The sequence below is a fragment of the Dipodomys merriami genome, unplaced genomic scaffold (genome assembly GCF_024711535.1).
Source record: "Dipodomys merriami isolate MVZ:Mamm:240054 unplaced genomic scaffold, mDipMer1.0.p SCAF_20, whole genome shotgun sequence".
Taxonomy (NCBI): Eukaryota; Metazoa; Chordata; class Mammalia; order Rodentia; family Heteromyidae; genus Dipodomys; species Dipodomys merriami.
The window spans coordinates 20,625,789-21,117,500 of NW_027203382.1; the positions used below are offsets into that span (position 1 = coordinate 20,625,789).

Sequence of the window (491,712 nt, forward strand, 5' to 3'; positions counted from 1 at the left end):
AGCCCTCCTACGAGACTCAGGTCCCCGAGAGGAAGGGGTTCTGCAGGTCTTGCCCAGACTTTTAATATCTTTGTCCACGTCTGTGCACATTTCAGTGACCAGAGCAATCACTGAGCAGGAAAAGCAATGTTACCACAGGGCCAAAAGTGCACAGGAACATCATCAAACAACCCTCAAGGCTATGTCCAGCCCTCATCTGCCCTCGGGGCCCACTGTCCCTTCCTCCCAGCCCTTCACTCAGATGGCTCATACTTACTGAGACATTTTCTACTATTCTGTGTAAGACTACAACCCTGTATCCCCATATGTCCTTCAGTTGTGCTATCTCTTTCTCCACAGTATTACAACACACACACACATACACACACACACACACACACACACACACACACACACACACACACACACACATACACACCCTTTGCATACTTCTCTTATTCAACTGCTACTAGCTCTGTGGAATCCAGGCTTAATGAGAACAGAAAGTTTTGTGTTTGGAGTACTGCCATTTGCTTGGACTCCAGAGCAAAGTGTGTGAAAAGGTGAGCCTTCCATGTACCCAGAGGAATATTGAGGACCCATTCGTGTTAGGATTTTGAAAGATTGATTTCTGACTGTCATCTGCTCCCAAGTTTCTGATTTAGTGTCACTGATGAGAATAGGAAAAAACTACAAATGAAAGGGCAATCCATTCTTTACATCCCTTTGATATCTGAGGCTTTATGGGGTAATTCTGTCTTGGAGGGCATGTCCAAGGAGTCCCAATTCCAAAAGGTAGGAGATACTATTTTACTAACAATTACTCAAATGTTCGTCATTATTAGTTGCAATATGTAAACCAATATCTTTCTAGTCTGTAAAGTATTATGTAATTACAGTTATTTTAAATGAAATATAAATAATTAAAGTGCATTAAAGGAAATCTAGAGTAGAAGGTGATAATTAAGACATTAAAATTCCATCTTTCATAGTCATAGTTCGATATACTACTTAACCATACCCAATGATGGGCTGGGAGTCTAACAAATCATTCTGGGTTGGCACTAGTTACTTTTTCAGATTCTCTCCTCTTCCATTTTCTCTGCTCATGATAAACAGAAAAAGTTCTGTATGAAAAGGTCAAAGTGTTACTATCCTTGAAAATACTTATCATGGAAAAGTATTTATTTTCAGATGTTTTATGATGCTGATTAGGGTTTTAGCAAAATAAATCAATCTTATTTTATCTAATATTGTTTCAAATCACAAGGGGTGTGAGTTCTTTGGGCATGGAAATCATTATGGAGAAGTTAAAATTTCAGATTTGAACAAAAAAAGAGGATTCATCATATATACAACAAAATAAAGGGAAAAATTCAGATCTGATTATCAATTAGTTGGGTAATGAATTTCTGACTCAGTTTTCTTGTCTAAAAGTTATGATAGAATAGTCCATCTTATGGAGAATCTCTTGTGAATTAATAAATGATTTCAAAGCCTCTTAGAAGAACATGGCACTATAAAATATTTGGCTACATTTTTAAATCACCTGACTCCTGGCCCCTGATTGGTGCTGTTTGTGTTCCCATAGTGCTCAAGGGCTTTTGAAGGACTTATTGACAGCTGACCAACCTGGTTGATATAGGAACACACTTGAGTTTCTAGATTCTGCATTTTGAGAACAATCAACTACATGGCCAAAAGAAAACAAAACTGATTTTCAAGTTTCTGTAAGAAGAAAATAATTCCTCTATAATAAGTTTATGTCATTAGGATAGTATAAAATGCATTCAAATATCTTTATAAATGGATGTATGCTATCTGTGAGAAATGACTTGAAAGTGTGATATTATGGGCTTTGGTAAATCATCTGACATGAGCTGTAAGTGAGCAACTTGAATGTTACTCAGATTTAAAAATAAATAGAGAGTAATAATTCTATAAGAAATAAAAGTGAAAATGAGGGACTGCCTGAACTTTTATAAGAGCCTTCTGGGGACTTATGAGTTAGAAATATTTTGATTATATGAGACCTGTGGGAGATACAGGGAAGACTTGTTTGTTCATGGAATTACGAAGTTCCATGGTTTTCTGATTTCAGCTAATGCTTGACACAGCAGTTAACCATAGCACTAAGAATGGTCTTAACAGTCATTAAAATGTTTAAAACTTTTCCTGCTTGGATTGGCCCTTCCCAATCCAAACTGAGTTTCCTTTTGGAGAATAATGGATGCCTGTCAAAAAGACCAGAAGCCATCTTGAAGGGGCTTCCTCTAGGTCAATCCAGGACAATAGAGCATCAAAATAAACAATGACTCAAGCACAGTGTATCTATGAAATCAAAAGGAAACTATGAGTCCATATCTACATAAATAAGCTAACAAATAACTTTAAAACTCTAATAAGGAATGAAATTGTTACATAGTTTCACACAAAATGCTTTTTATTTTTAACAAAGGGAACATTAACAGGAGAAAAGCCTGACAGATATCATCTTAATCAAGCAACCCAAATGAAGACCATTAATAATGGAACAGGTTGGAATTTGGAAGCACCATTAATAAGATGCCTTAAGAAAGAAAAATCATAATTTCTAAATATACCTGACAAAGAATGTATAAGCTAATAGGTTTATGAGGAAATATTAGACAGACCCAAACAGCGGGTGATTTTACAAACTTACCAGCTGTAACTTTCAAAAGGGTCATGGTCACGAAACTCAAAAAGTAAACTTGAGAATTGTTCTAGACCAAGGGTAAGTAAAGACATACAACAACTGAATGCAGCACAGGGCAATGCTGGGAACAATTATGCGGCGCGCGCCTTCTCCACCAGCGAGGAAGAACGAACACCACACCAGGAGTCTTCTCAGATCACGCTTTATTGGAGAGCCTTTTAGTTGATGGGAGAGCTTGAGCGCGAGAGCATGCACCCGAAACATGGCCACTTATATAGGGAATAGGAACACGGGTCTTTCTATCATTGGTCGTCTGCCTTTCACCGTCACCAGGTGCCACGGGATTGGCTGGGGACTCTACGTGGCTCGCGCATGCGCAAAGCCCAGGACCCACCATCCTGCCAAGCACCGCCTGAAATGGAGTGGTTACCTCAAAGCTGCAAGGGAGTGGGCGCCATCTTGTAATGGCGTTTACCCTGGCTCCCTACACAATTATTGAAACATAAATAGGTATGGAGAATGAGATGGTAATAATGTAGTAACATTAACTTTGTAGTAACATTGACATGGATTGCAGTTTAATTAGAATGATGTATTTATAGGAAAGTCACAATTTGGGAGTAATGGATCATCTGGTTGGTAACTTACTTTCAAGTACTTCAGAGAAAATGACCTTGTATACTACTTTCAAATTTTCTGTTAAGTTTGTGATTGTTTAAATACACACATATGTGGGCACACATGCATCGAATGATCTTGCATCTAGTGGACAATCAAAACCAGGATGTAATTTTGATGGCTGCATACAGCTGTCAGCCAGTTTCCATACGTATATCATTCTGCTTCAAGTACAAAAGAATTTATACTTTTTAACACTTTCTGTCTACTTTGTCTATAGACTTTCAATCCAACTGGACAAAGTAGGTGGTCCATAAACAGGCATGGGTTGAGTGAATGAATGCATTCAAGTGCACAGCTTAGAGTAGAAGCAGCAGCATGGTGGGTGGAGTCAGGCAGGTCTGGATACCATCCCATCTCACCCATTTGCCATTGGTTTCTTGCAGACCTCATTCTGCAACTTGACTATCCAGCGGAGCAAAGTCAGACTCTGATTCTCTATTCCCTAAGTGTGTAGTCTAAGCTTAGTCGTCTGAATTTCCTCAGCTACAGGCTGGGGTTCAAATAATGTGTTACTTCATAGGGATATGTGACATGTTCTCAGTGTTAATTCTCTAGACTTGAGTTATTACCTCTGTGAAGAGAACATGATTGACAAGGTAATATGAGAAATAACTCTCAAAAATAAATATGGTTAATCATGTATATTTACATTTGACAATAACTTTGGTGACCTAAGTACAGTCTTATGAAGTAGGGAAAGCATGCCCATTAGTAAAAAGAAAAGCTAATGTAGCACAAATCAATTAAGTAATACACTTAAAGTTAACACTAATCAAGTTAAGTCCCTACTCCCACATTGCTAATTCGTTCACTGAACAATAATGGCATTCTTGTGAGAGACTGCCAGGTAGCCTTTATCCTTTTGACAAAAGATGTCCTACAACAGTGTTACTTAAGCATTCATGTGCAACACTCATGTGAGAGTGGGAAGTTCATAAATCAGGTGGTGGTTCTCTTCTCCAGAGCTTCTGACCCAATAAGGGAGGAATGAGCTGGAGAATCTTGAAAAACAGCTGAGAAAAGAAACACAATGGGTGATCCAGGAAAAGCAGAAGGGCATCAGGGGACAACTGTTTAGTCCCAGTGTACCTGAATGGTAGATGAGATTTAAGCTCCACTCTGCCTGAGGCAAAGCACCTTGAGATGAAGTAGAACAAAACTAGAACCAACTATGTCTACCCCACAGGAACTAGATTTTGGATCTTCTGCTGTCAATTTATAATGTAAAAAGGAAAAAGAATCTCAAACAGGAAATCTCCAAGGAGAATTCTACCAAACGTTTAAAGAACAAATGTACATAATCACTTCCAGAATGTAGAGGAGACACTTTTTGATTCATTGCATGAACCTGACACCAAAACCATATAAGAGAAATTCTAAATAAAAAATAAAATATAAGAAATGGGAGGAGTGAGAGAGAAAAACTACAGAACCAATATCTCTCAAAAGCATAAACACATTTTTTTTATATTAGGAAATAAAGCCAATTACTGTGCACACCTGTAATCCTAGCTACTCAGGAAGTTGAGATATGAGGATCGTGGTTCAAAGCCAGCTTGGATAGGAAAGTCTGTGAGACTCTTATTTCCAATAGACTACCAAAAGGCTGGAAATGGTGCTGTGGTTTAAGTGGTAGAGTGCTAGTCTTGAGCAAGAAAAGCTCAGGGGCAGTGCCCAAAACCTGAGTTCAAGTCTCAAGACCAACTCAATTTCCATTAGGAAATGGAAATCAGTAATTTACAAAAAGAATAATGCTCAGTACTTGAAGGTGGCCAATGTGCTCTAGCACCTTGGCACTGACAGGCAGCGGGGTGGCCATGGTCTCCCTGAGCAGCAGTCAAGGGCCTGGTATGAACCTGGGCCAGACGAGTTGGGGGAGGTGAAAAGCCTGACCTCCGCACATGGCTTTTGTTCAAACAAAATAAAGGTGTCTCTGGATGTGCTGAGACTGACACGAGGAAGGTCAGTTTGAAATCCAGGCGCTAAATGGAGTATTAGTGCAAACAGAGAGAGGATCCACAGGCTCCAAAGTCATTGTGGCCCCTTGAATAGAGCCAGAGGTAAAGAAGAGCAGGAGACATTATCAGGCCAAATGTAAGAAAGCCCATTGCAGAATTGTCACTTCAGAAATCTGTACTTATGGGCTGGGAAGGTGGCTCATGGTAGAGTGCTTGCCTTCCATGCATGGGCCCTGGGTTCAATTTCTCAGCACAGAAAAAGCCGGAAGTGGTACTGTGGCTCAAGTGGTAGAGTGCTATCCTTGAGCTGAGCTGAAGAGCTCAGGGACAGTGCCCAGGCCCAGAGTTCAAGCCCAACTGCCAACAAAAAACACAAAAAGATAGATAGATGAAAGAAAGAAAGAAAGAAAGAAAGAAAGAAAGAAAGAAAGAAAGAAAGAAAGAAAGAAAGAAAGAAAGAAAGAAAGAAAGAAAAGAAAGAAAGAAAGAAAGAAAAGAAAGAAAGGAAAGAAAGGAAAGAAAGGAAAGAAGGAAGGGAGGAAGGAAGGAAGGAAGGAAGGAAGGAAGGAAGGAAGGAAGGAAGGAAGGGAAAGGAAGGAAGGAAAGGAAGAAAAGAAAGAGAGAAAAAAGAAGAGAAAGAGAAAAAAGAGAGAAAGAAAGAAATCTATAAACTTTGAACCCCATCAGAAGAAACTTGCATTTAAATTTAAGCACATTGAGCTGGCAACTTTCATAACCTCTACCAAAGGTGAAGATGCCAATCTCAGCAGGAAATACTTAGAACCACCCAATCCTGTACCTGGAATTTGTCTCACACCATAAGGTGTCTCCCAACTGCCTTGTGTTTGGGGCAAGGCGTGTACAAGGCACCCTGGGCCTGTCTACCAGGACTTGGCACTCACTCCTGCAGGTCCCAGCCCAAACACAGTGTAATCCTGTCCTGCAAGATAAAGCTTCTCCTGAGAGAGCTGTCAAATTCTTGACAGCAATAAGGGCCTGCTTCTAGGGGAAGCATTCTTTTGGCAGTCTCTCTTTTGAACTTGCTGCTTCTTAGTCTTATTCCACAAAGCTCGACCACTACCATAGAACAGGAGCCAGGGCAGACTCTGCACTTCTCATTATCAGAGTAAGGGGAGAAAATAGCTCCACTTGCTTCCCGCTTGCTTGTTCTAAAGAGTTTTTATTATTCCCATGATTATGAAACTTTGGGCAATCTTGATAAGTTTTCCTGTGTGTATGATCTTTGAAATCGGGTTGGTTTCATAAGCTGTTTATCTTCAAAAGATGTCTTGGACACAAATGGAAAAGGCAGGCTTTTTCTTTGAATATAATGGCAAAATAAACCTTGACATCAGAGAGAAAATGGACATAGAGTGAATGTGTTTTCTCATTATTCTCATGGTTATGGAATTTTTGGCATTCTTCTAAAGAAGTTTTCCTGTGCACATGATCTTTAAAAAATCAGGCTGACTTTGCATTCTGCTTACTTTCAAAAGATGTTTTGGACACAAATGGAAAATGCCGGCCTTTTCTTGAAGCATAATAGCAAAAATCCTTGACATCACAGAGAAATGGAGACTGTGAATGTTCACACATGCAGATGACATTTTCATTGTGAAAGGGACCATTCAGAAAGATACAAGAAGAGTAGTTTCAGGAACAGGCTATTAAAATCAAAATCAGTGTGAAGCCAACAAAAGAGACACAACCATAATCAAAAGGCATCCAAACAGGAGATAATAAAAGTAAGAAAACATAATCATGCGTTTCTATGCTATGTCTGCTTTTTGATCAAGTGTCTGCAGACTGACATATACAGACACATGCTGCCCCCTTTCAGACACCCACTTTGGAAAGCCATCATGTTACACTAATGGCTAAAGTGTTTTGAAATTTCTAGTATTCAAAGAAAATAAGCCTAAGTGTATACATGCAGTTAAACATTACTGTTTTATTATTATTAATGTATATTAATTGTACAAAGAAGTTTCACTGTAAGGTTTCTATACAGGAACATAGTATAGTTTGATCAAATTCACCTCATTACTCTTTCTTATCCCCCCTTCCAAAATAACTTTAATGGGTCTCATTGTTCTGCTTCACACATTCATGTAAAGTTCTTTGCACACCCCCACTTCATCCTTTTCCATCCCCCTCTTCCTCAAACAGTCCCCTCACTTTATACTCATGCCATATTTTTTTCACAGTACTGAAGTTAGAGCTCAGGGTCTTGTGCTTGGCCAACTTGCATGGCTTGGTGGCACTCTACCTCTTGGAGCATGCCCTCCTGATTTTTTAATAGTTATTTTGGAGAGAGAGTCTTGTTTACTTCTTTGCCTGAACTGTCTTCAAACATGGTCTTCTATATCTTAGCCTCCTGATTGGCCAGGATCACAGGTGTGAGCCACTGATGCCTGGTCTTTTTTTTTTTTTTTTTCCAAGTCTAGATTTCACATATGAGAGGAAACATGTGATATTTGTCTTTCTGAGTCTGGATTATTTGCCTAACATGATGATATCCAGTTCTATTAATTTTTCCTGCAAACAATATAATTTAATTTGTATGATTGAAAAACCCCTAATGTGTCATTATATATCTACTTTTCATATGTGCATATGTATATTATATATGTATATATAATAGATAGATGCAGATCTATCTATGTTAAGTTGGCTTTCATTCTCTCAGATGCACACAGAGTGGAATAGCAGGATCATATGATTGTTGTAGTTTTAGTGTTTGAGGAACCTCTATACTGATTTCCAGAGTGGCTGCACTAATTTACATTTCCATTAACAGGACTTTAGAGGTCCTCTGCTCCCCACCACCGCTATCCCTGCATTTCCCCAGCACTGGTTATTTATTCTCTTGATGACTGTCATACTGACTGGGGTGACATTAAGTCTTTAGCAATTCCTTCATGACTAAGAATGTTGAACATTTCTTCACATATTTATTGGCCATTAGTAAGTAGTTTTTTTGAGAACTGTCTTTTCAAGTCACTTGTTCGTTTATTAATGAAGTAATTCATGGTTTTGGTGTTTAAATTTTTTGGGGGGATCCAGTAGTGGGGCCTGAACTCTGGGCCTGGGCGCTGTCCTTCAGCTCTTCAGCTCAAGGCTAGCGCTCTACTACTTGAGCCACAGCGCCACTTCCGGCTTTTTTCTTTTTGCTTATGTGGTGCTGAGGAATCGAACCCAGGGTCTCAGGCATGCAAGGCAAGTGCTCTACCACTGAGCCACCTTCCCAGGCCCTGGTGTTTAATTTTTAGAGGTCTTTACATATTCTGAATATTAACACTTTATCCAAGAATAGCAGGCAAGGATTTTCTCCCATTCTGTAGGTTTTCTCTTGACGTTGGCAATTGTTCCCTTCATTGTGTAGAGTGTTTTAATCTGATACAATTTCATAGGTCATTTTCACTCTTACTTTCTGAGGTAATGAAGTTCTATTCAGAAAAGTTTTACTCATGACTGTTTCTCAGGGAGATTACAACCTTTTCTTCTAATACTTTCAGAGTATCCATTTGTACATTTAAATCTTTGGCCCATAAATATGATCATTTTAGCCACCAGTTTTTATCCAAAGCAAAATACACTTTCAATAAATAAATAAAATTCATTCATGTAACCTTCAGCTTATTGCTGCATAAGAAACAAGTCCCAACACCAAAATGGAATACAACAGTACTTACATCCCTCTCATGTCTTCATATATGCCAGGTTGCTCTGCTGCAGGCAGTAGAGCTGCAGGTTTGGGCTGTGCTTCTGGTTGGGTGCAGAATCTCTGATGGCAGTGTAGATGTTCCCTTCCCAATGTCTTCCACACTTTCCTCTTCCAAAGCACGTCAGATGGTCAAACCCCACAGTGATAAATGCATCCCACACAGTTGGAGTAACACAAGCTGGACAATCATCCCATCTACTAATTCCTAAATTGTGATCATTCATCAATATAGGAAACATTTTTTATTTATGTGTATATAGACTGGAAACCTATCCACAGAGAATCCTGAAAAATATCAAGTCGATGTTTCCTTCTTTCCTCTCATAAAAACAAATATTTTAAGGGAGAAGCAAAATTACCAGAATTCTGCAGTCTCCATGCTGGGCCTGACAAGCCAAAGATACATAAGTATCAAATATCTTGTGTGTGTGTGTGTGTGTGTGTGTGTGTGTGTGTGTGTGTGTGTGTGTGTGTGTGTGTGTGTGCGCGCGCGTGTCACAGTTCACTCAGATAGGTAGGAACTCAGGTGCCAGCCAAATGGTCTTGCTCCCTTAACCACATGGGGTACAGGTATCCTTTTTTTTTTTTTTTTTGGTCAGTCATGGGGCTTGAACTCGGCCTGGGCACTGTTCCTCAGCTCTTCAGCTCAAGGCTAGCGCTCTACCACTTGAACCACAGCACCACTTCCAGTTTTCTGGTGGTTTATTAGAGATAAGAGTTTCACGGACTTCCCTGCCTGAGCTGGCTTTGAACCGCGATCCTCAGATCTGTTTCCTGAGTAGCTAAGATTGCAGGTGTGAGCCACCAGCACAGGGCTACAGGTATCCATTTCTGATGTAGCTGCTTCCCTAGTAAAACTGCTTTGTAACAGACCAATTTTGACAGTTGTTGCAGCTGAGTTCTGGGTTTTGAAAAGCATTTCTTGAGACCTGTAGAGACTTGGTAACAAAGTGACAGCCTTTAATCTTTAATTCTCTAGCTAAAGCCTTGTAACTGGGATATACACCTACTCATATCTGCCTCCGTCCCCTTCATAACTGCTTGTGGTGGAGCAGTTTCGTAACACAATGATCTTTGGAGCCATTAGAGTAACCTAAGAACCAGATGGTGGAATTTGAACTAGGTGTTTGTTGTTTGTTTTCCCCTTTACATATTCGTTATGATTATTCTCGTTAAGTAGTTGTACGAAGGAATTGCCACTTGATGACGCTGGATATGAATGCAGTATATCTTGATCAGTGTCAGCCCTTTCAACATCCCCCCCATCCCTCCCCTGCCCCCCTGCCCCTCACTCTCCTTAATTGAGTAGGATATACTTTGCATTCTTGTCTCTTTTCTCTCTCTTAGGGATAGATGAATGAACCGGGGTTTCTGCTGTTCGTGCCAGCTTTGTCTGGAGGCAACAGCCAGAAAAAGAAAACAAAATCAACTTCCAACCAATCAACCCACAGCCGAGTCAAGCACTGTCAAGCCAGGTTCTTGCACACTGTTGCACACTGTCTGAAGGGCGCTCTTCCTCCGTAATGCCCTTCTGCGCGTCAAGTTCTTCGGATGCGCGGCACCTGCCAGCGTCCTCGCACCCGGGGGATGGCGCGGCGGGGGTTGGCGGCCGGGCCGCGCGGTGCCCTTTGGAGCTGGGGGAGGGAGGGGGCGGAGGGACGGGGGGGGGGGGGGGAAGCGGGGCGGGCCTGCGGTGACCTGCACCTGGCCAGGCGCCCTGTCCCGGAGCTCTGCTGTCTGAGTCTGGACATGGAGCGGCCCGGGACGCCCGGCGAGGTGCACATGAGCCAGGCCATCCAGCCGGCGCACGCCAACGCCCGCGGCGAGCTGAGCGCGGGCCAGCTGCTCAAGTGGATCGACACCACCGCCTGCCTGGCGGGTAGGCGCGCGGCGGGCCGCGGCGCGGTGGGAAGCGGGGGGGGGGGGGGGGGGGGGGAGGGGGTTGGAAAGGAGGGGGAGGAGGAGAGGGGCGTGATGGTGGGGGTGGCTGGGAAGATGAGGTGGGGGAGATCGGAATGACAGATGTGTCCCCCCCCCCCCGCCCCGAGTTGGAGATGCCCTGTGGCTAGCCAGTGGGGTTGTGGATTGTGGGGCGCAGGAGCGCGGGAGAAGGAAGGGAGGGCTTGTATTCCCAGAGCTTTAAGGCAGGTAGACTGTGATGGCTAAGATCACGCACCCCACAATGACCCACACCATTAATTCGCTCACCTTTGGGTCTTAGGAACCCCACCTCACTTCCCAAGAAGTTAATGAGGACCCCAGAGAGATTTTGCTCATGTGGGCCACTTCGTCTACCATAGAGTTGTAAGGATGTTATTCTTTGAAGATGAACCTGTATGTTATATTTTCACATAGTTTTACTGAAAAAAATAAAAGGATTTCAACAGTAACCGAAGTGTAGGTAAAGGGCGGTATGTATATTTACACTTCTGTAAACTGTTTTATTGTTTGTTTTAGTAGCTTGCCCATTTCTCAGATTTCCTGTTCTATTCAGCTGCTAACACACCACTATATTCTTGGGAGAGAAAGAGAATCCAACTAGCTGAATAAAGTTTCCATATCTTCCTGCAAATCTGTATGAGAAAGCTCTCACCCTGTAGCATGGCTCAAATTAGAGGAAAGAATTAAGGTCAAGAGGCCACAAGGGTGCAGATCTAATGCCATAGGATTCGTGTGCTTGGGGCTTAGAAGCAATAGCTGGGTCTTGGGCGTGGGAAAACACAGCAAAAGGGCAGCTGTCTGCGACAGCCAGGAAGAAAGCTCCCCTCAGAGTCTAGATTGGCAGACTTGGACTTTACATCCTTCAAAGCCGTGAGAAGTAACGTTCTATTGCTGAAGCCACTCAGTCCATGGTATTTTGTTATTTCCACTCAAACAGGCAAAGAAAGGCAACTCCTTAGAATTACTACAAAAATAGTTTTGACCCCAAGATCTCTTTCATATAACACTGAGAAATTGACTCTGTCTAGAGATGGAGGGTCTGCTTTTGAAAACAACAGGCTGTAATGCCAATGTTTTTCTAACTGAAAGTCTGGGTGGGTCAGTGCTTTTGTGAAATGGCTCCCTTGTACCTGTGCTAATTTTCCCGCCTCTAGATCAGTAAAATCTCTCAAATAGACCTCCACTCCACTTCTGCAGACCTTTTTTTTTTTCTTCTCTTGACTCCCTGGAGTCTGTTTCCACACACAGGTCAGAGCGAACTTTTAATTCACAAACCATATCACACACATCTCACTATCTTCTCATCGTCCATGGAGTTAAAGCCTAAATCCTTCATCATTCTTCCCAGATGTCACTTGGCATGGGAAATTCACAATCTCTGAAGGGAAATATGAGATGAGCCTGAGTCAGTTTAGGACTTTAGAAAGTGACAGTTAGTGGTAAATTCTAGGGTACTTTAACAGGGGACAGCATTGAAGTTCCTAAGTAAACATGATAGAGGCTAAGCCACAGGCATGGCTTGTAGCACCTCCTATGACCCAACCATCCTTGCCTTCTAATAGTTCCTACTGTGTCCAGCCCATCTCCAGACAGAGGTCTCAGGACCTTCACATATGCTCTTCTCTTTGTCTTTAGAACATATTGCGTCTCAGCTTCCATGGCATTTCCCCAGAGAATTTTCTTTACTGGCCTACCAGTGCAATGACCTTTCCAACTTCCTGCATACCACTTAGAACAACCTGTAACTATTCCATATTCTTATCTGTTCACCTCTGTGTTTTCTGCATGCTAAGCTAAGCTGCATGCCAAGCTTCACTGCCTACTGAGTGCAAAATAAAGCCTCCTGATCATCTGAATAGGTAGATGAATAGATGAATGGGTGGATGGAGGACATGAATGGGTGCATGGTTGGATGGATGGATGGAGCTACAACTTGGAATTACAATTCCAAGAGGAAGCCAGACTTTCAAATGACATTTAGTAGACTTAGTAACTGTACATCTTGTATAAAACGTGTGTTAAAATGAAATATTAGGCTCACACTTGCTATACCACCTACTCAAGAGGCTGAGGAAAGTGGGCAAGAAAGTGTGTGAGAGACTCATCTCCAATTAAGCACCAGAAAGCTTGAAGTGGAGCTCTGGCACAAAGTGGCAGAAGGCTAGCCTTGAAAATAAAAGCTCAGAGACTTGAGTTGTAGGCCTTGAATTCAAGCCCCAAGACCAACAATACATACATACAAAAATACATACAAATATTCATACACAAATATTAGAGTTAGAAGAGGCATTAGACAGCATGAATTTAACTTTCCCTTATTTGAAAGACCACAAATTAAAGTTTAAATGATTATGGATCCCTGAATTCTCTGCAAGTGTTAATAGAGCTTCTAATTTTCTGTGTCTTAACTATGAGAGAAGTCCAATTGGATATTTGAGGCCAGTTTGTTAGTTTCTGCTTGCTAATCTATTTGGTTTCTGTCTTAACATTTTAGCAAGACTCAAATTTAGTTATAATCACATAATAAGGGAAGCATGAATATGAAATTATGTAAGAAATTATGTAAGAAAAAGAAACAGTGGAGAAATCATGGAAGCTGCTAATAATTAGTGTCTTTCCAAGGGAACTGAATCTATGATGTGGCAATAGTAGTTCTTCAAGTTCATTTTCTGTCCTGTGATGACGAAGTAATTGCTCTCTCATGGTTATTGCAAAAATTTCAGTGATCATGTTTTTAGAAAAGGTATCATAAATATATTCAGTGGACAATCAATTTCTCTGTACTTCAATTAATAGTAATGTAAAAAATAACTCTATAGGATTGGTTTGAGATAGAGTTGCTAGAATTGGTTTGGACATTTGGCTAATGCCCAGGGTGAATACTCTATGGAGGAAGAGGCATCAAAGACATTGTGTAGCCACAAAGCAACTGAATCTGAAGAATAATACAGATGCAGGTTTCCCCAGTATTGTCTCAAGCATAATTCTTATTTTCTAACACTTTTGATCACAGTGATGACCCCCAAGGCATCGGTGTCTCCAGAAACTCACAAATTCCAAAATATCTTTATAATATTTAAAGAAAAATTAAACATTACCACCATCACATTGACATTAAACATCCTTTCAGCAGACCTTTATTCTTACCGTCCTTCAAGGCACAAACCTGCAGCTATCACTGAATCATTCTTCACCCCCGTGTCCATTTCTTCCTTTGAATTGTCTCAAACCGACATTCTCTTCTCTGTGTTATGTGTGAGCTCACTCTCAGAAATAGAACTGATTCATATAATGGTACAAAACTCTAGCAGCCTGCCTGGCTCACTTTTGTGTAACACGAGCTACTTGAAGACTGACGTGGGGAGGATCAGAGTTCAAGGCCAGTCTGAACAAAACATTTTCAAGACCCCTCACCCCAATCTCAACCAACAGCTGGGCCCAATGATGCACATCTGTCCTCCACATACATGGAAGGCCTGGAATGATCACAGTTGCAGGCCAGCCTTAGCAGAAAAGTTCATGAGACTCGATCTGAATGGAAGAAGCTGGGCACATTGTGGCATGCTCCTCATTCGAGCAGGATAGGAAGCAAAAATAGGGAGATTTCAGTCAAGGTGATGCCCAGGCAGGAAGGGAGAATATACCTAAAATTAATCAGTGTAAAAAAGAATATGAGGTATGACCCAGTAGTAGAATATCTTCCTAGAAAGCATGAGGTCTTGAATTCAAGCCCAATACTGCAAAAAAAAAAAAAAAAAAAAGGAAAAAGAAACAAAAAAGAAAAGAAAAAGAGAAAAAACAATCTAGGAGTCATTCTGTTTACCTGTTTACCTTGCTTCCTCTTCCATATATTGGATTCATAAACTCAGTCCTACCTATCAGTATTATTTCCTGAAGTAAGATGACTCAGAAGTCATTTAACTGTAAACCCAGCTCCTTTGCTCCACCTCACTGTTACCATCTCCTTACAGCTCCTACAATTGTACCTTGTGAATTTCATTACTGGCTTTAAAAAAAATTATTTATTTATTTATTATTGTGAAAATACTGTACAGAGGGGTTACAATTACATGGGCAAGATAATGAGTACATTTCTTATCAAGCATTGTAGCCTCCTCCTTTGTTTCCCCTTCCCATCACTTCCCATACTCTCCCCCACTGTCCCCCCACCCAATCCTCCCCGTTACTCCCCCCTCCTCCCACACCAAAGTTGTAAAGTTCATTTTTCGACATAACGACTTGTACATCTCATTGTTGCAATGGGTCCACCTGTATCCCTATTTAAAAGATTTGTTTTTCCCCTTGCCCTCCACAAATTATACCGCCATCAAATACAGTGAAAGCAGGGGTTATACCGTGGGGGAGGGACATACAAAGCAACAAAGAAATCATCTTATAAATGTGTTAGAAACAATCGCATGAAAGAAAAAAACCATTTGAATACATATCTTAGGGTTCATTTCCCTAACATCACCTTATCTGACCTTTTCTGCTTGACTCAGACATATACTAGATATTGCAAATAAGGGAAACCATGGGTCCTATGTTTCTTTGGGCCTGGCTTACTTCACTTAATATAATTTTTTCCAAGTCTTTCCATTTCCTAACAAATGGGGCAATGTCATTCTTTCTGATGGAGGCATAGAATTCCATTGTGTATTTATACCACATTTTCTTGATTGAATCATCTATTGAGGGGCATCTGGGTTGGTTCCATATCTTAGCTATAGTAAATAGTGCTGCAATAAACATAGTCGTGCTGGTAGCTTTAGTGTGGTCTTGTTTGTGATCATTTGGGTAAATGCCCAAAAGTGGGATTGCTGGGTCATAGGGGAGCTCTATGTGGAGTCTTTTGAGGATCCTCCATACTACTTTCCAAAGTGGTTGAACAAGTTTACACTCCCACCAACAATGCAGTAAGGTTCCCTTCTGTCCACATCCCCTCTAGCATCTGCTGTTTTAGAGTTCTTGATTTTAGCCATTCTAACTGGGGTGAGGTGGTATCTCAATGTTGTTTCATTACTGGCTTTTAAACTGGTCTTCTCAATTCATTCTTGTCTCCCACACTGCATCTACAGTGCCATTTGAAGATGCTCACTGACTGTGTCACATGTTTTGTTCATCTTTCTCCATTGTTTTCTGTACCAAAATGTTAAAGTGTGCTTCCTCCAGTCTGGTGAAGTACTTCATCAGAATAAAATATCCCATGGATACAAATTATTAACTCTAGACAAAATATTAAATAAAGATGATTTAATGCAACTTGAAAGTGAACAAAATTTGGCTTGGGAGATGTAAAAGTTAATGCTTTGAGGAAGTACTGGCTGATTTTTTTCTTGGGTTTTATTTCTATTTATCTTTTTGAGATTCATGTGTGTTTTGTTGTCTTTGTTTAGTGACTTGTAAGCATGAAGGAAAACTCAAATTTCTAGTGAGAAACCCATAGCTTTGCTATTTTGCAGAACTAATGAGCAGAATTTGAGAAAAATGTTTGAATATGAAAAAGAAAAGTCTAGAAAAGGGAGCTAGACAGGCAGAACCATAAAATCTATGATCTACGATCTTTGACCAGATCTATGGCAAAATTTAAATAATACATGCATAAGACAGCCTCCAAACCTCTCAACTAAGGTGAAAACAACTGAAAAGAATTAGGCCCATCTCTAGCGTGATTATTACTTTGGATGTCGTCAAGATAATTACCTGCTTAGAATAAAGCAACATGTCAAATCCTATATTTTCTGCAAAGTGTAAATCAAATCACAGCGACGAGAATACAATCCAAAATTACTTGACATGCCAAGAAACAAGGAAACATGGCTTATTCTTCAAAGACAGCCATTTCTGACTAATCATAGGAGACTTTGAGACTGACTTTCAAGGATTTTAAGTAGTGATTATGTGCAAAGATATAATAGAAAATATGATCATAGGGAAAGAAAAGGTAGTAAACCCCAGAAGATAATCAGAAAGTCCTTTTAAGAGAACCAATTGAGAACTCAATAACTGAAAAACTGAAAATCTGGAAATTTAAAATGCATTGGATAGGCACAATTGTAGAATGATGATGATGGAGAAAAGAACAGGTGTGAGGAGAAATCAGTAGCAATTATCTAGTTTTAAAGACAGAAAAAAAATTAACAAACAGAGTAGGCTAATGATTTGGCTCAAAGGTAAAGTGCTTGCCTAGTATGTGTAAGGCTTGGGTTCAGTCTACAAGAAGGAAAGGAAAAGTAGACTCTAAATATCATTCAGACATTTGTGGGAAAATAACTAAAATAAAACAACACTTTTGCAGCCACTGAGAAAACAAAAAGGGAAAGAGCTAACCTACTTTGAAAAAATATGGTGAAAGATATGTAACTATAGATTTAAGACCATAAAGTACTAAGCAAAACCTGTACAAAAATCTCCTCATTTAGGCATTATTGTAATCAAACTGTGGTGAAGAGAAAATTGAAAGCAGCCAGAGAAAAACAGAATACTCTGTGTGGGAGAACAGTAACCAAAATGAATACTGACCACATTAGAAACAGGGTGTAGCAGAAGACAGTAGATGATATCTTTAATAATAATGCTTCTAAGACTGTCAGCCAAGAGCTTCACAAGCTCATGCATGTTTTGTTTTGGTTTTGTTCATTTTGAGGCAAGGATTCCTTACAAAGGCCACGACAGCTTCTGCCTTCCCAGTGTTTGGGTTATAGGTGTACACTACCACACTCAATTTTCTCCCTCCTCCTCCTCTTCCTGCTCTTCCTGCTCTTCCTGCTCATCCCACATCCCTCCATGCATTTTATTTTATTTTTTATTTTTTGGGTCTGGTCGTGGGTCTGAACTCTGGGCCTGGGCGCTGTCCCTCAGCTCTTCAGCTCAAGGCTAGCGCTCTACCACTTCAACCACAGCGCTACTTCCAGCTTTTTTTCTTTTTGCTTATGTGGTGATGGGGAATTGAACCCAGGGCCTCATGCATGTAAGGCAAGCACTCTACCACTGAGCCACCTTCCCAGCCCCACCTCCATGCATTTTAATACCAGAGGCCTTCATGGGACCTGGTCACTGATCTCTGCTCAGCATGATCTCTTCACTGTCCCTCTGTGTCTACTCACTCCATCTCACCCCTTGGATCTCAGCCCAAGTTATTTCTCCACAGAAAGCTTTTCCTAACTTCCCAGTTTGGCAAGTTCCTTAGTTATAGGCCCTCATAAAACCCATGTTTTCTTCAGAGCACTGAAGTTACTTTGTAATTATGCATCCATTAAAGTAATCTTTAGTTCTTCAACTAGTCTCCATGAACAGAAGGATTATGGTTGATTTCTATTTTCTAGCATCTTATAGAGTTGCTAGCACAACATATATGTTCCATCAATATTAGTTAAAGAAATAAATGACAGTTTTCACTATTTTTATCAGTCATCCCACTCCTGAGTTATAATTACTCACTCAATATACTTCTAAGTTCCTCCAGGAAATAAGTAACAGCTCTAGGTTACATTTTGAGCCACGGTGCCACTTCTGGTTTTCTGGTGGTTAATTGGAGATAAGAATCTTGCAAATAAGGGAAACCATGGGTCCTATGTTTCTTTGGACCTGGCTTACTTCCCTTAATATAATTTTTTTCCAAGTCTTTCCATTTCCTAACAAATGGGGCAATGTCATTCTTTCTGATGGAGGCATAGAATTCCATTTTGTATATATACCACATTTTCTTGGTCCATTCATCTACTGAGGGGCATCTGGGTTGGTTCCATATCTTAGCTATAGTAAATAGTGCTGCAATAAACATAGTCTTGCTGGTAGCTTTAGTGTGGTCTTGTTTGTAAACATTTGGGTAAATGCCCAAAAGTGGGATTGCTGGGTCATAAGGGAGCTCTATGTGGAGTCTTTTGAGGAACCTCCATACTACTTTCCAAAGTGGTTGAACAAGTTTACACTCCCACCAACAATGCAGTAAGGTTCCCTTCTGTCCACATCCCCTCCAGCATCTGTTGTTATTAGAGTTCTTGATTTTAGCCATTCTAACTGGGGTGAGGTAGAATCTCAGTGTTGTTTTGATTTGCATTTCTTTTATGGCTAAGGAGTTGTGCCTGGGCTGCCTTTGAACCAAGAACTTCAATTATCAGCCTCTTGAGTAGCTAGAATTACAGGAATGAGCCACCAGCACCTGACTTAAATAATTTAAAATTGGGTAACCACACTGGCATACACAGTAATACTGTATAAGAATAGTTTAACAATGTGGACGTCCTGTTCACTTGTGTCAAGCAACAGGAATGGATATTTTATTAAGTACTCTTTAGTTAATGATTTAAAGAATCTATCTGAAAAGGTTCAGTTGTTGTCTTTTAGTGCCTCAGTTCAAGCTCTAAAAAGACGTAAACTAAGGCTAGATCTTTAACTGAGTAGATTGGTGAAAAGATGGGCTTAATTCAGTTCAGTGTCTAGAAATCAGCCAGGATTTGACAAATGGCTTGACAACGTGAATTAAATTGAGCTCACCTTGAGCATTTATAGTCTTCTACCTCCATTTCTTTCCTTTTCACTGAACTTTATAGTTGGAAAACCCATCCTTCTTGCCCCATTGCTCTCACACACAGTTTGCTATATTTAGTTCCCTGGCAACTCTGTTCTCGTCATGTGTGTGTTTGGAAAAACAACTTATTTACAACTAGCAAAATTAGAACTTCAACTTTTCTGCATAATTTCATCAGGGGAAAGGATGTATTTAAAAAATTGCCCCTTTCTAATGTTTTCTCCCCTTTTCTTACTTGGGACTATTGACTAAATCCTTGCTGTGTGCCAATTTGTCTTTCTCTGATACCCAGAGAACTGTTTTCTGATTTGGCAGGCAATCTTAAGGTCTCCCATACTGCTCAGTGCTTACAATGGCTAAGTGATTTACACATATTCAGGTACTAGTGATATGAGACAGTGGATGAGGCTTTGGCACTTTATTTATAAAACATAAGGAGGATAATACTTGACAGAATATTTATGGTGTCAGCCTGGGAAGGTGGCTCAGTGGTATAGCGCTTGCCTTGCATGCATGAGGCCCTGGGTTCGATTCCTCAGCACCACATAAGCAAAAAGAAAAAAGCCGGAAGTGGCGCCGTAGCTCAAGCGCTAGCCTTGAGCTGAAGAGCTGAGGGACAGCGCCCAGACCCAGAGTTCAGGCACCACGACTGGACCAAAAAAAAAAAAAAAAAGAAAGAAAACAAACATAAAAAGAATATTTAAAGTCTGTACCAACTTGTTAAAATGGTTATTCAGATTTTCTGAATATTGATATTAAAATTCCAATAAAATATTGTGTAAATTAAAATTTACTTAAAGCAACTAATTACCATGCTATAAGAAACAGAAATAGAGCAAAGGAACTCATATAGATGTAGATCATCCAGAGAAAGCAAGTACAGCAGTGCTATAATGAATGAGAGGATGGGTAACTAAAACAAATCTACTTGAACATTATTCTGTTTTCTTTATGCTAAAATAAAAATTTCAAGGTTAACTATGAGCACAGTATATATAATATATAATTTATCATATATACAATATATAATATGTATTTTTAAACCAATTTTGAAGCTGAAAAGCATGCTGGAGTTTCCTGTGTCACTGCCTCTGTGGATGACATTCAGTTTGAGGAAACAGCTAGGTAAGTGGTTTTATTCTTTCATTCCTTTCTCATGGTTTTTGTCCACTCATTTGCAATGTCGATTTTTGTGACACCTTAATCATTGGGAGTCAGTGATCTTGTTTGATATAAAGTGTGTGACATTTGACCCAATCCAAATTTGTCAGAAAAATAATTAAAGAGCCTACTTTTAGTCAATATTATAAGTGTAAAGTCATAGTTTTAACGGTTTTGTTGAGAAGAAACTCTTTGCTTAAGTACATTGTGACTTGAGACCTAGAAAGCTTTTTAATGAAAAGTATCTCTGCAATGGTGAATTCCATCATTAGGTTGATGGGTAAACACAAATGCATCTGAGCAGAGATAGTAACTTGTGAAAAACATTTTCAGCGTGAGAACGCTTATGTGCTTTACTACTCATAGTGAAGAAAAATTCAATATAAATAAAATTTCAAGTATATATAAAAGAAGAGAGAATGGTATGGTGTGTCCCAGGGACTCATCTCCCAGCTACAACAATCAAGTCAGGCAACTCTCGTTTTCACATTGGTATCCCAAAGGCTTGGAGTCAGCTACCTTGTCTTGTTCCTCACTGAAACTTATACTTAGCTCATTGGCAGGGCTAGGTGGAGCTCAGTGCATGGTTGTCAAATGTATAAGTTAGAAAAATACTAATTCATTTAGAAAGTCTGCATATAAAAAAAGAGAAAAAAATCTTAAAACAGAATGGGTTTGAGGGAAAGTATTGTTTGCTTGTTTGTTTGTTTGTTTTAAAGGAGAAGCCCTAACCATTTTCATAGACTGAAAGAGCCAGGCAAGGGTAGAGATTTATAGTCAAATGAGAAAAGAATTGACAGAGCAGGGCTGGTAGTGGAAAGAGACATGGCAGTGGGTGGTGGGAATGGATGGAGCCTTTGTAAAGAAGGAGATGGGGACTATAAGAGATGGAAACAGAAGAACAAAGAACACAGTGAGAAAGAAGCTCAGCTTTGACGTTAAAGGAGAAAATTCAAGAGTGCTAGCTCTTGGTTCTTTATAAGGTGAAGAGATCAGAAGTGACTAGGGCCCTGAACTCAGAACTTTGGGGAAAACTTTAAGTAGAATTATCTGTTGCAGACTTTGGTGTCTCTGTATGCTATCTTTGCAAAGGCCCTTTTCTTTCTAAATGGAGTCAATGGACATCCCAAGGGTGGTGTATAATGATTAGCGCCTATCTTTAAGTTCTATGTGTTGGTATCATTATATTGAGTTTTCCATATAGAAACTTCATACCCCATGCTAAAGTGGAACTGTTTACGGTGCATGTCTTTAAGCAAATCTTTAAATCTAGATTAAAAGTGTTAGGGTTATTGAGGTCTTTTTTTTGCTTTTGTTTTACAAGGGTTGGACAAGTTATAACCATCAAAGCAAAAGTGACTAGAGCATTCAGCACAAGCATGGAGGTAAGAGGCAGCCTTTCTTCCTTCTTCCTGCCAGTCCGTACTTACAACAGTGGGCAAAGAAGTCCTAAAATAGTATTTGCAAGTAACAGGCTTCTAAATTTCTTTTTTTTTTTGCTTATGTGGTGCTGGGGAATCAAACCCAGGGCCTCATGCATGCAAGGCTAGTGCTCTACCACTGAGCCACCTTCCCAGCCCGCTTCTAAATTTCATAAGACCTGTAAGTCTGTAATCAGACTCATGGGTATTCTCATTTAAGTCTGATACTCAAATTCAATGAATACAGTACACTACTTTTATACAGAGGGATGCACGGGAAGCAAATATGGGAGAGGGTACTGTACTCTCTTGGTTCTAGGCAAAATAGGAATTTTCTTTCTCTGACTGTTCTAGTTATTGTTCAAACTCTGCTTCTATATCTCCCTCCCTCTGCCACCTATTGAAATTTACCCCACGATTAATTGCTTTATGAAAGGCAGTCAGTCCCTCTTCTAAGTTGGGGATGTTTTAGTCTTCCTTCTCAGTTGGAGTCTTCTGTGGATTCTATGATGTGTTGTGTGTTCCATGGGGTCTGGTGGGAGAGAGCTCAGAAGATTGCCAGTTTTGAAATTGTTCACATCACAGCTTTCCGGTAGCTGTTCATTAAAAGATGTTGTAAGCATGTCAAAATGACCTCCCCTTTTTTTTTTTTTTACAACTAGTTGATATTAATAAAATAATGGCAAGGGGTGGATCTCTTGTGGTCTGGCTTTGTGACCTTTCACCCTGTGCATGTTAAAACTGGTGTCTACATGAAGACTCAAAGAGATCCAAAAGCATATTTCTGGAATTCTATCTCTATCTCTTCTCTCCAGTAGCCTGTATCTTGGGTTCATCTGCTTAGATCCTGATTTCTGGCTCTGCCCCTCAGTAAATAAGTTTTTCCTTCCCTGACCAGCATCCTATAGGAGTTTCCTTCATGCTGGGAATCTGGGACCTGTGATATTCTTCTCGTGTGGTTTCCTGGTCCCCAGTATCACAGGCCTGGGCCACTGTTTCCCATATGTGAAAATAGTGGCTTCTTACCTTGTGGTTTTCCAGTTGTTTTCATGGAATGTAATTCTAATCTTTCCTACTCTCTCATAACACAGTGAATTTACTCCCCCCCCCACCCCCCGCCCATGTATATGTCTCAGAGACATTTGCATACCACAAATAACTGTCAACTGTTCCAACAGGAGACAATATTCAAAACTTAAAAAAAAAACTCTTTGGAACTGTTGCTACATAACTAACTGTTGTTAGATATTTTATATTTCATTTGTCAATTTTTCTGAAGGTGGAAACTATATGGGTAAGATTTGGTGGAGGGCTTGAAATAATTAGCTGAAGTTTGGTCAATCAACATCTAGTTAGAATCTACCATGCAAAAGCGAATTTGCATTTTCAAGATAAATGACTTAAAGTGACTCATAGATTTTCATACATGCTGTACTTGGTGAAGAAGTAGTAATTGATATTCTTTCCCATTGATTACACGGTGCTGAACTAAGATTCCTGAGGTTGCCTGTTGTTCCAGAAAGGTACAATGCCTTATCTGCCTGAGACATGCAGAAACTACTAATTAGACATACTCTAAAGATAAGCTCCTGAGTTTACCCATATTTCAAACCTGAGGACCAGCTTAGGGCTTTTCCCATTTCTCATTGCAGTATTTCAGCTGCCTTCTTACTTTCCCAAAGACAAAAAAAAGGAAACTAAGCTGACATGACACGAGATAATTCTGCCTATGCAATGTTAGTTCTAAAATGCAGAGACAAAAGGTTAAACATGGTTATGGTTCAGAAAAGTTATTTGTCCAGTTCTATAGAACATCATTGGAAGAGCAGTATTGTTTTAAAATCATTTAAAATGCTGATCTCATTTTAAAACTTGAAAGACAAGATCCGGGAAATGCATAACTGAATTCTAGATGCTGCAATCGAATGTGCTATCTGGATGATGGACAGTTTGTTTGTTTTTCTTTTCTTTCAGATCAGTATCAGGGTCATAGTACAGGACATACTCACTGGCATTGAGAAAGTTATTAGTGTGGCTTTCTCGACATTTGTAGCCAAACCAGTTGGAGAAGAAAAGGTAAGTTTTCTATGTGAAGAAATACCTCTTGTAAGAAAAGTACATAATCACAGTGACATTAGAAATAGTGCTTATCATGAGATTCACTTTCTCAAGATTTGCTATTCACAAACACTTTCTATACAGCTATCATTCCAACATCATAGGATTGAGTAGTAAGGTCCTTTGAGAAGAGGACTTTCAAGAACAGAATATGTACACAATGTATGGAAAAGGAAACTCTTTTGTGTTTTACATGATCTGAAGGTCATAGCAGTGTCTCAAAAATAGAGCTTACTGCTTTAGTGCTTTTGTGATTATATAATTCAAACTTGAATTGAGGTACATTGAGCTGAGAAATTTAGCAAGCAGTTATGTATTATGATGCAGTCATTTTTTTTATCCCTGAAGGAAAAACAGCAAAGTTGCTGAGTTATTGAAGTTTAGAAATAAGCTTGATGCCAAGAACTACTGGTTTACTCCTTTAATCCTTGCCATTCAGGAAGCTGAGAGGTGAAGATCAAGGCTGAAAGCCAGCTCAGACAACAAACTCTGTGAGGCTCTTATCCAATTAACCAACGAAAAGCTAGAAGGCAAGTGGTACCTTAAGTGGTAGAGCATCAGCGTTGAATAACAAGCTAAGGGACAGTGCCCAGGTACAAAGTTCAAGTCCTAGTACCAAATACACACACACACACACACACACACACACGCACGCACACGCACACACAAAGCTCCAAGGCATCTGGGGTAAAGTACTATTAAATAAAACCCTTGACCTGATGTAGTGCCTGACCACTTGCTTGGTAATAGGCTGCATCTGCTCATCTTAGGCTGCCTAAGATTGCATCTCTACCAGTTCTCTGTAGTGTTAGAGGTTTTGTGATTGGGATCCCATACATGGAAGACCATAGGCTAAGCATCTTAAACTATAACAATTCAATTTGATGAATTCTAAGATTCACTCCAGGAGTGAGCCCATCAATTTCTTTTAGCCCCACTTGGAAGTGATAGATGCTCAGTCTACCCTTGAGACTATTCCTCCTTAGACCAAAATCTAACTTATTCCTAGGACATAGCAACGCTTGCCCTGTTCCCAACAGAACCACACTTACCAACAGCTTTACACTTAGGTCAGGCAGGATTTTATACCCTGGAATCCTTCTCCCACTCTGTGTCCCAAATTAAAGATGCCATAAAGCAAACTTGTATTGCCCAAGACTGATGCTTTTCAAAATGGAAGCTCATATCAGTTAATTATATTATCTAAAATGCAGATTTCTGGGACAGAACTTGGGCCTGTAGAATTATAACTGCTAGTGTGCCAAAGAACTTGAAGTCTATATTTTGTCAAAGCATCCCAGAGATCCTATGCTCATGAAAATCTAAAGCATTCAGTCATGGAGGGCAAATAACATCTAAATACCCTGCATTTGTGAATGAAGGTGGCATAAGGAAATCACTGAGAACTGTTGAATAATAGGACAGAAGGACAGGGAAAGAAAACAGTAGAGGGCATTAAGGTGACAAGTATAATATGTACATGTGTGAAATATCACCTTTGTACAATTAATATATGCTTAAAAGGATGACAGGAATATAAAATATGTTCTGTTGGGTACATATTGGATAATAGTGGGAAAGAGGAGGAAGAATGGAGAGGGAGAAGGAAGGTAGATTTGATTTAAGTACTTCATAGTCATGTAGGAACACATGTCGGAACAGAACAATAAAACCTGTCAAAGTTGTTTTACGAAGGAGGAGGAATGAGGGAAAGTGAATCCAATCAGGATATATTGTATGCATGTATGGAAATATCACAATGAAACCTCTTTGTACAACTAACATATGCTACTCAAAATAGATATGCCTCTCCAACCTATCTGTTCTGCTATAATCACTTAAAATCCTTAAACTCCAGAATGAGAGAATATGAGAGAGAATACAGAGTTCCCATATCTGAGAGCAGTATACATAAACATCCAGGACACATAGACACATTCTAGACATGCATACGCGAGTATACAAGGACAACCCCTTCCTTTCATGGAGGACAAATAGCCATTGTTTTCCCCTCCAGCTGAGACTTCTCATTCTGAATTTGAGAACATGTGGAATAAGCATACAGTAGTGACATCTCAGTTACGCTCCTCCCGAGACTGAAGAAATGGCCCTGAGAGCTTTGCTGGGAAATCAGCTACCTTTTGGTAGCTGTAAGTGGCCATTTCAGATAACCTGAATCTTAAAGCTCTTTTTCCTAGACGAACTCATTTTCCAGTTAGGAACTGTCTGGCTCAGAAGTACCACATCATTTAGAGTGACATGAAAAGGCTGTGATTTGGGTTGAACCAAGAGGACTGCCTGCATTGTGTCCAAATCCCAGGGCAAAATGGGCAATGCCTAAAGAGACTTAGTGCAACAGCTACACTGGGAGATCATTGCAAGGCCACACAGCGTAAGGGCTTCTGAAAGGAGACCACCACGCAGTTCAGGCAAAAGAGAGTTTATTGGGGATACCAAACTGCCAGCTTGCACTCGGAAGTAGGGTGTAGGATGTAGGGTGTAGTGAACTGTAGCTCCACTGATGGTGGAGAGGATTATATAGGGAAAGGCCATGAGGAGGTGTGGCCGCAGGGGATGCAGAAGTGACCTCAGATCCTGGGGTCTTTTTGCTGACTCACAGTCAGGTGATTGACAGTCAGGTGATTAACAGGTATGGATGGTTACTGTAAAAGTTTTGGGCAAGTGATTTCCAGTAAGACTACATGCTGTCTTTCAGGAAGAGGAGGGGGGAGATGGGGACTCCCCTCCCCCGGGGCAGACCTGACAGAGCACACTGGACTCTGCATGTCAAGCTTACTGAAGTTGGAGGAGATAGGATAGGATAAAAAGGCATAGCCCTTCAGAGAGGCTCAACTTCCAGGTGTCATCTGCTCTCAGGATCCTTTTCAGTCACACGTAGTGTTTTTAGTCTGTGAATTAAGTATCAACAAAATATATGCAACGTATCTTGATTTCAGGGGTATAAAAAGTATGTTCCCTAAGCAGCTTTTATATTCTGCTGGTCACAGAACTAAGATGAGATTACATAAACAGCTGACCCAGAGTAGATCGTCATCTGCATTGTCACCAAAGAAGGCAAAGCAGTTCAGGAGAACTCTGGACTTCAAGCTTCATATTATGAATCACTGGTTTATTTCATCTTTACCTGGGCCAAGGGTCAGATTAGACTTGAGGTGTTCTGGACATAAGCCAGCAGGCAACCTGCCCTTTCATACACTTGATGAGCACATGGGTGTCTGGGGAAGAACTTCAGCCCTTGGTACTGTGTCATCATATTCCTAGGTTTCTAGAGGTCAATCAAAGCTTCACTCTGATGTATTGATTTCTCAGTTTGCTTGTTAGATGTTTTTCTGTGATGAAATGTCCAAATTTGGAAAACTCTTGGTACAAAGCAGTTTTCTCTAGAACATCTGTATTCCATCTCTTTGAAGTCTTAGTTTTTCAGAAGCTAGAAACAAAATTCCTTAATAAGAATCCCTCTCCTCATTCATCAGTTTCATAGTTTATAAAAACTCAAGTTTTGTAGTTCTGTTGACAAATTATAAAATCAACAAAAATTATTTCCAAAGCACATACCTTATTATAAGAAGAAATAATTAAGCCTATGCTGGCTTTTAAAATTTTAAACTAAGAAAAAAATAGCCAGAATTCACTTAATGAAAATACCCATAAATACTATTTACTTGAGTTACAGACTCATATAGCACATCATTTGTTTTTGCAGAATTTATGATGTGCATTTGTAACATAACAAGGTGATGAAAGATAAATGTTTTCCTTTCTCTAGATCCATTTGAAACCAGTCATACTTCTAAGTGAGCAAGATTGGGAAGAACACAATCTGGCTTCAGAGAGACGGAAAGTTCGATTGCAGCATGAAGACACCTTTAACAACTTAATGAAGGAAAGTAGCAAGTTTGAAGGTCAGTAAATCTACTTATGTAGATTATGTCCTCGCCATGTAAAGTTCCTTTCTTACAGGATATCTATTTTCCCTTTGCAATTCAGTGCTGATGATGGTATGTATCTTTTCCAACAAACCTGGGAGCCGAAGGCAGGGGGCCCTAACTGCTCATAATTTAATTGGCGATACCTGAGACCTCTTGAGTTGAAGGCCCACTCACCTCCACACACCTCACCAGAAGAGAGATTGGAAATAAAGGACTAGGCAGTTAGATGTTATCAGTCAACGTTCAGTAAGGATGGAAGGGTGAAAGGATGATGGTCATGCCGTACATAGACACAGCTTGTCTCCATTCACTAAGCACACCTTCATCCATGAGATCTCATGAATTATGCATATTAGCACCAGAAGAAACTGCAACTGCAGGCAGGGAAGACACCTACAGAAGGTCCACATCGCTTTGGCACCAATGGAGGGCATCGAAGAAGAGAAAACAAATATGCAAATATGCAAAGGGAGAGGAAGGCAGAACCTGGAATGGCAGAAGTATGGAGGCTTATTCTGTCAGCTTGAGTCAGCCTTACAGAAGGTCTCTAGATGAAAGAGAACTGCTGAAAGGCCACTGATTTGAGAAACTAGGGGTACTGAAGCTAAAGGAGCTCTCAAAGCCTGGGGGTATTATTTTCCAAAATAGGACAGCATGTGTGATAAGATCATTATTGAAGGACATGGTTGGTTTTGAGAGAAAGACATAATTCATGTCAAACCTGTCCCCAACACCTGAACGCTGTTATTATTTACTTGCCTCTCACAGGGCAATATCCATTACCAAGGTATGTTCAAGGAAGTTAAAACTTCATCATGAAATTATGATGCTAAGAAAAGAGAGTCTCCTTTTGTAAAGATGGTTTCTGTGGCAAGATATAATGAAACAACTGAACCATAGAAACATCCCTACGGCAGACCAGACAAACCATTAATAAGAAACAAACCAAAAAGAAAGTGACCAACTCCAAATATACTCTGTTATCTTCTCCATGCTAAAAACCCAGGAAAGAAATAAAATGACAAACTCCTTATTCCTGGCTTAATTCTTTCTTTGTTTAGTAAGTAGATAGCTAAGGCTATCTCAGGAAAACTCAAGCATTTAACATGGTTATTAGTATGTGTCGGTATCCTGGCTACATTGGCCTAACTTTCTTCACCTTTGTGTCTTAAAAAATACCCTTCTGTCCTCAGTTAAATCACACTATTTGATGACCTGTCTCCAGGGTTGGGAACAGGGAAGCCATTGGTGACTCTGGCTGGAGTGGGGATAGGGGAAGCGTAAATGCATTGCCTGAGGCATGGGGAGGGGACATCTGGGTGACCCTGCATGAACTATAGAGGGATGGAATAAAGGGACCAAGAACAGCTCATTGTAAACACTATGCCATAGTCATAGCCAGACTCAACCCTCTTAGCCCTACCTTGAGAGTGTGACACAGTCGTACATAGAGCAAATGCAGCCACCAGTTTCCCAGCCTGAGTCCTGTGCCATAAATGTAAACGGGGAGCGGTATGGTGATTATCACTGCTCATAGAGCACTTGGACCATTTCTGTCTCTGTTCTTGAGGGAAACTGGGGTATTGAATTGGATTTAAAGCCTCATTCAAACCAGCAAGAGGTACCCAACAGGAGTGGTCGCTCACTGAGTTCTGTCAGCGTGTTTCTTCTCAAGCTATCGGAGGTGGCACCTGCTTCCTGCCTGGACTCTAGATTCAGCCCCATGGGGAAACAGAGATCTTCAGTGAGTCTCTTCACCCCTAAGCTTCACACTCCAGGAACCGTGGCTTTTGGCACTAGATTATTGACTGCAAATATCAGATCACTAAAACTGTGCCTAATGAGTGGCTCATCTACTTTCCTCCTTCAGTCAGAGATGGCCGACCAGCATGGAGTTGCTCATTTTCTTTGTTTACCCCAGTACTTGCTGTCTATAAACATGACTTTTGTTTCTCTGAGCTCATGGAGGCAAAGGTTAAAAATTAAGTCATGAAATGGAAATGATAAAAACCTATATAAATCTAACAGGTTCATATCAAGATGAAATAAGTTAATGTAGAAAGATTGGTGAGAACAGTGCTGAGCATACACAAAACTGTTATTTCAAGAAGGAATTGAAGGTGATCATTAAAGGCTACTTTGAAGGAACCTGAAGAATAGCTAAAGCCCTCAAGTTCATGGAGCATAGAAAAATTTGGTCATGGTCCCCAGCGATGGAGATGATTGGTAAAAATCATTACTAAGGGAAATGTTGGGTATAAGAGAAAGGTAATCTACATCAAATCTGTACTTCCAATATCAAAGAGATGATTGGTAAAAATCATTACTAAGGGAAATGTTGGGTATAAGAGAAAGGTAATCTACATCAAATCTGTACTTCCAATATCAAAACATTGTGATTTGCCCTAGCAAGCATTTTTGGTGACTTCTGCTGCTCTGACCTCTCCACCCAGTTAATTTACCTGGGAAGAAACACTAGGTCTGGTGGCTCAAGCTCACTTACATTAGCAAGGACCATATGGATCTTGCTACTTGGATGGCTGCATTAGCTACTTCTAACATGGTACAATGGGTGCCAATAAGTCAGCAGCAATTTATCTTCACCATACCACAAGTAGTTTTTAAGCACTAGAGCTGTGCTAAATTAATTGATAACAGGCATATACTACAATCACTCAAATGAAGAGATAAAATTGACATTAGTTTTGGTTTTTTTGAGGTTGCCCAGAATAGGTCTATATGTCTGGTTCGATTTAGAATTATAGATTGTTTTAAATGCCACTTTTAATTTCACGTAATCTAGCCTCAAATGGGTTACTCTGTATTCCTTTGAGCAAAACAACTATTGGCCTAAGTCAAAATTTCTTTTTTGAAAATGTTAGTAAAGTCCATGTTACCAATGTGACTACAAAACTTCAAAGGCAATTGATTTTAAAGACTGTGGGTCCTGACCATAACACTTAAACAGGCAACAGAGTGTGTCTTGTCTCCTCCCTGTTTACTGGGTCTGATGGATTCTGATTTTGATTGGACAAAATTATTATTATTATTATTATTATAAAAGAACATTTTTTCAGAGAACCAAAGATTGTAACACCAGATATGAAAGATTAGAATCTTCTTCAGGGTGTCCTATGAAGGAAATGTATATTGCTGCAATAGTGGGAAAGGTGAATCAGGCCATATGCTTCCAAAGGAAGAGAGGAAAAGATGAGATTAAGGAGGAATTTTGGAGGATGTGTTTGGAAACTTAACACACTGGGGAAAAACTTAAAATATGAGGCACTTTTACTTACAAGTTTTCAGAAAGAAATCAGGGCATTATCCTGATTTGCCCTTTCTGGATAAGAAGGAAAATAAGAGCTACAAATACCTCAATTCAACTCAAAAGTTCCTGATGGAAAAATGCTGGACAAATGTAAAATTGCCCAAGCAGGATGATTACACAGTACTTTCAAAACATCCAAAGTACAAGAATTGAACTTAACTACTCTAGGCTGTAGAAAGGATGAGGTATGTTTACCAGGCTTAACCCAAAGCCAGAGCTATGAACCTGAATTGATATCTGAAGTGGGGAAAGATCTGCCTTGGTCATCCGTGATCTGCAAATGGGAATGCTTTTGCACAAAGAACACTTACCCTCTGTATTTCTGTGTGTGTATCATCATTGATGTTTATATGCACAGTACCTGACCTAGGAGACAGTAGCATTAGTTCCTATGGATGTTGTACATTTCTTCATAGTGAGTGACTTTTCCTTTAATTAATTGGAAAAGAAGAAACTGCTTTGAGTTTGAGTCTTTAAGTATTTCTCCTATTTTAAGGCTTTCCATTAAGTTTTAGTTTATAATTATTTTACAATTGTTTTTAAATAGAATGCATATGAAAAGTTCAAAATTATACAAAGCATACAATTAAAAACTAAGTCTTTCTATCATATGTATCTCCCAATTACTCCATACCCACAACAGTTTCTTCACATACACACACACACACACACACACACACACACACACACACACACACACACACACACCAGCACAGACTAGTCAGACAGTCATGCACTCAGGCAGTTATCATTCAGCAATATATTTTATAGGTAGTTTATATTACTTTATTTTGGTCAAATAAAGTACCATTTTGTTCATCAATATTAGGCTGGAAAAATATCTCAGTGAGTACTAGCTTAGACCATCATCTAAATCATATTTTAAAAACCGAGAAATGGGCATAGTAGTGAGCACCTATAGTCCCAGCAACTCAGGAGACTGAGCTAAGGAGATCATTTAAGCTCAGGAGTTAAGATCCAACAGTACAATATAGAATTTAAAAGAAATTAAGGGGGCTGGGAAGGTGGCTCAGTGGTAGAGTGCTTGCCTTGCATGAAGCCCTGGGTTTGATTCCTTAGCGCCACATAAGCAGAAAAAACCGGAAATGGCACTGTGGTCCAAGTGGTAGAGCACTAGCCTTGAGCTGAAGAGCTGAGGGACAGTGCCCAGACTCAGAGTTCAGGGCCCACGACTGACAAAAATAAAAAAGAAGAAGTTAAGATTTCACATGTATATTAATAAATGCTTTAGAAGCTGGGTGCCATTGGCTCATGCCTGTAATCCTAGCTACTCCAGAGGCTGAGGTCTGAGGATCATGGTTTAAAGCCAACTGGGGCAAGGAAAGTCCATGAGACTCTCATCTCCAATTAACCAGAAGTGGCGCTGTGGCTCAAGTAGTAGAGCGCTAGTCTTGAGCTGAAGAGCTGAGGGACAGCACCCAGACCCAGAGTTCAAGCCCCACAACCAAAAAATATAAAAATAACAACTAACTAAAAAAATAAATATTCTACAATCCAATTTTGATTACTGCAATGCTGTGGACCTGATGTCTGAAAAAAAATCATGTAAATTCTGAGTGACTATTTACAAACATCTTTGCAAGGTCATATCAGTACCCATAGAAGTAGGGAAAAACTCAGAATTAGAAAAATGGCTACAGACCCCAAATGCACCAGCGTAAGGATACACTAAGCTGATATTCCCTTTGAAGCACCTGTAGATGCCCAAAGCCAGAGCTCCTGAAGTAAGCCATGGGCCCAACGAGGAGGAAGATTGGATCAAGAAATCATGAGCTTTTGAGGAGCCTCCATACTGAATTCCAAAGTGGCTGAGCAAGTTTACGTCCCCACCAACAATGCAATAGGGTTCCCTTTTAGCCACATCCCCTCCAGCATCTGTTGTTATTAGAGTTCTTGATTATAGCCATTCTAACTGGGTTGAGGAGGAATCTCAATGTTGTTTTGATTTGCATTTCTTTTATGTCTATTGGCCATTCTTATTTCCTCTTCAGAGAAGTCTCTCTTTAAGTCTTTAGCCTACTTATTAATCGGGCGGTTGTTTCTTTGAGGATTTGTTGTTGTGTGATTTAATTTTTTGAGTTCCAAGTATATTTTAGATATGAGACCCTTGTCCGTTGTATGGCTAGTGAAGATATCCCAATCCATGGGCTTTTTTTTGGGGGGGGGGTCCGGTCGTGGGGCCTGAACTCTGGGCCTGGGCGCTGTCCCTCAACTCTTCAGCTCAAGGCTAGCACTCTACCACTTGAGCCACAGCACCACTTCCGGCTTTTTTCTTTTTGCTTATGTGGTGCTGAGGAATCGAACCCAGGGCTTCATGCATGCAAGGCAAGCGCTCTACCACTAAGCCACCTTCCCAGCCCAATCCATTGGCTTTTTATTGATCTTGCTAGCTATGTCCTTTGCCACGCAGGAGCTCTGTAGTTTTTTGAAATCCCATTTGTCCAACCTTTCTTTTATTTGTTGTGTTTCTGGGTCTTTATTAAGAAAATTTTGGCCTGTGCCAAGGAGCCCTAGTTTCCTTCCTGTAATGTTTTCAGGGTGTCTGCTTTGACTTCGAGGTCTTTGATCCGTTTGCAGTTAAGCTCCCCTATGACCCAGCAATCCCACTTTTGGGCATTTACCCAAACAATCACAAACAAAGCCATACTAAAGCTACCAACACAGCTATGTTTATTGCAGCATTATTCACCATAGTTAAGATACGGAACCAACCCAGATGCCCCTCAGTAGATGAATGGATCAAGAAAATGTGATATATATGAATTCTATGCCTCCATCAGAAAGAATGACACCACCCCATTTGTTAGGAAATGGAAAGACTTGGAACAAATTATATTAAGTGAAGTAAGCCAGACCCAAAGAGACATAAGTCCATGGTTTCCCTTATCTGCAATAAGTAGCATATGTCTAGGACAAGCAGAAGAGGTCAAAGCTATGTACATCATTATCTTGCCCATGTAATTGTAACCCCTCTGTACAGTATGTTCACAATAAAAAAAAGAAAAAAAAGCTATGTACATATGACCATATAAGATGATGCTAAGTGAAATGAACGCCAAGATAGGGACACAGAGATTTTTATCTTTCTTGTTGTTCTTTTTGATGTACTTACAATGTACTATGTGATTTTTTTTTGTTTCTTTGTGTTCTTCCCCCATGGTACAACCCCTGTTGTCACTGTATTTGATTCCAGTGCCCTGCATCTTGTATATACATTTTTTAATTTGGGGAGGGGAAGGGAAATAACAAAATGCTGAAATAAGGATACAGGATGACCCATTGTAAGGAGATGTACAAGACACTAATGTTGAAAACGAACTTTACAACTCTCCTGGGGAGGGAGGAGTTGAGGAGGTGGGGAGGAAAGGGATGGTAGGAGAAAAACAAAAGAGGAGATAACAATGCTTGATAAGAAATGGACTCATTACCTTACTCATGTAACTGTAACTCCTCTGTACAGTATCTTTACAATATAAAAATTAAAGTTAAAAAAAAAGAAATCATGAGCTACAACCTCTCCCAAAGGTGGTACCTTCAGTGTGTCTGCAAGAAAATCCCCACCCTTCTAAAAGCTCTGGTTGGTAGCTTTCCTGTTTCAGCCTCACTAGGTCGAATGGGGAAACAGTGCCTCCCCTCTGAGCATGTAATCCCAAGTGTATTCTTATGCTGATTTGCCATCAAAATTCTGTGACCTGTTTGGATGGAAATACAAACTTCCATGTAAAGTATACTGTGTTATAGGATCACGGGCAATCTGCACTAGTGAAGAAATGTGAAGAAATGATATCAAAGCCAGCTTTAAAGGATATCCACAGATAAAACCCAAGCAACAGGAGCACCTGGACAACAATCACAACAGAACAAAGTCAGTAAGACGTTGAGGTCTAAACGTGACCCAGATTCATGAAGTCTGAAGGAAGCTTGCAAAGACTGCAGACACTGACTTGCTCATGTGGAGAATATGTAGTATAAATGTACTATAATTTAACAAAAGGGGTTCGGGGTATAGCTTAGTGGTAAAGTGCTTACCTATCATGTCAGAAACCCCAGGTTCAATCATCAGTGCTACAGATAAACAGATAAGAAATAAAAATGTATTAGAAGTGAGATTCAGGCACTAAACACTGGTCTAGAAGGTTTGACAAAGAATTAGAGAATTTCTACAAAACTTCATAACAATTAAAATTTAAACTCAGTGAATGGATTTAACATCAGAAAAGACAGTAAAATTAGATCTGAAAGAATTACTAGAATTCAGCCAAATACACAAAGAAATGGGAACTATGTGTGAGAGGTTACGGGACACAGTGAATTGAGTGGACATCTATCACTCATCCAACTGAAGTGTCAGCAGTATGAAACAGAATTTGAAGCAAATGACAGACATTTCATTAAGAAATATCAAGAATGTTTAATATACATATGAAAAGATGCCAGACCTCATTAGTAATCAGAGACATGCGAATTATAACCAACATGAGATGCTCTTCACACCCACTGAGTTGGAAAACACTGACTGTGTCTGACTGTATTGGTTAATCAGTAGGCTGGAGCCTTGGAAGCTGTCACAAACTGCAGACAGTGTGTGAGACACTATAACGACACTACAACCATTGCATTTCCTAAAAATATGTTATTGAGAGTGAGGATTATGATAGGAAGTGTATCAGCCAAGTTTTCATTCAAAACAGATATTTGTTGAGCTCTTCTGTTAGAAATTAGTATAAAAAAGTTTCTGCCCATCAGGGTTTATGATCTGGTGGGTATGATAAGGAAAGATCACACAAACTGATGTAGAGAAGCAGATGAAAGCAGTGAGACTTAGCTATGGCAGTAAGAGAAGGCTTCCCAAAGGAAGTGATCATGACATGAGCCAAGATAGAACAGGAGTGAAGTGGGGGAAGATGATAGTGATGGCCAAGGATGTTGTTTCAGACAGAGTGGACATATTCATCTTCCTTGCCACTAAAGACAATTTTCTGTGGAGCTAATGGTCAAAGAGTCGTGAGGCCGGAACAAAGTGATAGGATAGGAGATGGGGGAGAAAACAGTGGGGAAGGTTGGTGGCCATCTTTCCAGCTGTGACTCAAGAGGGAGATATAATTCACACCAAGACAAAGGTCTTTTAAGTTGTGGGAAAGATCTGAAGTTTCATACTAAAGCAATGAAAGTCACTGATATATCTTAAGCAAAGGACGAAGTTATCTATGGAAGGAGGAGATTAAAAATAAAAGAAATAGATTATCACTTGATGATGAATCTAAACTCTCCATTACAAAGTGGAGTTTAAGATTTCTGCTACCACCCTTGTTGGCCACCTCCGTGAATCTGCTCAATCTCTGTTAACAGCTGGGCATGTTGTTAACACTGCCCACACCAGCTCTGTCTTGAACAGTCCAGTCAGGATGGTCCCTGTGACCTGTCTCAACAATCGCATGTGAGGTTGATGCCCAGCAAGTGACTTGCTGAGTGCTTCTGGAAGCATAATTGAATACATTTTTTCTGCTATGCAGCTAGAGCATATGATTTCTCCATTGTTGAGAGTGAAAACCAATTTGTCAGTAAATGAGGCAGATATGATTCAAAAGCAGAAGGACATTGAGACATACTAGTGGCTTGTGTGTTTTCTGCTGTGGCTACATTCATCATCAAACAATTTGCTCAAAAAGTCATGTCCCCACTTTAAAGTTTATAGTGCTTCAGATTCTCAGGATCTGTATGTAGTCCTTCATAGCTTCAACTTTTTTGTCTTTAATGAGGTTATTGAGGTATATAGTTGACACATGATAAATCTTTAAAGCTTGCAACTTGACCTAAGTATATACCTGTAAAATCATATCACGATGGATATGTGAAGTATCCATCACCTCCAAATTTCTGTCCTTCTCTTCCCCCTCCTAACAACTCCAGCTTAAATGGACCTATTACTTTAACCAACTTCTGGTAGATTCACTTTGGGATACATCTTCTAAAACTCCCATTCTCATTTGTTTTCTTGACCCAACTCACCATAAATATCCTCCTTTCTGATGAAAGTCACTCTGTAGAACCTTTATATATCTTCACTTAAAAGAATTTGGGGACATTTCCATTTGTCTAAAAGTCCTAAAGTTGAGTTGGCTGTTGGGAAGGACAAGCAGTCACACGGGCCTGGTTGTTTCCACTAGCACTGCTGTTTTACACTTTGCAGGTGCCGTGTGTGGTGAAGAAGAGGGAGCTGTTGCTACCAGGGGCACTTCTGTTCAGAGCATTGAACTTGTCCTCCCACCCCATGCTAACCATCATGGAAACACCTTTGGTGGCCAGATTATGGCTTGGATGGAGACAGTGGCTACTATTTCTGCAAGGTTCTTGACTTTGGCTTTGGGCATTTATTTTGGGGACCAATGGAGAGAACATTAGTAAAGATCTAGTTATCGAGCTAGTTAAAGAGGCAATGAAAGAACTGAGCAAAATATGGCCTTTAATCCAAGGGCGAAAAATATAAATCATTTACCTGCTGACCTTCCAATTAATCTTTCCTTGTGTATGAATGTGAATAATATTTAAAGTCTCAGCTCAAAAATGTAACCGAATGACAATTCTTTATTCTGAATTATGAATGCTGCTCTTGCAACTCATTGAGGTAAGCTTACAAGAAAGCAGCTGCAGAACAGAAATGGATGATGGCCTTTTCACTTAAAAATTAGACTCTCAGTTTATTTACAAACCTTATTTGATTTTATTTCATTCATATGTTTGTACCAGTACTGAGGCTTGAATTCAGGACCTTGGACTCATCCCACTGATGGTCTTCTACCACTTGAGCAATGCCTCCACTTCTGGCTTTTTGCTGGTTAATTGGAGATAGAGCTGCCCAAACTGGCCCCAAACCTCCTTTCTCAGGTCTTAGCTTCCTGACTTACTTGGATTATAGGCATGAGCCACCAACAGCTGGCTGATTATAAATCTTTTAAGAGGAAATTGTTTATCTAAATCTTTGAAATGTTGGTTAAAATCATTACGGCCAAATTATCAGCTGAAAAGTAGGAAACGAAAGAGTACTTAGGAGACTATTTTCAAACTCTCCTCCATTTTAAAAAGGCTATTTCATAAGGTAACTGAGTAGCAGTTAGGAACACTATTCTATGAAAATGCATATGAAGAGTTTTGTGACAATTTTGTAATCATTGAAAATTAAGGTTTTTCTTTTCCTCACACTAAAAGAGCTTTACTACTAATGTGTCTATAGTTAGGACTATAATTAGAAACCTGTACTTATCCTCTCTATAAATTACATACAAATAAAAGAGCTTGTTTTTAAAATGAGATTGTCATTGTTAGTGACAATGTAGCATTTGAACTTGAACATATTCCACTGTAAATGCTTAACACTATAATTAACAGTGATGGAATCTCTTCACTTAGTGTTAGCACACCTCGTTAATGAATGGCCACAGTAGGATTCTAACATGGAGAGAATTACAGAAGTGTCTTTTGAAATTAAGTATTCTCTATAACTATTTCAAAATTCTATACACACAGAAAGTGTTAAAATATGACTTTCAACCATTGTGCAACAACACAGGTAGCCTATTTTCTGTGGGGGAAAAAACTTTGCCTTTTGTGACTGAGTCAATTAACTGTGAAGCTAAGGAAGCGGTATGAACAGCACCAGCTCCCCACTGCCTTCCCCTGTGTTCCACTCCCGAACACAAGTTACAACTTCCTGGGACTGTCATTGTGTGATGTGGGGATGGATATGATCTGCAAATGACATCAAAAGGCCCAGGTTTATTTTGGAAAGACTTCCATAGGGAAGAGCCTTGGGCAAAAGTGCCAGCATCTTAGTAGAGTCTCCACTGCTTGGGGACATGGTACTTTCAAGATTGCGTACAAACCACTCTGAAAGCCCACAACCCACTGAGTCAAGAGTTGATTATTTGGAAAAACAGGTTGAGGACTTGTCTGTTGCTTTGTTCAATGGGTCAACAGCTGTTGCCAACATTTTGGAGAATGGTCATTTTCTTCTCTCTCCTTCCCTTTGTCTCCTCAGCCGTCTATGTCCAGCACATCTCTTTTTGAAGTCAGTGGATATGTTCAAGTTCCGGGGTCCATCTACAATTGGGGACAGGCTTGTCTTCAGTGCTATTGTCAACAATACATTTCAGACAAGGTGAAGTATACTCTATGGATCAACTCAAACTCGCACATATTTGTTTTTATTTTTATTTCAATCTGAAGATGAATGAAGGTAAGGAATACTTCAAAAAATCAAGTTCCTTTATTTTTTTTCCAACTTCACGCAATGCATGGCAGCATATTTGAAGCCACTATCCAGCGTGGGGTTCACCTCACACTGAGTCAAAAGTAATGGTTGTAGTGTTGTCCTGTAAGTGAGTGCCATGGGGGTGAGGCTGGTTCTGCTTAGTACCTAACATCCTGCCATAATTGTTTATTCTTTCTTTCAGTCCCCAAAGTGACCATACATTCGACCAATTCATCAAGAACCCATTTTTATCATTATGAATTCAAACCATTCCTAGTTATTCTATTATTCTGGATACATTCTGGAAAGATTTCAGTTAGCATTTTTTCTTTTTTTCTTTTTTGGTCGGTTGTGGGGCTTGAACTCTGGGCCTGGGTGCTGTCCCTCAGCTCTTCAGCTCATGGTGAGCGCTCTACCGCTTGAGCCACAGCTCCACTTCTGGTTTTCTTGTGGTTTTTATTGGGGATAAGAGTCTCATGGACTTTCCTACCTGGGCTGGCTTTGAACCGTGATCCTAAGATCTCAGACTCCTGAGTAGCTAGGATAACAGGTGTGAGCCACCGGCACCCGGCCCAGTTAGCATTTTTTCTAAGTGTAAAAAAATAGAAATCTAAATTTCCTATCTAATTTTAGAGTTCGAGTCTTTTAAGTGATGGAAGTGTTGTTTTTTAGGGGAAAAAAGTGACTTTGGCACAGTTTAGCCTCCTTTCTTAGGAACATACTTTGGTTATATATATAATACATGTACTATATACTTATATATACATACTATATATGTACATGTACACTATATATGCATTATATTAGTGTATATACCTACTATATATACACTGTACACACACACACACACACACACACACACACACAAGATCTCAAGAGACCCTGTTACTAGTTGGACACTTTTCCTATTTGCAAGTGGAAAAATAAAGTGGAAATTTTCTCAAGGGCTATCACAAACCAATTCCACAGCCGAAAAATGGGTTTTAATTGTGAAAAATTGCTAAACACAAAGCAAAAGACCCCAGAACGTCATCCTGTGGCTTAGAGGTGGTGGTGGTGGTGGTCAGTGGAGGCCGGTCATGCCGCTGTCCTCTGTGCCCATGCCCTGCATCGTCCCTTGCAGTGTCGAAGTTGGTGTGCGTGTGGAGGCCTTTGACTGTCGGGAATGGTCTGAGGGCCGAGGCCGTCACATCAACAGCGCTTTTCTTATTTATAATGCTGTTGATGATCAGGAAGAGCTCATCACCTTTCCCAGAATCAAACCCATTTCAAAGGTCAGTTATTACCTCATAAACTTCAATCATCAGACCCCATCTAACCTGGATAGGTAAAACTTGAATTCATTAAACAAGGTGATTCCTGCTGTTCTGTTTGTTTTTGTTTCATATAACTTACTTTTAGTAAACATGAAAAATACTGGCACATTTTTTCAAAGAGGCAAATATTCCAATAGCTTTGGGGATGATTTCCGCTTTTGTAATCAATGTTATGATTTTATCATAAAACTAAAATCATAAAACTTTTACCCTCCATCACTACCTCTATGGCTTTTCCCTTTGATTTTTTTTTTGTCTAACAAAGTAAAATGGACTTTTTCTTTTTCTATTATTTTTTTCTTCCCTAATCACTCTCTGAGTTTTCTTTATCACTTTCTTACAACCATTCTGGATGCTGTGCCATTCCATTGGAACTGTGTTTTCTTATGCAGGAGGTAGTTCTTGTCAACATTCACTTTATCATAAGATTTATGAATAATTCTGGTCATAGAAACTAAAATAATTGCTGCAAAGGTAGCACATTTATTCATATAACCACCCTTTGTGGATTAAACATGGAAGTACTTGAGTGTGAGTCCTAGTGACTCAACACACCACTTAATCCTTTCAAATGTCTTAGAAAAAGAGGGGCTAAGGACTGTAGCACTAAAATAGTAGATATTGATCATTTTATTTTTTACTTTTTAAAGGATGATTTTCGACGTTATCAGGGAGCTATTGCACGGAAGAGAATTCGCCTGGGAAGGTAAGAGACACAAGCCACAAGGAACCGGGGAATCCTTTTTTATCTGATTTTTTTTTTTCAAAAAGAGAAAGACTCTCCTTGGGTCTCCGTTACCACATAAAGCAAAAGAAGGTTTGGTGTTTCTCAAAGCTAATGACTGACTTGTGGGAATGATTCTTCCTGGTTATCAACAAGTAAGAGGAGTTTTCTTTTTCTTGTTTCTATTCTATTCTATCATCTATCTATCTATCTATCCATCCATCCATCTATCTTTTTTAAATTTTTATTTATTTTTTATTGTGAAAATACTGTACAGAGGGGTTACAATTACATGGGCAAGATAATAAGTACATTTCTTATCAAGCATTGCAGCCTCCTCCTTTGTTTCCCCTTCCCATCCCTTCCCATCCCCCCCCTCCACCCAATCCTCCCCGTCCCCCCCCCCAAAGTTGTAAAGTTCGTTTTCCACATAACCCTCTATCTTTTATTTATTTATTTTTGAGCCAGTACTGAGGCTTGAACTGAGGACCCCATGCTCTTGCTTGGCTTTTTTACAAGCAGCCATTTAAAACAGCTAATTTCAGCTTAAGGTAGTACCACAGTTGCTGTTGTGTGCTAAGTGTCACATAACTTGTTACAGGAAATATGTTATTTCCCACAAAGAAGAGGTTTCGTTCTCCATACACTGGGATAAAAGTAAGCAGGTAAGAGTTTCATGATTTAATGTTCTTCATATAAAGTCACAAAAGTGGAAGTCTCCTTGTTTCACAGATTCAGATCCCACCTACACAATTTAGATGTAAAGGCCAATTAGATCAATGCATCATTTCAGATCTGAAACAAAACCAATATAACTGATGACCAACCGCTTGCTTCTAGTCTTGGTTGGCATCTATGGATGCTCCCAAGTGACAAACTCACATACCACCAGCTGGGATCTGTAATCTGGTGTCTTACCATGATTTGTGTTGAATGACATGCCTGTGATCTTGGATCTAGTCATCAATTGAATGTTCTGGAAGGTAAAATGCAGAGAATAGCAGAAAGTTACTATTACACATTGGTTATAAATCATAAACATTAAGTAATATTAATGTTTATGATCAATATAGCAAGTCAAATAACACTAATTTTCTAAGCATTTTCTAAGTATTCTAATGTTCAGAATTCTAAAGAGTTTAAGACAGAAATTTTGTCGGTTAAAGTTTAGTTCTAAGCTAAACAGTATTACTTTGGTTCAACATATACCTTCTTGAATGGTGCCCATTTCTAGGCAAAAGATGTTTTCTCTTACATCTAGGTATTGAACCCACAGCTATTAAAATATTTGTATCTTAGGCATCCCTGAGCAATGCCAATGTAGAAGCCCTTAAGACGCTGGCGGCCAAAAGCGGTTGGGAGATTTCCTCGGCTTTGGAAAAGGTAGGATGAGCTGCCCCACTGTAAGTGAAGGTGTGGTGGCTGTGGTTCTGCTGATCCAATTGCTGCTTTCATGAAGGTGAAAACCTTTGAGGGAAATGATTTCTCAGCAGCACCCATCTTTACAACTCTGTTTCTACATGCTGATTGGGTCATCCAAATACCGTCACATATTTGGATGTGAGATTCTCACATTCCATTACTTCCTCCCTCTTCTGCATGTGTATCTATCCAAAGCAGAGGATCTTCAAGAGCCAAGACAAACACTTCTCCATAAGGACGTTCTGGACTTCATGAATTTCTCCCTCCATCAGCTCCTTTCATCGTGACTACTTTAAAATTAATTTGTCAATCCTGCCTTACATTTTTAACATTTTTCTAGTTACTGTAAACTGATACGTAAGCCTTAGCAACTTAACATTTTCTATAGTCTTCTAGACTAGATCACAAATGCCTTAAGAAAGTTTTGTCCGATTTTTTTGTATCTCTTCTAGCAGCTTTTACAATGTTTTGCTTGTTATCCAATTTTTTTAAATGGATGCAATTTCCATTTCAATTTTAATTGATTTCAGAGCATCAGAAACTGATGCTCACGCAGTAACCATACTCTGCTCTGTGAAGGACTTTTTTGCTCTCACTCTATTGTCTCATAGGAGTGCCTGCCTCTCAGAAATTGCTCAGTAATGCTGGCTCTTGGGCATGGTTCACATTTCAGTATGGATTGTTTTTCATCAATGGAGCAGTATACCATAACATAGGATAACTATCCCTCTTCATCTTCTGGGACAGTCTTGGTTAACACTTCTATAACCCATCATAATTAAAACTGCACCTCAGTGGTTCAGGTTTGATGAGAGTTCATCTAGTCACCTTACCCTGAAATCTACAATTTACTTAGAGTCTACTTCCTTGATTCTTTTCAATTCTGTCTTTGATCTCCTTCGATTATTTCCAGTCTCGATGGCTTGCTTTTGTTATTTCTTTACCATTTATTACCAAAACCTTTCAGTCTTCCTTACCTCTTTTAGATCCACAGTTTCCATCTTTGCCGGGCTCAATGATACAGCAATATAGATTTACTAAAATGAAACGATTAGTTCATTTTTATCTTTCATAAAATGTTAACAATCTCATTACATAAAATCTGTTTCTTACATCACTGTTGGTATCTAGCGTTCATAAGCAGCATGAATGGGAAAGCATATGCTCATGTGCAAAAGAATATATTTAGTGAGCTTGTACAATAGATTAAAATGTTACTTCTTTGGGAAGTCATATCCAGAAACAAAGCCCAAATAATAAATTGCCTAATATTATAAGAAAACCAACAATGATTACTTGGGCAAGTCAACTCTTTACAACTGCTCTGTCTAATATATCTCCCTCCCCTCTATTTCCACCAAGGTAGAACATGGCTGCCCCAAGGCCAGAATATGAGCAGGGTCCCATGTCCTCAGTTCCTGCCATATACCAGGGCCACTAAGCTTTGAGAAGGGCACTTAGTTTTGGATTTGCCTATGTGAACCTCTTCTTCCCCTTGGTGTGGGGGGGGCATAAGGAGATGTGTCAGGCTGAGTCAAATGAGGGAGCTCATCAATGAACTAGAGACCATCCATGGCGTTCTTTATGTTTGATAATTACTTACAGCTTAGGTCATGTCTTCCCTCACAAGCTAGATTTAAGAATCTCGAGAAGGGGTATTTCATATGAGCAAATAATCATTTATTTGCTTCTTATTTTGCTGTAAGTTCATCTCATTTCTTTATTCTCTTATTAAGAATAAAGAATATATATATATATATATATATATATGCTTAAATAAAGGTTTCTCCTTCACATCTTGAATTTTCCATCTGTTTGATTCCCACAGTGAAGTCCTAGCCTCATGTTTGTTTATCATCTTGCAGCTTGTTTCCATGGGAACGATTATAAGATGGCAAATTTTGACACTAACTTTAAAGCACCTCAAAAGAGATGGAAAAATTGGGAAGAATAGAAATGTGCCTCGAACAGACATTCTTATTGTTGTCAAAAACACAGCCACAGGAAAGCTCACAATAACAAGGAAGGCATAAATGTTTAAGTATATGTCAATGGCTTTCCAGGACCTGTCTCTGCTTGTCTAGGGAATATTGTATGCATTAGCAACTCAGGGACTGGCCCCACAGAATGAAGAATGATGAGGTCTTGTACTTCAGAAATCAAATAGGATGCTTCTAAGGCCCTGCTGGGTGGCTGAGTTGGTTGTGGTGGTGGTTGGTTTGTTTCCTGGGCCTCTTTAGCCCATTTGCATTCATATGGCAAAAGCCATAGCTTTTGATCCAAAGTCTCCTGAGGAAAAGGAAATGTGGGTCTGCCTATCAGCCTTGGTGACACTCTCGGTTCTTTCTGGGGAAAAGGTAGGAAAGCATCAGAATGAAATCAAGAGAGAAAGGTGGATACTCCTATTTTCATGGGTAAATCTGTTGCACAATATTCAGATAACCCACATATTCTTTCAAAGACTGAGAGTACCAATCAATACCAGTTAGACTTCTAGACACCCAAGTATTGGAACTTAAATTGCCATTGTTTGGTTTCATTTTTATCCTGGTAATATGATGCCTTAGCTAGAGCAGTCCATGACTCTGTGGGGTGTGTGTGTGTGTGTGTGTGTGTGTGTGTGTGTGTGTGTGTGTGTGTGTGTGTGTGTGTGTGTGTGTGTGTGTGTGTGTGTGTGTGTGTGTGTGTGTGTGTGTGTGTGTGTTTATGAATTTTTTATCTTATGATTCTATTTTTCTTGTTACTATCTTTTAGATAAAAATATACACTCTGGAAGAGAAAGACGTTTTATCTGTTTGGGTTGAAAAGCAAGTGAAAAGTCCAGCACATTTGGCTTATCATCTCTTGTCAGACTATACAAAGCGACCTTTGTGGGACCCACATTACATGTAAGAACAAATTCAAATACTTTTTTTCTTAATCAATCTTGGTAAAAGACAATCTCTATGTGCAGTGAGTCTCCATTGCCCACCGTATGCTTCATTGTTTTATGAATTCAGATCCATTTTAAAAGTTTGCTCTGTACCGCATATTTTATCAGGTGGTATTGAGACATGCAAAACAACAAACCAGGACTCATTTATTTGTCATGTTTTGTCCTCCTCTATTGTGATTTTACAAGCAACTCAAGGTCAATAGTATTCCTGTTTCTGATGCTGCTAAGGTCTCACCGGCAACAGTGACAGGACCTGTATTGGAGTCCTGCTTTGCAAGGTGGAAAAGAAAGAGATTCATCATTAATTACTGTGATTAATACTATGTAATAGGCAATTTAATAACATGAAAGTGAAACTTCTCTTGGGTCACATGTCATAATTGCATAGATGCCAGGATAAAAGCTCATGGCTAATACTCTGAGAAAAAATCTTTAGTATAAAGCATCAATGTTTGTAGATGCAGTGTAAGTATGGAGTTGTTCATATTTAATCCTCACAATAATCTCATAGTTATTTCTATTTCTATTTCACGGGTGAAATAAGAAATAACTTGCATAATGTAATTTGTCCATAAGTGGCAATCTGAGATTCAAAAGCAAGTTGCGTAACTCCAGACTTAGAGCTTTATCCAACCTACCACATTCCCCTACCTAAGTGTCTTTCTGGACCTATCCATATGACTTACTAGACTCCAAAATATTACTTTATCCTAGAGAAAAATAATTGGAAAAAGAGATTAATGCCTTTATTTGCAGCATGGAAGGCAGTGAAGTTGGAGTCAGAGAGACAACATTCTCTCCCTTGCAGAGATAGTCTTCCTGATCAATTTGTTCTAAAAGTAGCCTTTGAGCCGTGATGCTGACTCTGGTGAAATGGTCAGGGGAGCCAAGAAGGGGAATATAGACCAATAATGAGATTATACAAGTAAATAAGGTGGGTAAATGCCCTGGTCTAGCAGGAAGAAAAGTGTATCCTTTATTCATTGGTCTATTCACACAGAGCCTGTGAAGCCAAAGACCATGTGAGTAAGGATGATCAGATATATCATGTCATCTGTCCTAACATCAATGGGGGTAAACCAAAGGACTTCGTAGTACTTGTATCACGAAGAAAGCCTCCCAGAGATGGGTGAGTAGATATAGTTCAAGTACTATAAAATAAAATAGAAATAGAATAGAAATAAAATGAAAAGTTGATATGAAACATAAGAGAGCCACTGTGGGTATTTTTGCTCTTGTGTGATATATATCTTTGAATTTTTGTAGTTAGATCTTAAGTTTTTATATTAAAAATAATGATCATATATTAGGTACTAGCAGGGTGCAAAGCACTGCACAGGATGATAAAGAACTTTTCTTTTGCATTGCTCTTCATAGATGTAAAAGTGGTATTTGGTAAACTGGTGAAACAATCCACTATTAGTAAAAAGGCAATGAAAGGCACAGAAGTTGGTTCTGATTTCTCAAAGGCAGGAGTGGGCTAGGTTCCAACACAGCTGGTTGTCAGCTGGGCCTATGTCCCTTTTATGTATGCCAGACTGCTCAAAATGTGGCATCTAAGTGGTAGTGCCCACAAAATGGCACACATAATTGCATATACATGTCCAATATAGTATACTTATTAAGCCAAAAGACATGAGAAATAAGCAAATGGTCCATTTTATGAATTATGATGAAATGGTACCACAAAGCAGTGTCCTACCACTAAAAAGAATTTGTCACCAAAGACTCTAATATAAAAACACTTCTAAAGACATGTGGTTAGGAGGAAAACCAAATTTTAGAATATATTTGTAACATGATTGTATTTATTTTAAAAATTGACATGCATACCTTTGCCTATATAAAAATGTTATTTATAACCTAGAAAGCTACATGATAAGATGCTAAGAACAGTCACTTCCCAAGTAGGGAAAAGATTGCAGTTCCACTGGACAGAAAGATTTTATTTCCTTGCCTAAAGGGTTCTCTATTATTGAAGGTTTCCTTAAAACAATGAGTACTGTTTTTTAATTAAAAAGGAAAGGAGATTGAAATCACAATCCTTTAGATTGCAAGGAAACTCGAAGGTGACTCCAGTCTTGTGAGGTTATACAAATTTCATGTACCTATTGTGGCCCTTTATTCCCATCCTGTACATTTGAATGTAGCCAGGGAAAAGGTTTTCTGATGGAGCCAGGTCTTCAGAACTTTACTTCTACCTGGATGAGGAAGTTGCATTGTGAGCTAGGGGTATGGCTGGGTGAAAGATGCTTGCTTACTATGTGCAAGGGCCCGTGTTGGATCCCAGCATGGTGAAGAAAACAAACAAATGAACAAATAAGCAAAAGTGGTCCTTACTATAGAAACTTACTTTCTAACAACTATTCTTTGTTTCTCACAAGCAGTTAGAATGTGTTTCCTCATCTTTCAGTAACACCTACGTGGTGGCTACAAAATCAGTCATCTTGCCATCAGTGCCACCGTCTCCAGCGTACATCCGAAGTGAAGCCGTATGTTCTGGGTTTCTCATCAAGGCTGTGGACAGCAGTTCATGCACTGTACGTGTGCCCCTTAAGTTGTACATTCAGATATGGAAAAATTTTCTTCATTCCACTTTTAATGACAACCTTGTAATTAGTCCACAACCAGAGATTCCTAAGACCATACTTTCAGATTCATTCTTACAAGGCCCAGAAATTTAGGGTCATAGCCCCCGCACAACAACAAAATTCAGATCTGTGCTTTAAAAATCTCCAAACCAATAAAAAAAATAAACTAACACAGTGAATTTCCTTTTTTAAAACAGGTCTCTTATGTTAGCCAGATGTCAGCTAGCATCCTTCCTTATTTTGCTGGAAATCTTGGTGGCTGGTCAAATTCCATTGAAGAAACAGCAGCTTCTTGTATCAGATTCTTAGAGAAGGCTATGGAAGATGGACCTCAGAGTGGGATGGAAATGGCCCGCTCACAATTACCTGCAATTTAATTTTTCACTTTTAGTTCCAAGCATCCTTACTCATGACCCTTGGAGCCACAAAGCAGATTTAATATCAGCCTAAGTAAAATGCAGCTAAGAAGAGGTTAAAACCCAAAACATATCTCCAGTCAAGTCTCAGTGATTTGGATTAGCATTAAAAGGGCTTTGAACTGTGTTTTAGAAGCTCTGTGGCACTACCTCTCCCAGGGACACAGATACTGGGAAATTGCCTGGATTAGTATTACATGTTCTGAAAAAGGATACAAATCCAGTTAAAATTATTATGAACATGTCTAGGCTATAGAAGTACAATGTGTGTTCTGTTGGAAAGTTTATGAAATATTAAAAAAATAATGCTCTTTTCTCTAAGTTGATGACTATGCAGCATTGTATCATGCATAACAGGTATCTCTGACCAAGGCATCTGACATGATGTATTACATGTTTTAGAGCTTTAAATTAGGAAGACATTAAAACATAATGGAATCGAATCAATTTTAATAATGAGAACTACTTTACTAGTGACATTGTGTGTGTGTGTGTGTGTGTGTGTATATATATATATATATATATATATACATATATATATATATATATATTCCAGGTGGCTGGTCAATTTAGTATGTATTGATATATATATATATATATATATATACACACACACACACACACACACACACACACACACACACACACACTACTCATATGCACACTCACACAGAGTACCTGAAAATGTGATATGACAGAGAAAGGCAATATTTAATGTGTTGTCCTTTCATAACTACTACATTAGCACTTTCTCCTCAAGACTTCAACATTCATTATTCTACTCTATGATATGCCCTAAGTCATAAATAAGACAGATTCAAATATGTCAAGGTAGTCTCTTTTATGGGACAACTTGCAGAAGTTGAAGGAGTTTTTCATTAGTTTAGAGCATTTTACAAGTTAGATCCATCCTGTGATTGGTTTATTGAACCTCTACCTCTGCTTCTTCTCACCACCCCAACTCATCAAGTAGGCAGTAGGGCTGGTTACAAATATTTTTTGCCTGTGTCTAGAGGTTTTCATGTATGTAAATTTAGATTGTGCTGTGATTTTATGAACTAATATTTATATATAATAACGATAAACATGCAAATTTAAATGATTGTGAGGCACTTTCCACATCTGAAAATATTTTGAGAATATGTGTACATTTAAAAAGTGAGAAAATTAGTAATAAAGGAATTGTATCATATCAAAATTTGGCATGCTACAATCTCACATTTCTCTTGTAATTAAGACTATCCTGAAGGTCATCTGTGTAGCCTCAGTCTTTGATTGATTTTTTTTGAAACTTTTCTCCTGAACAGGAGTGGTAATATTTTGAGGCCCATGGAGTACCATAATTTCATCTGCATCGCAGTAACACATAACAGTGCTGCTCACTGTAATCAACAATCTACCCATGGGAGATCTGTTCTAAGACTCCCCGATGGACACCTGGCACCACTGACAGTACCAAATTCTGTACTATATTTGCTTACTTAAGACTTAATTAACAAATTAAGCACCATAGCTGATGAACAACCACAACTAATAATAAAATAGACCCATTGTAACAACAAAGTGTAATAAAAGTTATATAAACAGATTCTCACAGTACCCCATTGCTGTGTTCACTTTTCCTCTGAAATGAGGTAAGATAGTATAATGCCTACATGGTGAGGTAAACTGAGGGGGAGTGTTGAGACATAGCATCTGCTACTATCATCCTTCTTACTGGATCACAAACAGCACCTTACTGTGACAGGCCTTTAGTGAGTGACTACCTGGCTAATAGTGAAAAGCATCATGGATACACAGGGCAAGAGGGATAATTCATGCTCCTCACAGGTCAGGGCAGTGATACATGTCCTAAAATGTATAAATTGTTTCTGGGATTTGTATTTAATATTTTTAGTAGATCAGGAGTAACTGAAACCATCAAAAGCAGTCTCACAGCTAAAGGGGGAGGGGGTAGAAGGGGGAGTCTGTGAACCACAAAGTCCTACCAGTATGGTAGCCATTAGCCACATGTGTTTGCTAAATTAAAATTATTTTAGTTACACAAGCTCCCTTCCTAGTATTATTGGTCACACATGTTTGTGACTGCTATATTGAGTAGTACCGGTAGCGAACATTTTCATCGTTACCGAGGAGTCTTTAGATGATGTTAGTGCATTTGGTTTGACCCAGTCTTACAATGCAGACAGGCCCTGCTGTTGTCCATTTTCACCTGTCCTCATCTCAGATAGCCCCCTACTCCCTTTCCCTCAACTTTCGGAGGACATTCCACTTTTATGCCTCTGAACAAAGTCATGGGGCTCATACACCTAACTCTTTCTTGGAGCATTCAGCTTAATCTAAAGTGCTCATCTTCAGGATTCTTTGTCTTTATGGTCATTCAGAGCACGTAGTAGAAAAGACAGCAGTTAATCAAGCTCTGCTTAGGGCATTACAAAATATGAAATATATTGCCCTATTAATACCACTGTTATATAGCTATAAAGTTGAACTGTCCTTAATTTTGCATTTCTTTTCATAATAGAAATCTGATTACTGTTTTATTTATTCAAAATATATTTCCTCCCCAGTTAGAATGGCCATCATCAAGAAAACTAACAATAACAAATGACAGTGTGGATGTGGCCAAAAGGGAACACTGTTACCCTGTTGGAGGGAATGTAAATTTGTTCTACCACTCTGGAAAGCAGTATGGAGGTTTCTCAAAAAACTAAACAGAGAACTACCTATGACCCAGCAATTCCATTCCTGGGCATTTTTCCAATAGAACACAAACAAGGATTCACTAAAGCTACCGATACAACTATTTTTACTGCAGCATTATTTACCATAGCCAAGATAGGGAATCAGACCAGATGCCACTCAATGGATAAGTAGATCAAGAAAATGGGGTATACACACACAATGGAATTCTTCTCATCCATCAAAAAGAATGACATTTTACTATTCATAAGGAAATGGAAAGACTTGGAAAAATTATATTAAGTGATGTAAGCCAGACCCAGAGAAACACAGGCTGCACAGTTTCTCTCATTTGTGGGAACTAGAATGTGCCTATAAACCTAGAAGTACACACACTGGGTGGCACCCAAGTGGTTATAAATGAATGAACTGAACTATGTGAGAATCTATGGAGAGTGCAAATAGTATAATTCTTTAGAAAAATGAAGTCAAAGCCTAACAAAATAAGTACCAGGAAATGGGTACTTACAAGGGGGGAGCAGGAGGAGAGGGGTAGAAGAATGAGTAGGGGAAATAAGTGGAATCTAGACAAGAATGCACTGTATATGCCACAGAAAAATAAAGGAAGGGGTAGGATGAAGGGGGTGAAGATGTTCAAGTGATGGCACATATCAAGATGCACTATATACATAAGTTGCTTTGTTAAATGGCAAAAATTCACTACATAACCTAAATTTTTTTTAAAAATGGAGGAAGGGGTGGGGTGGGTGAGAATGGCAAAAAGAGTGACATTAAGAGGCACTACGTTCATAAACTGCTCTATTGAATGGCAACTCCTTTGTACAACTGCTTAAAGAAATTATCTTGCCCATGTAATTGTAACCCCTCTATACAGTATGTTCACAAAAAATAAAAATAAATTAAAAAATTAAAAAAATATTTTTAAAAAGGTATTTACTAAGAGTTTCCTTGCAGGACATCGCCACAAATTCAGCACAACATAAATAAAATGAAAAAAGAACATACAGTATTAGAAGTTGTGTAATAGGGAAGAACATAAAGTAGTGTTTTTTAAAAAGTGCTGGGATAGGTAGAGAGGAGAATTGTTGAAAGTTTAAAAGGTAGGACTTGAGGAACATTTTAGCATGACCTGAAAGGAAACAGGTAATGAGCCATCAGGATCTGAAGATGGGGCCTGTATCCTGCCTAAGGTATAGCTACGGCAAAGCCTGAGAAGAACAGTATTTCTGGCACTTTCTGGGAAAACCAGAGACGCTCTTGAGATTGTAACAGAATGAAATGTAATTAAAGACAGTTGAATTAAAGACCTGTCATTAGTGCACGTAAGCAAATGTGGTTGCTCTAAGAACAAACAGCTAAGCTAGTTTATCAACACTCAGGACCTGGAAGCTAAGGACAAGAGAACAGCAAAGTAAAATCAAGTGTATATTTTCCTCTGGAGTGTCAAAGTACCTTTAAAAATACTTACGATTCCATGCCTTTTTGATGGAAAGAGTTTTCAAGTGCTTCTAAAAGGACTGAAAGCTTTTTGATTAAGAACAGAGGTTCATCCTTATTAATTCTTCCTGGCTCTAATACAAACAAGTTGCTGTCTATATCCATTTTTTTCTATCATCTTTATTGTAGCAAAACTCAAGAAAATCAATGTGAAAATCAGCATAGAGTATTCTTATACTCAAACACCTGTAGGAAATAAAGACTCTTAATAAAACTTAAATAACCTGGAATATGCTTCTCCCATCATGTGGTTTTGCTCATGTTTCTTACAGCATATTTTAGAAATAGCTTTGAAAATTTTTACTTTCATAGTTTTGGGGTTAGTTTGAAAGTATACATTGAGAAGATATAGATGAAGGAGTGTTATGGATTGTGATAAATTATTAATGTGAGGCATATTAAATCTACTTATAAGTGACTTCTCACATTTGAAAGTGATGTAGTATTTGAAATGAGGGTGCTCAGTAATCTTACACAGCACATTCTTGCTGAGTGTGCCAGATGGCAAAACTTACCATGTCCTAACTCTGAGCACTAGGTCAAGGTGAGCACAGTATGGCCTCACAGTGAAGCTCTACCTGTTGAGTGTGAGGCCGGGGTGGGGGATGTGGGTGGGAGGGTGCGGGGAGGCGGGGGAGAGGAGGTCAGGGGGCAATGAGGCTCTCTTATTTGCTATTGACTATGGTGCTTAGTACTTGTTCAAAACATTTTAGCTCCTGGGACATAACCCTATGATATGTAGTATCCACCTGGGCCTATTTCGTCATCTTCATAGGTCTTGGGAAAGAAAGGAAAGTAAAATAAATAGGCTGACACTTGAGCTAACAAAGTCCTTTGTTTCTGAACCAAAATTCTCATGGCTTTTGCCCGTATTTGCAAAACAGTAGTAGGCTAACCTTCTAGCCCACGTGTATAACAGAGGAAAAGCCTAGTCTCATAATGACCTACAGGAGTCGATGTGGCACATATGACTATTGCTCAGAAATACTCTTCCACTTGCCATCCCTGCCTCCATGAAAAGTATCATTTCCTGCCTTTCTCTTGACAAGTTCAATTCAATCCCTATCAAAATTGATATCAAAATCCCTGTCAAATTGTTCAGAAATTGATGAGCTGATCTTCATCATAAGACTTACATGGGGGCCCAATGCCAGAGGCTCACACCTGTAATCATAGCTATTCAGGAGGATGAGCTATGAGGATCATGGTTTGAAGTCAGCCCAAGGAAGAAAGTCTATGAGCTCTTATCCCCAATTAACCACCAAAAAGCCGGAAGTTGAGCTGTGGCTCAAGTGGTAGCTAGAGCTAGATGCTGGAGCATAAAAGCTTGGAGACAAAAAGAAAAAAAAACACATTTAAATACGTATCTAAGGGTTCATTTTCCTAGCATCACATTATCTGACCTTTTCTGCTTGACTCATTCTTGATTCATGGCGCGCGCGCACACACACACACACACACACACACACAGAGCATGGGACTCAGAAAATCCAGAACAAGTTGGACAATAATAAAATTGTAAACCTCACATTTCCTGATTTCAAAACCAACTACAAAGCTACAGTTATTAAACGGTGTGGTGCAGCCATAAGGGTTCACATGTAAAAATAGAATAGAAATCAATGTCCAAAAATCACATTATGTTTATGATCAGTCAATAAAAAGAACACCATGCAAAGGAAAAATCTAAAATGTTCAATCACAGTGCAGAAATAAGTGTACATCCACTTGCAAAGAATGATGTCAGATCCTTACCTCAAGTCATATACAAAAAATGAACTAAAATTCAATTATAGACATAAGCACAAGATGTAAAAAATAAAACAAGAAAAATACATGAATCTAAATCTCATTACTTTGTTGATGGTTTCTTAGATATAACACTAAAATCATAAGAATTGAAAGAAAAAATATAAATTGAACTCCATTAAAATGTAAAACTTTTGTGTCTTTCATTTTGTGTTCTCAAAATGAAAGAAAACAGCCGGGCACAGGTGGCTCTTGCCTATAATCCTAGCTACTCAGGAGGCTGAGAACTGAGGATCATGGTTCAAAGCCAGTCCAGGCAGCAAAGTCCATGAGACTCTTATCTCCAACTAACCATTAGAAACCGGAAGTGGTGCTGTGGCTCAAGTGGTAGAGCACTTACTTTAAGATGAAGAGCTCAGAGACAGCGCCCAGAGTTCAAGATCCATGACTGGCAGAAAGAAAGAAAAGAAAGAAAGAAAGAAAGAAAGAAAGAAAGAAAGAAAGAAAGAAAGAAAGAAAGAAAGAAAGAAAGAAAGAAAGAAAGAAAGAAAGAAAGAAAGAAAGAAAGAAAGAAGGAAAGAAAGAAAGAAGGAAAGAAAGAAAGAAAGAAAGAAAGAAAGAAGGAAAGAAGGAAAGAAAGAAAGAAAGAAAGAAAGAAAGAAAGAAAGAAGGAAGGAAAGAAGGAAAGAAGGAAAGAAAGAAAGAAAGAAGGAAAGAAGGAAAGAAAGAAAGAAAGAGAAAGAAAGGGAGAGAGAGAAAGAAAGAAAGAAAGGGAGAGAGAGAGAAAGAGAGAAGCAAGCAAGCAAGCATTTGCAAATCTCAATTCTAATAAAGGAATCAGATACAGGTTAAAGAACTTACAATTCCATAATAAACAACAGAACTCGCTTGTTAGATGTAAGAAAATATAATAAACATGTCTTCAAAGGTGATATATAAAAAGGAGGGGCAATCACTAGCATTGCCACGGATGTGGACAAAGTGAAACTCTCATGCATGGAGATGTATGCTAAGTGAAGGAGTCAACCCCAAAGACAGCACGTCTACATTTATGTAGTCTACAAGGCACGGCCACAGAAATAGAAAGTGACTTAGGGGCTGGGGAAGGTGGGAGCGAGGAATGGACTGTTTGTGGGTGAGGGTGACAAACTGACTTGGAATTAAAGACACAATGAGAGTAAATGAAAAGCTCACTGTAAAGGAGGGATTTTCAGTAGCTGTTCAAACAACCCAACTTTCCAGTGGGTTTCCAAATTTGGAATGTGACTTTGCACTTTCCTTCTGTCTAGGAGTGTTAGTGGAAGGTTAAGGGTAAAGGCCCTACTTTTGAGTGGTTACAATAGCTTCAATTAGGCCCCTCCCTCTCCATGCCTCAGCCATGTTCATTTATTTGTTCACTGAATGTAACAAATTCATTTCCTTCTTAGAGGCTGTGGCAAATTCTTCTTTCTTCAGAGATGGTTTTTCTCCACTGGTTTTGGGTTTCTTTGTCATTTTACCTTATAAACTTTTTCCTCAGAACCCAGGTTAGCCACTTTAAAGTATGGTGACTTGCACCATTCATTAGTTCCTTTTTATTATCACTTATTTAATTCATTCCTTTGATAAATGTGTATATTTTGTATATGCTGAGCACTTCTGGGAATATAATAATGACCAAAGGCCTAAATTCTGGCCTTCAGTTTACCTAAAACTGATGGGGGTGGGACAAATAAATACATGGTGCTAGTTATACAGCTAACAGTTAAAGAGAAATATTATAATCATTATAGAGAATTATTAAACTATGGGAATGTACACCTACTGGAGTAATGAAGAGCTTCTACTTTCTATGAGACTGGTTGTGGAACGACTACGAAGCTGACTGTAAATCAGATGTCTAAGGTAAATAAGGTGGGGGTAGCTGCAAGGGGTGAAGGATGCTAAGAGAACAACTTAAGGCTTGTGGTTTACAATATTAATGGTGGTAAGAAAAAAAATGGTGGGGAAAAATGACAGGGATCTAGTCATGTTCCTCTCCCAACCTCCTCCAGGGAAGAGATTGTTTAAAGACATTCTGAATTTGCAGTGTTCAGTAGGAACATCTGGCAGCAGGCAAGAAGATGGGACTGGAAGATGGGATATTAGGACTAGAAACCAGAAAAGGGAGAGAAGCTGGCAAGAAGTAGGTACAAGCTCTGAAAATAGAGTGCGTGCAAGGTAGATTATCTTTAAGAATACAATATCCTTTCTGATATTCCAGAAGCTCCCCTTCCACTCTTCAACCCTCTGTAGGTGGCTTTCTTTTGTATGGTCAACCATAACCCCAATGCATAAGAGTTCCAGAAACACATTATACAGTTGGAAAATAAAAAATTAGCTTTCCTCTTTGGCATTCTGTGCCTATGTGTGTGGCAGTACAGAGGTTTGAACTCAGGGCCTTGAAACTGCTAGACAGGCACTCTACCATTCAACCTATGCTCCCAGTCCTCTTTGGCATTAAGAAAAATATCCAACATCTTTTGTTCAAGAAACACACTATCACTCTGGGTCTCTGCCTCTAGTACTTTTGTAGGCATTTTTTTAAATACTACATTCATACTTGCAACTTATTTCTAACACTCTTGCTCCCTAATTTATAGATCAAAATGCAAATAAAGTGATTCAAGGTAGACAAAAGCACTAGCGTGTCTTCACTAACAACTGTTCAAAAGCATACATTTCTCTTGCACCCTCCAAGAACATTCAGCTTTTATAGGCAGTGAAGTCTGGGTGTGTTCAGACTAAAATGAGTAAGGCAGCTTTTCTGTCCTTCTCAAGCCCCATGGCTTATACAATTCCCTTTAAGTGGTACTCATTTGGTTAAGCTGTGTGATGATGAGTATTTTGTCATGTTTTCCTCTTACACTGAAAAGAAAAGAACAGCTCCTATTAAGATTAGAACTGTTGAGTTGTACAGACATGAAAACAGAGAAGTGTTTCTTTTCTTATTTGGTAAATATTTTGCTTTTGAGGCATCAGTAACTAATCACAGCTGTTTCCTTCAGTTACAAATGGATTCAATCAGGTAGAATTTCAAATGAAATGCACAAACCACCAGAGTCATTCCATTATTCAGTACAATGGTAGCGTCAAGCCTGGTGAAATATATGTATTAAGTATGCATGTATTCATCAAATCAGACAAAGAAGCTAATGGGTCTCTGATTAGTGTTCTAACTCTATTATGGTGATACTTTCATCTCACTCTGACTCATCTAAAACATGTGAACAAAATGCTAGTAAGTTTGATGTACAATCTGTTATGTGACATTATTCTGCCTAAAAACTGCACACTGAATTTTGGCTAGAGCTTCTCCTGAAAATCAAAGGCAAAAAAGAGCTGTTGTGAAATTGACAGATTCTTCAGTATTAACACTAGTAATTTTAATGCTTTATATAAAAACTAAGTAACTAATCAGATCCTAATTTATGCCCATCTAGGATTCACAAAATACCTCATGTCTAAAGAGTCTGTGGTAAGGATACTAGAGAACAATAGCTACTTCAGTCCAGAATCAAGGTATCAGAAAAACAAATAAAAAATATTCTTTTATTTGACAGTAAAAAAATAAATGTGACAACTTATAAATAAGTTTCTTTAATAATAGACTGAGTGCTGGATCCAGAAAACAACATAACCAAAAATATCCATTAAGAAATAAAAGCAGTGTTCTTTAAGGGTTAATTCACTGTAATGTAAAATTTCATTTAAAAAATATGATGATTACAATCAGGCAGATACTGACTTAGCTATGCCTAAGTTCTGTTCCATAAAGTATGCTTTTTGTTGGGCATTGTGACACATCTCAGCACTTGGGAGGCTGAGGCAGCCCAATTCCAGGCCAACCTGGACTACCTTTGTGAGACTCTTGTCTCCAAAAAACAAAGAAAAAAAACTTTTAGAGAATACAATGTCATCATTTATACATTTCTTCAGATATTTGTTTTTTTTTTTCTAAACAGTATAGAAGTACTCCTTGATGAACTCTGATATCTACAATACAAACTTGTTTTTAAGGGAGCTGTAAAGCAGGTCCAGTTTGGAAAGTAACAATGAGGTGGCAATTAACAATAGTATCAATCTTTATTAAAAATTAACGACCTTTGGTATTTTTGTTTTAGGTTTCTGTGGTTTAGGCATATCCAAAATTTCTTCATAGTCTGCACTCATCCCCTTTGCCCAGCGACCAACTGTGACCATTCGATCTGTAGGGAATAGGAAAGTTAGGAAATAAGACAAAACAGTAATCAAATGCATGGTCCTTAGATCAGTATTGCTTTAGCAAAGGAACTAGTTTTGACATGAATAATCACAAGGAGGAAAAACTCCATCACTAAAGGAAAGTGAGCAATTCTGTAATTGATTATAACCCTTGATTTTAGAGTACCACAGGCAATTTCTCCTCCCAATTAGGGAAATGCAGCAACTACTTTGCAATGCACAAACTGATGAGAAAGCTCTTTCATTCTTTCCCAGAGTTCATCATTACAGAGCCAATGAATTCTGAAAGTCTGTAAACATCAAGACTTATGAAACATCAGTTTTAAATGCACAAGATTCCACCTGTGAAATTATACAACATCTGCTTGTCAGTCTTGTTATTTGGGAAGTGGCAATCCTCCCAGGAGGGAGAATTCAAATCCCACTTCATCATTTCAATCTTACTGCCTACAGGGTGGCAGAGACTATCTTCTAGACAAGATTATAAATAAGAACTCTTCGTTTTAAAATTTAAATGTTAGGGATAGGAAATAAGAACAGGCAGACTGCTGAAGTAAAAGAAGAGTACATTTCCCTAAGAAGTACGACAGGACCACCTTGCTGTCCGCTGTCCTGCTTCCTTTAATGCATGATTATCATCAGGAGAACTATGAAATAATCATCTTTCCTTTTCTCAAAAGGAAATAAATTTGCTGTTTCAAATATGAGGTTTTTGATAATCAGGCTTGTATTTTACTAAGAAGAAACTAACTAGCCAGATGCTGTGTTGATAACACATTTTTAATAATTATGGCAGTTTTTACAATTAACTTTGAATTATTTAAGCACACACAAAGCAAGGCATATATGAGGAAACCCAATCCTCCAAACGTGGAAAGTTCATATTTTGATTTTTCTCTTGGTACATCAATTTTTTTCTGTAAATAATTACTTACAGAATTATGTTCTAATATAAATTCATTAGTAAATTTTAAAAGCTTAGAAGATGCAGTATAAAACAAGACATCTATGGTTTACTGATCATATATATGTAAATATGTGTGTGTGTGTATATATATATATATATGTATATGTATATGTATGTTTACACATACTTCTTCCTGAAAATTATAGCTAATGCTCAATTACTCAGTTCTATGTCTACTGCTGACACAAAAGTAATTAAGACATTGGCAGGGGAAGAAAACAGTTATCTTTAATAAACAGTGTCTCTGACTTATTAATAAAATGCAACAAAAATACAGAGGAATACCTCCCTTATCCTTTCTAGATTGAGGGCTATAGACTCACCTGGATTCTGACCCTCAGGGCAATCTTTCTTAAAATGTTCCACAGAGCCACAGAGTTTGCAGCCACCACCTAGTAAAAGAACAAAGTCATTGAACTGGACCTTACACTTACACAGACAGGGCTTGTAGTATCTCAAAGCACTTTTGTATCTCACTTGATCCTTACATCCCTGAAGCTGTAAAGGTGGCTGAAGACAGGAAGCTAAGTGGGTAGGTAGGTGTCACTATTTCCCTTTTTTGAGTCAGTCTCACTATGTAACCCATGCTGGCAAGCTGGCCTGCCTCAGCCTCCCCAGTGCTGGGTTAGAGGTATGTGCCACTATTCCTCTTAATTCATTCTTTGTTTCTCTCATTTCACTAAGTGCTCTTTTCCAATCCACTGCTTCTGATACCTAGTCTTTAGGGGAGAAGTGGAAAAGAGATATAGTAGGAGGCATGTGTTCAATCACTAAGTGCTAATGTTACCAAGCCACAGTTCTTTGTACCTGGCCCTTAGGGGACAAGTGAAAATGAGAGATGTACATATCCAAAAGCTATGAAACAGTCATTTGAATTTTAACCATGTTTGACCAGATAAGGGTACCCTTACCTTGCAAACAAAATCTGAGTGCAGGTGCTTTTTGTTTGTTTTGTTTTTGTGGTAACTAGTATTTACTCAGACCTTTCTGATTATTAGCCTGATGCTTACCATGTGAACCTTGCCCCCAGCCCTGTTTTATGTGATAGTTTCCCCACTCAGACACATACTTCAGCTATGATCTGCCTATTGCAGGCAAGGATTAGTGATAGTCACTGGTAGATGACTCCATATACTTTGAAGGAAGCATGGAGGTAGAATCTTTCAGACTTTTTGGCTGGGTCAGGCCTAGAACCTCAACCCCCTAAATTTCAGCCTCACACAGAGCTTAGGATAACACAGATGTGCCTGTTGAGAACTTTTCTGCTTAGGCTGGCCTTAATTCTCAGCCTTCCAAGTAGCTTAGGATTACAAGTGTAATCTTAGTATTTGGCTCAGATGAATGTTTTTGAAGTTGGCTAAAAATTTCATCAGACTCTAAGATAGTCAATGACCACCTATCTACGCCTCCCCCCCCCCCAAAAAAAAGTTAGGAACTACCACCGTTATATTATAAATGTCAAATGGAAGTGAGCATTATAAAAGGAGTTAAAGTAATTTTTGCTTCAGAACCTTTCATATTAGCATTAGGGTGCTGTAAATCTAATGAAAATAACCATGTTTCTGCTTTAAGCAATGTTCCAGGATTTTGAATAACACACATAGTTCCTATTACAAGTCTTTCATCTAATGGTCAAACACAATTATGTAATGGTCAGATATTGTCATAATCATGCTTATAATGCTAAGTGACTCTGTCAAAAAAATGACCCTACAGATACAAATCTGGCTGAATTCTCACACCTCTTGCCTATTTCATTTTTTAATATACTTTAATCATGCAGTATCATTTTGGCTCATTAGAAAATTTCTAAGCCTAAGGGCTCTTTATTGTCTTCCATGCCATAGGAAAATAGACTAGACACTGGAATAATATAGTTTAACCCTTCTAATAGGTAAATACCATGGTTCATTAAATACTAAATACTATTATTACATGTAGCATCATTCCATGTACCTCTCAAAAAGGGAAAACCTATCTACTATATGGAACTCACAATGCTAAGATAAAAATTTGAAAATAAATAGGCATCCTATTTGTTTTTGCATCTCCAGTTTATAGATAATGAAACACAAGCTTAATAATGGTCAAGTCCCACAAACTAAAGTCCTACAACTAAATACCTTTTAAATCTTGTATTAGTTTGAGATATAATCCTTCTGCTTCTGTTACATTTAAATGTAGAAATGTATACCTTACACTCACAAATGATGCTGAAGCAAGTAGTTTGGAATATGCATCTTAGTTTTGTTCCAATTTATTAATATACCAAGTCGCATTACAGTACTTACCATCAGCATAGACTCCTTTGGGATTATCAGGACATGATCTGGACAGGTGGCCCATCTCCCCACAAACAAAACATTTTGCAAATGGAAACTCACCTGTAAAAATCAACAGTGCCTTATGAATATGACAAGTTATATAATTCATACTATGTTTAAATACACTAAATAGAATACATGTATTTTTCCTAATTTGAAACTTAACCTTATATAATTTCAGAATCTTACTGGCATGCTTATAAAAAGAAAAAATGTCCAGTTGGTTATGTGTCATTTTCCCCACCAACCAAACAAGAAACAAAGAGAACATACCCAGAGCCGGGTCTACTTTAGCTCTGCACTTGGTTATTTCATGTTCTGTGGACCCACACCGATAACATATTCCAGTACCCATATCTTGATTTTCAAGGGCAGCGGGGCAATCTGCAACTCCATGGCCAGGTTTTCTACAATGGAAGCACACCTGAGAAAATAAAATGTGAGTTTACACATTGAAAACTATACAGTGATGTTACCAGTTCTTGTTATTAATAGTACCTTTAATAAAACTTTCACTTTAAAGTTCTTTGTAAAAAGAAATGTATGTAGAAATATGTGGAAAAACATGCTTTACACATTTCTAAACATTTTTATCAGTGCTTTTAAAATTTCCAACCTGTAAATCCATTTATCTCAGAAACAATGTCATACATGGCTTTGTAGAGGCGACTGTTTAAATGAATTGAGTGGCTATGGATTATTTATCTTATTAATAAGGACATACAACACCAGAAAAAAGCTTTCTGTAGAGGATAGAACATAGCTTAGAATTATTAAATTAAAAATATCTGCATCTATAAAATTCATTTAATTCAATGAATTTGGAACAAATGTTTTAATTTAAACTGATTCAAATCACAAGATACATTTCAAAACAAAAAAAGCATATCCTTTTTGTTTTTGTACTCTTAATGCATAGCAACACTGAGTAAGAGGTTTTATTTTAGAATATATGCTCAACACATGTTAAAGAAATAACTAATACTTAAAGGAATTATTTTGCTCTAATATAAACTTGAACAATGACTAGAGGGTAGGAGGAGGGGGAAATGAGGTGGATATGTTGTGAATATAAGTACATTTTATTTATATATGAAAATAGCACAATGAAACCCACCAAAACCTGTTAAAAAGGACAGTAGAGTGGTTAAGAGTAATAAGATGGAGTGAATTTCTTCAAAGTACTTTTTATACATATTGTAAATATCACAATAAAGCCCCTTTGTGATATTAATTTATGCAAACAAATTTTTTGTTTTAATTTTATTGTCAAAAGATGTACAGAGGGGTTACAGTTACATAAGTAATGAGTACATTTCTTGTCAAACTTGTTACCCCTTCCCTCATTTTTCTCCCATTTTTCCTCCCAACCCTCCCCACGGTTGTACAGATTATTTCTAACATATTGTCTTCTGAGTATTCCTGTTGCATTGGCTCCCCTTTTGTCCTATGTCTCATCATTTTGTTGTTCCCCTACTGAACAATATAGTCATACATAATACTTAGCAGTTTGTAAAATGTTTTTCTGCAGTTTTTTAGCAGAATGAAATTTGAACTTGAGGCCTTGTACTTGCTAGACAAGCACTGCACATGAATAACACCTTTTCTGTCAGATAAGCCTTGGACTTCACCTCTCCTAGATTTCGGCCTCCAATATAGCTTGGATACAGACATGTACAAAGTACCAATATGTCAAGCAAGTTCCAGGTTTTGAAGTCAGACAGACTGAGTTTAAATTTTACCTCTGTTACCAACCAAGTGGCTTTCACTAAGTTACTGAACATTTCTGCACTTTAGTGTTTCCTTTCTGTAATATAGGAACAATACTATCTTCTCTGTACTGTTAAGATAACTAAAGTACATCAAATATATGTGTGCTAAAAAAGTACAAACCCTTTTAAAGATGTTTTATTAATCTAGGATAGCATCTACTAAAATATGCATGTGTGTTTATGTGTAAATGGATGAGAATCCATCTTACTATATAAATAACAAGGTAGAAGCAATGACTTACCATTGCATTTTTCTTTGCTGCTTGTCTTTTTAATCGTCTTCCTTCACGCCGATTGTCTTTCTTTAAAGCAATTGCAATTTCTTCTCTTACATCCTGGCTGTCTGTTGCTATTATCTCTCCACTGTGAACCATCTGGGAATTCTGTCTTAGGTATTCCATGAATCCATTCACATCTTCATTTAAATACTCCTTTTTCTTTTTATGCTTGGCCTGGTGTGTATCATTTTTAAGGGACAGTCTACTGGCTTCAAGTTGTTGATGTTTTGGAAGGTTTTGGCTCCTTCCTTGCAAGGATCCCTTCTTCATGTCTTCCCATGATGTTGCAGACAAGGGCCTCTTATTATGGGTGGTACTAACTCTTGCCCACCTGGTCATGATGTCATCTGAGGTTCCTCAACAATCTTTAAGATAACAGGGGTGGTTATCAATGAAAAAACAACTGGGTGTATTAGTTATCAAATATGCCCATGTTAAACTTTTTTAAAAAATTTATGGGGCTGGGAAGGTGGCTCAGTGGTAAAGTGCTTGTCTTGCATGTATGAGGCCTGGGGTTCGATTCCTCAGCACCACATAAGCAGAAAAAGCCAGAAGTGGTGCTGTGGCTCAAGAGGTAGCGTGCTAGCCTTGAACTGAAGAGCTGAGGGACAGTGCCCAGTCCCAGAGTTCAGGCCCATGACCGACAAAAAAACAAAACAAAAAACCCAACTTGTATTTATTAAAACACATTTGATTTCATTCAGACATTTACATATATATTTAATTCTATGATATACTACATAGATATGTCTCTAACATAAATCTTGCATTTGCCAGACAAGTTGCAATGCTAGTGAAGGTGAGGGTTATTGGGAGAATGTATACTTTCTTAAAATTGTTAATTTGCTAAGAAATCGAGTTATTTCCAAAGTCACAAAGTACACAGCAATGCAGTGAATGGAGTTGTTTCCCACCTCAAATCCAGTCTTCCAAGCTGTTTATTTTCCTACCTCAAAGTCCCAAGGCTATTTTCTCCCAATCATCCTGCCATTTTAACATAACGACCTAGAAAACTGTACAGAGATCTTATCCTCTGAGACCCCTTAAAATCAACTGATACGTGAACTGACATTCAGTATATCTTGTCCACTACCAGGGCTGTCCGCCCAAATTAATGATTCTGTACACATACACACATACACACACACGACCATACATCCACATGACCCAGGGGGTGCGGGGTGGGAGGGGTTCTCCACTCTTGTGACCTGAAGTTCATCTTTATAAGTCTTCCTGGCAGACTTTTCAGTAAACTGGTATATAAAAGTTGTCAGCAGGCAGGTGATGCTGTCTTACTAATAGCGAAGGTGGCTGCTGTTTGCAGCCAGCTGGTTTTAACCGATTTGCAACTGCTTCCTTTTAATTATGTTTCAAAGCACAAGAGAACGCTTGAGATCACAACGGACGGCAAGAGGGCGTACCGTCATGTTCACAGCCAGCCGTGGCGTGCACAGCGCGCACGTCCACGCGGTTTACAGGAGGGCCGCCGAGGCCCTCCTTTAACAGTGTTTGCGGTTACTTCCACGCTACCTCCGCAGAGAACGAGGGCATCATTACCCGCAGTGTTCGGTCTTTTCCAGGCGGCCCGGCCGGCGACGCTCCGTCCCGGCAGCTCTCGCCGCGGTCCGGGGCTGACAAGCCTGCCCGCCCCGAGGGGAAGTGGGCGCCCAGGCTGACGAGCGGAAGCCCGCCCGCCCGGCGGCCGACCCGGCAGGCTGCGGCCGTCTCCGCCAGCTCTAGGAAACCCACCCATCGAGGGTGCCGAGGGCCCCGGTAGACGACCTCCCTTACCGCGCGCGAATCCTCCAGAGCAGCCGAGTCGACGGAGCAGAGCAGCCCAGCCCTCCCTTCGGAGGGAGGCGGGCTGGCCGTGAGACCGGAAGCACGTCGTCCCTGCGATACGTCACTTCCGGCGGCCCCGCCCCAGGCGGGCGCCGCGTAGGCGCCACCCGTCGGCTTTGGGTTTCCCTACGGGTTGGTGGACTAGGGTTGGATTTCACGCGTTTGTGGAGTCACCCCGTACTTGAAGCCGTGGAGTCAAGGATGGATAGGAGCTCCGTCTGTGGTTTTGCCGCTTGGAGGCAGAGGCAGCTGGGAGGGTTGGTAGGAGACGGCCTAGAAGTGGGTTCTGAGAAGGCTGGATTAACCAAGTCGAGTGAAATGAGCTGCGTGCGGGTGTTTAGGACGCTCCGAGCAGAGGCCAGGGAACAGGGCAGCGGGGATGGACCACTGATGACAATCTGGGGGTCTCTGGGGCCTCAGTCTGGTGTATGTGGTAAAAGTGCCTCGTCTGGTTGACCATTCATTTGAAATACTACCACCAGGCTTGCAATCCCAGCTGTTAGATCCACATGGCCAGATGGCCTTATCTGAAGGCCCCAACTCTTTGTCCACTCTGTCGCGCCCCGTTTTCCCCTTTTTGAAGCGCCCACCAGCTACTCCTTGAGGCTGGCCTGGGCAAAAGGTTATCAAGTCCCCATTTCAACCAACCAGATGTGTAGTCCCAGCCTGTGTGTAGGAGGATCACTGTTCCAGGCAAACATGTAACACCTGGTCCAAAAACTGAAGCAAAAATGAGAGGGGGGAGGCTGGGCGTGGCTTAAGTGTGTTCAAACTTAAGTACTGCCCAAAACAAAGTTTCACCTTGTGGCTAAAATGAACATTTTTAAAGGAAATCCCTACTCCTCAGCTCTCCATTGTTCTTTCCCAATACCATAACTGACTAGTAAGAAAATGGCACACTGTGATAGCTCCTAGTTCCCCAATATCGTGCTTGTACATAATTTGTTGCTTTTTTTTTTTTTTTTAAATCTGGTATCAGGGCTTTAAACAAGGCCTCTTGCTTGGGTTTCTCCCTCTATGGATTGACACTCTACCACTTGAGCCACACCTCCAGAATTTTTGCTAGTAAATTGGAGATAGAGTCTCTCAGACTATTCTTCCCTTAGTTGGCTTCAAGCTGAATCTTCCCCATCTCAGCCTTCTGAGTATCTAGTATTACAGGCATGAGCCATCAGTGTCTCTCCTTTCTCCTCACCATGCTCCCTCTTCTTTCTTTTAAAATCTCTCCTGCCATTATCTTAAGCTTCCACGGAACTGAAATCTGGGCAGATGTTCTTTTCTTACCTAAATTTCTCTTCCAACTGAACATTTGAAAATGTAAATTAGAGTGCCAAATCAGATTGTTGCCATCCATCTTTAAACTCTTCCATTGTTTGTCATTGTTCTTGGCATGATCTCAAATTCTCTAGCTTGGTTTTAAGTCCCTGCCTACTTTACTAGTCTCATCTGCACAAGTTCCCTCTCTTTTTAAAGACCTTTTGATTTCTACCACCTGAACTTTGCTAGCCTCAGGACCTTTCTATGTGCTACTCTCTTTTAATTGACTTTTTAAGGCTACTATTATTTTATTCTCATGAAAACTCTCAAATTTTCTTCCTCTCATAGTTGACCAATCGCCTGATGTACACTTACAGAAGTTTATTCTTCCTGATAGCTCTTTTCAAATTTGTAATTACATAATGAATTGAGAAATAAGTTACTTATTGTATCATAATTGCCTGGTACAGAGTCTTTGCTTAGTGCCATAGTGTGGTTTTAGCTAAGGGAGAATACTCTGGGTTTACTTATAGCAAACTAGAAAGTATCCGATTTTCTTTTATAAGAAAGATTAGTCAGTGCCATCAAATGTTGTGATTTAGTATGGCGAATGTCACAAATATCCTAGAAAAATTTAAAGACGGAAACAGTAATGCAGATTTTGAAAACAATAAGCTTCTTCAAAGTAATGTGAGAATGCTTCTCATACAGTAATGATCTCATTCAGTGGGTTTAAGTTCTAAGCACCAACATTTCAACTTAGTGTGGGGTTTATGGGTTCCTCTGTGCTTGAACACCACATATGCCACTAGAGGGCGCATTCAAGCAAAACTTGTCCTTTTATTATTTGCAGAATTTTAGATTGTGGGAACACTTCAATTTGTTTTAGTGGAGGTACACCAAATAAAGATGGGCAGATGAGTAAGTCGGTCATAAGATGAATCCCTCTGGATTCGGGAGAAAGGCTACTATTATTAAATATTTTGTGGGTCCCTGATGCTATGTTTAGTGCTTTACATTAGTTCCCTGATTAGTTCATAGGATATTATGAGGTAGATGGTAGTATGCTCTTAATTTAAAATGCAGAAACAAGCTCAGGGAGCTGAGGAATTTATCCAGGTTCATTCAGCTCATCAGAAATAGGGCCATCATTCCAAAGATTTTATGTTATAAAACTTTGAAATGCTGCAGGAGTTGCTTGTCCACTTGAACTCATTTTCAAATATACTTTAATAACCTATCCTTGCCAGTGAAAGAGATGCTGTACCTTTACAGTTCAAGAGACTGTCTTTTTTTTATTAATTTTCCGTTTAAATATTGAAATACTATGTGTTATTTTCATAACAAAATATAAATGAGGCAAATGTTAAGTGAAAATCCAAAGGACTGATTATGAAGGGTTATGATTCCATTTTAAATAAATAAAGCATACTATGTACACCAAAAAGGATAGAAAGCATTTGAAGTAATTACAAAACACATGCTCATGTATTACAGAAAATCTCACCATTGCCAGATATTTTTAATTATGTCACTATAGGCTTTTGCATGGGCAATACATGATTATGTTTCAAAGAAATAAAATGTTTAGATGATGTAAACTTTCTACAATCATCTTTGTAATGACAGTAAAAGTTCTAGACAGAATATAAAAAGCAACTGCCTGCAGATTCAGAAAAATAAATAAAGATAGCCAGTTGTGGAGGGAAGTCAGAATTTGTAGAAACAAGTAATTTGCGACTAACCTTAAGCATGTCTGGTTGTTGGCCTGATAGTAGGCCACAGTCATAAGGGGTAAATAGCTGAAATTGGAATTAAAAGTCCTATCCCCTACACATACACACATAATCTTTCCAGTCAGGGAAACTAGAAAAATAAGAATCCAGCAGCCATACTTGGAGAGAAGGTTATGTTGAGGAAAGAGATCCACAAAGAGAAATCCTATCCTTTTGTGTATGAATGTCATTCAGGCCTCAGGCAGGGCCAGAAGTGCACATACACAGGAAATATTCAGAGGCGTAAGGCAAAGAACTAAGACTGGAATTAAAAAAAAAAAAACAACAAGCTCAAAGCCTTTATTTAGCACAAAGCTAAGCAAGTGAATTACCTGCATTTACTTATTTTTTCTAGAGGAATATGCAGAATTCAACACAAAATACACACCCACAATGTCCAGGATAAACACCCAGCTGCCTTAATATGCAAGGAAAATATAAAACATTTTCAGAAAATAATAACAGATGATAGCGCTAAGATGACTTGTAGGGGGAATTACCTGACAAAGACTAAAGAATCTATTTTGTAACACTAGCTACTCAGGAGTGGAGATCTGAGGATTGCAGTTCAAAACTGGCCTAGGAAGGAAAGGAAAGTCCTTGAGATTCTTATTTCCAATTAACCAGCAAAAAGTTGGAAGTGGAGGTGTGGCTCAGGTAGTAGTATGCCAGCCTTGAGTGAATAAGTTCAGAGATAGGACCCAAGCTGAGTTCAAGCCCCAGCACACTCACACACATGTGCATACACACGCACACACATACACACACAGAATCTATTAAAACTATGCTCAAGGAAGTAATGAGTAATATAACTTAAAGTATTCAAAAATGCTTAAAATGGAGGAAAAAATGAGAACTTTTAATATAAAGTTAGAAAATGCAAGAAAGAATGAGCTCTAAATTTTAAATGTGGTACTTGAAAAAAAGAATTTACTGTATATGCTTAATAAAATGAAAAAAAAGAATCAGTGAATATGAAGAAAGTTTGAGAAAAATTATCCTGTATGAAGAACTGAAAAAAATATACTGAAAAAGCTGCAGAAGTTTAAAGATCATGCCAAAGGCCTAGTATACCTGCAATAGGAGACACAAGAGAAGAAGAGAGAATATGGAGCAGAAACATGTACATATTTGGGTTGTTACCAATTATTTACAGACAAATCTGCAATGACAAATTTACTTATATCATTTTGCCTATGTAAGAATGTATTTATAATATATAAATTCCCAGAACGTATCTAAAGATATGTTCAGAAGGGGTGATGTTATCAAAAAAGAAATGTACGCTCTGTCCAACCAAACAGCCAGTTGGAGACAGGAACCAACGACAGTTGCATTGGAGGTTGACCCATCTTTTTAGAGAGGCATTCTTAAGTGCCACTGACAACACTGTTCTGACAGTATTTCACGGATAGCAACGGTTCATCAACAGATGTTTCTCAACATGGGATTTCTGCTGACTATATCAGAGGAAGTCAAGTTATTCAGTCTCATGATGATACTGAGGACAGTACGCATGATCATGAAGATATGAATGGTTCAAAAGAAAGTTTCAAAAGCTATATATGACCATATAACCCAATGCTAAGCAAAATGAATCCCAAGATAGAGACACAAGAGGTTTTATCTTTGTTGCTGTTCTTTTTAATGCACTTATGATGTACTATGTGATTTTTTTGTTTCTTTGTATGTTCTTCCCCCATGGTACAACTCCTGCTGTTACTATATTTGATTCCAGTGTCCTGCATCTTGTATATACATTTTCTAATTTGTGGAGGGGAAGGGAAATAACAAAATGCTGAAATAAGGATACAGGATGACCCATTGTAACAATGAGTTCTACAAGACACTATGTTGAAAATGAATTTTACCACTTTGGGGGTGCGGTGGGAGAGGGGAGGGAGGAGTTGGGGAGGAAAGGGATGGTAGGGGAAAACTAAAGGAGGGTATAACAATGCTCCATAGGAAATGGACTCATTACCTTGCTCATGTAACTGTAACCCCTCTGTACAGTATCTTTACTATATATATATATATATATTTTTAAAAAGATTCAGAGAACAAGATATCTGTCTTTCCATTGCAAATGTGGCTAGGATAATGAAAAATGTCATACGTCAAACAGGAAAGATTGCAAAAGATGCCAAAGAATGTGTTCAAGAATGTGTAAGCAAGTTCATCAGCTTTATAACATTTGTAGCAAGTGAAAGAGGCCAAGAGACGCAGAAGACAATCAGCAGGGAGGATATTCTCTTTGCCATATCCACTGTAGCCTTCGCCAGTTATGTGGAGCCTTGGAAATTGTACCTTCAGAAATTCAGGGAGGCTATGAAAGGAGAGAAGGGCGTTGGTGGAGCAGTCATAGCCACAGATGGACTGAGGAGCTCACAGAGGAAGAGGCATTTACTAACCAGTTACCAGCTCTTACTAACTGCAGATAGTCAGCAACAGAATGTCATGGTTTGCACAGCATCCTATCAACAGATCTCTGGAACTCAACACATTCAGTTTTCCTGATCTGAAGACATGGTGGAATGGTACAGAGTGGAGTGAGTGTACAGTTCTGAACAGAGACAGGAGGGGGTGATGACTGTGAAAAGATGTCTCTGTGTATTCAGTAGTTATAATATAGCTTCCTGAAGCTTGACTAATTGAGGTGTTAATTCTGACTTGAGGATCTTTTTCATCAACATAATTTTAAAATAAAAGTGGATTTTAAAGGGATTAAATATTTTTGTTTTGCATCAAAGTTTGTTGTTCTGTATGATGCCTGTATGTTACAATTTATTTCTGTCATGTTTGTAGACAGTTTCTTATTTTCATATTGAATCATGTTACTTTTGTAATTCAAGTAAGCAGTTGGGTTAATTCATGATGTTTTCCCTTTTAATAAAAATACAAGGGAAGAGCTAAAAAAATAGAAAGGTACTCCTCCTGACTTATGTAACTGTAACCCCTTTGTATAATAACAATAAATTTTTAAAGTATATTTTCTAGTGTGTGCATGTACACACATGCACACATGCATGCACACAGACACAGACACAGACAGAAACACAGTCACAGACACACACACACACACACACACACACACACACACCAGTCCTGGAACTTCACACACACACACACACACACACACACACACACACACACACACACACACACACACACACACACACACACACACACACACACACACACACACACACACACACCAGTCCTGGAATTTAAAATCAGAGCCTGGGCAGTGTTCCTGAGTTTCTTTTCCTCTAGGCTAGTGCTAACTCCAGTCCTGGAACTTCACACACACACACACACACACACACACACACACACACACACACACACACACACACACACCAGTCCTGGAACTTAAAATCAGAGCCTGGGCAGTGTTCCTGAGTTTCTTTTCCTCTAGGCTAGTGCTAACTCTACCGCTTGGGCCACAGTACCACTTTTGTCTTTTTATGAATAGCTTGTTGAAGTCTCACAGCCTTTCCTGTCCTGGCTGGTTTTGAACTGTGGTCCTCCTATCTTAGCTAGGGCTATAGGTATGAGCCACCAGTGCCCAGCAGTATGGTCATTTTTAAGCTTGACTTTGTAGTGTGACTAGAATTGCAGCATTCAGCATGTGGAGATAGAATGATCATGAATTCGAGGCCAGCCAAGGCAACTTAGGAAGTTTCTGATCATCCTGGGCTACTTAAAGAAACTTTGTCTCAGAAAACTAAGGATTGGAGATCTACCTCTGATACGGAGCTTGCCCAGCACGTACAAGTTCCTGGATTTGATCCCTGGCACCCCCCTATACTCATGTTTGAAGTTTTAATTCATTTATTATGAGGGAGGTTGAATATATTTAGGTTCTGAAATAATTCATATTTTCTTTTTTCTTCTTTAATAAATTAACTATATGATTTCCCTATTTCTTATTGATTGTGGAAGTCTTTTTTCTTTTTAATTCTAGGATCCTTTTCTTTTCTCTAATTCAACAAGTCATATCTTAGGAGGGTAACTCCTTCCACCATTCTCTCTCATGTCCTCACCCCATCCACGGGGTGTGAACTGCCTTCAGTTCTTCACATATGATTCCATTTTCACATGTGTACCTTGACTTTTCCCCACAGCTCATCTCTCCGTTCATCTGCCCTGCCCACACTACATGTTCCTGCTTTCCAGTATTCATCTTAGGTCAATTGTTGCATTCAGGCTGAAGGATTCGAAGGGAAACATTTGTTAACACTGATTCAGTGGTGGAATTCTGCTCTTCTAGATTAGATTTCCTGTTATTCTTTATTTTTCATCCCTTAAGTGGCTGATTTTACACACACACACACACACACACACACACACACACACACACATAATGTTTGATAATTATACTCAGTGTAATGGAGTCTTGATCAGAGTGTACTTAGGCTATGGGGAACTAGATCTGCTGCTATTGGACTTTTAAATCCTGTTCCTGCCTAGACCCTCTCTGGGGGACAAGTCCTTAGGTGCAGTATTGTGAGGAATGTCCATGGCCTAACCTAGGCGGGCTCTCCTTCTGCCTAAGTCTTACGCTGCAGTGATCATTTCCAAGGCAGGTAATTATAAGTAGTTTGGAATGGACAGCAGTGTATCTAGAAAGGAAAGCAAGAACCAGATTTTATCAAGTTGAGGTATTTGGATTTTACCACTTAAAGTTTACATAATGAGTTATGAATTGTTTTTTAGATCTTACAGTGGAGCCTCTAAAATAAACTTAGAGAATGTTATATATGGGAAAGAGTATCTAATTCTCTGCTTGATATCATCATATGGCCCTTACCTTCATTTGCATTGGTAGATTTTTCTGTAGCAAAAAGTTACAAACATTACTGCTTGGTATCAGAAGTGAAAGAAAATGGTATCTGAAGTGCCATAACAGGAGAAACTCATTGATGGAAGTTGTTTGAAGTTGCTAAGCAATAAGGAACAGAAATAGCAAAGTTGTGTTCTCCCCTCAAAAGGTTTGAGTCTTTATTGTACTCTTTGTTTACATGTTATAAAGAATAAGCCACCAAATTGATAAAGCCTTGTAACTCTCATCTCACTCTCTTCTGGTGCATCTCTTAAATTCAAGTTTCTAATCATGATTTTTAGAAGTTGGGGTATCAAGTGGTTCAAATGAGTACTTACACCTAAATTATAAGTAAGAAAGATTTGCAAGTTTTCTTGCATTCTTTGAAATGAGTACTTCCTCCTTCCCATGTCTAAGAAAATGATACCTGACAAAGGTCATTAAATGACTAACCATTCACAGGGAACCATGGGAGGTCCTGGAGTTATAACTGGAATTCTATAAAATAGAATAGGTGAAGGAAAAAGCCCTTCTGAGAACTACACTTTCCAATGCATGTTTGCTACTAAATATGTAAAAATAACAAAGTCCTTGCCTTTAAGCAGCTAACAGCCTGTGAGAGTAGACATACAGACTTACAACCCACTAGTAAGGTCATGAATGTTGCATAACAACCAAGGAAGAAATAGCAGTAGTGGTGTGTAGATCACAAATACATTCATTCTCCTTAGGAGATCTTGGGGCAAAAACTTCACAGAACAATGTGTTGCAGACAATTGGAGAAAGGGATTAGGTAAAGATGATGGAGTCAGTAAGAAAAGATGTGCCCAGGAAACCATCCTCCCAACAACAAACTACCGTGCTTTGTAAAGGAGCCTAACACACACTCATTATCCCCCCCTCCACATGACACACACAAAGAGCAAAGAGTTTACACAGGTACTTCCATAAATGATCAAAGTGGACATAAAGTAGCCAAACTATTTATTACTGATTTACTAACTACAATAAGAACTTACCTATGAATCTGTGGAAAATAATAATAATTTATTATTTAGGATGAAAGGTTGAAGAGGACATGTAGTAGGGGAAAGTAACTACCACACCCCCCAAAAATATGTGGCACAAGAAATAAACAATCATGAGAAAAGGAGTCCCCACAAGTAGCTTTAAGGAATATTTGTGGATCAGGACAATACACAAAGTCATATTTGTATTTATTCTTGAAGACATGAGAGCATGATGGTAGCTATGTGAAGAACTAAAGGCAGTTCACATCCATGAGAAATCTGTCATCTAGTGAAGCAGACAGAATGCTATCCATTCCTCGAAGAATCAAAGAGCGAAGGCAGATAGGAAATTGTGCCCAAGTGTGCTCAGGGCAGCTCAGTGTGGAGGTCACCAGAAAGATGTCAAATGGGAACATTAGCTTATTGAGCAAGTGTTGCTTCACATCTCGAAACAGTGTGATTCAAAGAAGGAGCGCAAACCAAAGGCCAGGTCCAAAGTCACACTATTGAAATCTACAACATATGTTGCTACTTTTTAAAATAATAGGCATTTGAGATGTTTTACTAGCATATCTTAGTGACATTTCCACACAACAATATATTTCCCTCTATTACTCTCTGTTCTTTGCCTTCCACACAGTTCAACAGGTTTCACTGTTCTATTTTCATGAAATCTACTTCAATTAGATTCATCCCTTTCACTCTCCTTGTTAGCCCAACTCTCTCCAATATCCCCTAGACAGTCTGTTTCTCTTTTCCCACTCCCCAATCCCCTATTGACCAACAGTTCTCGCTGAGATTTCTTTCTGTTTTATAATATCGTAGCAATGTATTTCAAAATTATCCATCCCCATCTTTGTTTAGGATGGTGGTGATTATTATGAATGTAGATGTGCTTAGGACTACCGAAATGTACATGCAAAATGGTTAAAGTGATCATTTTTGTGTTATGTATATTTTACCATTTTTAAAGTTAAAAACCTAATAGTTAACCTTTTCAAGTAGTTTGTCATCTTAATTCTCATGAATCTCATTTTTAAGATTTTTATTTGCTATTTAAGAAGCTATGATTAAGTTTATGAATCAAATTTTAATCCATGTATAATTTCTGTTTGTTATCCACTAGCACTATAAATTTAGGAAGTACTATTGTGAAACAATTTAATACTAACTACACTGTTTATTAAGTTATTGTAATCATGAACTCCATAGGTTGGTTATAAATACACCTATGAACAGTAATATGTATTTGTACTTGATGAAAACCAAACTTGCAAAACTGAATTTAGAGTTGAAATAGTCTAATCCCTTTCTTGAGTTCACCAGTATGGTTGTGGCTGTTACCTATAGTCATTGTCTACTACCTCATTTCATTATATGCCAGGCATGCTGATCAATGGCAAACATTTTCTTTCCCTCCCTAGTCCATGTATTGCTGGACCTCTGAGAGGTGGTTGGACACTTACCTCCCAGTTGTGCTAAGTATATTCCTACAAAAGATGAAAAAAAAAGGCTCTTGTTGACCTAGCAAAGTGCTGGCAGCTTAGCGAGAGAACAACACCAGCATTTCAACAGTATAATGAGAAAATTGAATTGGAGAGAGAATGCTTGTTTAGTTTCTTGTTTTTTTTAACATGTTGGCAAAAGACAAACATATTGATCTCTGCTTTAATTAAGTTAACCCAATAGGCTTCTAATGTGAACATTGAAAACATGTGCCAGAGACTGTGTTGAATATAATGTGTTGCTTAAATACACTCTTAAATTACTCAAACTTCTTACCTGTCTACCAAGAGTCATATGATTGCATTGATAACCAAATTGTTGCCAAATGAATAAAATGTATAAAAGATTTTAATATCAACCCTCTTTTATTCATTAAAGCCTTCTTGTGCCTCATTAATTTTAATGGTATAATCTAGCTCTGATTGAAGTGCACCTGAATGCAGTTAGTGCCTCATCAGTACTGATGAGTTCCAAGTAATTCAGGCCATCTTTTCAGAGTACTCACAAATTACATATCTGCTCTATGCATGTCTGTCCATGTCTGCAGCAATCCAGCTTTTATATCCCAGGAGCCCAGTGTGTTCTTTTTGGCCTCATTGGATTACATCCTATTTCATAACTACTTTTATGGTAATAACTGAGTTTTGTACAAAGATTTTCTGGAAATGTAAGATTTAATATGTCTTACCCAAATTATCAGATTAAATATAGATATAGCATATAGGAATCATACATTTTCAAAAATAGGGAGTCTGATGTATCTATTACAAAGTAAATGATAATATTAGTTCACTGCATTTTCACTACAATTCTGTTTTCATTAACTGAATTCAAAGAATCTTCTCTTAAATCTCACTTTTACAATTCCATAATTATATCTCTCAAAGTAGATCAAGTCATTGTCACATATAAGTTATGTTTTCAAAATGGGTATCTGGTTAATTATGGTGTTTCTTTCATGTTTACCTCTAATATATTTCCACAACATTCAGATGAATGATTCATAGAACATCTGGGCCTAATGCCAATCATACAGTTTAATCCCAGCACCACCACTGGATGTAGCTTTTGCAATCAAACTGATGGCATATGTATTAGTGTTGTCCCTAGGTGTTATCCCTTCCATACATTTTTTCCTAGCTTTCGTATAACCATTTGACTTCTCTTTATATCACTTTTTATCAGATCTCAGCCTCCTGAGTAGCTAGGATTACAGGCATGAGCCACTGGCACCTGGTTGCCATTCTTATTTATCTTTTCATTTTAGGGTTTTGAAGTTGCCGATGCAAATTCAAACCTCTGGGTAGTTCTCTGCATCTATAGGAAATGAAATAAATATTTCTAATGCTGAGACATGGTGATTATTTTCTTGCTATCTTGTCTATCAAATTAAATTTAGTAGCAATTCTATAATTTATAACCGTCTTTCCCATTGAAACAATTCTAGCTGTATATCCTTGGTTTACATTTAAATGCTTGATTCAATTGTGAATTTAAAGAAGTTTTCATTAAGTATATTTGTTATCCACAAAGGCTGCTTTGGAGTGCCACAGTTAAGAAGAGACTTCACAGTTGTGGAAAAGGGAAGCAATGGATCCTGAGAGCAGAATAAGTGGAACTGCAGAAGGGACTAAGTAAAACCCTTACTTGCTTCTTGTACTCATTCCTTTCTCCTGCTGCAACTACACAGCCCTATAATTGCTATCACACGACAGAGCAAGGAAAGCCACTAAAGTCAACCTAGGTGATAGATGAAGGCAAAGGAAATTGAGAATGGATAATGGTGATCAAGATTGGGTCCCTGTTGCAGCAATAAGGTTCATTCCATAAAACTGCCTTTTAAGATTTTCCTTAGGGAATGAGACCCAGAGGAGTCATGGAAGTGCTTCTCCCTAAAGTCAATCTGTATGATACACAGTGGGTTGCTGTGGTCTCAAAAATAGAACACTGAAATCTCCTATTGCAGGGAGCATAATGGATGGACAGTCCGAGTTACCATCCCTCTGATTCACTGTGCCTGTACCATGCTCCTGTACTCTGCTTTCCTTAAGAGATGCCAGGCTCTTCCAGAAATCATGAAAACTCGCCACTTGTCTGCCTGAGCTTTGTTAGTCTACCCATTCTTGGCTTTTTATCTCAGTCTGTTATAGTGGTTTGAACCATCTACTGTCTCCTCCTCCCTTCACACAAAATCATTTTTATGTTGAATCCTGTTCTGGTATCTGCTTTTTGGCAGTCCAATTATAGTTCATATTTCTGATTAATTCTTCAGATTCTTCTTTTTTTTCAGTCAGATAGTAAGAGAGGAATGTCATCTATGTGTCAGTTTAGGGTTCATGTATTTTAACAGTTGTTATTAGATATATTTAGTCCTTGCAAGTTTTCCCAACCTATTGACATATATACAAGTATAAATCCTCTTGATCAGTTTTTCCTGAAATCTACATTAGTTAGTGTTTTCATGATACATCTGTTTCCATCATTTTAAAGAAAACATCATCTAACCTTATTTGAGTCTTTATATTTCAACTGGTTTTCCTATAATTGGTAAATTATTGGACGTTCATAAGCTTCCCTCCCCTATCCAATTATCTCTGCCTTTTAAGTAGAGTGTTTAGAACACAATTCAACAGTATTTTTTTAAATAAATAGCCACAGAGTATAACACTTAGGGCTCAGGGTCTATTTGTATGGTCAAGTATGCTATTGTAGTACAAAGGGCAATACATAAATGAAGATGTGGTTGTGAGTCAATAAAACTTATAATGAGCTTGATATGGCCTACAGCAGTAGTTTGTCATTTATATTCTGTATGGCTGGGTTTCAGCCTTTTATTTTGTCATTTATGCCATTTATTTTTAGTTTCTTATATTTGTTTTCTTTGTTTTCTTTTTTGTACTATTTTATTTTATTTTGGCCAGTCCTGGGGCTTGAACTCAGGGCCTAGGCACTGTCTTTGAGCTTCTTTTGCTCAAGGCTAGCATTCTAACACTTGAGCCACAGTTCCACTTGCAGATTTTTCTGTTTTATACTATTTTAAATGGAGTGCCACATATTCCTCACCTGAGCTATCCCCCAACCTTTTTTTGCTTTAGTTATTTTTCATATAGTGTCTCATGCTTTTGCTGGGGCTAGCATTGGAGTACAGTCTTCCCACCTCTGCCTTCCAAAAAGATGTGATAACAGATATGGCTCACTACAAACCTGTTTTTGTTTTTTGTTTTTTTTTTAAATATGTGTCTTGCTAGCTTTTTTTGCCTGGGCTGGCCTCAGACCACAATCTTACTAGTTCTACCTTCAAGTAGCTAGGATTACTGAAGCATGTCATGGTACTCAACTCTGCTATCATTTGTTATTGCTGGTATTATTCAGTCAGGTCTTTTTGTTAGAAGAGTTTATTACTTTGTTGTTATGTTTGAAGGCTATGTTTTCTCAATATAAATTCTAGATTGACAAATGTGCAGTACTTAAATGCCATTATATTGTCTTCTGCTTTGCCTGGATTTTAATAACAAGTCTATGGTAACTCTTTTTTTGTTTTGTCAGTACTTGGGGTTTATTTGTTGTGTGGATGCTCTACCACTTGAGCCAGACCTCTGATCCGTTTTGCTTTAGGCTATTCTTTAGATAGGATCTTATTTTTTGTATTGGCTGATCTTGGACCATAATCCTCCTACCTATGCCTCTGGCATAGCTAAAATACAACTTCATGCTCCCCTGACAGGTTTCTTGAAATGAGGTGGCATCTCACAACCTTTTTATCTAAGCTGCATTTGAGCTGTCATCCTCCAATCTTCTTCTCTTGAGTAGCTTGAGTTGCAGGTATGACCCATCATGCCTGATTACAGGAATTCCTTTTTTTTTTGTTTTTATGCATATACTATGTATTTTCCTCCTTTTAAGATATTTTCTTTATCCTGTGTCTTCTCACCAATTTTATTATGACGTGCTTTTCCTGGCTTTCTCATCTTTTCTTTTCTTTGTGTTCTCTGAACTTCTTAGATCTGTGTCTTACAATTTTCATAAAATTTGATTATTTTCAGCCATTATTTCTTCATAATCAAAGGAAAGACTAAATGTAAATGTTTATTTCTGTGCTTTTACTTATTAGTTTATCCCTTAATTGTTCACACTTGTGTTCTTTTATATCGCTATTAACTTAATTTTATGCTAGACACAATTATAAAAACCTCTGGATTAAAGTTATCTTTCTATAAAAAATGTTAACTTTTGTGAGACATTGAAAATTTGCTTAGCTTTGTTAGGGCTGGGCTATTTAGTTTTGGTTCTTCTAGATTAGGGCTCTCCTGCAGTGTAGGTAAATGCTCAGGGTATTCACTAAAACCTTTTTACTCTGAAAGGCTCTGAATTCTAATATGTTCCCTGTTCTCAGTGGCTTCGGAAATGTTCCAGTACAATCCTGTCTTTCACTGCTTGATCTCTACTTCAAGTCCACCATGGACATAAACAACTGATGAATGGACAGGTCCTGATCAGAATTGTAAAGTTAAGTTTTAGGGCTTTCACTTCTGCTCTATCTTCCCTGATACATAAACTCAGATCTATTTTCTTTACCCAGAGAGGCATACCATAAATACTTTACTGGGAATTTGCATAAGAAAATAACATATCACACATGAAAGAACAACTGTGTATTAAATCATGAACTTTCATTTAAAAAATCATGGAGATCAGAAGGCAATGGAACAAGACACAAAAAGACTTGAAAGAAGACAAAAAAGGAAAGAGATAATTTAATGTTTGTTAAGCAAGGAAATTTAGAGTTGTATTTTCCAAATTGTAAGCTTCATCCCATTACTATATTGTAAAGGCAACAGTGGACTACAGTTGGAATTTTTAATTTTTATGTTTGGGGGATTAGAGCAATGGAAACCAAAGCCTCATGCATGCTCAGAACAGGTTCTACCACTGAGCTACTTTGCCAGACCCCAAGAAGATTTTAAAACTAGAAGACTGTAGGATAACAGAATAGAAAGCCCTCAGAGTCCTTCTCAAATTGTAAGATGGCTATTGTCATATGAAAGGTATATTTGGATAGGACATATGTTCACTTGCATACAACATACATGTGCATACTAGATTCTAATGTAAACTGTATTTCTATAGGTTTTAATAAAAGAAAGCAAAATGTAAAGCACTGCCTTAGATTATTTTAATAATAAAATCTTTGTAAGGCAGCGATTGCTTTTATTTTACAAATGAAATCATGACTAAGTTAATTTGCTTCTGGTTAATGGCTGAACTTGAATTTAATACAGGTCTTTTGACCTTTGAAAAAGATTTCAAATATTATACTCAGATACACACACACACACACACACACACACACACACACACACACACGGTCACTAAATTTTTTAGCTGAGGGGAGCACCACACTAAAGTCACTTTGGCCTTTCAGACCCAATGTAAGAGGCTTTTGCATACTCTCCAACTCCATAAAGATAATCAGTTATCTCCGTGAAAGCCTTTCCTTTCTATTTCAGTTCTTCCAGCTCATGTTATAAGGGACCCACCACTAATCAATATACTGTCAACCAATGCAACTGCTGTGCTGAAACCTCTTTCTTGGTTCATTTTTATCTGTAAAGACAGAAAATTTTCTGGAGTCCACTTGAGGAAGCACCAATTCTAGGAAGCTAGAATTGGCTCTCACCAAGTGATTATCCTCATATTGACTCAGATCATCTGTCTCCTTTCTCCTCATTTCTCTCTATCTCTATCTCTTTGGTAGTTCTGTCCTGCTTGCTACACTAGTGCTATTCCTGTACACTGTGCCTCCAGGCTCTAAACTCTTCTCATATTCAGTGTCCTTCAACATCCCTTATACTTTTGCCCCTCAGAACTTCTTTTGGCTGCCTTCAAAACACACAGACATTTTATGATGTGTGGCCTGAAGGAAGAATATTCCATTTCCCATAAGCAGACCTACTACGAAGCTCGGAAGTCAAGAAAAGCCCCATGTAGAAGAGGGTCAGGATGAGTTCCTAATCACAAAGCCTGCTCTACTGCTTTCTGCCCCAGATACCAGAAGTAAAGCAAGATTTAAAAGGTCTGTGGCTTGGGCCTATGCCCAAGAATGATAAATATTGATTTAACAAGATCTTAGTTAACAAGACCTATTTGCATGACATATGTAATTATTCTGGCTGGAAGATACAGCATTTAATTTGCATTTATTATTAGTTAAAAGCACCATTTTCTCTTCCAATAGATTCTTCCAATGGTCTTTCATGTAAAAGACATTTTGTTAGCTTGCTATGGTGGCACATGTCTGTAATCCCACCACTCAGGAGAGTCATAGTTGGAGGCCAGCTAAGATTACATAGTAAGTTCAAGGCATAGCAAGACCCTGTCCCAAAAAAATGTTTTAAGTCTTTGGTTTTCTTAGTTATAACATCCCAAGTTTTACACACTGGGTTCTATTGCTCAGATGCTTGACAATGTCTGAAGGGAAAAGATATGCTTATATCCAATATAAGCGTGGTTGCATAACTTAAAAATTGAAGAGTTGTCAGGAAAGGATATGTGATTTATGTCACCTTTTCCAAAGAGAAGTAAGATGTCAAATCAAGTGCTTAAGACTCCACTGTAAACTTGATCTACAATGAACAGTCTTCAGTGATGAAAATTTTGTTCTCGACAGTAAAGTCATGAACACAGTCTTGGCAACACACTAATGGTCATATAATCAAAAGTCTCACAGTATTAGTGTTTTAATGATTAAGTACTAATAGTAAGCAAGTCAATTTTGGATGCAAATGTCAGCACTATTAATGATGGCTAAAAGTGAATAATGAATTAGGTACAAATGCAGCAACAGAAAAGGAGAGCAATGTTATCTGGAATTCCTTATACTTTAGTATTTAACTAATTCTTGCTAATGATGATGAATTTACTTGAGATGACAAGGTTTGCTTTCTTTTATGATTATAGCCATATATTTCATGACAATACTGATGTTTCAGTTTGTCTTTTGAAAAAAGTAGCATGCTAATGTATTGCCTAATCTCTTTGTCTCATCCATGTCTATTTTTCTTTTGCTGAATGAATTTTCCTTCATTTACCACTTAGATCATAAGACATTTCACAAATCATCAATCCTGTTGACTTGGCTTAAAGGTGATGTTAAGGGGCTATTCAGAGAGAGATTGATATACTAGTGTTTTCTTTAGTTTTACTGTATCAGCAAATACATCTATTAAGCATTTATAAGTGAACTTTTGAAAATATTAATTAGATTTATACTCAAAACAACTGGTTTAATTATTTTCATTATATATAGAGGAGCTTTAGGGTCCCAGAGATTGAGTCCCTCCATGTCCTTTAGTGAGAGAACTGGGACTTGTACTTCAGCAGCACTAAGCTGTGAAGTTAATACGCTTAAAAGGGTACCACAGTTTCCCTACCCTCTAGCTCTCTACACCCAGAAAAAAATCACCCACTGTCAGAGGTTGTGATTCCTCTTTTGCCTTCAGAAACTAATTTAAAATAGTCCTCCAAAAGTTATATGTGTGTATACATACATACATACATACATACATGCAGATAGACAGACAGACAGACAGACAATATATATTCCTCTACCACATCCCATTCACAGTACCTATCATGCTGTCCTCAATTATGTTGGTTCATTTTTTTCTGAATTTCTGCCACATACCAATTTGTCACTCCAAACTTACAATGGTGTCTATTAGTACCAGAACACTTGTGTTATTTTTATATTTCACTTGTCTCAAGGTGGCAGGAGGGAAGTCAAGGGCTGCTTTATTTTATTTTATTTTAACTTTAGTTTATTTTAACTGTAACTCTGACAGTGTTCTCTTACCGTAGAATTCAGAACTTGATCTCACTTCTGAAGTTCAAGCTAATATTTGTTTTTTGTATGTAATGCAGTTTTATAATTTGTCACATGATTGGTCACTCCCACATCTTCTTTCACATCCCTTACGATTACAGACATCACAGGATGTATGGAAAAGAATCACAAGAGGCAAGGTAAGGATCAAGAAGCTGAAGGAAGAATTTGTCTCTCCAGTTATACTAAAAACAATTCAGTATTTTAACATATAATTTTCAATTGTTTTTGAGAGACTAGTACACAAATGGACAATGGCTAAGACCATAGGTGACAACAGAGCTCTTTCCCACAATTTCTAAAGCAAACAATGCTGAAAGCCAAACCACAGGCTGTAAGAGTCAGCCCACAAAGGTCATTGCCCCAGAATGATCAGGGACTGCTGTATCCCCTAAATGTTCTTCTTGTTTCTAGTTCTCACTCCTCCAGCCTCCTGTGCCTGTAACCCAATCAGAGCTTAACTTGGGTGTCACTTTCTTTTTAACCCTTAAAGTTTCCCCACGCCTTTGCCTGCCTGTGAATCTCTGCCTAATGCAACTAGTGATGGCTGATTCTCTTGCCACAGCATGCCTCTGTCATGTGTGTCATCTTTGTTCATTTCTACATCTGCAAGAGACATTGTCTCCTCTTGCTCTGTTTTCCAGAAAACTGATGATTATTTAGTTCCTAATTTTCCAGTGGTGTCCCATAGGGATTTATTAAAAGGCTGGCAATATTTAACATCTAGATAGCTAAAAGTTTGTCTTGATGTATATCTAAGTGGTCTTCAAAATATTAGTTTTATCATTACCTTAAAGTATTTTTGCCTCATGCTCCTTATGATTGTTCCTCTTGGTAGAATCTAAAAGCCAGTGAAATAAACCAAAGATATTAAGGAGAGTTTTATTGTAAAGTTAGGCAGGACCTACAATTTTACATTTTTTTCAAGTCTACAAAAACTCTCAGAGTAGAGACTTCTTTATATCTGTCATACCAGCAGACAGATTATTTGTAAATTAGGAAAGGGAAATTTCACTTCTTGCTAAACTGAGGCAGAGGTGGTGGTACTTTAATGTCTTGACCTCTCTCTAGCTTCTTTTCACAATCCACCAAGTAGTTGACTCCATCGATGACTATCTGAACAAGTTCAACCTTGACAATGAGAAAGAGGAAGGATTAATTTGGACAGAAAACAACTGGAAAGCACTGATACATAGAAGCATTTCTGTGATAAATGAGAACCTGCCACTCATCTGGACTTTGTGACAATTTTTTTTCCTTCTATTTACCTAAAGAATTATGGGAGAAGAGTGGTCTGAAGATTGCAGTCAGAGATAGAAAAGAGGTTTCATAAGAGAGTCTCTCAGGTTTTCTTCAATGAAGATGGGGTTACTACTTTGTATATGAGAATATATGTACATACACATATACATATATGTGCATATATACATGTACACGTAAGCTAATGGATTTTCATATGTTTGTTTCTCATCAGTCTCTAAAGTATCAGACAACACAATGACAACCTTCTTGTTGCTCTTTGGATCTTAATTCTGACTTGTTGCTAAGCCATCTGAGCACTGGCTATACTAGTTGAAGTGCCATTTACAAACTGTGTGTCCTCTTGAAAAATTGCTTAAAATCAAATGTTTTGCAACTAAGCCATGTTTGTACTGTGCTAGGCAAATTTATTACTTAAAGGATACTTAACAAATTACATTAAGGTATGCTAGAAAAGTACTGCCCTTAAAAATTATAACTTTGATTTCCAAATATTTGCTTTTCTTTTTCTTTTTTTTTTTTTTTTTTTGTCCCGTCGTGGGGCCTGAACTCTGGGTCTGGGCGCTGCCCTCAGCTCTTCAGCTCAAGGCTAGCGCTCTACCTCTTGAGCCACAGCGCCACTTCCAGCTTTTTTCTTTTTACTTATGTGGTGCTGAGGAATCGAACCCAGGGCCTCATGCATGCAAGGCAAGCACTCTACCACTGAGCCACCTTCCCAGCCCATATTTGCTTTTCTTAAAGTAAAGCATATATACCCATGAATTCTCCCTTCCTCCCCGCCTGCCCCCCAGGGTATTCACCTCCTAAACAACTTAGTTTTACTGCTGCTGAGGAAATCTAAACTGAAATAGTAAAGCAACAAGTTGATGCCAGGTAACATAAACATATATGCTATAACTTAAGAATGAGCAGCAAGGAGGGAAGGGATCATTGAGTGGTTTGAATTAGAAAAACTTTGGGCATTACAGAGTCTAGTTTCATCTCTATCTCTTTCGATGTGTAAGAAACTGAGGCCCTGAGAAGATTGGATTGAACAGTAGGCTGTTACTAATAAGACTTTGGCTTATCCAATTTATCCCTCCTGTGGTGATCAGGGTGTGGTGAGATGGGTTTCCCATTCATGGCAAAGGGAACTGTATCTTGGTATAAATCTTTTTATAGGCAACTTGGCCGTAATTAGAGACCTCTGATTTATAACCCAATAACTCTTTTCTAAAAATGCATCCCAACTAAATATTCAAAGTTCTGATTAGAAATGTATAGAGATGACCAAACAAAATATCAATCAGGAAAAGGTTAACCAGGACTGTCATCAAAAATCATTCTTTTGGATAAAGGTCTCTGTTTGTTTTGGTGTAGTTAAGCGTTCTACCACTGAGCTACTTCCTTAGTCCAAAAATCATGCTTTTGAAGGACAATAAATATTCTGGGGAATATTTTTAGAGAAAATATTATCATTCCAAACATGTGCTATAATGAGTTTATAAAAGTTTTCTGAATAATTATTTCAGCTGGGCACTGGTGGCTCATGCCTGTAATCCTAGTTACAAAGGAGGCTGAGATCTGAGGATCAAGGTTCAAAGCCGTCCTGGGCAAGGAAAGTCTGTGAGACTCTTACCTTCAATAAGCCACCAGAAAACTGGAAGTGGTGTTGTGACTTAAGTGGCAGAGCACCAGCCTTGAGTTGAAATGCTGAGGGACAGCATCCAGGCCCAGAGTTCAAGCCCCACAATCAAAAAAAATATTTCAAAGATAGATGGCAGTTTAAAGCCAGGCAGTGGCTCATGTCTGTAATTCTAGCTCCTCAGGAGGCTGAGATCTGAAGAATCACATTTTGATGCCAACAAGTACAGAAAAGTTTACTGGATTCCACAGAGTTAAATGCATGGTTAACGTGGTATGGTACAAGCCTAGCACTGAGTTCAAAACCTAGCACTGCCAAAAATGAAAGGAAAAAGGAGGTAGTTTAAAGTAATGTTCATAATGATCATTGAAGTTGTTAGATTAACTAGTGTTTCTTTTAAAACACTTGGTATGCTTCTAGTTTTTATAATGATCATTTAGCAACTTAAAATTAAGCTACAAGTTGCAGTTTGATGACCATGTAAATAGAGATAATATCATTTTACAGTGGTTCTCTCCATGTGTAGTCTTCTGACCAGAACCCCCATATTATTTACTGGGATAATTTAATGAATTTGCTTAGCTTTCACTTGGTTATTCCTTAAATGAGTTCTTTATGTCTCATCTCATTCTTCACTCAAATTCTACACATATCATTGAATTATATTCATCCTATGTATTCACAGATCCCCTCAGCACTGTTCTATAAGTAAAATCTTATATATAACTAGTATAAACTTTATTTTTCATCTTAACACTCAAAACTTTAGAAACCATCAAGGATCTAAGAGAAAGTCAGTGAAAATTTCACATTTCCTACCTTTAGAAGGTTAGCACACATGTTCTGTGACTCCATACAGATAAAAATGCTGCTGTCCTTTAGCATAATAGCACTCCTACTGATAAAGATTGCTGGAATAGCTCATGGGGTCAGTCAATGGCAACAGTCTAACTGTGAATCCCTTTTCTTGCCTGCGAATTCTCCAAAGGCATTGTGTTTACCTTTATACATCATTTACCATGGAAGAGTAATACTGAGAAATGAATAGCTAGCATGACTCAGAACTCAATGGGAAACAGGAAAACTAGATGGTTGTGAATAGAGCAAGGCTGTTGAGGTTACTTCTCTGTTCTTCTTTCTCTTAGGCTGCTTTTATTACCCCGTGTTAGGAAAGTGAGAGAGATGTTACCTCTGATCTCCCGATCCGATCTATGTTAGAAATGTCATATACATCCGCCACTGCTGCCGTGTCCACACCACCCGTGCCACGCTTCTGGAGCCTCAGGTTCTCCAGGATCTTAGAAAAGCGTGGATCCTAGCAGAAAAGCAAAGTTGATTTACTACTATTGGCAAATCACTGAGAAACAACATGTTATGAGTAATAATGTAACTTAACATGTATAAAGCATTTATTTACTTTGTAGCAGGTGACTGTGCTTGAAGTTTTAAGCTTTATGGCAACTTAATAAATTGCTTTCACCCTTGACTTAATTTTCTGTTTCTATAATAAAATACCAAGGACAAGGTAAACTTATAGAAAAAGAAAAGTATATTTGGCTCACGGTTCTGGAGGCTGGGAAGTCCAAGAGCATGATGCCGGCAACTGCTCGGCATCTGGACAGGGCCTTCTTGCTGCATCGTAATATGGCAGAGGGCATCACATGGTGAGACAGAATGTGCATGCTAGTGTAGGCCTTTCTCCTTCTTCCTGTACAGCCACTATGGAGCCTGGTACCTCACCTAATCCTAATTAACTTCCAGAGGCCCAACTACAAATACCATAAACATACAAAACCAGAGATGGACTTTCCAATACATTAAAATTTTTAGAGGACACACTAAAACCACCGATCCCATTTCACAACAGAGTGACCAGAGGCTCAGAATTTTCTTATCCAAAGCCACTCAGCTAGAAGGTAACAGCATTGTAATTTAACTTGAGTAGTCTGACTTCAATTTTATATTCTTAGCTTCTGTAATCTTTTTTGTTTTTGCATCTCAATGCAAACTTTGGTATACTTTTACTCATCTGTATAACAGTTGTCACTGTTAAATTATAAAGATTAATTTAGTTGAAATAATCTTTTTAAGATTAGAATTTCAATAAAAACTCGTATTTTTTTCAGCAGGCAGCACATTGTCTGAAATGGTTTTTAACGTATTTGATTTGCTTTATATGATGTGGCAGAAGCTACTAGTTTCTAACTTGAATCTATTACTTTGTCCAGCATTAGTGCTAGATCTTGCCAGCTAAGATCTTGCTTGAACGAAGTGATGTGTATCTTGTTTAGGCCTTAACCTTAGATCTTTACAGGATTATACCTGTACACTTTCTCTCTCCCTTTTTCATAAACTGGAACATGTGGCCTTACTGTGATTATGCAAATAAACGCAATGCCCTAAGTAGCCCTCCCAGCATGGTCCCCTGACTAGCAGCTACAGCATCATCGGGAAACTTGCAAGATATGCAAATTCTACAGGTAGGATGTAGCAATCGGTATTTGACCAAACCCCTCAAAGCAATTCTCAGCATACTCAACTTTAATTGCTTGCATGAAAAGAGAGAACAGAAATGGAAGGAGCTTCGGGGAACAGAGCGGAGTAGAGCAAAAACTTGTCTACCTTGATTTGTCACATGATGGAGAACTCAAAGGCCTGGTTCTTGAAAACAAAAGCATTTTCGTACAAGTCTTAAGCTTTTTATCATAACTAATATAACTAAATGTCTTTTGAGGCAAACAATCTTTTCTTGCTAATTTCCTATTGTAGGTGTTGGAAGTAAGGGTTGGGCAGTGATATCTTTTTCCCTCAACAAAGCAGTTACATTTGAGCCAGTCCTGTTGGAATCAAACAAGCCCTCTTGTTTCATAACGTTACCTTGCTGAGTTTTGGGATCCTAACGTGGACACCAGCTCGTAATCCAGTTCCAAGGTTTGAAGGGCAGGTCAGAATGTATCCTAGACGCTCATTCCACATGAACTCCCAACCTCGCTCTTGGATTAACCGTTCTACCTACAAGTAGACCAAAACCAAACGAGTGAGAGTTTGCTCAGCTCATCCCAAACACCAGAGAGAGAGGAAGACGTATGTAGCATGCTTGGCACCAATAAAAATGAAATAGAGTCCCAGTACTTACTTAATATAAAATGATACATCTATTACAATGTTAAAATGGTCTAATTAAATCAGATAAACCACATAAAGCATTGAAGATTACCTACTAGACATTAACAAATGTCAGTTGATGTTATTTTTCAAGGTAAGACAATAGAAAAAGCTGGAAATTCCCAGAAGCCAAGTCTGTGGCCAAATTATATCCTGCTCAGAATAGCCAATATTAAGAAAATGGAAAAGTAACTAATAAGCCACAGACTCCACAAACTATGGTGAGCTTTTGAGAGAAGCATATCAGTAATAAGGAGAAAGTCAGTGATTTTTTGAAGCATCGACCTGGAAGTCCCACTCTAAAAAATACACTTTGATCTACAGAAAAACTTCATTATATCTTGGAAGTTACTGTAATATTTTTTGTTTTTGTTGGTGGTGGTGGTCATGGGGCTTGCACTCAGGGCCTGGCCACTGTTCCTGAGCTCTTTGGCTCCAGGCTAGCACTCTATCACTTTGAGCCACAGCACCACTTCTGGTTTTCTGGTGGTTAATTGCAGAGAAGAGTATCATGGACTTTCCTGCTCAGGCTAGCTTTGAACCATGATCCTTAGGTATCAGCTAGGGTACAACTTGTATTGTCTTTTTAACAATGAAAAATAGATGCAATGAGAATTCAGAAATCTTTGTTTGAATCTTACTTCTTTTAGTCCACGACAGAATCGCTCAAACACTCGTTTCATATTGCCTCCTTTTTCCATTGAGATTACTCTGGTGTGGTCTTCCTCATTTATCCAGATGAGAAATGTCTTGTCAAAATTATGCCTAATGAAGAGAATAGTATGGTGTTGAGTGTTAATTGCATTTGTCTCAGCACATAAAAATTCCTATTACCTCTGTAGCATGAGTGCTTCATTTCACCTTTCTCATTTCCTAGATGACCCTTCTCTCTTAATTGTGCCTGAACAAGTACTACAAAATAATGCTACCTTGATAGAATGAAGAATAAGGGAAACTCTAGTTCTCAAAGATATCATGTTGTTTTGTCCAAAATGAATATAATCTCCTTAGTTCCTTAGGATGAAAATAAATAGCTGAACTATGATAATATTTAGCTATGACACTAACAAAGAATATTTTGTCTCCTAACAGATTCCATCAAAACCTTATTGTGTTGTAATAAAATCAGGTGGGCTTATCTGCAGCCTGAAAGAGTTCATGCCTAAAAGAGTACTCCTTGGTTTGCTGTGTACACCTCGGGCCTCCATCCTCTGAGAACCTGCTCATGAATACTTTTACTATATCCTTTGCATAGAGTTAGAATAATCCACAAAGGTACAGGTGTCAACGTGGGCTGAGGACTGTTGCCATAACAAAATATAAGCACACTTGTCAATTCCTCCTTTTAGGGTTTTTCTTAAGTTATCAGTATTCATTATTCATCTTTTCTCTTTTAATGTCATGTGAGGTCAAGTAATAAGGAAGCAAATCTTTTTCTTTTAGTGGTAGTCTTTTTGTTACCGTGCAAGATTCATGCAAGCCAGCTCACAATTCTAAATATCACAGTACTTCAATGTGTGTATATCACTCACACACACATACATACACACACTCACACACAAACACACAGATTCATACACACACTCATACACATACATACACACACACATACACAGACTCATAAACAACATTCACAAGTAGTCTTGTCTCCCCCATTTAGCTCAAGACGGGCATGCTGTCAACTGCAGTTCACAGCAACTTCAGGTTAGGACAAGCAAGTGATCTGAGGAGATCCTCTGCATACACGGTAAGTACGAAAATGCTGTGTCCATACCAGATTCCCCGGGCATCTGGCCAGTCACGGGCCATCCCCGCACATGTTAGTAAAGGGGAGACTGGCTTATCAAACAGAAAGTGGTCCTGTAGGCCAAAAGGGACAAAGCAAGAGAAGAAACTGATGAGATCAGGCTTAACTTCAAGTGCTAGGTGACCGAAGTTTCTATTCACTAATAATGGCTGAGGCCTCTTAGTAGTTCACAGCTTGGCTGCTCATAAGAACTCACTGGCAGCTTTAAAAAATGCTAGTGCCTAGTTACTGTCCTCTAGTGATTCTGTTTTATTTGCCCTTGTTCTACAGATATCTGAATTGATTATTATTGGGCATGGCCTAGGCAAGGGAGAGCTCTTGAAGTGATTCTGGTGTGTAGCTAAGGTTAAAAACTACTGGCTTCCTTCAAATGGATTTTTTAATGTATCAGAGATAGCCTGAAATTTGGTATCCTCTTGCCTCAGCCCCTCAAGAGTTGAGATTACAAGCATGTTACCATGCCCAGCTTGGATGGAATCTCTTAATTCTTAGATCACTACTGAGTATTTATTTACCACTAGAATGAATGTTATATAATGTCAGAGTAAACAAGCATGAGGGGTGCTATCCTGAAAAGTCAGTACTAGATGACATAGCCGACAATCTGTTTCTATCATTCTTTCTTATTAATTGACTTTATTATTATAAAAATTATGTACAGAGAGATTGCAATGAGTAAGGCAATGAGTACATTTCCTTTCATGGAGTGTCTTCTGCTCCCTCACTCTCTTCCAGTCCCTCTCTCCCATCTCCACCCACAAGTTGTATAGTTCACTTTCATCAGTGTCCAGTGAGCCCAAGGGGAGCTCCTTTATCCTTCTTTTCCTGGGTATATAAGAGCATATCTCTTTAATACCATATATTCAAACATGACTAATTAGAGGTAGTGGACATGGGGAGGAAAATCCTTCTAGGATCTGTAGAAAGTGAGAGAAATTAGAAACTTGAGTCAAGAGGATTTTAGACTGTCATTTCCCAAGACAAAACTCAACCCTGTGAACAAGCAATCAGATTCACTATTAGTTGTTCTGAAACAGACAGCCAGACAGTTGGCCGATGGCCATGGAGACCAGGAGGGTAAAGCTGCAACCAGATGGCTGGCTTGTCTTGTTCAGAAGCAAGGCATACTTTCTGGAATTTGAATGGATAGCATTTCTGTTTTCTTTGGAGATTGAGTTGCTTTTTTTAAGTACTCATTTTAACTGTGCACAGGGGAAAACTAAGGGACACGACTTTTGTCTACCCAGTGCAGCAGAGAAGCTTGGAGGTTACTAGAAGCAGTATGAACAACACGGGGCTCTGGAGGCTGGCACCACATGTAGGGGAGACCCTGCGTGCTGTGATTTCCTCCCTAGATTTTCCCAGCCTCCTAGACTTTTCTTTGGGAATGTAATGGTGAGCATCCTTTGGGTACAGTCAGGATTGTCATACCTAATAATTCGCATTTACCAACAAGCAAGAGGCTCCTCCATTCACCTCGACCCTCCAACACCTCCCCATCCCTACCCCCAAGCAACTTCACATTGCAAGAACCTCGCCATCTTCCATATACTGAGGTGGTAGAAATCCCAGGCTAGTCTTAGTCTGGGCCAATCCAGTTGAGAGTCTCGGACCAGGGCCAGGTCTCCCTGAGAGGACAGGACAGCCCTACACAGGCAGGGCTTTCTGTCTATCCACTCCCCAGGCAGGCCACTCACATCGATGAGCCGCTGCTGGTCATGCTCCGTCATATCCGACAGCCTGTAGTAGCGGCCAGCTAGATCCCCCTTGAGACCCTCCAGGGCCGTGATCGCCACATTCTCCACCTCCCTTCGTTCAGCCCGGGAGCAGGCGGGTGGCAGGCTCAGCCCGCGGATGCTGCGGCCGGTACGCACCCGAGAGGACAGCACATAGCGCTCATCAAATTGCCCATGGGTGATCTATAGAGCAGAGCAGAGCAGAGTGGAGGGTTACTGCCCAGCTCCGGGTCCCAACTTAAAGTTCCCGTCCACTGTCCTGGAGCTTCCCCGACGCTGTGTATAACTACAAAACCAACTGCTGGACACATCTGGAACTCTAGAACCTAATCTTCAGATAAAAAAAAAGAGCAGCTGTTTCACAGAGTGGAGTCTGGAATCCGTGACCCCAATAGGTGCTTGGGTTGAAAAGAATTGCTTTAGGAAAGGATTGAAGTTCCCAGGGACCAACCCTCACCTAGAGGCATTTTTAAGGAAGGTGGAAACTTCTTACACTTTTCTTTTGGCTCTCCAAGGAATATGTTCTATTCTTACCCTCCCTCCAGAGCCCATATTCTGGATTCCAGCTTCAAGGAAGGAGAGACAGAGTCTGGAACCTACCTTGGATGCATCCAGGTCTGTTGGGTGCCTCATCACCCTAGGGTCATAGCCATTGTGCCTCAGTTTTATGACAGGGTCAAAAAGGTCAGCAAACACCTGCAAGAAGGAAGATGCTTCTGTTTCCACTTTAAATGGCTCATCTACTAGTGCAAGGCCCTTCCTTTCCCTTGCTCCTTTTTATCTTCACGGCCAGACTTGATCCCTCTGCTGAAATTCTTTATATTACTATGGGGGAAATGAGCGCAAGAGGAGGCTGGTGGCTAGTAATAAAAAGAATACCCCATACCACAGAAAACCTTGTGGGGTGGAGCATCTGGCTGCCTGAGAGAAAGCAGGGCTGCTGAACTCTTTTAAACCTCCTCCCTAGGGAATCTGCCAAAGCCACTGCCACTGAGTAATCTTGTGGTTTCTGCTCTGTGGAATAAAAAATGCTTGCAGGTTAGAGGCTAAGCTGCTAGGTTTTGTGCTGTGAGAAATCCAGGTTCTAAGGTTGAATTGTAGCAACATACTAAATACACGAGAAAATGAGGCTATACAAGAAGCACATGAAAGCAGGCAGGACCAAGCAGGAGGCTCTCCTGTGAGGAATTTCTCCAGCCCATCAGTTCTGTGCAAAATCTAGTTGACAAAACAAAACAGACAAAATACAACTTCAGGGATAGTATTTACGTTAAACAATGCAGAGAGAATCAGAATAACCTGCAGTTTGGGGGAACTGAGGGCTGTGGAATGTGGGATGTGGGAAAGGGCTTTCATTCTAAGGAAACAGTTCTAGTTTGGGGTTAGAGATGTCCAGAGCTGTGTATTACAATAGTCAGGGAGCCACTGGTTTTATTTATTCAAGATCACCCCTCTTTTCACTTGACGGAAAAGCTGGATGCTTGCCTGAGGACCTGCCTCCAGCTCCCTGTGGTAGAAGAAAGCAAAGAGGGAGACACAGGGTGTGGGCCTGCACCATAATGAGGGAACTGCCATGTGGAGAGTCGGGCATGAGGCTGATTGCTGTTAATAACAGACCATCTCAGGCTTCTGCATCAAGGATGAAGATACTATAATCATGGATTTGTCCAAGAGATTTAGTGAGCTCAGGAGTCTGGACTACAGTAGTAGGAAAGATCATTTCCAGACTACAGAAACACAGAACCTGATCCTGCCCAATACATCTCAGTCACAACATGACAAATCCTATTGTCATACTAGTGAATAAACTTTATTTGACTCTTACTTTTTCTGTACCAACTCATCCTCTTGACGAGCTCTGTCCTGCAACTCACTTCTCCAAGAGGACCATTTGCAGCAGCAAAGGAAGCGTTGTCTCTGGGAAGCTGCAGAACTCATTGTGCCAGGAAGTAATGCAGAGAATTCTCTGGGAGCTAGTCTCCCTTTATGGAAGCTATGCCTGATGGGGCAGAAAGCTGGCCCCATAGAGAAGAGGAGACCTCTGGGATGGCATACTTCAGTCCTAGCTGGGAGATCCTCCAGTCTGAAATCAGCAGCCAAGGCTCTTACCTCGTAGGACTCTTCATCTCCAGCCACCATGCCTACAGTCTTTATGAAGGGGTGGCCAGGGTTGTCCACTCCAGTCTGGATACACTGGTCTAGGGTGTAGCCGTTGGGTGTCACCTTGTTGCGGAGCTTGGCATAGATGGTGGGGGTGAGGCACTCAGCCATACAGTTGTTGTGCTTACGCAGGTCAGGATAGTCTGCACTGTGGGAGGAAAGAGGTTTCCAGCAAGCAGCCTCCAAGGAGAACTCTCCCCTTCTCACCTCGCCCACCACCTCCGCAACTCCCTCAAGGAGAAGACTACTCAGAGGACTATTCTTCTACTAGGCTCTCTTGGGGCTCACTGAACACAAAGACTGTTGTTGTCTAGAGCTGGTTTTTACTCAACAAACCCAAATTTTAAAAATAACAGTCAGCAGAGAAAAAGGCCCTATCTAATAGAGACCTCAAGATGCCCACTACCGACTCAGGTGAAGAGGGAGTAAAAGGAGAATATCAGGAATCATAAATCATATGCAGGCTTCTCTTTTGTCCATTAATATATTTTAGTAAAATTCAGCCATAGCCCCAGTATGGTCCCTTAGGTCTGAGGCAGAAAGACTAGAGACTCTGCAGATGGAACCAGCCTCAGTTATGTCCCTGTCCTGTCTATAAGGCTAGCATCATGAGAACTAAGACTTTGTTTAGTGGAAAGAGACATTCAGTAAATATATATTGAAAGACATCAAATAGGTGCTGTTGTATCCTGTGATATGTATTGGTTGGAGGGTGGGAGATTGAAGACCACTGTTACCTGCTCAAATACAGGTAATCTTAGTTCCTGAGTACATGCTGGTTGCCAGTGATTCCCTCAGAGGTGCTGATTCACACAAGACAGAAAATGTCTCCAAGAGACACTACAGTGGGTTTCCCAGTCTATCTAGTCACTCCTACCTTCATGGAATCCTAAGAAGTCACTCAGACTATTCAGTGTGTCACCTACAGCCAGATTTCAAGTGCTGAAAAAAATGTAGCTATTCATTCTATTTCTCCTTTCCCATCTGCAATGTTTTATAATGCTTAAGCTTAAAATCACCCCTATGGCATTTCATATCCCAGAATGTAATGTGGCAGTGAGTGAGGCATGCGATGGGTATGGGACCAAGGATCTTAGATTTGCCCTTGGCTGTAGCAGCTGTATGAACTTGGCTGCTGCTTAATGTGTGTGTGTGTTTGCTCAGATACATGTGCATGTGTGTATACATGCATGTATGTGTGTGCTTTGGTCCTGGGCTTGAACTCAGGGCCTGGGCACTGTCCCTACATTTTTTGTTCAGGGCTAATGTTTTACCACTTCAGCTACAGTTCCACTTCCAGTTTTTTGGTTGTTAATTGGAAATAAAAATTTCACAGACTTTCCTGCCTGAGCTGGTTTTAAACAGCAATCCTCAGATCTCAGCCTCCTGAATACCTAGGAATAAAAGTATAAGGCACTGGCACCCAGCCATAATTATTATTAACTGCTTGATACTTTTTACTCGATTATATGTTATTTTTACAAAAAGCAGCAAAACCAGCTAACCAGTTAATTTTTAAGACCTCATTTCATCACGAAAGGAAACTAAGGTGAAAAATATTTCACTTAGGTAAAAGAAGTGCTTAATGTACATATTAGCAGATATTCTCAAAAAGTAAGTGTTGAATATATGTTAGCTATGATGGTTATTATTCTTCAAGTGGACTGCAAGCTCTGGGCAGAAATAATGATGCTACAGTTCCTTGTTTTTGTCATGGCTCACTGGGCTTAATGAGTCTCAAAAGTTTGCCTTAGTCCTCCTGAAAGACAAGGAGCAGTGTCTTTGCTGACAGTTTCCAGTAGGGAAAGGCATAGTTCTGGTAGGCACTTGGAATTATTTAAAGCTTTGAAAACTTACCTTGCAGGAAATAGCCTATGCTGTTCCCTCGCCTCAGCACACACCTTCTGCCTGTTCATCAGGTAACCAGTGGTCAGGGCACTGGTGCCCAGTGTAGTAAGTAGGAGAGATGCATTGCGGCCAGTTAGCAACTTGGAGAAGATGCTGGCCATGCTTCTTGGGTCAGTGTCTGGAAAGCAAAGGAACGGTCAGAAAGTGTCAGGTGGCCCTGGATCGTTGTACAGAGATCATCAGGCGAGTAAAGAGCCACAGCCCTTTTTGGGGTTGTCTTGTTTTTCTATTTCTTCTTTTCTTTTTTGTGTTCTTCACATTCCTTTCCAAACTGTGAACAGGGTTAGAATTCAGAAATGTCTACATTTCTCCGGATGTTCTTTAAGTACTCAGGTCAAGATGCTAACAATGAAGTAAGAGAATTGTGTTGTGATTCACCCACTGAGTTAGAACTCTTGGAAGGGCTCAAAGTCTTTCTAACAAAATTCTATTCAGTTTAAGCCCTGGGTTCTTGCAGATTAACAATGGATTGCAAGCATTCTCTTAGAGATTACCAAGCAAGTAAAAAGGTATAATAAAGGAGAGCCAATCAAAGGAATAACCACAGACTTAGACCTCCAATGATTTGAAGATTCTGGAATGCCAAACAAGAATATAGATTAGCTTTGGATAAGATATTTTTAAAAACTAAGTATTGGAATCACAATCATAAGCAAAACAGTATGAGACTAATAAGAAAGAGAATGATTTTAAATCACTGGATATAATACAGCTGAATGAATTGGAAGGTATATCTTGAGAAATTACCTAGAATATGAAACAAAGAAACAGAAAATATCAGTTCAGAAATATAATGGAAAAAATGCCATGGTCAGATACACTTCTAATTCAAGTCTAATAGAGAATAGAAAAAAAACCCTGAAGTCATTACTTGTAAAGAAGTAGCCAAGAGAATTATCCAGAACTGATGGAAGAATAGAGGCATAACAAAGTATAAGCAAACTGAGAAGAAGCTAACACCTAGAAAAGTAACAGTAAAACTATGCAACAGTAACAAAGATATGAAAGGCAGAGAAAAAAGATAGCTCATCTTCAAAGGAATGACAAATATCAGCTAAGTTTTCAAAAATGAGCCCAAGGAAACAATGGTTTAGAGACAAAGGGACAATGATTATAAACATATTTGGAGACACGGTCTAATTCTCTTTCTAAAGTGAGAGTGAAGAAAATAAAAACATACAATGAACACATCAATAACAAAGGAACTACTAAAACACATATTTGAAAAGGAAATAAATTGAAAACAGAACACAGAAATGCCAAGAGTGGAGTAAACATGTATCCATCTTAATAAATGTTCATTTAATTATCAACAACTTATTAAGCTCAGAATAAGCATACACAGAGATCAGAATGGCCAATTCTCCCCACAGTGTCACCTGGCAGGGATACAATGTAGGTCTTAGGTTAGAAGACAAAAGAACAGCTAGCTCACTCTCAGCACTTTATTTGGTTTCCATTATTTGGATTTCCCTCCCAATTCAAAGGCTCCTAGAACTGCAACATGCTCCAGGCTGTATTAAGAGCTTGAGGTAGGCAGGTGGGCAGTTGGAGTTCAAACTCTGAACCATCCATGGAATGATAAACTGTGCTTAAGATGAGCATGAGCCATCACAAGGAGTGCTATACACACAAGTCTAAGAGTATGTTTTTAAGCTGGGCATCTGCTTAAGTGGCTCCTGCCTATAATCCTAGCTACTCAGGAGGCTGAGATCTGAGGTTCAAAGCCAGCCTGGACAGGAAAGTCTGTGAGACTCTTATCTCCAATAAATATTCAGAAAACTGGAAGTGACACTGTGGCTCAAATGGTAGAGCGCTAGCCTTGATCTGAATCACTGAGGGATAGCGCCCAGGCCCAGAGTTCAAGCCCCGTGACCAAAAATAAATAAATAAATAAAAATTATCTTTTTAAGGTCTACTTTGTCCCTTGATTTTATTTTGGAAAAAAAATCAACCTTTAGGTTTATTGTTCCCAGCATCCCTACTAGACATCTCTATTAAACTAAAATGTCTCAACTAAAAGCATCAAAGACCATGCACATATCTAAGAAGTTGTTTTTCAACGTTACTAGGAAATTAGATACTCAGACAGCTTTTCTCCTATGTTAATGTTTATGAAAAAATTTCAATACTAAAGACAGCATGGATTGCTAAACCGTAAAGATAAATTGGTCATTCTTTTTTTTTTTTACATTTTTTAATTGTGAAAATACCGTACAGAGGGGTTACAATTACATGAGCAAGATAATAAGTACATTTCTTATCAAGCATTGTTGCCTCCTCCTTTGTTTCCCCTTACCATCTTCCCCCACCACCACCCCCCACTCGCCAAAGTTGTAAAGTTCGTTTTTCGACATAACGTCTTGTACATCTCATTGTTGCAATGGGTCCACCTGTATCCCTATTTAAACAATTTGTTTTTCCCTTCCCCTCCACAAATTATACCAACATCAAATACAGTGAAAACAGGGGTTATACCGTGGGGGAGGGACATACAAAGCAACAAAGAAATCATCTTATAAATATGTTAGAAACAATTGCAAGAAAGAAAAAAACATTTGAATCCTTATCTTGGGGTTCATTTCGCCTATCATCAACTTATCTGACCGTATCTGCTTGTCTCAGACATATACTAGTTATTGCAAATAAGGGAAACCATGGGACCTATGTTTCTTTGAGATTGGCTTACTTGGCTTAATATAATTTTTTCCAAGTCTTTCCATTTCCTAACAAATGGAGCAATGTCATTCTTTCTGATGGAAGCATAGAATTCCATTGTGTATATATACCAAATTTTCTTGAAGTTGTCCTAGGGACGTATAATGGCCTAATGCTAATCTCCTCATATATGCTCCTACTAGATTTCAGGATGTTGTCAGTCAATGTCCTTCAAGAAAAGGCAAGAGCAGGTCAAAGAGCTGCACTAATGCTCCCTGACCCTGTGTGCAGCAGGCAGCTCTAACACACACAATCTCTTGAGTTGTCTTTTCTGGCTCAGAAAAAGTAAGTGTTGTCCAAATGTTTCATAGACAGGAGAAGCCTAAAGTTAAGCTAGAACATTGCCATTTCCTAAGTGAATAAGTGTATTCATTTTTGAAGTTGACCCAAATATCTTGATCTTATGTTTCTTTCTTTTCAGTTGTCTAATTATGTGTGATCACGTCAAAATCTGTTTGAAAGATAAATCATAAGAAGCAGTGTCAGAAGTGTAGGGAGGGAATGGTCTCCATGTACAGCCCAGTAACAGCTGGTCTTCAAGGACTTCCTACCTGTGAGGTTTCTATGTGAATGGTGCCTGGCTCAAAACACTAAGCCTTGAAATGTCTCCTAAGCATAATTTAATTTCTGGAAATAATATTAACTTACTTTTATTTTGTAGTGCTAGAGATCAAATTCAGGAGCTTTTGTATGCTACACAAGTCCTCTATCACTTACCTCAGCCTCAGCCTCAATTTTATCTTAGTAACAATTCTAACACTGCACTCATGTCTAAACAATGGTATATTGTTTTGGGCTCTAATCATAGAGAGATCTTGATTGTAGGAAGCAGAGCAAATCTGCAACTGAAATTCTTAAGTACCCCTTCTAGAGAGTTGACCCGGGATCCAAGCTTCAGTGCATTAACAAATTCTTCTTCCTTCTATGGTTCTCTTTTGCCAAGATACACAGACATCAAGTTTCACTATTAAGCTGATATACTTGGGTGTGAAACTGTAACAAAAGTCTCACTGAATCTTTGATCTGGGAAGGGCAGCTCTGTGCTCTCCTGAAATTTAGAGCCAAGTTGGAATGAAATCACTTTTTTTCTCATGATTTAATGAAATCTTTATTGCATGTTAAAGTAAGTTTTTTTAATTTTTTAAAAATTATCTTAAGTTGTACAAAGGAACTTCAACATGTCAGTTTATGAACACAAGGAATTTTGATTAATGTCAACCTCTAAAAGCTATGCCGGCAGAATATTGTTTTGACTTCTACATGCCCCTGTAACATGGCAGGCTTCAGATGTTACAGAAGTAGTGTTAGTGTTCGTGGTTGAACTTTCTGCTCAGAAGACACTCCATTTTGTTATTTGATAACATTAAAAAAAAAGTGGGAAGATGCTAGTGTATGAGGTGGTCTGCACTCACCAAAGTGCAAAGTATGTGACTTCATCTAGTTTCCAAATATAGTTATTTTATAAATACTGTATCTCATGGAAGAAAGTTTTGCATAAAAAGCAATCTTAGGTTCATATGTAAAACCTTTCACATTTTCCAATTTCTTCCTTGGCCTATACATTATCATAACTTATTGAACTTTCCATTCAGAGATTATAGGAGGAGCCATATAAGCCCTAGTACATCTCCCAGAATGAAATCTTCAGCATCCAGAGCCTTCACTCCTGCAGCCAGAGGGGTTTGTGGGAAACAAAGGAGCATCTCACTTGCATCTTGCAGCACACACATCTGTGTCTCTGTAGTGGCATCCTTTGAGAACCCACTACAGTATACTGATCTTATTCTCTTATGCTCTTTGGAGCATAGTCTATAATAGAAATGCTTTATGTGACAGGGGCATGCAGTACTCATAGTTGGGGGCTCCAGTGTGATTTTAAGGTAGACTGAGAGTTCTTTCTAGAAATCCTGGGCAGGTTATATCTGTGCTTGGTTCTATTCTTTCTTACCCAAGGCTGACTTTCAGCATTTTCAGACTGGACCTGCTTAAACCAAAGTAGGCTCATGTGGATGACGTTCATTCACCCCAAGATCATGGAAGCACACACATTGGGCTATCTCGGTATTTGATAGGAGCAACAAGTGATGTCAATGATGTGAGGCTGACAATCCAATATGACATTTTCATGTGGTTTCCATGAGCCACGATACATTCCCAAAAGTAACTTCATCTTCCCTTGGTTGTGACTTTTGTTTGTGAGCGTGGCCTGCAGCCCTGTGCTATGGGAGAATTTGCGGGAAAGTGTATCACCACTAAAAGAAGTTTCACACATCACCCCTAGCTCCTCCTCACTCTATACAGAGTGTGAAACAAGACAAACAGTTGATGCGAGACAGTCCCTACATTCTATCTTGGGAGAAAGAGACAAATACCAACTGAACAAGACTGCACTGGGAATTTCATAAAATCACATATAGTTCATGCATGTATCACTCACTCATAGACTGTCACTATTTTTTTGCAGATTTTTAAAATTTTATTTTTATTGTAAAGATGCTGTAGAGAGGGTTTACAACTACATTTCCTGTCCAGCAGTGTTACCCCTCCCTTGTTGTTCTCCTACTATCTCTTCCCCTACTTCCCTCACTCCTCTCCACCCCATGCCTGAAGTTGTAAAGTGCATTTCCAATATACTGCCTTGTGGGTATCGTTGCTGCAATGGGTCATCCTGTGTCCTGTTTCAGTGTTTTGACTGTCACCATTTTAAAAATAATGATTGGCTCTTTGTACTTTGGTGCTAGTGTAGTAAATCACACTACTTTGTTTTGGAAGAAGTATTGCCATTTCTCATTCCTTACTCCCCTTGGAGTTTGGACTTTGCTGTCTCATCTTCCCTGTCTGATGGGGTTATAATCTGATGTCTCACCCCAAGGGGACCACTTTCTTTCTGAGTTCCCACAGTGCTCCCAGGCTGCTTATTCATTGGCATTTAGGCTGCAATGTTTTTAAATATCTGTTGTTGAACTTAATTGTCATGTACTTATGCCATTTTAAGGAACTTTCACTGTCTGTATTGTCTTTGCCTAAGATGAATAGAATTCTTGAAGGCCAGGAACCATTCTACCTGCCATAGTTCCTTGTGCCTAGTAGCTTCTCAGTGAACAGTGTTTCTCTAACTATATATAATTGCACTTAGGTGCCATATAATGATGTTTTAATCAACACTGGGCCACATGGATGATTGTAGTCCTCTGAAATTACAATGGAGATGAAAAATTCTCATCGCCTATGTCATGCTGTAGTAAAAGGCACTGCACATGGTTTTGCGCTGAGGGGGCTATAAGCAAATCTACTGCAGCCATACAAAACCATAGTACGTACAATTATGTACAAGATGAACTATTTAATAAAAAACATACAACTGGCCTTTGCATTTACTTCTTTTAACTTATTTTTAAAAGGCAATTGAGTCTGAAACAGTACCTTTGTTATACACAGAGAGCAGACTCACATCTGGTCATGTGTCCTGTGTCTCTTAGTTGTATCACTAGGCCATGTCGTGCTAGGGACCTGGACATGTAGGTTTATTCTGCATGTCAGCATATCAATTCCTCTCCATGTGATGTTCCCACAATGACCAAATCATCTAATGCTGTAGTTCCCAGAACTTATCCTATAAAGGAGTGACTCACTGCTGTATGGGTGAGCAGTGTTCTACCTGACTGTCATCAGCTCTAGGTGGGCATTTTTAGATATTTTAGACATTGTTAGGTATTCTGTAAGAGGAGAGAAGTCCTTTTCCCTGGCACCTCTGCACCTGGACTGGCCTCTTTTCTGGCCCCTTTGTTTGAATATTTTTCATGTTTTAAATCTGCTACTCCCTTGGCATTATACTCAAGTCAATTCAAATTTTATATACTAGGTTTCTGGATCCAAACTTTATAAAGATCCAATTAGCTAAGCATGATGGCTCATGCCTATAATCCTAACTACTAGGGAGGCTAATTATAGTTCATGGCCAGCTCAGGCAAAATGTTCCTGAAACCCTTTATCAATCAATAGCTGGATATGGTGAAGCATACCTGTCATCCTAACTATTCAGGAGGCCAATCAGGAGAATCAGAGATCCAAGCCAAAAAATGTTTGTGAGATTCCATCTCAATGGAAGAAGCAAATAAAAAAAATCTATTTTTATTTATTCATTTTTTTGGTCCGTTGTGGGGCTTGAGCTCAGGGCCTGAGTGCTGTCCCTGAGCACTTCTGATCAAGGCTAGCACTCTACCACTTTGAGCTACAGCACCAGTTCCAGTTTTCAGGTAATTAATTGGAGATAAGAGTCTGATAAACTTTCCTGCTTGTCCTGGCTTTGAACTGAGATCCTCAGATCTCAGCCTCCTGAATAGCTAGGATTACATGGGTGAGCCACTGTCCCCTGGTCCTATTTTTATTTTTATCATGCTAATACATCCCTTTTGCCTACTAATAAAAGCAAGCAATCAGGTCTGAGAGATTTGGTTTGCAGTGTCTCATTGCTCAGGTTGCTGGTCTCTGAGATACTCATGAACTGAGGTGACCGTTCGGACTCGACAGGCTGCTTCTTGGGAGCCACTACACTCATCCTCAGGAGTTCCCACAGGTGGCCCTGAAAGGCTACTTAGGAAGATCACAGTGTGTAAATATGCATGCTCTTCATTTATTTAATGGGCTCCTCAGATTGAGAAGGCAGGTGGAGAAGGAAGCATTAGTGAGAAGTAAATGCTGGGTGTTGGCAAAATATAATTTACATCTTATGTCACCCTAGAGATTCCTCTATGAAATAGAGGAAAGGAAATTAAACAGTTTTATTATTGTATAAGTATTAAACCACTGGAGCATATCACAGACCATCCACTAAAAAGATTTTGCAGACAGAAAGAGAGTTCGTCCTTTTATATAGATAATCAGATAGGATTCGTTATATACTTGTTCTTTAAAGAAACTAACATAAGAAGACTGGATAGCATTGTAAGTCATTCTAAGCTAACATGGTGATTGTGCTGGTCCTAGGGGTCAGCTAATTGTCTTTCTCAAAGGACAAAGAAATGTCCTCACACCTCTGTGACAGGAGGTACTTCTACAAAATAGAGCCAGGCACCTAAGACTACTTTTGCACTGAGTGTGGAAACTACTGACTGGAATTACAGAATTGCCTTGCTGCTTGTTTCTAAGAGATGACTTCTGACTTGTTAAAGTGGCCCAGGTTCACTGGGGTTCTTGTTGTTGCTATTGTGTTTGAGACAAGGTCTTGCTATGTAGTCCAGGCTGGCTGCCAATTCATGATTCTCCTATCAGCCGCCTGAGTGCTGTGATTATGTGTACATATAACCCATCTAACGTTTTTTTAACAAATATTTCAAAGGACTAGAGAAAGAGTGTGATAAATTTTCTAAAGGAGAAACTCCCCTCACCCCCCCCCAAAAAAAAGAGGGGGTCCTTCCCTCTTTGCTCCAGGAAACATTTTGTTTCCTCCAGGCCCCCATGTGCTGAAAAGCACCATCAAAGTGAACAAGCACTGGGAACTAATCCTGTATTTCAAAGGGACAAGGCCCAGTAGGACCAGGTCACAGCTTTTCTTAGCTCTAAAGCCCAACTGACCCCACAGATGATAGGCTTTCACTAACTGCTTGGGTGAATAAGTGAAATGTCCTAAGAACTTGAGAATTAGAACAGACATTAGAGGTCATTTAGTCCTTCTTAGGTGTTTGCAGTAGAGATGGGACACTCATGATTATGAATAACACGAGTGTGGGGTTATGAACACCAGCCCTGGAGCCAGAGGCCTGGATTCAAGTTCCAATCTGCCATCATCAGGTTACTTTGAAGGCTAGGCTATCTTATAGTATTCTACTGGGTCTCCTCAGCCAATGTGGAGGCTTTCTCTAGATCCCCTCTCTCCTCAGGACAGTGACTCCTTCTGATCCGCAGTAACTCTTGCTCAGCAGATGTGCATTCTGCAGGCCAGCTCTGCTCTGGCTTCCAGACTCTGTAACCCTTGTGTGACTACAGCTAGCTCCTATGCTTGCCTCCCTTATGTGCAGGGACTTCTCAGGCCTGCTGCCTGCCCCAGAGCACCAAGTGCTGGGGTGCAGGAGCCTTCTTCAAGACAAAGATGTCCTTGGTGGCTCCCAGTCAGAGATCCTACTTGGGAAGATGAGCTAGCTTGGAAAAGGTAGAGCCTTCTTTGGGTCCTAGAAGTCTCCTGCTGACTACTGCTGAGGAGAGTGTGGGAAGCAAGAGGCCAGAATAAGAGCTGCCCTGACAGACCACAGCAGCGGCCACTGGCATGGGCAGTAAGCACCAGTCTCCCACCCTGGCTGGGAATGGAGCACCCAGACTGCTCTGAGAACCATTGTAACCATTCCAAAGAGGGAGTGGGAAAGCCACAATTAAATTGTGACAGTACCACACTTGAAAAAAATCTACAGTAATAAAGCTGCCTATATATATATATATATATATATATATATATATATATATGTGTGTGTGTGTGTGTGTGTGTGTGTGTGTGTGTGTGTGTGTGTGTGTGTGTGTGTGTGTGTGTATACACACACACATATATTTATATATTTATATTTGAGAGATATTTATTAATAAAATCATAGTGGCAAAATCTTTGGAAAGAATTCACCTGTCAGAAGGGAAAGGGTGGTGTATTAAGTATGGCACATTCCAACTATGGAATAATGTATGGATTTAGAGAAAAATTACTAAAAGTAATTCAAGTCACAGAAAGGTAACTTCATAGCAATAGACTTGGAGAAAGCTGCTTATTAACTTTCTCTTGATGGCATTCCATATGAATCACTTGAGTACACTTAAGTAAAATGCTGAAATGAAACCAGCTGTGAGAGTGTAAAAAAGAATCCCAATTCTTAGGAGTTTTCTTTCACCTGAGGGTCTAACGAATATCCTGAAAACTCTGCCTAGACTCAGGCAATTGCCAGCCTTGCTGGCTGGGAGAGCCTTGTTTTGCCCACCTGAGCCTCAGCAGCTCCTTGCCTGTGTTGGAATCCGTGTGATGAACACTCTCCCAGAAGGAAGGCACAGGTCACAGCAGGCACTCAGTAACTGTGAGCGCCCCCCCCCCCCAACAGCTGGCACACTGTGGGATTATTCCACTGTCCCCAAGCCTTCTCTGATGAACCCAGTCAGTACTGCCCCATCTCAATTTAGTTTGTATTTTAACATTTAAAGTGTTTTACTTAATCTATCTGTTTATATATCTATCTAACATCTATCTACCACTATCTATCTATCATCTATCTATATACCTTGTCTTTCCTAAGGACATGACTTTTTTTTAGGGGGGGTCCGGTCGTGGGGCCTGAACTCTGGGCCTGGGCGCTGTCCCTCAGCTCTTCAGCTCAAGGCTAGCGCTCTACCACTTGAGCCACAGCGCAACTTCTGGCTTTTTTCGTTTTTGCTTATGTGGTGCTGAGGAATCGAACCCAGGGCCTCAGGCATGCAAGGCAAGTGCTCTACCACTGAGCCACCTTCCTAACCTGGACATGATTTTATTTGAAGTGCCTATTGCATACTTTCAGATCTACTATCTTTTTAATTTTAATATATATTTTTATTGTAAAGATACTGTACACAGGAGTTGCAGTTATATGAGTAATGAGTACATTTCATATTGAGCATTGTTACCCCCTCTTTTGTTTTTCCCCCACTATCCCTTCCTTCTCCACCTCCCCAACTCCTCCCTCTCCCACCAAAGTTGTAAAGTTCTTTTTCAACATAGTGTCTTTCAACATAGTGTACATTGTTACAGTGGGTCAACCTGTATCCTTGTTTAAGCATTTTGTTATTACCCTTCCCCTCCCCAAATGAGAAAAATGTATATACAAGATGCAGGGCAATGGAGTCAAATACAGTGAAAATAGGGGTTATACCATGGGGGAAGAACATACAAAAGAAACAAAGAAAATCACATAGTACATTATAAATACATCAGAAACAATAGCAAGAAAGATAAAACCTCTTGTGTCCCTATCTTGGGGTTCATTTCGCTTAGCATCATCTTATCTGGTCATATGTACATGTACATAGCTTTTGACCTTCTCTGCTTGTCCTAGACATATACTAGATATTGCAAATAAGGGAAACCATGGGACTTATGTTTCTTTGGGCTGGCTTATTTCACTTAATATACTTTTTTCCAAGTCTTTCCATTATCTTTTGAAAAACAACATGAGGGTTCACAAAGTAGGTTCATTTAGGTTCCCTTGGCCTAAACCTCCTCTCAACATTGCCTTTGGCTTCTAGGTCTCCCTTTTGCCATCTCTGACCTTTGACTGGGGTATTTCTTTCTACCTGGAACTCATCTTTCCAAGCCTGCCACTTTTTTTTTTTTTTTTGGTCAGTCGTGGGGCTTGAACACTGGGCCTGGGTTCTGTCCCTGGGCTCTTCAGCTCAGGGCAAGCTCTCTACTGCTTGAGCCACAGCGCCACTTCCGGTTTTCCAGTGGTTTATTGGAGATAAGAGTCTTAGGGATACAGGTGGACCCATTGCAACAATGAGATGTACAAATCCTTATGTCGAAAAATGAACCTTACTTTGGCGGGGGAGGGGGGGTGGTTGGGAGGGAGGAGATGGGAAGAGATGGGAAGGGGAAACAAAGGAGGAGGCAACAATGATTGATAAGAAATGTACTCATTATCTTGCCCATGTAATTGTAACTCCTCTGTATGGTATTTCCACAATAAAGAGAGAGAGAGAGAGAGAGAGAGAGAGAGAGAGAGAGAGAGAGAGAGAGAGAGAGAGAGAGAGAGAGAGAGAGAGAGAGAGAAAGAGAGAGAGAGAGAGAGAGAGAGAGAGACTCATGGACTTTCCTGCCCTGGCTGGCTTTGAGCAGTGATCCTCAGGTCTCAGCCTCCTGAGTAGCTAGGATTACAGGTTTGGGCCCCTGGTGCCCGGCCGCCACTTTAAAAAAAAAAAAAAAAAAAAAGATAATCGACTGAGCTCTTAGCAAGGGCTTGACAAATATCCTCAGACTTTGTAACAACCACACCAAGCAGGCATTATTTTAACTTGAGAGAAGTCAAGTGATGTGTTCTCAGTCTTGGCGCCAACACACAGGTGGAGCTAGGGGCTGAACCTAAGTTTGTGGTTATCCCTAGATCCAGATTTCCTTGTGGACCCCAGCACCTCACATGCAGCCCTTACTGACCAGCAGGTAGAGGGAGCTTTCCTGATGGGCAATGACCTAGCAACGCCACAGGTCACTCCAAGAGCAGGGAAATGCGTTGCACAGGATTGTCACCGCAGAGCATGTGACTCCACTCAGAGTCCCAGGACATTATAAGCCTGTTCTCTTCCCCCTCTCAGACATCTGCTGCAGTGGCCAGGATACCCAAGCTATCTCTGCTTGCTTCTCTCTGGCACTAGGCACCTAGTGTACCTTCCAAACTATGCTGGGATGCTGTGTCAGCCAGCCTTCCTCTGAGTGCGGTGCATGGACCTGCTTTCTCTCTCCTCTCCTCCTCTCTCCCCTTCAAGTGGAAGCAGGGATTTGAAGGGTTGGGAGGAAGTTTTTTGTTTTTTGTCAGCTTTAACACTAGAGAAGCTGTTTGCCTCGGTTTCCCTACCTTGTGATAGCTCTCATAACCCCATTTGAAAAGCATTTTTAACGGTCTCTGGGATAAAACTGGGCAGAATTCCTGGGCTCTAAGCCAGGAAGAGTGAAAGTCAAGCCTTACTGAGCCAAAATAGGCAAAATAGGACAAAATAGGCCAAAATAGGACAAGTCACATCGAGCTGCTCAGGCAGCATACCAAAAGAGTTTTACATTTCCCTAGCCCAAGCAGGTATGCTGAGAGCCTGAGTCCTAGTTTAAGCATTTTCTCTGGTTCTGTGACATCCTGGAATGTGGGAGAGCTGGGTTCTGTCCCTGCCCCAACGCTGGGCCTCCTAGTCATTCTGAATACCGGGATGGGGACACTGTGTGTGCCTTTCTGCTGACTCAGAGTTATTTCTGATCCTGCGGTTCATGGCATCCATGTGGCTGAGCTCCGTGGAGCCAGAGGACAGATGGAGGAGAGGGATTTGAGGGGAACTATGTGTCAGCTTTCAGTCAGAGAGTCACCCCAAAGCAGAGGATGTCCTTGGGACTGGCTCAGCTCCACAGGACATTCTAAGCAAATTCTCATGTTCCCAGTCTGGTAGGCCTGCAGAAAATAATTGCCTTCTCCTAGCTGTAAGACAGCAAAAGGTCCAAGTTACCTCCCAACCAATGCAATCTGTCAACCTCAAGAGACACCTTTGCCCTCCTCGACAGGATTCAGCAACTAGAAAGTCATGGGCAGCAGATGTTTAGAGTCTTTCGCTATAAGGCAGAGACCTTTCCTATACCCTGTTGAGATGATGACATGAAACTATTACCAAACTTATTTTTTAATATGTATTTTTATTGTAAAGATATTGTACAAAGGGGTTACAGTTACATGAGTAAGGTAACGAGTGCACTTCCTATTGAACATTGTTACCCCCTCCTTTGCTTTCCCCTACTATCTCTTCCCTCCCCACCTTTCCAACTTCTCGCTCCCCCCCCCATTTCCCCCCAAGCTGTAAGGTTCATTTTCAACATAGTGTACTGTATGTCTCATTGTTACAATGGCTTAACCTATATCCTTAGTTCAGCATTTTGTTATTTCCCTTCTCCTTCCCAAATTAGAAAAATGTATATACATGATGCAGGGCACCAGAATCAAATACAGTGAAAACAGGAGTTATACCATGGGGGAAGAACATACAAAAGAAACAAAACAAATCACACAGTACATTATATGTACATTAAAAACAACAGCAAGAAAGATAAAACCTCTTGTGTCCCTCTCTTGTTCATTTCACTTAACATCATCTTATATGGTCATGTGTACATAGCTTTTGACCTTTTCTGCTTGTCCTAGACATATACTAGTTATAGCAGATAAGAGAAACCATCGGACCTATGTTTCTTTGGGCCTGGCTTACTTCACTTAACATGATTTTTTCCAAGTCTTTACATTTCATATATATATATATATATATATATATATATATATATAGAGAGAGAGAGAGAGAGAGAGAGAGAGAGAGAGAGAGAGAGAGAGAGAGAGAGAGAGAGAGAGAGAGAGAGAGAGTGTTGTACTGGTAGCTTTAGTATGGCCTTGCTTGTGATCATTTGGGTAAATGCCCAAAAGTGGGACTGCTGGTAGGTCATAGGGGAGCTCTATGTGTAATCTTTTGAGGAACCTCCATACTGCTTTCCAAAGTGGTTGAACAAATTTATACTCCCACCAACAATGCAGTAGGGTTCCCTTTTGGCCACATCCCCTCCAGCATCTGTTGTTATTAAATTTCTTGATTATAGCCATTCTAAACTGGGGTAAGGTGGAATCTCAATGCTGTTTTGATTTGCATTTCTTTTATGGCTAGAGAAGTTGAGCATTTCTTTATGTGTCTATTGGCCATTCTTATTTCCCCTTCAGAGAAGTCTCTCTTTAAGTCTTTAGCCCACTAATTAATTGGGCGGTTGTTTCTTTGAGGATTTATTGTTGGGGGATTCCAAACCTATCTTTCAAAAACAAATGTTTTCAAGTGAACAGGTGGTTAAGTGGCACCTACCCTTTGAGCCACTCTGACGGAGTGGCACTCCCATTTTCTCTGCTCAAGAGAAGCTAACTCAAAGGTTCTTATACAGGGGAATATGACCTTCAACATTCACCTTCAGGACTGCTTCCCTATGGGGTTCCTGGCAAAATAGGCAGGAAATTCCAGCGTCCTGGACACAGGCTGTCCATATTCCCTCAGGAAACTCAGATGGTTCTCTCTTTAGACTATGGTAGAGGTAGGGACCCAAGCCCTCCAGTCTAGGGGTAATGTGATCTCCAGTTTAGCCCCACTCCTGCTCCCAAAAGCCAAAGACAATTTCATTCTATACACTCTCAAACTGTGGTTTTCCTGGAAATTCTTTAGCTACCCTTTCAGGAAAACTTCCCTGGCATATAGCTCATGTTTGAGTGTGTGATTTGTCCACAAAGCCTGCATCGTCCAGAGGGTGCACGAACTCTTATGCCTTAGTCCACAACTAAATCACCCTCACGTGGTCTGGGGTCTTTGCAAAGGCATCTGCCCAAACAGGGGAGAAATGAAGGATCCCAGCAGCCTAACGATGTCCACATGCTCTCTGAGAGCCCTCCTCCCACCTCTGGTGGCTGTACTCCCCATGAAAGAGCAAAGCTGACCAAGGATACAGGGGCAGAAGATAAAATGTGAGAGCAGCAGACAGAGCGAGCATGCTCTTCTGCCTTCTCATGAGGGAACATACTGCCTCGTCACAGACTCCAGCTGACACTGTGGGGGCCAAAGGGCCAAAGGGCCCCACAAGGCTTTGTGGGAGGTCTAAAGAGCAGCCTGGAGGAGACAGGAGGGTTTTGGCAAATAGGCTTTCCATACATGCACAGCAGAGCCCCTGAAGGCACAGATGCCATCCACTCACAGGGCCAGAGCAGGGCCGAAATAACCCTGAGGGCAGACAAGCAAGGAAGCAAAGAACACATCTCTGCCCAAGTCTGAAGCTTCAAAACAAAACCCAGCCCCGCTTGTTCATTGCATTAATGATTTAAAAGTGAATCTCTAGGAATAATATTGGCCAGTTTAATTTGGATTTGATTTATAAGTAGTTAGTTCTTTTTAAGACCCTCAAGAAAAGAATAAACTTTCTAGTTGATTCATCTCAGGTCATTGATTTGTGCCTCTCCTAAAGAGAAAGCATTCTCAGAAATAAGTGATCGATCTCTGAAAACGACAAGGGAAAGAAATGTGAGGTTTCAAGTTGTGCCAAGTTTAGTGTCAAAATTCCACACACAAATTTTTTTTTCAACACATATTCCAGACTCCCTGTGGGAAGGTACTGGGACTGGGTGCTGCCATGATTCTGGCACCTCGTACTGCCAGGGAAGAGGAGTTTTCAGCCAAGGGAAGAACTGTGCTAACTTTAGCACTTTCCTCTCTCTGTACACACAGGTGAGTGCCCACAGTAATTGTTCTATAGAGGATGGGCCCACAGTCCTGGGTCTACCCCACCAAGCCCCTGCCCACCAGGGCAATAAAGCAGTTTCACAGTCTCACTGACCTTGAAGCTGGAGGAGTCTGCCACGTCCTGCTGCGCACACAGCCAAGAAGTGTAATGGGAGCTGGCAGGACAAGGCCTGAAGTGGCTCTGGCATGGGAGGGGCCCGAGGGGCATCCTAGCCAATCCCATCCCAGACTTCAGGACGCTAGCTCCTCCTAGCCAATCCCATCCCAGACTTCAGGACACTAGCTCCTCCAGCTGTGCCCTTGAAGGCCAGCCACTGACTCCTCAGCCACTAGGCCCTGGCCCCTTTCTAGCACCTGTTCTTTCCATGAAACTTTTCAGTACTCCTTGAAGAAAAAGGAAAAAGAAAAGAAAAGAAAAGCCCCGCCCTTCCAGCCCAGTGCTGCAGGCTTGCTCTCCAAGGGCTCATGAACCTGAAGCCTTCCTGGAATGCTGTGCAGGTCTGTGGGACTGAGCTTCAGAGTGCAAAGGCCAGCAGGAAACATTTCAACCAGTTAGGAGATTTCTCTCTCTCTTAGGTTTACCAACCTTGGGGCCCCTGAAGCATGAACCCCTCAAAATCTACATGCTGCCTCCGTCCAGCAGGTCCTGATCTCAGGGCTGGAGAGGCCTTCGTCTAACTTATTGTTTGGGTCCTGGATTTAGGAAAAATGTTAATAATATTCCTGTTCAAGATCAAGCCATCAGAAGTTGGTGTATGTATACCAGCTTAAATTTACTACCCAGAAATCTCAGCAGGCCATATCCCTGCTTAAAAATAGCCCTCTGGGGACCGGAAAGGTTGCCTGTAAATAGCAATGACCCTTCAGGATTTTGGACAGCAGCCCTGATGTTTCAAGAGAGCATGCCTAGGCTCTGGTGACAGTCATATACCCGCTCCTATGACACGTTGAGCATCATCACCTGACTCCTTTCTCCTTTCTTAGGGCCTTGCCAGGCTCAGAGGGGCTGATGGAGCAGGAGGTAAAGGCCCAGGAATGACATTTTTACCTAGTGTGGTTTTCCGTCAGAGTTCCTAGTTCTTTTAAACATAACCCATCCCCAAAATACCTTCATGAAACAGAGAACACAAGGAGATGCTCTGGACACTGAAAGGTTCTTGTTTAAGTGGGGTTAGAAGCCATGTACTTAAGATCCAGACACTTCTCTGTGTGTGTGTGCTTATACCTCAGTTAGTGTTTGTCTCACTCTCTGTAGTGACATAGCTCACACTGAAGGTGACATGTGATATGCTCAGATATCTTCGAGGCTCTTTTTTAAGCCTGGAAATCATAATTTTCATTAAAAGAATCACAGATTGGGGACAAACTGACTTCATGATACTCAAGGGCTCTTGTTTGTGTGTTCTGTCATCAGAAACCACAGTCCTCAGCTTCTGGGACCCTGCTCTGTCTGCACAGCCTAGAGGAAGCAGAAGAGTTGGTTGTTCAAGACATTGGACTCTACTGTTGGGGTGGTGGTGGTGGTGGTGGTGTGTGTGTGTGTGCCTCTTAGAAAATTTTGAGTCTTTAGGAGAGTATTTTTTTAAAGAATGGCAGGTAAAATAAAAATCCCTCTTAATTTCTTCCCCTTAATTCCTAATATGAGCACTTAGGAATATGTCCACACCCCTTACCTCCACAGCTTGTGTTTTGCAGTGTAAATTTCTCCCTTGAGTCAAAAGCTGCAGTGTTTTTGAGAAAAGAGTGTGCTGTCATTCTCAAGCTTGGTATAAAGTAGCTGTGATGGGGATTGAAAACCTCTACAACATACTTACAGCAGACTTTTCAGATTTCTCCTTTAAAAAAAAATCATTATCAACCATGGGGCTTGAACTCAGGGCCTGGGCGCTGTTCCTGAGCTTTTTTGCTCTACCACTTTGAGCCACAGCTCCACTTCAGGTTTAACCCTGGTGATTAATTGAAGAGTCTCATGGACTTTCCTGCCTGGGATGGCTTTAAACCATGATCTTCAGATCTCAACCTCTTGAGTAGCTAGGATTACAGGTGTGAGCCATAAGCTCTTGGCTCTACTTTTTAGATTTCTAAAACTTCTTCAGTTACCATTCCTGTGTGTGCCTTTCATTTCTCATTGTTGTCCACATCCTTCAACCTCACATCTGTGTGGCCAGGTGGTTGACTTTTGCCAATAGGGATATATCACTTGATTTAAAGAAAATCTGCTGTCCTTCTATTCCTGCATCCCACTGAAGCATGGCTAGATCAGGGCCCAGATTGAACCAGATTGAAGGTCAATGCTCTGCAAGGTGGCCAAGCAGCCTTGGTTGCTCATGGTAACTGGTAACAGAAGTGAAGAGGGTAAGGGGGCTCCTCAGTTTATTCTTGTGTGTCCCGTGTCCTTCAGCTCTCAGTGTTAGGATATCACCTTCTAGTTGGCAAGAGATAAAGGGTTTGTGTATATATTATTCCATGTGACCTCTGTAGTAATTCTGGGTATAGAAGTGAGTCTTATTTCTCAGATGAGGACACAACCCGAGAGATCTACGGGAGCCCATCAAGGTCAACACTAGTGATGGCATGCCAGGCCTCACCATGTTGGCAACTTCTCTTGTCTTCTCATCTGGCTCAGAGTGTGGCACTGCCATGGGATCAGCTGAGTTGTTCCAGGCAGTAGTGGGCTCTCGATGCCTGGTGGTAGCCAGGGGATGTTCTATCTTCGATGGCCCCTCCTCTAGTTATTTTCCTGATATTTTAGTGCCTGGAACTTGGGCTGCTTCTAAGCTGTTTTTCACTTCAACTTCAGAAATATACGCATAATGGAGGGAGCTCAGTGTTAAGAAGGAAGATGATGTAGAAAGATGGGGAAATTGCTAAATAAAAGGAAGTGAGATTTCCAAGTATTCAAGAAAGGCGAAGTTTAATTTGCATATAGGCATAACCTACACCTCACTCGGTAAGTGTTAGGCCACAGCGAAAACCTCTTTATCAGTATTACAGCTGTCAGCAAATTTGCAAAGTCACCAGATACAAACAATATACTTCTCAAAGTAACACACATTTCTCTCTCTCTCTCTCTCTCTCTCTCTCTCTCTCTCTCTCTCTCTCTCACACACACACACACACACACACACACACACACACACACACACACAGAGTAAACAAATACATTTAATTTCTCTACAAAAGGAGAGCTGAGGATGGTAACGGGGTTACCTCCCATTTGGATAGCACGTTACACTTTACAGTCTAACCCATTTGATCCTCACAACAGCCCTGTGAGGTAGACAGCACAGGAATTACTATTAATCCCATTTTGCAGATGAGGAAACTGATGGATGCATATTGATCAAAGCTAGGACTTGGGGCAGAGATTCCTGTTCCAGCCTTGATATAATCAGCTTACTGATGAAAACTGAAATGGATGGTATAAAAGACAGTGATCCAATAATATTACAGATGACTATAATTTTCCTTCACAGATTATATCTCTACAACCAGCTCTAATATTAATATCATGCTATGTGACAGATGAGATGAGAATGCTTCTGAATCATTCATGTGTTCATAACTGCAACAAGATGGTTTCCCACTTTTAGACTGTCCTGCCTTAATTTTAAAATTGAGGAGATGGGTAGGATTAGGAGATGTGGAGGAAAATGATGAAATGGGTGACATTAATCAAAATGTATTATACTAATAAACTTACATGCTGAACTGATATCCTTTTGTACAACTACTTAAAGATAATAAACAAAAACCCCCACAAAAAAACAAAATGAAATAAATAAAAAGAAGTCACCACTGAGAAATAACACTGATTAGATTTCATTGATCAAGTCTTATTAGCAGTCATATAGTGGTGTTTGTAATCAAGTCATTATTTAAACTTGCAGTCGTATTTCTTACAGAAATGAAAATGAATCTCGTTCCTTAATTCCTTCTAGCTGTGAAGATTAACATGAGCATAAATAGGATATTATCATTTATGTCACTTCAATAGTAATCAAAATGATAGATTTTGCATGTTGGATTTAAAAAACACATTACACTTTAAGATGAAGGGAGAAATTGTTTTTCAGGGAAAATAAAATCAAACTTTGAAAAGAGCAGCTAAGTAAAATCCTCTATATTTAAATGAAAGTTAACTTTACTGGGAGGCTCAATGTCACTCATTGGTAGAGTACTTGCCCAGCATTCACCAGGCCCTGGGTTTGATCCCCAGCACTGTAAAGAAAAATAAAGTTAATTTTATTAGGAATATTTTCTTTATTACATTATTCTCTTCTAGTTAAAGATTCCTAGTCACTCAAATAAAAATATGAAGAGAAGAAAAGGAGAGCAGGCCCATCCTTACACATTCCAAATGGGAACATGGTGAATTTTTCTCCTTTAAGTTGTCCAGTGTTCATGAGCTTCATTTGTTTGTAGTACTTTAGGGTACATTGAAATTTAACATAATGCCATGGGGGTGTTGTGTCAGAACTTCAAAATATTGCACTAGCAGTTTAAAATTCCCTGTTTAAATTCCCTCAGAGAAACATTAAAGAAGAATGACAACATTCCACTGCATGCCTAAATCTGTCAAGTAGTAGGTTGGGTTAGGTAAGAGATTTGTCCCTGTAGCAAAATTCGATGTCTTAGTTAATAACCATTGGCATACCCTAAAAGCTTCAATTCCAGTGAAAGTACAAAATATGAGTATTCATTTCAAAGCATAAAATTGGGTTTTACTTTTGATTTTTCAGGGTTAATTTCAAAGTATATATATTCACTACTTGGCTGCTAAAAGTTGGCTTCCTGTCTACTCTTAGAAATGGGTCTCCTATAATAATAGAATTCAAACAGATAGAGCTGGGAGGGCACACATCATTTGCCAAAATTCAAAGTTTGAAAGAAGTAGATAGGACTTTATAAATCAGAAGATACACCACAAAAATTTCTCTGGGGGATTTTAAATGTGTCCAGATATGACTTTTCCTCCCTCCCTCTCCCCTTCCTTCCTTCCTTCCTTCCTTCCTTCTTTCCTTCCTTCCTTCCTTCCTTCCTTCCTTCCTTCCTTCCTTCCTTCCTTCCTTCCTTCCTTCCTTCCTTCCTTCCTTCTTTCCTTCCTTCCTTCCTTTCTCCCCTCTGCCTTTTTAGATGCGCATTCCTACCTCTGCTAGCCCACAAATGGTGTAGCAATCAGAGGGTAACTCCAAAGGTGGAGTCCTTTGTCTTCAACTCTAGGAAGTTGGAGGGACATTTAGGAATAAAATATTAAAATCAGGATAGCAATTTGCAGTGCTCATAGCCTACCACATGGTGGCGCTTCCAACATTCCATAGGAAATAGGTTGAGACTGACTCCACGAAGAAAAACTACATTCCTGAGGTGGAGGGGCATTTGAAATTCCTCTGTTTCTTAGTTTCAGCCATGCCTTTGGAGCATGTGGGTCAGAGAAATAAAGAGTCCATTCTTCCAAACAAAGTGCACACAGAGCCATCCCTTTTGGAGGATGTTGGGACTCCAAAGCAGCAGAGAAATCATCCACATTTTATACACTGGTTTTGCTGGAACTAGTGTGTGTGTGGTCCGCTCATGAATTGGTCCCGATTTTAGGTCACCTTCCTAGACTGCAGTTGTGAGCCCCCAAAGCGAACCTTTATTTTACATATCTTCTGCAAGGTCTTGAGGTGTTCCGTGCAATGGACACTATTTCAAACTCTCAGTTTCTCAACACTGAAAAAAATATGTTACAAAGCAGACACTGTTAAACTCCAACAGCCCATGCTTCTTAGCATGCGTCAAGATACATCAACCTCTTATTAGAAACTAAAGAAGGCAAACAAGCAACTTTTTTAAGCAAAGGAAGAAAAATAAAGCATCCATAAGTAACCTCCCTCCCTTGGGCTTAGTGCTACACTGTTGGCTAATATGAACTATGGAAAATATTTTGGTCCTTAGATATTATAAATATCTTTTACTTAGTTAATATTTCACTATGTAGTTATATACAGAGATGAACCTCACTGTGCAGACAAGTGTGCCCTCTCTAGTTCTATGGTACATTATCCATGCTAGCTCTCCACTGAAGAGCAAGCAAGCCAAATGTATTAATCAGCTGAGAGCTCTACCACAAACTAAAAGTGCAAAGAAGGGAGAAAGCAGCCAGACAGGTCCATTTTTCATTGTCATCAACAGCAAGCTTCATGCCTCTTAAGAGACAATGTCAGGTGCAATAGGCTCAGGTAATAATGATTCCAAATTGTCATCTCTTCCTTCCCTTAAAGCAGCTGTCTCCCTGAGAAGAGAGGAGGGAGGTAAACAATGGGAAAGCCCTATTTCTTCTATGCCTGACAATCTTGGAGAAAATGATCATTTCCCCAACCTTGGGAAGTAGGACACATTCCTGCATTTGGTTTTCTGCTACAAGAACTATTGGGTGGTTGGTCCCATTTCCCACTAACTTCCATTGTTCTCACTCAAATAGTTCTTAAAGAGATGGCTGCGGAAGATTGTCTACCCGTAGCACATGGAAGTATGGGTTTTCCAAGGAAAATGCCACATAACAGTTTCAAAAAAACCCCACAATCCATGTTCATAGTAAGCCTTTAAAAATGGTTTGTGTATGTCACAAAAGATTCCTATAGGAGAAAAGAAAACAAAGTGCAAAGATGATTTCAGGTATATAGCTTTACTTAGCAAGGACACCCGTCACGCCCCATAGTGCGTTTGGCCTTCTATCTTGCACAGTTTTGTCGGTGAGGTGTCATGCACCCTTCTGAAAACTCTGTCATTGCCTCTTCCAGGGGCTGGCTTCCTGGGACCACCAGTCTCGGGAAGAAGCCTCCATTGCCACCCTACAATGGCTTCTGGGATACAGCTTATTGTTGTTAATTAAGTAAATGTTACCAACAAATCCATTTGTCTTCTATGATTTCCTTTCCTGTTTCCTAAAGTCTGAATATTTATGATGCATTTGGAACCATGCACATGCCGCAGACTGAAATTGCTTATGTATTGGCCTTCTCGAGGAAGCTTCTGCTTTTTGTGAAGCTTGGGATGAAAGGAAGTATAGAGGAAACAGTTACATCCCAGCGGAAGATAGGGCAGGTGTGGCCCAGCCAGTAGATGCCAGTGAAACATCACAAATCGATTTGTGGGTCTTTGTCCCTGAGTTCTAATAGAACAGGGGACAGAGAGAGATTTACCTTCACACCCGCTTCACTGAAATGGTTACCAGCATTTCCCATCTTACCTTCCCTTAGGAAAAATATACTAAGCATTGGTCTCTGCACCTTCCCACCCAAGGCTGAAACATCTGCCTTCGACCCACACAGCTGGGTTTGACTCTGGCTGGAGACAGAATTGAAGTCCAGTTCCATCTACAGTGGAGGAGGAAGATGGGCTTCACCTCCCCCAATCCTCGCTGTGCCTGTTAGACAGGGCATGCACAATTCTGTCTGTCCTGCTTCCCAAGCAAATGCTATGGTCTCAGGGGCAAGGCCAGATGTTCAAGCAGGGAGCCGAGGTTCAATTTTTAGTGACAGTTCATAGAGTGTATCTTCATCTATGATGAGAGCTTTGTCCAGCAAGTACTGTGTGACCTAAAAGGTAAAAAAAGACAAAGAGAAATCCCTACTTGTACTTCTTTGAGAACATTGGCATATGCTGTTCCTGAGTGAGTTTGACATAATTCCACATCATATATATATAATTAAGAAACATGACTATATTCTCATTGTTATAAACAATACTCAAAGATCTCTACTCCTCAGCCAACCGCCAGTGCCAGCTAGCCCTTACCATTTGGTGTGCATTCTCCCATGTGTGTTTTTGAAGACATTACCTAGTAATCTTTTTTTTTTTTGTAGAGCTATCTGGAATAAGACTGTCCCATCTTTTCTTGCGTTTCTTAATTGAAAGTTAAAGAAAGCTCCTATGTTAGTCCATAGAGTTGCAAAGAGCTGTATACAACCATGTTTAATGATTCATCAGGCCATGATTCATTAAATAAGTAAATACACTGTACTTGACTGGGAGATGAGAATCTCTAACTTCTAATCTTGATTTTTTAAGACTGTGAAATCGTTCTTAAAAAGTAGTAATTTAGCCAAGCACTAGTGGCTCATGCCTGTAATCCTAGCTACATAGGAGGGTGAGATTTGAGGATCACACTTCAAGGCCAACCTGGGCACGCAAGTCTGTAAGGCTTATCTCCAAACAACCAGCAACAAGTCAGGATTGGAGCTGTGACTGCAATGGTATAAGGAGAGCCAGGTACAGTGGCTCATACCCCAGCTACCCAGAAAGCAGAGATTGGGAGGATTACAGCTAAATTGGAAACACAAGTAGAAGGATTACACTGCTGCCCAATATGGGCAAGAGATTTAAAAAATCAATATCATGCCTGATATAGCTAAAGGAAGAAAAGAAAGGGCTGAGGACACAGTTCAAATGGTAGAGTGCCTGTGAAAAATGGGAGGCCTTCAGTTCAAACACCAGTAACACATTTAATTAATTAATTAATGACTAGTTGTGGTTGGAACTACAAGAGTAAGGGGTTATATGATGTAAATAAATTTTAAAACACCAATAGTAACCATATACTGTACTCTTCTTTGTCATGTCAAGATGTTTCTTTTTTCTTTCTTTCTTTTTAAATCCTAAGAGCCACAGAAAACTTTTACACAAAGGGTAGGGACATAATATACTGACTATATCAGAATTCTATCCAGATGTGATTTGTAGACGGGCTATTGCATCCCAGTGCCTGACCTGGGCTGGTGATAGTGGGACCCAAGGATGTGAGAGAGATTCACAAGAAATAGAGGACACAATATCAACAGAACTAGATGATGAGCTGGTATTCCTTATGTCTTCCTGCTTTTTTTTCTTGAGCAGACCTGTTACAGGTTTTCTGAGTCCATTTTTTGTACTTTTAACTAAGTCTATTTTTACTTTGTAATTCATTAATTTCATTTTTTAATTTTAATTTTCACCACAACCACACAATATCACAATATTACCTTTGGCTGATGGTCTATGCGGTAGGAAGTCTGCTGGAACTGGCGTATCTCCCGGATAATGTGTGATATCTAATAATGAGAAAAACAGCAACAAAGCAAAGCAAAGGTATTTTTCCAAATCATAGTACATTCTTCTGGGGCAGTTTCTCAGTCTTTTCCTTCACCAAAAGCATGGGAAGTCACTTCCTCCCTGAGCCTGACAGATCATTTTCTATTTTCTTTTTTGTTTGTTGTGAGGCCTGAACTCTGGGCCTGGGCACTGTCTCTCAGCTCTTCAGCTCAAGGGTAGCACTCTACCACTTGAGCCACAGCACCACTTCTGGCTTTTTTGGCTTATGTGGTGCTGCAGAATCGAACCTAGGGCCTCATGCATGGAAGGCAAGCACTCTACCACTAAGCCACCTTCCCAGTCCCTGACAATCATTTTCTATGCTTGGTGCCTTTATAACCTTCAAGAGCCAGGTTAAGTGCTAATATTAAGATACTAGCCAGGTGCTGGTGGCTCAGGCCTATAATCCTAGCTACTCAAGAAGCTGAGATGTGAGAGTTTTAGTTCAAAGCCAGCCTGTGCAGGAACGTGCATTAGAATCTTATATCCAATTAACCACTAGAAAAACAAAAGCGGTGATGTGGCTCAAGTGGTAGAGTGCTAGCCTTGTGCAAAAAGTGCTCAGGGAGAGCACCCAGGCCCCAAGTTCAAACTCCAAGACAGACAGACAGAGGAAGAAGAAGGAGAAGAAGGAGGAGGAGGAGGAGGAGGAGGAGGAGGAGGAGGAGGAGGAGAAGGAGGAGGAGGAGGAGGAGGAGGAGGAGGAGGAGGAGGAGGAGGAGGAGGAGGAGGAGGAGGAGGAGGAGGAGGAGGAGGAGGAGGAGGAGAAGAAGAAGAAGAAGAAGAAGAAGAAGAAGAAGAAGAAGAAGAAGAAGAAGAAGAAGAAGAAGAAGAAGAAGAAGAAGAAGAAGAAGAAGAAGAGGAGGAGGAGGAGGAGGAGAAGGAGGAGGAGGAGGAGGAGGAGGAGGAGGAAGAAGAAGAGGAGGACGAGGACGAGGAGGACGAGGAGGATGAGGAGGATGAGGAGGAAGAAGAAGGGGAAGAAGAAGATTCTAAATTGCTAACCAGGGGGAGCAAGTGGCACGTCAGGTTTGGAAGAAGCACGTTCTGGCTGTTGTTCATTGTCTCCTTTCCTTCTAGGTTGGTGCTAAAAACCTGGTTACCCATCAAGAACCTTTGATGCCAGCTTGAGCAAGAAAGTCTGTGAGACTCTTATCTCCAATAAATTTCCAAAAAAGCCAGAAGTGGAACTGTGACCCAGTTGTTAGAATGCTAATCTTGAGCAAGAGAATCTCAGGGATAGTTCCCAGGCCCTTTGCAAGCCCCAAAACAGGCACCAATAGAAGAAGGGGGAGGAGAAGGAGGGGAAGAAAGAACTACCAGCTTGGCATCTGTCTCCTATGGGTCAGTCTTAGAAAGACATCTTTGGAACTTTAATCTCTACTCCCTTGTTCAACCAACAGCAGAAATCTCCTTGTTCAACCATCAGCAGGAATTAGACCCAGTTCCTGTCATTCCCCACACCTCCCACCTCCAATTTAAGAAGCAAACACTGATTTCACTATTAAGCCTCTTTTCTATAAGCCATAAAGTCATTGACTTTATGAAATTATAAAATTGTTACCTACCATTCTCATTTTGGAAAAATTGACTAAGCCTTCTTCAGTAAAGTTTGGTGTTCCTTCTTCAATAAATGCCAAGTCTGTCAAGTACATTCCAAGATAAGGAACAGCTGGAGGGTTGCAGCTGCAAGACCAAGAAACATTTTTCTTAGACTCATTCACACAAAGTCTATTTCATTCCCCGTTCTGAGCGGGAAGCAATGGTGCTTCAGCCCAGAAGAACAAAGATGTCTTATTTTATCTTCAGGAGCTTGCTCATGATAAGAGTTTAAATATATTTTGCAATAGAATACAATACAAAATTAAAGCCCATGCTTCACTATGATTTTGATGCAATGGCATTCTCCAAAAAAACAGGATGTCTGAGAGACAAATACAAATAATTGCTAGCATGGAATTACTTGTGATTCTTACAAAATGGCACGCTTCTTAGGGGAAGCACCTCACTAAAATGCACCCAACCCTCAAGATCTAGATATTAAAAAATCAGTGTGACTAGCTTTCCACATCCTAGACTTGTTTTCTATTTTAGTTAGAGCTAAAATGTGTGGGAAATGTAGACTCAACTAGTATCACAAGCACACACTAAAGGGAGAGATATTTTTGTTTTGTTTGTAGAGGGGAAGGGGTATACTTAGATATAGGCTTCGATCCCAACTTTACCAGCTGCTCAATGATACTATGCAAAAGATTTGAACTTCAGATTTCTCATGTGTAAGATGGACAGGAAATTTTATATCTTTAGTTTGCGGTGAGGCTTGAATAAGACACAGAAAACACCTAGTATGGAGCCTTCATTTGGCAAAAATTCAGCAAATAGTTGCATGCTATGCCACAGATAATAATAACAATAATAATAATATATTATTCTATGTTGTTTCTGCTATGATGATTATTATTGTTGATTTTTCACTTATGCCATCACAACACTATTGTTTCTCAAGTGTACGTTCATTTCATATTGTAGAGCTATGGTTTGAATATGAAACACTCCACCCCAAGGTTCTTGTGTTGAATTCTTGTTGGGAGGTTCTGGAAACTTTAGGAAGTGGAACTTAGCTGGAGAAGTAGATCACAGGATGGAGCCCCTGAAGCTTTTCCCTAGCAGTAGCTCCTCGTTTACCTCTGCTTCCTGTCTGCCATGAGGTGAACAACATCCCCTTCTGCATACTCTCACCACCATGAGATCCTTACTGCCTGACTGCATGGAGCCAACCCGCCTGAAATGAACAGACTGAAACCATACGACAAAATAAATCCTTCTCCCCTTAGGCTGTTTCTGTCAGGCCTTTTACCATGGAGATAAGCAAAGTAACAAGCACATAAATCATGAGAAAAACTAGTTGTAAGACAATAGACTCTATGCAGTGGGTGTGTGTGGCAGAATATGGGCACACATATGCAATCAGGAGGAGAGAATGACTCAGAAGTGAAAAAGCAAAAAGCAAATATTCATTATCAACTGGTGCTTGGGTCTTTCAATTTTTAAAATCCCACAGTAAATCTCTGTGCTTAAATTAGCTTTTACACTAAGCAGTGATTTGACTTCTTATGGACATATTTTCATTTTATTTGGAGTATCCTGCATGCACAATATTCCAAGTGACAAAGAAAATTTAAAAACACTGAGATGAAATTTTTTCTTACTTTTTCCCTGGCAATGAAGGCAGAAAGTTTGATATACTATATAAATTATATATCATTATTCCTAAAATTATGCATAACTTAATGCTTAAGTGATACATACTTTTTAAGGGTTTCTCTGAGGTTTTTAAATCTTCCTTCAGATGAAACAGTCTTCTGAAGTTTGTCCATTAGTGCTTTGGTCTAAAAAAGAAAGCAAAAATTTAGTAGGCCATGAAATTGTGATTGGATTGGATAGTGAGGTGTGAAAAGATGCTCCATTCTCTTTACTGTAGCAGGTGCCCACTGTGTGATACGATCCTCACAATAGGATTTTTTTTTTTGGGGGGGGGTCTGGTCGTGGGGCCTGAACTCTGGGCCTGGGCATTGTCCCTTAGCTCTTCAGCTCAAGGCTAGCGCTCTACCACTGGAGCCACAGCACCACTTCTGGCTTTATTTCTTTTTGCTTTACGTGGTGCTGAGGGATGGAACGTAGGGCCTCATGCATGCAAGGCAAGCGCTCTACCACTGAGCCACCTTCCCAGCCCCTCACAATAGGATATAAAGTTTACACTTAATAATTTTAGAATAAAAGAACATGTGGAGAAGAGGAAGTGTCTACATCCTTGCATTCAAATACATAGTGGGAAAACAAATAGAAAAAAATGGCAAGAAAGTTAAAGAACTGAAAAGTGCCAGTTGAATATAACATCTTAAAGGAAAGAGCTTATGTTAAAGTTTTCAGAATGAATCCTGGTCTCCCTTCCCCTCTCTCTGAGTCTCTCTGTCTCTATCTAGCTACCTCTCTGTTGTTCTCTCTCTCTCTCTCTCTCTCTCTCTCTCTCTCTCTCTCTCTCTCTCTCTCTCTCTCTCTCTCTCTCTCTCTCTCTCTTCTCTGTCTCTGTCTCTCTCTGACTCTGCCTTTGCCTTTCTCTCTTGGGGACCCTAGGGCCTTGTACATGCTAGACAACCACTATAGCACCAAGCCACACCCCCAAGCCACAGTGAGTCTTTGTGAATACTAATCTGCAAACTATCAAACCATATATTTGGTCAGTTTACTGTTGACTGAGAAATATCCTCTACTCTAAATACTTTCTTTTGTGAGCATTCTCACCAATTTGATAGACAAGTATAAGTGATATTTTTAGGAAATACCATTGTTCTCTGGGTGTGGCGGCTCAAGCTTCCAATCCTAGCTACTTGGGAAGTCCTTCTATGCTGACTTTGTCAGGCACACACAATACAGCCTTCTCCTACACTCTACTCCACTCTGCCTATTGGTATACCCGCCAAAGTCTATCAGAGGCATCTATCTGCAGGGTATCCACCACTAGGGATCTAAGCCACAAGAAAGAGATATGTGTATATGTATGTGCATATACAAAGTCATATATGTCATACATAATATATGTTATCTGTATATTACCTGATCTATCTATCTATCTATCTATCTATCTATCTATCTATCTATCTATCTATCTATCTATCTATCTATCTACCTATCTATCTAATATAAGCACAGTCAGAGCCTTCATCCCACTCCTCATTTCTTAGAGAATATGCAGAGCTTAGAGAGGCCACATTTGGCCCAATGGAACTCATAAGTTCTTTCATTACCAACAAAGTTTAGACTTTGCAAGTAAAAGCTACAGTTCTTAAAATTATCTGAATGAAAGTAACAGGCAGGGGGTCAAATGAATCCAACGAGAGAAAATTGAGAAAGCTACATGTCTGCAATCTGAGTCATTACACCAGAACTTGACATCTGCTACATGAACGAAAAGGATCGGGCTGAACTCTGAGAACCCTGTGGCATTTGTAACCATATTTTGGTATTGGAAAAATGGATCTGTGAGTCACTTGGAATCAATGTGCCCTCCTGAGATAATTCAGGAAAAACTCTTGATCAACAGCCACATCATTTGAGCTGGTCCCCCCAAATGTTTCAATGCATGTTTTGGAAAAGCACATGAGTGGAATTAATTAAGTGGTAAGAGCACAGCAATTACCCATGTTGGCACCTTCTCTGGCAACTACTTTGCTTGTTTCAGCTAATGATTGTTTAATTAGAATATTTATCTTGTTTCTCCTCACCCAGCCTCTCTTCCTCTCAGAAGCAGGATGTGTCATACACTGAGGCTCACCTGCTTGGACACCTTGGCCCAGGTTTTCTTCAGCCTGTAGATGGCACTTCTGTTTAAGGCCGAGGTGATCTCGAGCACCCCATTGTAGTTGTGCAGGCATCTGCATATGTCTGCTACCGCCACCCACTTCTCAATGGCGTTGGCACGGGAGCTGACATCTGCATAATTCATTATCTGGGAGGCAACCAGGTTACTCATCTAAGAAAACCCAAAAGATGAAGAATGGGAAAGAATGATGAAAGGGGAGAACTTGACCAAGATACATTGTACTTATAAACTGATTCACTGGATGGGAAATTCTTTGTACAATACCTAAAGATAATAAAGATATAATTAAAGGGAAAGAGACCAGGAAGACTGTCAAAGAGCCAAAGCAATGTATTTGGGCAACATCTCTGAATATGCCTGCAGACATCAGAAGAGCAGAATGTCAAAGGAGCATGGAATTAACATTCCATCCTTAGATAACAACTTTCTAAAGAGACTGAAGTCTGAAATAATAATAACAACAAACTCCTGAGCAGTTGTTCATCTTTAGAGTGAAGACAGATTTTCTCTGAATGCAGCTTATTGTGAAGCAATGTGATTTTTGTTATAAGGAAGTAAGAGATAGAACAATTCAAGGAAGAAAGGCAATGTTTGGGGGTCATGGTGTAACTCTTTGAAAACCCACCCTCATTGGCCCCCAACACTGTGTAAGTACTCATTGAGGAATGTCTCCGTTATTATAGGGCAAGAAAAATGCTTGCTCCACATCAAAGCAAATTCTGAACTGGTCGGTTATTAAACCAGAAAACACTTAGCTGCAGAAGAAGAGAGAACACGTGTGTGGATACTCACATCATTAAAGTGTTGGCTGGTTTTCATAATGTAAGGTGTTCTTTCATTTTTATCCAGCTTCATCCACCCCTGCCCAAGAAACTCTCTGAAAGTTCAATATAAAACAGGACATCAAATAAGTATGTAAGGAATGATGGCTATGAGTCTGCATAGTTATCATGAATATCAGGTACACTAAATTAATATTGCCTGGAACATCACCTGACACCTTTGGCTGACTGTCTCAAAGGGATTTTTAGCTCTGCTCTAGTTTCAATGCAAAAAAGTCAGTGCAAAAAAAAATATTTCAGCCTCCAGATTTTTCTTGTAAGTGTTTGGAACTTTGTCCCTATGAAGGCTTCTCTGAAGTTGGAAAACACCAAAATAAGAGAAATAAAAAAGTAAATATTAACTCAGAAACCAAGGCTATTTTCCCTGGACTAACTTTTGAAATAACAAGTTTTAGTGGAGGGTCCAAAACACAATCTGTTATTGCCAAAAATGTTAATCAGGACCAGAAAATTCCCTTCTACTTCTTTCTGACTTTCTCAGGAATATGCAGGTTCTAAGAGCAGAGAGATCTCAGCTCGGGGGAGGCTGCTCAGGTCCTCCCATCACACCACGGCAGGCAAAGGCCCAGCAAGATGGAATGTGCAGGAACTGTAGAGTCCTTTTAAAATAGCCCCTAAACTTGCAATGGAATTACTCTGTCACTTTCTTTAGTAAAACATGTTGCCTGGGTCTTGCTCTCTGTCTATGGGGTGGTTGGTTCTGCTTCTCTCCTCCAGGGTCAGACACAAGTAAAGCAGGTCCAAGGTGCAATAACTGGAAGAGACCCAGAAGAGACCACACCAATGGCCACCAAGAGTCTCACTTGGCTCTTGTTCTTCCTGTATGAACTCACGACCCCCTCCATGCACAGGAGGGTACCACAGGGAGAAGGTAGTGGCATACATGACATAGAGGCTCCAATGGTTACTGAGTTCAGATGAATTGCCAATGAGTTTAATGGATAGGTGGGTGGATGCTGGCAAGATGGGAAGCAAAGAAGATAAAAGGTACAAAAGGAAAATCTGGGGGAACATACTTCCTTTCCCTTTTGAGCCTAAGCAATACAGCTATTGGTCAGACCCACTAACCCATCCTCCCTGTCTCACCAACACTCCATCAGTGCCATGTCCTCTTCTCCATTACACCCTGATCCAGATCACATTCTCACTTTTTGTCTAGCCCTTTCACTACCGTCACTGTGGTTATGAGTTTACAGGGGATGAGTGCTATCGGTCATCATTTATCCTAACAAACATCTGCCTGTGAAGTTGTCAGTGTGACAGTGGGAGGCTTCCCAGGCCTCTCCTACACCTAAGGATCAGGGAAGGCGGGGGGGGGGGGACATCTACTGCCATAAATCTTACTGATGCTTATTGATTTATGGAAATAAATATTAACAGAATTTATAGTATTTACCCAAAATCACTTTCTCTAAGTGTATCCTTGGGATACTCAAAATTATCTGTAGTTTTTTAATTCAAAATAATTTCCTGAGCTTCAATCAAAATTTCTAGATGCAGAATTTTAAATGTGCATTATTCACAAGTTTCTCAAATGGCTTTTTTTTTTCTTTTTTGGTCATGGGACTTGAATTCAGGGCCTGGGCACTATCCTGAGCTTTTTCTGCTCAAGGCTAGCACTCTATCACTTTGAGCCATAGCACCACTTCTGGTTTACTGGCTTTTTGTTGGTTAACTGGAGATAAGAGTCTCATGGACTTTACTCCTGGGCTGGCTTCAAACTGTGATCCTCAGCTAGGATACTGAGTAGCTAGGATTACAGGCCTGAATCATCAGTGCCCAGCAGCTTCGTTTTTCTTTCTTTCTTTTTTTTTTGGGAGGGGGGTCCAGTCATGGGGCCTGAACTCTGGGCCTGGGCGCTGTCCCTCAGCTCTTCAGCTCAAGGCTAGCGCTCTACCACTTGAGCCACAGCGCCACTTCCGGCTTTTTCTTTTTGCTTATGTGGTGCTGAGGAATGGAACCCAAGGCCTCAGGCATGCAAGGCAAGCACTCTACCACTGAACCACCTTCCCAGCCCAGCTTTGTTTCTTTATATTATTATTATCTTCATACATTTGCGCAAATGGGGTTTTTATTTAACATGTCCGTTTATGTGTACAATTCATCCTGATAAGTGCCATCCTTGCTATCATTCTCCCTCCTGTTCCCGTTAGACACATTGAAGTTTGAGAACCACTCTAACAGGTGCACTGAGCACTCTATAATTCAAGGATAAGATGGAACATAGAAATTTATATTCTATGGTAATCCTAGTACATATAGAAAACAAGACTGACCATCTTGAGATTGAATATCCATTACTCAACCTGGAACCAAAAACATTCAAATGGGGTCAAATCATCCTGAGATTAGGACTCATATTTCTGTGCATAAGTGAGCACACTACACACACACAGACACACACACACACACCCCAGACTTAGGAATATGGTCAGCTTGTAAGCAGGGCAGCTACTCTAACAGAGTCCTGTTCCTGGATGGGGGTGGGGGTGGGGTGAGACAAGGCAGCACTTACTCGTAGGGAATGCTTCTGAAAACAATGTGATCCAGGAGAGTGATCTGCTCAGCCATCTCCATGGCTGATAAAGTCTCAAAACATTCGGCCTTTGGACAGTCAGTCTGCAAGAGATGAGGAAGGAAGTAAAACGCCATCTGGGAGCAAGACACCTCCCCTCTCACGGCAGGCCTGTGGAGCTGCCATCTGTACAACTATGAAGGCTGCCACTAGATTCTAGCTATGAATGAACATGCAGAAAGTTAAACACAAACTCAAAACCAACATTAATATCACTGACTAACTGCTGGACTTCCATGCCAACTGTGGTTCGCTCATATCACTGCATAGGCAGAGGTAAGGTCAACCAGTGTCAAGCTTCCTACTTCCCTTTGAAAGATATGATGCAGATAATTGTGTTAGGTAAAATGGAAGGTGAACTTACCATTTGAATTATGTCCTCTAATTTTAAGTGGATGTCATCTTGATCATCTTGTGAAAGGGCCCTAGAAAAATAAAACAACAATCTTCCATGAAGAAAGCAGACGTGCTAATATTGAATCTAGAACCTGCAGTTCAACTTCTGCTGGATGAGAAGATTGAGGGTTTAAGTCTGCGAGACTGTGGATACGGCTGTGCTACAGGTAAGTGATCACCTAAACAGAAAAAAAATAACATGTAAAACATACAAGAGACTCAGCAGGAGAGACGGCTTAGAACAAGGAGCTGCTTGTTATTACACTTGTTATTATGCTTGTTATACTACCAGGCCATAGATAAAACTATAGTGAACCTGAGGTGAGCTGGGATGCAGTTCCCCAGGTGATGGAGAATGTGAATCCAGGCATTCTACAGTAACATTCGTGAGCTCCAGTCATAGGCCTACTGCTCTACCCTTGCTTCTCCAGTCACTGCCCAGCATTCCTGTGGATGCTGCTGAGTTGGGAGTTGTAGCTGCCCCTTCCATATTTATATAGATTAGGAACACAGGGGATTCCTACATGGCAAAAATTGGACCAATTCAGGGCAGGCACATACAGATAATTCTTCCCTCTTATTTTTCACATGTGCATCTTATACTTGGTGCTGCTCAGCTCTCAATAAATATCTTTTTTCTCAATAAATGGTGATTTATATAGTTATATAATAATTTATATTATATAATTTATATAACTACATAAATAATATGTAAGTTAATTCATATCCAAGGTAATGGTTTCAAAGTAAGAGGATATTTTATACACAACAGAAATTCTAATATTCTGAGATACACTCCAGCTTCATTGTCTTCTTCTGACTTCTTGATGATTCCATTTGGAGCCTCGAGGATTGGGGGTAGCCTTTCCATGACCAGAACCCAGCACAGAGGAACTTCTAGAGAGTTAAGCCTTGTTTCTTTTCATATCCTGACATGTTAAGTATCAACAAAATCTTCTACACTGGATAGATTTTGAAGACTACTAGTTGGATAAGTTTGGAAAGTAGTATTTTAGAAATGCAAAAGTCTTGATCAAAGGTTTTTATTTTCAATCAGGGCCACAAACTTCATATAGTAATTATGTGTGGTCATCAATTACCCTTGAGAGACTGAGAGATGGGCTCATCAGAGAGAACTTTTGCTTTAATGTAAATAATGCAACGTATTTTCTATGTTAGCATCTCACTCTTCCATGGCTGTAATATATATATATATATATATATATATATATATATATATAATATTTAAATCCATTATGTTTTGATCTCTCACAGGCATAATCTGAATTTACTGGGAGGTAGATACAGACGCGAACTTCCATAGAAGAAAGATTTGCTTTTCATATACTAACTACCTCTGGGTTTTGATAAACACAACAGGGTCCTGGTTTCCTCTCACATTGACCAAGAATATCAGCTTAATCATTGTGCACTTAAAATGAAACACCAAAAACAGTGAAAACAAACTGGAATTATTCAAGTTCTAGGAATGAAAAAGATTCCTTCTTCAATTATATAAATAAGAATAATCTAGCCCCTACTCTGATATTGGCCCAACTCTCTTTCTGTAAACAAGACGATGATGCCGACGGAGAACTGTGTCAGATGAAGCTCCTGCCAGGTGTTAGCGGTGCCATATCACTCTGATGGCGGGGAAACAGACCCAGCAGTACCATGAGTACTATGTTTCAGGCCATGTGTTAAACTCCATCATATTATATCATGACATCACAACAACCCAATGAGGTACATATTGCTAGCCTCATCTTATAAATGAGGAAACTGAGATTCTGATGGATTAGAAAACGTGACAGCTCTAAGTAGGTAACCCAAGATTTAAAATTCTGCAAAACATTCTGCAAAAGTCTGAATCAGGCTCGGCTCTATTCTATGTTGTATGCCCACACTGTGTATCTACTAACATGTCTATGGCCTACCAGCCTAACATTTTTATCCTGTTTCTTGCCAAAGAGAATTGACACCTGATCAATAATGAAGACCTGGAATGGGAAATAGGGTTCATCTGAACTTGCTTAAATATATATTTTATATTAATATACCATTGTAAACATGCCTGGAATGATATAAATCTCCAGCCACTTAACAGGTTTCTGAAGTCACCTCTTAGAGCAGACTGAAACCTTTGAGGATTAATTAGTCATGTCTGGCAGAGGTGTTCTGGCCAACATACTTGCCAGTCTTGAAAGGTCTTCCTAGTCCTGATTTCCCTGACACCTATTCAGTCAAATGTCCTTAAGGGCACAAATTTCTACAAGGTAGTTTTAAAATCTCAGTGTTTTAACTACAAAGAACACAACACGATATGTACATGAAGAGAAAGGGTTCAGAAATTGCTTTCAGATATAATTACTCATTCCCGGAAACCAGGTTTTACTTAAATGTGTACCTGTAATTTTTAAATATGAAAATAGACCCTGCAAAGGACTACCTAAGCTTATTTAGGTGTTTTCCTGGAAGGTCCCCAGAGTTTCCCTGGCTTCCCTAACAGAATACCGCACGTTGAGTGATGAGAAGCAACAGAAATGTACCAGATTCTCTCTAAGCCTGGACAGAAATCTGAGATTCAAGTTTTCCACTGGGGCTGCTGCCTCTGGACCTACAGGAGATCTCTTTTTTGCTTCTAGCTTCAGCAGCCTTTGGTTTCAGCTGTTGGCTTTTCATTCCAGTCTGTGGCTCCTCCTCCATCTCTTTCCACCCACTACCCCCTCTGTCCGTGTTTCTGTACTTTCTAAGGACCCCAGTCACATTAGATTAGGGTCTTACCCTACTCCAGGATGATCTCAACTTACCTAATTATATCTGCAATAGTTTTATCTCCAACCCATTATGTCCCATTTTGATGAAACAGAGGTCACTCTGGGAAGAGGAGCATACAATTCAATCCATAATAACCCCTCTTCCAAAGAGTGGTTTAGCTATGGGATCTTCAGCTGATAAGAACTAAAAAGACTTATGAACCAGCTATGAAAACACCACAACTCAAAATCTGGCCCACTGTCATTGCTGCTTTAAGGAGAGATTTTACAGACCTGGTAGACTCAACTGAAACAGATTCTCTTCCATGCCCAGCTTTCTGGATAACACACTACAGAGAGACAATGTACCTGAGCTTGGAAGAAAATAAGGGATCATTTCCAGGATTAGAAGAAAAGGGAAAACTAGAAACTTGAACTGCAAAGGAGTTCCACATCCTAGAAGATACCCCTCAGGCAATCAGACATCTTTGTGGGGGAGCTGTGAAGCTATCCACCAACAACTGCATGAAGTCACGATGGCTGCTGCCCTCTTCATGGAAATTAGACTACAGGAATATGAACCCACCAATTCATTTAAGGTAAAGCCTTTTACCTGCTGAGACATTGGGTCTAACAACTATGCACACACACAAATCTCTAACAGGATACCCCAGGTTCAACACTGTGTAGGGTCATGCTTTATACAACTCCACCCAATAATATAACCTACCTGATATAGCAAGTCTAAGCCAAGGAATTGACAGGGGGAAATGATGCTCAATCAGTGAAAGAAACTGAGGAAAGAGTATAGCATGGAAATACGTCTTACCCTAAAACAGAAGCGAATGATAAACAATTCAAAGCCACAGGAGGAAAACAAATTCACAGAAGGGGTTCTCAGGGCTCCTTTCCTTTAACACACAGATTGCCAGAACCATCTGTACACATAAAGAGGAGAGGATGCACTCCACAGGAGTGAAGCCACTTGGTCCAAGTACCTCCAATAACAGCAGGCCCCAAGTTGCCCCCAAGAAAGAGAAGAAGATAAATCGTACTTCACTGGTGAGAACAGAAATCTTGCTGCCTGCAGGAACCTAAGATTTATCCTTCTGCTTTGATATAGGATCTTATTTTCTACAAACAGAGCACAAATGAGCCGACACAATTCAATCAGCGGAATTGTCTTTACCTCAGGATATTTGCTGTGGCTTTCCTTTCTTGGGGAAGAAGGTCTGGGTCTCGCAAAACTTCTTCTAGTAAATTTAGGACATTCATCTTCAGTTCATTGTTGAGTTCAAAATCCTACAAAATACAGTGATGATTTTTTAAAGTTTGGTTTTAAGGGTTTAGCTCTGTGACATGTGACACCATTCTTCATAAAAAAAAATCTTCCAGAAACTAGGAATAGAAATGGAAATATATGGACCCTACACCCCCACCCCCGACTTAAGTGGTTTGAGACTGGACCCTGTTGTTTTCTCCACAGGCGATCTCCAGGCGATGTGAACATGCAGGTGAAGTTGAAAGTTGATGAATCCAGAACCATAATTGGGCAAGGTCTTTTACAAGGCCCCAGCCTGCCTGTCCGGCTTCTTCTTCCCCCAAATCCCCACCAGCACACTCACACACACACAGAGTACTGGACTTCAATGTTCTCGGTTCTTCAGAGAGTTACATGCTTCCAAGCTACAATCATCTTTCATGTCCAGAGGGTGCTGTGCATTCTCTCTGAGCTCTTTCTTTACCCAGTGGGGTTTGGAGCTTTACCTTGGTGCTTCCAAGGAACTATTATAATAATTTCCCATACTATATGTAAAGGTCAATTTAACTGTCTAGGTTGCCCCCGGGACCATGAGTAAGATTACTAAGTGGAACATAACAGTTGCTCAAAATACTTTGTTATAAGAATAAAACTCTCATTTGATAATAATATTAATATCCATATCTATTTTTCTATATATCTATGTGTCTCTCATCTATGTGTGTATGTATCTACGTATCTGTCTATTGATCTGTGTAGCTGTCTATCTGCTAAGAGATAAAGAATAAATGAAACAAATTGATAGGCCATGTTAAACAAACACAGGGATTAAACTGAAGGGGCTCCCAATGGACAGAGAAAAATATGAACATCAAAATGAATGAAAATAATGAGCAATAATGAAGTGAATAAAAAGAACTTGTAAGCCCTTGCTGGTACTCACAAAGATGGATGTATAGATAATGGATGGATGGATGGATGGATGGATGGATGGATAGATGGATGGATGGATGGGTACATACATAAATGCATACCAACCTACCTATCTACCTATATACATACATACATACAAGGAGGAGAAGATAACACTATTTTAGGATAGAATTCCAACTAGTAAGTGCAAAGGAATAAATGAGTCAGAAAGGAACCACCCAAGGCCTCTTGTTCTCACTTGGCTATTATACTCAACACTGAAGCTTTATCACTTTCAAAGTCACCATTTTCAACCAAATCAGTTAATAGCTGATTCAGGCAGAATGGATACTAAATGGGCTAGAAATGACATTTTAAAATACACCCTAGAGATTGCTCATTAATTACAGAGGGAGAATCTAGCATAGCACACTATCCAAAGGACAGAAGATACTATCCCAATGATGGGACAGACCAACACCACACTGCCTACAAGTACAATGCTCTGCAGTGCAACACAACACTTCTTAGTATTTATGACCCCAATGCCTGATCTCCATACTATTGTGAAGAAGCATTAGCCTATAGGCTTCAAGATCATTACTGTCTTGAAAGGCAAAGAAAAACCACAGAACTGCTCCAGTTTAATGGGCCTCCAAAGGGGCAACAGCCAAAAGCAACATAAGGAATGATACCAAACCTGGGGCCAAGGTGGGGCTGCAGTGCAGAGGCCTTACTATGACAACTGGCAGGATTCGATGAGGACTGTGTCCTACATGAGAGCCCTGGACCAGGATGCCATTTCCCTGGATTTGGTTGTTTTACTGATGGTTATATAAATGTAGGTCCTTGTCCTTGGACTGGGAAAAAGATAATATAAACCTATTAGCAAGCAGTGCTTCTAGCTGTCTATTAGGATACTATGTTTTATTCTGGCAATTTTTCTCTTCATTCAAAAATTCTTAAGGTAAAATGTTAGTGGAATAAGACAATGAAAATGGAGAGCTGTGGCTCTTGAATACTGTTATTATTATAGGTCATGAAATGTCTTGGGCAGCACTCTAGGACTGTTAGGCTATCAGAGAGGAATTGAATGTTACCCAGTCCTTATATGGGCAGGCATGAGTGATCATTATACTACCAGCCCAGTATAACTATTATAATATACTTTATTATAATAATACAGTACTATATTATTGATTTACAGTATAAGTTATTAAAATTACATTTTTGTGCTCATACTGGGGCTTGAGCTTAAGGCTGACACTCTACCTCTTAGCTTTTTTGCTCAAAGCTGGTGCTCTACACTTGAGCTACAGCTCCATTTTTAATTTTTTGGTGGTTAATTGGAGATAAGAGTCTCACAGACTTTCCTACATGAGCTGGCTTTGAACCACAGTCCTCAGATCTCAACCTTCTGAGTAGCTATGATTACAGGTGTGAGCCACCAATGCCTAGCTTATAATTACATTTTAACTTTAAGGAAAATAATTTTGAAGAATTGGCATTTTAAATTCTTTGAAATAGCTGGATATATTCTTAGCTATAATAGAATATTCTTAATGGAATGAATTAGATAAAAATAAAACAGTATAAATTTTACTGTATATAGTCAATTACAATGCCCATAAAAATTTCATAAATCAAAGGCAATGTAAAATTTTAACCTAATTTGAATAGATTATTTCTGTACCTCAGTTTCATGGCAAACTGAGTAAGTTATTTTCAATGCTCTACTTCACTGTTTGTCAAAAATATCATTTCTTAGGGGAAAAGAGACATTGGAAGCCAGGCACTGGTGACTCCCATCTATCTTCTCATCTACTTCAGAGGCTGAAATGTGATGATTGAGTTTCAGAGCCAGCTTGAGTAGAAAAATCTTCTAGACTTGCCGCCAATTAATCAGCAGGAAGCTGGAAGTGCAAAAGTGGCTCAAAGCTGAGTAAGAAGTCCTGAGTACAAGCCTCAGTACTGGCAAAAGACAGACAGACAGATAGATAGATAGACAGATAGCCACTGAGGAAGCACAAATGTTTATATCTCTTGTTGATTTTCTTTTTAGTACTGGAGCTTAAACTCAGGACCTAGGGTGCTCTACCACTTGAACATGGCCCCAGTCTTTTTGTTTTTAGTGGGGAGTTTTTGTAGACAAGGGTTGTGCTTTTTGGCCCAGGCTAGCTTCTGACTTTGATCCTGCTGCCTTTCCCTCTTGAGCATCTGGAACTACAGATATGTATCATCCATGCCAGAGAGATGGAGTCTCGCTGATTTATTTTTGCCTTGGCTGGTTTTGAACTGCAATTCTCCTCTCTCTGCCCTCCCCCAAGTATCTGGAACTATCTCTTATCAATTCTAGACAATATGTTTCTTAAAATTTCACCGAATTATTGTGCAGCAGCTTCTTGCTAATAATCTTTCTTTTCAACTCTACACAAGGAGAAGAGAATAATCTCTTGCCATTCTTTCCTTCATTCCCTCCCCTCCTGATTTCAAGGTAAAGGCTGTAGTGTTTGTAAAAAGCGGATGGTCTCACTCACTTCTATCTATACACTACCAAAGGATTTCTCCATCATCAGGAGTCTGTGCTCTAATGAATATTTGATATATTAGTAAGACAATTGAGTCCTCATGTAGCTATGTGAAGCTACTAATGATGCAAATAATGTAATTATCATAAACTGCACGATTAGTGAGAAGGACATCAGGCGCCTGTTCAGGCCATGCAGAGAGCTAATTAGTAGTTTAATCAACAAGCACCTGCTGTGTCCCTTACCAGGCTCAACAGGGGCAATGTTTCTGGGGCCACAGGATGGTAAATGTGAAAGGTCTTATTAAGAAAGATAGAAGATGATTTCCTTATTCTGAGCTCTGGGAAGACTTGTCTGAACAAGATCTTTGGAAGACATGATGAAATCTATCCAGCCTATATTTAAAGAAATATTCCTTCTGCTGATGATATGTAGTTATATAAAACCAAGACTCTGATAGCTGAGTATAAAACATATGAATTTTCCATAATTCCCCATAGGTTTTTACAATGTACAAAGTAGCCTTATGTATGCACTAACTTGTTCTTCAGCGGCCTCCAGGGGAGAAAAGTCAGGAGAACCAGCTTGTAATCTCTCACCATATGGGTCTCTGGGACTATATGTAAGGAGACAGAGATGCTGCGGTGAAACACAGGTCTTCCATCAGATTCTTGCCGCCTGTGCAGAGCAACCTCTCATGCACAACTAGGACTGAACTGTGGGTGAAATACAGGCTCTGGTTCAGCTAATTTGGAGCAGGGACTGAGAGCCTACGTTTCTGACAAGCTCCCAGATGATGCTGTACTGTTTTCCAAGAACTCCATTCTGAGTGGTAATACTTCATACTGTCTTTATTTCTTTTTTTAAAAAAGAAAATATATAAAAAATCAACCTCGACAAAAATTAAATCTTCTGATGTACTACTTGGCCTACATAATTCTATTTTTCACAAATGCATGTGAAATAAGAATTGGTTATTCAAAAGTTCCTCTTAAAAGTATAGATGCTGCTCCTCAATAAGAAATCTAAAGTAGGGAAAACAACATTTGACATATTTTAATAAATTATTTCTATATTTTAATAAATTATTTCTAAGACCGACGGCTTACAGGGGTAGCTAAAATGTTTGGACTGCATTTCACCGCCTGGCTGGTCTCAGGCAGCCTTTGCAGAGGGCAGTCAAGGCCCACCAGATGGCGCTGCTGGGCCACTGTGAGATCGAAGGTGCCACTTCTACCCCACTCTGGCCGGCTGATTGTGGACCCAGGGAGGTTGCCTGCTTAGGCTGTCACACAAAACAGGTTCCAGGAGAGGAACCTGCTGCATCCGAGACCCCAAAGGAACCACTCACAGAACCAAATTATTGAGGCTTTGTTTCACCGTTCAAGAAACAAGGATGAGGGGACCAAGAACTGGATATTAAAAAAAATAAAAATCAACCCATTTTCTAAGGTGTAACCCAGGGGGCTGAGGGAAGAGGAGAGAAAGTCTACATTCCTTTTTTTTTTTTAAAGACCATAATTCCTATTTTTTTTCAATGACAATTATTGAGCAAGCCAATATATGAAAGATCTGGAGAAGAGGCAGAGTACAAGCACCTTCTAGGTTGATAAGCAGATGAGAGAAAGAGCAAGGATTGGAGGATTTCATGTAAATACTGGGAGAACTTGGGCATGCTTTATTGAATCTCAGCCGTGGTTAGGGCCTGGGATCCACCTGCATAGCTGAAACAGCTGTATGGACCAGAGCCCAAGGTGGGCGTGGGGTAGACAGTGAGCAACTTCAAGCAAACACTATCAACTGATAATGTTAGAGTCCTCCAGGGAGATAAGCTGATTATAAACATAACTAAGACAGTGAGAGGTTTCATGCTAGGTTAACTACTTTAACATTCAATAGGAAACTTGCCAAGGTTATAGATGGGAAATTGAGATACGGAAAGTCTAAATGTCTTGTCCAAAGTCATACAGGTAGCAATTGGTAAACTCTGGATTGTATTTAGCAGTCTTGGTCAAAGCCTGAGTTTTCAACTACTACACTACTTCTTTCATTTAAAAAAATAAAAGGCAGCTGGTGCGGGTGGCTCACACCTGTAATCCTAGCTACTCAGGAGGCTGAGATCTGAGGATTGCGGTTCAAAGCCAGCCTGGGCAGGAAAGTCCATGAGACTCATCTACAATAAACCACTAGGAAACTGGAAGTGGCACTGTGGTTCAAGTGGTAGAGCGCTCGCCATGAGCTGAAGAGTGCAGGGACAGCGCCCAAGCCCAGAGTTCAAGCCCCAAGACAGACCAAAAATAAATAAATAAATAAAAGGCAATTTTACCATGTTCTCTAGCCCTGTAAGACTAACCAGTGTTGGTAGCTTAGGTATTCTATCTGTTTTATTCCTTGTTTCAGGAGAGCATTGTTTTATTCGTTAATGATTAGTAATATGCTACCTATGGCTAAGGGAGCTCAAGGACATTTAAAACATATGATTCAGTAAACACAGGTGTAAGAATCATGGTAATTGTGACAGTGGTTCTCTCGTAGTAATCAGTACAATGAATTCTACACAGTGGCCAGAGATTTTAAGGGGACAAGAACAACAGTGCTGAAGTAAGTAAAACCACACAAATAATTTTAAAACTTGGAATAAAAGAGTGTTAGAATGCTCTAGACTAGGGTATAACTTGACTTTCAATAAAATGAAAAGTATACTTCGGTTGTCTTTGACATATAAGATAAGGAATTTATTTATTTATTTATTTTGTTGGTTGTAGGGCTTGAACTTTGGACTTGGGTGTTGTTGCTGAGCTCATCAGCTCAAGGCTAGTGCTCTACTACTTGAGCCACAGTGTTATTTCTGGTTTTCTGAGTAGTTTATTGGAGATAAGAGTCTCATGACCTTTCCTGCCCGAGCTGGCTTTGAACCGCGATCCTCAGAACTCAGCCTCCTGAGTAGCTAGGATTATAGGTATGAGCCACCACTGCCTGGCATAAGATAAAGAATTTAAGTCATATAAAGATTTAAGTCAGGGGCTGGGAAGGTGACTCAGTGGTAGAGCACTTGCCTTGCATGCCTGAGGCCCTGGGTTCGATTCCTCAGCACCACATAAGCAAAAAGAAAAAAGCCAGAAGTGGCGCTGTGGCTCAAGTGGTAGAACACTAGCCTTGAGCTGAAGAGCTGAGGGACAGCGCCCAAGCCCAGAGTTCAGGCCCCATGACCAGACCTCCCCCACAAAAAAAAAAAGATTGAAGTCAGATTCAGGTCACTTCGTACATGGGGAAACTGAGGCAGAGCTGTTGAGTGACCATTTCAAGATATAGGCAAATCAACTTTGATTAGTCTGGGACACTCATCTTCTAATTACTCATGCTAATGAAGTAGAGAGAACAAGTTTTTAACACTCAAATTTTCTTTTGGAGAGAGGAACCTGAGTTTCTCCACTGAATCTCAGTTTCGGGGAGATTGTGATGACTACCTGACAGAGGTGGGTGGGGTGAAGGAGAGGAAAGGAGACAGAGGGAGAAGGAGGGAGGGAGGGAGAGGCAGGGAGAGACTCTGAAGGGCACCTACTCACTTTGCTCAACCCCTGTCACTCTGTGCTGCCTCACTCTCATTGCTTCTGGAGAATTACTGTAAATGAATTGGGGCTCTCACTAGAACAGTAAGAGTGTGGGGATTTTCTAGCACTTTTTATTGCCCAAATACAAAGATATTGCAAAACCTTATTGTGCCACATTATGAAAACAAACAAACAAACCCTAACTGAAAACTATAAAGGAGAGCAACAAATCTGGGATCAAATCCTATAAAACAACACTTGACAAGTTCCAATTTCCAATTCTTACTAGCTGGTGCCCAGCTGACCTAAATAATTCTTAAACTACTGCCTTGAGAAACTAGTTAGCAGATGTGCAGTGGTAGGCTACTAGAAGAAGGCACAATGAAAAATATAGGAGGTATGTTAGAACAAAAGTAACTGGGAAGAGGTAAATGTAATGTAAGATAATTCATCGAGAAGGAAAACACCATGCAGAAAAGCATTGAATTGTTCATATTCCAAACAACAACTGCATTTGAATGCCTCACTAAAATTCAGCTTCTAGTTTGGACAGCTGTGCCTATAAGAATTTTGAATTACTGTCCCATAACCCAGATATCAGATAGTGCCCAAGCTTTCTTCTTCAAACCTCAAAAGAGAATCAGCCAGGTTAAAAAGCGCATACCAGAGAACAAGAGAATTTTTCCAGGGGCTGTGTTTTCCATTAGGTTTTTAGAAAGATGGCTAATGTGTATATATGGTAGCTTTCAAGACAATGATGAAGGCTGGAGGGAAAAAGAAAAGTCTGGAAGGTCCTGCTTTTAATCCTAATGCTTCCATTTTTCTTACTTAAATAATGCCAAGTGTCAATAAAATTATCTTTGCCTTTACCACTAATGCAAACCTTTAAAAAAAAAGGACCAGAAATGTGTTTGTGAAGGGGAAAGTCTGATGCAGAAAGCTACTAGATAAATATACGTTACTCCTTGCCTGCCAAGGAGACATGTGAAGCTTAAAGGAATATGACTGAAATAATTTGTTTGCCAGGAAATCCAAGGAAAACCAAGGAGATGAGCACAAGGCAGGGCAGCAGATGTGGCAGGGCAGTGGGATGGATACAAACCAGTCGATGCATGTATGTAGAATGGGCACTGGCAACCTGATGTGCCTTCAATATGTAAGAACACTCATCCAGGTCTGTCCCATTGAACAAATCCCGTGATGTCACAACACAGGTCTGGCCATCATTCCCCATGCTAGGGATGTGGCTGCAAATCCAGATACTTTTGGTCTCCAGATACTTTTTTAGGGACCAAGAGTGATTATGGGCTGGAATGATGCAAAGGAGGAGAAGCAAGGCCTTCTTATACTCCCCCCCCCCATCAGAAAGCACTTCAGACTTAAGAACCTCTTAAGTACATCAAATTCCATGTTTTACTTCATTGATTTCTGTCAACAAAACACACCCACCAAAGGTTTGAGACCCCTATTCATTCTACAAGAAAAAGTAAACTTCTTTCTTGGCAACTTAATGTAACGTGAGGACAAGTCCTATCAAGGATATTGGCTTCTAAAATACATGAATCTGGTTCACACTGACTTTGGTAGATGTCTCGCCAAAAACTAAGAAAAGCCTGGGAAGCTTCAGGAAAGGTTTAGGGGGTGACAGCAGGAATCTATCTATCTATCTATCTATCTATCTATCTATCTATCTATCTATCTATCTATCTATCTATCTATCTATATGTAAGTAGTTAAAGGAAGTAGGATTTTCTAACTGAGTTTAGGTTGTTTGTCTAGGTGATGAAGGTCTCTTCTCAGGATTAACAAAAGAAAATCTAGATTATATATCAGGTAATAGATTTGGCTACCTGGGTTTGAACCTGGGTCTTGTGTTTTCTTGGCTTGCTCATTTTGTTGGTGTTCTACCATGTAAGTCAACTAGGCTCTAGTGGTATTGTAACTCCTCCAATCTGGATTTTTGTTTATTATTTTGCAAGGAGTTTCACTGACTTTTCTGCCTGGGCTGGCTTTAAAATGAAGTTGCCCAGATCTCAGCCTTTTGAGTAGCTAAGATCACAGGGGTGAGCACCTGCATCTGGCAGATGAGAACCCCATACAGATCATTTTGCCAGTCTTGCAAATGAGGACTCAAGCGAGCTAACATTTCAAGCAAGCTAAACAATGGGAATGCAGACTTCTATTCAGGGTTCCACATTTCTTCCCTACTAGAGACTTTTGTTTTTACTTAGGGATCTTTGAAGAACTAAAAGGAGCTGTGATGCTCTGGGTACATGCCTAGCCAGAAAGAGACAGGAGAGAATACTTGTGAGGAAAACAGCTCAACAGGCGTCAGCGCAGCAGTGATAGAGATGGATCTCAGCCTGTGCATCCAGGAAGCCCAGGGGACCTGGAGAATGGCAGTGGCTGGCCTATTTAATTGAAACAGACCATTCTTGATTTCATTTTGGCTGCTGCAGTGGAAAACATGGGTCTGTGAACAAACACTTGCTCGTACCCAGTTTGTGTCTAAGAGTTCTTAGCTGAGACACACAAAGATGGACCGTAAGGGGTATAGACAATCAGAAGGGAATGAACACCAGTAAATATGATAACCAGAGAAACAGGTATGAAGCCCATTTATCATTTGGTGAGTTTCAGAGAAGACCATTTTCAAGACAGAAGTCATAGACCACCAATTTGTTATTTAAAAGAAATATTTCATTGCTGCTAACATCTCCCATGGAGACTAGAGTTTCACTGTTTATTTCTTGGACAGTCTCAAGACCCTCATGGGACTTTAGGGGCACCCCAGCAGTGGAGTGAGCTTCATTCCACCTGTTGGAGTGGAAGATTTAGGGTATTGAGGTCCTCAAGAAAAGTGGAGGGGATCCTAGCCCTGGCTAGACTCCAGGGTCTGTTGGATAATCCCTGAACTCAAGAGGTGCAAGTGCGGCCATCAGAGGAGAAAACAGAGCTTTGCCCCACTTTAAACCTCAGCAGAATGAATCCGTATAAATGCAAAGTAGACTCAGGCATGAGAGGGAAAGATTTAGAAATGGAGCAGAAAAGCTTTGCTGGACAAGCATATGAGATTCTCACTACTCTGTGTCAGAAGTCAATTTGTACCCCAAGAGTTGGCTGGCATGATGGAGAGGTTGTAAGACAGCCTGAGCAGGAAACAGCACCGCCCTTTGCTCTCAGAGAGCCACTGAGGCTTTAAGCTTCAATTTTCCATTTGCAAAACAGGGACAATGCCAATAACCCCCTCCCCTCATAAAAGGCGTGGCCAGGAGGAAATAAGCCACCCCTTGAAACCTGGTTACAGTAGCGCCCGCCCGTGGCATAGTCGGTGCTACAATATTGGCTGAAGTTTTAAAAATGGGTCTCTGTCATTCAGGGCCCATCCTTGCAGAGGAAGCTACCTTCTCAGTGCATACGTACGTCCTCAAGTCACCTACACAGCCCCACAGGGCACGACCATAACTAAAATATAAATCTGGCATAGTCGTTTATGGTGTAAACCCAGTTACTGGAGAGGTGGTGGCAGGAAGATGGCAAATTCAAGGCCAATCTGGACACAGAGTTGGTGAAACCCTAGCTCAAGAATAAAATTAAAAGTTGTAGAGTGCTTGCAGGGCAAGTGTTAAAAGGCCCTGAATTCAACCCCTAGTGCACCACACACACACACACACACACACACACACACACACACACACACAAACCACCTACCATATCAAGCCTTCAGTTGGCTCCTACATTATTCTACGAGGAGTTCCTCCTCCTAATTTAAAGACCTAGGGATTTCCCTGGAAATGGATGAGGACTTGGAGAGAGGAAGTATAAAGTCCTGAGCATCTTCAGGAAGCAGGGCACAGTGCAGCAGTCTGAGCCCCTTGCCCTGCAAAGAGCTCCAGGGTCAGAGCCCCATACTCTGAGTCGACCCGGGCAACGGAAGCGCAGAGGTTCAGCTTGGGAGTAAAGGGGGGCAGGATATATGGATGGAAAAGTACCATTCGCAGATGGGCAGACACAGGCATGGACAGGAGGGGGGTGAGGACAGGACCGAGCTGGCAGACAGCCACGAGCTGTCAGTGGAGGTGACAGGAGCTGCCTGTTCAGGAGCGGATTGTTTCTTACATATGTCATTTTCCCACCCACATCAAAAACTGTGCTGTGCTTGTCCTGGCTCAACCTCCGCTGCAGATCTGGCACAAAGAAAAACATCTGAACACGACACTCCATTGTGACACTCAATTATGTGTTTTGCTAAATAATGCCAAGAATTTTTTTTAAAGAATAAAATAAAGAGAGACTCCTCAACTGTCAAATAACAAACAGACGAGAGGCGCTGTCTCAACTCACATTTGGGGGGGGTGCTTTGATCCCCCAGATCTTTGATCATGCTAAGCAGAGGCACACATACCAGGCCTACTTTCTCTTCACCCCACAAGCCACCAGGGCATGGATGTCACTTCTCTATGACCTGGGACTGCAGGCTCCAAGCCCAAACTGAGGGGTATAAGAAAGCTTCCTTATAAGGGAAGAGCTGCCATTTCCTCTTTGAGATGCATGTCCCCCGCAGGGACATTGTGTCAAGGTTTTGCTTTTCCTTCCACAAAGCTATGTCCTCTTCCCAGGAGTCCCAGTGGAGCCCACCTGTCAGGCAGTGCTGGAAGAGGAAGGAGACCTCACTTCTGAGCACTGGTTCTAGTTTCCTGGTGGACTTCTGGGTAGTTTTCAAATTAGAACTATTTGTTCATACAGTGACCACTAGTCACCATTAATCAAATTGCAGACAGAAATTCACCTGTTCAGCCATGATAACTGCCTTTCACAGGACTGATTAGCTATAGGTATCTAGGGGCTACTGCATATCTACTATCTTTCCAAATTCAACTGGGCAACGCTCACTGAAGCCCACTGAGGCTTCACTGGCTCACTGGTCAGACAGAAACAAAATATCTGAGTTTGAACTAGACAGTACCTTTATAAGGCTGTGTCCATGAGGAGCAGCCATCTGTAACCCTTTGGGCTTCCAGCTGTCACAGCTGTTCAACATGCAATTTTCTCCACTGCAGCTTGTTTCCTTTAGTTTTGGGGTGATATTGGGGTTTGAATTCAAGGGTTGGCATTTACTAGGCAAGTTTTCTTTTGCCTGGGCGGGCCTGAGCCCCAAACCCTCCTGATAATGCTTCCCTCTGACACCAGATTGACAAGCATACAGCATTGTGCACAACTTTTTTTCTTGCAATGGAATCTTGTGAACTTTGATGTCAAAGTTGGCCTAGAACTGTGATATTCTCAGGCTTAGTCTCCCAAGTAGCTGGGATGACAGGCATGAGCCACTGGTCCTGGCTGTGATTCCCAGTTTTATAGAGGGAGTTAAGGCTTGGAGGAACTGAATCATTTGCTCAGCCACTCCATCATTAAATGCCAGAGTAGAGATTTCAGCTAGATTATTCTTGCCTCCATACAATCTTCTGCTCTCCCTCCAGCATTCCCAGACTTCCCCAGACAGAGATCCTTGCTACACACACACCTTGCAATGGGACGTTTGCAGATGTAAAAGCTTTTTTTTTTTGTCAGTTGTGGGGCTTGATGTTTGGGCCTGGGCTCTGTCCCTGAGCTACTCAGTTCAAGGCTCTACTACTTGAGCCACAGTGCCACTTCTGGTTTTCTGGTGTTTAATTGTACTCTTTTTTAAATAGATCATACCCACAGGCTACCCATTACTTTACATACAAGTTTGTAGAGTTTACAACATTTTGCAAAATAGTCAACTCCCTCTTTTATCTTATTAGCTCTGTACAGGCCTAGTGCATTCGTTATCTAAAGACAGGTCCTCCTGAATGCAAGGCTGGCTAGAACCTTGCATCAAAAGTTGGGGAGAGAATAAAAGAAATGCAAATCAAACAACATTGAGATTCTACCTCACCCCAGTTAGAAAGGCTAAAATCAAGAATCTAATAACAACAGATGCTGGAGGGGATGTGGCCAGAAGGCAATCCTATGCATTGTTGGTGGGAGTGTAAATTTGTTCAACCACTTTGGAAAGTAGTATGGAGGTTCCTCAAAAGACTCCACATAGAGCTCCCCTGTGACCCAGCAATCCCACTTTTGGGCAATTACCCAAACGATCACAAACAAAACCATACTAAGGCTACCACCACAACTATGTTTATTGCAGCATTATTTACCATAGCTAAGATATGGAACCAACCCTGATGCCCCTCAGTAGATGAATGGATCAAGAAAATGAATTTCTATGCCTCCATCAGAAAGAATGACATTGTCCCATTTGTTAGGAAATGGAAAGGCTTGGAAAAAATTATATTAAGTGAAGTAAGCCAGGCCCAAAGGAACATAGGTCCTATGGTTTCCCTTATTTGTAATAACTACTAAACATCTAGGACAAGCAGAAAAGGTCAAAAGCTATGTACGTATGACCATATAAGATGATGTTAAGCAAAATGACCCCCCAAGATAGGTACACAGTGGTTTTTTCTTGCTTGCTATTGTTTTTAAAATATTTATAATGTGCTATGTGATTTTTTTTGTTTCTTTGGTATGTTCCTCCCCCACCATATAACCCCTATTTTCACTGCATTTGATTCTAGTGCCCTGCATCTTATGTTTACATTTCTCTAATTTGGGGAGGAGAAGGAAAAAACAAAATGCTTAAATAGAGACACAGGTTGAGCCATTGTAACAATGATGTACAAGACACTATGTTGAAAATGAACTTTACAATTTTGGCGGTGGGGGGGAGGGGTGGTGTGGAGGTGGGGAGGGAAGGGATGGTAGGGGAAAAACAAAGGCGGAGGCAACAATGCTCGATAGGAAATGTACTCATACCTTGCTCATGTAACTGTAACCCCTCTGTACAGTATTTTTACAATAAAAATCATACATTATAAGAGATCAAAGAACAGAGTTCCCTAGTCTGCATTCATTATATTCTCAGAGGCCTTCACAGGTCTGCTACATCATCCTTGGTAATGGCAGCCCAGTCCATAACATCACCACACCGGTCACACCCTTGAAATTCTTATTGGAGACAGAATTCACAATGAGAAAAGTGAGATTCAAGCCTTACCAACAGTAATATGGAATTTAAAAAAGTTTTAAAAGTAAAAGTAATAGGGGGATCAGGAGATAAAAACTGGGAGAAAACAAGGGAAGAGGTGACACTGTTCAAAAAGAAATGTACTCACTGCCTGACTTACATAACTAATCTCTCTGTACATCATCTCTATAATAACAAATAATAAAAGAATTTAAAAAGTAACATGAAACAAAATAAAAATAAAAATGAAAATAATACAGTCTATTAAAAGATGTAAAAATTCCATTACACTTCACAAATAAATAAAAATGGATCCTATATGACTAATATCTCAGACTAATAAACCCTTAGTTTATTAAAAAGAGTAGGTCTCAGCCAGGCACAGGTGGTTCATGCCTGTATTCAAGCTACTCAGGAGGCTGAGATCTGAGAATCATGGTTCAAAGCCAGCCCAGGCAGGAAAGTGTGTCTAGAAAGGTCTAGAAAACACTTCTGGACCAGATGCTTGATTATCTTTGGGCCCCAAGTAGTGTTCACCTCCCAGAAAATTCTGTGATGTTCACCTGGGAGAATAAGGGTGCCAGTGGAGCTGGAGATCCCCCGTAGCACAACTTCACTTACAGAGATGACCTTGGAAAAGTGGTCCCTAGTGTGAGAAATAGTGACTCTGCTATCACTGTAGTATGGCAGGTGGTGCTTCCTGGGAGATGAGGGGGGAGAGTATTACTGGTTCACCATGACATGTAATATCATGTCATGGGAAACAGCAGGTGTCAGTGACATGCTTAGTTGCTTTGATTTACATGTCTGTCCTGTTCTTCCCTTTCCAGCTTCCAATTCCAAGGTTGAACCTCTAACTGCAAAGAATCAAGAGACTAGATTAAGAAGTTAAATGCACACTCTCTGAAAATAATTACTGAAGCCTCTGAATTACCTGTGCATGCTTTGAGACCCAGTGACGGAGAACGTTCAGGACTCGATTGGTGGCTGTTCTCCGGATGATAAACTCTTTGTCACATGTTCTCTCTGTGTTGTTAAATCCTGAGAAGGAAAAGGAAAAACATACTGTAGTTGAAGCCAATCCCCAGGGACTTGGAAAAGGTCACTTATTTTAGGACATTGGGTAATGAAACTCATAAATGATATATCTTGGCAGGGAGATGCAAGAGGCTTCAGCCTGGTGAATTCTGCTTACTTATTATACTTTCACTGCAAGTCCATGTCATCCTTACAGGTATAATTACATTCATAATGTGCACATATTTATTAAAGGCCACTAAAGAAAGCTAATGCTGCTCTAATGACACTTCCATTTATGCCTGTCCTTTTCTATGATACAAGCCAAAAAGGAATTTTAGCCAAGTATTCAGCCAGCATTAATTTATGCATTTGCCTCAAACAGATTATATAACTAATGGCATTTTGCATATTTTAGGTGGATAAACTCATATCTTGATTTATAGATGATATAAGTACCTTATTGTGCATCCATATATTGACAAGCAGCATAGCCTAATGTTTTATGAATGTGTATTTCACTATTGCTAAAGGTGTAGATTTCAAATGTTTGCAACACAAAAAAGTAGTAAGTTTGTGAGGTGATAGATTCTGTTGAAGACTTTCATTAAGTCACTACACAATGGAAACCCCATAAATATAGAATGCACACAATTATTTGTCAATTAAGTGATAAACATGCAAAACTGCTTGGGCACAAATCACTGTTTTCCCACTCTAGGAAATTAAATCAATATTTTATCAATATTTCTGTCTCTCCCTGTTGAGCCAGAGCACCTGTCTTACAGTAGATGTCATACATGTTTTTTTGTCATACACCATACATGTTTTTAAATGAATGAATGTCTAGAGAGTGGAATCTTGCTAAATATTTATTGAATGAAATGTGAATGCAAGGATTGAGTGAATGGCTGAAAGAGCAGTCCTCAGAACTTCAGAGTGAGTTAGAAAAAAAATCTATCAGTTAAGAAAGGGCAGAGCCCCCTCCTTCCCTTTAAATGTAGACAGGCATCTTCCACCCACTAGTAGACATTTAAATTCTGTCAAGATGGTGATGATATACTCTTGGCAGACTAAATATATTGATTTTTTTTTTACTGAAAGCTTGGAAATTGTGAGTAAAATGTACCAAACGTTGCCCTAAATGTTTAGCTGAGTTCATGAGAGTAAGGAACTCTCCAGGGTCAACACACAGGATGATTTGGAAACCAGAATCATCTGGATGGAAGCTACTGCCCCAAATGGGGAGGAAAACTTGCCAGACATAGTCATATGAGATTCAGAAGATCACATTTATGTGGTTAGGGAAGAAGCTACAAGACTTCATAAAGAGTAAGCAGCATGATGGGAACAGAGATTCCTATCTAAAGCTAGAACACTTTAAAACTCACCTACTGAGAAAGAATGGAGTATAGGAGAAAGGAGATAATTTAAAAAATTGTCTGGGGGTGGGGATATAGATCAGTGGGAGAGCCTATTTTGCCTATCAGATACAAGGCTCTAGGGTCAGTCTTCAGCACACTTATTCCTGAAAGAAAAAAATAAATAAAACCTTGCCTCATCCTGGATCACATTAAGGGTTGTGGGGGAAAAAATATCCTGAAAATAACTGCAGGCCCGCCTTGTAGACTGAAGATCAGACTGAATCATTATGGTATGCGTTGCCCATCTAGATGAATGGCTAAAACAAAGATGACCCAGGCTAGCAATGACTCCAGAAAGACATGTCCTGGAAGAATACACACTCAGTCATAGCCTGTGCTAGATGAACATGAGCAAAGCCCTTAAAGAAAAATTCATAATCCCAATTATAAGGCATCCAAACCATTTGCTATGAACTAGGATGAGTAAATACAGCAATTAGGAAGCCACTATTGCTTGAGCCATGCCTCAACTCCATTCATCTAAGTATTTTTTAAATACTTGCAGTATTTTAAAAAAACTCCTGTTTGAAAAGCCTAAAATTAGGATACTTACAAAGACCAAAAATACACAAGTGGGAATTGGAAACATGACAAAAGAATTAAAAACACTTCAGAACTTTGTTCAAGAAGTACAAGCAACTTCTTAATTGCTATTATTACCAGTTTTAAAAGTTTTAAAGCTGAAGTTCAAGATCCAACAGATAAGTAAACACAGACTAAACCTAGCTAAATAAAGAGTCAACAGGAAACATGCTGGAAAATGGATCCGAGAAAATTAACCCTAAAGAAAGTACAGAGAGCTAAAAGAGATGGGAGACAAAAACAAAGAGGAAAAGATACTTTGCCCTCTATATTAAAAAGATAAAGAGGAAAGTCTTAGAAATTTCAATGTGTAAGATGTCCAAAAGATTTTTAAGGGAAAAATAAAACAGAGAAGCCATATAGAGAAAGCATTTTCAGGACCTCATGGAAGACATGGATCTTCAGGTTCAAGAATCATAGTGAATCCCCAGCAGGAAAATAAAATAAAAATCACACCTAGACTAGTTATCAATCTTCAAAGACCATGAGAACATTTATGTTATGTCCCATGGATATATAAATGAAGGAAATGGGAAACGGAGAAAGCATCCCGCAAGGGAGCATGATCTAAGCACAGTTCCCTCAACTGAAATGAGAGTGGATGAGAAAGAAGACAGAAGTTTTGCTGAAGGATGAGGTTGAGAGTTCTTGAAACACTGAAGTGGATAAGGCAGAACAATCTCTCCATATATCCAAGTATAAGATAGCTGATTAGTGACAACCGAAGGGTGAGGTAGGAGCAAGGTAGGAAAAGAAAGATGGAGACCAACAGGAAATGTGAAAGGGGAGACGCAGAGCAGGAAAGCTGTGAGCTTTTCAAATGCATCTCAGAAAAAGCATCTCCCTCCACTGGTCCTGCTGTGCATGTGTTTATTTTGAAAGACAGGTAAGAATATAGAAGGGACTTTCTATTGCTCTGCACTCATGTATGACTTTTAACTATCAGATTAAAGCTGCTTCCAGAGTGATCTGCTCCTTGCAAGCAGCCTGCATCCAGATGTGTGTGTGTGTGTGTGTGTGTGTGTGTGTGTGTGTGTGTGTGTGTGTGTGTGTGTGTGTGTGTGTGTGTGTAAAAACTAAGGACAAACACAACCCAAGGAATCCTGTAATGCCCAGCCTCAGGGCTTATAGGAAGAAAGTCACAAGAAAGTAGTTGGAAAGTAGGAGGGGCTTCAATACAAGCAAGCTGATAAATTAAGGCAGCATTTAGGATCATAAACAATGAAGGGACTAATGGTTTGTGCCCCTATTCTCCTTAGAGAAACTCCCAGTGGCTGAGAACCACTGCAAAACCAACACCAAATCTGTGGATTCCAGGGTGCTTTCAATGCAGGAGCTATCTGCTTTCTGATAGGTTTGCTGCTGGGCAAAGCTGACAGCGCCAAACACAGGACTCAGAGAACACACAATATTCTACCACTTTATCCTCTCCACACGGTGACAAACTTCTAGTTAATGTCTGAAGGAATTGATACCTACAAAAGTACCCGAGTCCCTCAGTTCTCCATCACGGTTGCAGAACTCAATGTCATTTGTTCACTCCACTATCAGACACATTTGGTGGAGACCCTGAGGTCACTCATGTCCCTTAGCCATTCTGGTTTTTCTCAGCCTTTCTATTCCTTTCCTTCTGCTGGAAACACTCTTTCTCAGATAACTGTTTCCTTTGTTGTGCATGTCCCAACTCAAGGGTTTCTTCCTTAGAACAATTTCCCCAAACCCTTAGGACAGCAGTGACCAAGAGATACTAATCAGCTGCTTACACAAACTTAATTCTACAATTTGGTATAGCAGCCCTAAGTCTAAAGGAAAGAAAGGAGTCCAGAGTGATTTCATCAATGGGGCTGAGTTACTGGTGAGAAAACGATGCCATTTTTTGAAGTGGAGCAAGGGTAGATTTGACAGGGGAAAGATACAATTTGGTTTGAGACTCTTTATCTAAGTGGCAATGCCCATGTACCTCTTTGATATAATACCCTGAGGCTTAAACAGACAAGTTCAAGACTGGAAATGTAAACTTGAGAGTATTAAGCATTTAAATTGTTCTTTGACATCTTAAGGTTGGGTGAGTTTGCTTAGGTAAGAGAGTATAGACCAGGGGATGGCCCAACAAGGGCCTGTGGAGATCAGGCCAAGGGGGAGCCAACAAGAAGACATAGGGGAAGAGGGAAAGATAAAAGGAAAAGTCCATACATGTGATCTTGTGGATGTCAAGAGGAATTTTCCCCAAAGAAGTTATAAGTCCTGTGGAACACCACTGAGAGGCTGAGGAAAACAAGGTCTTTGGCTATGGTGAGATGTCAGGCATTCCTGACTTGAATCAGTCATTGCAAGGGTGGACATGCACAAGTCACGAAAATGGGATTAGAAAAGAAAGGAAGTGATGAACCAGAGACTTCAGTATGGACAACTCTTTCAAGACATCCTTGCTTTGAACAAGTAGAGAACTTGAGCAGATTGTGGTGAAATGATCATATTAAGATAGATTGGTGTGCTGATAGGGATAGCTAAATAAAGGGAAAGATGAACATGGAGTGAGAAAAGGTAATATAGGAGAACAGCCAGGAGGTAGTGGGAAGGACTGGGGTCAGGGTGAAGTGAAAAGGTAGGTCAACCTGGAAGCAGTTCATGGATGGTTCTTCCAAAGTCCTGGGAGAAGCAAGTGGATTAAGTATGGGGTCTGATGGCTGATGACTAGAATGAAAGAGAAAGGCCATCCTTTCCAAGTAATCTATTTTCACTGTGAAACAGGAGACAGAATCATTGCTCAAGGCTGGGAAGGGATGTGGAGTTCTCAGAAGAGAAGAATATTGGAAATGGTCATTCTAGGACATAGGATAGTCTAACAGTACAAACTAACTATTTGAGAGCTGAATTCATAAAACACGCCTAGGCAGAATAACTCTGGAAGGCTGTTGAGAAGATAGATCTACTCTGTCTGAATACCAAGTCCATCTGACAGGTCGATGTTCAGTTATAGCCTGGGCTTCCCGATATGTGTCGTTGGGGTCACCCATCAGAACTTGGCTGCAGGTCAGAATTAAGGCATTTATTCTGCAGTTGCTCTCATGGTCTCTGAATAAACACTCTCTTCCCTCCTTTGAAAGTCTATGTGGGGAAAAATCAGTACATGTGACTGTGTACTGAAATGTACACTGAAACAATCCCAGATCTCACACAGCTTGCAGAGTGATTCTACTTACTTAAGTCAATTAATTTAACAACAATTGACTACTATTCTAAATTTTCACCATCTCTAGTTTTGATACTTTCTTCTGTTTGTGTCTCTACTAAAAATGCCACTTTACCCCTGACCTTAGAGACAGGATCAACAACTTCATCTTTTAGGCCACAAAGCAGGTCCTAGATTAAAGGGTATTAGGTATTGTATGTGGAAACCAGTTTGCTCACTTAAAAATAAGAATGTCTGCTAAGATGATAAGATATGGATTCCTTATACCAACAGCTTTGAATCCTTTGAATACTTGCCTACTGAAGACAAGGAAAAATAACTCACGTGGTACCAGCAGCTGAATTTGGTGTTGCTTTAACTCCACACTGCCAGGATCAGCCCATTCTTTCATCCTCAGTAGACCTCACCCTCTCTGACTAGATGACCCAAGTCACCTCCAGAGGGAGGCATGAGGCCACTTTAACTTCCCTTTCTTCACAAACTGGTTCTAGTTATTGAAAGATCTTGGTATTTCTTGAGCCAGGAGGTTCTTCTTGGGTCATATAAGAAATTATCCAGATGCCTTTGGGGGTCCCTTCCTTAAGTGTCTCCTCAAACAGAGCTGAAGTTTCTTAGCAAACATCTATTGCCTTTCTTCTATCATCAAGTATTTTCATCATCACCACTTCATCACAAGGGCTTTTGACTGACCAAGCAAGGTATACCTCTGCCCCAATGATGCACTGGTGCTTTAGTCCTGATGCTTCTTAGTAAAGTCCGGCCATGCCAATTCCATGTAAATGATTGTGTGCACAAGTTTACACAAGGCCTGTGAGCGAATTTAGACTCAAACTCCATCCTTTGTCTTTGAGGTTCAATCCACTAACATGGAGTCTGAACTGGTTTCCTGGATAAGGCCCAAGGTTCAAAGGAGCCATGGGCCACCTGTCCTGGGAAAGTTAGCAGAGACCTATTTCAATCCCAGGGGTGGCCAGGAACAGAATCAACTCTGCAGGAGCATGTAGGGATACTGGTCTAGACAGCAGCAGCAGCAGTAGTGGAGGTGGTGACAGCACCTAAGACCAGTGGATTGGGGCTATGGATATAGTTACAATATAATACCAATCCTGGAGGAGTACAGCAGCCAGGCAAGAAAGGGCAAAAAGAGCACTGGGAATTCCTGGAAATATTCTTAAGGAATCTTCTGAAAGAGTATTTTCCCATGATGACTGATGCTGATTGCAAGATGGGAGAGGGAGCTATTAAATTTTTATAATTCAAGTGTTAGAAAACACCAGGCCTGGCTTTAAGGTCAAATTTTCGGGACCTAGAACATGGGCTTCCATTTATATTTCTCTTCTTACAAAGTGCCTTATACACACAGTAGGCACTCAGTCAATGTGCCCAATTATTTTTTAGTTGTAACACCTAAAAAAATTCTATTCACCTAAAGTGGACACATATATTAACACAGACTGGTTCCATTTATTGGAAGATCCTGGTATTTCCTGAGTTGGGAGGTTCCTGAACCTCCCTACTTTGGAATTTACCACACTTCTCCAACTCTCCCAGCCTCCCCAGGGTCTGCAACCACAGGACTTGAGGTATTGTAAAGTGCAACTGAGGACTCAGAAGTGACCCTGTGTACAGTTACAAAACCTTTAGCTCCAGGGATACACCCTCCTCCATACAAGGGAAAGGCCACATTACCCCCTCCTGAGGACACCCTCCCTCTAGCTGTCTGGGATTGGCCCAACCTGTCTTCCATGTTCCACTGAGTTACAAAATACATTTGTATCCTTTCAATGGAAAATGACTATTCCATGTTTAGCAGTAAAAACTTTCAACATAGATTACTAAACATTTCTACTTCCTTCCAGAATCTGTACTCTGTTGGAGACCACTACTTGTTATTGTACGTAGCTGCCAATAGACTCCAGAAATTCCTGAGAATTTCAGTACCCAAATCTGTATTACCATCATTCATTAGACTACATAGCCCTTTTTGAAAAACCACAAATTCTGAAAGTATTTTCTATTTAACTTCCTAAATAATGATTCAGCCATCTAGAAATGATTCAACAGTCTACTAGTACTTGTGTATTTTTTCTAGCAAACCAAGTCAAGCTATTTGGTTAATATAAATACTAATTAATGAGCCACATTGTTTCCTAAATGTTTCCTAAATGTTTCATCATTTCTAAACCATAGTGATTCTGATTTTTTTTTCAACAAGTTTGGCCAATTCTAAGTGCATAAACCTTAATTAATAACCACAGTGGATGTGTTACTTTGGCTAGATAAATAACTTTTCAAAAGTAAACTGGTCTCTTGGACAAGAAGTCATATGTCAAATCTGTGGCACCATAAGCCAGTTTAGCACTGTTTTCCTACATTATTCATGCTAGGACATACCTTGCATTTGTACTTCCCCCAGATCAGAAGCAAAAATGGGTATTTATTCTAAGGTCAGGACTTGATGTACAGTCATCTGCATGTAAGCTCAGACCCTACCGGAACCCTCTAATTGCATGCTTCTTTTGTAGCTAGACCACATACTGAACACACACATACACAAAGAATGCTTTGTCTGAAGATATTCTAAATTAGCGAGTTTAGGGTTGAACACAGTTGCATTGAATTCTGTGAGAAAACCTTTTGTGCTTATTGGACTATTTCATGTTTTACATTTATCCAATGTATTTATATCTGTATTTGAACTAAGATGTCTAGAAAAAGGACACTTTCTTTCATTACCATAAGTGGTGACATAAAATGATATGGGAATTGGCCTATGACATTCAATATTTGGACTTCAAAACCAGGAGCTGCCCTTTCCTGTCAGAAGTCTGAGATGTCTCTGGGACTGAAACACTGAAAATTACATTTCTCATCAGGACTTTCTGAGAAATGTAACTCGGGCTATGAATGCAACTTACAGGCCATTAATGAGATAGGGTCTCTTTTCCTGTCACAACATCCATTGTGGCTGGCAGGGAGGCTGGGACCCTTCTGCAGACATGCTATAAGTATACTGGTGCTGGATCTCAGAGGAGTCTTTGCAGGGCCACAGCCATTTCTGATCACCAGCTGCCCCAGGTCACATCGTCTTGTGTCATTCAATTAAAACAGCATTTTCCATATCCAGATGTACTAGCCTTCTAAAAAAGGTTCTCTGAGCCTTCTTAAAAAAACTGCATTGTTTTCTACTTTAAAACTCAGACTTCTCACAGCTTCCTATCACTGCACATAACTAAAAAAGAAAGCAAAAAAGAAAACTCCAGCAGAGGTAAGGAGTCTGCACAGAATCTTGCCTCTCAACTCTGAGGGAAGGCTTGGATAAGTTAGACATAACCCTGAGTCAATCTTTAGAAGTCAGCTTGTGAGAGCTTTAAGAAAGCTGACTCAGACTGGAGGCATGGCTCCAGTAGGAGGGCCTAAGCCATAAGCACACAAACCTGGTGAGGTCAAGCTCTGGTACTAGTATCTATGTATGTGTGCACACACACATTCATGCACAAACACAGAGTAATAGGAGAAAGAAACATGCATTTGGGGGCTGGAAGTATGACTTCCAGTGGTAGAGCACTAACTTAGAAAGCTTGAGGTCTTGGGTTCAAATACCAGTACTTCAAAAAAAAAAAAAACATTGTCTGGAAGAATCTAGGTTTCCATTTGAATGAGAACCAAATAATTACAATAGGTTCAGAGAGAGCGACAACTGACCAAATGAAGACATTTAAATGGAAGATTATTCTCATAGGACTAAACCACTGATAATGAACACCAACATTTATAAAGATCTTCATTATGGAGACCTCAAAAAGGCCCACAACCAATACATGGGTATCTTTTACACAGATGAAGACGTGTCACAGTCCTTACATGCTTAATCATTTCTCTCCAGCCGGGTGTGGTAGCCTATCATCCTAAAGTATTGAGAGGCAGAGGTTGGAGGATTATGGTTCAAGCCCAGCTGGAGCATAAAAGTTCAAGACTCTATCTGGAACGGTGGCTGAATGAGGGGGTACATGCTTGTTATCTCAGTTATATGTATTTGCATTCATCTGCCATCCCCAGCAATATGTGGAGACACAAGTAGGACTATCACAGCACATCCTGAACATAAAGTGAGACTCTCTCTCAAAAATAATCAAAGCTAGGTGTCAGGGCTCATGCCTATAATCTTAGCTACTGAAGATTCTGAGATCCAAGGATCACATTTCACAGCCAGTCCAGGCAGGAAAATCTGTGACACTATTTGTTGTTTGTTTGTTTGTTTGTTGTGGGGGAGGGGCTTGAATTCAGAACCTCACTCCCTAGATTGGCTTTTTTGCTCAAATGGCAGTTGGGCCACAGCTCCACTTCCAGCTTTTTGGTGATTAACTGGAGATAAGTGGCTCTTGGATTTGTCGGCTCAGGTTGGCTTCAGACCTCAATCCCCACATCTCAGACTCCTGAGTAGCTAGGATAACAAGAATGGGTCACAAGTACCTGGCTCTGTGGCACCTTTATCTAAACCACCAAAAAAAACAAAATCCAGAAGTGGAGCACCAGCCTTGAGCACAAAAGCTAAAGAGATAACACCCAGGTCCTGAGTTCAAGCCCCAGTATTTGTCAAACACACACAAAAATACAACCAATCACAAAGGATCTAGAGGTTTGGCTCAAGTGGTTAGAGTACCTGCCTAGCAAGAATGAGACGCTGAGTTCAATCTCTGATACCAGGAGGAAAAAAATAATAAGAGGTTCAGGAAGTTTAACAAATGATAAGTCTCTATGACTAGAAAATAGCAGGACAGATGCAATCCTCCTGAGAGGATATATCATTGCTTCTGGATGTTAAAGATTCTAAGAACTGGCTCTGATCCTCAGATTAGATCTAAGGGCAAGAAATGACTAGCACTCAGTTATAAAGTGAGGCCATTTGCTAGAAACTATTCTATATCATCAATCCAGGTGCTGAAAGAGATCCTTTTCTTTTGGATGCATCAGAAATTCTCTCTGATGAGGAAAACAAAACAAAATTAACAAATCCTGTGCCAATCATCATGGAGTCCTCCTTCAGTTAGTACCAACAATTCTACCACCATCAAGACAATTTTCAGCTCTGGCCTCAGTGTCAGAAATACCAGTCATAATTCTATGCTTTCTTCATCTCTTCTTTCAGTAAGAGGCAGTGAACAATTATTCAATGATCCAAGATAGAATCTGATTGAACTCTTCACCCATCTAAGGCTCAGATCACATGATATAAGTATAGGGATCACAGCTAATGACTGGCACATAATGTTCTCAGCACAAAATAATGCACACAAGGTATGGATAATTCCTTAAGCATCAGATAAATTAACCTACTCTAGTCTAAAATTGGATGCAATAAGAACTTTCATATGTGTAAAATTAAAAGCTCCTTTCTTATCCACTTCCAAAACCACAGCCCTTACCATTTGTTTCCAGATACTTCAGTACTAAGGATACTACAAGCTTTCTTCAGGATTCTAATTAATGCTCAGAAAGAACTCACCTAATCCTTATAATCTTTGGAAAAGAACTAAATGTTCGAAGGCATCATAAAACTCTCTAAGTATCACTCTCAGCTTAGAGTTTTTCCTGAAGATAAAAGAGGAAATAATATTAATAATATTAGCATAAAATGGCTAAACCAGTAAAACAATGGGAAGAAGAATAAATGAAAGTACAAGTTTATTGTAGTATTCTTTACTTGCCAAGATATTTACCCACTGTAAGTATAATTCATTGCTATTTAGTAAATTAATAGGGCTCTTCTGTCCACAACCATGATGCAAGTATAAAACATTTTTATCAACCCCAAAGTATTCCTATTGCCAATCTACAGTCCATTTCTGTACCTACCCACAAGCCAGGCAACCACGTCTGTTTTCTGTCTTTATAGATTTAGTATTTAATGTAACGGAATTGCATTATATGTGGACTTTTACCTCTGGCTTCGTTCACTTGCTTAGCGCAAGAGTCCACAAACTACCATTTCCCTGCTTTTAAAAACAAAGTTTTATTGACAAGCAGCCACAGACATTTTTATATTATATGTTGCTGCTTTGATGCTGCACAGAAGAGATTGGAAAATGTGACAGATTATTTGGTCACAGGCCTGCAACATTTCTTATACATCCATCTTAAAAACATTGCCAACTTCTGATAAGCATGGTTTTAAGTTCCAGCCATGTTGGAGCATGCATAAGTCATCCATCTCTTTTTAGTGCATATTTCATAACATGTTAAATTTCACATAAAATATTGGTCGGTCGGTATATTAAAATATAACATTTTTATTAATATATTTAATGCAGCACATTTGTCTATTCATTTGTTGACAGACATTTAGATTGTTAAAATTTGGAGCTATCACAGTTAATCATATTATGTATTATATTGTAATATTATACATATTATAATATCTTATGAACATTCATGCAAAATAGTTTGTATGAACACATGGCTTCATTTTTCAGGTAGATACCCAGTGCCCAGGATGTCCAGGTTCTATGACAAGCTTATGTTGAAACTTTTTTAAAGACTAGGAAACTTTTCCAAGGGGTGGTATTATTTTATATTCCTGTCAGCAATGCACAAGGGTTCTTTTTTTCTTTATTTTATTGTATTGTATTGTAAAGATGCTATGTAGAGAGGTTACAGTTACATAAGTAAGGTAATGAGTACATTTCTTGTCAAGCATTGTTGCACAAGGGCTCTTCTTTCTCCATATTCTCACTATTGGTTATTGTCTGCCAATTTTATCATAGCTTTTCTAATGGGTATGAAGTGGTATTTCCTGCTGAATTGAATCTATATTTTCCCTAATCACTAATGTATCATTAGTGATTACAAGTGATTGTAGGCCATGTATCTCCTTTAGTGAGTGATTTGTTCAAACCATCCATTCAAATTTACTTGGATTTTGTGTTGTTATGAGTTCTTTATATATTTTGTATGGCAGTCTTTTTTTTAAAATCACATACATAATTGTAAATTATTTTCTCTCATTTATTTGTGGGTCAACTTTTTGCTTTCTTAATGATTTCAACTTGAGTTCAAAAGTATACAATTCTTTTTTTTTTTTTGGTCATGGACCTGAACTCTGGGCCTGGGCACTGTCCCTCAGTTTTTCAGCTCAAGGCTAGTGCTCCACCACTTGAGCCACAGTGCCACTTCCAGCTTTTTCTGCTTATGTGGTGCTGAGGAATCAAACCCAGAGCCTCATGCATGCAAGGCAAGCACTCTACCACTGAGTCACCTTCCCAGCCCCAAAGTATAACAATTCTTGATGGTATCCAATTTTTTATTTTTATGTATTTATTTATTTGTGATCTTGCTTTTGCTGGTGTACATAAGGATCTTTTCCTAAACCCAATGAACTAAGATTGTTGGCAGTGTTTCTTATTGAAGTTTTATAACTTTCACCCTTATGTTCAGGATTAAATTAATCTTTCTGCTTGTAGCCATCCAATTGCTCCAATATTATTTGTTGAAAAACACTATTATTTCTCCGATTGAATAATTTTGGTACCTTTAGAGGAAAAAACCAGTGACCATAATATAATAGTTTATTCTTAGGATTCTATTTCTGTTCATTAAGAGATGTAGCTAACTATACTTGTGCTCTATTAGCTTGTTAACTACAATCTTAAAAAATTGGAAATAAGGAAGTTTAACTCCTCCAGTTTAGTTCTTATTTTTCACAATGTTAGTTGCTATTCTAGATCCTTTGCATTTCTATCAAAATGTGAGTATACTGCCCCACAAATAGAGAGAGGTGGGGCGGGGGGGGGGAGAGGGAGAGAGAGAGATTGAGGCTGGGGAGGAGAGGGAGAGGGATAAAGAGAACTTTAAAGCCTGGCACCAGTGACTTACAGCTAAAATCATATCTACTTGGGATGATTAGAATAGAAAGATCATAGTTTAAAGCCAGTTCAGGCAGAAAAGTTGGCAGAGTGGTGCAAGGTAGGCAGAATGGAAGTCTGAAATTGGGAGAACCAAAGTACCAGTCCAGCTTGCACAGAACAGTATTCAAGACTGTCTCCCCAGAGGAAAGCTGGGCATGGGAGCTTGTGCTTGTGAGGAGTTAAACTTCCTGATTTCCAATTTGTATCATTTCTGGGATAAATTCACTTGGTCTTGGTATTAAAATGCTTTCATGAGTTTCTGGGTTTTGTTTGCTAGTATTTGCTAATTTCTACAGCTTATTTTGGGGAACTAATTGATCTGTTGCTTTTTGGCTTTAGTAATTAAGTAATGCTGATATCATAAAATGAATTTGGAAATGCTTCCTCTTCCATTTTCCTTTTTGAAGGATTGGTCATTATTTATTCTTTAAGTGTTTGGTAGAAATGACCTGTGAGCTCACCTACATCTAGGATTTTCTTTGAGGGAAATTTTTTAAGGACTAAATAATTTTCATATAGTTTATTTTGGGTTATCTATTTCTTTTTGCTTCAGTTTAGACCATTTGCATCTTACTGGAAATATATATATATATATATATATATATATATATATGTATATATGCACACATCTCATTTGTTATAGGGTACCCAATGCCTCTCACTTTTTTGCTTTGTCTTGGCTGTGAAGTACGATTGCCTTGACCCCTCTGGACCTGGACTGATGTATGTTTCCCTGCAGATTTAAACCCAAGCTGAGATATTGAACATTCCCAGCATTGATCAAGTTGTCTAGAGCTGATGCCCACAATATTAAAGATCAAATGTATTGCTAACTTTGTAGAAACTTGTCCTCACCCAGAGCCAATTTTTAAACTTCCATATAAATCTCATAACTTGACCCCTGCGTTATGTGCATATGTGAGTAGAACATCTCTTGTCTATTAAGAGGACTGTGCAGCCTCCTATATGTAATCTCCTTAAGAATCTTTGAACTGATTACCCTACCACTGAGTGCTTCTTCCTTTGGAATCTCAGCCAGTATCAGTCTCCATCACAGGATGGTTTGGAGCAATTTCTAACGACAACCCTATTACTGCTACTTTTAATGACACCAGCAACAGTTTCATTCAGATAGAGCAACTGTTTGTACCAAGGCATTCATAGTATTTCCTTGTAATTGTTTTAATTTCTGTAGAATTGGTTGTGATAGTCTTATTTTCACACTTGATTCTTTATTAATCAATCTAGCTTAGCTGTCAGTTCTGTTACTCTCTTTAGACAGCTACTCTCTGGCTTTATTGATTTTCTCTATTCTTTCTATTTAATTTATTTATGCTTGAATCTTTCCTTCCTTGTACTTATTTGGGGCTTAATCCACTTTCCAAATGCTAAATTACTAAGGTAGAAGCTTGGATTATTAATTGGGGATTTTTCCCCTTTTTTGTGGTGTTGTTCTTGGGGCTTGAGTTCAGAACCTGAGCACTGTCCCTAAGCTTTTGTGTGCAAGACTAATACTCTACCACTTTGAGCCACAGTTCTACATCCAGTTTTCTGGTGGTTAACTGGAGATAAGAGTCTCACAGACCTTCCTGCCTGGGCAGGTTTTGAATCACGATCCTCAGGTCTTAGCCTCCTGAGTAGCTAGGATTAGAGGTGTAATCCTTGGTGCCCGGCAATCATTTTTTCTTTTGAATGTAAATGCTGAATGCTGTATTTTTATGATACAGAACTTGAAAGTCTACCAAGACTGCTAACTTGCATTCTATAACGTTTTGCAATGTTGTGTTTTCATTTTAATTCATTTCAAGGAACTGATTTCTTCTTTGACCTATGAGTTATCTATTAATATCTTGTTTAATTTCCAAGCTTGTTTTGCCAGCCTGAAACTTATGCTACAAATGTGTCTTTACAAAGCACCTTCCTACTCTGCTGAAAAAAGAAGCGTTAATTCTTAAATCTTTGATATATTGTCACTGTGATGACAAACCAAAAGAAAAAAGAACTAGTAACATACGTAATCTGAAATTGGATACTGTACACGATAGGCAATCAGAGCTGGTTCCTTGATCTGCTGAGAAATACAGCCAGTGCTTGACAACCAAAGCCACAAGACAGTCTTGTCTTTGACATTGGCAGTGATTTGCGAAAGATACATGCACTGAGATCTGTGACACCTTCAAAAAACGTTGGAAACGTAATTGCTATTAACATGCTAGCTCAATTCTCCCTTATTGACCAAAAATTCAGTCTCTTTTGGACTTCACCTGAAATCAAGCCTAGTGTCTTCTGACTTAAATGTAGCCAGGAATCTACCTCAAACCCTTTTCAAAGATGACATGAAGCATAAACAAGCTCAGGTGTAAATGGATGGACGAGTTTGCTTTCTAATTCCCTCACTTGCTTCTTCCCACTTAGACTCTGCTGACATTTAACACTTAGCTAATTGTGAGCTGAGATCATGGTCATATTATTAACTTACTGTTTTGGGCCTTGGACTCAAAATTTAATAGTCTGCAATTGCTTCTTCTTCACCATGTTCTATATATAATCCATCAAAACAGTCTACAGGAATGTTTCTCAGGCTGCTATCCCTTCGTAAACAGTCCCACTACAGGGACTCACCTTTATCTACAGGGATAGTTCTTGGCTTTACTAATCTCAATAATCTGTCATTACATGCACAGTCAGGAGTGGTAACGTTATATGGTATAGATTAACAAAATGATAGATCAACATACTTATCTTTTGGTCTCTTGATTATGCCCCCAAATTATACTGCCTCTATTGGATTGCTATGGAAAAACACACAGTTAATATTCTTTTTAAAAAATTATTTTGCAGTTAGTTTACTAAATGTCACCCATTTAATGGTAGTTGAGATATTATATGCTTGGTGTGGATATATATTTTTATAAGTGTGCATACACATAAATCCATATAAGTGACTCAAAAGAAGATAGAACTAATGGGTGATGGAGGATTGCATTTATTTCCGTTCAAAACTGTGGTCTGTCAAGATGATGGGGTCTAGAAATTCAGTGATGAACACAGCAATCCCTGTATCTGAAAACCTTATACACTGAGTTTAGGAAACAACCAATAAGAACTGTTAGATGTTATAAAATGTTGAACTAAAGCTATACATGTATCATCTCATTAAATCCTCAAGGCAACCTTGTTTATTAGGTGCACTTAGGATATTCACATTAATATGATCAAATAAGACTTAATAAGCTTGCTGGGGTCAGATAGCTAGTTAATTACAGAATCACAGAAAAGGTTTATTTCACATCACAATTCACCCTATGACTATGTTTTAATCCTGACTCCTTAAGAGTCTTTCATAGTACCCCCACAAGATACCTACTACCAGATCATAAGAGCAACAAGAAGCCCCTCCCCTAGCAAGCAGGGTCCCAAGGACAAGGCAGATAACCTTTTTCCTATATCAATGTAACAGAACGGGAACACAAAACCACAGGACTTAGAGACAGAAATACTGAGAGGAAAGGCCTTTCTTAACACTCTCTCTCTCTTTCTCTCTCTTCTCTCTCTCTCTCTCTCTCTCTCTCTCTCTCTCTCTCTCTCTCTCTCTCTCTCTCTCTCTCTCTCTCTCTTCCTCTCTCTCTCTCTCTCTGTCTGTCTCTCTCTCTTACACACACACACACACACCTGACAGTTAGAGCAGTGAGGATATTGTTGACTGAATTGCTTTCCACAGTAGGTTTTCAAAAAATTTCAAGATTGAAAATCACTGATGATGGTAAGGTAATACCACTGAGTGTATATTTTAAATGGTGAATTGTATAATGTGTGAGCTAGATCTCCATAAAGCTATTTGAGAATAAAAATTGGCCAGGGAAGCTACCAAACTGAGAATGAGAGGCTTCTGTCTCTAACTCACAATCAAAGGATTCTGAATGTGTAGGATATATCCCAAAGTAACTGATGATTTGTGGGTTCTAAAATGATGAAGGAAAGAAACACAATCTGATTGGAGATTTTAAAGGTTTCTTCTACGTGCCAAGATAGTTCTCTTATATGTTTATCTGAAGAAGTATCTATGAGGAAAAAAACAAGAACAAAGAAAAATGTCTTCTATGTGTATCAAAGTGAGTACTCTCCTTAGGAATGCTTTGGTACTGAGCCCTGAGCCCTGCTTGGAAATTAAACCCAAATTATGGAACACAGAAAGGAAACCAGCAATAAAAGACAGTCCTCAAAACTTCTTTATATGCAGGAAGTAGCTGAATCTGACTGAAAAGCTGATATTCGTATTTGAAGCTGGTCAGTAATTGAATTCATTGGATATGAAGTATTAAACAATTAATTGCTTGACTGTCCCTAAAAATATCAGATGTGTAGAGCTCAAAACACCGCTTACCGGGGCTGGGAAGGTGGCTCAGTGGTAGAGCACTTGCCTTGCATGCTCGAGGCCCTGGGTTCGATTCCTCAGCCCCACATAAGCAAAAAGAAAAAAGCCGGAAGTGGCACTGTGGCTCAAGTGGTAGAGCGCTAGCCTTGAGCTGAAGAGCTGCGGGACAGCACCCAGGCCCAGAGTTCAGGCCCCACGACCGGACACCCCCCCCCCAAAAAAAAAAAAAAACACCGCTTACCAAAAGATACCAAGAGGTAGGGGGAGTGGTGGAATGTCTCAGTTATACTGGAAGTGGAAAATGGGAGTTTTTCCATCAAGGTTAACCCAGGCAAAAATGTAAGACCCTACCTGAAAAATAACTACTGTAAGACAAAAAATGGCTGGGGGTGTGGATCAAGTGTTACAGCATTGGCCTAGCAAAGGCCCAGTACTGCCAAAGAAAAGTAGGTCATCAAAATCTCTAGATTAGAAGTCTAGAGTAGAGTAGAAGTGTTACTTATACACACCCTGCTTTTGTCTCACAAGCCTGTATCTTTCTGTAGCAACAGTTATTATGGTTCCTTTTACTTCCCAGGCCCCTTGTGAAGGATACCTTTGCCACCACAATGTCAAGTATCGGGTTAGGTCTTCATACATCCATAAAACTAGCACAGAACAAAGAAAATCTGAACATCACTTGAAATCCTTTGCCTTGCAGTAAAGGCAGATAAATGGAGGCAGGAGGTAGTCACTTTTGATGAGACTGCTTGCATTTGGAGTCTACCCCAAAGGGAATTGTACCTTGTTTTACACACAATCTACTAGAATTAAGACAACAGACTTTGACAGGGCAATCTTTGGTGGGATGACATTATTTAGCAGAGGATGGTTTATCTAGACTAAGCTGTTCCACTGTTTTTAATTAACTTTGAATTGTGTACAGGATCTTGGAAATTAGAAGCAAGCACAAAGAAAAATCTGTGGATTATAGGCAGGTAACATCTGTGCTATTACACTGCAACATTACATGTAATTAAGTTAAACATCTAGTCCCAGTCTTTACAACTGATTGTCTAATAATATCTGAACAAGGAGATCTTTGGTTCATGTGGCAATCTGTTACATTTTGAAATACACGCACTCTCATTCACACACACACACACACACACACACACACACACACACACACCAATCCATCCATCCATCCATCTATGCCTCATAGTACTATACTTTTACTCTTTCAGCTAGTCTATTTTGGGCTTTCTGTGGTTTTATAACTCCTGATTCTTGAAACCGGTAGAATATAATTTGCCCTAGTACAAGCCTTTCATCATTTCTTATTATGTCACACATGAAGAAATCATGGCAATATTAATTTAGTGCAGTATGACACTGCTTCCCCTTAATGTAATACCAGCTAAAGTTATCCGATGGTTATATAAACCACAAGTGTGCACCCACAAAATATAAACTTGTAGATCCAGAGGATTAAAGTGCTTCAAGGTTAAAAAAAATCTGCTAAAAAATAATAAATTTAAAAAAATCTGCTGCCAGAGGAGGCTGACTAATTGGAACAGTATTTGAAATAGTTTGAAACTATATTAACCTTTTTTTTTTCAGGGTTATGCACTGAAGCCTTATTATTTTGCTAATATGACATTTTCTGTTGGCTTTCAAATCCAAAGTTTAACAACACGGCCAATAATGATACTGATTATAAGCAGCATGCTGAAATTTAACATCTTGCATATTTGGTATTTACTTTATGCCTGTTCATCTAATCTCCTCAACTAGACTGTCAGATCTTAGAGAACAGGCACTGGTAAGGGTTTCCTTTTTCTTTCTTTTCTATTTCTCTTTCATCCTCTCCATCTTTCTGTCTCCTTCCTTTTACTCCCTCCCTCCCTTCCTTTCCTTCCTTCTTTCGACCCTCTCTCCTCCCTCCCTTCTTTCCTTCTCTCCCTTTCTCCTTCTTTCATTACTTTTTTCTTCCTTTCTTTTGTGCTAGGAATGGAGCCCAGAGTTTGTGGGTATAGGCAAACACTGCCAACGAGCTCTACTATTCATTTGTGTTTTGTTTTCTCTTCCCACAGTTCCTAGAATGATATTGGGAGAACATAGACTTGTATAACTAATTGAAGATTAAGCAAAAATAAACACATGCATAATTCAGTTCACAAAGCAGGGAAGAATTTTGGGCAGAGATGCCTGATTGAAACTTTCTGCTTTAAAGGTCTCAGCAACTGATATATTTATGGGAGCCTACCCAGCAGAACAGGGTCTGGGGATTAGTTGTGGGTTCATACCCCACAATCTCCCACTCTTTCTACCCAAGTTTTTTCAATTCTCACATTGTGTTAAGCCTTCTAAATATCTCACCATTCCAAGAGTCTAGCTTGTCTGCAAGGGGGCTTCAAATTGGGCCAGACCAACCCCCCTGGACAACTTAGTTGCCAGGGTAAGTGTAATGTGTCACAGAGGCCAGCTTCAATTCTGTCTTAAAATGATAATTACAGTTTTAAATTCAGCATTACAGACAGACAATAGCTACACAGGGAGGCTCCTCTCAGTCTGCAGAGGAGAGTGGGGCATTAAGTTCCTTCTTATTGCTAAGCAACAGTTGTGTTAAAATCAAACTGCTCTCAGCTCTCAAGCAGAAGCACAAAAAAACGAGTCTTTTCAATTCTGAGCACTACAAGTAAGGAAGAGCAAGACTGCTCAGTGACTTTGAAATATGAGGTAGACTTAAGCGATGTGGTAAGATCACATATATTCCCTCCATTGCAATTTGGTACAGTGGAAGCCCAGGGTGCTCTGTTCCACAGGAAGAATCTAGATCTGCTTCTCTTTGCAAAACAAAAACATGCTCATTCAATTCTATTTGATTATGAGTCACTTTGGATCAAAGTTTTACCAGCTACCATGATACAATTGGCATGAGTTAAACTATTGTTGTAGAATAAGTTAGTCTAAAACATAGACACCCAAAATGACCAACATTTATTATCTTACAGGTTCTTCTGAAAGAACATTTGGGAGGTTTATGGTTTTCCACAAGTTCATCGTCCAGATGTGCAATAAGCTATAGTGACCTGACAATTATCCTAGGATAACCTGGAGGATGTACTCCAAGATCCTGGAGTGGCTGCTGGCAGGACACTTTGTTTCCTGCCTCACTTCATGACAAGCCCACAGCCAGAGAGACATGGATCATGACAGAGGACGTTCTACCTTTGATGACCTAGGCTGCAGGCTTTACACAGGATCATATCTTGTTTATTTTATATCATCTTAGAATCAAGTCACTAAGTGCACCCTATACTACAAGGAAGAGAAATTAAGCTTCAAAGAAAAAGTATGAAAAGCTGTGGTACATTTCTAAACACCCGACCTTCTAACAGAAAATGTTCATGCCCATCTCCAAACAAAATGCAGCATCACAGACTCACAAAGGACCAGGTTCAAGTCATACTCTACATATGTAAGACAGATTGAGATTGGTGATAGATCCTACAGGTTCTTTCCTAATTTTTTTTAAAACATCAAGGGCCTCTTGGGTCAAGGCAATGAAGTACTGGCAAAATCTAAGCAGGGCTAGGGTAGTAGTTAGAGAAGCCAGAGGACAGGACTGAAATCTGCCCCTTATGACCATTTTCTTCCCTAGAAGGCAAGTATAATAAATAACAACTACTTCACATGTAAGCCAAGAGTACACCATATATAATATATCACGTTGAAGCACATAACCAAATTAAATGATTGCTATTTGTTGTTAATCATGCAACCAATTTATATGTAGAAGCATCCAACTGGGAGTTGTAAGACAGGGTTTTCAAGATTGAATGAAGCACTGGTGGTTCACACCTTTAATCCTGGCTACTTAGGAGGCTAAAATCTTGAGGACTGTCATTCAAAGCAAGCCCAGGCAGAAAAAAAAGCCTTGAGATTCTTATCTCCAATTAACCACTATAAAAGCCCAAAGTGGAGCTGTATCTCAAATGATAGAGCACAAGCCTTGAGCAAAAAAGCTCAGGAACAGTGCCTAATCCCTGAGTTCAAGCCCTTTATAAAAAGATTGAGCAAAACCTTGGGAGATCCTCTGCAAACAATACTCACATGTCACAACCAACAAAACAGGCTGCTTCTTCAGGTATCCCAGAACTTGGGGACCATAGGCTTACAAGTTACTCAGGAAGTACAAAACTGGTACATGAATCTGTTACATAAATAATCAATCCACACAGTAACTCTGTATGTATTAGGGGATGCTTTCCTGACAGATGAAAACTCTTGTCCTACCTAACTCTAAACCTTAAAAAATTCAAGGCTCAGTTCACCTGTTCTGACTCACCATTATGCAAGTAAAAGCAGTACATTTCTATAGATTTAAATCAATGACCATATTTAACCTTTGACCTGTCATTTTGCACAATTTGTAACTAAGAGTTTATCATGATATTTTAGTGTATGGGGCTGATGAATGGTACTATCATGGATTATTTCTCCCAGTGAAAAATTCACTGAGGAATTTTTTTTCATGCATTGGTAAAGTCATCTAAAATCTCTAACTTTCCAGAGCAGTTGTTTTTATTTTTGCTCTAGGGATTTATTTGTCTTAGTGAATTTTCAAATAATGGATAGTTTAGGAAACCAGTACTTTGAGAACCTTGCATGCTGCTAATTTTTGCTTTATAATTGCTCTGACTCATCTTTGGATGGTGAGAGTTGTTCTGACTCTTCAGCTGCCATGCTCAGCATTCTCACCTTGCTGAAGGTATTTTTCCAGTTTGTTTTATTTTTTAAATTTAATTTTTATCTCCAATGGTTGTACAAAGAGGTTTTCACTCAATGAGGTAGTATATGAATACAATGGATCTTGATCAATATCACCCTGTACATCATTCCATGGTGTGTTGATTTTTAAAAATGTTTGTATTCTCTTTCAAGACTTATATTTAGAAGTCTTTTTATTAAATATATATTTTTATTATAAAGATACTGTACAGAGGGGTTACAGTTACATGAGTAAGGTAATGAGTACATTTCCTATTGAGCATTGTTACCCCCTCCTTTGTTTTTCCCCTGCCATCCCTTCCTCCCCACTTCCCCACTCCTCCCTGCCCCCCAAAGTTGTAAAGTTCATTTTCAACATAGTGTCTTGTATATCTCATTGCTACAATGGGTGAACCTGTGTCCTTATTTCAGCATTTTGTTATTTCCCTTCCCCTCCCCAAATCAGAAAATTGTAAAGACAAGATGCAGGGCACCAGAATCAAATACAGTGAAAACAGGGATTATACCATGGGGGAAGAACATACAAAAGAAACAAAACTATTGCATCTAACATATTTATAAGATGATTTATTTGTTGCTTTGTATGTTCCTCCCCCACGGTATAATTTGGGGAGGGGAAGGGAAAAAACAAATTGTTTAAATAGGGATATAGGTGGATCCATTGCAACAATAAGATGTATAAGATGTTATGTAAAAAATGAACTTTACAAATTTGGCCTGGGGGGTGGGGAGGAAGGGGTAGGGGGAATATGGGAGGGCAGGGACAGTAAGGAGAAATAAAGAAGGAAGCAACAATGCTTGATAAGAAATGGACTCATTTCCTTGCTCATGTAATTGTAACCCCTCTATATGGTATTTTCACAATAAAAAAAAAACCTCACAGTACATTATATGTACATTAAAAACTACAGCAAGAGGGGCTGGGAAGGTGGCTCAGTGGTAGAGCACTTGCCTTGCATGCCAGAGGCCCTGGGTTTGATTCCTCAGCACCACATAAGCAAAAAGAAAAAAGCCAGAAGTGGTGCTGTGGCTCAAGTGGTAGAGCGATAGCCTTGAGCTGAAGAGCTGAGGGACAGCCCCCAGGCCCAGAGTTTAGGCCCCACGACTGACAAAAAAAAAACTACAGCAAGAAAGATAAAAAAGCATTCATTTCGCTTAGCATCATCTTATATGGTCATATGTTCATAGCTTTTGACCTTTTCTGCCTGTCCTAGACGTATGCTAGTTATTGCAAATAAGGGAAACCATGGGACCTATGTTTCTTTGGGCTTTGCTTACTCCAGTTAATAAAATTTTTTCAAGTCTTTCAATTTCCTAACAAATGGGCCAGTGTCATTCTTTCTGATGGAGGCATAGCATTCCATATATTTTTTTTTCTTGATTCATTCATCTACTGAAGGATATTTAGATTTTTCCTTCTCTTTCTAATAGATATCAGACTAAGCTTTTTCATCCATAATCTAGGAGACTGAAAAAGAAATGCAAATCAAAACTATACTTTTAATACATTTTACTTCAGACAGTATGGTCATTATCAAAAATTAAATAACAACGAATGCTAATAGGGATGAAGGAAAAAGGAATCATCCTATATTGGCATGTGAATGTAAACTAGTATCTTCCTATAGATATCAGTATGGTTTCATCAAAACACTATAAACATATCTACTTTACAATATGACTGGCATTATACATACATACATACACAAACACACATACATACATACATACATACATACATACAAGCATACACACAAACACACCCAAAGAAATGTAACTCAATGTATAAGAGATACCTGAACACACATATTGATCATAACTACGTTCACAATAGCCAAGATATAAATTAGCCTAAGTATCCCAAAACAGATGAATAATACATATACACCCATGTATAATTATCCATCCAAAAGATGAATGAAATTATGTCATGGCAAGAAAATGAATGGAACTAAAGAGCAACATGTTAAGAGAGATTAATCAGGCTCAAAAAGCTGAAAATGAGCTGAGATCTGAGTTTAATGGTTCAATCCTCTGATCATGGCTCAGCCCAGGCAGAAAAGTCCATGAGATTCTTACCTTCAGTTAACTACTTAAAAGCTCTTCACTAGCCATACAGTGGACAAGGGTCTCATATCTAAAATATACCTGGAACTCAAAAAATTAAATCCCCCAACAGCAAATCCTCAAAGAAACAACTGCCTGATAAATAAGTGGGCTAAAGACTTAAAGAGAAACTTCTCTGAAGAGGAAAGAAAGATGGCCAATAGACACATGAAGAAATGCTCAACCTCTCTAGCCATAAAAGAAATGCAAATCAAAACAACATTGAGATACCACCTCACCCCAGTTAAAATGGTTATAAACAAGAACTCTAATAACAACCGATGCTAGAGGGGATGTGGACAGAAGGGAATCTTACTGCATTGTTGGTGGAGTATAAACTTGTTCAACCACTTTGGAAAGTAGTATGGAGGTTCCTCAGAAGACTCCACATAGAGCTCCCCTATGACCCAGCAATCCCACTTTTGGGCATTTACCTGAATGATCACAAACAAGACCATACTAAAGCTACCAGCACAACTATGTTTATTGCAGCATTATTTACCATAGCTAAGATATGGAACCAACCCAGATGCCCCTCAGTAGATGAATGGATCAAGAAAATGTGGTATATATACACAATGGAATTCTGTGCCTCCATCAGAAAGAACGACATTGCCCCATTTGTTAGGAAATGAAAGACTTGGAAAAAATTATATTAAGTAAAGTAAGCCAGGCCCAAAGAAACATAGGTCCCATAGTTTCCCTTATTTGCAATAACTAGTATATCTCTGAGACAAGCAGAAAAGGTCAGATAAGTTGATGTTAGGTGAAATGAACCCCAAGATAAGTATTCAAATGTTTTTGTTTTCACACAATTGTTTCTAACATATTTATAAGATGATTTCTTTGTTGCTTTGTATGTCCCTCCCCCATGGTATAACCCCTGCTTTCACTGTATTTGATGTTGGTATAATTTGCGGAGGGGAAGGGAAAAAACAAATCGATTAAATAGGGATACAGGTGGACCCATTGCAACAATGAGATGTACAAATTGTTATGTCAAAAAACGAACTTTACAACTTTGGGGGGGTAGGAGGAGTGGGGGGAAAGATGGGAAGGGATGGGAAAGGGAAACAAAGGAGGAGGCAACAATGCTTGATAAGAAATGTACTCATTATCTTGCCCCAGTAATTGTAACCCTTCTGTATGGTATTTTCACAATAACTTTTTTTAAAAGCTGGAAGAGGAGTTATGGCTCAAGTGGTAGAGTGCTAGCCTGGGATGGTGCCCAGACTTTGCATTCAATCCCCAGGACTGACACACACAAAAGAAGTAAATATGGAATTTAATGGAATCTATATCTGAGATGATAATAATGATAATAAAGAACTCTTTGAGGGGATCAATGGGAGAGGCAGAAAAAGGGAAGGTACGGAGGGGTAGAGAAGATTGAATTACATTACATACACACATACACACACACACACACACACACACATACTATGATGAAACTCACCACATAACATTTGAAAGAGATAAAAAAAAAAGGGTTGAAGGAATATAATAGGTGTTGAATGTGTCTATAGTGCATTATATGCATCAATGGAATTTTCTCAACAAAATTCCCCTTTATCATTAATGTATACTAATAAGAAAGACAAAAACTAAGGAGACTTGTCTTCTCTTAGTGTATTTTTCACTATGGAAAAATATCTATGATGCCAGAACCTAATCCTAGAAATATACTGAAGGGCACATCCTAAGAGCAGTTCCCTCAGAACTTATTGGTACACATTAAGAAGCTATAGGGCTCCTAACTGACCTGTAAGAAGCAGAGCTTACTTTCTGAGGAGCCAATATGTACCACTCTCAGAAGGCTTCAGGCTTGGCTTGATTCTCTGCCATTACTATCTTGAAAGGTTTTGTTGTTGTTGTTATAGCTGCTGATGTGTTGTTTTGTTTTCAACATGGAGATCTGCGTTTTTATTGTTCCCTGGGACCTACAACCTGTGTGGCTAGTGTTAGAAAATACATCTCCAGATAATAGGTGCTGAATTTTAAAAGGTGAGAAAATACCAAAGAAAAAGGACAAGAGGATACAAGGAAAAGAGAGATGAGAAATAAGTGCTCTACTTAGAAAATGAAAAAAGAAATAGAGACACGCATACACACACACACACACACACACACACACACACACACACACACACACGAAACAAGATTTGCCCTTAGATTTCAGAATGGACAATATTAAAGCAGTTAGACACATGGACAGTGCATGTATACCACTATGATCTGACTAGCCAGGAAATAGAAGGTGGGCAAATAAAGTGAATATCGTCTTTTAAAGTTGGCAGTCATCAGAGCAGTGGTTCTTAAGCCTTGTATCTGTTTTTTGTTTGTTTGTTCATTTGTTTTTGTTTTTTCCACTATTTTTAGTGCCACATAGCTCTATCAGTAACATCTCTTATTTTGGGAGAGTTTGCTTCTGGGATGTTGCTCACAATCTCCAGGAGGTGTAGGTGTATTTAGAAGTCTCCCAAGTGTTTTTATCCAACGCTACACACACATGCCCCTGATATCTACATGATGCTAAGCCTCTGAAATTGAAACAGAAAATCAACTCAATCCATGATTCCTGCAATTCCTGGAGTTTTGATTTGAGCTTGTTATACAGACATTGGCGAAAGCCCAGATTCTTTGTCTTTCTTACAGGTTTACAGACACAGACAAGTTCATTAATCAGGACTCACTATCCTCACAAATCCTGAAAGTAGCTATCCACGTCAGTTACTCCACAGTAATCAATATCTTACTGCAAATGTAATCCAATTCTCAATGCAGAGATAAATGCTTCCTCTAACTAGATTGTATCATTGCCTAAAGGCGATGTGAAAGGAAGAAATCACAGACCCTTCAATACCAACCTCTAGCCATTCAAGAAGCCATTCAGATTACTAAATTCTCCAGAGTTTTTCTCTCTGGACTTCAAACTGATGTAACTAGATGTTTTGGCAGATATACAAGTGGGAAGAAGGTGAAAAGAAATGGGTTTACTTCACATGAACACAGAAATAAGAGTGACAAAATTAGGTAATCCAAACTTCCTAAACTCTTGCTATTTTGAAGGTAACATAGGATTAGAGTCAATATCAAGGCAAGGAGACCAACAGTTTGGTAGTAATCTGAGTCTAACTCTGGCAACTTTACAAATCTGGTCCTGGTCTTTCTCCACTTCTATTCACATACATGCTTTAGCAGCTATAAAATGAGTTGGAGGAAGACGGTCTCCTCTGTCTTCTTCTATAGTCAGAAAGTGACTATGAGGCATCTGTCAGCTCTTTAGATAATATTACCTCTGAAAGTCAGGCACAGTAGGCACAGGGGAGGTGAATTTTCTATTAAATGGCCCAGCCAAGAGAATAAAAAGATTGGTAGGACACTGGGGAGCAACTGCCATTGCTAATATTTGGGGGTATCTCAGAAACTCTTAGCTATATCAATCCACAACTCCAGCTGCAAGCAATTACAGCAAATCTTAGGTCAACCACTGGTGGCTCATGGCCAAATATGGCCCACAGAAGTATTTGTTTGGCCTAGACAGTGTTTATAAAGAGTACATATTCTCTTTTAGTGCTTAAAAGCAGATTTCTGGGTTTTCTTTAAAAACCAAGCAAGAAAAAAGAAAAGAATCCAGAGAAAACACATGTGATAGTCCTCGTCCTGCATTCCTTAAAGGCAATGGCTAGCAGAGCTGAGTGTGCCTGTGTCCTATAAAAGCAGTGTCAGCTTCTAATACCCTATATAGGCTAGCTGGCCATAAATGTATTGAATGGATACAATCAAGCCTGATTAAAAAATGAGAAACATAATCAATTTGCATTGTATCTTTGCAGAAGAGAAACCCAAGCAAATGGTTTGCACAGATTGCAAGAAAAAGAGCAGAAAGAAAATTTGGCCATGTAGCTTAGCCAGAGAACAGGGTGTCCAGGACACATCAGTAAAATAATTGTGTCTGCAAAGTCATTTGATTAGCAGAATATGTGCTCTTTGTGGTCAAGTGTGTCCTGTAGCATCTTTCTAGGAAGGGATTGTGAGGGCTACCTGACATGCACATGCTCAGATGCTTTATAGATTCAAGATTGCCTTCACACCAGTGAAACATGCAGCTTTTCACTTACAGAATACTAACTCCAGACGGTATGTGATATGTGACTGTGCATGTTTAAAATTAAGCCTTGTGGTCATCATTCATTTAAACATGGATTATCAAAGCTCTTATTTTCCATTTACAATAGTGATGCTATTTTTATCTAAAATTACATGTTGAGTATATCAATGTCTTATCACTAAAACCTTAGCTGTCTTAGATGAAATCATGAAAACAGTGTACTTACATATTTTGAAAGAAAATAAGCAAGGTATATTATATGTGTGCATTACATAGAATAATAAAATATATTAGACATTATAAAAGCAAAAGTGAGGAAAGGAAACAAATTAGACTAATGAAGAAAGATGAAGATAATTAGAGCACAAAAGTACAAAATCATTTATGCATGTATAAAGTATCACAATGAAACTCTTTTTTACAATTAATATATACTAATTAGTTAAAAAGAGAAAACATAAAACATGTCCCAAACTAGAATACTCTCAGCAGGAAATAAATGAAGAAAAAGATATTCTGAATCTCTCAAGGAATGAATTAGTAAACAGGTAATTTTTTTTTTTAAAAAAGGAGTACTGTTGGGTGCTGGTGACTCACACCTGTAATCCTAGCAACTCAGGAGACTAAGATGATACAAGTTCAAAGCCAGCCCATGTAAGAAAGTATGTGAGACTGTTATCTCCAATTAAGTACCAAAAAATGCCCTAAGTGGAGCTGTGGCTCAAGTGGTAGAATACTAGCCTTGAGTCACTCAGGTCCTGAGGTCAAGTCCCAGGACTAGCACCCTACCCCCCAAAAGGAAACCCATAAAACAAACAAATATAGTACTTGTAGATGACTCTGGGACTAAACAACAAACCCCTGAAAGAGTTTCCAATTCTGAACGCTGTAGAATACGTATAGAAATAATGATGAAGGATTATTTTGCTGGATGGTTTGGGGAGCTGGTTATATATTTACATGAAAACATTTAATACTATAAAAAATAATAAGCCCCATCTATGATATCATCACTATGTTATTCCAGTGCCCAACAGAACTTGAAAAAGAATGTAATTCTGTCATAGACTCAAGCCAGGAGGGATGGCCTGTATTTAGAGTCTACAATACTAAGGCAAAAAGATAGATTGAGCCCAGGAATTTAAGGCCGACTTGGATCACAATGCAAAACTCTATTTTAAAAAATACATAAAAATCTAAAAGTTAATACTGTTTCTAAGTTATACAGATTGAAAAAAAGCTGTCTCTGTTCACAGATATAATTAAAGAATCTATACAAATTAAACTTGGCTAAATTAGCTATACAAATTAACTGACCTATAAAGTTTTCAGGAAACAAGATAAAACATAATAGATGATTACATTTCTATATATCAGTGACAAAGTACCTAAAATAATTTCAGAAAACAGATCTCAGAATAATGGAATTGAAAAAAGGTAAATACTTAAGAATAAATGTACCAAAACATGTAAACATTTTTGTTGGAAAACATAAGAAATTGCTGGGGGAAACATCTAAATAAATGAAGAAATATTTTAAATTAATGGAATGAAAGACTGAATATTGGTAAAGTATGTGATTCTTCTGGCCACTAGGCCTGAATAATCAATAAATAACTGAAAAATAAACCTCACTAAATGTTTTATTCAGTTTTAGCTTTAACCCATAAAGAATTTAGAATTTATCACACCCATGTTTGCCACAAGAAAAAGTTGGGCAGACTAAAAAATCAGAAACTGTCCTTGGACATGTCAAAAAGCTGCAACTGAGGGCAAAGTGCTAACTCGAAATCTAAAAAGACAAGTGCATCCTTTAGAGACTCTGCTAAGAACTACTGCTTTGGAGCTGAAGTCATCTGAGCCATAAACTGGTAGTAAGGTATGAAAGGGTATTTTAATGACTGGCTAGAGACTGACTGTGGGGCAGAATGGGCTGGAGCAACTCTAAAGATCCTTAGGTCCTTATGTCGAAAAATGAACTTTACAACTTTGGGGGCGGGGTAGTATGGGAAGAGAGGGGAAGGGGAAACAAAGAGTAGGCAACAATGCTTAATAAGAACTGTACTCGTTATCTTGCCCATGTAATTGTAGCTCCTCTATATTGTATTTTCACAATAAAAAAATGTGTTCCATTAAAAAAAAAAAAAAAGATCCTTAGGAAGGCCTCATACATTTGTGGGCATTACTTCCAGAAATCATCCTGGGGTTTTTTCGGTAAAGATTGGAGAAGGGTCATGTTGTGGATCTTGAAGGGAGAGAGAAAAATGATCATTGTCAAATGTGCCAGGTAACTTTTCTACAACAAAAAATTACTGGACAAGGGAACAGATTAGTTCTGAACCTCAATTATCATGAAGAAAGACATTCCGCCCACTCTTGTCCATTCTAGACTTTGTGTCTAACCTATGGATAAAAATAAAATAGTCCAGAGTAGATAGAAATTCAAGGACATCAGTTTAGAATCTGTGGTCAAGGAAGTAGGAAGAAGCAAGAAAGGAAGTTATCTCTCTGAAGAAACATTTGTATAGATCACAGATAGGAGGAGTGAGTCAATTAAAACACTGGGATTTCCATTGGAGGATACAGAATGAGCATCCTTTCTAGTATTACAATGCACGCCAGCAGAGACCCAGTACAAAACCCAAAAGTTACAATGTTCTCTTTGGAGATGGGAACAGGAATGAGGAATTCCAAGCACCTCTGGGCTGAAGTACACATAGAATATAACCCAAGCTCTAGCAGATTTAACATAAATCCTCACAACTCATAATATACTTTATTCAGTGTACTGCAGATACCTTATAACTGTGTCATTCCAATTCTTTGTGTCATTCCAATTCTTTCTTTATAACATTGTATCATTTATTTCATTTACCTAATCATTACCATCATCCAATATATTGTTTACTACCTTTACCTTAAATAGTTGTCATTTACACCAAATAAGAAAATAAGAATAAAATAAAATAAAATAAAAATAAAATAAAAATAAGAAAAATAAAACTATTTTGTTTCTTCTCTGGTGTCCTTCTTTCCCTTATAGTATAGATCCAAGTTTCTGATCTATACCATTTTTTTCTCTTCCTAAAGAAGTTCTCTCCACATTTCTTGTAAGGCAATTCTACCAGAAATGAATTCCTTCTGTTTTTATTTTCTTGAAGAAAATCTTTCTCTTTCACCCTCAACGGATGATTTCACTGAACACAGATTTTTGCTTTGGTGAATGTTTTCTTTAAAGGGAATTGCTCATTCCTGTTTGGTTCTCTACTGAAAACACTTGGGTGCATAAAATAACACCACACCAGACACGTAGTTCAAAATTATAATCCTTGTTACTTGGGAAACAGAGATTGGAAGACCTTGGTTCAAGGTTTCCAAGTCATAAAAGTTGACAAGATGTAATAGTTCATGTACTGTACATATTTCATTCAATGACTGGATGCATTGGGTATACTTGTCATCCCAGGCAATACAGGCAGACACAAGTAGGTGATGCTACTTGAAGACCAAGCATAAAGGGAGACACTACTTTGAAAATAACCAAGGCAAAAAGGTGCTAACATGTGGTTCAAGTGGTAGAGCACCTGCCCTGAGTTCAATTCTGTCCCCCACCAAGAAAAAAGGAAAAGAAAAAAGAACACTGCACTGTGGAATATATGTATGCCTATAGGGGTTGGTGAGGATTACACACAATCATTTTGGATAGGTAATTCACCTGTTAGACAAGTAATCACAAAATCTATCTGTATAAAAATCTATTATGGAGTTTCAAATAGAAAATTTACCCTTAACTGGCAGTAAAATGTTCAAGTATATGTATGTGCACTTGTACACATGCCCTTGTGCCAGCTCCTCCAGGAGTTCCGCACCTTTTTTGTTAGCATCACCTGGGTATATTTCTCTGACTAATCAAGTAAAAATCTCTGGGTATTAGCTTTTATTTAAAAAACTGGTCTAAGCCCCCTTGCTGAAACTCAGATCTACTATTGATTTCACAAGCCATGACTATGTGTGTGTGTGAGAGTTTATGAATCATCTACCTTTTATGTACCAGTTAATCACTAATAAAAGATTCACTACCTCCCTAAGCAATTGTAACTGTGTCATTAATTTTCTTATAAGTGCATTCAACCATTCCTCTACTTTACTAATTTACTTTGACTCTCATAGAACTGTGAAGCATATAATCTTCTCAAAGATAATCAAGCGTTCCTTATAGTACTTCTGCTGCCATTATTTGTACTCTTATAATAATAACCCACCTTACACTTTTATATTTCAGTTTAGATCATTTCATAAACCCGATGGTTAATGCTGCAGTTCCAGGTTTATAGTGAGTGCCATAATGTACCCTGATATATTTATTCATTTGATTTGCATTTCTATTCATATCATAACTGTATCCAAACTGCACCTGCAGGTTCCCTGTGTCAGCAACCATCTGAAATGCACACATCTTTGAGCAGATGCCTATAAATACATATCTACCAGTGCAGTGACACACACAAGAAATCACAAAGTTGTACCAAAGAAAGAGGGGGCATATTTAACATTATGGGGAAGAAATCAGAATAGCCTATGAACATTATTCTGCTCTCCTCAACATTATCATCTAAGATAATAAATATAGTTTGCCGTCTCCACAGGAATCTGTATATTAACATCTTGTTGGCTGGTCATTTTTAACTTATGAATTTGCTACTTTTTTATTATATTAGGTAACTTTGAACTAACTTAAACAAAAGATGGCCAACAGCTTATTGATAATGATCCATATTCTCATCTCCATTTCACACCGTACACTATTTCCTTAACTTGTGATGCCCACCGTTGCCTGAATTGGAGTCTGTATTTGTTTTGTTTTACTATGAGGAACTAGCTGAGGCAATTAACTTATAATCAGAAAAGGTTTATTTAACACATGGTACTAGAGGTTTTAGCTTAAGATTTGAGCTGCTTCAGTGGTTTGGGCCTCTAATGCAGGCATCAGATTGTAATGATAGAGCATGTGTGGCAAAGAAAATTGCATCCTTTGTGAGCCAGGAAGCAGAGAAAGAGACTGACTGGTGGGCTTTCACAATTCTTTGAAGGCAACCTCCCATGATCCAAGAACCCTACACCCCGTAGGACTCCACATCCCAGTAGCACTGCTCTGAGGACCCAGCCTTCAGCACTATCCACAAGCTATCAAAAAGAAAGACAGATGAATCAAAACAAAGACAGATGAATCAAAAGCAGATTTACCAGGACACCCATGAAATTTAAGCTCCAGGACCTCTCAGTTCATCAGAGCCTGTTCCAAAGCCTGGGAGGTGCCCATATTCATATTCATATATGTAACTGCATATTCATATATGTAATTCAATATTCATACATGCAGTTTTATATTATTTTATTCAAGGTGAGGTTCCTTGCATTGTTTGCACACCAGGGCCACAAAGTCTATATCTTTCTATAGATTCTACATCTTTCTATATAGGCCTACTACAATTTCCAGATCAGCAATGGTACCTCTATTGGAAGAAAAAAAATGCCTAGTTTGTGACAGGAAAGCAATTCTTGGTAACTGCACTGTGTGAAACTTTAGCAGTTTGGTTAGTGATTGCCTCCTGATTGGCAGCACATATTTAGGACCAGGAAATCTCAAAGACATTCTAATCATGAGTGCAAGGAAAAGTCTTTTGTTAGACCAAGACTAAATCAACGAAGTGTAATCAGGAGCCCATCCATCAAATGCTTCGCTAAGGAGTATAGGTAGCCAGAAAAGCAGGACTAAGCCTGGGAAATATTCAGAAGAAGCTACATGCTGACTTGTACAGACTGATATCACATCCCCAAGGTCAGTTGGGAAAATAAAACTCTTTACTCTAAAAAATAAAATGAAATAACAACAATATCCAATAACTTAGAACACCATTGTCCTATAAACATATAAGCAGATAAAAGTTTTTCTGATTTCTGCTCTGAATCTACTCTATTGTGGAAATGATTATCTGTTTACTGGAATTCGTTGATTCATTCAGAAAATGTTTACCAATCATTTATTATTTGTACAAACATATTCTGGTTATGGAATGCAGCATTACATAAATAGGAAAAAGTTCCTGCTCCTATAGAGTTTATATTGGAGAAATAGAAAATGAGAAAGATAAATTAGCAATGAATATCATATCAAACAATGGTAAGTATTGAGGGGAAAGATAGAGAGCTTAATAAATGATAGATGACAAATGCTGCTGTTGCTGACAGATAGATAGATAGATAGATAGATAGATAGATAGATAGATAGATAGATAGATAGCACTTAAATTAATGAAGAGGAACAAGATTTTTGTTCTCAAAATGGGAGAGGTAGTCTAGGGAAGCAAAGGAGGTATGATGTAGAAGAGAATGGCTCAGTTTTGGAGAGTGCAGACTCTATGTACTAAAATATAACAGTGAATAAAAAACAGGGAAAAAATACCCTCAGCCTTTCCCATTCTGTGCAGAATTAGACAGACTGAATTCCTGGCAGCAGAGCAGGTAATTCTGAGCAGATAAACAAATAAACAGAGCTGCTGTCCACAAATACAACCAGTTTTCCTGACTTCAGGATCAGTCAGGAGCCTCCAGGCCAACTTCCTTGTAAACAAAATGTGCTGTCTATTTACTCTGCTGTGAAATTTGAAATTTCTTTTACTGCTATAAGAAAGGCTTCCAAGGTACAGTTAAAGATAAATAGTTTATCATTCAAATGTCTAAGTGTATGTTGGAGCATGCACTCCATATAGTGCCAGTTACAACCCAGGTGGCCAGACTCCTGTGTATGTGATATAAGAGGGCTGGAGGGCCAACGAGGGAGAATATGAAAACAGGAGAAACCTTCAGAAGAGCCTAAACCATGGAAACCCATTCTGCAGTTCCCTTAGTTTGACCAGGAAGTTCCGTACTTCTTACAATGGATCAAGATGTAACAGAGGTGAGCCACAATGTGTGTCAAGCCAACAAAGAGCAAGCCTACAGAAGTGCCAAAGGCATCGGAGTTTACTTTACACAAGCTTTCCTCTTGCTTGCCTTTGCAACCCACCAGGTTCTAGGGTGAATTCAAGTCAGCAATTGATCCAGAGAACAAATGAAAAGCGTGTTTGGGGAGTTCACTGCTATGTAGCACTCTCTTCCTTGGAATACCTGTCAGGCATCTAGTTCTAGCTCTTCCCTAGGCAATGCTATGCTCACCCTGAGCAGTCACAAAGGGCAAGTCATATTCCTAGCACTTCCCTTTTTTTTCCATTTCTTGGAGTTTATTTCGATAAACATCATTTTTAATAAGTTTTTTTATTGTGAGAATACTGTACAGAAGAGGGGTTACAGTTACATGAGCAAGGTAATGAGTACATTTCTTATCAAGCATTGTTGTCTCCTCCTTTGTTTTTCCCCTACCATCCCTTCCCTCCTATCTCTACAGCTACACTCCACTCCCTCCCCGCCCCCACTTAAATCGATATAGAGTCTTGTACATCCTATTGTTGTAATGGGTCAACCTGTATCCCTGTTTAAACAATTTGCAAAATGAACCCCAAGATAAGGATACAAGTGTTTTTTTTCTTGCTGTTGCTTCTAACGTATTTATAAGGTACCATATGATTTTTTGTTGTCTTGTATGTCCCTCCCCCATGGTATAACCCCTGTTTTCACTATTTGATGTTGGCATAATCTGGGGAGGGGAAGTGAAAAAACAAATTGTTTAAATAGGGATACAGGTGGACCCATTGCAACAATGAGACGTAGCACTTCCCTTTTTATGCTCTGATTCTGCTTTCCTCAGTGACCATTCAAATAGAGCTGTTCTGCCTCTTTCTCCCAGGAAGATGGAATCCCTCTTGGTGCCAGTTCTACTGAGTAGATAAATACACTGGTCCTTACTCTTTTCATAGAATCTCATCCATGGGCAACTCACTACCTTCCCAGCAGGGCCATGGTCATTGTCAAGTTCAATTCCTTACTAGCTTTACTTCTAAATCGAGTCACATGGTTCCAGACAGTGTGATAAACATCACCACCACTGTAGTGATAGCTGTCTGTTCACCAGGAATTCCTGATGCCCTGCACTGAGCCATGCCAGCTGAGTTCCTTTAGCAAGTTCAGGCAGCTCCCTCCTTCAGACAGCCTGGCCAGCTGGCTCATTGGAAAGCATCTACCTAAGATCATTCCATCAGAGAAGAAAGACCAAATACAGCAGAAGTAACAGGTGTTCCCAAAGTGAAGACTTAGTTGTTTTTGCTGCTTTTTCTTTTAAGTACTAACATGCTTGGACAAGCCAAAAATCAAAGTACATCTTCACCACCATCTCATGTAAAAGAGATGCTTTCTTATTTAGGCTCCAACAACTGGGGAAATAGGCTTATCATGTGTTGATTTTTTAACTACTTTTCCTCACAAACACTACCTAAATTAGAAAACCTTGTAAACATGAATTTACATTTCCAAATACACTTTTTTCCCCCAAAGACAGGACCAGGAAGACAGGAAAAGTTATTTTAAAACCACAATTGATGATTAAATTTGCCAAAAACATAGTAAAGGATCCCTTCCTTTTCAATGCAGATGTTTATTCCTAGAGAATTCAATGATACATGAAGCCAACTGGATTTACAAGATAAGGACACTTCAGATGGCCCTATATTGTGCTGATGGAAATTTAGGGGAGGATTTGGAGGATTTGAAGAATATTTGGGACAAAGAACAGCACTAACAAAGTATTGTGGCAAAACAGTTAAGTAGAATATGATAAATTTACAAGTTTTCCACCTAGATAACTAAAATAATAAAATGAATATGCAAGTATATGCTCATTGTGAAAAACCTCCCTTCCCCAATTTAGAAGCCACATAAGAGTATCTACTAATATTTTGTAAGTAAAAGTTCATAGATCTTAGAAAAGGACTCCTTTGTGGTAAGTGACAATAGCTACTGAACAAAAGACACTGCTTCTCATGGTTTTACACAGCATGACTGGAAGCCATCATTTAGAAGCAGACACGGCAACAAGTCTACTGAAACCAATTACAGATTTGTTTTAACATAATGTGTTCCCTTGCCTCTGAGAGAAGAGGACAGAGACAATGAACATAATTTCCACCTATTAAAGCACTCTGCTTTTATGTTAAGCACGTCTTTCTACTGAATGTGGACTATCAGTAACTCAGAAGGAATTATGGAGCTAGTGGAAATGAAGAGAGAAGCAGCCGGAACAAAGGCTGCCCACCCCACATACTCCCTTGCACGTGCTTTCAGCTCCCGACTCAATTAAAATGGAAACATGTTCTTAGCCAGTTGACTGACAAGGCTGAAGAACACCATAAACCACACAGGAGAAGTAACCTGATACCGATACAGAATTTCACAGAAGAAGAACCCATAGACTATTTGTGTGACTCACCATCAAAGATGCTTGCTTATTTATTTTTTTGTATGTGTATGTGTATAAGATACAATTTGATATTTTCAGAGATGCATCCATTGTAGAATGATTGGCCAAAGTGACAACCCATCCATCACACGTCTTTTGTGTGGTGAGAACATTTGCAATCTACATCTCTCAGCAGTTTTCAACCACAGAATACACTATTAACCCTCATCATCATACTGTAGAACAGGTCTTCAGAACATAGTCTTCTTGTCTGAGACTTTTCATCATCCCAGCTCCCAGTAACTACTGCTCTACTCTCTACTTGTATGCATTCAACCTTTTGAGTTTACAAATATAGTTGAGATCCAGCAGTATTTATCTTTCTATGTTGTCTGATTTCATTTAACATAATGTCATCAAGGTTTGTTCATAATGTTGCAAAAGACAGAACTTCTGAAGGTGCTTATTTGAAAGAGAGGTAGACACATTGATTCAGAAAGGAGCAAGGAAGCTCCAAACATCATCCAGACCCTGGCAGTCAGGAGTCAGTGGTGTAGGACAGTTGGCCCATATGTCTCCTGGTGGACTTACCTGGTGGACTCCCATGTCCTGCTGCAGCTGTGGCAATAGCAAAAGCAGAAGCTGGTGAGACAGAGCAGTGGGCATTGTCAGCTACCTGTCCTGGTTAGCGAAAGAGAAGGGAAGTAGAATGGTGAGGCACACAGATGCACTCCATGATAAAAATTCTCATTTCAGTCTCTATATTGGCTTTGGATGAAAAGTTTGGCTATATACCCTGTTAATAGGCAAACAAGTTTGTACATCATGTCCACACAAAAACTTGTATGTAAATACTCATGGCAGCATTATTGACTAAAGCCTAAAAGAGAAAACATGCCCCCACAAAAACTTGTGTATGGATATTTATAGCACCATTATTCACTTTAGCCAAAAGATAGAAACATCACTTCCTATCAACTGATAAACAAAAAAAAAGACAAACAAAATAGACAAACACAAAAAGAGAGAGAATAAGGTTCACCCAAACAAGGATTAAAGTTCTGGGTTCTATAAGACAGAAGCCAATCATATTAGGTGTCATATTTCATGGCTTCCTTTACATTCAATGTCCAAAATAGGTGAGTTCATTTAGAAACTAGGCTCATGGTTGCCAGGACTCAGGGAAAATAAGAATGAGGCATCTATGCGTTTAGGTAAAGAATTTTAGGGGGAAGAGATGATTAAAACATTATAGAATTAAACAGAGTTAAGGCTGCCTGGCCTTGTGACTGTAAAATCTACTAAGCTGCATACTTTAAAAGGCAGATTTTTAAAAGCCAGTACCAAGGGCTTATGTCTGTAATTCTAGTTACTCAGGTAATTGGGGCTTAAAAGAAACCTAGGGAGAAAAGTCCATGAGAATCCATGTCCAGAATAACCAAGAAAAATCTGGTCTAGCGGTATGGTTAAAGTGGTATAGTATCAGCAAGTGAGCAAGTCAATGGAGATGATGAGGGCCTGAGTTCACACCCCAGAACCAGAAAAAAAAGAAAGGAAAGGAGAAGGAGAATCTTATGGCATTTGAACTGTTTCTCAATATCAATATTTTGTAAAAGATTCTACATCATGTTATAATAAAATTTCCTTTTTCTCAAGCATCTTTAGGGTGTCTCTCAGTAGTATAACACTTGCCTAAAGACCTTGGATTGGATTTCCAGTACAAAAAAAAAGAGACAATAAAAAGGCTTACCATCGACATGGCCCTTCTAAAATCAAAAGGATACAACAAGCACTCTTGGCAGTCCCTTTCATTCAGAGAATGCTTTGCATACAATATTTGGAAATGCTGGTGCCAGTGTCAGTGCCCCTGCCCCTCAGGCTCTCAGTAAAACAGTGTGCTATAGTTCTGACCTAAGGGGGTTTTATTAGTTTGCTCCCAAAATTATCGTCTTTAAGTAATAAATAAGTAAACAAACAAGAAAAAAGCAAATAATAATAATAAACAAGCAAAAAAAGCTATTCCAGTATGCAAGCAGGTGATAAGCAGAGAGATAAATGGGCAAAATATTGGCTAATCAGTGAGAAAAAATAATATTGTGTCCTTTTTCAGATCTTCCATTTCATCACTGACTCCAACCTTCTTCCTGTGTTCCTACGTCTATATGAATTCGTCACTTGAGAAAAGATACAAAAGACTTTGCTAACCTGCAAATGAGCACTTCCAAATAATCCTTATAAAACTAAAATCTTTATGTGCAAGTCTAAACATGAAAAGAGAATCTAAGATAGGGCTCTAGTAATAGTAAAAAAAAAAAACAAGTAAATACATAAAAGGCAGAATGGTTTCTAAGAGTAGACTCTTGCCTCCATTGCCTTTCTTCCCTAAGCTCTTCTAGGAAGCAATGAACCCAAGAGGGTCCACTGTGACAATAGTCAAATGTCTAAGCCCTGTGCTGACATAGGCTCTATTTGGCTAATTCCCTAGTAGTCCTATGGTTAGCCAGGAAAGCCAAGCTTGTCACCTTCCTTTACCAAAACCAGCCAAACGGTAGGGTGCTCCACAACTGAGCAGGTACTTGAAATCCCTGAAGGTTAGTATCTACCAAGATGAATACTGATAATGGCCTAACCCAGACTCTTCTAGCTGCTTTCAGAGCAAAGGGCAAATGCTAACAGCCTCTATGGAGTGGCTGGGACACAAATGATAAGACAATTTGGAGTTGTGCACTTTATATCTGTTGACAAAATGCTCTACTTGAAGCATGAATATGAGAGTCAAAATGCCTTCACTTGGGTTACTTGGGGTAAAACTCATTTCATAACTGCAGAACTTTCTTTTCTGACTTGAAATAATTGTCTTGAGGAGAAAAAAATAGAAAATGTCTCAAAACCACCATGATTTGGATAAATTTATTAAAACATAAGGACAGAAAACGGGAAGATAAAACTGATTGTGTTTTCATGTGTTGTATCTCAAGACAATTTGTGAAATCATTCTCCCCAATTTTTATAACCACATATTAAGAAAATATATCAGTGTCTTCCACTAGCAGTAATGATAGGCTCTCAGGCTATTTGGATTTTATTTTACATTTTTTTTAGAAAGCATTACAAATAAGTACCCTCCACCCATCTGTGGTGTCTGGGTGAGCCTAATCATGAAGAGCTCACTGGGACTCTTAAGGCTCTAGAATCTGGCAACATTTAGGTTAAGTCAGCACTGAGATTCTTTCACTAATGAACTAGGACAGGCTCTTACTCAATGTTCTTCTGCACCAAATGCAATGCAAAGATCAAACATCAGTCCAGCTGATGAGATATTCATTTATTCTCTCATCATTTGTTTTTCCATTCCTTCGTCTTATGTAATGTTATTTGCTTCCAATTAATTTTTACAACTGGGGAGTAAACAGTAAAACAAAGATGTTGAAGCTAGTAATCACTCTTCTCTTTCTGAATTCTTTTCTGATTTCTCACCTCCAGGCTGGCGGTAGCGGAGGTGCCGGGGAGTTGAGGGAGATCGGCAAGGTGAGTGTTCAGTGGCTTCTGTTGCTGGGGAGCCTTCCACTCCTGCTCGATCTGATGGTGCGGACTCCAGCACTGTGGCTAGAAAACAGCAGGGATGTTAGCCATCAGCCTCAAATCCAAGAGTTCTTCGTCAATCTCATGCCCAGCAATGGAAGTTTGTTAAGGATAAACATGTCAGTAGTCTACATGTTTAAGGATCTTTAATATGATAACAAGTCCTATCTCAGCAGAATACTAATGAGACTAACCCTACATATGATCTTCTCCATCTATGACTGGAATCTGTTGACGTCATTGAACCTGGCTGATCTTGGATGACCTTGGCTTGCTCCTTCTGTCCACTACAACAGCACGTGTTAAATGAACAGGGGCTATGCAGTGATCTCCTGCCTCAAGAATTCTTTGACTTTCTCAGAGTCTCAAAAGAGGACTTTTCTCAGGTTACCAGTGACATTGAGATTAAGATGAAGACTTTGCTACTGCTCTGCTTGGGCTTTCCCCTTAAGGCAAGCAACATTTTAATCTGTTAATGTACCCCTATGTCAGGAAACTTGGGGAGCTCTTCAGGATCTGATCTCTTCAGGTCACCTGCACTGACCAAAATGGAAGCACTAATCATATTTATATTAGCGCTAGCTAACGATGCCCTAGGACATTAGGACAGCATTATCTGATTTATATTGACTATAGTTAAAGTTATTTCAGTTCACTACTTGTACTAGCCACATTTCAATGCTCAGTGTCCCCTGTTAGGGACTATAGCATGGGACAGCTCAGGCATAGAGCATTTCCACCCCCTCATCAAGTTCTCACAAGTAACTCTGAGCTCCAACTACAGATAACAAGAAGCACAAAGAAATTTGTTTTCAGGAATTGTCGAGTGGGTTCAACGAGAGCCCTGCTGCTGTTGCTAATCTCTGAAGAACAAAAGAACATCTTTCTGGGATCATCCATCTAGGCTGCTGTTTATCTAGGCCACTAGTTTATTCATCAAGTAAAAGTGTAAGTTGGTGTATGGCTCTTGAAAGAAAAATATTATTAAAAATTAATAAATACTCAATTAAAAAGCTAATTTTACATGAGTTTTACATTACCTTGGTCAGCCGAACAACTTCCCTTTTCATCCATTCAAAATTTTTGTCAATAAAGTTTACGAAGTCCATAATGACTTCATATAAAACCATTTTTACACTTGCATGTTATTGGCTGCCTTAGAAATATGGCTACAATTTCAATCTTCTGAGACTCAAAAGGGCTAGGGAAGGAAAATGGTTAGAATCTTTCCTTGAATGACATAATTACAGTAAAACTGGCAGTGATGCAAAATGCAGACAAAAAAATCAGTGCTTAGCTGTTTGTTTTATTATTTTCTAAATAGCTCCTTCATAAATCTGTAATTGAAGGCATCTGCTGTATAAGAGCAAGCTGAATATCAAATGCATGTCCTCCATCTGATTCAACCATTCATTCATTCATACATCTGAGTCAAAAGAGAAAATCTTTAGTCAGCAATATGGTAAGCCCCCAAACCTTTCCCAATGAGAAAACTGGACAGAACTTTAATGTCCTCAGTGAGCAGGGGAGCAAAGAATTATAGGCAAGCTACCAGGCACCTACAGGGAGAAGAAAGCATGCCAACATGGTGAAGTGGAGGTGGTATTTCCTTCTGGTGTGTTCTCTTTCAATCAAGCCCTATGCAAACAGCTTTGCTGGCAGGACGAGTGGGCAGATGTGGGCACAAAACAAATGCTAAAATCGGGAGCATTTTCAGCCCACAGGCAGGCAATTTTCAAACTAAGAACACAGAAACAGATACTGGTGCTGTGGGCTGTGCAGACACAGTTAGGCAGCTAAGTTGTGCAGCCATGAACACTGATGGGCTCCAGTAAAGCGAGTGGTCCTTAAGTTCTTTCTTGTTTGCCACTGGCCTGGTTTTCAATGAAAACCTGTCACTGTGGGGAAACTGAGTCAGGCTATCATGTTTTGTAAAAACACTTGGAATAGAAAAAGGTAGGAACTGCCTGGTCTTGGGAAGGGATGCTACTGTTGGGAGAGCCAGAGCAAATCTGGAGACTAGGTTGAGAGGACATTCAGTTGTATAATATTTCCCCCTTTAAAAAATCCATTGTGAAGCTCACACAATGAGAGATGTTTCCTATTTTTCACCTTCCCTTCACTCCACTTGAATTTCTCCTGCCAGAAAAACTTGCTAAACTGGCATTTATCATTACAGTGACAGTAAAACTGAACAAAGGTCATTAGCACTTTTCAAAGAGCATGCTCTGATACTGGTTACGTGGAGAGCAGAGACAGAGAGAGAAAGAGAGAGAGAGAGAGAGACAGAGACAGAGACAGAGACAGAGACAGAGAGACAGAGACAGAGAGACAGAGAGGTGGGGAGGAAGGGAGGGCGGGAGAGAGGGAGAGAAAGAGGGAAAGTGGGAGAGAGGGAAAGAGAGAGAGAGCCTTGGTATGTATGTCATGTATGTCATGAACAAAACTGATATCATACAAGCAGATTGGGTGTGGTGGTGTCCCGAAGTGAAAAGCAGAAAATGCATAAACTCTTGGCATAAGAGTCTTATTCAAGTTTGCCAACTGTTTTAACTGCTAATATTATGCAAAGCATGTGCAAACATCATTTAAATTAAAGACAGATCAGCATCTCCTTGTTCTCTGCCAACTTGAATTTTGAAGACTGTTGGCCTCCACAGACACTACATGCACACACACATGCACACACACACGGAAGTATATACATACATGCATGCATACACTAGCACACTGACCTTTTAGACACCAGAAGTATTCATCTATCACTTCCCTAAAGCTAATCACAACCAGTATTATATCCACATACAACTGCAGAATAAAAGAAACTACTAAGCCTATGATTCCTCTGTTTTATCTGTTCACATAAATGCCAGCAAACTGCTGTAACCCAAGTCTTAATTCTAAGCTTTTATTCACAGGGTTTTCTTTATCGAGTCTCAAACAAGTAAAAAACAATGGACCTCAACAGCTAACATATTCCTAGTTTTCAGTATAAATCACAAAACTGATTGTATCGCTGTCTTGGTTATCTGGGAAATTCAGTTACAAGGTAGATGAATGAAGGGAGGAATTGGATGCAGAATATACTCACATTTTTCAGAGGAGTTGGGTTGAAAGGAAAGGAAGAGAGAGATGAAAGGGGTGGCATCAATCAAGATGCACTGTATTCACAAATTGATTTGTTGAATGGTAACTCCTTTGTGCAACTACTTAAAGATAATAAGAATATAATTTTAAAAAGCAAAATTATGAGGAGTCTAGGGTAGTTGTTCACTAACCTCACCCCTCTCTGAACATATCTTTCCTCCCTTGTTTTGCATTGCCTGATTTCCTCATGTATTTTATTTTTAGTTACAGATATACCATGTGTCTCTTTGCGCTATACCTGAAACATTTTTAAGATTAAGATAGGAAATAAATACATTATTTTTTCTAAAGAAGGGCCTGGTTAGTGGCACACACCTATACATCTAGCTACTCAGGAGGCAGCAATATGGATGATCATGGCTTCAAGCTAGCTCAAGAAAAAAGTTAGCAAGACCTCATCTCAACAAGCCCAAACCAGACAAGCTGGTGTCCAGAGTAGAACCTCCCTTCCTACCCAATGAGTTAATGTAGAGCATGTAACCACAATGAGCAATGGGCAGATGACTGAGAATCTCTCAAGAGTTTTGTAAAGTGTTTAGATTGTAATAAAGGAATATATTTTGCTTTTCTTTTCTTCTTACACTAAAAAATTTCAACTATTTAGGAGGCAGAGATCAAGATCATTCCAAACAACAAAGTCTTTAGCAAGATTCTATCTCAACAAACAAACTGGATGGTGTACATGTCCTGAAATCACTGGGATGCAGAGGGGAAGGGTAGTATGAATCCCAGCATAGGAAAAGAAAATAAACTATCTGAAAAAGATATCTATGTTTTAAAGGGGCTGAGGATGTGTCTTAAATGGTAGAGCACTTGTCTAGCAAGTTCAAACCCAATAATGCCCCTCCCAATTCATATCTATATCCTTTGGATAGCCAAAGTAAAAAGAAACCTCTAGAAATGGAGGGAAAAAGTAAAGATTACCACTTCACACCCACTAGAGTGACTGCTATAAAACATTAACACACACACTAAGTTCTAGTGAGCATGTGGACTATTGGGGAGATGGAATGCCAATGAGGTTCTTCCCACTTATAGACATCTATCTATCTATCTATCTATCTATCTATCTATCTATCTATCTATCTATCTATCTATCTATCTATGGTTGAAATGGAGAACTCAGAGAGCTAGTTGCACTCTTCTATTCACTGCAGCATTATTTACCATCACCAAGAGATGAAAGTGATGGAAGAGTCCATGGAAAGATAAACACATGTAGAAAATATACCCACAATGGAATATTCAGTCTTTAAGGCAAAGGATTCCTTATTGCATGTTATATCACGATGAGATGTCAACATACTTCACTGAATAAGCAAGCCAGTGAGAAAAGGATAAATACCATGGATTCCACTTACATGAAGAACTTAATATGGTCAGACTCACATAAACAGAAAGTAAAACAGTAGTTGTTGGTTGGGGTTGGAGAGCAAGAAAAAAAGTATTGTTTAATAGGCATAGCTTTTTTTGCAAGGTGAATGTATTGGAGATATTGTTTTGAATGCACTTAACTAATGAACTAGTTATCTTTTACTTTTCTTATTTTGCCACTACAGAGGCAGGAATTCAGTTCCTTGTGGTCTCACTCATCTTGCTTGTTCAGCCACTCCTCCAGCTTAGATTTTTTGCTGGCTAATTAGAGATGGGTCTTTTGGGTCTTTCCTGCCCTGGTTGCCTTTGAAGGAGATCCTCTGGGTCTCAGCTCTCTGAGTAGCGAGGATGATAGCTCAGTAGCTATCTTAACTTAAAAATCATTAAGTAGTAAATAGAACAAAGAGAAGAGAAAGTGGAACAAAGTTGGGTGTATATTTGTTGTTTCACCCTAGAAATCCCTAGGAAGCATGGTAACAGGGCCTGTTCAACAGAGCTGCCACTGACTTCAACCCAGTTCAAAAGCTCCCCTTCAGGAGTGGCTCTCTTAAATGTCAGTTACCTGTGGGAACTACCCCAGCCCTTTGTTCATGCATCACTCTCCTTGACCAGAACTGGGCCTACCTCCTCTCTCGTGCTCACAGGCCTATTCTTGGCTTGTGCTTCTGCTCATAGGTGTGGTTTCCCCTGTTTTCCAGATTCCAGCTACCCCTCTGGTAACCACTGGGCTTATTTTATTCACAGAACTGGAGAAGGAAAGGAGGTCACCCTATTCGCTGTGTGCCAGGGTTACAGCTCTGGAGTACACAGAAATGCCCCCATGGATGCCTGAACAGAGCTGACCATGGTTATGGCCACAGACCCTCTCAACCCCAAGAGCAAGCAAGCAGAGCTCCATGCATACTCAGCTCTGACATTGAAGTGCTTGTTTCTGAAGCTCTCCTGCCTCGAAAGCACACAAAAATCCAGACTCATCTCCAGATTCTTCCTATTTAGCACAATCCAGTAGAGAAATGGAAAGACCTTCCCATGCCCTAGAACACTTCCCAAATATCCCAGGATGCTGGGCCTCAGGAAGGGCAGAGGGAGCTAGTTGTCTGTTACTCTGTACAGGCACCCAAGTGCTGGCTGGAACCTCACATCACTTGTCAGTTCTGTGCTGCTCCTTCTGAGAAGAATCCATCAGTACTTCACTGGAGCTTGTTGTTCTAATGACTTTTTAATTATCTTCCCTCTTTCCTCCTCCTTAGTTGCTAACTTGTCAATTTAAAGAATTTTTCATCTTTTTTTTTAAAAAAAGATGCTATTTTTGATGATGACAACCCTTCCAGTTAAAATTCCATTAAGTATTTTATGCGGTAAACTCATTAAAGTGAACTGAAAGAGACAGCACATAAAAGCTTCAAGAAGACAGAAAACAAAGCTTGAATTTTCATCTGAGTGATGAGCCTTAAAATTCAAACACGTGGATCTGTTGCACCATTTTTACAGTACCAATAAACAAGTCCACTATGAAATACTGGGGTAAAAAGCTCTTTGTCAATTTGGTTGAGATTTTACAAGCATAATGAATTGCCCACATTGAAACAAATAGAACAATGAGATGTACCAGAGGAATCTCTATTAGCTCACTGAGTGTTTCATTTCTTTCATTCATTTAACAATTTTTTTTCTTGTTTTGTTCTTTGTTTTGTTGGTACTGTGGTTTACATTCAGGACCTTGTGCTTGGTATACAAGCAGTCTACCACCTGATCCAGGTCTCCAGTCCTTTTTGCTTTAGTTATTTTTCAAATAAGATCTCAGGTATTTGGGTGAGTCTGGCATAAACTATAATCCTTCTGGCTAAGCCTGGGACCACAAACATGAACCATCATTCTTGGCTTGTTTGTTGATAAAAGATCTGGCTAACTTTTTTTTTAACCTGGGCTGGCCTCAAGCATGATCCTCTAAATTTTCCCCTCCCAAGTAGATGGGATTGATTACAGGTATGAGCCACTGCCCCAGATCATTTAACAAAAATTTACTTCCTACAAGGTACTGTTCAAGATACTACGTATACAGATGTGAATAAGATAGACAAGGCCACTGACCTCTGGGAGCTGGCATCAGAAAAGCTGTCCAGGTTTTAAGCCAGGGAGAGCCAAGGTGTTTCTGGATCACAAACTAAAATTAATAGGACTGTAGTACAGTAGATAGGGAATATGGCAAATGCAAGCCTAGAAGAATGAGAGGGAGGGAGGGAAGAAAAAGGGAGGGAAGGGGGAGAAGAGAGAGAGAGAGAGAAAGAGAGAGAGAGAGAGGAGAGAAGAGAGAGAGAAAAGAGAGAGAGAGAGAGAGAGAGAGAGAGAGAGAGAGAGAGAGAGAGAGAGAGCACTCAAGTCTCAGGACCCAAAGTCCCTGGAAGGGAGAATGGGAGAATGTACTTATTTTATTCTATATGAAGTGATAAATCATAGATAATTTAAACAAGAAACCATATGACTTAATCTACATGTTAAAAACCATTTTGTCTGTCAGGTACTCGTGGCTCATGCCTGTAATTCTAGCTATTTGATTCAAAGCCAGCCCTGGCAGGAAAGTCTATGAGATTCTTCTCTTTAATTAACCTCTAGAAAACCAGAAATGACACTGTGGCTCAAAGTGGTAGAGTGCTAGCCTTGAGCAAGGAGCTCAGGGACAGTGCTCAGGCCCTGAGTTCAAGCTCCACAACTGATGAAAGAAAAAAAAATATTCTGAATCATTCCATATTTGTCTGTGAAAATGGCCTTGGAGCATTATCTTTAGTTACCTAAGGAGTTTCTACCTTTTTTTTTTTTTTTTTGTCGGCCATAGGTCTTGAACTCTGGGTCTGGAGGCTGTCGAGCTTTTCAGCTCGAGGCTAGTACTCTACCACTTGAGCTACAGCGCCACTTCCGGTTTTCTTGTGGGTTATTGGAGATAAAAGTCTCAAGGACTTTCCTTCCCAGGCTGGTTTTGAACTGTGATCCTCATATCTCAGCCTCCTGATCACAGGATTACAGTATTACAGGCATGAGCCACCGGTGCCCAGTGAGTTTCTACATTTTTAAATAGATTTTATGCTAAATATTTTTTATTAATTTAAAGAAGATAATGTCTGTGAGAAAGCAGACTTTTTGAGGATTTTCTTGTATGGTCACTTGAGCAATGGCTTTCTTCTTTACTTAGTTTCACATTCTTCTTTTGTTCTAAAACTCAAACAGCTAGCCTTGACAATCATAGTATCTTTGTCTTCCTGAGGGTGGAATATCTTATAATTCTGTTTCATTTCATACTATGAATGTGTTGGTGAGTTTTTAAACTGTGTGCTAACTGAAGTAAATTATAAGAACTGAGAAACAAACAAACAAAATCCCATCTTGTTTGTGTCACAGATAATTAACATTGCCTCTGCTTTGGTTTTTCTTTTTATGTCTCTGGAGTATCAGCCTCATAACTAATCTGTTCAGACATCTTAGTGCTACTGGACAAGGTCATCCATAGTGGAAAAAGGTAGGAGCAAAGCAGGTGTTTAGGATCGAGACTGGTGGTAGAAGAATAGCCTGCTTCTATGAAAAGCCTTGTGGTAGGCTCTTTGCCAGCCAGCTTTAACCAAATCCCAAGAACTTCCAGAAACAGCATCCAGACCATTGGCTTTTCCATATACAACTGATTACAGCTAGCCTTGGACAGTAGAGGATGACTCCTAAGTCTGCTCTCTGTTCTGCAGGGGCTTGGGAAAGCTATGGGAAAGTTCTCTTCAAATTAGCCACTGTGAAATATGTATTCTACTTTTTAGGAAATGTAGTAAAGTAAGGAGTGAGGGTTCTAGAAGGCATGGTGGGAAGGCAGGCATCAGCAAAATGGGATGTGATCACGTTGATGAGCTAGATAATACCTCTTTGGATACTTCGCTTTAGCTTGTTACACAGATCCACGCGGGGATTATCTACATTCTCTTCTACAGATCCCGGACTTTGCTCTGGAGAAGAGAGGCCTCTGCTAAGATCCAACGGTACTTTACCAGTGTGTGGCGGTGGGGACGCTGCAGGGCTATGGGTGGTGGTAGGGCTGCTGGAAGACGAGGATGTGGTCAGGTCCAGGGCTCCTATCCTTGAGTTCAAGGGAGAAGTCAAGGACAGCTTTCTGGCCCTCACGGGGGAGGATGTTCTGGACACTGCCAGTGGTGGTGGGGAAGAGAATTTGCGACACAGTCGTGGAGATTTTCCATCCACCAAATGTTCGCCTCTGTTGTTCTGGCTGGTGGCAAAAAACAATTCTAATGACCTAAAAAGAAGAGCAAATGCTGTTAACTAAGCTGATGACCCAGTGACAACAATACCCCAGAGGTCACTGGAGAACATAGTCTCTCCATTTAAAGTCAACGATACAATTACACTTCTACTGTGGGGCTTTCCAATAGTCTAAATGGTCCTTTCTGAAGTTCCTAGATACCCATTAGGAATTGCTTAGACCCTGCTCCTCCACTGCAGTCCCTTCAGGACAAGAAGCACAAGATTAGCATTTTGGAGGACCTTGTCAGACCTACAGAACTTAGGTCCAACCCAGACTCACGGAATCTCCTGCAATTTAACAAGATAGTCCCCTAATGATTCTTTTATATATAACAATCAAAGGCTACTTGAAGACTTCAGGGTGCTCAATTTCTTCGCTGGACAATTCCTGTGACCTTTCTTACCACTTCTACTGATGGGGTATTGAAGGTTCAGAGGTGAGTCAATACCCTGGGGTAGACATCTACACAGTGACAGAAAACAGAAAGGCACACCTGACAGGGATGGAGGTAAAAGGCCTCTTGTAGATGTCAGAGAGCTTTGCCAATACCACAGCAGCCGTGGTGAAAATACGGTAAGTGTGCAGGAAGGTGTTGAGGAAATCAATGCTCAAAAACCGCAGGTCAGTCAGTCGCTCCAAGAGGCGCTCCACGCTGGCATAGCGGATTTGGGGCACTTTGCAGGAGTTGAGGGTTTTACTGAAGCAGATGTCAGTGTCGTCTTTATGAAGACGGGCATCAGACCTATGTACATGGTAGAAATACATTAACCAACCAGGGAAGAGCACACAGCACATTCATAACTGTGCTCAGATCTGTCAGTATTGTGGGTCTCCCACAATAAATGATCATTATGGTCATTTATTCTCATAATGATCATTCAGGCTCTTCTTGGTCTAGCTACTTTGGATAAAGCTTCTGTGAACATTTTTAAACAATAGCAGGAGATAGCCTTTCTACTATATCATAAATAGCATATAAAATTTTATGTAATTGTGTTTTGTCCTCTAGAAACAGCTATTTCCCAGTTCTACTCAGTGTATTTATTAGTATTTGTTCTTTCAATCATTTATCTCTAACACCTTTCTACAGTTCAGGGTATCTTTCCCTATCTTCTTGAACCAAATGCCTAATTTGTTTATTTCATTCTTCCTGTCTTGCGAAGGTGCTTAAATTTTCTGAATAAAACTTAATAGATAAATTGACATCAATACTCAGTTCATTAAACAATAGCAGTAGGTGAAATATGTTCCCCTAAGCAATACCTACCACTGCTGGCCTGCAAAACTTGACTTATTCATCGGCAAAGGTTCCATCTGGCTGCATTCCACACACACACACCCCAGCCCCCCGAGCCCCCGGCCTTCCCACCATGTGGCTGTTGTATCCTGGATGGATGACTAGGAGCACTGGTAACCTTAGCTACTTTCTGAGATTCCTGTTCACCTGGCCTGAAGCATCACTACAGGTAATCAATGAAACCCTGGATTTCACCACTTAATTAAAAGCTATCTTACAGGATCTATGACTGTCAGTGAGCCAGCTAGCTGTTTTCTAAACATCAGTCAGCTTGTTGTGAGAACCATTAGTTCAATCTTTTAGCATTTTGAGAAATTTCAAATTATATGCTTATTTTCTTTGGCTAACAAAGGAATCAATAGCTTTCTTAGTTTGCTTTTAGAAGATTCCCAGCTCAGAGTTTGCTCAGCACAGACAGAAGTATTGAATTTGCAGCCTGAAAGAGCATTTTCAATGACCAGCCTGACTAAGGGTAGCCTGTGAGCTTTAGTCATTTTATTGATTTTGGAATACACAAACACATCTTTGGAGATTCTTGATAACAGTATGGTTCTTCTATTCTTCATATAACTCTCAACCAACTTTGTTTTTCTGATTCTTAATTTCTTCTCTTGAAAAAATGACCTGAGTAACTTTTTTGAATCCATCAATCCACTCTGAAACATCTGAATGAAATGATCACTTTTTCTCTCACTGTTAACCACCAACAATCTCCATTTTCTAAGAAAGTTAGGGTCAAATGGTTTTAAAAGAAAGAAAGCTTTAACTAGACACCATTTAAATGGATATCATGATTTTGCATTTTGGTTGTATTTTGAGATTCACATAGTTCGGTTATAATTCATTTGTTCAAACTACAGATAAAAATGTTGCAGTCAGTATGAAATTAACTTAAAATGAAATTACACCATTGTCCTTCAAAATTATGATCTCATTTTCATTTTAATAAATGAGATTAAATATTACAAAATTACTTAATAGGATCTTACTTTATTTCCTAAGGGATTCTCAAGAAAGGTAGAATGTGTTACTTAAGCCTCCCAGGATAATAGCAACTCCTTTGTGGTAAACATAAAAAGCAATTGTGAGAGATCAAAAACAAATCATCTTTTGGGATTGACAAATCTGAAAAGGAAGTGAGTGCTTACCAAGTGATGTTATGTCAATAGTAAGACATAATTACCCTGTGATATTTTTTCTTTTAACTCTAAAAACTTTTTATTCCCCCATCATGGCATGTAGCCATGGAAAGATACAGAAAAAAGCATAGAGAGTTTAGGTTGGAACAGAGATGGTAAAATAATATTCTTTCCTCTGATTAAGGAGAATCAGGCTCAATGAGGCTGGGAAAACTAGAAGGAATAAATTCATGGAACTTCACCCTGTCTTAGAAATGTAACTAGTGTAGTCTAGGTGTCTTAGTTTTAATCCTTATAGCCCAAGACTGTTAGAAGAATAGCAGATCCTAGTTAGTCAAGTATCAGTGCTGTATACCCAAAGGCAGGCAAGTTTTGTTCTACATAAAAGTGATCAAGCAATTGAGATTGGACATGACATGGAAAAACTGGTATGGTAAGGGAGTAGATGCATCTTGGTGCCAGCCACAAGATTAAAATTGTCTTCAGTATTAACAAGATGTATATATACAAGATGGATGGCTTCCTGGAGGCATGGAGATTCTAACTTGTCCGTAACTTTCTGACTGATACATTCTAGTTCTTTCATGGACACATAATCTTCAGAGGTTGCTTTCCAAAAAAGAATGAAAATAATATATAGCACTCTGTGAAATGTTTAAAATAAGACTCCTATGGTAAAAAAAAATTAAGAAAACTCTAATTGAATGGTTAGAATTAAAAAATTAGGCCATAATTTATGCTTTCAGACTGTTTCCTATTTATTCTTAATCTTAGCATCGTACATTTTAAAGTAAGCAAAGAAGCATGCTAAATTAAAAATTTAGAAAACTGAATGTAAAAAAATCTTGGCTCTGAACCTTTAAAAGAACTAGTCTCAAAATACTTTAAATTTTATTTACATGTTATGCACTAACATACTCAGTTCTACAAGTTGTACTCTTGTTAATGTGTCAGAATTGCAAAGTCATCCTTCAAAATGCAATGTTATTTATTTTGTCTCTGCATAAACAGTCCAGACCTCAAAATATTCACACATAAAGGAAGCATGTTCTTAGTTTCAAGTAACTTTTGTTTGAAAAGTTCGAGCCAAATTACTCTTAAAATACACTTTGCTCTTAAAACTGGGAATGCAAATAACCAAGAAAATGTGGTTAAGGAACAATGCAGTCCATTTCAAAACACTCCCCAAATAATTCTGAATTTGAAAACAAAATAGTGTGGATACAAAAGTATTAACACAGAAAGCTCTAGTACATACTTATTGATGTAACTTCTTATTCAAAAGTATAGCTTCCCCAATAATCCCTGTAAGCTACAAGATTCACTTTGTTGGGGTATTTATAGTTCAAGATGGCTGTCTGGAGCAGCCACTTGTCAAAATCAGTTCTAGGCTGTGGTCAGAAAGTATCAGAGCCCAACCATTTTTTTCATTTTTTTTTGAAGTGTGTTCAAGATCTAAACATCTTTCCACCCAAATCTGAGTAATAGGATTCATACCTACCTGGACTATGCCAAACTACATGAACCACAGCTTGATTCATCCCCTAACTTTAAACACATCTGTCACTAATTCAATTGTTTTAAATATTGAATTTGAACCTTGTGAATGAGGGTATATGTGAACATTATGAAAGGCAATTTTTCTATCTTAGAAGGTAATAAACAGTGAATCTGAAAAACCATTTTGGTAGTCTTATTATTTATAATGGCACGACATAAACCAATTATCCTATTGCTGCCAAGAAAGACTTTTAATAATAACTCCTACTACAGCAGTATTTTATTAAAGGTTTTACATTCTCTGTCAATTTGATCTTGATTGAAATGCAAGGGAAAGGACTTTTACACTTACTTAATCATATGTGGCACAGTAACTTTGGAATTTTCTTCAAACACTATAGTCATTAAGCCATTACAACGTATATTGTCCACACACTGTGAAATTTAAAAAACAAAACAGGCAATTAAAACCCACAGGAAAACTTAAACAGATTCATATATTCCCAGAAAGGTTTACAGCCAAAAATACTCATTTAAAAAAAATTACCACTAAGTAGTTGTAAAAAGGAATTACCATTCAACATAAGTACAAATTTATCTGTGTGTGAGTTGTGCACACACTGCCACCCCACCACCACCGCCAGATAAAAATTACATGGAGCTGAGTAGTTTCAGTAACAGTATTCCCAAACTGTGCACCAACCAGAAGCCTGACAAATGCCTATGGATAGAAACAGGATTGAACTGTCTCAGCATCCCAGTTTATACTTTCTGACTGTGCTCCTCTTTGCCATATTACTTTCTGCCACCAGAGATGGGATGTTGAAATTTGGTCTTGGATGGAATTCAGCTCTTCTCACCAGCCAGCTCTATGCCCACTTCTCAGGTATCTCTTTGCCAATAAATTCCCACATTTTACTAGTGTGTCTAGCAGTTTCTATTGGCACTATGTGGGGCTGGTAAGGGATAGAGTGTCATTTCTACTGTTTCTGGTGCATTTAAAGCCCTGACACTATGTTTTTTCTCTTTTCTAAGAGGAGAACTCAGGTTCTTTTTGCTCATTATCTCTTTTCTTTCTTCATATCTATGCTTTAGAAATTTTACATTTTCCTCCACAATTATTTTGGATTAGAGAAGAATTCATTTTGAATTATAATTCATAAAATAAATAAAATAAAACATAAAATTTAAAAAGTAAACAAATTTGGAAATCAGAAGTTGCCTCCAGTTCCCAGGACACTACATAATACTTTGTGGCTACAACTACTGGTACAGTGAACCTGGAGCCTGAGCTCAGGGCAATCCTAAACCCTGTGTCCATTACTGTTCAGTCCATTTATTCTATCAGTCATTTTCCTAATTTTTTTCCCTTAAAACCGGTTTTACAATATGGCTAAACACATTTAAATTGTAAAAATAAAAGGAACAGAAAGAATAACAGAGGGGGCTTAATATGACTAAAATGCATTTTATGTGTACACAAAGAGCATGATACAGTCCATTGTACCTTTAGTTTTGTTTTGTTCTGATCCTGGGGCTTGAACTCAGAGCCTGGGCACTGCTCCCTAAACTTCTTTGGTTCAAGGCTAGCATTCTTTTTTTTTTTATTTTATTTTATTATCAAGGTGATGTACAGAGGGGTTACAATTACATAAGTAAGATAGTGATTACATTTCTTGTCTAACTTGTTATTTGTTTCTCCCTCTTTCCTTCCCTCAAGGCTAGCATTCTATCACTTGAATTTCCAGCTTTTGGTTAGTTCATTGGAGATAAGAGTCTCACAGACTTCCCTACCCAGAGTAGCTTCAATTCTGATCCTCAGATCTCAGCCTCCTGAGTGGCTAGGATTACAGGCATGAACCACCAGCGTCAGGCTCCCAATATACATTGTTTAAAGATAAAATAAAAATAAAGTTGTTTTTTCACAATTTTTGTGAGGGATAAAGGACCCCCATCTTATAAAATTAAAGCCAAATATTTTTAAAGTTCTTCTATCCATTTCCTTAAACCATAGCATAATTTTGAGTTCTGTTTTATATACAAATGTATGGTTATTTCATTATAAATTTGATTGTGTGCACTGACATGTGAATTCCATCTGAATCCTACAAGGTAGATTATAAAAATATACGTGATAAGACAAAAGTTGGAATCAGAAGAGATTTGGATAAAGGGTGGCAAATGATAATCCTAGAATGAGACAGCCACACCCAGTTTATGTTGAAAATATTTCCTGAAAATGAGCCTCAAAATTAGTGACCTATTGAAAAGCCTCACAAAGGACACCGACTTCACGACAAAATCCACAGTGGAGCTAAAATTCAGTTAATTCTAGTCTGAGACCAGAGACAAATGTTCTTGTAAAGAAAATATTGAAGGGCTGGGAAGGTGGCTCAGTGGTAGAGTGCTTGCCTTGCATGCATGAGGCCCTGGGTTCGATTCCTCAGCACCACATAAGCAGAAAAAAAAAGCTGGAAGTGGCACTGTGGCTCAAGGGGTAGAGTGCTAGCCTTGAGCTGAAGAGCTGAGGGACAGTGCCCAGGCCCAGAGTTCAGGCCCACGACTGAACCCAAAAAAAAGAAGAAGAAGAAAAAAAGAAAATATTGAATCATGTAGTGAACAATGTCCTCAACAATAATTTTAAGGTAGCTATAAGTTGTACCAAACTTAAAAAAAATAAACTAATCATTGGCTGAAAAGAACTATTTCAAATGAATGTTCCCCATGGTGGCCCCCAGAGAATGTGATCCAGAGGCCAACCCTCCTGCTGAGCTGGCTACAAGCACTAGCTCCACATTCTGCACAAAATGGCCCTGGTTGCTCCTCTTCAGGCTTATCCTATGTTCATGTCATTCTTGTGCCTCAGGAAGTTGAAAATGATATTCTCAAAGTCCTGAAGCTGCAGTGTTCTCCGTATGTGCTTAAACATAATTCAGTGTTTCTGCCAGGAAGCTACACTTCCACGAGAGGAGCTATCCTTCTGGGTGAGAAAAAAAAAAAAAGCCACCCACCTTTACAGGAGAGCTCAGACAGGGTCAGTTGAAATTGTATGTCAGTGGCTCCATAGTGGAAACACACATGAAGGATGCAAAAGATGAGGTTGCCCAGTGCCCATTTACAATGGAAAGAGAGTAAGAGAGAGAACTGAAGAAATAAGCTGAAATCAGGCTATGAAAAAGAGGATCTTGAATTTGGACTTTATCCAGAAGGCAGATGGAAAGTCACTGAAGATTTCGAAGCAGTCCATTTATGTTGGAAGAGCTACACTGGCTTCATGGGAGTATTCATTGAAAAGAAAGAAAGAATGAATGGAGGACCAAAGGATCCAATAAATGAAATAAGCCATGCCTCCTTGTAAGGCAGAGTTTTGAATGAAGAGGAAGAGGCAGAGATAGATATTTTAAAGAAAGAAATCTGATAAGTTGCTGCACAAAACCAAGAGGAAAAAACAGCAAAAAAAATCAAAGATGAACATTGTTATAAGGTAACTTAAAATGTTTCTGATGAAAAAAGTCTATCAATATAGATCACTTCATATGACAGACAGACAGACAGGCAAGCAAGTAGGTAGGCAGGCAGGCAGGCAGGCAGGCAGGCAGGCAGGCAGGCAGACAGACAGACAGACAGACAGACAGACAGACAGATAGATGACAGAATGTTTTTTGAATAACACAGCAGTTAGCTAAAACCAGGTTATCTTTGGATTCCTCAAAAGCACTAAGAAAACACACTCATTATATGACACTAAGGATTTTACTAAATGCTTGTCTTTTGTTTGTATTTATTAAGAACTAATTATGTGACAATTATTTGTATAAGTGCTGGCAGTTGGGGGACAGGGTAAAAATATATATGAAAGTGCTTTGAAGAATAATAAGCATGCTGTTATTTCTATTGCTCTCCTCATCACAATGGGAAGAAGATCATTTAAGATACAGAATGGAAGAGATCTTTGTTGGTTTTTTCAGTTCTCTTGCTTCATGAATATAGGAATTCAGAATTTGGAAATCCCAATTCTGGAATGTAAGACATAATGTAGAAAGGCAATACATGTAGACTGCTATTTTTCATTTTAATGTTTCTACCTTTCATTATGAAATACTTTACACACATAGAAAAAACATGAGACTTTCACACCAGCCTCCTAGACTTAACACTTTTGCATGTTTGCTATAGGTGATTCTTTTATTTTGAAGGATATAAAACACCCCTAACACAGTCTTTCAATTCCAGTAGCCTCTTCCGAACTCAGAATAGTTACCATTCTATAGTTGATTATGTCATTACATTCTTCCATTTCTCTCTGTGTGTGTTGGAAGGAGAAAGGAGAGAGTCCCATGCTTCGAACTTGGGGTCTGGATGCTATCCATATGGGATTTTGCTCAAGGCTAGCATTCTACTACTTGAGCTGCACTTCTGGATTTTTGGTGACTAATTGGAGGTAAGAATATAATTGACTTGCCTGCCTAGGCTAGCTTCAAACCCCAATTCTCAGATCTCAGCCTCCTGAGTTGCTAGGATTACAGGCATGAACCCCTGGTACCAGGCCCTTTGCTTTATTTTTTATTTTACTTTGTATGCACGTATTTTCCCACTGTAGCACATAATGTTATTTTCATTTTTTAAAATTTATGTAGATGGTAATTTGCATGAAACATTGCTTTGAGATTTATTTATGCTTATCTGTATAGTTCATTCATTTTAACTGCTATATATCTTATGGCTTAGGACTGTATCTAGGATTGTATCTCTATACATCTCTCTGTGAAAAGATCATTACCTTGTAATCCTATTACTTAGCACTTAATCTTCTCATTAGGCTTGATTGATGTACTCTCTATCTACTTCCAATAACTTTGTAATTTTGATGTCTACAGCATTGATTTTTGGATTACCAGTTTGATTCTTTGACATATTAGCTTTGTCCTTTTAAAAATTCATTCTTTATATTTATATTTATGTGAGCTCATACTGTGAGCTGATTTTCAGAATGTATTTGCATTTGTTTCTTCAAGCTTCTTAAGAATTCATCAATCTAAAAGTCCCTTTTAGGAAGGGGTAACAGTGCTCGACAAAAAATGTACTCATTGCCTTACTCATGTAACTATAACCCCTCTGTACAGCTTCTTTACAATAAAAAAAATAAAAATAAAAGTCCCTTTTATAATAACTTCTCCATTTGGAATGTTCATACTATATAAATATTACAAATCTAATTTTAAATGTATAGGCCAGAGATACATTCAAGTTTTTACATGAGATTCTTTTTAAAATTCATGATCCAAGACAAAATGTCCTTTTTATTTCCTGGTCCAAGGGGTGAAATTTTTAAAGTTCTTATTGTACAGAGGTGACAGCCATCCATGATCCAAGCTTTAACCAGGGCTTCTGATTACTTAAACAGTCACAGGCTATTTTTTGTCCTCTTAAATGTTAAGTATTCTAGGGTTTGGGGCCAATTTCCAATCTAAAATCATTTGTACATCCTCAAGTCTTAGGTTTATTCTTCTCTAGCTTTAAGTTAACTTTTTGTTTCTGGTTAGAGAAACAAACTACCTGTAATATCACTATGTAATCCAACTTTATTTTACTAATCCTATGTGTCAAACATTTTCATCTGTAGCTAGATGAGACCTAAAACAGCAATAAACTTGCTGTGACTTGAGATAAATGTTTTATATCCAAAAGAAGAAATTTATATGACTACTTTTGTGCATCTCATATCCAGGGTCAAGTTTCATTCCTAAATCTTTCTGATTCACATGTGAAACATTCAAGTTATTCTCAACAAGAATAAAAAGAAGTTTTCACTTATGTTCAAGTTTCAATCTGAACCCACGCTCAGAAAGAAAAGACATATAATAAAAAGTCACACCTTATTTATACACAATATCTGTGGGATAATAAATGGGGGGATAGATAGGTAAATGATACATAGATCATATTATAATATATCAATGTGCTCACTTCAGGGACAGAGTAATAGGAAATCCACCAACTCTACTTCAAGCAGTGATTTCTGCTTTAATATCACTTCCATTTGGGACTTCAAGCGGACCATGGTGGCACATGCCATGGATGAGGCAGGAAGATCACGAGTTTAAGACCATTTGGAACTTCAAGTAATGTTGCCCTGAAAAGGCAGGAAGTAGTCTTGAAAAAGAAAAAAATACCTGCAGCATCTTTCATATGTAAGTACATATGTGAACATACTATAGTGCAAAGTGTGATATAAGAACACTGGTCATGCGTCTCTTCTGGTTTCAGCAACTGTAGATCCAGCCATCTGTACATGGAAATTATGTGGAAAACAAGGCATCTGTATGAAAATATATACAGATTTACTTTCTCATCACTGTTCCCTAAATGATATAGTTTATTTATAGCTTCTTAACAATATAGTTTAGCAATTGTTTTCACAGACTCTCTGTTGTTTTCATTAGTATATGTAATGTAGATGTGACAAAGTATACAGGAATCTGCGTGTAGGTGACATGGAAATACTGTACCACTTTCTATAAGGGTCTTGAAAATCGTTAGATATTGTATTCCAGGGATTCAACAGCCAATTCCCTGTGGATACCAGGGGACAATCATATTCATGATTATATTAGTATGTATGTGTTTTTTTAAGTTTGAGAAAGAATTAATTTAGTATAATTGGATAAAGGAGGAAATTGGAATTAAAGACTCCTCAACAGGTATCTTGATTGTTGGGGAAAATTGATGAGGCTTCAGGGGATGAACAGAATTAACTCAGTGGGATATGGGGACATAAAAATAAGAAGGATATCAAATATTTTAATGTCTTATTGAACTTGTGTGAATTATAATAAACCTGGAAATTAATATGATAATGAAACTGAATTCATAGGTCATGGATAGTTTAGCTCAGTTTTTAATGACTAAGATAGTTCCAACTAACTATATGAATGTTCACAAGACTCCAGGTAATTTTGATGTAGCTGACCCTTTGCCAATGTTGAATCTTTCTTTTCATTTTAAGGGCCTTGCTAAGACAGCACCTGTTCAAAGGTCAGTGGTCTACTGTGTCACCAGATTATTTTACATTCTCAATACTCCTAAGTAGTAGGAAGAAAGGTTAGAGTCAATTTTTTTTTAAATTCACCATTTTTATGTTAAAGAAGAAAATTCTTTTTTGGTTGCAGAGAAGCTATTTTAAGGGAACAAGCATGTCCAGTGAGGCACAAATTAGCGATGCAGGTCTAAACTTTGGCACAAAATAGAGATTTTTCTGCCCAACGCAAGAAGTGCAGAGGTGAATTTTAATTCTACATTTTAGTTAATTTTCATAATTACAGAAAAATCTGTGTAATACACTATTATGCACTAACGTGAGACAAGCACAGATGAAGGTACTGTATTGTAATGAATGGTCAAATCTTCTCCCTCAAATCCTGCCCTATAAATAGATAAAAAGAGGAAGAATTATTGGTTGAGACTATTAGCCACTTGCATGTTTTGCTGGAGGCACCAACAGTTAATTATGGCCCTTCTGGTATAACTAAAGGAGTAATTAACCAGTCAAGCAATTGTTCCTCCTCAAAATTACTGCTTCAGAGAGAGACCTGGCAAAGCTAAAAGTCTTAAATTTTATAGTTCCTTATGCCCAACTTGGGCTGTATTGATACTCAGGAGTCACTGCTGTCTTAAATAAGAACCACATATGATTAGTATAACATGATACATTGGCTAGCAAGATGGTATCAAATCATTCCACAAATAAAATTTTGAAAAATAATGAGTGACAAAATCTTTGAAAGATAAAACAATGGAGATCATATTCATTATATTCGTTATTTGAATGGAAAGAATATACTCATTTTCCAAGTCTATAAGGAATTAATGTGAATTAATGTCCATCTAGTATAATTAGACAAGAAATAGAAATAGGGAAATTGCTAATCTTTCTAATAACTGCATAAATGTAAATTAAAATCACTAGAAGGAAAAACTAGTTGTCCATTAAATTATTGGTAAAAGGGATGAATGAAACATAACTCAACATTTGCAAGACTTAAAAGAAAGTTATATCCACATTTATAAGATTATTTCTTTGTTGCTTTGTATGTCCCTCCCCCACGGTATAACCCCTGCTTTCATGTATTTGATGTCGGTATAATTTGTGAAGGGGAAGGGAAAAAACAAATTGTTTAAATAGGGATACAGGTGGACCCATTGCAACATTGAGATGTACAAGTTGTTATGTCAAAAATGAACTTTACAACTTTGGTGGGGGGGGAGGAGGATTGAGTGGGGAGGCGGGGGGGAGGATAGGAAGGGATGGGAAGGGGAAACAAAGGAGGAGGCTACAATGCTTGATAAGAAATGTACTCATTATCTTGCCCATGTAATTGTAACCCCTCTGTACAGTATTTTCACAATAAAAAAAGGAAGTTATATAGAAACCTTATTAAGCATGAAGGAAAATTATGAGCTTTGTATTTCTTAAAGAAATGATGTAGTCTGCCAAATTATTTCATGCCCTCTATGCCAGCCTTGTACTCTTTAGGGAACAGGTATCATCAGGGAACTTTAAAAAGAGCAAAAACTCCTGCATAAAGATGCTAGCACCACATTATATATTAATCCTAAAATTTGGAAACAGGTTCAGTGACTAATTATTTCGAAGCAGATATAAAAGTGGTAAATTCATGTGGTAAAATACACATTTATGATACATATATATGACCAGTACATGTATGCACATGGATGTCATATGCACACATATGGAGTCATTAGAAGAATCAATATGAATAACTTGTATAGCTATAGAAAGACATAAATGAAATGAGAAGAAAAATAGTGTTCTATATACAGAAAGCTGAACTGTGTTTCTGAGTGGATCATGGAATTTTAGAGATGGAAATAGATCTGGCTTCAGGGAAGCTGGAAGTGATCTAGGGAGCTCCTTAAGCCTATGAAGTTGAGAAGGGCATCTGGAATGTGGGATCAGAAGCCTGCGTTTAAAGAAAATTCCTCTGGTAATCCTAGCAAAAATTACCAATGGAAAATACTTGGGTAAACATTTTGGTGTACTGGATCTTGGGAATACTTCTGGTTCGTTTTTAATAAACATATTTTTCCATATTCACAACCAACTACTGAACATTTTTTTCAAGCATTCAGTGAGTTTATCTCACTGAAATGTATCTCTCATATGTCCTAAGGTATACTTGAAAGGCTGACATCTTTCATGAATGTGTATGTAATCTCTCTCAGAAAACAAAAATGCCCTAAGCAGAAGCTGACCCTTGTTGAGTTATGGGTGTCTGGGCAGCAGGCTAGGCTCAATCAATAACAAAGCATTCTGCCTCTATTGCCCACCATTCAAACCCACACCAGGAAAAGCCCTAAGTATCCCAGAACACTCACAACCCTACCCAGCCTTTAGCAGAAGCTGAAAGAGAACCACTCTTTTCCTCCTTGATGCATTTTCTTCACTCGGTTTTCAGGACGCTACCCTCTTTGGCCATTCTCCTACTGTCCTAGTGGCTCCTTCTTAGTCCTCTTTGCTGATTTTCCTGGCCTCTCTCTCATTATGTGCCCCCTTCTATACTCGTTCTTTAATGTTTTTATAATCTCCTAACTTTGACAAAGCCTTAATGATGTAGTTAGACCTCTCCTCTAAATCCTATACAATTATGCTCCACTGTGTATTTCACAAGTCCACTCAGATGTCTAACAGCCTTCTCAGACCATGTAAAAAGTAAGCTGAGTTTTCACTCCCAGTCACTTTCCCCAGTAGATGATCCCCTATCAGTAAACAGCAGCTCTTTTCTGGCAGTTGCTCAAGCAAGAAGCACTGCTGTCATCCCTGTCATCCTTGACCCTTTGTTTGCTCTCATATCCCAGCCCTAAGACAAAACTCTGCTGGCCCTACCTCAAAAGAAACCCAGGACAGAATCATTGTCTCCAGCTCCTCTGCTGCCAAGTTGGTGTAAGCTTTCAGCACGTATCTCCTGGACAGCTACAAGAGCGTCTCCCTGAATCCACTCCTTCCCTCCACCCTCTGTCTCTTCTCACCACAACAGGTGAGTAATCCTGTCAAGACTTAAGTCAAATCACAGAATTCCTTCGCTTAAATTCTTTAATAGCTTTCTTCTCACCCAGTAAAAGCTAAAATGCTTCAGCCCTGGCTTGACCACTGTGAACTCTCTATTTTTATTCTTCTCAGGCTCTGCAATTCAGCCACACTGGCTTTCACATTTTTCTCCAAACAGACAGCATTCTCCTTCTTTAGGGTCTTTGTCACCGCTGCCTTCTCTTTCTGCAGTGACTTTCCCTTCATCACAACTTTATATGGCATCTGCATCACCTACTAGTCTTTGTTTAAATGTCTCCTTCAGAATGAGGTTATCAGACTAAAACTATACCAAGCCCAGCCCACCTTGAATGGCCCAATCCTTTTTATCTTACCTTATCATCTGCCTCCATAAAATAGCATGTACTCCTTTAATACATTTATTGATGATTTTTTGCAGTATCTCACATTATAATGCAAGCTATACAAGGCCCAGGGATTCTTTATTATTGCTGCCTTCTTTTGCTTATGACATGTTACAAGTAGTTAGAATAATGCCTGACAGATAGTGTGTCATTGCACAAATATATTTGTTGAATGAATAAAACCATAAATGTCAAAGCTGTACCATATCAATGTTCTGTTGAAGATAGTAGTTTGACAAAATGGTATCACTGCCTTTCACAACAATAAGAATTTTCGTTAGCTGCCTTATACTGCAGTGAAAGGCTAGTATAATGCTTTGCCAAGCCATAGCAAATGTACAGGCAAAAGTTTAAGTGTCTTCTTTACCCAGCATAGAATCACTTGCACTCCAGGAGTCTTTCTCTCTCCACAGTTCCTCATCAGGCACCCCAAGGAAGGTCACAGAGGCTCTAATCAACCCTGAATCTTTGGAGTTTCAGTTATATCATAGGGAAGAAGGTAGAACCATCTAGAGAAATGTTTGTTTCTTCTTCCTCCCCAGTCTTTCTGTGGATAATAGCTTCTCAACACCTATGCAATGTTGTTGTGTCAAGCTGTGTACTTTCTTTCTGCACTCTGAGTTAGCCTGTCTTGAGAGTAGGAGCCATGGCAATACTCTGGCACCTGCGAAGATTTGGAAGTACATAAGCTTTCCTCAATAAGTGTTCATGTAATCAGGGGATGATGGAGAGTATCGTAAGGCAAGGATGCATTATGTAATGAAGTACTAATTGATGCAGCTAAGTGTTACTGAAAGGATCAGTAAATCAGTAAGAATGCAATTATGGGGCTGGGAAGGTGGCTCAGTGGTAGAGTGCTTGCCTTGCATGCCTGAGGCCCTGGGTTCGATTCCTCAGCAACACATAAGCAAAAAGAAAAAAGCCGGAAGTGGTGCTGTGGCTCAAGTGGTAGAGTGCTAGCCTTGAGCTGAAGAGCTGAGGGTCAGCGCCCAGGCCCAGAGTTCAGGCCCCACGACTGGACCCAAAAAAGAAAAAAAAAAGAATGCAATTATCCATGAAGAATTATGGAAAAATTGTGGAAGATTTGATATTGTCATTCTTTTATTAGGAAAATAAAATACAGCTTCCCTTCTAGCTATTTATTCAGCATCAGAATAGTAACAGGGATATGTAAGCCAAGTTCCACATAAGATTCTCTTACACAGGATATTTAGAGTACTAAGAAGGCTTAAATATGACCTGATGCCACACAGTTGTATGACTTTTGACAATGCTTAGCTTTCCAAATCTCACATTCCTCACATATGAAATAACACTTACCTCTGTTTCCCTTCAGAATACAATTCTATTAAATATGTGAGAGAGACAGAGACAGAGACAGACATACAGAGAGCAGGCTTGTAAAACACTCATTATTGCCATTCATTCTCTATTTTCCTTTCAGTTGCCAGTCATTCAAAAATATTTAATATCCAAAGAACTATATTACTACTTCTTTACCAGGTTTTATATGTACATTATTCTGAGCTCTTTAGAAAAGAAAACAGGTAAAACGCCTTTTCCATTAGCCCCAGTCTTCATTTTATATCCATTTTAATTACCTTTAAATAGTCATACATGTTAGTTTATAAATATGAATCTTCTTAGCAACTATAAAAGTGAAGTTGGTAATTTAACTCAAGACTTACTGACTTTCTTTACTTCTCTTTTTTCTTTCTTTCTTTTTATTTTAAAATGGGATCTCATGTTGTGGCCCAGGCTGCTCTGGACCTCCTGGACTCAATCTCCCCTCTTGCTTCAGCTGAAGTAGCTGGGACTAAACATTGCTGCACACGGCTCAAGCCTTATTTTAATATTTTTGTTATTCAGAATGACTTTTCCCTACAATAGTGAATGGAGCCAAAATTCATGTCGAACTTGAATTCAGAAATGCTCAAGTCTAGTCCTGACTAGTTTTGATATATTTCCAAATAATACCTTTGCCTGTATAAATGCAACAACTTCCCGACTGAACATTTCTGATCCAGGAAAGTCAACCAATTCTGTTCCTTAACATTTTTTCTACATAAAATACAAGGCCTCAGTTGAAGATTTCATATTCCACACAGAATGTTGTAATTCCTTAAAGCATGACTTCTCATAACCCTTGTTTTCTGTTTTTTGTTTCTCTCATTGTTTTTGTATTTAAATAGATAAGCACATACACACACACATACACACACATGCACAGAGCTAATACAGTCATTGGAGAACTTATTATAGGACAATTGCAATAATATTCAACACTATAGTTACATTTGCCCAGGAACGAAAATGCAATTACTATGTTTCAAGTAAATATTAACTTTAACAAGAAAAATCAGAACAAAATGATGGCAGCCCAACAAGATATACAGTACTAGTGGCAGTGACCACAGCAACTAGATTTCATTTTTCTTAACATAATAATCTTTAAAATCTTCACTAGATATTTATGTCGTGATTGTTAAATATTGGCAAATGCGGCTACCTTACCTGACTGATATCACTCATCCAGGCAGCTTTCTCCTGGCGTGAAGGTGCTAACAATACCACAGTGAAAGGGGTAGCGTCAGGGGGTTCCACCACTATCTTAAAATCCAGGTGTCCAAACATGTGCCCAGAACCTTTGGCTTCAACACACAAACACCAAACAATTAGCTATGAATATAAAATATGAGTACTATCTGCTTCCATATAGCTACCATTATGGTATGTGTAAACTCAAGTCTACATTCTCACCAATAGTGTGTTTCTTGCAAATGGAGAAGGCCTTATTAAGTTTATAATGGAAGATGGAAGAGCTGAGGTCAGTAAGTTATTCATGACTACATCCCAATCTTCTCATATCATGTTTAATTTCCATATTGCACAGACATCTAATACTTTAATTAAACTTTTCTTTTTTTCCCTGTGCCTGCCACAGAAAGGTCACTATTATGACACAAATTAAGGAGACTATCAACTCCCAAAGGTGGTTTGACAAGGATCACAGGTTCAATGCCCAACAGACAAATGACTTTAGGGAGTTTATCTTCAACATCTTTTCTGTCCCCCGGGGAGTTCTTAAACTAGAAAAAAAAAATCAAGGTATGGAATTTTTTTATCCTAACCTAATTCAGAGCAATAGAATGTGACTTACAGTCATCATCACTTGCATCAGGCTCCTCAATCAACGTGCACTCTATGAGAGAGAGAACTCCACCTGTCTGGAAACAAACCAATTTGTCATTAAGAGGCCAAAGGTCCTGTGTAAGTTGGGAAGTTCTGATTTGTAAATCTTATATGTGGCTTGCCACAGAAGAAAGCATGGTTATTCTTCAATCAAAACCATTTTTCATGGAGTCCAAACTCAAACTTAGATCTATCAATAGAAAATAATTTTATGTCACATTCAATTTTCCCTTGCATACCATTATTGTTATGAATGTTTGTAAACTGTAGTGACTCCATCTACAGGACTGTGGCCAGTATCCTGGTGACTTTAAATAGCAACAAAGATAGCTCAACAAAGAGTTGAACCCACCAAGTCAGTAGGAAGCATTGAGTAATATTTATAGGCAATAGTAATAGCATTTAGCCAGGAAAAAAAAAACACCTTTTCTATAAAGATACAGATTGGAAATAATTTAAGGCCATTTCACTTTTATCACTTTTATCTAAATCTACCATTTTAACATGAAAGCAGCTAAGGACCATTTGTAAACAAATCAGTGGGGTTGTGTTCCAATGAACCTTTATTAACAAAAACAGGAAGCAAGTTCCAGACCACAAATTGCCACAGGTTGCAGTGAGCAAACATTCCATCAGAGCAATATAGTGTTTTGACACAATTTTAGTAGCAACCATCAACTAGTCCTAACTTTGTCCAGGTTATGATTTGAATTGTACTTAGTTATGAGAATGTCCACTTACAATTAATTTCTATTACTCCGAATCCAAATGACAACAAAGTAAAAGAGTTCTTAACCATCCATTATCTCACTCTTTGTACAATCATGACCATCTGTTTTATGACAATAGCAAGGCATGGAAGTCATCATAGAGATAACCTCTTAACCATTGGGAACATAGAATAAATGGAATAACTATAGAAAAACCCATACCTTCAGCAGATGAAGCTTTCCTCCTGAACTTCTTGTACAAATTAAAAAGTGTTTTGTAAATAAGAAGCACTGTCTCTCTCCTTCCTTTTTCAAAGACAATGAACCCAGACGAACTTTACTAAGTTTTCCCCTCTCAACTGAAGGTACTTGAATAAGAGAACCTGGTGGTTACAGAAGTGAAGAATACATAGCAATTAAAGTTCTGCCAAGTGAGGACTATGCCCTTGAAAATAAACAAAGGGGCCTGTTTCCTAAGACACCAAGGATTGATTTGATGTACTATCAGAACAAATACATTTTCCACACTCTGAGAAGACAAAAAAACTGTATTTAAGATTGATGTGTTCCCTTTTGTAAAATACTTTAGAATTGATTTCTCATCTATAAACTGAAACAGAAGTTTAAAAGGTCAATTTAATTTAAAGAATTGGCACTTCTTCCTCTTGTCCTCAGTGATCTAAAACCAGGAAATTCATTCACAATGATACCATACAAATTCTGTAGTTACATAAAAGCATATAGAATTTATTCTCCTTGAAGCAATGAAAATAGATAAATAGAATATGATTAGAGTATACTTTTGATTTAAAAGAGGGCATAATGCACGCATATTATAAAAAATACATGAGTTACATATTTCTATGTAATTCAGCTAAGGAACAGCTCATTTTAAAGGACCAGTTTTAAAAGGACAGTTGCACTTAAGTTATATGTGAATCAATGAAACCATTACTTTGTATAAATATACACTAATAAAAAGAAACCATAAAGAAATTATGTATGATAAAAATTCTTTGTGTAATAAACCACATAAAAGCAGAACACTCACATGAGCTATCTTTCATTTGAAATGAGAAGTTAATGGGCATACTTTATATAATATCAAGATTACTTCTAGTATCTTTTAGACTGTACTCTAATAATAACCTCCATGGCCCTATAAAATAAAATTCTAATCTCTGTTAAATATCAAATCAAAAGTAAGAAGACAGATTCTTGGAAAATGTCTTGGGTTTAGACTTGTCCCATCTCCTAGGGAATATTTCTTGTATTTGTTTAATCCACGATCTACCCCAAATGCACCAGCTTCTTTCAACTCATAACAACCATTAAATGGGGTGAACACTTGTTGCTCGTGCCTGTAATACTAGTTACTCAGGAAACTGACATCTGAGGATTGAAGTCTGAAACCAGGCTGGGCAGAAAAATCCATGAGACTCTCATCTCCAAGTCCATGAGAGTATGGCTCAAGTGGAAGAGTGTTATCCTTGAGCTAAAAAGCCAATTGAGATGGAGTGCCCCTGGTTGAAAGCCAGTACTGGCATAATTTTTAAAAGCATAACATAAATAATAAATATATATATATATACATATATTCAACCCTTAAGTTTTAACAGTGGTCATCACTAAGAGAGGAGACTGCAGCAATTTTATTTTCTTCTTCATATGTGTTGAAGTTTCATGATATTTTAAACAAGCACAGATTACTTCTATTAGTGGAAAAACATCGAAGTTCTTTATAAAAAGAACATACATACATAAGACAATAAAACTGTGATTGTGAGTCACAATCTTCACATATGAGTTTTCCAAATGGCTTCTACCCTTAACAAGGTAGAAAAACAATGTGCTGGGTGATAAAGGACTAAGGGTCTATGCCCTGATCTCATATCATCTATTTAGTTGAGTGTTTAGGTGGGATGCATGACAGACAAAGAGTAGGCAGTTATTCTGGGCCCAAAGAATTGCATAAAACCAGCCTGGGGGTGGCAACCAGAGTGAGGAACAAAGGACCAAGAGAAAGCTCTAGGGAAGTGATTGGACAAGAAGGGAGTGGATGGAGGAGGCAGCATAGGTGGGAGCAAACTGATAGACAACTCATATAACTCACAGAATTAAATTTAAAATGTAGAGGAGGTATATAGGAAGCAGAAGGCAAAAAGTTAGAAAAGTTAATAAGTTGTCCTCACAAGAGTAACAGTATGGTGTCAAAGCCAGAAGTTTTTCAAAAGGCATAATTTAATCCTTTCTCCATTTTTCCATGTGGAAAAACTGAGGCCAGAGACATAATAAGTAGCTCTCCCCAAATCATCCCCATCTAAGGAACCAAGTTAGGATACGGCAGTGAATTTAACAGCATAAGAAAGTAGGACTTAGAAAGGTAAAGGATGGCCTAAGACAATGACAATTCTGGCTTGAGCCCGAGTCTTCCAGGTAGATTAGTTAGGCTTATTGAAGGACAAGATTAGACCCATGTCTGGGTAGACAAATGGGTTAGACAGCCATTTTCAGAAAACTAATAACCAGGTCTGTAAAAAGTCAATAATAATGAGCTCATTGACAAATGCATCTAGCAATTTAGTAATTTTCTAAATCAGAAATTACAAAATACACTGCTAGCATACATATTAGCAATTACTGTGAATTTCTACTTTGAGGTTAAAAAAATAAACATTTTCTTGGCAACCACACATTAATGTGTATGATCTATAACTACATATACTATGTATGGACAAAACTCTATATGAATTAAAAGTGAGAAGTTTCAACATGAATGGGCTTATAAAATTAAATATTTGTTAAAAGAATTTTATGTAGACTTGTTTTAACATTCAGTTTTATGTTTGACATTTATATTTCAGCATAGTCAGGAAACTTGAAGAAAAGATTCCACTTTAGTTAATACAAAATAGAGAGATGGTATTGACTTAGTAATTCTTTAGCATCAAACCATTCCTATGGCCTGGTTCTTGGCATCCAGATCACCAGTTTATCTAATAATTGGGGCTGACCTACAGCAGGAATTCTGCCTTTTTTACAGAATGCCCTTCAGGCCTGGTTAATGCCTTCTTCTTAATTCCATTCAGCAGTGAAAAAATTGAAGAGAAGTTCCCAAAACAGTGCAAACTTTCTAAATTGTCTATAACTGAGCACTTTCTACTTTCAGATGAGCATCCAGCATTTAGAAACACCTTTATTGAATGATTACTAACACACTAACTAGATCAAGCATGCAGAAAAATACTGCTGAAAGGCAAATGGCCATATTGACCTTAATATAGTAACACCAGAAAGAAACAATAAAAACTCAAAGAGTGCCTTAAATAAGATAAATAAAGTGCCTTAAATAAGATATGTAATAAGGAATATATTTATCCCTATATGGACATGACTTTAAGTGACACATGACTGTTTTTTCTCCAAGTGCAATAAAAAAAGACATTCAATGTATTTGACATGTCAACATTCCAACATTTCTTAGTATTGGTACATTTACAAACTCACTTGTACAATCTAAGGAATATATTAAATGTTTATGGGTAATTACACCATCAAACCAAAAGTCCTTTAAGAAATTACATGCTCATGAGAGAAATTTGTGTTTTCATTCTCCCATATTATAAAATACAAGTAAGTTAATAGGCATCTTTGGTGAACTCCAAATGCAAGAAAAAGTAGCAAATAAAAAATAACATATTATAACTTACAAACAGATTACAATCCAATAAATAGTTCAATTTACTTCATTGCCCATTGTACAGGCAACTATAACGTAAACATCATTCTAGACAAGCTAAAGCAGAAAGAATTAATAAATACTGCCCTTTGGAGCTCATAGAGAGAAAGGCATGCAGACAGATACCTATATAGAGAATGACAGAATCCATGCACCAAGAGCAAAAGATATTGGAAGTGGAAAGGAAGGTTGATTCATGTTAACTTGAGGATGGGCAGAAAGTGGAAAGATTTACAAAAGGCTCTTAAAGGTATCTGACATAAGCCTGTTAAGACCTGCCTTAGGCACATAAGTGATATCAAGGGTTGGAATACCCAGTCAAAATCATTTGGTACATTATAAGACACACACACACACACACACACACACACACACACACACACACACACACACACACACACACACATTTCATATACTTCTCATTGGTTGCCCGTGTTGATAATTTTGTATGGCCTGTGAATAGAATTTTAAGTATCCAAATGGCCCTTATAAATATCCCAAGGTTCCTAGCTTCTGGTAGGTGAATGTACAAATACAAAGTATTTAGCAAGCACAAAGCCAAGAAAGGGGCACTGAGTAGAGAATCCAAGTAGAACTGCAAAAACCCAATGTTGTCATTGCAATCCACTATTATTTAAAGAAAAAATAGCCGAAAATGGGAACCGACATCATTTCCTAAAATATACTTCCAAACTCTAACATATGTTTGATTTCTCTTGTTGTAAATAAATAATGGAAAATAGAATGGCATGCATTAAACATTTTAGGAAGCCTGTGCAAAAATTAATGTGCACAGCACAATGTCTTTTTTGATGTGGTTAATAAAAAAAACTAGTTTTAGCAGCACATTATGGTAGGCAAATCTCTTCAAAGGACATTGGCACGTTATAACCACAAAAATGGCATGATTACTTTGAGATCTGAATTCATGGTCCACTCATCACCAAATTCAAAATTGTAAATGTATTCAATATAGCATATTGATTGTCCCAAACCATTATAAGAACATGCTCTGCTTTCCCAAAATATCTAAGCACTTAGCAGGAACTTGAGATGTCATTGACTTCTTATAATGTGAAGGGGGGAAAAAAGGAGTTGAGAAGGAAGGTACTTTGCCAGGTTGTTGCTTCTCCACTTTCTGGCACAAATATCTTCATCGTTTCAAAAGTGAAATTACTGGGTGATGTCCCAAAAGCCTGCTCTCCATGCACAATAGCTTCACCATGACCAAAGCATGTCAGTGGTCTACCAGGAAAGATTCTATCTGCTAACGGATGTCACCACTTGAATGAAATTATGTCATAGGGCTGCTCCAGAAGTGCTGATGAGAAATGGGAACAAGAAACAGCTATTTTCACTTCGGACATTGTCTTCACTTTTATGTGAAAGGGCTTTGAGGTACGCAAGTTTCTCTTGGACCTTTGTCTGGATATCATCACCACCTTGCATTGCCACTTCCATTGGCCAAACCGATCTGTCTTCCTTGAAGCTGCAGAGAATGTCTGGTCCACTGAGGAGAAGAGTCCAGCCAGAGTGTAACTTACTATCCCACTCGTGCTTTACTATTATTGTGTTGCTGTTATTCATGGCCCCTGAAAAGAAACAGCACAGAGGTGGGCCTCAACCACAGCCTCGGATAAGGCCATGAGGATGTTCTCCATGAACTGCACCAATCACACAGTTAAATGAGGCCTGCTCCAGAATGCATCCCTGCTTCTGCTACACAGATCCCAAAGGTCATGGATCTATATGACAAGAACTTACCTTGGCGGATGAAAGTTTGGCTGGTGTCCAGCAAAATGTCACAGCCCTCCACTATCATTCTTTCAATAGCAAGGTTTTTCCTTATGTTTTCAGTGTCACTCACTTCATCATGCATTACCCTGTCAGACACAATGCAGACAGGATCACAGCAAGAGATATTAGCTATTGTCCCAGGGCACAGGCAAAGAAGAGCTTCAGCTAGGAAGCTTGATTCTGAACTTGCTTTGATTAAATTGGTACAAGTTCAAAGCATCTGGAACATGCTGAGAATTTTCAGTCATCTCGTGTATTGGCCAAAGCAAGGTCAATACGTGAGATGACTATAAATGATAAACAACTCAGCCATCAGTGAGTAACCTGGGAATGCTGGCTCTGCATGCAACATGAAAACAACCTATCATTTTATATATAGCTATATCAATTGAAGTACCACTCCTTAGAAAGAGAATAAATTTATCCCATATAATCTAAAGGAACATAGCCATAAATAACTTCCAACAACAATGAAAAGTCATCAAAAAATGCAAACTGGGAAACTGAGGCATGGCTCAAGCAGAAGAGTGCCTGCAACTATGAATGCCTGAGTTCAAATTCCAGTGGTACCAAAACGAAAAGCAATTGGAAAAAGAAAAGAAAAAGAAATGTAAATTCTAAGTTCTGTAGCTTTTGCCAAATATGAATAGCAAAATGTAGCTGAATGCTATTTTTTTCCAGTTTGAAGGAAAATTGTGAATATTTCCAAATTTAAACCAAATTTTACCTAATCTCAGTTACATAAATTCACATGCTATAAAACATTGCTTAGGAGTCTGAGACTTGAAGGATCATGGTTCAAAGTCAATCAAGGAGGAAAAGTCCAAGAGACTATCTGCAATTATGCAGCAAAATGCTGGCTAGAAGCATGGCTCAAGTGATAGAGCAACAGCTGTGAACACAAAAAGCTATGTGAGCTTTAAGCACTAGTACAGGTTAAATACATAAGTAAATAAAGTGAATGATGATCCAGATCCTCATTTAAATTGAAGATGAATATGAGAATTGGGTTTATATTTTACTCCCTGATCTTTGAAACATGCATAATAGGTGCCCAAAGGAGACTAAGTTGCTGCTTTGCCATCACAAGACTTTATTACAAACTCTCTGCATACCTGGACAGTTCCTCCAGTTTTGACTTAGCAAACTCCAGACTTTTTCTCTCCACATGCTCATGAGGTGTGTGAGCCAGGAGTTCATGCAGCGTGATGATATATCTAGGGATCTAAATGAAACAAAAGCCAATTTGAGCAAGAGGTGAGGATGAGTGACATGGAGACGCTCTTTGCAGTGCCATCGTCTCTGAGAAGCTGATCTCTAGTGTCATAAATTTAATTGTTTTACAAATAATCCTTTAAAGGAATCTATGGGGAATTCTCTATGCAAAACTTCACACATACACCCCAAAAAAGACTTCACCTAGAACATAAGAAAAGGTAGCTACAGAAATATGAATGCTAGGATTCGAATTGAAACATGTCTGGAGTGTCAGGACTAGTGGGAGTGGACTAAGAGGGGGACAGAAGGAGAATAAAATAAAACTACAAGGGTTTAGGAAGGAAGAGAAGGGAAGAGGGAGAATGATGGATGATTCTGATCAAGATATATTATTGTATACACAAATAAGCATGCTAAAATTAAAGCCTTTGTGCAACTAATTGATGCTAATAAAAATAACACCTAGAGTATGATTATCACCAAATTAAAGGTAGTAATAAATGAAGTCTTCAAGTACAAAAAAATTGTTTCTTTAATATTTTACATTTAATATTTTATTATTTTTGCTTTGGTTTTTGGAAATTTGCTCATAGGGAAAGTTAGAGCTATCACCAGGTAACTTGAGCCTATATTTTATTTATCTTTGTAATTTTTAAAAATTGACAATACAATGGCATTAATCTCTCCCTTACTACATTCTGATCCATCTCTAAAACTACTGTTTACTTAGATTATTTATTTATTTGTACCTTTTTATTTTGGTTGGTCATAGGGCTTGAACTCTAGGCTTGGGTGCTGTCCTTGCGCTCTTCACCTCAAGGTGAGCGTACTACCGCTTGAGCCACAGCACCACTTCCAGTTTTCTAGTGGTTTATGGGAGATAAGAGTCTCATGGACTTTCCTGCCCAGGCTGGCTTTGAACCTCGATCCTCAGATCTCAGCCTCCTGAGTAGCTAGGATTACAGGCGTGAGCCACAGGCACCCGGCTTATTTGTACTTTATCTACCTGAATTCTATCAAAGGCAGAAACACCACCAATCATATGAGGATTTTAATAGGACATGGTAGAGATCTAACTTAAATTACAGTTTATCAGTACACATATTTATCTTCCTGACTTATAAAACAGAGTACTTTCAGGAAGCATGAATTTTGAGTTTAATTTTAGTAGCACACATGAACAACAGCTTCCACAAACCTGCCTACTGTGCAGCTGAGAATGCTGCAGACTTCGCAGACACATCCATGGATGTAAAATTAGTTATCTACTCTCCAAGTAAAATAATGGAGTGGGACGAGGTCCAGTGACTTGTCCAAGGTGGCCACCTGGCAAATGGTAGAGCTAGCTGTGGGACTCCCCTACAGTATTTCCCTTAAGGATCACACCCCAGTGGGTCACTTCTGTAGGATTGGGGTCTTAGTCAGTACTAATAAGGATCTCTGGGAATGAGGACAGAAAACAGTTTGCCAGACCCCTGTGTGAAGCCCCAGATGGAGACTCTATCTGGTGATCTGGTGGCCTGTTTGTGGACCTGCTTTTTCTCTCATGCAGGTGGTGGCCTTTATGGTCCATTTATTAATATTTTGTACATTAGCATACATTTCAGTCATCTATGACACAGATACAGAACTTAAGCTCTATGGCCAAGTCAAGGCTCTGGCAGCACAGTCAAGAACAACTAAGGAGGGTTGAACTCTTAGAAGGAGGAAACACAGGAGACACTGCTCTCTTCATTACATAAACTTCTCACCGAAACCACCTTCAATGATATCTTGTATCTTCTGGGATCTAGATGCTTTTAGATATCCCTTTTTGTGGCACAATCCTATGATGGATAATAGTTTGCAGTAGAGTTACTAGTTCCACAGAAAACTGAGCAATCAACAGCTAGTGTACCCATATTTTTTTTATAACAGAGGTGAAGGAGTGGGAGAATCTGACTACTTACAATGTACTGCAACCACACAAAACTAAGTTTAGTCAATAGCTTCATGATCCTCCTCCATTAGGGAAATCTATTTTAAAGATCTCCCTGGCTAAGACTCAAATGGATGGAGCTGAATTCGGTAACTGGCCCTTTCCACAAACAAATAAATGCTAGCACTGCCAAAAAAGCAGGGAGAGACATTTCTGCAGAGAAATTAATTACTCTAAAAAGAGCTCATTGGTATAGTCAAGAGCTGATTGCCAATAGGTTGTGAGAGAAACTCCATAATCACAGTGGCTGCTGAAATTCAATACACACTGGCTTTAACAATGAACAGATACTAGTTACTCTATGTTGATCAAACTAATATTAATTAATGCTACCTGGTTAACATTAATTATGTTATACTAATTAGCTCTATTAATTACTATTAATTTTATTTACTCTGTATTAATTACCTCTATATTCATTAATATTAATCATTCTATGTTAATTACTTCTCCAATGACAGTCACTAATTGCATAATGACACCTATCAGTGCTGGTCTTGTCAGTAGCAGATTGCATAATCAACTTGCTTATAGACTTCTAAAACATATGTATCCTAATAAATAGATGAATAGTCAAAGCCAATTTAAATAGTACCACCCAAGCCTATGTGTTTGCTAAATAAAAATTTTTATTAATATCTATATTATTTTCCATTAAAAATTTTCTTGGTAACACTTGGACTTACAAGTCTAGATGTCCCATTGGGAATAATGTTGCTGCATCATAAAAATTCTATAATTAGGGGCTGGGAAAGTGGCTCAGTGGTAGAGCACTTGTCTTGTATGCATGAGGCCCTGGGTTCGATTTCTCAGCACCACATAAGCAAAAAGAAAAAAGCCGGAAGTGGCGCTGTGGCTCAAGTGGTAGAGCGCTAGCCTTGAGCTGAAGAGCTGAGGGACAGCGCCCAGGCCCAGAGTTCAGGCCCCACGACCGGACCCAAAAAAAAAATTCTATAATTACTCCATAGTTCCATTGTTCAGTAACACTACTAATCAATAAAATGATTCAATAGGAAGTAGGCAATAACTATCTCCTCTCCCTCACACCTACACCAACCTGTGTGCTCATATCTGAGCTCAAATCAGTTTGAGTCAGAGCCCCCTCCTAGCAGTATGATTAAAGGTCACCTCTTCATGGTGCCCTAGACTAATCCAAAAGTTTCCACCTCTACAGGAGCAAGGTGGAGGCAAGGAGATATTCCTGCAATTCAGTATGTGTAGAGGAAAGTTGATGCATCCCAGGCTCTGAGAGAGTATATCTTCATGACTATTCTACCTCATTAATGAAAGAACCACACCAAACCAGTGAATATGGAATGAATCTGGTAAGAAATAAGCCTTCAGGCTTCTAGACGGGGAAATGCTCCACCCCCTCCCCCACAATCATTTCATATTCTCACTCCTTGAAATAAGGCAGGCTGAAGAGCCACCAAGTGAAGACGGAGGAGATATACAAGGGACCACAAGATCTACATGCAGCACTCTATGATTTCTCCTCTTACTCTCTTCTACGTTGTAATAAAGCAAATAAGCACAATGTAGTGTTCTTTCTATTTGCTTATGTCCTGCAATTGAGCCAATTTCAGATAAATTCTTTTAGTTTATAGCTTCTCCCAGAGCAATGGCTTTCACAAAGTTTAGGTTACTCTGGTCTGGAAGAAGCCAAATAATCTTACCATCTGACCTTTCCACTAAATTCTTGGGCTTGAGGTCACTACAGTATGGGAGGGGGGTGCCTAGCTAATCCTATGTTCTGCAACACCACATGGTTGCTCAATTAAACTGTTCAGACAACAAAGTCTCCCAGGACTACAGTCAGAAAGCAGAAGTCTTAGAGATAAGCAGAGCTCAGGTGCCTCCATTAGAGAGTAAGAAGTGTGTTCCCAGTCCCGTGTTCTTTACTATGGGGATGTATTGGCATCAATTAAAATGCTTAGTCACTTTTATTGGGCTCAAACTCTAGGAGGAGAAAGGGAAGGATGGTGAAAGAGCATCTCACCATTCTTAAGGAATCCAAAGACCTTTCTAAGGCCCTGTATTCAACTGTTTTTAGGCCCCTTGTCTACGGAGCAAATGTAGTTCTGCCACTTAAAACATCAAGAGAGCTAGCAGTGGCAGAAAAGTCTGCAGGACTCTTAACTCCAATTGACCAGCAAAAAGCCAGAAGTGAAGGTATGTCTCAAGTGGTACAGTGTTAACCTTGAGCAAAAAATCAAAACAAGAGTGTGAGGCCCTGTGTTCAAGCCTCCCAGTACCAGCAAACACAAAGAAAAAGAAAAAGAAAAACACAAGAAAATCACAGTAAGAGGGAATTACATAACATGAAACTAGCACGGAATCAGAAAGACAACTAAGAACTTCTCTAGATGTTCTACGCCTTTTTCATAACTCCACCTTTATAATATTCACCTGCCTTGACCTACTGACAGGTACAATTTGGAGAATCATCACCTAGAGAAAAGTGTTGAAAATTAAAATAAAACCACCGATTAGTAAACTACCTAAAATGCTTCACTGTAAATAAAGCCTCAAATTCCAATTATGGATATGGTATAATCAAAGTCTGAAATTTTTATTGTGAAATATTTCTTCAGAGAAGCAAATAGTTTGAACAATTTAGTTCCATGAAAAAGATAGAACATTATGAAACTTCATTACACTTAAATGGCTTCAAATGTATCCTTTTTAAAAAATCTTCTAAACTTCTATGACATCTTCCAGGGTTTTGAGAAAGCCAGAGTTTTCAGGCAAACAATTATGGACCACAACGACATTTCATTCTAAGCCTACAAAATGATTGGCCCAAGGTCAGAGATGATTGCTTAGGGGGACAAAGCAGTCCACCATAACCACAACACATGCTCAGTACAATTGGTTTACCACATGACAATCTGGAGGTCTTGCCAGAAGCCCCATAAATTCCACAATGGGAACATTCAATGCCTTTCCAAAAGAACAGAATCGACATATTTCAAAGGAGCAAAAGATCCAATGCATGTTTTGGCCCCTAACATTACTTAGTTCAGACAGAGCTCTGAGTGGCAAAGCCCTAGATCCAGGAATGAGTGCAAGTATACTTGATCCCATGCATTTCTCTCAACTTCCAAAGTGAACTCTGGCTTGGCCTACCTCAGTGAGGCTACTAAACCAGGAGCCAACAGTCCCTAGGCCTAGCCAGTGCCTTCTGGCTCTGAGATCTTCACAGCCTCAGTGACCAGGGAGGCCTTTCCTTGGCTCCAGCCAAAGGAAACTCATCAGCCATCATGACGGGGTGGGAAGACAGAATGCAAAACAAAGAGACCATCCCAGCAGTCACTTCAGTCCCCAGGAACCTTTTATGCAACCGACATAAACTGGAACATTTGCACAAAATCCTATTTCTGTAAACCTAATAATATTTTTAAACATGCTGGAGGAGGAGACTGTATGAAAGAGGTCTGTGTGGAATCTTTTTATGAGGAGAAAATGGTGTTACTTATAAAGCAACACCATTCTTGAATTATGTACTTTAAAAATGCTTGTTTTCTGGTTTGGGGATATAGCTGAGCAAAAAAGCACTTGCTCCATATTTACATAACTCTATGGTCAATAACTAGCAACACACACACACACACACACACACACACACACACACACATTTTTAAATTCCTGGTCTTCTACATATACTATACACAGAGAGAATGTGTGTCATATATTTTTTGTCTCAGAGCGAAAGTTAAGAAGATGACATGCTGCATCATTCTTCCCAGGCACACTTCACAGAGGCTTCTAGCCCCCTAAGGGCACAGCATTGAGCTGGAACCAATGACTTATAAGATGCACGGCAATGGATTTACCTGAAACATTGGGTAAGTCAAGAATGTTTCCAGCATCCTCCCCTCACAGGCAGGGTTGGCTTCATACTGTTTTAAGAGTTTGTCAAAATCTCTGTTTTGCTTACAGTTGGCGAGTACTTGGAGACTGTACTGGTGATTACGCACAAATTCTTGATAAATGTTTAGCATGGGCAGCAAAATATCAAATAGATCAGCTGGAAAAGAGAAGAAAACATGGCTGTTTCTCTTGGTGCTTGGTAAATTATCTACATTCAATGGGAAGATCAAAGAGCAAAGATTACTTTGTTCTGGCTGCCAGAATTAAGTGTCACACTTGCACAGGTCTCAGTGCTCATGTTAAATGACAAATTAGGGAAAACCTACTCTGGGATAAAATGTGACATCAGTCCTAAATGATCTATGACAGATCAGGAGAAGGGGTGAAAGGAACTTCTAAGACAGAGCCCAAAAGACCCCAAAACTTCTGCTTACAGAAGTTCACAGGTCAAAAGTAAACTTCAGGCAACTCAGAATAATGCATAAATGTATTTGCAATCATTCTGGAAGAAAAAAAATTATCTTCAAAGAACATACTTACCTAAAATTAAAGTAGGCCAATTTGCTATCCTTGCCTTCAGTCCTTGATGAAATATTTCATGAAGAAACATGATTGTTTCACTATAAAAGACAAAAAAAAGATACAATTTAGTCTCTGTAAAGTGCTTACTTTGTCAATAGAACCCAGTAAGTGCTTAAAGCATATTGTATACACAGAACACTAGTTTTATAGAGACTCCAAACTGTACAATAATAACATGGGTTGTATTAGCCTTCATAAAGCAATTTCTCTTTTATAGAACTGCAACAAAACCCAAAGAAAACTCCAACATAAGCCTTAAACAGTGGAACATAAGAAATATCAAACTGTTGTCATACCCTCTTCATCATTTAAAAGTGAGCTTTCTACTGTTAGAATGAAGCACTTCAACTGATAATCAGAAAATTAAAGTTATGATCCTTTGTCTTTTCATATTTGATTCTTGAAAATGCAAGGAAAGGTTTCTCTTTTATTGAAATGAGTTTTGACAAGGAGGAAAAAAATCCATAGCAAAGAAAAAAATCCATAGCAAAAAAAAAAATCACAGAACTCTACTGTACTTCTAAGACAGTTAAGACAGAAATATAGCATTATCTTCTGAAAATAGTGGGGCCTATCCAGAGATACTAAAATGAGAATTATACATAAATTAAGGATCTAACATTCTAAAAGGGCTATGGATAGTTTCCAGAGTCAAATATAATTTGCTCTCTCTTAATTAGAATAAGCTATTGGAGCCTTTTCTGAAGGAAAACATAATTATTCTTTTCAGGGAGAGCTCTTGGTGTGTTGTGGGTCAAATTTCACAACAATAAATATCAGGATAAATTCTCCCTACCTCCAAAGAGTCCATTAAAACAAAAACAAAATTCGACACTGTGACTTTCTTCTTTTAAAGAAAGTTTAAGTAGTATGTGATGTTCAAGGATTTCAATCAAATGTACTTTAACAGTTATTATAAATTAGTCTTTCAATTGACTTCCATCCTCTTAGTCAGAGATGGAAGTGAGCTAAAATTACATTTCCCAGACTCCCTGGCAGCTACATTCTGGATGTAAATACACTTCTACCAATAGGTATATACACTTGACAAGACAAGAAAGATAGAAGTATCCATGTCCTTAGCTGCACAGAAACTTCATTTTGATTGATAAGTCCTACTTGTCAAGTTTCCATCCTATCTGTGGTGCCTCTGGGACTCATTTCAAGAAGTTTCTACCTATACGTCTAAGTTTTAAGTTTCCTATGATACCTATAAGTTCCCCCCTACTCTCTCGCAGTAGTTTTAAAGTTTTGGGTCTGACGTGAGGTCTTTGATCCACTTTGAATTGCTATTAGTGCCTGGTAACAAACAGGAATCCACTTTTAGTTTTCTGCATAAGGTTGCCCGGTTTTCCCAGCATCAACAGACTGAGAGATCTTTATCAACAATATATCAGACAAAAGCTACATATCCAATATGTACAAGGAGCTCAAGAAACTAACCCCTCCCAAACCTAATAAACCAATCACTAAATGGGCAAAGAGCTAAGAAGAGACTTTTTTTTCAAGTAATAAACTTTACTAATGCAAAAAACAATCTCCTTTCCAATCCATGAAAAAAATACACAAATTTATGAAAATGTCAAACACTTTGAACAAAGGAAAACACAAATACCTATATAAACATTACAATTACATACTCTAAACCCAAGAGAACAGAGATGATCACATCATAAACCAAATCACTAGAAGAGACTTCTCAGAAGAAGAGGTAAGAATGGCAAAGAGACACATGAGGAAATGCTCATCATCCATGTCCAATAAGGAAATGCAAATTAAAACAACTCAGAGATTCATCTCAACTCAGTTAGATTGGCCAACAGTGTGAATTTGAACAACAAATGTTGGCAGAGATATAGGGGGAAAGGAACCCTACTACACAGTTGGTGGGGATGTAAACTAGTACAACTACTCTGGACAGCTGTCTGGAGGTTCCTCAAAAAACTAAACATAGATCTTCCCTATGTCCCAGCCATACCACTGCCAGGTATCTATCATTAACATCATGAGACAGGATATAATAAAGATACCTGCACATCTACGTTCACTGCTTATACACAATGGAATTTTAAATAGCCATTAGAAAGAAAAAATAATGTTATTTGTAGGGAAATGGATGGAACTAGAACAAATCATGGTAAGTGAGGCTCAGAGAGACAAATGGTGCAAGTTCTCTCTGATATGTGGAAATTAGGTCTAAAATACACTGGGATATGATAAGTTATACAAGAGTCTAGATACTCACACATAGTGAGATCAATAAAGGATAATCTTAAGAGAGGAACACAAAGGCCCAATGCCTAAGTGTCTCTTCATATTCATATAAAATAATATACATGCTGAAACAAACTCCAAGATACAGAAACAAGAGGCCTCCTTTTTCTTTTTCTTCCTTTCTTTCTTTTACTATTTTAGTTCTTGATGACTCTATCTTCTTTACCATACGTATGGTGTATTCAAGTATATGTCTTCAGAAGGGTAGGAGGAGGGTACAGAATTCAAAGGAACAAGAGTGAAAACTTGCAGCCATGAAGCTCACTGGATGCTAATGAAAGTGAACTATACAACTTGTGGGCAGAGACGGGTGAAGGGACTGGGAGAGAATAAAGGAACAGAAGCCACTATACAAAAGGAAATGTACTTGTTACCTGACTCATGTAACTGTAATCCCTCTATGTATCACCTCTATAATAACAATAAAGTAAATTAATAATAAAAAAGGAAGGTATAAGTAGATACCATTCTTTTGTTGTTGAAAGTCAGTAAAGGAGATGTATTGGGAGGGGAGGGGCAATTTTACCACTTAGCCTCAGCATTTTAGTTTCTGGTAACAAACTTCAGAGGCCTTTTAAAGGCTGGGGGACTGGCCGTGGTTCGTAGCCCCTGGATCACATCTCTGATGTCATGCCTTTAAATTCAAGACCCTATAGACAGTGTTAATTCTCCATGCTTTCCAAAAAATTCTATAAACAGAGAATTTCCTCCAGTCAGAGAGAGCTTACTCACTCCTACATTGAAAACTAATTGATACATTCACTTTCATATTTTGATTCCTGCCTGAGTAATCAGAAAACAGATGAATTGATGCTATACATAATTAGGTAGATTACTTTTAGTTAAGTATAAACTCTGTGTCAAAACTGAAAATAATGTCATGTCACATCGAATTGTCATGGTTTTACTTTACGATGTAACTAAATGATGTGCATTAGTAGTAAGATGTTTTGCATTGATTGTTGTTATTTGTACCTACATTATATTTGTATCTTCTTAATAACTATTCTTTTGCATTGGTGACATGTACTAGGAATAAGTATTTATCTAGTTTTTTTTGTTGTTGTTGTTGTTTTGTTGGTCATGGGTCTTGAACTCTGGGCCTGGGCACTGTCCCTGAGCTCTTCAGCTCAAAGCTAGCACTCTACATCTTGAGCCACAGCTCCTCTTCTGGTTTTCTAGTGCTTAATTGGAGGTAAGAGTCTCACGGACTTTCGCTCCCAGGCTGGCTTTGAACCGCAGTCCTCAAATCTCAGCCTTCTGAGTAGCTAGAATTACAGGCATGAGCCACCAGCGCCCAGCATCTAGTATTTTTTTTTAACTGAAAATAATTGAACAGCCTGGAGCAAGGAAAGATAATTAATAACATTTATGACAACTAACACCTTGTAAGCCACTCTTTAAAAGTATACATCTTCAAGCTATTCACTATGTAATCCTAGCTACTTATGAGTCTGAGCTCAAAATGATTACAGTTCAACATCAGCCTGGGCAGAAAAGTTCATTTGAGATCTTTTCTCCATCAATAGCTGCTGCATTGCATGCATTGGTCATAGTGACATAGGAGGCTGAGACTAAGAGGATCAAGGTTCCAGGCCACCCCAGGCAGAAAAGTCCATATGACTCCATTTCAGTGGAACACCCTCTCTTCTCCCTGAATCATACTTTTCTTCTCTATTTACCATTACCTATTTATTTTGTTTTTGTTTTGGAGATTGAACTTAAAATTTCACACATTTAGACAAAAGCTCTACTGTGGAACTACATCCTTAGTCCTCTGATCCACTTTAGAATAACCTTTCTTGAAAGACTTTTCTATTATACCCTTCTCTTTTATTCCTGTCTTCTACTCCATTCTCTCCTATGTCGCCTCTAATCAGGGTTTGGCGCCTTATCAAAGTTACCAATAATGTCCACAGTTACTTTGCAGTTAATGTTTCAGTTTGTAAGAGGGAATATCTTCACACACACAATCCCCCACAGAAGCACAAGAATAGTATAGTACTTCCATAGCATATATGAGGCCCTTGGTTCAATTCCCCAGTACCTGATGAAAGAAGAGAGGAAGAAAGAGGGAGGGAGGGAGGTAAAGCAGGAGAGAAGGAGGGAGCTTTTCACAAAACATGGATCTATGCAAGAACAAACCTATTGAGAAAAATGCTGCTGACATCATCATGGCTGATGGGGGGTTTCTTGGAGCTGGCTGCCATCCGCAGGGGCCGGAGGAACCCATTGACCAAGATGTAGAGCTGGTGCACGTATTCTGACTCTGCCTCCACCATGGTGAACACAATCTGATTTCTCTTCCTCATACTTTCAGCATGTGGAGAACAAATATAGTCTTGCACAATGGTCTTCCATTTTCTTCTACACAGCCATCCTCTCATGAAGCTCTGAACCTACAGAACAAAAAGACAGAAAGGAACCTCAGGGAAGTGTAGACTGGCTTACTTAAGCCTGCCATGAAGTACATCCATCCCATGCCTTATACAATCCTGTTTTCTTTAATGAGTGTCCCAGTGGTTACACCAGAATGGGAAAAATAGCAAGCATTTGCTAAAAAGCAAGGGAAAAAAGATGATCTAAAAGGTATTTTTCTCAGATTCACAAGTTTCTTCCACAACATAAGCCTGTCTACACTAACTCAAATATTATATTCCATACTACTGTTTGGTGACACTTGGGTTTGAATTCAGAGTCTCCAAACACTCAATCTCTGGCCTAAACCTCTGGCTCTGGAGCCATGCTCATAATTTTTCTAGTATTTTTAATAGATAAATAGGAGATACTAAGCAGATATAAATATATAATATATATCATAATCATTAACTCAAAGACTCTGCCAATAATCTGCTGATTATTGAACTCTGGTCCTCTTTTTTCTCATATATAATTAGACTCCAACTAAAAGATCCTTTCTAAATATAAAAATTAATGATAATTAAGATTTGCCACTTTGGATGTGGCAGATGTAACAAGAAAGCACAGGTTGAAAATTCACAGAAAATTAAAAACATCAATTTACGACTAAATCTGTTTTTAGATTTTTTCATACTATTTTACCCATTTACTATAAATTATTCATTTAAACATCACCACTCCTTTGCGAGGTTTAAAGTTGCCTCATTTTTTTTACAGCATACTATCAATTTTATAAATGTATTAAGGTTGCTTATACCTCAAATAATAAAAATTAAGTATATGTTAATAGAATTATATGGGAGAGATTATATGCATATTGTTTTTTTTGGAAATTTACGTTAAATTATCTACAAATTATAGCCATTTTCAAATTGTGGTCTCTTGAAGTAAAGAAAATACATTTTTGCCAAGATAAGAATAGAGAAATATCTGGGTACTGGTGGCTTGTGTCTGTAATCCTAGCAACTCAGGAGGCTGAGATCTAAGGATTGTGGTTTTAAGTCAGACTGGACAGGAAAGTCTTTGAGACATGTATCTACATTAAGTCTCTCAAAAAGGCTGGAACTGGAGTTGTGGCCCAACTTGTAGAGTACCAACCTTGAGCAAAAAGCTCAGAGACAGCACCTAGGCCCTGCATTCAAGCCCCAGGACCAGCACAAAGAGAAAGAGACAGACAGACAGACAGACAGACAGACAGACAGACAGACAGACAGACAGATCATTCATTTGTGAACATCTGTCTCTTTCCACAGGTTTGACTTGAGACAAAGAACAATAAAGTTAATTTCAAAGTCTATTTAACAAGTTCAAAAGTAGATTTAAAATTACCTCTATTAAGAATCATGAATGTAGAAAAATATATAAAAGCACTTATTTTATCATAACTCTTCCATTGAATAGAAGTATTTATAAAAATCAACTTAATTAAATTTTCTGTCAAGTAAAATGTCTCTGTTCACTTGAACAGGTGTTCTTTGCTGAACAATAGCTGGCTCACTTGTTTACTTACAGACCAGCTTGTATAACCAAACTGAAAATTAGATTTTATTAATATCTTTGTTTACATGCAGCTGCATACTATTAAAAGTAAAGCAATAACATTAATCTTGTGACATAATAACATAAACCAGAATTAAGTAGAAAATATAAATGCTAAGAAAAGAATAGTGTTATTTTACTATTTGACTAATTATTTATTGGCACCGAGGAGTGAACTCAGGGCTTAAATCTTATGTATTAATGCTTAACCACTTGAGTCAGTCATAGGTTTTTTTTTTTTTCAACTGGATTCCTTACTAAGTTGGCCCAGGTGACCTCAAACAGAAAGCCTCCCATTCCCATCAACTGAGAAGCTGGGATTACAGGCATTAACCATTATACTCATCATGATTTTGAGATAAGATCTCATTCATTTTCACTCAGGCTGCCCGGGAACCTCTCAAACAGCTGATATTTCAGTTACGTGTGCCACTATGCTTCATCTATATCTTTACTTCTTGAAAACTAAAAACGTAGTCCAAAGAGTCATTTCAGTATCAAGTTCTGAGCTGTATTTGGTTAAAGTTTTGTTTCACTTAAAATGGAACAGAAAATAATAGGAAGAAATATAAATAAACAGATGCATATGCAGGAAAAGTTCTTTAAATTTGAAAGCTTTTACATAACATTAACCAAATCGGGTGTTTTACATGGACAAGTAAGATTACGGAATCAAAGCCTTAGTGACATGAATCAGAAGGCAGTGGGCTGGAGTGAGTGCCAGGGGCTGCTTCCTTGTTTGATTCTAAATGACAGTAAGATGGAAAGTTCTGTTTATGTGCTTGCTAAACAAGAGGCAATAATAATAAAACAAATCTGAGCTGATGTATTGATTTGTTCAATCCTCTCACATGAAAAAATATACCATTCCTAAATTACAGATTAACATTAAGGGAAATATTTTTGAAATGTAATTTTTAAAAATCCCTACCAAATATGAAAGTATCACAAAACTAGGACATTCAACAGCTCTTCATTAACCTAGGTAGAGAATGCTATTGTCTCTTAATACTTGTTTTTCATTCTTCCCTAGTCCAAAAGAAGATTCCTGCAACTGTAAAGAAAATTCAAGCTGAAGTTCTCCAGATGCAGCTATGGCTGCATCACTATGAAGGGCAAGTGTGGGTGTCATTAGCACAGAAATATCAAGGCTGTTTCCCAGCTCAGGGACATGGTGACGAAGGCATCACCATTGAATAGACAATTGGTCACCTTGTCCCCACAGAACCAGAAACCTTCAAAGTCCTACCTTTTTAATCTTCTTGATGTCTGGGTCTTCATCTTCCTGGTTGCTTTGGTAAGGGCGCATTCGTTCCTTCGTTTTATTCAGGGCAACAATCTGTAACACAAAATTGGTCCATCTCATGATTTAGGGAATCATGAAGTAGAATAGTAGGACAGAAGAGCTGCCTACCAGCCTAAGTCCACTGAAATCTCAAGGGAACCATTGTATTTTGTGCACCTACTCTTCCTTTGGTGCTGAGGTAGAGGATGATCTTTACCTTAAGTTTGGTGTGACATGTTGACAAGAAAAGTTATAGAAAGTGTACACGGGGTCAAACTTGGTCCTGATTAACCAAGCCAACTCCTCAGGACTTGAGTGATGTGCCTGTCACCTTGCCTGAATGCATTGTGCATGGAAACCTGTGCTTTCCACATGCAGGTGCTTAACTTGAAGGTCTTGTCCATAATTGGCTTGTTTGGCCTTTCATGTGCATGCCATACAGAAGACACAGATCTCCTTAGGAAAATGGTAGTCATGAGGGAGACTTCAGAGCCCTGATGTTGGCCTAAGCAAGCCAAACAGGTTCTTCAGAAGAGGCTGAAAGGATTATAATGACCTAAATTCTCTATATAGCCCCAGACCAGTCCTGAGCACTCTGAGGCACAATTCAAGATCAAATGGCCTCTCGGCTACATACACATAGCAACAAAAATTCACCACAGGTGCTTACAAGTATAAGAGTCCATGCAGATTTACTAACAAGGAAACACATAAAGATTAGGAGACCATAACTGCCCACCTCTGATCTCTTTTTGTATCTTGTCCCCAATACCAAATATACTCCTCTACCATTGTCTGGTAGAACAGTGGGGAAAATAAAGGGAGTAGGAAATAAATTATGGCTCCTGTCACGCAGCCACAGAAGACATACCTGCTACTGACAGTTTATGACCGTGTTCTATATTCAGACTAAAATAGACTGTAGTGAAGACAGAGAAGCTCACACAAATAAATATTGGGGGACATCACTTGGTGCTAAGCTTCTCTCCTGGAGTAAATACCAACCTGCTTCACTCAGCAGACAAGCATCTGCTCTAGCTCACTGTGGTGAGGAGAGAACACAATAATTTTGTTTTAAATTACAGTGCCTGATATAGTCACTTAAAATGCAAGTTTGTTAAGTTTTTCGTTGCCGTTTTCATTATATCAGATACCAGTGTCAAACGAGGAAGCTGACAATTGTAAAGATACAGTGAACACAGCTGGAAACTTATCATTCCCAGAGAAAATAGCAAACCCCAGTTGGAACTGACTTGTACCATGTTCTGTGCACTAGTGTGATGTATCCAGAGAGCAAAGGGGGAAATTCCTCCCGGCATTCTGAGTGAGTCCCAGGAGGAGGTGAGAGGCAGAAAAAGAAATTGTTATTCCATGACAAGGAAAGTGCCAAGGCTAGGGAATTTGTGCTCTCTGTCAACAAGAATGCAAGGAGTAGGTTTCTTTTCTTCTGCCTGGATCCTTTCTTTGAATCTAAGAAATATGAATGCATTTGTGGAAGAAAATTTTACTTTCACTCATTCTAAAGGAGACAAGGTTGGACTTCTTAGATCTTTAAAAAGAAAGTCAAATATTTCTGAAGTAATTTCTGGTTTTTCCTTACTTGTGATTTTAGATTTTAATGACTCCAAAACAAACTCACAACTCCCACTCCAAAACCCAGTCTGAAAATAGTTACATATTATAGATAGCTGTTTAATTTCAGATCTAATTCAGGACATTAGGAGCACAGACTTTTTTAAAAATGCTCTCCTGCTATGTCCATGTAGTGTGCTTACCTAAACCAATGCAGACAAGAAATCCATGGTTAGGTCAGTAGCCCAGTATGTACGTATTAATGACAGAAGAATTCAGCCTGGGATTAAAATTTTGCCCTCCATATGCCATGGATAATCATACAGAGATGATAGTAGATGGGAAACAATGAGAAGGAATTTTCGACTGAGAAATACCTCTGATTTAAGCCTTTCAATTTCTGTATCTTGATCTTCAAGTTGATGCCGGAGTTGGTTAGCTGCGATTTTTTCTGTCTCTACAATCTGTACTAGATGAATGTACTTCTGCATTAACACCTCTCTCTCAATCAAAATGTCTGCATAACTGAAGAGAAAATTACAGTCAGTCGTCAAAGCACTGTTCTATAATTTCACATGAAACAGTGTACACTACATTTAAAAAACAACCAACAAGCATTGCATGTTTGTAACCCTATCTTACATAAACATTCTCAGTGTATATTTGTCAACCTTCAGTGATACAGAACTTGAGTCATCATATCCTTGACTAAGAATTCATGTACTTAATTTTATCATATGAGCATAAAAAATTGCAAAGGAAATCTGAGTGATTTTAAAAAGTAGTGTACTTCCTTTATCAACGAAATTGAGGCCTTTTGAATTTATGACATATGGTTCCCAAGGTAACTCTCAAAATATTTTCCCAGGTAAGGCAGAACAGTTGAAATAGACCTGTCACCAAGATGAATAAATGCAGTAACCTTGAGAATGAGCACTGACTGCAAAAAAAAATTTTTAAATCATACAACTATCCCACTACTCGATCTGCAAGAGTGTCTGTACAATTGTAACACCATCCAGTACACTCCTAAAACTGACAGAAGCAACATATATTTGGGCAGTAAGTTAACTTCCTTGGGCTTACCTTCAGCTGTCTGTTTTTATTTCTTTGGCTGAGCATGGAAAACACAAAACTCACTCTCGGGTTTCTATTGATAATGAAATCCTGGAGTACCTGTCCGATCCAATGCATATATCTTACCACAAATTAAATTATCTCTCAGTGGACAATAGTAGCAGACTGTTTTGAAAACTATTCCCTCCCCGGCTTTGACCTTCTTAACTCTTCTTTGGGAAGCTGAACCACAGCAGCCATGTTTATACTATAAAACCTACCTTTAAGATCAGGTTGAACCAACCTAAAATGGGATATGAAGCCCAAAATAAACCAAATCGATTTTTTTTTCTTTTCAGGATCTGGGACTGTACCCTTTCCTGCTTACTTAAACTGAGATGATATGAACCTGGAAACTTAGGCTGCCATTGTTGGACAGCCTTGTGTGCCACAGCCATGCCAGAGCACTTAAAGCAAGTCTGCTTTGACTATTTCATAAAGCCATTAAGGTTTTGTTCTTTAAACAGAAAACAAGTGAAGAACAGGCAGGTGTTCAGAAAGGCAGATACAAAACAGGTAGGAAGCCTGAGACAGAAAAGGGTGGTTAGCTGGGGTAATCTCCTTCCAATAAATTCTCTTTCTAAACTACACTACTTTGAAATAATTTTGTGATACTTAGAATGAAAGTCTTGAGACAATTCTAAAAATTGCAATTTTAATTCAATAACACCCTCAGCATTTACATCATGTGTGCTATTAGCATTAGAGAAGAACATTGCATCTGCTATATTTTTAAGTCATTTGCTCCAAATTACTTGAAGAGCATAGAAAGAAGAGCTATGTAAGTATAAGTGAAAGGAGGAGAAAGAAGAAAAAAGGAAAGCAAATCTTCATTAAAAGATTTTGTAGAAAACTCTAAAGGAGTAAATAATAATAAAGCTTTAGAAAAGTTATTCTATATTTCTGTCTTTCACATCTATTTTCTTAGTAATATGTTAAATTAGGTTTCACAGTGGTATTTAATTTTCTTTTTGAAATAAAAGAAGCATAAGCTCAATACAGGATGCAGGATTGAGTTCATGTAGACACATACTGATACCTGCCCACTTCATCTCTGAAGTCCCACTGATATGCTCAGAAAATTGTTTTCTGTTTAAAAAACAAAACCTTAATGGCCTTATGAAATAGCAAAATATGTCATCAAAAGGAAAACTAAGCAGAATCAGTTCAATGGAAAGACTGGAAACCAGAGTTGCAAAGCCCTGCAGGAATCTGACTTTCACCAAGTGTGCTCCAAGAAGCACCAAACTCAGAATCAACCATTGCAAAGAATGGGACTTGCCTGGGCCACAGACAAGAGCTTACAGAAGAGCATCCAGAAGTTTGGCTCCTCCTACATGCCCCCAAAATAAAGAAATAAAAGAGAAATGGTATCCCCTCTGTACATCACCTTTATAATAATTTTTAAAAAGAAATAAAGCATACAGTTGGCAATGGTGGCATGTCCTAGATCTGCTCTCTGTAGAAAATGGGGCCACCTTCCTAACAAAGGTTCTTAATGAGGGAGATAGACTTAGAGAGAACAGAGCTGAGGTTTACTCCTGGCACCACTGTTGATCCAAGGAAGAACTAAAAAAGGAAAGGAATCAAGAGTGCCTAGGAGTGAAATATATTGGGTTACTTGTCTATTGTGAAACAGATTACCTCAAGTCAGAGGTTTAAAAAATAGATGTTTATTATAAAAGTGCCGGTGGCACTTCCAAGCTTAGTTCACAAGAAGATGCTGGCTTCCATCTCACTTTCCTTCCCTTCCTCTCTTGTTGATCTGCTTGGAAGGCAGACAGCTTCCCAGCTGTGAGTTTCTCTATTCAGACTTCCATGGTAAATAGAAACTGAGACAGGCCTCTCACCAAAAACCATTGAAGAACTCAATTCTGTACATCAACCCTTAAGGAATGAATTTGGCCAACCACCTTATAAGTAACGTTGGAAGCAGATCCTCTCCATCTGAGCGTTTGGCTGAGATCACAGACCTAGTCAATGCCATGACTGTACATTGTAAGAAACTTTTGGACACAGGCACCCAGCTAAGCTAGGCCTGGAGTCCTGACCTACAGAAATTGTCAGGGTGTGATTAGATGTTTATTTGCCAAATGTTGGAGGGCAAATTGTTAACTAGCAACAGGTAACAATTATAGCCCAAGTGAACAAACAGAAGACGCTATAGGAAACAAGAATCAATCATACAGCAGAGATTATTACCTTCAGAGAGATAGGAATGGATATTAGAGGCATAAAGCAAAAGGAATCTGTTGTGGAAAAGAAGCAACCAGATAATAATGAGAGGTATTGGAGACAAAATAAATGCCAATGAAAATTTTATAGGTCAGTGGATTCACTAACAAATAAGGCAAATGTGGCTAAAATCTAAGCTAGATGATCAGAAAGAAAGAGAGAAAATAAAAGGCTATCAACAAGAAATAAAATTGAGGAGTGAATATTCAGTTTTTCTATGATTAGCCATTCTTTGTAGGACCAAATACCTACATTAATTCTTTGGTATATAATATTGGTATAGCCACTATTTTTTATTTTTATCTATTAACATATTAATTGTATACATTATTGATGCACAGCATGATATTTCAATACAGGCATACATCACATGCTGACTGAATCTGTATAATTAGTGCTTCCCTTCCTTATTGCTTCTTTGAGTTTGGAGCCTCTGAGTAGCTTTCTTCTAGGTCTTCATAAAATATAAAATAGGTTATTATGAGCTATAGGCATCCCACTGTGCTGTGGAATACCACAGTTTATTCCTTCCATCTATCTGTGCTTTGGCACCTACCCCACTTACTAGTTTTTAATTTTCAGATTCATCTATGGCAAAGCACAGAGACTTAATTGAATTTAGAGAACAGAATATAAATGCTTTAAAATGTGCAAAGTGAGAATAAATAATAAAAGTAATAAACATCAAGAGTATATGAGACCTTAAAATGTCTTCATTTATTTATCATATCTTTCCTAGCAGAGCACTAACACATTACTGCTTGAAGTTTATAAATCAATAGAGATTTAATTATATTATTTTAGGACATAAAGTCAAATAAGTTAAGTGTCAAAAATATGTAAATACCAAATCAGAAGGAGAAAAAGATAGGACATAAGAGGATTGTATTCAAACTTTCTATTACTTAAAGTCAATCACAAACACAAAGTATACACAGAACATATCAAGCTTCAGCAACCAATAAAAACAATTTATCAAATGAAATATAGAATTATCCTCTGATCCAGTGACACAACTTTTATGCATCTATCCAGAATACTACAAATCAGGATACAGTAAAGACACCTGTACATCTATTCACGATACCCAGGTTATAGAAACAGCCCAGATTCCCTACAATGGATGAGTGGACCAAGGAAATGTGGTATAGGTATACAATAAAAGTTTACTCATCTACTAGAATGAATAATAGTATGTTATTTACAGGGAAATGGATGCACCTAGAGAAAACTAGGCTAAGTGAAGTTAGGCTCAGAGAGACAAATGGCACATTTTCTTTCACATGTAGAAGCTAGATCTAAAATACAAATGTGCATAATAACATATAGAGAGCTCTATGTATTTACCCACAAACAAACTGACTAAAGAATGATATACTTAGGGGAAGATTCCAAAAGGTGTAACTCCTCTGAACAACTAATGAACTGTTATCAAAATGAATACCAGGAAGTAGAAATATGTTTTGGGGAGAGAGGACACATGAATGGAGGAAAGAAGCGTGAACAGAGGAAGGTTATTTTAGTCAATGTACATTATGTAAACATTAACTACATAACTTGAGGGTAGGGGCGGAAGGAGAAATAATGGAGGAGAAAAACAGAAGGGGTGACACTGATCAAGAAGCATTGTACCCATAACCTGACTAATGGAATTGTAACTTTTTTGTACAACTACTTAAGATTTTAGAAAGTTATGAGTTAATTGAAAAAGGTCATCATTTCATATATCAATAAAAATTTGTAATGCAAATTTTTTTTCAAAATTTGCTTAACTTTATTTTTAACCAGTCCTGGGGCTTGAACTCAGGACCTAGGTGTTGTCTTTTGAGCCTCTTCGTGCTCAAGGCTAGCTCCCTAGGACTTGAGCCACAGTGCCATTTCTGGCTGTTTTAAGTAGTTTATTTTGGAGATAAGAGTCTCCCAGGTAGAACAACAAGGGAAGGGGTAAAAATGCTCAACAAAAAAAAATGTACTCATTACCTTACTCATATAACTGTAACCCCTCTGTATAGCATCTTTACAAGAAAATAAAATTTAAAAATTTTTAAAGCGTCTCCCAGGGACTTTTCTGCCTGGGCTGGCTTCAAATTTTGATTCTCAAATCTCAGCCTCCTACGTGGCTAGGATAACAGGCATGAGCCATGGGCACCTGGCTGCTTAAGGTTTTTGTTGTTGTTGTTTGTTTGTTTGTTTTTATTGGTTGTGGGGCCTGAACTCTGGGTCTGGGCGCTGTCCCTCAGCTCTTCAGCTCAAGGCTGGTGCTCTACCACTGGAGCCATAGCACCACTTCTGTCTTTTTCTGCCTATGTGGTGCTGAGGAATCAAACCCAGGGCCTCATGTATACAAGGCAAGTACTCTATCACTGAGCTACTTCCCAGCCCTGGTTAAGATTTTTAGCAACACTAACACTCAGGACTTAAGAAGGTGTTGTGAATTGAGTGATGTCACATGGTGGTTATAGAGTATGACTTTCTGAACGTCACAAGATGATCACAAGATGCATCAAGACAGACTTAAAGTCTGGCTTAATTTCTAATTTTACTTCTAATAATATAAAGCCAAGAAAAATAACCAAGGGGCTTGCACAAAAATATATAAAGAAACATGGTGTTTAGTCACTAAGAGATGATTGAGATAATCTAAATAAGCATATATCATATGGAAGTATCAAAATAATGAATCATTTGTCTGAAATGATAACAGAGTACTTAAAATTAAGGTTTTGTTTTGTCTTAGTTTGGCTTCTTGAAACAGAGTCTTGCTAAGTAGCTCAGGCAGGTCATGAACTCATATCTCTTCTGTTGTTAGAAGCCTGGGACCCTATGCCTCATTCAAAATTATTATCTTTTAAAATGGTAAATAAAGCAGTATACCTAAGACCTATGTATGAATGAGCAGAAAAAGAGCAAGATGAATATTATGTGTGCAGCACAGGGAGAAAGATTTATACATAGGCATTCCAAGTAAAAGACATATCCTCTAGCTGGAATCATTATAGGTGGAATTACTTCTTGAGTTACTTCTTTTGCACTTTTCTATATTTTCCAAGATCTCCATGACATTAAGGTAGGGAAGAAACATATAAAATTCTAAGTAGTTATTTATTCCATACATTAATTATATAAGTAAGAATCCTAAAATATGGAATAAGTTGATTTCCTTGTTTGCATAGTCCTATGAATCTAAACTGATACTTTGGTTCATATTTATTGAGTGTGGTGTGTTTCCTATCCAGGAACTGTTTTCTCTCATATATGGAACCCAGAAATAATTTATAAATATATAAGTAAACACTTCAAGTATCCATAAGTGAAATATGGTAGATTCAGGGAAGAACTCCAATAATGTAATTCCTTAGAAAGGCTAACTCATAGTCCAACAAAATAAATAGCAGGAAATGGGTACTAGAAAGGGGGTGGGGTCAAAAGGGTGGGGTAGATCAATGGAGAGGGAAAAAAGGGAAATGTACTCATAAAATTCAATGCATATCCTACAAAACAAAGAAAATTGAGGAAATGGGTGGCTTGGGAAAGATGGGGGAAAACGATGAAAGGGATGACAGTGATCAAGATTCAGTGCTTTTATAAACTGCTTTGTTGAATAGCAACTCCTTTGTACAACTACTTAAAGATAATTTTACAAAACAAATCAGTAAATTCAAAAATAAGCATAAGTATATTCTCGTGGAGCTTATTTGGTGGTAGGAAGAGAAAGAGAAAATTAACAAGAAATATCCTTCATAGCCATATCCTCCTACTGTGCATTCTGTTATTCTTTTATTCTTTCTCTCTCCCTCCCTCCCTTACTCCTTCCCTTTTAACTCTCTCTTCCCCATCCCACTGGTTCTAGAGATTGAACTCAGGACTTAGCATTGTCTCCGAGTTTTTGTGCTCAAGGCTACTGCTCTGTCATTTGGGCCACAGATCCACTTCTAGATTTTCAGTGGTTAATTGGTGATAGAAGTCTTATAGACTTTCCTGCCCAGGCTGGCTGTGAACCACAGTCCTTAGATCTTAGTCCCTTAGGTAGCTAAGATTACAAGTGTGAGCCACAGTGCCATCTCCTACTCTATATTCTACTCTTCTTTAATGCTAATCACTAGGTAAAAATAGCACCTATTTTTCTTATGAATTAATTAATTATGCATGTTTAGTGTTCCTTCAATATTTTCTGAGCATTAGTATTTCTGGTCAAGTATATTTTCAATGTTTAACAAAGTCCAATCTAAAATTTCCATTTATATATATATATATATATATTGCTCAAGTTTAACAAAGTCCAATCTGTTTTTACAGTTATTGATTTATTTATCTGTCTATCTATCTATTTATTTATTTTGTGTGTATCAGTCATGGGGCTTGAACTCTGGGCATAGGTGCTGTCCCTCAGATCGTCAGCTCAATCTACCACTTGAGTCACAGTGCCACTTCTGGTTTTCTGAGTGGTTTATTAGAGATAAGAGTCTCACGGACTTTCCTGCCTAGGTTGGCCTTGAACCATGATCCTCAGATCTCAGCCTCCTGAGCAGTTAGGATTACAAGCGTAAGCGACCGGTGCCCAGCTCCATCTCCATCTATTTATCAACTGATTGTTTTAAAACCTCCAATGAAAAGGAGAAGGAGGTGAAAGAAGAAGAGGAAAAGTGCAGAAAAAAAGAGGAGAAAGTGAAGAGGAGAGAAGGTGGTTTCCCACTGCCAAGGGCAATAATAAAATCAAACCACATAAATCAACAAAATGAAGGCAAAACTCAAAATCCATCTGCTGAGTACGTACAGGGCAAGACTGGGATATCCATGGGAATAAAACAGTTGCTGTGTAATCTTTATAATCAACGCCAAACCACAGCATTCCATGTAGGCAAAAAGTGAACATTCAAATGAAATTCTGAAATGTTCGGGGAAGAGACAAAGTGTGAAATTACAGCCCTTAATTATTTTAGTAGAAGGACAAGAAGTTATATTAATTTAATAAGAAGTTGTTAAATAACCCAGAATCTCATCACTGTTATTTTTATTAAAGATATATTTAGGGCCGGGCGCTGGTGACTCATGCCTGTAATCCTAGCTACTCAGGAGGCTGAGAGCTGAGGATCGTGGTTCAAAGCTAGCCCGGGCAGGAAAGTTGGTGAAACTCTTATCTCCAATAAACCACTCAAAAACTGGAAGTGGCACTGTGGCTCAAGCGGTAGAGCACTTGCCTTGAGCTGAAGAGTGCAGGGACAGCGCCCAAGCCCAGAGTTCAAGCCCCATGACCGACAAAAAAAAAAAAAAAAGACATATTTAGGAAGTGAACTAAAGCCAAAATCCAAGAGGAAAGTTCATATTGAAAAAAAAAGTCACTGGAGAAAAATGCCAACTCCGAATTTAGGTTATGCATAATTTTATTGAGAAAACAATCCAAACAATCCATCATCAGCATTCCTCATGTTGAGAGAACTATAGCACCTTGGAGAATGGAAAGAATGCAGTCCTGGGCGGTAGCAGTCCAGTGCCTACCTATGCAGCCTTCCCACAGTGGTAGTAGCGGCCTTATGAAAGCAGGACCAGGCCTCTACTATAGTCTGGATCTTGATGTCCCTCAGAGGTCCAACTATTAAAAGCTTGGTTCTCCAAATGGTGCTATTGGGCAGTGGTGAAATCCTTAAGAGTTGAGGCCTTTAAGCCCTTGAGTGCCTCAGGAGGGTTTTCAGACCTTAGCTCCCTCCTCACTCTATTTTTCACCTGGTCATGATATTGCTCCACTATGACATGGAGCAAAAATGCTTCCGCCGTGATGTGCTGCTGCCCCACAGGCCCAAAGCAACAGGGCCAACCAATCATGTTTCATCAACATCTGAAACCAAGAATCAAAAAATATTTTTTTCTTTCTAAGTTATTGTCTCAAGAATTTTTATGATGACATAAAGCTGACTCATAAACCTTCTTAGCTCTGCTCTTGGCCACTTGGCATTACTATACTATCTTTTATATTCCCTGGCTCCTAAATCCTCTCACATCAATATCTCCACTTCATTGGCTAGTCAATATTTTATATACCCCATTAGCAAGGGGAACTGGCACTATCAACCCCAACAATCTGTCTCTCTAACAGAGAGGCTCTCCTCTCTTGAGCTTTCCTCTTTTAAGTCATTGAAAGTCAAATGTTTCAGTGAAGAGAACTAAACGTGGGACCAATGCAAAGACTAAACCCTCTTTTCTAAGCATTTCTCCATCTATCTAGTTCACACAATTACAGCTCATTATTTAAACATCTGACTAACTTTGGGATGTGTAGAAAGTTGTCAATAATCCTTTCCAAAACACATGCCAATACTTTAAAAACACAAAATTTTCTTACAAGGAAATATAATGTGTCAAAATGGTAAGATGACTACCATTTTGGAGTCAAACTGGTAGTAACTCTAATTCTTAAAATGAACATACTTTAGAATTTACCTTCTACTATGAACACTCTATGCAAAACAAACATAAAGAAAGAAAACAAACAAATTGCCACTGAGGATTCTCACAATGCTGTAACAAGGTAACGTGGCCTAGTCACCAGAAAAGACAATTTGGTAATTCTGAAAAGAGTTAAACACTGAGTAACCACATGATGTGGCCTCATACTCCTAGGTATGTTCCCAAAAGAATTGAAAGAATTTCTTCTCCCAGGAACTTGTACACAAATAGTTATTAACAACACAAGGTGGCAATAAGCCCAATAATCATCAACTGACCAATGGATAAATAATATATATGTAGTATATCCATGCAGTAGAAGCTAATTCGGTCATGGTACATGAACAAGCCTTGAAAATATTGTGTTAAATAAAAGAAGCTAGAAGCAATGTCTGTATAATTCTATGTATATGAAATTGCTAGAATGGATGAAATCTAAAGGAAGTGAATTAATGGTGGGCTAGGGGTATTGACAACTAGGAATAACTGCTGGTAGGTGTTGAGTGTCCTTTTTGTTGCTAGAAAGGTTCTCAAATTAATGGTGATAGCTATGCAACCAGAAAAAATGACTGAATTATTTGCTCTAAAATGATGTTTTATGATATGTGAAGTATAACACAAAAAATAAAAAAAATCAAATGTAATGGAACAATTTCTCCCCCAAAGCAGGCTATTTAGATTGCATCATAATTTTAAAACTTTCTGTCCAAAAAATCCAAAGTTACAATTATGAGACAACAAATATTGTAAATGATTTACAACAAACATAAAATATACATCATCTATGCTCATGCAAAGAGCTCATTTAAAAAAAAACAAAAAAGAGAAACACATCAATAGAAAATATGAAGAAAGGATAGAAAGGGCAATTCGTAGAGGACACAGATGAATAATAATGAGAGGAAAACGGTCAGTCTTACCATGGAAATGCTCATTACACAAGGTATCATTTTTAGCTATTGATATAAGAAAGACTTTTAAAAGAAGTTTCCATCTTTCTCCTGCCCTAGTGAAGAGGACTAAATTGGCACACACATTTCTGAAAAGCAATTGGGAATGATGCCAGGAGCAGGGAAGAAGATATGAGTAGTGAGCAATTTATCTGAAGAAATTCAGGCTGACAGAAAAATAGTCACATAAATAAATAAATAAATGCAAAATCCTCTTGGTTGCATTAAGAGAATGAGGTGGTTGCAATGGGGGCTCACATAAGGGAATGATCAGTGCAAAGAGAGGAAAGGATTCAGGAAAGATAATGCAGATGAGTAGAAACTCTGTCCTGAAAGACAAATTGGTATAAATCAGTCTGGAAGAAATTCTCATTTGTAATTGCAATGTTTGGAGCCTAGGACCCAAAAGGAGGTGGCATGAGAAGTTCCCAGAAGTCAGTATAGTTTAGGAGAAGCCTTCATTTGGACTAGCTCCCTGTACCCCAGAACTCACAGAGGGCCTAGTCTTTAAGATCAGTTCAGAGAAGGAACATTTTCTTTTCTTAAAATAACATAGCAGACTATGGTACAATTCTTTCTTGATTCGCATACTGTGTAAATTTTTCATATTGTTTAAATTTTTCAACAATAGAAGTAAAACAATAAAATAGCCAAAATCATTAAAGAACCCTGGAGTTAGTTCTCTCAGCAGATGAGATCCGTGTAGAAAAGATACACTAGTAACCATGTGGAGGAGAGATAGAGATCAGGAAAAAAAGGTGGCAAAGTGGCTTAGCTATAAACCACTGTTGACATCCTGGGCTATGGCAACTGCCCCAGACATAGAGAGCAATGGAGATCAGTGATGCTGCACGGGTGGAATTCACATCAGTGATGCTGTACAGGTAGAGTCCATTGAATGTGAATAGTGAGGATAGCAAGTGGAGGTGACATACTGCTGTCTTGAGTGACTGAGTTACTCAAGATAGGAGATCATCTAGATAGAAAGAAAGGCACAAGGAACCACTTGGATAAAAATAATGAGCTTGGTTTAAAACTTGTAAGGATCTAGTAACTCTGAGAACTCAATGGAAAGTTATATGTAGATAGCTCACTATAAAAAAGTACGTTTGTAAGTTTCTGCATATAATGGAGGTAGTGTGTCTTTGTGGACTGCCAAAGTCCAGATCCTTTGAGTTCTTTGCTTAGGTCAGAATAGGAAGAATCCTAGTAAATGTTGGCCTGGACCTTCTTCCCAACCTAGACTATTTTCCTCCTGCTGGGGCTCTGCCTGAATGCATTCCAGAAGATGAAACCCAAAGGGATGTCTTTTTTAGCCAAGAAGCCCTAAAGATCCACAACTAATTGGAACCAAGTTTTAAGATATATCCCTGTGTTTAAAACTAATAACCATGATGGTCACTTATAGCTAAGAAAACAACAAAAAATCAAGTATTTGGAATGTCCATAGTTCTATACTCAAGTAGCAAACCATACATGAAATACTCCTAGACCTGAATATAATTTAAATGCTGTGGTGCCATCTCACCCCACCAAAACCAAACTGGGGTTTTAATAATCTATTATCTTATTATTGTTGTTGTTATTATTAATAGTCCTATTGCCATGGCGTGTGTAGAATGATAGCTTAAATCTGTTGGCAATATTCTAGAATTGTATCCACAGACTGTGGGCAAAACTTTAAATCAAGTTTCCTGGGCCAAATCAAAGCTTCAGTGTGAAGAATGCTAGTTCCAGTAAGAATCTTTTTTTCTGGACCACATCTAAAGAAGGAAATGTGCAACAGACACCCCAGAAAAGTGTCCAAAAGATTTTATGAAAACAAACTATGCCAACAAGACTCTGCTCTGGTGCAAAAGCCAGTACGGCAGTGTGAATTTCAGTGTGACAGTGTGATTTTTCATGGAGCATATGTAGGCTGGTGTGGAAGAGCCATTTCAGGAAAAGAGAAGAGATCCAGAGAGTAAGTTCCAAGAAGCTGCTAATTCTGTGTAGTACCTGCAGGAAGATTTGTAGCTCAGAGAAAAACCATCTCATGTTAGTTATCAAGAGGACAGACATTTGTAAAAAGAGATCAGTATATCCATAACTGTTGAATATTTAAAATTTTTCTATTTAAAAATCTGCAAATTAGCCATTGCCAGTGGTTCACACCTGTTATCCTAGCTACTCAGGGGGCTGAGATCTGAGAATCACCAACCAGGGAAGGAAAGTCTGTGAGATTCTTATCTTCAATTAATCAACACAAAAACTAAAAGTGGAGCTGTGGCTCAGGTGGTAGAGTGCTAGTCTTGAGCACAAAAGCTCAGGGACAGCGCTCAGGCTCTGAGTTCAAGCTGTCCTCTGAGGGTGAAATGTTTAGGCAAACTAAATCTAGTTAATGAATTGGGTTATAGTGACATAATGTCAAGCAAAAATGGCTGCTGAGACTTTCTCTGAATCAGATTCATTAACTTCTTGATTTTGTTGACACATGAACAAAATGAGCATGTATTTCAGAGATCCATTATTGTCCTTCCTGATTTAGGAAACAAAGATTTCAGAAGCATCTCAATGCAAAAAAAATCAACTATAAGAATTGTAAGTATAAAGCAAGCAGATTAAAAGGAGTTATCAAAAAGCCCAGTTGTAAGCCTCAAGTCAAACTAAAAACAAGCCTAACAAACCAAAATTCCAAGGCATCAAGAAAAAGGATCAATTCCTAACCAAATCTTCTAGTTCAAAAGAGAAAAAAAGAGTTTTCATAGTTCTGAACCAATTCACTGGTTTCTAAAGTCACTCTTCTGACATAATTATGTGTGTCCTGGTTTTCATCACTTGCCAAATAAAATCAGTAGATGACGATGTCCATGTGTATGACATGATGTTTGCATGATATTAAAAAAAAGACCTGTAACTTGCCATCCATCTTTAAAGAAATACAGTGTTTGGGTCACCAAGATATTTGCTTTATAAAAGCTATTTATGTTGCTGGTATTATCTGCTCTTCTAGAATGAAAAAACCAGGCAGATATACATGACTTAATAATGGACTTCATTTTAGGCAAAAACACATGCTTAGAATTATGGGCTTCTTCAATTAGAAAGGAATGCAAATAGCCACAAAGACTGGGACTACAAATGACCCCCAGGGCTCTACCTTGCCAGCTTGATGCATTGCTCACCTTTGAAGACTTGACCTTCTTTCTCTAGCAAGTCATTCCATATTAGGCTTACCTCTGGAGCAAAACTCTCAGATAGAGAGCACCCACAGCAAAGGCACTGGGCAGGGTGCCTTGGTATATTATGCCAGTGAGCTGAGGACCTGTGCAGAAAGCAGCATTTGAGTGCATCTCAGAGCAATCCTTTGTAGGAAAGCAAGAAAAGAAACTGAAATGTTTTGTAAGCCGTATGTTTTACTCTCAACCCTGACCTCACATTAGTCACTTTCATCTTTGAACAGAATAAGAAAAAAAAATGTGGCAGACTAAAGAGAAAAAGAGAGACAAGTACAACAGTTTGGAGCATTGGCAAAAGGGTCTGAAGTCTGACAGTCCTGCACTGGAATTCCAGCTCTTCAGCTTAACAATTTCATGTCTGAAGTGAGAGAAAAGAAAGGAGGAGATGAAAGATCTTCAAGTAAAAAAAAGTCTCAGCTGGGCGCCGGTGGCTCACGCCTGTAATCCTAGCTACTCTGGAGGCTGAGATCTGAGGATCACGGTTCAAAGCCAGCCCAGGCAGAAAAGGCTCTGAGATTCTTCTCTCCAATAAACCACTCAGAAAACCAGAAGTGGCACTGTGGCTCAAGTGGTAGAGTGCTTGCTCAGCTTGAGCTTAAGAGCTGAGGGATGGCCCCCAGGCCCAGAGTTCAAGCCCCATGACCGACCAAAAAAAAAAAAAAATCTCAAGGATTCAAATAGTCTATACTCACTAAGAGCAAATTTTTCTATTCTTTCTATAATCAATCTGGAAACATTTCCTGATTACTTAGTATATCCTTAGCGATGCACTTCGCTCAGAAAGAAAATTGCCCAATCTTCCTTTTCATCCTCAAGGAGCATAGAATCTCCCTCTGGAAACAGCAATCACACATGAACTATACAAAAATAACCTGAATTGCTAAGCATCCATATACAGTTCAAGACATATGTGTAGTATTTAGAGAGGAAGCTGAGGAGAGCTGACCTGTCACAGGGATCCCAGGGGTACATGGTAAAGAGGTGAGTGGGTATATAGAAAAGGAGAGCTGGTCTCTGCCCAAAAAGGAAACATGCCATGGCCAAGTTTTTCCCTGAAATACATGGGAAATGGGCAAGACAAGAGAGCAAGAATTTGTGAACTAACAACAGCCTGTAGTGAGGGAAGGATGGGCAAAGGCAGAGAGCACGGGAACCATTGGGAAGGAGGATGCACTGGATTCAGGAACTGAACAGAGGAAAGAGAAGGGTTAGGTTTCTAACCCCACTGAAGACCTATGAGTCCCTTTTCATCTCCATGTTATTCCACGGCAAGGAGTAAAATCACGCTCTTCTATTTCCTTAGGGATGCTATTGCCTTTTTCTATAACTGGACTACATGATGCACAGTTTAGAAAAAGTAGGCTCATCTGAGTTCGTAGCTCACCTCAAGCAAGCCAACTAACCTTCCAGGCCTGTTTCCTTATCTGGTAGATTGTTGGTGGAGTGAGTCATATATTGAATAAATTTCTTAGTTAGGAAGCACTTAAAATAGTGTATGTCATTTAGGAAGAATCCCTAAGTGTCTACTACTAGTAGTAGTTATTAATATTATTATTATCACTGCTATATCTATTACTTTTCATCTTTAGCTAGAATATGCCAACAGAAATAATTACCTTACAGATGACTATATTGGAGATACTAAGGAAAAGGCCATCTTAGCAGTTCTTCCCAAACTACTGCCAATAGTGATAACCCCAAAGCAAGACCCAGGCAATCAAGTGTCACTGGGAAGATTTGTGCCCACACCTAGCTTGGTGAATGGCCTCCATCCACTCTTTGCCGTCCTGCTCCTCCTCACAGCGCAGCTCCAGTGGTTTCTGACCTTCGTGTCCGAAAAGGACAGTAAAATAATACTGGAAAGAAAAACAAACATTAAAAAGTTTAGTTTTATTTTCCTGTGTAAAAGCATAGTAACAGAGTAGTTACCACCAACAAGTATATGTGACAAAATCCAAACAACATTATATATGGTGTATTTCCAAATGTAATGTCACTCCTCTCCAGTTAGCATAGAAATGGCATGTGGAAGATAGCATAGACTGCATCGTAACCTCCCTCAGTAACCATCAACCCACAATGCTACTGTGCTGCATAATTTTATACAAGTACAAAAAGAACACTGTACAAATCTATTTCTGAAGACATATTAAAGTTAACATGAAAAAATAACTGCAGACATTTTCTGAGGAGGAAGAGTATGTTAAGATTACAGGGATCCAAGTATGCACATTTGCATCAGCCAATTATCCTTTCTGTTCTCCTCTATATCTATTCCCCATTCAGACAAGCAATATGCCTAGTGTTACATCCAATTGTTACCATTGCCTTTCCTTCCATTTTAGCACCAATTGCTTCTATCCTTGTTTTCCTAGACAGATTATCCTTGACATAGGAAGGAAACCTAATCCCTATCCTGGGGGCTAAGAGATTGGCACAATTTCTTTTTGATAGAGTTGTGATCTAAGTTGTTGAACAAAAGGAATTGGGCTAAACTAAAAAAAAGCATACCATCAGTTATCAGAACTAAAATAAATTATCAAGGATATAATGACTTTTCTTTTTCCCCCAAACATTGGTATCTTTATTACTGAGGTATATGATTCACATGTATTTTTTAGAATGACTTGAACAAATCTTGAGATTGCTTGATTTGAAAACAGCAGATAAAACTTCTGCCATAGGCATTTCACAGGAACATTATGATAGGTTAAATAAATCTCCAAAGATTATTGGAAATAATGTGTATGCATAGAAGATGTTAGTAATCCTGAAATGCTTGTGGGATTAAGTACTAACCTATCAAGAAATATTTATTTTTTTCTCTTATGTTAGTGAATTATATGTTCTTCAGCCTTAATTCTTTTTTTTATTGTGAACATACTGTACAGAGGGGTTACAATTACATGGGCAAGATAATGAGTACATTTCTTATCAAGCATTGCAGCCTCCTCCTTTGTTTACCCTTCACATCCCTTCCCAGCCTTCCCCCTCCCCCACCTAATTCTCCCCCCTCCCCACCAAAGTTGTAAAGTTCATTTTTGTCATGACAACTTGTACTTCTCATTGTTGCAACGAGTCCACCTGTATCCTTAAACGACTTGTTTTTTCCCCTTCTCCTCCACAAATTATACCAACAGCAAATATAGTGAAAGCAGGAGTTATACCATGGGGGAGGGACATACAAAGCAACAAAGAGATAATCTTATAAATGCATTAGAAACAAATGCATGAAAGAAAAAAAAGCATTTAAATACATATCTAAGGGTTCATTTTCCTAACATCACATTATCTGACCTTTTCTGCTTGACTCAGACATATACTACTTATTGCAAATAAGGGAAACCATGGGATCTATGTTTCTTTGGGCTTGGCTTACTTCACTTAATATAATTTTTTCCAAGCCTTTCCATTTCCTAACAAATGGGGCAATGTCATTCTTTCTGATGGAGGCATAGAATTCCATTGTGTATATATACCATGTTTTCTTGATCCATTCATCTACTGAGGGGCATCTGGGTTGGTTCCATATCTTAGCTATGGTAAATAATGCTGCAATAAACATAGTTGTGCTGGTAGCCTTAGTGTGGTCTTGTTTGTAAACATTTGGGTAAATGCCCAAAAATGGGATTGCTGGGTCATAGGGGAGCTCTATGTGAAGTCTTTTGAGGAACCTCCATACTGCTTTCCAAAGTGGTTGAACAAGTTTACACTCCCACCATAATGACTTTTCTTATATGAAGGGTACTCATAATTACCCTAGAGTCAACCCAAATATCTATCAGTAGGTGAGTAGATTTTTTTTAATGTTGGTATATTCTTACAAAGGAACACTGTTCAAAAGTAAAAAAGGAACAAACTTGATAAACCTAGCATCTTGGATCTCTCAAAAGGATCCGGCTGAGTAGAGAAGCCAGCTTAAAGGCTTACATCCTCTCTAATTCCTTGTGAGTGATCTTGAACTAGTGTCATCAAATAGATCCATTGTTTTCAGAGAGCATGACTGTCAGAAGAGACAGGACAGTTCCGCATGATCACTGCAGGGCCTGTACAAATCTAAATCGAGATTTAAGCACATACAGTCATGCCAAAAAGTTAATTTTTTATATTTTATATAAATATTTTTTAAATCCTGATGACATAGTTGTCATCAGGATTCCAGAACACAAAATAAAATCATATAACCAGAGCTCACAGACCCTCAAACTTTGTGATCCACAAAGTCACCCTGTGTTCTAAAAGGATTGGCATGAAATAGAGAACTTTACAACAATAAACAGATTCCATGGATCATAGTTGCAAAACAGAATCTGCTTTAAAAAAATCATCTTGCAAAAAGATACATGAAGATGTGGAGAATTCTCGTTTATAATACATAGAAGTGCATGTATCTGGTTTTGAGTCTGCTTTGGATTAGACAAAGTGATAAGTGTCTGAGTCAAAGACACATCACCCTGACAACCTTTGTGAGCCACAATATACCCAGTAAATCATGATGATTCAGTACAATCTCAGAGGTCTTTGTGGTACAATTGAACAGATGGAACATCTAGAGATTTACTCTAGCCTACACAGCTTTAAAATGCTTTAGAAACAAGCCCCTATATCCAGACAAAGTAACAGTACTTCCAGATAAGCAATCCCCATCCTAGAAACATAGGTAAAAAGCAGAACTATAGCAGAAAGTTTGGGGAGGGAAGAGTAACACACTAGAACCAAGTAGCTGAGGATATGCTGTTGTAACACAATATAGGGTTTTGGAAGCTAACCTAAAGCCCAGGCCTAAAATAAGGTCACATGAAAGGTTACCAACTTGGTATAATAGAGACTATAAAAACTCTGTTCCCAGTCTATAATATGCTGGGATAATTTCCTAAGTCAGAAGTATAATTTGAAAAACACAAACATTTTTATATAGTGGAATGGTCACTGTACCTCTGATTAGGAAAAATTGTCCTAACTGCAATTTGAAATCCAAAACATGCAGACAAAAAATATAAAATTTAATTACAGGAAAGCAGCCTGAATCAGAACAACACCTCAAGCAATGCATTAAGACATGCAACAAAGTACAAATACATGTATAGTTTACATAATGGGATCATACCACTCACATGTTATTATGTGGTTTTCCTCTTTATGGTATTCATATTGTAAGTTACATGAATATATTTCTTAACATTTATAACTTTCAAAATTGTGTTACCTTTTGTAGTGCATATTTGAAAGAACATTAAGCTCATAGAAAAGCTATATGAACCATAATATAGTTAAAAATTGAGTTACTACTGGGCACTTGATAGTTCATGCCTCTAATCCTAGCTCATTGTTTGAAGCCAGTCCAGGAAGGAAACTCTGTGAGACTATTATCTCCAAATAACCAGCAAAAAAAGCCAGAGGTGGAGCTGTGGCTCAAGTGGTAGAGTACTAGCCTTTAGCAAAAAAGCTAAGGGATAATTAATAAGCAGGCCCTGAGTTCAAGCCCCAGTAATGGCACACACACACACACACACACACACACACACACACACACACACACACAACCTTAAAAACAGCTTAAAAGAAATATTCTTAAAATATAAAAAGAGAATATTATATGCCTAATGATAAAAAGATACAAGAAGACACTAACCAAAAGACAAAAAGTAAGACTATACCAAATATACAATTTATAATGAAGAAAGTCGTCTAAGTAGAAGACTCAATTCACCAGAAAGTAAAGCAATCCTAAATATTTATATACCTAATAAGACATATCAAATACACTGGGCAAAAAACAAAAAGTGCATCATTATATTGGATTGTCACAAGTCCAATTGTTTATGCCTTGTCCCTCAAGACTTCCAGACCAGAACCAGCGTTTTGATTAGTGTAGAATGTTAAAGCCTGGCAAAGGCTAGGTGCACAGTGCTGCCTTTACAAAGTGGCATTCCCTTCAAGGCCAAAGAAAGGAGAGCATCTGCCTTCAGAAACTGGCCCTACCTAGGTGAGCCATCTTGTGCTCATCTTAGAGCTTGTTGAAAAGACAGTTTCAAAGGCAGCCTGGGAGGGTCAGGAGCCACACAGAAGGAGGTTAAAGGAGTCCTTTTCAAGGCTGAGGACAAGGAAGAAGGATCATAGGAGATGGAGCAATAGATGTTATTCCTGCCAACTGAGAAGCTCCTGAAAGCCCAAAAGAGAATCCCTGAAGATTAGGCTTTAACTCCAGCCACACACAGTGGAAACTCATGTTGTTGGGTCCAACTTGGAAAAGTAAGAACAGCCCAGGAAGTTGGGACAGGAGCCAGGGACAAAGCAGTTGCCAAAGCCTGTCTTTCCCTGTAGCCCCAGCCAGGCACAGAGGAGCATTCACTGTAAACTAGTTTATCTGAGGCTGCAAGGTTAATTACCAACTGAGACTGTCTGGGAGGGAAAATGACTGCAGAATTTGTGATATCAGAGCTATCTGAAAATACTGGGCCTGTAGATGGATGGGGCTGAAGTTGAGGTCTCTGCTTAGTTAACTGGTCAATACAGATGCATTTGACAGAGAAAACTAAGAGAAGGATTGGCTGTGAGGGCAGGAGGTGTCTGGGGGTGAATTGCATTTGGGACACAACTGAAATGCTGTGTAACAGGAGACATGTGGGTTAGTACTTGGGAAAGAATTAGACTGGAGGAGTAGATTTGAGATCAAGTGAAAATATCCAGGAAGGAACAAGAAAAGAATATCACTGTCAGTAGATCAATGTTGAATGTAAAGACATGAACTTGGTCATCTCTCTGTGCAACTCTTCCTTCCACTTTACAATGACCCAGGACTCTGTATTATCTTTCCCAAGTTCCAGAAGGAGGGCAGGACAGAGGTCACAGAATGCCATCAAGGCTCGGCTGCTATTTTCAACACCCAAGAGGACCTAAAAAGCCTCAGGTCTGAGACCGATTCAGAGGACACCAATTTCATGGTGAGGCTAACAACTTTCTGACGAATGATTGAAAATAAATAATTTTCAGGCACACACAGAGACAGTGCTAGGGTTTTGTTTTGTTGGGCTTTTTTTTCTGTGATTTGGGTGAATTTATTAAATGACTCTGAGAAACATACATTTTACTTCTCATCACTTTTCCCATCATTGCTTTGCCTGAGACACAGCTTAACCTTTGGATGTACACTGCTAATATAATTGCCTTGCTGTCACTTAATGGTGGCTTTTAATTGGGTTCCCAGGCAGTGGATGTTGGGGACGTGCCCGTGCAGTGCTCATAGATCAGGGCAGTTCATTGACTTCTTCCACAGCCTGGCTGCAGACATGGATAGAAGCCAGCAGTTACCAAAATGTCACCCTTAAAGATAGCTCTTTAAGCCATTGATTTGTTAGTTTATTGAGTTCCTGTTCTCTCAAATGTAGATGGAGTTTTATGAAATACAATACTAAATTCAATGCTTCCCCTTCTCAGTAGGCTTTTCAGAAGGTTATTTCCCCCCTAGTTTGTGGCATTTAGTTCTCTACCCAGATTAGGAATTTAGGAAGTAACAGCTGTTATGCATGGGATTTAGTAAGGGGCTGTCTGTGGGTTAGGGTGGCAGGTTATCTTCTGGCATTTTACTCTTGCTGGGGCTATGGTAATTCTTCCATCATTGGATTAAAAGAGAGGACCACTATGAAATATGTTCCCATTTATGTTGCCTAATCTATAGCTGGTCTTTCTCCTTGTGTTCCACTTATTAACATAGCCCAGATTAGATCATCTCATCTACCTAATGGCTAATGACTTTTCCTTCTTGTGGAGGCTGGGTGACCTGTAGGTAGGTAGCTCAATGAGTTGAGCAAACAAGTATGTTTTCAACAAAGATTTAGATGTTCAAGATTGGTAGAGAAGACAGAAGGAAATAGAGACCCACCCAGTACAGCTTCTGTCCCACTCTGGCCTAAAATCCTAGAAAAGAGTATGTTAAAAATGTTGATAACATGGGTGGCATGTGCCTATAATGCCTATAATTCAAGAAGAGGAAACAGGAGATTCATGAGCTTAAGAATTGCCTGGGTTATATAGTGAGTCTTTCCCAAAAAAGTGGAAGGAAGTGATGACAAAATCCCTTCTGGGACTCTAGAGTATTCTTTGCACAGCTCTTGTCACAACTGTATCTTTGACAACATGAGTAGGACTCTATAGGGTGATTGCATCATGTAAATCAGTCATTTGTTCAAGAGTAGTCTTTTTTAAAGGACAGTCTGCATGGAGCTGTCCAGAGCCTCCCCTTGCTCCTCTGAGGTGGGGCTGTTCCCTAGCATCCTGAGGAGGACTGAGGAAGAAATGTATTCTCCAACTTTTCAGGCTGTCACAGCCCAGTATAAGCCAGATACAAATCAACCAGGAAGCAAAACGAACCTGAAACAAAGATCACAGTTACAGCAGCCACATACCTCCACAAAAAAATGCCACCAGAATGCCAAAGTCAGAGCAACACAATGCCATATCCCAGTCTGCACCAGTGAGGACCCTCCCCACCACACACACACCCATAGGCCTCTTTCTGTGAATATAACACCTTAGTGTTACATAGTGTGCTTAGTGAAGCACAGAGGAAGGAGTGAATTACCCAAAGATACCTTTTACATTCTGTAGTTGATTAGTCTACACAGGTCTTTTTCCTCCACTTATTCAATGGGAGGGAAGATCAATTTTAAGAAACACTTGCAACACCTCCCAGCTCAAGCAATATGGCCAGTTTCTCTTCCTAAATGATAAATCTGAGCTGCCATGTCTGCTTACAAACTGTCACTGCTATTTTCAAATTCTATGAGCAACCCTTATAGAGATCGTATTGGCTTTTTACCATCAGCCCCCTTCCCTACTTTACATTATTTCCACCTCTTTCTTCGAATGCACAGTGTGTAGCCACCTTACACTGCTCCTCGAAAGGCAAGCTTTCCTCAGCCTCAGGCTGTCACTGAACAGTCTGTGGAGCCTTTGTCTTGAGTGTTAGTGTGTGTGTGTGTGTGTGTGTGTGTGTGTGTGTGTGTGTGTGTGTGTGTGTGTGTGTGTGCACGAGCACTCGTCTGTGCCTGTCCTGGAGCTTGAAATCAGAGTTTGGATGCTGTCCACAAACTTTTTTGCTCAAGACTAATGCTCTACCACTTGAGCCACACCTCCACTTGCAGTTTTTTATGTGCTTTATTGAACATAGGAGTCTCACAGACTTTCCTGCCAGGGCTGGCTTCAAACCACAATCCTCAGGTCTCAGTCTCCTGAGTAGCTAAGCTTATAGTCATGAGCCACCAGTGCCTGGCTTGCATGTGAATCCTGATGACTCTAAATGATAGCTCAGGTAATGAGATCAGAATTATGAGAGTATTCTGAGCCCAACTTTCCTCCTAGGCAAAAATGAGGACAACCATACATAGTCATGGGCCATGTAATGTTTTGGTCAAAGACAGACTGCATGTAAGTTGGTGGTCCCACAAAATTCCTACTGCTTAGCATTTTTTACAGGACATTTTCTCTTTAGTATATGAATAGTTACCATTGTGTTTCAACTGCCTACAGTATTCGGTGCACTAATCAGCCATACAGATTGACATCTAGGAATAGACTACCATATAGTCTACGTGTACAGAAAGCTTCCCTTCTAAGGTTGTGTAAGTATACATCATGATGTTTGCACAACAATGAAATTACCTCTGGATGTGCTTTCTACAACATACCCTGCTATTATACAGCGCCTGGTGTTGTACTTTACAGGTCAAACTAACTGATACCTCAGACACAACACCCAGTAAGCACTTCAAAAACGTTAATTCTCCTCCCTATTAATGTTTTCTGTCTTGATATACTTCACTCCTTCCTTATCACCAGTCCCTCTATGTTCATGCTAAATTTTCTTATTTTGTATCACTGAAATGTCAATTCATCTAAGAAAATCCTTCCCTGATGTCTCCTGGCAAAAACAAAGAGTCCTTCCCTCCTCTGGTGTTTAATAGCTCTATGCACTTTCACTTATAGCATCTTAGAGTTACCCATTTGTACTTTGTCTTCTCTTGTTTTATTGGATCCCTAATGCTAGCACAGAAGGCCCCTAAATTAGTGAGTAAATATTTATTAGTAAACTATGAGGTATAATTGACCTGAGAAGAAGTGGGAGTCAAATATCCATCATTACAGCTATATCCAGTTAATTACCAAGAATTTTGATTTTTTTTGTTTCTTTTGTATGTTCTTCCCCATGGTATAACCCCTGTTTTCACTGTATTTGATTGTGGCACCCTACATCTTGTACGTACATTTTTCTAATTTGGGGAGGCGAAGGGAAATAACAAAATGGTGAAATAAGGATACAGGTTGACCCATTGTAACAATAAGATGTACAAGACACTATGTTGAAAATGAACTTTACAACTTTGTGGGAGAGGGAGGAGTTGGGAAGATAAGGAAGGAAGAGATGGTAGGGGAAAAGCAAAGGAGGGGGTAACAACACTCAATAGGAAATGTACTCATTACCTTACTCATGTAACTGTAACCCCTCTGCACAATATCTTTACAATAAAAATATATATGAAAATTTTTTTAAGAATTTGAACATAAATTTTTTAAAGATTATAGAGAAACTGTTTTAAGGGAAAAGTACAATGTATCTTCTTATCATAAACCAGAAGAACCTAGAATATACCATCACCTCACCATCCCTAGTTAAGCAACATGTTGTTGGCTGTAGGTCAACAATTCCTGATTTACCTTTGGGGTGCTTGTGTATCATAGCACTGGTCACTATAGTGAAGACACAGAAGCAACCTATTTTTCCAACACAAGATGAATGTGTTATATACATATAACGGAATGCTAATCAGCCTTGAAAAAGAAGGCAATCCTGTCATGTGGATAAGGTAAAATAAACCAGACACAGGAAGACAAATAACACATCATTTCAGTGATATGTAGAATCTGAAAAAGCTGGAACTCACAAAATCAGAGTAGAATGACAGTCCCAGCACTGGAGGAAGGGACTTGATGGAAGGGACTTGATGATTAGCACCTAAGTGCTAATCAGCTAGTTAGGAGAAAAAGCCTTTGTGATGTGTTGCAGCAAATGGCAAGTATAATAAAAAAAATAGTTTTCCACATTCCAGAATGCTAGAAGAGTAGATTTTAATTGTTTTCACCACATAAACATAAGTATGTGAAACCAGGTGCCAGTGGTTTATGCCTGTAATCCTAGTCAGGAGGCTGAGATCTAAGGATCCCAGTTCAAAGCCAGCCCAGGCAGAAATGTCTGTGAGAATCTTATCTTCAATTAAACCACCAAAAGAAATGGAGCTATGGTTCAAGTGGTAGAGTGCTAGGCTTTAGTAAAACAACTCAGGAACAGTGCCAGTTTCTAAGTTCAAACTCCAAGACTGGAGCAAAACAACAACAAAAAGTATGTGAGGTGAGTGGTGGATTTATTAATCAGCTGGATTTAATAATTCTACATTGTAAATATATATCAAACTATAACCCTATAAATACATACAATCATCATTTACTAATTAAAAGTAAATCGTTTAAAAGCCTTACATGTTACCTACAAGAACCTCTTTTTTAAAAAAGATATAATGGACAGATCTAGGACATGAAAATTTCCAGATCTTCTTGGCGAGTTCTGTTGTAACTTCAATGTGAATGTTCATTTTCATTTTTCTGGCTTTGTCATAATGTGTTTGCTGCTGTTTATGCTATGTGTCACTGCAAAGAGAACAAATGTAATCCAATATGAGAACACAGCCCACCAAAACTCTCATCCTTAGCTTCTGCAAGTTAGAAAAAATCATAGCTAGTGGTGCAGATTGTGGAGGATGGTGCTACCAGGCATCCTCTGTTTCCTGCATTTCTGTGTAGCTTGAATCATGCACAGCAACCATGCACACCCATATAACCAACAAAAATACATTCCTTCCACTCAATAGTATTTGAGTTATTTTCCATAAATATACACAGCTTTTCAATCATGTTGAAGACACTTACTCCATTTGCAAAACCTCATCTAAGTCCAGCTAATACTGTTTATCCTTAGAAAGAAATGCTATTAGTCAAAACAGTGATTTTCAGCTAAGTGAGGCAGCTTTCCCCTAGCAATCTTAGATACTTGAAAGGCAGTGATATGGAGGTCTACAGCTTGAAATCATACCAAGCAAAAAGTTCAGGAGACCTATCTCAACAATACCTGAGCATGTTGACCCATCATCCCAGCTATGTGGGAAGAGTAAGTAGGAGGATCATGGTCTAAGCTAGCCTGGGAATAAACAAGGGACCTTATCCTAAAAATAACTAAAACAAAAAATGCCTGAGATGTGGCTCAAGTGGTAGAGTACCTACATATTAAGAGCAAGGTCCTTAGTTCAAACCGCATGCCATCAGAAAGAAAAAGATAGTAATGTTCCCATTAAGACTAAAATCTACTCTGTTTGTTTCTTAGAAATATACAGTAGGAAAAATTGTTAATACATCCTTCTCCATACAAATACAATATTCCCTCATATCCAGAGTTTTGCTATCTGGAATTTCTAATTACTCACAGCAATCTGAAAATATTAATTTGAAAAATTCTGGAAACAAACTGTTTTAACTGCCTGCTATCCTGAGTATCATGATGAAATTTTACATTGTCTCATCTTGTCCTGCCTGGGACATGAGTCATGCCTTTACGTGTGTATCCATGCTGCCTGTACAACCCACCTAGTAGTTACTCAGTAGCTAGCTACATTGTCAGAGCAACTGTTGCAGTACCACAGATTTTTGTAACTCTTTTTACTTAAAAGTATTTCTAAAGCATGTCCTGGCAAAAGTCCAGGACAAGGGTGTTCCTGAGGTCATCCCATGGCTCTGAAGCATGGTGAAGCTCTCTATCACACCAAGACCTTGCATCCAGACTTCCTGCTCCACAAGAATGGGTACAATATTATTCAGTGATCTTGCCCAACAGCCCCATGGCTTGCGATGATCATACACCCAGTCAAAAAACAGACAAAAAGATTTTCAAGATGTGGAGATGGACATAAATCATGGACAGTAAGTCTGCAGTCTGAAAACAATAAAACAGTGTACATAGTCAACTTATTCCCGCTATGAATTATTACCTCCTATTATTTCTCATCTTCCCTTCTTCTTTCTATTACTGTTTGTGAAATGGAAATAAAATCTATTTTAAATATTTGCTATATTGCTTAAGCTGCTTTTTTAGGTTACTTTTACTAATGTTGACTCTGATGAGTTTAACCCTTCACATCTCAAAATTCATCCAAACTGACAACTAAGCTATCTTGAATATTCATGAGGTTTCAAATGTTTTCCCAATACTTCAGGCCCTTCATGTTATCTCATTCCTGGGCCCTACATGCACAGACTTGATGCACTAGATGCACTTTAAATCTGACTTGCTGTGAGAGAGCTAAGACAAGAAAGACCAAAAGTAACTAACACACCTTAACAGGGACAAACACTTCATGTATCTTGATATACATTCCTCCTGTTGCTTTCTTATTTTTTCATGCTTCCTAATATTAAGTGCTACTTTGTAAGCAGTTTCTCTGTCTATTATATGCAGTCATGATTGTGATCTCTATTAAGACCCTAAAAAAAGAAGAAATATTTTAAGAGAATTTTACTCTTGACCTAGTTGCCCTGATCTATGAAAAGTAAACATTTCACTCTGTGTCTGATGATAGTTTCTACAAACTGAACCATCCCATTTCTCTATCATAACTCTATCACATAGGCACTTTCAACTCCAAAGAAAATTTGGGGTATATCAGAAGAGACTAGGTTTTCCTCAAGGTTGATAGATGTCATCATTTCATAACATTGTTGGCTATATGTTAAAGCGCCTTCTTTACTGTTAAAGCAGACAGCAAATTATCCAATTGTCTTACTATGGTTTGGATGTTTCCATCAAAATGAGTTGAAATTTAACTAACCTCACTTTGAGATATTGAGAGGAGAGGCCAAGTAACACATTTAAAGGTGATTAGGCAGAGCCCTCATGAGTAGGTTAACCCACTTGTGGATGAATGGATTCACGGCTTGAAAGTGGATCTGTTACTTTTTTAAAAATGGTTCTATTTCTTGGTCATATCACTCTTGCAATGTCATGTCTTAACCACTTTGGAACTCTATATAGCAAGGAGTCCTACAATGGCCAGGCATGGTGGTGTGTATCTGTAATCCCAGCTATTTGGGAGGTAGAGCTATGAGAATCACAGCTTGAAATTAAACTAAAAACAAAAGGTATGATTCAGGTAGCAGAGTACAAGTATGAGACCTGAAATCAATCATCAGGATCACATTCTTTAAAAAGCCCTCATCAGATACACCAGATATAGCCCCTCAAATTGGACCTCCTACTCCCCAGAATGGTGAGCTGAGTAAACCTTATTTTTAAATTTTACCCAATCAAACCCTACTGCATTGTTGGTGGGAGTGTTGTGGGAGTGCTCAACCACTTTGGAAAGTAGTATGGACTGGGCTGGGAAGGTGGCTCAGTGGTAGAGTGCTTGCCTTGCATGCATGAGGCCCTGGGTTCGATTCCTCAGCACCACATAAGCAGAAAAAGCCAGAAGTGGCGCTGTGGCTCAAGTGGTAGAGTGCTAGCCTTGAGCTGAAGAGCTGAGGGACAGCGCCCAGGCCCAGAGCTCAGGCTCCATGACTGGCAAAAAAAAAAAAAAAAGAAAGTAGTATGGAGGTTCCTCAAAAGACTCCTCATAGAGCTCCCCTATGACTCAGGAATTCCACTTTTGGGCATTTACCCAAATGATCACAAACAAGACCACACTAAAGCTACCGGCACAACTATGTTTATTGCAGCATTATTTACTATAGCTAAGATATGGAACCAACCCAGATGCCCCTCAGTAGATGAATGGATCAAGAAAATGTGGTATATATACACAATGGAATTCTATGCCTCCATCAGAAAGAATGACATTGCCCCATTTGTTAGGAAATGGAAAGACTTGGAAAAAATTATATTAAGTGAAGTAAGCCAGGCCCAAAGAAACATAGGTCCTATGGTTTCCCTTATTTGCAATAACTAGTATATGTCTGAGACCAGAAGAAAAGGTCAGATAAGATGATGTTAGGTGAAATGAACCCCAAGATAAGGACACAAGTGTTTTTTTTTCTTTCTTGATATTGTTTCTAATGTATTTATACGGTGATTTTTTTTTGTTGCTTTGTATGTCCCTCCCCATGATATAACCCCTGTTTTCACTGTACTTGATGTTGGTATAATTTGTGGAGGGGAAGGGAAAAAACAAATAGTTTAAATAGGGATACAGGTGGACCCATTGCAACAATGAGATGTATAAGATGCAGAAAAATGAACTTTACAACTTTGGTGGGGTTGGGGGAGGGCAGGCAAGTCCATGAGACTCTTATCTCCAATAAACCACTAAAAACTGGAAGTGGCATGGTGTCCCAAGTGGTAGAGCACTCACCTTGAGCTGAAGAGCACAGGGACAGCGCCGAGGCCCAGAGTTCAAGCCCCATGACTGACAAAAAACAAAACAAAAATAAAATAATAATTTACCCAAATCTGTGGTACTTAGCTACAGTAACAGAAAATAGTCTCAGAGATGCCTCCTCGAGGTCTTCTTAGATACCTCTAAGCTACTGAAGGATTTCCCTTTCCTATTGGTTCAGTTTCTTAGCACCTCAATTCAAAGGCTTTCCATGAATAATAGCTCAATATAAGCCAGCTTCACACACCCACACAGCATCTGAGCAGGTGGTGGCATTCAGCAGCAAGTGCCTAAGACCAAGCACACTAGACATCAGGACTCTTGTTTGCCTTGGGGAACACAGTATGAATTCTGGCATATCCTTCATTGTGTCTAGCTTTGGTCTTGGGCCAAAGGGAGACAAGGCTACCTTTCCTCCTGATGTGAAAGGTGAAGTTGAAGATATGATGTGTAGGAAGTACATCTCATCATCATTGTGTGATGTAGCTGCCTGGGGACACAGGGAGTTGTCACCACCCTGCTTCCGGGACACTGGAATTCTTCCAATGCCATACATAAGAATGGCAGTGTTCCTTCCCCCTTCTTCTTGCTTCTCACAGATTAAAAAGCTAATCACCGAGGGAAAAGTAGAAAGGGATGTATTCCAATCATGAATTGGCACACAGAGTTCTTAGTAATTAAGGAGAGGCCATAGTGTTTCTGTGGTGCTGGTTATTTGTTGGTTGTTTTGTTTTGTAGGACTTGGGAAGGAGGTGGCTCTCTGATAGTCACAATGAAGTTTGTTTTAAATTTTTGCAGTCTTAGTGAATAGTTTGCATTTTGACATGCAAGAATTTGCTGAATGATTTCTCCCAACAGAATATGAATATTAAAAATGAACTATGAATAAAGTAAAGCATTAGTATGCATAAAACCCACACCTCTCTTCAATATCATGTTCTACAAATGGCTTTAGACATTTTCTATTAAACATATTTCAGTGGACAAGAATTTAGCTCAGAATCTAGCACAAAAGTTTGTCTCCTATTGTGTAGTTTTCTGCCACAACAGGAAGAATACATTCGGTCAGATCAAGTTGTGCTCCCTGAGAAGGAAAAGGACAATAGAGGTCAAAGGACCTGTCATTTTAGGAATAGCTAAACAAACTTGATCTATTTGGTTGCTCTTGCAATCTTTGGCAGGCTATCCTATGAATTATGGAACAGAGAAGCTTACATTGACCAAAGGATCTGAGCTCTCATAAATCACCAATCAAGTATCATATCTAATGCTTTAAGCCATCATCCTTAACTTGCAGGGGAAGGCAAGGGTTCTTTTCAACAGATTGTTAAATTCTTATACATGTTTTTATCTTTCTCTTCTATTACCATTGCACATATGGATAAATGTTGTTGAGCAAATAACATTTGCTTTGTATGATTGGCCAACTTCAGCTACCTCCAAGCCCAACATGTTGATTTACTAAGAGACATCTAACTCTCTTCTGCCACAGAGGCACTGACTTGAGCAGACTTAGGAATTCAGCCACCATTGTTTTTTCTTACAATAAGATGCCTGAACTGAATCACTAGTCCAATGTCATCCTGCACCCTCCTGAATTAATCTTGAACTTCTAACTTTACTGGTTCTAAAGAAGAAAACCTCTAAAACTTTTTCCCACATTCTTTTCTTTTTTCTTCTTCTTCTTTTTATTTTTTATTTTTTATTTTTTTGCAAGGACTCAGGTCCTTGCACTTGCCAGGTAAGTACTCTTCCACTAAGCTAAATCCCCAATCCCCACATTCCTTTCTTATTCTAACTTTCTGTTTTCTTCACTTGGCAACCATATTCTCATTTGTGCAAAGAAACAAGTACCATAGAAATGTGTTCTATGACCCCTGCATAGTGAATACCACTTAGCAGAGAGAGAGCTATGCAAGTGAAGCCCTTTGCTGCTGAAAACAAATGCAAGGTTCTCTGTCAAACAAGAACTGTGGGGTGCTATAAAAGTGGTGGGAAATGTGGCCTTGAACACCAACTTTAGATTCATTCTCTGTGACTCATAAAATCAGAATGGATGCCTGGAGTGTTGACAACCTTCTTGGTGAGGTTTAGAAAAGGATTCATGTCCTTGAAAACAAAACCAGATGATTTCTAAGATTCCACATTACTAAAATCCTTCGTTAGCCAAACCTAACTTAGAAAAAAAGGGAGGTCTGGGCTATTATTTTGACTTTGATGCTCAGTATCCCAGTTTCCTATGGTATGAAACTGTATCAAAGTGGTAAGTAAAGAAGACAAAGGTAAATAAAGAAATAAGTAGCATCTTTTAAGAAAACAGTTTTGAATGGTGATGTAACTAGCTTACTCTGGAAATCAGCTGTTACACTTACCAAATTAACTGGGAAACAATACTGTACTCAAGGTTTTTAATCAAAAGTGTTGGGTCCATATTATTTCTTGTTTTGGTATTTTAAATGCTAACTGCGTTTGGAACTTAAGTATAATAATTATGAACGCTCAAATTCATTGAATAAATTTGTTATTAATTTAAGAATTATTAACACAAGTTCATTAAATGAAATTCATTCACTATTTTCCAATTTAATTCATTATTAAGATGCAACCCTTAATAATAATCTAATTATAATCAAATAATCATGTGCCCAAAACAACATATACTCTTGAAATAACAAGCATATAACATTAAAGGATTAGTATATGAATACATGCATTGAGGTTTCCTAAATCAATAATCAAAAATCCAAATACTTATCACAACAGAAAAGTGGGGGGGGGGAATCTCAGAATATTCACTGTCTAAAACAAAACAAAAACAAAAATATGAAAATATGAAAACATGGAAATATGAAAAATATCAAAAAATATGTATGTGGGGTTTGATATGTAACTTAGTGGGAGAGTACTAGAATAATGTCCTGGGTTTGATAGCCAGCACTGCAAAGAAAGAGAAACTGAGAGGAAGAAAGAGACAGACATAGAGTTAGAGAAGGAGAGAGTATCCATATATTAAGATTGTATTACCAAGTTGCAATTTTAAATAAAGTAATAGAATAATGTAATCTAGAATTGAAACATATAACATGCTAACTGAAGTAAAAATGGTTACAAGCTTTGTGGAAATGATTGGTAATTTGTATCTCATACTTTTGAACATTCCCATTGCTTTATAGGAATCTATAATCGTGAGATAATTGAAAAAGCTTTCATGTAACCAATGTGAGAAACGTCTCCTTGTATCATTAATTATAAAATCTCCATCAGTAGTGGACAAGTGAATAATTGTTAGGAATTTAAATCAGAATATCGGAGTGAGTAATAATTATGCTCCATCCAAAATAATTATAAATTTCAGCAAAATACTGTATGCATATATACATATATACACACAGTACCTTTATCATATATATGCATGTCTATATTAGTATATTTATCATATATACATGTGCACATGTATGCATACATATATGTATAAGTGCATATGTGTATATGCATTTATATGTACTATATGATGTATTATATAAATGATACATGTATCATATATCATATGCACATATATGACAGGTCATACTTAAAATAATGTATATGTTTTGTTGTATGTTATAATGTATGTTATGTAGGATATATATTGCACATAATATAACATTCATAAAACAAATGTATTTGGGATAACATACATAACTATTTGACTGTGGGATTTGATTTATAGAAGAACAGAAGTATATAGGAGGTTGACATCTATAGAGCATTTGGCTGAAGAGTATGCTGAAGTCCAGGTGGTGTGGCACAGAAACAAATCTAGCAGAAAACCATTTTTACTGGCTTGAGGAGTAATTGACATAATTGAGAAGTGCCAGAAAAATAGAAAATAAGGGAGAAAGTGCTGAAAGGAGTGGGAGCTAAAGAGAGGATTACCAAAATCTTCAATTAAAAACTGTGTCAGATCCTTGGCTGACCTCCAAACTGCACATGCAATTTCTGAGGAGCCAAGCGGAAAGCAACAGCTGGACAAATGAAGAAAACTGATCAGACTGCAGCTGCTGTCCATGCAGTGAGGACAGAATTATTAGAGTTCAGAGGTCAGTCAGCCAAGTAAACTGCTTACTAGCAAAATTGAACTCTTTACCAATGAAAATAACAGAACTCAGGATCTTTAAAATTTGCCCAATATACATTTTAAAATATACTGATCATTCAAAAAAACAGGAAGGCCCACAGTATAATCCCTGCTTTCACTGTATTTGATGTCAGTATAATTTGTGGAGGGGAAGGGGAAAAACAAGTCGTTTAAATAAGGATACAGGTGGACCTGTTGCAACAATGAGAAGTACAAGTTGTCATGTCAAAAACGAACTTTACAACTTGGGGGGGGGGGAGGATGGGTGGAGGGGGAGGGAGGATGGGAAGGGATGGGAAGGGTAAACAAAGGAGGAGGCTACAATGCTTGATAAGAAATGTACTCACTACCTTGCCCATGTAATTGTAACCCCTCTGTACAGTATTTTCACAATTAAAAAAAAACTTTAAAAAAACAGGAAGGAAGGAAGGAGGGAGGAAGGGAGGGAGGGAGGGAGGGACAAAAATAGAAAAATGTATCACAAGTTCCCAGGTGGAGAATTTCAGGATAGAAAAGTGAACTATCTTTTAAAGACTAAATGAAACTTTAGAACTGAAAAACAGAACATCTACCATACAAAAATTGGGGCTGGGAATTATGGCTCCAGTGGTAGAGCAGCAACCTAAGTAAGCTCTTCAGCCACTTCTCTCTACACATGGTATATGATTGGGTCTGGATGGTCTGTCCATTGGGAGGATTTTCCATTGTCACAGTCTTTCCAGGAGACCTTGAAGGATAATACAGCCACCATCAAAACTTGAGCTCCTTCCTTCTCCATCACCTTGATTGTATTGGAGCCTCACACAGTCACAAGCGTTAGCTGAGAAAGGGATACTATTGACAGGCGTGGGTGTCCAGGAGATAAAGAGTAAAACATCTGGGTAAGAACCATCTCATTCTGGGTTACACTGGTTGGGCCTTCAAAGCACAGGCTTCCTCAGTGTCTGGAGATGATGCTATGAGGACATGACCCTGGCATGCCACGGTCTACACTACAGCAGGTGCAGGGACTGAGCCAGCTCTCCAGAGACTGTTTAGCACACTCTGCAGCCAAGCAGCAGCTCTTTCCTTGAAGGGAAGATGCCTTCCTAATATACATCCTTTATCTCTTAGAGAAAGTTCACTTTTTCTGCCAACGAAAATAGTACACATATATAAATATGGAAAATATGGAGAAGCAAAATTAAAGGGGAAAAATCACCATCTCACTATCCTCAAAAAAAAAAAAGATGATTACTAAATCCTTATTTTTCCTGACACAAAGTCTTGCTATAAAGCCCAGGCAGACCTTGAATTCATGATCCTCCTGCCTCACATGCCCAAGTATAAGATTACAAGAATCTACTACTGTGCTCAGTAGAAAGCCACTGTTACATTTTGACAGATAGCATTTATCTATTTTCTAAAACCTCTTGAATATAGTTAAGCTCATGCTACACATGCAACATTATTCAGCATTTTTCAGTTTTCAAAATGGCTTACCCATAAAAATATATACTTGGGAGAGGAGGGGTGGGGGATGGGGACAGGTAGGGATGTGGCTCAGTAGTAGAGAGCATTTGTCTAGCATGTATAAGGCCCGGAGTGTGATTTCTAGCCATACAAAAACAACAACAAACAAAACACTTGCCTATTTTTGAAACATGTTAGAATTGTCAATTATTGCTTGAAATGCTTTGGCTTGTAAAACTCTTTAAATTTGGGGTCATTCAGTGGACACTTTTAATAGTAAATGAAAGGTGTGAAGGCTTTGACTTTATAAACTTATGCTTAGCTTTTCCCTGGGGATCTTTGCTCTTCATGCTTTCCATCACTGATGTGCAGCTACAGCTGTGAAGCATAATAATTAGCTACTGGAACACATGCACATCACAGTCCCAGCAACTGAACAGCCTCATATGTGGTACCAAACTAGATATTAACTGAACCTCTGGGAGCTTACAGTCCCAGGGGAGCATCCTTAATCTGAGCAGCATAAGATGATGTTCTGACCTACATGTCTAGACATGAAAATATTAAGTAACGTCTGCGCAGTGCCAGGCATTATTCTTCTAAGATTCATCCTGCATTTTTAAAATGTATTTCTCATCATGACTCCATGCGTTATTTCACTCTTACAGATAAAATAATATATGACAGCTATCCACAATCCACCAGGGCATGAGCTCTAGAAGCCAGAGGCCCAGAATAATAATGGACTCTTACCAGTACAACCCACATTCTGCTCCCTAGTTTTCATCATGAACACTATGTACATTATGAGGCAAAGCCAACCAGGTTTTATGAGTCCAAAACCCAGGACTCTTGACATAGAGGTCTACTTGATAGAGTCAACCAACCACAAGAGCATGGACTACATAGCACATCAGCTGGAACTGATACAAATAAATTTCCAAAACTTATCAAGTCTGTTCAGTTTTATTATGCCCATGAATATTACAATGGGTCCTAGGTGCCACCATGGCCATTTATAGCTTCATTTCTAACCTATTTATCATCATCAGCCTAAGAGACAGGAGATGCTGGGGAAAAAAGCAGGAAGAGAAGAAAGAAGGAAGAACAAGGGAAGGAAGGGAAGAAGAGTAAATACTGTAAATATCTTATCAATCACCTTATTTGATATGTATCTTGCTGATAAATATTTTATACATACACACATATACATATTGGCATTACGGAGATTATAATACAGCGAAATAGCTAAACTAAGCACTCACAAAGCAAATGAATGACAGTAGATATCAAGTAACCGTGAAAGGTGTGTCAACAGGCTAAAATAAGATGTATGACAATTGACAACCATTCAGGTTGTCAGATTATTATCCATTTGAGATAGCCCTAAAATATGATTCTGATCCATCAGAAAGTGTTTGCTATAGAAGACAACAATGCTATAGGAGCTCTCTGCATAAAGAAATCAAAATAGATTTGAGTTGCTTCAAAGGATGTGTCCCAGAGGACTCGGATAAGCAAAATGACCCAGAACATGGAAAGGCGAGTACGAAAAGACTGGTTAGTGTCAGGCAGAGATTTGGTGTGCAGTAATAAGCATATTTAAATGAAGGAAAATAAAGCAAGTGGAACTTAAAAAAGCAACAACAAAAAAAAGAAGAATTTGGGGGCACCTGCAGCCCTTCATTAGTGTCATGTACAAGGCATGTGGACACTGCTTATGCATTTCCTATTCATGTCTCCATCCTCTACACAACACTCCCTCCACAAAATGAGCAGCCCCATCTGATTTAGATATTCAGCATTTCTATATTTCTTAGGTGGTCCTCTTGCAGGTTGTGATCACTGCTTTGGAGAAAATATGTGTTGAGCCCTCTCTCGCTCTTGCCACCCTACTTGGGTGGCTGAGGCAAGCAGTCATCATAGTGAGGCAATGCATCCTAAGGCCTAGCACTGTGATGCTCACACCAGCTTCAGTGGGCCCTAATCCCAGAAATGTCCCTACATAGTTTACATATCCTTGAGCAAACGACTCCATTTCTCTGTGCTTCTGATTTCTCCTCTAAAAACACATATGGTGGTCATACCTTACCTCACAGAGTTCTTGTGAGAATTAAATAATATCTTACATTTAAAGGGTTTATGTTCTTACAGCTACTTCCATTAACAAAGTTGCGTTTGTCCCAGTCTACCACTTCAGCTCAATACAGTCAGTATTAACTCTCTAGATTGAAGATAAATAGGAAGCCTTTCATTCATTGTCCAGTTCAGCATACAGTATTCCACATCGTTTCAAGGTAAGATAATTTGGATCTTTGTTTCCCACTGTTTCCCACTGACAATTCTTCCACACATGGTCAATTGATGACAGCCCTGAAGGAAAAATGGGACCAAAACCCCGAACTGAAGTGGCATAAATTGGCCTTGATTTACTGATCAGATTTTAAAGAATTACAAAAATAGACAGTAAAATCAATCTTATTCTATAGATGGTATGATTTGTTACATTTTCTTAAATTGGACCTGTGAGACAATGAAAAACGTATGCTGTAAGAATTAACCTGGCAGCCATTCATAATCTTCAGGAAATCCCTATGCTTAAAAAAATTAAATCCAACATTTATGGATTACCTTTTTCTCCACAATTTCTAGCCAGATGTGTGTGTGTGTGTGTGTGTGTGTGTGTGTGTGTGTGTGTGTGTGTGTGTGTGTGTGTGTATGAACCAGACCTGAGGCTTGAACTCAGGGCCTAGACATTGTCCTTGAGCATCTTTTGCTCAAGGCTAGTACTCTACAACTTGAGTCACAGCACCACTTCTGGCTTTTTCTGAGTAGTTTATTGGAGATAAGAGTCACATGGACTTTCCTGACAGGGCAGGCTTTAAACTGCAATCCTCAGATCTCAGCCTCCTAAGTAGCTAGATTACAAGCATGAGCCAACAACATTGGCTAGCCAGATTTTTAAGTACTCTGCATAAAGTACTTAATATCACCAAAACAGCTGAGACTTTGAGCTTTTTATTTGTTTCCTCTTGCTATTTTTTATCTTTTATACATTTTTATAAATACTGTATAGAGGGGTTACAGTTACATGAGTAAGGTAATGAGTACATTTCCTATTGAGCATTGATACCTCCTCATTTGTTTTTCCCCTACCATCCCTTCCTTCCCCACCTCCCCAACTACTCTCCCCAACTCCACCAAAGTTGTAAAGTTCATTTTCAACATAGTGTCTTGTACATTTCATTGTTACAGTGGGTCAACCTATATCCTTATTTCAGCATTTTGTTATTTCCCCTCCCCTCCCCAAATTAGAAAAATGTATATACAAGATGCAGGGCACCAGAATCAAATACAGTGAAAACAGGAAATATATCATAGGGAAAGAACATAAAAAGAAACAAAGACATTCACATAGTATATTATAAGTACATTAAAAACTACAGCAAGAAAGATAAAACCTCTTGTGTCCCTATCTTGGGGTTCATTTCGTTTAGCATCATCTTATATGGTCATATGTACATAGCTTTTGACCTTTTCTGCTTGTCCTAGACATATACTAGTTATTGCAAATAAGGGAAACTATGGAACCGATGTTTCTTTGGGCCTGGCCTTCTTTACTTAATATAATTTTTTCCAAGTCTTTCCATTTCCTAACAAATGGGATGATGTCATTCTTTCTAATGGAGGCATAGAATTCCAATATACATATATATATATACATATTTATATATATATGATAGATATATGTATCTAGCACATTTTCTTGATCCATTCATCTACTGAGGAGCATCTGGGTTGGTTCCATATCTTAACTTCCAGCTTTTTAATATGAGATTTTGAGCTCTTTAATCCCAGTGCTTGACAGAGTTGACACTGAAACTGCTTCATAATGTTATTGATTAAATATAAAAGTGTTTACCCTGACCACAAGAATCACTTTGAGAAAGTTGAATTGGATGGTACAATTTTTTTTTGCTTTTTAGATTGTAAAAATATATTGATAAAGTCAAAAAGAAAACAGCCAGATACTTGGGTTATCTTTACCACTAAAATATATCATTTGAATCATATCTTAAACAGATGACACTTCAACCATTACTAGTAAAGGAAATTAAGAGTCTACTTAAAGAACTATAGATAAAAGCTGTTTTAAAAATTCCATGATGGTCAAATTATTTTTAAATCTGATTTGCACAGATTTATTCAGAATGCTGTCTTTCCTATAGTTGAATACGCTTTTTTTTTTGAGGGGGGGATAGGTTGTAGGGCTTGAACTCTGTCCTGGGCTCTTCAGCTCAAGGCTATCACTCTACCACTTGAGCCACAGCACCACTTCTGGCATTTTCTGTGTAGGTTATATTAAGGAATCAATCCCAGGGCTTCATGAATGCTAGGTAAGCACTCTACCACTAGGCCACATTCCCTGGAATATGTTTTTAAAGAGAGAGAAAAAAGCAATCATCTCATTCTTTCAATGACAGTGGGGTTTTTTTAAAGTAAAAATAAGAAAAAAAATGAACATGTATATGATCAGCTAGCTCCACCGGGACACCGGGAATTGGACAATGGAACTCTCAGAAGACCAGTGTAGCTTGTCTTAGAGACAGGTCCCTGGAAAGAGCAGACCCCTCCCCAGGATTGAATGATGACTTCACTATACTGGGCAGGGTGGGGGTTGGGGAGGAATGTCTCTTAAGAACTTGAAAGGACCAATGAAAATTCTCAAGTTGCTGAGCTCAAAATCCACCAAACAGGCAAAGGGAAACTTCAGGTCAAGCTTCTTCCAACACAAGAACAAATCCTGGGAGCATGTTTTCTGGAAAGACCTAAAACCTCACAGACACTTAAATAAAGCAACTTACATTGTAAAATGAACCCACACTTCGATACTCTTTAAATCAGCCAAAATACAGGAATCAGAAATGGAATACAGGAATCAGAAACTCTGGTGAGTGAAATTATCAGATTTTAACTCATTTGTAGCATCTTCTCTGTCTATTGCATACAAACCTTTTTCTATTAATTGTTCTAGCCCATAGCACATTTTTGAGAACACCATTACATTTTCAAAACCTTTGTGGCTTTCATAAGTCACTTTAACTAAAAGACTTTCTACTCTCAAAGGTCCTTTAACCAGAGTAAGAAACATAAGTGAAATCAAGACAAGCCTGAAGAGTGCTCAAAGCAGGATCCCAAAAGAAAGAAGTGATTTACAGCACAGTAACCAGTAAAACAGCACCAACTGAAAAAGATGGACAGGAACTACACCATAATGAATGTAGTTGTCATTAGATAATGCTAATTAGAGTAATTCTGGCTTTATCCAATTTTTAAAATATTTAGTTTTATTTTTAAATGCACAATAGTTAACTAAATAAACAAATATTAAAGTCTAAGTTGTTTTTAAAAAATGGAGAAAAGGGTAAAGACTTGGGAAGGGTGGGATTTTATTATTTAGACCTTATTAAAAATGTTCCTTTTCATACCTTAAAAGTCTTGGTTATGACTCAGGAAAAATTTTCATTTGGAAGGGACCTTAAAGATCATCTGATTAAACTACTTTATTCTACAACTAAGGAAGCAAGTGAATTTCCTCACATATAGTTAATCAGGCAGGCTTGGAACTCTAATCACAATTCCTACATCCCCCTAAAAAACGCTTAGCACACAGAGTTTGTAATGCCAAAGAGTTCCATGTCCATTTTCCAAATAGAAAAGAAGTATTATAAAATATAAGTACTCAACTCAAAGAAAGGTTGGACAAATGGGATTTCATGAAACTGCAGAACATGTGCATGGCAAAGGACATAGCTAGCAACATCAACAAAAAGCCCACAGATTGGGAGAAGATCTTCACTACCTCATATCTAAAAATATACTTAGAACTCAAAAAATTAAATCCTCCAAAAATAAATCCTCAAAGAAACAACCTTCCCATTAACAAGTGAGTTAAAGATTTAGAGAAAGACTTCTCTGAAAAGGAAATAAAAATGGCCAACAGGCACATGAAGAAATGCTCAACTTCTCTAGCCACAAAAGAAATGCAAATCAAAACAATATTGAGATTTCATCTCACCCCAATTAGAATGGCTATAATCAAGAAATCTGGTAACAACAGATGCTGGATGGAATGTGGTCAAAAGGAACCCTACTGCACTGTTGGTGGGAGTGTAAACTTGTTCAACTAAACTGGAAAGCAATATGCAGGTTCCTCAAAAAACTACACATAGAGCTCCCCTATGACCCAGCAATCCCACTTCTGGGTATTTACCCAAATGATCACAAACAAGACCACACTAAAGCTACCAGCACAACTATGTTTATCACAGCATTATTCACCATATAATATGGATATGGAAGATATGGAACCAACCCAGATGTCCCTCAGTAGATGAATGAATCAAGAAAATGTGGTATATTTATACAATGGGAATGCTTCCATCAGAAAGAATGACATTGCCCCATTTGTTAGGAAATGGGAAAAACTTGGAAAAAATCATATTAAGTGAAGTAAGCCAGGCCCAAAGAAATATAGGTCCCATGGTTTCCCTCATTTGCAATAATTAGGATATGTCTAGGATAATTTTATCAGATGAGCAGAAAAGCTCAAAAGCTATGTACATATGACCATATTGTAACATCTGAGTTGCTATTTACTGGCAGAACGTTCCTCCTGAGCAGTGGCAGCAGTGAAGCGTTTAGCACAATGTCTCACATCATTTTTCTGGTGCAACCTACCAAGAGGCCGGAAGACAGAACTTACACTGACTATGAATCTGTGAATGAATGCATGGAAGGTGTTTGTAAAATGTATGAAGAACATCTGAAGAGAATGAATCCCAACAGCCCCTCAATCATGTATGATATGTTGTTTGATTTTATCGACAATCTGACAGATCTCAGCTGCCTTGTTTACTGAGCTCATACCCAGAGATACCAGCTTATAACGAAGACTGGACCAAAGAGATCTACATACTCGGTCGGCAGGCCCCACAGCCTGGGAAATAATTGAGTTGGAAGCATTAGGGCACAAGGGGTGGGCTTGGAACAAAGGTGTGTACAATGTGCTATAGTGGGAGTTTGTATTACAGTGATGCTGCTTCCATTTTGTTACAGTCTAGCCAAGAGCGAATGTATTAGATGAAATGAGGATCTTTTCTATTGAAGGCCCTCATTATATCTTTTTTCCTTTTTCTTTTTTTTACTTAAACATTTTTATGATGATTTAGATGGAAGTTGTTCATTGTCAGTTAATGAAGGTTCCAGTCCTCCAAACTGTTCCTATCTACTTTATAACATTCACAAACTAACCCTTCAAGATGGGGTGGGGTGGGAACAATTTAGTTATGTACTCAGATAAAGTCTTAGTGCAAAATAAATATATTGTTTAGTTATTTCAAAAAAAGTTCCTCCTATTGTCTGGCCTCAGTCCCTCCTGCTATTGGAAATCTACTCTCTCTCCTGAACCCCCTTTCCCTTGGAGAAAAAGGATATCCATGAGAACAAAAATGTGAAATCAGAAAACAGAACAAAATTATTGATAAAGGGCAAAGCCTCTTGGTAAAGAAAAACCCCAGACAAAGGCTGACCAGTAGTCAGGAACTGATAATAAAAATCATTTCTGTAATAGTGTCAATAGCATTGATAGTATTGGTCGTGCTGACCAAGTCAAGATTATGTTTTACCTATGCTCTTGTGACTCAAGGCTATGTTTTTACTATGTTTTGCTTCTGTAACCTTGCTGGCTTGCCTCAGTAACAAGGTCTTAAGCCCACAGGTGACATCACCACTGTCCTCCAATTGAAGACCACCACTGAGTGTTCCCACTATGGGCAGCCTATTGCAAATTATGTATGATATTTACCATAAAGAAAAATGAATTTAAAGGTCATATAACCATAACCAATGACAATATGCCAAACCTGCCTTGCATGATGCGTCTATGTAACTCTATGTCAGCTACCCCTATAAAAATCCATCCTACCCTGAGCTTAGGGCTGTTCTCCTACTTTCCTGGTAGTAGGAAGCAGTCCCCATGTGGTGGTAATAAAGTTCCTAGTTTCTTTAACTGGATGTCTTGGAGTCTCTTTTGGATCCAGGATATTATACATATAAGATGATGCTAAGCAGGGAGGACCCAAGATGTCACAACAAAACAGTAGGGAAACACTACAGCTCTCTCCAACCGAATAGAGAGTTCTAGTTCCAATGTTCAGGTTCCCCAAGAGATCAACAACAGCAAAAAAAAAAAAAAAAAAAAGCAAACAACCAGAGAAATACAGGATCTGAAAAAAGAAAAGGAAAAAAAAAACCTCAGAACCTGAACAAAGATGGAAAAATGCAAAGACCCTTCCCCCCCACCACTCGCTGGCTGTGGGGCTCCACGCCAAGCCACGAAAATGACCTGGCCCGTGGCTGCCTGAGACCTCAGAGCCACAGCGGTCTGTAAAACTCCAGCACAGAAAACTCACACCTCATTGACCTGGACAGTGTAAACAGAGACAGAAACCGGAGATAAGGTACCGTGAAACCCAGAGTTCCAACCACCACCCTGCCCAGCACACAACCATTGCAACAGAGCACAGTGGTGACTAATGATCTACACAAATAGAGTGATCTGTCACAATACCACTGGACAGCCCCTAACCAGTTCCAGGATGTGAGAACCCCAGAGGAGACACACACACCCCTCCACCCAACCCCCCCCCACACCCCGCCATGGGAGACCAGTGCTGGCAGTAAGCCCCAGAGCTTGACCCGAACCTCTCCCCCTCCTGCCTGGGCTACTGGTCCCACTGAAGCTGGGAACTGAGAAAACGCCCCAGCAACCGGTGGAGCACAGTGAGCCTGCAAGGCTTGACCAAGGGCGCCCCTGGGAAGGAGCTTGAACACAGCTGGTCCCTGGCTGAAATCAGGAACTACACTCTCGGGCTCCAACAGCCAGCCGCGGAAGGAGCCTCACCTGTGTGCCCCTGCCTCGAGACCCAGCAGCTCAGGTCCCTGAGTCCCTGTCTGAAGTCAAGAATTGCACTTGCTGGCGCCAGCAACCAGCGGCAGAAGGAGCCCCACCTGTGTGCCCTAGGCGGGAGCTCCAGCAGATTAAACCAAGGGTACAAGCCTGAAATCAGGATCTGTGCATGGGCTCCAACAGCCAGTGGAGTACACCCAGCATGCCATGTTTGGCCCAGAGTGCACCTGGGAGGGAACCCAAGCAACCTAGGTTACTGGTCCCTGGCTGAAGCTGGGAACTGTACTTGTGGGCTCAAACACCAGTGAAACAAGCCCAGCCTGTGTGCACCAGGCAGGAGATGGGGCAGCTCAGGCAGCTGCTACCTGGCTAACGTTGGGAACTACCAGTGGGCTCTAGCAACTGGTGGAATACATCCAGCCCACCAGGTTTTGCCAAGAGCACTCCTGGGAGGAAGAACAAGCAGCCTAGGCTGCCAGTCCTTTGCTGAAGTCGGGAACTGCCTGTGGGCTTCAGCAGGCAGCTGAATGAGCCCCACCTGTGTGTCCCAGGAAGGAGTCCAAGCTGCCTAAATCACCTGTCCCAGCCTCAGCAGAGGATAGTGTGTGTCTGACCACCAGAACCTAAAAAGAGTGAGCCCTACATGGGTCAGACTAGCAGCTGCAGGGCGGTCCCTCCCCCCAACAGACTCAAGACCTGGCAAAGTTCCTTTCAGCCATCGCAGAGCTGAGAGCAGGCTTCAACAATTGACCCAGGAACCAACCTAGAACTAAGCTTAGTACTAGGTTTGGGATTCAACTCCAATAATCCCTAAATCCTCATGCAAAAATCACAGCAAAAAAATTACAAGATTCATCACCAAGACACCAAACCATCCCCAAAGGCCAGCAACCACCCAGGGGAAAACTCTAGTGAAAGCAAAAAAGAAATGGAAGACAAACTCTACATCCAAGAGTTGATAGAGGCAATGACTCAAGAATTAAAGAGAGAAATGGATCAGAAATTTAAAGATCAAAGAAACAAATTATCAAAAGAGATCCAGGATTTCAAAAAAGAGATGCACTCAAAAATAGATGCACTACCCACCTCATTAAAAGACAAAATTAACATTTTGAAAGCCAATAGAAATCATATATGATTCAATTTCCTCCATGCAAACCACAATGGAATCTATAGTTAATAGACTGCAGGAAATGGAAAATAGAGTATCAGGTACTGAAGACAAAATGCAGCAACTGGGAAAAAAAAGTCATGGATATGGGGGGAAAACACTCAAAATATACCAAAGAGAAGTCCAAAAACAAGCTGACAATGCCAAGAAACTTTACCTTCATATAACTGGAGTTGACAAAGGTGAGGAATACCAGAATAGAGGGATGCAACACTTATCCAATGAGATTATCACCAAAAATTTTCCCAATCTTAAAAGAGAAAATCTCACCTACATAACAGAAGCATACAGAACACCTAGCAGAAAGGATCCCAGAAGGAACACTTCTAGGCACTTTATAGTAAAAATGCTAGGAAGGTGGCTTAGTCATAGAGTGCTTGCCTTGCATGCATGAAGCCCTGGTTCAATTGCTCAATACCACAAAATCAAAGAAAGCCAGAAGTGGCACTGTAGAGCGCTAGCCTTGAGCAGACAGAGGCTGAGGGACAGTGTCCAGGCTCTGAGTTCAAGCCCCAGGACTGGCAAAACAAAAAAACAAAAACAAAAACAACAGCGCTAGATCTGAATAACAAAGAAATGATCTTGCATGCAGCAAAAGCAAAGAAGGAGCTATATTACAATGGCAAAAAAAAAAAATCAGAATCACTGAAGACCTCTCCACACAGACACTGAATGCAAAAAAAAAAAAAAAAAAAAAAAAAAGCCTGGAAAAGTACCATCTGTGCCCTAAGAACCAATAACTGCCAACCCAGACTGGTATATCCATTAAAGCTAGCATTCACATTCAATGGAAAAACTAAAATGTTTAATAGTAAAGAAAAACTAAATGAATTAATAAACAATAAGCCAGAATTACAAAGAATATTAAGAGGGGAATACAATCTGAAGAAAACAGTCAAGATCAAGGATCCACATCAGATAGATATCACTAGAAGATATAAGCACAGGAGGAAAGGAAAGAAAAAAAACTAAGAAAGCAGGAAAATGACAGGTAACACAATGCACCTCTCTATAATAACCATAAACATTAATGGACTCAATTCTCCAATTTAAAGAAAAAGAACGATGATGGTATAATTTGTGGAGGGGAGGGGAAAAAACAAATCATTTAAATAGGGATACAGGTGGACCCATTGCAACAATGAGATGTACAAGTTATGTCAAAAAACGAACTTTACAACTTTGGCGGGGGAAGAGGGGGCTGCAAAGGGAAAACAAAGGAGAAGGCAACAATGCTTGATAAGAAATGTACTTGTACAGTATTTTCACAATAAAAAAAGAAAAAGAACTGAAGATTGGATCAGAAAACAAGATCCATCCATTGTTGTCTTCAAGAAACCCATCTCAAAGATAGAAACAAACTCCGAGTGAAGGCATGGAGGAAGATCTATGATGCAAATGCTCCCAGCAAGAAGGCAGGAATTGCCATCCTGATATCTGACAAAATAAACTTTTCATTAAAATCAATACAAAAAGACAAAGAACACTACATATTAATATAGGGAACAATCCAGGAGGAAGATATCAACATTATCAATTTATATTCTCCAAACACTGAAGCACCCAAATATGTTAAGCAAATACTCTCAGACTTACAGAAAAAAATAGATGAAAATACAATTATACTATGAGACTTTAATACTCCACTCTCACCAAATGACAGATCTACCAAATACAGATTGGTAAAGAAGCCTCTGAATTAAATAATATCATATCTCAAATTAACTTATTAGACATGTACAGAGTTTTCCATTCAGCAACAACCCAGTACACATTCTTCTCAGCAGCCCATGGAACTTTCTCCAAAATAGATCATATAATAGCTCAAACTTTAAGCAAATACAAGAGGATCGACATATTCACTTGTGTTCTATCTGACCATAGTGGAATCAAGCTAATTCTCAATAACAAAGCATAGAGTAGAAACTACTCAAATACATACATGGAAATTTAGCAGCACACTTCTGAGCAACACTTCTGGGTCACAGAAAAAATTAAAGAAGAAATTAAAAAGTTCCTACAATTCAATGAAAATGAATAGACACACAAAGAAATCTGTGAAACACAGCAAAAGCAGTCCTGAGGGGCAAATTTATTGCTCTCAGTGCAAGAAAATGGATAGACACCAAGTAAATAATCTCATGATGCAACTAAAACATCTAGAAAAGCAAGAAAAAGTGACTAGACAGAGTGAGATATCCAAAATAAGAGCTGAAATTAATGATATAGGGACTAAGAAAATTATAAATAAAATTAATAAAACAAAAATCTGGATTAAAAAATTAATAAAATTGATGGACCTCTAGCAAGATTTAAAAAAAGAAGAAAGGATACCCAAATCAATAAAATCAGGAATGCCAAAGAAAAAAAGCTACAAGAAACATCCAAGACATCCAAACAATCGTAAAGAACTATTTCCAGAATCTATACTTACTAAGGAAGAAAAACTTAGCAGAAATGGATGAATTTTTAGAAAAATACAAATTGCCCAAACTGAGCCAAGAAGAAATAAATCAATTAAATAAGCCAATAACTTACAATGAGATAGAGGAAGCAATCAGAAGTCTTTCAATAAAGAAAAGCCCAGGACCAGATGGATTCACTATGGAATTCTATAAGACCTTTAGAGAGGAAATAATACACATACTCCTCAAGGTCTTCCATGAATAGAAACAGAGGAAGAAATCCCAAACTCATTTTATGAAGCCAATATCACACTCATCCCCAAACCAGGCAAAGATCCCACAAAAAAAAAAAAAAAAAAAAAAAAGAAGAACTACATCCATGGTGTAAGTCCTGTTGTCACTGTATTTGATTCCAGTGTCCTGCATCTTGTATATACATTTTTCTAATTTGGCGAGGGGAAGGAAAATAACAAAATGCTGAAACAAGGATTCAGGTTGACCCATTGTAACAATGAGATGTACAAGACACTGTATTGAAAACAAACTTTACAACTTGTGGGGGCAGGAGGAGTTGGGGATGTGGGGAAGGAAGTGATGTAGGGGAAAACAAAGGAGGAGGTAACAATGCACAATAGGAAATGTACTCATTGCCTTACTAATGTACAATATCTTTACAATAAATATATATATATATATATCCACATATATATATATGAGAACTACAGACCAATTTCTTTGATGAACACAGATGCAAAGCTCCTCAATAAAATTTTAGCCAACAGAATCCAGAAACATATCAAAAAAATAATACATTTGATCAAGTAGGCTTCATCCCAGAGATGCAGGGATGGTTTAACATATGTAACTCAATAAATGTAATACATCACATCAACAGATTCAAGGTCAAGAAGAACATGATTATCTCCACTGATGCAGAAAAGGCTTTTGATAAAATACAACACCCATTCATATTAAAAGCTCAGGAGAAAATAGGAATAGAAGGAATATTCCTTAAAACAATAAAAGCCCTATATGACAGACCAATAACCAATATTATACTAAATGAGGAAAAACTATAACCAATTCTCTTAAAATCAGAAACATGACAAGGATTCCCACTCTCGCCATTCCTCTTCAATATAGTTCTGGAATCCTTAGCCAAGCAATAAGGCAAGAAAAAGGGATACACATAGGGAAGAAAGAAATTAAACTATCCCTATTTGCAGATAGCATGATATTATACCTTAATGATCCCCAAAACTCCACTCCCAAACTCCTCGAACATATAAACCACTTTGGTAAAGTAGCAGGATACAAAATTAACCCACAAAAATCAGTTGCCTTTCTGAACACCAACAATGTACAAGCAGAAAGGGAAGCCAAGGAAACAACCCTATTCACAATAACCTCAAAACAAAACTAAAATATCTAGAAATTAACCTAACCAAAGATGTAAAGAACCTATTTAGTGAAAAAAACTATAAAATCTTAAAGAAAGAAATCAAAGAGGACACCAGGAAATGGAAAGGCCTTCCATATTCTTCGATAGGCAGAATCAATATTGTGAAAATGGCCATACTGCCAAAAATGATAGACAAATTCAATGCAATTCCCACTAAAATCCCAGTGACATTCTTTACTGAAATAGAGAAAATAATCCAAAAATTCATATGGAACAACAAAAGACCTAGAATAGCCAAAGCAATTCTAGGCAAAAGAAAAAAAAATGCAGGAGGTATCACAATCCCAGATTTCAAGCTCTACTATAGAACCATAATAACAAAAACAGCTTGGTAGTGGCACAAAAAGAGACCCAAAGACCGATGGAACAGATTAGAAAACCCAGAAATAAAATCGCATACCTATATTTGACAAAGGAGCCAAAGATATACAGTGGAAGAAGCATAGCCTCTTCAAATATTGGTGCTGGGAAAACTGCGACCACATGCAGAAAACTAAAAGTGGACCCCAGCCTGTCACCATGCACTAACATTAACTGAAAATGGATTAAAGACCTTAATATCAAACGTAAAATTCTGAAACTACTGCAGGACAGATTAGGAGAGACACTTGAACTTATAGGCACAGGCAAGAAGTTCCAGAACAGAGTCCCAGTGTCACAACAAATTAGAAAGAGTCTCAACAAATGGGACTACCTTAAAATAAAAAGTTTCTGCACAGCCAAAGACATAGCTACCAAACTAGAAAGACGGCCAACCAATTGGGAAAAAATATTTACCAGCAATATATCAGACAAAGGCCTCGTATCCATTTTATACAGGGAACTCAAGAAACTAACCCTTCCCAAATCAAACAAACCAATCATTAAATGAGCAAGAAAGAAAACTAAAGAGAGACTTCTCAGAAGAGGAAGTAAAAATGGCAAAGAAGCACATGTTCAGCATCCCTGGCCATAAAGGAAATGCAAAAAAAAAAAAAACCATCCCTGAGATACCCACCTTATTCCAGTCAGAATGGACCATATCCAAAATCCAGCCAATGACAAATGCTGGAGGGGATGTGGAGAAAGAGGAACCTTACTGCATTGCTGGTGGGATTGTATACTAATACAACCACTTTGGAAAGCAGTCTGGAGGTACCTCAGAAAGCTAAATATAGACCTCCCCTATGACCCAGCCATACCACTCCTAGGCATCTACCCTGAGCAACAAGAACCAGGATATAAGGACATATGTACTTCCATGTTCATTACACTGTTCACAATAGCCAAGATATGGAAACAACCCAGATACCCCACTACAGATGAATGGATCCAAAAATTGTGGTACCTATATACAATGGAATATTATGCAGCCATTAGAAATGACAAAATAATGGCATTTACATGGAAAATAATGGAACTAGAACAAATCATTTTAAGTGAGGTAAGCCAAGATCAGAGAGACAAATGGCAAATGATCTCCCTGATATGCAGATGTTAAATTCAAACGCAAGGGGATATGACAAAGTAAACAGGACTCAAGAAGCAAAAGACCTCTACTTAATTTGTTGTTATTTTTAAATGACTCCATTACATCTGAGGGAAACTAGCAGAAGGCACACAATCGAGGGAAACGGGAAAAATATATAACAAAGGGGTCCATCAACTGCACTGGACATTGATGAAAATAAACTAAGCAAATCAAGAGCAGCAATGGGAAGGAGGGAATGAGAGGGATAGAGAGGACAGCTTACACTAAGCAAAAGGAAAGAAATGTTCATACTTCCTGATGTGGACGAAATAGTTGTATTTTCAAAGCTCATAGAATTCACAAAATTTATAGATCATGATAATGACAATTTGTCTTGTGAAGGTTAAAAGGTGTTTGTGACTTTAAGTATTACTATCCACAATATTGTGAAATTTACGTAATCACTTAATCTCAATAAAAAATTATTTTAAAAAAGATGATGCTAAGCAAAAGGAACCCCAAGATATGGACACAAAAGGTCTTTGTTGTTGTTGTTTTGTTTTTTGTTTTTGTTTTGTTTTTTGGTCCGGTCGTGGAGCCTGAACTCTGGGCCTGGGCGCTGTCCCTCAGCTCTTCAGCTCAAGGCTAGCGCTCTACCACTTGAGCCATAGTGCCACTCCTGGCTTTTTTCTTTTTGCTTATAGGGTGCTGAGGAATCGAGCCCAGGGCCTCATGCATGCAAGGCAAGCGCTCTACCACTGAGCCACCTTCCCAGCCCCTGTTGTTGTTTTTTTAATGTACTATGTGATCTTTTTGTTTCCTTCGTATGTTCTTCCCCCTATGGCATATCCTCTGTTGTCACTGTACTTGATTTTGGTGCCCTGCATCTTGTATATACATTTATCTAATTTGGGGAGGGGAAGGGGGATAACAAAATACTGAAACAAGGACACAGGATGACCCTTTGTAACAATGATACCCACAGCCACTATGTTGGAAATACACTTTACAACTTTGGGGAGGGGAGAGTAGTAGGGGAGGTAGGAGGAGGAAAGGGACAGTAGGAAAAAAACAAAGGAGGGGGTCACAATGCTCAACAAGAAATGCACTCATTACCTTACTCATGTAACTGTAACCCCTTTGTACATCATCTTTACAATAAAATAAAATTAAATATTTATATATAAGTTCTCTCCACTCTGGAGTAGATACCCAAGTAAAATAAAATGTATGTCTGCCTATAATTTTGTACAGAATGTCACAGCAGTATTATTTACATTAGCTAATCTCTATCAGTTAAGGAATATATGAACAAAGTGTGCTATAGCTATACAGTGGAATATTATGTGGCCATAAAAAAGAGGAAAGTAACTAGGATTCGTGACTCACACTTACAATCTCAGTTACTTGGGAGGTAAAATTAGAAGGCTCATAGTTCATTGCCAGCCCAGAGGAAAATAAAACCCTCTCTCATAAAGCAAGCCAGCTCTGGTGGTACAGGTCAGCCATCCCAGCTACACAGGAGCACATGTAGAGTGATCACTGTCTGAAGCCAGCCAGAGGGAAAAAAGCAAAATCCTTATCTAAAAAATAATTAAAGAGGGGCTGGGAAGGTGGCTCAGTGGTAGAGCACTTGCCTTGAGGCCCTGGGTTTGATTCCTCAGCACCACATAAGCAGAGAAAGCTGGAAGTGGTGCTGTGGCTCAAGTGGTAGAGCGCTAGCCTTGAGCTGAAGAGCTGAGGGACAGCACCCAGGCCCAGAGTTCAGGCCCCACGACCGGACCCCCCCCCAAAAAAATAATAATAATTAAAGAAAAAGCACTTGGAGGTGTGACTCATGGCTAGAGGAGTAGAGAACTTGCCTAGCAAGCACAAGGGCCTGCTCAAAATAGCAATTCTATTTTAAAAAAATGAAAAAAAGAAACAATACAAATGAGTCTTAAAACAGTGCTAAGTGAAAGAAGTGAGTACAAGGAGTTACATACTATGTGTCTCCATTTACATGAAATATCCAGAATAAGCAAATCTACAAAAGCAGAAAATAGCTTGGTAGGCGTTAGCACTGAGGCAAGTAGAGGAGAGGGGATGATGGCTGGGAGACTTTGAGGTTAACAGAATCATTTCAGATTTTACTGTGGTGATGAATGCAGCTGAAAATAAGCACATGCCAAAATTCTTCAGCAGGTACTGTACTTGTGTTCCAAGTACAAAACAAGACAGATAACGTTACAGCATAGTGAAAAAGTAGGGTTAGAATTTAGGTCAGAATGTCTATAACATTTCTATGTTTACTGTATTGCATTTGGTTGTGTGGCTCAGCTCTAGGACTCCTGCCTCTCTCTGTTCAAAGGCTAAATTCATCAGTCATTTCAACTGATGAAATTACTGTGGAGTATTAAACAGTTGTGTACACCAACTCATGGAATAAGCCAGCATGGCTAAAAGCCATGCACTAATTTTTTTTTAACCTGGTAGATGGTTAAAATGTAAGAAACAAATTCACTTCAAAAGATCTGATGAAATAACTAGGTGTGTGGTAATTGTTATACACAAGCCAATGAAAGGGAAATATTGCTATTGGTTTATAGCCTCATGGTCTAACACCACAGCCAACACTTAGCAAGCCCCAATGGTCACCACAGAAAATCACTGGATAATACACATCAGTCTGATAAGTAGGTCGGTCACTTCACAGAAATAGGAAGCACAACAGGTTAACATGACACACACTATCACACTTCAAATCAAGGAGGACACATAGCATCCAAGTCCACAAAAAGCAGTTGCTGACCATTATTTTCTCCCTGTTGAATAACAGGAAACTTGCGCATTGTGTTTAAAGTTCAGCAGCAAGTGAGAACTTATTCTGGCTGCAGGCCTCAAATAATTCCAGAGATACTTAAATGCTCTTAGGCTGGGATCAGACGTGGCTGCCAACATTAATACAAAAGCAAGGCACTAAGGTCAACTTCCAGTTCACATTTCGCCAACAGCTTTCACACATGAATTTCTGAACAGGAGGGTGGGAGAGTATACAAAGGACTAGCATTCTCGTTAGCACCATTGGTAGACATTAAATGATCTCTTCACTAGCCAAAGTGCCCAATTGTGGTCTCCAGAATTCTGCTGTAGATAGCTCAGCCCATCAGTTTGGTAGGTAATAACCAGGTTTCTTTGTTCTATAATAATTAAGAAAAAGGGAGGCTTTCTATTTCCTTAGATCTATAGTCAATCCTCAGCCCTGATCTGTGATACATATTATTTTTCTAATTTTGTGTTATAAATAAACCTTAAAATCTAAACCAACTTGCTTCTTTTTTCAAAGTATTTGATTTTGTGATAGTGAAGGAAATTGATATGCCATAGCTATAATCTATCACTTTAAATAGATTCATAGCAACTGGACAAAGAAGTTCAAAAGACCCTTGTTCAGAGTTTCTATCAGTTTGACATCCAAAAAGCACAGATTCCATAAGGAGTCAATAACCAAAGCCGATTTTATCATTCTACTGCCAAATCTATGATAAAAAGTAATAGAATGATGATAATTTATTGTCAAGAAAATGATAATTCTATAATCACAAATTTAACTTATCTCTGGCTAGTGAGATCACATCTTGCACTATCCAGGAAAATAATTGTCTAATTACACAGATTTCCAGATCATCACATATACTCTCTTATTTATATAGTCTTGACATTCAACAATTACAAATATACCTTAAAATTTAGATATGATGGAGAATTATTTCTCTTACTTACTCTTTCCAAAAATGCAAATTTACCCAGTAGTACTCAAAGGTACCTCTTAAATTCTTATTAGCACTTGTTTACAATGACAAAATCAAAATAGATTGGTTGCCACAAGTCATTCTCCAGATGTTCCTCTCAGTTACAATTGTTTTGATTTTTCTTCTTCTTCACTGACATTTAAACAGGTAGCAAATGAATGTCATCTTAATCACCATCTAACTATTCTGGTAAATACTCAGATCAAAACATTGTATTAAATCCAACACCTAAAATAAAAATCTGGTCAAGAAAAGCAAATAATTGGAGATATTGGATTGAAAAAAAATCACCAAATATACAGTTGACAGATTAGATCAATAAATGAATTGATATTAAATGCTAAATATGACACTATTATTTTCTATATCAAAACAAAATTAGAAGGGAATGTTGACTGATATTCATTTCAAAAATAGATTTCCCAGGGGAAGGGAAGGAGAAAGATGATAGATAGTAAGCTACAATTACATAGGAACACATTTTTGTGTGCTATTTCACAGCAAGGTGACTATAGATAATAAGGACATATATTTTTAAAGCTACAAGAAAGAATTTTTTAAATTTTTACCATAAATGAAAAAACAGAAATGTTTAGTGATAGTCAAATATTATGTAGCATATGCATGTATTGAACCATATCAAACTAATGTGGATGAGTTTTATGATTTTATGTGTCACTTTAGAAATAAATTTTAAAACAGACATCATGGAATATACACAATATTTTTACTGACTAAACTACTGGTGCAAAGTCATTTGCTAAAAATCTATGATGATACTCAAAATTAATTCTATAATTAGATGAACTGATTAGATAAACACTTTCCACCTAGGATATAATATGTAAACAGTTTCTCCTCATTCTCTAAAGACCACTATTTCTACCAGTCTTCAAGAGGACATAGATGAGAAGGACTTGTTCCATCAGTGAATGGGAATTCCATAATGCCCTTCTATTTGGCAATATTTCCAAGTGTCTACCATGTTGCAGAAACTGTGTTTGGCAATATTTGTCTATCCAGTTGAGAAACTCTTATTCCCATCTCTCCAGGAAATTACAGTCCATAGCAAATCAGAGACAAAAAAGCAATAAAGTAAATACAAACTAAAAAATGAGTCAGTGTTGTAAAGAAGTTGATCTGGACTTTCAAAAGAAGAGACCTCTGTGTGTATTTCTTTAAGACATCAAACACTCATATCATAATCTATCAAATGTCCAGGAACAGGATCTGTTATCAAGAGGGCTAGAATCTAGACTCTCAATAGGGTCATCTTCCTGGGCCCAGGGGGTCTAAAGGCCCCAAAATGGAAGTGAATACTGAGATGCCAAGAATACAGAAACACAATCTGAAGGCACCCCCAAACAGTGCACCCAAACTTGTGATTCTGTAGTATTAGCCTGATTGTGGACCCGAACTTTTCTGTCTAGCAAAGAAACCCAACAACAGCAGGTAACTCATTGTTTAGACTCATCACTAACTCCATAGTATGTTTTCCTTGATTAAAATTATTGTAGAGAAATCCCTGGAATAACAACTATTTGTCAATCTAATTTATAAATATTACCTCTGGAAGGCTATTCTCTGGGAAACAATTGTATTTCCCAGGAGTGAATATATTACTAACAACAGAGGAAGTAAAACCAACTTGTAGAACATAAATATCATCTTAATCACTTTAGATCGGAATATATTAACTTTCTTAACTTAGTTTGCATTCCCCCTGAATCTGGTATACATGGCCAAGCTACTTAAATGGTAATAAGGAAATAACTCAAATAAAACAGAAAATAAGAAAGTAAGTAAAATAATTGTGGCAGTAGTCACTGGTACATAATATTTGCTGTGTGAGATTCATCCTCATAACTCACAGATTCTGATTTCAGAAGACCATAGCCACATATCAGGTGCAGCAGCAAACTGCTGTGTCTACTTATACACATTGTTCTGTGTTTTGTCTACCAAGTTAAAGAATAGTTTGTTTTTGCTAACATCCCTGGCATATATAAATCTATAGTTGACAATCAAAGAAATATATTCTATATTGTTTGTTGTATTTTAGCACACCATCAGAGCACTCTGCATGCTTTAATGAACAGCTATACTGCATGTAGTCAGATATGCCCTTGACACTTTTACTAAAGAAACAAAATATGATAACTATCATGATTGGCTTAGTATAAGAACTTTTGTTTGGAAATACATTGTCCAAGAGTAAAATCAGTTTTCCTTTTATCAAAAGAGAAAGCAAAGTATAAGCTCCAGTTATAGTTCAGTTGGGATTCCCAAGCAAAACATGCGATCTCTCAGGTCACATTCTCCGGGTAGGTGGATTTCTTACATGACAACTCAAAACCAAGTCCTTCCTTCAGCTACCCCAGCCCAGACCCCAGACATGCTAAAAGCCATCTTATAAATGGCTCCTCTGGTCTTAGCTGCTCCAACCCCAGACATTCCAGGCTCTGCTGCCCTTACCCACAGCCAAAGCCAACAGGCACGCCAGACATTGTGGAACAGATAACAGCCATCTCAACTATGTTCTTTCTGAATTCCTGACCCATGGAATTTGTGAGTATTATGAATGACTGATACTTTATTGCTAAGATTCAGAAAAAGAGGATTGGTTGGTTTGTTATGAAACAAGTTCTTTCTGCTTTTCTGACTCCACGTCCCTGAGCCAGATTAGATGAAAACAAAACAAGTTGTAAACCCAAAAGTCTCTTTTTACGAACTGAAGAGAATAAATACACAGGTAACTCTTTGAAGGAAAACTATTACTATTTTGGCATTGAAAGGAGGGGGCGTGGGCACGATCACTTGAAAGTGAAGATCACCCCAAGAAAGTACACAGGGAACTCAGTCTTCTTGGAACTTTCCAGTCAGCCTTCTTGGAACTTTCATCCTTTTCCCACTTCATAAGAATATATTAATTGTACAAAATATGTTTTTGCATATTCATAATGAACTTTCATTGTATTCACACATCTCCATCTTTTCTTGATCTCCCTTTTCATTCCTCCTTTTTCTTCTGTTTCCTCTCTTGTTGTCTCTACTTATATCCCTTTAAAAAGCAAACAAACAAAAAAATAGACTCCTCATATGAGAATAAACATGTGCTATTTGGCTAAGTCTGGATAATTTTGTTTAACAGGATGATTACCTCCTTCATCCATTTTCATGCAAACAACATAATGACAACAAATGACAACACAGTTCAAAGTCTCTCCAATAGACTAGGTCAAGTGGACGATAGAATATCAAGTCCTGAAAATAAGGTAATGTGTTAGTATATGCAGATGAAGATAGAGAAAACAACTCAGGAAGTATGGACAGAACATGCAAGATTTCTGGACACAATTAAAAGACCAAATATATGAATAATGAGCATAGAAGAGGTGAAGAGATAAATTTTAAAGCATGGAAAATATATTCAATAAAATGATATCTGAATATTTTATCCATCTTGAGGACCAAATGGTATCTCAAGTATAGGAGGCTTTTAGGACAACAAATAGAGAAGATGAGAAAGGAATCTTCACAATAAATATTGTATTTATAATATTAAATACATATAACAAAGAATATTAAAAGCTGAAAGAGAAAGTCAAATATTTTTAATCTTTATATTTATATTTTTAGGTATCCTTGTATTTATTTTAATTTTATATATATTTATATTTTGCTTTATAAATACTTTTTCATGCTTTATCTTCATATATATCAATTTTAAATATTTTTATTATAATTAAAAAGTTAGAAAGAATGAGATACTAACACCTGTTTTCATTTTAATTCCCCTTGTATTATCCAAATTATTTTTGTCACATCTTTACATACAAGTATATAAAGATAGAGAGAGAGATTTAGGCAACAGCTGATTCTTAAATTTAAATATCATATACATGTAAATGTACATTGTATATATGATATATGATATAATTTTTATGAAATTATAATCATAATAGCAAAAATCAGATCAGCAGCTGCCTAACACTGGGAATTAAGAAGGACAATAGCCACAAAGGTGAACTTCGTGGATTGATTTTTTTTAATGTTCCATATTTTGATTGTTTTGGTGATTGCATAATTATATATATATTATATATATATATATATATATATATATATATATATATACAGTATACCCAAAGTTATGGAAATGAATACAGTATACCCGAAGTTATGGAAATGAATACTTTACAAGGATATATCTTATTGTATATAAACTATGCCTCAATTAACATTTTTGAGGAAATATGCCCTTAGGAAGCTGAGGAAAAAATTTATTACAATTTACTCTATAGAGAATAAAGTAATACTTGATTTCAAATCATAGTGCTTTTGTGGCTCAGCTTATTTTCTGCAAAACAGTTGTATCAGTGAGTACTAGCTAAGTGAGGAGTTCTTCACAACAAGCTCACACAGAAAAGTCCATCTTGTCATTCCTCTGTGAGATTTATAGTTCACAAAATGGGTAGTTTTTCTCCAATGCTATAATAATGAAAAGGAGCAAAGGAAATTTTATGATGGTTTTAGTTTGGTTCTACAGTCTGGAAAACATTCTTTTATAGATTTCATTAGGTGAGGACAACAAAGACTTGAAGTAAACTGACCAAGCCATTAGCTTGCCATTCCTTTTTGGTTGCCTCATCATGACAAAGTTTGATTGATGCCACTGGCCTGCTGTCCCTTCTGAAGTTGTATTTGGCTGCCAAGAGACCATCTATTTGACAATGAATTCTCCCAGGAATCCTTGTTAAGCCCTGGAACTACTGTATTAAGTGTTAGAGATAAGGTCCCAGACACAAGCATCGAAGCAAAAATTTTAACTTGAAGGAAATCCTCAAAGCATTTATTTAAAAACAGGAAGTTGAAGAAAGGATTATATGGCTTCCACTTGCTCCTCTACCCACTCCAGTCTTCCTTATCTTTCTCTGAGCCCCTAGAGTCTGAAGTAATGGAAAACCTGGGCTACTTACTATGTATAACCTATGGGGCCACTGTCAGAAATAAGAGGGGAAAGGGTGCAAATGAAGTAGCCATCTTTCTACCTCTATCCTTTATCAAGACTCATTTCATCTCTCCATAGCTTTTGTCAAATTATTACTTAAAGCTAATCTCTATGTCTAACCACAGCATCCTCTCTTGTTTTCAGATCTAGCAGAGGCAATGACTCCCTATAGCTAGCTCAGAACCCTACTGAGAGCCCTCACCTCACCATTAACATCTCAATTATTCAGATGAGAACATCTATGCTTACTTTCCAAGGGCCTGGTTCCTTGAGAGACAAAAGAAGCCAGGATGACATAGATAAATCCCCTTGTAACAGGTGGTTTGAAATCTGCTTGTACTGAAAAGTATTAATACCTGACTTGGGCCCATTAACTGACTAAAAGCTTGGCCTTCGTTCCGTATGTGTCTTCTCAGCCAGTTTCTCTGCAGTCACTTTGCAGTGACCTTGGATCCCAGGAAGGGCAGAACTGATCAACAAAATCATTATGACAGTCCAAAAACTATAAGGAACAGTAGCACCTCTTCAGGACACACCACCCACCAGTCAACTTGTTTATCCTGACCAGTGATGACATCAAGTAACAACTTTTCTATAACCCCTGTCAAAACAATAACTAAAATAATGATCAACTACATGGTGCTTCCATCAGGACTATTTAATAATTATGCATACCTCTTTCCTTTCTATTTAAATCTATAGTTCATGTCTGTACCCCCGAAGATGACTGAAGATGACTTGAAGTGCTGTCTTCCTCTTAAATGCCCATACCACATAATAAAACTTCATAAAACTTTTTCTGCCCTTCCCCTTGTCTCTTGATTCTATGTACAGAGGAAGTTTCCAGACCTGACATGTGCAATCTCAGGAGTCTGGACCTGGGTTCTAAATCTCCAGTTTCACTCTCACTCTACAAAGTAAGAAAGTGATCAATTATATCCTGGATTTGATCTTCGTTGCATATACTTTTCCTAAATCTGAAGCTCATGATTTTTAGCTGAAGAGAGTTTTTGGTTTCATTCTTTTCATTGAGGAATTAAATATATTTCTTCATTTGAGCAACTGAAGTTAACATGTTCCAAAATACAGCTTCAGTGAGCAAAATAACGTTCCTGAAAGATTATATAGTGGTAAGTCCATTCAACCATCCTCCAGCTGCTGTGACTTTATTCCTGAAGACAGAGAGTTGTCTACGTGGACTTCATCATGTGGGGCTCTTGGACAAAGGTCTTCACTAAATTATGCATAGACATTATGCCATTGTGCTCTGCCAAAGGTTCTTTTGAAAACTAGCCTCACAAACTCATCTACTATATTTATGTCAGGAAGGCTGCTGAGAGCAGAGCTCATCACACACTCAGACATCCTTTATCACTGCTTTTTCAGCACAAGAAAAACAGGTTTCCATTCATCTTTTGGACACCATGAATCTTATCACTGACACGAGGAACCTTAAAGCTCTCGCTACATGTTTAGCTCGCCTCTGATAAGGGAATAGCATCTCCCAGAGAAAGATTCATTTGCTGGCCACCCCCTGAGGTCCTCATTCCCTCTTTTCCTCTTGTACTTTGTAAATGTTTTATTGTTATAATAAAGGTGATGTGCAGAGATGTTATAGTTACATAAGTTAGAGAAAGAATACATTTCATTTTGGATAATGTCACTCTTTCCTTCACTTTCTCTCCCAGCTTTTCCCTCTCATCCTTACCCACAAGTTGTAGAGTCTATTTTGAACATAGCATCTAGTGGGTATTACGTTAGTTTAATACTTGTGAGCTGTGTTAAATCATTTTGTTTGGTTGGCTGATTTTTGGAAATATTGGTATTTGAACTCAGGGCAGTAGCGCATCACACTTGGTAGGTAAGCATTGAACCACTTAAGTCCATCAGCCCCTCAAGTCCTTTTGAACTAAAGCCTAAGCAAAGACAACTCAGAATAAACTTTAAACAAACTGAAAGTGAAGACATGTATCTTTCCTCATCGAGCTTGTTCTGTATTTTAAATGTCATTGAAACCATAAACAAGTCCAAACTGAAATGATAATCATATTATCACTTACTCTGAAGCTCACCCTGGAACCAATTTCTTTCTTTTGGAAGGTTTCTTCCTTCTACCATGAGAACTTGGCTGAATCTCTCTCCAATTCTCTTATTACAGTTAGAATGCTAATATTTTCCTTTACAGATAAAACAGTGCAACTAGGCTACCTTAGGTAATCTGACAGAAATCTTTTAAAAATCCAGTTCCCTACAGCATGTGGATGAGAATGCCACCAATGCAGAGTATAACTGAGGGCATGCTTTCCTCCTGCAGCCTCTCCACTGAAGGGACACTCAGATTTGAGGAGGTTTTGTCACTTCTTGGGAAAACAACTCTCCTTCTATAGCCTAATTTACAAAGTCCTGTGACACAAATTTACAAACTCCCATGGCTCATAAAAGCAAAATTACTAAGCAGAGCTCAACCAGCTCCCAGCTTATGAAACTTCCTGTGCTAAAAAGACAAAATTTCTAACCTAAGATGAACATCTGAATTCACTATTTCCCCTCTTTTGTCTCACCATCCACCGCCCCCCCCACATACACACATACACCAGGCCCCGAGATTTATACCAACTATTTCCCACTGGATAAAGTTTAGAAAACCACCATAATGAGAACATACTGCACAGCCAGAGATTTTGTTCCATGAAAGGGAAATCGTAGCTGTGTCTGGGAGTCAGAATTCAGACAGGGAAATTAGTGTAAGTGCAGTGAAGGTATAGACAGACAGCTGTGCTCAGTGAAATAGGGCCACTGCCACAAATAGCTTTTGTACCAGCCACCTAGAGAAGGAGGACCCTGAATGTTCCTGTCTGCATCCCCCTCCCCTCTCCTCACACTAGTAGCAAGATACAAAAGTAGTTAGAAGATTATCAGGCCTCAAAAAATTGGCTCTGTACTGGCCATGAAGCTGTGTTCAGGAAGGCACACACTTAACTTCCTACAGTACCTGAAAAGCCAGCCACCAATAGACAGTATTTGTATTATACTTTGTACAATTTAGACAATAATGCTTCAGAGTTGTTTGGGGGCTGTTTCACCCACACAAAAAAATCCTTCTGGCAATAAAAATTAGTAAAAGGCCTTTCTCTGGGGTCACAGAGCACTACGCTAAGCAAGTAAATGCCCCTGTGTGGTAGAAATGGCCCCACTTTCTCCAGAGGACATAACTCCCACTGGTCCCAGAGCTTTCATGCATAAAAGCATCTGCTCTCCCCACCTTGGCAGCCTCAGAGGTAGGTGGGAGAGGAGAGGAGAGGAATGGGAACACAAAAGCATACAAATCCCCAAATCCAATAACAATCCAGACAAAGAATTGTATTCTGGAAGTGAGGAGATGGCTCCCAAGGGGCTTGCTCATCCCTCTCATCTCATTATAACTCACATTGTAATGGTATTTTGCCACAAAATGATTGTATTGAATTTTATAAATTGACTGACAACATGATTACAGTCTAACTCCACTATATTGTGTTGGCTGTAGTAGTGTACATTCCACACTCCTCTCCAAGAATATAATAAAGCCCATGCTTTGAAATGGAGCTGCTTATTACAGCACATGAGGTGGGAAAGATAACCCCTCTGCTCATATTCTATCCCTATCTTCAGCTCTCATTTGCTAACAGGATGTGGCACTTTATGAAAACATTTTTTCACCACTCCACAGTAATGGCACCAAAGTCTACAACAACATTATTAGTTGCAATGATGACAAAGGTTGCTCCTATACAGAATTTCTCACAAAGGAGTCTTTAAGCAACTCCCAATATAGTGGAATGTCTATACTAAAAATGACTGTACAGAAACTGGCAAAATACTGAATAACATTTCCATAAATGTTTCTGCTCAACTCCTTTAACATCTAGCATTTTTAGTAGACTTTGTAGAGCAGACTTAATATGATTTTGAGTGACTTAATGTGGACATAAATGCTAACACACAAAGAAAGGTATTTAAAAACTAATAATAATAATTGGCAGCAAGGCATGGTAGTATGAACCTGTAATCCTAGCACTTGAGGTACTGAGGTAGGAAGATCATTAGTGAAATGTCAGCTTAAGCTACACAGCAAAACCTTGTCTGAAAAAACAAAAAGAAAGGGCTGGGAAGGTGGCTCAGCGGTAGAGTGCTTGCCTTGCAAGCATGAGGCCCTGGGTTCAATTCTTCAGCACCACATAAACAGAAAAAGCCGGACGTGGTGCTGTGGCTCTAGTAGTAGAGCGCTAGCCTTGAGCTGAAGAGCTGAGGGACAGCGCCCAGTCTCAGAGTTCAGGCCCCATGATCGCCAAAAAAAGCAAAAAGAAAGCCCGGGCACCGGTGGCTCAGGCCTGTAATCCTAGCTACTCAGGAGGCTGAGATCTGAGGATCACGGTTCAAAGCCAGCCCAGGCAAGAAAAGCCACGAAACTCTTATCTCCAATAAACCACCAGAAAACTGGAAGTGGCACTGTGGCTCAAGTGGTAGAGCGCTAGCCTTGAGCTGAAGAGCTGAGTGACAGTGCCCACGCCCAGAGTTCAAGCCCCATGACCACCACCAACAACAACAAAAAGACAAAAAGAGAAGGAGGGAAGGAGAGAGAAAAGGAAAGAAGGAGAGAGGGAAGAAGAGAGGAAAAGAGAAAGGAGGGAATAAGGGAGCGAGGGAGAGAAGAAGGAAAGGAGGGAAGGAGGGAGTCAATTGAGTTGGTATGTAGCTTGATGGTACAATATATGTTTAATGAGGTCTTAGGTGTATAACCATACTAAACTCCCCTCCACCAAAATGGCATAATGTTCTCCATTCTAATTCACAATTAATATTACCTTAATTTTTTAAATTTCTGCAATTTTGTAGGTAAATTTTATAATCTTTATGTCTATACAAATTATCCATAAATTGTTGTGCTTTTTTCTATGTCTACACTATATATAATGGATAATATTTATCAAACATTCACTATTCACTAAACATTATCAGGCATATTACATAAGCTTCACATTGCATCGACCTGTAAGTGGATGTTTCATCAGAGATTTGGCTGTTAATAATACACAACAAACTCGGCATCTGAAGCCACACTATATGTTTCTTTTTTTGTTATTAAATAGTTCAGAGCGTATTCATCAGGGCCTGAGCTACATACATTAACTAAGATTTAAAACAGTTAACACTGACAATTCTGCAAAATTAACACTAACAATTTTCATAGATTGCTACTAAGAATACCACATAATATCAGACACAAACAGTCCTAGGCTTTGAATATACTTTGCAGACTAATTAAAGATAAAAATTATATACTTAAAGTATACTGATTTCAAAGCTCCATGTAAATAGATATGCTCGGTGCATGACTGACAAATGACAGATCCAACAGGAAGCTTTGTGGGGGTGATCCCTGGGGTAGCTTTCTAAGAAATCACTGCTTAGATTGGCAGAGTGATAGGAGAGAGGAATTTCACATTGTCATCAATCACAGAAGCCAAGAGTAACAGGAGAAATGGAGATGCAACTGGAGAAGAGAATGCATTTCACAAAAATATTTCAAGTCACATAAAACTGTCCTGAACTATTTCACAGGTTTTTTCTTTCACATAGAATCTCCATTTTACACTCATCTCTCTTCATCTAGTTTCCTGTGTAACCTTACATGTATTAAGCAGAAACCAGCCTGTTGTTCCCCTTCTATCTTCCTTCCCACTAGTGTGCAGCAACAAACTAGAAAAGGAATTGAGTGACATCATTACAAATCGCCCACCATTCATCTCCCAAAATTGTCTTTTCACGACACCAAAATAAAACACACACTGATGTTTCATAACACACTTTATAGAGTGCTAGATCCAAATAACTTAAGCTATGTGTCTATTTTCAATGGTGATGGAGAGGTCTACACTTCACCAGTATGGTTTATTAAGACAACTCTCACCCAACTAGTTCAGCCCAGAGTGATCTGTGGCTTCTGCTGCCTCCAAGGACTCCTCAATCCAGCAAAACCAAGTCTGCTACAGGTTGAGGTACATGACTAGCACCCAGAAAATGGGAGTATCTGTGTCTCCAAGGCTGAACAATAAGGATTAGAAGAGAAAGAAGTACAGAAGCAAAGGACAAATACTAGGACAAAGAGCAGACAAGCAGAGACCATTGGAAGGGCACAGAAAATTCTCAGGAGGCCAGGAGCTAGTCATCTGCACAAAAGCAAGTCTTCTAGCAGAGATAGGAAATGGAGAGTATTTCAAGTAGAGAAAATAGCTTATGATGAATGGGTCGGACAGAGGGAAGTGGTAGGAAGTGGGCCTAAACGCTGAGCTCCTGCAAAAAAGATGAAGTGTCTAGTCTAGTAGTTACAAGGAGCTAGTAGCAGACATTAGACAAGAAACTAGTAAAACTAATTTAGAGAAAAGCATGATGACTATGTAGAGCAGAACTTGGAAAGGAGATGTGAAAGCCACCTAGAAGTTCAACTGATAGGGCTTGAATTCAAGTATTGATGTGGTCTGTGCAAGAGGAAAGATCAGATAGTGACACAGCAGCTAAGAATCCCTTCTCCAAAATGCTTAGGACCAGAAGTGTTTCAAATCTCTGCATTTTTCAGATATTGCATATATGAGCTATCTTTGGGATGGGACCTAAGAAAGATATAAAATGCACTTCTATATCTTGCACATAGCCTGAAGGTAATTCTGTGCAAATATTTTTAATAATTTTGTGTAAGATACAAAATTTCATGGTATGGAATTTCCTACTTATGGCATTATAAGCACACTCAAAAAGATTTGGAAGTGGCGCTGTGGCTCAAGCGTAGAGCATTCACCTTGAGCTGAAGAGCACAGGGACAGAGCCCAAACCCAGAGTTCAAGCCCCATGACTGACCAAAAAAAAAAAAGTTTCAGATTTATGTGGTGTGTTTGATTTGATTTGGTTCTTTTTTTTTTGTGGTTTTGGGGATCAAATCCATGGCCTAGCATATGCTATTCAAGCACTCTAATACTCAGCTACACCCAAGACCAAAGTTTCAAATTTTGAATAAATGTTCAAACTGCAGTAAATTTCTCCCTGCATAAAGAAGCTTAAAACACCCAAGTCAGTAAGGTAGTGATTATGGTTCTCTATTTCTCTCTCAGCAGTACTGAGATTTGTTTTTGTTTTTGTCTTTGTTGGTCATGTGGCTTGAACTCTGGGCCTGGGCACTGTTCCTGAGCTCTTCAGCTCAAGGTGAGTGCTCTACCATTTAAGCCAAAGATCCATTTCTGATTTTTCTGGTGGTTAATTGGAGATAAGAGTCTTGTGGACTTTCCTATCTGGGCTGGCTTTGAACTGCAATCCTCAGATCTCAGCCTCCTGAGTAGCTAGGATTACAGGCATGAGCCACCAGTGCCTGGATTTTTTTGTTTTTGTTTTTGTCTAGAATTTGAAGTTAAGGCATCTGCATGAAAAGTGAGTGATCTAAGCCACAACCATTTTACCTTAGTTATTTTTCAGATAGAGCCTCACATTGCCAGGCCTTGGACAGACCTCAGTCCTCCTATTTTCACTTCCTGAGTAGCTAGAATTACAAGTATGTGTCAACATATCCAACCAATAGTTGGATTTTCTTGTGGATATATCCAGCATGCAGCTGGGTAAGTGAACATGGGGGATAATAATCATTACATTCCTAGTTTTCTTTCTGTCGGTAAAAATCACCCCAACAGTGACTTCATGTTCTGTGCTGATAGACATCATAGTCCAGTGGTCAAAAATGTCAGATGTTAGTCAGAGAAAGACAGATGCACAAATGATAACCACCCAGTAACCCAGTGCTGTAGGAGGTTTGTATGATGTGGTAGGTGCTCAGGGGATAGTTAGAAACTTCATGGTTGGACATGGTAACTCTTAGTTCCAGGAATGCCTTAATAATATGAAAGACCTATTCTCAAGGTTTAAAATGATATCTACATAGCCAGTAACATTTTCCCATTCACTTGGCTGAAGCTCCACACAACTTATCCAAAATGTATCATTTCAGAAACAGGGTATGAGAGAGTGTCAATGAAATTCAGTGCATTAGTGTGAATATGAAAGGTGAAGTTCCATTCGTGGTGCTCATGAATTAACTAGTCGGACTCAAAAGCCATTCTTATCTTTTCCAGTTTCTTATCTTTTCTTATCTTTTCCAGTGTCTTATCTTTTCCAGTTTCAGCATTATATTTCACCAGATAAATAAAATGCCATACATCATTATCTTCCTGCTACCGAAGTGTTTTGCTTTGAAGATATGGCTTAAACCATAGAGCCTTTGCCTAGTAAGTGTGAGGTCCTGAGTTCAGTTCCCAGGACTATAGAGAAAAAGAAAAAGGAAAAAAGATGTTTGCTTTGTGTTTAGTATTCTCCAGGCTACTTTTGGTAGCCTTAGTTCACTTTCAAACACTTTTTCCATTTGCTGACAAAAGTTCCTATAGTACCCCACCCTTCCACATCCTTCCTGTGCTGGGACACTTAAAAATAACCAGCCATGAAGCACTTAACAATTCAGGACATTATTTTAATGGAAAATTATTTTGGTGGTTCACTGGCAATCACTTAAATTGTGGTGAAGTGGAGAAGATGGGCTGATTTCAGAAAGTTCATATATAAGAATTTTTATCTTTTAGGTGCTAGAAGTTTCTTAGATTTTTTACTAATGATTCCTTACCTACACTATAATTTCTTTGCAATGGGGGAAAACCCAACTACTTCATTTTATATATTCTCCTTCTAAAAATTTGTCTTCACTTGAATTATGAACTTTTTTAATGTAGCTATTTCATATATCAGTTAGCGTATGATTAATCATTACTTGATTATATGGAATATAAAAGAGTATTATAGAAGTCTATATATACATATAAATTAAAGTATCCCCAAATTTCCCACTCAAAGATCATCAGTATGAACAGCCAGAAACTGTTATTTTCGAAGTTATAAAATTTAAATTTTCTGGGCACTGGTGGTTTTCATCTATAATCCTAGCTATTCAAGAGACTAAAATTTGAGGATTACAGTTTGAAGCCAATATGGGCAAGGAAATCTGTGAGACTTTTATCTCCAATTAGCCACCAGCCAGTCAGAACTGGAGCTGTGACTCAAGTGGTAGAGCAAAAAAGTTCAGGGACAGCATCCAGGCCCTAAATTCAAGCTTCAAGACCAATGCACACACCCACACACCCACACTCACACACACACTCACACACACACACTCACTGATCATCTATAACAACTTATGTCACTATTTACGTAGGTATGATAATTAGGTAAACATTGCATTTACTAAGTAATCTACTTGAGCATTGTATTAGTGTTCTATTATTGTATTAGTGTTCTATTAACAGATAGCTGAGATTGTTTATAAAGACAAAAGATTGCTTCTGGTCACAATGTTAGAGGTTCCCACCCATGAATGACTGGACCCATTACTTTTAGGCCTCCAATGGAATACCACATGGCAATGGTAGAGAGAACCTGCTCTTACCTCTAACCATGGATCTAAAAAGAATAAAGAAAGAGATGAGGGCACCACATTACCCTTCAAAGATTCACCCATGATGACCAAGTCTTCTCACACTAGGCCCCACCCCTTAAAAGTTCCACTGCCTCCCAACAGCACCATCCTCTAACACAGGAATCTCTGCAGAGGAGCACTCAAAATACAAACCACATTAATGTTCAGAGTGCTACCATGATCTGCTTGTACACAGTTCTCTACATACTCATCCAATCATTTCCCAGGACAGGGTCCTAAAAGTGGAGTTGCCACATCCAAATCTGGACATGATTAGATCATGAATTTCATACTATAGGAAATATGTAGTTTTGTGCTGCTTAAAACATGCACAAAGAAAGAATAATAAATGGATGCCTAATTTAAAACAATACAGAAAGGCATTGGAGGTATAGCTCAGTGGTAGAGCAAGGCCTTTGCCTGTGTGAGAACCAGGACCAAAAAATGAACAATAAGATACAATCAACAGATATGCATTTGAAGAACACAAAGGAAAGTATATATCTTTACTTAAAGGTGAAAAAAATACAGCTACTAAATTATAGTTTAGCTGTGCACAAAACACAAACCTCAAATGAGAATATGTTTAAGGGATGGTCATAGTAGCTAACCTTTGTGCCTCTAGAGAAGACTTGAAGAAAGAGTTTTGTGGGGAGCAAATTTGGATGCTACACATAGCTCAGCACCTCACAAGAAAAATATAATACACATCAAAAGTATAGGCCACATGATCATTTTTTAATTTTCAAGTAACTATATTTTTAAAAGAATGGAAGAGAAGGCTGATGCAAGGATTCACACCTGTAATCCCAGTTACTTGGGAAACAGCGGCCAAGAGGATCACAGGATGTGATAGGCTCAAGGAAATGTTCATGAAACTCCCCATCTCCAATAAGCTGGTCATACTAGCTCATGTCTATAATCCCAGCCACATGGAAAAATAAATAAAAGGATTGTAGTCCAGGCAAGCCTGGGTAAAAGTGCAAGACTCTATTTAGTATTTGAAATATCGCTAAATCAAACCAGACTGAGGTGTAACTCAAGAGCTAGAGCACCTACGTAGCAAATTCCTGAGTTCAACCCCCACCCCCTTACCTATTGGGTTCAAACTGCCAAGAAAAAAAAGCATAAAGAGAAACAGGCAAAATTAACTTTAATAGTGTATTTTATTTCACAATATCTTTATTTATAGTCAAAATTTGAAACCTTTTGATTTTTAATTGTTTTTTATTGTGAAAATACTGTACAGAGGGGTTACAGTTACATGAGCGAGGTAATGAGTACATTTCTTATCCAGCATTGTTGCCTCCTCCTTTGTTTTTCACCTTTTGATTTTTTAATAATTTCTTTCTGTACCAAGCCACCCAATTCTAGTCATGTTTTCAGTGGCTAGAGGCTTCCATAATGGATAAAGCATGTAAAAACAGAAATTGGCCAATTTTTTTTTTCTGTAAAAGACCTATTAATGAATGAGCTTGGGTATTTCAGAAAACTTCCTTGATCACAAACCAGAAAAGTGGTCTCCATCCAGAAACTCAGACAGCCTTTACTATGTCTCTCTCTTCACTGGAGGACAGATTCAAACACACTACACCATCTCCATAGGTGGCAACGGCTTCAGAGAACAGAGCTGCCCCTTCTAAATTCCTCCACCGCCCCAGACTGCACTTACAGCGCAGTAGATGCTCACTCTCTGCTTATTGAATATCTATGGAATGAAGTGCTGGGCCTCTGATGAAATGGGCCCAGCTTGTGGGCACATTCAAGCCTTTTAAAAGCCTTGACAGGTGAAAAAGCACATCCCAACTTTCTGGAAAGCCCAGCTATAGCTGTCCTGTCTGTCATCTCAGCACATGAGTGGTATCATGCTGCACTCCAGCATTAGGAAGTCCATTTATCAACAAATTCAATTCCTCTTTAGACCACATAGGATTCTTTACATAATTTTCTTTAAATGCAAATCTGATACTCTGCAATTTTTTTTCACTGAAACTAAATGACTTGATTTTTGAAGGTGCTTTTTACTGTGTGAAAGAAAAGGTCAGGGCTACCTTGGTTTTAGTTACTAAGGCACTGCTGAAAAGAGAGGAGGGGAGGGGAAGAGAGCAACCAAACTAAGTCTTGCTGTTTAAAAACCACTTTGCGTCTCCAGGGTACTGTATGGACTGCTGAGAATACCATTTAAGATTCATGATGGCTTCATAGGTATTTCTAAAGCTGAGATATAGATACTATAAATTCCAAAGGAAATCATGATCCCCAGGGGCTGAAAACTGCAATGCATTTATACAATTGTGGAGACTGAATACTTCAAACCAGTGCTATCCCCAAAGGCTTGAATTCCATTTGGTGGTAAGGATTAAACAAGGAAAAGCCAAATAATATTAACAATAACAACAGCAAACATCTAAAGAAAACCTAAAATAGAAGGTTATGCTTCTTAACTATGACTGTGTCAATAGTGAGTACTGGTTTATGGAGATTTTAATAAGTGGATCGAGGCACACACAAAACCATAATTGGCTTCTAGACAATATGGAAAGGAGACTAGAAAGTATCTAAAAACACACCTGCCCTAATTTTACTGAGATATCATTAGTAATAACCCGAAAGCGTTTGGGGAAGAGCTCCCAAGCAAGGCTAAGAGGAGAAAAGCCAATTGGCCATCTGACATTACGCAAAATAGGGAGACCCCCAAAACAAGCCTGTTTTCCAAGATCCCAAAATAATTTTCAAATACAATACATTGTCTAAATATCAATTTTATAATCTCATTTATTCTAATTCACAATAGTGTAAAAGCTCTAAAACTAAGGTGGAGAGGGGAGCCATAGCTCAGTGCTATTCCTTCAGAACTGATGACTACAGTCGCCTTCCATGTCACAAGCCACATGGAAAGCTGTGCTGGGCAAGGTATGGAGGGACTCTGGATGAGATCTTCTGGGTGGAAAGGAGGATGGGAAGTTTATGGAGCCAAAACAGCTGTTGCCCACACTAAAGAAAGAATGAGTCATCTGACCTGGCAAGGTTTAATTGTTTTGGTCTTTTAAAAATCACAAAGATAACATAACTAAATGTAAGGATGGGCTAACTAAAAGTATCAAGCCCTCAAATTGACCATTCTTTAATCACAATAGAATAAAAGAAAATCCATTGTCAAATGAATTAATAATACAGCTGCTATAAAGAATTAGCAGCAGCAGCTTGAATTTTAGTGAACAACATGCCTGTGACCATCGGGGCTATAGGAAGAGATCAAAATTCACCATCTTTACAACTAATATGGGTCACCTCCCCAAGCACATGTTCAGAGTATGTAAAAAGCTAAGACCCAAACTCATAGCATAGGATATAATATAGACATGGTTCTACTGAGGCCCTATCACATACATGTATTGAAGATCTTTGAAAATACAAATATACTAAGTATCTTTTACCTGGAGCTGCTGCATTTGTGCATTGGTAAGATGGTATTGTAAAACACAATGTCAATTAACATAAGTTTTTAGGAAAAGATTAGTATACTACTAATCAAATGTATTTAACAATTCAACCCAATCTAATTCCAGATCACAATATTTAGTAAAATATTAACATATTAATCTTAGGAACATGGTTCTTTTAGGCATTTATGCTTTGGGCATTCAAATAGAGTTCTTTGATAATAGTCCTAGATACTTTAATCAAATAAATGTCATCCCTGAAGAAAAGTAAATTATGTCAAAAGCATTTATATTCTAGGTTTATTTCTAGATATTGGACTGCCATACTTAGTCATGAGATAGTATGATTCTCAAGAATTGTTTTATATTGGGTTTTCACTAGTTACAAAATACCTGGAAATTCAAATGGAGTGTTTATTAAAGGAAAGAGGGTGTAGCTCATGGTAGAACACACACCTAACACGTGTGAGCTGCTCCCCTCCCCCCCCCCCCACACACACCAGAACAAGTAAAGGAATACATAAAATAAAGAAGTTTCAAATTAAGTTAGAGGAAAGGAAAGTACCCTTACGGTGATTAAAATGAAGTGTTTGGGGCAAGGGATATAGCTCAATAGTAGAGTGCAGCAGAACTAAATATGTATATAGAAAGAGGAAGGAAGGAAGGAAGGAAGGAAGGAAGGAAGGAAGGAAGGAAGGAAGGAAGGAAGGAAGGAAGGAAGGAAGAAAGGAAGGAAGGAAGGGAGGGAGAGAAGGAGGGAGGGAGAGAAGGAGGGAGGGAGGGAAGGAGGGAGGGAGGGAAGGAAAGACAGAAGGAAAGGAGGCAGTCAGGCAAGCAGGCAAGCAGGTAAAGAAAGGAAAGTTATCACTGTGCATTTGTTGTTGTTGTTGTTGTTTTGTATGTTTCTTGCCTACTCTTGTTAATTCACTCACAAATACTTTGATAATCATCACTGCAGCACCATGTACAACAATAAAATGAAACACCACAATATTAATACAAGCAAGGCAACCATGCATAAGGGATATTAACTGTAAACAGGCTGAAAGATATTACACACACTGTTTACAAGGACTATTCATTCTCAAGTAAAATGCTCACAATATAATTCTCAGGAAAAAAATCAGGACCAAAATTCTGCATACATTATAATCCCAACCATGATCCCCTTGAAAATAGCTATTTATTACACATCCACAGACAAACATCCTTGAGGGAAATTCTCCAGTGAAAGTTTGCTCTGAGGGATGAGATTTCAAGAGATTTTAATTTTCTTTCTCTAAAGTTCTCAGTGATTTTCATATTTGACACAATAAATAGTGTGTTGATAAATTTTTGAGAAACTGCTTTTTAAAATGTTCTGTTAAGATGGCACTCTGTGCCAAAGAAAGAAAATGAGTAGTAATGAATTTACATGATTTTTCTTTTTAGTGTAACTTTTAGACATTCTTAGTAAAAAGAAATTACACTTTAAGGCACAAATATCAATTTATTCATATTTTTTAACAAAAAGAAACCCCTAGCACTCACTTTAATTCATTTATTGTAGTCAATTATATATAGTCCGCTTCTAGTTTTTTGATGATTAATTAGAGATAACGGTTTCATGAACTTTCATGCCCTGGCTGGCATTGAATCACAATCCTCATATCTCAGCTTCCTGAGTAGCTAGGATTGCAGAAGTGAGACACTGGTACCCAGCAACAACAATTTTTGAAGATAGAAATAACGTAAAAAAATATGTATTGGAAAGCATCATCAAGCTAACAAGACAGCCAAACCATGGAGAAGCAACGAAGTAAACCAAGGAAGTAAGGGAGAAACTGGGAAATATTTTCCTTCAAGAGTGTGCCAATATTGAAGTGCACAAGCTTAGACAACAAGAAACGCACAGGATACAGCAGTGAAAAGACTGGAAAGCAACACTAAATGTTTGGCAGTCTTATGGGGCTAAGGCAACTATAGAAGAAGAGTTGTGCAAACATCCTAGATTTCCACACGTGATGCCACAAAGACTGAACTTTAGAAACAGACTTATACTAGTAATAGACAAATGCTCACAAAGCCTAAAAGCTAGCTGATCAGCTTAGTCCAGATTATTACCTGCAGGAAAGAAAGTCATTCTTCTCTGAAGGAAAATGATATCATCCATGGCCTCAGAAGATTTTAAATATATAATGTCCAGCATTCAATCAAAATTCAATCAAGGCAACTGTTAGTTTACAACTGTGCCATTGTCAAAATTGACCCACAAGTCTATCTGTGACTCTCTGCTCTGAAATTCTCATTTTAGGATGGATCAAGTTAGACTTAAGAATTAAAAATGTAGAGCTGAGTTTCATCTCCCTACTTGGGAGGATGAAATCTGGAGGACTATGGTTCGAGGAAATCCCCAGCAGAAAAGTTTGCAAGACCCCTTCACAATGCCTAATTGGGCATAAGGGCAGATAACCTGTCATCTCAAGCTACTTAAGAGGTGAGATTGGGAGGATTGGATCATGGTACCAGACCAGCCCAGGGAAGAAAAGTATACTGGACTCTGTTTCCACAGAGGGACACTTTACACAATTATAGGAAGACTAATGGGGGATCACAGCTCAGGTACAAGTCCAGGTGGGAAGGGAGACTCTCTTCTAATAGTGACCAGCAAAAACAAGCTGGAGACATGGCTCAGGGGTAGAGAGTCTATCAAAGCAAAAACCCTAAATTCAAACTTCAATACCACTTCCACACACCAAAAAAAGAAAAAAGAAAAAAAAAGTAGGACACTACAAATGGAAATGGAATATTCAATGATGTAGATGGCTTGGCTATAACGAATCTCAGCTTTCCATTTTTACTTGAAAAGTAACAAGCTGAATATGGTGGTACATTTGTAATCTCAACTGCTGAGGAAACTGAGGTAGGAAGATCATAAGTTTGAAACTTGTCTCAAAACAAAAAGTTCCAGGCACACATGCTCATTCCTGTAATCTGGCTACTCCAGAGACAAAGATCAAGAGAATCTAGGATGTAGAAACAAATCACACTGTTAACTGGACTCTCTAGAACATTCTAGATGTTCCTTCAAAGGTCTGGTTCTCTGATGGGACCAGCTGGAATCAAGATGATCAAGTCTGATACTGATGCAGTGATTCCCACGGCAGCAAAGCAGGGATTCCATCAACACATGGACCCATTTGTCTCACAATGGGAGAGAAGACATTGTGAGGAGCAATGTCCTTCTTGCTCCTGGCAGATTGGATACATCAGACTTTCAAACCCCCTTCAGAGCTATCACATTTCCATTGATAAGCTCTCTCCTGATCAGATTACTGTCCAGCTGTCCAGCCATATACCACTGTGGTCCTTGAAAGTAATGATGTACTTTACAACGGACTGACTGTCCAACATTTCCGCAAGACTGTTTGAACTCAATTCAGAAAAGAGTTATATCTTGTTGACCACTTCCTGAATATTGATCAGGAAAATAATAGTGGGAAGAATGATGACAGGCCACTACGCAGGCCTATTGTGATGATTCCGCCTCCACCACTGAAGGACATGACACATTGTTTTTTTCTACCAGCAGCCACAGGCCTGGTTGGCATACCCTCCAGGTGGCAGTAGAGTGAAACTGCCAGACACACACTTAATTCTAGTAAGTTATATAAAGTGCTCGTGTACCTCTACCCAGGAGCCTTCGGGTTGGAAGATCTATGCAGTGAATAATCTGAATAAAAGGCAGCAGAGCTAGTAGATGAACATCCAGCTTTTGTGGACACGAGGGGAAAAAAACTTAAGCAGGGAATACCTTAGACCCCAGGATAATAAGAAAAGAACGTTAGAACTTGTCTATCGATATTGGAATTGACCTGGGAGATTTCCTCCAAAAGGAAACCATCCCAGTGTCACAATCACTAATTAATATAAGCACATGCTGTTTAACTTACTAGTGTGCCTTCTGGGATTTGTCTGATGCCTTTGATCACAATTTGATCTGTCAGAACAGCAAAGGAAAGCCCCAGCTCCTGCATTTCCTCCCCTCAGCAACACCAGAATTAAATCCTCACCCATTTTGTGAACAGACAAATGTCACAAGGAAAAAGATACATTACTTGTGCTACACTGAAGTTTATAACTTCTGTTTATCAAAAGACATCATTGAGTGTAAGCAAACTACAAAATGAGAAAAGTTTCAATATACATAACTGACAAAGACTCATATCCTCATGTATATAAGAATGAATAATATATAATTTTAATATTCAGCCATATTTGAGGTACAAAACTGGTACCTAATGTAGTTTAATTTATAACTGATAGCTCCTGTAAATCAACTCAATAAGAAATAGGTAAAAGCAAGTACTTCAATCCAGAGGATAATCATAGGATCAGGTAAGTATTCAAAAATATGTTCAGTCTCACTATTTACCAGGGAAGAGAAGATGAACCACAATAAAATACTACTACATGCTTCTTAGAATGCTTATAACTTAATACCCAGCATTATAATGATATATATTTATTTACTTATAAATAATAGCTATATATAATATGGTATTGAGGTTATAATAAAGGATTTAATGCTTCATATCAAGGATTACAAGTATATGAGCAATACATTGCTAGTGGAACGTAAGTTGATATCACTATTTTGGAAAACAGTTGAGTAATATTGGAACTGAATAGGTGTATTCCTATGATCTAACAATTTCGTTTCTGCATATGTATATCTAACAGAAATGTCTCCATGTAATATAAACAAAAGTACTATACACAAATTTTCATGGTGTTATTTGTAATACCTTGAAAACTGGAAACAACCCAAAGGTCCATCAGCAATAGAATTGATAAAGAAATTGTTACATATGCATCCAGTGGGATATAAAGAAGGAGAAAGGAGTGAACTACAATATCCAACAACATGGGTAAATCTCTCAAATAGGACATTAAGGGAAAGAACATAACGCAAAATAGTTACTGCATATATGTGAAGTTCAAAACAGGTGAGAGCAATAGATGATATTGCAAGCAAAGATGGTGGCACCTATGGTGGGCAATGTGACATTAGCTTTTGCAAGGCTGAATATATTAATGGCTTGGTGTAGGTGCTGATCAACAATGTATTCTAAACTAAAGCTAGATCCTTACATATCACCCTGCACCAGAATCAACTCTAAATGGATCAAAGACCTCGGAGTCAAAGCAGACACTCTGAAAATATTACAGGATGGAATAGGAGAAACCCTAGGTCTCCTTGGCGCAGGCCGAAATTTTCTTAATAGAGACCCGGAAACACAACAAATCAAAGAAAGGTTGGACAAATGGGATTGCATGAAATTGCAGAGCTTCTGCATGGCAAAGGACATAGCTAGCAAGATCAATAGAAAGCCCACAGATTGGGAGAAGATCTTCAATAGCCATACAATGGACAAGGGTCTCATATCTAAAATATACTTGGAACTCAAAATATTAAATCCCCCAACAACAAATCCTCAAAGAAACAACTGCCCAATAAGTAAGTGGGCTAATGACTTAAAGAGAAACTTCTCTGAAGAAGAAAAAAGGATGGCCAATAGACACATGAAGAAATGCTCAACGTCCCTAGCCATAAAAGAAATGCAAATCAAAACAACATTGAGATACCACCTCACCCCAGTTAGAATGGCAAAAATCAAGAACTCTAATAACAACAGCAGGAGGGGATGTGGACAGAAGGGAACCTTACTTCATTGTTGGTGGGAGTGTAAACTTGTTCAACCACTTTGGAAAGCAGTATGGAGGTTCCTCAAAAGACTCCACATAGAACTCCCCTATGACCCAGCAGTCCCACTTTTGGGCATTTACACAAATGTTTACAAACAAAACCACACTAAAGCTACCAGCACAACTATGTTTATTGCAGCATTATTTACCATAGCTAAGATATGGAACCAACCCAGATGCCCCTCAGTAGATGACTGGATCAAGAAAATGTGGTATCTATACACAATGGAATTCTATGCCTCCATCAGAAAGAATGACATTGCCCCATTTGTTAGGAAATGGAAAGACTTGGAAAAAATTACATTAAGTGAAGTAAGCCAAGCCCAAAGAAACACAGGTCCCATGATTTCCCTTATTTGCAATATCTAGTATATGTATGAGTCAAGCAGAAAAGGTCAGATAAGGTGATATTAGGAAAATGAACCCTAAGATATGTATTTTAAATGTTTTTTTCTTTCATGCATTTGTTGCTAATGCAATTATAAGATTATTACTTTGTTGCTTTGTATGTCCCTCCCCCACAGTATAACCCCTGCTTTCACTGTATTTGATGTCGGTATAATTTGTGGAGGGGAAGGGAAAAACAAGTCGTTTAAATAAGGATACAGATGGACCTGTTACAGCAATGAGAAGTACAAGTTGTCATGTCAAAAACGAACTTTACAACTTGGGGGAGGATTGGGGGGGAAGGATGGGTAGGGATGGGAAGGGTAAACAAAGGAGGAGGCTACAAGATAAGATAAGATATGATAAGAAATGTACTCACTATCTTGTCCATGTAATTGTAACCCCTCTGTACAGTATTTTCACAATAAAAAAAGAAAAAAGAAAAAAGAAAAGAAATGTATTCCTTTTGTGAAAATTTATCAGAGAGCATTGAATTTATATACTTTGCTGTGTGTTTGCTGTACTTTGAAAAATAAGCTTTTTGTAAAAACAACATCATCTAATTGAGAAATGTTAACCAGTTAATAATAATTAAAGCATGAATCTGGGAAGGAGAGAAGTCCTAACAACCACAGACAGAAAGCACATTGCTGTAGAAATCTTACGGTTAAATGAAGGTGTATATTTGCTACTGCAAGAACACAATGCAGCTTATCATAATGAATAAGATTACATCAGTACAAATAATATCAAACAATGCCCATTACACCCACTAAACATTCCATGATGCTTTCTTAGCTGAAGCCCAGCTATTTGGCAGACAATCCATGGACTGGTAAAAGACCAATGATTCTGTCTACTCCAAAATACAAATGGAAACACTTAGATTCACTTTCACAAGAATATACACCTGGATATGCAGATGAGTAACAGATAGCAATGAAAGTTGAAACAGAAAAAAAGAGGTCACGGTATTGAGCTGATTCCATTGGGAGAGCATAGCACTCTGAAGTAGGAGTAGTGCAAGCTACAGGGAATACAGAAAGAGGAGAATCTGAAGAGGAATAAGTATGCTGAAAATGACCCAGCCAATAGCACCATTCAAAAAAGAACAGACCCCCATGGCAGCAAAGAACACTCACATTGATATTGCCTTATAATATTCAGTGTCCTTCCACAGTCAGATGTGATCAGTATTCATGACAACTTGAATTCATGGCTTTTCTTTACAATCCAAAGGGCATAAAGCAATCAGTCATATGGCAGAAACTAATTCAGTGAGGAAAAGCCTGACAGGACTAGGAAAAAAAAAAACACGAAAATACACATTTGATGAAGGAAGGGTTGGTTAGCATTTACCTTGAAATAGTGGAAGTGACTGGAAGTGACTTTGAAACACTGACCTGTGGATGATGCCCTCACTGATGCAAAATGAGGCAAAGATCTGGGTGAGAAGAAGCATTAGGAATAACAATGGATGCAACTGTATTGTTGTTTCTAAGTAAGATCACCTCAAAGCTGGGGGAGTTTAATAGATTGACTTCAATGAAGAAAAGAAGATCCTTCAGTAAGCATCATCAATGATGTAATTTTGCCCTTGAGTATAGTCATAGCATGAAAACACCTTTGTACATGACTGTTTAAACAACTGACTTCAAACTTTCTTTTCTCTAGGATTTAACATGCTAGAATTTATTTAAAAGTGAATTCCATTCTTTTATGTTTTCATAACAACTGTCTTTGGTTTTTCTCCTTTCTTACAGCATCAAAGAAACAAAAGGATGACTGCCATTATAATAAAACACATTACAACAGAAACATATTAAAAACTCCTTCCAAGACAGTTTTTTGGTTCAGTGCATCTTCAATGCCAAATAAGTGCTATGCCAAAGAGGAAAATACTGTTTTATGTACGAGGGTAATCATGAAAGGTCTGAGATTTGCTTTAAAATAATCTAGGAAAAAAGGAAAGGGGTATGTGAAGGGAAACAGATAAAACAAAACAAAATTAACTGAAAGTTGAAGAGGACTAAGTTCAAGAAGGGAGATTGGGGAGGGGAGAATTCCCAAGGGATCCAAATAGTAAAAATGAAAGAAGAAAATCAATGAAGAATATATTTTAAAAGAGCTAACAAAAGGACAGGATGTGTGTATTGTGTGCATGGCTCTAATCTTAATGCTCGCTCGTCCTACTTCATTTGTAAGTCTCACGACAACACATTGAAAAAGGCATTGCCACGATCTCCATCTTCTAAATAGGAAACTGAGCCTAGAAAAAGAAATTTCACCAGATACTGTTAGTTCACACCTGGAATTCTACTTTGGAGGCAGATATTGGGAGGATTGAGATTCTAAGATAGCTTGAGGGAAACGTTTGTAAAATTTAAAAACAAAAAACATCTAAACCAATAAATGGGTCCACAGTGCATATCACTCATCTCAGCTATGTGGGATACTGAGATCGTATTTGTCCAGGCAAAAGGCTTTTTGACTTAGGAGAAGCAGTTAGGTGTGTTAGCACACACCTGTCATCCTGGAAACATAGGAAGCACAAGAGATCACAGTCCTACAGGCAAATGCCTATCTCAAAAATTATCAAAAGGAAAAATGGCCAGAGGAACAGCTTCAGCAATAGAGTGCCTGCTAGCAAGCTCATAGTTCTGAATTCAAACCCGTACCACCAAAAAGAGAAAAAGAAAGAGAGGAAGAAAGGGAGTGATGAAGAGAAGGAGAAATTGTTCAGGATTGTGTATTTTGTAAGTAGCACAACCAAGACTAAAACCTTACACAATTCTATTCCTGAAATAAACCACACCCAATACTCTCACCACACCTGGAAACTAATTAATATCCTTAAAGTATAAACAAAGTAGCTAGACACCAGATAGGAGTGGCCTCTGATTACGGACATCCCTGACATTTTCCCAGCATAACTTCTTTTATAACAAGTTGTAATGTATTTAATGAGATTTAGAGCAAGTTATTACCTTCCTAGTCCCACACTACTAACTTGAAAACCACCTCATTTTCAAACTGTCTCTCTAGTAGGAAGGAGTAGCCCTAGTTCTGGTATGGGCTCATAGTCACAGTTCAGGAAGTAAACCAGGCATTGTCAAAATTAATCAGCATTAAAGAAACATGCTAAGAACAAACAAAAAACAAGCAAAAAATGGAAATTACCAGCAACTACAGTCCTTCACATCCTGGCCATGTTGACCATTATGGTGCCAGCAATGTCTTATTGTAAATATTGGAAGACCTAAAGACTTTTAAAATTCTTTAAAAGAAAAAGATGAATAAATTATATTTTCAAGCATAGCTTTTTTTGCCTCATTTTGTATCTTTTCAGATCTTACAAGAATTATAATTCTCATTCACTTGCTCTGATGCTGCAAATGGTTTTTGTGTAGACTTCCTCAGCTTTATCATTTCTCCCATCATAGTTCAAAAAGAAAGAGAAATTGTATATTATTTAATATACATTATTTTGTACATATCATTTGAGCATGGTGGCACATTTCAATAATCCCAGCTACTTGGTAAAGATCAGAGGATCACATTCTGGGGCCTGCCTGGGCAAAAATGGAAACCCTACGTGAAAAACAAACTAAAAACAAAAGGACTTGGGATGAGTGAGCTGTAAAATAATAAGAGTGCTTTCTGAGCAAGAGTGAAGCCCTGAGTTCAACAATTCAATAGCAATTCAAATATGTTAATATTTTCTGCCCCTTTTCCCTAAAAGAGCATTTGGAGCATTTTTACAGTAACTGTGCAGAGTTTTAGGGAAATGATTTGAATTTTATTTTACTTTGAATCATCTGTTTTCCAAGAGCCAGTAAAAAGGAAAACTATGAAACCATTTGCTTTCTAAATCTCCGTTCCACTCACTGATGCCAGTATTTTCCGCATAAACAATGAGAAAATAGCCAGCCACTTTCTTTCTAAATATATATGCAATCATATTTCAATTCATTGGACAAAAATGGTAACACTTTGGTGGAGCCAAATTAATGTATTTTAACTGTTCACTCAACTAAAATGTTAAAGTTATACTAATGGAAATGTAATGAATAATATAGAAGAATAAAAAATTTAGATTAATAGCCAAATCGTAAAACATAGTCAATATTGCATTTCACAAAGGGCCATGTTCATACTTTATGTTGTTTCTACATTCATTCAAGTATTAATTATGATTTTACTAAGGGTTGTAAGGTGCTTAAAGGAAGGGATGCTTCCTGGGAAATGAATCATCAGGTGATTTCACCATTGCACAATATCACAAAGTGTGCTTCTTAATACCTACACTGGGTTGCCCATTGCAAATTGAGAATACATTTGTCCCTGATATAGCCCACCAGAGACTGAAGAATCATTGTTTAATAAATGCATGATGCTTCATAGTCTTCAAGGTAACCTAATTTCAGAGAAGCATTTATATTGTGATTAAAAAAAAGAATCACCACACATTCTTTGTCCTAAAATATAAAGCTTTTCAAACTGCACACAGATTGGATCCATAACTCACTCTTTGAAATGTCAATAACACAAATAAAAATCTGCAAACTCCCAACATGTATGACAGCATGGTAATTTGTTAATATTCAGGAGCTGAAGGAAACAAACAAACTTACAGATACAGAAAGACATCTCTCTCTTATAAGATAAATGAACAGGCATTAAAACATAAAACGACTTTGAAATTGGAGAAGATGTAAGGCCTGAGTAAATCTATGTCATCAGTCTAACAATTTGTTACTAAATAACCTTAGTTTTTCTATTCTATAAATATTAAATTACATTGGTTAATACATTTATATTTAAATAGTAGTGGACAGTGGGCAATGACAATTTAAAATATAATCTATATATAACAGACAGCAATATAATCATTGTTTAACAATAGTATTTGTATCTGCTTGCTAAAGCCAGAAATATTTGTCTTTGTTTTCTTTCTTACTTTCAAAAGTAAAAATAAAAATTGTTATTAGCTACAAACATTTCCCATCATTCAATAGCACAGGTAGTTGATATTTAATTTAAAAAAAAACAGAAAAATGTCACAATAAGATGTTTTTTGTACATCTATCACATCAAAGATATATTTTCATCTGTTGAATTTTAACAATTACAATAACCTAATAGTAATGTTTAGAATAGCAAAAGTTAAAATAATTAAATTTTGCTGATCCATGATGGATTTTAATGGAGAATAGTTACAAATTTCAAGTAATAGATTATTTCTATTCCATCAATTATAATTTTAAACATTTCATGTTTTAGTAAGCATCATTGTTTTATTTTTTCACACTGTGTCCAGCAAGCAAAGGGTTAGAGAAAATATGGGGTTGGTTATTAAGCAACATGAGCTAGAATGAAAATCCACTATCCACACTCTCTATCCCCTGTACATATTTCAGAGTTTGCATGTAGTTCTGCCTAATTCAACAAAATGTTTCCTATCCTTTCCTTGTAGCCAAGTTAGAAGGCTAAAATATCTGTCTAGCAATCAAGTAACAGTGAAATCATGTAATCAGCAATCTTTCTAAAACCAACAGGTTTTATTCAGCACAAATATGAGCAGTAGCTGTAGTACTTTTTACCTCTGGATCTAGGGAGACCCCCGTCTATCTTCTTCCAAGAAAGCAAAATCAGGATAAATGAGACACTTAACATTACCAGAAAAAAAAAAAGATAACAAAGATGGTTTTGTGACCATACATCTTTGCTGCTAAGAGGCAGAACACCTCACCATGGTGCGTGTATACCTGCATCTCAAATGCAAATGCAAGGTGCTATATGAAGTAAAAGAATACTATGAAAATGTTTTGTGTTTGGAAAGAAATCTCATTTTTCTTTAATATGCAATGGCCTACACTTGTATTTCTCAAAAATTAACAAGCATCATTTAACTTGTGTTTAGAGAGAAATAAGAATGAACAAAACAGTGATTCATGTATTACACCTCCAACTCCCATCCTTCCAGATTTCCCATTTCTTGAAGTTCAGTGGATTTAAATACAGGAGGCTCCTTAGCAAGGTACTCTCTTTTTTAAAAAAAATTAATTGCTGTTATATACAGAGAAGTTACAGTTACATAAGTGCAGTAGTAAGTACATTTCTTTTTGGGCACTGTCTTCCCTCACTCTCTCCCAAGAACTACCAAGAACTCACTGGATGTCAGTGTTAGCATAGGTAAAAGTGAAAGTAGTAACAATGGTGATGATGAGGGTGATGATGGTAATCTCTGAAAGCTAAAGTTTCAAGTTAGATAAGGTAATATCAGAGCTGAGGATACAGAAGGCACTTAATAAATGCAGGTTCCCTTTCTCCTTAAATGTCTATATCTGGAAGGAGATTGAAGTTTCTTGTTTTCTACAAATGCAACTTTTTGGGAAATAAGAGATATTCAGACATATTAGGGGGGAAAGAAACAATTAAAAAAAACAGTTCATATCCTAAAGAAGTCACTATTGCAAGAGCCCAGCAATCAACCAAGAACTGACTGAAGTGAAATCTTGGGATACAATAAAATAAATGGAGCAATGAAATATTGGGCCTACTTTCAATTTGGACATTTTTTCCCCCACTTAACTGTAAATGTCTTAAGACAATGGGTTGAAAACATCTTGAATGTTTTTGTGTGTCAACCAACTTACTTTGAATTATTTAGATGAAGTAAACCAATGGATATTTTCTTTATAACTTAACTAAAGCATCCAATTAATTAGAAATAAGATTGGGCCCCAGTGACTCAATCCTAGCTAGTCAGGAAGCTGGAATCTGAGGATAATAGTTCAAAGCCAGCCTTGACAAGAAAGTCTTCTGAGACTCTCACAAGGTAGAGATTACTCCAAGGTAATCTCCAATTAACTACCAAAAGGCTATAAGTAGAGAGGTGGTTCAAGTGGTAAAGATCCAGCTTTGAGTGAAAAAGCTAAGGGACAGCGCCCAGGCTCCCAGTCCAAGTCCCAGTACTGGTGCGTGAGCATGCACACACATACACACATACACACACACACACACACACACACACACACACACACACACACAGAAATAAAAATTAATTTGTAGGAAAAATACAATTTAAATTCTCAAGGATGATTAAAAGCGATTTATAGCAAGAAATGTGTCAATCACTGTAACTTGCAAAGACATGCAAGTGATAAGAATGTCTCTGCCATGGTTAATGTTGTTGTTGTTACAACTGGTGTGTGCATCTGTTGACCTGGATTTATCAGAATACCCATTTCAGTCACCTACTTATCCTTAGCTTCTCAAATGTGATATTTATTACACACATCCATGATCTTTACAGCTTGTGAAACTGCCTTTCACATTCTCTACAAAGCAAAAAAGCTCACACTCTGTCATAATCTTGGAAAATAAAGGTACCAATATTGGTGAATCAACTTGGAAATCATCTTATGCAAACTCTTAATTTTTACAAACGAGGAAACTGACTTCTGTGGGGAAATGAAGCAAAGGTGCAGAGAGAGAGAGACAGAGACAGAGAGAGAGAGAGAGAGAGAGAGAGAGAGAGAGAGAGAGACAGAGACAGAGACAGAGACAGAGACAGAGACAGAGACAGAGACAGAGAGACAGAGAGAGAGATTCAGATGAGGGGGAGGGAAAAATACCAAAAGATTAGCCAAAGAATTCATATGGAAACATGGTAGAAGAAAATAACTGTGTTCCCAAGTACTATTTCAAGCCCTCAAAGGCATGTATACCTATAAGGTTTAAGTTACATAAAAAACTTCCAAAGCATCCATGGAGGAGCAGACCTGGAGATCTGCTCAACTCCCTCATCCTCCTGAAAACTCTCAGGTTGACTCAAGTCATCACATCTTGGAAGTTTGAGTCCATTTGAACACAACAGAATCCCAATTAACTGAAATGAACCAATTGCCTGATACAAAGTTCCTCATTATTTCTATTTTCCACAGTGTCTCTTCTTAATTCTCCAGACGAACCCCAACAGGCAGTATCTAAAAGAAGCATCAGTCTGCAAGGCTAACCCCACGTTAACTAAGCACACCCAATGTGACAAAACTTAAGAGGTCTCCCAGCCCAACTTCTAATTCATTCTGGAATGTTTGCATCTTCCCACCTCAGTTTTGTTACAAACCTCAGAGGTTCTAATTCCTAACTTCTTAGGATAGGTAACATGGCCAAGCTTATATGATATCACTCCTAGCCTACATCATAGATAAGGGAAATCATTTATAAGATGATCTCTTTTGTACTTCCACTAGAATGTGGAATGAAAGTCTGGCTAAGAAAGCCATCCTGAAGACCACAGGTTAGATATTTTCCCAGTAGAAAAATATTGGTTTACATAACAGTCCAGACAGTCATATAAGTTGTAACAGGTAACAAACTCAACTCCAAATAAAAGTCAAAGTGACTAATGTTAATAATAAGTACAAGCAAACCAAAGAATTGGGAATTCGGTTAATGATATATATTCAGAGTAATTTAAAGAATCCTTTTATTTCAGATGATAGTACTTAAAATAATATTTGTTTTGGTTCTTGTGGGGCCTTGGAATATATAACTCTCTGAAAGGATCTCAAGATAATATGAAAACTCTCTCTCTCCATATATATATATATATATATATATATATATATATATCCTGGAAAAAATCTGTTTCCTCAAAACTGTTCTTGCAATTTAGATTCTAAAATACACAACTTGAAATCCATTTATATCTGTAGTTTCTCTCTCTAATTTCCAAGTTGAAAATCAGTTTTCAAATGACTATGAATATACCCTCAAAAGCCAAAGGGCAGTTTTTAAATTACAAATTTGTAAGCATTACACAGATTTAATGAGTTAAGTTAGTTAATGATTTATAGTGAAACTCTAGAAAGAGAAGTAAAAAAAATCAACTTTGGTTGATCTAGTTTTAACACCTCTTAATTTTATGTATTGTTTTATGAGCCCCAAGAGGCTAGGTAGGCATCTTCTGTCGGTGATGCAGGAGATAAGGTTTGGTTTGACTTGCATGCACAGAAAATGCAGGTGGGAAATATTTTCTGCAACAGCAAAGACAACATGCCTTTTTTTCTTTAATTTTGCGATCTAGAAGCCACGTGAGAACTTTGCGGAGCATAAAATTAGTCTAGTTTAAGTTTATTAATCAAATAGTAGATGAAAGAACACCAATTCCGTGTCTACAGGAATTAGCAGCACAGAGGTTACAAAACGTTACCCCTTCCCCCTCAATGGGCAAGCGAAGAATAAAACCCATGCAATTATAACCCACAACTAATAGGTCGCATTTACTTTGAAAGCATGCATTTACAAATATAGAGTGTGCTTTATTTTTAATGTCCATGTTTTTAAACACAGCAAAACTGCAGAGACCAAAATTTAATCCTGAGGTGAATTGGTACATATTTACCTTTATAATTGACCCCAGTGGGTCAAATGATGGCAAGGTAAACTGACCTAAACCACCAAGGTCGATTTTTTTTATTTTTAAATGTCTGTCAGAATTGGGAGCCTAAATGTTTCTCAGCAGAGCCTGGAATGGATGCTGTGCAGGTGAAGAAATCCACGCGCGCCAGCTGGGTAAGGAAGAAACCTAACTTTCTCAAATAAGTTCAGTCTTGTCGACCTAAATCCAACAGGTGTCAACACACGTCGCCCACCCTCCCCCAGGGAAAAAAAAAAACCTCCTCTGAACACTGCCTAGAGAAACACCAGATAATTCATGGAGAAACTGAAACGACCACTATCAGAATTATGAAATAAAGCAAGCAGGGTCTCCATCCCAACTGATCACTTCGCCCCTCGCCTGCGCACGGGGGGAGACGCGGGGAGCCGGCGCTCCGCCGTCCCCACCAGGGGCTTTGGGCTGAGCCCTCGGTGCCCACAGCTAGACCCTCGGCCGGAGGCGGGGCGCCTGGGCGGGGAGGGCGCGCGGTACCTGCTTGTCCAGCGCGTCCCGGCCGCCTCCGGGGCCGGCACCGGTCCTGGGTGGCGCGGGCGTCCGTTCGCAGCTGCAGCCTTCCAGGAGATACATGCCCGCCGGGCGGCCGCTCTGCTCGCCCTCGAAGTAGAAGAGCACATTTTGGTAAAGAGCGAACCACTTCTCGTGCCAGCGGCTCGCCTCGGCCGCCTTTTTGCTTAGGAAGCCGCGCTTGGTGCCTTCCTTGCGCGCCAGGAAGGCCAGGTACAGGGCGTGCCCCTCGTTGTAACGCACGCTCTTCTGCATGGTGAGGGCGCCGGGGGCGCTCGGGCGGCCTCCCGCCTCACCTCGGCCCCGCTGTCATCGCCCGGCCGGCTCTCCCCCCTCGAGGGCGCGCCTGGCCGCGGGCGCCCTCTTCCCCGAGTCAGCGCGCCGGGCACCCTGCCTGCCTCCCGGGCGCGGCGATGCGGGGGTCCGAAGGGCGCTCAGCACCTTCTCCGTCCCGACCGCGCCCTCCCGTGCGAAAGGAGGCCGGGACGCCGCGTGGAGAGCGGCCTCCCCCGCGCCCCACCGAGGGCGCCCGAGCCCGCCCCAGCTGCGCCCAAACTTAGAGAAGCCGAGCCCGCGACGGGCGGGCTGGGGTGCGCGACGCGCGGCAGCCGGAGGAGGACTGTCCTCGGGCAACGCGCTCCCGGAGACAGAAGGTAAAACGTCACGTGGGAGATCAGCCGTAATCGGCTTGCGGACCGATTTAAAGGGCAAAGTCGCCGCAGCGGCCTCGAGACAGCGCAGCCCGCTCAGCCCGCTCAGCCCAGAGCTAGTCCCTCCCTGGCCCGGCCGACCCGGCCCGGCGGCCTCTGCCCCTGCGCCGCCAGGGATGGGGCCCTATCTCGGGGAGGTGGAGGCGCTGGGCACCACACACCCGCTCACACGCACCAGGCGGTCACGCACACACACAGGCAATTACAAATCCACAATGCACACGTTTTGCCCAAATCCAGAACCCATAACTCAAACACAAAAATAATCCACACAATGTGCACATTCTAGGCAAATGACTGCGTACTCACAACACATTTGCACAAATACGCATTCACACAGTGCGCACACTCAGAGCAGCATTACAGCCACGTGTAACACATCCGTATATACACAAATACAGATAGATGCACAACTATATTCACTGTGCGTTTCTCACAAAAATGTAAATTTACAACTATCACACGTGTTCGCCGAGATGCTCAGTCACATAACATACATTTACAATCATGCCCACATTTATACACAAGAAACACAAAAATATATACCTGTACCCAACATAAATACACATATACACCGGTAGAGTCACACAAGCACATGATCCCAAGTACACACACATTCACAAATGTATACATTCACCCTCAAAACACTCATACACAAACAAACACACAAAAAGTTTACTCACATGCCCACATTTCACAAACCTACTAACATGCAGGACAGTAGCTAGAGTCCCAGTATGGATTTGCATAAACCACAGTGTTGACTTTTCTGCTTGTACCTGCATGGGAGTATTTAAAGCAGGAGGCAAAAGGTAAAGAGAGAAGTCCAAGTGTTCCCAGAGAGTCATCGGTTCTTTTGGGCACCTGTCTTTCACAGGATTATGATAACAGAAAACAAAACTTTTTAAAACTTTTTGTGCAGAATTGTTAAACTGATACTCAAACCATCAACACTACACAGAACCCAACGCATAGGCCAAGCTATCACAAGCTTACCAGAATCCCTTGCTAGGACAGGAATTCATTTGATTAACAAATCACGCAGCCACAGCTACAGAACCATCATCCCACTCCCCCCAGCCTGCTATAAAATCTAAGTGGAAAAGAAATGGTGAGTGAGAAGGTGAATTTGATCAGGGGTATATTGTATGCATGAGTGAAAACATCACAATGAAACCTCTTTGTACAAATAACAGGTTTAATAAAAATGTTCACTTTATTTAAAAGGAACTAATGTATAAGAAATTTCAAGAGAAAGCTAGTGAAATTCCAGAAGTGTCAATGTTTGATTCTCCTATACATTCTTTATTCTTGGTCACTTATTAAAATGGTTTGCCAAAAACTGTTTATCTTAAAAAATAAGAACTAAAAAAAATGCTTTTCCAGGCTGTAACTTGGTGACATTATACCTGTCTGGTCCTGCCACTTGGGTGCTCAGCAATTGGTCGCTACAGGGTTCTTCTGGTCTTCTGTAAAGCTGCCTTTGCTAAGTATTCTAACTCTGCTCCACTGAGCAGCTGAGTGGTTTTTGCATTTTGTCCATCAAGAAAAACTTCCCCTATTAAACATTGTGTAATAGGAAAATTGCCATTTTGAAATGGCTGAGAGAACAGTGTCATTCTCTTTACATATTTTTACATATCTAAGGGGCAGTGCAGTGCCCAGTTGTGTTTAACCTGGCTAAGAACTTGCCTTGTTCTTTAGAGGAGAAAGCAGTAGAGAGATGGTAAATGAAGTGCAGAAGAGATTGTGAGCCAGATTCTGGATATGGAAAGATGGTGGTTGTCACAGGGGCCTTTTCTTTCTTCTCTGTGGTTCAGGTGCAAGTAGAGACATCCAGTGCAGTTGGTGAGTTCTGTTTTCAAGGCCAGCCATTAAGGATGTAAAATCAGTACAGTTTTATAGTTCATATGCAGACCTTCTAACCCACTGGAGTTTATTTTTCCAGATGTGAAAGAATATTTCTCTCACTAAGCAATATCTCCACTACTAAGTATAACCTCACATACCTGTTCCATCTGTCTAAAGGTCCATCTGAACCTCATGGAGTATTAGTCTCAACTTCTTGTCTGACATTGCTTCCTACAGTGTAAGGTAGAATGGTTCTCATATGCCCTCGATCAGTGAAAGAGGAAAAAACAACTGTAGCCTCCAGAATTTGGCTGGTGACTATAGTGGATTTTAACTATCAAAATTCACTACAACACCTGTTTATTGATCATAAGTTTATAACCTAAATGCGGTACGAGGTGATGTGCACAAGACATGGTTCACAATCTTGGCATGCTCAGAAGCTGCTAGGAGGACAGATTCATGGTTAGAAGATTCTTCTGAACTGCTTTCCGGGTGAAGGCCGTGTTCTAATCCTTGCAGGATACCAGAGGGAGAGCCTGTATGCAGTACATACATAAGTGATTCATAAATAATTTCTAAAATTAATGATTATTTGGTCATTGACTTGTTAAGAAGAGCACCAACATGCAAATTTAGACCATTCTCTAAGATTTTTAAAAGTGAAAATCAGAAATCCATGGGCAGCCTAAACAAACTATACCCAGTCAGTGTCTGACATATGTGGTGGGTCTGGTGCGCCTTCATTCACATGGAGACTGCACCCATGGAACACTGCCATGAAGCACAAAGGGCCAGGAGGCTATGGAAATGAGGATACGCCCCTTCCCCCAGCTGATCAAACAGGTTACCCAAAGGACTCTCTTCCAAATAGGTGGGAACAAGCACCACTGTGGATTCATTATTGTTGTCGCTTGCATTTTGTGGATCCAATTCTGAGAGGGCCTGTTTAAAGGCATCAGGGGGAAGCATATCGTTTTTCACAAATAACAGTAAAAGTATCCTCCTTTCCCATCCTAGACAAGAGGAAAACATGGCAGTAGGTGGTCATATCTGAAAAACACTACCTATAGCCAAAGAGTCAATTCAGACAATTTAAGGAAGAATAAAGAGAAGGAGACAAGAAAAGGGAGAGGGAAGAGGAGAAGGAGCAAGAAGGAGAGAGAGGCAGGAAAAAGAGAGAAGGAAGAAGGGGAAAAGGAAAGAGACATTTTATCTGAGTTTGTCCAAAGCTTTTAAAGTTGAGGTGGGAAGTGTACAACCTAATCTGCAGCTTTTCAAAATCCCCAACTCAATCATTATCTTCCAGACACAGAAGGGAGGTTTAAATTTGTTTCCTTTCCCTAGATGCTGGCTCGTTTGTAGAAATTTGAATGAGCTGAATTACTTTCTCCAATAATCTTTTTTCTATGGTTGCTGTAGTTCAAACATTCCCCAGGACTGGGTTCTGGGAAAGATAAAGATAAATATCCCTCTGCTCTTTAGAATAAAACGACAAGGACAAATAAATTGGAGAAAAGACAAATTTATGAGATACACGTAGAAATTACAGAGTATATTTAACCACTAATCCAAACAGTTCAGAATTTTATATACTGTACCTCCTTTCCTATAGAATGGGGAAAATGGGAAAGTGGAAATTTTTCAGGAGCCTAAATGATCTAAATGATTATTGGCATTTGAATGCACCCAAGAAGCAGACTGTATCTTGGAAATGAAGTCTGGGCAGGTGTGGTTACAGTCCTCAGTCTTCTGTTCCAAGAGAGAGAAGATTTCAGCATGAGGATGGAGGAGCAGTCTGGTTTTAATGCAGATAAGAGCTTCTTCCTGCTTTTGGAGAAAAGAATAAGACAAGTTTAGAAAGATCTTTATTTTGAGCCTGACTGTAAGATCTTTTTACTTCCTTTAGATCAGATACTTCAATATGCAAACAAAATGCCCTATTGGGGAATTCATTCATTTCATTTGGATCAAGATACCTTTTCTTGGCTTGACAGATCAAATGGTCAAATTGATGGCTGATAAGGAAATGGATTTTCTTTGGGGGGGGGGGGTACAGTCATGGGGCTTGAACTCTGGGCCTGAGCGCTGTCCCTCAGCTCTTCAGCTCAAGGCTACCACTCTACCACTTGGGCCACAGCGCCACTTCTGACATTTTTTTCTTTTTGCTTATGTGGTGCTGAGGAATCGAACCCAAGGCCTCATGCATGCAAGACAAGCGCTCTACCACTGAGCCACCTTCTCAGCCCGGAAATGGATTATTTTTTTTTCATCATTCAGCCTCCCTTAGAATCTCAGATAATTGCTAAAGGATACAGTTGCTAGCTCCAAAAGATAACTGCTTTTGTATCCTCTCTTGATAATTAGTAAAGCCAGGGTCTTCCCAGTGTGCTTTTAACTAAACAGAACTTCTTATTTACCAAAGATGAGATGCAAAATACTACTCTGAATTACTTAGAATTAATAAAATCATTTGTCTGTCTTTGTGATGTGTCAACTAACTGTAATATTCTGGATAGTAAATGTTTGTTTTTCAAACATTAAAAATGAGATGCACCTCTACTGGAAAGTGTGGATTTTTTTTCATTTTCTTAATAAAAGACACTATTGTAAACACAAACTATCCAGGAGCTAGACCAGAGCTGTTGTTAAACTGTACTTTTTTATGCAAAATAAAAGAAGTTACACCCTGGCCCAGATACTACTGAGAATACTCACTGATGTCTTTAGGTTGAGATAAAAATGCCTTCCCCAAATCAAAATCTTATGCACAAGCAGATATGTAAGGAGAATGACTTTCTTTGTTTATATATTGGGAGATTTCATTATTACATCACCACACAGGTTTACATTGTGTTCTAATCAATCTACTTCTGTAACACCCTCCCTGCCTCTTCCTGCAAAAAATAGAATCCCCAGCAAATTTCCTTGTTTCATTTTTGTAGTTGCAAATAATACCTTTCTATAGTATTCAACCTCCTTTATCCTCTCTTCCAGCCCAACCCCTTCCTGCTAGTCCCCACATACCTATAGAGTCTATTTCTCTACCACCTCACCTCCCTAGGGACCAATAGCTTTTGTTGAGTTCCTCTATGCTGTCTTCATTTATACTAGCAAGGTGTTACAAAGTTATTCACTTGTTTTCTTTTTCTGTTCTCCCTTCTCCTCCTCCTTAGTAGTCCTTTAACTTGATTCATGCTCTGTGTTGAACCTTGTAAGAACAGATAGTGGTTTTCAGTCCTAGCTTCATATCAGGAACACCTGTTAGCCTTTATCAGAACCAATCCAGTGGAAAAACTAAATTTCCTTTAAAATTCTAATAAAAAATGAGCTGGAGAATAGCCCAGGCCCTGCATTTTCAAGTTTCCTTTCCATCCTAGCATCAAGCTAGGAAGGAGAAGCACCCACGCAAGACATACACTCCACAGCTGGGCGAACACTCACCGCATCTGAGGGCACAGTAGCCCTCCTCCTGTTGCTTATCTTCAGTCCCTGTCCTCTGCCTAGGCCCATAGCAGAGTCAGGAGGTTGAAGCTGTAGTCTAGTCTATTAGTATTTCCTTGCTTCTTCTCTCAGAGTATCTCATCTACCCCAGCTCTGTGGGTTAAAAGGCTAATTCTACTGAGCCTAGTACAAAGATTCAAAGAGATTCTTTCTGGTGATAAATCAACACAGCTACCCCAAGAGCTGCATTCCTTCTGGGCATTAAACACCACAGCCAGTGAGAGATGCTTTCCTTCTTGATGCCAGCCTGGATAACCATAGCAGATTGGCTGTGAAATTTGGAGCCTTGCTTATAGCCTGCCATATGGTCTTCATGGTATGACCACCATGGTTGCCCAGGACTTTTAGCATTGGAAGTCTTACATCCTAAAAGTCACTTCTCTTTATTCCTCAACAAATGAAAAGGTTGGTCTCCTAAACCTGGTTGTCAAAGCATAACCCCTTTGTTTCTAAGAGCCTTTCACAAGCACATTTAAGGCTAAGTCCCTCTGAGTACTTGAGGGAAGAAGTAGCAGGTTCCTAGATATCCTAATATCTACCAAGCTGGGAGCTTACTATCAAATTTCTATGCCACTAAATTGGCATAGTTTATTTTAAATGATAAACTTCTCACATTCTAAAGCAATAAATGTGTCAGATTTGCATATACACATAGAGTAGCTAGCATATGTTCGCCTGAGGCAAATAAAATGATATTCTCTAACTGCTGGTCTTAGCTCTCAAGCAACATGGGAAGATTCTTTTAAAATGTAGAGTTTTTGTGAAAGCTTTAGTACAAATAATAAAGACATATACAAAGAATATGTTAATCTGTGTATTTTATAGTTGGAAAAAATCAGCCACTCACCTCTAGCAAAAAAAAAAAAAAACAAAACATACTCTTATGTGAGGCTCCAGTGCCAGAGTTAGACTGGCACTCCATCCACACCCTACCACCATGCTGCATTTGGAGCATGGGATGGGAAGAAATCTGGAACAGAGTCCAGTGTGATAGAGAGCAGTGCTCACTGGTTCCCACAAAACCCAGAAGTCGCTGGCCCGAGTTTCAATCACTTGGCTAACATGGGTGACATCCTGGGTTCAATTACATGCACTGGAGAAAAAGAATCCTACAAGTGGCAGCTTTCCTGGACAGCAAAGGCCTCTGAAGGACACTAGAAAAAAAGAAATTCCACCATTGGCAAGTCTTTACTTTCAGTATATCACTAATGTGCCATTGGGTGTTTTAAAAATGCATAAACTCACCACTGGGGATGTGCATTTTTTTTGTCAGAGTTGTTTTATGAGCTTTTGTTTCTCCTAATAAGAGAAGTAAAGCAACATGAAAGCTGCTGAACGGACAAGAGGAAATATTGTAGGGAGGCAGCAGAAATAGGGGCACAGAGTGATATAAAATTAAGGGCAACATGTAAAGTTGAAAGGTTTAGAGGACAAACAGTTGGCTAGGAGATATTAGAAGCAGTTAGGAAATGTTAAGTACTTAAACAGAAAACTTTATTCAGAGGTTTAAGACTAAGAAGCTAGAAAGATTCTGGGTGGGAAGTCAGAGACTACAGAAAGCTACTGCAACTTGTGGCTGGAGAGAGGCAAAGAGAGAAGGCAAACACCTGAGTCATCGGACTAGGCTAGAATCACAGGAGGCTTGCCTGGCAGGAGCTGAAACTACAAGAAGATTTGGCCATGACCATTGATCCCAGAAAGGCAGAGGAGGGCTGTGTTAGTCAGCTTTCTAGTACTATGACCAAATATCTGAGCCAATCAACTTACCAGGTAGAAAGGTTTATATTGATTCACAGCATTGTCAAAAGTTTTGTCCATGGCTGCTTGCCTCTGTTGCTTTGACATGTGTACATACCAGTGGAAACACATGGATCATGGGATCCAGGAAGCAAAGACTGTAGAAAGGAGATGAGACTCTAATATTTCCTTCAGAAATGTCTCTCCACTGGCCTAAGACTGCCAACTAGATCCACCTCTTAAAATTTCCACAGTCTTTCAATGGTAGATGAATGGATCCCAAAAAATGCAGTACCTGTAAACAATGAAATTTTACACAGCCATTAGAAAGAATAAAATAATGTCATTTGCGGGCGCTGGTGGCTCACGCCTGTAATCCTAGCTACTCAGGAGGCTGAGATCTGAGGATCCCGGTTCAAAGCCAGCCCGGGCAGGAAAGACCATGAGACTCCTATCTCCAATAAACCACCAGAAAAGCGGAAGTGGCGCTGTAGCTCAAGTGGTAGAGCGCTCGCCTTGAGCTGAAGAGCTGAGGGACAGCGCCCAGGCCCAGAGTTCAAGCCCCACGACCGACGAAAAAAAAAAAAAATGTCATTTGCAGTGAAATGCATGGACCTAGAACAAATCATGTTAAGTGAAGTAAGCCATGCTCAAAGAAACAAATGGGGCCATGCACTGGTGGCTCACACCTGTACTAGCTATTCAGGAGGCTGAGATCTGAGGATCGCAGTTCAAAGCCAGCCCAGAGAAGTCAAGTCCATCAGACTCTTATTGCCAGTAAATCACCAGAAAACCAGAAGTGGCACTGTGGCTCAAGTGGTAGAGTGCTCACCTTGAGCCAAAGACCTGAGGGACAGTGCCCAGGCCCAGAGTTCAAGCCCCAGGACGAAAAAGAAAAAGAAAAGACACAAATGGCACATTTCTCTCATATGTGGAAGCTAGATCCACACAACAGGATATGATAAATTACACAGGACTTTAGGCATTCATAAAGGAGAATATTCTTACGGGAGGAACACAAAGACACATTGCTTATATGCCTCTGATCAGATAAAATAATATTCGTTGAAATGAACTCCAGCAAATGGAAACGAGGTTTGTTTCTTCGCTGTTTTCACTTTCTTTTCTTTTTGTCTTGTCTGTTCATTTAGTTGTCTTTGGGAGGGTAAGCGGAGACACAGAAATGGAGTGACAAAGGGTGAACAAATACAGCAGTGGTACTCACTAGACACTATATTGAGAATAAACTATATAACTCATGGGTGGGACTGGGAGGAAAAAACTGGAGAGAGCAAGGGAAGGGATGATGTTGTCCAAAATGAAATGAACTCGTTACCTAACTTCTGCACATTACTCTTACAAAAACAATGCAAACATTAAAATTTTAAAAAGAGAGCAAACTTTAACATGGGAGGAGATAGAGAGGCAGACCTCCCCCCGCCCTTACCCCCGCCTCCTGCACTCCAAACTCACCAATGCCTCTTCTCAGGTAGTCCTCCAAAGGCTAGGAAACAGATGCAGAACAGAGGGAGGGCAAAAAGCAGATCTGAGAACAAGCTCCTAATCTGCAGACTCCAGACAATCAGCTGTTTCCCAGTTTCAGAACTCATTCATGGGCTATCATTCCCTCAATGGTTCATTGCTAGAAGGCTCTGGCTCTAAACTTCAAACATACAACCTACACTTCCAACTCTGCTTTTCCCAACTAGAAAAGAGTTTATGGTCTCCGTGACCAGATCATTCATCAGTTCAACAACCCCTACCAGCCCTTGCTACTCTAAGTCTGAGTCATGGCACTTCAGAAGCAGGAGAGCTCACATGCTTCCTCAGATCCAGGACCCTTGCTCAGATCTCGCTGAGCAAGGACATTCCCTGCTGGTCCCAATCCTGCAGGGCAGTGCCCTAGCTCACAACATGGAGTCTCTGATGTTTTACCCTAACTTTTAATGCTGCAAGTCCATCTGCCCTATGAAATGAGGCCGTTCTTGCTTCATAGGCAAAACCTCCTGAACAAACCTCTGCCTCCATCAAAGGAGATCTCACAATGCCTTTCACTATATGTGTTTTAAAATTACCTCGCAAATAATAAGTCTTCAATGAAATGTGAGGATTCCAGATTGTGAGTTAAGATCTAAAGCCTGTTGGTGACACCCAACCCATTCTTGATTTCAGGTACAGAAACTCAGTATTGGTGTTCAAGGAGGACAGAAGGAAAGAGAAGGAGCAATAAGGACTAATGGGATCGTTTAGAGGCTGGCAGATGCCAAGAACCTCTCTGCCCAGTTGCTCCAGCAGCACTTGAAGGTCCTCCTCTCTATTCTTTTGTACCAAACACACTAGATATTCCAAATAACATACGCAATTGAAACTCTTGGGTCTTTCTGGCATTTTCCTGTTGATTAACCCCTCAGTTGAAGAAGCCAGGGGCTTGGCAATATTGTAGAAAAAAATAACAGTAGTAAACATACATAGCACCTGCTTACTTACTATAGACAAGATAGTAGGCTAGGTCACTTTCTTCATTAATTATTTTATCCTCACAATCACCTTTGGATACTCATTACCACTCTTTTACAAAGAAGGAACAAAGGATTAGAGAGGTTGCATAATTTTCACAATAGCACATAGCTTATAAGTTGAAGAGCTTACTTAAAAATACAGTTCAGTGTATATCCTACAAAATTAAGAAAAGAGAGGGAAGGGTTGAGTTAGGAGGGATGGGTAAGAATGAAGAAAGGGGTGACACTGATCAAGGTGCATCGTATTCATAAGCCACTTTGTTGAATGGCATTTCCTTCATACAACCACTTAAAGATAATAAAACTGTTCAAGCATATGTGCTAAGGAGTTACATCTATGCTAAGTCAGGACTATCAGTTGATGGCCCTTTTTGTTGCCATTCTCTGTTTTGTACTTGAGTGAATGTGTTATTTGTCCAACTGCATCTCCTGCTCAAAGCATTCAGCAGCTCTTGGTATAAAGAAGCATATTACATTGTAAGGTTAGAATTAAGTGCTGTTCTCCAGGGAATGACCTTTGTAGGAATGGGTTAGTTATCACAAAAGTAGGTTGCAACAAAGCCAGGCTGCATTTGTCTCTTCCACATGTACCTGCTTGCCTTCCTGCTTTTAGCACTGATCCTGCTTTCAGCACACTCCCATGTCTGCTGGATGGTGAACTTCCCGTCCGTGGGGTTGGTATGCATGAGTTGATTCTCAGAATCTAAATCAAGGTTTACACATAGGATCTGCCATTCATCAAAAGTAAAACTTTGGGCAACTCTGAGCTGGCACCTCAGAATCCAGTGGAAATGTGCCTTCTGATTCCACAGCCCTACACAGGGATAATGATGTGGCTAATAACATCAACAACAATAATAATAATGGTGACCTTATTGGGTCATTGTGGAGGTTAATGCATATAAATTTTAGCACAATGCAGCGCATATAATATACATTCATTAATCATCACCATTCTACTTATACTCCTTGTTCTTAGCTGAAAGTCAACAAATATCTCAGTTTTTTCATTGTTTTTTTTATCAGTCCTTCAGCTACTGTTATCCTCAGATACTAATCCATTTCCTGTGGGATAGACACATTCAAGTTTCCTATGCTAGGGACAGATTCAGTTTCCTGGGAAGACCACCTGGCATGGCCTCAGGCTATCCTCTGGAACCAAGAACATTGCCTGGCAATTAGCACCTGGAGCATGTTTCACTTTCCCTGCAAGGGAAATAGTCACATTTCGTTCAAGTTACAGTCCTGCTCTTCTCTAGCACTGGAATCAAAGGTGATCATTTGGCCTGAAACGTGCATTCATTTTATAGGATGGTGGTCTCTGTGAAGCAGAAATGTCTAGGCCTTGACCCAATCCATAAATTATATGGGAGTTAATTAAGAAGGCAGTGAGAAAAGCAAGATTAGAAGGGAAACCTCTGAGATCCATGTGCCTGCCATCTGCTCAGAGAAATAACTTCAGAAAAATCAATCCTGAGAGTTTTCAAACGATTGTATATACATTTTCACTTATTTTCATCAATGAGTGTATTTATATAACTCTTATGGGCACTGTCTACTGCTGTGATCACTACTTATAACTAAATTAGCTCCTGTTTGGAAATCTAGCAGGTTTTCATTCACAGAGTTTGTGCTATTTTAATCTCAACTACAAACTGGCAAGCCCTATAATTGTAGAAGAAACAAGGAAGTTAGATTATAGATGGCCCTTATGGTAAACAAAATATCCTGATGATATCTTATACCTTACATTTTCATAGTATCTTAAGAATATTGAAACTTTTCTCTGTTTGGTTTGAATGTGTCCCTCCAAAATTCATCTGTTTGGAACATGAAGCCTAAAATGATGGGCTTAGAAGGTGGGGCCTTTGAGAAGTGATTAAATCATGTGATATCTGCCCTTATGATGGAGATTGGTGCCTTATTAAGAGACTGGAAGGACCCACCAAGGCCCTTTATTTTTGTCCTTATGCTCATTCCAGCATATAAAGACCCAGCATCCATCCTGTCAGATGGGTACCGCAACAAGGCACCTACTTGGAAGCAGAGAGCCGCTCTCAGGAGACAACAAATCACTTTAATCTTGGACTTGCCAGCTCCCAGAATTGTAAGTCACGTCTATCATTTATAAATTGCCTAGTTTCAGGTATTTTGTTGCAGTAGCAGACATTTGACTACGATATGCCCCAACACTGATGATTACTTCCATCCTCTATTAAAATAATGCCAATTTTTAGCATCTAAAGGGTTCAGTTTTAGCTCTTAATCTAATTTTGTTTTCTGTATTGCTATAAGGTTGCTGTAAGAATGTTAAATTATCACAGGAACTTTTAAAATACACTTACTCATGTTAGTGGTGAGAAAATGCTTTTTTAAGGATAATAACTAATGTTGATATTACTTTGAAATCAAGATGTAAATAGGCTTCAGTGTACTTGGAATGGAAGTGTTGCTGGTTAGGACTGACACAGCTGAACACATATTGGAAAGATGGGAAATTTGAATGTCTAAATGTTGAGACTTTCTTAGAACTTCACTACTAATTTTACTATATGACATGGTAATGCTACTCGAGCATTTCTACATCTAAAGTTACCGTGGTCAAGAAAAATAAAATTTAAAACCTTATTTTAAAAAATCCTTTGTCAAAGGCATTTCTATGGTCCCCTTTGATCTGCCCCTGAAAGAAAGAGTTGGGCCCAAAGAAACATAGGTCCCATGGTTTCTCTTATTTACAATAACTAGTATATGTCTGAGTCAAGCAGAAAAGGGCAGATAAGTTGATGTTAGGTGAAATGAACCACAGATAAGGATTCAAATGTTTTTTTCTTTCTTGTGATTGTTTCTAACATATTTAAGAGATGATTTCTTTGTTGCTTTGTATGTCCCTCCCCCATGGTATAACTCCTGTTTTCACTGTATTTGATGTTGGTATAATTTGTGGAGGAGAAGGGGAAAAACAAAATGTTTAAATAGGGATACATGTGGACCCATTACAACAATGAGATGTATAAGACGTTATGTTGAAAAACGAACTTTACAACTTTGGTGGGGAGGGGGGATGGGAAGGGGAAACAAAAGAGGAGGCAACAATGCTTGATTTGACTCATTACCTTGCCCATGTAATTGTAACCCCTCACAATGAAAGAAAGAAAGAAAGAAGGAAAGAAAGACAGACAGACAGGAAGGAAAGAAGGAAGGAAGGAAGGAGGAAGGAAGGAAGGAAAAAAGAAAGAAAGAAAGAAAGAAAGAAAGAAAAGAAAGAAAGAAAGAAAGAAAGAAAGAAAGAAAGAAAGAAAGAAAGAAAGAAAGAAAGAAAGAGTTGGGCCTCCCTTGGGCCAGTTGGACCACTTCCTCCAAACATGGCACCATTCTAAGCCCATTCCAAGACCTAGGTCACTGGAATGTCCCCCTTAGAGCAGGTGTTAGGACCCCACAAAGATAATGTAATAATGTAGTAACCCTTTTCTGTAATTTTAGCAGGGCTTTATTTTAAAAACTACCAAAATATGACATAGTCCATCTCATACAAATGATGTTTTGGAAATCATTAAGGTTCCCAAAATACTTGCTTATAAAAAGTTTTTGTTCTATTTGAAATGAGAAAGTTGAAGGACAACATAGTTAGCTTGTAATATAATTACATTTATTAAAATTTAAAGAGTCTCCTTTATTCTGAATTTTGTGTTTCATATGTAAGACATAATATTCTACTATAATGATTGTACTAGGAGGGTATTTCTAAATATACTTAGCAAAAATTTAAAAATGGACAACTCAAGTGTTTCTCTACTCTCCAAACCCCACTGGAAAAAATACATAGTTTAGAATCATTCATCAGTCTATTCCTGAGCTACACTGACTCTAGGTAAGGGTATACTATCTTCTCACTACTTTAACAATCTTGGAGGAGCCATACTTTATGCATTTTTACTGTTCTCCAGTTTGCCAATAGTTTGATATTTTGAATGTGCTAGCTGCTCAAAAAATGCTTGTTTTAGTGACTACAGAGTAACTTTCACTTCTAAGGAAGATATCTGCAAGGGAAATGGCAGGCAGCCTATTTTTCATAATGAGAAAGAATTTTGAGTCTTGATTATATCAGTGAATAAAGAACTATGTGAGGGACTCTGCTGAATGCTTTAAATCTTACAACAAAGTAAGTATTATTCTGTAGGCACAGAAAACTACATCTACAGAGGTGAAGTGGCTAGCCCCAAATTACATCAGTTTAGTGAAAGAGTTTATACATCACAGTATTTTGTATTTGTGATGACTAACCTTAATTGTAAACTTGGCTGGATTGAGAAATAGCTAGGAGATTAGTAAAGTATGGTTTTGGATGTCTCTGTAAGGATATTTCCAGAAAGGATCTACCAAGGAGTGAACACCAATTCTGAATGTGAATGGTACCATCCAGTAGGTTGAAGGCCAATGTGTCCTCATCTCTCTCCATCTCTCTCCTCTCTCTTCTCTCTCTTGCTTTCTTTCCCTCTTCTTTCTCCCCTACCTCCTCTCTTATCCTCCCCTCCCCTCTCTTTCTTCTTCCTGGTGCCATGAGAAAAGCATCCTCCTCTACTTTATGCATCTTTCTGCCATGACACCAATCTGCCTCATTGCAGGCCCCAGAAACAGTCAATTAATTGTAGACTTAAGCCTCTGAATCTGTGAGCCCTACTACTGAGATATACCCCACCAAATATATATATATATATATATATATATATATATATACATATATATATATGCCCACATATCTTTTAAATGTCTAGTGTCTAGAATATATAAAGAACATGTGTAACTAAACAACAAAAGATGACTTAATTAAAAAGTTGACTTGACAAGGGATTCGAAGAGATGATTTTCCAAAGAAGTTATTCAGACGACCAATAAGCACATGGAAAGATATTTAGCATCATAAGTTGTTAGGAAATGCAAATCCAAATGAGATACTGACTTACACCATGAGAATGGTAATAATAACAATATCAATAATAAAAGAAAATAGTATTTCCAAGGATGTAGAAAAAGTGGAATCCTCATATATGTAGTAGAAATGTAAAAAGATGCTGTCCTTTCTTTCTTTTTTTTTCTTTTTTTTTTTGTCAGTCATGGTACTTGAATCTAGGCCTGGATGCTGTCCCTCGGCTCTTCAGCTCAAAGCAAGCACTCTACCACTTGAGCTACAGCGCCACTTCCAGTTTTCTGGTGGTTAATTGGAGATAAGAGTCTCATGGACTTTCCTGCCCAGGCTGGCTTCGAACCGTGATCCTCAGATCTCTGCCTCCTGAGTAGCTAGGATTACAGGCATGAGCCACTGGCACCTGACTGATGCTGTCCTTTCTTTGGTGAAGTGTCTAATCGACTTTTACCCATTTTTTAAAAAAATCAATCAACCTAACTCAAGGTCATGAAGACTTTCTCCTATGTTCTCTGCTAAAAACTTTATAGTTCAACATTTTACAGTTAGGTCTCTACTACACTTTGGTTTAATATTTATTTATATCAGGCATGGATGAGGAATGTACAGAAGTTTTACCTTCTTTTTAGTAAGTGAAGGTTCAACTTTTAAAATTTGTTTTTCTTTTTTAGCTATTACAGTGGCTTCCATTCAGGATCTCATTCTTACTTGACTGGCTTGCTTGCCGAGCTGGACTCTACCACTTGAGTCACATTTCCACCCCAGCATTTTGCTGGTTAATTGAGGATAGAACCTCGTGGGCAAAGCTTTCCTGTCTTGGATGGCTTCAAACCAGTTTTCTGATCTCAGACTCTTGACTAGCTAGGATTACAGATGTGAGCAACTGGTTCAGTTTGTTTTGTTTTGTTTGTTTCTGGTTTTACAGTACATGTTGAAAATACTGTATTTTCCCTGTTAAATTGATTTTTCACCTTAGTCTAAAATCAATTTACTGTATTTGTGTGACATCTGTTTCTGAATTTTCTATTCTGCTCCATCCACTGTATGTCTATCCTTTTGTCAGTACCATTGTTGTAATGTGTTCTATAATTTTATAGCAAGTCTTAAAGTCAAGTCAGATCAGCTTCATTTTCTTTTTCAATTTTTTGGCTATACATAAATTGCCTATGCCAGTTTCTTGGCAACCTTCTCTTGCCATTTCATGTAAATTTTAGAATAAGCCTATCAATATCCACAAAAAATGTCTAAGATGATCTTGGTTGGGATTGTATTGGGTCATCTTTAAAAAAAATTACATTCCTCAATAAATTAACATGTATCAGTCCAATACTGTGGGAAATTTTTTTCATGAATGTTTATATACAAGATGCATAAATAGGAGGATTTCAGTCAAGATTGATAAAAACATATGAACTATTAAAAATAATTAAACCATAAAGGTCTGGGTGCATGCTCAAATTATAGAGTTCCTGCCTCGTAAGCATGAACCCCTGAGTTCAAAACCCTCAAATCACCAAAAATGAATGATAATAATAACAACAATAATTGGTACCATTAAGGGTAAATAACTCATCTAAAGTCATGCAATGCAATGAGGAAATGACTATCATTTCCTACCTTCAAATCCATATATCCTGGCTTGATTCTGTTCTTAACCTCTGTGCTCCTCATGGTCCTTTGATGGAATTATGGTTGATGGGTCTCTTCTTTTAAGGGTACAGGGGCTGGTACCCACCTACCAGAAATATCATGGACTCTTCAAAGTGAAAACTAGGACTTAGGACATATCACCGAAAATGCATGCAATTCAAGAAAATTAGCAATGAGAAAAGAAAGCATTAGTTTTTGAACTCTGTTCATTTTCACTACAGAAGTGAAATTTACTCACTATCTCATGGGGTTCTAGTCATTTGTCTTGCCCTTAATCAGATCCTCCAAATATATAGGATCACATATATAATGTTATCACATTCATACATATGTACAATACATGTATTTATATACATGTTATATATTTTCTAGTACTGAGATCTGAACTCAGAGTATCATGTTTGTTTAACTGGTAATCTAGCACTTGAACCACATCTCCATCCCAGCCTTTTTTTTTTGGTCAGTAGTGGGGCTTGAACTCTGGGTCTGGGCACTGTCCCTCAGCTCTTCAGCTCAAGGCTAAAGCTCTACCACTTGAGCCACAGCACCACTTCTAGTTAACTTTCTGATGGTTAATTGGAGATAAAAGTCTCATGAACTTTCCTATCTGAACTGGCTTTGAACCATGATCCTCAGATCTCAGCTGCCTGAGTAGCTAGGATTACAGGAGTGAGCCACCAGTGCCCAGCTCCATCCCAGCTTTCTTTATTTTGGGGGGGGGGGGGGGGTGGGTCCGGTTGTGGGCCTGAACTCTGGACCTGGGCGCTGTCCCTCAGCTCTTCAGCTCAAGGCTGGTGCTCTACCACTTGAGCCACAGTGCCACTTCCGGGTTTTTTTTCTGCTTCTGTGGTGCTGAGAAATCAAACCCAGAGCCTCATTCATGCAAGGCAAGCACTCTACCACTGAGACACCTTCCCAGCCCTCTATCCCCGCTTTTTGAAGATTATTTTGGAAATAATTTCATAGTCTTTTCTGCTCAGGTTGACTTTGAAACATGATTCTCCAGATCTAATCTCTCAAGTAGCTAGAAATACAGATGTGAGCCACTAGTGCCTAGCAATGATAAATAGTTTCAAACAGTATTTTATTGTATCTTGACAGAATTAAAAATATTATCTTACTAGATAGAAACAGATGTGAATTAAAACCCTAAAGATCTGTTAATTTATTCCCTATGATTTGGGCTTTGAAAGCATGAAATTTAACTGAGTAAAGTCTTTGCAAAATCAGTCTAATCTTTCCTGGTGCTCATATCCTAGAGGCTTTGACATCCATCTTGAAAAATGGCCTATTCACTTACATAGAAAGTGGCTAAAGCTTTCTGACAAAGCTGCTTTGGGGTGAGTAGAATCACATCTTTGGTTCGGGGGATCACTTTTTGATCTAAATTCTCTCCCTCCTGCTTTCTTTTCTTTTCCTCAATGAGTCCAATTGTCTAGAGTGACCATCTCTTTTTAGTCCACTCCCATGTCTGGCTCAATCCATCCTACCTCAAAATATTCTTCTCTGTTCATGCCTCCACTAATTCTCATCCATTTTCACCATCTCCCTTGCCCCATTTCTCTCACAGATGTTCATTCTCTCTATAAATTAACTAACTGAATTTTTGTCTCTGTTTGCTGCTATATTCACCTAGAACCTAGCAACCCACTGACATTGAGCAATCCATACTCAAGCAATCCAACTTCAAGTCTGCAATAAATAAAAGGCATCTTTGATGCAATTTTCTAACACAAGAAGGAAACTTCATGTTTTCTATTTCTTAAAATTTTTCATTAAATTAACATTTAGCCTCTCTTACCTGATAATCTGAGAAGCAGTACCTATTACAGGATATTTTGAAACTATGTCAATCTGTTTATTTTTTAAACAATATTTTTTATTATCTTTAGGTACTTGTACAAAAGAGTTACCATTCAACAAATCAGTTTATAAGTACAATACAGCTGGACCGATGTCATCCCTTTCATCATTGTCCCCATCTCTTCATCATTTTAAAGAAAAAACATATTACAATTAAAATTAATAGTATTTGTTTTCCAATTGTTCCCATTAGAACCATAAAAGTCTGTCTTTACATCTTTCCTTATCTAGTTAAACCTGCTTTTCTTGGACAACATTCAATGTATGTTTTTAAAAGCTTCTTTCTTATTCAATAATGTTGGTTTGGGGGTCTACTTAAGAGTTACCAATATTCCAGCAATACTTTGCTCTTTGTCATTGTAATGTACAGAATTTTAGTTCTATTCTGGGTGAAACAGACTTTCATGATCTAACCTAGAAATTTAAGTGCCTCTCTTAACCTTGTTTCCATGGGGAAATGCATTTCAAATAACCAGCTAGCACATACACTGTTGGAACACAAGCTACTTGTACACTATTGGTTGCCTGAAACATTGAAGGCCTAGGACTTTTTCTTTGCCACATGACATGCAGCAACAAAGCAGTTAAGTGTGCCTTTTACGTCTGTGTAACCACCCTTTTCCCAAGCACAGATGTTTCAAGGTTTCTGTAAGCTGAGGGTAGAATGGAAATGTTCCAGCAACAACAACAACAAAAATACATGATAAATCAACACTGTGAACTAGCCAGTAAGCTCTTATAAGAGCTTTGTGCATTAGGACATCCAAAGAAAATTTTATGAGACAATCCGCACAGATTTTTTTTTTGGTAAGCTTATTTAATTCAAGGCATAAATCTGTGAAAGAATTCTAACTCACAGGCGCTGAATAGCAACAAAACTTGGCCGAGGGTCAGTCTAACTATAAAAATGAAGGAATATACAAGTAGAGAAAAGCTAATAACAATAAAATATCTCATAGACCCTTTTCATTAAATTTATGTCAAGCAAATTAAGATAAGATAGTACCAATTAAAAATAGGAAATTACCTTGATGAAGATCAATTGGGCAATTTAGAAAAAACTATTCACTTAATATCAGTTTAACTGTTCTTAGGATTTTTTGAAGCAAATATCAGGATTGGTTTACATAACTACTGAAGACAATTTTGTGTATTTCTCTGTTATTTACTAGATTAAATAAAAACACAAGGGCACAGACAATATCTTTTTTTACCAAAATGAAATATATATAAATAAAAGAGATGTGAAAAATAGTTATTATATAATATGTATTATTTATATAATATATGCAATAATATTAGATATGTATATAATAGATATGTTTCCAGAAACCTAAAATTAAAATCATGCTCTATATGGTGCCCAGACTCTGCAACAAGAAAAATCATACAAAGGATCTTATTTCTGCTACCTTTCTAGTGTTCACAGGCAGATATAAGAAAAAGATTAAAAGTAATATAACAGAGTCTGTGAAATAAAAAATAAACCAGGAATATCTGGAAATAATGGAGTCAATAATGTCAAAATAGAGTCTGCTCCTAGTGATCCCTGAAAAGTAGAAACTAAGTTGGGCTCAGAGGCAGAATACATGACAAGCCCTGCAGTCATTCTGCAACTCCTGACAGTGACTACAGGTGGGAAATGCTCCTGCATAGACTGATGCATATAGTGTTTGGAGTATAAGCCCCCAAGTCTTTTGCATTTACTTGTGCCACAGCCTTAGGAAAAATACAACAGAGAGCTCAAGACAGTGGCATTATCAGTTCTCCTGGCATGACTATCTTTTGTTGGAGAAAACAGACATTGAGGTTTTATGATAGAGTCTGGGGTGGGGAGGGGTGGACTCCAGGCCTGGATAGCTTTTAGAAGTACTTAGGGATATAAGACCCAATAACAAAAAGATACCAGGAGGGCTGAGAAGGTGGCTCAGAGGTAGAGTGCATGCCTTGCATGCATGAGGCCCTGGGTTCGATTCCTCAGCACCACATAAGCAGAAAAAGCTGGAAGTGGTGCTGTGGCTCAAGTGGTAGAGCACTAGCCTGAGCTGAAAGAACGGAGGGACAATGCCCAGGCCGAGAGTACAAGCCCCATGACTGACAAAAAAAAAAAAAAACAGGAATTGTGGCTTTCCTTCTATTCCCATAACAAAAAGGCTTCATTAGAGTCTGGGCTACACTTCAGATGCCCCCAATTCCTTTGAGTTTCATTGTGGTTGATTGGAATGTTGATAAACTCAAGGCCTACCTAGTCATAAAAATGGGCCTCATAGCTGGGCACCAGTGTCCCACACCTGTAATCCTAGCTCAGTGGGAGACTGAGGTTGTTGAGATCTTAGGGTGTTTTTGTTGTTGTGGTGTCAGTTGTGGGGCTTGAACTCCAGGCCTGGGCGCTATCCCTCAGCTCTTCAGCTCAAGGCTAACTCACTACCACTTGAGCCACAGCACCACTTCCGGTTTTCTGGTGGTTAATTGGGGTAAGAGTCTCACGGACTTTCCTTCCCGGGCTGGCTTTGAATCGCGATCCTCTGTTTTGACCTCCTGAGTAGCTAGGATTACAAGTGTGAGTTACGGGCCCCTGCGAGATTTTAGTTTGAGGCCTGTCAAGTGCAGGCAAAAGTTCACAAGATCCCTTTTCAATGCAATGCTTTGGAGCACGGTGGTGTGGGATTGTTATCCGAGCTAATAGGAAGCCTCCATGCATTGCATCAGTTAGGATGCTTTTGGTAACAAGAAATAGAGAATTCAGATATATGACTTAAACCATGACATTAGCAGTTCACTCAAAGTCCAGGTAAGGCAGACCCAAGGGTGAGTTGATAGTTCCAGTACATCCTCAAGGACTCTTGCTTTTTCTCTCTCAATGCCATTGTTCATTATCAGAGGCAGAGTTCAGGCATCACATTCTCATTTTACAGCTTTCAAAGCCAAAGGTGTAGAAAAGAGAAGGAAAACAAACAAACAAAACAACACCCAACACTTTTGCTTCATGCCACTCTCATCAGGAAGGAACAATGTCCCTGACCTCTTAGGCAGATTCCCCTTCAATCCTGTGGTGCAAAACTTGGTCACATGTGGAGCCTCACACTCATTAACTTTCCTGGAGAAACAAACTGGCTATGGCTGGCTTCAAATATTAAAAACTGAACTTGATGACATTGCTGTGGTTACCACAAAAAGGAAGTTGAGATTCTGTCTTCAAAAAGGGGAGAGTGTAGTCAAAATGTCAATATATTTCCTACAAAACAAAGAAAATTGAGAGAAGAGGTGGAATGGGAGGGATGGGTAAGAAAGATGGAAGGATTGGCATTGATCGGGATGTGTTGTACTCATAAACTGTTTTGTTAAATGGCAACTCCTTTTCCAACTTCTTAAAAATCATAACATTTTAAAAATGATTTTCTAAAAAGGAGAAAGATAAGGAGAGAACATTGAGTAAAATATGAACTTTAGGAGATAATGAAGAAGCAATCTTTTAAAAAGCCTAAGAAAAGTAGTTAGACAAATAATTGAAATATATATGATGTGGTATTACTTGAATGGAACAATACACCAGTCAGGATAAGATGAAGAAATGCTGCAGGGACAAACAGCCCCAAGAAAACATAGATTTATTTTCTACTCCTGTTACCCAAGTATATAGATCAGTTACAGCTCTAGCTCATACAGAGACCCAGGTTTTATGTGGAATATTTCTGTGGCAGAATAATAAATGACCTGGTGAACTAGATGCTAATTCTTCATGTTTCCACTCCAAGGTGACACATGTCACTTCTGCCTTGAGCAAGCCGTTGGCCATGCCCAGATACAAAAGTCAGGGAAGAATTATCGTCTTGCAGGAGGACAAACTCAGCAAGCAGCAACAATATTTTGTATGATAATAAAAGCTACCAAATAGATGGATGTGTCATTCAGCCATTACTCACTTCCACAGGGTTATACATATCCGTGACCCGACAGTAGGCTTCCATGAGACTAGTCTTGCTGGAGTTCTGTTGAAGCTGCCTGAAGAATAAGTCAGCAGTAGCATTGCTAATTTCCTGAAATATTCATTTTTTTAAAATAGAACAATGCAATATTAAAACTATTTAAAGCAACCATTAAAAAATTCTCATTTCCTAGTTTCTTCTCCCTTTCCCTCCCTCAGCTTTAAATCCTTCTCTTTGCAGCTTCTCGTTAATGGCTAGAGGTGAGCCAACTCAAGGGACAGTTTTGACACAAGCACACAGCCCAGCCCTCACAGTTTAAATAAGGTCTCATTGGAAAAGCATAAAGTAATTTTATTGTTAATAAATAAAGAGATCCCAGTTTAAGCAGGGGGCCAACCCTATCCTTTCTAAAGTTCTGTTGTAGTCTTCCAAGAACAGCCTTGCAATGACCCCACAAAGCAACTCAGAGCATTCCTTCCTGAATATTCAGCTCTGCTGTATCTACAGAATGAGAATCTGGGTAATTATGTAATCACTGTGAGTCTTCTGTAATAATTATGGGAGAAAACATTGCTGGCTTGCTGCCTTGAGATTTGCGGAAGCATTTGAAGCATACTTTTTTGAGACTTCTGAATATTTTGACTTACTTTGTAAGTGACCAAACCCTATGACAACATCATACAGAACTTATACGTGACTATTCAAACTACATGATTACTAATTTACTAGTTATTTATTTATTCAGCCTCAAAGTGCTAAGTGCTAAGCAAGCACTCTACCATATTAGCTACCCTTTCTTCTAGTCATATTTGCACTTCAAAGAACTCAAAATGAAATTCAGAAAGGCGTGCATATATTTACCCTCAGTATTTGCAAATTAAGACCTATGTGTAAGCAGTATTATGTAATCTCAGAACTTTAAATGGTGTTAAAATATAGATAATATGTGTAAAAATTGGGCTGGGAAGGTGGCTCAGTGGTAGAGCGCTTGCCTTGCATGCCTGAGGCCCTGGGTTCAATTCCTCAGCACCACATAAGCAAAAAGTAAAAAGCTGGAAGTGGCGCTGTGGCTCAAGTGGTAGAGCACTAGCTTTGAGCTGAAGAGCTGAGGGACAGTGCCCAGGCCCAGAGTTCAGGCCCCACGACCGGACCCCCAAAAAAATAGCTCTCCCAAATTCTAAAGCAGAGAACAACGAATCAGTTTTTCCTTCTTCTATAGCTTGCTGTTTCTACAATGTCACAGAAATAGAGCCAGAGTAACTTTTGGGCAGAGGCTTCTTTCATTTAACACAACACATGTGATATTTACCTGTATCATTATATGTTGTACCCTTCCCTTGAAAAGAATATTCCTTTGAATAAAGCTTCTATAATTTACCAGTTACCAGCTGAAAGATACATTGGTTGTTCCCAGTTAAGTGCCTTTCTAAATCATTCAAACACAGGTTTTTGTGTGAAAGTAAGTTTTCATTTCTAAAGGTAAATGGCTTGAAGTGCAAATGCTCAGTCATTTGGCAACTGCATATTTAATTTCAACATAAACTGCCAAGCTCTTTTCCATAGTGACTTCCATTTTCACTACTGTCAGAAATCTATGAGTTCCTGTTGCTCCATATCATCATGACAACTTGGTATTATCAATATGTATCTGTGTGTTCAGTATGTGTGCAATTTCTAAGAGGTGTACAGTGTAACTTGTGTTTTTAATTTAATTTGACATCTAGCTTGTTACAACATCATTTGTTGAAAGACTATGCCTTCGTATATCAGCTAATGATCTGCACACTTTTTCCAGTTCTCTATTGACATTCATGTATCTTCTGTAGTGATACATCTTTTACACACATTGCTCATTCTTTTATTGTCTTTTCTTTATTACTGTGTTTTGAGAATTCTTTGTATTTTATGACACCACCTTCTTTGTTGGATATATTATTTATAAATATTTCCCCTTTCTATAGTTAATCTTTTTATTCTCCCAACAGTATATTTTTCAGGTTAAGTTTTTTTCTTAATTTTGTTAAAGACACATTCTTAAATGCATTATTTTGGTGTCTCTATTTATTAATTTTTTTGTGCCAGTCCTGGGACTTAACTCAGGGCCTAGACACTGTCCTGACCATTTTTTCCCTCAAGGATAGCACTCTGACATAGCTCTTTGGGTAGTTAATTGGAGATAAGAGTCTCATAGACTTTCCTGCCCAGGTTGGGTTTGAATTCTCATCTTTTAGCCTCCTGAGTAGCTCGGATTTCAGGTGTGAGCCGCTGGCACCCAGTTTGGTGTCATTTCTTAAAAAAACACTTTGGTCAATCAAAAGCCATGTAGATTTTTCCGCTGTTTTTGTTTGATAATTTTATGGTTTTACATTGTACATTTATGTCAACAGTGCACTTGAACTTCATTTTTTGTACAAGGAGTAAATGTATTGACATCTAGCTGGTTGCAACATCATTTGTTGAAAGACTATGCTTTCTCTGAAGCACTGCCTTTTCTTCTTTGTTAAAAATCAATGGACCTTATTTGTGTGGGTTTATTTCTGGCTCTTTTCTATACCAGTGATCAATGTGGCAATGCTTTTCCAATGCCACACTATCATGATTACTGTTCCTTTACAATAACTATTAAAATCTAGTAAGTAGAGCCATCCAATCTTTTCAAAATTAATTTGCCTTTTCTTATAAAACATCTTGTCTATAGCTATAAAAAGTTCTACTAGGTTTTGGTTTAGAATTTATTAAAAGTGTAAATAAATTTGGGAGATTTGGTAACTATATTGCTTCTTCTAATCCATAAACAGTATCCTTTCACTTATTTAGATCCTCATTGATTTCTTTAAGCTATGCCCCTAGTTTTCACTATATGGATCCTATAGATACTTCGTTAGAATTAAAAGAAGCAATTTCTATGTTGGAAATGAACTTTTCAACTTTGGGTGCAGGAAGAGATAGTAGGAGAAAAACAAAGGAGGGGGGCCACAATGCTCAACAAGAATGGTACTCATTACCTTACTCATGTAACTGTAACCCCTCACTACCAGTATAGCAATTGGATTATTTTCATATTATTACATATCCTGCATTCTGACCACATTAAATAGACTAGTTTTAGCAGCTTTGTAGATTCCTTTGATTTTGTATGTGGAACAATCACATTATTTGTGACTACTGGGTTTTGTTTTTCCTCCTTTCTACTGTGTATGTCACTTCTCTTTCTTCCTCACTATATGGGTCAAAACTTCTAGTTTCTTGCCTTCTTAATCATAGGAGTAATCAGTCATTTGCCATTAAGAATTCTACTAGCTGTCAATGTTCTGTAGGCTGCTTTTAACCAAGTTAGGGAAGTTGTCTTTATGAACTTCATTTTCATTTAAAAAATCAAGAATGGGTTTCCATTTGACAGAATGATCATATGACAATACAGTCTTATTAGTTTTTAATACCTTAGTTTGCTAATATGGTATATTACAATGATTGCTTTTGAATGTGGGAATTTTTGCATTCCTGGGAGAAACTGCTTGTAGTCTTGATACATTTTTCTACTTATATATTGCTAGATTCAATATGCTAATGTTTTGTCTGAGATTTTTCTATGTGCTCAAGATACTGGTTTTGTCTTTGAGACATTTTTCTCTAGTTTTAATACTGACCTTTAAGTGAGTTCATAGTTCTTCATCATGTCTATTTTTCTGGAAAAGTTTATATAGAATTGGTATTTTTTCTTCCTTAAATCTAGCCTGTGATTTTTGTTGTTGTTGTTGAAAGTTTCTTATCTACAAAGTCAATTCTTTGTGGATATAGTTCTCAGTGGATATAGGACCACTCAGATTACCTACTTTTCCTTGTGTGTACTTCAGTGTCAATGTCTCTTAAAGGAATGGTACATTTTATATAGGTTGTACATATTGTTTGCACAGATTTGTTCAGAATGTTTCCCATGATACTTTTTGTGTTGATGAAACCTGCACTGTTTTGCATCATTTTCCTAAAATAGACATTTTGTGTTTTCTTATTTTATTTGACATAGGTAGAAGTTTATTACTCTTATTGGCTTTGACAACTTAATACCAGCTTGTGGTATCATGATGTTTCTTGATTGTTGTTTCCTTCTTTCTGCTTGTCCTTATTTTGACTGGCTTATTTCTAGTGGAAGCTTAGATTTCCAGTTTTGTAAAGTAAAAGCAGTATGACTGATTGGAGATGTTTATTCTTCCCTAATAAGTATTTAGTGTTATAAATTTATCTAAAAATACTGGTTTAGCTGCATACCACACATTTTCATCTGTTGCACTTTCATTCTCATTCCTTTACTTGGCCTCTGGATTTAGATGTATGCCAGTTGGATTCTATTATAAGGGGCAACTTTCAGATATGCTACCATTTTTGAGGTTTATTTCATCTTAAGGAGAGAATATTTTGTATTATATCAATTCAAAATCTATTAAGTTTTGTCTTCCAACCAAGGATATGGTCTATTATGGACAATATTACATCTATACTTGGAAAGGATGCACATTCTTTTCCTTTCAGGTGGAACATTATACCAAATTCAATTAGATCAAGTTGGCTGGTGATATTTAGTCTTTCTAAATGCATGTTGATTTTACATCTACTTGTTCTACTGATTATCAAGAGGAGTGAAGTTTTCATCTAGAAGGGGTGGGGTTATATATTTCTTCCTTCAGTCTCAATTTTTAATGTATTTTGAAGGACTGTTGTTACCTGAATTATATTTTAAGAATTGTTACATCTTTTTTCTATGTAAATTACTTCTTCAAACTTTATTTGCCTTGTTCTGAAGTCTTTATTTAATTAATATAGCTATCCTAGCTCACTTTTGGTTAGTCTTTGTAAGGTATATGTTTTTCATGACAGATATTTTCACACCAGTGAAACTCTGACTCTTCTGCCATCTCCATTCTACAATTCAACCCAAATAATGGATTTTTAAACTACTGTAGCTCCATTTGGTCCTTTATTGTCCTCTTCCTCCCTCTTTCCCTTCCATCTTCTCTTCTTTCCCTTCCTCTCCCCTTCCCTACCTCTACTTCCTTCCTCCTTTGTTCACTCTGAAACATTCCTTAGTTTTATCTATTCAGGTAAACCCATATCAACTTACCCTATTCTTTTATTACAGTAAAATATATACAAATTTACCATCTTAACCAATATAAGTACATATTTCAGTAGTATATAATATTTCATATTGGTATGCAAACAGTCCCAAAGACATTCCTCTTTGCAAGACTCAATTTTTATTTTGGTGCTGGTCCTGAGGCTTTAACTCAGGGCTGGGCACTGTCCTGAGCTTTCTTTGTTCAAGGCTAGCACTCCACCCCTTGAGCCACAGCTCCACTTCTGGCTTTTTTGGAAGTTTATTGGAAGTAAGAGTCTCACAGACTTTCTTGCCCAGGGAGGCTTTGAACCTCAATCCTCAGATCTCAGCCTCCTAACTAGCGAGAATGATAGAGCTACTGGTAACTAGCAAGACTCAAAACTCTTATCCATTAAACAACTCTTATTCCCTTTTCTCTATGACTTGCTTATAGTTTCTTGTTTTCTGCCAAGAATTTCCCTTTCCATCTTTTCTTGCTTCTTGGAACTTGTGTATAATGGCTACTTTAAAGTCACTATCTCATGAGTCCAATTTCCAAGTTATTATGGGATTGGCTGTTTCTCTTGCAATTTGTTGAGATTTTCCTAGTTCTTTACATATTCACTTTAGATTATTTTTGAAGATTTTATCTATTATAAGTCTAAGAGTTTTGTTTAAAAATATGTTGGTTAATATTTACTTCATTGCTTTAGCTGCTGCACACCTGGTTGACTCAGGGCTGAGGTTCTGACATACTTTAGTGGGCTGTCACTTCAGATCTCAAAGCTTTTGAAGCTATTTCACATGTGCCTTCTCCTAGTTGGCAGGCTGGTAGTGGCCCATGCTGTAGCTAGTTCTCAAAGTCTCTGGTATGCTGTTTTGGGTTAGCTGTATGAATAAACAGCTTGAACTTGAGCTAAGGACTTTATACACAGCCTTATCTATTCCTCAAGTTCTCACTCTTGTGCATGTGTGCATGTGCAACTTCTATATTGTCCTGATGCCAAGAGCCTCTTTTTCTAGTTGCATGGCTAGAAAACAGGACATCCAAGGTTTTATCCCTATTGCCCTGAAGAATATTTTTCATGACTGCATCCACCTCTGTTGTAAAGTGTTTAATAGCAGAGAATGGGAAAAAACATTTTATCTATCATTTTGTATGGCTAGAGAGAAGGAATTACTTCCTGAGAATTTTGGGTGTCCAGACATTTGCTATTACTCCTGCAACCACCAGCTCTGCCATTGCTGGGGCGAAGCTGCAGGACTGGGTTTGGCTGGGAGAGAAAAAGAAAAACCAGAAGATTTCCCTGAAATTTGTCCAGCGGGACAGTTGTGTAACAAGAGATTTCTCTAACAACTTTTTCTGTTCACACTGACTATGCTTTGTTGCCTTTGAGTTTAGGAGAAATGTGGGGAGAGGTTAAAAACAAAAGCCAAGAACTTCATGATGTGTCAATTATGACTCAAGACTCTATTTGCCTTGTCAATCTATCTGTTATTATGTACTGTTGGACTCCTCGTTGTTCTAAGTTTTCTTCCCAGAGTTTTTGTTTATAATCGTTGGGAAAGATAAAGTAGTATATATGCTTATTCTGTCTTAACTGGAAAGTGAATTAAACTCCATTTTATTACATTTATAAAGTAACTCAATACTATTCCTTACTTAGAGCATTGTTGGAAAATAAACAGGACAGTAATTAGATCCTTTAAAAATAATCTATTTTATTTTGGTTTATTGTAAATAGTATTTATTATAAACATTAGTTGTTACTGAAATAGCTATCAATACAATAAGGCATAGACAAATTCATTAAGATCAATACAAACAGTGAGCTCCTAAGACAGAGTTAAGATTTCCTCATCATTGAATTTTCTCATTTGTTCCTGGTCATTAGAAAATGCTATACCCTGAGTTCACCTTTGACTTGGAAAACTACAACATCTACAACAAGTATAATTTGCTGCTTAAACAAAATAATCATTAAAATGCATAAGATTACAGTAATTAGTTACATGTTTAACATAACACATGAGGTGCTACTATAAAGAGACAATAGAGGACATACAAGGTATTCTCATATAAAGGCTTTCCTTCTGATCACATCTTATGGCTTTCAGAAACAGTGAGTTAGGTACTTAAACATTCACCAGAAGGAAGAGTAATTAACTTTATTTTTTAAATGAGTTGATGCCAAAATATATGGCTAAGAATATGTTTGGGATTTAAACTATGCCCAAAATTCATTTTTAATTATTTTAACAGTGCTTGGGCTCAAAGCCAGGCTTGTACACACAAGGCAAGCTACATCTCCAGACAAAAATTCATCATTTATACAAAGAAAGATGTCTTCCAGGAAACAAGAGGAACACAGGCTGCATCACGCCACTTACCACCATGTGAGCTGAGCAGTAACAAACAGTGCCAAACACTAAGAAGCAAATGCCTATAATGAAATCAGGGCAGCCAGAATAACAGTGAATAGACTCTGAAAAGACAGTTGTTGAACACAATGAAATTGGGACCAAAAAGATGAAGGATGCTGAGATTTGACACACATCTGAACTTGCCTTAAGAGACAGGTGTAGGGAGAAGAGGGGAGACATGGAAAGCCTTCTGGCCCAAGGTGCTTACCTTGGTTATGGTGAGACAAGAGGCATGGATAGTTTGAGCAAAGGAAGTGAACATCTGTTTCTATGGACAGCCTCAAGGAGAAGCAGGTTTGAAGGATGACCTTTCAGCTCAGCACACATTTAGAACAAAACTAACTCCTTACTAAAGGGTAACAAAGACTAATATGCAGCAAACTGACACACCTATGAAACTAGAATTATCCAAATAAAAAGAATGTCACCAGAGCCACACAAAGCTAGCTGCCTTCTCATTAACCAAAGGAGGCCTTCCAGCTGTCTAGGGTAGTCTTATGTCCAGTTGCACTGATGTGCATGATGTGCACGATGCCATCATGGAGCATGTAGGATATGTCTGATGCTCATGTAATTCTTACTTTCTCCTCTCTCATTTCTTAATGAAGGAGGGAGGCCAGAAGCAGAGGAAAGTAGCTTTCTGTAGAGCAAACATGACTGAACTGAATTAAATAGGTAAGACTGGACCTTCAACAAATGGCCTATGAGCTGTATAGGACCTCACAATGTCCTGTGATCCACTGGATCACATTGGGGGTGGGAGGAGTGAGGTTGTCCATCTCTCCCCTCACACCACACTAGACATGATCCATGATGGAAGATGAAAGAGACAGGATGATTTTGTGCCTGGGCACTGCATTCTTCAAGCAGGCTAGTTGATTTCTTGCTGCCCAGCATCACTGCCTGCTTCCCCTGACAATGAGAGCATAGAGATTACAGGATGAGGGAAAGACAGGAGCATTCATGCATCCTTTACTACATGGGGAAAAAGCAGGTTGATGTTAAACCATCCTCATTCAAAGTTAAAAAGAGAAAAACAGTGGTATATAACCCATGCAAAAATAATTTTCTAAGTAGGAAAGGACGCTAACATAAAAATATAATGCAGAATATACACTTGAAAATTACTCCTGGAACTAAATGTAATCTGAGGATCTGGAGAGACAGGAAGAGGAAAGGGCATCAAGGAAGAAAAAAATATATATAAAGTCATAAAGTCACAGAAATTAAAGTTATTATGAACTGCACAACCAAGTACAGTTTAAAATGCAACATGTGGTAACTGTTCCCTAAAGAAGACAAAATAACAAAATATTATACTCAAATGCACTAGAAGAGAGGCTTTTTTTTCCTTCATGAAAGCAGAAGAAAAGCATTCATATGTTTTGGAAAAATTAACAGAATGTGGTTATTAGTGAAACAAATTCTATGGATGCTACAGAACTCCAGGATCAAGAACATGTGGGGAAATCACAAAGGAAAAGAAATCAAGCTGATCTTATGTTTCTCTTTAGCAATACCTGATGCCAAAAGGCAATGAGACCTTAAAAAACAACAACAACTTCAAGCTTCCATTCAAACTGGGTGCAAAGGAAAGTCAGATCACACAAAAAATATGCAGAAACAGAATAGTCAAGAATTGTTTCTTTAAAAATCATGTATTGTTGAAGATACAGCCCCTACCTAAAACTTTTGACATGAAAAAGCGAGAAATAAGAATGAATTCCAATTAAGCACAGAAACAAATACAAAATTATGTGGTAAATACAGATAAAAGCACTAATTGCTAAGCAGTTTTGAAGGAAAGTTAAATAATGTCTTAAAAACAGACATATAGAAAATCATGGAGCATTATCAGATAACTAAAAAGAGAGGCAAATGAGATAGAGAAGCAAGTAGTATAGGAGACCAGACACTAAATTCTCTCCTATGATATGATACTGAAAAACAAAAATTTAAGCATCATTTACAACTATCAAGGCAGTTCCAACAGAATAAGTGGAAGGATGGGCAAAACAAAAAGGAACAATCTAGAAAAACTGACACTATAAAGGGAAATTTCACAAAGATAAATAAAAGAAAATTTGAACCAGGTGTCAATGGCTCATGCCTGTAATATTAGCTACTCAGGAGACTGAGATCTGAGGATAATAGATCAAAGCCAGCCTAGGCAGGAAAGTCCATGAGACTCCTATCTCTAATTAACCAGAAGTGGTGCTCAAAGTAGTAAAGGAGTTGTAGAGGTGGAGAGGGAAGGGTTGGTAGGAGAAAATCAAAGGAGGAGGTAATGTTCTCGTTACCTTACTCATGTAACTGTAACCCCTCTGTACACTATTTTTACAATAAAAAGTATGTATGTGTGTGTATAAACACACACACACACACACACACAAAGTGGTAAAGTACTAGCCTTGGCAAAAAAGCTCAGAGATAGCACCTACATCCTAAGTTCAAGCCCCACACTGACAAGGAAAAAAAAATTGATTCCAGAAGACCAAATATATCAATCATATCAGTCACTAAGAAAAATAGAGTCAACAATTAAGAGGTGACATTGATCAAGATTCATTCTACTCACAAAGTGACATGCTAAACTGAAACTCCTTGATACAACTACTTAAAAGATAATGAAAGTGAAAACTTAAAAGTTCAAAGAATCAAGCAACTATCTGCTCCCCTTAATAGATAGGGCTATATCACTACAAGTCACAAAATAAAAGGCATGCATGGGTATACCAGGCAAACTCAAAGACAAAAACAAAGTGTCTAATCATGTTAACAAATCAGGCAAGTCTTGAACTCAAGACTTGAAATAATGAAGATTACTTAAGAATGTGAAGGGTATAATCTCTAATGAAGATGTGTCACAAATCTATCTCTCACCACCTATATAAAACAAAAACTTCATAAATAAGGATTCGTTTTAGCATACCTTTCAGTACTAGACAGTTTAACCAATTTGAGAAAATTGCATTGAAAAATATACAAAGTATAAAAATATAAAATACTGTAATTATAAGGTAGAGCACACAATTTCTTTATAAAATGCTAAGAAAACATTAATTATTAGCAGCTTATCTACAGCATATTACAAGGTTAATGAAAAAGTAATTATTTTATGTTGATGACCATTAGGGATGATGACGAATCATGCAGTTCAACTGCAGACCTCTATAGCAGCCACAAAGAACACTGTGAACGAGTCATAGCTGGATCTGATAAAACCTCACTCATATCAACAGGCAGGGAACCAGATTTGATCCATAGGCTATCCTTGCCCACCTCTTATCTAATAGTATAAAACAAATCACTTAAATAGGGATACAGGGGGACCCATTGCAACAATGAGATGTACAAGATGTTATGTCAAAAAAAACGAACTTTACAACTTTGGCCCGGGGAGGGGGGGACGGGAAGGGATGGGAAGGCGAAACAAAGGAGACAACAATGCTTGATAAGAAATGTGCTCATTACCTTGCCCATGTAATTGTAACCCCTCTGTAAAGTATTTTCACAATAAAATTTTTTTTCACAACTGTATACCCTAAGAAGAGAAAGTACATTTATGTAGGCAAATAGAAAACATAATAGATTTCTAAGAAACAGAAACCTAGGAGTAGAACTATCTTGGTGACTGATTTCTTTGCAACAGCAGGAGTGGAACATCTGGCCATATCTTCATGACAGCAACAGGAAGCAGCAGCAGCGGGCTTTCAACTGAGGCGGTCCAGTGGAACATTCCTCCTGGCCATACAAACCCTCTCTCTCTCTTCTCTACCTCCTGCCCTTCCTCTCTCCCTTTCTCATCTTGTCTTACTGCATCTAGACTCAGGGACTCAAATACACTAGACGGGTGTGGTCTACCACTTGAGTCATATTCCTAGCTTTTATTGCTTTAGTTTTTCAGGTAGGGTCCCACATTTTTGTCTGAGGGCAGCTCAGACTGTGATTCTCCTACCCACATAGTTGAGATTCAAGAGATCCAACCACCACACCTGACTGATCGAGATAGGATCTTACTAATCTTTGCCAGAGCTGGACTCAAGCAACAATCCTCTAGAGCTTGGCCTCCTGAATAGGTGTGATTATAGTGTGAATCACCATACCAGTCCTACTTCTCATTCTAAAACATCCAAGCCTAATCTCAAGCCCTCTCAAAAGATGCTAAAAGCTAAACATAGTAATTTTGTCCATACATGATCACAGAAAGTGTTCTGTTGTCACCAACAGAACTTGGAAATATCACCCATTTGAAGATTTCTAAAACTGTCTCAGCTTTACATCAAAGAAGAAACCTTTTCTCTTTTAAAAATCCTAAATAATAAGGCATTTACAGCTGTAAATGCCAAGTCCTTCACACATCAACATTTTAACAAGGGAATTTAGAACTCAAATTTAAATACACACACACACACACACACACACACACACACACACACACACACACACACACACACACACACACACACACACACACACACACACACACACACACACACACACACACACACACACACACACGTAGTACTGATCACAATACTTTGTTTATTTCTATATCCAGAAGTACCACAGGTCTTTCTGCTAGAGTAGTGGAGGGTTGAAATAACTTTTATTTACTAAGGAGAGAACTATCTCTTTTTATGTATCTCATTAAGATTTTTTTTATAAGTACTCAATAAAGACTTCAATTCTTTAAGACTGTTCAATTACCATTTGATCCCAATAATATTAAATCTTATTGTAAACCCCAAGAATTATAGAAAGTTTTCCCTTACCATTCGACATATATATTTCAATGTTAAGTCTGGACTCATCACTTAAAGAATTTAATTATTCATGGGAGCACTAACATTTCAGGTTTATTATATGGGAATGGAAAAATGTCCTCCTTATTTCCCCATTCTGATTAATAATGTTTATCCTTACTCTAGTTACAATCTTACTCTCAATTTTAAGGTGCTATTGAATCTACACAGATGATGTGAAATGTTCTGTGACAGGGTTCGCTAATTCAGGCATACTTCGTAGAATAGTGAGGCTGTTTTGTCTTAGGAAACTGATTGCCTGGTATATTCTTACACTGCGCAAATTGCTAGCCTGGTACTCTTAAATTGCACAAATCACTAGAACTTTTATGAAGCCAGAGCAATCATTGTGAGATGAAAATAGAATTCTTCTCCCCAAGCTCAGTAATCATTTCTACAAGAAGACAGCCTTACTGTGTGTCTCACGACATCATGTAGGTATGCATTCTTCACCATGATTTCATGGAAACAGGACAGAAGACAAGTTATCTTTGGGGATATTGGCTTGATTAGCAGATTGTTTCTAAATGCATTTATCAAGAACAATTGGAAGGTCTTTGGAAGGAAAAGTCAGTTCATCCAATGGGTAAGAAAAAGTGAATTTTTTGAAGATGACATTTAAACTCTATGACCCTCACTGTGCCATGAAAGCAGCACCTGTAACTGAGCTAAACACGGAATTTATGGTCGAAAACACAATACTTCTGTTTTAATGAGGCTTTTAATAAATGTGCCAGCGAAACAGGACTAGGTTGTCCCAAGCAAACCAGGAGTTATTTTCACTATGTCTCTAGACATTAATAAACCTAATAATCATCATATATCTGAACTAGAATGTTCGAGTAAAACTGACCTTAATCAGAGTCAGAAACCACAGATGGCACTAATGCAAGTGACTTTCCCATTCCACCTATATTCTTGGTGTGAAACATAAAATAGCACTTTTATAATTACATAGCACAGCGATAATTACTATTGATTTTTGAGACTTCCTAAAGGTCAACATTAATTTGGAGAACACACTGAGTTCAATCTAGCCTTTCTCTGAAATTCACTCAGTGGAGAATGACTACCACCATAACAGGCTCAAATTTGAGCAAAGTTTGAAGGAGAGTATTTGTTTCTGTTTTAAGAAACAGCACACTTCTGTGGAGATCTTGACTCTGGTGAATTGGTGCCTTAATTTTGAGTAGTTTTTTCATTGAGTTTCTGACCTAAGAAGATTTAGGTTGTTGTTTTTCTTTTCCTCTTTATTTTGTCAAGTACTTACTAGAGTCTATAGTAGTCCAGTCTCTGTCCTATGTGGCAGATAAAGTAACAGACAGAAGAAACAAATGACTGCCATCCTAACTATAAGTACTGCTTAATCACTTGTAATCACTGAGACAGCAGTACAGATCTGATCTTACATCAGAACTACTATGGGACTTTAAAAAAAATATATATATATACTATGCTTCTCCACATAAAAAATATCTATATGTTAATGTTCACAGTAGGACTATTTACAATGACTGAAAATAGAAACAATCCAATGTGCATTGATGCACACTGTAGAATATATATGAAATGGAATGTTCAAGTAAAATACTATTTCATGCTTCAACGTGGGTAAACCTTGAAAATACTATTTTAAATGAAAGATCCTAGACAGAAGAGACCACGTACTATACAATTCTATTTATATGTCCACAAGAGGCTATAAAGACTATACAGATTAGCAGTTGTCCAGTGCTGAGGCTTTGAGGGAGACACAGAATGATTGATGATAGGTGCAAGCTTCCTTACTTAGAGTGAGGAGAGCATTCCAAGTTAATTGCAGTGACAGCCAAACATTTTTTGGACAAAGGAGCAGCTGCCATTGAATTGTACACTTAAACAGCTGAATTACTGTACCTGAAGGATGTCAACAGCTTATCAGAAATACTAAGCCTAGGTCTTAGTCCTTGGTTAAGTCATGAGTGGGAATCACGGGATTTTAATACTTAGCCCTGAAAAACCAATAGGATACACTGAATAATTCAAATGTGTTAGTTTTTTCCTTTAAACTATAATTTAAAAATCTGCAATTTTTATTCTTTTCTTTTTCTTTTTAAAAATGATAAGTTATAGAAATGCACATAAGCATATTCTTAAAACAGTACAGTACAAACAGTACTGATGAACAATCAAACATCAGGGAGGTCAAAGGTGAATGTTTGAGTTTTGGGGTGAAAGGAGGGTTGGTCCTGGGGAACAAATACAAGTCTTGACCCTGAGCTACATCCTCAACGTGGCTCTTTTTTCTTTAATCTTTAGGTTAGACTTACTAAACTGAAGTCTGTATTTCCAAAGGTTTTTGAGGAACTGGTAGCTGTTATGTAGGATTATCAGGACTTAGTCTATAAAAGACAGGACAAATCACTAAAAGGAATATATCATATTTCCAAGTCATTTTCTTGACATGTTGGCATCTCAGTGACACATGTGCAATCTTAATCACAGGGATTCAGTGTGACTTTCCCCTCCGCTTTTCAGTAAACCGGCTGGGAGTGAGCGTCATTCAGAAATTCAGGCTAGCAGTGCCAGGCTTCTGTTCTGTATGCAGCGGACCTCTTCCTCTAGGGGCAGGCTGACAGCCTGCTTTGTGCTAGGACCTAGCCTGTAATGTTCCTTGCTGTCCACTCTAAAACAGTGCTCACTGCCTCTGCAGGGACACACTGCTCCCAAAATCCCACCTCTCTGGATGTTGATGTTGGCCAGGACCCAGTCAGAGGCAGAGGTGGCCTCCTGGATGTCGGCTTGACAGTGTGGTGATGCTTACCTCTGCAGCTCCCTCTGGCATGAGCATGGCATTCCTAGGTTCATCCTTGTTCTGATAGTAAAGTTACAGCAGTATCTTTGAGATCTTGATAAAAACCACATAAAACTTCTACAGTCATAGAAAAATTGCATCCATTTTTTTAAAATTTATTAACTCTGGAGATATTTTTGAGAGTTCCAATATCTATTTCTGCTTATGGTAGACTCAAAATACATGATTTTTTAAGTCCCAAAAAAGTTGAGAATGGAGTTAAAGTCTAACTGCAATGGGTCACAACCTACTATTCTCCATAAACTCAAGGAGATTATACTGACTCCTGAGTCTAAAGTCATTGTTGAGGACACCAAAGGAAATAATCTAGAAGGAATGATAAAATGCCCATCAAATGTGGGGAGGAAATTTAAGTGAGAAAAAAATAGTAGAGCTGGGCACCGGTGGCTCACGCCTGTAATCCTAGCTACTCAGGAGACTGAGATCTGAGGATCGAGGTTCAAAGTCAGCCTAGGCAGGAAAATCCGTGAGACTTTTATCTTCAATAAACCACTAGAAAACCAGAAGTGGCTCTGTGGCTCAAGCGGTAGAGTGCTCACCTTGAGCTGAAGAGCTGAGGGACAGCGCTCAGGCCCAGAGTTCAAGGCCCACGACTGACCAAAAAAAAAAAAAAAATAGTAGATAGTTGGGAAATAAGATGAATGTTTTACGTAAGTTTGCATATTTAGAAACAAGGAGAACACATGGATGTAAGAAGCCAGATGCTACGTGCTCTAAAGATGTAGAGACATAGTTGAGCACAAATCACCCTAAGTTTGCAGGGAAGAGGGCAGTGTGAATCCACAAAGCCGTGAGACTGAACACAAAGAAGGGCATCATGTATTCTCTTGATGAGTAGACTGGTCACAGAGATTGACTTTAGTTCTGCTGAATGCTGTTGGAGGAACAGCAACCTTTTTCCACAGTTCAAGCTAAAAATGACAACTGCCAGATATTTGAAAACGTATATCGAAGACTGAACAGGCCATAACAGAATGTGCAGCTGGCATTCATTAAATATTTATTACTTGAATGACAAAATAATTTCATCCAACAATATTTAAAATGTGAGTTTAATTCTTCAAATTTCACATCATCTTATTCTTCTCCTGTGCTCTAGTTTCTAAAAGCTCAATAACTTTATTTCTTATGGAATTTTCTTATATTCATGGTGAAGAAACTGGTGATACTATAAAATTAATTTAATTCAAAGTGAAAGGTAGATTTCTACCAGATTTATACTGCTGCCAATTGTCTGGACTGAAACAAATATAAATATCTATTAAGAATGTATAGTAGCCTCCAAATGTTTAATGTTCTCCCACTTTCACGTTCTACCACTTTAGGTTTTGCTTAAAAGGTTTAGATTTTATATGAGACTTAATATCAAGGAAATTTTTAAATTACATAATGGAAGTCTTCAAATCCAAAAGTGTTTATATGTTTATCCTTTGAAATGGCAGGACAGGCATCAAGATTTCAAGAGTAAAAAATATCTGTTTCTAAAAGGAATATACCATGGTCATAATTTTATGCTCACATGTCACACAAAGATGGGCTGTTAGTGGAGAGTTATTTTGCACAGTTGGTATTCTTAATTCTCCTTTTTTAAAATTGTTTAAAAAACGTAGTCTTCATCTTAATCAGGAAAAGAAGTTTGTATTTCTTCCATTTGAAAGCTGTCTGTCCACTCTTGTAGATCTTTTGCATTATGTGTCATCCATAATTTTGTAAAATACTTTAAGCTTTTCCTAGGGGACAAATAAAATATTATTCAGTTTAGAAACAAGATTCCTGAGGACAACCCATCTCATGGAGAGCCATGCAAAGCCTATACCATTAGACTAGCAGGACTGCTGCCCTATAATCCAGGCACTCAAGTTACTGATCACCATGAAGGCTTCCCCTGCTGCCTTCTTAAATCCCTGCCTACTGCAGAGACAATGTGACTGCTCCACTCGTGACTGGCCAAGGCTGGCTGTGTGTGCCTACTGCATATGGAGACAAAATCATTCCTGCCGAATGGCCCCAGGATGAAAGGCGAAACTAGTTTAATGAAATAAAGCTAGCTAATGAAAGAGTAACATTGCCACAACACAGACCTATGCTTTCCCTGCAGAAGAGCCGCCCAGTGAAACATTCAGGTCTGGAGCTAGATAGAGCATCTGAATTCCAATTGCTACCTGACCTCCAACTTGCTGTGACTGTGGCTCAGCTTCTTGCCCTTGCCTGGCCTCATTCCTCTCAACTATCGGATGGGATAACAACAGTACCTAACTCATAAGGTTGTCTAAGGGTTGAGTCAATGCCTATCAAGCAATAAGTTCATTATAAGATCACTGACCATCCTCCCATAGAGCAGTCAACACACACATTGACTGCTAATACTTATTTCTGCTCATAGTGAGAGTTCAATAAGTCTCAACTATTGTGACACATCCCCACCTAGGGTATGAGGCTTGATTTTATTTCTTTGATCTCTTTGGCTTAGAGAATTGACATGATACACCCTTTTAGGGTGCTCTGATGAATTATCAGATTCTCAATGTAGCTTCTTTCAGTAATTCTCATGTCTTGTCAGGATACCTTTATAGATTTTAAAATGTCACTTACTAACTGAAAAAATGAAAATAATCTGTAGCTTTCCTGGCTACTGCTTCATAGGCTACATAAAGCAACATATATAATCTATCTTATTTTATTGCCAGGTTGTATATGTGTCCTTTGTAGTAGAGTTTTAGTTTCGTTTCTTCATTTAAAAAGGACAATAAGACAACAATGAAAGACTTACATTCATCTTTAGATTTCTGTAGAGGATTAAGGGCTAGATTTATTTTTAAACTCTCATAATTTTCTGTCTGGAAAAAAATATACTAATTTGCCTTGTAATGGAAATAGACTGAGACTAATTATACCCCTTGCTTCTGATGAGGCACTGTGGAGCTGATCAAGAAAGCAGCATCAATGGTGGGGGTTACAAATCATTTGCACTATTCCAGTACTTGGGTCTTAGTTAATTATCATACACCCTTTACAAGGTATGGTATGGAAGATAGAACCACTGGTTGGAGGAAATATAGAAAAGATGTATTTCACAACAATATACAAGTTTGTCTAATTTTCCCCTAACATAACTGATAGTCAGCCAAGATTTTTTATTTGATCAATAATCTGGTTCATTGGGAAGTAGCATCCTGCCCTTGTCAGATCACACTCTTTAGACAGGGCAGGAATTGGGGAGTTATGTCATAATTTCTATATTTGAAAAAAAGCTGTAATTTACCATGTATCAATAGATTTAGATTAGTTTGTATACATATTGGCTGGATGTCAAGGGGAAAAAGGTACAAAATGTAAACAATCTTGGTGACAGAGAGAAGCTAGCTTAGAATGAAAACTATCACAAACAAATCACAAAATAAGTGACAAACAGAAACTATGATTTCATGGTTAGTGATATGATAATTTTCCTTCATATCATGACAGAATTCTCAATTTCTGAATGCAATCTCAATGCAGTATATGAATAAAAGAAACCCTCTACAGGTTCTAAAACCTGAAGCTTTTTTTTGGTAACTAAATACTGAAGCTTTTTTTTAACGTAACTGCCTTATGAAGTAGCAAATGTGTTGGCATACATGAAGTTAATTTAATCCTTTAGAAAAATGACTGAAAATCCACTTTCTAACTTAATAAAGATCTAAGTGATCGATAAAGAGGGATTGAAAATGACAAAGTGAATGCATCTGAGAATTGCCAAAAGCTGTTTTTCACTTTACTAATAATTAAATGTTTCAGCATACAGGAAGAAATGCTTTAAAGTAGATCTAATATTCATTTGCAGGATAATCCTCTTCCTCGGACAACTTGGAAGATTTCATTATAAACCAAAATAAGTACAGCACAAACATTCTGACCTTTTCTTATTTACTAATTCTTCCAGCTCTTTTGACTTGTGGGCTGCTTTCTTTAAAATTTCTTCAGGAACATCTGCTAGTTTAGCCACATTGAGTCCGTAACTTCTTGCCGCAACTCCTCTTGTTATTTGATAAAGGAAAGTGACAAAATCAGGCACCTGTTCATCTTCACCTATGAAATAAAGAAGAAAATAATGGAATTAATACTATATCTCAAAGTTGAGGAAAAACTAGAGGACTAAAGAATTTACAATCTGAAAAAAAGTAATCTATTGTTCCTGTCTATCCGTAGCTCCTTCGATCAACTTTACACATCTAGGAAAAGAATAAATACTGTTTTGAAAATACTTGGCATCTAGGACCTTGGCTTACTTTAAAACGCTTTTTGCTGTTGTCCTAGAGATTGAACTCAGGGTCTTGGGCTTAATAGGCAAGTGTTCTTCCAGTTGAACTGTCCCTAAGGCGTTTTTGTTTTAGGGCCACATAGGGGCTTACTTTTTGACTAAGGGTGGCCTCAGACTGTGATCTTCCTACCTCTGCCTCATGTATAGCTAGTTACCGAATACACCACCATATCTGGCTCTCAAAATTGCCTTTTTTTTTGGTCATGAGGCTTGAACTCTGGGCCTGGGTGCTGTCCCTCAGCTCTTCAGCTCAAGGCTAATACTCTACCACAGCGCCACTTCTGGCTTTTTCTGCTTATGTGGTGCAGAGGAATTGAACTCAGGGCACCTCATGCATGCAAGACAAGCATTCTACCAATGAGCCACCTTCCCAGCCCTCAAAATTGTCTTTTAACAATGATATATTGCAAAGTTTGAACTGAACTTCCATAGCAAGAAGAGACTAATTCTAATACATGGCACAATATAATTTATTCCTTCTTTTAAAAGAGATAGGGAAACATTACAGGTTTACATAACAAGAGAAATTCTGGCTGATTAAATATTCTGGTTAAATAGGGATTATACATATTGAAGCGAGTCCTTTTCTGTAACATCCCATCTCTCACCTAGAACTGATGGGTCTAGTTTCACCAGGTATCAGGAAGGCTGCTGATGTGCAACTCCACTGTAACTGAGGTAGTGGAAGAGAGTTGCCTCACCCAAGGGTATACCCTTCTTAGAGCAGCCGGCATCCAATGATTCACTGCTGTGGGAGCAGGCAGGTAGCCTCTAAAATGGCTACCAAATATCCCTGCCTCCTACTACTTATTCCCTTGTGTCATTTCCTCCTTGTAAGTGTGGGCTGGACCCAGTGACTCACTTCTAATGAATAGAAGATAGCAAAAGTTATGAGCCCCCTTCAGACAATGTACTCCGTCTTGGGATTTCTTACATTCTTGTTTGTTCTCAGGGAAGCCAGTTGCCATGCTGTGGACCACCCGAGAAAGACTCACACAGGAATGGATGTTTCTCTCAATATTCAGTGAGGGCCTGACCTTGACAAGAGTCATGTCCATGAGACTGAAATGCTGGCAAGCCGACTACCCAAGTCAAGCCTCAAAGGGAATGTTGCCCTGACCATTAACTTGACCACAGCCTTGTGAGAGACCCAAGAGGTACTCAACTAAGTTGCTCCTGGATCCCTGACCCATACAAACGATGAGGCCATAAATGACTTTTGTTTTAAGTTGCTATTATTCTGAGAAAAATTTGTTGCAAATTATGCTAACCAAGAATAAAACAAAAGTCATAAAAGGCATATCTTCTTTTTAAGTTTAAATAACCTGAAGGATCATCCTGGCCTCAAAGCTCTGCCATACATACATGTGAGTTGAAAGTTTTATTAAAGAAATAAAAAGAATTATTAGGTTAACAATCCAAAGATAAAACTGCGTATAATTGAATCTTGCATAAACCAAAAGCATCTCATAATTATGTACTTTTAATAAAGGTTCAACAAGGTGTTACAAGATGGAGCATATTTACAATGATTTTCACAACCCTGGCATGTACCATAAATTTATCAAGAACTATTCCTCAAACATAATTGCGGTTGTTAATTGTATGCTTTTTTTCCCCCTGATTATAGGGCTTGAACTCCAGGCTTAGGTGCTGTCCTTGAGCTCTTTGCTCAAGGCTAGCTACTCTACCACTTGAGCTACACTGCCACTTCCGATTTTCTAATGGTTAATTGGAGATAAGAGTCTAATGGACTTTCCTGACTGGGCTGGCTCAGAACCATGATCCAAGATCTCAGCATCTTGATTAGCTAGGATTACAGGTTGTGAGCACCCAACAAATTGTATGAATTTATTCTTTTATCAGCTAAGAATAAAGAAGCCAAAAACTGAATACAACAGTGAAAGAGGTAGAAGGAACTTCCCTTCTCCTCCTCTAAGAACTCAGCAACAAACAAATAATGTCTTTTCTGGGTGATTGCTATAAGTGGGTGGTGGAAAAAATGCCAATGCACTCAGGGGTACTGACTTAAATTTCTTGTACAAAACACTAAGATTATACTACTTTCAAATGAAACTTAGGAACACAAAGTACAGGTGAGGAAGAGGGAGGGGGAACCTGGGTATGTAGAAACCAATCCCTGCAAACCCGGAGGGCTTTTGCTATTCTCCAATGCTCAAAGATAAAAAGTCAATAGATTTACTTCTTCTTTCCCTATTTGGATCCCATCTACGTTTGTCTCTTGCCTTATTGCTCAGGCTATGAATTTCAGTGCTATATTGAAGAAGAGTGGAGAGTGGAAAGCCTTGTCTCATTCCGGATTTTAGAGAAAATGGTTTTAACTTTTCACCATCAAGTATAATGCTGGCTATAAGTTTGTCATTTACAGCTGTTACTACATTGAGGAATGTTCCATGGATTCCTAGTTTCTTCAGAGCTTTTATCATAAAGGGGTGTTGGATCTATTTTTCTGCATCTATTGAGATGACCATATGGCTCTTGTCCTTGCTCCTGTTGATGTGTTTAATTACATTAATTGACTTGCATATGTTGAACCAGCTTTGCAACCCTGGAATGAATCCTACTTGATCACAGTATATGAGTTTTTTGGTTAGTTGTTGAAAAGTTTTGCTTTGATGTTCATCAAGGAGATAGGTCTATAGTTCTCTTTCTGGTTTTGGGATGAGGGTTATGCTGGCTTCACAGATTGAGTTTGGTAGTGATCTTTCCCTTTCAATTTCATTGAAGGACAAGATAAACAAGATTCTAAACATTTACAGTGAGATCGAAGGAGGATATGCTTAGCAGAGGATCATAGGACTAAATAGCTATATGAATATGATCATATAAAATGATTCTTACCAAAATTAACTCCAAGAAATGGAAACAAGAGGTTTTGTTTTGTTTTGTTTTTGTTTTTGTTTTTGGTCATGGGTCTTGAACGCGGCCTAGGGGCTGTCCCTGAGCTCTTCAGCTCAAGGTGAGTGCTCTATCACTTGAGCCACAGCGCCACTTTTGGTTTTCTGGTGGTTTATTGGGGATAAGAGTCTTATGGACTTTCTTGCCCAGGCTGGCTTTGAACCATGATCCTCAGATCTCAGCCTTCTGAGTAGCTAGGTTTACAGGCATGAGCTACCAGCACCCAGATTTATTTTACTTTTTGTGGTCCTTTCTTTTTCTATTTTTCCCCCTCTTTTGATTGCTGTACCTTTTGTATTACATGTAAGTTTATCGATTGGAGAGGGGGTAGGGAAGCACAGAAATGGTGGGACAAAGGGTGACCTAATTCAGCAGCGATACTCACTGGCCACTACATTGGAAATGAACTATATAATGTGGGGGAAATGGGGTCAGGAGGGAAAAAACTGGGAGAGAATAAGGGAAGGGTGACACTGTTCAAAAAGAAATGTACTCAATACCTGACTTATGTAACTATGACCTCTCTGTATATCACCTTTACAATAAAAATATACATAAAAAAGTCAAAAACATAAAGTAAACATAAAAACGTAATAGCAGTAAGATACCAAGAAAGCAAACTATCTGGCTGGGCGCTGGGGTCTAATCCCTGTAATCCTAGCTACTCAGGAGACTGAGATCTGAGGATGGAGGTTTGAAGTCAGCTCAGACAGAAAACATCTATGAGTCTCATATCTCCAATTAGCCACCAAAAACCTAGAAATAAAGTTTAGCTCAAGTGGTAGAGAACTATTCTTGAGCAAAAAAGTTCAGGGACAGTGTCAAGGCCCTGAGTTCAAGACTCAAGATTGGCACCAAAGAAAGAAAAAAAGCAAACTATCTTTAAAAAACAGACCAAACAATAGTCTATCACCTCAACTGGTTTAGTGCTAGATAGCACTTCCTATCTTCAGAGATTCTGTATAAGCTAGACCCCATGCTGGTCTTTCTTAAATACCATTCATTCAAGTCTTCCTGTCCAGCCAGCCAACATTTTCTGAGCACTTACTAATAATGACACAAAATGTCCCTTCATTAAAATTGATTTGCTTGGAACTGGAGGTATGACTGTAGTGGTAGAGAGAGCCCTGAATGAAAAAACCAAGTGAGAGCATGTAGCCAGCCCTGAGTTCACTTGAGTTTAAGCCCTAGTACTGACATCAAAACCAAAACCAAACAACAACAACAACAAAAACTGGCTGGATGATGGATTCTCAGGGTTTTTAATGTTTTTGGTTTTTGCATATAATTTCATATATAATATATAGCATTTGAATATTTCTAGGTATGTAATATAGGTATAAACATAGCTGGGCTCAATGGCTTAAGCTTATAATCCTAGCTACTTGAGAGGTAAAGACTAGGTGACTGAGTCTTGAGGCTAGCTTAGGGAAAAAGAAGTTCACAGGATTCCATCTCAACTAAAGGCTGGGTGCAGTGGCATGCATCTTCTATCCTCAATGACATGGGCATGCACAAGTAGGAGCATTACAGTGCACAAAGCAAGTCCCTACCTCAAAAATGACCAATGTAGAAAGAGGCTGAAGGTGTGGCTAAAGTTGTAAAGTACCTGCCTAGCAAGCGAGAGGCCCAGAATTCAATCCCCTAGTACCACCAAAAAAAAAAATAAGTAAAACATATATGTTTTACATGTATAATATTAATATATGAATATAATAGAATATATATACCATATTGTATACACATTCATACAGAGAGAGATAGAATGTATGTGTATGTGTGTGTGTGTGTGTGTGTGTGTGTGTGTGTGTGTGTGTGTGTGTGTGTGCATGTAAATATGGTTTTACTATGTTGTCTAGGCTAGCCTCAACCTCCTAGGCTCAAGCAATCCCACTGCCTTGAAGCCAAATCACTGGAACCTACAGCTCCAAACTTTTGTGCCTTGCTTTTACAATTCTTTTTTTTTAATATATCCATTTTATTGTAAAGATACTGTACAGAGGGGTTATAGTTACCTGAGTAAGGTAATGAGTACACCCTCCTTTGTTTTTCCCCTACCATCCCTCCTTCCCCACCTCCCCAACTCCTCAATCCCCGACACCCAAGTTGTAAAGTGTGTTTTCAACATAATGTCTTTACATCTCATTGTTACAATGGGTCAACCTGTTTGCTTATACAATTCTTTTTAATGCATAATAAAGACTATAGCTACATTATAACATATATTACATTGCCCTGAATATTTTATTAATATACCTGAGTATAAACAGTGGCTGAGTTTGTTACCATATGCTAGTCTCCACTTTAGTTCTCACAATTTAACATGAAGAACATAGCTCCTCTTTTATAATCACCTGGGAAATCTCTGTTTGTAGTTATGCTTTGCCTCAAGTTAACCTCTTGGAGTGTGTGTATGAACATGTACATGTAAGATGGAAATATGGAGCCAAATAAGAGAAAAGATGAACAAAAGCAAGTAATTTCTTTATAGCCTCTCAACAAAAGTCAATGGTAAGGACTTTATTTACAGACTGTGACACATTCTTTTTTTTTTTTTCTTTTGCCAGTCCTGGGGCTTGAACTCAGGGCCTGGGCACTGTCCCTGAGACTTTGTGTTCAAGGCTAGCTCTACCACTTGAGCCACAGCACCACTTCTGGCTTTGTTTGAGTAGTTTATTGGAGATAAGAGTCTCACGGACTTTTCTGGCTTTGAACCATGATCCTCAGATCTCAGCCTCCCCTTACACGTGTGAATCACCTGTATCCAGCTTGTGACTCAGTCTTAAGAAAGTATTTTAAAAATGATTTGACACTAGAGCCACTGAATGTGATCATTTTTATTTCTGACTATAAGGAAACTCAGCACACCTTATTTTAAAGCCAAGCTTCTCTAGGAAGTAATTAAAGAGATACATGCTGATCAAGTCATTTTTAGGATAGATTCATAAAAATTCAGACACATAAAGTTAGTTGAATTGACTAAGATTTTAGAGATGGAAATAAGACTACAACACAAGTTTCCTGACTGCTGGTCCATTACTTCATCACCACACCACTAGGAACAGACAGTGAGAACACCTTGGAACCCATGTCTTTGATACATTCTCCTGATGGCCTATGAAAGGACCTCTAACTCTGAAGAAGAATATGGCTAGGGTGAATGGTTTAAGTATAGATATAGCCAGGAACATTACAATGGTTCAATACCTTAAAATCCTGGGTGAAAATGATTTTCAACCTAAAATTCCCATCCTGGCTGAACTGTCAATCAAATATGCAATTCACACAATTCACACAAAGTTTCAACAAATACCTTATTCAGTTCATTCTGACATGCTAATCTACCTCTTCAAAAAATATAATAAGGAATGAATGCTCTGCTTATTTAACTGAAGAAATTGTGTCCTAATATCTGGCTCTAAAAGTAGATCTTGATTGAACTAGATCTGCCATGTTTGCTTATAAATACTGGCTTAAGAATAGGATGAGATCCAATTTTTGAAAAGGTGACAGGACAATCGTAAGATGTTAAATAGCATCTAAGAAAACCATCCCGTTTCTAAGAAAGTCACAAGTGTGGATGGGATATAGCATTTACTTAATATGGACAAAGACCTGGGTTCAATCTTTGCACAAAAATGAAAAACAAAACAAAACAAATAATATACAAATTAAAAAAGCAACAGGAAATGCTATGCTTTTTGTGCCTTTGGACATGGCTAATTTGGGGTATGAGCCTAAAAGACCTATAGTCCTATAGGGACAAGATGTTGTCCCTAGCCTGATGATGGAGCTAGCTAGGGAGGAAGAGAGAGCTTAGAGAACAGAAGGGGAGAACTTGAAGCTCACTCTTCCTTTGAGGCCCCTGTAATATTACCTTATACAGTCTAACCTTAATGTTTGAGTTGCTCTCAGTCTGAGCATTTTGTTACTGGCAATCAAATACACAGAAAGGCTGGGGAGAAAACTTTCAGGATGTCGCAATAGGACAAGAGCCATGCAGCAGGCCTGGACAGAAACCAGGTCATCTGCGCAGAACAAATGATTCCAGAAGGGAGAATCAGTGGAAACAACCATTTAAATTATGTGGGATGATGTGGACAGTGGCATTTTACAAAGTTCCTGGAGGGGAGGGGGAACATTCTTCTTATCTGTGTGAAAACACAAACAACTGTAAAACAAAGAAACTACTTTCCTCCATACTTGACTTATCAGTGAGCAATACTTTGCAGCAACAGTGAAAATGATGGGCATGAATTCATAATGACTACATCAGGAGGACAGAGGAAGGAATGCTGAAGTCCTCACTAACACAATGAGAAGTCCATCAATAATGTGTCAAAGATGATCAATCAAGAGGTAGGAAAACATGAATGTTACCTGGAAGTTTAACAGAAATGGAGAAAAGAGTTTGGAAAAGTAGTTGCCTTGGGCCTGGATGGGGAAGGGCTTGGAATGAAGGAACAAAAGCAGCTTGTTAGCCGAAGCCTTTTAGCATCATTTAATTTTAAGAATTATGTGCATGGATAGACTAAAATGCCAAAACATGAAAGGGGAAAGGATACTGCTCTGGGTTAGCAGCCAGTTCACATCAAGTGCCTGTCAATATTGCCTCTGTCCCTTCCCTCCTCATGAACTCTACTTTGTTTGTCCATGGGTTTCAGCTTCTAAGTCTCCTTCTGTCACATTGGATGTAGATTAGTCAAGGCCAAACTACTTCCATGACAGAATTTATGATGTGTTTTTATAAGGCTGCGTGGTGGTGAAAAGTAGGAATTGCTTAACATTAAGTTTATCTGAGGCCCAGTATTTTGTTTTATTTGGGCCACTTTCCTGATTTCTTTTTCAGGTCCATACTTACTGCTTTTCCAAAATTAAGTTTGGACTCTGGAGTATATTAGATAATGGATTTTCCATTATAGCACACTAGCTGTGTAAAGTACCACAGGCTGGTAACTTTAAAAAAGTACTAGGGAACTGGGGGAAAATATGCTAGAGCCTACTTGATGATTTACTATACCTGAACTTAAGATGTACTTATTGTACTTGAATTTATTTCTGTTGGCTAATGGTGTTCTTTTTCATAAAATGTCTCATTTCTGTAACAGTAGCAATAAATTGGAAGGCTAGAAAAAATATTGTTGATCTCCCATAGCAGATCTAGCAAAGTGGAAGAAAACTATGCATGCTAGCTCAGTTTATCCCCTACTTAAATGGCTGATGTGTAATAAGATAAAACATATATCTGGTATAGGATCAGGCCCTAGTAAGTAATTAATGTCAACTAAAAGGTATCTGAGGGGAAATACTAGACATTTTCAAGGATACTAACACTTAGCAGACGACTATCAAAGTACCTTTCTTGGGATGATAAGAATTACACTGGAATCTACGGAACTAAAAGGAACCCAAGTGCCTCCTCCACCTCCACCCACACCTTTTGGATTTAAAGGGTTTCCATTTAAAATGAGATGAAGATAGAGAAAGACTCAAAGTTAGCACATAAAAATGCATTTTTTACTTGGCCCAAAGTCTAAAGCAAATGAATCTGGGGAAAAAGTTATTCATAGCTGATATTCAGGTACACAATATGTTTATGTTTCTATAAACTCAGCTATCAAACTGAAAGGCAATAACACTGGATTTGAAACTATTACAGGGACATCTCATACCTGAATTCTGTTCGCTTTCATCCTCGTTAACCAAAAACCCCATGTGATAGTTCCCCACCTGTTGGGAGTAACTTTTTTCTAGTTCGCAAACTGGAGGATAATGGGTAACAAACAGGGTTAAAGATTTCACCTGTAACAAGAAGACATACAAGAAATGATGTTTTATTTTTTTTAATTGTAAACTGTTAATTCAGGGCGGGAGTATCTCCTGGAGGTAAAGTACAGTAAATACCATATGTTCTTTATCTAGATGACCAACTGGTAATATTTTGCCATCTTCCCTTCCTCCTCAAAGCACACACATGCAGGAATACACACACTTATATGCACACACACAACATACATGAATCATTTGAGATTAGTTGCAGACATAATCCCTATTTACTTAAGATTCTATCTTTTATACAACCTATGTATGATGATAACATGGGGAAATCCATTACAAGCTGTTGAAAACAGGGTGTGGAAAGAGGGCTAACAAGAAGTTAATCTGCTCGTTGGACTGCATGCATGTGTGTGTGTGTGTGTGTGCATGTGTGTGCGTGTGTGTGTGTGCATGTGTGTGTGCGTGTGTGTGTGTGTTCGTGTGTGTGCGTGTAGAGTACACTGTGAATATCCTTTTGTACAATTAATATATAATCCTAAAAAGAAGGAAAACCTATCATATAATTTTAAAAATCAAAAAGAAAAAGCCGAACTCAGGGACACGTAAGAACAAGATAAGATAAAGGCAATGTAGTTTTGCATTGCTTTTTTAGAAAGAAATATGAGCAAGAAAATGTTTTTAATAACTAAGGAAGACAAAAAATGAAAATGAAAATGAAGAGAAGGGATTGAGACAAAGGGGAAAACAAAGGGGAGCTGACTCAGGACAGGTGCTATGAGGGACAGATAGAAATGAAGAAACAGATACAAAGAAAGGCAAACAGAGTAAATAAAAAGGGAGAGTTTCATGGAGATGACAGGGAGGACAGCTTGACACAAACAACTATTTAGACAGGGATTCTGAAAACAGAGGTAAGTGTTGAAGGAGTCATGGTTATTGAAACAGAGACTCAGAGAAGAGACCAAAGGTCTAACCTTGAGTTCTTATAGAGTATCACTGAAAAATGTATTTCTGAGTAGAAATTTCTGAACTATCTCTATCTCTTTCCTTGAATAATTGGGTTTAGATGGGTAGTCTCTATTCTTGATTTATCTTACGAAGAAAATAAACAGTTCCTATATTGTCAGGAGGGCCTTTTTCCTATGACCAGGTTTATTTTGTTTTAGCGAAAGAAAGTAACACACATCCAATGACTAAAAATCATTTACAGCCAATATATCTGAGTTCATTGTGAAGCATTCTCATGATCAATATCAGGACAGGTCTATTCTAACAAACAAAGGTAACTAAGCATTTGGAGGCAAAGGTCTAGAAAATAATTTGTGTAGCATGTAAACAAATGGCATGCAAGGATTATATGAAGGTATTATGACCATAGTAATAATGATATATCATATATTTCAAAATAACTAAGGAATTAAATTTTAGCTGCCTTACCAGAAAAGATAAAGTGAGGTGATGAATATGCTAAAACAGCTTGATTTAATCATTCTCTAATTTTACCAATACATATGAACTACCAATTTAAAATGGTGTTAGTTTAAAAATCAATTAACTGTTTTCAGAAGCAGAGGATACTTACATCTCTAATGAAATACTCAAGTGTGGCATAAGCAATGGCAATTCCATCATGAGTGCTTGTCCCTCTTCCCAGTTCATCCAAGATCACCAAGGACTGCGATGATGCTTTTCTGATGATTTCAGCTGTGTCAGTCAGCTCTTCCATAAATGTACTCTGGCCTTTATATATGTTGTCTGCAGCACCCATCCTAGAAATAAGGTCACACACACACACACTTTAGGAATCAAAATTATATACATATACATATGTCAACAGTAATTGAGATTGAATTAAACATGAAAAGTTTAATGTGAAAAGTACTCAGTATCAAATTTCAGCTTGAAAAAACACTCTGGATAGAAGGTAAGGTACTAGACAGCAGATCCCGAAAGGTAGATGAAGTTCTGACTTTGTATTTTTCTGACTAATGGTTCCACACCAAAATCTTGATATTCACAAGACAAAACAAGACTTCTCCATGTTGCTATATTTAAAAATCTGTGAGCCACAGCGTTCTGTATGATTAAGAGGGTTTTCCACATTTTCCTAAGAAAATTTCATGGTTATTATACATTGAAATACCTTTGTAAAACAATTTGCTTGTACATGATAAAACTTTTTACCAGAATTAGAATTATAGGTGTTTAATGACCTGGAACAATAGCAAATAGAGATTCCCAAGGTTAGCAGAGTTCCTAGAGATGTCTAGAAATAGGTTTAAAGATTTAAAGATTTCCTTCCAGGAAGACTTCTCAGCGCCTTTATTACTTAATTACACATTGTACATTTCTCTGAGAAGTATCTTTAGCACATATTTTATTTATTTAACCATGGATCTAAAATTTCTTCCGAAGTTATGTGTGGCAGTATTATTCTGCAGAGCATATTCTGGAAAGCACCTACACAGTGTAAAAGGAATCTGAAAAGAAAAGAAGGAATAATGGAGTAAAACTTGCCCACAGACATGCATGTAGTTCATTGCAGGACCCAAAATACAGGTTTTAGACCCCCTGGCTAGATCTGTGTGAAAACTAGTAACTGTTTTTTCTGCAAATCTGCCATCAATTTAGTCTTCCATCAAGGTTCACAAAGCACAGTACATACATCATGGCCTCTAGCACTATAATGTACCTTTATTTCTCAAAAACTCCATATTCAAATTGAACACTAACCAGCAGTGTTGGTGGAATCTTTTAAGGGCAGGGGTAATAAAGTGTGATATCCACAGATGGATAGAGCCTTAGAATTGTTCCAATAAGTGACATGTAGAAACTCAAAGGTTTTACTCAAAATGCTGTCAGTTCTATTCACTTCAAAAATCAATAAGCACAAAATGTAATGTCAAAACTGCTGCTCATGTAGAACACTCAAAGTTCAAATACTGTGGCCTATTTTAATTGTCAGTATTTCCTGTTACAGTTACAGACCATTACAGGGATGGAGAACTTTTTTATTTGCAAAGGGCCTTCTGGATATTTATAACATCATTTATTGTATAGTATGGACATCCTGTGGGAAGACAGCATTCGGCTCACTTCAGCTGTCTTCTAGGGTACAGAAAACTGCCTCAGGTTAAATAAGGAGAATTGAAGGTGAGAAGGTATGGAGAGTTAAAACAGACTCACAGGTCTGTTCATATTGGTCAGAAGTGATGTCAGAAGACATCTGACAGTTAGTTCATGGTTTCAGGATTGGTCCAGTAAAGCCTGGAGAATGGTCTACTCTTCTGGCTTCCCAGATGGCTGCAAAGTGACTGCAGAAGTGAATGTCTCAAGGCAAAGGACAGCGACACAAAATAGAGGAATTGGGATGACAAGTCTTTATCCTACTTCCAGTTCATTCCTGCACCTTACTTCTAGGAGTCAATGTTTCTAAGCAAAAGAAAAGTAACTATTAAGAGCTTCTTACAAGCCTTCTCACAGAAAGAGAAGCAAAGGATATTGAGTCCATCTGCAAAACAATCTAATAGCGGTGTTTAAGTCTGCAGATACAAATAGGAATGAACTGCTAGCAGTACATATACATCAGCAAAGATGACTAGATACATGACACTGCTGTTAGGAGTATGGGAGTGAGTGTTTTCATACAGGATTAACCATTGTTACAATCTTCCAAAAGACAATTTAACAATGTCTATTAATACCTTTCATGACCCATAAATTTCACTTTAGGAATCAACATTATGGGTGAAAAGCGAATGTGCATCTTGCTCATTATGTTATTTAATGAAAAATTTTAAAAGTCAAATGCCTAGGAATAAGGAAGGAGTATATACTACTCTGATAAAAAAAACTATACAAGCAATAAATTAATACGTTAAAATTTTGAATAAAACATACAGAATGTAGAAAACACTAGATGAGTGCTGGGACCTGATTTTGAAAGAGATATACCCAACTGTGAGGAAGTACCCATGACTGTAAGAATGGAAGTAGTCTTCCAATTAGATGCACGAGCATCATCCAGAACTGAAGAAAAATTTTAAGATAGTTCAGGGAAGGTGGAATTATAAAAGAATGAAAAAAAGAAAACCAACTACCATAGAGACAATGGAAAAATATACAGTCCACTAAACAGATGTAAAACAATGCCTCCATTTGGTATTTTTTATTGAGATTAAGAACATCAGACTTAAAAAAAAAAAAAAAAAAAAAAAAGAACATCAGACTTAAAAAGAACAGTCTATCAAAAAAAGGAACAACTGGAAAACAAAATACCTTAGAAATTAAAAACAAGACCAATAAGAAAAAATTCTCTGTACAGGGGAAATGAAAATTAGATGCTATAGATTTTAATCTGGAAGATAAATTCCAAAAAAAAAATCTCTTAGATCAATAGCAGGGTTATATAGAAAATACATATAAGCAATTTAAAATTGGAAACCAAACCCTGAAGATTTAAAGCTCACTTTATATAAAGTGTATTAGTAGTAGACAGAAACAATAAAGGTAGCAAAGTAACTGACAAAAACATTCTTAAATAAAAATAAAGCACATGTTTACTAAAAGGTAAACATTCTGATGGAATATTATAATGACAATATTTTTTTAACATTTCAGAAAAAGATAAACCTGGAGAATGAGACTGCTATCTGACTTCATCTACACTGAATGCAGAACAATGTTTTAAAATTCAAAATCAAGATAGCAGTATTTATCTACAACTTTTAAAAGATATAAAGACAAAATAAATTTTCTACTTTGCATTTTTCTAGAATTCAGAAATTTTGTGATCATGAACCCTACACTAAATAAAAGTACTCAGAAACAGATGTCAAAAAGAAAATCCTATTTAAGAAAGAGAATGCGATATAGGGGTTGGAACAGTGGGCAGAAGTGAAAAAAAGTCAGAAAGAAATTGAGATGGATTTCAGACAGTGATGATTAGAAGATTCTTCTTTGACCAATAGAGTTTTATACATTAGAAAAAATATATACATATATACACTATAATCTAATGTATAATAAGGTATGAGATATATGTGTACACACACACACACACACACACACACACACACACACAAAGTGAGTAGAGCCTGGCTGGTAAGGCAGGGGTAGAAAGGAAGCCTTTTCTTTTACAATTTGACAAACTCTGTACTTCTTCTTGCAAGTACGCAAGAACACTGCTTCTTGCTTATGTAATTATAATTTTTTTAAAAAATTATACTGTGCCATTGTTACCAAAAATTGTGTAAAAAATACAGAAGTTTATTAATATGTCTAGAGTAATTATCCTTGCATGAGAGGATTACTGGTCATTTTCTGACCTTTCCTCCTCCTCCAGGCACCTCCTAAAACATCTGGCACAAAGATGAAGACTGATAATTGATTTTTTTTTTTTTTTTTTGGTTGGTCATGGGGCCTGAACTCTGGGCCTGGGCGCTGTCCCTCAGCTCTTCAGCTCAAGGCTGGCACTCTACCACTTGAGCCACAGAGCCACTTCTGGCTTTTTCTGCTTATGTGGCCCTGAGGAATTGAACCCAGGACCTCATGCATGCAAGGCAAGCACTTAACCACTGAGCCACTTTCCCAGCCCCTGATAATTGCTATTAAGTAAGAGTAGCATAGTAAAGTCTTCTTCCCCAATTCCAGTGGATTAAAACACAGGAAATGGTGTTCTAACATTGTTATTAACAAGATTTCCCCAGCTTTCTTTGCATTACTATAATTAGTGTAACTTTAGGAATCATTTCAAATAAAATATACAGAGCCAAGAAATATACATATATGTATATGGTAAATAGATAATTCAGCTTAGTTTAAATGTAAGGCATTGCATCCCATTTTATACACTAGAAATATTTAGGAAGATTGAGGTTTGCAACAATATTGAGACTTGCAACAAGTTATTAATTTGGTGCTGGGGATTTAATTAGGACCTCATATAGGCAAAATACATTCTCTACTACCATATGCCTAACCCCAACATTTGGAAATTCTTATTTTAGGCCTGGAACCTTCCTATATATCTAACTCTTAGCATTAAAATTTTAGCTGTCAAATAATTGGGAAAGAAGTTTTAGTTTATATGATGGAATTTTAAAAATTAATTTTTATTATGCTTTTAGTAAGTTATATCCCATAATTAAACACAGACCAACCAGTAACTCCAGTAAAAAGTCCAGCCAGTAGTTCTGGCTGGTCACTAAGAAGTGTGTCATCTTACCCAAGCTGGGTAACTGCTGTGTGCATGCAACTTCCTCACTGGTAAAACCAGTCGCAATGAGCTTCATGATTCCATTTGCACACAGGTGCATAAAGTATCTTGAACATATTCGCCTTCCTTTGCCCTCTCTGATACCCTTCCTTCCTCTCATTAGTACTCCCATCCCTGACAGAACCTAGTTTACATTCCTGTCTTAGTCTTAGCTGGCTTTGAAGATGTTTGCTGCCATGTTGTAAGCTAGTTCTGTGATCTCCCTGCAGCCTCCAGGAGCTGAGAGTAATCCCTAGGAGACACCCCTCAGGAGGCTGGGGACCACAATCCTGAAACTGCTAGGGAAAGAATTCTGCTAATTGGCTTGTAAGGGGATCCAGTCTGTGTTCCAATCTGCTAGCAGGAGAGAACATGGTCCTTGCCAAAATGTCTGAATGTATCGACTACTTAATGATTGGAGGAATAATGTTTGGAAAACTTAAACTGCATTAATTAAGCTATTAAGTTTGAGATAATTTGTTACGCAGCCTAGAAAACTAACATGGTGCCTGTGTATGTCCATCATGAAAATGAAAATTTGGTGTTTCCTTTTGCTCTTCTGCTCCCTCAATCACCCCATGTACCCCACTTCCCTTCTAATCCCACTGTTGTTTCACTGATTGATATTCTATTCTATTCCAACAGCCTAACTTTTCTCTCTATCTTCACTTTCTCTAACAGCTAATTTATCTTTCACCTCGCCAGCACATTCATATTTTAAAATCAATATGAGTCATGGTGAGTCCTACACTGAAAACTTAAAGTGGTTTCCTGATGCCCAGAAAAACAAAACCCCAAATTCCTAGCATGTTTATCTAGACCCTCTATGTGCTTTGGCTCAAATCTCTAGTCTCATTCCTTTCTGCAATGACCAGGGGACTCTGTCAAGGCAACTTTTACTCTCCATCAGATATATGTCACATACCTGTAAAAGCTGACAGCTTTATAAAACACAACGGACTTACTGTAAAATCTATCCTTCTAAACTTCAACTTTTTTTTATTACATTCAGAGTTGCTGCCACCCTTCTTCATTGTTTTCTTAGTCTAGTATAGTCTTCATCCTTCTTTCTATGACAGATAACTTGTCTTCTTTAAGCTACTTCTATATAACTATTCCTAAATGCCTCTCACAAAGAAGAGAAGTTTCTTTGTCATCTTTCTAGAAGAGCTGATAACAGATCTGAATGATTTCTCTTTGCAGTATTGTCAAATGGCAAGCAGAAATTCTTTTTTTCAGTAGTGGGGCTTGAACTCTGGGCCTGGATGCTGTCCCTCAGCTCTTCAGCTCAAGACTAGCGCTCTACCACTTGAGCCACAGCGCCACTTCCAGCTTTTTTCTTTTTGCTTATGTGGTGCTGAGGAATCGAACCCAGGGCCTCATGAATGCAAGGCAAGCGCTCTACCACTGAGCCACTTTCCCAGCCCCCAGAATTTCTTATGCATAAGATGTCCCATACATACTAAATTATTTGTTTCTAATACAGTTAACCCAATACTTGAACCAGGCCACACAAAAGCCACCAGCAGCACTACTATGTTCACTACAGCATTGTTCACCATAGCCAAGTTATGGAATCAACCTAGATGTCCCTCAGTGGATAAATGGATCAAGAAAATGTGGTATATATATTCCATTGTGTGTGTATATATATGTATATATATACATACACACACATTATATATATATATGTATATACACACACACACACACACACACACACACACACACACACAATGGAATTTCACTTACCCATCAGAAAAAAATGATATTGTGCCATTCATAAGGAAATAGAAAGGCTTGGGAAAAAATATACTAAGCAAAGTAAGCCAGAGCCAAAGACACATAGGCCACAAGGTATACCTTATTTGTGGAAACTAGAATGTGCTTAGAAAATTACAAATAAACACACTGAATGATTAAATATATATATGTGTATATATATGTGCACACATACACTGGGACATGATAAATTTTATAGGACTCTAGACACTCAATGAGGCAAAAGGCAAAAGAGGATATGCATAGGAGTGGTAGCCAAAGGCTCAAGAGTTATGTGCAGACAATCACATAAAATAATATTCTATGAAATGAACTCCAAGAAAGGGAAACAAGACATTTTTAGCTGCCATTGTTACTGGTTTTGCCTTCTTTTCCTTTTGTCTTGTTTACTGGCTTGTTTCTATTTGAGACAGTAAGAGAGAGTACATAAAAAGGTGGAACAAGGGTGAACAAAAATGTAACAGTGATATTCACTACACACTACGTCAAAAATGAACTGGATATCCTGTGGGCTGGGAGGGGAAGGAAAAACTAGAAGAGAGCAAACGAAGGAGAGACATATTTCAAAAACAACTGTACTTAAAATTCTACCTGATTCATGTAACTATAAGCCCCTGTATACCACCTATATAACAATAATTAAAACATTAAAAAATAAAATAAAAACAAAAGTGCAACATAATTTAAAGAACATACAATATTCTGTATTTTAACTGGGATCTCAAAAAGTAATTTTTAATGTTTTCATAGAAAGCTCATTACAATATGATAGTTTGCAATTAAAGATTGCACACTGCTTCAATAGTATTCATATTTCCACTCAAAAAAACAGCATTTAAAAAACTCCAAATGTAATTTTTCATAATATAAAAACTACCTTTTCTATTCTAATTCTAAATTGCCATTAGTAAAGGTAACTCCATGCCAATGAAGAACAATTTGTTTTTCTTTCTGGTGACAGTCCTGGGGCTTGAACTCAGGGTCTGGTAACTGTTCCTGGATTGCTTGTTCAAGGCTGGTACTCCACTAGTTCAACCACAGCTACGCTTCTGGCTTTTTGGTGGAGATAAGAGTTGCACGGATATTCCTTCCCAGGCTGGCTTTGAAACATGATCCTCAGATCTCAGCCTCCTGAATAGCTAGGATTACTGGTGTAAGCCACCTATGCCTGGAGGAAGTACAATTTTTTTTAATTCTACTTCCTTTTTTTTTTCTTAACCTTCTGCTTATCCAAACTTCCTCTCACTATTGTCTTCAAAGCCTTCCTTAAGGACAAGACCAGAAGATGATCCATTCACCATCCTGTCTCCTTTTAGGTTTTTTTTTTTTTGGGGGGGGTGCGAGGGGGCGGTCATGGGGCCTGAAATCTGGGCCTGGGTGCTGTCCCTCAGCTCTTCAGCTCAAGACTAGCACTCTACCACTTGAGCCACAGCCCACTTCCGGCTTTTTTCTTTTTTGCTTATGTGGTGCTAAGGAATCGAACCCAGGGCTTCATGCATGCAAGGCAAGCACTCTACCACTGAGCCACCTTCCCAGCCCCCTCCTTTTAGATTTTTATCAATGAACATCAACTGTTACACATAGTTCTGACAATCTCTGCATCAAAATCCAGACTGCTTCATTCTTACCAAATCTTCTGTGTAATACTGCCTAGACTAGATAAAGGAAACTGATTGCTCTCCACAGTGCTACTCAGTTTTTCTCTATTTTTTTCTACTGTGCTCACATTCTCTATAGAGAATTCAATCTCTTTTTTCTAGTAGTTCCTTCTCCTTTGACAAAAGGAAGAAACAGAATCAAAAAACAGAATCAAGAAACAGAATAAAAAAAAACAATGGGTTAGACACTGGTGGCTCATGCCTATAATCCTAGCTACTCAGGAGGCTGAGATCTGAGGATCACAATTCACATTCAGCCAGGGCAGGAAAGTCCATGAGACTCCTATTTCCAATTAATCACCAGAAAACTAGAAGTGGAGCTGTAGCTAAAAGTGGTAGAGCACCAGCCTTAAGTGAAAGAACTCAGTTCAAGCCCCATGACAGACAAAATAAACAAACAAAAAACAAAAACCCTGGTTCTGGACAAGTTCCTAGAAATCATTTTATACTCTCATTTCACAGACGAGGTAAGACATATCAGAGGTCAAGCCATTTTCTCAAAGTGACAGTGTTAATAAGTGGCAGAAAAGAGAGAAAACATTAAGGCCTTCCAGGTCCTGGGTAGGGGTTTTCTGTGTTCTTCCAAAGCACCTCACAAATGGTATTACAGGGAACTGTTCATAAAGTAGGGGAGATACACAGTTCTGGCTCTATTATTGCTCTTATGGTTTCAAGTCTATTTTTTGTGGGGGGTTTTTTGGTGAAGGCTTGATCTCAGGGCCCAGGCAGTGTTCCTGAACTCTTTTGCTCAAGGCTAATACTCTACCAACTTGAGTGAGCCACACACAGCTCCACTTCCAGCTTTTCTGGTAACTAAAGATAGGAGTCTCATGGATTTTCCTACCCAAGCTGTTTTTTTTTTTTTTTTTATTGTGAAAATACCATACAGAGGGGTTACAATTACATGGGCAAGGTAATGAGTACATTTCTTATCAAGCATTGTTACCAGGCTGGCTTTTAACAACAGTGATTCTCAGATCTCAGCCTCCAATGTCTCAACTGTGATTAAATCCTTTCTTCAGAATTTTACAAGGAAATGCACTCTGTGCCTTGAAGAATGCTTTGGAAACCAATTCATAAGGAAGTAACATGTTTTCTATTGTAGTTCTACTTTTCCAGGATAGCTGAAGACAAAGGAACAATGCATGTAGCCAAGAAGTCACTGCAGGACTGCGGGCCACTCTCCAGTCCCTGCTGCTGCCCACATGGGAATGAGTGACTTCTGTTAACTTACCTTTAATTGTACAGTGCATTTATTTTACTTTGGTTATTAGAAAAGTAACCAAATTACTAAACATTACTATATAATAGCAAATAGAAACTTGATATTAGCAAATGTTTCTATCTTCATATTTTTCTCTTTTGGTCCAATATTTGTGGATAACCATTATCTCTTATTATTCTCTTATTATATATCTCAGAAATGGCCTAAAATTGGGTTTTATAGCAAGGCAATATATAAAATTATTAACAACATTAAGTTTATTAAGGTCAAATCACAAGATATATTATTGTGTAATTCTGAAATTTTTCAAACATTAAATGTGTTTAGGACATTTAAGAAATAGTAGTATATGTATATATAATTATCATTCTGTTTGTATCATTATACTGTGTCATACTCATTTACTACATTCATTTGTAGTAAAAATCAGAAAATGATCTAGCTTTCTTCTTAAAGTTAGCTTGCTCTGCGTATGCAGAAGGTTACAGTTATGTGATTAAGAAAAAACAAATCACTGATATTTTTAGGAGTGGCAGCCGACTAATCTTTCTAATCCCCCTCCTCCCTCCTCGTGTATAACCCGTATATAGGTCAACAAAGCTTAATAAAGCATAAATGGAGAAAAGAAATTATTAATTTTTTCAGTAAGGTACTAAAATCAATAATGGCCAATAAGGCTTCATAGAGCATAAAGAAGTCATTAATTTATTTTTAGTGAGCTACTAAAATCAATAATACTTTCACAAAATTCTGATTCAATGTTTGTTTTTACGAGATCTTGATAGTTTAAGCTAATATCATATATGGTTCTCAAGTACAGAAAATGGTGAATCTCTCTCTGTCCCTTCAAATCAGAATTACTTGGCCTTTTGCAGGAAAAATGCTCATCTGAGGGAGAAATGCTATAATTAATAAAGGTAAAAATTGATTAGGGTAAAATTGTTCAATTTACTTGATGGGTAATCAGTTTAATACTGAAGTCATTAAATGGAACAATGACTACCTGTGTTATAGTCCTTTGACATCAAGCACTTCTTAAAATCTAATAGTTTATATATATTTACATATATATCTCACATAAAAATTGCCATTTTAATATTTTTAGTGTGGATTTTTGTGGTGCTAAATGCATTCCCAGTGTTGAGCAACCAACAGCATTATCCTTTTCCAGAAATGCTCATCATCCCAAATAGAAACTCCATATCCATTAAAAACAAACTAAACAAACTCCATTTAGGCTGGGGCTAAGGCATGAGTGATAAAATGCCTGCCTAGCAAGCATAAGGCCTTGAATTCAAACCCAACTATCAGAAACAATGTAAACAACCAGGTGTCAGTGGTTTATGCCTAACTACTCAGGAGGCTGAGAGCTGTGAGCAAGCAAGCCAAGAGAACTAGAGGCCTAAGTTCAAGTTCTAGTACTGGCAAAAGCAAATAAACAAACAAATGATCCCACAACTTTCCAATTTTCCTTCCTTGAGCTTCCTGCAATCTCTATTACAATGTCTGAGTGTAGGAATCTGTTGATTCCAGGTATCTCATATAAGTCGAAGGACACAATTGTGCTTTGCAATCTGCAGGGCTTTACAACTGTTAGCTCATTTTGCATTCTTTCTGAAACTGAAGATGACTCCATTTATTACGTTACTAAAATACTGGCAGAATTCTGTCTTGTAAGGGTATTTAAGCTTCATGCTTTTTGGATATTATGTAAATTTTACCAAAGATAAAATCTTACTAAATAGTAAAGTACTCTAAATTTTTTTTTTGAAGGATGATAAATGAAAAAGAGAGAAAAGAACCCAGAAAATTAAGGTCCAAGAAGACAAAAAAAAAAAAAAGATGAAAAATAGAACTAATTACTAAAGCTGTGGGTAAATACCACATGATATTTAAAATGCATAAAAATATGAAGTACTAAAATCTATGTTTATTAGTTAAATGGAAATATTAAACCACAAAGAGAATAAAACTGAAAATACTTTAAAACTATATATACACATTTTAAGAACACCTGGATCAGGGCATGGTGGTTGACACCTTTAATCCCAGTACTTGGGAGGCTAAAGCAGAAGATTTAAGAGTTCAAGGCCTATCTAGACTACAAAGACCCTCTCTCGGAAAAAAAAAAACAAAAAACAAAAAACAAAAACAAAAAACCAATAACCCCAAATACCTGAAAAGGCATATGCCTAAACAACAATGATGTTTACATGTGAAATCAAGATGATTTTCCCCCCTTTTTGAGCTTTTCTATACTTTTAACTTTTGCACCATGAATAAACTTTCATTGGCTAAATGGAGAAATACAGAGTGTATTTCAAAATCATAAATAATACATTTAAGTCTACTCCATAGTTTGCTATATCAGTATGTTCAGATAAGACAGAATACTGGCAAATATCAGGACAAAAAACAGTACATATCAGTTTTCTTTATAAAAGTGCAGGTAAAAATAAATGAGATTATCAAACTGAAAAGCTTCTGTACTGTGAAGGGAACAAGTAAATGTGTGCAGTGATAATCTGACTAGGGAAAAATAAATGCAAACTATTCATCCCATAAAGGCTAATATCTAAAACATATAAGGTGCTCAAACTATTCAAGCAGGAAACAAAAGGCTTCATTTTGAAAAATGAGGAAAAGCTGCCAATGCCAGTGGCCCATGCCTATAATCCTACTTACTCAGGAAGGTGAGAATGGGAAGATCAAGGCTAGCCCATGGGAGAAAAGTTCAGAAGAGTTTTCATAAGGCCAGCAAAAAAGCAGGGCTACCACGGTTCAGACCTACCAAGTGGAAGGGCCTGAGTAAAACCCCAATACCACCATCAAAAAAGTGGGGCAAAAGCATATAAATAGATGTTTCTCATAAGACAGATGGACAATAACTATATAAAAATGTTCAATATCACAAATCATTAGGAAAATGCAAATTTAAACCACGAGATATCAATTCACACCTGTCAAAATGGCTTTCATCAAAAAAAGAAGAAAGACAGATGTTGGTAAGGAAAGAGAGAAATATATTGTGGAAAACTGTATGGAGACTCCTAAAAAAGCTAAAATAGAACCAGCATATGCCTACACTCCTACATTCACTTCAGCACTATTCACTATAGCCATGTTATAGGTTATGTTGGCTAATAACCACCAACAGATGAATGGATAAACAAAAACTGGCATCCATTAAATGGAATACTATTTGAACTTAATAAATGACATTTTGTCAGTTATTGCAACACGAATGGTATTATAGAATATTAGGCAAGAGAAAGAAGGGAGGTGTAGCAAATAAATGCCAGAACAGAGCAGAATGGTGGTTACTGCAGCTGGGGTATAGAAGGACTGGTTACAAAATCTCAGTTGAAAAATATGAACTTTTTAAAGTTCTATTGCACAGTGTGGCTAATATAGTTAATAGAGTATTCTACATTTGAAAACTCTTGTTTCAAATGTTTTCACCACATAAACTTCAGTACTGGAGTTTATATATTAATTTAGCTGACTTAATTATTACATATCACAAATCAGATTACAATTTTGGACCCTATAACTTTTATAGTTATAAACTGTCATTTTACAATGAAAAACCAATACATATGGTTGGCTTTGGTGGTGTTTGACTGCAACCCTACATTCAGGAGGCTGAGGCAAGGGAATTGGGAGTCTTAAGCCAGCCTGGACTATATAATGAGTTCTTGGCCAGCCTGGGCTACACAGAAAGACTGTCTCAAAAAAATACATAAAAATTAATAAATGTGAAAATAACATAACATATAAAAGATATTCCAGACAAAATAAAAATAAGCAAGATCCCCTCCCTCCGTCCGTCTGTCCCTTCCTCCCTCCCTTCCCTCCCTCCCTCCCTTCCTTGCCTTCCTTCCTCCTTCCACAGTACTGGGGTTTGAAGGGCCTTGTACTTGCTAGGCAGGTACTTTTTTGGGGGGGTTGGGGGGAGGTCCAATCATGGGGCCTGAACTCTGGGCCTGGGCGCTGTCTCTCAGCTCTTCAGCTCAAGGCTAGCACTCTACCACTTGAGCCACAGCACCACTTCCAGCTTTTTTTTTTTTTTTTCCTGCTTATGTGGTGCTGGGGAATCAAAACCAGGGCTTCATGCATGCAAGACAAGCGCTCTACCACTGAGCCACCTTCCCAGCCCCATAGGCAGGCACTCTTAACACGAGCCATTCCACCAGACCTCTTTGTGTTGGCAATGTTTTGAGATAGGTCCGTCTTTGTGTTCAGGGCAGCCTGTATCATAATTTCTCCTATCTGTATTTCCTGCAAAGCTTGACTGACTGGCATGTACCACTGCATCCAGCCAGTGTGCTTTCCCACATAGCTGGGATGATAAGCACAGTCCACCAAGCCTGCCATTGACTTAAATGGAGTTTTCTGAACTTTCTGCCTGGGATAGCCTCAAACCCAATCTCTGCCTTTGAAGTAGCTGGAATTATAGATTTGAGCCACCATACCTAGCCTCCTTTTTTCTGTACAAATGACAGGTTTCATTATGGTATCTCCACACATGTATACAATGTCCTTTGATTCTACTCACCCTCTATCAACTTCCATGGTCCCTCTCCTCCAAATACTTCTTTGTTTAGGTTCATATCATTTAATGTTGACAGGGATCAAATCCAGGGCCTTGCATATGCTAGACAAGCACAGTCTATTGCTAAAGCAAACCTCCAGCCTTCTTGATTTAATATTTTACTATTGCTTTATACATTTTATTATTAATGATCCTTATCTCCACAGAAGGGTAAATAAGCATATTCAAAATGCGCCATAGCATATCACCAGGGACATGCAAAAAACACCCAAAACTTATTAGATTGCAGGAAGTCCAGAATGGCAAGTGCAGAGAGGATATGGTCTCACAGGAACTCTCACTGGTAGCAATGCAAAGTGGTACAACCATGTCAGAAGACAGTTTAGAGGTTTCTTACAAAACTGAACATACAGTACCATGCAGGTCAGTAATAATGCTCCTTGATATATACCTAAGAGAATTAAAAACTTACATCCACAGAAAAACCTGTAAAGGATATTTATAGTATCTTTATTCATACATAACTGGCAAATTTTAGAAGCAATCAAGATGTCATTTTGTGGGTGAATGAAGAAGAGAGAATAGTGTTTTCCTGTATACTTTATTCTGATGATCATCCAAAAGTGCTCAAAAACATTAAGATCTTTTCATAGAACCAGAGATGAAAGGTTTGCTTTATCATACCTACTCTAACAGTACCTGTAAGGGACCCACACTGAGAAGACCTGCCAGGTTCTGAATTTAAAACCAAATCCAATCTTCAGTTGATGAGATAATTCATGTTTGTTACACATAACTATAGGAGCTACATAAACTACAGAGGCTTTCCTAAGGCAACATTTCCAATGTCAATAAAATCCTAACAACTCACTCATTCAGGAAAATGTCACTAATCATGTGGTTTTCTGTGCAGTGTTTACTACCAATTAGAAGATGTGCACGATTCAAGGTGTTTTCCTTCTGTCCATGAAAGAATGCATTGTATACACAGTACAAATCCTTCACCATAGACACTCAATAAATATTTGATGAATTAAACTAAACTGCACAAACCAATTGTTTACCAGACACATGGTCAAAAGCCAACATCTGCAGTAACATAATGTAAATACCTAAGTGTCTATTACCTCTCAATTCTACTTCAAGATAAACATGACCGGGCCATTCTGAATGCACAGCGCTTAGTGTAGCTGGATGCCAGAAAAGTGAATTAATGTGGGTGGCACAGCATGAAAATTATTAACTAGAGGCCAGTTAATGTAAATACTCCATTCCATTTACACTCACTTGGCATAAATAGAAATAAACAATGTAGAGATAACTATGGTTTTGCTTTTTTTTCAAACTATTTTCTAACCAGATTTTTTAATCCATTGCTTTTCTAAAATTTAATTACGAGGTCTAAAAAGGTGAAAGAGGCTTAAGTTTGCATTCATCAGGATAACAAACAACAAAGATGTTAATGATCTTTGAAAACATCATCTAGAAATACTTCATTGGTAAGTACATGGTCACAATGCACTAATATAAATATACCACTTAGAGTCATATTTGCCCCAAGTCTACATAAAAACACAAATCTAACCAGGAGGGATGGCTCAAGCCTGTCATCTCAAAGGAGGCTGAGACTCAGGGTTCAAGGCCAGTCAGAACAAAAACATTTGCAAGACCCCAATTAACCCAATAAAAATAATGCATGGTGGTATGAAGTTACCATCCTACCTTCAAATGGGAAGATAGCATAAATGCAAGGATCAGGAAAAGAAAAAAAAAAAGAAAGAAAACGAACGAAGCTGAACCTCTGGTTCAAGTGGTAGAGTGACTGCCTTGTAAGCACAAGGCTCTATACTTAAATACTTGTGCCATAAATAAAATAACAAAATTTAAACTTAAAAATGTAATTGTTCATGTGACATTATCCTATTCAGAAAAAAAGATTCTTAACCTTGTCTGGCTGCATCTTTCACCTTTTTTCTATGGAACACTGAAGGATACACCGTAGACATTCTATGAATAATTATGGAACTTACAAATTTAAGACTGGTGTTCTGTCCAATTAATAACATAAAATTCAACAATTTAAAATTTGAGGCCATATTTTATGCCAATATTTAAACCTGTTAGATTATATCATGTAATACTGTTCCAGTGACCACAAAAGAATAACAATGAAGTGATTCATAAAAATGACATTTCTAATAGAAGAATTATAATAAATATGAAATTAAGATTACAAACCAAGCCAAGCTCCAGTGGCTCCCACCTGTAATCTTAGCTACTCAGGAGGCTGAGATCTGAAGTCACAGTTTGAAGCTAGCCAGGCTAGGCAAGTCCCCATGAGACACCAACGTAGCACGGTGGCTCAAGTGGTAGAGCATTAGCCTTGAGCATGAAGAGCGTAGGACAGTGCTAGGTCCTGAGTTCAAGCACCAAAACCAACAACAACCATATAGGAGATTTGATATGAAAAATTTTTAAATGTGAATTCTTGGGTACCACTTGAACAGATTCCAATTATAATACATGACTGGAATTACTAAGTAGCTTTTTTTTTTTTTTTTGGTCGGTCATGGGGCCTGAACTCTGGGCCCGGGTCCTGTCCCTCAGCTCTTCAGCTCAAGGCTAGCGCTCTACCACTTGAGCCACAGCACCACTTCCAGCTCTTTCTGCTTATATGGGGCTAAGGAATCAAACTCAGGACCTCATGTATGCAAGGCAAGCACTCTACCACTGAGCCACCTTCCCAGCCCCTTAAATAGCACTTTTAACAAGCAGCTATTCTAACAATTATACTAGAGAAATTCTCCCATGGAATAACAGAAAGGGAAAATGAAACTAAATCTGTTTCCATACTTGAGCTTTGATTTTCAGCTCTTGCTGTCATACAGACAAGAAAAAAAAGGAATTAAAGAGGAAACAGACACTGACTGACACCAGGAAGCCTGGCATTTTGTCAGGGAAGGCCAGTAAGTTGCTTCAAATCCTTTTGTAAATAATCACAGTATGCACGTGGAGAGAAAAAAATTCCCCAGCACTAACACCAACACAAGCCTACCAGATGGCACTTCATGTAAAGGACATTAAATAATCAGAGTGAAAATGTTCTTATGAGCAAGCAGGGAATATATAGAAATAGCATCAAATGGGTATTTCTTATTCTAATTTAATTTGAAGCATGAGGACAAATGTTACACACTACTGATTCTAAACTTGCATAGCCTTTTTGGAGAATATGGAAGATGTATGTGCTTTATAATCCAGCAATTCCAATCCTTGATTTAGCCTAAGATTTTGAAAAACTCCCTGTATACACTAGGAGACATATATGAAGCAAATACCAATGTTGCTTGAGTTATGACACGTTGCACATTTACCTGCTACCTCACCCTGGTTTTTCTCCCATTTCTCTAGCTCCTTTTTTGTTGGTTTCCTTACTCAGCTATGAAACACCAGTAGCTTAAAGGCTCAGTGTAAAACATTACCCTTCATGTTCTATCAAGATGATCTCATCTACATTCGAACTTCCATTATCACTCTTTGCAGGTCTTTTTTTTTTTGGATCCGGTCGTGGGGCCTGAACTCTGGGCCTAGGAGCTGTCCCTCAGCAATTCAGCTCAAGGCTAGCACTCTACCACTTGAGCCACAGTGCCACTTCCGGCTTTTTTCTTTTTGCTTATGTGGTGCTGAGGAATCGAATCCAGGGCCTCAGGCATGCAAGGCAAGCGCTCTACCACTGAGCCACCTTCCCGGCCCCTCTTTGCAGGTCTTATAACACATTTCTACCTTTATCTTTGATTGATTTTTTTTTCCCCCTGAACTCTAAATTTTTTAGTCAGCTGCTCACATAATATTGTACTCTTGTGCTAGCTCTCTCTCTCTCTCTCTCTCTCTCTGAATGTCTCTAAGTAATTCTTCTGATGAACAGAAATCAAGTCAGAATGTATGAAAAAAATCACCCCTAATATTTGAATATGTCCTCCACAGTTAATATGTTGGAATCCTTCATCCTCAAATTCACATTGATGGCATTTGGAGGTGAAGTCTTCAGGAGATTAAGGTTTGATGAGGTCATGAAGGCAAAGTCCCATGATAGCATCTTAGCTAATGGAAAATTCTCTTGGCCTGTGCCACTTTATGATACAATATAAATTCAAAACATGGCCAAGCTCTGGGTAACCTGTCCCAATCTTGCTCTCTGTGGGGCCACCCTTCAGAGCCTGGTCTCACTATGCTTTTCCTTATGCTGAAGACATTTACATGTGCTGTTCTCTCTGTCTGAAACCCTTCCTTCCTTCTTTGATTAGTTAATTCATCCTTCAGATGAACCCTCAGAAGTCATTTGCTCAGGGAAGCCTCTTCCTGACTCCCTGACTACATTCCTGATCACTGTCACATTTCCCTGTAGATTGCCACAGCTGTGTACATGTCACTACAGGACTGAATGGCTGTTCTCCTCTTCCTTGAGATTACATTTCGTAAGAATGGAAGCTGTGGTTGCTTATATTCCCAGCTCTATCATATGTCAGATGTTCATGTACATGGCTAGGTGAATGAATAAACTAAAATAAAAACACAATTATTTTGGAAATTAATATTGTTTCTCCTTTTCAAAAGGCTTATACTTTATTTAAAGCACTCTATTAAACGGCACAAAATGGTGCCTCCATATTAATAAGAAATGTTACCATTTTAAATATATTGCTATCATTGAGATGACAAGCTGTTATTATTATTCATGTTGAATTCATTCTCTGTGGTAGATGTTACTTTCTGGTTACCTCTGAATCCATTCCCAAATACTTTGTCACTTGCTAACTCCATTAAAAAGCTGAAGATTAAAATAAACTATCAACATCTGAGAGGAATGACAATCTCTGCATACAGTAGGCAAAAACAGGAAGTCTGTAACTATCAGGCCATGCTGTATGACACCATGACACCATTTTGTTCTGTCACCATGCTTGGTGACAGAACAAAATATATAAATATAAATTATTAAACACAAATAATGCAATACAAATTAAGCCATGATATTAACAATAAAAATAAAGCAAGAACAGAAAACAAAGCATGAAACATATCAAAAAATTGAGTATTAAGCAAATAAATGACAGAAGGCAAGTATAAAAGCAAACAACAAAATAAAATTATATCAAAATTTTATATAAGTATTTAAGTTAATCTATCCAAGGTTGGTCTTTATTCTGCCTGAGCATGGTGCTAAAATAAATAAGTAAAAATAAAAGCTGGAAAAACATAATTCTTATTTTGTTTCTTTTGCAACTAAGGCCATAAGACACTAATTCATAAAATTTAAGTGGAAGTTTTCTAGGAGGCTTCTGAAAGATACTTGCTGTGCTGCTATAAGTAAGTTGTGCATTTTCTCTTTTGCTTCATGCAACTCAACTGTGATGTCTGGAATTGCAGCAATGATTTTACATCTTTGAGGAAAAGCCAGTGAGACCTCAGAGTGCTGAAATAGCACAGGCAACTGCCTACTTTATTGTACCTACTTACTTTGCTTTCTGTCTTGTTAGGAAAACCAATCTTTATTTTATATTCTATTACTTGTATCTGAGAACACTACTTGATACTCTGCCCAATACCAAAATTCTCAACCAGACAACCTAATGATTACCAAGATGTGTTTACTCTTTTTTTCTTTTTCATAAAATTTCTCTGCTATTCTCTATTACTATATTCAAAATTAAATTTCAAGTATATTTTTCTTTATGAAATAGAAAATCAGTTGTAATTCTAACAATAAAGGAAAGATTCTTTACATTTCTTGTTTTGAGGTCATTTAGAATCTATGGAGAGCAGAATAACATTCATGGGATAAAAACATTACACTGTACTGCTCTCGAAGATGGAAAGGCAGGCTTTAAGGTATGTCAATATCTATTCAACGTCAGATTATTAGCATGTAACACATTCTAACAAATATGTAATTGCATAAATATGAAGCTGGATAATAACTCAGAAATTTTAAATAGTTTTATTATATACATTTAGACTCTACTTTTTAAAAAATTTGCAATACAAGAAAGGTTACTTTATGAAGTGATAAATCACACGGTATGAGATAGAAGACTATATATTCTTTGTAGTGAAACCAGGGTATTTGGACCATATTCCTAAGATGTATGAAATTAAAGTTTATGTTGAGGTTAGGAAACCCAATTCCGTTACATGCAACGTTGGAAGGGTGGAAAGGAATCTGAATTAAATGGTCTTGGCCAGGGTCCATTCAGTTTCTTCCAAAGGCTCCATCTAGATCATGAGGACCAATTTTCACACTGTGCTGTAACACAGCCTACCATCAGGCCTCCAAGCCTTCCACCCAGGGAAGCTGATTTTTCTCCACAAGAATTTGTTTCACTCATTGAAGACATGAAAATTACTAGGAAAAATAATCTCCTGGGTTTTTTCTAGTATTGACTGATGTGCATGATAAGATCATGTAAGCTTCTAAACTTTTTAGGAGTAAATCTATTCATCAAAATTCATGTAGTAATGTGGACCAGACTTATTTTCAGAGCTATACTCAAACAGAATGAATGTTTTTACCTTGTGAAAATGCCATCCACAATCCCAATTGTTGCTTCCTCTGCAGGAACATAGGAACCAATCTGAGCCATGATGGTAATCAGTGCAACTTGTTTAATGTAGGAGCTCTTTCCACCCATGTTTGGTCCAGTAATTATCATTACTCTCTCTGAGTCCTCCTAGAAATCAAAAAAGAATTTCACTTGCTGTACCAACAGAGTTTTAATGCAACATCTGTAATTTATTCTTTTTGTGTGTTGGTTGTGGGACTTGAACTCAGGGCTTGGGCTCTTTTCTGTACAGGCTGGCTTCAACATGCAATCCTCAGATCTCAGCCTCCTGAGTAGCTAGGTGTAATTTATTCTTATAGCGAGGAATTCAATAGGCACAATACTGCTTTGTGGTTTATTGCTTCATTAATTCATTTACCATTGAGATTATAAAATAAATAAGGCTAGGTAAATTTTGTACAGAAAGAGTGTCACTTAGTTCATAGTTCTGAAGGTCCAAGAGCATGAGCATGGTGCTGGCTTCCACCCAGCTAGGGTGGATACTTCTTGGTGGACAGCAACACAATGAGGGGAACACATGTGGGAGGAATTCAAATGGCAAGACAGGAAGCCAGAAACTGGGGAGGGGCCAAGCTCACTCTTATTGTAACAAACCAGATTTAATCCCATGTGAGAGCAGGGCTCCTAATGACTGACTTACTTTCCAATTGGTGCCATCTCTCTTCTTTTGGTGCTGAGGGGCTGAACCTAGAACCCGTTCTTGCTAAGCTTTTGATCTACCATGGAGCCATACCACCAGCTTAGTCCATCATCTCTCACATCACAACACTGAACACCCTGTTTCCAACACATCAACCCTTGGGACAAACTATAGCCCACTGAAGCAGTCAACAATATGAATCACAAAGAGAAAGAGAACCTCTTTACTGTCAGCCTAAACTATGATATTGCAGAAAAATAAATTCTGAGCAATCAGTCATAGCTACTTCTAAGAAATAGAAAGTAACCCGAACTGCATAATCTCTCTGGCTTTCTTCCTAAGCATTCTCTAATCTTTCTATATGAGTGTTTTTTATACTTATTATGTTAAAATCTTGTTGATCCATTTGTCCATCTTAAAACTCTAAGTATTAAATTTCTCATTGCCCTGGGCTCTAATTTGATTGGCAGCATATGAATTTTACAGTCATAGGCAAATGACTATTAAAAGAAGTTTACAACACCAAATTCTAGATACAATCTCACCAGAATTTAATTATTCATTGGCATTTTAAAAACTGGTGAAAGAGGAAGAAGAGCTGTTACTCTTAGTATGATTGACGTCGCTAGAATGCCTTTGTATTACCAATTATAGTACTTGCCACGTACAGACTGCTAAGAGAACTTGTCTGACCACTGTGCTCAGCGGAGGAATCAGTGTGGGACACCCATGGTCTGTGCCATGTGCACCCACCACCTTAGCAATGGCTGACAAGAGGAATCAATCTGGAACTGGTCAGAGGGCCTACCATGGAAGTTCTCGAATAAGGCCAATCTATAATCACCTGAAAACCAGGGACAGGCTCACTCAGAGGGAACTAGTGAGGAATTAAAGATTTACAGAAAAAGGCCATAAGGCACTAAGAGACAAGGTACAAGGCAGCAAAAGGAGTTGAAAAACTTCATGCAAATAATGAGGGTTCAAAATGAACCATTATGAAAGCTTAAGCTTGAAAGAAAAGATTAAAAATGTGTTCTATCCCTAAAACTGCCTCATAGCCTAATGCTGATCTTCCTAGTGTTCCTTCTCTGACGGTTCCATGTGGGTTTATACAAAGCACAGAATCTTCACTACGAAAAAGAACTGGAGTGAATCTGTAGTTTTTGAAACAAAAAAATCACATCATAGTATGAACAGAGAAAGAAGTGTGGTATGAGCATAAAGACTAATGGAAAAAATAAGTGTTACAACAAATCAAAGAAAGGTTGGACAAATGGGATTGCATAAAGTTGCAGAGCTTCTGCAGGGCAAATGACATAGCTAGCAAGATCAATAGAAAGCCCACGGATTGGGAGAAGATCTTTACTAGCCATACAACGGATAAGGGTCTCATATCTAAAATATACTTGGAACTCAAAAAATTAAACCCCCCAACAACAAATCCTCAAAGAAACAACTGCCCAATAAATAAGTGGGCAAAAGACTTAAAGAGAAACTTCTCTGAAGAAGAAAGAAGGATGGCCAATAGACACATGAAGACATGTTCAACATCCCTAGCCATAAAAGAAACGCAAATCAAAACAACATTGAGATATCACCTCACTCCAGTTAGAACGGCAAAAATCAAGAACTCTAATAACAACAGATGCTGGAGGGGATGTGGACAGAAAGGAACCTTACTTCATTGTTGGTGGAAATGTAAACTTGTTCAACCACTTTGGAAAGCAGTATGGAGGTTCCTCAAAAGACTTCACATAGAACTCCCCTATGATCCAGTAATCCCACTTTTGGGCATTTACCCAAATGTTTACAAACAAGACCACACTAAAGCTACTAGCACAACTATGTTTATTGCAGCATTGTTTACCATAGCTAAGATATGGAACCAACCCAGATGCCACTCAGTAGATGAATGGATCAAGAAAATGTGGTATATATACACAATGGAATTCTATGCCTCCATCAGAAAGAATGACATTGCCCCATTTGTTAGGAAATGGAAAAACTTGGAAAAAATTATATTAAGTGAAGTAAGCCAGGCCCAAAGAAACATAGGTCCTATGGTTTCCCTTATTAGTAATATCTAGTATATGTATGAGTCAAGTGGAAAAGGTCAGATAATGTGATGTCAGGAAAATGAACCCTTAGATGTGTATTTTAAGGTTTTTTTCTTTCATGCATGTGTTTCTAACGCATTTATAAGATTATCTCTTTGTTGCTTTGTATGTCCCTCCCCCACAGTATAACCCCTGCTTTCACTATATTTGATGTCAATATAACTTGTGGAGGAGATGGGGAAAAACCAGTTGTTTAAGGATACAGGTGGACCTGTTGCAACAATGAGAAGTACAAGTTGTCATGTCCAAAACGAGCTTTACAACGTCGGTGCGGGGGGGGGGGGGGGGGGAGGGAAGGATTGGGATTGGGGGGAGGGGGGAGGCTGGGAAGGGATGTGAAGGGTAAACACAGGAGGAGGCTGCAATGCTTGGTAAGAAATGTACGCATTATCCTGCCCATGTAATTGTAACTCCTCTGTACAGTATGTTCATAAATAAAATTAAATTAAATTAAAAAAATAAGTGTTAGCAAAATTACAAAATAATAAGCTTATTAATAGACAAATATTTAGCATAACAAAATATTTGAATATTTTAATTAAATGAACAAGTTTTTAATGGCAAAGTGACACAAGAAATGGAAGTACTAATAACCCTCTACCTATTAATATAAAAATGAATCTGTAATTAAAATACCTCCCACAGGAAAAAAAACAACACAGTTAATATCCCCACTACATTCTTAAACAACATTTAAGAAATAGTCCCAATACTATAAAAATGCTTCCAGAAAACAGAAGGAACTTTTTCCAAATCATTTGAAAAGGTCAACACAATATTGATGCCAACACAAGAGCAATAGAAGAAAGAGAAATTATAGACCAATACATCTATAAGCAAAACTGCTGAATAAAATCATAAGCCAAGGCAGGAGGTATCACTCAATATTATAATGGTATGATAATTAAGGTAGGGTAATTTGGTACAAAGACATACAGTTATACCAGGCAAATACAACAGAACCCAGAAACCGATTGACAGGAATACATTTTTGACAAAAGTAATGACATAGCAGCTGCAGCAAAGAATGGTGTTCTCAAGAACATCAATACTGAGTCAAAAGAGTGTCCATAAATAATGGAATATGTGACCCCCCACCTTAGACTATAAATAATACCCAAATTCAGGTAAATTTCATGTTTGAAAGATGGAAAAACATAGCATTACAGATAACTTATGATTTGGCGGGAGGCACAGATTTCCTTTTTAAGGGAGGAGAGAGTATTGAGGTTTGAAATCAGGGCCTCTTGTTTGTTAGGCAAGTGCGCTATCATTTGAGACATTCCCATTTTTGTATTGGCAATTTGACAAAGATCTGAGAACTGAAATTCTTATTCTACTGTAAGGAAGTAAACTGTAAAACATTTCAGAAAACTTCAGCAGTATCTACTGAGGCTGAAAATAGACACAGCCAAACAATTCTGCTCCCACAGACATGCCAAGCAGAAATATGTACGATACATAACAAAAGATAAATGAAAGACTGTTTGCAGCAGTGCTTTTTATAATGGCCTTAAATTGGAAGTAATTCAAGTGTTTGCCAATACTGGGACAGATAAATTGTGATATATTCATAAGAGAATTTGATATGATTACAGAAATAAACTACAATTGTAGGTGAATCTCATAAAACTAATGTAGAACCAAAGAAGCCAGACAGAAGGTATGTTGCAATTCAGATAAAGTTCAAAGTCAGACAAAACCACTATGAAAGAAATTAGGACAGAGATTATTGAGGAAGGGGGGACAAACAGCTATTGGGAAGAGCTCCTCTACTTTAGAAGAGGCCTTCTAGAATGTGTTCTAGTTCTATTCTACTGACCTATTTCCAACTCTGGGTGCTGGATACTTTAGTATATACATTTTGAAGTATTTCCTTAAGCTGTATGTCTACAACTTCTGTCTATTTTTTTCAGTATGTTATATGTTAATAGAAATTGTTTTCTAAAAAAAGAAATTAATCCATTCTCACAAATTAATAAGCAAGCAACATGATTAGCAGAAGCTAATATGAAATTTACTGGATGCAGCAAAATCCCAAGGAAAGTCCATATACTTTAGACAAAGCACACCCAGGAGGGATGTTATTATAATACAGTAATATGATGCAACTTCAGAAAGAAGCAAACAGAAAAGTAGCAAGAGGATTACAAACAAACAAAAAAGCAATATTCATTAAATGAGTGTGGCAAAACTGGATGTCCATGTGAAAAGTGGCCAGAATCTCATACAACCCTCCTACACTAAATCTACGTGGATGGAAGAATTCAATATGAAAAGCCATCATGGGGCTAAGCCGGGCGCCAGTGGCTCACGCCTGTAATTCTATCTACTCAGGAGGCTAAGATCTGAGGCAGGAAAGTTCGTGAGACTCTTATCTCCAATAAACCCCTAGAAAACCGGAAGTGGTGCTGTGGCTCAAGTGGTACAGCGCTTGCCTTGAGCTGAAGAGCACAAGGACAGCACCCAAGCCCAGAGTTCAAGCCCCATGTCCGACAAAAAAAAAAAAAAAAAGAAAAGCCATCATGGGGAAAAGGTTAATGACATCAAGAGAGAGGATGAAATTAAAGAAAATAGAAAAACAAAACAATTCTGTTCCCAGGTATGTTGCATAACAAATGATGAGTAAAAGATTGTTCACAGTGGTACTTTTCACAATAGTCTCAAATTGGAAGTAAACCAGGAATTCATCAACAGTAGAACAGATACACTGTGATATAGTCACAGTGATATATGACATGGATTCCAAACCTGGAAAGGCAAATAACAAAGAAGTAATAGATAATATATAACTCCTACATATCAATAACACTAACACAATGGAAAATGGACATAGGATACATAGAAGATATTTGAAGAGAAAAAGAATACAAAAGGTTGAAAAGCATATTATTAGTCAGAAAAAAAATGCTACAAGTAGCATCGGTCAATTAAGTTATTCTTGATATTTATCTAAAAGGAATGCGTGGTAAGTGCCCACAGGAAAAGAAACCAGTATATTAAAGAGAAACCTGCACACCCATGTGTAGTACAGCATTATTCATGATAACTGAGACATGGTGATATCACACACACGCATACATGTGTGCATATGTGCACACGTGCACATACACACATATACATTCACACTGAAATGGAATATTATTCAGTCAGAAGAATGGATGAGAAATCCTGTCATTTGCAAAAAGGTAGATGGAACTGAGATGATTAGGTTAAGTGAAACAAGCCAGGCAAGTACCACCTGACCAGAATCAAATACGGAATTAAAAATAAAAGTTAGTCTTACTGAACCTGAGAGTAGTTTGGTGGTTATCTGAGGATTGAGGAAATAGAAGGTACAGGAATGGAGGATAGAGAAAGGTTTGACCAGTGGGTACTGAGTTGCAGTTAAATAGGAGTAAGTAGTTCTGGTGCACTGTAGATATTGATAATGTACTATATCTTTCAACTAGCTAGAAGAAAAGATTATTATAAATACTTTTTTGGGGGAGGGGGGTGTCCAGTCCTGGGGCCTGAACTCTGGGCCTGGGCGCTGTCCCTCAGCTCTTCAGCTCAAGGCTAGCACTCTACCACTTGAGCCACAGCACCACTTCCGGCTTTTTTCTTTTTGCTTATGTGGTGCTGAGGAATCGAACTCAGAGCCTCAGGCATGCAAGGCAAGCGCTCTACCACTGAGCCACTTTCCCAGCCTGATTACTATTATAAATACTTTTATCAAAAAGAAATGATAAACATTTGAGGAGACAGACAGGTTTACCCTGCTTAAATACTATACAATGTACATATGTATCAAAATTTAATGTTACTCCCTAAGTGTGTGTGTGCACATACATGCACACATGCACACATGTGCACATGTAGTGAGATTTAAAATCAGGGCCTCTCACTTGCTAAGTCAAGTTATGTATTACCTGCACCGTAGTCCCAGGACTATCAGTAAAACACTGAAATTTTAAAAAGAAATATGGGTAGGAAAATTTTGAAACAATTATTTTAAGATATATTTTCACACCTAAAAAGATTCTAGGGGCTTAAAGTCGTTACAACAAAGAACTCATCTTCTAAAGCTACCAGCACAACAATGTTTATTGCAGCATTATTTACCATAGCTAAGATATGGAACCAACCCAGATGCCACTCAGTAGATGAATGGATCAAGAAAATGTGGTATATATACACAATGGAATTCTATGCCTCCATCAGAAAGAATGACATTGCCCCATTTGTTAGGAAATGGAAAAACTTGGAAAAAATTATATTAAGTGAAGTAAGCCAGGCCCAAAGAAACATAGGTCCCATGGTTTCCCTTATTTGCAATATCTAGTATATGCATGAGTCAAGCGGAAAAGGTCAGATAATGTGATGTCAGGAAAATGAACCCTTAGATATGTATTTTAATGTTTTTTTCTTTCATGTATGTGTTTCTAATGCATTTATAAGATTATCTCTTTGTTGCTTTGTATGTCCCTCCCCCACAGTATAACCCCTGCTTTCACTATATTTGATGTCAGTATAACTTGAGGAGGAGATGGGGAGAAACCAGTTGTTTAAGGATACAGGTGGACCTGTTGCAACAATGAGAAGTACAAGTTGTCATGTCCAAAACGAGCTTTACAACGTCGGTGCGGGGGGGAGGGGGAAATGGGGGGGAAGGAGAAGGATTGGGATTGGGGGGGAGGGGGGAGGCTGGGAAGGGACGTGAAGGGTAAACAAAAGGAGGAGGCTGCAATGCTTGGTAAGAAATGTACGCATTATCCTGCCCATGTAATTGTAACCCCTCTGTACAGTATGTTCACAAATAAAATAAATAAATAAATAAATAAATAAACAAAGAAATCATCTTTTTCCCCCTTCTGAGCTGGTGATTGAACTCAAGGGCTTGCACTTATTAGACAGGTGCCCTAATCACTTGAGCCACCCTGTCAGCACCATTTTGTGTCAGTTATTTTCAGGATAAGGTTATACTTTATGCAGAGACTACCTGAATGTGACTTCCAATTTGTGTTTCCCCAATCTATGGAACGCCAGCTGATGGTAGAGATAGGAGCCTTGAAACTTTTTTTGGGGAGGGGGAGGGGTCCAGTTGTGGGGCCTGAACTCTGGTCCTGGGTGCTGTCCCTCAGCTCTTCAGCTCAAGGCTAGCGCTCTACCACTTGAAACACAGTGCCACTTCCGGCTTTTTTTCTTTTTGCTTATGTGGTGCTGGGGAATCGAACCCAGGGCCTCAGGCATGCAAGGCAAGCGCTCTACCACTGAGCCACCTTCCCAGCCCGAGCCTTGAAACTTTTAAAAACAATTTTGGCCCAGGCTGGCCTTGAACCATAAACCCCCAATCTCTGCCTCGCAAGTAGCCTGACTTACCAGAACCGTTAGTAACTTTTTAAAAATATCTTCCATAAAAAAACATACAAGTGAATATCAAATTTTTCACTGCTGTACAGTTTATATCCACAAAGAAAAGCAGAAATAAACTGCCATTAGGAGGTTGAATGTATCTACTTTTATAATTATTAAAACAATTGGAATACCAATATAATTAGACAGACTTGGGACAAAGGGTGAACTACTTCAGCAGTGATACTCACTAGATACTATGTTGAAAATGAACTATACAACTTGGGGTGGGGGAGGGGACTCAGGAGGGAAAAACTGGGAAAAAATAAGGGACGAGGTAACACTGTTCAAAAAGAAATGTACTCTGTAACTCCTCTGTACATTAAAAAAATGAATGATAAACAAAAAAAATTTTTAAACATAAGATAAACTCAGTGGCATATTTATGTATATTTTAAAACATAAAAAACAATAATATAATGCTTATAGATATATATTTGTCATATAAAATAATAAAAACCATGCATAAGGATGGTGCCATGGAGGCAAAGGAGAGGAAGAAAATAAAAGTGGGTGGTAATTAATTAAATGCAAACTTAGCTGTGTCTTTTTTTAAAATAAACTATCACAAAATGTCACTCTATAACATTAACAGGGGTGCAAGGCTATCTGCAATATGGTCCTTTGCTTTTTTTCTATTTGTTTAAAATATTAAAAAAAATAACAACCCAAATGAATAAGTTTAGTTATTTCACGGATTGTCATACTGAACAAGTAACTATAAATGTTTATGTAATTTAGGAAAAAGTCACATAACTTCCAAATGGTACCTTGTTACCTGGATATTCAGAACATTATATAAAAATTGGACAATAGAGAGAAGTCCACAATAGCAAGTGAAAAACACCAAAGCCAGGAAGAACTCAAGAAAGGAAACTCCCTATTCCCCGCGGAGGCTCCCTGAACTGTGCTGTAATATTAGAGAAATTGCCTCCAACATGGCTATCCAACTCTGTGAGCATGTAAGGATGAGTTTTTTCACAGCCAGTAAGCTATAAGAAAGAAAAAATGTATACCTTTTCTCTGATATGAGTGTTCGTATTTGTTGTTCAACTCAGTTTTTCCATCCAATGAGAATTCATACTTTGTAATTTTTAAAATCTTAATGTAATAAACTGTCAAAATAAGACAGGTAGTAGTAAAGCATATAGTTAGAAGACTGGGATCCAGTTTCTCACATTGCCATTTAGTAGGCTCATGTCACTATTTTCTATGGTATTGATATTTGCTCAACAATAGGGAATCAGAGTTATTACTTAGTAAGAATAGCTAAGGGTGGTAACTAAGGGTCGTGGCTCCACCAATGGATGTAATAGCAAGATGTAAAGTCATGCAACTATGAAATCAGAAAATACATGGTGAAACAGTAAAAAGAAATAAAATCTAGGCTGGAGGAGTAACTCAAGTGTTAGAGTACTTGCCTAAGTAAGAGGAGTAATTGAGTTCAATCACCAGTCCCTCCAAAAAAGTAAAATAAAATAAAATCTAAAATTGTCAAACCTTCAAAGAAACAACTGCCCCATAAATAAGTGGGCTAAAGACTTAAAGAGAAACTTGTCTGAAGAGGAAAGAAGGATGGCCAATAGACACATGAAGAAATGCTCAACCTCTCTAGCCATAAAAGAAATGCAAATCAAAACAACATGGAGATATCACCTCACCCCAGTTAGAATGGCTATAATCAAGAACTCTAATAACAACAGATGCTGGAGGGGATGTGGCCAGAAGGGAACCTTACTGTATTGCTGGTGGGAGTGTAAACTTGTACAACCACTTTGGAAAGTAGTATGGAGGTTCCTCAAAAGACTCCACATAGAGCTCCCCTATGACCCAGCAATCCCACTTTTGGGCATTTACCCAAATGATCACAAACAAGACCACACTAAAGCTACCAGCACGACTATGTTAATTGCAGCATTGTTTACCATAGCTAAGATATGGAACCAACCCAGATGCCCCTCAGTAGATGAATGGATCAAGAAAATGTGGTATATATACACAATGGAATTCTATGCCTCCATCAGAAAGAATGACATTGCCCCATTTGTTAGGAAATGGAAAGACTTGGAAAAAATTATATTAAGTGAAGTAAGCCAGGCCCAAAGAAACATAGGTCCCATGGTTTCCCTTATTTGCAATAACTAGTATATGTCTGAGTCAAGCAGAAAAGGTCAGATAAGTTGATGTTAGGGAAATGAACCCTAAGATAAGTATTCAAATGTTTTCTTGTTTTTTTTTTCCTTTCATGCAATTGTTTCTAATATATTTATAAGATGATTTCTTTGTTGCTTTGTATATCCCTCCCCCACGGTATAACCCATGATTTCACTGTATTTGATGTTGGTATAATTTGTGGAGGGGAAGGGAAAAAACAAATCATTTAACTAGGGATACAGGTGGGCCCATTGCAACAATGAGATGTACAAGTCGTTATGTCGAAAAATGAACTTTACAACTTTGGTGGGGAATAGGGGGAAGATCCGGTGGGGGGAGGGAGGAGTATGGGAAGGGATGGGAAGAGGAAACAGAGGAGGCAACAATGCTGGGTAAGAAATGTACTTGTTATCTTGCCCATGTGATTGTAATTCCTCTGTACGGTATTCTCACAATAAAAAAAAAATCTAAAATTGTCACAAGTTCATTTCTAAGTTCCCAGTAACAAGTAATTTTCTGCAAACAATGATTTCTTTCTTGACAGGTACAGACAATGATTTCAATATTTAAAAACTAATTATGGTAGAGCTATTTTTATAGTACCTTCAGGCCACTGGGGGGGAAATGTGGCAGTTTCAAAGTGTTTTATTCCCTGAAAATGACAATCAATAGCAGATGACAGTGAGAAACTCCTCCAGATAAAGTTCTCAGCCACATCTTTGTACTTTTAACCCAAGGTGATCAAGAAAGGGGACAGTAAGGCTGGAAAGCAGTAGTGTGAGTTGAGATGCCATCGTAGCAAACAAAATACTTCCCACCCAGACATTATTCTCTTGCACCGTACTGAGTATAACAGCTGCCTGGAGTCGGGTGCAGGTGGCTCATGCCTGTAATCCTAGCTAATCAGGAGGCTGAGATCTGAGGATCGCGGTTCAAAGCCAGCCCGGGCAGGAAAGTCCATGAAACTTTTATCTCCAATAAAGTACCAGAAAACCGGCAGTGGCGCTGTAGCTCAAGTGGTAGAGCACGAGCCTTGGGCTGAAGAGCTGAGGGACAGAACTCAGGCCCAGAGTTCAAGCCCCACGACTGACAAAAAAAACAAATGAACAAACAAACAAAAAAGAACAGCTGCCTGGAACCCAACCCAATTTCTCCTGTTTATGGATAAAGACACCAAGGCCCAAGAAGAATGGTGGCCTATACAAGATGACAGTAAAAGAGATTTGAGTTTATACCGCCTATCATCATGCAGCACTTCCAGCTATCCCTATGCACCAAAAGTAGCACATATAAAAATTTTAAAACAGCCAGGCACTGATGGCTCATGCCTGTAATCCTAGTTACTCAGGAGGCTGACACCTGAAGATCAAGGTTCAAAGCCAGCCCAGGCAGGGAAGTCCATAAGACTCTTATCTCCAATTAACCACCAGAAATCCAGAAATAGTGCTGTGTGCTCAAGTGGGTAAAGCGCTTGCCTTGAGCTGAAGAGTTCAGGGGCAGTGCCCAGGCCCAGAGTTCAAGCCCTACAACCAACAACAACAACAAAAAATTAAAACAAGAGATAAGTCTTAGAATAGAAAGATTTCTGGATGGAGTGATGCTCGTGAGGGAAGTAGTACTTTGTTGGGTCTTGAAGGATGAATAGAAGTTCACTCAATGGAGACAGGTAAAGGACATGAAGAAAGAGGAAGACCATCCTGGGCAGAGAGCAAGCAACACAGTCAGAACACACACACAGAAAAACAACCAGTTACTGCATCTATATTCTTCCTCATCCCAGTTTCAGAAGCAAGGAGAGGAACAGTACAAAAGTCACAGAAAACAATGATAATTATAATAATAATTAATAATAATGGTAATTAATGGTAACTGTTAATTACAACTAGTATTTTCCTTTAGGTTTTTTTCTTCTTTTTTAATAACACTTTTATCACCATCTATTAGTTAAGGACGATTTCATTTTATACACCCATACAATACACACCCTGATCAAATTTGCTGTCCCTCTCCTGGTGCTCATCATTCAATTATCTTGCTATGTGAAAAGTTCACTGATAGAATCTATAAGAATTATCTAGCCACAGAATGAAATTAAGCTTAAAGCTCTGACATTATTTTATAGTCTATTACTACTGTTCTCCTTGGTCACTAAATATACAAGTAGTGAACAGCTTATGAATATAGTGAAGATCAGCTCATTTGTGGATGTATTACTGTTTTAATAAATAAAATCAAGAGAAATTTCAGAATCACATTTTTAAATTCCCACACATATATTATGCAGATGCAGACAGCTCAGTCAGGCTTGTTTCATCAGCAGTTATATTTTAACTGGTGTATGATCTACCCTTAGTTTTGTTGAAATTTACTTCCCAAAGAGCAATGTAAAAGTTACTGCACTTAATTTAAATGAGAAAGTGAAAAGGTTAAGATTTGTTGAAAGGTACCATGTCTTTAGCAGATGTTGGGTGGCTCTATTATTAAGGGAAAAATGAATCAAGAATCCACAGCATTTATAGTTTTTCATCAATAGTAGTCTCCTTGGAACCATATACCCATGGATACCAACGGTACTATATTACTTTAATTAGTCTTTTAATTATCAGGTTGCCAATGCAAGCATTTCCAAGAAAAGTAGAAGCACTTGTACTGGAAGAAAAGAAGATACTGCACATCTGTCCTCATCTTTGCCAACTTCAAACACTCATTTATATAAAAAATAAATGTAAACATTCCACTCGAATACTGTCACACACTGTTAGGGACTGAAGAGTCTCATACACTGCTTGACTTCCAAAGAAGGGATTGAGACTCAGATTCCAGTGTCTAATTCAAATCCAACACCCAAACTTTCATGGCTATCAAAAATCCATCCACAAGAGAGCTGTTTCGTTTAGTAAGCTCACAGCTGTAGGCAAGCTGAGTGCTTACTGTAGAGTTTCCAAGCAGATGTCTGGGTTTTTTGGAGGGCTCCAGGCATGCCAAGATGCTCACTCCCTAACCTTCATGGTGCCATGCAGTGCTGGAGTGGCCAGGGCCACTGACCTGCCTCCTTTGGCACTGAGCAATCTCTTCCTACTCCTTTTAGTCTATAGTGCTATCAAAATGCTATATAATCATTTTCAATGTGTGCTATAGTGAAAAAAAGTTGGAAAGTACTAACTTGCCTTCAAACATATCTGTTTTAGGAAATCAATCAACATTATCCAACTCAAAAAGCCTCTGGAAGGCCACTTCTTCCCCACACCAACAGGGACCTAGATTCCTAATTTTCCTTCAGTGCAATTAATCTGTAAACTGTGAAATTTCCATATAATGCGCTGAAAATAATAATATTTTGTGGAGGAACTTAAAACAGGCAAAAATTCCAAGTGAGACTCGGGGATTGCTTCTAGCTATCCTTATTTAGTAGATCTGATTAGGTTCCTGCTATAAGTCAGTGATATGTGACTGATACTGGGATTATACCTAACACAGACAGACCTGTTCCCTGTTCGCTTCAAGCTTCCAGTCTGCTGGAAACACAAATCAAAAAGAGCAATTATAACTTGGTGAAATAAGTATCCAGACCAGGATGGGGAGAAGTAGAGAGGCTGGCATGAGGCAGAGGGGCTTCCTGCCAGAGGAGTCATCCAAGACAAGGTGGGAAGAACAAGCTGAGCAAGACAGTGGGGCTGGGTGAGCTGTGGGTGGATGGGAGATGGGAGGGAATGAGGTGGGGAAAGATGACATTGTAGGCAAAGGGAAGACCATCTGCTAAGCCCCAGAGGCACTGTCACTTGGGAACTGGAAGAAGTCCAATACTGTTGGAATGCACAGCATGAATTCAAAGGGGAGAGTAATACAAGGTAGAAAAGACTGAAGAATAATGGAGGTGGACAAGATGGAGGTTGGATGTACAATCTAGCAGCTACAATATCCCAACAGGAAAGAGAAAAAGAAAAGTGGGGATAGGAGCTTAAAAACTATTCTTAAAATCAGGAGAGAGAAAGTGGGCAGAAAGTTAGCTTGTTCAGATGCACTATAATAATTTCATATTATAACAGAGAATTCCTGAAGGCACACATATAATTTACACACATAAAAGACCTTTCCTTAAAACTGCATATCAAAAGCCACAATGCCATTTAACCTGGAGGAAATTATTTTCAGGGTTTATTTGATAAATTAATAACCATTAGATATTTTAGATTGGATTTTTACATAGTAACTTTTCTCCACACTATCCCTATATATAAATTTATATTCTAAAAAATAGAATGCATTCACCATAGCAACAGTTCCATGTCAACTCCTACTCAAGTCAGAAAAAAACCGTATGTAAAAGAAATGAATATTCTAGAATATTCTAAGGTGCCTACAAGGAAAATAAACCATTCCATTTATTTTGTAAAGATTTAAGTATAAAAGTTCAATGTTTCTTTGAAACATCCTTGTAATTAGAAGGCTATTTTCGTTCTTCACATCCTATTTATTAAACAGTATAATACACTGTTTAAAAGAAAGCAGAGAGGAGGATAGAAAAAGAAAAAAGAGAAGTCTCTCTTTAAGTCTTTAGCCCACTTATTAATAGGGTGGTTGTTTCTTTGAGGATCTGTTGTTGGGGGATTTAAGTTTCTAAGTATATTTTAGATATGAGACCCTTGTCCACTGTATGGCTAGTGAAGACCTTCTCTCAATCCATGAGCTTTCTATTGATCTTGCTTGCTATGTCCGTTGCCATGCAGAAGCTCTGCCGTTTCATGCTGGATCAAGATTTTATGCCTCCTTCAGAAAAAATGACACTGCCCCATTAGTTAGAAAATGGAAAGACTTTGAAAAAATTATATTAAGTGAAGTAAGCCAGACCCAAAGTAACATAGGTCCCATGGTTTCCCTTATGTGCAATAACTAGTATATGTCTAGGACAAGCAGAAGAGGTCAAAAGCTATGTACATATGACCATATAACCTGATGCTAAGTGAAATGAACCCCAAGATAGAAACACAAGAGATTTTATCTTTCTTGTTCTTCTTTTTAATGTACTTATAATGTACTGTGTGATTTTTTTTTGTTTCTTTGTATGTTGTCACTGTATTTAATTCCAGTGTCCTGAATTTTGTATATATATTTTTCTAATTTGGGAGGGGAAGGGAAATAACAAAATGCTGAAATAAGGATATAGGATGACCTATTGTAATAATGAGATGTACAAAACACTATGTTGAAAACAATCTTTATAACTTGGACAGCTGGGAGGAGGAGTTGGGGAGGAAAGGGATGGTGGAGGAAAAACAAAGGAGGGGATAACAATGCTCAATAGGAAATGGACTCATTACCTTGCTCATGTAACTGTAACCCCTCTGTACAGTATCTTTACAATAAAAAATATATGTTTAAAAAAGAATAAACTTGGTCATATGGAACCAAAAAAATTTTTGTTCAAAATTTAAATACTTTCGTAGACAAAAAGAAAAAGAAACAACAAAAGAAATCAATGCCAAGGATAATATGCTTGGGATCAAGTTGATGGGCATGAGAATCAGAAACAGGAAATTATTTTTAAGTGACTTATAACTTAATTTAAGCCAAGCTATGAAATACTAGAACTGTATTAATGTCTCAAAAAAAAGCTACATCTACTGGCATTATGGGAACTGAAAAAGAACTTCTTATGCTCAAATAGGCTTCTTTGAAAAATAATAACAGGATTAGTACCTATTAACTTGTTTAATAAATTAATATGAAAATTTTATAATAAAAATTAACACACTCATAGACACTGGGCCTGGGGTTACTATGGTCTAAATGTTGTATTCCCCCAAAAGTCACACTGAAATTCTAAGTTCCCTGGCAGTAGTATTAAATGGTGTGGCCTTGTGACATGACTTGGCCATTACAGTCTGAGGGAGACGTCTCATCTTGTCCCATGTCAGGCCACAGTGAGAAAGTATCATTCATAAAGCACAAACAGGCTCCCATCAGCCAAAGCAAACTTGATTTTGGACTTTTCAGCCTCTAAAACTATGGCCAATATATTTCTGTTGTTTATAAGGCATTGAGTCTAATGGCACTTGGTTACAGCCTGAACAGGCCAAGATATGGATTATGTACTACCCAAAAGTCACTGTATCAAATGGAGTATGAACATGGATGGAAATCAAAGCTTTTTTCATTTCACTCACCACTCTCACAGCCAGACACATCTGCCAGGCCACACATCTGTCATCCTTATTCACTGCCCAGGATGGAAAACTATTACAGTCCCAAATCCTGATGCTCTGGTCTACTCTCCAACTGCTCTGGCACATCTCAGTCCTCAGAAACATCCCCTAACACATCTACTTTCTAACCACTTTGTTACACTTTGCCTTCATGCACTAAAATAAAAACCTGATAGTCTGCTACCTCCCTGCAGTCCTCTCACTGAAGGATGTGCTTTCTGCCACATTCTGCCCTATGTGCCTCAGGGTTCAGAAGTTGTTCCTAGCTTCCTTGGGGCCTTACCACCTCTGCTCACCCACAATGCAGGGGTCTACAAACCGCATGTCTCCAGACTTCATTCCTTGACATTCCTGGATCACTACCATCTTCTACCACAAGTTATCTTACATGATCTCAACATTTCCATGAATGACTCTCCTAAATTTCTTTTTTTAAGATACTCTTTTATTGTAAAAATACTGTACAGAGGGGTTATAGTTACATGAGCAAGGTAATGAGTACATTTCCTAGCAAGCATTGCTGCCTCCTTCTTTGTTTTTCCCCTACATCCCTTCCCTCCCACCTCCACAACTACACTCCTCCCTCCACCCCCACCCCCACCTAAATTGTAAAGTTCGTTTTTCAACATAGTGTTTTGTACATCTCATTGTTACAATGGGTCAACCTGTATCCCTATTTAAGCATTTTGGTTTTTTCCCCTCCCCTCCCCAAATTAGAGAATTGTATATACAAGATGCAGGGCACCGACATCAAATACAGTGAAAACGGGTTTTATCGTGGGGGTGGGACATACAAAGAAACGAAAAAAAATCACATGGTACATTATAAATATGTTAAACTTTGTTTCTTGATCTCATTTGCCAAGATGTTCTTCTCCCCTTTTGCTACCCACATTTCATGGCCATACTTAAGATCTTGTAATTAACCAGAATACCACCACCTCTGAAATCTCAAGGCAGGTGTTTCTTTCTCTGATTCAATCTCTCTCAACTACTGAACCCCCATCCTCACATTATTTTATGTTACATTGACAAAAACTCACTCCTCCGTGAAAACTCTAGTCAGGCTTGTTCTGCTCCCTCTTTTTAACTAGGATTCAGCTACCACCTATGAAAACACTAGACTCTGATCAAAAATTATTTCATCCATAATTTATGGAGGAAATCTAAACCCTAGCCTAGTTTCTAAAAGCTTAAGGCCCACTTACTGTGCCTGCCTGAGAAAACTCTGTTAATAGTAATGTTCGTTTCAGCCAAAGCTTGGTGATAGACAGATAGACCTCTGAAGCCCTTCTTATAGTAATTACTTCAGAAAGCTTACAATTATAAATCCTTTGTCTGCCCCTTTGGCATGTAAATTTTCTATCATCCCAATTAACAGAGAGCCAAATCAGTGAAATGTATTAACACTAGTTAATGAACTCAGAATGGTTTTCATAGTAAATAATGTCATCTATCAGCCCATCCCCTCTCCCTGAATCCTCAATCTCTTTCTAAAACACCTGGTCATCTCTCCTAAGTCAATCAAGTTCAGTTCATTCTGGTTTCTTTTTCTGTATTATAGTAGGATTGTTGTAACATAACATCTATCCTTGCTATTTACTATCTGACTCTATTTGGGCTTTGACAATGTAACTTTATGTAACACATATACCCTGCCACAAGTTCACTTTTTTCCTCAGCTTCAATCACTTGTTAATATTCTTGGGAAATGAATGTGAATTTCTTAATGTAGTATATGAGGGCATTGGCCTCCTCCTCATCTCTGAACATTTCTTTTCACTATGTATTATCTTATTCAACGTCTTCACCCTGCTTTGTCTTCCCTCAGCAGGCTGGCATACTTGTTCCACTTCCCTTCCTAGATTGACTTTAATAACCTCACCCTAGAAAACTTGCCTCGATGCTCCCCCATTGGATTAACCTGCTACCTGCTCCTAGAACACCCTGATTTTCAAGATTCTGACTCATACACAGCTATGTAAGGGCAAGGAACCAATCTGTCTTGTTTATTACCTTATTCTCACCTCATCATCTGAGGTATATGTTAAAAGAATGAGGATGTCGGACCATCAGTGTCCTACAGAATTCCAGTTCATATGATAAAAATTCTCATTACCAAAATCAGTGGAAACATCTCCAATTCTTTCACAGAGCATTTGAAAATGTAGAACAAGAATCTGCAGAACCATGGGATGACTCCAAACTCATTGGCATATTTGAGTATTTATGAGTGTAAAGAACTTTTTTGACTAAGATAATCCCCTTTAATGGAAAAAAATCTTTCCATTTATAGATAATTTTTCACTGGAAATTGTACTAATTCCATAGTGGTGGTAAATCCAAACTATACCCAGGATCAGTCTATATATAGCCAAAGTCATAACCTGGATAAGGTTGGGTATCAGTGTTATATCTTTTACTTATATTTTAGCATAATGTGATACATACTGATAAATTTGTATTATTGGGAACGTATTGATCCTGTTCTCCGAGTAGCACATCAATCACAGGATGCCTTCCATTTTTTATGATGATTTTCTTTTCTTCTTGTAGAGTTGGCCTGCAAAACGAATTATATCAATTTATGGCATGGAAATAGTTTCTAAAAATTCTTTAAGATAGCATGAAAAAGTTCCATATCTAGACAATAAGAGAGATGACAAGACCTTAAACATAAATATTAAGAGCCCATCGCAGAGCTGGGCTGTGGTTCACAGTGGTTCATATCTACTGTAGCTACTCAGGAGGCTGACAGCTGAGAATCATGGTTTGAAGTCAACCTGGACAGCCAAAGGCCAGGAATGGAGGTATGGCTCAAGTGGTAAAGTGCCAGCCATGGATGTGAAAGCTGAGCAAGAGCACAAGTCCTTGAGTTCAAGCCCCACTGCTGGCGCACACATACACACACTCTCGCGTGCACATACGCATACACACACACAAGAATTTGAGTATGAAAGATAAATTTTAACCATAAATCAGTAACTAGATTACTGAATAACAGTGCGCTGAAGTACAATGGTCACAGAATCTTACGATGGCTCCACTAGTGAAGCCTATCTACTTTTTTTATTTGTTTTGCTTTTGTAGCACTGAGTTTTGAACTCAGAGCCTTGAGCTTATTAGTCAAGGTATTTGACCACTTACTTGAGCCACATCTCCAGCAACTATCTATCTTTCTAAGACCCTTTTGTCTATTGTCTAAGATCAAATAATATGTACATCAGAAAAGACTGTTTTGTGCTTATTTCTACTTAAATTATTTTTATCAATAAGAATAAAAGGAAATTAAGTAAAATTATTTCCAGATTTAATTATTACCTTAATTGAAATATTATATGTTGGATTTGAAGACAGAATGGTCTCAAAATTTTATATTCTGTTCATTGGAAATCTTTTATTTTTATTTTAACTCTTTCACTTTTTGCACACAAAAATTAGCATTTGCCTTTCTGTTCATTCTGTCTTACTAGTTTTTACCTACAGCTTTATCTATTTCCCCAAACCCCCTGAGGCTGCCCTTCTCTACTTCTTCCCCAGAGATGAACAGATCAGATTTCAGCCTCCCATTCCCAACATTCCATGTATTTATATTCACCTGCATGTCACACTGCATGTGATTTCTGTTAAAAACAGGGTCATACGGTCATCTATCAATCCACAACCACTACTTGGATAGTTTATTCAAGTCACCAGTATGTATGAAAAAAAGACTTTGCCATTTACCATCTGGTTCTAATGGACTCTAATATTTTAGCATTCGTTTTACAAATAAGTTTACACAAGTTAGACTGAAAACAAATTTAAGTCATAATTTGTTTTTTTAAATTAAAAATTGCTGAGGATCAAACACAAGCCTTGCTTGTGTTGGACAAGTGTAAGTCTACTGAGACACAGCCTCAGCCCACAAAAAAACATAACAGAGGGGTGAATTTGTTCACATTATAGTGTGGACATCTGTGGAATTCTCACACCAAAACCTCTTATACAATTAATTCAATTTAAAAAAGAATTTAAGCATGGTGATTCTCTATTCCAACACACTATGCATTATCTGCCTATGAGCTGTCAAGCATGTGTCAGCATTATTCCTTTATAAATCCTAAATTCCACATTAGGATATGTCTAATAGATTATAGTTCATTAGTTCTGATTTTTCTCATACTTCCATCAAAAATTACAAGACTTTTTGGAGGACTTTTGAAAACAGCTTAAAGCTCATTATTTTCTTCAAAACAGGAGAGCTATAGTCTTTGCTCCACAGCATTTCATGTTTAGATTCATAAGCACCGATTCAAATAATCAAATTATTCTGTTTCTACATCGTGTGTTCTTTTAGTCTCCTGCCTGGTCTACCTACCAACTTTATCAACTAAATTTTTGTGAATAAATCTAAAAAATTATCACATCTTTTTAGAAAAACAGTAAAATCCAAGTTCTTGTCACCAAATATTAAACAATAAATGGTTCCTATAGAATGACTAACTGCATGAGAATAACACTTTACCTTTTGTCCTGTGTATATCTTATTTATGCCTCAATTCTTGACACAATATTGCCTGCTATATTGTCATCTGAGCCCTCCTTATCTCAAGGTTTGTTTATACAAGGCAATCCGCCGTCACCCTGAGCACTCAGGACACTGCTGTCTTCTCTTTACAGTCATCTTCCTATTAATCAAGTAGCTCTGATATGCTACTGTCAATTGTTTTCTCTTTGCCATCAATAAAAACTAGGAAATTCTGAATTCTCAGTTATACTCAATGAAAGTTAGAAAGGGACTACCACCATGGCCCTTGTACTTTTCTACGAGACCTTCTTCAAAGATGTCTCAGCATTCTGGGCAACACAGAAGGAAAATAAAAGGTGATTGATTATTTTTTCTGCCATTTTGTATCATCACTCTCCACTGTTCTTGTTATAGTTTTACATTACAGTTGAAAAACCTAATTTAAAAAAAAACCTGATTGGGCCTGGGAAGGTGGCTCAGTGGTAGAGTGCTTGCCTGGTATGCCTGAGGCCCTGGGTTCGATTCCCCAGCACCACAGAAGCAAAAAGAAAAAAGCCGGAAGTGGTGCTGTGGCTCAAGGGGTAGAGCGCTAGCCTTGAGCTGAAGAGCTGAGGGACAGCGCCCAGGCCCAGAGTTCAGGCCCCATGACCGGACCCCCCCCCCCCCAAAAAAAAACAACTTGATAAACCTGAAATAATTCCTAAAATTATTAAGTAGTAAACTTCAAGACTCTGGAAAAGGATCACTAAAGATCCTCAAGTCTATTTCAGATTAAGAAAATGGGTTTCATTCTCTTTTTAAAAAAATAACAAAAGCAGTAAACTTATCCTTTAAGCAACAGATCTTCAAGAAAATGAAATTTGGTCACTCAAATGAGCTTGATGGTATAGCACAGATTAGGGATTATTTCTTGTCAAATTTCTGACTTTTTTTTTTTTTTTTTTTTTTTTTTTGTGGTGGTGGTGGTGGTGGGGCCTGAACTCTGGGCCTGAGCACTGTCCCTCAGCTCTTCAGCTCAAGGCTAGTGCTCTACCACTTTAGCCATAGCACCACTTCTAGCTTTTTTCTGCTTATATGGTACTGAGGAATTGAACCCAGGGCCTCATGAATGCAAGGCAAGCACTCTACCACTGAGCCAACTTCTCAGCCAGAAATTTCTGACATTCTTTTGAGCCTGCTGCAGGAATGAGTTAATGATTCTCCACTGAGTATTGAGAGTGTTCAAACTTCCATTGTTCTAATTAGTACTACAATAAACAACTAAACATGTCTGGGTGTGGTCCAAATCTTCCTAATTTTCCTGAAGTAGATTTTCTGTCTCAAGGTATATACTTTTTTATTTTGACAGATAAGCAACTATACCAATTTACCTTTACAATAACATAATATGAAAGTTGACTTGTGCCTTCTTTTTTTAAAATTTGGTGTTGTTGGAGTTTATATTCAGTGCCCTTAACTCACTAAACAGGTACTTACTCTATTGCTTGTGCCACACTTCCAGCCCTTTTTTTCTTTTTTCTTTTTTTTTTTTTTTTTTTTTTTTTTGCTGTGGGTAGCTTTGACACAGGATCTTGCTTTTTTGTACAGGCCAGCCTGAACTAAAATTGTCCTATCAATACTTTACATCACTCCTGGAATGGTATGGGTGTATAATTCCCTCTCCAGCTTTTTCTGATATGATGGAATCATATAAATGTTCTTCCTGGGCTAGGCTTGAACCTTGATCCTCCTGATCCCTGCCTTCTGGGAAGCTAGAATTACTGATATGAGCCAGAAGTGCCTTTATCTTTTATTATTTTTTATTTTTTTTAAAAATGTGCTAGACAAATGATGCTGTCTGTTTTAATATGCTCTCATTAATTATTAAGACTGGGCATCTTTTCACCCATTTCTTGGCCATTTCTTGTATTCTTTTTCAGAACACCCCATCAACCACCATTAAATCCTTTGACCCAGAACTCTGACATATAAACACACCACAGAACTTACAACACTAAATACTACTTTCCTAAATACTTAAATTCATTTTTCAAAGAAAGAGCCTAAAGTATTTCCTCAGTAAAGAATTTAAAATTATCCAGACAGAAGAACATGTAAAAATAGCAAGGACATTAATATTTTCAGATTACAGAGCATAATTCTTTTTTTGGGGGGGGGTCCGGTAGTGGGGCTTGAACTCTGGGCCTGGGCACTGTCCCTCAGCTCTTCAGCTCAAGGCTAGCGCTCTACCACTGGAGCCACAGAGCCACTTCCGGCTTTTTTCTTTTTGCTTATGTGGTGCTGAGGAATCAAACCCAGGGCCTCAGGCATGCAAGGCAAGCACTCTACCACTTGAGCCACCTTCCCAGCCCCAGAGCATAATTCTTAAGGCAGGATTTTCTTTCTTTTTCGATTATCTTCTATTTTTATTATTTTGATTGATTTTTTTAAGGCGGGGTCTCCCTATGTAGCAATGGTCATATCAAACTTGTGATTCTCCTGCCTCACCTCCCAAATGCTGGGAGTACAGACATATACCAGCACTCTTGTAAAGAAAAAAAAAAAATTTATCCAAGTGGGTTACAGATTTACTAGAGGAGAAAAGAACTCAAGCATCTATAAAGGCTCTTAATTTTGAAATAAAGTCCTAGGCTCTCTGCACCAAATGAAACCAATATATCATCTTCATGATAGTGACTTTGTTGGAAGATTTTTACTTCAGGATAAGCTTGTGAGTGGTTTGTTCAACTCTGAAGTGCACACTGACTTATTCTGTTGCTATCAAACTTATATAATGGTAAAAACACTCCCTGGTAGAGTCAGAAACAAAGGAAGTTTCAGAGTAGAGATGATATACTAGGACAGACCAGCTATGGAGAGAAGAAAGGGAAAGCATGCAGTTACCCGATGGTGACAGGTAGCTTGATGCTTCCAAGAAAGAGTGAACAGATTGACTGTGTTTTGTATCTGTAAATCTGTGGCTTTCTCTGAACTGCCCCAGAGAAGCAGAAAGTAATCTATATTAGTAAAACAGTATCATAAACAGACTGTAAATTAGAATAGACCTAGAATAAAAACATTTGTCTACAAGTTTAGTTATTATAAATAAAAATACCTTAATAGCATTTAAAGGAAAAGATGACAATTATAAAAATGTAGACGAAGTGTAATAGCTCCAAATGAATTTTAAACCAATATTATGTGTCTGAAATTCACACACATATTTCTTAGATTTCAAGCTTACTTACAAAACTCCCATGTACTGGATTATAATGCCACCACCTACTTAGTTTTTAGAAGAATTAAAATACTAACAATGATTAAATTTAAGTCTTTTTTATTAAAGATAAGGAAGTTTTATAATATCCAGTGCATTCATTCTGATTTTCAGATAAACAAATGTGAAGAATAATAGTTCTATTACTAATTGCTTATTATGAGCCTGACCCTTCTGGAAGTTCAGAGAGCTTACATAACTTTTAAGATCAGTTATTAAACTACCAACTCATCCTGTGGCTTTCTGATATAAAGGTCATGACTTATGGGGAGATTTTACTTGTGCTTATGCCAATCAAGGGGCTTCTTTGTGTACATAAGTGTGGGTATTTATGTATGTGTGTATGTGCATGTGTGTGTACTTATATACTCTATATACTTCAAGAGGCCAAAAGAGCAAGAAGAATACATGACTATAGAATCTAAGACCAAACTTGCTCTCAAAATGTTGTTTTAAATTTGATGAGTCTAGAAATCAATCATATAGTTAGTTGTACTGTGATTAAATGAAGAATATATTTTTACTCTTCAGACAGACTTTGGTGAAAATATACCTCAAAACAAATTCTTATATTTTTTTAGGAAAGGGACACAAAGGCCCAATACCTATGTGCATCTGATCATATAAAATAATATTTATCAAAAAGTTCTCCAGGAAATAGAAATGAGGTTTTTTTCCTTTGTTGCTGTTTTTGTTTTTGTTTCCTTTTGTCTTGTTTGTTCATTTATCTGTCTTTGGAGGGGTAAGTAAGGTGCAGAAATGGTAGGACAAAGAGTAAACAAATGCAGCAGTGATACCAGACACTATGCTGAAAATGAACTATATAACTTGTGGGGAGAACGAGAGGGAAAACTGGGAGAGAACAAGGGAAGGGGTGGCATTGCTCAAAAGAAAGTGTACTCTTTATCTGACTTATGTAACTGTAATCTCTCAGTACCTTATCTTTACAATAACATTTTTTTTGGGGGGTGGCGGGAGAGAAGGGCAGTCATAGGGCTTGTAATCTGGGCCTGGCGCTGTCCCTGAGCTCTTCGGCTCAAGGCAAGCACTCTAACACTTGAGCCACAGCAACACTTCTGGTTTTTCTGGTGGTTAATTGGAGATAAGAATCTCACAGACTTTCCTGCCCAAGCTGGCTCTGAGCTATGATCCTCAGATCTCAGCCTCCTTAGTAGTGAGGATTACAGGTGTGAGCCACCGACATCCAGCACAATAACCATTTTAAAATGCAATAAAAAAAATTCCTAGAACTTGAAGATTCAATCTTAGCAATGCAAACCTTACTTCTCACATTGCTACATATGAAGACATCTAAGGATACATGACTACTTAGTGACAAAAGATGGGTTAAAAATTTATTATTATATCACATGTAAAGTATGTATGACTGTAAAAGGGATTATCAATATGTAGGCAAGTAGATAAATAGACAGACAGACAGATAGATTACTTCATTGTACATATAGATGTCCATGCACATATGTACATTAAAAAAACCTTACTTGGAAAAAAGTCCAGGAAATGGAAACAAGATGGTTGTTCATTGTTAAAAAATTTATTAAAACAAGCAAGCAAACAACTTTACTTGCTATGAGGGAGCCAACTACATGATCATACAAATGTCCAGCAGCACCTATGGCAGAAGGCCACTTAAGAAGCATCAGGAGAGAGACACCATGTAGAAATTAATTTTTCAATAGGGAGAACTTTATCTAAACACACACTAAGTGCAAAGGCTGTAGCCAATTCTCTGCCTCACTCAAAAACAGACCTCATGAGAGAAAGTTCACTTTACAAGTCTTATACCCCCAGAAAGAAGTCCTACTAACACAACACACACACACACACACACACACACACACACACACACACACACACACACACACACACACACACACACACACACACACACACACACACACACACACACACACACACACACTCTGAAGCTTCTGGGAGGTAGACAATGTGTTCAAAGATTAGAGCTACAATTTAGAGTTAGTTCCATTTCAAACTAACGCCTTTAATGAAAAGAAGAATGAACCATGCTGGAATGCTTAGAAGCTAGTATCATTAAGTGAGTGAGGTGTGGTGGTACTCCTTGTAATCCAGTGCTCAGGAGGATAAAGCAGAAGAACCATGAGTTTGAGGCCAGCCTAAGCTATAGAGTGTGACTCTGTCTCATAATAGTGGAAAAAATTTGGTCTCTCAACAAAAGGAGGGACAGAAAAGATCACAGCAATCTATCCCTTTCCTTCAGTCCTTTGTTATTAAATTTTTGTTAATCAAACTTTTATGATTATAAAGTTAAACATGGAGTGTCTACATTAAAGTTAAAATGAGTGCCTATACTTTACAAAAATGTTACCCATGTAAATTTTAATATGTAACATTTAAAGCCAGGCACTGGGGACTCACACCTGTAATCCTAGCTACTTAAAAAGCTGAGATCTGAGGACTGCAATTCAAAGCCAGACAAGGTAGAAAAGTCCCCATAAGACTCTTGCCTCCAAATAACACTGAAAGTGGCACTGTGGCCCAAAGTCATAGAGCACTAGCCTTGAGCAAAATTGCTCAGGAACAGTGCCCAAGCCCTGAGTTCAAGCCCTATGACCAACAATAAATAAATAAATAAATAAATAAATAAATAAATAAATAAATAAATAAATAAATATTTTAAATAAAATATTTGTTCCAAAAGTCATACTAAACAAAGCTACAGATGTATGACATTCAGCTTTACCATAAGTCTTACATATTTGTAATATTTTATAGTGAAGATACTAAAAGTAAGTGGATTAACATTAACATTTCATCTACAGCAACAATAAAGATGGCAATATAGAAAAACATATTACCTGCAGTAATTGCCTTGCTTTGCAACCTTGGCCAGGGAGAAGATGCAGTCAAGAGTTGCTAGGTGATGTACTGCTTTACACAAAGACTGATAATGTTCACTGAAATTCCTACAGAAACAACAACAACAAAAGGAGAAAGTTCATTTCTGAGACCTATAAAAGTTATCCAATAAAGAATTGCTTTACTAGCTAGTCTAAATACAAACAAAACAAGCAGGCATACATCACAGGTAAGAGAGGAGAGAACAGATTACTGAGGCTTCTTTCTGCTTGGCCTGGGAGAGTTACATGGATCTAAAACAGCAACTACATAAAGATGTCTACCTATTTATACTATATTACCTATATATACTATATTACACTATATTTATTGTACATCTTATCATATTTCAGCTTAAACATTTGAAATGAAAAATCAATTTCCTTCAGCTCCAATAACATTATGATCTACTCAGATGGATCATCTTCCCTAGATGCTCATTATTTACTGCGCAAACCTGGAACACTAGTTTCAACTCCTCTCACACTAAACTGGAAGCTTCTAGAAGGCTAAGCTCATGTCTGTCTAAATCACTTATCTCTTCAGCCCTAATGTCCAGTTCGGATTGCTAACAGAGAAAAGACATTATAATAAATGGTTGTTAAAGGTAGAAAAGAAAAAAAAATCCCTTTTCAGCTATCTTCAGGAATTTTGTTAATAATGTATATAATAATTTAATTTTACATTTATTTTTAAAAAGATAATAGCAATTGCCTCAAATCCTTGTCTGGTTAAAACTATAACATAGGTGGTTCAGTGGTAGAGCGCTTGCCTTGCATGCATGAGGCCCTGGGCTCGATTCCTCAGCACCACATAAGCAAAAAGAAAAAAAGCCAGAAGTGGCGCTGTGGCTCAAGTGGTAGAGTGCTAGCCTTGAGCTGAAGAGCTGAGGGACGGCGCCTAGGCCCAGAGTTCAGGCCCCATGACCGGACCCAAAAAACAAACAAAAAAAACAAAAACAAAAAAACTATAATGTGGAAAAAAATCTCAGAAGGCTTATAGTCAAAGACTTATTTAGGAAAAGTATAAATATGGATACAGGTGTTTTTATCATTTCTTACATTTCTGCCAAAATTATCCTGTTATGTCATACCATTACATCAACATGTATAATGTTCCATTTGTGGAATGTACATAATGTTCATAATGATCAATTTTGGATGGCTGAGATGTACCTAATTTTACTATAAAAACAGTACAGAATTTGATTTTTTTAGTGCCCCAAATAAAATACCTTTTTTGGTTTTTTTCTTTTGTGAAAATACCGTACAGAGGTGTTACAATTACATGGGCAAGGTAATGAGTACATTTCTTATCAAGCACTGTTGCCTCCTCCTTTGTTTCCCTTTCCCATCCCCTCCCATCTCCCCTTCCCCACCCCCCTACTCTCCCACCCAGGGCCAAAGTTGTAAAGTTCATTTTCGACATAACGACTTATACATCTCATAGTTGCAATGGGTCCACCTGTATCCCTGTTTAAACAATTTGTTTTTTCCCTTCCCCTCCACAAATTATACCAACATCAAATACAGTGAGAACAGGGGTTATACCGTGGGGCCGGGGGGGGGGGGGGTGCATACAAAGCAACAAAGAAATCATCTTATAAATATGTTTGAAACAATCTCAAGAAAGAAAAAACATTTGAGTCCTTATCTTAGGGTAAAATACCTTTTTAAGTAAAGAGAAAATATATAAGCTTAAATCCTCACAATTACTATGTGCTCACAAGAGATTAAGAGATTTGGCAAATTTTGAATAATTTAATGTCATAAATTATTCAAAAACTGGGAAATGATGGTTAATAATAACTCAGTTAAAGTATGAACATGGTCCAAGAGAAATGCCAAAATAAAATCAGCATCACTATACAGAAATGAGGGACAAAGGGCTAACAAATGCAGCATGGTACTCACTAGACACTATGTTGAAAATGAACTATATAACTTGTGGGTGAGGACAGAAGGGAAAATTAGGGAAGCAAAGGAAGAGGTGACATTGTCCCAAAAAATGTAATCATTACCTGGCTTCTGTAACTGTATCCTCTCTGTATATCACCTTTACAAAAACAATAAGCAACACAAGAATAAAAAAAAAATCAGTACTTACTAACCAGACCTTATGAAGGAGGCACACCTATGTTATTTCTTTTTTTTTTGGTTTGGGGGGGAGGTCTGGTTGTGGGGCCTGAACTCTGGGCCTGGGCGCTGTCCCTCAGCTCTTCAGCTCAAGGCTAGCACTCTACCACTTGAGCCACAGCGCCACTTCTGGCGTTTTTCTTTTTGCTTATGTGGTGCTGAGGAATCGAACACAGGGCCTCATGCATGTAAGGCAAGTGCTCTACCACTAAGCCACCTTCCCAGCCCAACCTATATTATTTCTTTGTAACCCATCATTACCCTTAATTTTACAAATGAATTTCAGAAAAATATTATGCTAAAAATCACACAACTATTAAAGAACAGAACCAAGATTCAAACTACCCCTTTTGGCTGGGTTGGAGTGGGGGGTGGGGGGGTGGGCAGCAGCTGGAAAGGGTAATAGGGTTTGCTAAGGATCAAACTCAGGGCCTCACAATTGCTAGACAAAGGCTTTAACACTACAATATATTCTCAGCTCATCCCTAAGCGATACCATTTCTATCTCCACACCTAATGGTGCAAATCTAAGAAGCTCTGACTAGCACTTTTTCTATTTTTGTGCATAGATGTAATAAATTAGAAATAAGATGGATTGCCTGTTTTCTACATAAAATCCTAGCCTTGCAGAGATAATGCCTTACAGTGAAAGATATATAGGAAGGGAAGGCAGTGAAAAACCCTCTTTTAAAATTTATTTCGGTGTTAAGACAGGCACTGGTGGCTCACACCTGTAACCCTAGCTACTCAGGAGGCGGTTCAAAGCCAGCCAGGCAGGATAATCTGTTAAACTCTTATCTCCAATTAACTACCAGAAAACCAGAAGTGGCAAAGTGGCACTGTGGCTCAAGTGGTAGAATGCTTGCCTTGAGCTGAAGAGCTGAGGGACAGCGCCCAGGCCCAGAGTTCAGGCCCTATGACTGGACCCAAAAAAAAAAACAAAAAGAAGAAATAACATAGGTGTGCCTCCTTCATAATGTCTGGTTAGTAAGTACTGATTTTTTTTTGTTTTTTATTGTTGTGTTGCTTATTGATTTTATAAAGGTGATATACAGAGGGGTTACAGTTACAGAAGTCAGGTAATGATTACATTTTTTGGGACAATGTCACCTCTTCCCTTGCTTCCCTAATTTTTCCTTCTGTCCTCACCCACAAGTTATATAGTTCATTTTCAACATAGTGTCTAGTGAGTACCGTGCAGCATTTGTTAGCCCTTTGTCCCTCATTTCTGTATAGTGATGCTGATTTTATTTTGGCATTTCTCTTGGACCATGTTCACACTTAACTGAGTTATTATTAACCATCATTTCCCAGTTTTTGAATAATTTATGACATTAAATTATTTAAAAATTTGCCAAATCTCTTGTAAGCACATAAGTAATTGTGAAGATTTAAGCTTAGTTATATATTTTTCTCTTTACTTAAAAAGGTATTTTACCCTAAGCTAAGGACTCAAATGCTTTTTCTTTCTTGAGATTGTTTCAAACATATTTATAAGATGATTTCTTTGTTGCTTTGTATGTCCCCCCCGCCCCACAGTATAACCCCTGTTTTCACTGTATTTGATGTTGGTATAATTTGTGGAGGGGAAGGGAAAAAACAAATTGTTTAAATAGGGATACAGGTAGACCCATTGCAACAATGAGATGTACAAGTCGTTATGTCGAAAATGAACTTTACATCTTTGGCGGGAGAGGGGGGGGGGAGTAGGGGGGTAGGGAGGGGGAAGATGGGAAGAGATGGGAAAGGGAAACAAAGGAGGAGGCAACAGTGCTTGATAAGAAATGTACTCATTACCTTGCCCATGTAATTGTAACCCCTCTGTATGGTATTTTCACAATAAAAAAAAGAAAAGAAACAAAAAACAAAAAAGGTATTTTATTTGGGGCACTAAAAAATCAAATTCTGTACTCTTTGTAGTAAAATTAGGTACATCTCAGCCATCCAAAATTGATCATTATGAACATTATGTACATTCCACAAATGGAACATTATACATGTTGTTGTAATGATATGACATAATAGGATAATTTTGGCAGAAATGTAAGAAATGATAAAAAAACACCTGTATCCATATTTATACAGGCCCACTACGGACAAATAAAAAAATCTGTGTTAATGGTGTCAATTCTAGAAATATTGAGTTTTATTCTATTTGCTGAAACAAAAACCTTGTAGGGCTTCCTACTTTGAAAACAATCAGGGTAAGTTACTGCAATGATAAGTGAGTCCTCTGTAACTTATCTTTGATTTAAAAGAAAAACATATTCTTGAACTTTTCTAGTATTATCAGGGTAAAACATTCTACGTAAATGACATTTTCCAAATACCAGAAACAATATTTTAAGCGAGATTCTTTTTTGTGTTAACTATCTGTGATGTGGAAAGTATATACATAGTACACTTCATATTTCATTGAATACAACATAATGACTTAACTTATCTACTTTTCAGCACAACAAGCTGCATGACATCCACTAAGAGGGTAAGAATCTGGGCAAATCCCCAACACACAGTGGATACACCCCTAGCATCAGCTGAACATTCTTTAGATACTACCTTAAAAATGCTTCCTAGCCAGGTGCCCCTGTCTTTAATCCTAACTATTCAAGAAGTTGAGATCTGAGGACTGCGGTTTGAAGCCAGCCTGAGCAGGAAAGTCCAAGAGACTCTTATTTCCAATCAACCACCAAAGAGTCAGAAGTGGAACTATAGCTCAAGTGGTAGAACACTAGCCTTGACCAAAACTGCTTAGGGAGGGTGCCCAGGCCCTGAGTTCAAGCCCCAGAATCAGCACATGGATGCAAAAGCACACGTGCACACACATACACTCACACCCCAAAAAGCACTTGACATATGCAGAGTGACCAGGCCTTTCCTGTTCTGGTTTAATTTAAATCTAACCTACCTGTATTTTTCTGTCCTAATTCATATGGCTTTATCCTGGTACCCTTTTTTTGCCAGAGGGCAGTCATATCTGATGTTCTGCTTTGCTTCTATGAATGTGAGTGTAAATGCATTTGGGCACTAAAAAAAGGTCACTTTTTTCTTACTCTCAGTCCCTCCTTCTCAGATTCTGTCCAGGCCACCAAGACATGAGGTTAAGGTTGACAGTTTTAGATGATCTTCTGATTTTCAGGATAGAAATGAGTAATTTTCATTCATTTTTGGTGATTACCATTTTAGTTAATTAAAAAAAAGCAGGGAGGGCTAGGTAATGATTTGGATATAGACAGTAACATTCTCTCTCATATCATTCAGTCAAGTAAGACGTGTGAATAAACAACAAAAAAAAAAAACCTACCAAAATCTTAAAATCATCAAAATTCTTTAAAAAGTCTTCTTTAACCTCTTGATGTTTGCCTAAGCTCCTACATCTGCCAAACTACAAAAAGATTAAATATACTTAGAAACACAAGTAGCTGTGCCAAGAATATAGTTTAAGTGGTAGAATGCCCATTAGTAAGTACAGTCCTAAGGTGCGGGAGAAGGAGGAAGAGAGGAGGAGGAGGAGGAAGAGAAGGAGGAGAAGGAGGGAGAGGTGAGGGAAAAAGAGAAAAAAAGATGAGGAGGGAGAGAAGGAGAGAAAGAAAGTAGTAGGGAGAGGGGGAGAGGAAAGGGGACACAGAGAAGAAGAAAGAGGAGAGAAGAGAGGAGGGGAGAAGAGAGGAGAAGAAGGAAGGGCAGAGGAGGGGAGGGGAGAGAAAAAGAGGGAAGGGGAAGCTGACAAGTGAGCAATACAGATAATCAGAAAAACCTACTAAATCATGACAACTTGCAACCTAGTGACTATGTCATCAAGACTATGCCATCAACTAACTTGAGGCTGAAGTCAAAGTTCAACAATTTCTGCTCAAAAGAGATTGTTGGGTTCAAGGGAAGCAGATAAAGACATTTGGGTACCAAAAAGCTGCTAAGATGACCAGAGTTGACATCAAATGTTACTCAATGATACAGGAGGTTAATAAAGAATGGAAAACACTTACTGTATTTGCAACTACATTTCTTTTTTCTTTTGTGAAAATACCGTACAGAGGGGTTACAATTACATGGGCAAGATAATGAGTACATTTCTTATCAAGCATTGTTGCCTCCTCCTTTGTTTCCCCTTACCATCCTTTCCCATCTCCCACCCCCTCACCCACCCCCATCCTCCCACCCCCTCAGCCAAAGTTGTAAAGTTCGTTTTCGACATAACGACTTCACATCTCATTGTTGCAATGAGTCCACCTGTATCCTTGTTTCAACATTTTTTTTTCCATTCTCCTCCATGAAGTATACCAACATCAAATACAGTGAAAGCAGGGGTTATACCGTGGGGGAGGGACATACAAAGCAACAAAGAAATCATCTTATAAATATGTTAGACACAATAGCAAGAAAGAAAAAAATTTGAGTCCTTAACTTGGGGTTCATTTCGCTTAACATCAACTTATCTGACCATTTCTGCTTGTCTCACACATATACTAGATATTGCAAATAAGGGAAACCATGGGACCTATGTTTCTTTGAGCCTGGCTAAGATATTATTATTTGTAAGATATTATTATGCAATTTTAAAAGTATTTGCAAGTGAGATTATTGCTCAATGTTGACAGTCTATCTTTTAGAATACTAGAGACAAATGTTTTGAGAAAGAATTTCATTCACAGCAGTTTATTCTTGAAATTTTTGAAAGATTTTGATCAAAAGCAGCATGACTAATACACAGCAATTAGTACCCCAGTGAGGGAAAAATACCCTTGTATGGCTAGTATTCAGTCTATACAAGTGGACCATCAAGTTTAGGGAAGTTAATCTCCCCCCCCCTCCTCTCCCTCCCTACCCCCACCCTGGTCTTGGGGCCTGAACTCTGGTGCTGTCCCTGAGCTCTTCAGTTCAAGGCTAGTGCTCTACCACCTGATCAACAACGCTTGATCACTTCCGGTTTTCTAGCAGCTTACTGGAGATAAAAGTCTCACAGACTTTCCTGCCCCAGCTGACTTTGAACCATGATCCTCAGATCTCAGCCTCCTGAGTAGCTAGGATTACAGGTGTGAGCTACCGGCGTCTGGCATTAATCATCTTTTCTTTTTCTCTTTATTATTATTATTTTTTTATTTTATTTTATTGTAAGGGTGCTGTACAGAGGGGTTACAGTTACATGAGGAAGGTAATAAGTATATTTCTTGTGGAACATTGTTACCTCCTCCTACTATCCCTTCCCTCCCCCATCTCTTCCCCTTCCTCCCCCCACCCACGAAGTTGTAAAGTTCATTTCCAAAATAGTGTCTTGTGAGTGTCATTGTTTGAATGGATCATCCTGTGTCTTTGTTTCAGCATTTTGTTATTCCCCTTCCCCTCTTACCCTGCATCCTGTATGTACATTTATCTAATCCTCTTCTTATGACATCATATTTGTACCATCTGGCACCTCCATAAACAGTATACATAATAATGAATGCTGCTTTCAAGTGGGTTCTAAATACAAGTGCTCTAGCTATATTGCAGTCAACATTCTTTTTCTAAATTAAACACTTTATTGTTTTTCTTTTATTTTAAATTATTTAGTTATTATCTTTGAGACAGGGGGTCTTGTTACATATTCCAGACTAGCCTTGAGATTACAATCCTCCTGCCTCAGTCTCCCAAGTTCAGGACTATAGGCATGCTCCATCATGCCTGACCTTTATTTTTTCATTTTCAAAAAATTTTACATATATTTATGTATGTGTGTATATGTATTTTTACCTATATAATCTAATATATATTATATATAGGAAATACAAATTTTTTAACTAAAATTTTCTTAGATGAGATAAGGGCATTGAAGTTATATAGAAAAATGTCCTTAATTTTAGAAAATGTATGTTTCACTTTTGGGGACAAAGTACTATAAGGTCTAAAATCCCAAATGGTCCAGAAATGAAAGTCTGTATTTATATAGTATATGTGTGTATGAGTATGTATGTGTACATGCATGTATGGCATATGTATAAGCACATATCTATTTTTGCCTTATGTTTGTGTATGTCTGTGTATGTAGAACTATATATACAAATACATAATGGGAGATACAAAACAAATGCAGCAAAAAGTTAACATGTGCTACATCTAGATGAAAGGTGTATAAATGGCCATCTCAATTTTCAACCTGTCCCTCAGTGGATGAATGGATCAAAAAAATGTGGTCTATGTATACAATGGAATTTTATGCTTCCACCAGAAAGAATGACCTCGCCCCATTTATAAGAATATGGATAGACTTGGAAAAAATCATATCAAATGAAATAAGACAGACCCAAAGAAACATAGGCTGCCTGGTTTCCTTCATACGTAATAATTAGTAAATGTCTAGGATAATCCTAGCAAAGAATCACAATAGTTCATTAGCTATGTACATATGATCTTATAAAATAATGCTAATTGAAATGAACTACAAGATATGGAAACAGAAGGTTTTCTTTTTTCATAGTGTACTGTATGCAGTTATTTCTTTTTTCTTTAGTTTTTTACTTTCCCTTTGGTTTACCCCCTGTTGTCACTGTGTTTGTTTTCAGTACCCTTTGTGTAGTACATAAGTTTATCTGATTTGGGGATGGGAAGGGGAATCACAGAAAAGATGGTGAGACAAAGGACAAAAGATGAATCAATGCAACAGTCACACTCAGAAGACATTATGTTGCAAATGAACGTTACAACTTTGGTGGGGAGTGAGTTGGGAGAGAGGGATAGCATTGTAGAATGAGAGAGGGAAACAATGTTCAACAAGAATTGTACTCATTTCCTTATTTATGTAACTGTAACCCTTTACAATAATAAATAAATAAATAAAAACCCAGGAGGCAAATAGGATAAATAAAGAAATAAAATTAAATAGAGATAATTAAAACACAACTAATCTATACTTGCTCAACTCTGAGACATTAATACTTCAATAAGAAAGTTAACTTCAAGGCATAATTCCAAAAAGTGGACTCTACTAGATACCACTAAAAGAAAATGTTGGTACATTGACAATAATATACATTTTGTTGTCTCATTAAAGACAAGACAAGCATACATTTCAATGGATTAGAAATAAAATCCAAGAACACAAGTATTCAACTATTTGACAGCAGGTCATAAGCAGTAATCTCTACTTTTCTTTTTGATGGAAAGATTTTCCGGTCTATTTCTCATAGCAAAAAGTCAGATTATATTTTTCATTGTGAACTCACTCTAGAAAATCAAGCCATTCAGCACTGCAGTCAAGGACTAGCTGCTCCCGGAGCTGATTCAGATGTCTGTAATTTTCTACAATAAAAGGAGAGTGAAAGCGGCTCACGGCTTTTGTGCTAGGAGGAAAAAAAAAAAAAACAACTTAAGTAGGAAATCAAGGTTATAAGACTCAGTAATGCCATCACTTCAGGAAATTAAAGTCATTACTTATTATTCATTGATGAGCCTTGAACATAACTAGCTATAAACTGAGAACATTCTTCAATCATGATCCTGAGCTACTGATGATGAATATGGTTTTGTTCAGAAAGCTTTTTAATTCATTTCAAATTATACCCATATGGTAAAGTCAGAGTTCAGAGTTTGTATTTCATAGGCAAAGGTTTTCTTTTATCTTTAACTTATGCTAAATGAAAACTCCTGCTTAAAAAATAGACCGAAACAGATACAACAAAATAAGGTGTAGCAAAGCTGGGAGGACACACTGGTGAAGCTCATATTGTTCTTGATATTTTACACGTTTATGTTTGGCGGATTTCAGGGAATAAAAAAAAAACTAGCACAAAGAACAATGATCCATGAATTCAAGAACCAAATTAAGAAGAGAATTCTGCAGGGCTTAGTAGCCCTGACTGGGAAGAAATACCACACACTCCTCCTCTGGTCTTGAGTGGGAGCTCTACTTCCACATCAAGAATTTTCAGGAAACAATGAGGGCTGATAAGGGAATATACAGCAAGGCCTCAATCTCTTTTTTTTTTTTAATGGTAAAGGTGATATACAGAGGGGACACAGTTATATAGGTCAGATAATGAGTACATTCCTTATTGAACCTCTTCCCTCATTTTCTCCCAGTTTTTTTCCCTCTTGACTCCACTCCTCCAGCAGTTGTATACTTCATTCTCAGCACAGTGTCTAGTGAGTATCACTGCTGTATTAGCTCACCCTTGATCCCACCATTTCTGTGCTTCCCCTTATCTTCCCCCAAACAGATAAACTTACATACAAAAGAACAGAAATCAAAAACATCAACAAAGGGGGAAGGAAAAAATACACAAAAGTAAAATTTTAAAAATAATCTCTTGTTTCCATTTCTTGGAGTTTATTGAGCCTTTGTGATTCTCTCCTAAGAATATCCTCCTTTGTTTAGAATCCTGTTTATCATGTCCAAGTGTAATTTTTTTGCCTTTTACCATCCATTGTGTGTTCAATTTATAGGCACATTCTATTTACTACAAATGAGAGGGAAACCATGCAACCTACGTGTCTTTGGGTTTGGCTTACTTTGGCTTAATATAATTCTTCCTTACAAATGGGCAGTATCATTATTTCTGATGGAAGCATATAATTCCATTGTATATATATATCACATTTTCTTCATGCATCCATCCACTGAGGAACATCTGAGTTGATTCCATAGATTAGCTATGGTAAACAATACTGAATGTAAATTTGTTCAACCACTATGGAAAGCAGTATGGAGGTTCCTGAAAACACTAAACATAGCAATTCCACTGCTGGGCATTTATCCAATTTACCACAAACCAGACCACACTAAAGCTACCAGCACAACCATGTTCACTGCAGTATTGTTTACTAAAGCCTCAATCTTGCCACTTACAAGCTCTTGTGACTTTGGACAAATAGAAAGGACTCAGACTCTCTCTCTCTCTCTCTCTCTCTCTCTCTATATATATATATATACATATACATATATATGTATGTATATGTGTGTGTGTGTGTGTGTGTGTGTGTGTGTGTATACACATATATCCCTGTTGTCATGTTTAAAGCAGGGATTGCAGTAGTACTTACTTCCCAGGTACTAGGGAGAGGGTCACACAGAGTGTTTAGCACAGTACTTAGTTATAAGTACTCAGCAAGTATCAAGTGTAGTAGCTACTACTGTTGCTGCTACTATAGGTCAATAAGAAGAAAAGTCAAGGTCTCACCTTCGTTTGTTCCCCTCCTATAATACACTACCATATTAATTTAATCCAGCAAGCTACCAGACACTCAAAACCTGATTGATAATCTTTCAACCAATCCTTGTGTCAAGGCTTTAATGTCCAAACAGACAAAATACAATGAAACTTCTCCACAGCATCTTATTTGTTCATCTAATTTACATAAGGGAATGTCAAAAAGACTCTGGCACTGATTTGTGCCTTGCTTATTGCTTTCCAATTACATTATCCAGAGTTTTGTGTGAATATATTTATTATGGCTTTTTCTTCTGGCAAAAGCCATTGTGTAAGACATTTCCATTACTGTTCTAGAGTAAGGTAATTTTAATAATGCCTCTTTGTATTTCCATTTATTAGCTATACTATAGCTAATAAAAAGCAGGTAAGGGAAAAGATGGCTGCCAAGAGAGAAAACATACCCTAAAATCAACAGTACAACTTCTAGCAGTAAAAAAAGATAGCATTAGAGCAAAGTAACCCACACTATGCCCTCAGTGTCTGTTGCTATCGTAATAGGGAATAAACAATTTTTGCTTTTAGTTAAAACAGCAACAAAAAAATAATAACCATTTAGGGGGAAAACAATGGAGGGGGTAACAATGTTCAAGAGGAAGTGTACTCATTACCTCACTCATGTAACTGTAACCCTCTGTATAGTATCTTTACAATAAAAAATTAAAAAATAATAATAATAATAACCATTCACACATCATGTCAAACTTTCCCTCCATCCCTATCACAGAGTTCCTTCACACCTTCACCAGCTACTTATCTCTCTGAAGTTATCTTAGGCAAATGAAACATCTTTATCTTATTCACATAAACATATAACTAATAGCACTAATAAGTGTTCTAAAAGTGTACTTCTCACAGCAGTACACAATCTTCTGACCATGCTGCTTTAGAGTCCCCTCTAGAGGAGTAATGCTAATCAAGGAAGAAAAGGCAGTCTCAATGTGCTTCTCTAATATTTTTATTAATTTATGTGTATCAGTTAATGATAAGTTACAAAAGTAACATTCTAGTCAGGCATGGAAGCACAGCTCTGTAATCTCAGCACTTGAGAGGCTGAGGTAGGAGGATTATCACTTGAAGGCTAACCTTCAACTTGTTTCTAAACAAATATTTTTAAAGGGGCTCAGTGTTAGCCTGGCATGCACAATGCCCTAGGTTCAGGCCTTAGTATTACAAGATTTTTTTTTTTAAGTGAAGACTATTATAACTGTGTGCCAGGAAAGCACTAACTACAAAGAAATGTGAAGTTCACTGAGGTAGAAAATGAAATTTCAGTTTCTTAAAAGAAATGTCAGGCCCAGCATTCATCAAATGGCTCAGCAACCAAATTAATCTCACACTGAAAGATCCCTCAGTGATTTTTTTTTTCCTTGTATACACTGAACTATAGGGGTAACAGCAAAAATTTACAAAACAGGAAAACAAATGTATAAAACTGAGATGTACTTTTAGAAATATTTTTAAGTCATTGATATAGGATTAAATTTGATGTCTTAAATCTGATATGATTAACTCACTGATGTCCTCTGTTTAAAACTCGATAAGAAAATCAAACAGAAAATAAAATTGCTTTACCTTCAAAAACGTGGCTATTATCAATCCAGTAGCACATGAGTATACAAATGTCATAATTCATATTAGAAACAAAAAAAAGGACTTGAAACATACCTTCCAACCTTAACCCAATCCGTCGGTATGCAAGATATAGCGGAGTTCTTTATTTCAATCATAAACTAAAAGAAACAGAAATGAACATTTAGACATTTACGTAAGTAATCATTACATTTTTGAAAACTTCCTCAAAATTTTGATATAGCAATTAACATGATCATAAACACTCTAAATAAATGTAACTTTGTTTACATATGGCAGCAGAGCCAAATCTCATTAATCTAGGTCCCAATACTTATGAACTTACATTCAGTAATAAATTCATTATAAAGGATATTAACATGGGGCTTGAGTTCATGCTTATGATTGTCATGTGCATATTTTAATGGTGATTTTTCATTAGCAATCTCTAATTTATTAGTATCTACTTATCTTAAGACTTCTATTACTCAGACCAGTTTACAATCTTACCCACATAAAAATTTAAAATATTAATTATAAAATGTAACACCAGTTTGAGATATATGGCCCTTGCTCTATTCTGAGCAGAAGGTCCTTTTTGTAATTGTTTTTCAATAAGAAATCTGAATTATTTAAAAGTATCCATAAAGAAAGCCTTGATATCGCCGATAAGAAAATATTTTTCTTCATATGAAAAGAAATAAGTTGCACTTAAAGAAACCCTATCTTTAGAAATCCAACAGTGTTGTACACACAAGCTTCTCTGCAATCAGCCAGGAGATGAGTGAACTCAAGCTCTTCCATTCTGTTTTTCATTTTTAGCACTAGCTATACATCATTTTGGGACTCTCATCTTGTAAAATTGCAAAAAAAAATAAAATACAGCACTCTGTTGAAATAAACTTTAAAAATTGGTTTTATACAGAATGGGATCCAGAAGCTCCTCGGAGATGGTTATGGGAATTCTTTTTTACATTTATACATTTTTTACATTTATACATTTATATGATATGCATATAACCTTGGGAATAACATTTTATACTACTAGTAGTATCAATCTCCTTATGAGTTTGATTTTCCTTTCATATAAACACTGACGTTTTTACATTAATGGCTAATTTTAAGAATTTTCATCTTTAGCAAAAATTTCAGAATTAACGATGTCCTTGGCTATAGAAAGGTATAAACATAGCAATAAATCTGCTGTACTCAATGACATAGTTAAGAGTGACAAAGGGAAGTGGAAAAATGGGGGACTGGAGCTACCCCAGCACTTCTTACATCACCAGAAATCTGAAACAAAATATCAGGTATGGGCTGGGTGTGGTGGCTCATGCATGTAATCAGGAGAATCAAGTATAGGCAAAAAGTTTAATGAGACCTCTATGTCAATCAACAAGTTGAGAGTGGTAGCAATGATCTTGTCATGACAGCTATGTGAGAGCCATAGGCAGGAGGGCTGTGATCTGAGGCCAACCCTATCCAAAAAATAATAACTAAAGCAAAACAGTCTGCATGCATGGCTCAAGTACTAAAGCACCTACGTAGCAAACAGAAGGCCCCAAGTTCAAACCCCATTACTGCCCAAAAGCAAAAGTTAATAATAATCAAGTGTATGACTCTATGAAGAAGAGAGTGGCATAGGAAGGCACAGGAGTGCAAAAGGAAGCAGTAGACAGAGACCAGGTGGTATACAGAAATAATTGAAATGAAGCAAAGGACTCTAATACCAGGTGCTGAGCCAATGGCAGGGAATGGGCAGAGTTCCCTTAAGCAGGTCTTGAAGCAAAAGGAAAGCCCATAAGGCTCCATAAACACCATCCTGCACTCTGCAAAAATGTCATTTGCAATGGGAATCTATGATCTTTGCAGCAAGTAGAACTAAAGAAGGGGCCCCATGCAGTTCCTGGCTTGCTCCCTAATGTCCTGGCAGACAATTACCTTGAGAAAGGTCTTGCAGTTAGATCTTTCCACTGAAGATAGGAAAAACTTCTGTGCTTTGGTATCTTCAAATCCCAAAGCCCATCCCATCCACTGGTTAGTAAGCCACCACCCTGAGAAGTCCATGTGAGTCCTGTTAGCTTTTGTGACATGGAAGCACTTATGGAGAGAGGTCTACGTGGGGAAGTGAGATCTGCACTACACAGGAAGGGGAGCTTGACAGTAGTGTGTGAAGAAGGGCAGGGTAGCTAGGAGACAGACTGTGACCAAGACACTGAGAGTCGCATGGTATGCATGCCTACCTGCCAGAGCACCCTGCCTCCCCTCTGACTGCTTTCTACACTCAAGGAGCCCAAAGACCCCTGGAAAGGCAGCTGCTTACTCAGGGTATGTACATGCCCACATAGACAAGGCACCTCCAGTGCGCTGACATTCATCCCTGCATGCTTGGGCTCAGCTGTCATGGAGTAGGCACTGTGAGTGAACACTGGCAGACAAGAGAACAGGCAGTGGTCACAGAAGTGTCTGTGTCCTGGAGGGAAAGGTGGATGGAACTCCCCGTGTAAACAACCCTGTTTGGTGTAATCTGTTTGGTCTTCAGAGAGAAAAGAACTCACTGTTACCCAAGTGAACTGCAAAACAGCAGGCCTAGGAAAAGAGGGAGCATCTCCATCCTCTATCTTCTCAGGAAAGAAAAAATATGAATGGGTCTTTTGACTTTTTTTTATCTCCCTATTGCTTAGATTTTTTTTTACCTTGTTCTGTATTTGTTGTATTGGGTATTTCCTGTTATTTCTTATACCTACCTTTCTTATTTCTTAGCCTATCTTTTTTCTTATTTCCTTTGGTCATTCCCCTTCCTTTTAGTATTAGTTTATGAATTTTATTAATTTATGAATTTTTTAATCCTAGTTTATTCTCTAGCTCCTTTCCTTTCAAGAGCATAGTTGATGCTTAGAAGATAAACATATAAATACTGTCAAGTCTAGGGTTTCTTCTCTTTTATTTGGTAGTATAAGGGTTTGAACTTAGAGCTTTGCATTTGCAGGACAAAGGCTCTGCCATTTGAACCACACTTTCAGCCTTCTTGTATGTGAGCTTTACAAAAGAGTCTTTGCCTGAATCAACAATCCTCCTACCAATGAGTTTCTTTTCACAAAGCTGAAACCACATACTCAATACCACACATAGCTTATCTGTTGAGAGGGGACTTCAATCTGCAGCTCTTCTGATCTCATGCTTTCTTGAACAGCTGGGATTACAGGCATGAGACACCACATAGGCCTATGTTTGGCTAGTATTGTTTATTAACTAGTAATTATACTCTCAACTTCAAGGGTAAGGGCTGTATTTAATCACTATGTGATCCAAGAGAATAGATATGGTTATCATTTCATCATCCATAAGTCAGGACCAAAGTCTAACTTCTCGTTCCTGGATTCTGAGCGAGTGAAGTTTCTAAGTTACTATTCGTAAAAAAAGTTTTCTGAAAGAGGGCTGGGAAGGTGGCTCAGTGGTAGAGTGCTTGCCTTGCATGCATGAGGCCCTGGGTTCGATTGCTCAGCACCATACAAGCAGAAAAAACTGGAAGTGGGGCTGTGGCTCAAATGGTAGAGCACTAGCCTTGAGCTGAAGAGCTGAGGGACAGTGTCCAGGCCCAGAGTTCAGGCCTACGACCAACTAAAAAAAAAAATTCCCTGAAAGAAAATCAAGAGATAACACCATAACACAAGACTTTATCAAGAGATTAATAAAACATCATCCTTAAACTATTTCTTATCCAGGGGTAGGGAGAGGCTCAAGCAGAACATCTGCCTAGTAAGCATAAGTTCAAACCCTACAAAATAAAAAAGAAGAAAAAAATCAAAATGTTTTCTATCAACCATATGAGTTATTACAACATACTTCCAAGGAACAAAACAATTTCAAAATAAAAAGAAGTGATACTAACATACTACTTTTATTTATTTTAAAACAACTTTTGTACTTCAGGCAGGCTGATGCAAAACACAAGTGTGTGTGACATTACCTCCTGTCCTGACACTGTCACATATTGTGCAGAGGGATTTCTTAGTATTCTTCGTATTTCCTGTAAATGTACTTGGATCTTGTCAGTAACTTCTTGAATTTCATCCTTCCTCTTTTTTATCAAAGGGAAATTAGAAAGGTCTTTGAATAATTCAGTTTTATCCCCAGTTCTATTATATGAGAAAACACAAATATATAGTGTGTATTAATTAAACCAGTTAACAAATATATTTTAGAACATGATCAAAGCCCAAAGGGCTAAAAGTCAGAAAAATTATTTTTATGTTTTTTATTGTAAAAATACTGTACAGAGGTGTTACAGTTACATGAATAAGGTAATGAGTACATTTCCTATCAAGCAATGTTGTGTCCTCCTTTGATTTTCCCCTACCATTCCTTCCCACCCACCCTAACTCCTCCCTCCCCGCCCCCAAGTTGTAAAGTTCCTTTTCAACATAGTGTCTTGTACATCTCATTGTTACAATGGCTCAACCTGTACCCTTACTTCAGCATTTTGTTATTTCTCTTCCCCTCCCCAAATTAGAAAGATGTATATACACAATGCAGGGCACCAAGATCAAATACAATGAAAACAGGTGTTATACCATGGGGGAGGAACATATAAGAGAAACAAAAATATCACATAGTACATTTTAAACATGTTAAAAACAATAATGAGAAAGCAAAAAACCACTAAAAAAAAAACACTTGCATTCCTATCTTGGGGTTCATTTCACTTAATATCATATTATATGGTAATATGTACACAGCTTTTGACCTTTGCTGCTTATCCTAGACATAAACTAGTTATTGCAGTTAAGGGAAACCATGGGACCTATGTTTCTTACTCTACTTAATTTTTTTTTCCAAAACTTTCCATTTCCTAACAAATGGGGCAATGTCATTCTTTCTGATGGAGGCATAGAATTCCATTGTATAAATAAGCCACATTTTCTTGATCCATTCATTTACTGAGGGACATCTGGGTTGGTTCCATATCTTAGTTATGGTAAATAATGCTGCAATAAACATAGTTGTGCTGGTAGCTTTAGTATGTTCTTGTTTGTGATTGTTTGGGTAAATGCCCAAAAGTGGGATTGCTGGGTCATAGGGGAGCTCTATGCTCTATGAGCTCTATGAGCTCTATGAGGAACCTCCATATTGCTTTCCAGAGTGGTTGAACAAGTTTACATTCCCACCAACAATGCAATAGGGTTCCCTTTTGGCCACATCCCCTCCAGCATCTGTTGTTATTAGATTTCTTGATTATAGCCATTCTAACTGGGGTGAGGTGGTATCTCAATGTTGTTTTGATTTGCATTTCTTTTATGGCTAGAGAAGTTGAGCATTTCTTCATGTGTCTATTGGCCACTCTTCTTTTCTCTTCAGAGAAGTTTCTCTTTAAGTCTTTAGCCCACGTACTTATCGAGCAGTTTTTTTTTGAGGATTTGTTGTTAGGAAATTTTTTTTTTTTTTTTTGTCGGTCGTGGGGCTTGAACTCTGGGCCTGGGCGCTGTCCCTCAGCTCTTCAGCTCAAGGCGAGTGCTCTACCACTTGAGCTACAGCGCCACTTCCAATTTTCTGGTGGTTTATTGGAGATAGGAGTCTCACGGTCTTTCTTGCCCGGGCTGGCTTTGAACCGCGATCCTCAGATCTCAGCCTCCTGAGTAGCTAGGATTACAGGCGTGAGCCACCAACGCCCGGCAGGAAAATTATTTTTAATTCTACTAAATACATATGCCACTAAATACTTATAAGGATATTCCTTAACTTGTAAGAGCTGAAAAAATTTATCCAAGTATCATTTCATTTTGTAAGTTTGTGATTCTTATGATGAAACTAAAATTAAGTATTAATCATTTAGTTATCTGGAAAATCTAAAGTAAAAATGTCCATTCTTTTTTCTTTCACAGAGTACGCCTTGGAGGGGTATCATGAACTGACTGCCCTTGAAAGAATATCTTTGTTTTTGCAGATTCTCATAAACATAAGGCACATTATCCATGAAAATCTAGAAGATGAGGACAGCATTACCTGGTGCCCATTTCTGCTACTACAAATAAACTGCTACTGTGTGACTTTGTTTGGGCTTTAACTTTTCATCACTAATACTTTGGAAGTAGTAGATCTGTACTTAATAAGGAAGGGCTGGGTTCACACAGCTAAGTGTCATGCTTAGGACTCATGTAAAACACTTAGTAACCAATTGCATTTCTAATTACTTATGTACTCAAGCAATTCTATCCCTCTTCTAGCAGAGATTAAGAATCTATATATCCAATATCAAATGCACTGATTCATGCATGAAGGGAGAGTCTGTTACTTTCATTCATAGGTGGGAAGGAAGAAGGGAGGGTCTAGCATTTTCAGTAACTTGTAGAAAGGAAGAAAGAAACATCTAGCACTTACTTGGCAGCCTGTTCATTAAGTATTTTTAAGTAATGTTCCACTGGATTCAGGAGTTCAGGAATTTCTAACATAAGTGTCTGGAGCAAGTCTGACTGCACATGGGAATTGACAGAAGGTATTAATGCTTGAAATTCTGACTTCAGTTGATACAGGCTTCTGACAATCAAGAAGAACTCTTGTGTAGAACACTGCAAGTAGAAATATTTTCTTTACATAAACAACACAAGGTACATAAGAATAAAGTTTAATTGTATTAATGAAAATACCATAATGGAAAAAAAGAAAATACCATAATGAAACTCTAAAAATTATTAAAAGGTCTGGGAGCTAGTGGCTCACTCCTGCAATCCTAACTATTCAGAGGGCTTAGATCTGAGGATGGCAGTTGGAAGCCAGCCCAGGGAAGGAAAGGCTGTGAGTCTCTTACCACCAATTAAGCATCAAAAAAGCTAGATGTATGGAGCTGTGGCTTTAGATGGTAAAGCACTAGTGTTGATCAAGAAAGCTCAGGGACAGTGCCCAGGCAGAGTTCAAGCCCCAGGACTGGCACAAAAAAAATTACTAAAAGGGTATCATTTTATTTACTATTGTCTCCTTCTGAGAAAGAATAATACAGAATGAATATGACCTAAGTACATTATAGGTGTGTCTGGAAATACTCCCAATGGCATCACTTTGTACAATTAATATATACCAATAAAAGAACACAAAAAGATTATAATTCAATAAAGAAAATGTTTGTACCATATTAGTTGAAATAAAGTATATAATATTTTAAAGCTATAAGAAAATAATCTGACCCTTCCCCATGGTCTAACCCCTGCTTTCACTGTATTTGGTGTTGGTATAATTTGTGGAGGGGAAGGGAAAAAACAAATCATTTAAATAGGGATACAGGTGGACCCATTGCAACAATGAAATGTACAAGCCATTAGGTCGAAAACGAACTTTACAACTCTGTTGGGGGGGTGAGATGGGAAGGGGAAAGAAAGGAGGAGGCAACAATGCTTGATAAGAAATGTACTCCTCTGTACGGTATTTTCACAATAAAAAAAAAAGAAAAGAAAAGAATCTGAGCTGAGCAGAATAGCTCAATAGCTATGTACATATGATCATATAAGATGATGTTAAGCAAAATGAACTCCAAGACATGGACACAAGAGGTTTGTCTTTGTTGTTTAATTCTCAATGTAATATGTGATTTATTTTGCTTTTGTGTTCCCCCATATGGTTTATTCCCTATTGTCACTGTGTTTGATTTTGGTACCCTGGGTATTAGGGAAGGGATGGGGAACAACAAAATGGTGAGACAAAGGACAAAGGGGGAACCTATGCTATACTCACAAAACATATGTTGGGAGTGATCTGTACAACTTGAGGGGGCAGGGATTGGAGGGAAGTAAAGAGGGAGAAAAATGAGGGAAGGGGTAGCGAGTTAGACAAGAAATGTAATCACTACCTCACTATGTAACTGTAACCCCTCTGTACATCATCTTGACAATATTTTGAAAAAAAGAATCTGAGCAAGAAATAATAAAGCCAATACTCGTTTGGGATTTTCTTTCTCATTTGAAAATATTTAAAATTTTGAAGGAGAATGATGAAAGGGATGACACTGATCAAGATGCACTGTACTCATTAACCGACTTGTTGAATTGAAACCCCTTTGTACAACTAGTTGAAATAAAAGTACACTGTTTACATTAATTTTGCTATCTAATCCATGTCACAAATATAAAGACCAGTTCTGAAAAAAATATTTGAAGTTCATATGAGAGAAATAGAAAAATCCTCTTTAACAATAAACTCTTATAAATTAGCATGAAAGTGTTCACTTCGGCAGCACATACACTAAAATTGGAACGATACAGAGAAGATTAGCATGGCCCCTGTGCAAGGATGACACGCAAATTCGTGAAGCATTCCATATTTTTATGTATTTTAATGTTTTTTTCTTTCATGCATGTGTTTCTAACGCATTTATAAGATTATCTCTTTGTTGCTTTGTATGTCCCTCCCCCACAGTATAACCCCTGCTTTCACTATATTTGATGTCAGTATAACTTGTGGAGGAGATGGGGAAAAACCAGTTGTTTAAGGATACAGGTGGACCTGTTGCAACAATGAGAAATACAAGTTGTCATGTCCAAAACGAGCTTTACAACGTCGGTGCGGGGGGGGGGGGGGGGAAGGGGGAGAAGGAGAAGGATTGAGATTGGGGGGGAGGGGGGAGGCTGGGAAGGGATGTGAAGGGTAAACAAAGGAGGAGGCTGCAATGCTTGGTAAGAAATGTACGCATTATCCTGCCCATGTAATTGTAACTCCTCTGTACAGTATGTTCACAAATAAAATAAAATAAAATTTAAAAAAATTAGCATGAAAATGATGAATAACCCAAAAAATAATGACTAAACATATTAAACATACAGCTTATGGAAGAGAGAGAATGTCAAACAGACATGTAAGTAGCTATATACATATGGAAAGACAAGCACATTAAAACTACAAAATAGTTATTTGGGTTTTTTAATTTGTTTTAATTTTATTGTAGAGATGCTGTACAGAGGGGTTAGTTACATAAGTAAGGTAATGAGTAAATTTCTTGTCCAGCATTGTTACCTCCGCCTTTGTTTTTCTCCTACTTAACAAAATGTCAAAGATTCAAAAACAGATGTGTGAGAAAAAGCCACTTCTATATACTACTAGTAAATTGGCATATCTTCATAATTTAAAAAATGCACATAGCCTTTGACTAAATCCTACTCTAAAGAATTTATCTGAGCCAAATGTTGGTGGCTCAGGCCACCAGCTACTCAGGAGGGTTAGATCTGAGGATTTCAATTCAAAGCCAGCCCAAGCAGAAAAGTCTTGAAACTCTTATCTCCAATTACCACCAAAAAGCTGGAAGTAGAGCCATGGCTCAAGTGGTAGAGTGCTAACCTTGGGCAAAAAAGCTCAGGGACAGTACACAGGCCCTAAGTTCAAGCCCAGGACCAGCATACACACAAATGATCTGAAAACATACTTCAATAAGAATGAAAAATAAAGTATCTTCTAAATAAAGTGAAGAAGAAAGAAGAAAACAAAGTCACACAGAGTCAGCAAGCAAGACAGCTTCTTTCTCTCAAGAATAACAGAGGCTAAAAGAAAATGGAGTAATACAAATTTCTAAAGAAAAATAATTTATAACCTAGAGTTTTATAGTCTGACAAATTACCAATCAAATGTGCGAATAGGAAAGAAAAAGACATTTCTAGATATCCAAGTTTCAAAACATTATTTCTAACACTCTCTCTCAGGAAGCTTCTTGGGGTTCACTCTGCCAAAATGAAGGATTACAGGAAGAAAACAACATGGGATACAGAGGGCAAGAGGTCAACTCAAGTAATATAAAAGGAATCTAAGATGGTACTTATGTCGGGTATAGAAACCAACCAGGATCAGGCTGGATCAGGTCAGAAGGCTCTCTTCTAGCAGAAAGTACTTGTATACAAAACTGATAGAATTATTTTTTTTGCAAATAAACATATTAACATGAATGTCCCAGTTCAATTAATGATAAGACATATATAGAGAATATATTATATATGCTATATATAGTATTAATTCTAAGAGTATATCCAAAACAATAATTACTGACCATAAGAGAGGAAGGAAGTAAATTAAGAAAGGAAGTTAGGTCAATTAAGAAGTTAGGTCAACTAAAGAAAAGCTGAGTTCAAAGAGTACCTCAAAGTGCCTCTTCTCCAGAAAAGCTGGGAAAGGCACTGCATGCCAACACAGAAAGCTACAGTGGATAAGTGCCTGGAAGGTTCTTAGCCACTAGCCAATGAGTAAAGAACTGGATATAAACATTTTCAATATAATTTTTAAATGACAGGCTTCTGTGATTATTGTAATTTGGGAGACAAGAAAGGGATGTGTTTTTCCAGGCTTAGCCATGATGCAAAAATCACGTCAGCAACAGGAACAAGGTGAAAACCAGGAGTGTAATGAAGCTCTTAGTGTGCAAGCAGGGTTTTCTTTTGGGTGTTTTGTTTTGTTTTGTTGTTGTTGTTGTTGTTGTTGGTAACAGGGCTTGAACTAAGGGCCTGGGCACTGTCCCTGAGCCTCTTTGTGCTCAAGGCTATCTGTCACTCTACTATTTGAGCCACAGCATCACTTCTGATTTTTGAGTGGTTAACTGGAGATAAGAGTCTCAAGGGGACTTTTCTGACCAGGCTGGCTTCAAACCACAGTCCTCAGATCTCAACCTCCTGAGTAGCTAGGATTCCAGGTGTGAGCCACCACCACCCAGCCAGGCAGGTTTTTAAGTGAAAGAACTCAAAGGAACTATAACAAAAGCAGAATGTAAAGTTACAAGACCCTCAGCACCTTTGCATTTAGATGGCTGCTCTGGATTCTCTGTGTTCAATCTCAATTCCAGTAGCAAACTTCTCTATAAGAACACTTCAGATCAGATCTGTAAGTGTAGGGTGTAGGGCAATGTTATCAGTGCACTAGAAGGACCACAGCCTAAGAGCTACACTGAAAATGAAGCTTTCAAGCTTAGTTCAGCCTGGCTAAGGAATAATCTCTACCCACAAGATTCTGAAAACACTCCCCTCTCAACACTGGCAAAGTGCTATTATCTAAGTATATTCACCAACCATACTTACTTCCTTACAAAGCAGTTTTCAGATAAGTTAGTATGGATTCCTGGCACTACTTCCTAAGATTTGAATGTAAAGTTTTATTGTCACAGAAATGTTTATTTTATTTCAGGCTCCTATAACTGGTACTATTTTCTAGGATTTGGATGTGAAGTATTATTGTCCTGGAAATATTTGTTTTATTCCAGGATCAGCCCAGTTTGGCTCTACTGTCATTCTTACCACAAAAACAACCTATGTGTGTAAATTCTGTGGCACTTGACCACAGCCACCAGACCTAGGATTTCCCCTTCCACAACCTTCTAACTTTCACATAATTGGCATATGCAGTAGAAGCTCATTTAGAGTAATATTAGTAATAAAAAACGGATATGTGCTTGATGTCAACTAACTCATTTATTAAAAAGTGATCTCAAGCAGCCAGCCTTTCTTACATTGGTTTACTATCAAATCATTTCTACTCTTCACTTTTCAAACTAACCTTGAGGCAAATTCTAAATATTAAAACAGTACCTAGGAACAGTTTCTGAATGAGTCATAAGTTCCTTCAGTAAAATACATTTTGACATTTCAAAATAAAGCCATTCTTGCAGTTGTATTGGTCACTCTTAAAACAAATTAGGTTGTAATTTTTACTGGAATTTTTTTATAAATACATAAACCTTATAAAAGGCAAACATCAAAGTGAAGTTTAAAGAGAGGCAGCAAGATGTGACAGAAATCAAAGCAGCATAGATGCTGCTGCCATCTTGTTGCTATGGACACTTTCTTTGACTTTGCTCTTTTCCTTAATAATGAAAAGAAATTTTGTTCTGCTCCTATTTTCTCTGAAGAAAATCAACCATCTTTGACATCTGTCAATGAATAAATGCTTTCAACTAGTGAAGTCAAGGGCTTGCAGATCTATTGATTAATGAAAGGTAATATGCACTGATGTCAGTTACTAGGCCAAGGATACAAAGTAACACATGGTTTGGCAGTCCTCTGTAGTCCCAAAAGAGTTGATCATAAAATTTCCTAATATCAGCAGGGCTTCTGCTTTTGCCAGCAAACAACACAGCAAACCAAGAAACACTGCAACAGACTCCACCGACCACACAACCTACTCAACTCATCTTTTTCTCTGGATTAGTATTCCCAAATCTGGTTTGTACTTAGTTTTCAAATTTAGCTGAAGCATATTTGAAACAGTTACGTAAGTCCTCTTGAGCACCACAAAAATTCTCAGAGGCAATATTTAACACTCTAGTAAAACTTGGTTGGAAAAAGGAGACCTTACAAAAGTAAACACTAATGAAAATTTGGTCACACTAAAATTGGAGCATATAAAAATTGTAGTACAATGAAATTATTAAATTGGCAAAATATTTCAATTTGGGCAAAAAAATAAAAGTTGCTCAAAGAGTCAAGAGCCAGGAGGGAGATACAGTGACATTAAAGACAACCATATTGAATGCAGTAGCCTCCAAACCATACACTGAAAATGTAGTCAAGGTTTAAATACAAATTCTGTCACTAGCAAGTTACTAACCCTCTATTGGCAACGCTGTATTAGCCAATATGATAACCCCATTGTAACATTTTAAATACACAGCATTATGTATAACTTCCTAACAGTAAGAAAGTGATTTTTAAAAAACAGTATCTTCCCAGTGCTATACTTTTTGCAAGGAACAAAGGATATAATATATGTAAATAGCTTCTACAAAAGGTAAAACACTTCTGAACTAGATGCCAGTGGTTCATGCCTGTAATCCTAGCTACTCAGGAAGCTGAGATGTGAGGATCCTGGTTGCTTCAAAGCCAGCGGGGCAGGAAGTCTGTGATAATCTTATCTCCAATTAACCACTAAAAAACCAGAAGTGAAGGTGTGACTCCAATGGCAGAGTGCTAGCCTTGAGCAAAAAAACTCAGAGTAGCACCTAAGCTCTCTCAGTTCAAGCTCCAGAACCAGCATATTCCCACCAAAAAACAAAAAAAAAAAACAAAAAACTACCAGTTTTGAAGTTTATTTATTAACAATTATTACAAATATAGCTATTACAAAATAAGGATTTGGAGCATTTTTAGGATTTGAATTCTGGTCCTTTTATTTGCTAGGTAGGAATTCTATGTCTTGAGCCATATCTCAATTCCTTTTGGCTTTCATTATTTTTCAAAAGGTCTTGCTTTTTGCTAGGGACAGCCTGGACTACAGTACTCCTATTTACACTTGCTATGTAGCTAGGATGACAGGCCTGGTCATTCATGTCCAGCTTTTTACTGATTGAGATGTAGCCATATGAATTTTTGCCCAGGCTGGCTTTGAACTGTGGTTTTTCTTGTTGTCAGCCTCTCAAATAGCAAGTGTGAGCTTCTGTGCCTGGCTTAAATTCAGAAACATTTTGATGATAAAGTAAATTAGTGTACTCCATAGGAAAGCCAGTGCAATCACTTAATCTATAAAACTAAGTGATAAAAATCAAAATAATCTTCTTAAACACTTTTTTTATACAAACTCATTGGTATACCAATCCCCTCAGAAGTATAATATCAGCAGATTTTCCCTTTGTTTAATAAGAACCTATGATCAAAAGACATCTCTCTTCTACAGTAGCACTTTTATAAGTAAATTTGTTGTTTTGATAATGTTTTACACTTTTCTTATTATAATAGTATGAATACTTATGTTGCTGTGGTTTTAAGTGGGAAAACTTTACTTTTACAAAGCAAAAACTGGAACAACCTTAATTTGTACAATTAAAATTTCTGAGGAGTTAGCTAATTTCTCATGCTACTTGCAATCTTTTATAAAATAATAAAAACAATGAAATCTCACATGATTTTCCTTGAACATCTGAAGTCCCCATACTGAATTATTATGAACTTTAATAGATTTTATTTTTATGAAACTTACTTTTTTATGATAAATGCTACAGAGTCCTCTTTCTAGGTCAGGCAATTTATATAGATGATTTTCTATATGACCAAACACATTAGATTCAGAATGGACAACTTCAGACACTGCATCCAGTCGGGCATTTATTTCCCTGTGAGAACAGAATAATGGTGATTAGATAAGCTAGAAAGTCAGAATGTACACTTGGATGTGTGTGTGTGTTAGAAAGTCAGAATGTACACGTGTGTGTGTGTGTGTGTGTGTGTGTGTGTGTGTGTGTGTGTGTGTGTGTGTGTGTGTGTGTGTGTGTGTGTGTGTGTGTGTGTGTGTGTGTGTGTGTGTGTGTGTGTGTGTGTGTGTGTGTGTGTGTGTGTGTGTCCCTCAGGCTCGAACTTAGGACTTAAGGTGCTGTCCCTGAGCTTTTTTTCCCCTCAAGGCTAGTGCTCTACCACTTGAGCTACAGCTCCCCATCTGGCTATTGTTTTGTGTGGGTGATTAATTGAAAATAAGAGTCTCAAGGACTTTCCTGATCCAGCTGACTTCAAACCATGATCCTCAGATCTGAGCTTCCTGAGTAGCTAAAGTTACAGACATGAGCCACCAACACCTGACTACATTTCTCATTTTAATGTCACAGCCACTTACAAAGCACAAGAAAGATGTATGGTCCTTCCTTCCCTCTTACTACTAACTGGTTTGTGGCAGAGACCAGTTCACAAAGAAAACACAAAATACACTTTCCAGGTTCCTCTGCATTTGGGTGTGGCCATGCATCTGAATTCTTTACAGCATAGGAATACTGTAAGCTACTTCTGAGCCCTGGCCCAAAGAAACCTTCTATGGGAGATCACACAGTAAGATCTTTGCCAGCTAGATATTAAGCTCAAAGCAGTTTTGTAAGCCACATGGTCGACTCTATCAGTCCAACTTCATGAGTAAGACAGAAAATCTCCCACTTTCACATCTGTTACCAAATAAACTTGCTAGTAGGAAATAAACCTGTCATATTTAAACCACTGTGATTGAAGATGTGTTTGCTAGCTGTATTGTCTTCGCTAATGCAGATGCGTTTGCTATATAAGCTGTATTGTCTTTGCCACCAGGAGCAACGAGACAACTTGAACCAATCAAGTGTTGACTAATGGTGGTTAGGGAGGAGAGTCGCAGTACAAAATACAGATAATATGGCCTCAGGAGACACAGAGGATTAGGGATGCCAGACTTTATCAGCAGTGATACATAGCAAGTGATGGGCTACTTGGGAAGGGGTGGTGAAGCTAGTCAACTTAAAATGGAAACCTGATTGGCTAAGTGTATCATAAGTAACACGTGGCTCATTAAGTACCTGAAAACATCAAAGTTCTAGGAGTGACCGATAGGTAATATTAATAACTGAAATAATAAATATGTCTAGTAATAAAAAGCCCAGCACTCAGTAAGGTTTACTTTAAATAAGTAAGTGTATGAGCCAGGCACTGGTGTCTCATACCTGGAATCCTAGCTACTCAGGAAACTGAGCTCTAAGGATTAAAGTTTGAATCCAGCCCAGCAGACAAATCCAAGAAACTCTTATCTCCAATTAGATTGAAAACATTCAAGATCCTGAGTTCAAGCACAAGTAACAGCATCCAAAATAAATAAATAACTATATGTAAAATGAGTGGATGAAAGAATAACCTGACGTTTTGGTGAAAAAGAAGACATAAGGTAAATAAACAAGTTTGTCTTTCTAAGTTCTGCTGGTATTTCATATGCTAACATGAAGGGTAAACTTTATATTAATTAGTAGCATGCCTAGATGACAGACCATCTGCTTTATAATTAGGGGAATATTTTCATCTTTAGTGACTGTATAAGTTCCTTGTGAGATCATGCTTTGCCACAATTCAGAGCCACTATACCACCTTCAGGTCTCATTCTTGTTTCATTTTTCTCTGACTCATTGTATCAAACACAATCAAGCTTTTAAGACATCTAAATTGGCTTTTCCATTCTTAGCAAGATAGTCCCAAAAATCCAACTACTTTTTCCATTTCTAATGCCACTTTCCTGGTCTATGCCAAAATCACTTCTATCCCAATGACAAGTGAAACAACCTCCTAACTTTTGTCCCACCTCTACTCTGTCACCATCTGTAACCCATTCTCCACACTGCAGCCTGAATGATATTCCTAAAACTCAAAGCCATTCTGGCACACATCTGCCTTAGGCTCCTTGATGACTTGCCACCAAACTTAAGTTCTTTAATCCAGAATCCTTAATTGGCCTACAAGATCTTTGCTTACCCGTGAAGTCTCAACTTCAAATCACCTATCACTCACTTCCACTTTAAGATCCAGTCAGATTTTGAATCACTTCTAATACCTTGGCCACTCCAAGTTCACTTGCTGCTCTGACAGAAAGACACTTCCTCCTCCTAACTGTCCACTAACCTCCACTCTACCAACTCTCCCACTACCAGTTTTCTAGATGCCCTGACCACATTTAATCCTGTTACTGCCCTTTTCCATTATCATGCACTTTCTCTTTTCAATTCCATTTGCTACTACACTGTCTTCCCTACTAGACTATCAAGTCAGTAAGGTCAGGGATCATGTCTTCATTACTACAGTTTCAAAACTGCATGCATGCAATAAACAGTTGCTGGATTCCACTCCAAAGACTGTATAAAGTAAATCAAGATGAAGCCAAAAATAAATAAATTTTCTTGGCATAGGATTGTTATGACAAAATAAATCAATGTTTTACTCCAACATTTACCCAAAATGCCATACAAATAGAAAGTTTTACTTTAATAACTCACTCCTGCATAAATGAAAGATGACACCAATTGGAATAGACAGGGTTGGTGCCACAGATGGTTTGAAGATAGATAAAATGATGCCATCTGTGAATGCAGAAGACAGCCTACACAGACAGCTACTGTCTCAAGAATTAGAGGCTTTCCAAAATATGGAAAGATAAGAGCAAAGAATTTATTAAAAATCTAAACCATGATTATGAACTTTCCCAGAAACAAAGTTGAACAGACATAAATTCTACAGAACTCTTAGAGAGTGTAAAGACTGTGCTATGTTGATTTGGAACCTTAAAAAATCTACAAAGGGGGCTGGGCAGGTGGCTCAGTGGTAGAGCTCTTGCCTTGCATGCATGAGGCCCTGGGTTCGATTCCTCAGCACCACATAAGCAAAAAGAAAAAAACCGGAAGTGGTGCTGTGGCTCAAGTGGTAGAGCCCTAGCCTTGAGCTGAAGAGATGAGGGACAGCACCCAGGCCCAGAGTTCAGGCCCCATGACCGGACCCCCCCAAAAAAAAAAATCTACAAAGGAAGCAGCTTTTATTCCAGCCTGGGATCAGCACAGGCAAGAGCATCATGTTCACTAGCAATCATTCTGGTTTTAAATCAAGTCTTCTCTAGCTCACAGGTTAAGAATTTGGGCTCCGAAGGCAGGCAGCCTCAGTTCAAATCCAAGCTTTGTCATTCACCAATTACTTAGCCATGCCCTAGTTTCTCTATCAGTAAAACAAGAACACCAATGGGTCCTAACTCTTGGTGTTACTGTGAGAATTCAATAATACATGTCAAGCACTTGGCAAACAGTGCCTGCTGCTTAGTAACCATTCATTAAATGTTAACTGATCTCATAATCATTGGTACAAATTTGTTTGTAGATATCACAAAGAACAGCATGGTAAGGGATCAGCATGGTAAGGAATCAACTACACACAAAAATATTTCTAAATAACGACACAATGACAAACCCTAAATCATAAATACACAATCGTATTTTGTGCAGAGTAAACAAGGAGGAATTTACTAGCCCTGCACTCTCAAGCACTCCATCTGGCAAGAAATGATCAGAAATACTATATAAACCACTATGTTGAGAGTGGTTAATAGGCTGCATTGAAAAAGCAGGTTATTACCAATTATAGATGTCTAAACAGGCAAGGAGAAAGTAAAAGGGGATGTGGTTGTTTTTTTAACCACAAATTTCCCATCACTAGGTATTGCATTTCCATTTGTATCCTCTATAGGTAGATAAAAAATGCAAATGAATAAAATGACTTATAAAATGTTCTTAAGTTTATATACCTTAGAATCATTTTCTAATTAAAAGTAGTTAGGAGACTTTCCAAGAAACTCTAATAAAGCAATACTTAGACTACCAGAATAAGGAATCATTCTATAAGTGCAAGCAGTGAGAGAGATTTGGTGATGTGACAGGTAGCAAAGCAAGAAATAGTATTGCCAAAAAGACAATGGTAACAGTATTATTCCAAGATTCCCTATAGTAGTAACAGTTCTTACAATGCTATAATAAACCAGTGAAAAGAATTTCATCCTGGATACAAAGAAAAAAAGGACTTAACGTCCTAGGGATGACAGAGATTCTTCTTTACCACCTAAGATCCAAGGACAATATGTGGGTGTCAGCAGAGTCCTTCACATTTGGAGATGAACTGGATGATGACGTTAGCAACTATTGTGTGTGGCTATTACTCAAAAACAGCGTAACTGGTAACTATTACCATGAAGATGGACAGGGACAAAACTGGAAAGCCAAGAAGGGAAAACATACATGGTCTCCTTGTTGTCCTCATGCTCCCTGTGTTCCCCTCCTCAGCTACAGGAAAAGCTACCATTTACTGCTGGTCCTTCAAGCTGATCTAGATTTCACTGAGGGCCCAGATACCACAAAACAAAGCAGAGGCCAACTCTTAAGTTCCTGCCTAGCTCACCAAGAGATGCTGGTGAATCCACGCTGACACATGGGTAAGGGAGAACCCGTGGGGTCCACTTTTCTCCTGGCAGTGGCTGCCAGTAGTAGCTCTGGCATGGAGCCAGAGTAATCAGTCATGGCTGTCAGGTACGCGCCACCTCCCACCCCATTCTCCACTTATGAGCAGTCACGTGTGCGCTGGGCTGAGTAAACCATTCCACCTGGGTGTCCGCAGGCTCGCAGAACATGGGTAACCACAAATGACTAACAGGGCCTCCCAGTCAAGTCATTCCAGAGTTAAGCCTGGCATTTTGTTCGGTGAGTATAAATTAAATCTTAAGTAGAAGGAAATATGTAACATTCTATTGCCTGGTCATTTAAAAAGATAACCATTATACTTCAAACATACGGGTTTACCAAAATAAGAGCTAGTTAATTATTCAAGAGAATTAACTGCCACCTCAAGGTACTTGGCGCTTCAGAAAATCACACCAAGCTGTGCGAGCTAATGCCTCACACAAACAGGTCTCTAGTCCCTTAATTTTACTTATTTATTTATGTGATTTAAGTGCCAAGCACAAAACTTAATATCCTCAATTCTCTTGAGCAGTTGTCTAAAAATCCAATTTGTATTCTAAAAGCCTCCTTTCATTTCCATTAGCTATGGTATTGAGTTATAGGGTGTTGAACAGTTTCTACTAGTTGTTTATTTTTATTGTTATTGTGGAGGTGATGTATAGAGGGGTTACAGTTACATGAATCAGGTAATGAATACAATTCTTTCTGAATCATGTCTCCCCTTCCCTCACTCACACTTTTTCCCTCCATCCCCACCCACAAGATGTACTGTTCATTTTCCATCTAGTATCTAGTGACTACCACTGTTGTTTTTGTTCACCCTTTGTTCCATCTTTCCTGTGCCCCTCCTACACGCCCAAAGACAAACAAACAAACAAGATACAAGAAAAAAGAAAAAACAGCAACAACATCAACTAAAAAAAGTCTCATTTCCTTTTCTTGGTGTTCATGTCATAAATATTATTTTATAAGATCATAACTATTGAGCCTTTGTCAACCACTCCTATGTATTTCCTCCTTTGGCCTCACTGTGTGAATGTCGAGACCTATATAATTCATCATATCCCAGTGTATGTGTGTATGTGTGTATTTTAAATCATTCAGTATGTTTACTTCGCTTAATATAATTCTTTCTCAGTATGGAGGTTCCTGAAAAGACTTCACATAGATCTCCCCTATGATCCAGCAATCCCACTTTTGGGCATTTACCCAAATGTTTACAAACAAGACCACACTAAAGCTACTAGCACAACTATGTTTATTGCAGCATTATTTACCATAGCTAAGACATGGAACCAACCCAGATGCCCCTCAGTAGATGAATGGATCAAGAAAATGTGGTATATATACACAATGGAATTCTATGCCTCCATCAGAAAGAATGACATTGCCCCATTTGTTAGGAAATGGAAAAACTTGGGAAAAATTATATTAAGTGAAGTAAGCCAGGCCCAAAGAAGCATAGGTCCCATGGTTTCCCTTATTTGCAATATCTAGTATAGGTATGAGTCAAGCGGAAAAGGTCAGATAATGTGATGTTAGGAAAATGAACCCTTAAATATGTATTTTAATGTTTTCGTTTCTTTCATGCATGTGTTTCTAACGCATTTATAAGATTATTTCTTTGTTGCTTTGTATGTCCCTCCCCCACAGTGTAACCCCCGCTTTCACTATATTTGATGTCAGTATAACATGTGGAGGAGATGGGGACAAACAAGTCGTTTAAGGATTCAGGTGGACCTGTTGCAACAATGAGAAGTACAAAATGTCATGTCAAAACCAGCTTTACAATGTCGGTGTGGGGGGGCGAGGGGGGTATAATTGGGTGGGGGGAGGGGGGTAAAATTGGGTGGGGGGAGGGGGGAGGTGGGGAAGGGAAGTGAAGGGTAAACAAAGGAGGAGGCTGCAATGCTTGGTAAGAAATGTATGCATTATCCTGCCCATGTAATTGTAGCCCCTCTGTACAGTATGTTCTCAAATAAAATAAAATACAATTTAAAAAAAAAAAAAAAAAAAAAAAAACAGCAACAATGAAAAAACCTCCTGTGTCCCTATCTTGGGATTCATTTCACTTAGCATCATCTTATATGGTCATATGTACATAGCTTTTGACCTTATCTGCTTGTCTGGTAAGATTATCCTAGATGTTTACTAGTTATTGCAAATAGTTATATTAAGTGAAATATTTTGTTCTTAAAACAAGGTTAGAAAATTAATATTACTTGTTACCACTCACAGGAGAAACTGATACATCTCCATTCTTTTTATTAACTTCATAAGATAAATTTTGAGATGAAATTTCCATTTCACTACCTAAATGCTTTTCAAACTGAAGTTTTTTTTACATAAAGACAGCTCAATAATTTATTTTGAATAAAGTTTCATCATGAAAGAGAAAAAAATATATATAATTCTTTCCAAGTCTTCCTATTTTCTTATAAATGCTACAATATCATTCTTTCTAATGAATGAGTAGAATGCCATTGTGTATATACATCATATTTTCTTGATCCATTCATCTACTTGTATCTGGGTTGATTCCATGTCTATGGTAAACAATGCTGCAATTGGATAAATGCCCAGGAGTAGGATTGCTGGGTCATTTGTTTAGTCTTTTGATGAACCTCCATATTTCTTTCTAGAATGGTTGAACAAGTTTATATTCACACCAACATGTAATAGAGCTCCCTTTTAGCCACATCCCCTGCCAGCATTTGTTAACTGTTAGTTTTATTTTTTTTTGTCAGTCGTGGGGCTTGAACTCTGGGCATGGGCGCTGTCCCTCAGCTCTTCAGCTCAAGGCGAGCGCTCTACCACTTGAGCTATAGCGCCACTTCCGGTTTTCTGGTGGTTTATTGGAGATAGGAGTCTCACGGTCTCTCCTGCCCGGGCTGGCTTTGAACTGCGATCCTCAGATCTCAGCCTCCTGAATAGCTAGGATTATAGGCATGAACCACCAGCGCCCAGCTACTGTTAGTTTTAATAATGGCCATTCTAACTCAGGTAAGGTAGAAACTCAATGTTAGTTTGATTCATATTTTTTTATGGCCAGAGATGTTGAACATTCTTCATGTGTCTATTGGCCATTCTTCCTCTGAGAAGTCTCTCTTTAAGTCTTTAGCCCTTTCATTGATTGGGCTGTTATTTCTTTAAGAACTTATTTTGGGGAGTTTTAAGTTTTTGAGGTCTAGGTATATTTTAGATATGAGGCCCTTGTCTGATGGGTAGCTGGTAAAAATCTTCTCCCATTCTTTGGGCTTTCTATATATCTTGTTTTAAGTTTTTGAGGTCTAGGTATATTTTAGATATGAGGCCCTTGTCTGATGGGTAGCTGGTAAAAATCTTCTCCAATTCTTTGGGCTTTCTATATATCTTGTTAGCTATGTCCTTTGCCATGAAAAGCTTCTACTAGTTGTAGAAGTAGATTACAGATTCTGTGAGGAGCACCCCCTGTCCATGAGAGTGATAGATAATGCACATGAAAAATAGCTGTCTTATACAACTGAGGGACACTGCAAAGGGACTCTGTACATTATAGCCCCAGGTATGACAAAGGAGGAGAGAATATGCATATATATATGCATATATATATATATATATATTCCTACTTGTTTGGTCATTATTTTTAAAACAGAAAGTCTCTGGAAAGATGCACAGTAAAATAATAACCAGACTTATCCAATAAGACCTGGGGCCGCGATCAGAGATAAATATTTCAAGGTTTAACTTTTTACATTTTGAAACTTTGCAACTTAGGTTAAGATTGGAAAGTTTAAGTAAATTAAATATATAAATTCTAAGAACAATTGCAACAATGAAAAGGAAAAAAAGCAGTCATTGGCTGTATAATGCTAGATATTCACTAGTCTTCCTTCTTGACAATAGAGTGAGACATCAGAATGAGCTCCAGCCAGAGGAGAAAGTCAGGGGGACATGTATAAGACCTGGCTCCTAAAAATATGAAAACATGGGGCTCAGTGGTAGAGCGTTTGCCTCACATGCATGAGGCCCTGGGTTCAATTCCTCAGCACCACATAAGCAGAAAAAGCCGGAAGTGGCGCTGTGGCTCAATTACTTGATCTGAAAAGCTGAGGGACAGCACCCAGGCCCAGAGTTTAAACCCCACAACCAACAAAAAAAAAAAAAAAAAGAAAAGAAAGAAAAAAGAAAAAAAAAGGAAAAAAGAAAACACATGCTCTTCTCTCTTTCTCCTTCCCTCTTGCTGATTGCAGGGCCCAGAATTGGAAGCCACATGTTTAAGACCACAGAGCCTTTGGGGTTCCTAAATGTCTGTAAGAGAATCCCAATCTGGAAAGGTCTATTCTCTTGGACCCATTAAACCTCTGAATATCTTTTTGTTAGTAGTTAGCTTCCCTAACCAATGTTCTACCATTAATGTTACCAAACATGCCAATGTGTACTTGGTTGATCAAAATATAGTTAGCTTCCTAAGTTCCCAGAATGCAGGCTATATTAAAGTATTACATAAAAGAGAAAGGCTGTGATCCATGCTGACTGAGATAGTGTGCAATTGTTAATTGTGATCTTGCCTTAAGAAGGGATGCACCTACTCTATCTACTCACCTTCCATTCCTTACTCTACCTATAGACAAAACAGTAGAAGACCCTCTCTGTCATCCTGGAAGCTTGCAGTTAGTTATGGCTGTCTCCTCATCTTTCTAACACATGATCTGGTACAAAAACTATGCTCTCAGTTCCAACATTGGTCTATATGGATTGGCTTGGCTAGAATATCACTTTTATCTGATTATGATGATGGCAAAGATGTACCATTAGAAAAGTTTATGTGTGTATTTGCTGTGTATTTCTTATAAATTATTTTTAAATAAAACACCACAAATAGAATCATATATCACATTCTGATTGTTTTTGAGATCCTATCTCAAAAATAATTATACAAAAGAGCTTGTGGTGGAACTCAAGTGGTAGAGCACCTTCTTAGCAAACACAAGGTCCTGATTCAAACCCTAATTCCATCAAGAAAACTCACAAATCAAAAAACAAAAAAAAAAAATTTGAAGAGAAAAAAACATTCTACAAGATCATCAAGTATAAACGCAGTGAGAGGAGATGGAATAATATGGGATGTCCTAGCAGATGTACAGTGTCCAGAGTGCTAAGGATAATGACGATTAGCATGTGAGTTATAAGAGAAGGAAGGAAGACAGATTAGACCCTGCTATTATTAAAAGTGAAATGAGGTCACTGAAAGGAATCCTGGAAAAATGCAAAGTTTGTAGAAAAAGAAGCTCCACAAAGGAAACTCACTATTTCCTTCTGGTTAATATTGTTTTTAATGGACAGTATGCTACAAAATCTTGAATACTTTTCTTGTCCTTCCTTCCTTATCTTCCTTCCATCCTTCCTTAGATTCCTTCCTTCCTTCCTTCCTTCTTTCCTTTTTTTTCCCCTGGTGCTAGGAATGTAACCTAGGGCCTTCAGCATGCTAGGCAAGCGTTCTACCACTGAGCTTCACCCTTCCTTAGCCTTTAAATATATGAGACAACCAAATCTGCCTCAGAAGTTATTTTGCCCAAAATATCACTTAAAAGACTCAACTTATATATAAAACAGACATATCTGTGATATAAACTCATCCCAGCTTTTTAAGGAATGTATATATAAACTTACTATACACATACTCATACAGGAACACATATGATTGATGGAGCCATGTCAATACAAAAAAACTAGAGAAATCTAAAAAATTAATCCAATGTAATTTACTTTTTAAAAGGTTTTAAAAACGTTTTAAACCTAATTAGTTACTAATTACTTCATCTACAAGAAGCTAGCAAAGTACACTGAAAAAATATTGTTTAAAAATATAAAAACTGAGCTGGGCACTGGTGGCTCATGCCTGTAACCTATATCCTTAGGAGCCTGAGATTTAAAAATTATGATTCAAAGCTAATCCAAGCAGGGAAGTCCATGAGACTCTATTTCTAATTAAACATCAACAAAGCTAGAAGTAGAGCTATGGCTCAAGTGGTAGAGGACCCGTTTTGAGAAAAAAAAGTTCAGAAATAGCACCCAGGCCTTGAGTTCAAGTCTCTGTCCCAGCACAAAACAAAAATGGAAAAACCGATGAATATATATATGTATATATGTAGAAAGAGAGAGAGAGAGAGAAAGAGAGAGAGAGAGAGAGAGAGAGAAAGGGAGAGAGAGATCACAACATACAAGAACCAAAACACTCTATTTATAAAAGCCAATGTAGTAGCAGCAACATAACACTCAGTAAACATAATAACTGGTCAGTAAGAATAAGGAAAAAAAAACATTCTACATCAAAAAAAGGTCATTTGATAGAATCAAATTTAATGAGGTTAGAAATTTCTCCTAGATTTATGACTGTGGTTTTTAAGATCTAAAGGAGGCTAAAAGTACAAAGAAAAAGGGCTGGGGATATGTAGCTCAGTATAGAGCTTTTGCCTAGCATGCACAACACCCTGGATTTGAGTGACAGTCTCATGAAAAGAAATCAAATAAAAACTAAACTCAGCCAGATGCCAAAGGCTCATATTTGTAATCCTAGCTACTCAGAAGGCTGAGATCTGGAGGCTTACAGTTTGAGATCAGCCTGGGCAGAAAAGTTCTAAACTCCAAAATACCCTGTAAAATGTTGGTCTAGAGGTGTGGCTCAAGTGGTAGAGTCCTAGCTGGGCAAGCAAGCCAAGTGAAAGCAACAGGCCTTAGTGTTAAAGCCTTGATGAGGAGGGGAGGAGAGGAAAGGGAAGGGAAGAAAGAGAAGAGAAATAATTAATTAATTAATTAACTAGCATGCAAGCAAACACTAAAACAAAGTGCTTTAAAATTAAGAGACTCTTAAGGGACCTAAGAGAATCCACAGATGACTTGCAAAGACTGGTAGAACTTGGGGATATATGCTTTATCTTGCTAAATTCTCTTGTCAGCCCTATGATCTCACTACAGATGAAAACCAAACTCTAAATAGTATCTGGCTGTCAATGTCAGAGACAGAACATTAGCCTGGTGAGATGTACACGGCACTTCCGTTAACACTTCAGAAAGGCAAAAGGAACAGTAAGAAATACGGAGCAGAGCACTGATTACTCTGCTAAAGATTTTTAATAGATTGCAAGTATCATTAGAAGCCAGGGACTGGTGGCTCACGCCTGTAATACTAGCTACTAAGGAGGCTGAGATCTGAGGATTGTTAGGGTTACAACCAGCCCAGGCAGGAAAGTCCTGAGGTTCTTATCTCCAACAAACCGCCAGAAAACTGGAAGTGGCACTGTGGCTCAAGTGGTAGAGCACTAGACTTGAGCTGAAGAGCTCAGGGACAGCACCCAGGCCGAGTACAAGCCCCTTGACAGACCAAAAAAAAAAAAAAAAAAAAAAAAAAAAAAATTTAAGTAGAATTCTTTTGAAATTCATTGTAATGGATTAGGAGAATAAAGTTTTTTAAATCATGAGCTAAAATGTAAAGAGAAAGCAAATGGCTTTGTGTTTGGAGCTAGTGTATTGGTCTAGAATAGAGCTCTGCTAGAGAATGCTAGAGTTCAGCTGGGTCCCACGGGACCAGGATTCAGCACCAAAGAGAAGACAACATGGTCTACTGATTTTGTCTCCAAGTACTCCTGAGCCTTAACATTGAAAATAGAAATTTTAATTCACATACAAGCATCTGTTAGTGAGTCTGTTTCAAGCAAGCACATAACATGGTGCACATTGTGGTTTGGCAGATGTCTTTCCATTAGCCAGAACATCTTTGCACTCCTGTTTCCTTGGCATGTGTGCAGAGGTAATGAGAGGTTCCTAGGACAGATTTGCAGATAACTGTCTCAACTAGACATTCCTACATTGTTGTCCACAGAGTGAGTACAGAGTAAGTACAAAGCCATCTTGCCTGGCTTTGTTCCAGGAGGTCTCCTAATTTCATATGCATACTAAACTAAAAGATAACTTTCATTTTCAGGATTTCTTCTTTCTTTTTTTTTAAAATTTTTCCAGGGCTGAGGACCGAACCCAGGGCCTTGTGCAGGCTGGGCAGGCGTCCTTCCGCTGGGCTAAGCCCCCAGCCCCAGGATTTCTTCTTTTTTTTTTTTTTCTGTGTATGATATATATTTACATATATAATTGCTCTCATTTTATTGTACTTTATCTTCTTTTTCTTGGCCTGGGTGCTGCCCCTCAGCTCTTCAGCTCAAGGCTAGCACTCTACCACTTGAGCCACAGTGCCACTTCCGGCTTTTTTCTTTTTGCTTATGTGGTGCTAAGGAATCGAACCCAGGGCCTTAAGCATGCAAGGCGAGTGCTCTACCACTGAGCCAACTTCCCAGCCCCCAGGATTTCTTCTTTACCTCTTAATTTCCCATGTCTTAGGGTCAGCATGATCAAGAAAGAAAATCAGAGTGCTCTACTAAATTGAAGCACCTTGGAAATCATCATCATCAGTAGTGTTTTAGAGCAAAGTCCACATTAACAGTAGCATCTGCTTTTCCTTTCTGAAGACAGTAGCAACTTACTAATCCCTGAGTGAAATGGAGCTAATAATAGGATCTACTTAGTGAGGTTTAAAAGAGACAATCATACAAAGCCCCTAGCAAAGTGCCTGGTATGAAATAAAGAACTCAAACATAGTCATTAGGATTACTGTCTCATTTTATTCTTTACCTAACCTGTGGGGAGGAATTTTACCATTGAGGCTGATGTTGGAACTGGCCTGTCCAGCTAACAAAGTGGAGGGTCACCACTTTCTGGCTGAGCCAGGACAATGCTCAGGACAATAGCAAGTGCCCACTCAGATTCTGAAGTCCATCCTAGTTTTAGAGCTGTGAGACACCTGTGAGACACTGTACAAGTACTGAAGCTCTCAGGACCTTCTTTACTATCAGGATTCTAAGTACTAAATACTCATCTATAGTATGAACTCCATAAATAACGCTGTCTATTCAGTACACATTAACTGGGCTCCTGCTAGTACCAGATAGTGTGCCAGATATTGTTCTAAGTTAGTGTTCCTACATTTATCTAAGTCATGATCAGTCATCTGGAGAGCTTTTAAAAAAGTCCTAACACCCCATGTATAACAGAGATGAATTCAATTACAATTCTTATGGTGAGACACAAGCATCCAGGTGAAGCTCCCAGATAGTTCTAATGTGCAAACACTCTTGGACACCTGTTTTTTGTTTTGTTTTGTTTTTACCAATCCTGGGGCTTGAACTCTGGGCCTGGGCACTGTCCCTGAGCTTCTTTTGCTCAAGGCTAATTCTCTACTACTTGAGTCATAGCACCACTTCTAGCTTTTTTTGAGTAGTTTATTGGAGTAAGAGTCTCGTGGACTTTCCTGCGTCATCTGGCTTTGAACCACGAGCCTCAGTTCCCAGCCTCCCAAGTAGTGAGATTACCGGCATGGGCCACTAGTGCCCAGCTTGGACATCCCTGTTTTAGGGGCAAGACTCAACTGTCTGCATGGAAGGCGCTCCCAGTATACAAACTCTGCTTTTGTGATGTCACACTGTTTCAGGATTTCAGCCATCAAGCTATGGTTGGTTGAGTGCTGCTCCTTAGGGACTCTCCATGAACTTGCCAACTTCACCACCATCATTACCACCATGTAGCCTCCTTCTCCAAGGCCAGCTGTGATCATATCACCTCCACCTTCAAAATCACCAAATTACCTCCATCCAGCGACCAATTTCTGAGCCTTGCCGTCAAATTCCTCACAACTAATTGGACCACTTACTCTCTCACAGAGCCCATTCCTTCCAGTCTACAAACAGGCTTGCTCCTGGGACACAGAGGTGGAGGATGGATGCGGGGATAGCATCTGAACACCAGTCTATTGGCAGTTACAAAATACAAAACTTTTGCCCAACTTAAAACTGCTTTTCTAAGCCATAAAAACCTTATCATGTTTAATTTTACAACTTTATAATTTCAGATGAAACATGGTTAAAAAGAATACCTTTAGGGCTGGGAAAGTAGCTCAGTGGTAGAGCGCTTGCCTTACATGCATGAGGTCCTGGGTTTGATTCCTCAGCCCACATAAGCAAAAAGAAAAAAGCCGGAAGTGGCGCTGTGGCTGAAGTGGTAGAGCACTAGCCTTGAGCTGAAGAGCTGAGGGACAGCGTCCAGGCCCAGAGTTCAAGCCCCATGACTGGACCCCCCCCCCAAAAAAAAAAAAAGAAAGAAAAAAGAATACACTTTACCTTAATTTAAGAAGTGGCTGGGTCACCCACTTCTTCAACCTTCGCTTCCCAAATGACGTCTTAGTGTGGTCTAAAACCCAAAATAAACTTCCTTTGGTCTTCAGATCAGTCTAAGAAAAATTTTAAAAAACAAAAATGTCAACTAGTTATATTTGTGTCAAACTATTAGGTATTCATGGACCCTAACTATTCCACTTAACAAATTTTAAGTGTTACACATGTCTAATAATGAGGGGCTCATTCACACAAGATAAATGTTGATATTTTTACAAAGAAAAGGGACTCTCTATGTATTTTGGCAATTGATTAAATTATTCAGAAGCTTCCATGGAAAGAGAGACCAAGGTTAAACAAAGAGAGGATGTCAATTCTCAGCTTCTGTCTCTACAAGGTTCCACTCCTGGACAGCAGAAGGAACTGAAAAGCAGATTTTGACCTAAGGTTTCTTCTGCCTTAGGAACTGGTTTTCAGAACTGACTCTGGTAGGACCTGATAGGGAAGGTGTGGCAGGAGCAAGCAAAGATTGGAATGCCAGGGCTATGTCTATAAGCTTGGTGGGAGCTCTTCTTCAGCAACCCATCCAGAAATGTCCTCATTCCTGCTCCATTTCTTATCATAGTTCCATGTGCAGAGCTGATGGAAATGTGTGAAACAGATCTGCAGCCTCTCCATCATGGAGCGACAGGATGAAAATGTTAATGAGCACTATAAGTCTGGCTGAAGTACACTACTTCACTCTCATCCAAGAATCAGGAAAACAAATTCAGTTTCTACTTGGCAGCAGTGATAAAGTATTTCTGAAGAGCTTTCAATCACTTCATTCAAATGGTTCACATTTCTGACTACTTAACCAAATGATTTGGAATTAGCATTTTATCTGAAATTAAGTTTTATTTCTTGATGACTTTGTTATAACATTAATTTTACAACCTAATACCTCATACTTTCCCAAGTAATCATTTTGTGGGGATAGGTGCCATGACTGGGACTTGAACTCAGGGCCTGAGCTCTCACTCAACCTTGTTGTGAATGGCTAGTGTTCTACACTTGAGCCATGCTTCTTGTTCAGTCATTTTTGTGATAAGAGTCTCAAGGATTTATTTGCACAGGATAGTGTAGAAATTTGATCCTCAGATCTTACCTTACTGAATAGCTAGGATTATAAGCATGAGCCACCAGTGCTTGCTTCCAAGTGTTAATTTAATAAACAAATCCTATCATTTACCTAATTCATCAATGAAAGACAAATAAACAATGAAAATTATTGAAGTAAGAGACACATTTACTAGTCAAATTGCATACCACAGTAACTTGTTTTACATTCTGCGTAATGAAATTGCAGACCTATCAACAAGTTAAAGGTATATAAGAAAAAGATCTAATCAACCTGACAAAGAAAATTCACTTCATATTAATTTTCAAAGTTATCTTCCTAAATAAATATGTAATATAGAAATTATGGCAGACACTATCAGGATGAAATATCCTTAGGTTATTAAAAAGGCTAGCTTGATAACATCCTTAAAAAGAAAAGGCATTGTTGTTATTTTTACCTGCATTCTGAAGAACAGCCTCATACTTTATAATTTTTATTTCAAAACCATTTTGAATCAACTAGCCCTCATGTTGACCTGACCTGATTCTGTAGGATTTCCAGATTCCTTAAAGTTGTTCCATTAATGGTCATAAATTCCATGTCACTTGACAGCTGTTTAAAATTCCTGTAAAAGATTGAAATATAACCAGTAACCATGTAATGCATAAGGAAATTTTTTAAAACTAACAGAGCAACACAAGATGAGAATTCACTAGGCTACTTGTCTTCCATTCATGCCAGTTCTGTTAAATATACTGATGCAAAAGGGCCGCTGCTCCAACACCAAAGCCAAAAACATGGAAGGAAAGTAACAGTTGCAGTGTTTTGCTTTTGTTTTACATCTCCAGGAATAGAAACAAGTATAGTCTTTTATTACGGCAGAGTACGTGATGGTACTTTCAGGAAAAGCTATGCAATTAACTAGAAAAAACATGTCAAGATATTTTAAATTGTCCTCTTGTTCTATGATGAGATAATCTTGATAAACACTAAAAGCTTTCACTTAACAATCTTATATGTGCAACAAAAGTTATTTACTCTATAATTATCAACACGGTACCAGGGTAGCCAATGCTGTTTGTACAAAACAGAGTAAGTAGCTAAAGTTATTTCCTTAATAAGGTTCAAAGAATTTGCACTCACCTTAAGTCCTTGTAAATATCTAAAACTAGATTTTTTTAACTTTATTTTATCATATAGATGCTGTACAGAGGGGTTACAGCTACGAGTGAGGTAATGTGTACATTTCTTGATGAACACTGTAAAACTAAATTTTTAAGCCATACATTTCAAATAGACTTGAAAAATTTAGATTCAATATAACTTTTTTAAAAAGTATATACACTTCCAGCTTATATTCAGAAATAGTAACTGACATGTTACAAATGTAGCTAATTCAACTTCCTTTATCAGCCAATTCAAGTGCTGCTTCTGCCAGTAGCACTTAACAAAATGACTTTATGTAAGTATGTATGTATGTATGTATGTATGTATGTATGTATGTATGTATGTATGTATGTATTTAGAGACAGATCTCCAGCCAAGCCTGGCCTTGGAAATTGTAGATTCTCCTGCCTCCACCTTCCAAGTGCTGGAATCTTCTTGGTGTATGGTATCATGTCTACATCTTGATAGCATATTTTTAAAAACAATACAAATGGGGGGGGGGGGGCGACCAGGGGAGATGGGAAGGGATGGGAAGGGGAAAACAAAGGAGGAGGCAACAATGCTTGATAAGAAATGTACTCATTACCTTGCCCATGTGATTGTAACCCCTCTGTACAGTATTTTCACAATAAAAAATAAAAATTTTTTAAAAATTTAAAATTTAATTTTTTAAAAAAAATTAAAAATAAAAACAATACAAGTAATGTCAGGTCACTAAAGAAGAAAAGTGTTAATGTTTGATTGTCAAAAAGGATATATTTTTGTGGCAAAATTTGGTTTGGATCTATATACTACCTGATACAGAAGGGATGAGGAAGAAGGCTTTGAGCCCTAACTAGCATATAATTATTGGAGACTACCAATATTCACATTACCAACAAAGAAACCAGTAATGTGAACAGCCACATTTGTTTAGGTCCTTTACAGAGAAAAGTCATGATTCTTTTCATTAACTGCATTAATGTGCTGTGTGTAATTTGTTTTTTCTTTCTTTCTTTGGCTACTTCTGTTATTGTTTTCCTTTTTGCCCTATCTGAACAAGTAATCTAACTTTCAAACTAGATACAATGAGAATTTTCTTTAAATCAACAGCCACACTGATTTGAATAAGATCTCAACCATTGGGCAATCTTAAATTAGAAGGATTCCTACAAAAGAGTAATTATCAAACTGCTGTAAGGACTAATCATGCTTTTGAGATTTCCCATATATTTTTGGTTGATAAGTATTTTGAAGGTAGACTCTTTTCCAAACTAAATCAATTTCCTTCAGCCAGTGTCTAGTTCCATGTAGAATTATATACATTGTGGAACTAAGGTTGTATCAGCCAACATCCTCAGGTATTTAACAGTATATGGTCACTGACCTGAAATATTCAAACAATCTTAAATTATTTATTCTGTGAAAGAGTCAAATTTTATGTGCTTTGAAATGAACCTCATAAACAATGCTTGGCTAGAATTCATGCTGTGTGAATCTGGATAGAAATCTTATAAATACATGGGAAAATACTTCATTAATATTTTAGACACCAAAACTTTTATAAAGCATGCTTTTCTTTCTAAAGTTTTAAAATGGAAGGAAAAGATTCTTGCCCAGAGCTTACCAGGGAAACTCAAGACTGTATCATTTCTATACTACTTTATGAAAAAGGAAAGGAAGAAGGAAAGGAAGGGATGGAGGAAGGAAGGGATGAGGAAAGGAAGGAAGGAAGGAAGGAAGGAAGGAAGGAAGGAAGGAAGGAAGGAAGGAAGGAAGGAAGGAAGGAAGGAAGGAAAGAAGGAAGGAAGGGAGGGAAGGAGGTAAGGAGGGAGGAAGGGAAGGAGGGAGGGAGGGAGGGAGGGAGGAATTCCAAAACTATTCTGCAGGATATTCTACCAGTAGAATAGAAATTCCACAGTCTAGTCAAGATCCAAGCTCACAGGCAGATCTTCCTCAGGATAGCTGTCTTCTCAGACCTGCTGCATTAGCTTGTTTGTTTATATTTTTTTCTTTCTAAATTGTTTACCTTTAGCTAAACTAACCTTTTCATTGTATACCATTCTTAAATCCTATCATCTCATTTCAAAGCTTTACTACTTCTTATTTATGTTCTTCCATGACTAGTATTGTTTTCTTAGTGTCTTTTAGCATGCTTTAAAACAGTACACTATACTTTTTCTTTCCTCTGCGGACATGTCTTTCTGGTATTCATTATCTGTAACGATACTATCTTGCTCTGCTGTGGTCTGAATATAAAATGTCCTCACAGGCTCATGTGTTGAACATGGTCCTCAGCTGGTAGTTCCCATGGAAACTTTGGGAGGTGGAGTCTAGTACAATTAGATGATTGCAGGCATGCTTTTTGAAGATCAGACCAGGTCAACAGTCCTTTCCTCTGCTTCCTTTCCCTGTCAGCCATGACCTAAGCTGGACCATGCCCTCCCTACCAGGACAGACTGAACCCTCTGAAACTATAAACTAAAAATAAAGCTTTTTGCCCTTAAATTGCTTCTGTCAAGTATTTGGTAATCATGATGAGAAAAGTATCAAATATGTCCCTGTTATTCTCAAGAAAAATACCTTTCACCACTCTAGCCAGCAACTTCAAACCAGTACCACTTCTTGTTACCTAATTCAATTCTGCCATTTTACTGAGTTCACTCCTACAGGCCATCCACTACTACTGAAAAGAGCTAACTTACACCAGATCATGTAATGGAGGTAATTCTTGACAGAGCCAAGACAATGGGCTAGTGAAGGTGGAATATAGAAAGGCAAGAAAATTACCCACTGACATTTTAACACCATGGGTTATTAAACTAGTATTTCCCTAGACAGTCAATTAACAGCTTTGAAATGCCTGACATCTACCAACTTAATTTTTCTTGCAAAAAGTTATCTGGTCCATAAAATAAAAAATGAAACCAATAGTAAGGAAGATAGTAAAAGTTTATAAATACTTTTAATAATACTTTATAATCCCATTAATATAAGGCAAAGTTGTATAGTCAAAACAATATATCAAATTTGACAGCATTTTTAATTAAGAAATATTTTAATTATTGCTCAGCAACATGTCAAACAGTTAATCCTTATACCCTCCTTAGTATTTTATCATTAGCAGGCAAAACTCTCATTTCTAATTTGATTTATGAAATGTTTTACTACAACATTTCTTTCCTCCTTTTTTCTACTTACTCAGGTTTAGAGAGCATCTTTTCCAAATTAAATTCTTTTAGATATTTTATTATGCCAGCCAAAGAGCAAATCACAGGCTTCTCCAAATTAATGATGCCAGAAAAACTTTGGGAACCTAAAAAAGCAAAGCATATACCCTCATTAACATGATTACTATTATTGAAAACAAATTTTAAGCTAAACAAAATATATTTTATAGTTAAAAATATTTATTATTAAATATTACTTAAATGTAAAACATTAAATTATATTTAAAAATAGTATCAATGTGAAACATTAGATATTATTAAAATAATAGTTTGGATGAGATGCAACCTCCTAAACTGAAAGGTCATCTTTGGGAAAAAGTGATCATAAATACCTATGGTATGGAGAAAAGCACATTGCTTTGATGGTGAATTGAATCTTTTGGGAAGAACAAGGGGGTACCATTTTTAATAGTTCAAACTCTATCCTAAGACTGTGAAAATAGTGGGTGAGTTGAAAATTCTTTTATAATAGTTTAAAAAAAAACACAGTAGAGACAACCTAAATAAACATCCCTAGGGTAATAGTTAAATAAGTTTTGGTAAATCCCAATCACAGGATAGCTCCTAAAAGGACTGGCTTATAGCTATTTGAATTGATATAGATGAATAACCACCACACATTGCTAATGACGGGGGCTGGTAGTGCAGCCATTCTCACTGCTCACCACCAACATGGGAATAGCTCTCAGTCTGGCCACCCTACTTCATTTTGCACCCTATAGGGTATTCTAAACAATGCAAAATGGGAGGCTTTATAGGACAAATCAGGGGAAGAAAAGACTGGGTGGTGGAGTGGCTCACTGACAGACTGCCTGCCTAGCAAGTGAAGAATATAAGTTCAAAACCAAAAACCATGAAATTTCCAAAACCAGATGCTGAAGCCTACATGAAAGGCAATGCTAACAAGACATGAGGAGTATGGTGATGATGAAACTCTCAGGCACGTGCCAAGGACAAACATTATCTGTATAGAGTCTAATGAGAACTGAAGCAAGCCCAAGTGTGGGCCAAAAGGAAAAATGTGTATTCACATCACTAAACTGAACACTAACATAAGCTGGACTGACTTGCATACGAGGTACAGACAAAATAAAACACTAATGCCTGATGAGGAAATGCAATCAAACAGTGGTTACTTAGCATGTTAGGATCCCATTACTAATGTGCTGGTATTTTAATTCTAACAACCACCCTTTCAGATGCTAGTCTTCTTAAGAATACCTAAACATTCTATAAAACTGCTAAGCTACTAATGAACCACCTTTAAAGGTGAGCAAAAAGAAAAGTTGGTCAATAATTCCATAGATTCAAGTGAATCTGTCAAAAGCAGCAAGTGACCACATGGTTACAACTATAAGGAAGAGACTACAGTTGTATTCTGTAATCTTCCTGCCTCAGCTTCCTAAATGCTGAGATTATAGAGCCACAGGGTGGCTGCAGTGGTGTTCTTGAAGAGCACAAGAATAGGGCGCTTAAAAAAAGAAGAGGGCCCCTTGCCCTCAGCTCCTTCTACTTCTGACTGATTACTGTCTACCTGTCATTCAATGGAACGTCACATTCACACCATTAGCCAAATCTCAAGTCAGTACAGTTTGACAAATACACTAACATGGATAAAATATTTACCTTTGATGTCTACTATCTCTTTTCCATAAAACTCTGAAACTGCCTGGAAAGCATGGCTGTATTCAAAATAAATGTTGTCCATCCTTTCCACCCGAATTCTGTCATCCCGCACACTGAAAGAAAATAAAAATAAAAATATCAAAGTATTACCCCATTATTCCAAACTATTCACTAAGACCTCACCCTGAACAACAGCAGCAAAAAAGACAAGAATCATTCCTTCTTTGATGATGTTGAAACAATGAGAGAAAGAGAAGAAGGGAGAGAGGAAAAAAGGGAAGAAAGAAAGGAAAAGAGAGAGAAAAAGAACATTTCCCTGCTCAAATATCCCCATTTCATAAAATATCACAACTATTACTTTTATATCCTGGCATCAGGTATCACCTAGCACACCGTGACTTTCTCATCTGCATTATTAAAAAAAAATCAGTGAAATTAAGTTAACTGTATTACCCGTACCTAGGAAGTAAAACTGAAAAGCATCTTAATTTCATTAAATTATCTATTTAGATTCTAACAGCAGAACAAAGCATTGAGTAATTTCTTCTTTGAGGAGCTTCTTTGGACTTTTGCTAAATTCTTTTTTTTTATCACAACCACCAGACAAATGCAGTAAATTTCTCTTGAGTCAATTGGTTCATTAAATAAAGTGACTGTGTAGTCTTTTTATTTATAAATGTATAAACAAAAGCATATCATCCATGCTAAGTGATTCATGTACTTTTCTATTTCCCGTTTGTCTTGATTCCCCATTCATTCATCCTTCTCTTTCCTTCTCTCCATATTTTTATCAGTTTGTATGATCAGACAAAAGCATATTATTACCTACCTTGCTATGAATAAGTATATGATATACATGAACTTACATCGTATATATGTCATCTTACTATAAAGTGAAATGGCTTTATACATACTTTTCTGCACCTTGTCTACCTCACTAAATACTAACTCTTGAAATTCTCTCCATACAGAGTAACCTATCCCTAGCTCATTCTTTTGAATGACTGGAAAATATCCCATACTACACAAAAGCTGAAATTTGTTTAACAATTTCCTCATTTTTTATATTTACTTGATGGTAACTATTTGCTTTATGGTTTTTTTCCAAAGATTTAATATTAAAGTAACAAAAAATTACAGATACCACTCTGTAGCCTATGTATACCTTTCCCCAATCATATTTATCTATTTTTTTCAGATATGAATCCTTCAGATATAAATCTTGAAATAAATAACTATAATAATAATAATGATAATGACAATGACATGAATATAAAAGGGAGATTCTCAAGTGGAAGAAACGCAGGAAAAGAAGAAGAGAGAAGAGAAACTTCTGAGAGAAAATGTGATGGAACTAGAGAGGGAGGGAGAGGGAGAAGGAGGGAGAGAGAGAGACAGAGAGAGAGAGAGTATAACAGTAGGAGAGGAACAGTTAGAAAGCATAACAGTGGGGGTGAATTTGACCAACACAGTTGGAAAGCATAACAGTGGGGGTGAATTTGACCAAAGTACATAGTAAGCATATATGAAAATATCACAGTACACTCTCCTTGTACAATTAATTTACACTATAGAAACAGCCAATTTCACCTAAAAATATTCTATCATTACTAAATGACCTCATGCTGCTGACCACATATATGGTATATATGCGCACATCTGAGGGAAACTAGAGGAGAACACAGAAACAGGAGGGAACGGGAAAACATACAACTGCAGGACCCATCAGCTCCACTGGACACCGATCAAAACAAACTAAGCAACTCAAGGGCAACGATGGGAGGGAGGGAATGAGAGGGAAAGAGGGAACAGGTAACACTAAGCAAAAGGAAAAAAATGTACATATCACCCGATGTGGAGCAAATAGCTGTACTGTCAAAGCTCATAGGATTCACAAACTTTATAGACCACAATAAAGACAATTTGCCCCAAGAAGGTTAGAATGTGTTTGTGACTTTAACTAAGTATAACTATCTAACAAGACTATGAAATTTGTGAAATTTATGTCATCACTTAATCACAATAATATATATTCTTATGTGATTAATATTAGGTAAATAAAACATATCTTAAACCTTATTATATCAAATTATGTAGTGCTTTTAAATTTACATCAGTGTAACTTTGTTATAGCTATACAATTTGTACTCAATGTGGTATACTAGGAATGAGACAACCAACAATATATAAAACCTTCAAGAAGAAAATTGCAGAATGTTATTTTTTGGATATAAAAGACATGAATAGAAGTGTACTATCTTTAGCAATGAATATCTATTAAAACACAATTTCTCTCTAAATCAAATACATGTGCATATATGTACATATATATACATATGTATGTGTGTGTATCCAATCAGAATCCCACTGAAGTTCTTGTAAAACTGGACAATATAAACTGGAAATTTGTGAAGAAAACTAAAGTCCCAGTGCAGTTCTGAAGAGAACAGGTAGAAACCTCGCAACTCTGATACTGACACTAAGCCACAGAAATAGAGGAACTGTGGTGCTGATACAAAGATAGGCAAAAAAAAAAAAAAAAATCCATGGAACAAGACTGAGAAGCCAATCCGGGTATCACTGGCTCACGCCTGTAATCCTAGCTACTCAGGAAGCTGAGATCTGAGGATCACGGTTCAAAGCCAGCCCAGGCAGGAAAAGTCCATAAGACTCTTATTGCTAATAAACCACTCAGAAAAAAAGAAAGAAAAGAAAAAATGGAAGTGGCGCTGTGGCTCAAGTGGTAGAGCGCTCGCCTTGAGCTGAAGAGCTGAGGGACAGCGCCCAGGCCCAGAGTTCAGGCCCCACAACTGACAAAAAAAAAAAAAGACTGAGAAGCCAGAAACAGGATCACATCTAGAGGGAAATACAGTGTGCAGCAGCAGTAGCATCATAAGCAGCAGGAGCAAGCAGCGCAGGATTCTGCTGCATACTAAAGCTAAAGAACCACCGCTCTAAACACAACAGTAAACCTGACTGGAACAATGGAAAGAGCTACCGTTGCTCTGGAAGCTTATCTTGTATACATTGGTATGTGTACATGTAGTGATCTAAGAAAATAAAAAGTATTTATAAAAATAAGCTGGAATATAACATCTAAGTTAAGATCATCTAGAAGTGTTCCCAATTTTATTCTTTTGCTCATTATGCTTCATGAATACAAGGCCCTGAGTTCAACTCCCAGTACCAGAAGAAGAAAAAAAAATCAGTTCTGTATGGATTGTAGATCTAAGTATGAAAGGGACAATAATACATAGGAAGAAAAACATAGGAATATAGCTATCATATCACAGTTTAAAATACAAAAAGTGTGACCTATAGAGAAAAACACTATTCACCTAACTAAAACACTCAATTCATAAAAAGGACACATAAGTAGGGTATAAAAACCCAAAGTAAAAAAGATTACAGCAAACACATTCCATTCATATCATAAAAATAAGCAGAATATCCATAAAGTAATAAAGACCATACAACCCAATAGAAAAAAATGGGTAAAAGTTAGAGAAACATAAAAGAGAATATTTAAATGGCCAATAAACATAATTTTTAAAGACTCATTATCATCAATTGTAGTAAAATAAATTAAGCCATAAAGACAACAACATATACCCAAAGAACAGCTGACAATATTAAATGTTATTAAAAAACACACAAGGAAACAACTCTCAATAGTACTGGAGTGCAAATAAAAACTCCTTTGGAACTTTGAAAATTCCCTGCACTGCACACTTGTGATTTATATATTTTTCATATTTGATACACTTCAATAAAAAGTTTCTACAAGAAACACATAAGTGTCATAAGAGAAACTATTTGTGAAATAACAAATTCACCAAGGTTCCATTTAATGTACTTCATCACACAAGTTACATTTTTTAATTAGCGATCAATTTTAAATCAGAAATAACTAATGCAAAAAAATCCCTAAGTAAAACTTCATAGGAAAAATTTTCCACTTAACAAGAAAAATACATACAAAGCAGCTGAAAGATTAAGTGTGGGATAACCAATTTGCATCAACATGGTTCTAAAAAAGTCCTACATAATGCTTTTAAATATTCATACTCACTTCTAATTACTCATATATCATAACAAATTATCAAATGATGACATTTTAAAGCACTCAACAGACATTTATGGACTAGCCCTTAAGCCCTTGAAGTCAGTAGTCATCAGTGAGTTGGTATTGGATGTGCTGCACCTCCCTCCTAATTCCCTCAATGACTCCCCATTCCCTGCTATGTGACCAAGAACCACGCTTCCATGTAGCATATTCAAAATTCTCTAACAAAACACATAACCCCCACCCATGTACAATTTGCTTTTTTTTTTTTTGGGGGGGGGGTCCGGTCGTGAGGCCTGAACTCTGGGCCTGGGCGCTGTCCCTCAGATCTTTAGCTCAAGGCTAGCGCTCTACCACTTGAGCCACAGCGCCACTTCCAGCTTTCTTCTTTTTGCTTATGTGGTGCTGAGGAATCGAACCCAGGGCCTCAGGCATGCATGGCAAGCGCTCTACCACTGAGCCACCTTCCCTGCCCCACAATTCGTTTTTTTAAAAGGGCTGAGTAGACATGTTTTTACATAGTGATCTGGCCTGCATCACTTCTCTAACCTCTTTTCCTTCTGCCCCCCTCAGCTACTCCTTAAACACCACAGGCTGGGCCAGGCCAGGCCAGGCCTCAGCACCACCTTTGTAACTCTGCCGCTTCTGTCCCAAATGCTCTTCTGTAGACACGCATATGGCATCCTCACCTTTCTGTCTTCATCCAAAGTCTCCTTTCCAATGAGATCTCCCCTGATCACTGTGTAAATGGCTACCTCACTAGAATCCATGAGCACAGTGACTTCTGGGTTTGGGGGTTTGGTGGGGAGTGGGGGGGGGGGGTTGGGGGGGACTGGGGGGAGGTCTTTTTTGCTTTTTGGTTTTTGTAAATCCTATAGTACTAGAGCTTAAACTCAAGGGCTCCTGTTTTACTTAGTTTTTTCACTCAAAGCTGGTACTCTACACTTGAGCTATAACTCCATTTTCAGATTTTAGCTGGTAAATTGAATATAATAGTCTCAAGGATTTGTCTTTTGGGGCTGGCTTTAAACCAAGATCCTCAGATCTCAGCCTTGTCAGTAGCTAAAATTACAAGCATGAGCCACCAGCCCTCAGCTTCAGTTTCATTTTTACTATACCCAATGTCTAGAATAGCACCTAGTGCAGAATAGTTCTCATCTGCAGAGCATTGCTCCATAAAAGAGCTACAGAACAGATGTCTGCCAATTGCAGCACCATGTCCTCCCTTAAGACTGGCAGAATCATCCCCATTTTAAAAGTCAGTAAATTGAGCTTAAAGATATTAAGTACAAGGCCCAGTCAGGAACAGATAATAAGTTAGTAGACATTCAGATGGAGAGCAGAGCACCTGGCTCCAAAGACTTTCTCAGTTCTATAAGCATGGGCAGGCAGAAGCTCTTCAAGGACAAACCTAAGAGGAACCTTTTCCTCCCATGTGTGATGTAATCAAAGAGTTTTTCCCCTTCTGAGCCTAGCTACTGTAAAGCTCCTATCAATCTTTATCTTCTTGCAGACTCGCCTAATACCTAGATTTTTAGCAGCAAAGTTATTATTTGCAACTCAAAAAGCATGAGTTTCCACAATGTTTTTACACAAGTTCCTACAGTGAAAAGACAGGCAGCTGGTTACTCAATTACTGCTCTAATTAAAGCTCTGTTTGAAAAGTAGATAAGGATTTAGAAACCCATTAAATTTGATAAAAATGGACTTGTCAGTTATCCCCCAGGCTTTGAATGGAAGCAGTACAAGAACACTAAATTCTTCATTATGCAATCTTTTTATTGAACATCCTCGTGCAAACATTTTGTTCACAAAGTGGTTAAAGTTATAAAGTCTCCTATCTGTAGTTTCCTAGATACCTTAAATGAAAAATGTTCAATTCAACTCACTTCCCCTTTAAGTGTGTTTGAAATCCTGTAGACCTTACCAGAATTTTGTGAAATTAATTTTAATAAAATTTCTATTTGGACATTTTCACAGGTAACATGCCTTACACCTGCCAAAGACATTGTTTTTAAAGATTAAATAATGCTTAAAAAAAAAGATTAAATGATGCTTTCATTCTCCAACAGTGCTGTCAATCCTGAACTCCTCCAACAGTAGCATATAGCAGGCCAGCATCAGAACTCTGTGACTGCGACATACACCAAAATCACAGATTCTTCCCCAAATGTACTAACATCAGTTCAGCCTAAAGTCAGGGGTGAGGGAGCCATGTTCATTTTTTCAGTTTCCTGGGCAAGTCACACACACTGCAGGCTAAGAACACTAGGTGAACAATTCCAGCGGTCAGTGTACACAGGACTAGCATTCAAAAGGGAAATGTAAATCTTTCTTTAAAGAAATGTGTACAATCTGGCACAAGAACAGACGTGAGGACCAATGAAATACAACTGAAGACCCAGATCTATAGCCATTTAATCTTCGATAAAGGCCCTAAATTAATTGAATGGAAGAAAGACAGCCTCTTCAGCAAATGGTACTGGCAAATTGGTTAAACACCTGTAAAAAACTAAAGCTATATTCTTATATGTCACCCTGCACCACAATCAACTCCAAATGGATCAAAGACCTCAAAGTCAAAGTAGATATTACAGGAAGGAATAGGAGAAATTCTATGGCTCCTTGGCACAGGCTGAAATTTTCTTAATAAAGACCCAGAAATGCAACAAATCAAAGAAAGGTTGGACAAATGGGATTGCATGAAACTGTAGAGCTTCTGAATGGCAAAGGACATAACTAGCAAGATCAATAGAAAGCTCACGGATTGGGAAAAGATCTTCACTCATCATAAAACAGACAAGGTCTCACATCTAAAACTTAAAATCACATCTAAAAACTGAAAAACTTAAATCTTCCAAAAATGAATCGTCAAAGAAACAACCGCTGAATTAATAAGTGGACTAACAGCTTAAAGAGAGACTTCTCTGAAGATAAAGAATGGCCAAGAGACACATGAAGAAATGCTCAACTTCTCTAGCCATAAGAAAAATGCAAATCAAAACAACATTGAGATTCCACCTCACCCCAGTTAGAATGGCTATAATCAAAAAATCTAATAACAACCCATGCTGGAGGGGATGTGGCCAAAAGGGAACCCTACTGCATTGTTGGTAGGAGTGTAAACTTGTTCAATCACTCTGGAAAACAGTATGGAGATTCCTCAAAAGACTCCACATAGAGCTCCCCTATGACCCAGCAAACCCACTTTTGGGCATTTACCCAAACGATCACAAACAAGGCCATACTAAAGCTACCAGCACAACTATGTTTATCGCAGCATTATTTACCATAGCTAAGATATGGAACCAACCCAGATGCTCCTCAGTAAATGAATGGATCAAGAAAATGTGGCAGAGAGAAAGAGAGAGAGAGAGAGAGACAGAGAGAGAGAGAGAGAGAGAGAGAGAGAGAGAGAGAGAGAGAGAGAGAGAGAGAGAGAGAGAGAGAGAGAGAGAGAGAGGCCTCCATCAGAAAGAATGACACTGTCCCATTTGTTAGGAAATGGAAAGACTTGGAAAAAGTTATATTAAGTGAAGTAAGCCAGACCCAAAGAAACATAGGTCCCATGGTTTCTCTTATCTGCAATAACTAATATATGTCTAGGACAAGCAGAAGAGGTCAAAAGCTATGTACATAGGACCATATAAGCTGATGCTAAGTGAAATGAACCCCAAGATAGGGACACAAGAAGTTTTATCTTTGTTGCTGTTGTTTATAATGTACTTATAATATACTGTGTGATTTTTTTTTGTTTCTTTGTATGTTCTTCCCCCATGGTATAACCTCTATTTTCGCTGCATTTGATTCCAGTGCCCTGCATCTTGTATATACATTTTTCTAATTTGGGGAGGGGAAGGGAAATAACAAAATGCTGAAACAAGGATACAGGATGACCCATTGTAACAATGAGATGTACAAGACACTATGTTGAAAACAAACTTTACAACATGGTGGGGGGAGGGAGGAGTTGGGGATGTAGGGAAGAAAGGGATGGTGGGGGAAAAACAAAGGAGGGAGTAACAATACTCCATAGGAAGTATACTCATTACCTTACTCATGTAACTGTAAACCCTCTGTATAGTATCTTTACAATAAAAAATATATTTAATTTTTAAAAAGAAATATATACAAGGACTGGGAATGTGGCTTAGTGTAAAGTGCTTGCCTAGCGTACATGAAGCCCTGGGTTCGATTCCTTAGTACAACATAAACAGAAAAATCCAGAAGTGGCAATGTGACTCAAGTGGTAGAGTACTTGTCTTGAGCAAAAGAAGCTCAGGGACAATGCCCAGACCCTGAGTTCAAGCTCTAGGCCTGGCAAAAAAAAGAAAGAAAGAAAGAAAGAGGGCTGGGAAGGTGGCTCAGTGGTAGCGCGCTTGCCTTGAATGCCTGAGGCCCTGGGTTCGATTCCTCAGCACCACATAAGCAAAAAGAAAAAAGCCAGAAGTGGCACTGTGGCTCAAGTGGTAGAGTGCTAGCCTTGAGCTGAAGAGCTGAGGGACAGCGCCCAGGCCCAGAGTTCAGGCCCCATGACTGGACCCAAAAAAAAAAAGAAAGGAAGGAAGGAAGGAAGGAAGGAAGGAAGGAAGGAAGGAAGGAAGAAAGGAAGGAAGGAAGGAAGGAAGGAAGGAAGGAAGGAAGGAAGGAAGGGTACAAATGTGTGCATGACTCACTTCTCCATAAGCAAGACTCTAAGCACCATAAAAAATAAAATTGTCTGCATTCATATAACAAAGCTGGGCCTAAACAACTGTAAAACCACATTCCCTTTTTATACCCTCTGCACAGGCCAATGGTGACCTAGAACTGAGGCTTCCAAAATGAACAGAAAATTGACCAGATGTTCCTCTCAAGCTGAAGTCAACAACACCATCAATGAACAGGAAGACAACATTAAGAAAGAGGTCTCAGTCATTACAGTACAATAGGACAATTTTAAATTACAACTTTAAGTCCCTTTTCACAACCAATCTGCCTCTCTGTTGTCAAATATACTGTTTTTGAAATTTTAAATGGGGATAAACTCCTTCAACAAGAATGGAATCCACACTCAAACAAAAAAACTTGAGATCCAATCTATTATCTTTATTGTCAGCGAAGGTCTGAAGTTGGTGACTCTCAAATAACAGACTCTAAAAGAATCCACACTCAAACAAAAAAACTTGAGATCCAATCTATTATCTTTATTGTCAGCGAAGTTCTGAAGTTGGTGACTCTCAAATAACAGACTCTAACAGACCACTTACAGAGATTCAAAATTAACATCCATGTGAACAAATGTCAGCTTGCCATTTTTATGATCAATGCTGATATTAGCAACTAAATTTTATAAACAGTCTATTATGAGAAAACTCATAATAGTATACTGATTAATTTACTTAATGGCATTTATTAAGACTATGTATTAGAATATTCATTTTTGGCAAAGGATGCTAGGCTTCATGACTACAATTTAAAATAGTTCAGCAAACAATAAAAACATGAAAAATTTCTGGGGAAAGGGACTATAGTTTTCTATCATACTCTTTATTTTGCATTTCATGACTAAGTAGTTGTACAAAGAGGTTACAATTCCATACATCAGGTTATAAGTGTATCTTTATCAATGTCACCCCTTCTATCATTCTTATTTTCCCCTTCCTTTCCTATCCTCAAGTTATATAGTTCAATTTTTAATATTGTACATTGAATATAATAACTGCATTTCTCACTCTTCCAATCCTGATTGAGTTTCAAGTTTTATAGCTGAGTAACTAGTTTCCCCTCTGAAGATGGAGTGAAATACTTCTTAATTAAGATAGACAATGTAACATGGTCACAATGTCACACAATTAATATGAAATTCATTCATTTTATCAGTCCTCACAGGAGGGACCTATGGCCACTTTTTTTGAAGACTAAGGTAGTACACAAAATTATAATGATGATCACTAGAACAAAACGTAAGAATAACCTCATAAAAACATTAAGTAGAGATTTTTCTAAAGATACAGAAATATAACATGTAAAATACAAATAACCTAATATTGGAGATATGTGAGGTCAGCTAAATTCTCTTGTTAATAAAAGGAAATTAAAATTCAGCTTGAATTACAACGTCGATATCTTCTCAAAAAACCATCTCTGCTACATGTAGAAGCAACTCAAAGCAACGTAAGTCAGAAAGACTAAAAATAAAAGGATAGATGGATGAAAAAAATTAACTAAGACTACATACTAGATGATGCAATTAAAAAAAAAAAAAAGCACAAACAGACTTTATTATCAAGGAAAAGGAAAGACAGAATTCAGACCTAACTGCATTAAGCAGAACAAAGAAGCACTTTATGATAATTGCACCATTCAAATATGCAACTCACTCAAAAAATAAAACTAGTTACTAAAAGACAAAGGAATAAAATAAACAATTGCAGGATTTACAGAGGAGAGGCTTTTCAACTTCTGGTTCCCTGGACTTGAACCTGGCAGTGGGAAGGGGAGGATGGCTGGAGCCATCCTGCCACCCTGTGGGATACAAGGCAAACTCAGCAGGAGGAAGGAGAGCCTAGAATTCCAGCCGTGCTCCAAGGTTTTTACATGTAGCTGATAAATTCATTTTTAATTTTTTTCAATAAAAACTTGAAGTCTGGGGGTTTCAGGCAGAATAAGGAGTTGTCAGCTGTGCAGAGAAGGAAGATACAAATAGCTCCTTAGAAAGATGGCGGCCCCCACTGGAGTCCACAAGGCCAACAGTGAACCAAGCTGAAGGAGACCCAGTGTGATATTCAGCTGGTGAGTCTGTCTTGCTAAAAATAATAATAATAATAATAATAATAATAATAATAATAATGACAAAATAAATAAAACAAGCAGAGAAGAGAGGACATCTGAGAGTCTAAAGACCAGAGGACTCCCTCCCCACAAAGCAAAGGTTCCTACAGGGAACTAAAACGTTTTTAAAACTTTTAAAGCCTATGGTAGAGAAACTCACTAGGATATATGTCCAGAACACAGGCCTGTTAGGGAACAAGAGACAAGCTGAGGGTTTCCCCATTCTGGGAATCCCATGGGACTAAGGCCAGAGGCCTGAGGCCCACAAAGTAGGAAGGCCACACGCACAGGGCGGAGCTGCTCAAAATGTTACTAAAGATAGGATCAAAATAAGGTAAGGGAACCAACGTCTCTTTAAATCTTTTTTTTTCTCTAGTTTTCTTTTGCAGTGGCTACAATTTTTTATTTTACTCTTAAAGGGAAAGCTCCATCAAAAAAATTACGTCTCCACAAACATGACAAGGAAAGTACTTCTGTCTGTGATAAGGTTAGAAGTACTAAGAGGATTAGTGTTCAAACTTGGAAGAAGAAAAGAAAGGGAAAAACACTTTGAAGGAGGAAGAAACAGAGTCAGGAAACTCAAGAGCTGAACAAAGCCATCCATTCCTGCCTGCTGATATGATCTCCCAGCTCTTCTTCCTTGATCTGAGAAAGCTCAAAGAGCACTCCCTTGGAACCCAGTTTCAAAGCCTCCAATCTTTCTTCAACTTTAGCCCAGTACAATCCCAGGCCTTTCACAACCATCTACACATACCACACACACCCAGCCCTGCAGATACATTCTTGTTTCACTTGTGGCAAAATGTACCTTCTCTCACCACTTTCACAGAATAACCACATGCTCAGATAATGTACTTTCTACTGAACATGGAACTGTGGCTTGAATGTGTTTGAAATACTGCCTCAAAGACAAACAATTAGCAAAAAGCCAGAAATGGAGGTGTGACTCCAGTGGTAGAACACTAGCCTTGGGTGGAAAAGCTGAGCCACAGTAAAAGGCCCCGAGTTCAAACCTGACTACTCACACACACATACAAAAAACAAAAACAAAAACAAAAAGTTCCTGTTATTCCAAGGTTTAAAAAAA

At 38.4% G+C, this 491,712-nt stretch overlaps 5 protein-coding genes, 1 non-coding gene and 2 pseudogenes across 10 annotated transcripts in view; 4 read left to right on the forward strand and 4 right to left on the reverse strand.

The window, feature by feature from the left end:
- Window positions 1-10,771: 10,771 nt before the first annotated feature.
- Acot12 (acyl-CoA thioesterase 12) lies at window positions 10,772-49,642 on the forward strand. 2 transcript variants are annotated; one of them, XM_070031163.1, is made up of 15 exons: window positions 10,772-10,901; window positions 20,549-20,618; window positions 21,979-22,039; window positions 24,050-24,151; window positions 27,981-28,116; window positions 37,683-37,839; window positions 39,528-39,647; window positions 40,864-41,014; window positions 41,707-41,762; window positions 42,382-42,445; window positions 43,080-43,163; window positions 45,957-46,090; window positions 47,138-47,266; window positions 48,551-48,677; window positions 48,926-49,642. In XM_070031163.1, exons 1-15 carry the CDS (start codon window positions 10,772-10,774, stop codon window positions 49,103-49,105), a joined length of 1,701 nt encoding a protein of 566 aa, XP_069887264.1. In that variant the 3' UTR covers window positions 49,106-49,642. The 2 variants fall into 2 exon arrangements, with proteins under 2 accessions (XP_069887264.1, XP_069887265.1); XM_070031164.1 differs by lacking the exon at window positions 48,926-49,642 and having other exon boundaries at window positions 10,780-10,901; window positions 48,525-48,642.
- Window positions 49,643-59,178: 9,536 nt separating this feature from the next.
- On the reverse strand, window positions 59,179-66,556 carry Zcchc9 (zinc finger CCHC-type containing 9). 2 transcript variants are annotated; one of them, XM_070031165.1, is made up of 6 exons: window positions 66,468-66,556; window positions 64,641-65,041; window positions 62,900-63,050; window positions 62,594-62,686; window positions 60,626-60,694; window positions 59,179-59,319 (listed from the first exon to the last, which is right to left on the reverse strand). In XM_070031165.1, exons 2-6 carry the CDS (start codon window positions 65,013-65,015, stop codon window positions 59,201-59,203), a joined length of 807 nt encoding a protein of 268 aa, XP_069887266.1. In that variant the 5' UTR covers window positions 65,016-65,041; window positions 66,468-66,556; the 3' UTR covers window positions 59,179-59,200. The 2 variants fall into 2 exon arrangements, with proteins under 2 accessions (XP_069887266.1, XP_069887267.1); XM_070031166.1 differs by lacking the exon at window positions 66,468-66,556 and adding an exon at window positions 66,234-66,337.
- A 163-nt stretch (window positions 66,557-66,719) lies between these two features.
- On the forward strand, window positions 66,720-72,067 carry LOC138832800 (nuclear transcription factor Y subunit beta pseudogene; annotated as a pseudogene).
- A 13,574-nt stretch (window positions 72,068-85,641) lies between these two features.
- On the reverse strand, window positions 85,642-114,316 carry Ckmt2 (creatine kinase, mitochondrial 2). The gene is made up of 10 exons (XM_070031167.1): window positions 114,248-114,316; window positions 98,383-98,551; window positions 96,475-96,673; window positions 94,966-95,061; window positions 94,327-94,548; window positions 92,597-92,682; window positions 91,464-91,587; window positions 90,535-90,669; window positions 88,847-88,972; window positions 85,642-85,904 (listed from the first exon to the last, which is right to left on the reverse strand). Exons 2-10 carry the CDS (start codon window positions 98,532-98,534, stop codon window positions 85,785-85,787), a joined length of 1,260 nt encoding a protein of 419 aa, XP_069887268.1. The 5' UTR covers window positions 98,535-98,551; window positions 114,248-114,316; the 3' UTR covers window positions 85,642-85,784.
- An 834-nt stretch (window positions 114,317-115,150) lies between these two features.
- Rasgrf2 (Ras protein specific guanine nucleotide releasing factor 2) lies at window positions 115,151-331,227 on the reverse strand. Of its 2 annotated transcripts, none has more exons than XM_070031169.1 (27): window positions 330,695-331,227; window positions 258,085-258,191; window positions 242,753-242,900; window positions 240,768-240,857; window positions 237,704-237,957; window positions 233,243-233,322; window positions 232,666-232,859; window positions 226,749-226,858; window positions 225,601-225,719; window positions 220,320-220,480; window positions 219,356-219,422; window positions 218,710-218,846; window positions 206,078-206,160; window positions 202,283-202,531; window positions 201,392-201,780; window positions 192,870-192,998; window positions 189,984-190,073; window positions 151,451-151,557; window positions 136,406-136,518; window positions 132,429-132,489; window positions 132,005-132,108; window positions 129,440-129,524; window positions 128,600-128,797; window positions 126,577-126,656; window positions 124,836-124,953; window positions 123,159-123,227; window positions 115,151-121,736 (listed from the first exon to the last, which is right to left on the reverse strand). In XM_070031169.1, the coding sequence occupies exons 1-27, from the start codon at window positions 330,980-330,982 to the stop codon at window positions 121,644-121,646; spliced, it is 3,723 nt and encodes a 1,240-aa protein (XP_069887270.1). In that variant the 5' UTR covers window positions 330,983-331,227; the 3' UTR covers window positions 115,151-121,643. The 2 variants fall into 2 exon arrangements, with proteins under 2 accessions (XP_069887270.1, XP_069887271.1); XM_070031170.1 differs by having other exon boundaries at window positions 201,518-201,780; window positions 330,695-331,226.
- On the forward strand, window positions 284,084-284,385 carry LOC138832835 (enhancer of rudimentary homolog pseudogene; annotated as a pseudogene).
- A 34,281-nt stretch (window positions 331,228-365,508) lies between the features above and the next one.
- Window positions 365,509-491,712, reverse strand: part of Msh3 (mutS homolog 3) — a 166,715-nt gene continuing 40,511 nt past the window's right edge. For both annotated transcript variants that reach the window (XM_070031172.1, XM_070031171.1), the window contains exons 9-24: window positions 479,747-479,859; window positions 478,092-478,206; window positions 474,285-474,369; window positions 472,649-472,758; window positions 457,664-457,796; window positions 450,116-450,303; window positions 447,708-447,876; window positions 443,834-443,898; window positions 440,183-440,299; window positions 430,809-430,916; window positions 422,636-422,747; window positions 403,627-403,784; window positions 383,163-383,349; window positions 381,475-381,604; window positions 372,480-372,651; window positions 365,509-370,313 (exon numbers count right to left, since the gene is read on the reverse strand). In XM_070031172.1, coding sequence (XP_069887273.1) covers window positions 370,202-370,313; window positions 372,480-372,651; window positions 381,475-381,604; window positions 383,163-383,349; window positions 403,627-403,784; window positions 422,636-422,747; window positions 430,809-430,916; window positions 440,183-440,299; window positions 443,834-443,898; window positions 447,708-447,876; window positions 450,116-450,303; window positions 457,664-457,796; window positions 472,649-472,758; window positions 474,285-474,369; window positions 478,092-478,206; window positions 479,747-479,859 — 2,074 coding nt within the window. In that variant the 3' untranslated portion in view covers window positions 365,509-370,201. The remainder of the gene's footprint in view (window positions 370,314-372,479; window positions 372,652-381,474; window positions 381,605-383,162; window positions 383,350-403,626; window positions 403,785-422,635; window positions 422,748-430,808; window positions 430,917-440,182; window positions 440,300-443,833; window positions 443,899-447,707; window positions 447,877-450,115; window positions 450,304-457,663; window positions 457,797-472,648; window positions 472,759-474,284; window positions 474,370-478,091; window positions 478,207-479,746; window positions 479,860-491,712) is intronic.
- LOC138833039 (U6 spliceosomal RNA) lies at window positions 451,943-452,049 on the forward strand. Its single transcript, XR_011373758.1, has one exon. It is a non-coding gene; the product is annotated as a U6 spliceosomal RNA (small nuclear RNA).

Bases quoted from the DNA above. Each gene is read 5' to 3' on its own strand.
- Acot12 (XM_070031163.1), top strand. From the start codon at position 10,772: ATGGAGCGGCCCGGGACGCCCGGCGAGGTGCACATGAGCCAGGCCATC. The intron at 10,902-20,548 runs GTAGGCGCGCGG...CCAATTTTGAAG, and splicing joins CACCACCGCCTGCCTGGCGG to CTGAAAAGCATGCTGGAGTT. The intron at 41,015-41,706 runs GTCAGTTATTAC...TACTTTTTAAAG, and splicing joins GAATCAAACCCATTTCAAAG to GATGATTTTCGACGTTATCA.
- Zcchc9 (XM_070031165.1), bottom strand. From the start codon at position 65,015: ATGACCAGGTGGGCAAGAGTTAGTACCACCCATAATAAGAGGCCCTTG. The intron at 63,051-64,640 runs GTAAGTCATTGC...TTATTTTCTCAG, and splicing joins CAGCAAAGAAAAATGCAATG to GTGTGCTTCCATTGTAGAAA. The intron at 60,695-62,593 runs GTAAGTACTGTA...TTCTTTTACTAG, and splicing joins CAAAGGAGTCTATGCTGATG to GTGGTGGCTGCAAACTCTGT.
- Ckmt2 (XM_070031167.1), bottom strand. From the start codon at position 98,534: ATGGCCAGCATCTTCTCCAAGTTGCTAACTGGCCGCAATGCATCTCTC. The intron at 96,674-98,382 runs GTAAGTTTTCAA...TTCCTCCCACAG, and splicing joins CATAGGCTATTTCCTGCAAG to TGCAGACTATCCTGACCTGC. The intron at 85,905-88,846 runs GTAACATCTCTC...CTCATTGTCAAG, and splicing joins ATCGGATCGGGAGATCAGAG to GTTGAACTTGTTCAGATAGT.
- Rasgrf2 (XM_070031169.1), bottom strand. From the start codon at position 330,982: ATGCAGAAGAGCGTGCGTTACAACGAGGGGCACGCCCTGTACCTGGCC. The intron at 242,901-258,084 runs GTGTGGGCACAA...TTTTCTCTTCAG, and splicing joins GAGGCCATTCACCAAGCTAG to TTATGCAGACATTTTGATTG. The intron at 136,519-151,450 runs GTAATTCAGAGG...TGTATTTTGTAG, and splicing joins GGGTCTCAAAGCATGCACAG to GATTTTGAACTCAACAATGA.